A 539,595-nucleotide genomic window follows, 5' to 3' on the forward strand; every position below is an offset into this window, starting at 1 on the left:
AGATTGAGTCAAGGTGTTGGCTGGGGTTGCAGTCATCCCAAGGTTTCTCTGGGGCAGCATTTGTCTCTCACTCAACCATGGGGCTGTTGGCACCCTCAAAAGATCTAGTTCTAAGCTCACTCATGTGACTCTTGGCAGGCACCAGGCCTGGCTGGCTGTTTGCCAGAGTTATCAGTTTCTTGTCATATCTATAGAGCAGTTCACAACGATGTGGCAGTACTTCCTTCAGAGAAAGCAGGCTAGGACAAGAAATGGTGAGCCAGGTGGAAACGAGAGTCGTTTTGTAACCTAATCTTGGAAGTATATCCCGTTCCTTCTGCTGTCCTTTGCCAGAAGAGTTTCCCTAGGTCCAGCTCACACTGGGTGGGAGATTTCACCAGGACCTGAACGCTGGGAGGAAGGGCTCTGTGGGAAACCCCTTAGAAACTGTCTCCCACAATATAAAACTTCTTCCTTTTATTCTTTCAAAGTGTTTTTGTTTCTTTTGTTCCAATATCTCTATCAGTTATTATTACTGATTATTATTATTAATTGGAGGCTAGTTACTTTACAATATTGTGGTGGTTTTTGCCGTACATTGACATATTATTATTTTTAAGTTGGCTTTGTCAGGTCTTAGCTGTAGCACGTGGTATCTTGGTTGTGTCTTGTGGGACCTTTCATTGCAGCATGAGGATTCTCTTGTTGCGGCACTTGGGCTCACTAGTTACAGAGCTCAGGCTTAGCTTCTCTGAGGCATGTGGGATCTTAGTTCCCTGACCAGCACTGAGCTTACTAATGTTTTTGAGTCTCTGCAAATCTCAGAATGCTTTTTCTTTTCTTTTTTATGAAACCTTGTGGCTAGGAATGAAATCCTTGGGTGTCACATCTACATGATAGTGGACTATATAATGTTTCTCCTTTCTCTTTGATATTTATTTATTTGGCTGCACCAGGTCTTAGTTCTGGCACACGGGGTCTTTTAGTTGTGGCAAGTGGGATTTTTATTAATAGTTGCAGCATGCAAATTCTTGGCTGTGGCACATGAGATCTAGTTCCCTGACCAGGGAATGAACTTGGGCCCCCTGCATTGGGAGGGTGGAGTCTTAGCCACTGGGCCACTGGACCCACCTCTGATGCGTCCTCTTGATTTCCTATATCAAGCTTTTTTCCCTCCAAATTCTGAGGGCTTTGATAATTAATTCTTAACCAGCTGTTCCTTCTTTGTCAGGAATGTTTTATTCACAATTTGGCTGTCAGGTCTGTGTCCTGTTTTTAATATCTGTTGTCTTCTTTTGTTTCATATAAAGTATTTTATATTGATTTATTCTGTGTTTGATGTATCATTCTTGACATTATCATCTATTTGAATGAGTAGATTCTCTGTATTTTTCATTTTGCTTTTATTACTTTTAATGAAGACCCAATTTCTGCTGTTATGGGTGTACTTTTGTTGCATTCTTTTTCTACTGACATTGTTCATTGATGGACATAATAAATTCTTTTATGTTATTGGAAATATGAAGCAGCTTTATCTTCAAGTTTACCTACTTGAGGAAGATTTTCCCTTGGGGTCTTACCTATTCTTTAGTGCTGTAGAATTTTTTTATAAGTCCCATGTTCCATTTTCCTTTGAGTTTTTCTAAACAGTCTTTGCTGTGCTTGTCTAAAAGACTTGAGGAACTGGATTGCTTAAAAAATACCGCATCCCGTGATTCATTTTAACATGGAGAGCCCTCCCTGGGACTAGTGCCAAAGCTTCAATCAAAAGGCTGCCAATGACTCCCTTAGGAAGTTCCTGGATCTGAAAATGAAGGATAGACCAGGAATAGCTGTAGGTTAGCGAACCTAAATCTTTCTTGGAATAAGACTGATGTATAAATCAATCATTAAATACAGGTCACTCATTCCTCCTTTGCTGAATGGCTGAACAAAGAATCTAGAGCAGACCAAGTTCTTTCTTATGAATGGTGGTGAATTATTTCTTTATTTTGGCTCATGTTTCAACATTTCCTCATTATCTTATACATCTCAGGTAACTTCTGGCCCAAAGTTACGGTCAGCAGTTAATCTGCAATTCATTTTTCCCCCTGTTTTGGGCTGTTTTTGTTCATACCACTGTCCATCCCTTTGGGTTCACTTTTCTTCTTACTGAAGTAAGCCCTTTGGTAGTCTTTTCAGTGAGCATTGTGAATGGTACATGCTCTTAGACTGTAAATCTGAAAAAGACTTTTATTTTGCTCTGACTCATAAATGGTCATTTGGCTGTGTGAAGAATTCTGAGCTGATTCTTTTTTTAAAAAATTCCATAAGAAGTCTTCTGGCTTCTGATATTGTTGATGTGTAGTTCAGTGTTGATCTAACATCATTCTGCAGCAGGAAATCTATCTTGTCACTTACATAGCTTTAATTTTTTTCTTCTTATTTTTTCTTTTTTCAGTTTCATGAAGATGTGCCAAGGCATGATTTGAGTTATCCTGCTCAATAATTGATGTGTATTTCTATAAGAGGAAAAATTCTCAGCCAGTATATCTTTAACTATTGCTGTCTTCATTCTCTTAATCCAGACTCCTATTAAATATGTGTTGGAACCTCTCTATCCTGGGTTTCTGAACTGGTTTCTACCTGGGTTTCTAACTGCTCTACAGTTCAGTTCAGTTGCTCAGTCATGTCCGACTCTTTGCAACCCCATGAACCACAGCATGTCAGGCCTCCCTGTCCATCACCAACTCCCGAAGGTTACCCAAATTCACATCCATTGAGTCAGTGATGCCATCCAACCATCTCATCCTCTGTCATTCCCTTCTCCTCTTGCCCTCAATCTTTCCCAGCATCAGCATCTTTTCCAATGAGTCAGCTCTTCACATCAGGTGGCCAGAGTATTAGAGTTTCAGCTTCAACATCAGTCCTTCCAATGAACACCCAGGGCTGATCTCCTTGAGGATGGACTGGTTGGATCTCCTTGCAATCCAACGGACTCTCAAGAGTCTTCTCCAACACCACATTTCAAAGCATCAATTCTTCGGTGCTCAGCTTTCCTTATAGTCCAACTCTCACATCCATACATAACTACTGGAAAAACCATAGCCTTGACTAGATGGACATTTGTTGGCAAAGTAATGTCTCTCCTTTTTAATATGCTGTCTAGGTTGGTCATAATGTCCTTCCACGGAGTAAGCATCTTTTAATTTCATGGCTGAAATCACCATCTGCAGTGATTTTGGAGCCCCCAAAAATAAAGTCTGACACTGTTTCCACTGTCTCCCCATCTATTTCCCATGAGGCAATGGGACCAGATGCCATGATCTTAGTTTTTTGAATGTTAAACTTTAAGCCAACTTTTTCACTCTCCTCTTTCACTTTCATCAAGAGGCTCTTTAGTTCTTCACTTTCTGCCATCAGGGTGGTGTCATCTGCATATCTGAGGTTATTGATATTTCTCCCAGCAATCTTGATTCCAGCTTGTGCTTCTTCCAGCCCAGTGTTTCTCATGATGTACTCTGCATATAAGTTAAATAAGCAGGGTGACAATATACAGCCTTGACGTACTCCTTTTCCTATTTGGAACCAGTCTGTTGTTCCATGTCCAGTTCTAACTGTTTCTTCTTGACCTACATACAGGTTTCTCAAGAGGCAGGTCAGGTGGTCTGGTATTTCTGTCTCTTTCAGAATTTTCCACAGTTTATTGTGATCCACACAGTCAAAGGCTTTGGCATAGTCAATAAAGCAGAAATAGATGTTTTTTCTGGAACTCTCTTGCTTTTTCGATGATCCAGCGGATGTTGGCAATTTGATCTCTGGTTCCTCTGACTTTTCTAAATCCAGCTTGAACATCTGGAAGTTCACGGTTCATGTATTGCTGAAACCAGGCTTGGAGAATTTTGAGCATTACTTTACTAGCATGTGAGATGAGTGCAATTGTAAGGTAGTTTGAGCATTTTTTGGCATTGCTTTTCTTTGGGACTGGGATGAAAACTGACCTTTTCCAGTCCTGTGGCCACTGCTGAGTTTTCCAAATTTGCTGGCATATTGAGTGCAGCACTTTCACAGCATCATCTTTTAAGGTTTGAAATAGCTCAACTGGAATTCCATCACCTCCACTAGCTTTGTTCATAGTGATGCTTCCTAAGGCCCACTTGACTTCACATTCCAGGATGTCTGGCTCTAGGTGAGTGATCACACCATCGTGATTATCTGGGTCGTGAAGATCTTTTTTTGTACAGTTCTTCTGTGTATTCTTGCCACCTCTTCTTAATATCTTCTGCTTCTGTTAGGTCCCTACCATTCCTGTCCTTTATTGTGCCCATCTTTGCATGAAATGTTCCCTTGGTATCTCTAATTTTCTTGAAGAGATCTCTGGTCTTTCCCATTCTGTTGTTTTCCTCTGTTTCTTTGCATTGATCGCTGAGGAAGGCTTTTTTATCTCTCCTTGCTATTCTTTGGAACTTTGCATTCAGATGGGTGTATCTTTCCTTTTCTCCTTTGCTTTTTGCTTCTCTTCTTTTCACAGCTATTTGTAAGGCCTCCTCAGACAACCGTTTTGCTTTTTTGCATTTCTTTTTCTTGGGGATGGTCTTGATCCCTGTCTCCTGCATGTAACAAACCTCCATCCATAGTTCATCTATTATTTATTCATTTATTTGGCTGTGCCAGGTCATAGTTGCAGCACACGGGATCTTTGATCTTCATTGTGGCATGCAGGATCTTTAGTTGTGGCATGTGGGATCTGGTTCCCTGACCAGGGATCGAACCCAGGTTCCTGGAATTAGGAGTGTGGGGTCTTAGCCACTGGGCCACTGGGAAGCCCCTGATCTTTGTTATTTATCTCTCTATGCTCTCTTTGAGTAAATTTCCTGTATTATCTCTCAATATTCTACTTTTCTTTTTGTGTTCAATATAAAAGAATATGTTTTATATTAATAAATACAGTTTTCAATTTTAAGATTTATTATAAGTTGTTTTTCATATTCTCCTGTTCTTGTTTCATTTCTACTTATTTTATTTCATAATTTTTTATTCTTTACTTTTTTATTCTTTTATGCATGTTACTCATTCATTTCCTTCTTTGAAGATCCTGAAACAGTCATCTTAAAATCATTTTCAGGTAGCTTTTTTATTGTCATTTCAGGATTGAATTCATCTACTCCTTGTTTATTTAGGCTTCCCAGGTGGTGCTGGTGGTAAAGAACCCACCTGCTAATGCAGGAGACATAAGAAATGCCGGTTTGATCCCTGGGTCTGAAAAATCACCTGGAGAAGGGGATGGCAACCCACTCCAGTATTCTTGCCTGGAGAATCCCATGGAGAGAGGAGCCTGGTGGGCTACAGTCCATGGGGTCGCGAAGAGTTGGACACAACTAAAGCAACCCCTCATTGTTGATTTAAGAGTGGGGACCAGATATAGTATCATGGTGTAAAATTGAGATTAAGGTGGGACTCCCTCACTCATTAACGAAGCCTGTAAAAAACAGACTAAGGCTATCACCTGGACCTATGGTTCTTAAAGTAGCCACAGTCTTAAGGAGATGAGAGAAACTACGTAGCATCCAGGACCTGAGAAAAGCCATGTCATTGCTCAGTGTTTGGATCTGTGTGGTTCTGCAGTGATCCTGGCTTTGGTTCCCCATTTCCCATGGGGTACTTTTAAAATTATTTTTAAAAATAATTTTATGTTTGGTTGTGCTGGGTCCTCGCTGCTGTGCAGGCTTTTCTCTAGTTGCAGTGAACAGGGGCTCCTCTCTAGTCTTGGTATACTGGCTTCTCATTGCTCTGGCTTCTCTTGTTGCAGAGGATAAGCTCTAGGGCACTTGGGGTTCAATAGTTGCGGCTCCTGGGCCCTAGAGCACAGGCTAAATAGTTGTGGTGCATGGGCTTAGTTGTTTCACAGCATGTGGGATCTTCCTGGAGCAGGGGTCAAACCCATGTTTTTTGCATTGGCAGGTGGATTCTTTACCACTGAGCCACCAGGAAAGCCCCATCATGGGGTACTTTTGAACTCATCAAAAGTACCACTGCTTGCAAGCTTGTATTTCTGATAAATATGTAGCCCCTGGAAATGGTTATTTTCTATTTGAGCATTATGATACATTTTTAGTGTTCTGTTTTTTACATTTTATCTTTCACTGTCTTTTGGTTAGAGTTAGAGAGGGGCTTAAAGTGTGAACTTAATTTTGACTAAGCCCTGATTCCAAATGTATAATTTATATTAGAAGTTCAATATCAATCTCATATCTTCAGTGTCTACATTTCAATAGGTGTTCTGACTTCCAAGGACAATTTTAAAGTTCATTTACAAAAAGGAGGTGTTAGATATGATTCTTTAATTTTGAATTTCTTTTATTATCTGTATTGAAAGGTTGCACAATCTTATTACACATTATTTTCCCAACCACAGCTTCTACCTAAACTGAAATGGCTTATGAATCTTTGAACTGTGGGTATATGTCAAGGGATGTGATCATTCTATTCAACTACCAGTGTAAGTTATTTCCAGCTCACAGTTCTTGTTTATACACATTTGGTTGGTTCTCTCAGGCAGAGATGTTTATTGATGACTTTGCTCCTGGCCCAGTGCAGTTCCCGAGCCGGGGGGCAATCAAGCACACTCGACATAGGTCAGCAGAGGCCCCTCCTGCACCCACGAGACCTCAGTGTACACTTCCGTCATGCTAACTGTGCCCACCAAACATTTGTGTAGTGGCCAGAACAAAGTGGTAACTTGAAGGATGGGAGGGTGATGTCCCTGCCAGTGACTAGGGAAAGGATTTGAGGTGTTAAGTTACTCATATCCTCTTCCTTCTAACTCATGTCACCAAAGAATATTTACAACCTCTCTACCTCTCTTCTTTGCTTCCTTGGCCCCAGGGTGTGTGTGTATGTGTGTGTGTGTGTGTGTGTGTGTGTGTGAGAGAGAGAGAGAGAGAACACTTTACGAGACTTGAAAAATACAGAACAAAGTTACATACAGTTCTATTATATATTCCAATTATTTTTTCAGTAGATAAATTAAGATTTTTTGATTGGAGTTTCAATATCAAACTCTCAAAATTAACAGGATAAATTTACAGAAAAGTAGAAGGACAGACCTGAAAAGCACCATGAACCAATTCAATATAATTAAGTTCTTAAGGTATCATATAAACTTTTAAACTGTTGTCTTAAACCACTATTGACCTACTCTAAAGGAAGGACTGCTGTCTAGGGTTTAATATGAATTGCTGGGAGCAGTGAATGAAGGGCGATGGGAGAGAAAGGCCTCTTGGGCTCCTACTAGGAACTGAATCCATACTCCTGTGGCCAGTAAGCAGGTGACAACATTCTGCTTGTGGGAGCCTCTAGGATCACACAGCTGGAAGGACCAGTCCTATTCGCCCAGCCTGTGCATATTCTGGACAGGTAATGCCACAGAGTGGAGAATGCCTGGGGAAATATGGCTAAGAGAACTGGTACTTCATCACCCCTCATGTACTCATTTTGGTAGTTTAAGGTGAGAAGGGTGAGTACCTAAAGTAAGCAGCACCCATCTTAACACTCACTCAATATTATTATTTAGTTGCTCAGTTGTGTCTGATTCTTTGTGACCCCATGGACTACAGCACACCAGGCTTCCCTTTCCTTCCGTATTTCCTAGAGTTTGTTCAAACTCATGTCCGTTGAGTTGGTGATTCCGTCCAACCATCTCATCCGTTGTGTCCCCTTCTCCTCCTGCCTTCAATCTTTCCCAGCATCAGGGTGTCTTCAAATAAGTTGGCTCTTTGCATCATGTGGCCAAAGTATTGGAGCTTCAACTTCAGCATCAGTCCTTCCAATGAATATTCAGGGTTGATTTCCTTTAGAATTGACTGGTTTGATCTCCTTGCAGTCCAAGGGACTCTCTCAAGTGTCTTCTCCAGCACCATGGTTTGAAGATACCAGTTCTTTGGTGCTTAGCCATTTTTATTGTTCAGTTCTCACATCCATACATGACTACTGGAATAACCATAGCTTTGACTGTATGAACCTGTGTCGCCAAAGTAATGCCTTTGCTTTTTAATATGCTATCTAGGTTTGTCATAGCTTTTCTTCCACAGAGCAAGCATCTTTTAATTTCATGGCTGCAGTCACCATCTGCACTGATTTTGGAGCCCCGCAAAATAGTCTGTCACTGTTTCCATTGTTTCCCCTTCTATTTGCCATGAAGTGATGGGACCAGATACCATGATCTTCGTTTTTTGATTGCTGAGTTTTAAGCCAGCTTTTTTACTCTCCTCTTTAACCTTCATCAAGAGGCTTCTTAATTCCTCTTTGCTTTCTGCCATAAGGGTGGTGTCATCTGCCTATCTGAGATTATTGATATTTCTCCCTGCAATCATGATTCCAGCCTGTGCTTCATCCAACTCAGCATTTCACATGATATACTCTGCATAAAAGTTAAATAAGCAGGGTGACAATATATAGCCTTGATGTACTCCTTTCCCAATTTTGAACCAGTCCGTTGTTCCATGTCCGATTCTAACTGTTGCTTCTTGACCTGCATACAGGTTTTGTACTATGTACAAGATAGAGAAGGAATTTGTTCCATGTTACTAACTTCTGGTCACATGATATAAATTTTATTTCATATGTTAATCTCATATTGGAGTTTTTTTAAAAAAACTATTTATTTGGTTGTGCTAGGTCTTAGTTGCAGCATGTGCAATCTAGTTCCCAATCTGGGCCCCCTGCATTGTAAGCATGGAGTCTTAGCCACGGTACCACCAGGGAAGACCCTATATTGGAGTCCTGATAAGGGACTCTGTCTCAGATTCATTGTATTTAAAAAAAAATTTTGCAAATGTGAATCAATAGATGAATAGATAAACAAAATGTGATATGTATACAACGGAGTATATTTCACCTTAAAAAGGGTGGAAATCCTGTTACAGGCTACCAGATGGATGAACCTTGAGGATGTTATGCTAAATAAAATAGCCAGTTACAAAAAGACAAATACTGTACCATCCACTTGTTATATGAGGTACCTGAGAGTGGTCAGATCCCTAGAAACAGAAAGTAGGATGTTGGTTGCCAGGGGAGAGGGGAGAAGCAAATGGGATACTGTTTCATGGGTGCAGAGTTCCTGCTTTACAAAATAGAAAAGAGTTCTAGTCGGGGTGACAGTTGCACAAAAACGTGAATATGTATAACACAGCTGTACTATATGGGCTTCCCTGGTGACTCAGTGGTAAAGAATCTGTCTGCCAGTGCAGAAGATGCAGGTTTGACCCTGGGTTTTGGGAAGATCCCCTGGAGAAGTAAGTGGCAACCTACTCCAGTATTCTTGCCTGGGAAATCCCAAGGACAGAGGAGACTGCCAGGCTACAGTCCATGGGGTCGCAAAGAGTTGGACATGACTTAGCAACTGAGCAGCAACGACAACTGTACTGTATACTTAGAAATGGTTAAGATGGTAAATTTTATGTTATATATATATAGTTAACATACATACACACACACCACAGTGAAGTAATTATGACAAAGCAAATGGGCTTCTTTGGGAACATATGACAGAGGGACTCTGCCTGATAGGGAGTTGGTCAGGGAGGTCTCCCTGGAGGAAGTGGTATTTAAGCCAAGACCTAAGGGGTGAATGAAGTCACCCATGGAAAGGTGTGGAGGGTAGGGCCTGGAGAAGGCTCTAGACTTCTACAATAGATTAAGTAGCCATCTAGCCCTTATCAAATGGTCCATGGGTTTACTACAGTCAACCGGCTTCTTGCTTTCAGTTTCTTTCCATGTACACACTGGTGCCAGATTAATTTTTCTAGAATACCACCTGGATCATGTCACCCTCCCACCTTCCTGGGTAGTCATTCCAGAACTTTTTTCTTTTTGCCTCCTGAATAACCCTTCTACCTGGCACTCCCAGCCCTCTCCACCTGCCCCAGCCCTGGCTCTCCAACCATCCTTTCTCCTCTCCTCTCACTTGCCTGGCTAAACCCTTGCACTCCCATAGTCCTTGGTTATTGTTCCCTGAATGCAGCTTATTAGTTTGTGCCACAGCACCTTGTCTTAGGTCACTTCTGCCATTAGGACACCCTGCCTTTCCCCCTCCACATCCTGATGCTTTTTGTTCCTTCAAGCACCCTCTCAATTCCTTCTACTCCTTGGGAATCATTCTCTTTCTGGATTCTGTCACATGTTTGCTTTCTTGACCTTTAACCTCCCCCTCCCTTCCCCCACCTCTGCACACATTACCTGGGGATGGAGTCTTACTCATCGTGAGTCCCTAGTGTTTAGTGCCACATCCAAGGGGCTAAAACAACACTTGTCGGTACATAACAGCCATCATGGCAATTAGTCCTTAGGGTCAGCAACTTATCAGCGGCCAGTGGGAGCTGGCCAGTCCAAGGCTGACATCCAGCAGGGAAAAAGCCTGTTTACCCTCAGTCCCGGGCCAGGAGCCCACCTCCAGCACCATTCCATCTCGTCCTGACATTCTTGAGCTGAACATCCCCTGGCCAGGCCCTCCAGATGCCTAACAGGATTATCTGCCTCACTGCCCAGCCCTCCCAGGCAAGTGGCTTTATCCAGGGAGATGGAGAGGCTGTAACAAGCACAAGGCACATTTCCCTAAAACCCAGAGGACATGTGGTTCGGGGCTGGGGCTCTGGTGGTGGGGAGGGCGGAGGAATCAGGTGGAGGCCCTGGTTTAACTCAGGAGAAAAGCCACTTTCACGGGCTGCAGTTTTGCACAGCAGCTCCTTGCCTAGCGATCGGATTGGCAAAGGCAGCCATCTCTGTGAGCCTGGGTGGAAGCGTCGGGGCGGAGAGCAGGGAGGCGGGGGTTGAGAAGTCCACCTGGACGCCATCAGTCTTGCCAGAGTAAACAGAGCTGACAGGGAGTGCTTGCCGGCAGCCTGGTACAGGTTAGGGGGGGTCACCGCAGCGGCCCGGTGACCCGCCTGCCTGAAGGTAGAGACGCTCTGCAATCCGTCACCGAGGACAGAGCTGAAAGCTCACTTCTTGCTGAATGAACTCGGTGTCCTGGCATTCCACACGATTGGGAGTGCACACACTTTTAAAATGCTTGAAAAGTAAATCCGGGCCAGGATCAAATACACACATTTAAAGCAAAACAAACAAAAAAGATCCCCCCACCAACCTCAAAGTGGGACCCGTATTATAGATGTCACTCGCAATAAAAAATAATATTTTAAAAGCTCTCTCTTGGTTTTCGAAGCTTGAGGGTTTAGGGGAAAAAAATAGCTGGATTTATAAGGAGAACTTACCACTTAATTATCTAGAACTCTCCCATATAACAGCAGAAGCTAACTTGAGCAAAGGACCTTTTAATAAAATCTTTTAATATGGGAGATGGAAATCTCTCTCTTCTTAAAGGACAAAAACCTGCAAACAATTCTTCTTACTGCAACTGGGAAAACGATAGCAGCATATTTAGCATACTTTACAGGACTCTTCCATATGCTATACAAAGTGGGAAAGAAATTGTAAATTAAAGAGTTAGAGTAGCTAATAAGGATTTTTTGAATTGAAAGCACCAGTGCAACTACCGTTTATTCCTCCCTTTAGCAGGCACTGAAGTCCTCTTATGTGCCTTGCGTGTGCCGGGGTGGATGGGGGCCATCCCAACACTGAAAGTCATGGCCATGACTTTCTAGCTCAACAGACACACAAGTGATTTCTTGCAAGGCTGAAGAGAAATAGTCACTGCCTAAACCTGCCTGCGGTCTCCAAGATGTCCCATTTGTTCTGTGACCTTGGGCAAGTCACTTCACCAGCCCCTGTCTTGTTTCTTTACCTATAAAAGGAAGATAGTAAAACCCTGGTGCCTTCAGGGCATTCCTGGCACTAATGAAGGCTCATAAAGCGCTTTGAGATCCCTAGGATGAAAGTCTCCCCCGAACAGTAAAGCCTGATTATTATGCTTCGAACACGACATTCCCATGAAAACCCCAGTCAGGCTCATACCCCCACCTTCCAGTGAAGATTTAATAGCAGAGAGTTGTAATAAGTTCTTAAAGACTGGAGACCTCCATTACTGATACAGAATACACTGCCGTGAACTAGTATATTAAGGGCTATTATCATGAATAATTAAGGCCAGGTTCTACTTACTGATTAATGAACCAAGAATATGTTGTGATGCAGTGGATTTTCATTGTGGCTTCCCCTGCCCGGCTAATGTCGTGAAATTTATTTATTCTCAGTGGATCCTCTGGTTTGCATGGATTCAAAGGTTTACTTCACAAACTAGATTGGCAAAGTAAACTTCTGAGGGATACTTGTATTTCTATTGAAAGAAATAAACCCAATTAGAGCTCTCTTTTTAGTACAGATGAAGTGTTCATTAATGATAATGAAGGGCTGAGTTGCACGAGGCCCCTAAGTTTGTAATTAATCTTGCACAGATCTTCCAGCTTGAAAATATTGAAGTATATCAAAGTCGTGTACATTGCCCGGGGCTAAGATGCACGCATGTGAAAAGGAGAATGCCAGCGTAGTCACAGACATTTTGGCTGATCTTGGACAATGCTCTACTTCTGATGATCCGTGCACTTTGGAAGGTGGAACCATAACTAGATCAGACGAGCCTCTGGATAACCCACTAAGTCTGAATATTAAAAGTCCGTAATTCCTGAATTGAAGAGCATTAAGGGAGTTCTCCAGAGGAGAGGACAAAGTGTGGATTTTTTTTAACATTTCTTTTTTGATGTGGACCATTTTAAAAGTCTTAATGAATTGGTTACGGTATTGGTTCTGTTTTGTATTTTGGATTTTGGGCCTTGAGGCAGTTGGGAATCTAGCTTCTCAATCAGGGATCAAATCCATAACCCCTGCATTGGAAGGTGAATTCTTAACCACTGGACCAACAGGGAAGTCCCCAAAGTGTGGATTTTTAAAAGACATGGTTAAGACGAATTACAGACACTAGTGTGTCTGAATTAATATAATTAGCGGGATGACTGTCCCAAAGTGATTTTAAGCAAATATTCCAAAGTATTAGTGTCTACATTGTGTGCTCCTTTCCCTGATTTCTCTCTGTGTGATTTTTATAATAACGCTGCTGTTGGAATTAGCCAACATAAGGTAATTAGCAATGCCAGGGTACCTATAACTGTATGAGAGAAAAAGAGGTTACCCTCTGCTAGAGATAAGGGTCATATTCAAAGCTCTGGAATGTTATTTGAAAAGGGAAAGGTGCTGGGTAACAGACAAAGGATGTGATTACACCAGTGATTGCTGTCTTTGCAGCTGGGAAACTCATCTGCAATTCACCTTGATGGGCCAAAATACTGAAAAAATAATTAAGGCCATCCTGAACCATTAGGTTTATAGATAAGCAGGGTAAACTAACTTTCAAGGCAATCCGAAATTCTCTTCCTGACTCAGAGCCAAGTTTTGCAAACACGCTGTGCAGTGGGGCGCCTCCATGCCTTTGCTCTGCAAGTACCTCCACCCCTAACCCACTCTCTGTCTGGGAGACTCCTACTTATCCTTTAAGACACAGATCTAAATGTCTTTTGTTCTGTGGTGCCTTCGTTGGTATTTCCAAATAGAGAGATATACTTCCGTCCTTTTTTGTTTATTTTGGCCATCCCCGAAAGCATGTGGGATCTTGGTTCCCTGACCAGGGATTGAACCCCTACCCCCTGCAGTGGAAGCGTCCAGTCTCAACCACTGAACTACCAGGAAAGTGCCCATTTTTCCTTCTGATCCTCTTACAACATTCAGTTTACATCCTCTTCTATTGTGCAGTATATTCTATTACAAGTATTTCAGAGTGTCTGTTTCTTCCTTGATGTCTTTAAGCATCAGGACCATATTTTAATTACCTTTATTGTGCATTTAGCAACAGGAATGGTATGACAAAGTGTGTGTGTGTGCGCATGTGTGTCCAGTGCTCTGTCGTGTCTGACTCTTTGTGACCCCACAGACCATATCCCATCAGGCTCCTCTGTCCATGAGATTTCCCAAGCAAGAATGCTGGAATCGGTTGCCATTTCCTCCTCCAGGGGATCTTCCCAACCCAGGGATCTAACCCGGGTTTCCTGCATTGGCAGGCAGATTATTTACCACTGTGCCACCTAGGAAGCCCTTCTTAAAGGGCTCAATTGGTTCTCAAATTCCCTGGCACATTAGAATCACCTGGGGATTATCAGAAAGCTGGGGACTGGGGATGTGTGCCAAATGGGTTATGTTGATGAATGCTAAGTAGAATTTTAGGGGTGATCACTTTGTAGATTTTATAGATATCAAATTAAAATGTTATACATATGGAACTTACACAGTGTAATATACCAATTTTACCTTAATAAAAATTTTTTGGTAAATTTTTCAGTTTTTCCTAGTCATAAAGGAAAAAAAAAAAAAAAAGAATCACCTTGGAAGCTATTAAAACTATCACCCAGGCTGTGCCCCAGGTGAAGTAAATCAGAATCTTTGTGGGTAGGACCCAGACATGAGTATTTCATAAAGCTCCCTTGGATTATTCCAACAGGCAGCCAAGTTTGAGAACCAGAGTCTAGGGCCTGGGGGTTCCAGAGCGAGGCGCCCACAGAGGCTGGGTTGTGGACAAGTCAAAGTCAGACAGTTCAGAGTGTCGAGGACAGTGGTAAACTGGACAGCACACGTCCTGTTTACAGGTTCTCAACTTTTAAAAGATGAATCCACTGTTCAAGTCTAATGAAACAGAGCTGTGAGCCTGACTCCACCCAAGGGACTTTGGTTTGGAAGCCCTGCCTGCGCTCCTGTCACCTGGGAGACCCAGGAGGATTCTCAGAGTAGGTCAGTGCCAGGCCTCAGCAAGCTCCTGCAGCCATCAGTGGCGTGCTTTCCAAGGATTTCCCCTGCATTCCAGTCCCTTTCCCCTAAGCGGCATCTCCCCAGATGCTACCGTTAATTGGCTCTGATTTATTTTGCACGCTTTTACATTTCAGGTGCCTAGAAAATATATTCTTAAAAAAGCCGCCGCAGCACAGGCGCCTGCACAGGTTGAATTTCATCCCGGCAGAGAGGTTTTTTCACAGTGATTGCTGCTGACATGGCTCTTGTTGAAGCAAGCTACGTGGTTCTTCTGCTTAAGGGGGAGGAGGGACGTCGGGTCAGCCACTAGTCTGTTCAGAGAAAAGGTTGGAAGGTCTTCAGGACAGACTCCCTCTCAAGACCATCCTTGCAACATGGGGGCATTTTTCTTTCCTCATAGAGGATTGAAAAAGGTGGACATTAAAAAATCTGAAGCCCCAGGTACGACCTCTGCTGTGTCCCTTTAACATTCTTGGGGTTCAGAAATCATTGACTAAACTGGGTGTGGCCTGGACAAGGCTGAACGAGTCCTGTCACATTTTGCTCCCAGCTCATCCCCACCCGTTATTAGTAAGTAATTCCTTTACCACGTTGAGGTCTCACAGTCTTTATCCCCAGGAAGGCCTTGGGTGGGACAGCCACTTGGGTTAGGGTTAGGGCCACTTCCTCTTCCACTCCTCCTGCAGGTCCCCAGAGTCACCATCAGAGGGTGAATGAACAGCATCTGCTTCCCACCTGAAATGTCTGAATTTCCTTCCAAAAACTTCCCTGTTTTGTATTAAATTGCTCTTCCTCAATCAGCATTGCAAATTAATCTTTTTAAGATTTATCAATTTATTTAAAAATTTTTCTACAACTTTATAAAACATCTACTTTTCCAGTCAGTATCATTTATGAATTGCTACTTTCTACCTTTTGTTAAATAATATTTTGAAACCCGGTTCTTTTTTTTTTTTAATTAAAATTTCTTTTTAATGGGAGGATAGAGTCCCTTGGACTGCAAGGAGATCAAACCAGTCAATCCTAAAGGAAACCAATCCTGAATATTCATTGGAAAGACTGATGCTGAAGCTCCAATACTTTGGCCACCTGATGCGTAGGGCTGACTCAGAAAAGACCCTGATGCTGGGAAAGATTGAGGGCAGGAGGAGTAGGGGATGACAGAGTACAACATGATTGGATGGCATCACCGACTCAATGGACATGGGTTTGAGCAAGCTCTGGGTGTTAGTGATGGACAGGGAGGCCTGGCATGCTGCAGTCTGTGGGGTCCCAAAGAGTAGGACATGACTGAGTGACTGAACTGAATTGCTTTGCAATGTTATGTTGGTTTCTTCTGTACAACAAGATAAAACAATCAATTATATATACATAACTATATATAATGACATATATATATCTCCTCCCTGTGTTTCCCTCCCACTTCCCCTATCCTACCCCTCTAGGTCTGGAAGCTTGTTCTTGATCAGTAATTTGTATTAAGTTAGTGAGTTCTGCAGTGGATAAGAGACTGAAGTCAATCAAAAAATAATATTCAGGGTATCAGCTTTTCCTTTCATGAATACAATTTCTTTGTCTCTTCCAGGTAACATGGGTTCTAGTCAGTCAAAACTGTACCCTATATGCACTGGCCTTTCAAATAATTTCCATGTATGCTTGCTTGTGAAGCAGGAACTATTTCTTACAACCACTTCCATCCAATGTATTCTTAATGATTACCTTCATGGGTAAATTGAAATCTCTCATAAAAACAGATACATAAAATGTATGAGACACTGATTTTTCTTTTTCATGCTTATTAAGTATAATAGAACAGATTAATATCTTTAACAAATGAAATTACTGAGATGAGTGACAATAAAGAAAAACAACACCTAAGCATAATGATGGTGACATAAGCATACACAAGTATATGTGAAATGAATGAACGAATGATGTCTCACCCTAGACCATATTTCTCACAGACCCATTGCATCTAAGTTTCATGGGGGAAGATGAGGACAGGATGTGATTCCCTTTTTGGCCCCACTAGACATTTTGAGCATCTGCTCTGTGTCAGTCGCTGCATCAGAACACGGAAACAAAGATGAGCAAGTAAGTTGCTGCGCTCGGGGAGCTGCCTGGAGAGTGGGGTGATCTAAGAGTGCTCCTGTGTGCCCAGCACGCCAACAAAATGGGTGTACTTGGTGCTGTGAGAGCACGAGAAGGAAGTGACTAACTCTGCCTTGGGGCACAGAGAACGTGTCAGAGAAGCTGGGACATCAGGGCTGGGTCTCCAGGACACTCCCTTTCCCAGCAGGAGCCTGACTCTAAGTTTGGGGACAACATCTGTCTTCAAGGGAAAAGCCAGAGTTGGGCCCCATGCCAGGCTTCCCAGCTTCTCTTTCCCAGACACCTTCATGGGGAGAAGAAGAGGCAGACACAGGCTTTAAGGCCATCCCTCTCCCTCCCTCCCAAATAAAGCCTCTCATCCAACTCAGCCATCACTCAGGGTACCAAGAACTCCAGTGAAGAGAGAGGGTATCCGGGGTGGACAGTCGGCCTCACAAATAAAATGGTAGAATGTAAAGGCCTCCCTGGTGGCTCAGATAGTAAAGAATCCGCTTGCAGTGCAGGAAACCTGGGTTTGATCCCTGGGTCGGGAAGATCCCCTGGAGAAGGGAATGGCAACCCACCCTAGTATTCTTGCCTGGAGAATCCCATGGATGGAGGAGCCTGGCAAGCTATAGTCCATGGGGTCACAGAGAGTCAGACACACACACAAGAGAAACTAGAAATTAAAGCTGTGGTATACCAAGGCTCATGGGTGGGGTTGGTGGGGAGGGTCCAGTCCACCAGGTTGGTGTGTTTTATCACTGACGTTGTTGAGAATTGTTGGCGATGGAGATAATAGCAGATTGACTTGTACTTAGTTCTGTTGTTGTTTTTAAATTCTCTACAGACAAGGCACTCCTTATTCCCTGCACCCCAGGAGGACTTCTCCGATGTTCCCATTCCATTTGTCAAATATAATAACTTCTTGAAAGTTCAGGGAAAAAAAAAAAAACACTGAAAATTCAGACTCTTGCCCATGTCTTGGGATTTTGGACAGGTGCTGACCCTCGATCCAAGGAACCCCACATCTCCAGGATCTGGAACAAATGGATGTAAGATGATGTAGGACATGCCTATAGGACCACTCTGACTCTCTCAGAGATAGTCATCATAGCCCAGTGACAAGGTGACAAAGCTTTCCCAAATGATAATGGCAAGATGTTTTTGGACCCAGAAGTATTGATTTGTTGTTAAAAGAGACTCTAAAAAGTCTAACAAGACTACAGCCAGAATCTTGTGAGCTTATGAAAGTTACTTAACCTCTCTGTGCCTCAGTTTCCCATTCTAAGATGAATATAATATTAGTACCTATTGGGTTGTGGGAATTAAATGAGTTAATACATGGAAAATGCTTGGAATGGAGCCTGTCAAAGTAGTAAGTGTTGAGTGAATGTTACCTATTTTTGTTAGTGGAGATGAGCCCCATTAAGCTGCTCTAATTTGATGTCATTACCATCTCCTTTGCTCAGTGATTTGGGGTCTCGGAATTCTACCTGAGATAAGATATTTAAGGAAAAATATTATCTAAGAACGCATGGTACTCTTCAAGAAGTATCTTTTCCTTGCATGCTTGCTAAACAGGTGGCTTAAATGGTAAAGAACCTGCCTGCAATGCAGGAGACCTGGGTTCGATCCCTGGGTCTTGAAGATACCCCAAGAAGGGGATGGCTACCCACTCCAGTATTCTTGTCTGGAGAATTCCATGGACAGAGGAGCCTGGCAGACTAAAGTCCATGGGGTTGCAAAGAGTTGGACACAACTGAGCGACTGTCAGTATAACTATCATTGCTAAACAAATGTTTTCAGAAACGGAGCTCTTTGGTGCTGTCACAGTAGGAAAACAGCATACAGAATATTACTGTAGGAATGCAGGGGAAAGGATATTGTAGAAATACAGCAGAAAGATTTCTATAGTAGGAATACAGCTGAAAGAGTTCCTCCAAAGGCCATCCCTATTTTATTCTGGAGTTTCCACATTGTTCCTGGTTTCCCTTTCCTATACATCTGAGAGCGTCATCTCAGAGAAGGGATTGTCCCTCTCAGTTTTACAATTCCTTTAAAAAGTGAAAAGTAATTGTTTCCTTATTACAAAAGCACTATATAGTACCTTCAGGAAAAAAAATAGCTTAAAAGAAGAAAAATCCATGCTATTCTCCTCACCACAGACATCCTCTGTAACTGGATCTTTTATATCACATACAGCTTTTAAAACAAAAGTTGGTTCACAATGTATATACTAGTTTGTAATTTGTATTTTTCATTTGACAATATGTAATGAACATCTTTCAGGAGACTCGGGGGCAATTCCCTGGGTTGGGGAGATCCTCCAGTGTTCTTGCCTGTAGAACCCCATGGCAGAGGAGCTTGGCGAGCTACAGTCCATGGGGTCACAAAGAGTTGGACACGACTTTGCGACTAAACAAATATCTCATTTGCTAGCGGGACCATTTCTCAACATAACCTTCATTGTTTAACATTTAGCTCCTTTCTGATTTCCAAAACCTTAAACAAGGTTGCTTGGACAACCACCTCAGGATAGCTGTTTGGACATACTGTTAGCTATTTCTTTAGTATAAATGCATGTAAATGATATTGCAGAGTCTCAAACTTGAAAGGTTTTAGAGGTACATTGTCAGATTGTACCCCCTCCCAGAAGTCTGTACTTTAACCTATGAAAAATTATTTATTTTTAAAATTTTTTATTTTTTATTATTTTGCCAGTTGAGCAGGCAAAGTGTATCTTGGTTTAAGACACACACACACACATATATAGTTTTATGTGTGCAACATACTGATTTTATATTTTTATATATTATAATCACCACTGTGAGTTTAGTTACCATCTGTCACTGTGCAGTTATTACAATATTATTATATTATTGATTATATTCCCTGTGCTGTCCATTACATCCTTACAGCTTTTTTATTTTATAACTGGAAGTTTATACCTCTTAATCCCCTTCACCTATTTTGCCCATCCCCCAACCCCCTTCCCCTCTTGCAACCACTGGTTTGTTTACTGTATCTATGAGTCTTTCTGTTTTGTGTGCTTGCTCTTTTCTTTGTTTTTTAGATTCTATATTTAAGTGAAATCAATGGTGTTTATCTTGTTTGACTTACTTCACTTAGCATAATATCCTCTTGGTCCATTCATGTCACAGACGGCCAGAATTCATCATTGTAAAATGTAAAATGCAGTAGTTTGCAGTATATTCTCCAGGTTGTACAACTACAACCACTATCTAATTCCTAAACAATTTCATCACCCCCCATAGAAATCCCATACCCATTAGCATCACTCCTCATTTCCCCCTTCTCTCAGCCCTTGAAAACCACTAATCTGCTTTCTGTCTCTATGGATTTGCATGTTCTAGATATTTCATATAAATGAAATCATGCACTCCGTGGCCTTTTGTGTCTGGCTTCTTTCACTTAGCATAATGTTTTCAAGGTTCATCAATGTTGTAGGACAAATCAATATTTTGTTCCTTTTTATAGTTTCCATTGTATGGATATACATTTGGTTTATCCATTCATCAATTGTAATTTTATGATACATTTTCTGTCAGGGAATAGTATACTTCAGTGATTCTTAAAGTGTGGTCAACCTTCTGCATCACCTGGGAACTTGTTCGGAATGCCAATTTTCGGATCTCACCCGATCTACCGAATTAGAGCCCCTGGGGTGGGGTTTAGCACTCCCTGTCTTCACAGGCTTTCCAGGTGATGCTGATGCGTACTTGTTTGAGAATCACTGCTATACCTTATTGCCCTTCTTTCACACTTTGTTTTTTTCTATGTATATTAATTCCTCTGGCTGAAGTCTAGTGTTTTGGAACATGTATTTGGTTTCTAATTTTGTGAATTCTTAAGGTCTTCCTAAAGTTTTACTCATGATTCTTTCATTGTTAGACTCAATAGTTAACTGGTATTTAAATCTTTCTCTTGGACTTTCCTGGTGTTCCACTGGTTAAGACTCCATGCCTCCAATGCAGGAGGTGTGGGTTCGATCCCTGGTCGGGAAACTGAGATCCCACATGTGGCACAGCGTGGCCAAAAGAAAAAAGGAAAAAACAAAACAAAAAACTTTCTCTCCTTTTTTTCTTTCATTTATAAACTCCGTCTGGATTATTATTATTATTTTTCAAAATGTAGATTCTCTTCAAGAAGAAAATGTTCACATTTGCATTTAACCTTACTTCATTTAGAAGTTTCCCTGTTTTAGCTGGTTTTATTTTTCATTTATTTTTTAAAAACCAATCATTTTTCAGTCAGAAATGACACATGATAGAATTAGCAAACAATTAAAAAAATTTTTTTTGGCCACACCCTGCAGCATGTGAGATCTTAATTCCCTGACCAGAGATGGAACCCACACATCCTGCATTAGAAGGTGGAGTCTTAACCACTGGACCACCGGGGAAATCCCTTAGTTGATTTTAGAGCTTATGATAATTTCCCTCTTCTTGGGCTCTGAAGTACTATAAAGCATAAAAACTACAATTCTCAGTATGTACTTCTCCCTGGGTCCTTTTGCCTCCACTGCCTCACTTACGGAGACCACGTCTTGAGATGTATCTCCGTATGCGTCACCCTTTGCCTGACCTCTTTCTGCCAAGGTTGCCCTTCTCTGTATGGGTCTGTAGAGATGGTTATACCGAGTGGTATGGCAGTGGGGCAGGAAGAAGGGGTCTTGTAGTGGAATGCCCAAGAGGTGGGCTGCCTGGTTTTCTGTGTGATGATGTACAAATATCTTCCTTTCCTTGTCTTCTGTTGACCTCTGTTTTTGAGATGTGAAGCCAGGTCATTCCATGACCTGAAAACTAAAGGAAGTTTAAAAAAATGTCTGTTTGCCTTATGTTTAATATCAATTCCTCCTAAGATTATTATTATTATTATTTTTTTTTTTTGGTTGGGGGAGGAGGTGTCAGTTTTAAGCAACATAAATTGAAAAAAAAAAAAATCCCTCTCCACCCCGTTTTCGTGGTTATGTTAGTGACAGGCTGAGAGGATGTGTTGGGGTAGGGTGGCCAGACACTGGTGTGAAGTATGGAGGCACGTTCGCATCAGAGCCCATGTCTCAGGAGAGAGGTTCTTATCTCAGGAACTGGAGCCAGGGTGTTGCCTCCATGGCATTTTGGTTTAAAAAAAAAAAGTCACAATTGGACAGCAAGGGACAGAGAAAGTACAAAACGAAAAGAGACCTTTGGATTCCCAGAACTCTGTCAGTGAGAAGCAAACTGAGAAAACTATGCAGCTGCAAACATAGGTCACTTTTCAAGGAAAAGGAAGGCAAACACAGAACTAACATCCATGAGGATCATTCCTGAGCAGAAACAGACTGAGTCCTAATCAAGGAACTCCCAGCATTTGGCCAGCCAAGTTTTAGATCTGCTACTTACTAGGGACTGGGGAGCCTGGTGGGCTGCCGTCTATGGGATCACACAGAGTTGGACATGACTGAAGTGACTTAGCAGCAGAAGCAGTGATGCTTGGTGAAAACTCCTTTTTTACCTCTTTTTGAACAGAAGCATGGATAGTGGTTATCTTATGCCTATTCCATCATCTTAGGTTGAGTGGGTGTTTCTTTGGGTGGTGCAGATAACTTGTATCTTTAGTTCAGATCAAGAGGAACCACAATCAGGAGCTGCACTTGAGGAGTTTCATCTGCACCTGGGCTTGATTTTAATGATGGGCTGCTGGGTTCTGAGGTGGTACTCAAATGGGATGAGACTTCTGGTGGCCTTGGAAGGGTGGATGTCTTTTGTATGTGGGGAGAATGTCAATAATTTTTGGTCAGAGGGTGGACCTCAGTGGTTTCAAAAACACGTTCACAGTTTAAAAATATTATCCCTGCAAGAAGCGGACCTTAATTCTCTCCCTATTGTGTGTAGGCTGGACTAGGTGCCTTTTCTTCTAATGAACACAGTATGGTGTGAAAGCTGTCAAGTGACTTTTGAGGATAAATGATAAAAGACATAATGGCTCTTCCTTGCACTCCTTCTCACTGGGAGGAAGCTAGCTGCCATGTTGCAAGGACACTCAAGCAGCCCTGTGGAGGTATCCATGTGGCAAGGAACTGAGGCCTCCTTCCAATGACCATGTGAATGAGTCCTCTTGGAATTGGATTCTGTAGGTCTGGTTAAGCATTCAGAGGACTGAAAATCCTGCCAACATCTTGATTGAAACCTCCTGTGAGGTTCTAGGCCAGACCTGCCCAACTAAGCTGCTCCTGAGTTCCTGACCCACAGAAGCTCTGAGATAATGTTTGCTCTTTTAAACCACTATGTTTGGGGGGTAATTTGTTATACAGCAGTTGTTAATTATTCCACCAATGCACTATTATTCTTGGAGAGCTTGATTCCTGAAACCTTTTGATTTTTGACGTCTATCAGAAAAGAGCGATCCAGGTCAAAATCTCTCCAGAAACAGTGCATGTGGCAGAGATCTGCTCAGAGAGAGATACCTGTATCATAGATGTAATCACAGTAGATTGTTACAAGCTGGAAACAGGTGCCATCACGTCCAAATTAAGAAACAGTTCACTGGGACTTCCCTGGTGGGCTGGTTGGCTAAGATTCCACACTCCCAATACAAGGGGCCCGAGTTCAATCCCTGGTCAGGAAACCAGATCCCCACATGTCACAACTAAGACCCGGCAGAGCCAAATGAATTATTAAAAAAAAAACAAAACACAGTAGTTCACTCTCAGCACCCTAGAACCTCCCTTGAGTTCCCTTCCAATCATCACCCCTACAAGGGCAGTTACCATCTCGAACAGCAAAGATTAGTTTTGCCTGTTGTTGTACTTTGAAGTGAGGTGAAGTGAAAATCACTCAGTCATGTCCAACTCTTTGTGACCCCATGGACTATACAGTTCATGGAATTCTCCAGACCAGAATACTGGAGTGGGTAGCCTTTTCCTTCTCCAGGGGATCTCCCCAATCCAGAGATTGAACCCAAGTCTCCTGCATTGCAGGTAGATTCTTTGCCAGCTGAGCCACAAAGGAAGGCCAAGAATACTGGAGTGGGTAGCTTATCCCTTCTCCAGTGGATCTTCCTGACCCAGGAATTGAACTGGGGCCTCCTGCATTGCAGGTGGATTCTTTACCAATTGAGCTGCCAGGGAAGCCCTGTTAGTTCATAATTAACATAATTCCTGTTGTACTTTACATAAATGGAATTATACTCTTTTGTGTCTGGCTTTTTCACTCAACATTATGGGATGTACTCAAACTGTTGAATGTAGTCATAAATGGCTCATTGTAATTGCCCTGTGTGTGAAATCTCACAATTTATTATCCATTCTATTAGTGATGGGCATTTGGATGGTTTCCATTTTTTGACTATAACAAAAAGTCCAGGCTTTCATGGTAGCTCAGTGATAAAGGAATCCACCCCAACACAGGAGATGGGGGTTTGACCCCTGGTCGGGAAGATCCCACAAGCTGAGGAACAACTGAGGCCTTGTGCCACAGCTATTGAGCTTGTTCTCTAGAGCCCAGAAGCCACAGCTACTGAAGCCCGTGCACCCTAGATCCTGTGCTCCACAACATTAGAAGACTGATTTAGGCTTTAGTCTACACTGAAGCCTGACCACAATGAGAAGCCTGGGCACCACAACTAAACAGCAGTCTTCGGTTGCTTCAACTAGAGAAAAGCCTGTGTGCAGCAATGAAGACCCACTGCAGCCAAAAATAAATAAATAAAAATTATTTTATGAAGTCCAACCATGAACATGTAGAGATAAATTTTGTGATATGTATATCTAAAGATTAGCAATTGAGTATACGAGTTACTTTCCATGTCTTAACTTTCAAACATGGAAAGAGGAAGCAGAAGACTGTAACAGTTGAAATCAGTGTTCCCCATAGCTAATCTGAATCACTTCTGTGACTGAACAAACAGCACAGAGCGACTCCCATTGGAACCATTCATTCCTTCATATTCGTTGACTGCTGTTGGGGGAGAGCGAAGTCCTTTTTTCCAGTAGTTTTCTACATGGCATGGAGTAAGGGGATTGGACAAAGACCCACATGTCTGGGATCAGATCAGAGATATGCCTTAATGAAGTTAGTGTGGAGAAATCAAGGAGGGGGGGATCTTGGATTATCGACATAATCAGACACTCAGAGTTGGTCGGGGATGGGGTAAAAAAATAAAGGATGTTTCAGGAGAAGGAAATAAAAGGAGAAAAGTAACACAAACTGGCATTATTTATAGGGCTTTCCTAGTAACTCAACTGGTAAAGAATCTGCCTGCAATGTAGGAAACCTCGGTTCAATACCCAGGTTGGGAAGATCTGCTGGGGAAGGGATAGGCTACCCACTCCAGTATTCTTGGGCTTCCCTGGTGGCTCAGCTGGTAAAGAATTCGCCTGCAATGTGGGAGACCTGGGTTTGATCCCTGGGTTGGGAAGATCCCCTGGAGAAGGGAAAGGCTACCCACACCAGTATTCTGGCCTGGAGATTTCCATGGATTGTATAATCTATGGGGTCACAAAGAGTCGGACACGAGTGAGTGACTTTCACTTTCACTTTTCATAAGTAACTCAACTCACTAAAAATTATTTGAAGAATCTCACAAGTGGGAAGAACATACCTTCATTCCAGTGCTTCTCCTACCGACATCCCCATTGTTAAAGAGGATGGCGACTGTTTTCTGCAGTAAACACACACACACACACACACACACACATACACAAACCCAGAAAAAACCCTCACTTCAGATACAGCTTTCTGGGATTTCCCTGGTGGCCCAGTGGTTAAGAATCCACCTTCCAATGCAAGGGGTGAGCGATCCCTAGTTGGGGAGCTAAGATCCCACATGCCACAGGGCCACTAAGTCCACACACTGAAACTAGAGAAGCCCCCAGTTCATGCTCTGCAATGAGAAGCCCATGAGCCACAACTGGAGAAAGCCCTCATGCTGCAACAAAGACTCAGCGTAGTAAACAAAAAAAAATAGATACAGCTTGTTTTTGAACTAAAGTTTATTTTATTAAAGATTAATATGTCTGCAGTTAGAACACTGGGAAAGATTGAAAGCAAAAGGAAAAGGGGGTGTCAGAGGATGAAATAGTTAGATAGCATCACGGACTCAATGAACATGAGTCTGAGCAAACTCTGGGAGATAATGGAGTACAGAGAAGCCTGCTTGCTGCAGTCCATGGGGTCTCAAACAGTTGGATACGACTTACTGACTGATCAGTAACAACAGTGTCTGCAATGGAGACCTGGCTTAAGTTAAAAGACACCAAGCTCATTCATCCATCCACTGAACCTATTGTATTAATACATGTAAGTCACCGTCCCGAAACCACTGAGGATTCCTGTGAATGACGGATGGCCCGAGACAAACCAGTTCCTAGGGAACTTACTGCAGCCTGAGTAGAGTGGTGATGAAATGGTTAAGGAGCAAATTCCTGGGAAAGCTTGCCACAGGAAGTTTGGTAAAGTTGATGATATCTGCACGGTGGGGGAGACATTTTTAAGTTGTTCTCAGCCTGGAAATAGTTCCCTTCACCAAAAAAAAAAAAAAAAAAACCCAAAAAACCCAGATGTTGTAAAAATTCCCTCATGGCTACAGTTGATGATCAGAGATGCAGACTGCTGGGTGGAGAAAGAGTTTTGGGCAAGCAGAGCATGGTCTGAAGATGGAGCACTGCTAGAGCCATGCAGGGGGCATTTTGTATTCTGTGTATCAGAACTCATAGCATAGGCACAGGTCTGTGTAGTAGCCAGTAGGAACAGGTCTACTTAGAGCTGAATGAACTGTTGATGAAGACGTGCTTACAGAGCAAACTCTGAGCAACGGTGGGTAAGAGAGAGACAGGTGATCACTATTGATAGAAAAACAAAGAACAAGGGAAGAGACCCTACAATCCATGTTGAATATGACATTGCAAAGGCCCCAGAAAAGGACATGGAGGTGAGGTACCTCCAAGACAATGATGGAAGAAGAAGATTCAAACAGCTTGTAGGAGACTTCTCTCTCTCACAAAGGGCTGAGGGTCTCAGTGGTGGAGAAGTGTCTGTGATCAATAGAACCCCCCATGTTGTAGAGTATTTGCATCATAGCAACACACACACACACACATATATCATTCAAATTATTCTGGAAGCAGAATCTGGCACATATTATATGGTGAATTCTATTCTTAGTAATATGAGTTACCTGGAGGAGACCAGCCCAATAGATAAAAGAGACCAAATGCAGGGACATCACTGGTGGTCCCTGGCTAAGACTCAGTACTCCCAGTGCACGGAACCTGGGTTCCATCCCTAGTCAGGAAACTAGATCCCACATGCTGCAACTAAAGATCCTGTATGCCTCAGTGAAGACCTGGCATAGCCAAATAAATAAATATTTTTAAAAAGACCATGAAGTGAAAGTGAAAGTCGCTCAGTTGTGTCCAACTCTTTGCGACCCCATGGACTGTTAGTCCATGTGGCTTGAATTCTCCAGGCCAGAATACTGGAGTAGATAGCCTTTTCCTTCTCCAGGGGATCTTCCCATCCCAGGAATCGAATCGGGGTCTCCTGCATTGCAGGCGGACTTTTTACCAGCTGAGCTATCAGGGAAGCCCCTCCGCCCCCTCCAATAAAAGACCATACAAATTATGAAAATTTTTTATTCTATTTCTGTGAAAAAATATCACTGGTAGTTTGATAGGGATTGCACTATCCAGTGTAAGATGAATGGCTGGTGAGAAGTTGCAGTGTAGCACAGGGAGCCCAGTCTGATGCTCTGTGATGACCTGGAGGGAAGAGATAGGGGGTGGGGGGGAGCAAGGCTAAGGAGGGAGGGAATGTATGTATAATTATGGCTGATTTGCATTGTTGTATAGCGGAAACCAATACAACATTGTAAAAGCTTTTTAAAATGTAAATAAACTAGATAACCAAAAAAGAAAAAAAAAGTAAAAATTATCCATGAGGATACAACCTGGAAATAAAAAAAAACAAGACCAAATGCAGTATTTCTTCATCCTGCCTTTAAAGTTCTAAAAAGAAACTTCTCAGCAGATTTCTGGGCAAGGTGGCCTCCACCCAGAGACCAGAATCCACTGTGTTCATTGGAGTGCCCGCAGGGGTTGCCCTGGTCTGATAGTGAGAGTCCATGATGGGGCAACAAGGAAAATCCAGGCATGCTCTCTCCCAGGGATGTGTCCTAGTCCTGCCAAGGACCAGCTCTCAAAACACAATGAGTCTGTGCAGAGTCGCTCTGCTGGCAGTGGGCCTGTGTGGACAGTGAGCTAGGCCACCAAGAAGGAAAAATCCACCCTTTTCATGCATGGACAAGCACATTCTCTCCTTCCTACCTGGGGGTCTTCAAAGTTACCTACAGAGTTCCCTGCTTGTTCCAGTCTTCCTGTAGCTGCAAGAGGGATTATCATCAGACACACTGTTTGCTTGGAGCTTGCCTGGCAGGAGTGGTTTCTCTAGGGCAGTTGGAAAACCTCCTGGTCATCAGCGTGGTTGAACACAAAGGCCCTTGGGGGAATGTGAGGGAGTTCAACCCCTCATTTTACAGTTAAAGAAACCAAAGGACAGCTTCAAACTTAGTTGGAAACCCACACTGTGGATTTCCCTGGGGGTCCAGTGGTTAAGAATCCACCTGCCCTTGCAGAGGACACAGGTTCCATCCCTGGTCTGGGAAGATTCCACATGCTGCATGCAGACCAACTAAGCCCGAGCACCTCAACTACTGAGCCTGCATGTCTAGAGCCTGTGCTGTGCCACAAGAGAAGCCACCGCAGTGAGAAGTATGGGAGCTGAAATTAGAGAGTAGCCTTCAATTGCTGCAAGTAGAGAAAGCCCAACGCAGCACAGAGACCCAGTGTAGCCAAAAAAGAAAAAACCCACACTGTTAGCTGACACATTCCCAGTAGATCTCCCCCACCCCCACCCTAGGCAAGACAGCTCTGATTAGTCTTTCTATACAGTGGCCTGCATTATATAGATGAGGATGTGGGGGCAGAGAGGTTGTGGCCTGTCTGGGTCCTACTTTGAGGGTCAGTATGGCTATACCTGGGCTGAAGAAGCCCTGGTTCTAGACCCCTTTTCCAGGCTTCTTCCATTAGCACTGCTGCTTGCCTGGGGCTAGGAACCCCTACCCGCCATCCCTTCCCCTTCTAAACATAAATGAAAATCCTTCCAAGTCCTCGTTTTCAAACCTAAAGGCAGAGAGGCAAAGAGTCTAGGCCTCCAGAAAAGGTGTGTCCAGGAAAGGGGTGTCCATGTTGCTGAGGCCACTGTTGAGGTCAGGTGCTTGCAGCAACAGGTATTTCTAAGTCAGGGCAGCTTGTCGGCAGAGTGGGCAGCTATGGCCACTCAGTCTAACGACTGCCGCCTCAGAACTTACATATGGGAATATCAGAATACTCAGAGGGTTTAATCCTCTCTCCGGCAGCCTTTGCCCTTGGTATTTCCTGAGGACAGTGTGGGGCCTGCAGTGACTAGCTTTAGGTCTGACTAAGCATTTTTCTCTGGAGAGGAGCAAGCTGCAACGAGGACCACATTCCTGGATGGGTGTAAGACCCGGGGGAGAGGCAGAATGAGGTCTGAGAGCCAGGGCTCGTGGCCTGAGGCCTGGCTGTCCTTTCAGAGAGGGGAAGACCTAAAGGCATGTGGCTGTACATTTACACGTGCTGAACTCAACAGCAACGTGTGGATAGGCTTTTGGAACAGGAACAAATCCAGAATTCTCACCAGTAACGATAAAGACAAGGAGCTTTCCTCTGGGAATCTGTTGTTCCTAGTTGTGAAATACCTGGTATAGGAGGACCCCTACATGCTGTAACATGTTGTTCAGTTGTCACGTTGTGTCCGACTCTTTGCAATCCCATGGACTACAGCTTGCCAGGCCTTCCTGAATATTCATTGGAAGGACCGATGCTGAAGCTGAAGCTCCAATACTTTGGCCACCTGATGTGAAGAAATGACTCACTGGAAAAGACCCTGATGCTGGGAAAGATTGAAGGCAGGAGGAGAAGGGGGTGACAGAGGATGTGATGGTTGGATGACATCACCAACTCAAGGGACATGAACTTGGACAAACTCCAGGGAGGCCTGGTGTGCTGTAATATATGTGTGTTTCAAAATCATTTTTTTGGAAACTTGACCTTGGATCCTCTCTGAAAGTTTGTGCCAGTTTAGAAAATTGCTGTTGTTTGTGTATAGTGTGAGATATTTATTAACCAGCAGGACCTCCAAAATAAAAATATCCTTTTCACTACTGTATGGTGATAAAGGCCAGAACAGTGGGGACCTTCGTGGGTGGGCCATTGACAGGGAAGTGGTACAAGGGAGCTTTCTGGGGAGCTGGGAAGATTCTAAACCTTGCTCTGGGTGGTGGCTGTGTGAGTATGTGTACACGTAAAAATTTTAAAGTCATCAAGGTGTACACATAAGATGTGTAAGATTTGTGCAATTTTACTCTTAAGTTATGCCTCAATTTTTTTAAAAAGAAAAATTTAAATGCTGTTTTCATTGCTTTGATAAACTCATAGTTTGGGTAGGAGCTTTTCATTTCCAAAGAGCCAACATAAGTGACTTCCATATTTCAAGCCATCTCTGGGCTCTCACTATAATACCTCTCAGTGCCCAAGCTCTTGCCTCATAAAACATGACCAATTTTTAAGGGTCAAAGACGATTTTCTCCATCTGTCATTCTCATCCACAGCAAATTTGGACATGTCATTCAGAACGCGGTACAGAGGTCCTGATGAAATTGGAAAAGCATTCGGAGATAAAAATCATTCTGGGATGAATCCAGACACTTCCTGCCCATCTCCAGATGTCACCGAGCTGGAAGCCACCCTCCCAGGGGAAGTGATTCAGTTAGCCTCAGCCAGATGTGTAGGAAGCTGTGCTGGCCCTGTGTGCTAACACTGTCCCAATTGTGCAGAGCATATGCTCTCAGTCAAGAGTGAAAAATGCAGGCAGGGGCACATGCCAGGAGTCTTTCAAGCATGGCCCACCCGTCAGCCTGCAGCCCGATGCACTGATCCGTCCAGTCAGCAGATGTGTGTCACCACCGCACAGGCCAGGGCTGGTTAAACGGTAACAGAGCCCAGTGACCTAATACACACACTCAGCCCTTCCTGAGAACCTCGCGCCGCGGCTGTCAGGCTATAGGATGCGTGTCAGCTTGATCCCGAGACTGCCTGCCTGGAACATCTGTACTGGAACCGCATGGAGTGGCAGCCACACCCTTGCCAGCACCCAGTAGTGTGTCAGCGACCTTGCGCAGCAGACCAGCAGCCCGCTGGTGCCCAAGTGCGGAGTTTGAGCTCTGTGTCACTGTGAATCATCTTGAACTGCAACCGCATGGCAGGCTGTTTGGGAAACACTGTCTAGTCACCGGGTTCTCTTTCAGGATCTGGCTTTCCAGGGGCCTGGGGTGCCTACAGGAGAACCCCTCCCTTCCCCCAGCAAGCCTTCTAGGCTGCCCCCTGCTCCTCCTCTTAGTAGGAGTGTGGGATGGCCTGAGTGTGGGATTTGCCCCCCCTGTTCTCAACTCTGAGACAGACTTTGCAGGAGGCCTGTCTGGTCTGATTAAATAGGGGTAAATGTGACTCCCCTAGTGACTCAGTGGTAAAGAATCCACCTGCCAATGCAGGAGACAGGGGTTGGATTCCTGGGTCGGGAAGATCCCCTCAAAAAGGAAAATGGCAACCCAGTGTTCTTGCCTGGAAAATCCCATGGACAGAGGAGCCTGGCTGTCTACAGTCCATGGGGTTGCCAAAGAGTTGGACACAACTGAGTGATGGAACAACAAATGTGCCTGCACACTCGCTCATAGGCACCAGCACACACTTCTACAGATGTGAGAGGAAATGGGCACCCACATACAGTGTCCTCCAGGGAGAGACAGACACGGGGTAAGAATAGAGAAACCCCAGACGAAGCCTGAAGACCTCATCAGGGAGTCCCTAAGTGCATGTCATCGCTTGGTTGGCCAACAGCAGCAAATACTGGTCTGAGACAGAAGTCATGGTATGTAGTTCTTGTGGGCGAATATACCTGGGCGGAAGTAGAAATATTTCTCAACAGTCATTCCCACCTACAGCTCAGAAACAGGCCTTGGTGAGCCATGCCTCTCATGCTTTTATCTGCAGACCTCCCAGCCTCTGTGGAATTCACTGATGGAGCATGAGGACTCTGTTCCCCGGGCGTTGATAGAGCCTGTAGGCTGTCATTTTTGGCAGAAGCACACACCTGTTCTCTTTCCACCCAGACACCAGGAGAGCCAAAACAACTTCAATCATCACTTCAACTCATCAACACATACACGCGCGCACACATACAACGAATGCCTTTTTGTCCACACAAGGATCTAACTTTTTAAAAAGTTTTATTTGTGTTTTTGGCTACACCACAGCATGTGAGGATCTTAGTTCCCTGACCAGGGATGGAACCCATGCCCCCTGCAGCAGAAGTGCAGAGTCTTAATCACTGGACCACCAGGGAACTTTGTAATCATGGCTCCGGTTGTTTAAAAGCCAGTGGTCCGAATGGCAAGATCAGAGGAACTTCCTCATCCACGGTGTGTTCCTGTCCCTTTGGGTGTCAGCAGTACAGGCTTGGGGGACTGTGCACACAGGTCCATCTGCCAGTCATCCTTTCTGTACCAGGCACTAAAAGGAGTTGCTCAAAAATGGGCTGAACCTTACATTTGTGGGATGGATCCCTCCCCTGGCAGAGAGAATCCTCAGGAAAAAGCAGTGGTCATGATAATACACACCTGGGGCTCATCACCAGTCATTTACTTGGCTTTAGTATTTGTTTTTGTGCTTACGTTGGAACATGGGTCTGCCTAAGGCTGTGGGAATTCACAGCACTTTAGATAAACTAAATGTTCTTCCCCTTAAAGACCTGACTCAGGCAGAACCGGAGGTGGTTTAGTCTCCTCTCCTCTTCTTCCTCCCTGCTCAGAACAGGCATCAGGAAGCCCTTGGTCTTTCCTGGTGGGGCGGGGAGGGCAGGGGCGGGTGGCCAAGAGTCTTTGGCTGGCATGGTGTCAAAGGAAGTGGCTGACCTTGGGGAAGACCCCACTGTCCTCCCACCTGCCTCTGTGCAGCAAAGTTGCCACCTCCCTATGACACCCAGTCTCCTAAAAAACTTCTTCCTTAACAGCATGGATTTGAGGGGCCACTGAGAGGGCAAAAACGGGGCGCCTGCTATTTTACACAAGTGTTTATCTTGTAATTGTACCTTGCGTATTTTTGCTTATTTGGTGAAAACTGTCCAGATGGTTCCTTATCTTCAGGGAGAAAGACTAGAGAGGTGAATATAAGGTCGGAAATTATAGAGGAGAGTCAGTACTCGACGAAGAATGCCATCCTTCGAATGTAAGTGTCCCAAGGCCAAGGCCCTTTGTATGTTCTGTTTCTCCAGCACTTAAAGTACAGAATAGCACTTGGTCAACAGGGATGGTCAACAAATATTTGCTGAATGAGTGAGGTGAAATAGTCTGTTTAAAAGGCCTTACCATCTCTAGAAATTCTGGATTGTCATTTTCTTTCTTTTTTAAAAATATTTCTTTCTTCAGCTGTGTTGGGTCTTAGCTATGCTGTGTGGGATCTTTCATTATGGACTCATCATTGTGGCGTGTGGGCTTAGTTGCCCTGCACATGTGGGATCTTAGTTCCCTGATCAGGAATCGAACCTGCATCCCTTGCATGGAAAGGCAGATTCTTAACCAGTGGACCACCAGGGAAGTGCCTGGGATATTGCTTTCTTAAAAACAACAAACAAACAAGCACCCTCCCCCAAATCAAAACCTAGTGGGGAAAAACCCCCAAACAAACAAAAACCCTCATTGACTCTTGATTTTGAGAGGAAAGGGTAAGGAAGGTCCACCTGGGTTTATTTATTCATTCAGTATACGTTTCTCACACCCCAGTCCTGTGCCAAGTCCCGGTCCGGAACCCGTGGGACTTAAGCCGATGAAAGAGCACACCCCACCCTCAGAGGAGCTCCCCGGCCGGTGTCAGACAGACCTGGGCCCTGATCATCACTGCACAATGTGAGGAGTGTTCTCTGGTCCTGGAGGGGGGCTCCATGAGCCAGGGAGGGAATGACTAACTTCTGACTTTGCCCCCGGGGCCTTAGGGAAAAAGGCTGGGACTTGAAGCTGTAACAGGAGTTCACATGCCTGGCAAGGGGCAGAGAGAGGGAAAGAGTCCAAATTCTCATCTTGGACCATGGTTCCATCAGATTACACACTTACTAGAGCTGTTGACAGGGAGCCAAACGGACAAGCAAAAAGTTGGCTCTTTTCCCCTTGTCTCTCTTCTCTTGGGAGAGATGCTAATGAACAGCAGTGGCCAAAAAGGCGGGCGAGAGTAAGGAAGACGCTGGGTCATGGGCCAAGTGGATAGCCAGCCCCTTCCGACTCTTGCAGCCTGGGCCATGTTTGGTGTCTGTGATGCAGTTGGATGCCTCACGACCTCACGGCTTTTCCATCAGGCTGGACCCTCAGCCGACAGAGGTCTCAACTGTGACGTCCACTCGTTTTATCACTTTGCAGAGAGCCAGCCTCTGGGGGCTGCTTGATCAGGACAATGTGATAACATGATACGCAGGGATTCTTGAGACAAAGAGTAACTGCTCTTCAGAGAGTGGGTGCTGCTAAAAACTGGTTGCCCGTTAATTGCTGAGAAGTAGAATATGCCAAGGTATCTTAATTCAAATCTTACCTCACCGTCCTAGGGACCTTTTGTTGCTATAAGTAAGGATGGTCCTTGGATCCAAGAAGAAAATTAAAGGCTGCTCCTGAGATGAGCACAGTCATTTGGATGAAAGAAAACACATGGTTGCATTTAGAAATCAGATCTCGACAAGACGAGACACTCCCTCCTGCCCAGAGACGATGGGGCCACAGGAGGCAACACTGGAATTTATGTGAGGGTACTTTTTGCCCTTATTACAGTGGGGGAGCCTGACACACATTTCAGGTGCTAATTAGTTCTTGCATCTATTGCCATCAGCTCACATCATGCGTGCCCATTTTCCTGATGGGAAGACTGATGAGGAGGAGATGGGTAGAAAAAATGTGCTGGGAGAAAGACATGATGCCTTGTCTGCTTAGCTGTGTTTGCCCAGGCAGAACTGTGCCTTGTTTCTTTTGCCTGAGAGCATTGTTTCCTGCTGAGCTCATAGGCTCTGCCCTGCAGGGTTTAGGTCCATAATCCATCCCTGATTTTAGAATAAAAATGGCAAAATATACTCCCTTGGAGAAAAGGGCATGCTTTTGAAAGTTTTTTAGTTTATTTTTAATTGAAGGATAATTACAATGTTGTGTTGATTTCTGCCACACATCAACATGAATCAGCCATAGATATACATATGTCCCCTTCCTCTTGAAACTCCTTCCCACCTCCCTTCGCATCCCACCCCTCTAAGTTGTCACAGAGCACTGATTTTGAGCTCCCCGCATCATGCAGCAAATTCCCAGTGGCTATCTACTTTATATATGGTAAAGTATATGTTTCCATGCTACTCCTGTCAATTCATCCCACCCTCTCCTTCCTCCACTGTGCCTACAAGTCTGTTCTCTATGTCTGCCTCTCCATTTCCAAGGAAGGACATGCTTTCTGGAGTCAGCCTTCTCAGGTTTAAAATCAGGCTAAGGCACTTACCAGCTGTGTGACCTTGGCAAATTTCTGTTTCTTTTTTTTTAAATACTTATTTATTTGCCTGTGCCAGGTCTTAGCCACCCCATGTAGGATCTAATTCCCTGATTAGGGATCAAACCTGGGTCCCCTACATTGGGAGTGTATAGTCTTAGTCATCAGACCACCAGGGAAGTCCCCCTTGGCTAGTTTCTTGGGTAAGAAATTGTGCCTCAGTTTCCTCAGCTGTAACATGGCCTTGATAATAATTCTTTTCTTGTCAGATCATCATTAGAATTAACTGGTTATTTGTAAAGCTTTTGAATAATACCTGGCCCACAGAAAGAGTTAAGCATTAGATTGAGCTGTGTGAAATTACCAATACGTGACTGCTTTTGACCTACGAAAAGCAGCAATTTCATATGACTCATTCTGATTTAGTTATAAAAGAGTTTTAATATAAATATTTATAAAACAATATTTAAAGTATTTCATGTTTCTATTGTTATTGCTCTAGTTATTGTCACTTAGTTTATAACTTGATTATTATATTTATAATACTGATTTGTAATATGCCTATTTTTCATTTACTCTTTCAAATATATTTTGAGAGAAATGTGCAAATTCTTTTTCTTTTTTTAATTAGATGTCACAGGATGGTGTGGGTATCATGTGCTGAACTGGTAACCAAAGTCTCCAGCTGAGAAACAAGGAGCCTGCATTCTAAGGTTGGGGAACTGTGGCCCAGGGATGCTGGGGAAACCACCTCTGTGAAAAGTGTGGGCATCGCCATGGCAGCCCCAGCCTCTCGACACTGGCTGGAGGAGGAGAACTGGAGGAGGACAGACTTAGCCTATCGGGGAGAGGAAAGGGCTGTTTCTTTCTTGAAGCCAAGGCACGGATGCCTCAGAGAGAACCCTTGTCAGATTGATAGGATGTGAGTTTGATGTGGTCCTGGCTCACCAGGAACCAGTGAGCCCGTGACACAGCCTGATACAGCAGTACCTAGGTGTGGGAGAGGGCCTTGGGGTGAGCTTCAGGGTGGGGGCCATGGGAGAGAGGGGAAAGGAGCTACGTTCCCATTCCTTGGCCTCTGGCCTTGGAGTTTCACTCCCAGCCGGAACATAAAACCTATTCTGCACAGCTCTGTGGGTTTATTTATTTATTTATTTTTTAAATATTTATTTGGCTGTGTCTAGACTTGGTTTCCCTGGAGAAGGAAATGGCAACCCAGTGCAGTATTCTTTCCTTGAGAATCCCAGGGATGGGGGAGCCTGGTGGCCTGCCGTCTATGGGGTCGCACAGAGTCGGACATGACTGAAGTGACTTAGCAGCAGCAGCAGCAGCAGCAGACTTGGTTGCAGCATGTGAGCTCTTCACTGTGGTGCAGGGGCTTCTTTCTAGTTGTGGCTCAAGAGCTTAGTTGCCCTTCAGCATGTGGGATCTTAATTCCCCGACTTGGGATTGAACCTGTGTCCCCTGCATTGGAAGGTGGATTCTTAACCATTGGACCACCAAAGAAGTCCTGGCCCATGGGTTTAATAGTGAAAGTTTGAGGGTTGGTAAGTTTGGGAGCCTGTGACCACTACTGAATGGGGCATCAGAAGTATGCAGCAGGATGCTGTAAGCTGGGGCAGGAAGACACAGTCAAGAATCTAAAGGGGTCATCAGTAGCTGTGGTAGGTGCCCCGGAGGGAGCCCTCCTTTGGTGCCCTATTGAAAGCACCACATGCTGTCATTAAGCCCATGTGTAGTGTATTACTGCTGTGTGAGAAAGAATGTCTCCCCATCTAGAGCAAGTAGGATAGTAGTTTTCCTTCCCTTATTCCTCCAGGCCCCAACACTGGTCCCATTTTGGAAAGACGGAGGGAGGGGAAAGGCTGATGAGAGAGACCACAGAACTCAGCAGACAAAGCCCCAGATCTAGCCTTACCTGGAGAAAATGAAGACGTCTCTGAGTGGGGTATGATAATAGAACTTACATGGTGTTCACTTTGTGTGCCTGGCACTCCTCTTTCATTTGTGCTTTCATTTCATCTAACCCTGGCAGCAGTCCTATGAGGTAGGTACAATCATTATTCCCATTTTACAGATGAGGAAAATGGGGGCACAGAGAGGTGTAGTGACTTGCCAAAATTCTCAGTTAGTGAGTGTAGAGTTGGGATTCCAACCAACACAGCTGGATCCAGAATCTATAGTCTTTCATGGAACCCAACACAATATTTTTTTAAGTGTGTTTGTTGGGATGGTTCACATTTGTCTTTTTTAAAGTCTTTATTAAATTTGTTACAGTATTGCTTCTGTTTTATGTTTTGATTTTTTGGCCCTAAGGCATGTGGTATCTTAGCTCCGTGACCAGGAATAGAACCCACACCCTTGCACTGGAAAGTGAAGTCTTAACCACTGGACCATTAGGGAAGTCTGCAAAACTAAATCTTAAGAATTGAAATAAGACTATTTTCAAAGTAACAATAGCAAATAAATGGATGAACAAAATGTAGCCAAGAAGTTGTAAACCAGAATGAAATGTCATCAAGGGTGCTACTATCCAATAGAAAAAGAAGGTCTGACAGAGCATGACTAACACATTTTCAATAATTAAAACAATCTTATTAATCTGCCCCAATGCATTGAGATTCCTTGACAAAGTACTTTCCCAAAGACTTCTCAGTTCCTTCCCGAGAACGTCTGTGAGGCAGTCACTATTATTATTCTAATTATACAGATAAGGAAACCAGAGGTTCAGAGGCCTTAAATGAAGTGCCCAAGGTTACCCAGCGACAGGAGGGTCTTTGAAAGTATTTCTTACTGGCTTTTGGAGGAGGAAATGGCAACCAACTCCAGTACTGTTGCCTGGAAAATCCCATGGACAGAGGAGCGTGGTAGCCTACAGTCCATGGGGTCGCAAAGAGTCGGACAGGACTGAGCGATTTCACTTTAACTTTCACTTCACTGGCTTTAGAACCTGTTCTTGGAATGCCTTTGGTTCTGTGGAGCTGGCCACATGAAGCTGACATTCAACATGAAGCTCATATGGAGTTTTACCATGCTTCTGGTCTAGTTATATGGACAAGACATGGTGTAGAACTGGGTTATGAGGGAGAAAGGTGGGGAGACCCATGAGACAGAGGTACACATTTGACTTTCTTAGTGCGTAGAGGAAAGAGGGGCTCAAAGTCACACTGTGTGTGCATGTGTGCTAAGTTGCTTCAGTTGTGTGCGACTCTTTGCAACCCTATGGACTACAGCCAACCAAACTCCTCTGTCCATTGGGATTGTCTAGGCAAGAACACTGGAGTGGGTTGCCATTTCCTCCTCTAGGGAATCTTCCCGACCCTGGAATCAAAGCTGAGTCTCTTGAATCTCTTGCATTGGCAGGCAGCTTCTTTACCCCTAAGCCATCTGGGAAGCTGAACTCACCATGTTGTTGTTTAATCACTAAGTCCTATCCAAATCTTAGTGTCCCCATGGACTGCAGCATGCCAGGCTTCCCTGTCCTTCGCTATCCCCTGGAGCTTGCTCAAACTCATATCCATTGAGACAGTGATGCCATCCAACCATCTCATCCTCTGTTGCCCCCTTCTCCCCCTGCCCTCAATTTTCCCCAGAATCAGGGTCTTTTCCAATGAGTCAGCTCTTCACATCAGGTGGCCAAAGTATTGGAGCTTCAGCTTCAGCATCAGTCCTTCTTTCCTTTAGGATTGACTGGTTTGATCTTGCTGTACAAGGGGCTCTCAACAGTCTTCGCCAGCACCACAATTCGAAAGCATCAGTTCTTTGGCGCTCAGCCTTCTTTACGATCCAACTTTCACATCCATACATGACTACTGGGAAAAAGCATAGTTTTGACTATACAGACCTTTGTTGGCAAAGTGATGGCATGATCTTAGTTTTTAGAATGTTGAATTTTAAGCCAGTTTTTTCACTCTCCTCTTTCACCCTCCTCATGAGGCTCTTTAGCTCTTCTTTGCTTTCTGCCTTTAGACGAGTATCATCTGCATATCTGAGGTTGATGTTTCTCCCAACACTGCTCACCTGTTTCATCTGTTGATCGCTTTCCTGGGAACAAGGCCCCTCCTCTGGAAAACGCAAACCTGAGAAGGGAGCTAGTCCAGCCGTTTGCACTCAAAAGGCAAGTTTTTAAAACATTCTAGCAATGGTGACTGATCTAAAGGGCTTTGCTGTCCCAGCAAGGTAAACATTTAGACTAACAGCAAAGTAATAGATTGTAATTCATAATGTCACACGGTGGTTAATAAAAACTTGGGAACATAATCCATGATGAGTGCTCTTAAAATGGTTATAAATCTAAACATTGTGTTTCCTTCCTTGTGTTCTAATTGCAGAGGTGTTCAAAATTAGTCATATAGCACCATGAAGATTTAATGCCATTTAGGGTCACCAGAAATACGTATGAAAAATTAAAAGGCTATACTGACAGTTTAATTGATGGTTGAGGGAGTTCAGGGTTCTACCTTCTCTTCTAAAATATTTTTATATATTTCACCTTAAAGGTGAGGTCTAAGTAAGAGAGTCTCTTGAGCATCTCAGGCTTCTAAGTTGTATTTTCTATCTTTCTGGAGATTTTGCGTCTTCCCTAACATTTAACTGCGGAAATTCCAGGTTTACCAGATATTCTATGCTTGTGAGAGTGTATATTGAGTATTTTATCAAGCCAGGATTAATGAAATAATGAAAATTTATTTGTATGGAATCCCATCTTAAAAATAGGAAAGAAAGCTGGTGGAATCTTCAATTTTAAAATTGCTTTTACAAAGTGTTTTGAAATTTAACATTATTATTTTATAGCTTTAGATTGAGAGAGTCTCTTCTTGAGAAGTTTTATGCCAGTGAGAACTGTAGTGATCTATCATTTTCATTCCTGTTATTGGTTATTTATGCCTTTTTTCTTCTTAATTAATATTGCCAAGGCTTTGGCTACTGGAGTGGGTAGCCATTCCCTTCTCCAGGGAATCTTCCTGACCTGGTATTGAGCCTGGGTCTCCTGCATTGCAGGCAGATTCTTTACTGTCTGAGCTACCAGGAAAACCCCTTCTATCAGTCTATATAGACTCAACTTTTGTTCTGTAGATCCTCTCAATTGTCCTTTCACTCTTTATTTCATTGGTTTTTGCTCTTACCTTTATTATTTCCTTTATTTCCCCCATTTGGGTTTTCTCAGTTTCCTAAGATAATCACTCAGATAACTGATCTGTTTTTCTAACGTATGCATTTACAGACATAAATTTCCTTCTAAGCCTAGCATTAGCTGTACTCTACACATTGACATACCATATATTCATTATATTTATTAAAAGTTATTTTTGTTATTGATGTATAGGTAATTGTACTGCAATCTTGGAACATATGCCGTATATTTTCAAAACTTTGAAATTTGTTAAGACATAATTTTTGACCCTGCATCATATGGTCAATTTTGGTAAATGATTGCATGTACACTTAAAAAGAATAGTGTGTTTACTAGGTAAAGTGTATGTGTGTGTGTAATTATATCAACTTTATTCCAATCTTTCTATGTCATTGCTTATCTGCTGTTCACTATTCTATCAGTTACTACTGAGAGAAGCATGTTAATATTCCGTGTGTGTGTGTGTGTGTGTGTATGTGTGTGTATTAGTAGCTCAGTCATGTCTGACTCTTTGTGACCCCATGGACTGCAGCCCACCAGGCTCCTCTGTCCATGGAATTCTCTGGAGTGGGTTGCCATTTCCTTCTCCAGGGGATCTTCTCCACCCAGGGATCAAAACTGCATCTCCTGCGTCTCCTGCATTGCAGGCAGGTTCTTTACCGCCTGAGCCACCAGAGAAGCCTGTTAATTCCCTTACCATGAGGTAGAGCCGGGCTTTAGTCTTCTTAAGCACCTCTCTCTCTCTGGTTCTCCCTTAATTCCTAGAGCCACAGTCCTTCAGGGCATCCAGAGGAAAGCCTGGCGTGTTTACCTCCTCTTTCATGGTCCTCAAAAGTTCGTTTCGCCCCCGCTCTTTGAGACCACTGAAAGCTCTGTTCAGCTTCTCAATTGCCCCTTGGCAGCTTTCCACTGGGATCCCAGTCTCTCCACAGCTGCCTTGTAATTGACAAATGCCTCCAGGGGAAAGTGGTGCCTCTTGCTGCTCACCTCTCTGTGCGTCCCTCCTCTCCAGGATCTTGGCCCCTCAGGTTGGCTGCCTGCGTAGCTCTTGGATGACTTCAATTATGTTTTACTTTCCTTAGTATTTATCCAGTTTCTCTAGTTGCTTTTTGACAGGAAGTTCAGTTGGCAACAAGCTAGGCTGCCATTGCTGGAAGTAGAAATCCTTTTTCAGAGAACTTTTAACTCTTAAAAAACATACACGGATATAAAATTAAAAAAAAAAAAATTAAGAGGAAACTGACCCCAAGTGGAAAGAAGTACCTTCTTTATGTCATTCAGTTACAAGCTTAAACCACAGGTATGGTTAGTTGATAATGTATTTGGTGAGATGGTTCACTTTGTGTCCTTCCTCCCCAATTTTATTAATTATACACCAAAAGTAATAAAGAAAAGCAGTTCATTATCCACAATCTTATTCTTCTGTCACATTGCTTTAAAAAAATCCTATTTTGGGGGATGTACCCTAATGATATGTCCTTTGTGAATAAATTCTACCTATGGTGTCATAACATATATGTATATATATTTTTTCACTCAACATTACTTCAAAAAGATATTCTGTCAGTCTGTACAGTTCTGATTTTATGTGCTCTGAATTGCCTTGCTTCAACCTACTTGTTTTAAAACTTTTATTTCCTATGCAAATTGCCTGTGAATCCACTTATTTGGCAGAGGTCTTTATTTTTAAAATTAAGGATATCATAAGTACTTTGAAATGGTTTTCTTTCTAAATCCATGATATTTTATTTTCTAAGCTTTTATAATTATTTTTTCACACAGTCAAATGTATCACATATTTCTCATGTAATCTCTTTGATTACAGAGAAAGCAAACCAGAGCTGGGCCCTTGCATTTGCTGAAGATACACACACACACACACACACACACACACATAAAAACATTTTAAAAAATATTATTTACTTGATTGTGCTGGGGTCTTAGTTGCACCATGCAGAATCTTTTTATAAAATTTTATTCTTAATTGGAGGATAATACTTTACAATATTGTGTTTGTTTCTGCCATACATCAACATGAATCAGCCACAGGCATATATATATATATACTGGCTCTTTGCAGCAGGTGGCCAAAGTATTGGAACTTCACCCTCAGCATCAGTCCTTCCAATGAATGGGTTTGTTGGAATAAAAATAATTTGCTTGCTTCTTTCCTATTGGTACTGTGCTACATAAACCTCCCTTCCTGTGTCCATGGCAGACATCACTAGTTGATCATAAGGACTTTCCAGCTAAGCCACAACATGTACTCAGGGGCTTCACAGCCTGACTCCCAGACATCACAATCAATGGATTGCATTTGTTTGTGAGATGAAACCTATATAGCACCCAGCATCATCTCTGTATTACATTCTTCCTCTTTTCTGACATTGGAAATCTTATGCCTTGACCACAGATCTCCAGCTTTGTGATGTTTATATGTTTTTTTTTTTTGTCCCCACTTGTTGACCACATTTACAGGCTTATGTCCATCCTCACCGTCCTAACACCCACCTAACTGAAACATCAATGGCAAAATAGCCGTGTTGAGTATTTCTTTATCAGCAATGAGTTGCATAGCAGTCTTTCCCAAAACTGAGGAGAATAATTCTAGAAGAGAACTCGAAAACCCAGCCCATTTCCCCAAATATTCTGTGGAATTCCCTGAAAGATTTTGAGATATAAATGATGATCAAGACATGGCCCCTAAATGGCCCCAACATCTGGCACAGAAGACTTTTCATTATAAAGTTTCCATTTAAAGTCATATCAGACTATTTACATTACAAAAGTTGTTCGTACTTGTTTATTGTAAAAAACAGCCGCAAAATATAAAGTAAAACGCAAAAGTCCCCTTACTTCTTTCCAATTGCCTAAGGGTAATTACTGTTGAAAGGTCTTTTAAGACAGTCTTCTATGTATATATAAATACATATGTGTCTGCCTCTATGTGTAGTGAGAATTTTCTTTTTAACAAGCATGACGTTATACCAGACGTATTACTCTGAAATTTGCTTTATTTCTTCCATACGATTGATACATGTATTTGTGTATAGATTCATATCCTTCCAGGTCAATACTTTACAACTCTACTCCATTCTTTTCATAGCTGAATGATTTTTCATGTATGGATATACTCCGGTTATCAAAAGTGAAAGTGAAGTCCCTCAGTCCTATCTGACTCTTTGCGACCCCATGGACTGGACTGTAGCCTACCAGGCTCCTTAGTCCATGGAATTTTCCAGGCAAGCGTACTGGAGAGGGTTGCCATTTCCTTCTCCAGGGGATTTTCCCGACCCAGGGATCAAACCCGGTCTCTTGCATGGCAGGCAGACACTTTACCATCTGAGCCACCAGGGAAGCTAACTATTATCACTTATCAAACTATTCTCCAATTATTGGATTTCTACTCTATTACAAATAGTGTTGTAAGGACTGGCTTTGTGAATTGTATGTAAATACTTGTGTACATACAGGGTTATTTTTATAGGAGAGATAACCAATAATGAAATTTCTGGATTGAAGGATGTGTTAGAAGATTCTCTGAGAATACGCCCTTCACCTTTACTAACATTGAATATTATCAATCTTTCTCATTTTTGCCAAAAGAGTAATCTTTTAAAAAAAATGTTTACGTTTCTCTGGTCATTAGAAGGTTAACCATTTCCTCACATATTTATCAGCTATTTGTATTTCTTCTGTAACTTGCTTGTTTTTGTGCTTTGCCCATTTTCCTCAGGTTTTCTTTTTATTGATTTGAGTGTGCTTGAATGTATTTATTTCAGTTGGATTTTGATTGTGACGGCACATTGAATCACCCAGGGAATGTGTAAATAATAGGTCCCAGCTTAAGAAATATTCTTTTTAATTTTTATTTTTTTATTGGAGTATAACTACTTTACAATGCTGTGTTAGCTTCTGCTGTACAACAAAGTGGATCAGTTATATGTACACATATATCCCCTCCCTATTGAGCTTCCCTCCAACCCCCATCCCCAATCCTATCTCTCTAGGCCATCACAGACTATTCTGATTCTAATGGGCTGTGGTGAAGTCCAGGTTTCCAGAGTGAGTCTGATGTGCAGTCAAGGTTGAGAGTCTCTAGTCCAGGGAGTATGTGGTTTAGGTAGGATGGAGGTCACGGTTTTAGGAACAAACAATTAAGGAGCCGAGAAGTCAGGCTATTAGGAGACTTGTGAATGTAGCTTCTGTAGTCTGCTTGGACTGTCATAGACTTGACGGCTTAAAGAACAGAAATTAATTTTCTCACAGTTCTGAAACCTGAGATTTGGGCTTCTGGAGGCTGAAGATCTGGCAGGATTTTGCTTCTGGCGAGGGCTCTCTTTCTGGCTTGCAGACAGTAGCTTTCTTGTGGAGCCTTCACGTGGCAGCAAGAACATGAGCTCTGATATCTCTTCTTCTTATTAAGAAAATTAAATATACATTTTTGGGGGGCAGAGTCAGATGAGCAGTCAGGTTTGGGCTGGAGGTAGGTGCACATGCCCTGGAAGCACAGGAAACCCTCGAATCTGATTTTGTAATTTGCTTAAAAATGCCATAGGATGAAGGCAAGGAGGCCAAGAGCAGGAAAGTAAAAGGAAGGGGTGGGAAGGGGGATGGGGGTGGGAGGGAGGTTCAAGAGAGAGGGGATGTATGTATATATATAGCTGATTCATGTTGTTGTATGGCAGAAACCAACAACACTGTAAAGCAGCTATGCATGCGTGCATCTTAGTTGCTCAATCACGTCTGACCCTTTGAGACCCCCATGGGCTGTAGCCCACCAGTCTCCTCTGTCCATGAGATTCTCCAGGCAAGAATACTAGAGTGGGTAGCCATGCCCTTCTCCAAGGGATCTTCCCGACCCAGGGATCAAGCTGCGGTCTCCTGCATTGCAAGTGGATTCTTTACCATCTGAGCCACCAGGGAAGCCCCAAAGCAACTATACACTGATTAAAAAAAAGAAAAAGTCAATGTGGGAAGTGAGATGCACAGAAAATCAGGAAGACAGTCCTCGACTGGCTCTGCTGCCAACTTTTTTATGGTCTGGCTTTCCCATAGAAGGGGTTGGAGGTATTGCTGAGGCCTCTTCCAGCCCTGCAAGCCTTTGGCCAGGAGAGCAACACCCACCCTTAATCCTGCATTTTGCATTTCACTGTCCAATGATAAGGCCAACAGTAAAATTTCCATGGTTCTTTTTTAGAATGAAATCCTGCAGTCAGGAGGAAAGAATTAGGACCATTGTGTCTGATGGTGTAGCTGCCACATCTTTCCATCTGCCTGAGGTCCAAGCAATGTAATGCCAAACATTAACCACTATATGTGTGTGTGTGCTTTGAATTGTAGCCCTCCAGGCTCCTCTGTCCATGTGATTTTTATGGCAAGAATACTGGAGTGGGTTGCCATTTCCTCCTCCAGGGATCTTCCTGACCCAGGAACTGAACCTGCATCTCCTGTGTCTCCTGCATTGCAGGCGGATTCTTTACTACTGATCCCGTTTAATCCTGTAATGCTGTTTAAAGTGCAGAGTAATGGTTTTTAAATACGAATCTTAAAACATTTATAGTATGCACGCATAAGGTACATTTTTAGAAAGCTTAAAGGAAAGGAGAGCTTTGTAGTACCAAAATTGATTCCTGAATTGAAGGCAGCTATGCTCACCACTGTACCACCAATGCTGGATTGCTCCTGAATTGCTTGCCTGTCTTCCTTCCTTCCACCAATATCTGAGCATCTTCCATGTGCTGGGAGGGTGACCAACCATTTCAGGTTTTCCTGGACATTCTTGGTTTTAGCACTAGAAGCCCTGTATCCCACAAACCCCCTAGTCCTTAAGTAAATGGGGACAATTGGTCAGGCACTTTACAAGGCACTGAGTATTAAGTGGTAAGCAAACAATTATAATAGCTCATAGCATATCCCAGTTACTGGGCTTCCCAGGTGGCGCTAGTGGTAAAGAACTTGCCTGCCAATGCAGGAGACATAAGTGACGTGGGTTTGATCCCTGAGTCAGGAAGATTCCCTGGAAGAGAGCATGGCAACCCACTCCAGTATTCTTGCCAGGAGAATCCCATGGACAGAGGAGCCTGGAGGGGCCTGGAGGGCTACAGTCCATGGGGTCACAAAGAGTTAGACATGACTGAAGTGACTTAATACGCACATATCCCAGTTATTATTTTAGGGATAAAATGTACATGAGTGAGAGAACTCATCCTATCATATATTTTTTCATAGATAGTTCCTAAATTTTACTTCAAATGCAAGTCTCCAGATTATCAAAAGGTAGTTCTGTTGTATTTGACTGTGGTAAAACTAAAACACTGAGAATTATGAATTACTGATTATATAGCATTTTAAAAAGCAGAGACATTACTTTGTCAACAAAGGTCCGTCTAGTCAAGGCTATGGTTTCTCCAGTGGTCATGTATGGATGTGAGAGTTGGAATGTGAAGAAAGCTGAGCGCTGAATAATTGATGTTTTTGAACTGTGGTGTTGGAGAAGACTCTTGAGAGTCCCTTGGACTGCAAGGAGATCCAACCATTCCATCCTAAAGGAGATCAGTCCTGGGTGTTCATTGGAAGGACTGATGCTGAAGCTAAAACTCCAATACTTTGGCCACCTCATGTGAAGAGTTGACTCATTGGAAAAGACCCTGATGCTGGGAGGGATTGGGGGCAGGAGGAGAAGGAAACGACAGAGGATGAGATGGCTGGATGTCATCACCAACTCGATGGACATGAGTTTGAGTAAACTCCGGGAGTTTGTGATGGACAGGGAGGCCTGGCGTGCTGTGATTCATGGGGTCGCAAAGAGTCAGACACGACTGAGCAACTGAACTGAACTGAACTGAACTGAAGTTGTCTCAGTGAACTGATGTGACTAATTCCTTTATAAACTCAACATCTATTCAAGACTGTTAGTGACTTGCAACCAACTTTAAATCCTTCTTTCATCTTTTTTTACCAGCACATAGTTTAATAACAATTGGAAATGTCTGTATGAAGTATTACCTTATAAAATACCCTTACTGGAGTATGATAGATACACAAAGTTATATCTGTGTGACTTGGTGACTTTCACACAGTGAACACACTGGGGTAAACCATATTAAAGCACTGGTACCTTATACCATCTCATTTAATGTTCATAGCCAACCGTGGAGGTAGGCAAGACAGTTCAGTTCAGTCACTCAGTCGTGTCCAACTCTTTGCGACCCCATGAATCACAGCATGCCAGGCCTCCCTATCCATCACAAACTCCCAGAGTTTACTCAGACTCATGCCCATCGAGTCAGTGATGCCATCCAGCCATCTCATCCTCTGTCATCCCCTTCTCCTCCTGCCCCCAATCCCTCCCAGCATCAGGGTCTTTTCCAGTGAGTCAACTCTTCACATGAGGTGGCCAAAGTATTGGAGCTTCAGCTTCAACATCAGTCCTTCCAATGAACACCCAGGACTGATCTCCTTTAGGATGGACTGGTTGGATCTCCTTGCAGTCCAAGGGACTCTCAAGAGTCTTCTCCAACACCACAGTTCAAAAGCATCAATTTTTCTGTGCTCAGCTTTCTTCACAGTCCAACTCTCACATCCATACATGACCACTGAAAAAACCATAGCCTTGACCAGACGGACATTTGTTGGCAAAGTAATGTCTCGCTTTTTAATATGCTATCTAGGTTGGTCATAACTTTCCTTCCAAGGAGTAAGCGTCTTTTAATTTCATGGCTGCAATCACCATCCTCAGTGATTTTAGAGCCCAAAAAAATGAAGTCTGACACTGTTTCCACTGTCTCCCCATCTGTTTCCCATGAGGTGATGGGACCAGATGCCATGATCTTAGTTTTCTGAATGTTAAGCTTTAAGTCAACTGTTTCACTCTCCTCTTTCACTTTCATCAAGAGGCTTTTTAGTTCCTCTTCACTCTCTGCCATAAGGGTGGTGTCATCTGCATATCTGAGGTTATTGATATTTCTCCCAGGCAATCTTGATTCCAGCTTGTGCTTCTTCCAGCCCAACGTTTCTCATGATGTACACTGCATATAAGGCAAGACAGATTTTATTAATTTATGTGAACTCTACAGGGTGAGCATTTAAAAAAAAATATTTATTTGGCTGCATTGAGGGCTTAGTAGTGGCACTTGGGATCTTTCGTTGCAGCCCTTGGGTTTCTCTAGTTGTGTCCCGGGGGCTTAACTCCAAACCATGTGGGATCTTAGTTCACTGACCAGGGTTCTGACCTGTGTCCCCTGCATTGGAAGGCAGATTCTTAACCAGTGGACCACCAGGGAAGTCCCAAGACAGGTATTTTTATTTCCAGTTCACAGCTGAGCAAATTGAAGCTGAGGCAGATTAAATAGCTCTTGCAGCATCCCTCAGCTAGTAAGAGGCACAGTCTGGATTTGAATCCTGATCTTCTGACTCTCAGTGCCAACCTCCTGGTCCCTTTTATCTCTGGCAGAGTAACATAAAAACCGCAGGAAGAATGAGGGAGGAGTGGGGAGGAGGAGATCTCACTAAATCACATTTCTGGGTGGTGGGACGCCAAGGAGGATCACTCTGTTTATTTGCTCTCAGTAAAGAAAAAATTTTGAATGTTCAGCACAACTGGACTTAACATTAAGACCTCTTTCATTAAATTGCACCATTTCCTATAAACAGTAATTTGTCCTCAAACGTTCCCAGGGTGGAATAGACACAGAACAGACACATACTGAGTCCCTCTTCAATGTGAAGACTCTCGGGGACAGTTTACAATGAACAATTCCTGTTAAGAATGCACAGGCTTTCCTTGGAGGACTTTGAAATTTGTAGGAAGATCATAAACAGCTGCCTTTTAAGAACAGTGAGAGGCCAGAAAAGAGGAAGAAATTCCCTCCAGGGAACACCATTGGGGCAGCCCTTGGGAGGTGGGCTAGCGTGTGAGCGGGGCCTGATAATCATTCAGTCTGAAAAGGTGGGGCACTAGTGGTTCAGGTGACTTGAGGAGAAGAAAGCAAAGGACATTTGTTATGGAACAATGACTGTCAGTGGAGCTGGACTGAAGGAAGACCATCTGACTGCTGTGCCTAGCTCTCGGACTAGAGCTGTCCCTACACACCCCTTCGTTAAGCAATCTACCTTCTCCCAAGAAGCTCCTGGAGGGAATTATATACCTGGCAGTTTGAGAACAAAGGTAAACAAAGGGCAGACACAGCCTGAGGCCATGGAGTGAGCTGGTAATAACATCACAGATTTCTAAAGGGAAGGGTAGTCTGGTTGCAGCTGCGAACGCCTACAGGGAGGAGGTAGGCACTTGCTTGGGTTCCAACATTCTCCCTTTAACATGCTTTTCCTGATCATAGCAGCAGATCCGGTGCACTAGTGAGTCCTTCCACACACCCTGATCTGATTTGATTCTCAGTGAACCCAAACCTACAAGGGGGTGCCTCCCAGGGACCCAAGATCACCTCAAAACAGCCAATGTCATGGACAAACATACTTCCTGCCCAGGGTTACTAGGTCCTAAAACCATTGCTGATTCTGGCTCTCTTTAGATTCTGGACTCAATTTGAGGGCATTATTACAGATATGAATTTAAAGAACCATGCATGCGTGGGAGGTGACTGTGTATGTATCTACTAGGCAGTGTGCTTTTTAAAAACAGATTGTTTATTTATTTTTGGCTATACTGAGCCTTTGTTGCTGAAGAGGCTTTTCTCTAGCTGTGTTGAGTGGAGGCTGCTCTTCACTGGAGTGTGAGGTCTTCTCATTGCAGTGGCTGCTCTTGCTGCAAAGCACGGCCTCGAGGGCACAGGCTTCAGTAGTTGCAGCGCGTGGGCTCGGCAGTTGCGACTCCTGGGCTCTAGAGCACAGGCTCAATAGTTGTGGTGCATGGTCTTAGTTACTGCACAGCTTGTGGGATCTTCCTGGCCCAGGGATCGAACCCATGTCCCCTGCATTGGCAGGCAGATTCTTTACCACTGAGCCACGAGGGGAGCCCTGCATTTTGTTTTAAAAACAGAAACTATTATAGAACTCAGAGTTCAGTAAAGTGGTCTGTGATTAAAAAGTTAACAAGTCTACATTTGAACAGAATCAGAAACCAGATGCCAAGAACTTGTGTCTATTCTCCTAATAGAAATAAGCTTCCTGGGAGTATGGTGGTGTCTATCTGGTTACCTGCTGGATCTCCAATGCCTACAACAGTTCTGCTTAGTTACTGCTTGAATTACTGAATAAGTCTGGTGGTAGAAATGACCACGTGGTCTCTTGTCCCCTCCTGATTCCTGAGGCTGGCCAGAAGTGTTCAGTTATAATAGATTGCAACTCATCCCATTATCCTCTCTGCTCCTGTTTTAACTCAGTGGTCCATGGGCTTTTCCATGAGAAAACTGGAGTTTTAGCAACGTAAAAAAGTATGTACACACACAGATCCTCACTTACTCACTCACTCTCAGAAATGTTGCAGGGACTGGCAACACTCAAGTCACTCTGTTTATAGGTTTACATCAGATTCTAGTGCTCAGCGGGGAAAACCTGGTGTGGATTCCTGTTCACACTGGCTGCAGTGAGAGTGCCTGACTCCAACGGTGACAAAAGCTGACCGAATACCCAATAGCCAGCAGTTCTGTGCCCAACTCCTGGGCATACAGGCTCTAATTCATGCCTCATGCCAATCAATTGCTCAAACTGATCTTGCCAGGCCCAAGAATTTCTCTGCTCCCTATTTAAAAATAGTCCCCCAAATACACTTCTCATTAGATTTATTTTTCTTTCACGTCATCCTGCAATTTGAGCTAGCACACACAGCACAGAATAATTAAATGTGAAGTCAGACCGTGCCTGAAAAGTTAGCCCCGTTGCTCTGACTCATCACCCCCTCAATTCAGCTAACAGACCTTCCTCAGATGCAGGGTCCACGGGGAGGGCTGAGGCAGGAAGACAGGACTGGAGAGGCGGGGGTCAGCTTGGAGTTTCCCAATCAAGCCTCTTCCCTCCCCCACTGCCCTCTCCTCTTGCTGGGACTCTCTTAAAGCAGTCACGTCTTCTATGAAAGGCAAGGCCTGTCTGGACACGAAGCTGCCACAGAAGGTCCTCGAGGCAAGGCTTCCCATAGACGGTTTGGCCAAATTCATAAATTAAGTTGAAAATTTGATCCTGTTTGCTGCCAAGCAGGGCTAATTAATTTCTGTAGAGACTGATGAACAGGAAGCACACTATTCACATTATTTCATCAACAATTAATTCACTAAGCTCAGATTCATTAGCTTCCTGGCATCCACCATCCCAAACAGTGTTGGAAGGTGTTTGTGGAGGGAACCCGGCTATTTTAAGCCTCCTGGAGAACACCTGAGGCTTAGCTGCCTCCTGGCAGGTGACTTCACTCTCCCGTGGAGACGACTCATTAGGGATTGTTTTGCAGCCCCGGGAGGCAGGCCTGGGTGGTGCTCCGTTCCTCCTTGGGATGTTCTGGAACTTTGTGGCCTCCCTGGCAGGGAAAAGCCATGCTCTGGGCTTCATATTAATCGCTGCTGCACTAATGAGCTTCACAGATGCCCTAGGGTGCTCCCAGGGACCGGAAGCTGGAAGGGAAGGAGCTCTAGCTCAGGTGGGTTCAGGGCTTAAGGTTAGTCTCTTTAACTCCATTTGTCCTTCTCAGATTCTCTCCAGACCAGAAGCACTGTGTTCTAGAACCAAAGGTCCCCAAGTCACAGCCATTCCTCAATCAGCAGGCACTGGAGGCAATTATGGGTGCAGTTGGGGAAGGCTTCCTGGAGGAAAGACAGAAAGTGAAAGTCACTAAGTCATGTCCGACTCTTGGCGACCCCCTGGACTATACAGTCCATGGAATTCTCCAGGCCAGAATACTGGAGTGGGTTGCCTTTTCCTTCTCCAGGGGATCTTCCCAACCCAAGTATCGAACCCAGGTCTCCTGCATTGCAGGCGAATTCTTTACCAGCTGAGCTATAAGGGAAGCCCAAGAACACTGGAGTGGGTAGCCTATCCCTTCTCCAGTGGATCTTCCCAAGCCAGGGATCGAACCCAGGTCTCCCATATTGCAGGCACATTCTTTACCAGCTGATCCACACAAGGGAAGCCCAAAATACTTCACAAAAATGTAAGTTCCACTTGGACAGGTCTGTTTTGTTCCCAGATATACTCAGCTTTATACCCAACTTCTAGCACAGGTCCTGACACATAGTAGCTGCTTAACAATTGTGAGAGACAGGAAGAAAGGGAGGGAAGGAGAGAGGAAAGAAAGAACAGAAGAAGGAAAGGTAATAATCTAAGCTGAAAACTGAGATGACTATGAGCTACTCACAGATAGGGGAAATGGGTGAGATGGCAGTCAAAGCCACGCTGTACAGTTGTACAGGCTGTGCACTGCACATTTCTGGGCACAGTTCAGATCTGTGTACTCAGATCTAGAATTATGCTATATGCAGCCTTCATTGCTACAGACAGCAGTCCTAGCAACAGAGGGATAAAGAGAGTGTTTTGGGTCGACGGGGCAACATATGCAAAGACTTGGAAGTAAACAGGGAAGAGGAGGCGTGTTGAGTAACTAAAGAAAGTCAGATTAGCTAGAAATCTTCAGGGCGGACACGTATTTTCTACTTCTCAGTGTCCTCCGTAGGGTACCTCACACACAGTGGCAGGTGAGGAATGGTCCCTGAATTTAAGTCAGCCTCATCTTTCCTGTCAGTATAGGTAGAGGGCACCCAGGACCTCATGCTGATGTCAAGCCCTGTGGCCATGCTGCGTGCCATAAGCAAGCTGCTCACTCTCTCGGCTTCCCTAGAGGTGAGAGAAGGGTTTGATATCACTTCCAGGCATTGTGCTATGGCCCTAGCAGAAGACAGAGGCCTTCCAGTAGTTCTAACTGTCCCCATTTCCTCTTAGAACTGGGAAACTTTTAGGTAATTGCTTGAGTTTGTTTTCATTGTACTATCTCAGAATGTCAGAGCCATCAAGAACTGTAGAAATTGTTTTGTCCATTCCCCACTTTACTCTTGAGGAGACTGTGACTGGGAGAGTGAAGTAAAACCACACAGGGCCACCCAGTTACTTGGCAAAGGGGCCAGGGCTTCACCCTTGTCCTCTGGAAGTGCCTGCATTTCAAAAGCCAGCATTCCTCCCCCTCCAGTGCCTGCCTGATAGCAGGTGAGTTGTGCTCAGTGGTTCCAGCCAGCTTTGAGTCTAAGCCAAAGTGATGAGCCCTAAGTGATGCTGTGTGGCTCCATCCTTGCCGTGGGGTTCCCTAGAACCTTATTCCGCAAGCCTCTGGACCTCGGAGAGTGTATGGAATGCAGATAGGCCAGATGGGCATCTGCCCAAATAAAAGATGAAAATGTTTGGGGAGGGCCACTTCCAACACCCCCAACCCTCCCAAGGAAGCTGCAAGCTGTCTGCACGGGACAGGAACTTGCCTGCAATCCTGGTTAGGTGACAGTGGGCATCCTCATTCAGGCCGAGGAGGAATCATAAGAAGCCCTGCAAGGACATACTCCCACAAGCCAGTCACGGATGCGCACACAGGGAGATGGTCAGGTCAGTTCACCTGGCCAGGCTCCACCCTTGTGACAAGGAACGGCTGAGGAGAATCCTGACCAGGAGATTCTGGCTCTCATTTTGGGCAGTGGTCATATACATGATGGGGCTTCTCAGGTGGCTCAGTGGTAAAGAATCCACCTGCCAATTGCAGGAGACATGGGTTCGATCCCCTGTCCCGGAAGATCCCCTGGAGAAAGAAATGGTAACCCACTCCAATATTCTTGCCTAGGAAATCTCATGGACAGAGGAGCCTGGTGGGCTATAGTCCATAGGGTTCCAAGAGTTGGACTCTACTTAGAGACTGAACAGAAACAACCCAGCATACATAAGACATCCTCTCTGTTCATGAATTTCCTTTTCAGTCTCTCATAGTACACTTGTGGCTAATCAGGCATGGGCCCACAGGCAGGCGAGTCAGGGCACTTAAAGCCACCCTCTTCAGAAGCCTGACTTGCTGGGACTCTGTGTCCTTGGGAGAAAGCACTCCCATGTCATCCTCTGGGGTTCTTTTCCCTGGGACAGTTCTGTGCATCACTACTTCCCCACTTCCCCTGGGTGTGCTTAGAAGCAGGACTTTACTGAGGCTCCAGTACTGGAACATTTTGCAAAAGAAAAAAAAAGTTCACTATTGCCCTCTCACCACTACAAACAGGAAAAGAGGTTGTGTTTCAAAGTTGAAATTCTTCACTTAAGGAAGGTTGAATAGGGTTTCCCCAGTGGCCCAGTGGTTGGGAGTCCGCCTGCCAATGCTGGGGCCATGGGTTTGATCCCTGGTCTGGGAAGATCCCACATGCCGAGGCATGACTAAGCCTGTGTGCCACAACTACTGAAGCCCACACGCTCTAGAACCTTTGCTTCACAAGAGAAGTCACTGCAATGAGAAACCTGTGCACCGCAATTAGAGAGTAGCACACCCCCCCCCCCCCACATTGCCACAGCTAGAGAAAGCCTGTATGTGGAAACAGACCCAGCACAGTGAAAAACGAATGAATTTAAAAAACGGTTAAACAAGCAAAAAATGGGACACTTAGCTTTTAGGGTAACAAGGCCCTTCTTTACAACTCGTAAAAATGGGTGAAGTCTGCATTCATGTTTGAAGCTGTGCCAGGGTGCCAAGCAAATGCCAGCAAACTTTAAGAAATTTCTATCTGACTGTGAATAAATGGTACAAGATGAAAGAAAGCTATCACTCAGATGCCCGAGAAAGTAGCGAAAACTCGTGGGAGGAGTAGAAGAGATCCTGGACACCATGAGCGTCTTCTAGTTGGAAGGGGTGAAAGTTGGAGGGAAGGAGAGGAGACCCAGGGCTGGGGCTTGAGGTTTAGAAGCGGCACTAAGCCAGAGGCTTGGAAGAGTGGGAGGAGGTGGGGGGAGGGTGCGTTTGAAACAGCAGATGTCCAGCCAACAGTCCCTGGAGGCACATCAGGCAAATGTGAAGGCTGCTGTGCTGGAAGGTCCGGTGCAAAGGCGGCGTCGTTCAGCCCTGGCCCCTGGTGGCCCAGAGGTCTTCTGGGAGCAGGGCCCAGGGTTGCGGTCCAAGGAGAGGGTTGGCAGGAGAGGAAAGGTGTTTATATACCAATCCAGGGCCCTGCGTGGAGAATCCAGATGCCAGGATCTCTGCTCTTTCTTCATATACTTAGGTCCCTGGGCCATTGAATGGTTCCCAGTTACAAGATCAAAGAGAAAACCAAATCAAATAGCAGCATTAAAACCAAGCCAGGCAGGAGGAGGATCGAGAAACTTTGAACGTCCAGTTTTGATTTTTGTCTTATGGGTGATGAGGAAACAGATCTGAAGAAAAGTCTGGTTGTACAAGAATGAAATACCCAAAGAGGAGGAGATGCCATAAAATAAGGATAATGATATAATAATAGTAGCAGCAGCTAACATTTATTGAACAGTCACTAAATGCCAGATGCAAACTTCTAAATGCTTTAATCCTTACCAAAAATTCAGGCTTATTGTTATTATTATATACATACATAATAATATATATCATTATTATTACTACCCCCCATTTTAATAGATATGAAAACAAAGGCTCCGAGAGGTTCAGGAACTTACACAAGGTATGAGAGCAAGATCACACTTCTGAGAAATATTTACTGCAAAAAATACATTTTGTGCAGTATCCGCTTTATGCTCTCTATAAAATTCAGGAATGCTTTCAAGATACAAAACCTGAATTAAGATGAAAGAAAAAAATAGGAAGGAAGCCGGATGACATAATGATAAAATGATGTGAATCTGACATGTTATGGTGGAATTTGAAGCCTTAGAAGCCATAAAAAGCAGAATTTATACTGGAGAAAATGAACGTGGAATCAGTTTCTTCATCTGTTGAGGGCATGGAGGGGAGGAGGGGTGACAGGGAATGGTGTTTAGGTTGAGAATCATGAGATGTCCAGGCCCAGGACTCGGTTCTTTCATTGGAAACATTGACGCATTTTCATCCGTCTGGAAAGATCTGGATTTGATCCCACCCAAGGAAAGAGGATCAAACCAGATGACTTCTTTGTTTGCTTTCCAGCTCTTCCATTCTGTGAGTTTTTCTTCTATCAACAAGCATAAATGGGTCCTACCAAAAGTTAGGTTTTTTGATAGTAATTTGGGGTGGGAGGTGGTGAGGCTCTTAGATCTATTTACCTTTCTCCTATTAAAAAAATTCCAGTTTCTTCTATGGGGCCCACACCTCCCCCACTCTGAGCCTTTGAACTTTGGGTGGGTCTCCTTCCTCGCTTCCAGCTTTTGGGGGTGGGCACTGGTGGTCTTCTGCTCCCTTTTCACAGTGGGATTTCAAGCTGAGCTTTAGCGGCTGCCTTTTGACCCCAAGGGGAGATACTGTGTGAGAACAAAATCAACACTCTGGAAGAACAGAGCTGTGTGGAGTACTAATAATATCGGTTGGCCCCTGCATTAAGTTGTGCCTGACACTTAGCACTACGCCAGGACTATCCAGTAACATCAGCCAATAAATTCCCTTTTTGCTTAAGCCAACTTGAGTGGGGCTTTCTATCACTTGTAACCAAAAGATTTCCAACTGATTCGATTGGGCAGAATAAATCAATAATAGAGTCTAAAGGCAAGCTTACTTCTCTGAGAAACTGTGACTGCTGGATGTAGCAATAATATTAACATCTGGTTCATGAAAACATTCTATCTTAAGATACTTTTCGAGAACATTCAACAGAAGGAAAATCAATGAGCTGTCCATAAAGGGCATGTACATAAACACGACTTCATTCATGTGTGGTTTTAGCATTTTAAGTGCCCTGAGGGCTACCTTCATAACCAGGTTACTGACCCTCAGGGTCTCAAAAACCAAACGAAATAAGAAATGGAACGAATTGAAGGTGACATGACTTGTTTCTCTACCCTGATGCCAAGTCTACCCAGTTTGAAGACAAGTCTGTTGTTTTCCAAATGGGTAGAAACGCTTGATCTCCCATAAGACATCCTATGCTTGTGTTAGAGAGAAAGAGGTAAAAAGAAGACAATCTCTTTTGTCCATCTAACACCCTCCCTTGACTCTGTCACCATGTTCTGGACATATTGCCTCCTTCCATTCTCTTAAATTTGCTATGATTTTTCATGCTTTTTTCCTTCACATATGTTTTCCTTCATAGCACCTACTGCTGTTGGTCATAAAATGCTTCTTGATATTCACTGAATGTCAGATTCTTTCTCAACGTAAGGTCTACATGGCAGTGGCTGCATAGGTTTCAGCCTCTATACACAGGGCAGCCAAACAAGAAAGAAGTACTTTTTGAATAAGTTAATGACTAAATGTATGAATGACTGCTTGCTGTATTTTTGGGGTTAAAAGAGAAGAAGGAGTGATTCTTTTCATACGTTACTTTTTTCTTTCTCTAAAGCTTTTTCTTTAATAAAAGGTTGATATTTTGTCAACCGATTTAGAGCTTTGATTTCATCAGAGGAGGGGAGAGGAGGTGAGGATGCTCAGAACCCAAGGTGGGGAGGAAGACGGGACTTGGTGCTGCCTAGAAACTGGTTCTGTGGGCTGATCTTTCTCGGTGTGGGAGTGGGCTGTTTAGAGGAGGAAATAAAAGCTATGTTGATTCCACTTCTGGAAGGGAATCTAAACAGCTGGTGCCAGGAGTCAACACAGGTGGTGGGTGGTTCAAATTCTGATTTAGAGTAAAAGAACATTAATACATCTATCCTGCTCAGAATTTCCCAATTTGTCATTATCTGGAGGCCTTGGAGAGCTATGAAGGGAGTGGAATGTGAAGCAAACAAACACAAGCTTTCTTTAAAAAAAAAAAAACAATACGCGAATGATGCCTCATCCAGTGGGGGAATATTATGTATCCATTAAAATAGTTTATGTGAAACATGATTATGCTATAGCATGAAGTCTAAAAACAAAAATAAGAAAACAGAAAAAGAAGCAGGACTCAGTGTTGTAGCTACAGAATAATAACGACTGGACTGATAAATACACCCAGCCTGGCAGGGCCTGGCTTACCTCCCCAGCAGCATCCCTTATCACCCCTCCTCCTGGAGGCCCCTGCCCTCTGCCCTCCAGCTATCCCGAACCCACATTTCACTCATGCCTTCCTCCCATCACCATCCCTGCCCTTGCCTGGACACCGCCCTTTGACTCTCCAGGTCTCAAATGTCTCTTCCTCTAGAAACCCTTTCCTAAACTCAGAGTCTGACTGAGGAAGAGTGCCGAGGTCAAGCCCCTCCAGTGTATACTTCTGGGTCATCACACTCATAGGGTCTCTCTCCATAGGCTGTGAGTTCTCTGAGGATGAATGGGCCATTCTTGTCCCATGCTTGGCACTCAGCACAGTGCCAGGCACAGGGTCTCAATAACTATTTGTTGACTATAAACCTTAAGGAAATAGGCCAAAATGTTGCCGGTGGTTGCCTCTAAAGTAAGGCAACTCATGCTGATTTGTTTTCCTTCTTTCTACTTTTTTGTATTATTATTTTTTTTTTTTTTTTAGTTTTCTATAATTAGCGTGGGGCTTTCCAGACGGTGCTAGTGGTAAAGAACCCCACCTGCTAATGCAGGAGACACAAGAAACAAGGCTTCTCTCCCTGGGTCGGGAAAATCCGCTGGAGGAGGGCATGGCAACCCACTCCAGTATTCTCGCCTGGAGAATCCCATGGACAGAGGAGCCCGCTGGGCTATAGTCCATAAAGTTGCAAAGAGTCGGACATGACTGAAGCTACTTAGCACATGCACCCACACACATAATAGGCATGGATTACGTTTATGATAGGAAAACAATAGCAGCCTTTGTTGTTGTTGTTGAGTGGCATATGGGATCTAGTTCCCCAACCAAGGATCTAACCTGGGACCCCTGCATTGGGAGCATGGAGTCTTAACCACTGGACCACCAGGGAAGCCCAGTAGCAGCCCTTTAACTGTAAAAGATCTCAAGAAGGCATGAACTGCAGCAATACCAACACTGGTTTTTTTTTTGTTTTGTTTGTTTGTTTGTTTTCATAGAAGAATGGTGGAACTTCATCTACATTTTTAGGTCTTTAAGGAAAAACATACAAATCCAGGAGGAGTGTCTTGTGGCCAGCAGTCTGTGCAGGGCTCACTTCTGACATTCTCCCAGCCAAGCTGCCTATCCTGGCCACCTCACCCTGCCTGGGACAGGCTTTTTTGACTCTGTTTCCAGCAACAGAACAGGCACTGTCTTAGCAAAGCCTTTCTGAGTGCCTTGGTACCAATTTTAGGAATAAAATGAACTTTGATTGATGCAAAGTACGATATGTTTTGTGCCAGTGTTCTAGAAATTTGGGAAGGCACGCCAGGAAAGGTTTCCCTCTGCCTTAGAAATAGTAGCACAATTGGTAGGTGTGTGAATGTAAAGTTATACTCTAATCTAGAAATAAGATTTGAAGCAACCTCAGGACTTCACTGGCAGTCTGATCTGGTGGTTAAGACTTTGTGCTTTCAATACAGGAGGCAAAGGTTCGATCTCTGGTCGGGGAACTGAGATCCCACATACTGTGTAGTGCAGCCAAAAGAGAAAAAAAAGCAATCCGAATCTTCCAGGCGATGACTAATTACAAAAACAAGCAAAAAAAAAGAAAAAGGAAAATGATAAAGAGGATGCTCATTTGCACACCCTAGCAAGTTCACAAGGGCCAGCCTGTCCCATCCGTGCCCTGGAAAGCCCCAAGAACATGGCAGAGCCTCCCTCGGGGTCTGTTTTTGGGGACTTTGGATACAATTCTAATGAGCACAGTCTGGGCCTGTCAAGAATCTCAGATCATCACGTCCTAGGGGTGTTTTCCACAGGGGCACACTGCCTGCTACGGCAAAGTCACCCAGGACTTGGCTGTAATAGCACAAAATAAAGGACAAGACACCAGAACTAGAAACGGCCTTTAAAGAGCATCTTGTGACATCCACCCCTCCTTTTACAGAGAAAGAAGCACAATCAGAGAGGTTAACAAGTCTGCCCCAAGTCGCACAACAATGAAAGTAATCCTGTGATATAAAATCAACAAAGAGGATGCTCCCAGCCGCCTGGCTCTCAGAGCAAAGGTAGCTGTAATTTAGGGTCACCATGACCAAATGAGATTAAGGCAGGCAGGGGAGAGAGGGGAGTGAGCCTTATATTTCAGGGTGCTTCCTAACAAAAATTCTTTTTATAATTTTTAATTGGTTCTGAAGAGTGATTATCCTCAGTTATAGGATTTCTGTGATTTCTAGGCTATGTCCCAGTATTGCCAGACAGGTAAAGAACTCCTTAAATAGTTACTTACTTTTTTCTCTCTATTATTGCTGAATGAATTCAGTATCCCACCCTCACCCCCGCAACACACACTGAGATTTCGAAGGGATTCCACTGGGCAGACTGGGTACTTTATGAGGGCAGGGTCCAACTTGCCCGTTTTTGTACAGTGCCTGCAGCTGTGCTTTTTCTGGATGATTGAATAAATGAATGAACAAATGAATGAATATTCGAGATTCAGTAGTCAAGCTGTCCTGTTTAACTTTCGATGTAGCACACCCATGTCTTGAGGCCAATTCTTAAAATCCATATTGTAGATGCATTTGGTATGACAGGAAATAATTAAAACACACCATAAGCATTGAGGGAATGCTTGTCAACGCTCATTTCTATAACCAACAATGTAGAAACTACATTTTCCCCTGTAAACCAGGGTGTGCTGACATGTGGAAATTAAAAAAAAAAAAAACACCTCACCTTCAAGACAGATATGTAAAACCTAGTTGGGAAGAAAGAAATCACAGAAAATAGTAACTCTCCATATTTTTGATTCAAGATTTACACACATGTAGTTTTGTATTTGGGCTTCCCTGGTGGTTCAGACAGTAAAGAATCTGCCTGCCAATGCAGGAGACTGGGGTTCGATCCCTGGGTGAGGAAGATTCCCAGGAAAAAGGAGTCTGGTGGGCTAGGTCCATGAGGGTCTCAAAGAGTCAGACATAACTGAGCAACTAGGTACACACACAGTTCTGTATTTTTTTTTTTTGCAAGCTTACCTTTTCTTCCCTGGATAGCTGTTAAAAACATTTTCCCACTCAGTTCTCTTATTTAGCACCTCCTAAAAATAAAAGCTATTATTTCTTTTAATGAGCAAAATTTGGGGATCCCCTCCTCCTACTCATCTTCATCTTCTCTGAGACTACAAATTAAATCAGGATGCACCTCAGGTCTAGACTCTCGCAGGTGTCATTTGAATCACAGATGTAAGCTGTTTACATCCCACATCATTTTATTTATCCTTCAACATCAGGGCTCTGTTTAATTAAAAAATTCACTTTGGTCCTCCTGCCGAGCTTGTGCCATCTCCGTGCAAGGCACAGAGGTGGTTTTCCTAGAAATTCCGTCTCTGCCTCTGTCTGATCTGACAGAACACTTCTGGCGGCCCAAATCCTGAGCTTGCTTTCCTTGAGTATCGGGAGTCTTGAAAACCACAGGCGATTGCCAACGACGTCTCCCTTTACAAGCTGTTCTCCAAAGGCTAATGCTGATCTTCCCCAGACGCTAAATCATAACCTTCGTGTTTTTCGTATTTCACATTCTAGCCGCAATTTCAACATCCCATCCCCGTGACATTAGGGAATGATAAATCAGCGGGCGGGACAGCTCCCCTGTACAGACTGGTACGGGCGGACCAGCTCTGCCAACGCCCTCACTCCGGCCAGATGTCGGAGCCCCGCGGGGTTAACCCTTTCCCACAGCTCGGCTCCGCCTGACCGACCAGAAACTTCCCCAGGCAGCTGTATTTAACAACGTAACACAGCTTTTATTTCTCCTCTTTTTAAACGTTCCTCCTTTTTGTCTTTTCCGTCCTTTCCTTGCCTTGCCAAACCCAACAGTACTTAGAGGCAAATAAAAACGCTATCGAACCACGGCTGACGTAAATGTTTATTTTTTCTTAAATCAGTCTGTATTAAAACCATTTTGCTCTGTCCTCTTCAATGATTAGTATTAGAGGAGAATGAGGGTGGAAAGACTTTTTTTTAAAGTGAAGAAATACTTAATGCTAATGTTTTGTTGCTGTTGTTATCTTTTAAAAGTAGCTTTATTGAAGCATAATTTACATACCATGGAATTCATCCATTTTGCCAGGACCATGCAGTGGTTGGGTTTCCCCCGTGGCTCAGGGGTGAAAAAACCCTCCTGCAGTGTGGGAGAGTGGCAGGAGCCATGGGTTTGATCCCTGGGTCAGGAAGAAGCCCTGAAGAAGGAAATGGCAACCCACTCCAGTATTCTTGCCTGGAGAATCCCATGGACAGAGGAACCTGGCAACTAAACAACATGCAGTGGTTTGGGGTATATTTATAGAATTGTGCCACTGTAGCTGTAATCTAATTTTAGAACATTTCTATTTCATCCCCTCCCCCCAAAAAACCCCTTTAGTGCTCATTTGCAGTAACTTCTGCCCCCATCCCTGCCAGCCCCAGGTAACTGCTAATTTACTTCTGTCTCTATAGATTTGCCTTTCCTAGGTATTTCATGCAAGTGGAATTATACAATAGGTGGTCTTTTATGTCTGGCTTCTTTCACTTAGCCTAATGCTTTTGAAGTTCAGAGCTAATGGCTTTTATAAGATGGCAAAGCCGTTTGGAATGGTCAAACTGTCCCAGGTACTATAGAATCTAATATGCACATGCTCAGTGTGCACTCAGAGTACATGCTGTGTAAATGTACATGAAATAAGGCGAGAGACACTGGGTGGGGGGCAGGGGGTGGTACTGTCAGTCATGGGCCACGTGCACACACAGAGCATTTCAATTAGTAGTTGGTATTGGTTTTGTTTTAAAGAGTAAAATCCAAACCATTCAATTCACCTGTTATTTAAATAACAGATCAAGGCCAGATAACTTTATTAAGAACTGGAGCTTTAGAACTCTCTCCTTTTCATATCATCTAATAAGATTAAGAAGAAGTGGCAAGAATACACAGAAGAACTATACAAAAAAGATCTTCATTACCCAGATAACCACAATGGTGTAATCACTCACCTAGAGCCAGATATCCTGGAATGTGAAGTCAAGTGGGCCTTAGGAAGCATCACTATGAACAAAGCTAGTGGAGTTGATGGAATTCCAGTTGAGCTATTTCAAACCCTAAAAGATGATGTTGTTAAAGTGCTGCACTCAGTATGCCAGCAAATTTGGAAAACTCAGCAGTGGCCACATGACTGGAAAATGTCAATTTTCATTCCAGTCCCAAAGAAAGGCAATGCCAAATGTTCAAACTACCTCACAATTGCACTCATTTCACATGCTAGTAAAGTAATGCTCAAAATTCTCCAAGCCTGGCTTCAGCAATACATGAACCGCGAACTTCCAGATGTTCAAGCTGGATTTAGAAAAGTCAGAGGAACCAGAGATCAAATTGCCAACATCCACTGGATCATCGAAAAAGCAAGAGTTCCAGAAAAACATCTACTTCTGCTTTATTGACTATGCCAAAGCCTTTGACTGTGTGGATCACAACAAACTGAGGAAAATTCTGAAAGAGATGGGAATACCAAACCACCTGACCTGCATCCTGAGAAATCTGTATGCAGGTCAAGAAGCACCAGATAAAACTGGACTGGAACAACAGACTGGTTCCAAATCAGGAAAGGAGTACATCAAGGCTGTATACCCTTGCTTATTTAACTTATATGCAGAGTACATCATGCAAAGTGCCAGGCTGGATGAAGCACAAGCTGGAATCAATTATTGCTGGGAGAAATATCAATAACAGATAACACTATCCTTGTGACAGAAAGCAAAGAAGAGCTAAAGACCCTCTTGATGAAAGTGAAAGAGGAGAGTGTAAAAGTTGGCTTAAAACAACATTCAGAAAACTAAGATTGTGGCATCTGGTCCCATCACTTCATTGCAAATAGATGGGGAAACAATGGAAACAGTGACAGACTATTTTCCTGGGCTCTAAAATCACTGCAGATGGTGACTGCAACCATGAAATTGAAAGACGCTTGCTCCTTGAAAGAAAAGTTGTGACCAACCTAGACATCATATTAAAAAGCAGAGACATTACTTTGCTGGCAAAGGTCTGTCTAGTCAAAGCTATGGTTTTTCTAGTAGTCATGTATGATATGAGAGTTTATAAAGGAAGTTGAGTGCCAAAGAATTGATGCTTTTGAACTGTGGTGTTGAAGAAGACTCTTGAGAATCCCTTGGACTGCAAGGAGATCAAACCAGTCAATCCTAAAAGAAATCAGTCCTGAATATTCGTTGGAATGCTGAAGCTGAAGCTCCAATACTTTGGACACTTGATGCGAAGAACTGACTCATTGGAAAAGACCCTGATGCTGGGAAAGATTTAAGGAGGGGGGAGGATGGGACGACAGAGGATGGGATGGTTGGATAGCATCACCGACTCAAGGGACATGTGTTTGAGTAAGCTCCGGGAGTTGGTGAAGCACATGGAAGCCAGGCGTGCTACAGTCCATGGGGTCACAAAGAGTCGGACACGACTGAGTGACTGAATTGAACTGAATAAGATTATGTATATTAAGGCACTTTGTGTAGTGAAATTATATACTCACAGGGAAAGTATTTTTTATGCTAACTAATATATATCATTCAAGGAGTAAGAAAGAGGAAGTAACACAGAAGAGGAGGTCGAAGCAGAGCAAAATGAAGAGAGGAATGAAAAAGAGATTGAGATTATTTGTGGGGCTATGAAAGGGGGTAACCTTTCTCTACCTGACCCAGTTATACTCTCGGCAGTTAGTGATGACTTTGCAGCTTTTTGACTGCTCTTTCAAATTTTCATCATTGAATATTTGCAACAGCTTCCCTGACAAGGAACCCTTTTCCCACCTGAGGGTTATGGCCAGTGTGTTGATTCACAGCCATGGCTGCACATCAGAAGACCCTTTGGAACTTTAAAAAAATTTTTTGTTTGTTTATTTATTTGGCTGGGCTGTGTCTTCACTGCTACGTGTGGGCTTTCTCAAGTTGCAGAGAGCTGGGGCTACTCTCGTTGCTGTGTGTGGACTTTTCATTGGGGTGGCTTCTCTTGTTGTGGAGCACGGGCTTTAGGGCACACAGGCTTCAGTAGTTGCAGTACACAGGCTTAGTTACTCTGCATATGGGATCTTCCCGGATCAGGATCCAACCCGTGTCCCTGACATTGGTAGGATGATTCTTTACCACTGGACCAACAGGGAAGTTCCTCTAGGGAGCTTTTAAACTCTACCCATGCCCAGGTTGGATCCTAAATCAATTACATCAAAGTCTTTAGAGGTAGGGCCTGGGCATAAGTATTTTTGAAAATCTTCCTCAGGTGATTCAGTTTAGGGCCAGGCTAGAGAATCAGTGGGCTACACAGAGGAGTGCCTATCAAATTTATATGCTTATAAATTACATACGATCTTGTTATACTGAAGACTCTGATTCAATGGATCTGAAATGGGGGCCTGAGACCTTTAGAACAAGCTCATTGATGCTGCTGCTCCTCAGCCACACACTGACAGGTGAAGAGCTAGAGAAAAATCCAAGATTTTTTTGCATGCATGGGATGTTCCATCATTTGCCTCTCTTCTGGACTAGCAGCGTTAGCATTACCTGAGAACTGTCTAGAAATGCAAATCCTTGGGCCTTACCTTAGATTCATTAAATCAGAAATTCTGGGGGCAGAGCCCAGCAACAAACTGTTTTAATATGCTTTACAAAGGCCTGTATACGGAATGCTATGGTTTTACCAGTAGTCATGTACGGATGTGAGTTGGACCATAAAGAAGGGTGAGTGCCAAAGAGTTGATGCTTTCGAACTCAGGTACTGGAGAACACTCTTGAGAATCCCTTGGACAGCAAGGAGATCATGGGAAGGACTGATGCTGAAGCTGAAGCTCCAGTATGTTAGCCACCTGATATAAAGAGCTGACTCCTTGGAAAAGACCCTGATGCTGGGAAAGATTGAGGGCAGGAGGAGAAGGGGATAACAGAGGATGAGATGGTTGGATGGTATCACCGACTCGATGGACATGAGTTTGAGTAAGCTCCGGGAGTTGGTGAGGGACAGGGAAGCCTGGCATGCTGCAGTCCATGGGGTCATAAAGAATCAGACACGACTTAGTGACTAAGCAACAATAATAATCGTTTTACAATGCTTTGTTAGTTTCTGCTATGTAATGAAGTAAGTCAACCACTGTATACATATATCTCCTTTTTCCTGGACCTCTCTCTCATTCTACACTCTATCCCACCCCTCTAGGTCATCACATACAACTGAGCTGAGCTTCTTGTGCTTTATAGCAGCTTCTTACTAGCTAGCTATTTTACACATGGTAGTGCATATAGGTCTATCCCAGTCTCCCAGGTCTTCCCACTCTCCCCTTCTCCCCACCCCTGCCCCGTGTCCACGTGTCCAATTTCTTCACCTGCTTTTCCTATTCTTACCTTGGAAATAGGTTTATCTATACTATTTTTTCTAGATTCAAGAGCATTAATTTTAGATCAAGCATAATAACATGTCCCATCTATATTTTATTTCAGGATGGGGGCACATGGTTAAGTTAATTATGATGGTCTCTAGTAGAAACCTTGTGAATTAGAAGCACTACTTTGTTTAATTTCAAAGTATACACAAATGTGGAAGGCTCCAGGTGGTGGCTTCATGGGGGGAGGAGGGACCTGGGAGCCTGGCAAGCGTCCTAGCTCTGCCACTGACCAGGTTTCAGGGCCCCCTGGGCTTCCCAGGTGGCTCAATGGTAAAGAATCCACCTGTCAAGCAGGAGACATGGTTTCTATCCCTGGTTTGGGAAGATTCCCCTGGAGGAGGAAATGGCAACCCACTCCAGTATTCTGCCTGGAGCATTCCATGGACAGAGGAGCCTGGTGGGCCCCAGTCCCTAGGGTCACAAAGAGTCGGACATGACTGAATGACTAAGCACAGCGCTCATAAGCACAATGGTCATACATAGGGCTCCCTGTCACTCGTGCTCATCTGCAAAGGAAGATGTGGTGTCAGATTATTAGCTCTAAAGACCTGTTCTAGCTCTAGTTGTTAAATTGTAAGTTAGAACTCCAAATGCTCTTTAAACTGAAGGGAAAGCCTAACTTCAGAGATGTTTTCTCCATTAAAAAAAAAAAAAAAAAAAAGCCTTTCTATTTTACAGAAAGGGTTAAGTATCTAATATGCCCTAAAGCATCAAGGGCTTGTCTCGGCATCCCATCCTCCTTACCCTTGATGAATTGCCTGACACTTCCCTGATCTCGCAGCTCTTTTCTTTAGAAAATAACATTTGGTTCCTGTCATGGCAGAAGCCCGGGCTTTGCTGATTTAAGGCCATAAAGGAATGTGACAGAAAATTTAAATACTCTCATATCTATAAAAGTATGAAATACAAATGTTAATATAAAACATTCTACATTGCCTCCTTTTGTACAATAGAATTACCTCTAATTGTGAGCGGTTCACTTACTATTTGTTCATACCTAATTCTCTTAAGGAAGTGCATAACTTAGATGGAGTTACAATTTTCTACACTTTTACGCCATATTAACTCAACTGTCACCTTGAGATTCAGTTGTTGTTCAGTCACTCAGTCCTGTCCTACTCTTTGCAACCCTGTAGTCTGCAGCACACAGGGCTCCTGTGTCCTTGGGATTCTCCAGGGTTCTTTTTTGGGCTTCCCCGGTGGCTCAGAGGTTAAAGCGTCTGCCTCCAATGTGGGAGACCCCAGGTTCGATCCCTGGGTTGGGAAGATCCCCTGGAGAAGGAAATGGTAACCCACTCCAGTATTCTTACCTGGAGAATCCCATGGACAGAGGAGCCTGGCAGGCTACAGTCCACGGGGTCGCAAAGAGTCAGACACGACTTCACTTTCACTTTCACTTTCAAATAGGTTTAGCAGGCAATGACCAGAGTCCCTGTCTGTCTTCAGTTGCTTTTTTCACTTAACTAGTACATTTCACATCTTTCTTCCTTCATGAATTCAGTGAATATTCATGGGATGACTTCTACATGGTAGACTCTGTGCCAGAACCTGGAGTCATTGGTTAGTCCCTGGTCAGGGAACTAGATCCCACAACTAAAGATCCTGCATGTCACAGTGAAGACTGAAGATGTTACGTACCAAAACTAAGACCCTGCATAGCCAAATAAAATTACACACAAAAAAAGATTTTCAGCCTAGTAACTGAATTTTTGACAGATCCCATTAACTCTTATCCTTTCCCTAGTAGGTTTCTCTCCCATCCCGAAGGCAGCTATTCCAAATGTCTCCCAATTCCTACTCAAACCCCATCCTACTTTTCCTATCAGGTATTTTCTATTGCCTTCCTAGGGCAAACAGAGGCCATGAATGCTATTCTTTTGGCTTTCCTTTCCTCTGCAGACATACTCAGTTACCATAACTTCACTCATTCTCATCTAGAGCTACTCATTTATTTTTTCTGCCCTTGTTTAAGCCCCAGCTCAAATGTCACTTCCTGTTTAATACTGTAAGAATAATCATAGTACCATCACTAACAGATATGAAAAATCTGGTCCTGGGCTGAGCATTGAACAGGATTTATCTCATTTTCATCCTCACAGAAAACTATGAGGAGGGCATCATGTCCATTTGGTAGACAAGAAATGAAAACTTAGGTTAAGTAACTTGCCTTGCTTTGTATGCATGCTCAGTCTTGTCCAACTCTTTGCAACGCCATGGACTGTAGCCCACTGGCCCAAATTCTGTCCCCAGAATTTTCCCAGCAAGGATACTAGAGGATTGTCATTTCCTACTCCAGGGAATCTTCCCAACCCAGGAATTGAACCCGCGTCTCCTGCATTGGCAGGTGGATTCTTTCCTACCGAGCCACCTGGGAAGCCCAGGTTAAGTAATTTACCCAGCATTAGATGAGGGTGGAGACGGGTTTCAAGCCTAGATCTGCCTGGAACTCAGAGTCCTGCTCCCAAGCAGGGGTGCCATCTCTTGGGGCTCCCCTAGCCCTGTCATGTGTGTCCGCCCTGTGCACACACATCTCCCCACACAGCGATTTGCTGATGCTGTCTGTCTCCTGTTTTCCCCACCAAACTGGGAGCACCCAGGGGAGAGAAACTCTATCTGATTCATAATATCCTCCCCAACACCTGCCATTCCTGTTGCATGGAGGCCACCAGTGGAGTTTTACTGATGGAGGGGATGAGGTCTGACCCAGCAGAAAGCAGGGCTGTACCAGAGACTGGTCCCCAGGAGAGTGGCTAGTCTGCTCTGAGGTAAGCAATGGCAGGTATGGGGTTTGCTGTGCTGTGCTGTGCTTAGTCGCCCAGTCATTTCTGGATCTTTGCGACCGCATGAATGGAGTGGGTTGTCAGGCCCTCCTCCAGGGAATCTTCCCAAGCCAGGGATCAAACCCAAGTCTCCCGCATTGCAGGTGGATTCTTTACCGTCTGAGCCACCAGGGAAGCCCGGTATGGGGTTTACCTCCCTGCATTATTTATCGTTTATTCAACAAATGTTTATTGTGTGTCTTCTGTGTGTCAGGTGCTATTTTAGTTGTTGGAAACACAGTGGGTGAGCCAAGCAGACAAAAAAATCCCCACCCTCAGGAAGCTGATATTCTAGCAGTGCAGGCAAATGAGTTCTCCAGACACTTTGCCCGCGTTTCTAGTCCCCAGTTCCTTCCCTCTTTTTCCTCAAGGTTGGGGTGCTTATTAGGTGATTCCTTGTCAGACGTTCTCAGATCTCCTGAGAGTTACATCTCCTGTACTTATTGCTCAGGCTAACCAGCTGTGTGCATGCTCAGTCTTGTCCAACTCTTTGTGACCCCATGGACTGTAGCCCACCAGGCTCCTCTGTCCTTGGGATTTCCCAGGCAAGAATACTGGAGTGGGTTGCCATTCCCTTCTCCAGAGGATCTTCCTGACCCAAGGATTGAACCCTTGTCTCCTGTGTCTCCTGCATTGGCAGGCAGATTCTTTAGCACTGAGTCCCTGTAGGAGCCCAAATAGCTGAAGAACCACAGATAAGGGCAAATACTGAACAGACAGTCTGTAGGCTCAAATGTCCCCTCCCTGCAAAACCTCTACAGGTATCGTCTTCCACAGGGTTCTTTTGTAGGCTGGACATGTCATGATCCATTTCCCATTTTTCTGTGACTATTAAGTTGTGAGCTGAGTTCCTTGGGAGGGCGAGAAAGAGTGCTTTAAAAAAAAAATTATTTGCGCTGGGTCTTAGTTGCAGCATGCGGGGTCTAGTTCCCTGACCAGAGATCGAACGCCGGCCCCCTGGATTGGGAGCACGAAGTCTTAGACACTGGACCAGCAGGGAAGTCCCAAGAGTGCTTTTGGAGTCATGTCCTATTGTGTCAGGGGGCCTTCGCTCCCCTCTTCTGGGTGGAGAGCACCTTAGGTGCTAGAGCTTGCCTCTCCCCTCCTCACCCCAAGCTGGGGATGGGAAATTGCTCTTCTCACCCCAAGCCAGGGATGGGAAATTGCTCTTGACCTCTGGGCCCTTCCAGGACTAGATGAGGTGGGAAACTGCTTCTGGATCTGGTCTAGAGGCAACTGCTACAGTGATTCCATCAAGCCATCCATTGGCCCCCAGTCTGACTAGGGGTTCACGCACGCCCGCTTCAGAAAAGATCACAGACAAGGAATGAAGCCTGTGCATGGTGTCTGCCCCCTTAAGCGCTAGGAGAGAAAGGAAGGCTCTTTGCTCTGCCACACACCCCAGTGCACCATGCTGCCTGGTGCCCAGGAGCCTCCTCCACTCTGCGGGGGGTGGGGAAGGGAGAGGCTCAAGTGCTGGCCTCTGCCCGTGGATGCTGATCACACCTACCCGAGCCACCTGGGGCCTGGAGGGAGAGCCGGAGATGCTACCAGGGTTCTCAGGAGCCCCCAGCCTCCACAGGATGATTTCAGAGCCCTGAGCCCTGGATCTGCTACTGATGGCATGTTCCAAGCAGAGCCACTTGTCCGAAGTGTGCAACCCAGCCCTCGGCCCTGGTCTTGCAGTCCCCTCCTTCTCCATCTGGCCCATCCTTGTCTCCAAAAGGAAGTTTCTATGCTGGGTGTGTCCTGATCGCTGATTCCAGAGTTACAGAGAATGACCCATCCGGGGTGAGGGTTGGGAGTGAGTCCTGGTCACAGACACGTGCCCAGGGTCCTCCAGGTGTCACTAGACAGGTGCCTGCCCTGCCCTCTGGGCTAATGAGGGCCACCTCTGGGTGGAATCTTCTCCCCATTGCACGTGGTGTCCAGGTTCTCCTAGGCATCCGTGGAAGGGCTCCAAAAACGCCTGCAGCAAGGCGTTGGTCTAGCAGCGGCCTGGCTGTGCCAGCTCCAGCCTCTGGAGCCTGTATTCCCTCTGCCCTCCTCTGAGGACCCCTCAGGCGGGGCGTCTGGGCCAAGACACAACCTTTCCCAGACTGAGCCTGGGGCAGGCACTCCCCAGCACCGTCAGCATGAGGTCATCCTCCCATTAGGGATTTCCTGTCACTTCAGTACTCCCTGGAGACCGTCACCACCCTCCGCCCAGCCCAGGGCTCCCAACTCACCTTGGGGGCATTCATTACGTGGCAACACCAGCCCTGCCCTCCAGGCTTCATCCACACCGCAGATGGGGGACAGGTCTCATCGCGATGGAGAAAGCGAAGCCCTGTGGGTGAGCGCGTTCGTTGGCAGGTGTTCTCTGCACCAGACAAGCCTGCTTTCCTGAGCATTGACCCTTCTATGTCCCATCTGGGGTTCAGCCTTTGGTGCTTGGCAGGGGTCTCTGGGGAGACTTAGATCTGTTGGCCACAAGGTGCTTTGGGGGCCACAGTAAGCACACAGCTTCCTTGAAGTGAGGAGACTTCATGTAGCAAACACTGGACAGCGTCTGAAGATGCAATTATCAGGTGACTCTTAGGCTAAGAATGTGGGGATTCACCACAACCTGTCTCTCCCTAGCCAGACGGTGGTGGCACAAACCCCTCCCTGCCAAGATGTGGCTGGGGGGCGGCTGGAGAACCTGGGTGTGTGCTCACACTGATTTCCAGCACGCTGTGCACCAGTTGGAGCACAGCAAACCTCTGTCCACTGTTAAAGCTGTGATTTTTCCAAGGGCTTATTTGCTCTATCAGTTCTGGCTAAGGGAGGAGGCAGGGGTCTTGAGGTGGTGGGTAGGAAAATGAGGGGGGCGGGATGAATTGGGAGATTGGGATTGACATATATGCACTATTAAGGTGCATACTGTGCTCAGCTGTGTCTGACTCTTTGTGACCCTGTGGACTGTAGCCTCCCAGGTTTCTCTGTCCATGCGATTCTCCAATCAAGAATACTGGAGTAGAATGCCGTACCCTCCTCCAGGGCATCTTCCCAACCGCGGTATTGAACCTGCATCTCCTATGTCCCCTGTATTGTGGGCAGATTCTTTACCCACTGAACCACCTGGAAAGCCCATACAGTACTGATACTGTATATGAAACAGGTAAATAATGAGAACCTACTGTTATGGCACAGGAAATTCTACTTAATATTCTGTGATGACCTATATGGGAAAAGAATCTAACAAAGAGTGGATACATGTATATATATAATTGATTCCCTTTGCTGTACAGTAGAAGCTGTTAACACAACATTGTAAAGCAACTGCTGCTGCTGCTAAGTCGCTTCAGTCGTGTCCGACTCTGTGCGACCCCATAGACGGCAGCCCACCAGGCTCCTCTGTCCCTGGGATTCTCCAAGCAAGAACACTGGAGTGGGTTGCCATTTCCTTCTCCAATGCATGAAAGTGAAAAGTGAAAGTGAAGTCGCTGGGCCGTGCCCGACTCTTAGCAACCCCATGGACTGCAGCCTACCAGGCTCCTCTGTCCATGGGATTTTCCAGGCAAGAGTACTGGAGTGGGTTGCCATTGCCTTCTCCGGTAAAGCAACTATATGCCATTAAAAATTTTTAAAAAAATAGTGTAGGGAATATCTAATGGCTACAACATCTTTGATACAGAAAGATTGATAAATTAAAATTTAAAAATTATTTTTTCCAAAAAAAAAAAGAAACAGCAGGCTCTTATGGGACTGGATCAGGATGCTGTGGGGTACATTAAGGGTAGGGCTGAAGGCAGGAGTAGATGGAGTGTTTTCAAGAGGTGGGGGTGGCAGTGGTGGTGGAGGAGGAGGGGCTCTGGGGGATGATTAGGGTCCAGAATGGGAGAGGAGGACTTCCCCTCACTCTGGCGGGGGCGCAGTGTGTGGGGAGACCAGGCACCTATGCGGCACTGGGGCTTGCCGTTTACAGAGTTGCGGGCACTAGCGTCCTGGGGTGTGTGTCCTGTCTGGGCTGGAACCTTTGGTCACAGTGTCACAGTCACAGGCGCCCCCAAGTGGCTTCAGGGCAGCACACCTGAAGAAGGGGATGGAGTTCAAGATGGAGAGCGTCTGCGGTGCCCCCCCTCCTCCTCTAAGAAATGACGTGCCGCGGCTTTGAGGGAGCCAGGAAGATGGCCCAAGATGGGTCAAGAGACACTGAAACCAGATGGTTTTTTGAGAATGTGTCCCCATTTGTGTCTACAGACTTGAGAAATCTGGAATATTTAAGAATATAACATTTTATTCCCCGTATTTCTCGCTTGTCCTCCCCTCAGAGGTAAAGAATCTGTGCAGGAGACCTGGGTTCAATCCCTGGGTCAGGAGGATCCCCTGGAGAAGAGAATGGCAACCCACTCCAGTATTCTTGCCTAGAGAATCCCACGGACAGAGAAGCCTGGCAGGCCACAGTCCATGGAGTCGCAAAGAGTTGTATATGACTGAGGGACTTTTACTTTCAAGATAACATTTACTATCTGCTCTTCTGATTACAAATCAGTATTTGTTTACAAAGAAAATTTGGGCAATACTGGGATTTCCCTGGTTATCCAGTGGTGAAGACTCTGCACTTCCATTGCAAGGGGACAGGTTTCAATCCCTGGTAGGGGAACTAAGATCCTGCATGACGTGAGACATGACCAAAAAATAAATAAATAAATAAATAAATAAATAAATAAAATGGTCAGTACTTTAAACAAAAGAAAACTGGACAATAATATAGAGAAACCACAGAAGGAAAATAAAAATGACTCATAAGCTCATCTCCAGAGATAATTACTGTTTATAATTGTGTATTATACATGCTGTTTGTAACTTACTTTATCAACTTAAAACTGTACCATGAATCTCTTCATATCTGTAGATCTGCCCAAAATTATTTAACCAGTTCTTCTATTGGATATTAAGGTGGCTTACAACTGTTAACCATAAAATAAAGCTGTGATGAACAGAGCTATAAGCAAATTTTGTACATATACATAATGCGTTTCTTAGGATAAATTCCTAGGAAAATAATGACTGGTTGAATAATGGACACACTTTCAAGGCTTTATTACACATTGGCAAATTGTCTTTCAGAAAGGTAGTTTCAATTTACACTCCTACCCATAAAGTATTGGAATATCTATTTCCCCACAATCTCACCAAAATATGGTACTATCAATCTTTAAAGATCTTGGTCAATTTGAAATTAGAAAAGGATAATGTTTAGTTGTTTAAATTACCATTTCTTTGATTTTTAATAAGGATAAATAGTACATCTTTTCACTTTTTAACTTCCTATGTAAATGGCTTGTTTGTGTCATCCGTTTATTTTATTGAATTTTTATTATGTATCAGATGTGGGGATTTTATACTTGGTGTGCTCAGCTTCCTCTCTTTAATTTTCAGGAGCTCTTGAAATAGTATTATTAGCCCCTTGCTCATCATGCTTTGAAGACTTCATTCCTATAGCTTTAAGCTTTTTTTTCCTTATAGTAGTTTTAAATATTAATTTAGTCAAAATTGTCAGCTTTGGTGTTATATCAGGAAAGGTTTTCTCCTTATAAACAATATAAAAATATAGTTGTCTATTCCCATTCATTTTTTATTCTCTCATTACATTTAAATCTTAATTCTTTAATCCCTCTTGTATTTATTCTGGTGTTTGACATAGTTAAAAACCTAACTTTTTTTTTTGAAAGTTTGGCCAATTTCCCCAACATCTTTGATTGTACAGTCTGTCTTTGTTTTGATTAACCCTTTTTTTATTTTCCATATTAACCATATTTATTAACCATTTACATTTCTCTTTTGGTGAATGGTCTATGCATGTGCTTTGTCTGTTTTTCCATTACTGCCTTCATCTCTTATGGATTAGAAAGGATATTTTATATATTGAATCACAAATTCCTTTTAGCTATTATGTTGCAAATGTTTTCCCCAGTTTGAACTCTAAGAATTAATTTTTTGGCATAGAGGCTTTACATTTTATCTAGTCATATTAATCTTTTAATTTATGATTTCTGATTTGGTTCTTGGGTTTGGATAAGCCTTTCCCTTGACAAGATGGCACAAACTGTCACCTAGAGTTTATTTAGCTTTCTTCCTTCTTTCCTTCCACCTTCCACTCTAATTTATTTGTAGTTTATTGTAATCTGTTATATTGGGCAACAGCCTAATTTTGTCTTTTCTCAAAAGAGTTACCTAACAGTCCCACTATTGTTTATTGAATAGTCTTGTACTCTCTTATTTGAAATGTCACTTTTATCATAAATTTTTGCATGCACCAGGTCTTATTCCTTGCTAACATCCTGTCACTGCCCTGCTTTTAATTCTGAGATTGCCATCCTACAAAACTCCTGTCCGACATCATTCTAGCCTTCCCCTCTTACTGCTTTTCCTCTCTGGATGCAGAGAGCTGCTGGGGAAATTATTCAATTCTGCTGGTTGCTGTTGCTCTAAATTCACAGTTTCCCATCTTAGCTGGACCCTCAACTTTGCCTTACAGTCACGTCAACTCCCTTGCCCAGTCTTGTAATAGCCATTATCAAAGCTCCGTCTGCTTTATCCTTTACCCCATCACCAGCAGATAACCTCAGCTTCTATCTGAAAGTGTGTGTTAGTTGCTCAGTAATGTCTGACTCTTTGCGACCCCATGAACTGTAGCCTGCTAGGCTCCTCTGTCCATGGAATTCTCCAAGCAAGAATATTGGAGTGGGTAGCCATTCATTCCTCCAGGGAATCTTCCCGACTGAGGAATCGAACCTGGGTCCACTGCATTGCAGGCAGATTCTCTAGTGTCTGAGCCGCCAGGGAAGCCTTCTATATGAAAACATATGTCCTATTCGATCTTTCTCAACTCCGACTCACCCGCTAAGTTTTCCTCCTTGAGGAACCAGTCACTGCTGCTATTCACTGAGTGCTTATTCTGTGCTGGGCAGTCTTTTAGCCGCTTTACATGTGGTTCATCCTCACAACTGTATAAGGTGGGTCTTCTTCTTATCCTCAGATAACAGGCAAAGAAAGATGCCAAGTTATGTAATTTGCTTCTGGTCATGCTACAGTAATGACTGACAGGTGGGATTCAAATCCTAGTTGTGCCTTGATTGTTCAAGCTCTTGACCGTGATCCCTTTTCATCTTCACATGTGTTAATGGATGGGGAGGATGGATTAATCTTGGTTTTAATCTTCCTTCTCTGGTGTGTTAGTAAAATCATTCATTTCTTCATTGATTCAATTCTTCCACAAATACTCAAACTCCTTCTCTGTGCCAGCCATTCTGCTGAGGATATAGCAGGAGGTAGAACCAGACACAGTCGCCATTCTCTTGAGGCTGACAGTCTGTTGGTGCCAACAGAACTTCACCAAAGCACGACACCCACACTTAAACACACAAACACATGCCAAATAGGTGTTCCAAAGGAAAGGAACCTAGTTCTTTGAGAGTGGACAGGAAAGGCTTGAGGAACAGGGGGTGAGGGTGTTAGGAGAGTGCTTTCCTGAGAAAGTGAACAGTGAGCTAATAAGCTCAGAGCCAAGGATGAAGAGGAGTAAATTATGCAAAGGGCAGGGTCGGGCAGGATCCAGGCAGAGGGCGGTACGTGTCAAATGGTTCTCTGCATGTTTAGTGAAATGTTGTGAGAGGTTGCTAGGCAGACACTCACAGACACAGGGCCTTGCTAGGATCTCCGCCTGGGCTCAACCCATGGCTGCCCCAGGCCGTGTCCCTGAGTACCTTGGACCTGGAAGGTATGAAAGGAAGGAGGTGAGCTCTCCATCTAGTTGCTGTGTTGTGACTGTAGCTCTTCTGCCAGTGACTTGTTCCCATATCTGATGCCAAATGATAGGATTTGTCCACAGGGTCTCCTGCCTTTCACAGTGTTAACAGCTCTTACTGACAGAGCCATTATGGTTCTCTATGGCAGGGTCCCCAGCCTCCAGGCTTGAATGCCTGATGATCTGAGGTGGAGCTGCTGTAATAATAACAGGAATAAAGTGCACAATAAATGCAATGCGCTTGAATCATCCCGAAACCATCCTCCTGCCCCTGGTCCGCGAAATACTTGTCTTCCACGAAACTTGTCCCGGGTGCCAAAAAGGTTGGGGACTGCCGCTGTGGGACGAGGGCTATCAGTTTACAAGGCTGACCTGGGTGTCCCTTGTTTTCAGGCGCAGGGACTTGTGTCAGCGAGGGACACTTCTCTCCGCTCGTCCCACTCCTTGCTCTCTTCTTGGGAGTGGAGTTAGTTGGGTGTCTGCTGAGTCACTCAGTCCTGTCCAACTCTTTGTGACCCCTGTGACCCCTGCCAGGCTCCTCTGTCCATGACATGTCCCAGACAAGAATACTGAGGTGGGTTGCCATTTCCTTCTCCCAGGGATCTTCCCGACCCGGGGATCAAACCCACGTCTCCTGTGTTCCTGCACTGGCAGGCGAATTCTCAACTACTGGGCTGCCAGGGAAGTCCCATGAATTCCTTTTTGTAAGACAAACAACAAGCCGTGTCTTCTCTGTCCTTGCTGTGGGGGATGACCTGGTGTTTCTGGAACCGTAACAAGCACACTTAGGTTCAAATTCAGGTTTAGGATTCAGCTCACCCTCTCAGCCAGAGAAAATATAAGAGCCAAGACAGAGGGGGGAAATATCCATGTGACAGTCATGTCTTTATTTATTTTAAAAAGAATTATCTTGGATCCCAGTGATTACATTTTTTTAATCTGTTGCAGGGCTCTGGCATGGACCCTGTTGTATAAAATACACAGGGTGGGGATGTTGCTGGAGAAGTGGAAGTCCTCTGAAGGGATGTAGGTAAGAGGTAGACCACAGGACTTCTGAGACCTTAGTCATCATTAGTGGCTGGGATGCTGAGACGTGTCTGAGAAACAGCAGGGCTGCTGCTGCCAAACAAAACCAAATTTATCAGCAAATGGGGCATTGCTATGACAGTTTCAAATACTGGGTACATTAAGTGTACTGTTAAGTACTGAATACCACAGGCCGTAGCCTAGCCTCTTCCTCCTTTTATCTGCTCCCCAGATCCCATTCAGTCCCTTATGCAATATGTATTTACTTCAAGAGAAGCATTCCTGATTCCCATAGAGTCTAGGTTTCCATCTTAGCTTGAATTTAGAGTTAAACATGTAATTTGTTTGCTCAGCAGTAGTCTTTGATGCGGATGTTTATCTTGTCTGGGAAGTGTTTGGAGGTATGAAGCAGCCTCAAAAGTCAGCTGGGCCTGTCTCTCTTCCAGAAAAGGAATCCCCTCTGTATAAGTTCAAGGTCAAGAAAGAGAAAACCCAACTCAAAATGGCTCAAATAATAAAGGGATTTATTGGTTTTTGTAACTTGTAGAGCAGAAGGACAGCTGGCTTGACCCAGTAGCTTAGTGAGGAAATTAAGGGTGTGTTTCTTGCCATCTCTGTGCTTTGACTTCATCCTTGTGGAAAGTGTTAAGTGTTAGTTGCTTAGTCGTTCCTACTCTTTGCAACCTCTGTAGCCCACCAGGCTCCTCTGTCCATGGAATTTTCCAAGTCAGAATACTGGAACGGGTTGCCATTTCCTTCTCCAGAGGATCTTCTCGACCCAGGGATCGAACCTGTGTCTCCAGCACTGGCAGGCAGGTTCTTTACCAGCATCCAATCAGGGCACACCTGAAGCCTTCTGTTCTTTCCCACCATACAGCTTACTCACTTCTCTGCCTGCCTTTGAATCTCTGTCAAAATGCATGTGATTAAAAAAAATATATATATTAAAAAAAAAGAAAATGCGTGTGATAGTAGTTGATTCCCTTAGCTGAGCAGATTCAGCATAGGTAGCCTTTGCTTTCTTCACTTGTTTGAGCTTCGTTTACTTCCACTGAGTAGATACCCAGTAATTACTGGCAGGAGGAAGAAAAGAATGAAATATAGTTAGGAAATCTAAGTAGATACAATTTCCCCCCAGATTTATTGAGATATAATCGACACATCATTGTGTAAGTTTAAGGTGCACAATGTGGTATACATAAATATTTATTTGCCAATTGCACTTCAATAAAACTGGAAAAAAACCCAAGAAGAATGAATAGAGATGCAGATATAGAGAAGAGACTTGTGGACACAGAGGAGGATGGAGAGGGTGGGATGAATTGAGACAGTAGCATTGATATATATACTCCCATGTGTAAAATAGATAGCTAGTGGGAAGTTGTTTTCAGCACAGGGAGCTCAGCTGAGTGCTCTGTGATGACCTAGAGGGATGGGATGGTGGGTGGTTGGGTGGGAGGAAGGCTCAAAAGGGAGAGGATATATGTATACATATGGCTGATTCACACTGATTCACATTGTTGTATGGCAGAAACCAGTGCAACATTGTAAAGCAATTATCCTCTAACTTAAAATAAATAAAAAATAAAATAAAGGGGACAAAAAAGAAATAAAGAAGGAACTAGGTAATCTCTGTTCCTTTGCTTAGAGGGACTACTAGCTTTTAGGCATTTGATATAGTTTTGGCTTTTGTTTCAGGGTAGCCACCTCTTTAAAGTGTTAAGAAGTGCTTTTCATCAATATTTATTTAATTTTTTCCTTGAAATGTAGTTCCTTGACTTCTGTAGAAATTGACAGAGTAAAATAAAAGCACATGGTCTTCCTTTCCCATCTATCATCAAATATCCACGACGATAGGCAAATAGAAAAACAAATCTCCCTCAGCTTCAGGAACGTAAGGTAAAATTAAACATGTGTCAGAATCTAGGAGTAGATACTACATACAGCTCTGTGGGGCTGGATTAACAGCTAATTCCTCCATGCCTTTAACTGTAAAACAGTGCCAAGTGAGACCCAGCCTTGGCTGCCCTCCACACCAACAGCCCCTAACTCATTGCTTTGCCAGCAGGACTCACCTGGCCTGTCTAGAGGCGTCTTGCCCTCTGGCACATAAATGACTATGCCCACCAGAGACAGGGGATGGGGGCAGGGAAGACTTTGTCATCGGCAGAGGATGCCAGGGCTGAGAAAAAGGAGATCGCTACAATCTCTCCTTGAGGCTTCCTCCTGGCCTCATGCACAGGCAGGCCTTAAAATCCAGAATGCTGTTCTGCTTCCCCTCCATATCTTCTGAAACAACAGCCAGAGTCACAAAAGGGAGCTTCTTCCGGGCATGCTGGGTGTGGGCTCTTTTAATTGCCTGGAGAACTGGGATGGAGAGCACCTCCCCACCCCATTTCCAACTCCCCTGCAGAACAAAGGTCAGGAAACCTGCCCTCAGCCCCAGGCGTGAAAGGGAGATGGAGCCTCCCAGCACACTGGCCACTGTCCACCTGGAGACACTGTTTGTTAAAGGGTTGCTGCTGCTGCTAAGTCACTTCAGTCGTGTCCAACTCTGTGCGACCCCATAGACGGCAGCCCACCAGGCTCCGTCGTCCCTGGGATTCTCCAGGCAAGAACACTGGAGTGGGTTGCCATTTCCTCCTCCAATGTATGAAAGTGAAAAGTGAAAGTGAAGTCGCTCAGTCGTGTCTGACTCTTCGCGATCCCATGGACTGCAGCCTACCAGACTCCTCCATCCATGGGATTTTCCAGGCAAGAGTACTGGAGTGGGTTGTCATTGCCTTCTCCATGTTAAAGGGTGGAACAATGGAAAACAGCTTTGTGTAAAAAGAACAAAAACAAAAAGCAAAAAATCCTCTAGATTAAAAGACACGTGACAGTGAAGACGGAGGAAAAGACAGGCCCTTTTCCATTCACTCTTTTTTAATTAACTATTTTTGTCTGCCCTGGGTCTTCATTGTTGTGCACGGGCTTCTCATTGTGGCGGCTTCTCTTGTTTTGGAGCACAGGCTCTAGAGTGCGTGGACTTCAGTAGTTGCAGTGTGCTGGCTGTGTAGTTGTGGCACCCGGGCATAGTTGCTCTGAGGCATGTGGGTTCTTCCTGGACCAGGGAATGAACCCATGTCCCTTGCATTGCCAGGCAGATCCTTAACCACTGGATGATCAGGGAAGTCTCTCCATTCAACCTTTTATCCTAGCTCCTGGAACTGGGTTTGACACATAACTCATCACTTCATAAATATGTTTTGAAGACTGAGGGTAACACAAAAGCAGTTTACAAAGAACCTGCTCTGTATTTTTTAATAAGTAACATCCTTTCATCTTTTAAGACTGATCAGACCATGAAAAGAGTGCAACGTCCAACTCACCTGAAACATGGTGTTCTGATTCACTAGGTCTGGGGTGGGGTCTGGGAGTCTGCATTTCTAACAATGGTCCACAGCAAACCAGTGCTGCTGGGGTACATCACAGCAGTGAGAACCTAACAGGGACTTCCCGGGTGGTCCAGTGGTTAAGAATCTGGGTCTTCCAATGCAGGGGATGAAGGTTCAATCCCTGGTCAGGGCATTAAGATCCCACATGCCATAGGGCTACTGAGCCCGTGTGCCACAGTGAAGAGCCCTCTTGCTGCACCTAAGACCCCATGCAACCAAATTAATTAATTAAAAAAAAAAGAACAGTCTGGGAAGTAGCTCCACGCAGGAAGCATTAACTCTATTGCCATCTCTCAGCATCATGTTGGACAGCTCATGTCTCATGAGACACAGAAAATGCAAGTGATGGTCCAGTGTAGAAACCAGTTACTCTAGAAGTTAGAGAAGATACCAGAAAACAATGTATATTTCCATTCAAATAAAAAAGAAATGATGTTCTTGGGCTAGCCTTGCTATGAAGGAACAAAAGCTTTTCATCACGCTTTGATTAAAGGTAAGGCGCTTCCTTAATCTGGACCCGTGGACTAAACAGCTGGTCAGATCCCAGTTTGGAAAATTATTGCCAAATGTCGCGGACTCTCCCTTACCAGGCTGGTTCCACAGTTTGGTTGGAATTCTGTGCTTCGGACAAATGAATGCTGAGGCGATTACTTAGCTTCACTTGACACTGCAGGTCCTGGGACTTGTGCGTGATTATGGCTAAAACCACCGGTAATGAACACTTCCAAATTATGACTCATTCCGCTGAGCTGACTCTTCACAATGTCTGCTCAGCCTGTTACCATCCTGATCACCCCTCTTGTCATCTGACTTGCAGACGGGTGCCTGATCTCCTTTGATATACTGTACATGACATCCCAACAAACCCTTCTCTTTAATCAAAGGCATCAGACATATGCCACCGTCAGAAGTCGGGTGGGGCGAACACAGAGCAGATGTGTTCCTGCAGGTCAGATGGAATGAGTGGATTTGCAACATACACTTGGCATAATCTTTAAATTAACCCTGGGATCTAATTTTAAAATAAAGCTCCACTTTTTTTTTTTTTTTTTGCACAAGGCAGAAACATTGTAGCCAGCAGCTTTTAACGGCAGCGAGAAAGCAGAAGTCCTGAGATAACTTTTCATAAATCCCTTTAGGAGGACAGCATCACATATGAAAATTCTTGGGCCACAGAATCTCACCTTTTAAAATATCTAAAGAAAAAACATGCTCATGTTCAAACACCAAAGAGTATATGTATCTGTTAGTTTTATCTTTTTACTTAAAAATTAATTAAAAAATTAATTTTTTGGCCACACCACATGGCATGTGGGATCTTAGTTCCCCTACCATGTGCCCTGCATTTCTACATTGGAAGAGTGGAGTCTTAACTGCTGGACCGCCCGGGAAGTGCCTGTATCTGTGAAGTTTAAATCAGCCTTGCAAATTAAGACAAATACATTACTGACCATACATATTAATTTTTCAAACAATGTATATTTATTATTTATTTATTTTTGGGCTTCATTGCTGCATGTGGTCTTTCTCTAGTTGCAGCAAGCAGGGGATACTCTCTCATTGTGGTGCACGGGCTTCTCACTGCAGTGGCTTCTCTTGTTGCGGAGCACGGGCTCTAGGGCGCTCAGGCTCAGTAGTTGTGGTTCATGGGCTTAGTTGCTCCAAGGCATGTGGGATCTTCCTGGCCTAGGGATCAAACCCATGTCCCCCACATTGGCAGACAGATTCTTAACAAGTGAACCACCAGGGAAGTCCTACACATTAATTTTTAAAAAGCATACGCCAGATGTATGCCCAAAGTGGGCTGAAAAGGAGTATTATTTTTTTCTAACAATTCTGTAGCTTTTTTTTTTCTTTCTAAAAAGGAATAGGTATTCAGCAAAAGGTCTGTACTGATGGTCGTGCTCAAGAAGTGCTAGGATGAGATGCAGATGGTGAGCCACAGGTTGGACTAATTATCTGGCAAGGGCCCTTTTTTTGGTTGTTTTATTTTATTATTGAAGTAGAATTGCTTTACAATATTGTGGTAGTTTCTGCTGCACAGCAAAGTGAATCAGCTATGTGTACACATTTATCGCCTCCCTCTTAAGCCTCCCTCCCCCCACCCCCTGCCTCTGCCACCGCCCCACCCTACCCCTCTAGCTCATCACAGATCACAGAGCATCAAGCTGAGCTCCCTGTGTTATACAGCAGTCTCCCACTAGCTGTCTTTTTTACACATGGTAGTGTATGTCAGTGCTACCCTCCCAATTCGTCTCACCCTCCCCTTCCCCACTGTGTCCACATGTGTCAGGCTCCCTTGTAAACCTGTGATGTCTGAGGTTCTGTCTGGGATAGCCACCCGTTTCCTTCACTGCAGCTCGAGGCTGCTGCATGTGGTCAAGGAAGGGCCACACTGGATGTGGCTGTTCGGGTCTGGTTCCCTCCCACCTCACCCCACCCACCCCATAACCGGCCTGCTCACGATACCCAGCGCTGCCTGCTGAAGCTGTGCATGACAGACTCCTCTCCTGCCCTGCACCGCCTCGTCTCCCAGCTCCCCTTCCCTGGCAGGTGACACCTGCCCCTCTCAGCCCTTCCCTTTGGGCCATCCATATCACTTCACAAAGAATTGGACACGACCGGATGACTGAAAAACAACAATAAAAGACAATCACTTCCAGAAAGGGAGAGAGCAATCAAACTGTTCTCCAAGAATTCTCTCCTTTACCCACAAACAGGCTCCTTGTTTTCATCATTTTCACTTTGGGGAAACAAGGGGAGAAATGGAAAGACTATATTCTTTGTTTATGTAGATTTGAATCCTAGCTCTGCCACTACTATCAACTGACCTTAGACACCAGTCTGTACTTAGCTACAAAGCAGGGAAATGCTGACTATAACTAGTTAGGGAAGTGTTCAGTCAAAACTCAGCAAGTCCTAGTACTCAAAGGCCAAGGAGAGGATAGATATTCTCTGCCCAAAAAGTGAACCCAGACCCTGTTGGGAATAAAGCTAACGTAAAACGCGTATCTCAGAGATCTTTGTGGCCTTCCCTGAAGAGCAGAAGGACCAAACCGCCTAGGGTTGAGGCCAGAAGGAAGACTGTTACACTCTTGGAGAATACAGTAAGTCCCCTACCTGTGACCCTCCAAGTTGTGAACTTTCAAAGATGTGAATGTGCGCTTGTGTGTAAGTTAGTTCATGTGTCTGGTATACACCATCACGTGCGTGCATCCTCTCCACAGGGTTGTTCTTGCATATACGTTACTGTACATGACTACATAGAGGACAGTAGTGCAGTAGCTTTATGTCAAGCCCAGGATGTCCAGAAGTATTGTCTGCCCCAAAGGTGAACCCAGCCTCCTGCCGCCTCTGTCCTGTACCATCATGAGATTTTATCCAGTCAGCATTTCCACGGGACCAAAATGGCCAGCAAATGAACACAAACTCTTAATGCTCAATTATTTGTTTGTAGACAAGATGACACTCGAAGCCACGGAATGCGGTGAGACACCCAACCATACTCATGCAGCCGTACGTTTTCCAGAAGACCATGGTCAATAGTGGGAAATGCCTGCTGGCAGGAAGCTTTTAAATTGCTGAGACCATTATGCACAGCAGACATGATCTGAGCAAACATCTCTTAGAGTCAACATATGAATGGATAATGGACTCTATGAAAAGAAGGATCAATGAGGTACTGCAATTTGCAATCAGAGAGAGATGGACAGATGCCCGGGGAGACAGTCGGATGTTGGGATTACATCTCACCCAGGTTTTTATGAAAGCCTGGAACTGGGCGTAAACAGACTGGCTATAAAGTTTAGCAGCTGTAAAATGTTTCAGTCTTTTGTAAGATTTCAGTTTAAGGTAGTAGTTCTTTTTTTAAATTAATTTTGTTGGACTGTAGTTGCCTTACAATGTTCTGTCAGTTTCCGATGTACAGCAAAGTGAATAAGCTATATATTTACATATATCCCCTCTTTTTGAATATTCTTCCCATTTAGGTCTCCACAGAGCACTGAGTAGAGTTACGTGTGCTATACAGTAGGTTCTCATTCGTTATCTATTTTATACGTAGTATCAGCAGTGTATATATGTCAATTCCAATCTCCCAATTTATCGCCCTCCCTTTTCCCCTTTGGTATCCGTATTTGTTCTCTACATCTGTGTCTCTATTTCTGCTTTGCAAATAGGATCATCTATACCATTTTTCTAGATTCCACATATATGTGTTAACATATGATATTTATTTTTCTCTTTCTCACTAAGGCAGTGGTTCTTAACTAGAGACAGTTTTGCCCCTGGGAGGACATCTGGCACTCTCTAGAGAGATTTTGTCACCACTGGTGGGAGAAGCTCTGGTGGAAGCCAGGGATGCTGCTAAACTTCCCATAAAGGAAAGAATCTCTTCCACTCTCCATCACAACAAAGAATTATCCAGTCCAACATGTCAGTGGTGTCAAGGTTGAGAAACTCTGGCATAAGAGACAAACAGCATGAAAGATTTTTAGAAGGGGCAATAATCCACGACTCCTTGAAATAGGTTGTGTACGCTAGAGTGTGAAGTTGGACCTTCCTGAGGAGTAAATAGGATGTGTCCTCTATACCTTACATCCTAAGGAAGAGGGAGAGAAGCTGTGTTCCTGTTGTAAAACTAGGCTTCAAGACAAAGCAGAAAGAAAAGACATGAAAAGGCAAGCAGTCCCTATAATCAGTTACATAGTTTATCTTGGTCATGCTTTTTGTTGCTAGCTGCCTCTCATAAAATCAATCACTTTTGAGAATCTTGCATACACAGTAATTGAGAAAAAAGTTATTAATGAGACATAAAGAATGTTGTCATCAGCCCATGTGGGCTGCTACAGATCTCTTGGATCCAGGTTCAAAGATAGATGGGAATACTGTAAGAGCTGGGCTACCGCACTGTCCAGATGCCAATACAAGTTGCATAGCATCACAATGTTGGAAAGCCTCATTTTCTTTGGTGTTTGGATCAGGAGCCCAGCTCGGACTTGTGAAAAGCCCATATTTCCACCAACAAATGCCAGGGTGTCTGCCCAGTATCACTTCTAGCTTTTTTACCATACCTTATGCAGCACATGAAAGAAACTCATCTATGTTCATAAGTCATAAAATAAACTAAGATTGGGAACAGGGCAGAATTTTGTCTCATTTCAAACATATCTTAGGTTTTTAGGTGTCCATGAATAAACTGATTTACCTGCTTACCATTTAAAAAATTTTTTTTTCATTTTTATGAATTTTTATTGGAGTATAGTTGCTCTACAATGTTATATTAGCTTCTGCTGTATAGTAAAGTGAATTGGCTATACGTGTGTGCTAAGTCACTTCAGTCATGTCTGACTCTTTGAGAATCCATGGACTGTGTGCCTGCCAGGATCCTGGGTCCCTGGGATTCTCCAGGCAAAAATACTGGAGTGGATTGCCATGCCCTCTTCCAAAGGATCTTCCTGACCCAGGGATTGAATCCGCATCTCCTGCGTCTGCTGCACTGAAGGAGGATTCTTTACCCCTGAGCCAGCCTGAAAGCAACCCCCTGCCCCTCTGCCTCTGGCTTCTTTTTTGGATTCCCTTCCCATTTAGGTCACCACAGAGCATTGAGTAAAGTTCCCTGTCTTATACAGTAGGTTTTCTTTAGTGATCTATTTCACATGCTGTGTTCAGTTCAGTTCAGTCGCTCAGTCATGTCTGACTCTTTGTGACCCCACGGACTGCAGCACGCCAGGCTTCCCTGTCCATCACCAACTCCTGGAGCCTATTCAAACTCATGTCCATTGAATCAGTGATGCCATCCAACCATCTCGTCCTCTGTCATACTCTTCTTCTCCCACCTTCAATCTTTCTCAGCATCAGGGTCTTTTCCAAGGTATCAGTTCTTCCCATCAGGTGGCCAAAGTATTGGAGCTTCAGCTTCAGCATCAGTCCTTCCAATGAACACCCAAGACTGATCCCCTTTAGGATGGACTGGTTGGATCTCCTTGCTGTCCAAGGGACTTTCAAGAATCTTTTCCAACACAACCATTCAAAAGCATCAGTTCTTTGGTGCTCAGCTTTCTTTATAGTCCAACTCATAGCCATACATGACTACTGGAAAGGCCATAGCTTTGATTAGACAGAACTTTGTCAGCAAAGTAATGTCTCTGCTTTTTAATATGCTGTCTAGGTTGGTCATAACTTTTCTTTTAAGGAGTAAGCATCTTTCTATTTCATGGCTGCAGTCACCATCTGCAGTGATTTTGGAGCCGCCCCCCCCCCCTAAATAAAATCTGTCTGTTTCCATTGTTTCCCCATCTATTTGCCATGAAGTGATGGGACCAGATGCCATGATCTTAGTTTTTTGAATGTTGAGTTTTAAGCCAAATTTTTCACTCTCCTCTTTCACTTTCATCAAGAGGCTCTTTAGTTCTTCTTTGCTTTCTGCCGTAAGGGTGGTGTCATCTGCATATCTGAGGTTATTGATATTTCTTCCAGCAATTTTGATTCCAGCTTGTGCTTCATCCAGCTTGCCATTTTGCATGATGTATTCTGCATATAAATTAAATAAGCAGGGTGACAAAATACAGCCTTGATGTACTCCTTTCCTGATTTGGAATCAGTCAGTTGTTCCATGTCCAGTTCTAACTGTTGCTTCTTGACCTGCATATAGTTTTCTCAGGAGGCAGGTCAGGTGGTCTGGTATTCCCATCTCTTTCAGAATTTTCCTCAGTTTGTTGTGATTCACACAGTCAAAGGCTTTGGCTTAGTCAATAAAGCAGAAATAGATGTTTTTCTGGAACTCTCTTGCTTTTTCGATGATCCAGCGGATGTTGGCAATTTGATCTCTGGTTCCTCTGACTTTTCTAAATCCAGCTTAAACATCTAGAAGTTCACGGTTCATGTATTGCTGAAGCCAGGCTTGGAGAATTTTGAGCATTACTTTGCTAGCATATGAGATGAGTGCAATTGTGACGTAGTTTGAGCATTTTTTGGCATTGCCTTTCTTTGGGACTGGGATGAAAACTGACCTTTTCCAGTCCTGTGGCCACTGCTGAGTTTTCCAAATTTGCTGGCATACTGAGTGCAGCACTTTAACAACATCATCTTTTAGGGTTTGAAATAGCTCAACTGGAATTCCATCACCTCTACTAGCTTTGTTCGTAGTGATGCTTTCTAAGGTCCACTTGACTTCACATTCCAGGATATCTGGCTCTAGGTGAGTGATCACACCTTTGTGATTATCTGGGTCGTGAAGATCTTTTTTTGTACAGTTCTTCTGTGTATTCTTGCCACCTCTTCTTAATATCTTCTGCTTCTGTTAGATCCACATCATTTCTGTCCTTTATTGTGCCTAACTTTGCATGAAATGTTCCCTTGGTATCTCTAATTTTCTTGAAGAGATCTCTAGTCTTTCCCATTCTGTTGTTTTCCTCTGTTTCTTTGCATTGATCGCTGAGGAAGGCTTTCCTATCTCTCCTTGCTATTCTTTGGAACTCTGCATTCAAATGGGAATATCTTTCCTTTCCTCCTTTGCCTTTCACTTCTCTTCTTTTCACAGCTGTTTGTAAGGCCTCCTCAGACAGCCATTTTGCCTTTTTGCATTTCTTTTTCTTGGGGATGGGCTTGATCACTGCCTCCTGTACAATTCATGAACCTCCCTCCATAGTTCTTCAGACACTCTATCAGATCTAATCCCTTGAATCTATTTGTCACTTTCACTGTATAATTGTAAGGGATTTGATTTAGGTCATACCTGAGTGGTCTAGTAGTTTTCTGTACTTTCTTCAATTTAAGTCTGCATTTGGTGATAAAGAGTTCATGATCTGAGCCACAGTCAGCTCCCCGTCTTGTTTTTGCTGACTGTATAGAGCTTCTCCGTCTTTGGCTTCTATGAATATAATCAGTCTGATTTTGGTATTGACCATCTGGTGATGTCCATGTGTAGTCTTCTCTTGTGTTGTTGGAAGAGGGTGTTTGCTATGACCAGTGCATTCTCTTGGCAAAACTCTAGTAGTCTTTGCCCTGCTTCATTCTGTACTCCAAGGCCAAATTTGCCTGTCACGCCAGGTGTTTCTTGCTTTCCTACCTTTGCATTCCAGTCCCCTGTAATGAAAAGGACATCTTTTCTGGGTGTTAGTTCTAGAAGGTCTTGTAGGTCTTCATAAAACGTTCAGCTTTAGCTTCTTCAGCATTACTGGTTGGGGCATAGACTTGGATTACCGTGATATTGAATGCTTTGCCTTGGAAATGAACAGAGATCATTCTGTTGTTTTTGAGATTGCATCCAAGTACTGCATTTCAGACTCTTTTGTTGACTATGATGGCTACTCCATTTCTTCTGAGGGATTCTTGCTCACAATAGTAGATATAATGGTCATCTGAGTTAAATTCACCCATTCAAGTCCATTTTAGTTCTCTGATTCCTAAAATGTTGATGTTCACTCTTGCCATCTCCTGCTTGACCACCTCCAATTTGCCTTTATTCATGGACCTAACATTCCAGGTTTCTATGCAGTATTGCTCTTTCCAGCTTACAGCATCGGATTTTTCTTCTATCACCAGTAACATCCACCACAGGGTGTTGTTTTTGCTTTGGCTCCATCTCTTCATTCTTTCTGGAGTTATTTCTCCACTGATCTCCAGTAGCATATTGGGCACCTACCAACCTGGGGAGTTCATCTTTCAGTGTCCTATCTTTTGCCTTTTCATACTGTTCATGGGGTTCTCAAGACAAGAATACTGAAGTTTGCCATTCCCTTCTCCAGTGGACCACATTTTGTCAGAACTCTCCACCATGACCCATCCATCTTGGGTGTTAACAGTGTATATATGTCAATCGCAATGTCCAAATTCATCCCACACCATTTTCCCCCTTGGTATTCACACATGTGTTTTTCTGTTTTTGTCTTTATTTCTGCTTTGTAAATAAGATCATCTATACCAGTTTTTTCAGATTCCACATATGTGTGTTAATATGCAGTATTTGTTTTCTCTTTCTGACTTACTTCACTCTGCATGACAGTCTCTAGGTCCATCCACATCTCTACAAATGACCCAATTCATTCCTTTTTGTGACTGAGTAATATTCCATTGTATATGTGTATGTACCACATCTTCTTTATTCATTCCTCTTTTTATGGACATTTAGTTTGTGTCCATGTCCTGGCCATTGTAAATACTGCTCCAGTGAACAGTGGGGTGCATGTATCTTTTGGAATTATGGTTTTCTCTGGGTGTACGTCCAGGGGTGGGATTGTTGGGTCATACTTTTAGTTTTTTAAGGAACCTCCATACTGTTCTCCTGCTTACTATTTAAAAGGTGATTTATCTCACTTTCCTGCTAAGTTCTGAAGAAGTGTCTTTGCGTCTTCCCAAGCCTGCTCTCACACCTGGTTTGGAATGGGCCGCTCCTGAAGTCTTGCTGCATCGCTCTCCATGCTTCTGTCGCTTGTGTTGGGTTGCCTCTCCAGTGACTCAGGTTGGGTCCCTCATCCCGTGGCTCTCACCCAGTGACTACAGCCTGGGTATTTAATCGGATGTCCCTTGATTTGGGTCAATTTGGTGTTTCCACTGATTAAATTTAAATTTTTAATGTTTGGCAGATGTACCCCCCAGGTGTGATGTTGTGTTACTGTCTGTGTATCGCCTAAGGAGGGACATAATGTGAGTTTGTCATAATATTGGTGATAACTTTGATCACTTGGTTAAGACGGTGTCCACCAAGTTTCTTCTCTGTAAAGTTCTATTTTACCCTTCGTAATTATGGGACATATTTTGAGATTATGTAAATACCCCTTGTGTATCAAACTTTCACCCACTAGTTCTAGCATTCACTGATAATTTTAAAACAATTATTTTTCCAATTGTTATTTCTTCTACGCATAAGGAAGAGCTGTCAGCACATATTTATTTATATCAGAGTGGACATGTGGATTCTTTATTTTATTCTGTGGGTTAGAATTCATCCAATTTGATGCTCAGATTGTTTTCTCATGATTATTTAATTTGATTCCCAATTTATTTGAGGTTACAGTGGGGATCTTGTCAGGTAGGCTCCTGTGTCCTTTAGGTATGCTCCCACCATTAAAAAAAAAACATATCGATGTTTTCTGGGGGGGATAAGATGTTTCATCTCATGGTATATTGTACCATATATGGTATATTGTACCATACCTTGCTCCATTCCTGGAATCAGCTCTTTCTCCAAGGAGCCATTATCCTATTATAGAAGAATAATATTTAGAAATCACATGTGGGTCCTGGGAGTGTTCATTGCTACTGGAATCATTGCTTCTAGGCCCTCCAGCTCTCAGTGCTGGGAAAAATATCAATTCTAAATCAAAAACTTTATAAGGCATTTATACTGATCTTTTTTATTCAGTCAAACACTACAAGGTTTATTCTAGTCTTCCTGTTGCCAGGTCTTTCTTCAGATAGATGTATTGTGGTTATTTTTCTCCCACCAGGTGGTTCTCCATTTCATTTACTTGATGATGTATTTTTAAATTTATTATTTATTTCTTAGGCTGTACTGGGTCTTAGTTGTGGCATGTGGGATCTAGTTCTCTGGCCTCTGACCGAGATCGAACTCAGGCCTCCTGCATTGGGAGCATGGAGTCTTAGCCACTGGACCACCAGGGAAGTCCCTCAGTGGTGTCTTTTGAGAAGCAGAATATTTTTATTTTGATGTCATTTAGTTTGTCAAAAATTTCTTTGTGTCATGTGTCTTTTATAAAAAATATCTGCCTATTCTCCTGGTTTTTTATCCTGGAAAATGTGAAGTCTTAACTTTCATGTTTAAATCAATGATCCATCTCAAATTAATTTTCTTGTGTGGCGTGTGATCGGAGTCAAGATTCGTTTTTTCTCCACATGTTCATCTGATTATTTCAGCTCCTATTTACTGAAAAAAATTTCTTTTCCTCCATTGAATTGCCTTGGTGCAAATTGCTTGGTTGAAAATCAGTTGTCTTTATCAAAGGATTAATCTCAAAAATATACAAGCAACTCCTCCAGCTCAACTCCAGAAAAATAAATGACCCAATCAAAAAATGGGCCAAAGAACTCAACAGACATTTCTCCAAGGAAGACATACAGATGGCTAACAAACACATGAAAAGATGCTCAACATCACTCATTATCAGAGAAATGCAAATCAGAACCACAATGAGGTACCATTATACGCCAGTCAGGATGGCTGCTATCCAAAAGTCTACAAGCAATAAATGCTGGAGAGGGTGTGGAGAAAAGGGAACCCTCTTACACTGTTGGTGGGAATGCAAATTAGTACAGCCACTATGGAAAACAGTGTGGAGATTTCTCAAAAAGCTGGAAATAGAACTGCCATATGACCCAGCAATCTCACTTCTGGGCATACACACCAAGGAAACCAGATCTGAAAGAGACACATGCACCCCAATGTTCATCGCAGCACTGTTTATAATAGCCAGGACATGGAAGCAACCCAGATGCCCATCAGCAGACGAATGGATGAGGAAGCTGTGGTACATATACACCATGGAATATTACTCAGCCATTAAAAAGAATTCATTTGAATCAGTTCTAATGAGATGGATGAAACTGGAGCCCATTATACAGAGTGAAGTAAGCCAGAAAGATAAAGACCATTACAGTATACTAACACATGTATATGGACTTTAGAAAGATGGTAACGATAACCCTATATGCAAAACAGAAAAAGAGACTCAGATGTATAGAACAGACTTGTGGACTCTGGGAGAAGGTGAGGGTGGGATGTTTCAAGAGAACAGCATTGAAACATGTATATTATCTAGGGTGAAACAGATAACCAGCCCAGGTTGGGTACATGAGACAAGTGCTCGGGCCTGGTGCACTGGGAAGACCCAGAGGGATTGGGTGGAGAGGGAGGTGGGAGGGGGGACTGGGATGGGGAATACATGTAAATCCATGGCTAATTCATTTCAATGTATAACAAAAACTACTGTAGTGATGTAAAGTAATTAGCCTCCAACTAATAAAAAAATAAAAATTAAAAATAAATAAATAAATAAATAAATAAATAAAAAGAAAATCAGTTGTCTTTATATGTGTGGGCCTATTTCTGGACTCTGTTCTCTGCCAGTAACCTATTTATCTGTTCCTACTAATACCACATTCTCCTGATTACTGTGGCTTTACAGTACATTTTTAAGAATAAGTGTATTTATTGTTGGACTCATTGGCTCTTCATTGCTGTGCATGGGCCTTTTCTAGTTGTAGTGTGTGGGCTTCTCATTGTGGTAGCTTCTCTTGTTGTGGAGCATGGGCTTCTAGGGCATACAGTCTTCAGTAACCCTGCAGCAGGTGGGATATTCCCCAACCAGGGATCAAACCTGTGTCCCCTGCCTTGGCAGGTGGATTCTTAACCACTGGACCACCAGGGAAGTCCCATAGTACATTTTGAAATCAAGTTGTGTGTGTCCTTAAGCTTTGTTATTTTTTTAAGATTCCTTTGACTACTCTAGGTCCTTTGCATTGCCACTTATAATTAACTCATCTATTTCAACAAAAAATGTCCTTTGGAAATTCAATTGGAATTAATCTACAGATTAATTTTGGGGAGAAATAAACTCTTAACAACACTGTGTCTTTTAACGTTTGAACTTTGGTTTGGACTTTGACCCTTTGAATTTCTCTCTCACAAAGTCTGTGTGCATGTATGTATATATATGTATATGTATATATGTTGGTCAACTCTATTCAATAGAAATTTCTTTATTCTTCTTCCACTGAGCTGAAAACTTTAACTGCAAGCACCTACCTTCGTGGCTCAGAAGCAGGGAGATTATGTATTAAAGATAAGTTGATTTTGGGATGAGTTAGTGATAAGAATGAATAAGAGGGACATCCCTGGTGGTCCAGTGGTTAAGACTCGTGCTCCCAATGCAGGGAGCATGGGTTCAATTCTTGGTCAGGGAACTAATATCTCATATACTGTGGTGTGGCCAAAAACAGGAATAGGAGAGAGAGGCATGGACTCTTCTCTCTGTACTTGTAGGGAGCACAGGCTATGGCTTTCCTATATGAAGGTCCAGTGTGGGAACGGAGTGGTTAGAAATGGGAAGGGGAGCATCTAGAGCTAAGATTAGGGAATTCTGGGGGGAGAGATCAATTGTATGCGTTTGGCTAATAACTGGTATCTGAAGAAGCTGAGAGAAAAAGTAGCCATCTTAGGCAGATACATCTCATGTAAATATATCTTCCCCAAAAGAACATATGTCCCATTCAGGGCTCGGCTGAGTCTTTGGGTCTGAAAGATAAATAGACTTTCACTTCTCAGGTCTGGTCACTGGGGTGAATATTTCACTGTAGCAGAAAATATGACAACTATACCATAATATACAAATGGCTACATGGGACTTTCCTGGTGGTCCAGTGACTAGGACTCCACGCTCCCAGTGCAGGGAGTTGTATCCCTGTCCAGGAAACTAGATCCTGTATGCTGCAACTAAGAGTTCACATGCTGCAAAGAAAGATCTTGCTTGCGTGGCGTGTTCAGTCGCTGTTGTGTCCGACTCTTTGCAGCCCCACGGACTGTAGCCCACCGGGCTCCTCTGTCCATAGGATTCTCCAGGCAAGAACACTGGAGTAGGTTGTCATTTCCTCTTCCAGGGGATCTTCCCGACTCATGGATCGAACCTGCATTCCTTGCACTGGCAGGTGGATTCTTTACCCGCTGAGCCACCTGGATGCCTTAACAAAGATCAAAGATGCCATGTGCTACAGCTGAGACCCGGAGCAACCAAATAAAAAAAATAAAAAGCTACTGCTTATTGGGCGCCTGTTCTGTGCTAGGCCCAATACTGCCATTTTCCATAGGTTTCATTTTCTCAACAACCTCTGGGGATAGATAACAGTTAGTTGTAGTTGACAGGTGAAGAAGTTACGGATTTGAATAGTGAAGTGCACTGGGGCCACATGGGTGAAAGTAGAAGAGACCTTTCAGTAACTCCCACACCTCCTGGTCTCTGCGCATAGCACTGATCTACACTCACATTAAATCTCACAGCCGTGATGCCCCTGAGACCTCATCACACTGAGGGAAGCCCTGCTGACGTCTAATCTACCTGCCTGGCAGCTTCTTTTCTCCATAAATCTAGACCAAGCCCAGGGTGAGCTTCTCTGTCAGATTCTGTCTCCGCCGTGCCTTCATTAGTCCAAAGGAGATGGAACACTATGGCCATCAGGCCTGGAAATTAGGCTGGGGAAATCCCCGGTGGTGGTGAGGCCATTATCACTCAGCCCCGGCTGGCTTCTGGGCTTTTAAGTGCATTAGAGCACTCTGCATTGACTCGATGGGCTGCTGCATGCTGGCTGGCTTGTCAAATTACCTCTCATTTGTACAGCTCACCTGATGTTGCTGAAGCACTTTCCTGGCATCAGGAGCTGCTGGTCCATCCTGAGGGATCTGGGGACTGAGCCTTGTTTTACAGATGGGGAAGCTGAGACCTGGCTGTATCAAGTAAGTACATATTCAGTCTCCCTCAAATGCTTCATGTTTGTAACTGGAATGATTGTTTTTTTTTCATGTGGCTGGATCTCAAGTTTCAATATGAGAGTTTAATGAGCCTCCGAGTGAGGCTATGTTTGGGGGGGTCAAAGTGAAGCAGAGAGGGGATGATTCTTTCAGTATAGCATATGGGTCCTGTTTGTTGTTTTTGTCGTTAGTCGCTAAGTTGTGTCCATCTCTTTTGTGACCCCATGGACTGTAGCCCGCCAGGCTCCTCTGTCCATGGGATTTCTCAGGAAAGAATACTGGAGTGGGCTGCCATTTCCTTCTCCAGGGGATCTTCCTGACCCAGGGATCAAACCCACGTCTCCTGCATCTCCTGCATTGCAGGCAGATTCTTTACCACTGAGCAACTGGGAAAACCCTTAGATGTTTGCTACCTCTCATAGCATCTACTACGTGCTAGATTTGGAACTAGACAGACACTTAGGATGGAGTCTGAAGGGGATATACAACCAGGCACAAAGCAGAGTCTTCAGAAATGGTTCAAGCCAAAAGAACCCCAACAGCTAGCAGTTGGGGCCGGGCATCAGTCCCCCAAAGTGCTAGGAAAGACACATTAAAGATGGGAGCCCAAGTAGCCCCCTCAGTGAACTGGACCTCATATTGGAGGTGGAGCCAAAGCTGGTGGGAATTCCTTGTGCTGAGCCAGTCTGCCAGGAGCAGTGACCTTATTTTAAGTCCCTATCCACTGGAGGCTTTGCAGGTGGCACAGTGGTAAAGGATCTCACTGCCATTGCAGGAGACACAGGGGATTCGGGTTTGATTGCTGAGTCAAGAAGATCTCCTGGAGAAGGAAATGGCAACTCACTTCAGTATTCTTGCCTGGGAAAACCTATGGACAAGAGGAACCTGGTGGGCTACTGTCCATAGGGTCACAAAAGAGTCAGACACAACTGAACGACTGAACAACACCCATTTTGGGAAGGGAGCCTGACAACTTCCTACCTAAGTCAGTCATTCTGAGATACAGGAGTCAGACTGAGCTTTTCAGTAGGGACAGTAGGAATGAGGAGCTTGGAAAGGCCAAGGTCAGGGGATGAGACCAGGGCTCATGGGTAAAACTTACTACATCTACAAAGTTGGAAAAAATGGTGTTTCTGACTGCTGTCCTAGAATCCAGACTACCTTTCCAGCTAGTTGTATCTCTTTACCACTCTCTGAAGGCAGGAATCTCTACTGCAGTGAAGTTGTAAAAATGTAGAAATGTAAAAATAATTGCGGGGAGTTGTGCAAATGTTCTTTCTTCAGTACAGGCCCTTTGGTTGGCCTGGTAGGAGGAGGCAGCTCTGAATGAGAAGTATCTGTAATCTATATTTTGAATAAGTCAACTAAGAGATTCAGGGGCAGATAGAGGATTGAGGCTGGTGGCTCAGATAGTTAACGAATCCACCTGCAATGCAGGAGACCTAGAATCGATCCCTGGGTTGGGAAGATCCCCTGGTGAAGGGAATGGCAACTCCAGTATTCTTGCCTGGAGAATCCCATGGACAGAGGAGCCTTGTGGGCCACAGTCCATGGGATCATAAAGAGTCAGACTTGACTGAGCGACTAATATTTTCAGGGGATGATGGAGACAGTTTTACAAATACCAGGAAATCCATTGGCACTTGACCCTGTTCAGGGCCATATGCAGAAGGGAAGGGAGTCTGCAGCACATCAACTTCTGTGTAGGATCCTCAAACAGACTCACCCCAGCCTGTCACCCAAGTCCCTTGCCTAGATATTGGCCCAGTCTTAGGATCCAGATTTTGTGCTCTGAGATTCTGCCCATTGTTCCTCAGATTCTTAGCCCTGGTTCTTTTGGTCCAACTCCCGGTCTACCCACCAACCCCCCCACTTGCTTCACCGTTACGTGTCCTAGTTGCCCTTCTGGAACTTGACCGCTTGCTGTCGGGGTCCATTCCCAGCCCTCCTCCCACGATTCCACCCCAGTGAATGACTACACAGCATGAGGTTGGACTGCTACTTGTTACAAGTAAGACTTTGACATTGAGAAACTTCTAAAAACCAGTGACCCAGGGAAGATAGGGCTTTTGTACCTAATTTTAAGGTTGTCCCGTGGTTTGAATACCACCCTTCCACTGCAAGAGGCACAGCTCTGATCCCTGGTTGGGGAACTAAGATCCCGCATGCTGTGTATAGCCAAAAAATAGAAAAAAAAACAAAACAAAAACAAAAACAAAACGTTAATTGATGGTGAAACCTAGAAGCTGGAATTTCGTGAGGTTTATTTGACTTTCTCTTTTGGAGTGGATAGTGAAACTGTGGTACATTGAGAGATAAATAATTTCAAACAACTTGTAGATTTTATTTAATAATCTAGGACCCCTTCATCTAATGAGAAGCCCATATATGTATGTTGACTCTATATCTCTCATGAAGAGTTCTCAGAACTCAAAGGTAGGGGCTGATCCAGCAAATATTTTAAATTTGTGAAACTTGTTTCTTTCTCCTCATTTCCTTCTCAGAATTTTCCACAGTGTCTAGGACTCTACTCAATTCATCATAATGGACTAAGGCCCACTAATGATTTCATTATAACTTAATTACCTCTTTAAAGACCCTATCTCTAAATACAATCACATTTCTTTGAGACAAAATTTATTTGGCTGTGCTGGGTCTTCGTTGTGGCGTGTGGAATCTAGTTCCCTGACCAGGGATTGAACTCAGGCCCCCTGCATTGAGTCTTATCCACTGTTCCATGAGGGAAGTCCCTACAGTCACATTCTGATGTACTCGGGGTTAGGACTTCAACATATGAATTTGGGGGACAGATTTTTACCACCTGTTCCCACACCCCAGCCTTTCTCTGGCATCCAAAATGTTCAGTGGCTTCTACAAATGGTATCTTTTTATATTAGTCTATTCCTACTTGGATGATGTTGGTATGTAGAATTTTTAGGGTCTAGTTGTGTTAGGTATTGAAGTTCATTGTTGGTGATATGTTGCAAATATTTCCTATTTGTCTTTTGTCCCGTTCATTTAAAAAACCACATAATTAAAAAATGATTGCTTTTGGATATTGAGTGATAGTTTGAGCTTTCTCCTGTGATAGAAATGAATATAAATAAAATGGCAGAGAATGTTAAGGATTGGCATAGCTGGCATCTGAAAATACCAGATGGAGGGCAGACATGGCTGAAGTAGGTACGCCTCTCTGGGGTCTCAATTCCACCCCCACCCCCGCCCGCCCTGTTATGGGATAAATGCCCCCTTCATCCACCTCCCTGCCTCTGGCCCATGCTAATAATAACCTTTGGAAAAAATAGCCTTAAACTTTCCAGCACCTCTATTTTTTTCTACTCAGGAAATCTGGGGTAAAAACCATAAGCAAGAATATAGTTAACTACATGTCAAATTTTTCTAGTTTTCTATCCAAGAAAGTGTGGCTCAGAATACAGATAGTCTGATGTTTGGGGGGGAGGGGAGGGGACAAAACTGGAAAATCATTAGTTGCCCTCCTGCTCCCTACCTGACTGTTAGATCTGTGCAGAACTGGAAGAGATGCACTATTCTTTGAAGGAGGCTTATCTTGGGGGGAATATTGATTCTGACCACATCTATCTCTGTCTCAAAAGTCATTTCATGTTTGAAAGAAGTGATATAGTTGATAAAAGAAGATAAAAATATCTCCACTTGATATGACTTAGTAATCATCATATTCTGTCTTTAAAAAAAATAACCAGCTGGAGTTTCTGTGACTGTTGCTGCTTCTAAAATGACCCCTTATGGGAGGGGTCTGGGCATTTATCCCAAGAGACTGCTGGGTTTCTAAAACTCTTCTTAAGTGCAATGTCTTTTGAATAAAGTCCACACCCTTTGAGGCTAAAGCAGAATTTCAGAAACCACCCCAAAGCCTTTGAATACAGCTAGGAAGTCAGTTTTGTGATTCTGTAGTGACAGAAGTTGACTGATGCTCAAGCTAATGAAGCTTAAGTCTCAGATTCTCTAGGTTGTTGGGGTCCCTTCTCGGGGTCAGCAGGTACTCCTCCAGGACTAAGTGGAGAAAGCAGCCACCCCAGCCTACCTCTGCTAGACTGCGATGCTTGAGCTGCATGTCCATCCTCTACGTGTGTCCTGTCCCTCCTTCCTTCTGTGCTAGGAAGCCACTCCCCGTGCCCCCCACTCAACACCAGTAACACCCCAGGTCCTCACTCCAAGCTATTGAAGAGACCAGGAGTGCAACTGGTTCTTGTTGTTTAGTCACTAGCGTCTGACTCTTCTGTGACCCCATGGACTCTAGCGTGCCAGGCTCCTCTGTCCATGGGATTTCCCAGCAAGAATACTGGAGTGAGTTGCCATGCCCTCCTCCAGGGGATCTTCTAGACCCAGGGATCAAACCCATGTCTCCTATATTGGCAGGCAGATTCAGGGGGATTTACAAAAGGCTTTGATGTTTAAGGCAGTTATTCTGAACTATCAACACTAAAAAAAAAAAAAAAAAAAACAGATTTCCATCAAGCATGCTGGAAGAAATACTGAATTACTTCTCTAGTCTGTTGATAGAGAACAATGTCACAAAATCAGTGTCATATGAGCAAGCACTCAAAGTGTATGAAGCCCAGAAAGGGTAGGAAAAATGTATCATAGGATTGTGTTAAGCAATTAATGAATGATGGTGATTTAAGTAATTTTCCTGAATTGTGCCAGTTTTCACTTTATTGCCTCTCAATTCCTACCCACCCTCCTTTGCTCTGCTTTGTCATACCAGGGTGAGCCATGTAAACGTTGCTCCTCCACCTGCTGGCATAGTATCAAGCTTTGCCCCAGAAGGTTGCTGGAGGGGTGCTGGAGGACAAAGATGCTTTTCGTTTCCTGCTTCCTGCTTCCTGCCTCTCTTCTTGCTTCTGGGGCTTTTGGCCAAACCCCATGGGGCTTATCCTCATGCAAGCTTCAGGACCACCCCAGTGGGTGGTTCCAGTGATTTCTGCTAGCACTGCAGCCAGCTTCTGGCAAGTCTCCCAGGCACCCAGCAGGAGGAGTGCCAACAAGCCTCTCTGGTGCCCTGATGGGCAACTTTCCAGTGCATTTCCCTGCAGAAACTTTTCAGTAAGTTCCACTCGCATCCCAGAGAATAGCTCCTCAGTAAGTATAGTCCACACCCTGGCACATGATTTATTGCTTGTCAGACCTGGCCCGAGACACCTCAGTGAACTGCTTCACCATCCAGTGGGCCACACCCATACACCCTCTCCATCAAGGTCTGAATCTCAGCCCTGGTGAGGGTGGGACAGTGGGGAACGCTTCCAAATATTTTGTCTTTGCTTTTGGTATTAAGTCCAAAAAACAAAAAAATCATTGCCAAGATTGATATCAAGGATCTTACCCCTGTTTTCTTCTAGTTTTATTGTTTTGGATCTTACGTTCAAGTCTTAAATCCATTTGAGTTGATTTATGTGTATGGTGTAAGGTAGAGAGAGGTCCAGATTCATTCTTTTGCATGTGGATATCCAGTTTTCCCAGAACAATTTATTGAAGAGACTGCCCTTTCTCCATTCTATATTCTTGGCTCTTGTTTCATAGATTAATTGATCACGGAGGTGTGGGTTTATTTCTGACTCTCTATACTGTTTCATTGATCTGTGTGTCTGTTTTTTTTCCCCCAATACCATATGGTTTTGATTATTATAGCTTTGTAATATAGTTTAAAATCAAGAGGTATGATGCCTCCTAATTTGTTTTTCTTTCTAAAGATTACATTGGCTATTTGTGGTCTTTTGTGGGTTCATACAAGTTTCAGGATTGTTTTTTCTGTTTCTGTGAAAAATGCCATTGGGATAGTGATTGCACTGAGTCAAGTGTATAGAACATTTTGGACACTTTGGGTTGTATGGACATTTAAACACTATTAATTATCTACACTGAGAATTATAAGATATTGTTGAAAGAATTTGAAAGACAAATAATTGGGAAGATACTCTGTGCTCTTGAATTAGAAGAATTCAGTGTGTGTGTACACACATGTAACTATTATTTATTTATTTATTTTTTGCTGGTTTAGTATCTTATATATATGATAAGTATAGGGAAATCATAGTCTTGAAGTATGCTTAGAATACTGCATTACTTAAACCAAAGTCTAACAGAATGTCTACAACTAGAAGCAGCTAATGAAACTAAATCCAAAGTTATGACAAGGGGAAACTCATTCTCATTTGAAGCTGTGTCTCTTAGAGGACTCAAAGCCATTCGAGGCAAGGTGACGGCAGTACCTTTAGATAATTCCAAACAGGGCCAGAAATCAGCATTTCCAAATACTTCAGAAAAGTCCACAGAAGTGTTTCAAAGACTTTTATGCAAAAGAATATCTATCTTCCTGCATCAGTGAGTGGTAGTGCCCATCATCATTTCCTATGTAACACAAAGACAAAGGCAAGTCTGTACACTTGATCAGATATCAAAGGAATGGGAGGTGGACCATCAGGTCACCTTACAGCTTCTGCTGGCATTTTACTATGTGCTGTTCACCAGTGTGAGTCAGGTGGACTTTAGTGGGAGAATAGTGTCTAGTGGCCAGGACCTCTTTTGGGCATTTCTTCCTAAGTGGATTACACAACAGATAAGGAATAGGGGAGGTAATACAGGGGAGCTACTCTTTCCAGCTCAGAAGGAGTTGATGAAGCCCATATATGCATTCAAGAAGCCCATGGGATCCTCTAGCTGTGGATAGTGGCTAATGTGGTCATCCAGAATCGGCACTGTGGACCGCGGCAGCATTTTCCTGTACAGCTCCAAAAACTTGGGATAGGGGCTCACCGGATCCAGTGGCCCATAGATAAAATGAATGGGAATAGATACAGAGGCAAGGGCTCCCACCCAGCGTCTTCTAAACTTCTTCCTCTGATTGATGTACTGCAAGAGACTGTCGATAACCAAGTTCCCATCATTGTTGCTTATCCCTGCCCACATGTCCCACAGCTCACTCTCAGAAGGTCGGGTGTATGGCCCAAAGACGGGGGTGAGACCTCGAGAGAATACGAAGAAGTTCATCAACCGTGTGAGGATGGGTGACAGCATGCCTCCATCTTTGAGAAGCTTTTATAGAAGGAGAGGATGGTGAGTCTCAGGAAATATACCTCCATTTGACAGACACAGACTCTTGATTGTAAGCTGACCAGATCGATTCTGCTTGAATCTGTAGAGCAGCTCCTGAGCTACCGTGTCCCTATAGTCGTGAGACAACAGGTTGATCCTACGGCCCTGGAGCCCCAGATGTCGCAGAAGTGCCTCCACGATGCTGGCCTGCTAGAATATGGAATAGTGATGCGGCCTCAGTTTGTCACTGAAGCCAAAGCCTAGGAAATCAAGGGCAATCACTCAATGAAACCTGAGGGTCAGACCCTCCCAAATCTTGTACCAATCATAGCTGGATGTTGGAAAGCCATGTAAAAGCACGACTATCTCCGGACTTCCGACCACACCCACAGAGTCTTGGTAGAAGATGCACAGCCCCTTGTAGGTGAAAAATTTGCCTGATGACTTCCATGAGTGAAGAGTAGGGGAAAGCTGCTAGGGCAGGATGTGCAGATAGGCTGCAAGCAGGGGCACCGCCAACAACCCCACCTGGACCCACCACTGCCGCATCCCCAAGTGTGCCCATTCCCACTCATTGGGTGGGCTGGGAGGGTAAAGGTGGATGGACATTTCTTCCCTGCCCGTCTCCTAGCTGATTTAGTTAAGACCTGGGCTACAAGACTCCATGTTTGGGGGACCAGGTTGCGCATGCGCCTATTATTTATTTAAAAAAGAAAATTCTTTCATTTGTGACAACATGGATGAACTTAGAGGGCATTTTGCTGAGTGAAATTAGACAGAGAAAGACAAATACTTCATGGCATTACTTGTATGTGGCCTCTGGAAAAAAGTTTAACTCATGGAAATAGAGCAGAAATGTAGTTGCAGAGGGTTGGGAGGAATAGGGAGAGGTTTGTTAAAGGGTATAAACTTTCATTTATAAGATGAATAAGGTTTGAGGATTTAATGTATATATGTCCCAATCACTATAGGTGATAACACTGCATTGTATAAATGAAATTTGCTAAGAAAATAGAACCTAAATGTTCTCATAAAAAGGATAAATATGTGAGGTGAAGGATAGATGTGTTAATTAACTCAGTGGAGGGATCCTTTCACAATATATATGTATATCAAATCATCACATAGTACACCTTAAATATCTTAAAATATCTTATGATGGAAAAGGGGAAACAGGACAGATGGGGAAATAGAAAACAGATATCAAGATGGTAGCTATAAACGCAACCATATTGATGATTAATTAAATGTAATGGTTTAAACACTCTAATTAAAAGTCAGAGATTATCACATTGAATTAAAAAAAACACTATGTGCTATCTAAAGGAAACCGCTTTAAAATAAAGATATACATGGGTGAAACCTAAAGGATGACAACCTATCCCATGTACACATTCATTAAGCACCCCCAAAGCCTGCCTAGTTACTGTACTAGCACATGAGCAAGAACAGCTCCGTTTTGTCCATAAATTTGCCATTCCTCTAAATGTACCACACAATGAAGCTGTACACTCGTTTTTACACCATCTTCCCTAGCATCTCCTCTGGGAGGCCTGAATGGGAAGTGACTTCTGTGTTGCAAAATAAGGTGTAATCCCAGTCCTCAGCTAACACATCCATTGCCACACTGGGTGTCCTTCCAGTAGCTCTAATGCGGATATCATTGTTGCTTCTACATAGACCCTTTTCCCCTCCAAGCAGCATTACCATTCATTCTGGGGATATTTTACCCTGAAAACCACTGTTGAGCTGCCAAGGCAGGAACCTCTTGGCTAAGTTTTATGGAGTTGAAATGGGCACAGCAGGCACTGCACCACACTTCCATCAGGCCAGACAACCATGGCCTTTCAGCTGGAAGGAAGGACGGAACTGCCAATAAAGCAGGTCAGTCTGACTTGTCAGCTGCGAGGCCGTCTCTGTGTTGTGGTCTCTTAAAACCCCTCTGTCAGACTCTGAAGAAATCCACACATCTGCTGGTGATTAGGGGAGCAAAGAGGTGGTCTAATCCCCTCTCCATCCAGAGCACACGCACACCTAGGTCTAAAGAATGTTCAATGAATTCCTTTTAAAAATGTAGCTTCATTCTTACTGAAGTGATATGTGCACACAATTTTAGAAGTCAATAATACCCCACGACTTACAGGAAAGGAAGCACTCCTTCTCCCCAGGCTGCCTGCACCCTACTTTTTGCTCCCCATCGCCACCACTCAGAATGCATGCTTTTAAACCGTTTAGCGTTTTCTTCTCTCTCTCTTTTTAAACATTGCTGTTTCTACATAATGTATATATATTACTAGCTATAATTTTTAAAATTTTGGAAGTAATTTATTGACTTCCTACTATTGAAATACTGTTATGACTCCAATCCCCTGGCCCCTGGCATCTATTGATACCCATGTATTGGGTTGGCTGAAAAGTTTGTTCGGGTTTTTCATTGGAATGAATTTTTCGGTCAATCCAATGCTTTGTGACTCTATGAATTTGACTATTCTCAGTACTTCATATAAATGGAATTGAATGGTATTTGTCTGTACCTAATGTGTATTAAAATGCATTATATATATATTTAATATTTATTTGGGTGGGTTGAATCTTGGTTGCAGCACATAGGATCTTTCGTGAGGCACATGGACTTAGTTTCTCCACAGCATGTAGGATCTTAGTTCCCTAACCAGGGATTGAACCAATGTCCCCTGCAAGACAGATTCTTAACCACTGGACCACTATCGAAATCCCTGGGATGCACTTTTAAGGTTAACTTACTATATGTTCCACAAACATTGCACCTCTGTTTTTCCCCTAAACCACCATATACCCCTTCCCCATCTTCCTAATTTATATAGTGTTTTGGTCAAATTGACATTTTGTATTGTCATTGTTTTGATTATGCAAATATTGTTCACAGCTATACCGTGTATTGTATTATGATTATATTTTCCTTATTATATGATTTAAAATAATTGCTTTACTTTTTATTTACTTAGTTTCTTAGCAGTTCCTTATCATTGATTCAGCCCCAAACATTCTAAAAGAACCCGAACAATCCTCTTGTGCATGTGTGTTAAGTCACTTCAGGCATATCTGACTCTTTGTGACCCTTGGACTGTAGCCCAACAGGCTCCTCTGTCCATGGGATTCTCCAGGCAAGAATACTGGAGTGGGTTGCCATGCCCTTCTCCAGGGGATTTTCCCAACCCAGGGATTGAACCTGCTGCTTCTCTTACATCTCCTGCATTGGCATGCAGGTTATTTACTACTAGTGCCATCCAAAAAGCCAAAACAATCCTCTTACAGGGGTCAAACACACCAACTCATCTGTCAGTTCCATGCTTTTCCCTTACAGGCGCCCTCCTGAAACCCACGTGTCAGAACCGCGTGGGGGTGGGGAGGGGGAAGGAGGGCCTTACTGACCTCACTTCTCTGCTCTCATCCAGCGTTTCTCTGGTCCAGCCCTCCGGAGAATAAGTCTCCTGTCTTCCACAAAGAGAGGCAGGGTCATTCCCATGGCTTTCCATCCTGCACTTAGAATCTGGGGGCCCAACGCCTCCTTATTAGGGCTTTAACCAGCTCTCTGTTCTGCCCTGCGCTGCCAAGCCCACCCTATTCTTTCCCTTTGAAGGTGTCTGTGCCTTGATTTCTGAAACTTTCCAGGCTCCTTTACTGGGAATAAATTTTTTCTTTTTTAACCATTTTCATTTCCTCTGCAGCGGTCAGATTTTTGCTCTCGGAGCTCAGTGAAGGCAGCACCATTTATTCAACTGTTTTCAATTTTCCCAAATTTGGTTGACATCTCTAGTCTGTCATCTCTTCTCTGACTCTCTTTCTAATTCTCTTAGTGTCCTTCTGTGGGAATCAGGGAAGAGGTGGAGATAAACATGTGTTATGTCTGCTTTGTTTAGCTGAAAAACCTCCTTCAATCAATTCTTAACTTCTGTTCTAGTGATAGAATCAATCTGTTTGCAGTCAAAAGGGTGGGAGGGGTGAGCCTACCCAGGTTCATGCCATGTACCATTTAGGAGTAGTCAGCCACAGAGGTTTTTTTTTTTTTTAATTTTTATTGGGGTATAGTTACTTTACAATGTTGTGTTAGTTTTCTGCTGTACATTAAAGTGAATCAGCCATACATATGCAGATATCCCCCCGTTTTTTAATTTCCTTCCCATTTAGATCACCACAGAGCACTGAGTGTTCTCCGTGCCATAAATAGGTTCTCGTTAGTTATCTGTTTTATACACAGTGCTGTATTTATGACAGTCCCAGTCTCAGTAGGCCATAGAGTTTTAGGGACCTTTATGGACAGTCATGTTTGTCTTCTCAGTATATCTCGCATGCTTGACCCCAGTTTATAATAACTACTCAGTGCATGAGCAGTTAGGTTCCCTTTGGAATGCTTCCTTGCCATCTCCTACTCCCCACTCCCAGTTTTTTTTTTATTCCTCATAGTCTCCCTAAAATGGTTACTTTTGGTCATGGCCTTGGGTGTGCATTGTCAATCTATGGATCAGTCTTTAGCAGTGAATTTCTCTCTTTTGTTCGTTGTTGGAGAGAGGGTGGAGGGAATCTCACATCCTGCCGGTTGGATGGAAAAAGACCATTATGGTCATCTGGTCTCCAGGTGGATTATCTAAAATACATCAGCTATCCATGCTGTTGGCATATCTCCTGTATTTTATCATTCTGAAGAGTATCTGCCTTCTCCCCAGACTTGGGATATGTTAGGAGCATCCTTTTGAATTATCTTAGCCTTGCAAGTCATGGGCTCTAGAAAAGAATGGGGGAGAGAATACCTACAAATGTGTTTTAAATATGTTGGATGTATTAATTAGTATTTGCGATTTCCCAATCCTTTTATTTATTTATATTAGGTTTAAAAACAAATGGCAATATATTAGCTTTAAAAACAAAGTGCAATATATTAGCTTTGAAAACAAAGTGCAACGGAGCTGAATACACTTGTGTTACAGCTCTTGCCTCTTTTCATTCTGTCTGGGCAGGCCTTAGTAATTTGGCATAAGCCCTCTATATGCTATGTAATTTGATTAAATAATTCTCTATGGTGTACCAAGTTCTGTAAAAATCCATTTTAAACAGTAAAGTGGAACTTAGACGCTTTAAAGAAATAAATCTGATACCTTGGGTAAAGATTCTGGGGATTTGTTAAATATGTACCGTAAGCATGAAAATAAAGTTAAAGTATCCTTAGAAGGAGTGGTTGAAAATAACTATTGATATGATTAAAAGTAGAGGAAGCAGAAAGATATCAAAAGTTACCTAAAATATCTCCAAAATGATGGACGGGGTGCTGTGAACAGTTGTGCAGGTTGTGTCCTGAACAAGATGTCCAGCTGAGGAAGTAAACTTGCATTCCACTCCCCAAGTTAGGTGCCCCTGGGAATGCATGAATGCTGTAGGGTTTATGGGAGCAGAGACTACTTTATCATATGTGGACTAAATAGATCACACAACTATGAACTTCGAGGACATGTATCGTTAAGGGACTTCCCGGGTGGCGCTAGTGGTAAAAAAACCTGCCTGCCTGTGCAGGAGACAAAAGAGATGGGAGTTCAATCCCTGGGACAGGAAGATCCCCTGGAGGAGGACATGGAAGCCCACTCCAGTATTCTTGACTGGAAAATTTGATGGACAGATGAGCCTCACATTCACAAAGTGAACAAAGGGTCACAAAGTGTCAGATGTGACTGAAGTGACTTAGCATAGCACACACAGCACATCATTAAGGGAATGGATGTTTTAGCTTTCAGGAAAATCAGGCTTCTCCAGGGCCCCCCAGCAGGTTGGGACCCAGATTGTGTGACACCTGGTAAATTCCTTGCTAGACACTTTATCTGCATCTTGTGGACAGGTAGACCAGGCCTGGGCCTCCAGCTCTCTGACTGCACAGCTGAAGCACCTAGTTTAAAGAGTTTAAAAGGTTCTTGTCAATGTATGGCAAAAACCACTACAATATTGTAAAGTAATTAGCCTCCAACTAATAAAATTAAATGGAAAAAAAAAAAGAAAGCTTAAAAAAAACTTAAATTAAAAAAAAAAAAAGGTTCTAGGTATTCCGAGAAACTTGAGCATTTCCGGCCATTCAATTAAATCATTTGCAAAAGCCTGAATGTCTAAACTTTCAAAGCCATTTAAAATTAGGCCCTGTGTATGCCTGGAAGTCAGGAAATAGAAGACAAAAGTCAAGGGGTCAAGACTGTGTAAAAGGTGAACTCAGATCTCAAGGGAGGATTCTACCAGTATCCTCAGGGAGTGGGGCAGCGGCTTAGGTTGTTTTCCTGAAACTGAAGACCTTGGAAACGGGCTGGGGCCAGGTCTGGAACATCTGGCCTTCTGTCTGTGGGGAGGGGATCCGCACCCCCCAACCCCTCGCCCCGGAGGTGTGTGTCAGGACCAGACTCGCGGGGTGTGAGCTGCAGAGAGGCCAAGAGGAGATTGGGCTCCTTCTCCTCTCTGTCAGAGGGGAGCATGGTGGGAAAACAGGGGCTCCCAGGACTACATTCAAATTGGGGGGAGGGGGCAGGAGGGAGCTATTACCAGATGGACTCAATTTTCTACCAAAAAAATCAGGTGAGGTCGTTCCCTAAGCGTCAGTGGGAAGAGAGGAAAAGCAGAATGGAAAACAGAGAGGAGAGGGGTCGTTTTTGAAGTTTTTAGCCTTACGATGCATTGCATGGGGGTGGCCGAGATTAGGTAATTGGTGATTTGTTTTGTTTTTAAGCAGAAGTGATGGATCTGCAAAAGGGGAGAATTCAGGGCATTTGCTCATTGTCATTGATTTAAGCATTATGATTTAATTCCTGTTTTTAAAATGGCTGCTCTTTGTAGGCAAAATCTTTCCAAGTTATGAACTTTAGGTAATTTTTTGGTGCAGCTAGAGGAGTACACATGTTTTACGGGTACAGCTTACTGTATTTTTGCCAGGGGAGCCCTCTCCTGTACCCTGTACCCAGCCTGAGAAATGGAACATTAGCAGCCCCCAGAAGCCTCACTGGGACCCCTTGCAGTCCTGACTGCCCCTCCCACGGGTCAGTAGGTTCCTGATTTCTAACAGCTTAGTTCAGGTTTGCTTAAAACTGAATGAACTTAAAAGCCCATCCAGTTATGACCTGCGGACTCTCAGGTGAGATCGTGAGTCACTCATTTACTTAGATTTTGTGGGGGTGATAGAGTTCATTGGGTTCTTTTTTTTTTTTTTTAAAGGTGTTTTTATTTTTGGAGTGCTAGGTCTTCCTTTGGAGAAGGCAATGGCACCCCACTCCAGTACTCTTGCCTGGAAAATCCCATGGACGGAGGAGCCTGGTAGGCTGCAGATCATGGGGTCGCTACGAGTCCGACACAACTGAGCGACTTCACTTTCACGCATTGGGTAGGCCAGTGGGTAGACTTCCGAGGCCAGAGTTTGGGAGGTGGGTCAGTTACCTCTTACTGGGGCCACTTCATCTCTCTGAGCTCGGTCTCATCATTGAGTGAGGAACTGTACATGTCTCCCAGGCTTGCTGTCAGAGTGCACAGTGGCATGTCCCATACACACCATGGCTTCGTTCCCTTTGCATGCCCAGGGGCCTCTGATGGTCCGGGTCACAGAAAGTAGCTGCAGGCCACCAGTTGCATATTTCAGGGGCAAAGACACATTTTACTGTTTGGACAAAATCTGGCAAAATCAGGTTCAGAATCCTACACCCACTGGGACGAAGGTGATGGCAAACAATACAAGCCTCTGATGTTTACCGGGATAGTAGCTGTGCCACAGGAGAGAAAATGTTGCTCCCATGGTCAAGGGAAAGACAAACCTGAAACTCAGCCCGTCTAGGTCATTTAAACACAAAGAATCCTGTTTATGGTGCATTTCCACTGCTTATAGAATGAGCGTGTGTTAAATAAGAAAAGCTACACCCTGGGGTTTCTCTAAGACTCTTGAGGACTTGTCACTTACAGCCTTGTTACTCGAAGTGTGGTCCCTGGCCCAGCCACATTGGCATCACCTGGGGGCTTGTCAGAAATGAGGAATCTTAGCCCTTGGGGAAGACCCAGCGAATCAGAGCCTGCATTCTACCCAGATACCCAGGGGATTTGTGTACACATTAAAGATTGAGTGAGTGAGTGAAAGTCACTCATTGTGTCCAACTCTTTGCAACCTCCTGGACTGTAGCCCACCAGGCTCCTCTCTGTCCACGGAATTCTCCAGGCAAGAATACTGGAGTGGGTAGCCATTCCCTTCTCCAGGGGAGCTTCCTGATCCAGGGATCAAACCCAGATCTCCTGCATTATAGGTGGATTCTTTACTGTCTGAGCCACCAGGGAAACCCAAAGACTGAGAAGCATTGCGTTGCAGAGCTGCAGAATCACATGTCTGACCATGTTTTAAGTTCTGCTGTTTCGCTTTGAGGTCCCTTGCTACCCTCTATGGACAGTCATCGTAACAGCAACGAGCCAACTTTTAAATACACACCAGCACAGACACTGTGTAAACTTGTAGGATTACAAAAGGCACATTCAGAACAGGTGGGAGATTCTTGGTACTGGCACACAGACAGAAATATAGATCAATGGAACAAAATAGAAAGCCCAGAGATAAATTCACGCACCTATGGACACCTTTTCTTTGACACAGGAGGCAAAGATACGCAATGGAGAAAAGACAATCTCTTTAACAAGTGGCGCTGGGAAACTGGTCAATCATGTGTAAAAGAATGAAACTAGGACACTTTCTAATACTATACACAATAATAAACTCAAAGTGGATTAAAGATGTACATGTAAGGCCAGAAACTATAAAAGTCACTCTTAGAGGAAAACACAGGCAGAACATTCTCTGACATAAACCACAGCAAGATCCTCTATGACTCACCTCCCAGTGTAAAGGAAATAAAAACAAATATAAACAAATGAGATCGAATTAAACTTAAAAGCTTTTGCACAATGAAGGAAACTATAAGCAAGGTGAAAAGGCAGCCTTCAGAATGGGAGAAAATACTAGCAAACAAAAAAACTGACAAAAAATTAATCTCCAAAATACACTAGCACCTTATGCGTTCAATACCAGAAAAACGAACAACCCAGTCAAAAAGTGGGCCAAAGAACTAAGCAGACATTCTCCAAAGAAGACATACAGATGGCTAATAAACACATGAAAAGATGCTCAACATCACTCATTATTAGAGAAATGCAAATCAAAACCACAATGAGATATCATCTCATGCCAGTCAGAATGGCCACTATCAAAAACTCTACAAACAATAAATGCTGGAGAGGGTGTGGAGAAAAGGGAACCCTCTTACACTGTTGGTGGGAATGCAAACTGGTATGGCCAACTATGGAGAACAGCGTGGAGATTCCTTAAAAACTGGAAATAGAACTGCCATATGACCCAGCAATCCCACTGCTGGGCACACACCCTGAGGAGACCAAAATTGAAAGAGACATGTGTACCCCAGTGTTCATCGCAGCACTGTTTACAATAGCCAGGACATGGAAGAAACCTAGCTGTCCATTGGCAGGTGAATGGATAAGGAAGTTGCGGTACATATACACTATGGAATTTGCGGTACATATACACTATGGAATATTCAGTTCAGTTCAGTTGTTCAGTCGTGTCCTACTCTTTGTGACCCCATGGACTGCAGCATGCCAGGCTTCCCTGTCCATTACCAACTCTCAGAACTTGCTCAAACTCATGTCCATTGAGTCAGTGATGTCATCTAACCATCTCATTCTCTATCATCCCCTTCTCCTCCTGCCCTCAATCTTTCACAGCATCAGGGTCTTTTCCAAGGAGTCAGTTCTTCTCATCAGATGGCCAAAGTATTTGGGAAGGGCAAAGGTGGGATGATTTGAGAGAATAGCATTGAAACATGTATATTATCACATGTAAAATAGATGACCAGTGCAAGTTCAATGCATGAAGCAGGGCACTCATACCTGGTGCTCTGGGACAACCCAGAGGGATGCGGTAAAGAGGGAGGGGGGAGGGCAGTTCAGGATGGGGGGATACATGTGCACCCGTGACTGACTCATGTCAATGTATAACAAAAACCACCACAATATTGTAAAGTAATTATCCTCCAATTAAAATAAATTTTAAAAAAAGAACAAATGGGAGATTTTTGAAATACCAAATGCTAAGCACCTTTTTGCAACATTTCTAAACGAACCAAATACTACATTTAAAGGAAACCACAATTTCTTCTCACAAAGGCAGTGGAAAGAGAATATGAAGTCAATCTGGGGATTGACTTCTCCTCTGAAATAAGGGGGCTAATAGGAAAATGGGGGCTTTCCAGGTGGCTCAGATGATAAAGAATCTGCCTGCAATGCAGGAAACCAGGGTTCTTTCCCTGGGTTTGGAAGATCCCCTGGAGAAGGAAATGGCAACCCACTCCAGTATTCTTGCCTAGAGAATTCCTTGGTCAGAGGAGACTGGTGGGCAACAGCCCGTGGGGTCACAAAGAGTCAGACATGACTGAGCGACTAACACACACACACATAGGAAAATGGGTGGAAAACACTTTTTAGCAGCCCAACAAGCATTCTTTTCTTTAAAATCGAATGTCTGTTGGGGGTGTTTTTAGAATGATCCTATGATCTATAATTCCATAATTATTACCTGTAAGTCCTGAGAATTGGTGTCTTAATGTCCTTCATTGCTTCATTTAGCACATATTATAAAAGGAATCTGACATTTTTCCCCTGGGGGAATGGGGACACACTTAGAGCATTAGTCCCAGTAGGTGCCTGGAGCAGACGCGCAGAGGAGACGTGCAAGCTTGGACTGCTGGGGTCCAGGGTCAGAGTCTCTGGCCAGGGAGGGTCTCAGACTTCTCTGCAACTCCATGAGCAGTGACCAGAAGAGGAAAAAACCATGTGTAGTAGTGATAGTAATGAGGCTGTCTTGTGCACTTACAAAGCTGTTCCCCGAGTCCTGTCACACCTGTGAGGTCACTGTTGTCAACCTCATGGTCCACGGAAGGACCTGGGGAACTTGCAGGTTCAAGGACAAGGCCACAGACAGACAGGAGTTCTCTGTCCCCCATGGCAGCACTGCTGTGGATGCCCGCCCACATGGCCCATGGGAGAAGCCGGTTTCCTATGCTCCCTCCCTCCGCTGACCCTCCTGGCAGGATTCCTGGCTCTTAGTTCAGTCTCTGACCACAGAACTGCCGCCCACCAGGCCATGGGAGTCAGTGCTGGCAGGACCCTTGTTCACATCAGCTTGGACGTGCAACACGAACATGACCCCTCACATCTCCTTGGCTTTCTAACTGCATCTGCCTGGACCACAGCTCCTCCCTGATTGCTTCACCTCAACACACAAGTGAAAGTGGTGGTCGCTCAGTCCTGTCTGACTCTTTGCAGCCCTATGGACTGAAGCCTGCCAGGCTCCTCTGTCCATGGGACTCTCCAGGTAAGAATACTGGAGTGGGTTGCCACCCCCTTTCTCCAGGGGATCTTCCTGACCCAGGGCTCAAACCCAAGTCTCCTGCATTGCAGCAAATTCTTTCCTGTCTGAGCCACCAGGGAAGCCTCAACCACAACTTCTTACTAAATGGAATACACAGCTTTGAGTCTTCATAGTCACATATTCACTAAATGAATATGTTTATGGAGGGGCTCTAGGCCTCCACATTGTCTTCTGGTGTTGGGAGCATGGCAGGAAATAGAGTAGAATACTCTGAGCCTTCTGGGGCTGCTCCATACAACACAGTAGCCACTAGTCACATGTGGCTATTTAAATCTTAATTCATTAAAGCTAAAGTAGAAGTTGAGAGCCACTGTGGCCACTTCTTAAGTGACTGATAGCCACAGTTGGCTAGTGGTCCTCGGATTTGGACAGCACAGGTAGAGAACATTTCCATCATCATGGAAGGTTCTATTAGAACTTCTGTTCTGTCCTACTGCCATAGAACTTAAAAAAAAATTTTTTTTAATTTAAATAACTCTGTAAAATTAAGATTTATTTGGCTCATGGGATCTTTCATTGCAGCGCGTGGACTCTAGTTGTGGCACATGGGCTTATTAGTTGTTCTAGGCATGTGGGATCTTAGTTCCCCAAAGAGGGATCGAACCTGTGTCACCTGCATCGCAAAGGCAGATTCTTAATCACTGGACCGCCAGGGAAGTCCCTGCTGTAGAGCTTTTATTCATTCTGGTGGTGGAGTTGGATAATAGAAAATTAAATATTAGATATTATTAAAGTATCAGGCATCTAGAATAAAGAGCTATGGAGGAAAAAATAAAGGGAGGAAAGGGGGATAGAGAGTGATGGGATTGGGATGCTGGGGGCTGCTTAGTAAGCACCGGCTCTGCTGACTACTTCCTTTCTTGAAATTCCTCCTTTGATACCATGACCACCATCCTCTATTTATTATTCTGCTTCCTCTCTGGATAATGTCTTAGTGACAGAGCAGCCCTTCTTGAGATTCTTACACATAAGAACTGCAAGGCAACCCTTGATTAGCCAAAGTCCCAGAAGTGACCCAGAATCTCAAGGTTTCCAAACTCCAGCAACATTTTTTGCACTCATCACCGTTCAGATGAGCTGCTGTGACAAGACTAGAGGTGCTAGTATGCTCTTAAAAAACTGAAATATAAGTAAATGACCTACAACTAACCACCATCTGATAAAGTTCCTAAATGTTCATCTCGCCCACTTTTCAGAAGCACCACAAGGGGGCAGCAGTGGTTTACAAAAGCTACCAGGGCACCTCTCACTAATTGCTCATCTCTGGCCTTTATTTCAAAATAAAGCTTGTGGGGTGAAATGTGAAAATGAAAACTGCACTATGCAGTTAACAAGACTAACTAGAATTTCACCATGACCTAGAATGTAAACTGAACGTTTTTAGAGTGTAGAATAATGGAGTCATGTATTGTGTATAACCATGAGATGGATTAATTCACCAGTTAATTACATTTACTGTCACTGTTTGTTGATTGTAGCCCTTCACCCAATCCTCATTTTGAAACACACAAGAATGCTTCAGTGTTTTTCCTCTCCATTTTAAAATGGAAAGATTTCTCTGGCCTTTTCTTGAACTGATCAATTGATTCTCCATCAGCTTCGTGTAAAACAATAAGTGAAGAAAATCTATACGTTTGTTCCCAGTTGTGGTCTTGCAAGTTCAAGGCAAATTGCCATGGTGAACATCTGGGATTCATCATGTCTGCTCTGTTACCTCATTGATGGGCACATGTCTTTTCCATATGTGCACAGTAAAAGGCCTACGGAGTTAGAAGGAAAGCAAAATCATAGCATGCTCTCAACTTTCTGCTGCAAGCAGGTATGTGGAGATATTAAACTGGGAGAAGGAATGCTTCTGGGTCAAGTTTATCTAAATACTTGGCATATTGTACAAATGCCCTCTCATGGGCCAGAGTGCCACCCTTTCATGCACAAGTAACCCACAGTGCCTCCCCAAAACAGAGTCTGGGTGAAAGATGAAAAAAAAAAAAGAGAGTAAAGTTGGAAATTGAGAGGCCATGGTTAAACTAACACTTTAGGATTATTCAAGACTGATGTGTTTGAACTCAGCTCTCCAAAGACAGCCAAGAACTGCAGTCTCAAGTTTATATCATGCCTCAGGATTCATGTCATGGAATTCAAGACAAATGGTAGACATAGATCTATGTCTCTTTGACACTCCCTCACTTTTTATAATATTGTTCTCTAATGACCATGGGCAGTGGGAGCAATTATAACTATGCTCCATAAATGGCAATTTACACATAGAACTGTTCAAGTCTTTGATGCACTAATTTCACATCTGGGGATCCATTCTAAGGAACTATTTCTAAATACAGAAAGAAGTTCTAATATGGAAAAAGACGTTTCATGTAGCATTATTTAAGTGATGAAAAATTGGGGGTAAAATCCTTTAAATTAGTAGTAATAGGAAACGATCAAATATAATTTGACATGTCTACATAATTGGTTATTAAGTTGTCATGAGAATAATGTGTGTGAAGACTAGACGGTGTAGAAATGCTCACATAATTAAGGGAATAAAGAAGAAAATAAAGTAGTATGCATAGTCATGATCCTGCCGTGTTTAAATTTTGCATAGAAAAAGGCTGTGAAAGAAAAACATGCCTAAATATTAAGAGCAGTTGCTTCAGTGGTGATTCCCAAGGTAAAATTTCCTTCTTTTTTTAAAGATATTTTTTATGTGAACTAATACTAAAGTCTTTACTGAATTAGTTATAATATTGTTTCTGTTTTATGTTTTGGTCTTTTGGCCACAAGGCATGTAGGATCTCAACTCCCCAACTAGGAATCAAATCCACACCCTCTGCACTGCGAGGTGAAATCTTAACCACTGGACTACTAGGGAAGTTCCCTTCCTTTTCACTTTTTGATAGCTTCAAATTGTAAGTGTTACTGTGTCATGGAAAATCTATACTTGTGAAAACTTTTATTTTGAATTTAAAATGATTATTCTTTTATCTTAGGATTTCTGTTTAAGTTGTCTTCTTCTCTCCATCTTTCCTCCCTTACTTAAAAATCAACATCCTGCATCCCAGTCTCACACTGGTTCATTTTCTATTTCAGACAAAGGAAAGTGGACCCACTCTGGTCTCTGGTGGAAGCTTCTCAGCTGGCTGGGGCTAAAGCGTGAGCTGGTTTAAGTTGACGGAGGTGACAAGATGACCCTAGTCAAGGTGCCCTGGCTACTGCTCATTCTAGTCATGCTGTGGCTTCCCTAAATGTTTAATTATTGATGCTGAGAGAGAATATAAAGTAAAATATTTTATAGAACAATGGTAACCACTAGTGGGTAAAAATTGAGTATATAACTTCCAAAAATATAGGAAAAGCAAAGAAAACCTTTGAAATAAATAGATACCAGTTTTAAAAGGAGCTATTTTTTTTTAAGTTATTTATTTGGCTGTGCCAAGTCTTAGTTGTGGCATGTGGAATCTAGTTCTCTGACCAGAGACTGAAGCTGGGCTCTCTGCATTGGGAGTGCAGAGTCCTAGCCCCTGGGCCACTAGAGAAGTCCCAAGCGAGCTATTTGAAGGGAGGCGGGGACAGATGACATGCATGATGGGATAATATTTGGAGACGTTAATCAATAAGCTTCCTTTCCTGTCAATCCTCCGCCCAAGGCTCTTCTGCTCCTGCCCACACAGACAGATGTGTTGCTCATGACTGGGCCAGGCATGAGGACTGCCTAATTGACAAGCTGGCCTGATCACAAGACAAGAGATATGTGAATGTGCATTGGCCTCTGTGGACCAGGGAAGGGAAAGGGGAAGAGGGAGCCAAGTACTATAAAGAAAGGAACACAGGAGAACACCCAAACCTCTGGCAAAACATGGGCCGTCTGTCCAGAGTGCCATGACAGCATCTCTCTTGTCATGGACCTTGAAGATCATCAAAAGCCCAAAGATCCTTCAAATTAGGGTGATGCTTGTTTGTGCCTCAAGACTCTCCCATTGGTTTCATTCCATGAAGACAACTCTGTCAAATAGCCACAGACATCTGTATTCTCTTCTCTAAGCAGACTGAGGAGTTATGGGCCTTTGGGCCCTGAACGGTTGATGGTGATGTAAAAGGCAAACCTTGAATTGGCCAACAAGACTCCAGTTAGTGGGACTTTGAAATCTCCCTCTGAGCTAGGAACTTCAGTAGAACACATGCTTCTGCTACCCATGAACTTAAAAACTGTACCCTAGAAACTGAAAATACCCATTATTTCTAACCTCTGTGGTACATTTATAAAATGTAACATAATAGACTATGTTGAAAGAAAAGAACTTAAAGACATGTTTGACAATAGTACTACAAGTCTCAAATTTCATATACCATGAATAAGAAAAATCAAACCACCTAGAAAAGGTTTTTAAAAATTGTCCTGAATGAAATTTGGATCAAAGAGTAATTTCCTCTTTGTAACTGCAATTACAAATTTATTTAGAACACAAACAGAAGAGCTATATTATATAATGAGAACAAAGTGTGAAACCAAAGCCATACCGAGGAGGAAAATTCATAGCTTTACATACGATGACTATAAAACCAGAAAGTATAACAAATAAATAGAACACATTCAACTGAAGGAATCCCCAGATAAACATTAGTGGCATTCGTGTTTTGTTTGTAGGCAATTGTTTTTGGCTGCCTAGCTTCTGAAGCTTCTTCTCCTATCAGGGGAATCCACCATGATGTTGGTCTTGGACATGTAGAGCTGGGGCAGAACATCTAGACTTAGTTGATCAGATGCTGCTCCCTGAAACTAGAACTCTGAACCTGGAATGAGTGCCTGAAAGAAACAGAAGTAGCTTACTGGTCATTCTGGTAGCCACAGCCAGAACATGTGGTGCAACCAGCACATCCCAACAAGCTGGGGATCTGACCACTCAGATTCCTAGTTTCTGCTCATCCCCCCACCTGGTTCCCTACAACCCCTGAACACCTGGGCTGCATGCTATCCTTCTCCAGTGTATTTTTCTTCCCGTCTAGAGTCATTTTCTACTGTGAATAACTTCAATCCCCTGAACAAAACAGAAGGAAAGAATGTATAATAAAGACATAAATTAATGAGAGGAAAAAAAACTATAGCAATGATGAAAGAACTCAAGAACTGTTTTAAACAACCAATAAAACTGGCAAACTTCTGAGACTTATCACAGAAAAAAATTAAGAAAAATCACAAATGCTTGTATGAAGGAAAAACGTATATGAATGATTCTGAAGTTAAGAAATGATGAGACTATAATGACAGTTCTACACTTGATAAAATTAAGAGATCAATTACCGAAATTAACTGGAGTGTGCTATCAACCAAGGGGAAAAGGCTAAAAAGTTTTATTAATAAAAAATTCAAACCCCTCCCCCTCTTCCCAAAGGGCGCAGAGTCAGACTGACTTAAGGAGAAATTCCTTCAAACCTGTTCTATTTACACGACTCCTGGATACGGAGAAAGAAGGCAGGTGAGCCTCTTCCAGATGGCCCTGGCCCCTAGTTGCCCTTGACTTAGTAGCAGTTCCCCTGCTGTTGAGTGGAGGTCAGCCTGTCGTATGAACAGGTTGTCTTGCTATACTCTTTGGGCCTAGCTGTTACAACTCTCACACCTATTTATCTATTTGTGGCTGGTGTCAGCTGTATGTAGCTCATTTGCGCACTTGCACAAGTCATGCTAATTAACCCTCTGGATGGCTGCCTTTATCTCCTTCACTAGCTTCCTTCATTACTCCCCTATCTGAGGAAGAATGATCCCATTCCCACCCTTCAAAGGGAAAGTGAGGGAACTTAGGCACAGGGAGATTTAGATACTAGTCCATGATTCTCTCTAGGATGACCTGAGGAATAAGAGAGTTGGGAGCTAATGTCAAAGGAGAGGCTGTGTGATTTTTATCGTGGAAAAATGCAGATATCAGGAGTGGATGCTAGGGAACAGGTGTAAACCGGGGCTCTGAGAGTCTCTTGGATTGCAAGGAGATCAAATCAGTCCATCCTAAAGGAAATCAGTCCTGAATATTCATTGGAAGGACTCATGCTGAAGCTGAAATGCCAATACCACCTGGCCACCTGATGCAAAGAACTGACTCCTTGGAAAAGACCCTGATGCTGGGAAAGATTGAAGGCAGGAGGAGAAGGGGATGACAGAGGATTAGATGGTTGGATGGCATCACTGACTTGATGGACATGAGTTTGAGCAAGCTCTGGGAGTTGGTGAAGGACAGGGAAGCATGGTGTGCTGGGGTCACAAAGAGTTGGACACGACTGAACAACTGAACTGAACTTGGGTCATCCCAGATGGGATCTGTTGAAGGTGCAGAAAGAGGAGCTTCTTTCTTTTAGGTGGAGACTGGAGGAGGAATATGCTTGTTTCTTTCAGTGTTAGGTGCTGCTAAAAGTGGTTTTTAGGTCTTGGGGGCCCTAGGGATCTTTGGGGGTTTCCCTGGTGGCTCAGATGGTAAAGAATCTGCCTGCAATGGGGGAGACCTGGTTTCTATCCCTGGGTTGAGAAGATCCCCTGGAGGAGGGCATGACAACCCACTCCAGTATTCTTGCCTGAAGAGTTCTCATGGACAGAGGAGCCTGGTGGGCTACAGTCCATGGGGTCACCATGAGTCACACATGACTGAGTGACTAATTCAAGGGCCTTTGGAGGCCAGCTTCCAGCTCAGATGGCTGGCCTGTTGGGCACAGGTCTGACTCGAAGGTCAGTGGGATACTTCAGATCCCTGGCTAGGCCTCCATGTACATGGGTGCCCTGTAGCTGACACAGTTGGTAAGAATTACTGAGGGAGCTGGTCTCATCCTGGGGTGAGTTCCCCTGGATACAGAGAGCTTCCTTTAAGGCTCCTTGGAGACAGCTGCTCTTAATATAGTTGACAGTGGGCTAAGCGCTGTATAAGAGGCAAGCACCGTATTTAATAAATTATCTGGTAACCCTTGGGCTCCTCGAAGGCTGGATTGCACCCAGAGCATCCAGTGGGTTAAGAAGAAACAGATGTGCTGCCCACAGACCAATTCCTCCTATTACAGATTCTATGTCCAGTTACCTTTCTTTCCCCTTAAGCATATTACTGTTCCTGGGGTTTAAAGGGAAGAATGTTGCAGTGCTTTGACATTCGCTTCTCCAGTGGACCATTTGGATGGCAAGGAGATCAAACCAGTCAATCCTAAAGGAAATCAATCCTGAATATTCATTGGAAGGACTGATGCTGAAGCTGACGCTCCAGTACTTTGGACGCCTGATAGGAAGAGTCGACTCATTAGGAAAGGCCCTGATACTGGGAAAGATTGAAGGCAAGAGGAGAAGGGGACGACAGAGGACGAGTTGGTTGGATGGCATCACCGACTCAACGGACATGAATTTGAGCAGGCTCCAGGAGATGGTGAAGGACAGGGAAGCCTGGTGTGCTGCAGCCGGACACAACTGAGCGACTGAACAACAAGGCGTATTACGGGGCTCCTGCATTGCAGAGATTCTTTACTATCTGAGCCACTAGGGAAGCCTGTATTGTGGGGGGGCGTCCGTTTTTAAAAACAGAAACCTACCAAAAATGCCCCTGAGAGCTGCGATATTGCCCAAAGCATAGAGAGTTGATTCCTCTGTCCCATCCAGGGCAGTCCTATGGCCAGATGCATCCGGTCCCACGCCCTGCAAACAGTCCTGTATGGCTTTGCTCTCCGGACCCGGGGACATCCCCATGCCGCCCAGCTTCGCAGGCCCATTTTCGCAGCAGCTCCAGTCCTCCCGGGTCTCCACGCAACAATGAAGCGTGGGCGGCCCCAGCGGCCTCATTTGCATATCTCCGCGGCTTGGCCAATGGGCTGCGCAGGGGCTTTGGAACGCAGTGTTGCCATCGGCGTGCGCGCGTGTGTGCGCGTGTGACAGCGGCTGTGGCCGTGGCCGTGGCCGTGGGAGGCCGGCCCGGCGGAGCCCAGCCGCGCGGGGACCGGCCCCGGCGCCCGCTCCCCCTGCGCATCGCGGCCGAGTGGCCTGGCCGAGTCCAGGGACCGGCAGCCCCGGCCGCCGCGCCGTCGCGATGTCGGTGGCGGGGCTGAAAAAGCAGTTCCACAAAGCCAGCCAGGTAGGGACACACGGAGGAGGGAGGGAGGAGGGCTAGGGGAGCCGCGGTCCCCTCGAGGCTCCGGGGCCTCTGAGACTCCGGCGCCCTTAGGGGCCTCTTTTAGGGCTCGATTTCTTCCCGCCTAAGTGGGCGCGGGGGTGGAGTGAGGGGCCGCCGGCTCTCCTCCGCTTCTTGGCACCTCCTTCTTGCCAGTCCCCGGCCCCCCCTGCTCCATCCTCAGCCACTGAAATTCTGAGAGGTTCTGCGGAGGGGAGACCAGAGGTGGCGGGCCGCAGGGGCTCGGGCGAGCAGAGACGGCGTCTCGAGGCCTGGAGGCTCTGCTCCGTGCCTCTATTCCCGGACCCGCGCCGGGAGGAGGACCACAGAGGGTGCAGGGCCGGCATGGCCTCCCTCGAGTCCCCCACCTTTTGGTTGGGAGACCCCGCGGGGCACGTCCTGCCATTCCTGGGCAGCCGCGCGGGCGTCGGCGGATCCGGGGATGCTGTGTACTTGGCGCTCCCGGCCTGGAGGTGGACCCCGCCTGCCTGACTGCCCGCAGCTCCGGGCTGGGCTGTCTACAGCCGTTCTTCCTCCCGCATAGTCTTCCCGGTGTCGGCCCGGGCCTGGGCACCAGTCTCCTGTTCTCTACGAGCTGCCAGTTTTGTGGGAAGACACTGAGACAGACACGTAAACATATAGTGTTGGACACACCTCCACGCACAGTGGATGGCAGATAATAAGATAGGGGCATCAGGGAGAACTTCCCGGAGGAAGAGTCGCGTCATTTGAAAATTAAATATGAGAAGGAATTGTGGTGGAGGGTGTGGGTGGAAAGGATAGGTGTTCTGAGCAGAGGAAACAAGAAGACAGGCAAGCGGGCATGTGATTGGTGTGTGTGTGGGTGTGGGTGTCTGTTGACAAGCAAATTCGTATTCTAAGATTTCAGTCTCCCAGCCTTGGCAGAACTCACATTGTAAAATCAACCCTACACCAGCACTGCTGGGTCTCTTGGACAGATTTCATTCAGAATTCACTCTTCTGATGAGGTCTTATCTTGCCTCTTTCACACATTGGTCCCTGAAAAGCAGCTGGAATTAGAGGATTCCTTTCTCTCTGTCTCTTGTTGAAAAGTGCTGCCTGTTCTCTCACTCACATCCCTTCCATGAAGAAACTGGGTGGTGTGCAGTTTCCAGCTGGGGATGCTGGGTGGTTGGTGGTACTATTGGGGTAATGAGGAGTCCTGGATGAGGGGCCAGTTAGGTGACCAGGGAGATGGTGGGGTCACTGCAGGCGGGCTTTGGGCACTTTGAAAAATCCGTGAGATACTCAGATAACTCTGGCCTGGGAGCCAGTGGGTGAGATCCAGATTGGAGCTATAGACTTGGGGGAATTTCTAGCCTCAATGGAGATTTAAAAATATAAGTGCAAATGGAAGTCAAAAAATGCACAGTGAGTTAAACTCATAGACTGTAGGAGCACCCACATTTAGGGACAGTGTTTAGGCTGGGACTTGATAAGCAGTGACCACTCAATAAATATTTATTGGATAAGTGAAAGCGTGGGGCTGGAGAAGCACAAGAAGGGAAGAACTAGTAGAATGGAGGAGAGAGGAGTATCATGGAAACCTAAGAAGTGGGTACATTTAAAGTTGGGAGCAGGGACTTCCCTGGTGGTATAAGGGTTATGACTCTGCACTTCCAGAATAGGGGGTGTGGGTTTGATGTCTGGTAGGGGAACTAAGATCCCACATGCGATGCAGCCAGAAAGTAAAAATAAAATAAAAGGTGGGAGCAGTTAGCAAGTCTGCCGTGAGCTCAGTACTGAGGGGTGGGCAGCCCGGAGGCCTACTGCTTCTGTGGTCTGGGCAGTGTCAGCTTAATCACTAGCTAGCTGGGCTTGCTACAGGAGCTTTCTTAGCTTAGTCGCTCAGTCGTGTCTGCCTCTTTGCCACCCCATGGATTGCAGCTTGCTAGGCTTCCCTGTCCTTCACCACCTCCCAGAGTTTGCTCAAATTCACATCCATTGAGTTGGTGATGCCATCCAACCATCTCATCCTCTGCAGGGTCCTAACCTCTTTTGAAAGATATTCTTTTATTGAGAATAGACTTCATGGGAGCAAATCTCAGAGATGAACAGGACACAGCCCTAAGAGGATTGAAATTGGTTTCTGACCACTAACCAGAGTGAATGGTTGAAATCCCAGGAAGTTATTGACATTGGTAAATAATATGCTGAAGATGAGATCGTTTAGTTTAACTACTCATCATCAGTCCATTAAAAAAGGAAATGAGCAGAGAGTCTAATTTAGTCTTTTTACATGAACTGAAACCTTTTTGTGACTTTTTCTGGAAAGCTCTCTGGGCTTCGCAAATCACATTTTGTGGTCAAAGTGCCTAATAGATAGGTTTTTATCTGTTTTGAAAGTCTTTCTAAGAAATCTTGCAATGGGACAGATTTGGTGGAGAAATTAGACCAGGCTTAATAAAATAAGAGGGAGCATGATCATAAAAAGTGCCAGATGTTCTTCCCAGGCAACATTTTAACAGCAGGTTTTAATTCACATAGAACTTTCCCAGGGCTGGGGAAAGGGAGGCTGGGATGATGTCAATGGCTTAATAATTCCCAGGGATCCAGGCCTGGCTGTGCCACTGATCAGATCTGTGACCTGGGAAACATGATTTAACCCATCTGTATGGTGAATGAGAGGATTTAGAAGCTGTATGCGTGCATGCTCAGTCATGTCTTACTCTTTGCAACCCCTTGGACTGTAGCCCCCTAGGCTCCTCTGTCCATGGGATTTCCCAGGCAAGAATACTAGAGTGGGTTGTCATTTCCTCCTCCAGGGGCTCTTCCTGACCCAGGGATGGAACCCAGGTCTCCTGCATTGGCAGGCAGATTCTTTACCGCTGAGCCATCAGGGAAGCCCTTAGAAGCTATGTTCCTGTTCTAAAATTTCTTGTGATGATCATACAACTCTGTAAATATACTAGAAAAACCACTGAATTATATACTTTAAGTTGTGAATTGTATGGTATATAAATTATATCTCAAGAAAGTATATAACTAACTATATCTCTCTTTATATCTAATATATCTCAGTTCTGAAATTGTTAAGTAATTTGCTTAAAGTATTTCAGAGAAAGATAAAGATTATAAAGTGGACCTTTTACAAATAAGGGAACCAAGACCTTGACAAATTGAGATGATTTTTCTCAATGATAGAAAAGGTGAAATAACTTATAACTTCCTGGTTAAGTGCTCTGGCTTTCTTGATACTTTACCTATCTCTGCAGGAAAAAAAAAAAGTCCCCTTACTTTACAGAGAATGAAGAACTCTAAATCCCAGGGATTATGCATCATTTTGGCAGCACATGGAGACTAAAAGGAAAGAGGAAGAAATCAACTAAAATGAGAAGAGTACAAGTTGAGTTAATAACAAAATTTAATTAATCCTTTCCTTCAACATTTGGGATTATAACCCAAGTGTCCCAAGATCATAATTAAATACCTTTTTCTCTTGAAAAGGTTTTTTTTTTTTTTTTTTTTTAGTAGAGAGGTTTACTCTTCTACTGGTAGGGATGCAGTTTGAGTTACTAGAGATAAATACAAATAACTTGGACTTCCCCAGTGGCTCAGATGGTAAAAAATCTGCCTGCAATGCAGGAGACCTGGGTTTGACTCCTGGGTGGGGAATATTCCCTGGAGAAGGGAATGGCAACCCACTCTAGTATTCTTGCCTGGAGAATTACATGGACAGAGAAGCCTTGTGGGCTACAGTCCATGGGGTTGCAAAGAGTTGGACTGAGTGACTAACACACGTACACAAATAGCTTAGAGAGGTCATTGTGGTTTCTTGTTAAGTGGTGTGCCTGACCAATAAAAAGTAACTCATAATAATTATATGTCACTGCTCATTGATTTGTATTAATTATGTTCACTTCATAGTATTTTTCTTGACAGTATTTTATTTTTGTTGCAGGATGCTTAGGCCACATCTGTGCTTACTGTGATAGGGACACTGTTCTAATAGCTGTTATTTGTTCCCTTTCTGCACTTCTGAGAGCCTGGTTCCCCATCCCATGAAAGCCTGATTTTATTCTTTCCTCTGTTCTTCTTGCCCCAAACTGATCAACTAGTGAGGACACAAGAGGGGTGATGACCTTTCTTGTTAAATTTCCTTGTTTTTACCCTTAAGTAGCAGTGTTCTATCATGTGACCCAGAAACACAATAGGGTGTGGGGAGGTCCTAACAAAGCTTTTTTTTTGGTAACTTCCCCCTCTTTCCCTTTTGATGCCTGAATCAGAAACATGATGAGTGGTCCTAAGAGGCCAAGACATTCTCTCTGTAATGACTAAATGCACAGGCTGGTCATTTATGGGTAAACGCTATAGAGAAGGATATTCTTTGTAAATTATGAGAATCTCTAGGGAGGTGGTGAATGTCTCTTGTTTCACTTTCTCATTAGAGAGAAAGATAAAAATGCACTTTGCAAAGTCCATAATGATTCTTTGTGTTTTATGTAGGTGCATCAGAAAATGTGTTAAGCTGAAACTTGCTTGCTCCTTTCCACATAGACTGTTTGATAAATTAATCCTTGGGTCTATGTGTTAACCATATATTTTTAACTTGGGATGTTAGAGTAGGTGCTGAAACTAAATTGGTTTTAATTTTTTAATCTCTGAAGAACACAGTATAATTCAAGCATTTCTTACCACTGATGCCTTTTCTCTAAAGTAAATATAATTTAGGCTATCTCTTAGGATTTGATTAAAAATGCATTTAAAAGCAGGGATTTTTGTGTGTGTGTATGTATATACTATTTGTTTAGATTAAATTTTCAACTTTATTAAAAAACTGACTATAAATTATATTTCCCAAAATTAAGTGGGGTGTGTGTGTGTATCTTGTGTATTTGGAGGTTGCTATTGTTGGCATACTTTACCCAGAAAATGAAACTGAGAATAAGCAGAACTGATACACGATTTTATTTGACAAAATAATAGGTGAATGTATTCTGGAGATTCTACATCAGCCAAGTGAGGATAGCTAGATTTTGGTCTCTTGTGTTTCAGGTAGATTTTTTTTTTTACTGAGCTATAAGGGAAGCCCTTACTTTTCACTAGAAACCAGGAAAAGTGTTAAATTGGGGGAAAGAATCTGGAGGAATCCAGTTGGAATTGGGAAAAGACATTGGTGCAGTTCTAACTATTTGAGTTCTTCTGTGAGATGCCTTTTTCATGAGCTCTTCCCTTGCAATTCCCAGGCTCGTCCCCACTTGTTTTTACCACAGCACCAGCAGCAGTGACCTTCCTGAGCCCAGTGGCCTTCCTTCTGACTTTGTCATTCATTGGGTGGTAGTGTCTTTCCCAGCGGCATTTGGCTAAGTCTTTCTCAAGCACTGACATCACCAGCGCTTTTGCCAGATCAAATCATACATCAGTGGTAGAAGCTACTGCTATTTCAGGCTGCATAGCTTGGGTACTCCCTACCAATGAACCTGATATCTGAGTCATATATCCTCATCTGAATCTGTGTTCCTCCTTGCTCGTGGGCAGAGACCACCTTGTCTGGGTTGCTGAGTCTGAGGGTCAGTTCCCCAGCTGACACTCGGCAGCTTTTGGCCCAGCGTACCGTTCTCTGCTTACAACCCCTTCTACACTTGTGCGGTTTTCCTCTGGCTTTTGGCCGTTGCTTCAGATCTCCTTTAATGGCTCCTTCTTGTCCCCTTGAGCCCTAAATTCTGGAGTGCCCCAGGGCTCTGGCTTGGAATAGCTCCCCTTTTTCTCAACCTCGCACTCTGCCAAGGTGTTTTATCCAGCCTGATGGATTTATAAACGATCTATACATTGATGACTCTCTAAATTATGTTTCTGGCCTAGACACTCCTCCTGATCACAGACCCATAACGGACTTCTAAGTCTAACTGCCTGTAGCACCTCACTTCTTGGATATTTAAAAGGCTGTCAGACTTAAGATGTTCAAACCTGAACTCTTAATTTTCTCCACCCCAACCTGTTTTTCTGCTGGTTCCTACTTAAGTCAGTTGTACCAACATGTGTTCAACTGCTCAAGCAAAATAAGACAAAAACAAGATTCATCTTTGATTGCTTTCTTCCTCTCATCCCTAATTCATCAGAAAATGCTAATAACTCTTGGTTTTATTCTCAAAATACATCCCTCTTCCATTTATCTTTCTGGCTCTGCTTCTACTGTCCTTCTCCTGACTGTCACCTTTTGCCCACGTGGTTGCTGGAGCCTCCTCACCAACTTCCTACCAGGTACAATCCACTGACCTACAGTGACCTGAATGCTCTTCTGAAAATGAATCTCAGACCCTGTCGTTCTGTGAATGTAATGTAGACTGCTTACACGTCTTCAGTGCTTCAGTGGAGTCCAGCTGTGTTTAGAATAAAACCCAAGCTTCCTCCTCTGGCCTGTGAAGCCTCACATAACCTGGCCTCTCCCTTCCTTCTCCTGCTGCCGTTGAGCCACACCGGCCTCTCTTTGCTGCTTTAATGTGCTGAGGTCTTCTTTTCTTTGGGCCTTTGCCAGAGCTGTTCCCTCAGCCTAGCATGCCTTTCCTCTAGATCTTTGCAAAGTGTTTCCTTATTGTCGTTTAGATCATAGCACAGATTAAAGGCCACTTTGTCAGAAATGTCTTCCTGACCATGCAATTCAAATGGCATCTGCCCTATCACGTTGCGTAACTTTTAAAAAATATTTTTAAAATAATTTATTTATTTACTTTTGGCTGTGCTGGGTCTTTGTTGCTGTGCACGGGGTTTTCTCTAGTTGAGGCGAGCCAGAGCTACTCTCTCGCTGTGATGCATGAGCTTCTCACTGAGGTGGCTTCTCTTTTGGACCATGGCTCCGGGCGCTCAGGCTTCAGTAGTTGCAGCTCCCAGGCTCTAGAGCACAGGCTCAGTAGCTGTGGCACAGGGCCTTAGTTGCTCCGAGGCATGTGGGATCCTCCTAGATTAGGGATAGAATCCGTGTCTCCTGCATTGGTAGGAGGATTCTTTACCTCTGAGCCACCAGGGAAGCCCACGTTGCTTAACTTAAAAAAAAAAAACAAAACACCGTATCATAAATATTTTGATATTTTGATGACTATATTCAGTACAGATGGTTTCCTTTCTAATCCCATGTATTTTTATTGTAAAGATATATTTAAACTTGGGGGATAATTGCTTTACAGTGTTATGTTGGTTTCTGTATGATGTGAATCAGCTAATGGTTTGTCATGGATTTTTGTTTCTGTACGAAATATTGGTCTTTATTTTTTGCACTGTGTCTAATTTCAGTGTCAGGTAATACTGCTTAAATAAAATGAATTGGGAAGTGCTCACTCTTCTGTTTTCTGGAAGAAATTACACAAAACTTATGTTAATTCTTTTTTAGACATTTAGTAGAATTTTCCAGTAAAACCATCTGGGCTTGGAGATTTCTCATTTGAGGATTTCATTAGTTTGTGATTTTTTAAGGAATCCATTTAATTTAGGGTTATTAGATTTGTGTGTGGAGAATTATATGTAGTATTCTTCTCTTAATCATTATCAACTCCCTTGTTAAATGTGTATAGAGTTGATTTCTGATACTGGTGATTCCACAGCTTCTCCCCTTTTTTCTTATCAGTCTTACTGGAGGTTTGTCACTTATATTGATCTTTTCAGAGAACCGGGTTGTTAGTTCATTTTCTCCATTGTTTCGCTTTTTCAATTTCATTGATTTCTGTTCTTGTTTTATTATTTCCTTCCTTTTACTTGCTTGGGTTTATTTTGTTCTTTTTATAGATTCTTAAGGGAAGCAGATTATTGATTGGAGACCTTTCTTTTAACGTATGCAGTGAGTGCTATGTATTTTCCTCTCAGCACTGCTTTAGTTGCATTTCACTAATTTTGTCATATTTTATTCATTTGATGTATGAACATATACATATGTACATGTGTGTGTGTTGTATCTTCTTGTTGGATTGATCCTTTTATCATTCTGTTATGCCCTTACTTATCTCTTGTTATAGTCTCTGCTTTAAATCTATCTTGGAGTCCCTTTTCTTTTTTGTGTGTTTGTGTTTATTGTAGGTTTTGTTATCCTGAGGTTTATATATGTGATGTGAAAATCACTCAGTTGTGTCTGACTGTTTGCAGCCCCATGGATTATACAGTCCATGGAATGTAGTCCATGGAATTCTCCAGGCAAGAATACTGAAGTGGGTAGCTATTCCCTTCTCCAGGGGATCTTCAAAACCCAGGATCAAACCCAGGTATCCCACATTGCAGGTGGATTCTTTACCAACTGAGATTTATATATAACAGCATATATATACATGAATTAAGTTGATAACTTCTTAAGCTTGAATGCATTTTAACAATCTTGCATTTCTACTCCCCCTCACTTCACATTTAGTAATTTTCACTTCATATTTATATCTTTTCAACATTTACCAACTTATTGTGGCTGTTTTGTCATTGTTCAGTTGTTCAGTTGTGTCCAACTCTTTGTAACCCCATGGACCACAGCATATAGCAGGTTCCCCTGTCCTTCACTATCTCCCAGACTTTGCTCAAACTCATGTCCATTGAGTTGGCTCTTGGCATTAGGTGGCCAAAGTATTGGAGCCTCACCTTCAGCATCAGTCCTTCCAGTGAATTTTCAGGGTTGATTTCCTTTAGGATGGACTGGTTTGATCCCCTTGCTATCCAAAGGACTCTCTCAAGAGTCTTCTCTAGCACCGCAGTTCAAAAGCATCAATTCTTCAGTGCTCAGCCTTCTTTATGGTCCAACTCTTACATATGTACATGACTACTGGAAAAACCATAGCTTTGACTATATGGACCTTAGTTGGCAATATGATATCTTTGCTTTTTAATACATTGTCTAGGTTCATCATAGCTTTTCTTCCAAGGAGCAAGTGTCTTTTAATTTCATGGCAGAAGTCACCATTTGTAGTGATTTGGGGGCCTAAGGAAATAAAGTCTGTCACTATTTCCATTACTCCTAGGGTAGAATCTCTGCAATTGTAATTATCCTCCCGTTTGTGGATATCTAGCTGGGGGTATGATCTTGACTACACCATGTCTCTGCCCCTCCTACTTGTCCCACTGTGGTTCCTTTGTTACATCTTTTGTTGTGGAACACCTTTTTTGCTAGTCTTCAGGTCATTCTCATCCATAGTTGCTCTGTAAATAGTTATAATTCTGGTGTACCCATGGTAGGTGGGCTCAGGGTCATTCTAATCCACTATCTCGGCCATACCCTCATGATGGCAGGATTTTTAAAATAGAACCTTGGGCCTTTCAGTATTATTTTATGAGACTCTAGATCTTATTTAAATTGTCTGTTTTTATTGGCTTTCTTTTCCACTGCTCTGGCAGGGGAAGGTGGTGGCATTGGCCTTGTTACTTCCAAGTGGGGGTTAGTGTCCAGGCTTCTCACTTAGACTGTTGACATTTGAGGTTTGTGCCTCCTTACTGCTGTGTGGGAGTGAGCATTCTGGTGCCTCACTAAGCTGCTGATACCCCTCTGGCCGAGATGGATAGACGTGCCTTGTTGGTGTTCCCCACGTGGCCTCAACTCACACCCATGGGAGGGGTGGCCTCATTCCTTTGGAGTGCTGGTAGAAGTCCTGACATCCTCCAAGGCCTCCTCTGGCCTCCTCACCCACAAGAAGGGTGAGTGGGCTCCTTAGTACTGCTGTGGGAGGGAGGTCCAGGCTCCCCGATCTGGTCTCAGCCGACACTGAAGGGGTGGGAGGAGCTGGGTAGAGCTTGTTATCGCCTGGTAGGGACTCCCTACTTGGCTTTCTCTGGCACCACCCAGGGAGAGAGGGAATTGGGGGGTGCTGGATCATCTTGTAATAATGTGGCAAAGATGCAAGTTCCTGCATTCCACTCATCCTTTACCATGTCAGTGGGGATGGGGTCACAGTTCTTTCTATGGTGTTTAGTAAAGCTGGAGTAGAGTGTGTGCATGCTCAGTCGCTCAGTTGTATTTCAGTTGAATCTGCGCCCCTTTGGACTGTAGCCTGCCAGGCTCCTCTGTCCATGGGATTTCCTAGGCAAGAATACTGGAGTGGGTTTTCATTTCTTTCTCCAGAGCATCTTCCTGAACCAGGGATCAAATCCGTGTCTCCTGTATTACCAGAGGATTCTTTAACTGCTGAGCCATCGGAGATGTGGCTATTATCTTGTAATTTCTAATAGTTTAGATATTGTCTAATAATTTCTGTGTTGCTAGACTGCCCCTTGCCTGGTCCTTTGACTAGAGAGAGCAGGCCTTTATTGAGTTTATTTGTCTGTTTTCCTGTATCTGTTGGTATTTCTAGACTGCTGCTTCTTCAGCTTCAAGTCTTGGATTATGAAAGAATAAGAAAATGGAAGCTCACTACTGTGTCATTTCCTGGGCCCTGAGGTGCCTACTCAGTGTAGCTCCTTTTCTCCACCTGCTTGGGCCTTCCTAGATTTGTGTTATATATAATGCCAAGGATTTTGGTTGTAATTTGTGGCAGGAATAGAGAAAGTGTATCTATTCCATCTTCCCTGAAGCAGAAGTCCTTTGAGTTACCCAAATCAAATCCTTTCTTAGAGGGTCTGACTGTCTGGTCTTTCTGGCCCAGTTTGTCCCTTGTGGAATCCTAAGTCTTTTAAACACTACTGGAACCATCTGCTAATATTGAATGAACATTCAGCAGGTTTTGAGAATTGGAACCTGGATAACTTCCTTCTGTTGAACTCCAACCTATTGTTTGCCTGGATGCTCTTGATTTGACGGGAAGAGAGGAGAAATGTTCAAAATCCAGATTTTTAAAAAATGGAATTTCCTAGTTTTGAAATATTGGCAATTCATTTAAATTTTAAAAGAGCTGTGCGGGGCCAGAAGAAGCATGTGTGATGAATTTACATGGTGCACTGCCAAACGGTCAACTAGCACACATGGTTTATCTGCAGGTTAACTTCCCCTCAAGTTTGAATAGTAGAAGGATAATTCTTGGTCACTTGTGGTGTGGCCAGGAACTTGCTTAGGAGATGAATATGGTCTCTGTAGAGACAGCTCTTGGCTTTTTGTTCTGGACGTTTCCTGGAAACCTTGTTGGAAGGCAGATTGGATGGAACCAGGCTGAATGTTTGCCCATGTGCTATTGTGTTTGACTCTTTGATGGAACTTGGCTGGCTTGATGTGGGAACTGTGGAATGATCAGGCATGAGGGCAGAGAGCTGTCAAGTCCAGATACGAATTCGTCAGTGCTGAGCAGACAGAGCGGCAGAAGGCAGGCTGTGAAGTGAGTGGGCAGCCTCACGTGACTGTGAGAACGTTGGCAAGAAATGAGGGGGAGCAAGCGCTTTGACCTACTTGGGACTAATCTGAGAAGAGGATGAAAGAATAGATGGTTTCTAGAATAGTCTAAGGTAGATAGGACCCCTTCCCTGATGTTCTCATTGACCCTTGGCATCTCATAAGTCAAAGTTATGTATCTTAAGAAAGATTTTAATTAATCTTATGTATTGGGTTAGCCAAAAAGTTCATTTGAGTTTTTCTGTATGATGTCCCTGAACAAAGTTTTTGGCCAACTTGTTAAATTTGTTTAACAAAATTAACCAATATTGAATTTTTTTTATCTTGGATCCCTTCAAATTGACATCTTAGATCAAGCACTTTTTCCAAGAAAAGACAGAGTTTTCATTTAAACCTTGTGGTCATATCTCTTCAAGGGCTGAGTTCTCAGTATGAAGGAGTGATATTCAGGACTAGGCACAGTGTTGGCATTTAGCATGTAATGTAGAAATTTCAGAGTGAAACAACCTATACAATGCCTTAATTTGTCAATAAATAGCAAACACTTTGGAGAAGGCAGTGGCAACCCACTGCAGTACTCTTGCTTGGAGAATCCCATGGAGAGAGGAACCTGGTGGGCTGCAGTCCATAAGGTCGCTAAGAGTCAGACACGACTGAGCGACTTCACTTTCACTTTCATGCATTGGAGAAGGACATGGCACCCCACTCCAGTGTTCTTGCCTGGAGAATCCCAGGGACGGGGGAGCCTGGTGGGCTGCCGTCTATGGGGTCTCACAGAGTCGGACACGACTGAAGCGACTTAGCAGCAGCAAAGACTTGGGGCTTCCTTGGTGGCTCAGCAGTAAAGAATCTGCTTGCAATGCAGGAGACTCGGGTTCGATCCCTGGGTTGGGAAGATCCCCTGGAAAAGGAAATGACAACCCACTCCAGTATTCTTGCCTAGAGAATCCCAGGGACAGAGGAGCCTGCTGGGCTACAGTCCATGGGGTCGCACAGAGTCAGACTAAAGCGACTGAGCAGCAGCAGCAGCAGTGAAGGCTCAGACACGTGGAAGCCCAAGGCCAATAATTCACGTTTATTTCTCTTGATTTTCAACAGTGGCTTTCTTTCCTGGGAAATAGTGGATGGAGGCCCAGATTCATTTTGAAGGAGTACAAGTGGGTATGGTACTTCCCTGGTGGCAGAGATGGTAAAGAATCTGCCTGCAATGCAGGAGTTGCAGGAGGCATAGGAGATGCAGGTTCTATCCCTGGGTGGGGAAGATCTCCTGGAGAAGGATATAGCAATCCACTCCAGTATTTTTCTTTTTTAAAAAATATATCATTGAAAAGTGTCTTTATTTTTTTATTTCTAATTGAAGGATAATTGCTTTACACTATTGCATTGGTTTCTACCATACATCAGCATGAATCAGCCATAGGTATACATATAGCCTTCATTCTTTTTTTTAAATTAATTTATTTATTTTCAGTATTCTTGCCTGAAAAATTCCATGGACAGAGGAGCCTGGTGGACTGTAATCCAGGGGGTTTGCAAAGAGGCAAATGCGAGTGAGCATGCACACACAGGATGTGCATATGTGGCAGAATTCTGATGTGGAAGCCAGCATGGATCCTCCAAACCGAACTGCCTGTCACTGCGTTTTGGGTGTAATGATTTGTATGATAAATTTTGGCTTCAATCTGTCACTACTTAGTTCCTCCCTTAATTTCATCCTGGCATCTATGGTTCTTTTCAAATCTATTTGCAAGCGATGTGCAAAGTCCTTGAATATGGTTGAACCTCCAGAGAGGACAATCTTCTTGTAGAGAAGACGTCTGACATCAGTAGGACAATTGTCAATGCCTTCATCTACAGCTTCTGAGATAGGTTGAGTAAAGTCTGAATTAGCACACTCTAGATGAAAAGAAAATTCAGGTCCTAAGACTCCCTCGGTAACCAACACCTGGACCTCTCTGGTGGTCCAGCGGTTAAGAATCTGCCTGCCAATGCAGGGGACATGGGTTTGATTCCTGGTCCGGGAAGATTCTATAAGCTGTGGGGCAGCTAAGCCTGAGTGCCACAATTACTGAAGCCCATGTGCCTGGAGCCCATGCTCTGCAACAAGAGAAGCCACCGTAATGAGAAGCCTGCACACCACAACTAGAGTGTAGCCCCTGCTCTCTGCAACTAGAGAAAAGCACCTGTTCAGCAATGAAGACCCAGTGTAGCCAATAAATAAATAAATACAAATTAAAAAGTTGCTGTATAATGAGATATCCAAAAGGTTAACAAAACAAAAGCAACACTAATGGAAAATTCTTTGAGATAGCATTGATTCTAGTGTACTGTTTAATCCACTTTGATCCATCTGTTCATACTTGTTAAGCTCTTTTACTAAATCTGGGCAGGCGTAGCTATAGTGTTCTTTGAAGTTTCCCAGGATTGCTCTGAGGGATTCCTCTGTCTCCATCTCCCAGCAATTGCTGAATAACATATGTTCTATTTCATCCTGTGTTTGGAGTGTGTGCTTAATATAGCTGACAATCACGTGCCCTTCAGTCACAGGGATGACCTGAGTGATACTGATTCCACTGTCTGGTATTGTACCAATAGACAGACTGTTCTCCTGCTTGTCTTGAGGTCTAGGATGCAGCTTAGGCAAGAATGGCCTGCCCAGGAATGTACAGGCCTAGAACATTATTTCAACAGTGTATTTCCTGTTGTCTGGAGTATTCAGTGGAGATTCAGTCCAAAAAAATGGTCTTCAGGTTCTGCTCTTAAAGATCATTTGCTCCATAAAGCTTTCCATCAAGTACCAGTCTTCAACTATGCCGTGGCAGATTGGCCACTTTTTAAATATTTATTTTTGCATATTTATTTACTTGGCCATACCAGGTCTTTTAGTTGCAGCACTTGGGATCTTTAGTTGTGGCCTATGGGATATTTTTTTAGTTGGAGCATGTGGGATCTAGTTCCCTGACCAGGGATCGAACTTGGGCCCCCTGCATTGGAAGCGCAGAGTCTTAGCCACTGTACCACCAGGGAAGTTCTGATGGGCCACCTTTTTTTTTTTTTTTAAACATATGAAGGTTTTCCTGTTGCTTCATCAGCAATAAAGAAGTCTGGGCCACCAACACATTTCATCCACCACCTTTGAGCTTGTTCATCCATTTTTGCTGACTTCTTAATGGCAATGCCCTGTGCCACAGTCCACCACACAGGCTGGCAGCCATCCACCATCCTCCTTGTCACCTGCTGCTGCCACTGCCACTGCCTGTTTGGTGCTGGTCGGGGCCAGGGCTGGGCAGGGGGAGATAGAAGCTATCTGACCATCCGCAGCTGGCCACTGTCTTAGTCGTGGAGTAAGGGTTAGAGAGAGCAAGCAGAAGTGGAGGCAGGCTTGGTCAGTGGCTACCTCCTATACCACCCAGGCAGGCCGCTCTCATGGGAGTCTTTAGAAATGCCTATTGAGATGGACTGTTGGTGCTTGCATTCTTTTCTCATGAATTCAGGCTCACAACTTGTATAGAAAATGGAGACTCCCAAGTGGTACAGTGGTAAACGATCCACCTGCCAATGCAGGAGATGCATGTTAGACCCCTGACCCTGGAAGATCCTCTGGAGGAGGAAATAGCAACCCACTCCAGTATCCTTGCCTGGGAAATCCTGTGGACAGAGAAGCTGGTGGGCTACAGTCTGTGGGGTCACAAAGAGTTGGACATGACTGAGCGACTGAGCACAGGCTCCCAATAGGTGAATATCTGGGGTGTTTCACCAAATTAAAATATTCTGTTTTTGTGTTTTACGTTCGTCTCTGGTATCTACCTTATTTGGAGCTTTGACTTCCATAAATTAGGAGTCTGAACTTCTTCTCATCCAGGAAATGTTGTCTTCATATCCAGGAAGAATGTTTTGCAGTCAATCAACTTATCATTCCATGAGTATAATAATAATGCTAATTAGCTTTTTTTTGTAGAGGTGCTGAGTACTGTGCAAAGTAGTTTTAGAGGCAGCATCTCATTTCATCTCCTTGATAGCCTCTATCCAGAAGGTACTAGCCTATAATGGAAAAGAATGTAAAAAAGAATATATATATACACACACACACTCACACACATATGTCTGAATACCTCTGCTGTACACCTGAAACTAACACAACATTGTACGTGAACTATATTTCAATTAAAAAATGATTATTGAAAAAAAGAAGATACTCATCATATTCCTCCTCTTACAAGCGAGGGAATTCGGTTTGACAAGGTTGAGTGAAACTTGCTCAAGGTCGTACAGCTGGTAAGTGGTCTTATAAGGACTCAAGGACAGGCCTCTGTGATTCCAAGACAAATGCAGTCCAGTATTTGTCACCATTGCATGAGAGAAAGCTGTTCCTACCCTCCACTCTCTTCCTCATCATTTTCAATCTTTGCAGAAATTCAGGGTGTCTTTATCGTTCATTTGAACCATGTGTCACTTGTTTAGCCTCTATTGAATAGCAGTTCTCAGTCACAAGTTGGTAAATTGGCCCATGGGTCAAAGACAGCCCATCGTCTGTATTTTTATATAACCTGTGAGCTAAAAATGATTTTTACATTTTTAATGACACATGATAATGACATATGATTAAAATTTCAGTCTGTAAATAAAGTTTTATTGGCATACACACCCCAGCTCATTTCCATGCTCATATGTCTATGGCACAATGCAGAATCAAATAGTAGTGACGGGACAACATAGAGCGCAAAGCCTGAAATATACTTTCTGGTCCCTCACAGAAAATGTTTGCCGACCTCTGTTCTGAGCTGTACGTCTAGGGAATTTGCTTATGCTGGTGTGAGCATTCCTGAAGCCCTGGACAGAACGCTGAAAACGTTTTGTCTGCATCTGCAATTGGCTTGTGTGTTTTTGGAGGTTCTCCAGTCACTTAACAAGTCTGATTCATCCTGGTGACCTGGGTAGAGTCCTGTGCTGGAATACATTCTTACTTTGTAATTCAGGAGACTTGAGTACCCCAAGGTCACTGGCTGTCACACACCTATGGACTCCTCTATCCAGAGTTTACACTGCTGACAAGGAATGACCTAGATGTTTTTACTAGGATGGGGTACAGGTTGTTAGGTGTTTTGCCATGCGTCTCACTGTGATTCCTCACCAGGGAAACAGTACTGATTCCCCTCACTGGGTTCCCTCCTCTCCATGATTGCTCCCTTCTTTTAATTATTCCGACTTCATTTTGCCTTCTCCTTTGCTTCATTTTGAAAGAGTCCCAATTGCTTTCCTTGCCAGTTCTCTACTTACTTTTCCCAGGGCTCAAAAATGATTCTTGAGGATGATGTCATTTCCATGTTTATCTTTCCTCTCTAGTATGACATTGATTAAATATGTATATTTTAATTGGTGAGCTGCATTCTCAGGGTGTTGATCATTATAAGGACCATGGCCAGTTTCAGCCTCAGTTAACCTGAGTCAATTTGTACAATAGCCATGGAATGTTTTGGCTTCTGTGGCAGCAGGAGTGGCTCATATAAGTTGTATAGGCTTTTCAGAAACTGCATAATTTCATGCAGAAATTATGCGAACCAGATGGTACCCTTTTGAGTTGCCAGACACGCATATTTTAAAGAAATATGGTGTATCTATTCTCCTTGGTAGATTTAGGTGGAGGTTCTTTGGGAATGGAAATCAGCTGAAATTGCCGTAATTGAAAAATTCTTGGAAGCTTGTCATCAAAATAAGGACTGTAATATCAGAAGACTGGCATAGACTGTTAAAGAACAAATATTATTGGACTTATTTAATTTACTTCTCCAAGGACAAAAAGCTCTATAGACAGCATGACATATTCTTTCTTTGATAAGGCTATTGATTTGCTCACTGAGGTCTCTTGAGGGTATTTGGGGCAGTGAGAAAAGGTGGGTGTGAGGCAGGGGAGAATGCATGGGTCCATAGGAGGAACAGAGAGGGAGGGCCAAGCCATTTAACCGAAAGCTATTGGGATGAGGTCATGTCTCTCTGAGAAGGCAAGACCCAGGACAATTTGCAGGTTAAGGAAGGGGCAGAGCCTTGGGTGAAGGTTCCCCTGGTGGCTCAGAAGGTCAAGAATCTGCCTGCAGTGCAGGAGACCCAGGTTCGATCCCTGGGTCAGAAAGATCCCCTGGAGAAGGGAATGGCTATCCACTCCAATATTCTTGCCTGGAGAATTCCATGGACGGAGGAGCCTAGCAGGCTACAGTCCATGGGGTCACAAACAGTCGGACATGTCTGAGCATGCATGCACACAGGGTTAACTACTGTTACCGCCATTTCTCCATCCCTTTCTCCTCTTTCATCGGGTTTGCTTTTCCAGGGTATTTCCTGCTTCTTGTGTTGGGGTTGAACCTCTCCCTAGTCTCCAGTAGTAGCTGACAGTCTAGGGGCAGCTTGCTGTGTTTGCAAACAGTATCTTTCTTCCTATTTAACTAGATACACAAGCATCCTTTCATATTGAATGGTCCAGTAACCCTGAGGCACAGCAGTTTTAGATTTCAATCTGCCTGTGCTTTGTGATCTTGGGAGAATCACTTAACCCTTCTGGGCCTCTACTTTTATGGAAAATGAAGAAGCTGAACCAATGTGTCCTTTCCAGGTGAAATCAAGAAGGGGAATTAAGCCTATTGGTTAGTTTGTACCTGTTGTCAGTAGGGGCTTCCCAGGTGGCACAGTCATGAAGAATTTCCCTGCCGACACAGGAGACGTGAGTTTGATCCCTGGGTCTGGAAGATCTTCTGGCGAAGGAAATGATAACTCATTCTAGTATTCTTCTCTGGGAAATCCCATGGACAGAGGAGCCTGGCAGGCTACAGTCCATGGTGTCACAAAGAACTGGACTCAGTTAAGCACAATCTTTTGATGTTCTGACTACCTGCTCTTTGTTGCAAAATTTATTTAATCTGACTCTTCCCCTCCCCTCCTTGGAGCAGTCCTCTTAGGCTTATTTGAGATGCTGCCTCCCAGGCTTAAGTCCTAAAAACTCCCACTGAATAAAACATAACTCTTCACTCTTAGGTTGTGAATATTTTTTCAGCCCCCAGTAGCCAAGTCAGACAGAAGTATGGGTAACCTGGAGACTCCATACTTGTGCCTGGCATCTGAAGTCTGGGCAGTCTCAATGGGATGGAGCCTTGAAACCTGTGGAGTCTGATGCCAGCTTTAGGTAGCCAGTGTCAGAACTCAATTGTAAGACACTCAGTTGGTATTGGAGAATTAGGGAATTGGTTGTTGGGTGGAAAGAAAAACCCACACATTTGGTGTCATGGTATTTTGAGTGAAAATGGATCCTTGTCTCTGATACCTTTGTAAGAAGATACACTGGCTGGAACATTGTGAATCTGGGATGATGTTGAAAGAATTGGCATCACAGGGGAGAGAAAGAGAACTTCTTCCCAGGAAGCTTGGTGCCCTTCGTGAGCTCACAGAGTCAGGTCATATGTTTTTTTATTGAGTGAACTGACAACAAGGACTCTGATCTGGAGAAAGTTTGATGGAGGCAAGTGGAAATGACCTTGGATAATTAAACAGCAGTGAGGTTCTTTACCAAACATCAATGGCTGAAGATTTTCAACTTATCAGTATTATGTGAAGCATTTCTTTGGGCTAGAACCTTCTCTGGATTTAATTTTAGCATTTCTTCAAGAGTCTTAACCTGTTTCTTGAACATGCATTCTTGCAACAGGGCAGACTTTTGTGAAGTGGTATGGGTAAGATTTACAGGATCTGAACATCTCTTCACTTTGGAACGTGTTGAAGCTTAAAGTGTAAGCGAATTCAGATTCAGAGAGATCCATGTGGTGCGTGCACTGTTGTGGTATGGAAGTTGGTTTCGAAAGGAGGTTGGTATTTGAAATGTGCTCTGAAGAGTGGGAGACTAAATGACATTTTAGGGTGTATATTCTGAGTCACAAGCAAACCCTGCTTGAAAATTTTGAGCAAGACCTTTGGATGACACAGAGCTTGGCTTGTCTAGTTTATATTTGCTGAGCTTCCATAGCGTTTGGAAGAAGTTAGCCTGCTTGGAAATGTGTTGAATTAAGGAATATTAGCCAAACTATGAAAGAGGAGAAAAGCTGGTTTAAAGCTAGACAAATATTCTGTTATTAGAGGCCCTTACTTCCTGATGTGATGCATTGGAAGGTCATGGAATCACCCATAGGGCTTCCCAGGTGTCTCAGTGGTAAAAATCTGCCTGCCAATGCATAGACACTGGCTTGATCCCTGGGTTGGGAAGATCCCTTGGAGGAGGCAGTGGCAACTTACTCCAGTATTCTTACCTGGGAAATCCCATGGACAGAGGAGCCTGGCAGGCTACAGCCCATGGGTTCACAAAGAGTTGGATAAGATTTAGCACGCATGACTGAGCACACATGCATGGCATCACCCATAGGTGAAATCTTGTAGATTCATTTGTAAATCTAGTAATACTGGTGTTGAAAATGAAAAGCACTCATTTCACTTGCTCTTTGAATAGTTTTATAAATTTAACCAATGAAATCCCACAAACAATACCATTTATACATTCTGTCAATTTCTCTTAAATACTTTATAGTTACAGGTTCAATATGTATGATTCTCATAAGGCTTAAAAAGTGGATGAAGTATATGTATATAGAAATGCCTGCAAAGTTACTACTGTCATTATACCTTATTACAATCATTATATTCAATACAGGGGCTTATTTCTTTATCCCATACCCCATATAAGGGACTGTGGCCACCTGTAGTCCCCTGCAAAACATTGGTAACCAAAATGTTGTCAAGCTCCATGGAACTGGTTAGAGTTTGGGACCTGGACTCAGAATGTGGGTGGGTCCTTCTGAATCATGCAGTGTGAGCTGGTATCTGTTCTGAGGCCCCCTCGCTGGTATCAAGTGGTCAACAGGACTTCCTTACTCCGTTCCTTTCAGTGGGATCCTGTCCAATTTCATAGGTCAGTTTTTCAGCACACTGGTACCTTTTCCTGAAAGAACACATCCTGCAAAATATCAAGGACTTGCTAGGCTCCTGGATTCTGGTTCCATTTTCCAGGACTTTATCCAGATCTCCCCATTTGGAACCCAGGCCCTGTTGTTTTGTATTTGTTCTTTTTCAGTCCCTCAGCCATGTCCAACTCTTTGCGACCCCATGGACTGCAGCATGCCAGGCTTCCCTGCCTTCACGATCTCCCAGGTTTTCTCAAACTCAAGTCCTTTGAGTCGATGATGCCATCCAACCATTTCATCCTCTGTTGTCCCCTGGTCCTCCTGCTTTCAATCTTTCCCAGCATCAGGGTCTTTTCCAGTGAGTTGGTTCTTCGCATCAGGTGGCCAAAGTATTGGAGCTTCATAATTTTTTTTTATTTGTTTGCTTCTTAAAACCCTATATAGTGACAGGATACCTGACTCAGGTCCCAGTACAACTCATTAAAACACTAGTAATCATTTACTCAAGCTTCCCTGGTGCCTCATTGCTAAAGAACTCACCAGCCAATGCAGGAGACACGGGGTTCAATCCCTGGGTTGGGAAGATACCCTGGAGAAGGAAGTGGCAACCCACTCCAGTATTCTTGCCTGGAGAATCCCATGAACTGAGGAGGCTTGGGGTCAGTCCATGGGGTCACACAGAGTCAGACATGACTGAACTTGCATGCAGTCATTTACTCGGGGTTGTAATCAGTACAGTTCTCATTGTTTACCATTCTGTGGTCATTTTATTGACTATTAGTCATGGAGTCTCCAGGCCAAGAGGAGAGTCTAGCACTCCAGCTAGGCACTCAGTAAATATTTTTTTAGTGAATGACGCATGTTTCTTTGGGTAGATTTGGATCTCCTTGAGGACTGGAATTGTCTTACTGTTTTTCTGGGACTTAGCACAGAGGGGGAACAGGACCCTGGTAGTCGCTCATTACATACGTATGAATGAATGAATGGGGCAGACGTTGCTGATTGTGATCATGGAGTACCTTAAAGCAATTGGACAGAGCTTTAATTCTTGAAAGGTTCTGTACTGAATCCAAACCTGGAGCATCTCATGAGATTCCCTGCTGCTTCCGTTTGAGTCTCTCCACCAGCGAAAAGATAATGACTTGCTGAAGGCTTGGATGATGTAGAGCACTTTTTATCAAGAAGCTTTTTAAAAATTGTTATGTAACTGTTTTTTTTTAGACATAATGTTATTGCATACTTAGAAGACTATAGTACCGCCCAAACATAACTTTTTTATGTGCTGGAAAACAAGCATTTCTGTGATTTTATTGTGTTCATCACTTTATTGTGATGGTCTGGAACCAAACCCACAATATCTCCAAGGTATGCTGATATAAACCAAATTATGAAGGATATATCTTAAGGAAATTTCAATTTTAGATTTGTAAAGAACGTCATAAAAGTACTTTTTGCTCCAATGTTTTTGTCTCCTGTTGACTTACACATTTTTAAAAAAAAATTCACTTTGCTTATCCTGGTCCTGTTTAATGGGAAGGAAAAGGTGGAATTCAGAATGGGGTTATTGATATCACAAGGAGAACAGACATTTAAAGGTTGATTTATTATTTTCTTGTTAGGATGTAAGATCTTAAATATGAGAACCTATTTTGCATTTAAGACTTATAAGCCTCCTTTCAGACAATTTGTAGGAAAGGAAAGAAATTTGATGATTCATTAGAAAAATAGATACTTTATAAATCATGTTAACTGCGGTAGCTTCACTTTCAGACAAGTTATATAGAGATCAGATTTCTCTCCAGGAATAACACAAACTTCTGATCTGGAGAATGATTTAGAGGCATCTGAAGATGTGGCTTTGGTTGGAGACTGTGATGACTGCGTGTCTGAATTGCAGCCTGCTCCCTGAGGGTCTAGTTTTGTTGCTGTTGTTTAGCCGCTCCGTTGTGTTTGACACTTCTGTGACCCCATGGACTGTAGCCCACCAGGCTCCTCTGTCCATGGGATTTCCAGACAAGAATACTGGATAGGTTGCCATTTCCTCCTACAGGGGATCTTCCTGACCCAGGGATCGAACCCTAGTCTCCTGCTTTGCAGACAGATTCTTTATTGCTGAGCCACCAGGGAAGCCCCAAGGGTCTAGTTAGTGTTGAGGAATTACCTTCTCCTGGGGAGGATGCATTTTCTTCACAGGTGTGGTGGAAAGAGCCGGCTTGCAGATTAAATGTGGGAATCGTTTACAGGGCTTGGTAATCACAACAGAAAGCTTTTTGCACCTTTCTGGGGCTGCCTCAGCGCCCCAGCAGTTCTGGTACTCACTGTAAGTGATGTCTGCAGCCACTGTCACGTTTCGCGGATGTGAGTGTAGGTGGAAGACACCAGTAGAAGACAGTGAGGCTGCCGCACTTAACTGCTGCTACTCCGGATTCAGTTTCGTATTGCGCCCAGTGCTCAGCACACCTGTCTCCCATTACTACTCAGGAATAGGGCTTAGCATCTTACGTGGTGTTTGTGTTTTATTATTTCTAAGAACCTCTTCATACAGTTTACATCCTCACTAACACTTGGTATTGCCAGTACTTTGGTATGTATGTACGGATAACACATTGGTGTTGTACTTTATGTTTTCTTGGACACCAAGAGACTGAACATTTTTATTTATTCATTGGCCACTTGAATTTCCCTTTTAGTGACGTGCCTGTTCAGGTACTGTGTCCATTTAAAAGTAGTTTTCTTTTTCTTATTTATGGCGGTTTTAAAATACATTCTGGGTACTGGCCTTTGCTGTTACGTGTTGCGCACATGTATTCTCCTACTCTCTGGCTTGTCTTTTCACTCTGTAATGACTGGATGGTGTCTTTGGACAGAACAAAATTGTTTGTTTTAATGTAATAGAATTTATTTATTTACTTACAATAGTGAGTTTTTATTAGTCTTTTTTATTATAGCTTCTGATTTTGAAGTCATGCTTAGGAAGGTTTCTATCTGAGATTACACCAATGTTCACCTACCTATGGTGGCTTTATTTATATGGTTTCATTTTTAAAATATTTATCTATTTATTTGGCTGTGCCAGATCTTAGTTGTGGCATATCGAATCTAGTTCCCTGACCAGGGATCAAACCCAGGCCCCCTGAATTGGCAACATGGATTCTTAGCCACTGGACCATGAAGAAAGTCCCCCATTTTTAAAATACTTAAACTGTGAATTCACCAGAAAAATTTTTTTGAAGCTATAAAGAATCTGCCTGCAATGTGGGAGACCTGGATTCGATCCCTGGTTTGGGAAGATCCCGTGGAGGAGGGCATGGCAATGTGCTCCAGTATTCTTGCCTGGAGAATCCCCATGGACAGAGGAGCCTGGCAGGCCACATTCCATGGGATCTCAAAGAGTCGGACATGACTGAGCGATTAAGCAAGGCACCGCACATTGTTATAGCAGTGCTTTCCCCTCAATGTCATTTATATGGTTAATGGTTGCTGTTTAGTTGCTCAGTCGTGTCCAACTTTTTGTGACCCCATGGACTGTAGCCTGCCAGACTCCTCTGCCCATGGGATTTCCCAGGCAAGAATACTGGAGTGGGTTGCCATTTGCTCATCCATAATGTGGTTAGTGAGTTTACTAAATAATTTGGCCTCTTCCTATTGATTTAAATGCCATCTGCCTTGTCAAACTAGATGCTACATATTGGCTCTATTTCTAAACCTTCTATTCTGATTGTTGCTCTTTCTATGGATTTGGGCACTTTCTGTTTTCTTCTTTTTGCATTTTTATTTTCGAGACGAGTTTTAGGATCTATTTATCAGTTTTCTCAAAATATTGCCGTTAAGAGTTGTTGGCAGTGTGTTATATAATTACCTGTGGAAAAACAGCTTGTTTGGGATTTTTGAATCCTCCCACTTATGAATTTACCATGTCTTGCCATTTACTTTTGAATTCTTTTATGTCCCTCAGTAAAAATTTTGTAGGCTTTATTTCAATATAGGTCTAACAAATTCTTCTTAAGTACTCGAAGTATTTAATGTTTTTTGTTGCTGGCATGAATTGGCTCTTTTCTTCTGTGTGTTTTTTAGTGTGTGACTTTTCAAACCCCTTCTCCTTCAGAGATCAAAGGCTTCTAGGAGTGGCTGAGAAGCTGGGGAGCCTCATAGCTCTGTTCTTCCTTGTTTACTGTCTTAGGTTCTATTTATATAAATAATTCTTCTGCTTAAAAATATGTAATTTTCCTAGCTGGTTATTATCAAGATTTGAAAATTCATTTTTGTGTGTACTTATTTTTAGCTAATGACCTTTACTGATATCTTTCATTGGTTTTAATTTCTTTTCAGTGATTCATCTTGGATCTTTGCAAAGAATCATTTGTTCATTTGAAACTTATTTATTGAGTACATACCATGTGCCAGACACTTCTAGGTGCTTGGGATGTGTTTGTATAAAAAACCAATAGGTATATTACATGGTAGGTTCAAAAGTCATGAGGCCTTGGGAGAAAAAGAAAATGTAGAACAAAGGGAAGATGGATTGGGACTTCCCTGATGGTCCAGTGGTTAAGAATCTGCCTTGCAATGCAGATGACCTGGGTTTGATCCCTAGTCAGAGAACTAAGATCCCATATACTGGGGAGTACCTACTGAGCTCAAGTGCCCCAACTGGAGAGTCTGTGTATCTAAACCAAAGATCCAGCATGACCCAGTGAAGATCCTGCCATCAAACCCAAACCCAATGTGGCTAAATAAATAAATAAATAAATAAATAACTTTTTTTTAAAAATGGGGGGATGGGTTGGGGCAATAGATAGAGGTAGGCATGGGGGCAGTTGCAGTTTTAAATAGGATAGTCAGTGTACATTTAATTGAGAAGGTGACATTTAAGCAAATACTTGGAGGTAAAGAAGGTGACTGTGCAGATATCTGCTAGAAAAGTGTGCTTGGCAGAGGGGACAGCCTGTGCAAAGGCCCAGGGGCAGGAGCCTGTCTGAGTACCAGGGCAGGAGAGTAGCTGGAGCAGAATGAGCAATGGAGAGAGGGATGGTCAGGGAGGATGAGAGACTGTTCCTGTGGGGCCTTGCTGTAAAGACTTTGGCATTTATATTGAGTGGAGAGAGAAGCCATTGCAGGGTTCTGGAATATTGGGGGGTCGAGGTGGACTTAAATTTTGGCAAGATCATTCTGGTTGTTCCTTTGAGAATAGACCTAAGAGGGGCAGAGGTGGGAACAGGAGACAGGCTGTCACAAAGTTGCCTCCCCTAAGATCTTACTGGGAATTAAACACTTCGTGAGCATTTATGGGTGTATCCCAGGTGGCTCAGATGGTAAAGAATCCACCTGCCAAGAAGGAGATGTGGGTTCAATTCCTGGGTCAGGGAGGTCCCCTGGAGCAGGAAATGGCAACCCACTCCAGTGGGTTGGACAATTCCATAGAGAAGTGTGTCGGGCTACAGTCCTTGGGATTGCAGAATCACACACAACTTAGCATGCACACGTGGAATTAATATTTTATGGAATTAATGGAATTAATATTTATGGAATTAACATTTTAAAATACACATTGAGCAGTTTTAAATTGCAGTTTTAATTAGGATGGTCAGTGTACATCTCATTGTGAAGGTGACATTTAAGCAAATACTCAGAGGTGAGGAAGGTGGCTGTGTAGATATCTGCTGGAAATGTGTGCTAGGCAGAGGGGACAGCCTGTGCAAAGGCCCAGGGGCAGGAACCTGTCTGAGTTCCAGGGCAGGAGAGTATGCTTTTTAAAAGAACCACACATTTAAGAGATTTTTCTTGCAAAAGGATGAGACATAGAGGTGAGGCATTGGAGTTGTCTACGGACATTTTGCTTAAATCTTGTCTTAGGTGAAGAATACAGGATGACATAGGTTGGCCTGCTTTGGAGTTGAAGATTGGGGAGGCATGCCCTGCATGTACTAAGATCAGAACCCAAGGATATTGCTATTGGAGTAAAGTCCCTCCATGCAGACTGCTGAGGGCTGGGGGACAACAAGGACTACCATGATGATTTTCATGTTTTGCTTCCAAATGATCATTGTGGATTCTAGTTTTATTTATTTATTTTTTTGTTTATTTTTGGCTGCACTGCATCTTCATTGCTACCAGAGGACTTTCTCTAGTTGCTGTGAGCCAGGGCTTCTCTTGTTGTGGAGCATGGGCTTTAGAGCATGGGTTTGGTAGTTTTGGTGCTTGGGCTTAGTTGGTCCATGGCATATGGGATCTTCCTGGACCAGGTGTCCAACCCATGTCCCCTGCACTGGCAGGCGGGTTATTATCTACTGTACCACCAGGGAAGTCTGGATTCTAGTTTTAAATTAGTTTATATTTTCTGCTGTGTTGTTTCTTACTAGCTATTCACCCAGGAGATCAGGACTTCTTGGTAATTTGTTGCTCAAATGTGGCAGTAATGAAGAATTTGTTTTTAAGTTAAGACTGCATATTTCAAATCCAGTTTTATTGCTGTGATAAGTGTCAGTTCCTGTTAGTAGGTTGGTCAGTGTTGGATCCTCTTTAACTTAAGAACTATACTTATACTCTTTTTTAAAAAAAGGATTTCTTGATGTGGACCATTTTTAAAGTCTTTATTGAATTTGTTATAATATTCTTCTGTTTTATGTTTTGGCTTTTGGCCGTGAGCCATGTAGGATCTTAGCTCCCTGACTAGGAATTGAAACCCCAACCTCTGCATTGGAATGTGGAATGTTATCACTGGACTGCCAGGGAAGTCCCTATATTTACAGTCTTAAGAAGACAGTTTAAACTTTTGGAGACAAAAGAGCAAAGTTCGTTAAAGAATATGCTGTTTTTATAATGCTTCTGTAATTATCCTGAAATATGAATAATTCAGGGATTTAACCCTAGAATAAGTAGAAACTATCTTTTGAGAATTGCTGCTTTCAAACTGTGGTGCTGGAGAAGACTCTTGAGAGTCCCTGGGAATGCAAGGAGACCAAACCAGTCAATCCTAAAGGAAATCAACCCTGAATATCAGTCCTTCATTGGAAGGACTGATGCTGAAGCTGAAACTCCAGTACTTTGGCCACCTGATGTGAAGAGACAAGTCATTGGAAAAGCCCCTGATGCTGGCAAAGATTAAGGGCAGGAGGAGAAGAGGGCGACAGAGGATGAGATGGTTGGATGGCATCACTGACTCAGTGGACCTGAGTTTGAACAAACTCAGACAGTGAAGGACAGGAAAGCCCAATGTGCTGTAGTCTGTGGGGTCGCAGAGAGTCAGACACGACTTAGTGACTGAACAGCTACAAGCCTTTTCCGTCTCAGCGAGTTTGCAATCATTTTGGGGGAATTTCGTCCCTGGGCCCCACCTCCGACCCCCAGCCTCACAAAACATATTTGAAATTATACCCTTGGAAAAAATTTAACCAACAGCTATTCAAAAATAGTGGGTATGGAGGTTCATGTTTCTTTTATTTGGTCCTTTCACTCTGGGCCCACACACTTTCTCCACCCTTATGGAGCACGCCCTGTGCTAGGTTGGCAGTGAATGCATTAATGTATGGTTTGCTCATCAACGCTTGTGCTGAAGGAGAAACAGAAGAGTGTGTCATGGAGGGCTTAAGTATTTTTATTTTTCTTATTTGGTAATACAAAGTGCTTTTTGTTATTAATGCATGTGCAATCAGACAACCTCATCCAGAATGCACAGTGGTTCTGTAATACGGCTCTGCCTGGTGCAAAATACCTCATTTTGTATAGAAATGCAGAGTTGCTTCATGTAGATAGAACAGAAAGAATCTTTGCTTTATTCACATATGAATAAAACGTCTTTGTTCATGGAAAAGAAAAGTGCCTCTTATTGTTTAGAAGCTGTGTGCATTTTAAATTAAGCTGATAACGCACTATATTATATCTTTCAGGGAAAAAACATCGTTTTGCTTAGACAAGTCTGGGCCCTGATGCCTTATCTGCCTTATCTGGTGGCCTAAGTGATTTTTTGCAGTTTGGTTATTATGTAAAAGACATCATGTCTGCCTCAGTCCTCTGTGAATTACTTTCGCAAATTTTTATAATTTTAACCTAAACATTTTTTTTCTTGGCATATAGTATTTATATTCTCTTCTACCACATAGGGTTTGAAACAGTTTACAAGAAATTTTAGAAGTAAAATGTAAAAAAGAATAACTGTGACCAGGGCAAATATAAATACATTGTTGTAAAGTCAAGGCTTGTGGAGGTCTGTGGGAATATGCATGTGTGCTAAGCTGCTTCTCTCGTGTCCAACTATTTGTGACCCTATGAACTGTAGTGCGTCAGGCTCCTCTGTCTGTGGGGATTCTTCAGGCAAGAATACTGGAGTGGGTGGGTTGCTCTGCCCTCCTCCAGGGGATCTTCCTGACCCAGGGATCAAACTCAAGTCTCTTATATCTCCTGCTCTGGCAAGTGGGTTCTTTACTGCTAGGTTCAGCTGGGAAGCCCCCTATGGGAATATAAGTTCATGTAAATACACATGTGAGAAAGTCCGTGGAGTTGCTGTTGTTGATCCTCACATTTGTTGTTGAGCTTCCTGGCAGCCAAAGTAAAAAGAGGGGAGCAGCCAATTCATGCTTTCTCTGGCTCTGGGAAGGGTCACTTAGAACATGTCCAGCAGAAAGCAGGGCTATGGGAGTGAGGCTTGCCCTCTGTCTCCCTGGTGCTTCCTGGTGACTCAGATGGTACAGAATCTGCTGGCAGTGCGGGAGACCCAGGCTTGATTCCTGGGTTGGGGAGATCCCTTGGAGATGGGAATAGCTACTGAGTCCAGTATTTTTGCTGGAGAATTCCATGGACCGAGGAGCCTGGTGGGCTCAGTCCATGGGGTCACAAAGAATCAGACACGACTGGGCCACGTTCACTTTCTTTGAAAAGAAAATTGGCCCATCAGAAGAGCAGATTGAATGAGGGGATGCTGTGGGCTCTGGCATCCCAGTGTCTGAGCCTTAGGCCTTGCTCTTAATAGAAGGCATGTCCTCTGCAGGGCCACCTTTGGGACAAGCAGAAACAGGGCTGGCAGAAGGGCCTGGTGTCCAGTCCCTCTGACTCTCCAGCTCCATGTGTGAACTTCTGGCCTCCTTTGAAGTGGTCACTGGCCCTTAGCAAAGTGAGAAAAACAGAAGGACAAATAAGGGAATGAAGCGAGTTTCTAGCAAATCTATATTTACCTGATTTCAAAGATTATATTCTTCCTAGGGAGCTCAGCTCAGTGCTCTCTGATGACCCGGAGGGGTGGGATGGGGGTGAGGGGAGGGAGCTTCAAGAAGGGGGGGACGTATACATAGATGTAGCTGATTCACTTCGTTGTACATCAGAAACTAACACAGCATTATAAAGCAACTCTATCCCAATTTAAAACAATGTTTAGACATGTAAATACATGTGTATAATTTTAGTATTGAAAGGTCCTTATTCAAATGAAACAGCGATAAAAAAGAAGTATACTTTCCTAATAAAATGAAAACTTAAAAACATTTTGTTATATGGTAACAATAATAATAATATCACTATATTTAATGTAACAAACACTAATTTATTATATTTAATGATAATAGGATCATTATTATTATATATCTATTGTTTTGGCTTAATACAAAGTATTTTACAATATGATTGGATAATGAAAAGTGTGTGTGTGTGCTCAGTCATGTCTGACTCTTTGTAACCCCAGGACTGGAGGAGCCAGGCTCTTCCATCCCACAGGGTTTTCCTGGCAAGAAAACTGGAGTGGGTAGCCATTTCCAATTAATTTATGATAAAAATTCTATTTTGCATTTTTATTATTACTACTACTATTGCCATTATTGGTATTTACTACTGTAAAATCCCAAAGTTCGGAGACTCCTCTTCTCTTGGCCTGGAAGCATCCCCACCAGCTGCTTAATCTCCAGGGTCCCAGTGAAACATGCCAGTTTGCTCCCCCAGTGTTCTGAGAGGGTGCCCTTCCCCTGCCCAACTCACTTGGCTTCTGAGAAGCCACACTCAACCTTCCCCGTCCTTTCTGGGATCTCCTCCTAGCACCCCCACCCCACAGACAGTAGGCTATCATGGTGCCCTAGTGTTGGACAGCTGCGAGCTCACAGGGGTCTAGCGTCAGAGGGGAGTTGGGGAAAGCCCTGGAGCTAAGGGAGCCAGGCCCTTGGATGCCTGGTCCCTCGGCCTGAGGGACTTAGCCACAGTGTAGTGACAGGCTCGCTGCGGTGAGGGTTCCCCATGGGGGAGCACACGGTACAGGGGCCTGAAGACCTGGGTCCCATGGAGAGGTGGGATGGCTCTGGCGGGTCCTCTCAAGGGGAATACCCGTCACTGGTCTCTTCAGGGCACTCGGCCCATCCTTGCTTCTATCCTTTAATGAGGCTCAGAGAAGACCTCTTCAGGAGCTCTTATTGCCAGCATCTTGGTGGGCCTGTTGGTGAGGTAACCTTTCTGTAACCCACATACATTCACACTAACTACGTAATGTAAGAGGTAGAGATACATAGTTCGGTTGATTAAAAATACACCTCCAGTTAAATTTGTTTAATAATCTTCATCTTCTTAAACTCTCCCTTTATTTAGTATTGATCTAATCCTTGGCTTCTCTGAGGTCCCAGTAGGTTCATTTCAAATTGAGAGAGTAGCACTGACATATGCACACTTCCAGGAATAAAAGAGAGAGCTAGTGGGAAGCAGCTATATAGCACAGGGAGCTTAGCTTGATGCTCTGTGAGTATCTAGAGGGGTGGGACGGGGCTGGGGTGGAGGGAGGCTCAAGAAAGAGGGGATATATGTATCCCTGTGGCTGGTTCACTTCATTGTACAACAGAGACTTAACATTGTAAAGCAGTTATACTCCAATTAAAAGTTTAAAAAGACTGCTGCTAGAGTCAGAAGTATCTAGAGGTACTTCTGTTCCAGAGAATTTGCTTTTGAACAGCCACAGTGTGGAGGAATGAGCTTTGCCTATACAAGCATCTGAAGAGCTGGTCCTGCTTCTGTAGAAAATGCTCACCTAAGACTTTTCCTCCAGCTCAGTCTTAGAAAGCTCTCCTGTCTTTCTGTGAAACCAAAGGTGCCAAACAGTGTAGTCAGACACCAGCATCATCTCCTGACCTTGACCCCTGTTCCTCTCTTTCTTCCTCCCCTTCCTTCCTTCCCTCCTTCCATCAGTCCACCCCCCCACCCCGTCTCTCTCTCTCTCTCTCACACACACACGTACACAGAGTCACATCCCCCTCTTGGTCTGGCTGTCACCTCACTCCTTCTCTCCCCTCATCAGCTCCCTCCAGATAAGGTGTTATTCTGCTGAGAACACTCAGACAATCCTCATTAACTCAATAAAGGAGCAACCAGCAACATTTTTCCTGCTTCTGACATATTAAAAGGTGGTGCCAGTGGTAAAGAATCTGCCTGCCAATGCAGGATATATGCAAGAGACGCGAGTTCAGTCCCTGGTGGGGAAGATCCTCTAGAGTAGGAAATGGCAACCCACTCAAGTATCCTTGCCTGGAGAATCCCATGGACAGAGGAGCCTGGCGGGCTATGGTTCATAGGGTCACAAAGAGTTGGACACAACTGAAGTGGCTTAGGACACACAGAAAAAGGATAGCTTTATTGCTTTGCCAGGCAAATGGGGACACAGCAGGATCCTGCCTTGAAAAACTATGTGTCCACTTGGAGAGGATAGTGAGAAGTTTTATAATAATTTTTCAAAGAGGACGTTGTCAGCTTGTGGACATTCTTCTGATGGGTGGATGGTGAGGTAAGAAGGAGTCAGCATCCTCAATCTTCAGGTCGAGCTGGTCTGGAGTCTGCCTGCTTGTGGGCAGTATACCATCATTGATCATTAACTTCTGCCATCTGCAGGGGTTTCAGTGTCTGCAGAATACCTCAAAGATACTATTGTGTCCCTTGATGGGGAACCAGGACCTTGCCCCAAGGCTGCTTGTTTCTCCCTGGTCTCACATCCCCTCCCTTCCCTAATTAACAGATACTCAAATCTCCCCATTGAAATTCATGGAAACTCATGGAGGCTGAATGAAGGTTGTTTCCGGTAATCAAAGAAATGGGGGACACGGAAAGGCTTTTGCCCGGGAGCCCCACAGGCCCTGCTTGGTATCAGTTAAGTTAAGGATCTTGAGATGGGAGCATTACCTTGAATTTCCTGGTTGGGTCTGATGTAATCACAGAGTCCTTAATAAGACAGAGGCAGGACAAAGGAGAAGGCAAAGAGAAGGTGGAAGTAAAAGATTGCAGGGTTGCGAGGAAGGGGTTGGGGCGAAGGATGCAGGTGAATATGACCTCTAAAAGCCCAAAGAGTCAAAGAAATGGTTTCTCCCCCAAGCCTCTGAAAGAAACCAGTCATGCTGGCAACTTGATATTAGCCTGGAAACACCAATTGTAGACTTCTGTGTGGTTTTTTTAAGATTTTTTTTTTTCTGATGTGGGCCATTTTTAAAGTCTTTATTGAATTTATTACAATATTGCTTCTGTTTTATGTTTTTTTGGCCAAGAGACTTGTGGGATCTTAGATCTGTGATCAGGGATCGAACTCTCACTCCCTGCCTTGGAACACAAAGTCTTAACCACTGGACCACCAGAGTCTTAACCACTGGACCACCAGGAAAGTCTCAATCTGTGTTGTTTTAAACCCTTAAGGTTTTGGTAATTTTTTACAGTGGCAGTAGGCAAGAAAAGCACTGGGTGAGGGCTTTCTACTCTTGAGTTCATAAGGAAGCAGCTGTAATGCCAAAGTATGAGCTATGGGTAATTGTCATTAGCATTTCAAAGATTTGTCACCTAGCCCAAATAAACTGTTTTCACACTTCCCTTTTCTGCTTGTGCCCAATTTTGGTCCCCAGCTTTGATCACCTATATGACAAATGGAATTGGAATGAATTCCAAAGCTGACATGCAGAGTGCCTGACATACTTCACAGAGATGACATGGGTGGTTTGGAAAGCATTTTGCTTAAATGTTCCCAGCTGTAAAAAGCAAGTTGTGGTTTTGTCTTGGGGTAAAGGTGGAGTAGGATGTAGGCAGGAGAGTGAGATGGAAGAATTGTGTGTGTATTGGGCCGGGGGGGGGGGGGGGGGGGGCAATTCCTAGGCAGGTTTCTCAAATCTGTGTGAACACCGGACCCCTTTTTATAAGGGACTCCATGTGTTGAGTTAAATTTAGTTTATTACATTGTTCTTAAATATGGATGAACTTGAAACTGTTAACTTATGCTTATAGCTTTAAGCATGAACTCCAAACTTATTTCAACTTAAATACAAATAAAACTGCTAATCCAGTAAAATTCAAATGAACACCACTGAATTAATGTCATAGATAAGGTTCTTTTGCTTAATTGCAGTTGGTGTTCTCCTGAATCCACACATAGCCTTTCCCTTCTCCAGGGGATCTTCCCAACCCAGGGATCGAACCCTGGCTTCGCGCATTGCAGATGGATTCTTTACCAGCTGAGCCACAAGAGAAGCCCATGAATATTGGAGTGGTAGCCTACCCCTTCTCCAGGGTACCTTCCCAACCCAGGAATTGAACCTGGGTCTCCTGTATTGCAGGCAGATTCTTTACCTACTAAGCTATCAGGGAATCCTGTGGATAAGGTTTTCTTGCTTAATTTCAGTTGCTGTTTTCATGAATCCACACATACTTGTAAAGTTCTATTTCAACTGAACTCTTTAATTCATTACAAAAATATTATGTTCAAAGAAGCATATGCATCACAGGAGTGAGTTGATTTATCAAGAATAATTTTCAGACTCAATGCAAATATTTTATTGATTTCATTTAGGGAAAAATCAAAAGCAGACTGAGGTAAACCATAGTATTTGATAATGTATACTTGAGGGTAAAAGTCAAAAGAGTGAAAGAGTTAGTCACTCAGTCATGTCCGATTCTTTGCAACCTCATGGACTGCAGCCCTCCAGGCTTCTCCATTCATGGAATTCTCCAGGCAAGAATCCTGGAGTGGATTGCCATTTCCTTCTCCAGGGCATCTTTCCGACCCAGGGATCGAACATAGGTCTCCTGCATTGCAGGCAGATTCTTTACTGTCTGAGCCTCCAGGGAAGCCCAGAAGTCAGGATGGTGATAACCCATGAGGCAGGGCAGAGGGCTGAGTTGGAAAGGCTCTGTGTGAGCTTCTGGTTTATGGGCTGAGTTCAATTTCATGACCTGGATGTAATTTCCTCAGTCTTTTTGGTATATATTCAGTAATTTTTAAGGATATAAAACATAAGTATACAGATTGTTGGTTATTTGTAGACTGAATACTGGTGTTATACCATCAAGGACAAGACAGTACATTACAAGGACAAGGACAAGCCAGTAGCATCCCAGACACCACCTGTCCCCATGTGGCTTCTCAGAGTTATATACCCCTCTCTCTCCCTAAAAGAATTACTATCCTGCCTTTTGTAGCCTGTCATGTATTGTTTTTATTTATAATTGTACAACCTAAACATCCCTGAGTACAATGGGTTACTTTTGCCTGTGTTTTTTAACTTATAAATAGAGGGTCATGATATATATTCCCTTCTGTGTTTGACTTCTTTTCAACTCAACATTTATTTTGTAAGAGTCATCCATGTTGTTTTATGTAGCTGTAGTTCATTCATTTTTATTGGGGTATAAAATACCTGATGTATTTATCTATTTTCCTGTTGGTGGGCTTCTGAGTTATTTTCAGTTTGGGGCTAGTACTGATGCTGCTGCTAGGAATGGCTGGGTCAGTGGTGCCCGTCATTAGATAATGGCAAACTGTTTTCCAAAATGATTTTCCATGGTGCTTTCATTTTTATTTCATTGATTTTGAATGAGGCTAGGCACCTTTTTCTGTTTACTGGCCCTTGGATTTCCTTTTTTTTGTGAAGGTTGTACAAAACTATTTTGCCAGTTTTTCTATCAGCTTTTCTATATTTTCCTTACTGATTTACAGGATATATATTCATTCTGCATTTACCTTTGTCAGTTGTACATCAGTATTTTTTTTTTTTACTATTGTGAACAAACTGTTCTAATAGTGTCCATTGGTGAATGAAATTTCTTAATTTTAGTGTAATCAAATTTATCTGTTTTTTCCCTCTATGGTATTCCTTCCATGTATTTTGTTTAAGACATTTTTCCCAGTTCCAAATTATGAAGCAGTTCTTTACTTCATCCTCTAAAGTGTGATAGTTTTTGTTTTCACATTAGCTGACGTGTGGCAAAAACTGTGGAGGGTCTGAAACTTTCCTCTCCTTGCAAGCTAATAAGGAGCTTGTTCCATTTCATGAATGCTGCAAAAGATAACAAGGATTCTGGGTCAGAGACAAACAACTTTGCATGTGTGTGCGCTAAGTCACTAAGTCGTGTATATCTTTTTGCGACCTATGGACTATAGCCCGCCAGGGATTGTCCATGGGATTCTCTAGGCGCGAATACTGGAGTGGGCTGCCATGCCTTCTCCAGGGGATCTTCCTGACCCAGGGATTGACTCAAGTTTCTCAGTCTCCTGCATTGGCAGGCAGGTCTTTTAACCATTAATGCCCTCTGGGATGAGTTTATTACTCACAGAAATAGTAGTAGCCAGAATAGCACAGTTTTCTAGTGCTAGTTTCTGAGACCGAATTCCAACAAGACAGAAGAGGGTCACATAACTCCTGTACACAAAGTAGATTGTGTTGTGGGAGAGGAATCCTGAGCCTAGGGAACCTGAACCTTTTGTTATGGGCAGTAAGCCTGCCTTACCTTTGCTCCTAAGGGAGACACCCTCTTTTATTTCTGTCTTACAAGCAGAGGCTTTGCTCCCCTTTCCCAGACTGTCTTTTCAAGGATGTTTGCACAGCGACCAGTCTTGGAAGATATGATGTTTCTCTCCAGGAAAAAAGATGAGTTTGTTTGCGTGCCTGTGTGCCAAGTTGCTTCATGTGTGCACACAACACATCTGTCCTTTTCCCTGGAGAGAAACATCATATCTTCTAAGACTGGTCGCTGTGTGAGCATCCTTGAAAAGATAGCCTGGGACAAAGGGAGCAAAGCCTATGCTTGCAAGACATGCAAAGACATGAGAGATCTGGCGAGAATTATCTCATGCCGGTATAACCTACCTGGTATTAATTTGTCTGTGAAGGTAGGTCAGCTTTGTCACTTTTCATGCTAATGATTAATTCCATGCAGTTATCCGAATATCATGTCCTGGACAAATGCAAGACTGTCCAGGGTCAGGTCCTGGTGACTGGGGTTCCTACAGCTTGAGCCTGAATGGACACGACCACATAGGATGGTGGCTCGTTGGGAGAGGGGCCACAAGAGGGAGAGGGATCAGAAAAAGATTCTTTTTCATCAGATCTTAGGATGTATTTGTGTCCACAGAGAGAAAAACCCAAACATTTCAAATAGGCCTATGCTTCTCTTAACCTTTTAAATATTCAGTATAAAATTGAATTTAGAATCTGCGAGTTGAGTTATGTGGATCGCAGGCCCAGAATTATCTGCGGGTCCAGCCAGCCTCCTTCATGAGGTTTCAGTTTCCTCTGACTGATGTGTATTCTTCCATTTCCACTCTGGAGAGCAGTCTCCTTGGCAGAACAAATGTTAACAGAGGTAGAGACTTCAGCCATGGGAAGTGATATTTTGTGAGCAGAGAATGTAAAATCTATAACAAAAGAAAACAAACCACAAAGCAAAAGGAATTCTGTATCATAACTCAGGGTCCATTCAGGTTACAGAAACCACACAAAGTATTTCAATTAAGGGGGATTTCTTCCATGTCCTAGCTATTGTAAATAGTGTGCCAGTGAACATTGGGGTACATGTGTCTTTTTCAACTATGGTTTCCTCAAGGTATATATGGAATCTAGAAAGATGGTACTGATGAACCTGTTTGCAGGGCAGCAGTGGAGATGTAAACATAGAGAACAGACTAGTGGACACAGTGAGGGAAGGAGCGGGTGGGAAGAATTGAGATATTAGCATTGAAACATATGTACTACCATATGTAAAATTAGATAGGCAGTGGGAATTTCCTGTATGACGCAGGGAGCTCAGTTCCGATGCTCTGTGATAACCTAGAGAGGTGGAATGGGGTAGGAGGTGGGAGGAGGCTCAAGAGGGAGGGGCCGTATATATGTACCTATGGCGGATTCATGTTGTTATATGGCAGAAATCAACACAATATTGTAAAGCAATTATCCTTCAATTAAAATAAGTAATTATTAACAAAAAAAGAGAGATTTGTGACTGTACCAGGTTTGGAAGGTTGAAAGAACACAAGTGGATGCTGAAGTCATCCAGACATGAGTAACTTCAGGAAGTGGAAGCGGCTGCTACCTCTAGATGCTGGGGGACAAAAGTAAGAGCTGTGATCTCAAAACCTAAGGGGTCAGAGGAGGGCTGCCGTGGCTGGGCTCTGCCCTGAAGGGCTGATGAGAGCTGGGACTTGAATCCCCTGGGGGACACCCCAGAGCTGGTACTCAAGAGCCAAGACTAGGAAATGGAGCTTGTGCTGCTGCTCACTGGATGCTAACAGAGGCTGAAAGCAGAAACAGAGCCTTTTCCCCCCTCCTCCCTTGTTCCACCATCAGGACCTCATAGAAGCAGCGGCATGCAAGCCTGACGAATGTAGATTGCAGAGTCCCAGCCTTGGCATCACCTAGTAGGTGCAGGAGAGTGGGGCTGGGGCCGAGGGTCATTAGGCAAATAACCAGCACAGATTCCCAGCAGCAAACTGTTCAGATTAGAACATCCTCTAACAGTTCGAGAATTATAGTGTTCATTTTATTGCCAGTCCTGGGTCAATGTGGGGTGGTGGTCAGCTCTCTGGTCTCTCTCTCTGATGTCCCAGCCCCTCGGCAGGGGCTGTGTCCAAGCTGAGGCTAGTGGAGGCCAGTGTTGCTGACTATGGACGGAGGCTCGGGGGCTGTGTTTGCTCTTTGTTCAGAGCTGGACACGATTGACGTGATTTAGCAGCAGCAGCAGCAGCATGCATCTGATTATTTTCCTAAGTTGAGTTGAATTAGTTTGGGATATATATGCACTTCTGAGGTCAAAGCTGAAAAGTCGTAACATTGGAGCTTTTGACATGGTCTCGTTTCTTATCACTTGGAAAGTTGGTGCTGTCTGGGCAGGTGGGCAAAGGAGGAGGGAAACGATGAGCTCTTTGTGGGGCGGGATTTAATGGAGACATTAAGGAGGTGGCTGGATATGTGAATATGGATCTCAGGGAGTGATTTGGGACTAAAGATAATAATTTGGGTCCTTGATGGTAAGTGAAAATTTTGAGAGTGTACGTAATTTCCCAGGAGAGAATGCTAGAGTTGAAGGAAGAGTTGAAACCAGACATTATATTTTCTAAGTTGAGAGGAGTCTGCCGAGACAAGAGAGACCATCCTGATAGAAAACTCTGCTTTTTTTATGATGTGGACCAATTTTTAAGTCTTTATTGAATTTGTTACAATATTGTTTCTGTTTAAAAAAAAAACAATATTGCTTCTGTTTTGGTTTTTGGGCTGCGATGTGTGTAGGCTCTTAGGTCCCCGACAGGGATGGAACCCCCTTCGCCTGCATCGGAAGGTGGAATCTTAACCACTAGACTGCCAGGGGAGTCTCAGAAAGCTCTTCTTTTGACCTGATTATTTGCTTGCACCTTTCATCCTGGGTGTTACTTATTTGCGCTGTAATAGAAGATACCTTCAACAACTGTGATGTCAGTTGGAAGCTCCAATCCCAAAGTGTTGAGTTTTGGAGATAGTCTCTTCAAATGACGTCTTCTACAAACATGATGTGGGCAGACAGTCCACACTCCTGTCCTTTTGCTGCCAGACTGGCCTTTTCTGTCCCCATTTCTGCAAGTTTCTGGTACCTGCCTTGGGAATTGCATTTGCTTTGTGGTCACACTAATGTTGCGGCCTTATATTGGCTCTGGAACTGAGTTTGATCCATTGACTTTCCTTTTTGCTTTGTCATTATAGCTGCTTTTTAAAAAGCATAAATTTTCTGAATCAATAGTTTCACTTTGGCAAAGAAGAGGCAAAATGCATGCAGACTCTGAAATCTGCATTGAGATCACAGTAAGGTCTTTTCCTGATTAAAGTGTTCAGTGAAACCTCCTGTGTGACTGTAGGAAAAAACCTATATGTGTAAGAGCATGTAGAACTGAAAAAAATATTACTACTCTGGATGAAATAAATAAGCTTCAAAGGTATATTGTACAGTACAGGGAATATAGCCACTTATTTTACAATAACATTAAATGGAGTATAAATCTTATAAAAAATTTGAATTACTGTGTCGTGCACAAAGATTTGTACTAGTTGTTAAATCAAAGCTGTGTGAGTCTCTCAGTGTCTGACTTTTGCGAATCTCTGGGCTGTAGCCCCCCAGGCTCCTCTGTCCATGGAATTCTCCAGGCAAGAACACTAGAGTGGGTTGCCATGCCCTCCTCTAGGGGATCTTCCCACCCCAGGGGTCAAACTCGTTTCTCCTGTATCTCCTGCATTGCAGGCAGATTCTTTGCCTGCTGAACCACCCGGAATTTAAATCAACTATATCTCAATTTAAAAAATAAACAAAAGAACAAAAAAGAAAAAAAATTTTAAAAAGCTCAAATAGTTATCTTCCCCGCCCTCTGCAAACCATAGAGATGGTCCACATTTTGAGAACAGAAGATGAATCCAAATCTGAATTTATATGGCCAATAGATATAAGGGTGATCTTTACATCATCAGCATCATTTTATTTTACTAAAGGGTTCTTTGATGATGCCTTTAAGTAAACAAGCTGCTAAAGTGAGTTAAAAGCATGTTTTGAATCATGAAAAAACAGAATTACACATTTTTTCAGGGACACACCCCAGAAAGGAGTATTGTTGTAAAGTGTAGAGCAAGGTCATGAAAGTTTTCATGGGAAGGAAAAGAATGTAACATTACTTTTTACCTCTTCTTTCCCCCTTATCAGCACCTCAAAATAAACCAACTGTACATTGTACTGTTACAGTTTCATGGCTGCAATATCAGTGACGTCTCACTTGATTTGAGTCCTTTAGCCTTGAGCTCAGATGACCCTGTGGAAACAAGCGAGTACTTTAAAAATGTCCTCAGAAGAGTTTGGAAGGTCAGGGCTGTGTGGGAGGGTTTATGGAGGAGGTGCGGGGTGGGTTCCCTGGAGGAGAATGGAGGCTCTTCGGAGAAGAGACAGAGAAGGTCCAGAATTGCGTCTCCCAGGAACCTGCTGAGACAGGCTTTTCTTACATGAGGCTGCCATGTTGAAGGGGATATAGGTGGTGCATCCAAGCCATTCCAAGCAGCACTGAGGCTTTCTTACCTCAAGTTTTTAATTGAGTTTAAGGTCATGTTATGGGCTTCCCAGGTGGCTCAATAGTAAAGAATCTGCCTGCAGTGCAGGAGACATGGGAGATGTGGGTTCAATCCCTGAGTCTGGAAGGTCCCCTGGAGGAGGAAATGGCAACCCACTCCAGTATTCTTGAGCCTGGAGAATCCCATGGACAGAGGAGCCTTGTGTGCTGCGGTCCATGGGGTCTCAAAGAGTCAGACACGACTGAACACACATGCAGAATTTGCAGGAGGAGTTCACGTTAGTAGTTTCTTTGCTCCCTGGGGCCAAGCTTGGGGAGCTTTTATGACATCTGGTCCTCAGCTCCAGGTACAGACCCAAGTTTAACTTAAGCGTCTGGTGTGGCCTCAATACTTGTGGGGTTATTTTGTTTAGTTTTGATTTTGCTGTTATCTTTTGTATCCCTCAGTGGTATCACATTTCCGATACCAACTGAATGTGAAATCAGTGGGGATTCTCCTCCATGAGGCCCATGTGTTGGCAAAAACATCAACTATCCCAGCAGTCACCAAAAACTTCTAGTAAATGGAGAAGGTCGTATTTGGTGTACAGGATGTTAAATTTAACCCAACAGCTAGGGTCAGAGGATATGACAGAGGCCGTAGAGAGGGTTTAAACTATGTAAGGTGATTTCTTCTCCAGCTGTTTTGAATTTTCAAATAAGTCTGGCTTTTTTTTTTTTTCCTGCTGAACTGTAGGGTTCCTAAGAACTGTGGGTTCTTAGTTCCCTGACCAGGGATTGAACCCCAGGCCCTAGACAGTGAAATAACTGAGTCCTAACCATTGGACTACCAGGGAATTCTCTAGTCTGGCTCTTCTTGGAGTATTGGGGGGTGAGTGAGGTCAGCATGAGAGGAAGTAATAGTGGAGTGTGTGCACAGTTAGGGAGATCTGAGCCTAAACCTTTGTGGTCCTGGAGATTTTTTTTTTTGCAAGATGGTGTTGGTGAATCAGCATTTTCTTCTGAAAGCTTCAACACTTACAAGTTGCTGCTCTATTGGCTTAAAAAGAAATCTAGATACTATATTCTTTGTTGTTTTCTCATGAACAATGTGTCTTCTGATTCCCAAAGAGAAGTCATATAGGTTCATGCCTTTCACTTGTAACTCTGTTTTCAGTTATTTTGTTTGATAGGAGGAATTTTTTTTCTCAGTTTCTGAGATTACATTCCACATAGCTCTTGTAAAGTGACCCAGACAGAATCAGAAGTTACTAGTTTTTTTCTTATCTTGAAGTTACTAAAGCAACAGGTTTGCTTTCCTTCAATTAATCATCATGCTTTTCTTTTCTGTTATTGCCATGTAGCAGCTGTACAATGAGAATTTTTTTTAACCTTCTTAATTTCACTGACTGGAATCTTCTTATCTTCATTGGAGACCACATGGTTAGACATAGTATAGTTATTTCCTTGCTATCATTCAGGATCAAATTTTCCTGGACTTTTACTGGAGAAAAGTGTCATTAATAGAAAGGGCTTCCCATGTGGTACTAGTGGTAAGAACTCACCTGCCAATGCAGGAGATGTAAGAGACACGAGAGTTCATTCCCTGGGTTGGGAAGATCCTCTGGAGGAGGAAATGGCAACCCACTCCAGCATTCTTGCCTGGGAAATCCCATGGACAGAGGAGCCTGGCGGGCTGCAGTCTGTGGGGTCGCAAAGAATCAGACGCAACTGAGCAACTGAGCAGAGCAGAGAGTCACTAATAGAATTTCAAACAATATTCTTAAGATTTCCATGGATTACCTCAGTGTCCTTTGGTGCATTGACGGGGAGTGGGAGGGGGAGCAGTTATTGGCCAGGAGGCCCACTGTTTGGCATGTGCTCTTCTGGTGTCACGGATGCCGTCATGAGGAGGACAGACGAGATCCTGCTCTCAGGGATCTCACAGGCCCCTGCGTGGGGCTGGCCGACAGTCAGGGGGATAAGTGCTGTGTTAACACTTACTGGGTGAGGGCACCGCAGGAGAGGCACCCAGCTCGGTCATCCTTGTGACACTCGAGCTGAGCCTTGAAGCCTCGTTAGGGGTTAGCTAGATGGGAAAAGCCTTCCGCGGCATTGGGAATAGCATGTGCAAAGGCTGGAAGGGGCAGGATACTCCAAGGGACTCAGGATTAGGAAGGAAGGGGTGTGCAGTGTTGATCAAGAGTGGTGGGAAAGCGACTAGAGCAGTCAGATCGCGGAGGGCATGGTCCACTGTGTTAAGGAGATGGGTTTTTTAAAAAGAAATTTTGTTAAGGGCTTTTTTAAAATTATTCTTTTAAATTTATTTATTTATTTATTTTTGACTGTGCTGGGTCTTTGCTGCATGGGCTTCTTTTTCCTTTAATTGCCAGCAGGATCTGCTGTCTGTTGCGGTGCGCGGGCTTCTCACGGTGGTGGCTTTTCTTGTTGTGGAGCTCAGGTTCAAGGCCTCAGGCTTCGGCATGCTGTCTCAGTAACTGCAGCTCCTGAGGCTCTAGAGCTCAGGCTCAGTATTTGTGACGAATGGGCTCGGTTGCTCCGTGTCATGTGGGATCTTCCCATATCAGGGATCGAACCTGTGTCTCCTGCATTGGCAGGCAGATTTTTTACCACTGAGCCACCGGGGAAGCTGAGGTGGGTTTTATTTTAAAGGCAACGGGAAGCCACTGAATCAGTGTGGGGAATGACATTATTCAGTTGCCATTTCGGATAACTGACTGGCAGCTGTATGAGAAGGGGTTGAAAGAGCCCAGCTGGGAGGTTCTCAGAGTAGTGGCTTGAACGGAGGATGTGTTCATGGAAGTGGAGAGAAGGTGATGGAATCAAGACATGTTTGGGATGTAGGATAGGACTTAGTGGTGGCTGATGAGTTGGGAGTAGGAAGGGGAGGAGTGTGTGTAGGATGAGAAAAGAAAAAATAACTTCAGTGGTAATAAAGGAGTATCCAGGGATGAAAGAGAAGAGACTTAGGTTCCACAGGCCAAGAAAAGAGAAACTCTGAGGAAGAGGTTGGTCAATAGAGTCAGAATACCCAGAGAGACCATGTTAGTGAAGAGTGAAAATTTATTTTGGGAGTTTAGAAACTAAAAGGTCATTGGTGAGCGCAGGTTGAATAGAACCATTCAAGGTGTATCAATACTAAGGTCTATCAAGTAGGAATGAGTTTGGCTGCAAGTTATTATAGCTGTGGCTTCCCCGATGGCACAGTGGTAAAGAGTCTGCCTGCCAACGCAGGAGATGCAGGAGACATGGGTTTGATTCCTGGGTTGGGCAGATCCTCTGGAGGAGGGCATGGCAACCCACTTCAGTATTCTTGCCTGGAGAATCCCATGGACAGAGGAGCCTGTGAGAGTACAGTCTGTAGGGTCGCAGAGTCAGACACAACTGAAGTTGCTTAGCACGCATGCATCCGTGTATGTCTATTATATAATATATACATATATTATATATACTCACATATATAATGTTGAATATATGTATATATATGTGTAATAACCCTTATGTCTCTACATTTTGCAGATAAGGAATTGGAGGCACAGAAAGCTTCCATAATTTGCCCAGTTATTCTCTTAATTAGCAGTATGTCAGGGACTTGAACCAAAAGTGGAGTAACTGCAGACCCTGCCCTCAGGTACAGATGTGGGAATGGGGACAGGCTGGACAGTCTTCATTGATCCTTGTAGCTTTCTATATGATTCTTTTTATCAAGTCTTTGGATGAATTCTTGGGAGCCCACTCTGTTCTATCTGTGCTCGTTTTATTCAGACTTGGAATTTCTCTGTATTAATTTTTATCTTGGGAGCGGTTTTCTGCTATGTCTATATTGGTCCATTTCCTTAGCTAGCTGATCCCATCTGCTTTCTGTCTTCTAGGAATTTCTCACCATTTCTGATCTGCTGCTAGCACCCTTTTGTTTTTCAGCACTGTTATGTATGTGTCAGATGCCTCTCTTTATATATATACATATACATATATAAAAAGTTTATTTAAAGGTATTTGGTACAGTGAAGAGGAAGATGTGTGTGTTCAAGCCACCATCTTGATTCAATGTCTGCAACATTTTCTGTAGGTATTATTATCTATCTACTTTCTCTTGTTGACATTTGTTAATTTCTTTATCCTGCTGCTGTAACGATTAAACTGAAAGTAGCATTTAGGGCACAGTGGATGCAATACCATGTAATAGCCTACAGGCTTTTTGTTCTTTTGAATTTACGTGATTCGATTCTGTATGGTTTAGTCACAGTTCTAAGAAGCAGAGCCTTCCAGATGTAAATAGTCAGACAATGAACTTTATTTCTATTTTTGAGACAAGGGAGGAAGAAGTGGACCAGTATTGTTTATTAAGCTTCCCTGTGGATAAATAAATCATTAAAATATGATAATTGCAACTATTGAAAGCATTGAATGCAGGGCTCATGGGAGAGTGAGTTAAACATTTTTTTTTAAATAAAATATACATACAGGGAAGTGACAGCTCACATATATGTAGCTTGATGTATTTGAACAACATGAACACATCCACAAAACCAATTCACAGTGTAGAACGTGACTGGCTCCTTGAAATGCTCCCTGGTAACCCAGAATTAAAGATAACCATTACATTTATTTCTATCATCATGGGTTAGTTTTTTCTGTTATTAAATTTTATGTGAATTGACTAAAACTATCCCTTTCTCCCATCCTTCCTGCCAGCAATGGTCAGTTCATTCTCTACGTCTACAACAGACTTTTTCATATTGATATTATACCCTGCAGCTTTACTGTATTTATTATCTCTATAGTTTTAAGTGAAATCTTCAGGGTTTTCAATATATGAAATCATGTCATCTGAAAATTGTGATGGTTTTACTTCTTCCTTTCCAATATGGATGCCTTTTATTTCTTTTCTTTGCCTAACTATAGGCCTTCCAATACCATGTTGAATAAGAGTAGTGAGAGTGAACAGCCTTGTCTTGTTCCTAATTTTAGAAGGATAGTTTTCCTTTTTTCACAACTGAGTGTATTAGCTGTGGGTTTGCCAATCATAATTATCTTAAAGATAATTTTTGATGTCAGTGTTGGGATTGCCTATTGGATTATTATTTTTCCCTTAATTTTCAGTTGTTTGGTTCAGTCTCTTGGCATGGTAAATGATTTTTTTATTTTAATGGTAGATGCTGTATATGAAGATTTCCTCCAGAGAGAAAGTTTTATTCTGCCACATAATGAGGGTAAAGGTCAATAACCTTAATGCACACAGGGACTGAACTAATTCAAGTTTGCGTATCAGGCTTTGTGAGGGCCCATCTCTTTCGACCTTGCAGTTAGTCTTAGGCCTTTAGGCCTTCAGGGTTTGAACCAAAAACCCAGGGTGTTTACTGAGGTTCCTTGTTTTGGGGCATATTGAACTCTATAATTTTGTCTCTTGATCACTGTGATAATGCAAAAATCTCCACTTCGATCTTTAGCCTTCTAGCAGCCACTTTTTGCTGGTAGCCAAGCATCTTGCCTTGTGCATATGCAGCTTAAGAATTGTCAAAAGCCTTGAGAGAAAATTGCACACAGTCTATTGGGTTTACTTCTTTATATGTCCTTTTTTCTTTTCCTGGAATTTTGGCCTCTTCTAGCCTGATTTCCTAGGTTACAGTGCACTTCGGTTTCCCTCTTCCCAGCCCAGCAAAGCTGCTGCAGGTTCTAAGCTGAGGCTTTCTGCTTAGCTTTTATATCATGTGTTGCAAGGCAAGAATTTCCCCAAAGGGAAGAAGCAGCTGTGAATGTATTGCTCTTCTTAGTGCGTTTCCCTTCTTCATGATTTTGGGCCTCTGAAATCCTGATTGCCTTGGTTGCTCTCTGCTGCCTTCAGAGATTTTAAAAAATCATCTTGTATTTTGAAATATTTTTAGACTTACAGAAAAGTTGCAAAACTAGCACAGAGAACTCACAAGTGCCCTGTCTCGTCTCCTAATGTTAACAACTTACAAATAACCTTCATGATTTAGATTTACACTTGAGTATTGCCTTGTTTTCCAAGCTGATAACATCAGGACATGACTAGTGACTGGTAAATGAAAAAAAAAATAGGAGCCAATAAAGAAGGTGAAATTTTTGGTTCAGGGCTTCTCAAAGCACATACTACTCGGCTGAGACATCTCCCGTGACCAGATATGGGTGGGAAATGCTCTATCTACATGCACCCCCCTGGAAATCAACAATGCCCATTTCCACTTTAAAGTCTCTGAAAAGTCTCTTTTAGTAGAGGTCTGCTTAATCTTGTTTATCGCCGTGTTTCCAAGGACATGGTGAAGGAGCTGTTCTGTATGACTCTTACTTGTATCCTGTGCAGCAGGTGTTTTGTGGCACGTGTGTTGGAAAATACCATTCCAAAACACATTCTGAAATCCTGAGGTATAAAATCTGCTTCTTCACATTTTCTCCTAGGTTCTGGCTTTCTTGCTGTCTAATTTCTTGCTTCATAAAGGGAAGAAGTTGGAGAAGCCAAGAGTTTTTGAAAACAGATTTTTTTTTTTTTTTGCACAAGCAGAAGTCCAAGGCTGTGTTAACATTTACCACTAAAACCCCAACACATCTAGGTGAAAAGCAAAAACTGCATGTCTCCCAAATAAATGTCTTTTGCATCACTGCTCTGTTGTAGTCTTTGATAACAGTTTTCATTTTCCCATCATTGATTAAATTGGAACCCAACAAGAAGTAGATGGTGAATGAAGAGTGTCATCTCTGATTATAGCAACAAGCCATCCTGGGACAGGTCTAATTGGCAACATGACCCTTTTTCTCATTAGGGGAAGATCACAGGAAATACATTTCCTTAGCTATGTGTATTTTAGATTTGTTACTTCCATCTCAAAAGCCCAGGTCAGATGCAGTGTTTGTGATGGAGAAGCTGGATAGGTGAGGGCTTACTAGTGTTTAAAGCTGAAGAGGGTAGAGAAGAGTTTTAGACTAAAATTTGGACACTCTTTCACTGTCTGCCTCTTCATTGTGTGTGTGTCCCTTATCTCCTAATGGATCTCCTTGGCCCCTTCTGGTCAGTTCTGGGAATTTCTTGGCACCTTCTCATGCATTTAATTTGCTTTCCTCCGTCTGGGTTTGAAGAGCAAGTTGTGCTTCTCTCTATTCTGCCTCTCGTGTTACGGCCATTTACTGCTTCTCAGTGTAAGTGGTTGCAGTGTATTTAAGGAAGTTTATTTATTTTTGGCTGTACTGGGTCTTCGTTGCTACCTGGGCTTTTCTCTAGTTGCGGCGAGCAGGGGCTCCTCCCTAGTTGCAGCGCTCAGGCTCTCTTGCTGCGGAGCACGGGCTTCAGTAGTTCAGCCGTGGGCTTAGTAGTTGTGTTTCCCGGGCTCTGGAGCACAGGCTCAGTAGTTGTGGGGCGTGAGATTAGTTGCTCTGTGGTATATGGGATCTTCCTGGACCAGGGATAGAACCCATGTCCCCTGCATTGGCAGGCAGATTCTTTACCACTGAGCCACCAGCTGCTGCTGCTAGGGAAGCCCTGAAATGTATTTAGATTGATTGATCTTTGTACGTTTAGTATATTGACCTAGTTGGTAGACTTTTAGATGTTTGTTGATTTAGCTTGAATGACATGTATCAGTTTGAAACATGGAGGTGTTTTTTTTTTTTAATGAATTTAAAGTAACACATTGATTTCAAAACACTGATTTTGCTGCATCTCACAGATTTTGATGTATCTTCATTATTAATTTTTTTTTGTAACTCCTCTTGGGACTTCCTTTAAACTCATAGTTATTTAGGACTAAATTTTAAAGCTTTATACCTGCATAATATTTTTATTGTAGATTTCTAATTTAATTGAATTATGGTTAAAAATGTGTTCTGTATGGTGTTGACTGATTTGTGACCTAGTAAATGATCACTGTTTCTAATGTTCTATCTGTACTTGCAAAGACTATATTATCTGTTTATTAGTTGGAGGGATATATATATATTTGTGCATATTTTATCAAGGATATTAATTTGATCATTAAAACTATCTGTATCCCTTCCAAGTTATTTTCTTTTAATCATGTTTGATCTGCCGGTTTTCTGAGAGACTTGTGTTAAATCTCCTTAATGATTGTGGATTTGTTATTTCAGTTATTTCTCTCTGTTTTTGCTTTATTTTTTTTTCTGAGTTATGCTGTTAGGTAGATTATATTATACCAGAATTTTGGTGAATTGCTCCATTTATTATTAGATCAGGTCTCTCCTTATTAATTTTGTTGTTGTTCTTCAGTCACTAAGTTGTGTCTGACTCTCTGAGACCCCATGGACTACAGCAGGTCAGGCTCCCCTGTCCTTCCCTATCTCCCGGAGTTTGCTCAGATTTATGTCCATTGAGTTGGTGATGCTATTTAACCATCTCATCCTCTGTTTCCCCTTCTCCTCCTGCCCTTAATCTTACCCAGCATCAGGGTCTTTTCCAGTGAGTTGGCTCTTCACATCAGGTGGCCAAAGCATTGGAGCTTCAGCTTCAGCATCAGTCCTTCCCATGAATATTCAGGGTTGATTTCCTTTAGGATTGACTGGTTTGATCTCCTTGCAGTCCAAGGGACTCTCAAGTTTTCTCTAGCACCACAATTTGAAAGCATCAATTCTTTGGCGTTCAGCCTTCTTTATGGTCCAACTCTCATTCATACATGACTACTGGAAAAACCGTAGCTTAGACTATATGGACCTTTGTTGGCAAAGGGATGTCTTTGCTTTTTAATATGCTGTCAAGGTTTGTCATAGCTTTTCTTCCAAGGAGCAAACATCTTTTAATTTCATGGCTGCAGATGCTAAAGAATCTGCCTGCAATACAGGAGATCTGGGTTCAATCCCTGGGTTGGGAAGATCCTCTGGAGAAAGAAATGGCAACCCACTCTAGTATTCTTGCCTGGAAAATTGCAGGGACAGAGGAGCCTGTCGGGCTACAGAAAGTCAGACATGACCTAGCAACTAAACAACAACAAGAAGATAATTTATCTGTTAATCTTTTCACTCTCCTGTGCATTGCATTTTAGGTATGTCTATTAAAAGCTATATAGCTGGATTTTTAAAATTGACTCTATTAATTATCCTTTCTTGTGTTGAACTTATTTGCATAGATAATGATTACTGACCTTTTTGGACTTGTGATTACTATCTTAATTTTGTAGTTTCCACTTGTCACCTTTTATGTTCTCCTGAATATCCTTTATCTTTGTTTTCTTTTGGGTAGGGAAACGTTGATTTTCCACTGATGTGCTGGTATGGATACTATGTTATAACTCATAGGATTATATGTATGTTAATTGTTTGTGCTTTTAGTAGTTGCCACTAATTACATAAAGCAGATACTTCTCAACCTTATTAAATCAATTACGCCATTCATTCTCCATCTCCTCCTTAACACAGATGAACCTTAGTGTGTTCAAAATAACGTGGTCCGGTGGTTAAGACTCCGCACTCCCAACGCAGGGGGCCTGGGTCGTTCCCTGGTCAGGGAACTAGATCTCACATGCCACAAGTAAAGATCCCACTTGCCGCTACAAAGATAAAAGATCTTATTTATGTTTCTACTAGAGAAACTGCCTTGTGTTTTACATATAGTAGGTGCATAATAGGTGTCTGTTGAATGAGTGAGGAGTTTGTATTTTCCCATATTCTTAGCTATGGTTACTCCTTCCAATGATTTTCTTAAAGGATTTCATAAAAAAAAAAATCCAACAATTTGGAATTGAATATTTTTTTGGATAATAATTTGAGTCAAATACTGTGATAATGAATGATTGTACAAACAATTGCTTGTGTTTATTTCTACAGCTGTTTAGTGAAAAAATAAGTGGTGTTGAAGGAACAAAACTAGATGACGAATTTCTTGACATGGAAAGGGTAAGAGAACATTTTAATGTAAATTATCTCATAAATTTGAGTTTTACTGTGATATGACATATACTGGTATCATAAAGGATAATAGAATGGGGATCTAGGAGGTGTGAATTAAAGTGTAGATTATGGAATCCAAAAGGCAGTTCTTCAAATAAAGACCCTGGCTCTTGAGAGATGGGCTATGGCTAACTGGTGCCCTCTACTGGACAAAGTCAGAATGCTCAAAAGATGGCCCATCTTAGTGAACAGTTTCAGCCAAAGTAATTTGTGATGAAGCATCTTGGAGAGTCAAAATGTGTTATTGGGAGGAGACCCTTCAAATACCTAAACATTGATCTAATGTGTGGAGGACTTTGTTTCCATGTGTTACAGCAGCTATATAACAATTTTTATCTTGGTTCTGCCACTGGAACCAGCTACGTCTACTTGAATAAGCTGTTTCAAACTTTCGTGACCTGTGACGCAGGATGATAATGTGTGCTCTGCTTGCCTCACATGGATGTTTTAAGAATTATGAAAAAAAAAAATTCTATATGTGAAAGCATTTAAAAATCCAGTGAGTTACTATAGAAATGATTGTTATCACATTGCAAAGGAAGACTGTGGACTCTGTATCTCTGAACAAGCTTCCTGATCACCTGTGTGAAGTCCTTTGTTGTTGTTTAGTTGCTAAGTCATTTCTAACTCTTTTGCGACCCCATGGGCTATATCCTGCCAGGCCTCTCTGTCCATGGGATTTCCCAGGCAAGAGTAATGGAGCGGGTACCATTCCCTTCTCCAGGGGATCTTCCTGACCCAGGGATGGAACCTGTGTCTCCCGCATTGGCAGGAGGGTTCTTTACCAGTGAGTCACAGGGAAACCCGTGGAATAGTTTAGGTGGAGGCAAAAGTGGGACCATTACTAGTTATCAGTCTCCTCAGTACCCTTCCCTTTGTTTTGGGACCTTTAAACATAACCCTGTGTTAATAACCAGACTCCCCCAGTGAGAGAGGACTGAGAGAAATCAGAGCTTTCTCTGCTTTCCAAGGAAAGGCTTCCTTGGGTGTAACATGGAGGATACAGGCTGTAGCAGGTAGCAGGGCTTTCAGCAGATGCTTGGGAAGGGAGTCCAGCCCCAGACTGTGCCATGGGGTGTGTGTGTGGGGTTACCCTCTACAGGATGCTCTGGACCTGGCCTCACTGTCCTCCAGGGAGCTTCTTGTTTTCTGGGTGAGCACAGTTAATTTTCTAGCAATGTTAATGCCTTGACAGAAAGCTTATTTTGTTTTGCTTTTGGAAACAGTTTTGGAAGAATGAGAAATACAGAACATTTAAACATCACTGGCATACCTAAAATAACTTTAAAATTTCTTGATAAATAAAGATATTTTATGCAACTTTATTACTAAGAAAGTGATTCAGTTGAAAGGTTAAATTTGAAAGCACATTTCAGGAATTTTAGTTTCAGTTGGTGGACTTAAACTCTCTTGATTGCTTCTTTTTCCTCCCAAAACCCAAGTGAGTGACAGAAGAAATATAAAAATAAAATCTATTATCTGTTTTATTACAGCATCGAAAAGCATGGAAATATTTAATAGGTGACAAGAAGCTTTAAGGACTTTCTACAAGAGGTGAATTAGATGATATTAGACTCACCTGAAACATAACATAGAAATGACAAAGTTAATGTTGGTTCAGTGGTCAAGAACCCGCCTCCCAGTGCAGGAGACATGAGAAATGTGAGTTCAATCCCTGGGTTAGAAAAATTCCCTGGAGGAGGGCATGGCAACCCACTCCAGTATTCTTGCCTAGAGAATCCCATGGACAGAGGAGCCTGGCGTGGTGTACTCCATGGGGTTACAAAGAGTCAGATACGACTTATTGATGGAACAACAACAACAAATGGAGAAAGATATTCCATGACAAATGCTAACCATACACAACAGAGGGATAAAAGTGATGTCAAAGTAAAATCTGAGGCCAAAAGAATACTAATTGGAAAAAGAAGATTTTAAAATATTATCGGAAGATGTATCATGTAGTCTATCGGAATACTATGACATCATATAACATTGTGCATCATATAACATGGCATCTAAATATAGAAGGCAAAAGCAATCAGAAATACATAGAGAACTGACAAAAATGCATAGCTTTCCCATAAAATAACAGATTAAATTGACAAGAATAAATAGGATCATAGGGAATTTGCATAAAATATGACTAGTAAATTTGATTTTAAGTAAATATAGATGTCTGTATTTCTCAAATTGAGAATTTATATTCACTTCAAATTCCTTCAAAGCAGTTTCAGTAATCAATTATTTACTGGACTGTAGGGAAAAAAACAAATTTCCTAAGTAAAATCGTAGAACACGAGAATTACAAGGAGGGTATAGTTTCCAAATTCTGGGTGTTTGGAAATGGAAGAACATGCAAAAATAATTCTTATCTCAAGAGTAAAATTAAATGGAAAGTAAAATTAAAGATCACTTAGTCATGAGAATTCTATGTGTCAAAACCTGTGATATATAGCTGTCTTAAATGCATTTAATAGAAAATAAATGTTGGAAGAGAATGAAAAATATCATTCAAACCAAAAATTAGGAAAATACAGCAAAACAAATCACTCTAGGTGGAAGGAAGAAATCAATACAGATAAATGAGAGATTAATCAAATACACAATAATAACAGCAAAAAGGTAGAATCAATCAATAAAACCAAGAATTATTTTTTTTTGAAAGACCACTTCTAGTAAGTGTGAGCAAGAGAGGGAAAAGGGAAAACACAGATAAACTACATAGGGAATAAGAAAGATACAAAGACAGATGTGGATTCTTTAAATAATTTTTTAAAAAAGAGAATATTATAAACCAGGACTGTCAGCAGCTCTGTAAGGACTGAGGTCTGGGAGTGTCAGGGACCTAGACTTTGGGGCACCTCAGAGGTAGGTACCAACACATATGGAAATTCTAGGGGTAATTAGCCACCAAAGATGCCCAGGGAGACATTACAAAAATAATTGTCACCTCTCTGCTTTCTCCCGTATGTCCTGATGGTTTGCTGAGATATGTACATTGCATTTTCTTCCTTTTTAAAAAAAAATTTTTTTTTCTTTTTTTCACGTAGACTATTTTAAAGTCTTTATCAAATTTGTTACAGTATTGCTTCTGTTTTATGCTTTGGATTTTTTGGCTGAGAGGCATGTGGAATCTTAGTTCCCTGACCAGGATTTGAACCCACAGCCCTTACATTGGAGGGCGAAGTCTTAGCTACTGGACCATCAGGGAAATCCCTTCATGTACCCACCCTACTGCCGGTATTTCCACTTATTCTATAAGCAAGGTTTTGTTTTTAATATTTTTTTTGTTTGTTTTTATGCAACGAGTTATTTTTCCAGTGTTTATCTTGTTTGGCCGTATTTGCCAACATGGTTAGTGGCATCCTCTTTCATTTGTAAAGGATTCATTCCTTGTATTGATTCCTGGGCTGTCCTGGAAGCACTGCCAGTGTGTGCAGAGCAAGGCCTGTTGAGTTTTGGGCTGTTTGTTTCTTGGTGTTTTCCCCCAAAAGAAATAGAAGAGTCTAAGTAGAAAGTATTCTTGCCTCTGTCTCCTCTCACCCTCACCCTTCAGAGGTGATTCTTAGATACCTGCTGGCTTTTCATGTCCCAAGAGAATTGTGTACATGGAATGACCATTCCAAGTTGTGCTTTAATTAATATTGAATTTATACAAAGTTATAAATCTCAAACCCAAGCCTTAAGCCTTAAACTAAATGTATGGATCTTATTCCTACATTTAGTAATTTCAGTATTGGGCTTTCCTTGTGGCTCAGCAGTAAAGAATCTGTCAACTAATGTAGGAGACATGGGTTTGATCCCTGGGCCGGGAAGATCCCCTGGAGGAGGGCATGGCAGCCCGCTCCAGTACTCTTGCCTGGGAAATCCCATGGACAGAGGAGCCTGGCAGGCTACAGTCCATGGGATTGTGAAGAGTTGGACATGACTTAGCGACTAAACAAGAACAACTTCACTATAGAAAAATGGCGATCATTTTCAGTGAACTTCACTTTAGGTTCCATTAGTCATACATTTAACAGATGAAATGCTTACACATTTATCACCAAGTCATTATATAATTAGGCAAATTCCCTTCAAGTTTTCAAACTACAATACAAACGCATTGCTTAGGATTCCCTTAAACTTAACATCAAACCTAAAACAAATATTTATTCTCATTATTGATGATTTTTAAATTGTTCTCATGAGTGGAATATCCTTTTCCTTTAAAACATTCTCTTTTCGACTATTGATGGTATAAAATAAATCTATTGAAATGTGCATAGTTAACTTTACTGTATATGCTCACATTTTGGTTAACCAAAAGCCACAGTGTCCAGAATTGGTTTTGTGGAAGGAGATTCAGTCATAATATAGCAGGGGAGTCTCTGAGGTTAACATCTTCTGACCACAGAACAGAAGAATGTGTATTTCAGTGATAACAGTCATGATGGTTCCTCTGTTGTTGGCTTACTGAAGTAGTTCCTCATGTTGTTGTTCAGTTGCTAAGTCATATCTGATTCTTTGTGACCCCATGGACTGTAGCCCGCCAGGCTCCTCTGTCCATGGAACTTCCCAGGCAGGAATACTGGAGTGGGTTGCCATTTCCTTCTCCAGGGGATCTTCCCAGACCATGGATGGAACCCGAGTCTTGAGTCTCCTGCATTGGCAGGCCAATTCTTTGCCACTGAGCTACCAGGGAAGCCCATAGTTTCTCATGTGAATCTGTATTCTGGCATCCTATATAAGTACAGAAATTCAAGTTCACCCAGCATTCATGGAAAGTTTGGCTTAGAAACATCTAAGCTTGGTTTTGAGAGACCTTCAAGTATATCCAATAATCTAGTGGAGCATAATAACTTTTCCAAGTTTCCTAAATGTTACATTAATATTCATTTTAATGCTGAAAAAGAAGTTAGTGTTCTCCACTGTCGTTGGGAGGAGCAGTTATTGAAAGGATGCCCCAGAATCTAAAAGTTAAGAAAATATTCCCTCTACCCAAAATGTTGAAAGGCTCATTTGAGTTAAAATCATTATAACAGTGTTGTTATAAATACTAACTTAATGAAATTTATTCTTGTTTGTTTTTCTGTTGAATTTGTTTGTCATTTACTAATATTTTTATGTTTCTTTCTTTTTTTAAAAGAAAATAGACATTACCAATAAAGCAGTTGCAGAAATTCTTTCAAAAGCCACAGAATATCTTCAGCCAAATCCAGGTAAAGTTAGAAAATGTCTTGAAATATTCAATTGTTCATTCATAGATTCTAATAACGGAGTTTTACTGAGCATCACAGATTCTAATAACCAGTATTTACTGAGCGTGTGGTTGACATGATCTAGAAACAGTGTTCTCTGTGTCCAAATAATGAAATTAAATAGTTTAAAGTTGAGTGACTAAAGGTAGTTGCAGTGTTTCTTAGCTGATGACAAACAGGGCAGAGACTTCTGTGAACTATGGAGACATTATTTGGGTGGAGTCTTGATCTTAGAGCAAGACACTTCTGCATGCATGCGGGTGTGCTCTGTCATGTCCGATCCTTTGCAACCCAATGAACTGTGGCCCACCAGGCTCCTCTGTCCATGGGATTTCCCAGGCAAGAATACTGGAGTGGGTTGCCATTTCCTTCTCCAGGGAATCTTCCCCACTCAAGGATTGAACATGTGTCTGCTGAATTGGCAGATGGATTCTTTGCCACTTGTGCCACCTGGGGAGCATGAAGACACTTTTCTAAGCAAAGAGATGCTTTGGAAACACACTAAATATTTTGTCAATACTTTCTTACTCAGTTGCTGCTGCTTTTTTTTTTTTTTTTTAATTCTGCCATCCTATTCTAACAGTGTCAGTGACTTTGAAACTGCTTTCACTTCATGGTTCAAATGCTGATGAAGTGAATCAAACATGAGAAGCTCCACTGTTACTGCAGCTTCTTGGCAGGAGGTCTTTCTTTCCTAGGCACTGAAGCAGGATTCCCTTGATGAAGTTTTTCTAAGTTCTAAATTATAGAGACCAACAGAGGGCGTCCAAGTTTTGAATTCTGTGGATTTCCAAATCTGCTTTTACTTTGTATGAATTTATTATTTGTATATAATTACTGTGATTCCCTCGGCTGTAGGAATCAGCACACATCCAAACATCTGAAAATCTAGGAAATAAATCTAAAAACATATATTGGATAAAATATTCTACATTTTAACAGAATCCTCGGGTGTTTTGCAGGCACATTAAAGTTTGGGAAGCACTAGCCTAGAATACATGAAAATAAATATGTAATTATTAAAATCAGAGAAAATAAAAGTTTATCCCTTTACGGCCTAAAATTATCTCAAACATCACTTAGCCTGCAGAATAAAATCCCAGATCCTTAGCTTGGAGTTCAGTTCATAGTACCATTTTCCCCTAAGTATTTCCTGATTTGTTCTGTATTAATTTCTTCTTCAGTCAAAGCAGCCTACCCTTTATCTGTTGGTTGTAAACCATAAGCTTTCCTTTTCTGCATCTTACACTATTTCTGAACTTTCGAGATGGGGGCATCTTTCCATCTTTATTCAGCATATTGTTATATTTTCTTTTCTATGTACCACATAAGACTTTATTTGTGTAATGACATCTTGGATTTTGTGCCTTCCAAGAACTATGTGTGAACTCCTTGAGGGCAGAGTATGTCTTAGGTGTCTCTCTTTTTTTAAATTATTATTTGACCACCTTGAGTGGCATGGGGGATCTTAGTTCCCTGATCAGGGATTGAACCCATGCCTCCTGCAGTGGAAGCACAGTCTTAACCACTGGTTCACCAGGGCGTCCCTGTCTTAGGTCTCTCTAAGGTCCTAGTAGTTAGCATGGGGTGTTGCACAGAGCTGGGATTAGTCAACCCTCATGGCCTAGGTCAGAGAAAGGATCTAGTGGCCACCCACCATTCTCCTTGGGTCCAGAAGTAGGGCTGCACCCAAGGGAGCATCAACCCAGACTCCTGTTCACCATGGGAGTGTCCGTCTCCTACTGGTTCTGCTTCTGCAGTGCGCTTGTACCATAACGTTGAAGATCAGTGTATCAGTCTGGATACACTCTTGGGGGTGGGGGTGGGTGTTCACTACCAGTTGGTTTGAAACACCCACCTCAGCCATTCTATTCTTGGTTTGCAGTCGGTCCCTAGGAGGATATGTCTTCCCCAGTGTCAGCGTCTTGACTCAGTGAATTAGCTGTGGATAGGGTAATGATAGCCTCGGTTACTGTAATATTATTTGGGAGTCAACACTGTGTGCCCTAATTTCTTTTTTTCATCATGGCCCTTAGCACTTATCCTAGTTAATAATCTAGGAAACCGTGTAAGAAACTGGGTCACACAGGGCCCTTCCTGTCTCAGGTCTCTGACATTGAGTCTAGGGCGACCTTGATTTCGCAGCCGCATTTGTTAAATGCTGTGTACCTGTCACTCTGCCGTTCCACTTTAAGGAATTACAAATGACAATGTTTTTAAGCATACAGAGCTAAGCTAGGAATGCTGAACACTGTGTCGAAGATCCGAGGCCAGGTGAAAACCACTGGGTACCCGCAGACGGAGGGCCTGCTGGGTGACTGCATGCTGAAATACGGCAAGGAGCTCGGGGAAGGCTCCACTTTTGGTGAGTATTACCACATCACTGGGGAGAGCTGAGCACGCAGCCTTCGTTGAGTTTTGGTAATGCACAAAACCTTCATTTTAACAACCCTTATTAATTTTTCCTATTATCAAGAAATGCATGTTCAGGGCTTCCCTGGCAGTCCAGTGGTTAAGACTCCACACTTCCAATGCAGGGGCACAGTTCTATCCCTGGTCAGGGAACTAAGATCCTGTATGCCACATGACATGGTCAAAAATTAAATTAATTAAAATTTAAAAAATAATACATGTTCATCTTAGGACATTTAGAAAACATAGGCAACTAAAATAAAAGAAGATGCCAGCATCACCCATAGTTACCTCCCCACTGATGGGCCCAGTTATACTCTTTGTTGTTTGTTCTTTATATTAATACCTTTGGTTTATTCTTGTATTTATTCATATACAGTTTTTAAAATTTTAAAGTGGGGTTGTAGCAGTGGCCACAGGACTGGAAAAGGTCAGTTTTCATTCTAGTCCCAAAGAAAGGCAATGCCAAAGAATGCTCACACTACCACACAGTTGCACTCATCTCACACGCTAGTAAAGTAATGCTCAAAATTCTCCAAGCCAGGCTTCAGCAATACGTGAACCATGAACTTCCAGATGTTCAAGCTGGTTTTAGAAAAGGCAGAGGAACCAGAGATCAAATTGCCAACATCCGCTGGATCATGGAAAAAGCAAGAGCGTTCCAGAAAAACATCTATTTCTGCTTTATTGACTATGCCAAAGCCTTTGACTATGTGGATCACAATAAACTGTGGAAAATTCTGAAAGAGATCAGAATACAGACCAGCTGACCTGCCTCTTGAGAAACCTATATGCAGGTCAGGAAGCAACAGTTAGAACTGGACATGGAACAACAGACTTGTTCCAAATAGGAAAAGGAGTACGTCAAGGCTGTATATTGTCACCCCGCTTATTTAACTTATATGCAGAGTACATCATGAGAAATGCTGGGCTGGAAGAAGCACAAGCTGGAATCAAGATTGATGGGAGAAATATCAATAACCTCATATATGCAGATGACACCACCCTTATGGAAGAAAGTGAAGAGGAACTAAAAAGCCTGTTGATGAAAGTGAAAGAGGAGAGTGAAGAAGTTGGCTTAAAGCTCAACATTCAGAAAACTAAGATCATGGCATCTGGTCCCATCACTTCATGGCAAATAGATGGGGAAACAGTGTAAACAGTGTCAGATTTTATTTTTGGGGGCTCTAAAATCACTGCAGATGGTGATTGCAGCCATGAAATTAAAAGATGCTTACTTCTTGAAAGGAAAGTTGTGACCAACCTAGATAGCATTTGCCAACAAAGGTCCGTCTAGTCAAGGCTGTGGTTTTTTCAGTGGTCATGTATGGATGTGAGAGTTGGACTGTGAAGAAAGCTGAGCACTGAAGAATCGATGCTTTTGAACTGTGGTGTTGGAGAAGACTCTTGAGAGTCCCTTGGACTGCAAGGAGATCCAACCAGTCCATCCTAAAGGAGATCAGTCTTGGGTATTCATTGGAAGGACTGATGTTGAAGCTGAAACTCCAATACTTTGGCCACCTCATGCGAAGAGTTGACTCATTGGAAAAGACCCTGATGTTGGGAGGGATTGGGGGCAGGAGGAGAAGGGGATGACAGAGGATGAGATGGCTGTATGGCATCACTGACTCGATGGGCATGAGTTTGAGTAAACTCCGGGAGTTGGTGATGAACAGGGAGGCCTGGCGTGCTGTGATTCATGGGGTCGCAAAGAGTCGGACACAACTGAGTGACTGAACTGAACTGATAGTATGTATACCCTAATTCCCTTTTGTAATCTGCTTATTCCCACTGACTATAAACACGGTCCATGTTATTAAACAATATTCCACATTACTTTCCACTTTTTTTTTTTCGAGGATAATTGCTTTACAGTGTTATGTTAGTTTCTGTTGTACAACAGCATGATTCAGCCATATGTGTACATGTATCCCCCTGCCCTCCTCCCGCCCACCCCCATCCCACCCCTCCAGGTCATCACAGAGCACATAGAGCGCCCTGTGCTGTATGGCAGCTTCCCACCAGCTATCAATTTTACATGTGATAGCATGTCTGTGTCAGTGCTACTGTCCCAATTCACTCTACTCTCCCCTCCTCACCATACATGTCCACATGTCCATTCTCTATGTCTGCATCTCTATTCCTGCCCTGCAGGAATGGTTCATCTGGACCATTTTTATAGATTACACATATATGCCTTAATATATGATAATTTGTTTTTCTTTTTCTGACTTACTTTACTCTGTATGACAGACTCTTAGCTCATCCACATCCCTGAAAATGACTCAGTTTCATTCCTTTTCATAGTCGAGTAATATTCCACACAGTCCTTTTTTTTAAAAAAGACTGCATAATATTCCATATATCATAGTTTGTTCAATTAATCCCATTTACTGGATATTTAGATTTTTTAATGTAAAAAAAAATTTGCACAGCATTTATGATAGCCACTTTCCTAAAGCTTTGGAAATATCCAAGATTATGTTCTTAGATGAAATTCCTAGTAATTAAGTTGCTGAATCAAGAGTATGCTTAGTTTTCAGGTTTTTGAAGCATAATTTCAAATGACCCTCCAGAAGGGTTATACCATATTGACACTCCTGCCAGAAGGGTATGAGAATGTTTCCCAGCACAGTTATACTAACTCTGAGAGTTATCCTTTTAGTTTCCTTTTAAATAACTGATAATCTGATTTCTAGCAAATAGAACTGATATCTGGGCACTGTTTTAACTTCATGTTTTGGATTGTGTGTGAGGCTGGTTTTCTAGTCATGTTTGTCATCATCTTTGTGAGTTTTATATTTGTGTCTTTTGCTTATTTTTATATTAAGGTGTTCACCTTTTTTTCTTACTATTCTGCGAGCTTTTTCTTTTCTGTAATTATTTATTTGGCTGCACTGGCTCTTAGTTTCAGCATGTAGGATCTTCATCTTCGTTGTGGCATGTGGAATCTTTAGTTGTGGCTTGTGGGATCTAGTTTCCTGATCAGAGACCAAACCCCGGGCCCCCTGCATTGGGAGTGCAGAGTCTTAGCCAGTACACCACCAGGGAAGTCCCTATGAGCTTTTTTCAGTGGTCAGAATATTTACTCTTTGTCTGTCACATATGTTGGATGAAGTTTTGCCCCAGGTATGCATGTACCTTCTGCTGTTGTAGATAGAGATCATTTTAATGGAAAGAGATTTTTGCTTTTTATTTAGTGGGGTTCATTGATCTTCCTTTGTGGTTTATGGTTTTGGTATCATGTTTAGAAAAACATTTCCACCCCTCCCCCTCCACTAGTAAACTGCAAATGTTTATTTATACTTCATTTTCATACATATATTTTCTTTCCTTACCTTTAAATTTCCAAGCTCTTGAGTTTAATGGGCAAATACGGTGCAGTAGGGTTTTAATTTTATGTTCTCACAAATACACAGCTAGTTAGTTGCCCTAATACTTTATTGAAAAGTTCAACCTTTCTCAGCTACAGCTTTTCTGTTATAAAATTTTATATATAATATTTTAAATTTGTTTCTGATCTTTCTCTTCTGTTTTCTGGATCTGTACTCTGCTTTGATCAAGTACCATGTTGTTTTAAATATCATCATTTAAAAATATGTTTAACTAAAATTTCCCCTAGATATTATAAAAATTTCACAGACATACTCACCTATTTTATTTTTCCAGATGAAATTTAGAGTCCTTTTAAGTTCCCTCTACTAAAAACAAAAAACTATTAATTTAATTTTATTTTTTGCCACGTTGTGTAGCTTGCAGGATCCCCAACCAGGGATTGAACCTGGGGCCCATGGTAGTAAAGGCACCACGTCCTAACTTCTGGACCGCTAGGGAATGCCACCAAAAAGCATATTAAATTTGATTGAGATTACTTTAAATTGATAAATTAAATTGTGGGTGAATTGAATTGTTAAGTCTTCCCGGAGAATTTGACATGTTTGCTCCTCTTGGAGTGGAAACAAGGCAAGATATGGCAATTGAGAATTCAGATATTAGGCCATAGTAATTCATTTAGGAAACTGGGGGGAAAGGCTTTTGAAAACTTGAAAAAAAAAACCCTCAAATGTTAAAACATTAATTAGTCTCAGAGGGTATCAGTGTCCTTTGGAGCAGTATAATGTGAATTTTATTTTATTTCCTGGGTGATTGGGACCAAGATGGCCTGTTCCTTGTTCTGAAGGCTGACCTTCAGAAGGGAACCAGTGAAGGGAACAGGAGAGGCCGCCGGGCAGGCCCTGACATCCATGGACAGTCCTGCAGTGCATCTGGGCAGGTGACAGGGCAGAGGCTTTGATGCAAAGATAGTTTGGTCAGCTTGGTCACCACAGCCCTCCTTGTGCTCAGCTACCAGAGTGTGTACATGCATGCTCAACCGCTTCGGTCACGTCTGACTGTGTGACCCTACAGACTGCAGCCCGCCAGGTTCCTCTGTCCATGGGATTTCCCAGACAGGAATACTGGAGTGGGCTGCCATTTCCTCCTCCAGGGGATCTTCCCCACCCAGGGATCAAACCCGAGTCTCCTGCATCTCCTTCACTGCCAGGAAGATTCTTTACCACGAGCCACCTAGAACCACCGCCTCCCCCTCCATCCCCCGAATGCCTACTTGCATACTGTTGCAGGTTAGCTGGCACCAAATATCAGGGTTCAATCCAGCTAAAGCTGCCTGTGGCTGCTCAGGCCCGGTGTGACTGGCCTGCACCTCACTGCAGGAGGAGATCCTGCCCATCCTGCTCGTGTGACACTGCCAGGCTTTCTTTGATCAGAAAGGGTCGGGAGCCTTAGAACCATCTCAAGAATACAAGGAGTATTCAATACAAGGCCTCAAGAAGACCTAGAAGCCAGAAGCTGAGAGGAGGATTTGTTCACCTATTTCTATTGTCATCTTCATTGGTTAATACTTAGCCCCCATGAATGAATCCTTTTCATTGTTGACAAAGAGGTATTTTGTTCTAGTTTCTAAGGAACCTTTGGTGCCAGTTCACAAAACCACCAGTTTAAACTCAAGGAGCTTTAACCCCCTCTAGTGGCGGATACGGCAAGTGCCTCAGTCTGTCGGAGCTTTGGTTTTAATCTAACTCTGCAGTGGAAAGTGCAGAAGCAGTGAGGAAAATGTATAAAATAGAAAGACTTTCTCATTTTAACATTTTCTTTTCTCTGGGTCAAGATTCAGAGGTCCCAGACTGAGGACCTTGTTTCACATCATTGATCATCACAAACTTTGGGGAAGGAGTTAAATAAATATCACTGTTTACTTTGATTTAAGTCTGCTAAAGAAGCCTTGTTTGTTTGTATTCTCTGTTGAAGGCAGTGCATTGATAGAAGTTGGTGAATCCATGAAGCTAATGGCTGAGGTGAAAGACTCTCTTGATATTAATGTAAAGCAAACTTTTATTGATCCACTTCAGTTACTACAAGACAAAGATTTAAAAGAGATTGGGGTAAGTTTTCTAGGCTATAAATCTGCCTGTTGCTACTTAATATGATGTTTATACTGTTTAAAGTCATTAGAACATTTCCATAGTGACTCAGTGAAAGCATCATCTTACTGTGGGTGGTAAAATAATAACTCAATTATGGTAACCTGGCTTACCAGGAAAGAGTCCAGGACAGCTAGACCTTTATTCTGTGTCTTATTGAAGCCAGCTAGAAGCCAAGCTCAAGATACCTACTTCTACAGTCGTTTTTCACATAACAAAATGATTCCAGAACTTTGTACTGGTTTTTTGATCATCAAAATCATGCGGTACCAGTTGCATCATCTTTTTTTTTTTTTTTTTAGTGCCACCATCTATTACTTATTTATTGTTTTAACTTTTATGTTAAATTAGAGGATAATTACAATATTGTGATGGTTTCTTCCATCCATCAGCATGAACCGGCCATAGGTATACACATGTCCCTGCCCTCTTGAACCTCCGTCCCACCTCCCTCCCCATCCCACCCCTCTAGGTTATCACAAAGCACTGGCTGGCTTTGGGTTCCCTATGTCATACAGCAAATTCCCACTGGTTATCTGTTTTAAATATGGTATTGTATGTGTTTCAGTGTTACTCTCTCAAATATTTTTTATTTTAGTTTTAAAACATGTTTTATTTTATACTGAAGTATAGCCAATGTTGTGATAGTTTCAAGTAGACAGCAAAGGGACTCCACCATACGTATGCATGTATCCATTCTCCCCCCAAACTCCCTTCCCATCCAGGCTGCGTCTTTCGATTCATTGCGCTAGTGATCATTATTTTCCATTACTTCTCATGGAAATCAGTATCTAGGAGTCAGCATTTTGTGTTTAGTGTTAGTGTGAGTCTCTTAGTCGTGTCTGACTCTTTGCGACCCCATGGACTGTAATCCTCCAGGCTCCTCTGTCCATGGGATTCTCCAGGCAAGAATACTGGGGTGGGTTGCCATTCCCTTCTCCAGAGGATCTTCCCAACCCAGGGACTGAACCCGAGTCTTCTACACTGCAGGCAGATTCTTTACAGTCTGAGCCACCAGGGAAGCCCAATTTTGTGTTTGGAAAATGTTAAAAATGGCCCTCCAGAGCATATCTAGGAGCTTTCAGGGACCCGTAAATAATCACACACCACTTGCTTGGTGGTGTTTTGGTAAATACGCAAAAGCAGCCTTGAGACTTCCACCCCACCAGGGACTTCTTTTCTGGAGGGACAGCCTGCCCTGAGACCTTTGGGCATCCTCTTGAGAAGCTGCCCAGAAGACCCAACTCCTGGGGCCTTGAGGAGTGATCTGAGTGCAGCCGGGGACCAGCTTGGAAGTCATCTGAACTTGGGGGAGATCCCCCTTTTTCTTTTTCAGGCCCAGTGATTCTCCTGGTGTGGTCCCAGGGCGAGCAACAGCATCATCTCATGTTAGAAATGCAGATTCCTGGGCCATATCCCAGAGCTTCCCAGGGGAGAGTCCTGGGTGCCCGTGTAGACCTTTTGAATTCACACTGAAACCAAGGGCTATAGAGGGTTACTCGGGGAGGTTGAACGAAAAATGAAAGCATCCATTCAGGAACTCCCAGAACATTCCGCTACCCCATGCCCAGCACCTCGCTCAGCGCCTTACTCCCACTGTCCCTCCTTTTTCTCTTCCATATTAGGGAAATTGGTGTCTATTCTGCTCCCTTAGGCCAGTCCTCCACTGGGCCCCAGAGTCCTTCATCCTCACCTCCTCAGGGCCTTTGCCACATCCTTCATCCTCTCTCCAGAACCTCCCTTCTTCCCCTTTCTCTCTATTGACTTCTTCTGGTTAATGTTTAAACACATCAGCACAGCAGCCCTTGACTCCCAGCCTCACATCTCGGCCCCTGCAGTCCATTCTCCACATCGCAACCAGAGTGGTCTTCCTAAGGGACAAGCCCCCCCCCCCCCCAGCAGCTGTCCACTGGGAGTAAAGATCCAGCACCTTAGTCCCTAATTCCCAGTCCCTCCTTGTCTCTATTGATTGACTGATTGGGATTGATAGCTCGCCCCTTCCCACTTGAACTCTGCCCAGCCTCACTGAATTATGTACAGTCCCTGTGGCACTGGGCTCTCTCTCTATTCTCCGTTGTTCTCCTTTCCCCCATTCTCCCGGCTAAGCCATCTCACCTCGCGGGTCTCAGTTCAGATGTTCTGTCCTTTGGGAAGCTCTTGTTCTCTGCCGGACTTAATCAGGTGCTCCTTGTGCTGTGAGTGTCACGGTGTCTCTGTTTCTGTTGTTTGGGAGAAAGAGCTTTGGAGTAAGGAGTCAGGTTTTGTTCACTTTTGTAGTCACAGTGACTAGCACAGCCTTTGTGCTCACAGATTATTATTGAACAGATGATTCTGGAGAAGAGGTATTATGAGCTGCGGGGATACCAAGGTATCTTTCCCAAATGCAGAACCATTAAACCAAATACCTCCTTTGTGGAAATACATAATATGCCATTTCTTCTTGTGCTCTTGTCCTTGAAGAAAGACAGGAACTTCACCAGATTACACTGCTGTTCCACTTGACCTGGTTCAGTAGATATGAATATGGATCCTAAAGAAAAAGTGGGATAAATGTTCAAAATACACATAGCCTTAAATGTTTTTCCTTATGCAAAAGATAATTTTTAAGTGGTAGCTCTTGTTACTCAGCTCTGGTTTGATGGAGAAACTGTATACATTTAAACCTAAATACTATAGATGATCAAGACTTGTGTTATCTATTCAGTAGGCTTTTCATAGTCTCAACTAAGCTTTATGTTTCTTGGACCTCCTGACTGGAAAACCCATTCATTTAACATATGCCTGACATATCTATAAAAGGTCTTGTGGATTCAAAGAACTTTTACAGACATTTCATCACCCACAAGTAGCCAGGTTAAGCCTGGTTGTCCCCATTTACAACCATAGTTGTGGAGGTATGGAGGGGTTTAGAGACTTGCCCAGAGTCACGGAACATGTAAGAGAGATGGTTCTGACTTTTTGTCTCATTTTTTTTTTACCCAACCATTGTGGAAGTTAGAACCAGTGCTTCCCACTAGAAAGAACAGTCAAGCTACCCACATGCTTCAGTGGGAGAGTCTGTTTTGACTTCCACTTGCAATATCAGATATCTGTTTTCCAGGGGTTATAATCGTAAACTCCCTTGACCTGTATAGTGATCCCTTCTGTAATATTTCTGACATGCAATCCCCACAGACTGTAATGGGGAACTTACTACCACAGGAGGCACTGTGTTCCCTGAATGGACACCTCTAATATTAGTAATTGTTTTACTTTCTTAAAGACATCATACTTTCGTTCCTCTGTGTGTATTACATTCATCAATAGTGTTTATTCAACTTATTTTGTAATTATTTGGGAAATTTATGGAAGATCCCTACGTATTCAAGAGGATACCAGAAATTTGTGTTTTATAATCTACTTCTTAGTAAGGAGTTGCCAAAAGAAACATACATTTTTGGGAGTATAGTTAATTTGGTTGGAAATTACCTGGAAATTAATGGAGCTCAATTGAAGGGTTCTATAGAGAACCTTGGAAAATTAATCTAAAAACTGATAATGCATCTTTATGTTCCATATAGACACTCATTCAGTTTATCTTCCATCTATCCATCCATCTACCCATTCAATCATTCCACAAATATTCCTTGTTGACGGGCAGTGAAAGGAGCTGCTAATAGATGCTGAGTGCACGCAAAAGAAGTATAAGGTGGGGTCCTGCCCCCTAGAATTTATGCTGAGAAAAAGCAATGACTATTTTCATAGAAATGCCAACAGTTTGTTTGTGTTGTGTTTGAGTGTAACAGTTCTTTGAAGGACTCCTTTGTCTCTTAGCACCACCTGAAAAAGCTGGAAGGCCGCCGCCTGGATTACGATTATAAAAAGAAGCGAGTAGGTAAGATACCAGATGAAGAAGTCAGACAAGCAGTAGAAAAATTTGAAGAGTCAAAGGAGTTGGCTGAAAGAAGCATGTTTAATTTTTTAGAAAATGATGTAAGTATTTACACCAAACAGGAGGCTTTAATGTGAATGAAAACATTGACTGTATGACAAGGGTTGGCATGTTGAGGAACTCAGGAGCCTTAGTTGTTACAGATTTCTGGAATTTTCCATAACCGTTATCTGCTGCCTCAGAAATTGCTTCAGACATCCAGCAAGTCCTGACTCAAATCTCAGATCTGGAGAGGGTCCTGTTTATCCTGGGATTACCTCAGAGATGTGCTCGGGTCGGCCCTCGGGAGGCGGGATTGTCTTGGGTGAAGTGCGCCGTAGACCTGCCGTTATGATATTTGAGGCCATACTATTGGTGGTTTTGCAGGTGAGTGGAAAGCCCAAGAATATGGTAATTTGCGGTCTTGCTAAAACTGAAATGTGAGGCAGATGTTTGAGGAGGAGCAGCTTTCTTGGCTCATGGGAAGCCTCACTCATCATCCAACTCTCCAATGCCTGTGCTTGTCACAGTGAACCTTCAGGATATAAAAGCATGGCCAGCTGTACCCTTGTAGTACCTGTGAACTTGGGGATTGTGAAGGTCTTGACACAGATCCCTCAGAAATGCTAACATTCTCTGTACCATGATTCTTGCCACCAGCTCTTATTTTATTTGTACAAGTAAAGTTAGATTTTGTGTTCATACTCATTTGCTCAGTCATTTCCAGCTCTCTGCCGCCCCATGGACTGTAGCCCACCAGGCTCCTCCGTCCATGGGATTTCCCAGGCAAGAATACTGGAGTGGGTGGCCATTCCCTTTTCCAAGGGATCTTCCTGACCCCAAGATCAAACCTGCGTCTCCTGTGTCTCCTGCATTGCAGGCACATACTTTTCCACCTGGTAAGCCCAGGTGGAAATGGAACTAAACAGGATGGTAACCCCCAAGTGGCCATCATGAAGGTTGAAAGCCACTCTTTTTGGCCTTGGCAATGAGAGGCCATTTGGCATTTTTCAAGAAAGCTTGTCCACCCGCCTCCCTCTGGAGTTCCTGCCCTAAGCCTGGCCTTGGTGAGGCCATGAGCCATCTCAGCCCAGCCTTACTTTGGACCTATTTGTTGAACTTTCCAACCTGTTGGAACAAGTCAGAGGATTTATATATCTGCAAAACTATGTTCTACTTACAATAATTTGTTAAAAGGTACACTGAGGTCTTGCATCTTTTGAGTCAAGTCAAGCTAAGTGTCCTGAGCACCTTTTATCTGCCATGGTGATGTCAAGGAAAGATTATGTTTAATGTTGACAAGACATTAATTCTGGAGGAAACAATTTGAAATTCCCATGTCCATTAGACCCCAGTACTGAGAAGCACATTCTATTATGTTTCTCCTTTTAAATATTTTATCAGATTTTTTCTTTTTTACACTTTATGAAAAATGAAAAGCAGTATAACAGTTTTCCCTTGTTGTTTGCTTTCCCTTAAAATACAAATTTCCTTGAAATTATCCCCAAGCTATAGGCCATTTGCTTTAGTTTTGTCTTGGGTTGCCATATTGATTCAAAAATGAAGTATTTAGAGAGTGTTTTGAGAGGCATCAGATGCATATATTCCTTATTGGGCTGCAGTAAAGACTGCCCTTCCAGCCCTGTGCCCTATAGAGATGGATTTAAACTCTGAGGCAAATGTGCTATCTAACCCATGTGCTTTGTCGTGACCTTCATTCATGATCTGTGATAAGCTATTGCAAAGTACTCCATTAGGGAGGCTTGAATCAGTTTCTCTACCCTTGGTGGTTGACCCAAGAGAGCTCAGCTTTCCTTCTAGTATCAATAAAAATCAGAAATAATCCCTTCCTTATAAAAGCTCAGTCATTTGTCCATTTGTTGACAGGGACAGTATTCTGCTTGTCTCAAATGAGTTAACCCCTTCCCAGGCTACCCTGGGAGAAGGCTAGTTTGTAACTCAGGCCTCACAGAGGCATGAATTTCAGGGTTCCCCCTAAAGTTTCCTTTAGCGGGTAAAGGTGGGGTGGTTTCATTCAGCTCTGAGGAGCATGGTCTGCTCCCTCATTTTAGGACCTGGGTCCACATCTCCATGGAAATCGACCATTGAGATGGGAAGAGATCAGAATAAGGAAAGGGTGAAGGCCTTTGCAGGCTTCCTTGGTACTAGATTCCTTCTCTTTCTCTCCCCACCTTTCCTTGTGCTGTTTTTAGCCACAGTGGTCCTTACCCATCTGTGCTGTGGTTGCTGATTCTCGAGATAATGACAGTGCTAAGGAGACGGATGGTGGTGGTGATGATGACAGTGACGAGAGCTACCATTTACGAAGTGACTCGTGAGAGGGAGGCTGCTCTTAACTTTGCCCTTCCCAGGTTGACAGTCGAGAAGACTCACAAGTTATTGTGGAAGCTCCGGAAGACTGTCTTCATCCTCTTCTTGTGTCAAGCACAAGACCCAGAAAGGGACAGCCTTGTCTTTCCACCACAGTGTCTGGCCATATCCAAGTGGTCTGGCAGTCTTGTTGAGGAGGAAGGGTCTGGAAAATGTTCTCCAGTTCCCTTTGATTCTCTGGTCAACGGGCAATTGATAGGGGTTTCCAGGTGAGGTTGCTTATCTGTCTTCTCCATCTACATTATCCCCACTGAGAGGCAGGGGTCAGGCATAGAAGGACGAAACCAGCCCCCTGCCTGGAGGACAGGACTGTCTGGAAAATCACGTGGGCAGCTTGGGCCTGTGTCCACGTGGGACTCCAGCTGTCTCCCCCAGGCCTGGTCTAGACTGTAGAGCCACCCTCGGGGAGTGGGTGGGCCGAGCAGAAAAGTCGCTTCACAGACCCACTCTCTTCAAGAAAACAGACCTCCCGGGCCAAGACCCCCTTGCCTTTCCAGTGCAGGGTCCATTCGCCCTGATCTCATCAATCAAACAGACCATCTCCTCCTCCTCCTCCTCTGGTGTGGAAAGAAGGAAGGGGTGGTGAGAAGGACCTGAGTGGTTCACACCAACACTCCTAAGGGAAAGTGGCATCTGTTTTCCTGCCTATTTGGGGCAGAGTTGGCAATGCGAGAATCAGAGAACCGTCCCCTTTGGCCCCCCACTGTTGTCCCTGGGGGACTTGTCAGTAAGAGTGGGACTGGGGGCCTTGAGCATTACTTCACCTCAGGCTGGGGGCTGAGTAGCTTCCTTATTCTCCATGCAGGTGCAAGCAGGAGGTGTTTGGGGCCCCGAGCTTTCCCAGGAGCCCAGAGGGGCAGGTCTTGGATGGTTCCTTTGCTGGGTCAGGCTGGGACTGCCTGTGCCCTCAGAGGCACCCAGAGCAGCGCCCCCTAGGAGAGGGGCCCTTGTACCCCCGGCAGTGAGCTCTGAGGTGGGGGTACAGGGTATTCAGAAGTTGGTTCCCAGTCTCTACTGCCATTTTTTTTTCAATTATTTTTATGTGTTTGGCTGCTCTGGGTCTTAGTTATGGTGCTCAGAATGTTTGGTGGAGGCATGTGAGCTCTTAGTTGTGGCACATGGGATCTAGTTCCCCAACCGGGGTTGGAACCCAGGCCCCCTGCATTGAGAGTGGGGAGTCTTAGCCACTGGACCACCAGGGAAGTCCCCCCACTGCCATTTTCTTGGGAATGCTGAATCACCCTGAGACCTGTTAACACGCTCCTCTTCAGTCTTTGCAGAGAGGTTTATTCCTCATGACTTGACATAATGGAATGTAGGTCTTTGACTTTGGCAAGAGCCAGAAATACCACACAGAAGATGCCATTTCCCCAGCTCCACGAAGGCAGGCATCTGCAGTATTCTCTCTACTCTCTTGATACAAATGCCCAGCCTGGGAACCCTCCCTCTGTCCATGGGCTCCCAGGACAAGTGAACTGACTAGATTCCAGATTCCTGGGTGCTTTTCATTGATCTAGAGTTGAGCTTCCCAAAATTTATTCCACAGGATGCAGTTTGTGTTTTGTCAATAATGTCTCCACAGTCAAATAAATTTGGGAAACCCTGGGTTAACCAAAACTAAACAGGTTTTCTTTATCAGAAGGCTTTTCAGACTCATTATATGAATATATGAAAAATTAATCTCTAAGAGAGAGAGAATACACAAGGCAGTTTCTCAAAGTTACTTGATCATAGAACTCTTCCACACCACTATTATTACTATTGAATGAATGAGTATGTGCTCAGTTGTGTCCAACTTTTTGCGACCCTTTGGACTGTAGCCTGTCAGACTCCTCTATCCATGGGATTTTCCAGGCAAGAATACTGAAGTGGGTTGCCATTTCCTCCTCCAGGGGATCTTCTTGACCCAGGAATCGAACCTGAGTCACTTGAGTCTCCTGTGTCTCCTGTATGGCAGGTGGTTTCTTTACCTGCTAAGCTGTCAGGGAATTTATAACTATTATTTTATTGACATATCAAGGGACTTGTGATATATGGAAGAAGACATCTAGGAAGTATTGCACTAATAGAAAGAAAGCACATCCAACAAATAGTGAAAGACCTGTTATATGGTTTTGGTTTTGCTTCTGCTTAGTCACATGCCCCTAGAAAGTGACTTTGGGGACTTCCCTGGTGGTCCAGTGGTTAAGACTACCTTCCAATGCAGATGGTGCAGGTTCAATCCCTGGTCAGGGAACTAGGATCGTACATGCCTTGTGGCTACAAAAAAAAAATCATAAAACAGAAACAATATTTTTCTTTTTTGATTTCTTCTATGATTTGTTGGTTATTCAGAAGCGTGTTGTTTAGCCTCCATGTGTTTGAATTTTTAATAATTTTTTTCCTGTAATTGAGATCTAATCTTACTGCACTGTGGTCAGAAAAGATGACTGGAATGATTTCAATCTTTTTGAATTTACTAAGACTAGATTTATGGCCCAGGATGTGATCTATTCTGGAGAAGGTTCCGTGTGCACTTGAGAAAAAGGTGAAGTTGATTGTTTTGGGGTGAAACATCCTATAGATGTCAATTAGGTCTAGCTGGTCCATTGTGTCCGTTAAAGTTTGTGTTTCCTTGTTCATTTTCTGTTTAGTTGATCTATCCATAGTTGTGAGTGGGGTATTAAAGTCTCCTACTATTATTGTGTTACTATTAATTTCCTCTTTCATACTCGTTAGCGTTTGCCTTACATATTGCGGTGCTCCTATGTTGGGTGCATATATATTTATGATTGTTATATCTTCTTCTTGGATTGATCCTTTGATCATTATGTAGTGTCCATCTTTGTCTCTTTTCACAGACTTAATTTGAAAGTCTATTTTATCTGATATGAGTATTGCGACTCCTGCTTTCTTTTGGTCTCCGTTTGCGTGGAATATTTTTTTCCAGCCCTTCACTTTTAGTCTGTATGTGTCCCTTGCTTTGAGGTGGGTCTCTTGTAGACAGCATATATAGGGGTCTTGCTTTTGTATCCATTCAGCCAGCCTTTGTCTTTTGGTTGGGGCATTCAACCCATTTACATTTAAGGTAATTATTGATAGGTATGGTCCTGTTGCCATTTATTTTGTTGTTTGGGGTTCACTTTTATACCACCTTTCTGCGTTTCCTGTCTAGAGAAGATCCTTTAGTATTTGTTGAAGAGCTGGTTTGGTGGTGTTGAATTCTCTCAGCTTTTGCTTGTCTGTAAAGCTTTTGAGTTCTCCTTCATATCTGAATGAGATCCTTGCTGGGTAGAGTAATCTAGGTTGTAGGTTATTCTCTTTCATTACTTTAAGTATGTCCTGCCATTCCCTTCTGGCCTGAAGGGTTTCTATTGATAGATCAGCTGTTATCCTTATGGGAATCCCTTTGTGTGTTATTTGTTGTTTCTCCCTTGCTGCTTTTAATATTTGTTCTTTGTGTTTGATCTTTGTTAATTTGATTAATATGTGTCTTGGGGTGTTTCGCCTTGGGTTTATCCTGTTTGGGACTCTCTGGGTTTCTTGAACTTGGTTGGCCATTTCCTTCCCCATTTTAGGGAAGTTTTCAGCAATTATCTCCTCGAGTATCTTCTCATGGCCTTTCTTTTTGTCTTCTTCTTCTGGGACTCCTATGATTCGAATGTTGGGGCGTTTCACATAGTCCCAGAGGTCCCTGAGGTTGTCCTCATTTTTTTTTATTCTTTTTTCTTTTTTCCTCTCTGCTTCATTTATTTCCACCATTTTATCTTCTAACTCACTTATCCTATCTTCTGTCTCTGTTATTCTACTCATGGTTCCCTCCAGAGTGTTTTTGATCTCATTTATTTCATTATTAATTTTTAATTGATTTTTTTTTATTTCTTCTAGGTCCTTGTTAAACATTTCTTGCATCTTCTCAATCTTTGTCTCCAGGCTATTTATTTGTAACTCCATTTTGTTTTCAAGATTTTGGATCATTTTTATTATCATTATTCTAAATTCTTTTTCAGGTAGATTCCCTATTTCCTCCTCTTTTGTTTGACTTGGTGGGCTTTTTTCATGTTCCTTTAGGTGTTGGGTATTTCTCTGCCTTTTCATCATGTTTAGATTGCTGTGTCTGGAGTGGGCTTTCTGTATTCTTGTGGTTTGAGGTTCCTTTTTATTGTGGAGGTTTCACCCAGTGGGTGGGGTTGGACGATTGGTTTGTCAAGGTTTCCTGGTTAGGGAAGCTTGTGTCAGCGTTCTGGTGCGTGGAATTGGATTTCTTCTCTCTGGAGTGCAATGGAGTGTCCAGTAATGAGCTTTGCGATGGGTCTCTGTGTTTGGTGTGACTTTGGAGAGCCTGTATGTTGACACTCAGGTCTATGTTCCTGCGTTGCTAAAGAATTTGCGTGGTATGTCTTGTACTGGAGCTTATTGGCTCTTGGGTGGTGGTTGGTTTTGGTGTAGGTATGGGAGCTTTTGGATGGTCTCTTATTCCTTAATGTTCCGTGTGGTCAGGAGTTTTCTGGTTTTCTCAGGATTTGGGCTCAATTCTCCTGCCTCTGGATTTCAGTTTTATTCTTCTAATAGTCTCAAGGCTTCTCCAACTATACAGTACTGATAATAAAAGTTTTAGGTTAATGGTGAAAAGATTCTCCACCGTGAGAGACAACCAGAGAGGTTCACAGAGTTACATGAAGAATAGGAGAGGGAGGAAGGAGATAGAGGTGAGCAGGAGGAGAAAAAGGGGACTCAAGAGGAGAGAGACAGATCTACGCAGTTATCTGTTCCCAAAGTGTTCTCTGTAGCCCAGACACCCACAAAGATTCACAGAGTTGGATTGGGAAGAGAAGGGGAATGGAGGAAGTAGAGGTGTTCTGAGGGAGAATAACAAAGATTGAAAATCTAGTGAAGAGGTTAGACTCTTTGAAATACAATATTTAAAAACAAAAACACACAAAAAAATTTAGAACTGTATATGAAGTTCAGTTTAAAAATAGGGTTACTCTCTCTCTCTCTCTCTCTCTCTTTTTTTTTTTTGTGGCTATAGTGAAATGAAAATGAAAGTTAAGGAATAATAGAGGAGTATTAGAGGACTCTAAAAGGAAGTAGGGGAGAAAAACAAGAAAAAGAAAAAAAAAAGAAAAGAAAAAAAAAATTTTTTTTTCCCAAATAAAAAAATCGTAAAAATATATGAAAATGAAAGTTGAGGAGTAATGGGGGAGTAATAGGGAATTATAAAAGAAAATGAAAGAGAAAAAATAAAAAAATTTAAAAAAAAAAAGGGAAAGAAAAAAAAAATTTTTTTTTTAAATTAAAAAAAAAAATGTACATATATATCTAGGAATTTCTCTGAGGTTGTTGCGGTCAGCGTAGGTTCAGTTCAATTTCAGATAGCTCCTCTTTCCAGCTTACACTTCTCGATATCTGTAGGCCCCTTCCCGTGTAGACGGTGTTACCTTCAGGGGTTTTAATCTGTTGCACCGGTCCTTTCTGAAGCGGTTCCCTTTGTTTATTTGTTTGCCGTCTCTTCGGTGTCTAATTTCCGCCCTGACACAGGCGGGCGGAGGTGATCTCTTATTTAGGTTCTCTAGTTCAGTTCAGTCCTGCTACGGGGAGGGCGGGGCGCTGCAGACAGACACCGCTCTGTGTGGATAGCGCTCACCGTGTTCCGGCCACACTGGGCTTGCCCCGCTCACGGGTGTCTGTGCTTTCGCCGTCTACACTGCTCAGGCTCCCGGCTGCTCTATATGGAGCGGGCCCTGCGTTGAGTGCGGTTCCAGCCTTCGGGTACTCCACAAAAGCGCAGATTCGGTTGCTCCTGCGTTTTGTGCCTTCCCCGGCCTGAGCGGTTCAGGCAGCCAGAGGCTTGGGCGCACTCTCCCGGGTGCAGCACCGGAAACAATATTTTAACAAATTCAATTAAGATTTTATTTTATTTTATTTTTTTCCATTTATTTTTATTAGTTGGAGGCTAATTACTTTACAACATTGCAGTGGTTTTTGTCATACACTGAAATGAATTAGCCATGGATTTACATGTATTCCCCATCCCGGTCCCCCCTCCCACCTCCCTCTCCACCCGATCCCTCTGGGTCTTCCCAGTGCACCAGGCCCGAGCACTTGTCTCATGCATCCAACCTGGGCTCCTGATCTGTTTCACCCTAGATAGTATACATGTTTCGATGCTGTTCTCTTGAAACATCCCACCCTCGCCTTCTCCCACAGAGTCCACAAGTCTGTTCTATACATCTGAGTCTCTTTTTCTGTTTTGCATATAGGGTTATTGTTACCATCTTCCTAAATTCCATATATATGTGTTAGTATACTATAATGGTCTTTATCTTTCTGGATTACTTCGCTCTGTATAATGGGCTCCAGTTTCATCCATCTCATTAGAACTGATTCAAATGAATTCTTTTTAATGGCTGAGTAATATTCCATGGTGTATATGTACCACAGCTTCCTCATCCATTCGTCTGCTGATGGGCATCTAGGTTGCTTCCATGTCCTGGCTATTATAAACAGTGCTGCGATGAACATTGGGGTGCACGTGTCTCTTTCAGATCTGGTTTCCTCGGTGTGTATGCCCAGAAGTGGGATTGCTGGGTCATATGGCAGTTCTATTTCCAGCTTTTTAAGAAATCTCCACACTGTTTTCCATAGTGGCTGTACTAATTTGCATTCCCACCAACAGTGTAAGAGGGTTCCCTTTTCTCCACACCCTCTCCAGCATTTATTGCTTGTAGACTTTTGGATAGCAGCCATCCTGACTGGCGTGTAATGGTACCTCACTGTGGTTTTGATTTGCATTTCTCTGATAATGAGTGATGTTGAGCATCTTTTCATGTGTTTTTTTGCCATCTGTATGTCTTCCTTGGAGAAATGTCTGTTGAGTTCTTTGGCCCATTTTTTGATTGGGTCATTTATTTTTCTGGAGTTGAGCTGGAGGAATTGCTTGTATATTTTTGAGATTAATCCTTTGTCTATTGCTTCATTTGCTATTATTTTCTCCCAATCTGAGGGCTGTCTTTTCACCTTGCTTATAGTTTCCTTTGTTGTGCAAAAGCTTTTAAGTTTCATTAGGTCCCATTTGTTTATTTTTGCTTTTGTTTCTAAAATTCTGGGATGTGGGTCATAGAGGATCCTGCTGTGATTTATGTCGGAGAGTGTTTTGCCTATGTTCTCCTCTAGGAGTTTTATAGTTTCTGGTCTTACATTTAGATCTTCAATCCATTTTGAGTTTATTTTTGTGTATGGTGTTAGAAAGTGTTCTAGTTTCATTCTTTTACAGGTGGTTGACCAGTTTTCCCAGCACCACTTGTTAAAGACGTTGTCTTTTTTCCATTGTATATCCTTGCCTCCTTTGTCGAAGATAAGGTGACCATAGGTTCGTGGATTTATCTCTGGGCTTTCTATTCTGTTCCATTGATCTATATTTCTGTCTTTGTGCCAGTACCATACTGTCTTGATGACTGTGGCTTTGTAGTACAGTCTGAAGTCAGGCAGGTGGATTCCTCCAGTTCCATTCTTCTTTCTCAAGGTTACTTTGGCTATTCGAGGTTTTTTATATTTCCATACAAATTGTGAAATTATTTGTTCTAGTTCTGTGAAAAATACCGTTGGTAGTTTGATGGGGATTGCATTGAATCTATAGATTGCTTTGGGTAGTATAGCCATTTTGACAATATTGATTCTTCCAATCCATTTCTCCATCTGTTTGTGTCCTCTTTGATTTCTTTCATCAGTGATTTATAGTTTTCTATGTATAAGTCTTTTGTTTCTTTAGGTAGATATACTCTTAAGTATTTTATTCTTTTTGTTGCAATGGTGAATGGTATTGTTTCCTTAATTTCTCTTTCTATTTTCTCATTGTTAGTGTATAGGAATGCAAGAGATTTCTGTGTGTTAACTTTATATCCTGCAACTTTACTATATTCGTTGATTAGCTCTAGTAATTTTCTGGTAGAGTCTTTAGGGTTTTCTATGTAGAGGATCATGTCATCTGCAAACAGAGAGAGTTTCACTTCTTCTTTTCCTATCTGGATTCCTTTTACTACTTTTTCTGCCCTGATTGCTGTGGCCAACACTTCCAAAACTATGTTGAATAGTAGTGGTGAGAGTGGGCACCCTTGTCTTGTTCCTGATTTTAGGGGAAATGCTTTCAATTTTTCACCATTGAGGGTAATGCTTGCTGTGGGTTTGTCATATATAGCTTTTATTATGTTGAGGTATGTTTCTTCTATTCCTGCTTTCTGGAGAGTTTTAATCATAGATGGATGTTGAATTTTGTCAAAGGCTTTTTCTGCATCTATTGAGATAATCATATGGTTTTTATCTTTCAATTTGTTAATGTGGTGGTGTGGTGTATCACATTGATTGATTTGCGGATATTAAAGAATCCTTGCATTCCTGGGATAAAGCCCACTTGGTCATGGTGTATGATTTTTTTAATATGTTGTTGGATTCTGTTTGCTAGAATTTTGTTAAGGATTTTTGCATCTATTTGTTCATCAGTGATATTGGCCTGTAGTTTTCTTTTTTTGTGGCATCTTTGTCTGGTTTTGGAATTAGGGTGATGGTGGCCTCATAGAATGAGTTTGGAAGTTTACCTTCTTCTGCAATTTTCTGGAAGAGTTTGAGTAAGATAGGTGTTAGCTCTTCTCTAGATTTTTGGTAGAATTCAGCTGTGAAGCCATCTGGTCCTGGGCTTTTGTTTGCTGGAAGATTTCTGATTACAGTTTCGATTTCCTTGCTTGTGATCATTTTGTTAAGATCTTCTATTTCTTCCTGGTTCAGTTTTGGAAAGTTATACTTCTCTAAGAACTTGTCCATTTCTTCCAAGTTGTCCATTTTATTGGCATAGAGCTGCTGGTAGTAGTCTCTTATGATCCTTTGTATTTCAGTGTTGTCTGTTGTGAGCTCTCCATTTTTGTTTCTAATTTTGTTAATTTGGTTCTTCTCCCTTTGTTTCTTAATGAGTCTTGCTAATGGTTTGTCAATTTTGTTTATTTTTTCAAAAAACCAGCTTTTAGCTTTGTTGATTTTTGCTATGGTCTCTTTAGTTTCTTTTGCATTTATTTCTGCCCTAATTTTTAAGATTTCTTTCCTTCTACTAACCCTGGGGTTCTTCATTTCTTCCTTCTCTAGTTGCTTTAGGTGTAGAATTAGGTTATTTATTTGACTTTTTTCTTGTTTCTTGAGGTAGGCCTGTAATGCTATGAGTCTTCCCCTTAGCACTGCTTTTACAGTGTCCCATAGGTTTTGGGTTGTTGTGTTTTCATTTTCATTCATTTCTATGCATATTTTGATTTCTTTTTTGATTTCTTCTATGATTTGTTGGTTATTCAGAAGCGTGTTGTTTAGCCACCATATGTTTGAATTTTTAATAATTTTTTTCCTGTAATTGAGATCTAATCTTACTGCACTGTGGTCAGAAAAGATGACTGGAATGATTTCAATTTTTTTGAATTTACCAAGACTAGATTTATGGCCCAGGATGTGATCTATTCTGGAGAAGGTTCCGTGTGCACTTGAGAAAAAGGTGAAGTTGATTGTTTTGGGGTGAAATGTCCTATAGATGTCAATTAGGTCTAGCTGGTCCATTGTGTCCTTTAAAGTTTGTGTTTCCTTGTTCATTTTCTGTTTAGTTGATCTATCCATAGTTGTGAGTGGGGTATTAAAGTCTCCTACTATTATTGTGTTACTATTAATTTCCTCTTTCATACTCGTTAGCATTTGCCTTACATATTGTGGTGCTCCTATGTTGGGTGCATATATATTTATAATTGTTATATCTTCTTCTTGGATTGATCCTTTGATCATTATGTAGTGTCCATCTTTGTCTCTTTTCACAGCCTTTATTTGAAAGTCTATTTTATCTGATATGAGTATTGTGACTCCTGCTTTCTTTTGGTCTCTGTTTGTGTGGAATATTTTTTTCCAGCCCTTCACTTTTAGTCTGTATGTGTCCCTTGTTTTGAGGTGGGTCTCTTGTAGACAGCATATATAGGGGTCTTGCTTTTGCATCCATTCAGCCAGCCTTTGTCTTTTGGTTGGGGCATTCAACCCATTTACATTTAAGGTAATTATTGATAGGTATGGGTCCCGTTGCCATTTATTTTGTTGTTTAGGGTTCACGTTTATACCACCTTTCTGTGTTTCTTGTCTAGAGAAGATCCTTTAGTATTTGTTGAAGAGCTGGTTTGGTGGTGCTGAATTCTCTCAGCTTTTGCTTGTCTGTAAAGCTTTTGAGTTCTCCTTCATATCTGAATGAGATCCTTGCTGGGTAGAGTAATCTAGGTTGTAGGTTATTCTCTTTCATTACTCTAAGTATGTCCTGCCATCCCCTTCTAGCCTGAAGGGTTTCTATTGATAGATCAGCTGTTATCCTTATGGGAATCCCTTTGTGTGTTATTTGTTGTTTCTCCCTTGCTGCTTTTAATATTTGTTCTTTGTGTTTGATCTTTGTTAATTTGATTAATATGTGTCTTGGGGTGTTTCGCCTTGGGTTTATCCTGTTTGGGACTCTCTGGGTTTCTTGGACTTGGGTGGCTATTTCCTCCCCCATTTTAGGGAAGTTTTCAGCTATTATCTCCTCTAGTAACTTCTCATGGCCTTTCTTTTTGTCTTCTTCTTCTGGGACTCCTATGATTCGAATGTTGGGGCGTTTCACATTGTCCCAGAGGTCCCTGAGGTTGTCCTCATTTCTTTGGATTCTTTTTTCTTTTTTCCTCTCTGCTTCATTTATTTCCACCATTTTATCTTCTAACTCACTTATCCTATCTTCTGTCTCTGTTATTCTACTCATGGTTCCCTCCAGAGTGTTTTTGATCTCATTTATTTCATTATTAATTTTTAATTAACTTTTTTTAAATTTCTTCTAGGTCCTTGTTAAACATTTCTTGCATCTTCTCAATCTTTTTCTCCAGGCTATTTATTTGTAACTCCATTTTGTTTTCAAGATTTTGGATCATTTTTATTATCATTATTCTAAATTCTTTTTCAGGTAGATTCCCTATTTCCTCCTCTTTTGTTTGATTTGGTGGGCTTTTTTTGTGTTCCTTTACTTGTTGGGTATTTCTCTGCCTTTTCATCTTGTTTAGATTGCTGTGTCTGGAGTGGGCTTTCTGTATTCTTGTGGTCTGTGGTTCCTTTTTATTGTGGAGATTTCACCCAGTGGGTGGGGTTGGACGATTGGTTTGTCAAGGTTTCCTGGTTAGGGAAGCTTGTGTCAGTGTTCTGGTGCGTGGAATTGGATTTCTTCTCTCTGGAGTGCAATGGAGTGTCCAGTAATGAGTTTTGCAATGGGTCTCTGTGTTTGGTGTGACTTTGGAGAGCCTGTATGTTGACACTCAGGTCTATGTTCTTGCGTTGCTAAAGAATTTGCGTGGTATGTCTTGTACTGGAGCTTATTGGCTCTTGGGTGGTGGTTGGTTTTGGTGTAGGTATGGAGGCTTTTGGATGGTCTCTTATTCCTTAATGTTCTGTGTAGTCAGGAGTTTTCTGGTTTTCTCAGGTTTTGGGCTTAAGTCTCCTGCCTCTGGATTTCAGTTTTATTCTTCCAATAGTCTCAAGACTTCTCCAACTATACAGCACTGATAATAAAACTTCTAGGTTAATGGCGAAAAGATTCTCCACCGTGAGAGACAACCAGAGAGGTTCACAAAGTTACATGAAGAATAGGAGAGGGAGGAAGGAGATAGAGGTGAGCAGGAGGAGAAAAAGGGGACTCAAGAGGAGAGAGACAGATCTACGCAGTTATCTGTTCCCAAAGTGTTCTCCGTAGCCCAGACACCCACAAAGATTCACAGAATTGGATTGGGAAGAGAAGGGGAAAGGAGGAAATAGAGGTGTTCTGAGGTAGAAAACAGAGAGTCAAAAGTGGGAGAGTAATCACCACACTCCTGAATAGAAATGGGAACTGAATATTGGATTCTTAAATGTCCAAAATTTATATCACATACTGAAAAACAAAGATTAAAAATCTAGTGTAGAGGTGAGACTCTTTGAAATACAATATTTAAAAACAAAAACAAAAATATTTAGAAATGTATATGAAGTTTGGTTTAAAAATAGGGTTTCTCTCTCTCTTTTTTTTTTGGCAAGGTTATAGTGAAATGAAAATGAAAATTAAGGAATAATAGATGAGTGTTAGAGGACTTTAAAAGGAAATAGGAGAGAAAAACAAGAAAAAAAAAAAAAAATTTTTTTTCCCTAATTAAAAAAATCATAAAAATATATGAAAATGAAAGTTGAGGAGTAATGGGGGAGTAATAGGGAATTTTAAAAGAAAATAAAAGAGAAAAAATAAAAAAAAGGAAAGAAAAAAAATTTTTTTTAATTAAAAAAAATATACATATATATCTAGGAATTTCTCTGGAGTTGTTGCAGTCATTGTAGGTTCAGTTCAATTTCAGACAGCTCCTCTTTCCGGCTTACACTTCTCGATATCTATAGGCCCCTTCCGGTGTAGTCGGTGTTACCTTCAGGGATTTTAATCTGTTGCACCGGTCCTTTCTGAAGCGGTTCCCTTTGTTTATTTGTTTGCCGTCTCTTCGGTGTCTAATTTCCGCCCTGACACAGGCGGGCGGAGGTGATCTCTTATTTAGGTTCTCTAGTTCAGTTCAGTCCTGCTACGGGGAGGGCGGGGCGCTGCAGACAGACACCGCTCTGTGTGGATAGCGCTCACCGTGTTCCGGCCACACTGGGCTTGCCCCGCTCACGGGTGTCTGTGCTTTCGCCGTCTACACTGCTCAGGCTCCCGGCTGCTCTATATGGAGCGGGCCCTGCGTTGAGTGCGGTTCCAGTTTTCGGGTACTCCACAAAAGCACGGATTCGGTTGCGCCTGTGTTTTGTGCCTTCCCCGGCCTGAGCGGTTCAGGCAGCCAGAGGCTTGGGCGTACTCTCCCCGGGTGCAGTACGCCTTTTCCCCCCCGTGGCGAGCAGCTCAGGCAGCCAGAGGCTTGGGCGCACTCTCCCCGGATACGGCGCGCTTTTTCCCTCCGCGGCCCCAGCGCGCGCCGCCAGTCGGGTCTCAGGAAGTCTTTAGATAGGAACCGGGGGCCTGTTTGCAGTGTGGGAGGAGGTGGCTTCTCAGGGGCTGAGTTTGCCCTTTTCCCCTCCCCCCTGCCTCCTACCTCCAGTGGGGACGGGCCGGCTCTTCTCAGGAGTTTCTCAGTCCCTTTGTTTTGCAAACTGCTGACAGTGTGTTCCAGCCGGTTAATTTTGTCCCTTGCTATCCCACAGTTTAAAAAAGTTCCCTCCGATTGCTCTCAGGGTCTTCGGGCCGGTCCTTACCCTAAGCAATGCCTCCCACTCCTCTCCGTTCCTACCCTGCTTGTTGCTGGCGGGTACGCGCGTCTGGGGTACTTTTCTGCTGGGAGTTGCTTTTAGGCACGTAATCTGTGGGCCTTGTTTAATTTTTCCTCCCAGTTAGATTGCTGAAAACTTCCCCCAGTCCCGCCAGTGCGAGGGTTTCCTGATGATTGGAAACTTCCTCTATTAAAAGACTCCCTTCCCGGGACGGGTCTCCATCCGTAGCTCTTTTGACTCCCTTTTAATCTTTTATATTTTGTCCTACCTCTCTTCAGAGACAATGGGCTGCTTTTCTGGGTGCCTGATGTCCTCTGCTAGCGATCAGAAGTTGTTTTGTAAAATTTGCTCAGCGTTCAAATGTTCTTTGGATGAATTTGTAGGGGAGAAAGTGGTCTCCCCGTCCTATTCCTCCGCCATCTTGGCTCCTCCAATTAAGATTTTAAACATGGTTCACATTAAAAAAAAAAAAAAACACTCTCAAAAAAAAAAGTTGGGCTTCTCTGGTGGCTCAATGGTAAAGAATCCACCTGTCAGTGCAGGAGCCATGGGTTCAACCCCTGATCCGTGAAGACCTCACATGTCATGGAGCAACTGAGCCCATGCTCCACAACAAGAGAAACCACCACAATGAGAAGGCTACGCACCTCGGCTAGAGAGTAGCCCTTACTTGCTACAACTAGAGAAGAGCCTGTGCAGCAATGAAGACCCAGCACAACCAAAACTAAATAAATAAAATTATTTTTAAAAATATGTATGTATATATATGAATTAACCTTACTAAAGACAGAGGAGTGTGGTGCAGTTGTTAACCAGCCACAGCTCTTGCACTGTAAGGAATCTGAAGCAGATTCTGCTGTGATCCTGTTAGACTATGGTGCTAGACTTATTTAAAAGTGTGTGTACAAGTCAAAGAGGTGAAACTTAAATCCTTAGAATTTTGCAGGGGCCAGGCTGTCTTTGTTTTGTTTATTGGGTTTTTGGAAATTTCAGGCTTAGGCTTGTTGCTTTTCCAGCCACAGAGTGTGGTTATGTAAATGTGATATGATGGGATTTCATTGTGCAGACACAGATCACAGAATGACCCAAGCGGAAGTCCATGTAGATCTTACGTGAACAGTGAGCCTGTGTTTAAAATGGCGTGCGTGGGCAAGGAGAATTAAAGTGTAGACAGATAAAGCACAGTCAGTAATAGAAAATGAAAATAGCTTGGGTCTTTGAAGGCAAAGGAGCCCATGATTGGTTTTGCAGGGTGAATGTGTAGGAGGGACTAAGAAGGCAGACTTTCCCCTAAGTTACTGAGAAATGAAGTAAGGAGATGAGGTATACACTTTGGGGAAGTTTAGGAAAGAGCGGGATTGATTTTGGTTTGTGCTTTGTCTGGTTCTGGAGTTCCTAGCTTTCACTCTTGGAACTCCTTCCCTCCCATCACCTCCACCCAGTGGTCCCTACTCTGAGGCTTGTGGAAATCAGCTCCATTCATCCCTCCTTTCTGTTGCAGCCCCCTAGACATAATAGGGAAGCTGCGGGCAGAGCTCTGATACCCCACTGGAGACGTCTCTTCCTCAAATTTTGCATCCCCAGGTCTTTGGGGCTCTCTATATAACATAACTTTTTGATTTTATTTTTTTTCATCCACTGTAATTTAGTCTCAAATTTCATGAATGTCTTGGTTCATGGGAAGAGAGATGCCACAGTCTTCCTAGTTCATTCCTTTGGGTTGTTTATTTCAGGGAAATTATTTTGTGCTGTTGGCAATAAATACATATAGGGGGCTGGCATATCTTTGCCCTGGGGCACGACCTGCTCCCTGGCTTCTTTTCTTATCTGAAAACAGCTTGTGTGCTGCTCAGTTGCTTGTCGTGTTTGACTCTTTGCGACCCCATGGACTGTAGCCCACCAGACTCCTCTGTCCATGGGGATTCTCCAGGCGAGAATACTGGAGTGGGTTGCCATTTCCTTCTCCAGAGGATCTTCCTGACCCAGGGATCGAACCTGCATCTCCTGTGTCTCCTGCATTGACAGGCGGATTCTTTACCACTGCGCCACCTGGGAAGCCTGAAAACAGCTTAATTTACTTACTTTCTTGATGTGACTTAGCTCAAAAGTGCCCGTAGAGACACTTCACTTAGGAAGCAAATTCATTTACTAAATGTTGGCTTGAGTTGTCATTGGAAAAGCTTTATCTCTCCTTTTTTCAGATCCATGAGCTTTATAGCATACACATCTCCCGAGAATATCATCTTAATTGGAAAAACAGACTTTTTTTATTGAGTTAAAGCAGCTTCATAATCAAAAGTAGATTTGAACATGTTTCTCCAGCATATCTAGCTCTCTACCATGACCTGTGTGATTATTACTTTGCAATGAAATGAAACGAAATTGACCAGAGCCGAGGCAGACAGGGTTGGTGGTGGTGGCGGGGTGGGGGTCTTCCCTGAAAGGCTGGGTCTGGGTCGCCAGTCTCTCCTCTATCTGAACAAGACCCAGGCTCTGGCCTCCACGGAGTCATTTTCCACTTGTGCCGCAGGTAGAACAAGTCAGCCAGCTGGCTGTGTTTGTCGAGGCCGCTTTAGATTATCACAGACAGTCCACAGAGATTCTGCAGGAGCTGCAGAGCAAGCTACAGATGAGGTAAGTGCCTCCCCACTGACTGCCAGATGAGGGCTGCAGGGTTGAAGTCAGTAGAAATCCATCTCTCTCTTTCTCTCCAGTTCCCCCTTCCCACTGCCCCTTTCTGTTTTGAATTTTCTTCCACTGGCTTTCATGGTTGGGTGTGGATTGTGCTGAGATAATAATCGTATGACTTTGTCCAATAGGACAGAACCTGGAAAGGAGGTCTGGCAGCTTTTCTCCTTTCTCGTTTTTCTCAAGTCCCTTATTCCATGACCTGTGTTTAGGGCAACCCAGGTTGCACATTTGCCTTGGAGTTCAGCCCTTTCAGAGCAGTCCTGTCTTCATTGCTGGCATGATGAGAGTTTAGCTGAAGGTAGGATGGCATAGGGCCACTCCCTAGCATCTAGGGATGTGGGGAGGAGTGAGATGGTCTTCAGACAGTGTGTATTATTGATAGTTCCAAGTGTATAGCAAAGTCAATCAGTTATACATATACATACATCACTGGGTTGGGAAGATCCACTGGAGAAGGGAATGGCTACCTACTCCAGTATTCTTGCCCAGAGAATCCCATGGACAGAGGAGCCTGGCGGGCTACAGTCCATGGGGTTGCAAAGAGTTGGGTACAGCTGAGCTACTAACACTCTCACTCGTTTTTTAGGTTATTTTCTTGCATAGGCCATTACAGAGTACTGAGTGGTGTTCCCTGGGCTACACAGTAGGTTCTCGTGTGTGTGCTCAGTCACTCGGTCATATCTGACTCTTTGTGACCCCATGGAATGTAGCCTGCCAGGCTCCTCTGTCCATGGGATTTTCTTAGCAAGAATACTGGAGTTGGTTGCCATTTCCTGCTCCAAGGGATCTTCCTGACCTAGGGGTCAGACTGCATCTCCTGCATTGGCAGGCAGATTCTTTACCACTGACCCTCTGGGGAAGCCCACCAGTTAGTATGTAATTATCTCGAACGAGATGTATTTTTACTTCCCCAGCACAAATATCAGGGCATGTTTACAATATTGACTCTGATACTGAAAGAGCCAAAAATGCCCCCGAGTGGTCAAAGAAAGATTGCTGTGTTCCTTATGACTTTACTGATGAGCGTATTGTCTACTTTTCTGAAAATCAGTGATACAAGTGTCATGCATGGTAACCCTATTAATTGAAATACTGGGTTGAAATACTACCTTATTTTTTGACCAAATTTGAGAACAGATATTTGTTTTATATGAGATTATCATAATGAGTAAATTTGGAGGGGTTTTGGCTTAAATCAATGCAGTAATTATAGAAGGGAAGACACAAGGTGTATCCAGTCTCTGAATCATCCACTTTCGAAGGCGGGTAGTTCATCTCTGCTCACACGTGTGTCTTTTCATAATTCTATCTTTATAAGAGGAAAAAGAGAAGGAAGTGAACATTGTTGAGTACCCAATTCATCCCTGGTACTTGCTAGATGCCTCAGAGACTTTATCAGAGAAAATACTTTACAAATACAGACATACCTTGGAGATACTGAGAATTTGGTTCCAGACTACCACAATACAGTGAATATTGCAGTAAAGTGAGTCATATGAATATTTTGGCTTTCTAGTGTATATAAAAGTTCTGTTTATGCTAAACTGTAGTCTTTTAAGTGTGAAATAGCATTGTGTCTAAGAAAAAAAAAACCCCACTACGTATTGGGTTGGCCAAAATGTTTGTTTTGGGATTTTTCTGTAACACCTTATGGAAAAAACTCAAATGAATGTTTTGGCTAACCCAGTATATACTCTAATTTAAAAATATTTATTGTTAACAGTGTTAACCACCACCTGAGCCTTCAGCAAGTCCTAATCTTTTTGCTGGTGAAGCATCTTGCCTTAATGTTGATGGCTGTTCAGTAATCAGGGTGGTTGTTGCTGAAGGTTGGGGCAGCTGTGACAATTTCATAAAGTAAGACAATGAAGTTTGCAGCATCGGTTGACTCTGCCTTTTACAAACGAGTTCTCTGTAGCAGGTAGTGCTGTTGGATTGCATTTTACCCACAGTAGAACCTCTTTCACCATTGAAGTCAACCCTCTCAAACTCTGCTGCTGCTTTATCAACTAAGTCATGTCATATTCTAAATCTCTATTGCCATTCCAACAATCTTCACAGCATCTTCACCAGGGGTAGATTCCATTTCAAGAAGTCACTTTCTTTTCTCATCTATAGGAAACATCTCCTCATCCATTCAGGTTTTATCAGAGGATTGCAGCAATTCAGTCACATCTTCAGGCTCCGCTTCTAGTTCTCTTACTCTTTCCACCACATCTGCAGTGACTTCCTTCACTGAAGTCTTGAACCCCCCAATGTCATCCATGAGCTACATCCAGACCCCTACAACTCTCCCCATAGCAGCTATAAGACTGTTTAGTTTTCTTATCACTTGTGTGTTCACTGGAGAAGCACTTTTCATTTCCTTCAAAAATTTTTCCTTTGCATCCACAACTTGGCTGTGTGGTACAAGAAGCCTAGGTTTTGACTTCTCCTGGCTTTTAATGTGCCTTCCTTACTAAGCTTAATCATTTCTAGCTTTTGATTTAAAGTGAGTGATATGAGACTTTCACTTCAAGACTTAGAGGCCATTATAGGGTTATGAATTGGCCTAATTTCAATATTGTTGTGTCTCAGGGAATAGGGAGGCCCAAGGAGAAGGAGAGAGATGGGGGAACAGCTGGAGGTGGTAGGTAGAACAGTCAGAACACACATTTATCAATTAAGCTTGCCAGTTCACATGCCACTGTTTCTGGGGCCCATATTAATTACAACAGTAAACATCAGAGATCTCTAATCACAGATCACCACAACAGATAGGATAACTAAGAAAAAGTTTGAAATATTTGGGGAATTATCAAATAGGATACAGAGATGCAAAGTGAGAAAATGCTCTTGGAAAAATGGCACCTAGAGACTTGCTGTACAAAGAGTAGCCACAAACCTTCAGTTGTTCTTTTTTTTTTTTAAAAAAAGCAGATGTCTGCAAAGTGCAATAAAATAAGGTATGTCTCAGTTCAGTTCAGTTGCTCAGTTGTGTCCGATTCTTTGCGACCCCATGAATTGCAGCATGCCAGGCCTCCCTGTCCATCACCAACTCCCGAAGTTTATCCAAACTCATGTTCATCGAGTCAGTGATGCCATCCAGCCATCTCATCCTCTGTCGTCCCCTTCTCCTCCTGCCCCCAATCCCTCCCAGCATCAGGGTCTTTTCCAGTGAGTCAACTCTTCGCATGAGGTGGCCAAAGTATTGGAGTTTTAGCTTCAACATCAGTCCTTCCAATAAACACCCAGGACTGATCTTCTTTAGGATGGACTGGTTGGATCTCCTTGCAGTCCAAGGGACTCTCAAGAGTCTTCTCCAACACCACAGTTCAAAAGCATCAATTCTTCGGCACTCAGCTTTCTTCACCGTCCAACTCTCATATCCATACATGACTACTGGAAAAAGCATAGCCTTGACTAGACGGACCTTTGTTGGCAAAGTAATGTCTCTGCTTTTTAATATGCTATCTAGGTTGGTCATAACTTTCCTTCCAAGGAGTAAGCGTCTTTTAATTTCATGGCTGCAGTCACCATCTGCAGTGATTTTGGAGCCCCAAAAAATAAAGTTTGACACTGTTTCCACTGTTTCCCCATCTATTTCCCATGAAGTGATGGGACCGGATGCCATGACCTTAGTTTTCTGAATGTTGAGCTTTAAGCCAACTTTTTCACTCTTCTCTTTCACTTTCATCAAGAGGCTTTTTAGTTCCTCTTCACTCTCTGCCATAAGGGTGGTGTCATCTGCATATATGAGGTTACTGATGTTTCTCCCAGCAGTCTTGATTCCAGCTTGTGCTTCATCCACCCCAGTGTTTCTCGTGATGTACTCTGCATATAAGATAAATAAGCAGGGTGACAATATATAGCCTTGATGTACTCCTTTTCCTATTTGGAACAAGTCTGTTGTTCCATGTCCAGTTCTAACTGTTGCTTCCTGACTTGCATATAGGTTTCTCAAAAGGCAGGTCAGGTGGTCTGGTATTTTCATCTCTTTCAGAATTTTCCACAGTTTATTGTGATCCACACAGTCAAAGGCTTTGGCATAGTCAATAAAGCAGAAATAGATGTTTTTCTGGAACTCTCTTGCTTTTTCGATGCCTGCATATAGCCAAAAAACTACATTTGGGATATCAGAGCCATCACTTTGGGCTACTCAAGGGTCACTGTGTAAAAATTACCCCCTTCATGACCATCACCTTAGGACCTAAATGTGTAGGTCCACAAGGCAGAACAAATGTAGTTTTGGAGACTTTGATTTTTCATCAGATGTCTGACTGATCTTAAAATGTGTATATCACAGGATATCAGCTGCCTCCAACGTCCCCAAGCGAGAATACAAGCCACGGCCCATAAAAAGGAGTCCCAGCGAGCTCAATGGGGTGTCCACCGCCTCCTCAGCAAAGACAACAGGTGAGCTGACCGTTCTGTGGGTACTGCATGCCCTTCTGCAAGGCTATGCTGAAAGTGCTTGCTCACTGCTCATTGCTGTATTCTGTGTGGTTACACTGAGATTCTGAATTTCTCTCTTAGGTTATTTGGTGAATTCCCTTTACCCCTTAGTAATGCACCCTTTCCTGCTTTCTTGTATTGAGTACTTATATCAAGGACAAATTCCACCACATTCAGTTCAGTTCAGTTGCTCAATCGTGTCCGACTCCATGAACCGCAGCATGCCAGGCCTCCCTGTCCATCACCAACTCCCAGAGTTTACTCAAACTCATGCCCATTGAGTCGGTGGTGCCATCCAGCCATCTCATCCTCTGTCGATCCCCTCTCCTCCTGCCCTCAATCTTTCCCAGCATCAGGGTCTTTTCCAATGAGTCAACTCTTCGCATGAGGTGGCCAAAGTATTGGAGTTTCAGCTTCAACATCAGTCCTTCCATTGAACACCCAGGACTGATATCCTTTAGGATGGACTGGTTGGATCTCCTTGCAATCCAAGGGACTCTCAAGAGTCTTCTCCAACACCACAGTTCAAAAGCATCAATTCTTCGGCACTCAGCTTTCTTCACTGTCCAACTCTCATATCCATACGTGACTACTGGAAAAAGCATAGCCTTGACTAGATGGACCTTTGTTGGCAAAGTAATGTCTCTGCTTTTTAATATGCTATCTAGGTTGGTCATAACTTTCCTTCCAAGGAGTAGGTGTCTTTTCATTTCATGGCTGCAGTCACCATCTGCAGTGATTTTGGAGCCCCAAAAAATAAAAGTCTGACACTGTTTCCACTGTTTCCCCATCTATTTCCCATGAAGTGATGGGACTGGATGCCATGACCGTAGTTTTCTGAATGTTGAGCTTTAAGCCAACTTTTTCACTCTTCTCTTTCACTTTCATCAAGAGGCTTTTTAGTTCCTCTTTACTCTCTGCCATAAGGGTGGTGTCATCTGCATATGTGAGGTTACTGATGTTTCTCCCAGCAGTCTTGATTCCAGCTTGTGCTTCATCCACCCCAGTGTTTCTCATGATGTACTCTGCATATAAGATAAATAAGCAGGGTGACAATATATAGCCTTGATGTACTCCTTTTCCTATTTGGAACAAGTCTGTTGTTCCATGTCCAGTTCTAACTATTGCTTCCTGACCTGCATACAGGTTTCTCAAGAGGCAGGTCAGGTGGTCTGGTGTTCCCATCTCTTTCAGAATTTTCCACAGTTTATTGTGATCCACATAGTCAAAGGCTTTGGCATAGTCAATAAAGCAGAAATAGATGTTTTTCTGTAACGCTCTTGCTTTTTCCATGATCCAGCGGATGTTGGCAATTTGTCTCTGGTTCCTCTGCCTTTTCTAAAACCAGCTTGAACATCTGGAAGTTCATGGTTCACGTATTGCTGAAGCCTGGCTTGGAGAATTTTGAGTATTACTTTACTAGCATGTGAGGAGTTCAATTGTGCAGTAGTTTGAGCATTCTTTGTCATTGCCTTTCTTTGGGACTGCAGTGAAAACTGACCTTTTCCAGTCCTGTGGCCACTGGTGAGTTTTCCAAATTTGCTGGCATATTGAGTGCAGCACTTTCACAGCGTCATCTTTTAGGATTTGAAATAGCTCAACTGGAATTCCATTACCTTCACTAGCTTTGTTTGTAGTGATGCTTCCTAAGGCGCACTTGACTTCACATTCCGGGATGTCTGGCTCTAGGTGAGTGATCACACAATCGTGATTATCTGGGTCGTGAAGTTCTTTTTTGTACAATTCTTTTGTGTATTCTTGCCACCTCTTCCTGATGTCTTCTACTTCTGTTAGGTTCATACCATTTCTGTCCTTTTTGAGTCCATCTTTGCATGAAATGATCCCTTGGTATCTCTAATTTTCTTGAAGAGATCTCTAGCCTTTCCCATTCTGTTGTTTTCCTCTATTTCTTTCCATTGATCGCTGAGGAAGGCTTTCTTTTCTCTCCTTGCTATTCTTTGGAACTTTGCATTCAGATGGGACTATCTTTCCTTTTCTCCTTTGCTTTTCGCTTCTCTTCTGTTCACAGCTATTTGTAAGGCCTTCTCAGGCAGCCATTTTGCTTTTTTGCATTTCTTTTGCTTGGGGATGATCTTGATCCCTGTCTCCTGTACAATGTCACGAACCTCTGTCCATAGTTCATCAGGCACTCTGTCTATCAGATCTATACCTACCACCTTCTCGTGTGTCAAACTTTGGCCATAGAAACATCATGCTGCATTATCCTCTATATTTAAATTTTTAACTCTTGTAAAAAATTTCCCTAATTTAAAAAAAATTTGAATTAGCATTGGCTGAGCACCTGCTGTGTAGTAGGCACCGCCATAAGTGTTGCATCATTATTTTTTAATTAGACCAATGGCACAAATATATGCCTGAAGAAAATGGTTGAACTGAGAAAAGTAGCATTCAAGTGGTGTAAGTTATACTTTAGTTTCTTGTGATCACCCACTATACCCCAGGCCCCTTCCTAGATGTTGCCAGTGTTAAAAATTTTGTATGAACACTGTCATATCTATTTATGTTCATAGGTATACTGTATACTTACTGCTTTAGACCCTTCACTGTTTTCAAATACAAGATCTTGTACTAGAGGTATTATGCTACGCTTAGCTTTTGTAAATGTACCATTGTTTGTTGGAGTTATTCCCACATCATGCATATGGATCTGCCCCACTATTTTTAAAAAGAAATTTTATTGCAGTATAATCTATTTAAAATGTGTTAGTTTCAGATGTACAGAAAAGTGAATCAGTTATACATATGCGTGTATTCACTCTGTTTTTAGATTCTTTTCCCATATAGGTCATTACAGATTGTTGAGTAGAGTTCCCTGTGCTGTTCAATAGGTCCTGATTAGTTATCTATTTTATATATTGTAGCGTGTATATGTCAATGCCAGTCTCCCCGTTGAGCCCTCCTCCCCCTTCCTTCCTGGTAACCACAAGTTTGTTTTCTATATCTGTGATTCTATTTCTATTTTGTAAATAAGTTCATTTCTACCATATTTCTAGAATCCACATATAAGTGATCTTACATATACCACTTATGTATATATATGTCTGACTTTGTCTTTCTCTGTCTGACTTACTTCACTGAGTATGACAATCTAGGTCCATCCATGTTGCTGCAAATGCCATTATTTTGCTGTTTTTATGGCTGAGTAATATTCCATTGTATATGTGTTATCCTATTATTTTTTAATGGCTTCATAGTTTTCCATTATATATATACCATTTCCCATATTAATATACATTAAGGTTGCTTCCAGTTATTTTCTAAAAGGGATGTCCTTTATCTGACTCTACACGATGATGGGCAAGTCCTTCTTGGAAATGAAATTGCTGAGTTAGAGTGAATGCATTTAAGAGACCGTCAATACTGCCAAATTACCTGCTAAAACAGGTACACTACTATTAATATAGCAATACCTGCTTCCCCTTGCCTGTGTCATTAGACTTCAGATTTTGCCAAGTACTAATGGACAAAAAACAATTCTTTGCTCTCTGCGCAGCATCTCATTTGAGGTTCCACGTCAGTTTGCCTGTGGTGCTGTGTCTGTTACTGCTGCCCACTTCCCGTGGTTTTGAGGGATTACAGATGCTTTGCCGAGTGAGGTGCAGTGGTTTTTAGTTTTCTGGCTGGCTGCCTCCCTCACGGCACCGTTTCAGGTCCCTGCACTCAGTACTTCTTCCTGGAGGCAGACGCCTGGTCTCCCAGGTACTTGGTACAAGGCCAGGGTGGGAGGAGTCATCAGGCTGCTCTTCTCCCAGAATGCCAACTAGTCCTCCAGCTCCCAAAACTACTTACTCTGAGTTTGGGGCATCCTCTTTTGTTGCATCTCTCTTTGGGGACCATTTTGAGCTTCATTTTCTCCAGCTGCTTGATTTCCATCTATCAGATATTCTGTATAGTTCTCATTATTTATGGTCCTTCTTATTTTCCAGCATTGTTTGGAATTAAAGACACACCTATTTTATTTTTTAATTTTTAAAATTGATTTTATTGGAGTACAGTTGCTCTACAGTGTTGTGTTAGCTTCTACTGTACAGCAAGGTGAATCAGCCACACACATACGTGTATCCTCTCCCTTTCGAGCTCTTTCCCCACTCAGGTCACCACAGTGAATTAGAGTTTCAGCCACACATGTACGTGTATCCCCTCCCTTTAGAGCTCTCTCCCCACTCAGGTCACCGCAGTGAATTAGAGTTCCCTGCGCTGTACAATATGTTCTCAGTAGTTATCTATTTCACGCATAGTATCAATAGTGTGTACGTGTCAATCCCTATCTCCTAATTCTTCCCACCCCACTGCTTCCCCCTTGGAAGACATACCTATTTTATAATCCTTAGTGATTGGCTGGGATTCCCTGGTGGCTCAGTGGTAAAGAACCACCTGCCAATGCAGAAGACGTGGGTTTGATCCCTGGGTTTGGAAGATCCCCCAGAGAAGGAAATGACAACCCACTCCAGTATTCTTGCCTGGAGAATCCCCATGGACTGAAGAGCCTGGAGGGCTACAGTCCATGGGGTCGCAAAGAGTCAGACATGACTTAGTGACTAAGCATGCACACACTTGTCCAAAGAAATGATGGCTTCTGCGGGACCCCCTATTGAGTCAATGAAAGTAGATTAGACCCTGGTTCTGCTCCCTGGAAGGTGTGAGAAGCCTAGCTCTTGTCCTTTATCCTGCAGGTCCCTAGATTTGTCTTCTCAGAGGTCTTTCACAGCTTCCACATCTTCACATCTGAAGTGGCCTTTGGAAAGCCGCTTCCTCTGACAGTTGTGCTTACTGCTGCTTAGGTGTCTTGAGGGTTCTTCAGGGTTCAGTAGATGCAGATGTTTTCAGGTTAGACCAGCACTTCCTTTTCTCAATTCAAGGCCTCCAAAAATGTAATAGCTTCTCATCTGTGTCTCCCAAGCACTCTCATGTGTCAGGAATCACATCCAAGTTTCTTTCTTAGATATAGCTCTTAAGACTGCCTTACTTCTTTCCTCTCTTGCCTAACCTTTCCTTTCTTTTTCTAAATATTTCTATATTTGGCTCTCTTGGGTCTTAGCTGTGGCACATGGAATCTTCTTTGCATCATGCAGGCTCTTCATTGTGGCCCATAGACTCTCTAGTTGAGGCGTGTGGGCTTAGTTGTCTTGCAGCATGTGGGATCTTAGTTCCCTGACCAGGAAACGAACCTGTGTCCTCTGTTGTAAGACAGATTCTTAACCATTGGTCCACCAGGGAAGTCCCAGCTAACCTCTCTTAACTTATGGAGGCTACCTCGAGGCCATCTGGAATAGCAGATGAGTGGGAAGGCAATACCTTTACATAAATCTTTGCTGTGGAATGAGGTGCATTCATTCAGTTTACAGAAGTCTCTGAGAATGACTTGGAACACAGCCTGCCCATCGTCCATTCTTTGGGGGTACAGAAGCTTTTCTAATGCTCCAGGACCCAACCTCTGATTCTTCTGTCTTCCCTTTTTGCTTGCAAACTGGGCAATTCTTCCCTTTCTTACAATAAGTAGCTAGATGTACCAAGGAGCAGTTACCATCCAGTCACATTCTGTTTTCCCCAATTTCTTCCTTTAGAGCTCTTGATATGCAGCATGCTTTGAAAGTTACCATAGGCCAAAGTTTTACCAAATGTTTTTCCACACCCTAATTAGGACCACTGACTTTCATGCCAATTATATCTGTTTCTTCCTCTTCACGGCCTGGCCATTAATTTTAGCTTTTATCATGACAACATCCCACTTCTGGTACCAGTTTTTGCATGAGTTAGGGTAAGAATAGTTACTGTTGTACAGAGACTCAAGAAAGCAATGGTTCAAATGAGATAGAAATTAAGAATGGAAGTCCAGGTCTAGAGGTTTCCTTTTAGGGAAGTAAACCAAAGATGGTTGATGTTACTTCCATTCCCACCCCCCTGGGATGGACCTAGTCGAAGGACCACAACTAGCTGCAGAGGTTGGGGGAGTGGGTTTAGCTGGAGAGCCACATCCTACCAACTATATCACCATGAAGAGGATAGAGAGAGTGTTGGTGGCCAGCTTGCAGTTTCTACCACACACATCTATGTACTGCACATATGTTGTGGAAGAACACATCAGACCCCACACAATTCATTTCCATTAGAACATGGTACCATGTGCAAGTGGTATGGGAACGTACATTAAGGATAACCTAGGATTTGGCAGGCTTTTTTTGTAGAGGGACAGGTCATAAAAAGTTTACACCTTGTCAGTTATTTGGTCTTGGTTGCAACCCTCAACTCTGTTCTGATGTGAAAGCAGCCACAGACAGTATGGAAAAGGATGAGCATGGCTGTATTCCATTCAAACGTTACTTGGCCCACAGGCCAGAGTTTGCCAACCCTGGAGTGACCCATTAGCAAATCAACTCAACAATATCAATCAGAATTAACAAAAATGTTTGCATACTCCCAGTGGCTTCATTCCTGGAAATGTATCCTAAAGAAATAATTTAAACAAAAGCATATTCCTGTACCTATTATAGCACTATACAGAAGAAGGACAAGTTATAAATGGGAACAGCCTAATGACCAATATTTATTTATATATATTTGTCAATATTAGGATAATGGTTAAATAGATGATGGTATATCAAATGGGATATTGTGCAGCTTTTCAAACTCACTGACATGGAAATTATGTCGAAACATTCGAATGTTTATGGTTTGATATGAAGTTGAAAAGAAAGACACAGATTTATCAGTGTACTGTGATTACAACCTTGTATATCAATATGTGCATGTAGGCCAGGCTAAATGGTAGGATTCTGGGCAATATTTCCCTTTTTAAAAAGATATTCTTTAAATTGTATTTCAGTAAGCATATTTGAATAAATAAGCATGTATTTAATAATGGGAAAGTCAATGGCTTTTGAAGAATAGGTATATTTCCTTCTTTAAATAAAACTGTGTATCCATTGTATTCCCTATTCTCCCCATCCCCAGGAAGCTTAGTGCCAGATGCGAAATTCAAGCACAGCAATCATTATAAAATGGCCAGAGCTGGTCCATGTGCACCTACTCCCCTTTGATGAGGGTGACCATGCATCCTAGTTCGCTTGGGACAGTCCCAGCATATGTCTGTTGCTGCAGTATAATTTTTGAAAAAACTTAGTTGGTTAGTTTTGGCTTCACTGGGTCTTTGTTGCTATGCGCAGGCTTTCTCTAGTTGCAGTCGGGGGGCTGCTCTCCAGTTGTGGTGTGTGGGCTTCTTATTGCGGTGGCTTCTCTTATTGCAGAGCACAGACTCTAGGCACATGGACTTCAGCAGCTGTGCTGTGCAAACTTGGTTACCTAGCAGCATGTGAGACCTTCAGGACCAGGGATGGAACCTGTGTCCCCTGCATTGGCAGATTGATTCTTAACCACTGGACCAACAGGGGAGTCCCTCTGGTATCATTTCTAATAGTCCCCTCCCACCTTTACTCACAAAGTTCTATTGTTTGTATGAAAATACATTGTTTCCTTAATTTGTTATGGCTTTACTTTTCTCTTTCTGGTCTGTGAAACCTCTCTTCTGAATACATATGTTATTGTGAGCCATTTCAAAATTTCTGTTAGAAAGAAGCTGGTTATAAATATAACTAAAAACTTTGAAAGCAAGTCCATCCCCAGCCTGCCTTCCTCCCTGTATTATATCTGAATGAATTAGAATCAGCAGACCCTGGAGCCCCAAAAGGGCTTCCCAAATGGCTCAGGGGTAAAGAATTCATCTATCAGTGCAGGAGACACTGGAGATGCGTGTTCTATCCCTAGGTTGGGAAGATTCCCTGGAGAAGGGAATGGCAACCGACTCCAGTATTCTTGCCTGGGAAATCCCATGGACAGGCTACAGTCTATGGGGTCACAAAGAGTTGGACACAACTGAGTATAGTTGTTTTAAAATGCTGTGTTAGTTTCTGTTGTAAGCAAAGTGAATCGACCATATGTATACAAGCGTCCCCCCACCTTTTTAAAAAATTTCCTTCCCACGTAGGTCGTCACAGAACGTTAAGTAGTTTTCTCAGTGCCATACAGTATGTTCTCATTAATTATCTATTTTATACATAGTAGAGTGTATATGTCAATCCCAATCTCCCAATTCATCCCACTCCTGCCTTCCTCCCTTGGTGTCTGTACATTGTTCTCTATGTGTCTCTATTTCTGCTTTGCATATAGGTTCATCTCTAACATTTTTCTAAATTCCACATATATGCATTAATATACAATATCTGTTCTTCTCTTTTTCTGACTTAATTCACTCTGTATGACATTCTCTGGGTCCATCCATGTCCTGCAAATGGCACAGTTTTGTTCCTTTATATGGCCAAGTGATATTCCATTATCTATACATACCTCAACTTCTTTATCCATTCATCTGTTCTTGGACATCTAGGTTGCTTCCATGTCCTGGCTACTGTAAATAGTGCTGCAGTGAACATTGGGGTGCATGTGTCTTTTGGGATTATGGTTCTTTCTGGATATATGCCCATGAGTGTGGTTGCTGAGTCATATGTAGTTCTACATCTTACAGATTTTTCATTTTATCTCTTTAAGAAATAATACTGGGGAATGTCAGCAAACGTTCAAGAGCATCAGGAAAGATTTCTTTCCAAGATTCTTGATCGGAGGGAATAGGGCCAGCAAGTGGTTGCAAAGGGAGTCTGTTGTATGCATCTGACTTGGAAGAAGAAACCAGTGATAGGACAGTCCGTTCCTTGGCTTCCTCATCCAGACTGTGCATGTAGTACTATGTCCCCTCCTTCTTGGCCAGTAGCTCAGTCCCCAGGCAGATTAAATTGTTAGCTGGGTGATGGTCAGCCAGAGATCACAGATGTGTAGAAGATGGCTTTTAGGAAGGCTCAGTGTCCACAACTGGATTCTCCGTTACAGCATATTGCATGCCATGCCACCGTGTAACATCTGTGTCTACTTTAGTCCCCAACCCCAGCCCTGGGCTTCTTTGTTGACTCGTGGGTAGAATTTGCGAGTGTGAAGGGGTCCTGTACTGTTTGTCTCTAAGGCACAGTTTCAAAAGAAAATGGCATTTTATAGCCGGCATTAATGGGAAATTACTTTCCATTAGGATTCTGAATGATTTGCACATAATGTTTATAAAGTGAAGGAAAAATGTCAAGCATTTCACTAACAATTTAAAGCAAAGCTCCTAGGACTCTGCCAGAAATGAATTCCAAGAACATTTTCTTCATCATTTCTTATTTCTAAAGAAAAAAAAAAAAGAGGTGGGGGGAGATGAAAGGACGTAGATCAATTAGGCTGAATCCATAGTGGGACTGAGATGGAATCTTTGATAATATGGTTTCTAGGTACTTAAGAGAATGAATAAAGTGAGCCAAAAAGGGAGAGGGGGGTGGTGGTGGAAATCACATCTTGAAATGATGGATTGCAGACAAAATCCAAGTTTAGGCTCTGGCGAGGAGAAACCGCTGCCTGTCCAAGCCCCCGAGTGTGGGGTCATGAGGCTTCATTGGAGTATGCTGCCTCCTTGTCCCCAAAGAGAAAGGGAGGCCAAGAAAAGTCTTCGCGCTAAAATGTGTGCCTGGGTCGTTCCCATAAAACCCTTGGTTTTCAGGAAAATAGTAAAGGAACTTGTGACCTGTGCTTAGGCATCTTCCCTACCTTGCTGAATTCTAAATGTAAAGACTAGAGAACAGAGGCTATTGTACATTTTTTAATCAACTCACTTATTTATGAAGGCCTTTTTTCTAATTTTATTTATGTTTTAATTTTTGGCTGTGCTGGCTTCATTGCTGCAAGCGGGCTTTCTTTAGTTGTGGTACATGGGCTTCTCATTGCGATAGCTTCTCTTGTTGCGGAGCATGGGCTCTAGGTGTGAGGGCTTCAGTAGTTGTGGTGCCTGGGCTCTAGAGCACAGGCTCAGAAGTCATGGTGCATGGGCTTAGTTGCCCAGCGGGCATGTGGGATCTTCCTGGATCAGGGATTGAACCTGTGTCCCCTGCATTGGCAGGTGGGTTCTTATCCACTGTGCCACCAGGGAAGTCCCTACGGAGGTTTTCTTTTGCACTGCTGTTCTTAAAGAGGGCGCCACTTTGTATAATCACAACTGAGGGTTAATATGGGCCAAACAGACTGACGTTAAGAATGTGGAAGGCAGAGATGAGTGAACAAGTGTGGGTTTCAAACATGTGCTCCAGGCATTTCAGAGCGAGGTGAAATAAACCTCTCAAATGATGTATATTAAGACATTCTAACTCCCTTTGGGTATAAAGAGACTTTTTATAAATTCCTTGACACTTCTTAGGGGGCTCGGATGTAATGTCTAGGGCTTAAGTCCTTCCCCTCATTGGAGTGAAATCTCTAGGATTACATTAGAAAATAAACATTTATTCAGAAGTAAAGTGTGAAGTGTGAAACTTAAAGAAGACGAGGACTCTGCAAATAGAAATGGATGTATTTTTAACCTGAATTTCCAAAGAGGAAATTAAAATTTCACACAGCGGTGACAACAGTGATTGCTCAGTCAGTAGATGCTTTTTTACTCTTTCTCTCCTGTCCTTTCCACTCTTTCCTTGGTCTTTTTTTCCCTTGCCATCAGCCTGCCTACAATCTCCATGTCTGTATATTATCAGTAGTGGTTCAGAGTCAGAGTTATAGACAAAGAGATATAAGCAAAAAACGGGAGTCTCATGTTGGAATTCAGAATTCTGGCACTTATTTGCTGTGTGACTTTGGGAGAGTTTCTTAACATCTCTGGACTGACTTATACTCTTTCCTAAATGAAGTGATTGGACACAATATGTTCCAGGTTTCTTTTCCAGCTCTAAATTCTGTGGCTTCAAAATTTATCTTTTATGAGTACTCAGCATTCTTGAAAATTTGCAAAGTGCACAGATTGAACATTTCTATATTTCTGTATTTTAAAAAATACTATTAAAAATTAAAGTGTGAGCTCTGATTACTCTTTTTGATCAATAGGCATTGATGCGAGAAAGGGGGAAGGGTCCTTTTTTTATTCTTTATCTCAAGAAAGCTTCAGAGGGAAAGGTTTTCTTGCTGCAGGGGATGGTTTCCTGTAACTCTGCTAAATAGTCTGTAAAAAGAGTTTTTGAAAAGCCGGTTGGACATAATTTCCAATTTAGTTGTCAAAATTTTAATACTCCTTGGCTGAAATAGTTCTATTATCTCAGATGCATATTTTAAAATCTTAGCATATATTCTACAATGATATGCTTGGTCTTTAAGCTAAAACTTAAAATAATGTTATCTAAATATTCATGTATATACTTATGTTTTAAAAAAATAGTCAAGTGAAGTCAGTCTCCAAGGATTACAAACAGGGCGGCCATGCAGCACAGTTCCAGAGGACCTTGTGTTTGTATCCACATGGGTGACACCCCCTCTGGAGTTGTTGAGTGGGTGTGGCCTCAGATGCAAATCATGATGCCAGATTGTGGGAAAGTCTTCCCAGGTGGCTCAGTGGTAAAGGATTTGCCTGCCAATGCAGCAGACATGGGTTCGATCCCTGGATTGGGAAGGTCCTCTGGAGAAGGGAATGGCAACCCACTTTGATATTCTTGCCCGGGAGAAAGAGGAGCCTGGTGGGCTACAGTCCATGGGGTCACAAAGAGTCAGATGCCACTGAGCAACTAAACAACAACAACAACAAAACAGCGAGGCCGGTGATGTCTGACTGCAGGCCTCCAAGTCAGGAGCACCACAGACAGAGGAGCCTGTAGCGGATAGAGTACATACTCACCCTGTCCCAACTGCAGCCGCCTGTTGCCCGAGAATGTGGACCGAGGATAGCCAGCCCTTAGGATTTTTCCACGAGAAGCCAGAAATCACATATTTATGTGCAATCTCCTGATTTTTAAATACTGGCAACTAATCCACACTGTACAAAGCAAGGAGCTGGCCAAGCAAAACACTGTCTGCAAGCTGATCCCCCTGCCAGTGGCCAGGAAGCCACCTCTGATTAAGGCTGCTGTTCATCTTCTCCTTCCCTTAACTCAGAGTGGCAAAGGCAACCCACACGCCCTGGGCCTGGTTGTAGAAGAGGGCTCACCTCCCAGGAAACTTTGCTAAATGATGGGCCACAGCTTCCGAGAAGTCTGTGCAAGTCATCTTGGTACACAAGGGAAAGCTTTGTTAATGAAGGGAGGAGGGCACAAACCTCGCTAGTTAAATCCATCTCCTGTAATCTGTGTGAGTGGTAGAGGATTGGTATTAAGGTAAAAACAAATTACAGGTGCTTATTTTTATAGATTATAATAATTAAGCTTGAGTTCCACTGACAAGTTATTTTAACAAATTACATCTCCTATGGATAAATACAGAGTTCTTCTTTCTAGATTGTTCATAAACCTTTACTAGACCTTACTCACTAGTTTACGACTTAACTGTCTTAGCTCGAGCTGCTATAACAAATACTAGATCAAGTGGCTTAAAACAACCAACATTTATTTCTCACAGTTTCAGAGTCTGGGAAGTTCAAGATCAAGGTGCCGGCAGACTCGTTGTCGGGTGAGGGACCCCCTCCTGGTTTGCAGATGGCTGTCTTCTCGTCGTGTCTGTCCCTGGTAGCACTAATGCCATTCACGAGGGCTCTGCCCTCATGACCTTGTCATCCCCCAACATCCCCACCTGGTAATACCACCACTTTGGGGATTAGGATTTCAACATCTGAATACTGGGGGCACTCAGACATTCTGTCCATGACATTAGCCATAGATCTATACGTAAAATTTGCAAGTAAGGAAACCAGGGTCCAGAGGTGACCTCACCCAGAGCTAGAACCCAGGGATCTAAACTGTCTGTCTCATATGGTCTTATCAAATGAACAAAAATAGTCCTTTTCAGATGTTGAACAAAAATGGGTTTTGTAGTATTCGTCAGAATTATATACCAATACTGTATCTGGGTCAGCTCAAGCAAAAGTGTTAACTTCAAAAAAATGTTTGCTACCAGAGCTTGAGATTTTTGATCAAGAAAAAAATGACAATTTTTGAAGGGAGCTTGAACCAGATATGCTGGTTCTAATTCAAGAGAGATGGTGCCTGGCCCAGGGTACACACTCAGTGATTGAATCTGAAGCAGAAACAGACTTGAAAGTTCCAAGTCCTTTTTTGGCCCAACCCATTAAGAGATGAACTCTCTAGTTAGATGGTATGGGTGCAGTGAGTCTCTGGGTGGCTGACTACTCCTCCTAACTGGCTGCCCATTCTACCTGCTGTCAGGTACCTTCCTCTCTCCCCATGGGTAGCAGAAGTCATATGCAGACACCTCTGCATTCCAGACTTGAGACCAGGAGGTGAGCAGAACACAGGCTCACCCAGCCAGGACAGGTGTCACCTGCCTTTCAGAGGAAGGCCCAAGTCCCGGCTTTCACTCTATCCCTCTCAGTCAGAATTCTGTCATCAAAAGACTAGGAATTCTCACCTTACCTGCAGGGGCTTATTCTGAGGATTATATCAGACCCTGTAAATAAGAGGTACTGGGCACCTCTTAGACATAGTGTAAGCGCCCAGGACACAGCAGTTGTTAATGTTTCATAACTGCTTATCTGATTTCCCAGCCTACAGCAGACTGCAAGGAGCAGATTAGAAAGGCCTGGGGGACTGCTCCGGGAAGGCCCACTGTCGGCAGGAAAAAGTGACAGGTCGCAGCCTGATGACAAGAGAGGCAAGAGAAACACTATAAAGAGCAGGAACAAAATCTCTAAAAGGCACAGCAGTTTGGGGCATTTTAAAAGACAAAGAGCCCTCCTCAGGTCAGTAGCTTCTGTAGACTCTGTACCTTGTACATTGACAGGCACGCATGTTGACAGCAGGTGTGTGAATTTTACTTCTCTCTCCATCCCCTTCCCCGCTCACCACAAAGTAGGAGTGGGGGTTGTCGCTTGCCTTTCGATTGTGATGCTCTGACCAGTGCTTCCAGGTAATGAAATCCCCACAGTCAGGGCCACCAGAGGAGATGAGAGTGCAGTGGGTTCCTTGGGTGATCTGAAAATATGGCAAGTTCAAGGACAACGAAAGAGCTGTGCCTTTTAGTGTCACAGAGAGAAGGATGTCCCTGCCCCTCTTACCACTTCTGCTTCCTCCTTGATCTTCTTCAAAGTCAGGGCGAGAAGTATATTTTCGACAACAGGCTCCCAGGTCCTGGCTGGTGGCAGAGAGAGAGGGAGGGAGTACATGAGGTGGCCGGGCTGCAGAGACGCCAGCACACCAGCTCCACCCTGGGGTCTAACCCACCTCCTGAAATAGACACCCATTTTTATTTGCTTGTTACTCTTAAGTCTGATACATATGAACCTTCAAGTAGGGAACTTTCCAAGATGTGAATGTTCGCATTTCCAATCAAAGCTATCACAAGTTACTTCTCATGTCTGGCATACATTGTCACATGCATGCGTCCTCTATGTGCATGCTTGTGTGTACTTTACCGTACAGTTCTGTATAGAGGACAGTAGTGCAGTGTCTTTATTTCAAGCCCAGGATGTCCAGAAGCAAGCGTAAAAGCAGCAGTATATAGCCAACTAGTTAGTTGGTTAGCTAGGCTAACTTTGTTGGACTTAACGAACAGACTGGACTTACAAATTCACTCTCGGAATGGAACTCGTTTGTATGTATGGGGACTTAATGGTATTTTTGATTGAAGCCTGAGCTGCTCACTTTGAAGCTGCCCAGGGAGTAAGGCGCTGAAGGGCATCCCTCCAGTGACTAGCAGGGCGGGGTGGGATGTGGGCAGACCTTCTGGGATCAGAGAAGGATTAAGGTGGAGAGCACTCTTGAAGAGCATCCCAGGCCTGGGAGCTCCAGGAGCCCGCCCTGCTGAGGACCCATGGCTCTTTCCAACCAGCTGATGGACCGCCCCATTGACTGCAGTTGGCTCGGAAACCTAGTGGGCATAAACTCACCATCCAGTGATGTTCAGAGTGGGTGCATGCCACGGTGATCACGAGCTCAGACTCTGGACCTAGATGGAGGTCAGATCTCAGCACTGCTGCTTAAATGCTTGGAACCCCCATTTCTCTCTCCATCACATTGGGGGACATAATAGTACCTCCGGCTCCCCAGGTGACTCAGCAGTAAAGAATCCGTGTGCCAGTGTGGGAGACGCAGGTTCGACCCCTGGGTTGGGAAGATCCCCTGGAGGAGGAAATGGCAACCCACTCCAGTATTCTGGCCTGGGAAATCCATAGAGGAACCTGGTGGGCTGCAGTCCACGGGGTCACAAAGAGTCAGACAGGACTGAGCTACTGAACAACAGCAGTGACAAATGGTGCCTCATCAAAGGGCTCCTCTGAGAATTAAATCTGCTCGTAGGCACTTAGAATGTTTTCAGGCACATGGTAAATACTGAAAACTGAGGGTTAGTCTTCTATCCCTCTAGCTGGCCAGGACTGTAGTATTCATTGTGGGACTGTGGCTACTAGAATAAAATGTGCCTGGCAGTTCTGTTCACGTGAGCAGCCCTTTGCAGCACGGACTTGGGGAGATAAAAACTGGAGTCAGAGAAGAGCCTCCAGAGAATCTTCCTTCCGTTAAAACAAGAGGGGACCAAATATTGTCAGAAGCCAGGCCACATTATTGCCCAGAAGGGAGTGAAATTTCTTTTAGAGAGAACACAATTTCCCGACCTGTTGCATGTTGCCGCCGCAGCACTGACTGACTGACCACCTTCCTTAAAATTCTTGTGGTTGGGTCTCTTTTTTTACTCCCTAATGGTGTGGAATAGAGCTTGAATAATAAATATTCAATAGGGACACTCCCTTCTCTCTGTTAAAATAATCTTTGTTTCAGAGCCTTAACAAGGAAGAGACTGTGTTTTCCCCACCTCTTCTCTCACATTACGTGAAGCCAGGCCTCAGGAGTGAGAGAAAATAAACACAGGCTCCCTGGCCAGGGTGGGAGGAGGCCGCCTCCTCACTGGAGGGGCTTCGGCTGCCAGGAGCTCACGCGTACAGATTCTCAGCGGGTTCAGGTGCCAAGCACCATGCACGAGAAAGCTTATACAGGGAGGTGGTGGCGGAAGGTCCCAGGGGAAAGGGGGGTGGGTGTTCAGCAAAGACACAGTGCTGGGTGGGACCCCTCCTTTCTTCGGGGAAGATCTGGGAAGAGGTGCAGCTTATCCTTGGGCGCCGGGCGCTCAGGCTCCTTGCACACGCCTGCGCCAAGCACGGCCAGTTTGAAAAGATCCCACTGTGAGCACATGTCACCTCTCCTGCCTTCACTTCCAGCGTCCCATCTGTGGTGACGCTGCCCTGTCTTTTGTGCAGAGGGAAAGTTCACACACTGTCACGGAGTGAGCACAAACTCAATTCCTCTTTAACCGAACTTGCTCTTGAGCCTCTCTTCAGACCGATGGCGGAAACAACTTAATCTTTTTTCCATTTCTACTGTTGGCCAAAAGAAAAAAAAATTAATCTTTTTTCCATTTCTTCTAATGGTGGAAAAAAACGTAATCTGGCCATTTCAAGGTAACTTGGTCTCTTCCAATAGAAAGTTCAGACTGTCCATTTATTGCTTGCTCGATTCAGGATTTAAACCTGGTCAGTTCAGCTAAAATTTCCTGCCAGGGCTATTGGTTTTTCCTCCAACACTCTCTCCTACCTCCTTCTGTACCCTCAAGATGTTCCCTGGGTACAGGGGGTGTTTGGGGAACATCACGGTGATGGGTGGGGAAGCTTGTCGGGGTCTTAACTGCTTCCACAGAGGAGATTTATCACACCAGGTCCGGGCCTGGGTCAGGGGCCCAAGGCTTTGCCCTTGGGTTACTGGACCTCTGCACTGGGAGCCTGTGCACCCACCCCCGGGTCATCTCTGGTCCAGATGCCCCCTCAGCACTTCCTCACTTCCTGCTGGTCTTGAGGAGATGTGTTCACAGTGCATGGGGAGCCCAGGTGACTCCCTCAGGCACCCTCTCTGTTTAATTACGTGTGAGGGTGCTCAGTGGCTTCACTTGTGTCTGACTCTTTGTGACCCTATTGACTGTATCCCTCCAGGCTCCTCTGTCCATGGGGATTCTCCAGGCAAGAATACTGGAGTGGGTTGCCATTCCCACTCCAGGGGATCTTCTGGGATCTTCTGGCCTCAGGGATCAAACCCACATTTCCTGCATTGCAGGGAGATTCTTTGCCACTGAGCCACAGGGGAAGCCCCTGTTTAATTACACCACCCACCATTTCCACTGTGCTCAGCACTCCCCAAGTCTAGAGCTCTTTGAAGCCTACCTTCTACAGTTCCAGTGGGAAGTGGGGACAAGACCCCCACCCCAGGGTGGGATCAGGAAGCATCTCAGCCTTTTCAAACTGCCCTCTTCTTCTACCTCTTCCCTGACTCCAGGATGTGCTCTTGTCTCTTCTCTGGTGGCAAGAAACAGTCCCTCCCTCCCCACGCTTATAAGACAAATCTCTGTGCTCCGAGTTCTTCAACCTCTGGTTCCTTGGAACCCAGAAGTCTCTCCCCACCCCAACTTCAAATCTCATAAAAGCCTACCTGGCTCAGGCATGAAAGCCCGAAAGCCTCAGCGTCTACACCATCTCACAACTGAAATGGCATTATTTTGGAACTTACCAGTTAAACATTGATCCCTCATGTGTGGGTCCCACCCTCTCCCTAAAGAACAGACGGCCAAGATGACCCAGTGTGATGAAGGCATCGGATGACACTTCCCAATATCTTGCTGCATGTACAGTTCAGAACAGTGGACTGAGCTCTACTGGGGGTGGACCTACCGATGCCTGCACTGTTGTTGAGAGCTGTGTTCGGTGGGTGGATGTGGGGGTTAGGGGAACAGTGCAGAGGCTGGGGAGAACCCAGCACTCACGCCTCACCGGAGTTGGGGAACTCTTGCCCAGGGGCTTTCCACTCCCGGGTCTTGGGAGAGACGCCATGTTTGGGGTTGATTTGCTGATGGAGTGTGATGTGAGTGCTGGTCGAGTTCCAGCTCTTCGGAGTCAGAAGTGGGAAGTATGGCAGTGGTCCCTCACCTGGAGTAAATGAAGTGAGACAAGAGGGACGTGTCTCTCCCCCGACTGGTTCAGAGTGTGTGTGCAACGAGGGCACACGTATGCATGCATAGGCAGGGGCTGGGATAAGTGCATGTCTGCCATTTAGTATTTATTTCAGTCATCACAGGTAGCTTACAAAGTGAATGGGAGGAAAAATAGGTTGGCCAAAAAGTTCATTTGGGTTTCCCCATGAGATGTTATGGAAAAACCAGAACTAATTTTTCAGCCAACCCAACATATGTGTACACACACACACACAGCCCTATAGTCAGTGTGATAGCCTATGAAGTTACTCCGCAAGACTTAGCAGCGGCATAGAGTATGTAGGAGGTGACATCAGGAGAGGAGGTCACGGGCAGAGCACTGGTGTCTCTTTCTGGCTTTGCCATTAGCTCTGGCGCCAGGCTGTTGTGACCTCTCAGGGGCACGTACTGCCTCTTCTTCAAAAAGAAAGCTTGCGGAAGACCACCAAAGACCCTTCTAGTACGGACGTTTTGTGTTCCAGGAAATGCCTCCCCAAACCATCATGGTGCTTGGCAGTTGACTCCCTCTGTGTCAAAACCTGGTAGTGGGAGATATGACAGAATACTGATGGTTTTAGTGGACCACTCTGGAGCAGTTATTCACTAGTGGGATTGACTTTGACTCCACAGCTTGACTTGCTACAGGGTTTCAGTGACCAGCTCCCACAGCCCCCCACCCCACCCAGATCCGAGCTGTATTTCCAAAGGAAAATGGAAAGTCTGGCCTGGAAACACACAGCTCCCTAATGCTTTGATATCAGTGAAGGTTATTCTGTTCACATTCAAGATCATGAACCAGGCCCCCTATTTAAATCCTCCTGCTTCCTCGTGGCTCGGAGGTAAAGAATCCACTTGCCAATGCAAGAGAGACAGGATTGATCCCTGGTCCGGGAAGATCCCTTAGAGAAGGAAGTGGCAGCCTTCTCCAGTATTCTTGCCTGGGAAATCCTGTAGACAGGAACCTGGTGGGCTACAGTTCATGGGGTTGCCAAGAGTCACACATTACTGAGTGACTAAACAATCCCCAATTCCCATCATTACGACAAAAGGAATATACAAACTTGGGGTGGACAGGGGTCTGTCATGGAAGGAGCTGTCTATATGCTGGAAGCATCAGGAAGATTCTAGAGATAATGGGGCAGGGGGCCCAGATTTTAAAATGCTGACCTACCTGGAAGTCACACCTGGGAAGGAGCTTCCCACCTGAAGAGGAACAGCCTCCCCTTCTCCGCCATCACTCCCCACCCTGCTTTCCCCACTAGCTCCCAGACACTCCCAGCCTCTTGTCAGAGGACTTGGAGGGAAAGAGGGCCATGGGGCTGGTGGTTCACAACCTCTCTTGGAAATTGGAAACACCTGAGAGATTTTTAAAAATCCAGTGTCCGGGTCCCACTGCCAGAGCTTCTGATTTAATTGGTCTGGGGTCAGCCCAGGCAGGGGGTGTTTATCGTGCCTCCAGATTGAGAACCACTGCAGCAGGAAGGCAAGAGTAGACCGTCTCAGTCCAACTGGGGAACTTCATTGACAGATGCTCCCTAAGCGAGGTGCGGGGGTGGGGCTTGGCTCTCACTCCCACGTGGGGTGGACAATGTGTGCAGAAGGTTAGCAGTGGGGGTGGTACTGAGGGTGGACCGCCCCCAGAGAATAGGTGCTGCTCGCTGAATTTTCTGCCACTTCCTGGTCCATCCCCCGGACAAAGCGGCTTCTCATTTGACCAGCCCCAAATTTATCTTCTCTCTTTACTTGGCTGGAAAAGACTTGTTGAGGGAACACAGTCTCTAGCAGAACTTGTTTCAATTCTTACTTAACGTCTGGATGGGGAGAGAAATAAGAATGTTTCATAATAATAGAAAGAGGACATTGAAATGGAAAGGATGGTAGAGGAACTCTTGTTTCAGAGCACAGACTCGAGAGCACAGGCTCACTGGTTGTGGTACACAGGCTGAGTTGCTCTGCCACGTGTGGGATCTTCTGGGACCACGTCCCGTGCATTGGCAGGTGGATTCTTCACCACTGCAAGGTGAAGTAGCATGTGCTGATGTAGAAGCTGCAGCAAGTTATCGGGAAGATCTAGCTAAGATAATTCATGAAGGTGGCTACACTAAAGAAGAGATCTTCAGTATAAATGAAACAGCTTTCTATTGGAAGAAGGTGCCATCTAGGACTTTGATAGCTAGAGAAGAAAAGTGAGTGCCTGGATTCAAAGTTTTATAGGACAGGGTATCTCTCTTGTTAGGGGCTATTGCAGCAGTGACTTTAAGTAGAAGCCAATGCTTATGTACCATTCTGAAGATCTTAAGGCATTTAAGAATTATGCTGAATCTACTCTGCCTATGTGGGGCTTCCCTGATGCCTCAGTGGTAAAGAATCTGCCTGCCAGTGCAGGAGACACGGGTTTGACTCCTGGGTCGGGAAGATCCCCTAGAGAAGGAAATGGCGGCCCACTTAAGTATTCTTGCCTGGAGAATTCCATGAACAGAGGAGCCTGGCGGGCTGCAGTCCATGGAGTCACAAAGACTCGGACATGACTGAGCGAATGAACAACATAGCTACCACATATAGTGATCCATCTAATGAATCTGGGCAAAGTAAATGGAAAACCTTCTGGAAGGGATTCTGCTTGCCATTAAGAATGTTTGTGATTCATGGGAAGAGGCCAAAATATCAACATTATCAGAAGTGGCTTTCATTCCCCACGGATGACTTTGTGGGGTTCAAGACTCCAGTGGAAGAAATAACTGCAGATGTAGTGGAAAGAGCAAGAGAATGAATAGAATTCAAAGTGGAGCCTGAAGATGTGACTGAACTGCTGCAACCTCATGATAAAACTTGAACAGATGAGGAGCTGCTTCTGATAAATGAGCAAAGAAAGAGGTTTCTTGAGATGGAATCTACTGATGATGCTGTGAAGACTGTTGAAATGACAACAAAGGATTTACAGTATTACATAAACCTAGTTGATAAAGCAACAGCAGGGTTTGAGAGGACTGACTTTAATTTTGAAAAAAGTTCTACTGTGGGTAAAATGCTATCCAACAGCATTGCCTGCTACAGAGAAATCATTTGTGAAACGAAGAGTCAATCCATGAGGCAGATTTCACTGTTGTCTTATTTTAAGAAGTTGCCACAGCCACCCAACCTTCGGCAAACACCACCCTCATAAGTCAGCAGCCATTAACAACAAGGCAAGACTCTCCACCAGCAGAAATGATTGACTTGTTGAAGGTTCAAATGATGGTTAGCATTTTTCAGCAATAAAGTATATTAAAATTAAGGTGTATACATTGTATTTTTAGACACAGTGCTATTTACAGGATGGTATAAACAACTTTTTATGCATTGGGAAACCAAAAAATGTGTGTGACTTGCTTTATTGAGATGTTTGCTTTATTGCAATGGTCTAAACTAAACCTGCAATGAAACTAAACCTGCAGTATCTCCAAGGGATGCCTGTAGAAGAAGAATAGAGAAGAACTTATGTTACTAATTACCTTTACTTTTTGTTGTTGTTTAGTTGCTAAGTCATATCAGACTCTTTGTAATCCCATGGTCTGTAGCATGCCAGGCTCTGCTGTCCTCCACTATCTCCCGGAGTTTGCTCAAATTTATGTCCAGTGAGTCAGTGATGCAATCTAACCATCTCATCTTCTGCTGCCCTTCTCCTTTTGCCTTCAGTCCTTCCCAGCATCAGGGTCTTTTCCAATGAGTTGGATCCTCGTATCAGGTGGCCAAGTGTTGGAGATTCAGCTTTAGCATCAGTCCTTCCCATGAATATTCAGGGTTGATTTCCTTTAGGATTGACTGTCCTTTAGGATTGCAGTCCAAGGGACATTTACTTTAAAGCTACACTATTTAAAATGGTGTGGTACAGTTACTGAAATGCATCAGTGGGGGAAAGTAGAAAATGCTAAAATAGATCCAAGTGCACATGATAATTAAACATATGATAAAGACAAAAGTAGTATTGAAATCAGTGGAGAATAATGGATTATTACTATTTAATAAATTGTGTCCAGATAGCTGCTTAAACATTATTAAAAATAAATAATACCTTTATTTGCAAAAATGGATTGAAGGAAAACATCTTCACATTAAAAATTAATTTTAAAAAATTACTGGGATAAATTTAGTTGAATATTTATATATAACTGTGGAAGGGAAACCATGAATGAAAAGTTTCACCACTTTGACTGCTTATGTGGTTTAAAATTTCTGCATGGATGCCAAAATAAAACAGAAACTCCCATCCCTGCCCCACCGCCAGTACACACTCCAAAAACAAAATGAAAGGAAAAAATACATATAATAAGCTGGAAATAGTGTATATATCAAACATGACAGATACGAGGTTAATATTTATAGTATAAAAGTCTATAATATATTAGGGGCACCTAATACTTTTAAGACAAAGAAAATAGAAAAATATACTGGTAGTAAATTTTAAAAGTCTTGGAAAAATTTATGTCTGTGAAGAGCAAATTTTCTCCTAGAAGTTTACCCTCAGGAATTAAATGTACCTATTTGTAAATACACATATATTATGATATTTTTCAAAGAGTTATCAATGAATGCCAAGAGGAAACAAATAGGAAAATGAACAGGAAGGAATGTAGAAGGAAGAGAGAGAGAAAGAGGAAGGAAGGAAGGAAGGAAGGAAGAAAAGGAAGGCCTTTAAATATCCTATAATAGGATATCAGTTAAAGAAATTATGTTAGGGACTTTCCTGTGGTCCAGTGGTTAAGACTATGAGCTCCCAATTCAGGGAGCAGGGGTTTGATCCTTGGTCAGGGAATTAATATCCCACATGCCACATCACGCAGCCAAAACAAAACAACAATAAAGAAATTATGTTATCCTGATATAGTTGACAACTGTTCAGTAATTAAAAGTAACCTGTAAAATAGTCACAGTAATAAAATAGGAATATTTTTTATGAAAATAATTATATGTTAAATACATACATAAATATATTCATAAAGTTATCTGGAAGCTTCTATGCCATCACGTTAATTTAACACTGGCGACCTCTTCATTGGGGCTTCCCAGGTGGCACTAGTGGTAAAGAACCTGCCTGTCAATGCAGGAGTTGTAAGCTATGTGGGTTCGATCCCTGGGTCCAGAAGATTCCCTGGAGGAGGGTGTGGCAATCCACCCCAGTATTCTTGCCTGGAGAATCCCATGGACAGAGGAGCCTGGAGGGCTACAGTCCATGGGTCACACAGAGTCAGACAGGACTGAAATGACTTAGCAGTCACACATGCACCTCTTCATTAGCAGTCAATTTTGCATGTATTTACTCTTTTTGTCTTTATCTTTTTACCATGTTTAGTTTTTGTTTTGAAATGAAAAAATAATTATGTTAAAAATGTTGTCCTGAGAACTGCTGGCTTGGTACAACAATCCCAAGGCTGCAGGCTGGTCTGTAGAGATTCTGCTCTTGTCTCTCTAGCCTTAAACCCCGCCATGTTCCACCCCCTGGTTCCCAGCTCTAGGAATATGGCCCTGACCATCCAGGCCTTTTCTGCTTCCTTCTTCTCTGAGTTATAGGTGATATACTACCTTGTCTTTGTTGTTGTTTTGGCCTTGGTTTCTTATCAGTTTATTTTTTGGCCACACTGTGCGGCATGCGGGGATCTTAGTTCCCTGATCAGGGATTGAACCCGTGTCCCCTGCGTTGGAAGTACAGTGTCTGAACCACTGGACCACCAGGGAAGTCCCTCATCTTTGTTCTTCAGATGTTTCTCATGTGTTGTCCACTCTCCAGAAACTATGAGTTCCCCGAGGGCAGGGGTTAGCCCTTGTAAAATTCTGCACCTCCCTTGGGCTGCGGGCAGAGCTGAACAGCTGCTTCAAGAACAGGGGCTGGGCCTGAATTTTCTGGCTAGGAGAACTGATGAGAAAAGCCATGGGCTCAGGAGGTCAGCTAGGGAAGGAGGGAGAGCTGCGGGGAGCAGAGGCCACAAGTACAGCGCCCACAATGGGGGTTAAGCCAGCCTTGTCCTGGCTCAGCAGGAAGGCAGGCAGGGGCCTGCTGTTCCTGCTGCAACTCCCCACCTTTGCAACGCCCCACGGACGCTCTGTCATGTTAACCATGTGCTTTTTGTCTCCACACGATGCGGACAGGTTCTAACGTTCCCATGGACCAGCCCTGCTGTCGTGGTCTCTATGACTTTGAGCCTGAAAACCAAGGAGAACTAGGATTTAAAGAAGGGGACATCATTACATTAACCAATCAAATAGATGAAAACTGGTATGAAGGAATTCTGCATGGGGAATCTGGCTTCTTCCCCATTAACTATGTGGAAGTGATTGTGCCTTTACCTCAGTAAATGTGTTAACTCAGACTCTCTCGGACATAAGTTTCATAACCGAAATGAATTCACACCAGTGTTCTCAGCGTGGTTGTTCTGTGGCATTCTTGCTCTTTGACCAACTTAATGACTTTTGTATGTGTGGTTCTCTTTATAATGTATTTTGTATCAGTTTAATTTGTATAAATGATTTTCTTGTCTTGGCTCCCTGGAAATACAGTTTTCTTCTTTTGCTGATTGTCCTAAAAGTCACTGGTTAAATAAATGTATGTGCTTCTTGTTGCTAAAAATAAACAGCACCCATAAGCTCTGTCAGGGCCTGGCCCGTCTTCCTCAAGCTGTGATGGAAGACAACACTTGAAGCTAAGAACTGCTAAATATTTTGTTTCCTGACATGACTGATGGCCTCCGGTCTTTCCCCTTCATGTGTTTTAGCTGACCTGTGAACCACCCAATAAACATGACACACTGTTGGCAAACGGCCTCGGTCATTCTTAACGTTGAATTGATTCCGAAGTGCAGTCTTGCAGCTGCAGATTCCTCCTGTGACCACCCTGACCTGGGGTGCAGGCTGGTGAATTGTTTGGCCTGTGGGATGGTAGCAGGCTGGATACCAGTGGAGACTTGAAAAATACTCAAGCCTTTCCACCTGTACTCTGCACCTGTGCATCTCCATCAGGAGAACACGCCCAAGCTAGCTGACTGCAGCCGAGAAGGCAATAGCACCCCACTCCAGTACTCTTGCCTGGAGAGTCCCATGGACGGAGGAGCCTGGTAGGCTGCAGTCCATGGGGTCGCGAAGAGTCGGACATGACTGAGCGACTTCACTTTCACTTTTCACTTTCATGCATTGGAGAAGGAAATGGCAACCCACTCCAGTGTTCTTGCCTGGAGAATCCCAGGGACGGGGGAGCCTGGTGGGCTGCCGTCTCTGGGGTCGCACAGAGTTGGACACGACTGAAGTGACTTAGCAGCAGCAGCAGCTGACTGCAGGGAGATGCGTGGGCCAGAACTGAGTGACTCTAGCCAACCTCCAGGCCTGTGCACAAAGGTAAGGAAGCAGACACTAACCCGCCACAACTCTAAATATAAATAGCTACTAGATAATCTTTTGTTGTTGTTTGCCTTCTTAATATTTTTAAAATCTGGACCATTTTTAAAGTCCTTATTGAATTTGTTACTATTGCTTCCGTTTTGATTCTTTGGCTACAAGGCATGTGGGTTTTAGCTCCCTGACCAGGAATTGAACCTGCACTCCCCTACACTGCGTAAAAGTGGTAGCTGGCCCTACTGTACTTTTCAAGATACTGTACAGTAAGATTAAAAATGTTTATCTTTTGTGTTTGTTTTTTATGTAATATTAGTGTGAAAAGTATTAAAAACCTATGACACTGCAGTACTATATAGCCTATTGTGTTAGTTGGGTGCCTCGGCTAACTTTGTTGGATTGATGAGCAAACTGGACTTATGCACGCAGTCTTGGAATGGAACTCATTTGTATGTAGGGGACTTAGTGTAGAAAGTCTCTTATTTAGTATACAGTACTGTAATTCTAAGCCCCTTTGTGCCTCCCATGGACCAATCTCTGATGATGAGTGATGATGTGGAGCATCTTTTCATACGCTCACTGGGCATATGTGTAGATTTTGCGAGTGCCTCTTCAAATCTTTTGATCATTTTCAGTCATTTATTATGGACCTGTGAGAATTCTTTCTACATTCTGTGTCTACATTTATATTAGTATGTTGTTATTAGAGTACATTATTGTCCTTTGGTCTCAGTCATAGAACCTTGGATAAGCTATGTTGGATAACTTTGTTGGGCATCATTTCAGGTGGGACACAGAATGTGGAGTAAACTTTAGTATTGGTGGCTGGAGTGGGTTGATTAATGGCTTCCAAGAAGAAATGTTTGAGTCATCATCTCCAGTACCTGAAAATGTGAGTTTGGAAATAAGGTCTTTGCAGATGGAGTCAAGTTAAGGGTCTTAAGGTGAGATCATCCTGGATTTAGGATGGGCCCTGAATCCAGTGGGGCTTCCCCAGTGGCTCAGCAAGTAACGAATCCACCTGCAATGCAGGAGACACAGGAGATACGGGCTCAATCCCTGGGTCGGGAAGATCTCCTGGAAGAGGAAATGGCAACCCATTCTAGTATTCTTGCCTAGAAAATCCCATGGACAGAGGAGCCTGGTGGGCTGCAGTCCTTGGGGTCGCAAGAGTCAGACATGGCTGAGTGACTAAACACATGCACTGAACCCAGTGACTGGTATCCGAAGAGAAAGGAGAGGGGGATTTGTCACAGAACCAGACAAAGGGGAGCAGGCCACAGGGAGAGCATGTGAAGACAGAGAAGGATTGGAGTGGTGCTCCCAGAAGCCAAGAAGAGGCGAGAGGATTCTCCTCAGAACCTTCAGGTGCTGCATGGACTTGCTGACACATTGACTTTGGACATCTGGCCTCCAGAAGTGAGATGATTAGTTTCTGTTGTTTTGAGTCACCTAGCCATAGTCATTTGTTAGGACAGCCCTAAGAAACTGATGCAGTATTGTGTTAGTCACTCTTTATGTCCAACTCTTTATGACCCCATGGACTATAGCCCGCCAGGCTCCTCTGTTCATGGGATTCTCCAGGCAAGAACACTGGAGTGGGTTGCCATGCTCTCCGGCATTGGCAGGTGGGTTCTTTACCACTAGTGCCACCTGGGAAGCCTGTTCAATCCTTATGTACATATTAATAACTGTCCATGTGATGCCACAGGCATGGTAATAACGGAGTGCCCATAACAGAAGGACATGAGGCTGTGTTGCTCTCAGCTGTCACCGCCTCTGCCTCTTGACTCTCCCAGTGCATCTAGATGCAACTCAGAAGATGATCGCTCTTCAGAGGCTCCTGTGACTCTTGAGATCCCACGATGGAAGGGTTACTGCTTCTCAGAACCTTCACCAGAAGGTTTGGTCACCTTAAACTGATGATTGTGAAAACCACAGTCTGTGGTCTTCATACACTCTAGGAGGCAGCCCAGGGGCATACCACGCAGGGAGATGCCCTCCAGAGGGACCATCCCTGAGAGGTCGCGGGCCAGACGTAGTAAAAGAATCAGGTGATGTTGGGACAAACCCTGGCAGTCCTGTGGCTGTGAATCCATGCTTCCATCATAGGGGGCATGGGTTTGATCCCTGGTCAGGGAACTAAGATCCTGCATGCTGTGCGGCACAGTCAAAAATAAATAAATAAATAAAAATAAATTAAAAAAGAAAAGAACAGGTGATGTTGACTCTCCCACAAGATGACCATAGTTGCCTTAGCTTCCTGGCAGCGTCATCAGATGACATTCACAGCGTACAGCCCTCTTCCTCTGTCACAGGGCCACTGTCACCAGAGCAATGGCTACTGGTGTATCGCATCAACACTGTGAGTCACAGTTATGGGGGCAATTCCCTTCCTCAGCTTCCAGCATTCATAGAGAATTTGATATGGTATCCACTTAGTGGTTTGAGTGGGGAATGGGTAGTTTGAATACAACATATGAGTTCAAATCATCTTTGATATGAAGTCTCTACCTGATCTGACAGTTCATGTCAATATCAGGGTTTTAAAAAATTTTTTATTTTTAATTGAAGGATAATTGCTTTACATTATCACTTTGTTTTCTGCTGTACAGCAACATGAATTAGCCATAGGTATACCTAGGGACTTCCTTTTTTAAAGAAAAAATTCTTTTCCATTTTTCTTATTTATGCTTTGTAGAACACTAGTCATTTTGTTCTCAATCTTCCTGACACCATACATGAATTTGGGGATACTTGTTTCACAGAGTTTTTTGGTTTCTTTCTTGGTTTTTAAAAAACAACAATAAAAATACACTTCTTTGGCACGCCACGTTTAATGAAACAGCATTTAGCAATTTCATGGGAAAGGCCGAATAAGACCCACTCATGCTTTGATGGTAAACCAGAGCGCCCCAGGCTAGGATTGAATGTCAAACTTTGCCTTGGAGGATTCAGGGGTGGGTGTGTCTTTCAGATTGAAGTTCACAATGAAAGAGCAAAAGAACAGAGCTGAGGAAACATCCTTGTGGCCAAAGCCACTCAACCCTATGAGCAACTGGTGAAGACAGACAGAAATCAAAAGTGCCTCACAATGATGGTGGTTTTTTTTTTTTTTTTTTTTTAGAAAAAGAAATATGTGATATTTTTCGCTCAGACAGTAAAGTGTCTGCCTACAATGTGGGTCTGGGTTCGATCCCTGGGTCAGGAAGATCCTCTGGAAAAGGAAATGGCAACCCACTCCAGTACTCTTGCCTGGAAAATCCTGTGGACAGAGGAGCCTGGTAGTCTACAATCCATGGGGTTGCAAAGAGTCAGACACGACTGAGCGACTAAACTTTCAAACTTTCATACATATACTGCATGCACACTGGAGGACGTACAAAAATTCCTTTTCTGATGAATGGATGTATGGATAGATAGTGGATGAGCTGGCTGTTTTCATCCACACTATCAACTTCCATGGCTTCAAGTATCAACCATATGCTGATGAGTCATGAAGCTAAATCTCCAGCCCAAGTTGTCATCCTGATTCTAGACCCAGAGGGATTTCCAGCTCAGACTGTTCCAAGTTAAGTCATCATCTCTCGCTCTTTCTCTTTCCACCCGATACACTCCTCTTCCTCTTATACTCCCAGTCTCCACAAATGACGCTGCCATCACCCATGGCCCATGGCAGGAATCAGGGTATCAACCTTGACTGTCTCTCCTCTCTACTCTTTTAAGTAATTCACCAAGTCTTAAAAATTCTTTAACAACTGTCTCAAATCCTTCTATTTTCTTCTGTTTTCACTACCACTTGTACCAGCTTAGGCCATCATGAGCTCTTGCTTGGACTGTTAAAACTACAGCCAGACAAAACATTCTTTGACATAAATCATACCAATATCAGTCTCCCAAGGCAACAGAAATAAAAACAAAAGTAAACAAATGGGACCTAACCAAACTTACAAGCTTTTGCACAGCAAAGAAAACCATAAACAAAAAGAAAAGACAATATACAGACTAGGAGAAAACATTTACAAATGATGGGACCAACAAGGACTTAATTTCCAAAATATACAAACAGCTCACACAACTCAACAACAACAAAACAAACAATCGATGGAAAAATGGGCAGAAGATTTAAAGAGACATTTCTCTACAGAAGACACAGATGGCCAACAGGCACATGAAAAGATACTCAACATTGCTAATTATCAGAGAAATGCAAACCAAAACTACAACGAGGTACGACCTCACACCAGGCAGAAGGAAAGCTTGAAAGTGTTAGTTGCTCAGTTGTGTCTGACTCTTTGAGATCCCATGGACTGTAGCCCACCAGGCTCCTCTGTCCATGGGATTTCCCAGGCAGGAATACTGGAGTGGATAGCCATTTCCTTCTTCAGGGGATCTTCCTGATCAGGGATCAAACCCTGTTCTCCTGCATTGTAGGCAGATTCTTTTCCATCTGAGCCACTTTTACAAATAACAAATGCTGGACAGGCTGTGGGAAAAAAAAGAAACCCTCCTACATTGTTGGTGGGAATGTAAGCTGGTGCAACCACTATAGAAAACAGTATGGAGATTCCTAAAAAAAATAGAAAGTTTAGTTCATAGCTGAAATATCACTTCTCCTAAGACATCTTTAAAAGCCCCATGACTGAATCAGTTGCCATCCTATGCAAAACTTTTCTAGCTCCTTGTGCTTATATCTCTGAAATCATTTATCACACTGTATCTCATTTGCTCCTCCAGGCAGGGCTGTATCTTTCCATGCCACTGTATTCCCAGGACCTAGACATACCTGGCAAAAACTTAATATATATTGCAAAAAATATAAATGTTGCATTTTTCTGTATTGAACTGAATTGTTCTTTAAGCCTAAAACCAGATATGAATGGTGGCATCTGAAGGAATTTAGTTCTTCATGCTCATCCATAGAAAATTTTTGCCCAAGTCTTGGTAAAGAAGGGATAAAAATGCTTAATTGGCTATCTAAACTCTCCTGAAGTTAAGTGTGTTTTGCAAAATGTAACACATAGAAATGTTTTTATTGAACATATATTTGAAAAAAGACTTTTCAAGTGTTTCTTTGTGGTGTTTCCAACCCAAATATTGCCAAGCGGACAGAGTAAGGAACACGTAAGGAAGCAGACTAAACAAGCGGGTCTCGTTCTGCAGTGCGGGATGAGTGACATGCAGTGCAGCGTGGGAGAAAATGCTTTGGGGCACCACTCTTCTTGACAACTTGTAAGAAAACTGGTATCACATTTTTAAACAGTGAAGTGTACAGAGTATGTTGCACTCTGTTCTTTTTGCTCAAATGGATCAATTCTGGAATAAAAGCTTGGTCTGGAATTGTCAGAGATGATGTGCTAGGTGTGAACTTTTTTATTGAAAGATAATTGCTTTATAGTGTTGTCACGGTCTCTGCCATACATCAATGTGAATCAGTTATATATAAATATATATATATATACACACATACCTTGCCTGGAAAATCTCATGGACAGAGGAGCCTGGTGGGCTGCAGTCCATGGGGTCGCAAAGAGTCAGGCATGACTGAGCGACTAACACTTTCTTACTTACATATATATATATATATGTGTGTGTGTGTGTGTGTGTATAAATATATGCATGCTAACTTGCTTCAGTCGTGGAGTCGAGGAGATATATATATCTCCTCCCTCTTGAGCCTCCCACCCTCTAAGGTGAAGCGTTACAGAGCGCCAGGCTGGGCTCCCTGTGCTATATAGCAGCTTCCCGCTGCCCCACCCACTAGTTATCTATTTTACACATGTTATGTAAATCGGTACAGCCACTATGTAGAACAGTTCAAAGATTCCTTAACAAACTAGGAATAAAAGTACTTATCAGTTCAGTTCAGTTCAGTTGCTCAGTCGTGTCCGACTCTTTGTGACCCCATGAACTGTAGCACGCCAGGCCTCCCTGTCCATCACCAACTCCCAGAGTCCACCCAAACCCATGTCCATTGAGTCGATGATGCCATCCAACCATCTCATCCTCTGTCGTCCCCTTCTCCTTCCCTCAATCTTTCCCAACATGAGGGTCTTTTCAAATGAGTCGGCTCTTGGTATCAGCTGGCCAAAGTATTGGAGTTTCAGCTTCAGCATCAGTCCTTCCAATGCATATTCAGGACTGATTTCCTTTAGGATGGACTGGTTGGATCTCCAAGGGACTCTCAAGAGTCTTCTCCAACACCACAGTTCAAAAGCATCAATTCTTCAGTGCTCAGCTTTCTATAGTCCAACTCTCACATCCATACATGACCACTGGAAAAACCATAGCCTTGACTAGACGGACCTTTGTTATAATCCCACTACTGGACATATACCCTGAGAGAACCATAATCGAAAAAGATGCATTTACCCCAATGTTCACTGCAGGACTGTTCATGACAGGTGTGAACTTTTCAGAAAGCTAAAGGTGACTTGTTAAAGGAATAGATGGTGCCTGCCTTTGTTTTCTTTTTCTTACAATTTAGCCCTTTGATGAGTGATTATTTTTCTGAAATGTAGCCTGTACTTCCATACATCCATAAACTTAATGTGATGAACAAGTGCATTTGTAGATAACCTGGGTTCATGAGCATGAACAAAGCCCTTGGAGTGACTCTGTGATCCTCTCAGGCCCTACCAGTGTGAACAAAACTGTACCAGACTTACGGTGTCTTTTACTTCTTTTGTGCCTTTTACAGTTTTTCTGTAGCACCTTTAGGCTGACAGTATCCCTTTTCTGAGTAGAGATTCTGTCCCTTTCTAACTCAGAGCCTCTGATTTACTCTTGAAAACTAGATGAACAAACCTGTTAGAATTATGTGCAAAGAAAGAAGCCATAGTCTTGAATGAGGCCTAAGGATTTGCTTGTATGCAATAAGCTTATGGGCTTTCCCTTGGCTCAGTGGTAAAGAATCCACCTGCAGTGCAGGAGAGGAAAGTTTGATCCCTGAGTCAGGAAGATCCGCTGGAGAAGGAAATGGCAACCCAGCCCAGTATTCCTGCTTGGGAAACCGCATGGACAGGGGAGCCTGGTGGGTTATAGTCCATGGGGTCCCGAAGATGTGGACATGACTGAGCACAAGACACACACATACATGTACAAGCAGAGTATGAGACGCACGTAAAATGGTCAGGTCAGCCCCTTCCCAGCCATAGAGGCCACATGAAGTTAGCCTTGGGTCTGGGGCCTGGAGACATTGTTGGCCCTGAGAAGGGTCACCAAAATCCAACTCCATTCCTTTGCAACACTTTGGGGGACTAAAGCTCTCCCCTGCCCAACTCCAAAGGTTTGGAGCTTTCTAGAAAGTCTGTCCAACACTACCTCACTCTCCTGACAGAGATACTGACTGGCTCAGACTTCCAGTGCTATAGCAGTATGAATGCCCAAGACTCCTGCCTTGACATGATGGATCTCATACCTCTAAGAAGTCCTGAAATCATGGATCCGGCTCCCCAAGGGGCTCCCTGCGAATCTAGGTGCAGGACAAGAGCAGAAACCAAGAATGAGGGTGTGCCAAAGTGCACAGAGCCCCTCGCCAAGTAGAACCTTCATTCTTGTCACACCTCTTCCCAAGGGCCTTTTTTTTTTGCTTATGAGGCAGGAGACTTGAACACTTTTTATGAAGCAAATTTCTGTTCCAAAGGTGGGGCTCTGGACAGACAGAAAACTACCACCTCTAGCTGAGCTTGTTTTCCATGTGGGGTGGGGAACACCTGAGAAGCCAGGTGTGCTAGATGCTGTTGGGGCAGATGCTCTATCCAAACCCTCGTCATGGGAACATACACCCACCTCCCATTTATGTGAGTGTGGCAGTCAGGGGCTTAAAGCCGGGACCTTCTCTGAAGCATCCTCTTTGGCTTATGAGAGTGAGGCAGGAGAGACATGGGCCTCAGGCTGAGCTGCTGGAGTTCCTCCCCAGCGGACAGATGTCCCAAAATAGCAGGAGCGAGAGAGGAGCTTAAGTCCTGCCTAGATAAGTGATAAAAGACCATGTATTCCTCATTCCCAAGGTCTAGGAGATCTTCCCGACTACACATGCGCAGAAAGGCTCCTCGAAGGTGAAAAAGGGAGGGGGTACCACCCCATAGTAGGTGATGTCAACCCACCCATAGGCCTCTTCACTAGAATCCATCTTGGCTAAGAGAATGGGTCAACCTGGGAGGATCCTGAGATGTACCATATATGGACTCAGAACCAGGCAAAGCAAGACGACTGGCCAAAGGAAACCCAGATGAATTGTTCCATAAAAGTGACTCAAACTACCATGAGGGCATGACTCTCAGTTTGTGAGGCTGTCTGTGTGTGTGTCCACATGTACTCGTGTGCACAGGCTGTCTCTGCTCTCTACCCATCCCTATTTGTGTCCCTTGCTCCCTTCCAGGTCTTTCCTGTAAAAGCACTCCCCAGGCAATCTCACACCGGGAAGACACCATGCTCACCCAATGTTTCCCCAGTGGCTCCTCTGTGCCTTCTGCAGTCAGCTCTAACTTTTCTAGGATTTGTCTCCAAGGGCTCCTGTTCACCAGCCTCCAACACAGCCTTGAGCGTGCTTCCCAAGCCCATCTATAAGACCTGCAACCAGAAAGAGTAATTCTGTATCAGGAACAAATTCAGGCCAAAGCCCTGACGTGTCGTCACTTCTCAGGGTGAAATCCACACAGACCCCAAGAGCAGCATCACTGGTAGGAACTTCCTGGTCCTCTCTGTATGTTGTTGTCATTTAGCCACTAAGCCGTGACCGACTCTTCGTGACCCCAGCCCACCATGTCCGTGGGATTTCCCAGACAGGAGTACAGGAGTGGGGTTCCATTTCTTTCTCTACCTCTCTATATATCTCTGATACAAATGTTGCATTGTGTTTGTCTGGTTTTGGTCAGTAGGCGATGCTGGGAGCATGGTTAGGAAATGGATAAGGGAGACTGGAAATGCAAGAGGATGGATTTTAGGGAGGAAATGGAACTTGATTTCTTAGACCTCTCCAAATTGAAAGGCACTGCCTTTGTCCCCAGGTGGTGGGGGTTCTCATCGGGGAGAGTCCAGGAGCTAGGCAGTGAGGGGTCTGAATCCTGCCCACCCCCACCCCTCCCCCACCCACCAGAGAGATTGGTTCTGCAGTCCCACCCCGTGGCCTGATCAGACAGATACAGCTTTTAGGGAGTTCATTCCCTTCTGTTCTTGCCATTCCCCAATCTTCCCCACCTCCCTGTCTTTGGCACTGTCTTGTTTAAACATTGTGGCAGGTTTCAGGGGAGAGGGGAGGGGTGGCAGGGTGGAGTAGGTGCAGGCACTGAAGCAGGCTCTGCATTTACACTTGGGTAGAATGATGGAGGAGAGCTCTCTGGGGGTGATTAGACGGTGAATCTGCGGACAGGACCTGTGAGGTTCAGCCCCCCCTCCCAGACTTGGGCAGTTTGCTATCCTGATGTAACAGGAAAGAGCACACCTGACTCCACGTTGGATCTGTTTCTTTTAAGCTTTGCTTCCTGTTGCTTTTGGTACTCTCATCACTAAAAGGATGCTGTCTGTGGCTGTAAGCACACATAATGGCCTGTCTCAGGGAACCCTGCCCCTCTGCCTGATGTTTAAACTAAAGTACCTTTGTTCAGCTCCCAGGAAGACACCCTGACCCCTGAAGAAATTAATACATCCTCTCCTAGCTCCCCAGTGCTGGCCAAGCCAGGAGATATTCTGCAAGACCCATGGCCTTTTCACTTTACTTCCTCACCTCTTCCCTCTCTCTGTTCTATAAAAGAAACTGGCATCCAGACCCCATAAGATGGTACTCTAGAACTTCAGTCCTCCATCTTCTCGGGTGCCCGGCTTTCTGAATAAAGTCACTATCCCTTGCCTCGACACCAGGTCTCCTGGTTACTGGCCTGCTGTGCGGCGAGCAGACAGAGCTTGGCTGGGTAACACTAACCACAGCGCCTTAACGGCACTCACAGGACTGACTACTCAGCCCGCTAGGGTGAGCAGGAAGGGGAACTTCCATCAGGGAACTGCTGATGCTTCACCTTCTGCTTTTCACCAGTTCCCTGATGTTCTCCCAACTGTTCCTTAAAGGAGCTGGCCTGATGTTCCCTGGCACTTGTGGGAGAGAAAGGCTTATCCCTGGTGTCCTCCTTGGTGTGAGCAGTCCCTGGAGGCTGACTTCAGAGTCAAGAGTGCGCCAAGAACATGAGACAGGAAGTCCCCGCTGAGCCATTAACACCTGAGAGCCCAGCAGCTCAAATGCTTCCAACAACCCCACCCGCCTCCACTGCAGGAGACTTCTCGGTGCCTTCCTGAGTCAGAGGGAGTGCCCGGCTGCCACTGCACAGCATAATCTCTCTTTGAATTCTCCATTTCATTTTGAATATTCATGTGATTTTTGCAATAGGCTCTATTTTGGAATGTGAATGACGCGAGATGCAGTATAGTCTAGTTGCTAAGAACATGTGGTGTCTAAACCTTTCTCTACATCAGTCTCCTAGTATGTGAAGTGGAATAAACATGATACTTGCCCCATAGGCTGGTGTGAAAGTGAAAGTCACTCAGTCTTTCCCTCAGTCTTTGTGACCCCATGGACTATACAGTCCATGGAATTCTCTAGGCCAGAATACTGGAGTGGGTAGCCATTCCCTTCTCCAGGGGATCTTCCCAACCCAGGGATCAAACCCAGGCCTCCCACATTGCAGGCAGATTCTTACCAGCTGAGCTACCAGAGAAGTCCAAGAATACTGTGGTGGGTAGCCTATCCCTTCTCCAGCAGATCTTCCTGGCCCAGGTATTGAACCGGGAGCTCCTGCACTGCAGGTGGATTCTTTACCAGTTGAGCTACCAGGGGCTGGTGTAAGGACAGAGTTAATACCAGTGAAGTACCTGGAACAGAGTCTGGTATATTGTGTTTGGAATCATTATTCCTCGACCATACCTTGACAGGGGCATCTCAGGTGGCTCAGTGGTAAAGAATCTGCCTACCGTGCAGGAGACATGGGTTTGATCCTTGGTTCTAGAAGATTCCTTGGAGGAGAAAATGGCAACCGACTCCAGTATTCTTGCCTGAAGAATCTCCATGGACAGAGGAGCCTGGAGGGCTACAGTCTGTGGGGACACAGAAGAGTCGGACATGACCTAGGGATTAAACAACAACAATAACAACAAAGATGTCTTTAAGGAGAAAGACACATAAGTTAATGTTATGTATTGATCAGTTGACAAGAACGTAGCACAGAGGCTCAGTCATGTCTGACTCTTGGTAGCCCCGTGGACTTTAGCCCACCAGGCTCCTCCATGTATGGAATTTTCCACTCAAGAATACTGGAGTGGGTTGCCATTTCCTTCTCCAGGGGATCTTCCTGACCCAGGGATTGAACCTGGGTCTTCCACATTGCAAGCAGATGCTTTACCATTTAAGCCACCAGGTAGTTTTTTAGCTCAGAGGCTGGCAGGAGTCTAATTCTGTGCTTTCCCCAGGAGCAATGGTTTGGTATTCCCAAATTCATTTTAAAGTTCCCTTAACTTTATGAGAACAAAACTTACATGGCAAATAAGGAGAATCCATTGTACATGGCTGCATTCTTTCTGGTTTAGCCCAGCCTCCCCTGCTCTTAGTGACCAGTCTCTCCTCTGCCCTCTTCATACTGAATGTCCTCTTCTCACTTCCTGAAAGATTCCGGCCATTTTACCTGGAGTGGAGAGACACAGACAGTCTTGGAGGTCCTCCTCTGGGCCAGAGGAAGTCCCACAGTAAGGAAGGGAAGATGAGGGAGGTAGACAGGCACACCAGCTCCTCTGGGTAAAGCTCTACCACCACCTGTAAGGTACCAACCACAGAACAGGCAGGAGACAACCTGCAGGGCTGAACAGTGGAGCCTTTAAAGAGAGGAGATGCAGGCTCCAGCGCTGACTTTGCAACTTACTGCCTACAAGTTATGTGTCCCTTGGGTCTCAGCTTTTCCATCCATGAAATGGGAAGAATGCTACTAACACCATGGGGCCCTTGTGTAGATGAGCTGCACATGAAGAGCTTGGCGGGTGGCTGGCACACACTAGGCACCCAAGGAAATGGGGACTGTGAAGACTTAGCCCCAGGCATAATGAGACTTTTCAAGCCATCCGGAGGCCCTTGGATTCATACCTCTGAAATTAGATCAAGGCTAGGGACAAGCAGTCCACCTACTTCTCACCACCTCCACGAGGAAATTCACCCCACTCCGGGTCCCTGACACCGCCACCCCAAATTTCAGGCCTGGGTACCCCGGGGTATGGACAGCTGCGCAGCTCTGTTACCCAAGCTCGGCTCAGAGCAAGAGGCACCAGGTCGCTGGTGGTCCCTGGTGGCCAAGGGTCCGAGTGGGGAGCGAGCTCACCGGAGTCCACTGGCCCAGGCCCGGCGTGTGCTCTGGGCGCCGCTGGAGGCGAAGGCGGGCAGGCCGGGAGGGGCCACTGGTCTCCGACTTTGGTCATGCCTGGCCGGGAGCGCCGGAGGCTCGCAGGCACGAGCCAGCGGTTCCGGGCAAACCTCCGTGTGGCCGCTGGGCCTGACTTAGCAGAGTCGGCGCCCGGGCCCGGGCGGGGCGGGCGGAGGCTCGCGGAGGTTGGGGCGGGGTGGGGGATGGCGATGGCATCCCCGCTCCCGGCTCCGGCTGAGGCGGGGCGTCCCGGCTGGCTCGCGGCCGCCTTTCCCCGCGCGCCCGCCGGCGGCGGCGGTGGCGGCGTCGGCAGTCCCGGCTCTTGGCACCGCGCCTGGCGGCCGGCCCAGGGCGAGGAGTGGCTTCCAGGAAGCGGGCGGAGGAGCGTTCCAGCCGAGTCTCGCCGTCGCCGCAGCCCCGCGCGCTCCGAGCCGCCCGGCTCCCGCCCCTCACGCGCTCCCCTCGAGCCCGCGGCGTCCCCAGCATTGGCGGAGGGCGCGGGGTCGACGCGAGGGCGGGCGGGCGCCCGGGCGCGCCGTGCACTTGCCGGGCGGTGCAGGTGGCGGCGCGCGCCCTCAGCTTCTGGGCCGGGGCCAGCGCCGCGCTCCGCACGCCCGGAGGGGGCGGGAGAGGCGGGGCGGCCCCCGTCCCAGCCCCATTTAACTTCTCGGCGGCGGCGGCGACTGCGGCGCCGCGGGCTGGAGGCCGGCGTCGGGGAAGGTCCAGGTCCCGGATCCCGCACGAGGTGTGGACCGGGCCGCTCCAGTCCGCCTCTCCCCAGCGCGCGCCGAGCCCGCGCCGCCCGGCTGCACGTCCCGGACGCTTCTGCGGCGCCAGGTGGGTGCTCGGAGCTTGGCGCCCGGGGGCGGGAAGGCTCTTCCACCGCGGGTGTGTGGGGGGAGCAAGACAGCGCAGTGGGGTTGAGGGGCTCCGAGCTGCAGGGCACGACTCGGTTCCCGGGAACTTCAGGACCCGGGCGCTCGGCGAGGCTCGGAGACCTCTGGCCGGGCAGGCTCCGTGGGTCCCAGTGGTTTGGGGAGAGACATTCGGGGACGCTTAAGCGTGAGGGAACTCCACCGACTTTGGGAATCTTCGGGTTGGGGGCTTTCTAGGTAGAAAACGGGCTGACAGCAGCTAGTGGGCTCGAGCGTCGGAAGGTCCGGCCGCTTGGCAAGCGGGTTGCGAGCCCCTAGAGCGCCAAGGGCTGCGCGACGCGCCTGCCGCGGCCAGCGGGCGTGCGGGACCGGGGCGCAGCGGGGGCGCGGGGACCGCCAGGCGGCGGTTACTCGGAGGAGGAGTGCGCGCTGGGGACTGCTGATGCGAGCGAGCGAGGTGGGCGCACCGTCCCAGGGCCCCGCACTGGCCGCCTCCCTTCGGCCCAGAGTCGCCGCCTCAGGTCGGAAACAGCAGCACATTTGCGGATCGCATTAGGCCAGGCCCTTAATGCTTTCTCCAGATGGAGAGAAGCCACCGACCCGCCCCCGGACACCAGCTCGCCAAGGCGCCCGCGAGGCGAAGCGAGAGGCGAGGGTGACCTTGGCTTTTCCAGGCTCGGCCCATCCTGATTTCCCTGCAAACCGTCAGGAGGACCCCGAGGAAAGCCCCCGTTTTCTCCAGCCTCCCGCTGGTTTGCCCTCACCCGCTTTTAGGAGATTGTGCTCGTTGGCTTCTCCAAGGCTCTACCCTCTGAACCCCGCCTCACTCAGCTCTCTGGCTGCAGGGCGGGGGCTCCGAGGAGGATGAACGGTGTTCTGGTGGGGAAAGCCTCGCACTAGTAGACCTGCATTCCAGTCCTAGAATGGTCACTGTCTTGCGGTGTGATCTTAGGCAGGTTCCTTCCCCTCTCTGGGTCGGCTTAGTAGGGCTTAGACTCATTTGTGCCTGAAGAAGCAGAAGCTGGCAGGTGCCCTAACCCTTGGCTCCACGCTGGCTTCCCTGAGTCCGATGCCAACAGCCACACCCTACTGCTGACAAATGGGCTGGGAAGTGGTTGGTGCAGAGATGGCTTGGCTTTTGGAGGGCTGGAGGTATGGGCTGCACCGTGCAGGCGGGTCTAGCTGCGCTCCTGACTTTGACATGGACTCCTCCTAAAGAGAGCCCCAGACAGCCTGTACTCTACAGTAGGTAGCTCCATCCAGGGCCAACACAAAGCTTTCCAAGACAGTATGTGGGGCTCAGGGTTCCTCCCTCTGTTGATCTGGTAAGTCATGAGTGTTGCCACTGCTGGGTCTGGAGCTGAATGGAAACCAAATCTTTCCTTCTCTTTAGGCTACGAGTGAGACGCCCCGCAGGAGACCCGACCCCATGGCCTCCTGGAAGAGCCCCTGGTGGCTGCTAATGTGGCTGATCTTCATGCACTCTGCCCTCCTGCAGGTAATAAGATGGGGAAGAGGAATGGTAGGCATCCCTCAGTTTACTTAGGAGTATTATTCTAAATCACCTAAGATGTGGTATGACTGATGTTAATCGCATACCAAAGAGAATCTAATTTTGTTTCTTACCTCCAGCAAATGGTATTTCTCATTGCCTTAGCTATAAGATTAATCCAATCCCTTGGGTCCTCTCTGAGTCCTAATATCACAGTGGATACTATATACAAGCGGTGACTTGGGGCTGCAATGGATCCTGTCTGTTTCAGTCTGGAATGGCTGTCTGCGTGTGCCCTGGAGAGCCACATGGCTGCTGGAGGCCAGGGCATGATGAATGGGCAGAGCCCAGGTTCTGGCCTTAGCTCAGCCACTAAATAAGTATTCTGTGTGTATGTCCATCAACACATATTATACTGTTTTGTAGTTCTTTTTGCTCTTTCTTTCTCCCTGTCTTCCCTTTTCTCCTTTCCCTCCCTCTTTCTTTCTTTATACACACAAATACTCTTTCTAATAACTGAGTCACCTAGAGTCACGGCACATAGCCTGAGCCCCCTGGCAGCTCTGGTGGCCATGCCCTTTCAGCTTCCACCGGCACAACACTGCTTTTCTAAAATGAAGTCTGCAGTGGGTGGGCAGCGGGTTCCAGCCCCGGGAGGCCTCTGCCTACTTGGGCTGTAGCATCTCTTGGAATGCTTCTTGAGAGGCAAGGTCAGGAGTTGAGATGCTGCCTCTTCCGGAAATCAGCAAAGTCTCCCCGTGCAAAGCTGGACCAGGGTGGTGGAGACCGGTTTTCCTCCTCATCCTCCCAAATGCGCTTTAGAATGGCTGCCTTGCCTGCTCCACTGGCCATGAAGATGACAGTTCTAGCTGCGTTCAGCAGGGAAGTGTGAGGGTCCCGCGCTGCCGAGGTGGCTGGGGGAATTGCCGATGGGAGTGACTCCTGATCATGCAGGAGATTGGGGTCTGGGGAGGGTGAGCAGGGGGCTGTCATTGGGATCTACACCCAGAATCAACAGATTGAAAACCGGAATGGAATCCCTTAGGAAGGCCAGTCTCAGCTTCTTGGCGCAGTTCTCAGCCGCCGCCTCCTCGAGCAACTTGGGGCCAGTGGTGATCACTTGGCTGGTGGGGCTGGGCTGCATGGTGAGCAGGTAGATCCTGTAGAGGCTGTCTGGGCTTTCGGATTGCTGGAGGGGAAGGGCAGGAGGTGCTTGTTGGAGAAACCCAACGTCCAGTGAGGAGGCTAGCGGACCGGTGGCAGGGCAGCAGTGGCCCATGGCTCAGAGCCCCCGCATCCAGATGAGGATGCCAGCAACAGGCCAAGTGCAAAGCTGCCCACTGTACTACTGGTTGTGCCAACAACCAGCCCAGCTCCTGCAGGCTCCGGAAGATGGAGTGGAGGCCACCAATATGCCTGCCCTATGCAGCCTTTCTTTAGTCTCTTGTCTTTCCCACCAGTCTAGGGGGGACAGCTCTAGCACTGTATCATCATATACTTCCTGGGCAGATGCTAACAAAGGAAGGAAGTTTGCTTTGCTTGAGAGGCAATTGGGAATAGCTGAGACTGTGGCAGAGTTGATGGTACCTTCTCCATCTCTTAAGGGCAGCCTCTACTCAATTCCAGCCATCATTACCAAATGACAGTGCAAACTCAGGATTGCTGAATCATATTGTTGCTCAAGATAGCTAGTTATCCAGACCTCCTATGTGATCTCCCAGTTTTTAAGGGTTGAAAGCCAGACAAATATATTTGTAGACTGGATTCAGCCAAGCAGTTTGTTGATCATTTAGGTGCTAACTCGTGTCCGACTCTTTGCGCCTCATGGGCTGTAGCCCGTCAGGCTCCTCTGTTCATGGGATTTCTCAGGCAAGAATACTGGAATCGGTTGTCATTCCTTTCTCCAGGGGATTGTCCCAGCCCAGGCATCGAACCTGGGTCTCCTGCATTGCAGGCAGTCTGCTGCAATTGCATGTGGATTGCACGTGGATTCTTTACTGACTGAGCCACCAGGGAAGATGCAGAGCAAGATTTCCTGGCTGTCCAGTGGTTGGGACTTCGCCTTCCAGGGCAGGGGGTGTGGGTCTGATCTCTGGTAGGGGAGCTAGGATCCCACATGCCCTGTGAGACTGAAAGACCAAAACATAAAACAGAAGCAGTTTTGTAACAAATTCAATGATGACTTTAAAAATGGTCTGCATCAATAAAACCTTTAAAAAATAATAAAGTGCAGAGCACATCTAAGTATTTTGTCCTGAGAGCTGCTGCGAATCCGTACCGCACCCTGTGTGAGTTAGAACATGCTGGTCCATTTGGTATCTTGTGTGAATTAGAACAAGGCAGCCCCTCCCTGATCATGTAACTTGTCATCACATGGCTTAGTGGCCTCTGTACTCTCAGGGTCTGGCAAAGGGCCTGATGCTTAATAAGGCTCTAACATCTCTTAGATGGGCTTGTGCACATAAATAAAGAGATACACCCTGAGAGAGATTAATCAGACCTCTCTGCTTCACATTTTACTCTCGGACTTAGTGTTTCTAAGGCCCCTTTCAGCTCCAGTGTCCCATGATTTCTGTGACTCATACAGAACTGGTTAGTGAGGTACAGCTTCTCCCCCAGTATTCACTTTATTGATGCTTCCCCATCCACATTTTAATAGATAGCTTTTATTAGAACAGATGTAAATCTTTTCAGGATTTACAGAAATCTTAGGATTTCTGTAGTCAGTGAGGTATAGCGTTGCGGCATGGTGGGTGGAGACTTTCTTTTCCATCTCATCAGATCTGAAACAGAGATTTGTTCCTGGTCAAATGGGGCTGAGGCTTCACAGCACGGGGTTTCATTTTGTTTTCTTCCACTCTATAAAATTAAAGTGAGCTTTGAGGCAGTCTATTGACCTTTGGCCAAGGGTAGTGTCTTCCCAGCTTGAATCACTTACTGACCTCTTTTGAATTTTTCCATATCTGTGTGGCTTGGCAGTGTTGTTTCCATGTATGGGGCAGTGTGTGCACAGGAGGTTGTAAATGGAGATTTCAGGCTAGTTGTCTTTATCATTTGCAGCATCAGCTGTTGGAATCCCAGCTGCACCACTTCAAGGCCTGTTATACAAACATCTCTGCATCTCAGTGTCCACATTTGTAGAGAGGGGGTGCCTGCCTCACAGACTTTTCTGGCAGAGTTAATCCGTTGTGAATGGGAGAAAAAAAAGCTGTCTAGTATGACTTCCCAGGTGGCTCAAAGGTAAAGAATCTGCCTGCCAGTTTAGGAGATGTGGGTCTGATCCCTGGGTCAGGAAGATCCCCTGGAGAAGGAGATGGCAACCCACTCCAGTATTCTTGCCTGGTGAATCCCGTAGACAGAGGAGTCTGACAGGCTACAGTCCATGGAGTCACAAAGAGTGAGACATGACTGACTGAATGACAAAACAACAACATGTAGTAAAAGCCCTTGATATATTAACCTTTTGAAGCAAATGTTGTTGTCGTTCAGTTGCTGAGTCGTGTCTGATTCTGTGACCCCATGGAGTGCAGCATGCTAGGCTTTCCTGTCCTTCACTATCTCCCAGAGTTTGCTCAAACTTGTGTCCATGGAGTCAGTGATGCCATCCAACCATCTCATCCTCTGTCGTCCCCTTCTCCTCCTGCCCTCAATCTTTCCCAGCATCAGGGTCTTTTCCAATGAGTCAGCTCTTCGCCTCAGGTGACCAAAGTATTGGATCTTCAGCTTCAGCATTAGTCCTTCCAGTGGATATTCAGGGTTGATTTCCTTTAGGATTGACTGATTTGATGTCCTTCAAACAAGCGAAGTGCCTGTAATTTCTGCTGGGGAACTGTAGGGGGCACCTAAGAGGCATCAGCTGAGACGAGAGAATACTGCAGAGGCTGGAAGGTGGGACTTGATCTTCTCAGGGAAGGTTCTTGCAGCTGTGGGTGGTCCCATCACAGGGCCTGGGTGAATGTTATAGTGAAAGCTGTGGGTGGTCCCATCACAGGGCCTGGGTGAATGTTATAGTGAAGGCTCGATCAGTTTCTGCTCCTACCCAAGGGTTGGACACTTGGTTATCTCCTTAGTGTCAGCCTGGATTTGTTTCAAAGGTGCCCCTCCTCTGAGGATTTGGTTGTTTGGGGGGCCCTTGGAGTCTTCTTTTAAAAATAAAAAAAGAAAAATTTTTTTGCCACACCACATGGTATGTAGGATCTTAGTTCCTTGACCAGGGATTGAACCCACGCCACCTGCATTGGAAGCACAGAGTCTTAATTAATCACTGGACAGCCAGGGAAGTTCCCTTGGGGTCGTCTTTAGTCTCTCTCAGACGGTAAAAGCATCTGCCTACAATGCGGGAGACCTGGGTTCGATCCCTGGGTTGGAAATGATCCCCTGGCGAAGGAAATGGCAACCCACTGCAGTACTCTTGCCTGGAAAATCCCATGGACGGAGGAGCCTGGTAGGCTGCAGTCCATGGGGTCTCAGAGAGTCAGCAGACACGACTGAGCGACCTCACTTTCACTTTTCCTTATAAGTGCTGCCACCACCATGCTGAAACTGAAGCTCCAGTACTTTGGCCACTTGATGTGAACAGCTGACTCACTGGAAAAGACCTCGATGCTGGGAAAGACTGAGGGCAGGAAGAGAAGGGTACGACAGAGGACGAGATGGTTGGATGGCATCACAGACTCAATAGACATGAATCTGAGCAAATTCCAGGAGATAGTGAAGGACAGGGAAGCCTGGTGTGCTGCAGCTTATGGGGTAGCAAAGAGTAAGACACGACTGAGCAACTGAACTGAACTGAATGAATCATTCTGGGGTTTTTTTGGCTGCATTGGGTCTTCTTTGCTGCACGTGGGCTTTGCTGCAGTTGGCTAATGGAGAGTTAACAGCGCTGTGAGGCTGAGATACAAGGAGGAAGGGATGTGCCAATTCACTTAATAAAAACTAGATTATCTTTATTGAATCAGCTAAAACTGAAGCCTTTATAATCACTGACCACAATAATCGTGATAGATTGCAGAGCAAGCCATGAGGTCGGCAGCCTCGTGTTTTCCTAACTCACTCTTGACCATTTCTGGAGGAGCTCGCTGTTCCCTTCAGTCAGGCAGCTGGAGAGGCCTCCCCTCTTCCTGTCATGCCCTGGCCCTGGATGCTTCCTGTTGCTCTGGGCCTTCTCCTCAGGGACCCAGATCTTCCCTGAGAAGACAGCTGCTGCTGTTCCAACCCTCTTCCAGCCTTCTTCATTGAGAAGTCTCAGCTCAGGCAGATATAAACACAGAGCCAGTCACGGGCTCCAGCAATGCTTGGCCAAATTCAATCTGTTTCCATGCCTCCATGCATTCTTGGGCAAATTCACTTGCATTTATTTTTTAAATTTTTTTATTTATTTATTTTTAGAGTTTTGGCTGTGCTGTGTCTCCGTTGCTGTACACCGGCTTTCTCTAGTTGTGGCGAGTGGGGCTACCCTCTAGTTGTGGTATGCGGGCTTCTCATTGCAGTGGCTTCTCTTGTGGAGTGCAGGCTTTAGGGTCCATGGGCTTCAGTTGTTGCTGCTCCCAGGCCCTAGAGAACAGGCTCTGTAGTTGTGGCAGGTGGATTTAGTTGCTCTACGGCGTGTGGGATCTTCCTGGACTGGGGATCGAACCTGTGTCCCCTGCATTGGCAGGTGGATTCTCAACCACTGGATCACCAAAGAAACCCTGCATTTATTAAAAGTCCAGTCCAATTTAAAATTTCAATTCCCCACTTGATTTAAATCTCATCTCCCTTCTGTCTAGTCTAGCCTTAACACTGGGCTCCAGGTAACTGAAGTGGGGTTGTACTGGGGTCCATTCTCCTCTCACCTTAACCAGTGGTGAGGACTGGTTTGGAGATCTTTCTTCCTTTTAGTTGCTCTGGGCCCAGCTTTCCTGAAGTTGGAAGCGAGGAGAGGGTATGGGGAGAAGGGCAAACAGCTGTTAACTGGATGCCACTGTCTGGCCCTTATCATCATCTGTCCGGCTCTCACTGACTCTCTGCCCCCCTGGGCGGCACGTGTGAGTTCTTCAGAGGGTCCTGCAGCGCCTGCCTGTTTTGAAGCAGGAGGCTCAGCTCCGGCCTGTCTCATACTGCTGGGATCCTCTTCCAGGCAGCCCAGTTGAGTGGATGCTGGCAGAATGGTTTGAATCCAGATCCTTTGGTGTTGACCACTAGATCCATGGGCTTCCCTGGTGGTTCAGTGGTAAAGTATCTGCCTGCCAATGCAGGAGACACAGGAGGCTCAGGTTCGATCCCTAGCTTGGGAAGATCCTTTGAAGAATGAAATGGGACCCATTCCAGTATTCTTGCCTGGAGAATTCCATGACAGAGGATCCGGGAGGGCTACACTGTTTACATCCTTGCTGTGCAGATGGTGGGGGTAGAGGCTCCAGCGCTGCCTCCTCCCTGTCTGGCCAGCTCCCTTCAGTTCTCCAGTCTGTCTCTGCCAGGACAGAGCAGTGGATCCAGTCTAAGCTGCTGCCCACCTGGAGAGTGGATCGACAGTCCCTCCTTGCAGGGATCCCTGATCTCTATGAGTGATTCCTATTTTTTCTTCAGTGCATCTCAGTTCTCCTTCTTAGAGGGGAAGGAGTGAGGTGCTGGCTGGTGTCCCTTCTTAAGGAACTCCAAGGGAGAGATCCACCTTATGTTGGTAGTTCTCTTTATTTTTTCTTATACATTTTTTAATAGATTTTTTTTTTTGGATGTGGACCATTTTTTAAAAAGTCTTTATTGAATTTGTTATAATATTGCTTCTGTTTTATGTTTTGGTTTTTTGGCCACAAGGCATGTGGGCCCTTAGCTCCCTGATGAGGGGTTGACCCTGCGCCCCCTGCAGTGGAAGGCAAATCTCAACCACTGGACCCCCCAGGGAAAGCCTGGTAGTTCCCTTTAGAGTGTGGATACTTAGATCCTCTTTGTCATCTGCTTTGCCCCCTAAATTCCAGTGTTTTGGCATTGAGAAAAGTCCCTGTAAATATTTTGATAGATACCAATTCTAATCGATAGAACTGATTTTAATTGGTTCTAATCCTAGGGCTGGGGCTTCCTAGATGATGCAGTAGTAAAGAATCTGCCTGCCAATGCAAGAGACACAGGTTCTATCCCTGGGTTGGGAGGATCCCCTGGAGGAGGGCATGGCAACCCACTCCGGTATTCTTGCCTGGAGAATCCCATAGACAGAGGAGCCTGGTGGGCTACACCACAATCTTTGGTGGCTCAGTGGTAAAGAATCTGCCTGCAATGTAAGAGATCTGGGTTCGATCCCTGGGTTGGGAAGATCCCCCTGGAGAAGGCAATGGCAACCCACTTCAGTATTCTTGCCTGGTGAATCCCATGGACAGTGGAGCCTTGCAAGCTACAGTCCATGGGGTCGCAAAGAATCAGACACGACTTGGTGACTAAACAACAGCCATAGCAAGTGAACATTTTTGATCATTTATTTGAATGCATGAGTTTCCGACTCTTTGTGACCGCATGGACTGTAGCCCACCAGGCTCCTCTGTCCATGGGATTTCCCAGGCAAGAATACTGGAGTGGGTTGCTATTCCCTCCTCCAGGCGATCTTCCTGACCCGAGGACTGAACCAGCGCCTCCTGCACTGGCAGGCAGATTCTTTACCATCGGAGCCACAGTCTTATCTCTGACTCTTTCTAAAAGCTTAGATCCAGAGTTCTGCTGTTCGCCCTCATGCTCCCCCCTGGCAGCCTCAGTCACTCTGCTGGTTTTTCTCTCCAGAGACTCCTGCCTGGGGTTATCATCTGAGGAACCAAGTCTCATGGTGATTCAGGCTTTCAAAGATAGGCTTTTAATATTCTCTTCAAATAGGATTTTATCTACACTGAAAAGACAAAAAAGTGTGTATTTTTACATCAACTGTTAAATGTAAACATTGGAAATAAAATGGAATTTTGATAACTTCCTTCCCCCACCCTCCCTCACTCTTTTTCTCTCTTTCTCCCTTCCTTCCTTCTTTCCGTTCTTTCCTTCTCTTTCTTCCTTTCTCTCTTGTTTTCTCTCTCTTCCTTCCTTTCTCCTTTCCTCCATCCTTCCCTCCCTTTCTCTCTCATTTTCCTTTTTTTTCTCTCTCCCGTTCTTTCTTCCTCCCTCCCTTCTTCTCTCTCTCTTTCTTCCTTTCTTCTTGGTGACCTCACTAAAATGGAAGAGGCCCAGTATCTCTGAGAGGTTTCCTCCTGCCTCTTCCATGAGCTGCAGATTAATATACCCATGAACTGCTGCATGCTTCCACCAGGATCCCTTGGAGGCCTCAGTACTCCCTAAACTGAAGTCCTCCCCACCCACCTAGCTCTGTCTCAGTGCCCGGATTCTCCATGTTCTGCTCGTTTGACCCAGACTCCCTGGTCTCTCTGGAGACCTTCTTCTCGATTGCCCCTGCCCCATACCCCTCAACTTCCCCTTTTCCATCTCAGAAATGGTTCTTCATTCAGTTTTGTCCTCTTGGTTTCCACTGACACTAAATTTGAAGAGTAAGATATTTGACAGCATGGAGTATGAAGTAAAGATGAACAAAGTTAGTCTGTGGCTACGCTGGAGAGGACCTTGCCGAGCATGCTAAATAAATAAATGATAAAGAGGGCTTGGCTCAGTACGGAAGCCTTGGGCGTTGATCAGGAGGTGATGGGAGAGACGCTATTAAGAGTCCATTGGAGGGACTTCCCTGATGGTCCAGTGGCTGAGACTCCACACTCCCAGTGCAGGGGTCTGGATTCAATCCCTGGTTGGGGAAGTATATCTTGCATACCACAATGAAGAGTTCGCATACTGCAACTAAATATCCCAGATCCTGTGTGCTGCAACTAAGACCTGGAACAGCCAAAGAACTAAATAAATAAATATTTAAAAAATTTTAGAATGACTCCATTGGACCACTAGGAGCACATTCGAGTCAGAGATACTTATGACGTTGTTGGTACCAGTGCAGGTTGGAAATGATGAGAACTTTAACTGTTTATGAGTACGTGGGATGGGAGATGGGGGTTAAGTGGGGAGAGGGGTGGGGGAGTTAGTCATTTACCAGAGGGTGTGATTCTGGTCACCATTTTAGAGCCTGAAAGGATAGAACTTGACTAGTGATTATGAAGGATTGAGAGAGAACAAAGGAAGTATGGAAGATTCCTTTAGGTTTTGAGCTTGCTTTAGGAACTCAGCAGGGTGAAAATTCACCCCAATCTTGGGAAATTGTCAGTTATGTTTGAAGGAGTCGTTCTGGGGCAAGCTGTGAATTGCAAAAGATGAGGCACTGAATAAAGAAAATAGGTAATACTCTTTGAGAAGGGAACCAGGATGATTAGAAAGGTTTTAAGGAGCAAAGTGAACACTTCAGTATATATGCATTCCAAAGGGAAGCAGTCAGGAGAAAGGGAGGGATTAAGGATCCAAGAGGAAAAAAACAGTTATATGCAACAGTTTCATAACAGGAGGAAAAAAAAAAAAAGCAGGCAGTGTTTCCCCTCCACATTGCTAATGGGTCTTAAAGCAGCAAAGCTAACATCTTATGGAAACCACATTTCAAGGTCTATGATTGTGATTGCTCTCAGTTTATTTTTACAAAGATGCTAATTTCCATAAATAGCATGGAAGCATAAAGCAATTTCCTCTCCAAGTATTTTATGCAATTACTTTCTGGAATTTGTCAGCACTGAACAGCTCCAGCCAATGTATGCTATAAATTATTGTGGTCAAATACTCAGAAAGGCATTTGTTCCCTAAGCCTTCATTTATAAATATAATAGCATGTTATGTTGAAAAAAAATTTTTTTAAAGGAAGAATAAGTATTTTATTAATAAAAACTCATTGTTAGTATTAAAGGAATCTGAATTCCCTTCACTCTCTTTTGAAATTTCATTTTTTTCTCCTGATTTAAAAGCATGAAACATACTCATTATAAAAAATGTGGAAAATATAGGAAAGGACAAAGATGAATAAAATCACCTTTCATTCTAACAGCTGTTAGGATTTTGTTGTATATATTTCCAATATTCTTAGTAGTAACATGTATATGTATCTTTTAAAAAGTGATTACACTATATTTGGATAACTTTGTAAAGATTTAACAATATAAGGCATATTTCTATGTATTAGATATTTTTATTTTTATTATCACATTATAATAATATTTAATGTCTTCATAATATTGCATCATTTGGTGTGCTATATTTTATTAACTAATTCTTTACTGCTGAACATTTAAGTTCATTAGTTTTTTTGAAGTTGCAAATAATGCCACTATGAAAATATGTTTGCAAATCCATCTTTGCTCATATTTGTGATTATTTTCTTTGCATACATTTCTAGGAAACTGTATTTGTTGAAGCAAAATCTTGGGGTCAAAAACTATGTGCAGTTGTAAGATCTTTGATTTATGCTATCAAATTGCTTTTCATGGGACTTCCCTGGTGGTTCAGTGGCTAAGACATAAGCTCCCAATGTGGGGGCCCATGTTTGATCCCTGGTCAGGGAAATAGATCCCAAATGCCACAACTAAATATACCACATGTCACAATGAAGAGTGAGGATAGCTTGTGTCACCACTAAGACTCAGCACAGCCAAATGAATAAATAAATATTTTTTTTAAAAATTGCCTTTCAGAAAGCATCTATAAAAATGTCATCTTACTTCACAGCAGTTGGCAGTGTAAGATTTAAGGAAATCTTAGTAGTGAGAGATTCTTAAAAATACTTTAGGGCCATTTGTATTACTGCTTTTGTGTATGGTCTCTTTGAGGCATTAGAAATAGAATAAAAGATTTTATTTTCATATTTTTGCCGATTTTTCAACTGAGAATTTCTCATTAACCTGTGTGTGCCTTTTATAGATAAAGAATATTAGTCTTTTGTCCTTAATATATTGCAAATGATTTCTCTGTTGTATCATTAGTATTTTCATTTTATTTACGTTTTTTTGATGAACTGACATTTAAAATTTTCAAGTTACCTACTCTAGAAGTCTCTTTCTCTTTTTAAAATATTTATTTATTTATTTGGCTGCATTGAGACTTAGCTGTGGCACATAGATTCTTCCTTGCTGGCATTGCCTCAAGTCATGTGGGGTCTTAGTTCCCCGACCAGGGATCAAACCTGTGTCCCCTGCTTTGCAAGGCCAATTCTTAACCACTGGACCACCAAGGAAGTCCCAGGGGGTTTCTTGAGAATCTCACAACTGTTGAATTTTGAAAATAAAAGGAAGCTGTGACTCTCGAGAAAAGGAAAGAGCATCTTTAATAAGAGAAGGAGTCAGGCAACAACGCGGTATGGAAGCTGTTGACTAGTCTGGTTCATCCCCTGTCTCACACCTCATGTCCTTCTCCGGCTGTTCTTCAGCAAACAGTCGCTCCTGGGACAGAAACAAGGGGATGCAAGGCAGTGAGCACCGGGGGACGTGCTTTGGGTACAGAATGAGCACTCTCGGAGATGAACTGGAAAACACACATGGTTAAAAATAAATGGTAACAAAGGAGACCTGACAAACATATAGTTAATATTTCTCAATAAGAGCAGAAAAAATTCAACAACATGATCAAATAAAACTTTTCTCACTCTTTTTCTTCAGGTCTTTATAAATCTTAATGCTGCAGTTTTTGGCCCTGATTAGAGTATTACCAAAGAGAACTTGGGGCCAATCTGATTTTTCACCCTTGTTTGTGTCTCACTTTTCTGCCATGATACATACATGATTTCTTCCTTATCCTGAAGTCCATATTTTCATCTGGACATGATGTAGATAATTTTTAACCTTCATAAGCATGTACATGTGTTTCTGGAAAGGTTTTTTTATTTTAGTGTGCTCTTCAAATCTGTGATGTTTTTATTTTTACCATTTTTTCGCTAAGCTCACTTCTTCTGTCATCTTAAAATGTTTACTTGTATTTATTTTTTAAAATCGGAGTATAATTGCTTTACAATGTTGTGATAGAAAAAAAATTTTTTTTTAACTCTTGTATTACTACTTGAACTTTTTAAAAGCAAGATCAGATTCTTTATAATTTATTTGGAGTAATTTATCTAGTGATACATGTTCATTGAGTGCATTTTTCTTATTTTTTTTCTATTTTTAAAACTTTGTATGCATCAGTCTTGTGAGGGTTGTGTTCCAACAGGGATTCTCTTTATAATGAGGCTCTGCCCCACATGTCTGTCATCTTTCTCATCAGACTAGCAGGCTAAGAAGAGCATGTTCTTCTCTTGGTGATGAAAGAGACACATGAAAGCAAGTCCAAGAGTACAAGGGTTTTCCTCATGCATTCTGCTTATGTCATTTCTGTAAAATCCCACTGGCCAAAGCAACTCATGTAGAAGACCGTCAGAGGGAAGGGCAGAGCAGGTTATATGGCCAAGTCCAAAATTATTGGAGTGGGCTAGATAAAGAAGATTGGTATATATACACACAATGGAATACAATGGAATATTACTCAGCCACAAGAAGGATGACGTAGTGCCATTTTGAGAGATGTGGCTGGACCTAGAGAGTTTCATACAGAGTGAAGTAGGTCAGAAAGAGAAAAACAAATATTGTATAATACTGCTTGTATGTGAAATCTAGAAAAATGGTACAGATGAAATTTGCAAAGCATAAATAGAGACACAGACATAGAGAACACACAGACGTGGAACACGCAGACATAGAGAGCATAGAGAATGAATGGACACAGAAGGGGAGCTGGGGGCGGGAAGAATGGGGAGGTTGGGATTGACATATATACACTACTCTGTATAAAGTAGGTAACTAATGAGAACCTACTGTATACCACTGGAAACTCTACTTAATGCTCTGTGGTGACCTAAATGGAAAAGAAATCCCAAAAGGAGGGGATATATGTACATGTATAGCTGATTCACTTTGCTATGCAGCAGGAACAACATTGTAAAACAACTATACTCCAGTAAAAATTAATTTAGAAAGATAAAAAATAAAGCTGCCTAAATTATAAGCCTCCCCCCAAAAAATCCCAACAAAATTATTGGAGTGGGCAAGTATGCTCCTCCCTTAGAGATTGTCTGAATGTGTGGAGTGAGGGGTGGGAGTGAATATTTTTGAACAATCTATTCTAATCTGGCAAAGCCAGGTAATATAGTAATATATATATATATATAAAGCCAGGTAATATACCTCATTTATTACCTCATGAGGTAATATACCTCAAATATTACCTCATGAGGTAATAATTACCTCATTGCATTGAGGTAATATAGTACCAGAGAGCAAGCTTCAGTAGCTACACTGACACCACCGTCACAAACTAATATGCTTGAATTGGGAAGGGTCTCAGTAATGAGGAACTGTAGCCAGGTCTCACCTCATGACATGAAGCTAGTGGCTTTTCATCATGAGGTAGGTGTGCCTATTAGAGCGGGAGGCTCTGACCCCTTCCTTCCTGTCTGGTCATTGTTGCTCAGTCGCTAAGTCGTGTCTGACTTTTTGAGCCCCTGTGGACCACAGCACACCGGCTCCTCTGTCCTCCACTGTCTCCTGGAGTTTGCTCAAATTCATATCCATTGAGTCGGTGATGCTATCTAATCATTTCCTGCTCTGTCGCCCCCTTCTCCTGCCTTCAGTCTTTCCCAGCATCAAGGTCTTTTCCAATGAGTCAGCTCTTTGCATCAGATGGCCAAAGTATTGGAGCTTCAGCATCAGTCCTTCCAATGAATATTCAGGACTGATTTCCTTTAGGGTTGACTAGTTTGATCTCCTTGCAATCCAGGGGACTCTCAAGAGTCTTCTCCAGCACCACATTTCAAAAGCATCAGTTCTGCGGTGCTCAGCCTTCTCTGTCTCACTCATAATTTCAACTCTAGCCCTAGTCTGTAGCAAGTAGAAATTTAAGAATTGATTCCTCTTAATCCCCTAGTTCAGTGTTACTTCAGCTTTTTAATTGTAGCCCACAGGAGGAAGTGCATTTTATTTTTAAACACTTTTTATTTTTGAAAGATTTTTTAAAAATTGGAATATAGTTGCTTTACAGTGTTGTGTTGGTTTCTGCTGTACAGGAAAGTGAATCAGCCGTATGTGTACATAGATCCCCTCTGTTTTGGATTTCCTTCCCATTTACGTGACTACAGAGCACAGAGCGGAGTTCCCTTTTCTGTGCAGTAGTTCTCATCAATTATCTATTTTTATACACAGCAGTGTATCTATGTCAGTCCCAGTCTCCCAATCCACCGCACCTCCTCTTCCTTCTTGGTGTCCATACGTTTGTTCTCTGTGTCTGTCAAAATGCATTTAACACCGTGACTCAGTTCATGTGTATATCTATGCATTCATATTTCTGGAACAAAAATTTCAGAAAACAATGCTAATTCTTTCCATGAGTGGTTCACTATGGTATTTGTCTTTTATATCCATTCCATTCCAACTGATTCTATGAAAAAATGGCTGGCTAAGACCCAATGAATTTCATCGCCCGTTAATGGGCTGTGTTTACAGTTTGAAAAAAACAAACAGTGCCTTAGTTCACAGTCTCCATTCTAGGGTTACTTTTGTGCATGTTGATCTCCTCCTCTGATATTTGGCTGGAAGGAGGGGGTTGAAAAATGAGGCTCCTAGCACAGCTTTTAAATTCTGGTTGGCCATCACCTAGTGTAGCCTGCTTTCCTGGGGTGCTATGTCCCCTCATTGAACCAACTGTTGCCAGTGGTTTCCATTTAAAGCTACAGTTTCCAACATGATTGGTTATTAAGGTTCTTCCAAGCTATCTAGATGATCATATACTTCTCCTCCTCTGACCTTCTAGCATGATGAATCATATTAATAGGTTTTCTAATACTGAATCCTCCTTGTGTTCCCGGCATTAACTGTACTTGGCCATGACATACTGCCTTTTTAATATTCAGCTGGATTTGGTTTGCAAATATTTTGTTGAAAAGTACTACATCTGTATTCATAAGTAATGTTGGTTGGTGCTATATTTCCCAGGTTTTTAATATCAAAATTTTTGTTAACTTTGTAAAATGGATTGGAACATTTTCCATCATTTTTTCCTTTTCTGGATCAGTTTATATAGCACAGGAATAACCTATCCTTGGAAGGTTTGAAAACAAAATAAATGGTAGTTTTACCTTGGTAGTAAATGGGACCCAAGACCTTTTGGGGGAAGTAGTTCTTTGACAACTTTTTAAACATTTTTCTGTGATTACTGGATTATTCAGGTTTTCTCCTGCTTCTTTAATTAATTTTGGTAATTTACCTTTTCCTAGAAGCCTTCCATATGAACAAAAGTCAAAAATTTTTTGGACTTCCCTGGTGGTCCAGGGGCTAACACTTTGTGCTCCCAATGAAGGGGGCTTGGGTTCAATCCCTGGTTAGGGAATTAGGTCCTTTATGCCACAGCTGAAATTTTGCATGCTGCAACTAAAAATCCTGCATGCTGCAAACTAAGACCTAGCACAGCCAAATAAATGCATAAATATATATATGTATATGTATATATATATATATATATATAAAGTTAGAAATTTTATAGGACAGAGGAAAGGGAAGTATTTTGTCATTTTTCAAACAAATTTGTAAATTATTTTGCTTTAGTTTCTGATCTTTCCCCACCCCACAGCCCAGAGTATGCAGCCTGTAAAGTTTTAAGTTTTTAAATGCTCAGTTTCGAAGTGCTCCATTTTATGAATGTGGCAAGCATATTTAACAATTCATTTTTTTCCAAACTTCTGTGAGTACTGGACAGTGAATTTTATTCTCTGCATTAAGTAGTGTTGTTCTCATGTATCCCCTTTCTTTCTTCATCGGTTCTTTCTGTCTCCTCACTCCCCACACGAATTCCTGTTTAGTTCTAGAGGGGAATGGTCTGTCTCTTTATTTTCCCACCCTTTGATTTTACTGATCTTTGTCTTCAGGAACTCACCAACTCCTTGTCTAGCAGTTTTTGTTCACAGAGCTCATTCTTTCCTGAAGAGGAATAATGGGTCCAGGTGTTAGCTAAGATTGAACCCTGCTTCCCTATTTTCTGATCTTACCTCTTGGTTGCTTTGTAGTTTTTTAGGATAAATAATGAAATCTTCAACATGTTTATTCACAAGTATTTTTCTTAATTACCAAGTTGTGCCTGTTCACACTCCCACTCGTGACTTAGGAGAGTGCCCTTCTCACTGTGTGTGTGTGTGTTCGTCAGACTCTTTGCAACCCCATGGACTGTAGCCCACCAGGCTCCTCTGTCCATGGGATTTCCCAGGCACGACTTATGGAATGGATTGCCATTCCCTTCCCCAGGGGATCTTCCCCATCCAGGGATCGAACCCAAGTCTCCTGCATTGCATGTGGATAATCTTTAATACCTGAGCTACCAAAGAAGCTCTTTTCACTGTATGGCCACCAGCATTTGATATTCCTAAAAAATGTTGTCAGTTTAGTAGCAGTCCAGACATTTTAAACTCTGTCACCATTAACATATATACACTACCATGTGTACAATAGATAGCTAGTGGGAAGCTGCTATATAGCACAGGGAACTGAGCTGGGTGCTCTATGTTAATAACCTAGAGGGGTGGCGTGGGAGGGGGGAGGAGGTCCAAGACAGAGGTGATGTGTGTATACATACAGCTGATTCACTTCATTGTACAGCAGAAACTAACTCAGCATCGTAAAGCAATTATGCTCCAATAAAATAAAGAACTGTCACCCTTAAATCTAGATAGAAATGGCCACCTTGGTTATGAGAGCTGGGAATTCTGAGTGGTGGTGTGCTCATTTAAAGGTACGTGTTAAGCTATGTTATAAAGTGAATAAGAAATTAGTCTATAAGGAGGTCAAACCAGTCAGTCCTAAAGGAAATCAACCCTAAATAGTCATTGGAAGAACTATTGCTGAAGGTGAAGCTCCAATACTTTGGCCACCTGCTTCGAAGAGCTGACTCGTTAGAAAAGACCCTGATGCTGGGCAAGATTGAGGGCAGGAGGAGAAGAGGGTGGCAGAGGATGAGATGGTTAGATAGCATCACCGACTCAATGGACATGAATTTGAGCAAACTCCAGGAGATAGTGGAGGACAGAGGAGCCTGGTGTGCTGCAGTCCATGGGGTCACAAAGAGTCGGGCACGACTTAAGGAGTGAACAACAATAGCTGTAAGTTATGGAAAGAGAGACCCATACATATTAAGGTCCCCCAAATAAGGTGCCAGTCAGGGAGGGGGATAAAACTATAAGCAAGACTTTGTGCTCAGTGAAATCTGGGGGCAAGACTCTAGGAGAGTTTGGAAAGGAGAAAGCCCTGGGGTGCAGGCAGGGACTGTGAAGACTCTCTTGCTGCCTGGTTTGGTTCTCTGGAGCCTAGGGGATGACCGTCCCTGCTGGGGTGGAACGTGGAAGCCAGCGGTAGGGAGGAGCCAGACTGAATGCATGGGGCATGACCACCCTTCTGGAGAAAGGCTTGTTCATTTGCTGGCAATTATTGTAGTCACCCTTCACTGATGCTGAAACGGAAGAGAGGCAGGAATTGCTGGAATGGGCAGAGGGAAGCGGGTCCAATGCCCTGAAGCTGTTAAAGTGAAATTCCTTTCAGTGCAAACACTTCATACTGAGAACGTGGAGCTTCCTTTCCATGCAGTGGTGGTTGGTAGGACACCAGCGTATGTATGGAATATACTTACTCCCTACCTCTGTGGCTCTCTGAGGGCGGCAGGCCCTCCCAGGACCCCAGCCAGTCCTTTGCCTCCCTCCTCAGGACAGGCTTGGTGGCCTGACATCTTGGAGGGAGCCCAGGGGCTCCGGACTGACCTGCAGGCCCTCCACCCGGTCCCTGGGAGGTCCAGCATGTGGCAGGCATCTGTGGTCACAGCCCTGGGAGGAGGGGCACCAGGGCTGCTCACTCTGTAAACACTTTCTGGGATGTGTTAGCAGCTCCCCTCATCAGAGCTGGGAAAGCATTTGGTGCACGGAGCAGGGAAGGAACGCGTGGAGTGGCCGGGGGCTGTGCCCTGATGGGCTCTGTGCAGCTCCTGATGCAGGGAGGCCATTTGCTGGGTGATGCCCACTCTGCATCTGACTGATTCCTTGTGGATCCTTAGGAGGTTCTTAGCAACTGGACACTTTAAAAATATTTTTTTTTATTTTGGGGGGCTACACTTTTCGGCATTCAGGCTCTTAGTTCCCCAGCCAGGGATTGAACTCCCCTACAGTGGAAGCTCCAAGTCTTAACCACTTGACCTCCAGGGAATTTCCCCAGACACCTTTTTTTTTTTTTTTCTGCTGGTTTTCTAGTTTGTTTTTATTTATGAAAATTTTTATTGGAATATAGTTTCTTGGCAATGTTGTGTTAGTGTCTGCTGTGCAGCAAAATGAATCAGTGAGACGTTTACCTGTATCCACTTTTTTTTTAGATTTCCTTCACACTTAGGTCACCACAGAGCGCCGAGTGGAGGTCCCTGTGCAGGTTCTCATTAATTATCTGTTTTATACATAGTAGTGTATATATATGTCAATCCCAATCTCCCAGTTCATCCCCCTTGATATCCATAAGTTTGTTCTCTATATTTGTGACTCTATTTCTGCTTTGCAAATAGGGTCATTTGTACCGTTTTTCTAGATTCCACATATATGCATTAATATACAATATTTGTTTTTTTTCTTTCTGACTTCACTCTGTATGACAGGCTCTAGGTCCATCCACATCCCTGCAAATGGCACTATGTCGTTCCTTTTTATGGCTGAGTAATATTCCATTACATACAGGTACCACATCTTCTTTACCCATTCCTCTGTTGATGGACATTTAGGAGCAACCAGACACTCTGAAAGACAACTGAAAGACTGGGGACAAGGGTTGGGAAACAGCCCAATCCATGCGAGGGAGTGAACTTGCCTCACTCTATTTTGTAGTTAATTGATTAAATTGTCTAGTAGATAGGCACATACACATATATGTACACAGACAGAGCAATACATATTATATGCTGATATAACCCTTTATCTTTCTACAGTGGGACTTTGGTGAATCCCTCAAGTGTGACAGGCCACATACCTCTGTCCTTTTTGGCCTCACTGCTGATTTGTTCCTGTATTGTCAGTTGATCTTCTTTGATGCCTACCCTAGGTGTATCAAGGGAGATTTGACTCCCAAGGTTCTTCCTTGCCAGCACAGACAGATGTTGAGTTTTTTTCCACTTCAGCAGTCACCAGAGGAAGCTTGTCTTTCAAAAGACACATGGAGGAACCTCCCTGGTTGTCCAGTGGCTAAAACTGTGCTCCCACTGCAGGGGGCCTGGGTTTGCTCCCTGGTCATGGAACTAGATCCTGCATGTCGCAACTCAAGATCCTGCAAGCTGCAACTAAGACCCAGCACAGCCACATAAATAAATAAATATTAAAAAACAGACCCATGGCACACAGGACATGTGCACGTGCTAAGCTGATCCAATCGTGTACAACTATTTGTAACCCCATAGTCCACAGCCTGCTAGGTTCCTCTGTCCGTGAAATTCTCTAGGCAAGAATACTGGAGTGCATTGCTGTGCCCTCCTCCAGGGGATCTCTATGACCCAGGGGTCCAACCCGTGTCTCCTGCATTGGCAGGCGGGTTCCCTACCACTAGTGCCACCTGGGAAGTTTTTTAGACTGTCATGTGGAAATACTGAGCTCAGAGCTTTGTTTGTAATTTAAGATTGTGAGATTAGCACATAATTCTGAGATTCAATGAATGAATCCATTGACTGACAACCCCTGAGGTCAAGATAGAAAGTCATCTTAATGAAAAGCTAGTATAAGACAGGAAAAGTGCAAAAGGCGCCCTAATGTGTGTTCAGTATTTATAATTCACAGATTTTTTCTTCTTTATTCGTTGATAGTAAGGTGAGTTTTGCTTTCCGGGTGGTGCTAGTGGTAAAGAACACACCTGCTGATGCAAGAGACAAAAGAGACACGGGTTCGATCCCTAGGTCGGGAATATCCCCTGGAGATGGGCACAGCAACCCACTCCAGTATTCTTGCCTGGAGAATCCCAAGGAGAGAGGAGCCTGGTGAGCTACTATCCGTAGGGTCACAAACAACTGGACACTACTGAAGTGACTTAGCATACACACACACTCAAGGTGAATTTATGTAAAGGAGTTTTACTTCATTTCATTTCAGTTCAGTTCAGTCGCTCAGTTGTATCTGACTCTTTGTGACCTCATGAATCGCACCATGCCAGGCCTCCCTGTCCATCACCAACTCCTGGAGTCTACCCAAACTCATGTCCATCGAATCGGTGATGCCATCCAGCCATCTCATCCTCTGTCGTCCCCTTCTCCTCCTGCCCCCAATCCTTCCCAGCATTAGGGTCTTTTCCAATGAGTCAACTCTTCACATGAGGTGGCCAAAGTATTGGAGTTTCAGCTTCAACATCAGTCCTTCCAATGAACACCCAGGACTGATCTCCTTTAGGATGGACTGGTTGGATCTCCCTGCAGACCAAGGGACTCTCAAGAGTCTTCCCCAACACCACAGCTGAAAAGCATCAATTCTTTGGCACTCAGCCTTCTTCACTGTCCAACTCTCACATCCATACATAACTACTGGAAAAACCATAGCCTTGACTAGATGGACCTTTGTTGACAAAGTAATGTCTCTGCTTTTTAATATGCTATCTAGGTTGGTCATAACTTTCCTTCCAAGGAGTAAGCATCTTTTAATTTCATGACTGCAATCACCATCTGCAGTGATTTTGGAGCCCCCCAAAATAAAGTCTGACACTGTTTCCACTGTTTCCCCATCTATTTCCCATGAAGTGATGGGACCAGATGCCATGATCTTAGTTTTCTGAATGTTGAGCTTTAAGCCAACTTTTTCACTCTCCTCTTTCACTTTCATCAAAAGGGTTTTTAGTTCTTCTTCACTTTCTGCCATGAGGGTGGTGTCATCTGCATATCTGAGGTTATTGATATTTTTCCCTGCAATCTTGGTTCCAGCTTGTGCTTCAGTCTGCCTGGCATTTCACATGATGTACTTTGCATATAAGTTAAATAAGCACAGTGACAGTATACAGCATTGATGTACTCCTTTTCCTATTTGGAACCAGTCTGTTGTTCCATGCCCAGTTGTAACTGTTACTTCTTGACCTGAATATAGATTTCTCAGGAGGCAGGTCAGGTGGCCTGGTATTTTCATCTCTTTAAGAGTTTTCCTCAGATTGTTGTGATCCACACAATCAAAAGCTTTGGCATAGTCAATAAAGCAGAAACAGATGTTTTTCTGGAACTCTCTTGCTTTCTTGATGATCCAACGGATGTTGGCAATTTGATCTCTGGTTCTGTTGCCTTTTCTAAATCCAGCTTGAACATCTGGAATTTCATGGTTCAGGTACTGTTGAAGCCTGGCTTGGAGAATTTTAAGCATTACTTTACTAGTGTGTGACATGAGTGCAATTGTGCAGTAGTTTGAGCATTCTTTGGCATTGCCTTTCTTTGGGATTGGAATGAAAACTGACCATTTCCAGCTCTGTGGCCACTGCTGAATTTTCCAAATTTTCTGGCATGTTGAGTACAGCACTTTTATAGAATCATCTTTTAGGATTTGAAATAGCTCAACTGGAATTCCATCACCTCCACTAGCTTTGTTTGTAGTGATGCTTCCTAAGGCCCACTTGACTTCACACTCCAGGATGTCTGGCTCTAAGTGGGTGATCACACCATCATGGTTATTTGGGTCATGAAGATCTTTTTTGTATAGTTCTTCTGTGTATTCTTGCCACCTCTTCTTAATCTCTTCTGCTCTGTTAGGTCTATACCATTTCTGTCCTTTATTTGCATGAAATGTTCCCTTAGTATCTCTAACTCCCCTGCATTGGCAGGCAACCTTTAACCATTGGGCCATGAGGGAAGTTACCAGACTCTTTATTTTGTTCTATTGATTTATGTGTATATCCCTCCTCCAGTACCATGCCATCTTAATTTTTTTTTATCTATATGGTAAGTATTAAAATTGTATATAATCATTCCTCTCACTTTACTCTTCTTTATCAAAATTATTTTTGCTGTTTTTTTGCATTTTCATATAAACTATTGAATAAGCTTGACTATATTATACAGAAAATCTTGCTGGAATTTTGATAGGAATTGTGTTAAACCTATTGATTGGTTTGGGGAGGATTAACATCTTTACTATGCTGAGTCTTCCAATCCATGAACATAGTCTATTTCTTTTTTTATTTTTTATTTTTTTAAATTTATTTGTTTTTCCATTTATTTTTATTAGTTGGAGGCTAATTACTTTACATCATTACAGTAGTTTTTGTCATACATTGAAATGAATTAGCCATGGATTTACATGTATTCCCCATCCCAGTCCCCCCTCCCACCTCCCTCTCCACCCGATCCCTCTGGGTCTTCCCAGTGCACCAGGCCTGAGCACTTGTCTCATGCACCCAACCTGGGCTGGTGATCTGTTTCACCCTAGATAATATACATGTTTCAATGCTGTTCTCTTGAAACATCCCACCCTCGCCTTCTCCCAGAGTCCACAAGTCTGTTCTATACATCTAAGTCTCTTTTTCTGTTTTGCATATAGGGTTATCGTTACCATCTTTCTAAAGTCCATATATATGTGTTAGTATATTGTAATGGTCTTTATCTAGTCTGTTTCTTTAGTGTTTAGATCTATTGGCTTCTTTCATAAGTGTTTTGTAAAATTCTTTTACATGTCTTGTCTTTTGTATGTGTATCTGAATATTTCATTTTTTGGAGCGATTGTAAATGGTGCTTTTCATTTTATTATCCACATGGTCATTTGCTAAAACACAGAAATACAGTAGAACTCTGGGTGCTGCTTTGGGCTTCCCTGATAGTTCCGTTTGGTAAAGAATCCGCCTGCAATGCAGGAGACCGAGGTTTGATTCTTGGGTCAGGAAGATCAGCTGGAGAAGGGATAAGCTACCCTCTCCAGTATTCTTGGGCTTCCCTTGTGGCTCAGCTGGTAAAGAATCTGGCTGCAATGCAGGGGACCTGGGTTCCATTCCTGGGTTGGGAAGAGCCCCTGGAGAAGGGAAAGGCTACCCACTCCAGTATTCTGGCCTAGAGAATTCCATGGACTATATAGTCCATGAGGTCGCAAAGAGTTGGACACAACTGAGCAAATTTCACTTTCACTTTCTTTCACTTTGTATCCTGCAGCCATTCTAAAGTGAAAGTGGAAGTTGCTCAGTCATGTCTGACTTTGTGACCCCATGGACTATACAGTCCATGGAATTCTCCAGGCCAGAATACTGGCATAGGTAGCCGTTCCCTTCTCCAGGGGATCTTCCCAACCCAGAGATCAAACCCAGGTCTCCCACATTGCAGACGAATTCTTTACCAGCTGAGCCACAATATTAGTTTTTTTTTTTCCATTTATTTTTATTAATTGGAGGCTAATTACTTTACATCATTGCAGTGGTTTTTGTCATACATTGAAATGAATTAGCCATGGATTTACATGTATTTCCCATCCCGGTCCCCCCTCCCACCTCCCTCTCCACCCGATCCCTCTGGGTCTTCCCAGTGCACCAGGCCCGAGCACTTGTCTCATGCACCCAACCTGGGCTGGTGATCTGTTTCACCCTAGATAATATACATGCTTCGATGCTGTTCTCTTGAAACATCCCACCCTCGCCTTCTCCCACAGAGTCCACAAGTCTGTTCTATACATCTGAGTCTCTTTTTCTGTTTTGCATATAGGGTTATCGTTACCATCTTTCTAAATTCCATATATATGTGTTAGTATACTGTAATGGTCTTTATCTTTCTGGCTTACTTCACTCTGTATAATGGGCTCCAGTTTCATCCATCTCATTAGAACTGATTCAAATGAATTCTTTTTAATGGCTGAGTAATATTCCATGGTGTATATGTACCACAGCTTCCTCATCCATTCGTCTGCTGATGGGTATCTAGGTTGCTTCCATGTCCTGGCTATTATAAACAGTGCTGCGATGAACATTGGGGTGCACGTGTCTCTTTCAGATCTGGTTTCCTTGGTGTGTATGCCCGGAAGTGGGATTGCTGGGTCATATGGAAGTTCTATTTCCAGCTTTTTAAGAGTCCTTGGGATTTTCTATGTAGACAATGTGACCTAAAATTAAGGCTTGATATCTGCCTTGATATCTGGTGAACCCACGAGGGCCTTGAATGTGTATCTGTCTGTTCCCCTCCTCACTCTGTTGCCATGGATATGGTCTCCTGGGCTTACAACCTTCCTTATCTAAGTGTCGAGGCAAAGTTCCTGCTTATAACGAAGTAGTGGGTTTCTGTTCCCTGCAGCCTGCAGAATTACTCAAACAAGCCAGTCATATCCTCCTGAGAGAGCCAGAGGTCACCTCACACTCTTGATACTACAAAGCCTGTCCCTTGTCCCTGCTTGTTTACTTTGTCCTGAGTGAGACCACGATGGGGTCCTGTATGTGGTGTTTATGGCATGTGGTGATCTTCCCAGGTGGTACTAGTGATAAAGAACCTGCCTGCCAGTGCAGGAGCCGTAAGAGACATGGGTTAGATCCCTGAGTAGGGAAGATCGCCTGGAGGAGGGCATGGCAACCCACTCCAATATTTCTTGCCTGGAGAATTCCATGGACAGAGGAGCCTGGTGGGTTATAGTCCATAGTGTAGCAAAGACTCAGACACAACTGAAGCGACTTAGCATGCAAGCACGCATGCATGGGATGTTGTATTGGCTTTTCCCTTGGACTTTGAGTATATATGATTAATAAACTGTTGTCTGTCTCATCTGTCTAAAGTCATGTGTCATGTATTTGGCCATTCCTTTAACAATAAGGTGGGAATCCCTTCGTCATGAATAAGGTGACTAGGAAGTGATTAAACAGACAATCACATCATCTATAAATAAGGTTTTATTTCTTCCGTTTCAATCTGTATGTCTTTGTTTTCTTTTCTTGCCTTATTACACTGGCTGTCACTTCCAGTTCTATGAATAAGAGTGCAGAAAATGGACATTCTACCTTATTCCTGATATCAGGGAGAAAATATTTAGTCTTTCATCAGTAAGTATGTCTACAGACGTTGTCTGTAGATTATTGCTCTTTATTAAAGCTGAGGAAGTTCTCTATTTCTGGTTTGCTAAGAATTTTTATCATGAATAAGTGCTTAATTTTGTCAAATGCCTTTTTCTTTATCAGTTGATAAGATCTTGTGACTCATCTTTTTTACTCTCTTGATTTGATACATTATACTGTTTGATTTTCAAATAAAAACAGTTGCATTCTTAGAATAAACCACAGTTGGTTGTGGTGTATCATTCTTTGTATACTGCTGAATTTTATTTGTTCATATTTTGTTTGAGGATTTTTGCATCTAACTTTATGAGAGTTAGTCACCTGTACTTTCTTTTTTTTTTGTACTGTCTTTATCTGATTTTGATATCAAGGTAATACTGTCTTCATAAAATGAGTTGTGGAGTGTTTCCTCCTCTTCTCTTTTCAGGAACAGATTGTGTAGGACTGGTGTTAGTTTATCTAGGGTGAAACAGATCACCAACCCAGGTTGGGTGCATGAGACAAGTGCTCGGGCCTGGTGCATTGGGAAGACCCAGAGGGATCGGGTGGAGAGGGAGGTGGGAGGGGGGACCGGGATGGGGAATACATGTAAATCCATGGCTAATTCATTTCAATGTATGACAAAAACCACTGCAACGTGGTAAAGTGGAGAGGGAGGTGGGAGGGGGGACCGGGATGGGGAATACATGTAAATCCATGGCTAATTCATTTCAATGTATGACAAAAACCACTGCAATGATGTAAAGTAATTAGCCTCCAACTAATAAAAATAAATGGAAAAAAAAATAAAGATGGACAATAAAAAGTAATAAAATAAAATAAAATAAAATAAAATAAATGTGTGGTAAAATTCTCCAGTGAAAGAAACAATGTGATCCTGGAGCTTTCGTATTGGACAGGCTTTAAACTATGAACTCAATTTCCTGAATAGTTATAGCACTCTTTAGGTTATCTTTTTTATGTTGGGTGAATTTTGGTTGTTTCTGTTTTTACAAGGAATTGGCTTATTTCATCAAAATTGTTGAATTTATGCATGTGGAGTTGTTTGTTGTTTTCCCTAATTATCCTTTTAATAACTGTGATATCTGTAGTGATACCCTGTTTCATTCCTGATATTGGTAGTTTGTTCAGTATAGTTCAATTCAGTTCAGTCGCTTAGTCATGTCTGACTCTTTGCGACCCCATGAATTGCAGCACGCCAGGCCTCCCTGTCCATCATCTCCTGGAATTTACCCAAACCCATGTCCATCGAGTCAGTGATGCCATCCAGCCATCTCATCCTCTGTCGTCCCCTTCTCCTCCTGCCCCCAATCCCTCCCAGCATCAGGGTCTTTTCCAATGAGTCAACTCTTCACATGAGGTGGCCAAAGTATTGGAGTTTCAGCTTCAACATCAGTCCTTCCAATGAACACCCAGGACTGATCTCCTTTAGGATGGACTGGTTGGATCTCCTTGCAGACCAAGGGACTCTCAAGAGTCTTCCCCAACACCACAGCTGAAAAGCATCAATTCTTTGGCACTCAGCCTTCTTCACTGTCCAACTCTCACATCCATACATAACTACTGGAAAAACCATAGCCTTGACTAGGCAGACCTTTGTTGGCAAAGTAATGTCTCTGCTTTTTAATATGCTATCTAGGTTGGTCATAACTTTCCTTCCAAGGAGTAAACATCTTTTAATTTCATGACTGCAATCACCATCTGCAGTGATTTTGGAGCTCCCCAAAATAAAGTCTGACACTGTTTCCACTGTTTCCCCATCTATTTCCCATGAAGTGATGGGACCAGATGCCATGATCTTAGTTTTCTGAATGTTGAGCTTTAAGCCAACTTTTTCACTCTCCTCTTTCACTTTCATCAAGAGGCTTTTTAGTTCCTCTTCGCTTTCTGCCATAAGGGTGGTGTCATCTGCATATCTGAGGTTATTGATATTTCTCCCGGCAATCTTGATTCCAGCTTGTGCTTCCTCCAGCCCAGCGTTTCTCATGATGTACTCTGCATAAAAGTTAAATAAGCAGGGTGATGATATACAGCCTTGACTTACTCCTTTTCCTATTTGGAACAAGTCTGTTGTTCCATGTCCAGTTCTAACTGTTGCTTCCTGATCTGCATATAGGTTTCTCAAGAGGCAGGTCAGGTGGTCTGGTATTCCCATTTCTTTCAGAATTTTCCACAGTTTATTGTGATCCACATAATCAGAGGCACTAAAGGGTGACTAGAAGGGTCAGGAAGATCCCCTGGAGAAGGGGGTCTTCCTGACCCAGGGATCGAACCCAGGTCTCCCACATTGCAAGGCAAATGTTTTACCAGCTGAGCCACAAGGGAAGCCCATTGGTAGTTTGTATCATCTATTTATTCTTCATCAGTCTTGATTTTTTTCTTTGTCAATTTATTGTTTTGTTGATGCATATTGTTGACCTTTTCAAATTGTCAGGTTTTTCTTTCATTGATTTCTTCTGCTGCTTTTCCGTTTTCTGTTTCCATGGTTTGTGCTCTTTATTATTTCCTTTCTTCTGGTTGCCTTGGATTTTTTCCTCTTTGTTTTTTATTTTTTTGGAGTGGAATTAGATCATTAATTTGAGATCTTTTTTTTTAATGTAAGTGTTTAGTGCTATAAATTTTTCTGTCTGTAAGTTGTTTTGCCATATTCCACGAAATTTGATATGTTTTAATTTAATTCAGTTTTTGAATTTTTCTGTTTCGTTTGAGCTGTTCTCTCTGACCCATGAATTATTTAGAAATATGTTATTTAGTTTCTATTGGGAGAATTTCCTGTTACCTTTTTGTTACTGTTTTCTAGCTCAATTCCATTATGGCCAGAGAACACACTGTATGATTCCAATTATTTTAAATTTGTTGAGGTTTGTTTCATGTCCAAAAATATGGTCTATTTTAGTGAATGTTCCATGGGCACTTGAAAAGAATGTATATTCTGCTATTGTTGGGTAAAGTGTTCTTTAAAGGTCAGTTAAATTTTGCTGATTGACAGTGTTGTCTCGTTCTTTTGTAGTGTTTTTTACTTTCTATCTAGTTATCAATCAATTGCTGATACAGGGTGTTCCAACTCTAATTGTAAATTTGCATATTTTTCCTTTCAATTTTATCAGTTTTTGCTTTAAGTATTTTAGAGCTCTATTGTTTGGTGCATACACATTTATTGTGCCTGTATTTCCTTGGTGGAGTGTTCCTCTGTGGAAATTTTCTTTGCTTTGAAGTTTATCTTTTTTAATGTAGCCACTCCTTTAAAGAAATAACTATTAAATATGCTATTAGCATAATATATTTTTCTTTATTTTTTTTTACTTTTATATTTTATATTTTTTTTACTTTACTTTATTATTTTTTATGTTCAACCTGTCTATATAATTGTATCTGCAGTGATTTCTTATAGTGAGCATATAATTGAGTTGTGTGTACTTTTTTTAATCCACTCAGTCAGTCTCTATCTGCTATATGGTGTATTTCAACCATGTAAAGTAACTATTGTTATGTTTTAATTATATGTTATATATATTATTGCTGTTATGCCTGTATGTTATATTTCTAGGGTTTATTTATTTTTTATTTAAAAATGTTTATTTATTTATTTGATTGAACCAGGTATTAGTTGCAGCATGTGGGATTTTTTTTTTTTTTTTTTTTGTGGCATGCAGGATCTTTATTTGTGGCATGTGGACTCTTAGTTTTGACCTGTGGGATCTAGTTTCCTGACCAGGGATCAAACCCAGGCCCCCTACATTGGGAGTGCCAAGTCTTAGCTACTGGACCACCAGGGTCGTCCCTATTCTAGGGCTTTAGCAGTGTTATGTCTTGTTTCTCTGTCTCTTATTCCTGTGGTTCCCTTTTATTGCCTTCCTGTGGTCTTGAAAATTTTTTTAGAATTACATGTTGATTTATCTGTAAAGGTTTTGAATCTTTCTCTTTCCCCTAACCCTTTTATGGTGGTGCTATCTTATCACAGACACTGCGTGAAGTGTCGAAACTTTACCTTAATTTAGGTTTTACCTTTTCCTGTTTTTAATATGGTAATTATCTTAATTGTGTTCTTTTCATACATTGAGCGCCACATCAAATGATGTAACTTTTCCTTTCAACTATCAAATGTAGTTTTTAATAAAGCTCATGAAGGACTCTCCTGGTGTTCAGTGGTTATGAGTTTGCCTGCCAGTGCGGGGTCATGGGTTTGATCTCTGGTGTGGGAAGATCCCGCATGCCCCAGGGCAATTAGGCCCCCGTGCCAAAGTTATTGAGCCTGCACTCTAGAGCCTGTGCTCCACAATGAGAAGCCTGCTCACTGCAATGAAAACTAGTCTCTGCTGTCTGCAAGTAGAGAAAGCTTGTGCGCAGCAATGAAGACCCAATGCAGCCAAAAATTAAAAAAAAATTTTTTTATAAGTTCATGAAGACAAGGGCATTCTACAATCTTTATCCTATTTTTACCCATTACATTGTTCTTTCTTCCTTCTTGGAGTTTCAGATCTTCTGTTATAATTTACCTTCTTTCAAATATCTTTTAAAAAAGAATTTAATTAATTTTAATTTTAAAATTAATTTAATTTAAATTTAAAAGAATAATTTTAAAAAGAATAGAATAAAAATAATTTTGGCTGCACTGGGTCTTCATTGTTGATCATGGACTTTCTCTAATTGTGACAAGCAGGGCTACTCTTTGTCATGGCACACGGGCTTCTCATTGCGGGGGCTTCTCTTGTTGCGGAGCACAGGCTCTAGGGTGCTCAGGCTTCAGTGGTTACAGCCCATGGGCTCAGAAGTTGTGATGCACGGGCTTAGATGCTGCGTGGCATATGGGGTGTTCCTGGACCAGGAATTGAACCTGTGTTCCCTACACTGGCAGGTGGATTCTTATCCACTGCACCACCAAAGAAGTCCTGCCTTTTTTTTAGAGTACTTTTATCATTTCTTTAAAGGTAGGTCTTCTGGTGACAATTCTTAGTCTTCCTTCCTCTGAGAATGTCTGGATTTCCCCTTTATTCCTGAAGGGTATTTTTGCTGGGCATAGAGTTCTGGTCCAAATGTTTTTATTTATTTTTTTAATTTCAGCAGTTGAAATGTCTGCTACTTCTTTCTGGCCTCTTTGGTTTAAAATGAGAAACCCACTATCATTTTAATTGCTATTTCCCTATGCTGCTGCTGCTAAGTCGCTTCAGTCGTGTCCAACTCTGTGCAACCCCATAGACAGCAGCCCACCAGGCTCCCCCATCCCTGGAAGGCAAGAATACTGGAGTGGGTTGCTGTTTCCTTCTCCAATGCATGAAAGTGAGAAGTGAAAGTGAAGTTGCTCAGTCATGTCTGACTCGCAGCGACCCCATGGACTGCAGCCCACCAGGCTCCTCCGTCCATGGGATTTTCCAGGCAGGAGTACTGGAGTGGGGTGCCATTGCCTTCTCTGGCTGTTCTCCTATAGGCAGTGTTTATTTGTCCATTGATTTCAGATGTTTGATTATGGTATTGTGTGTGTGTGTTTCTTTGATGTTATTCTTTTTAAGGATTCAGCTTCTTGAATCTTTGGTTTTATGGTTTTCCCCGAATTGGGAGAATTTCAGCCATTATTTCTTCAAATATATTTTTTAACCCTATGGTATTTCTTTTTTCCTTTTTATACCCTGATAACATAAATTTTATATCTTTTGTTATATGATAGGTCCTTGATGCTCTGTTAGTTTTATCTTCAAAATATTTTCTGTCTGTTGTTTAGATTAAATAGTTTCCCTTGCTCTTTTTCATTTTTACTGATCTCTCATCTTAGTATCCTAAAAAACTACTTTCGGTTTATTTTCTGTAATTTCTGTTCTTTACTTTTTTTTTAAATGCATTAAGATTGTTTCCTTGTATTTATTAATGCCAGTTTCCCTTTCATTTAAAACTGTTGTCTTATCAACTCATCTTTTATATCTTGTTTCTCAAAGCCCAAGATCACTTTTGTTTTCTTAAGTATTCACAGAAAATGCTACCTAAAGTTTAGATTCCTAGAGTAAAACTTTGTTTCCAAAATATTACCTCTTGCATATTCTGTTACTGTTGTTTAATGCTGCAGACAGCATGGCCTGGCGTGCTGCGATTCATGGGGTTGCAAAGAGTCGGACAGGACTGAGCGACTGAACTGAATGCTGCAGATGCTTGTAGTTTCCAAGTTGATTTTAATCTGTTCACATGTCCTTGAATGGGTGTTTGCAATGGCCCCATCACCTTTTGATTATTTCCAAAACTAGTGGGCAGATATTTCCTGGCATCAGTCAGGATAGGCTAGATCTTCTTCAGTAACCTTCAAAAAAATCTCAGCAGCATAATACACAGAGGGCTTTTTCTCACTCATTTATATATCTATCACATTTCTTCTCAGTGCTGTTGCCATCTAAAACATTGCTGATTGCCATTTCTGTGGAGAATAGGAAATGTGACAAGTTGAGGGCTGGTTCTCTAAATTTTCTGGATAGAAGTGACATGTACCACTCACATTTTTTTAGGTGTTTGTTGCTTTGTTAGCCAAAGCAAGTGACATGGCCATGCCTAATTTCAAAGGGTTGGGGTCATGCACTCGCACCGTGGGCCCGAGAGGAGAACTGGAAATGTGTAGTGAACAGCAGTAATGGCCACCACAGGCTCCTAGATGTTTGTTTGTATACCCTAGAAATCTGCCTTTAAGATGGTCAGGAATGGGTCTGGGATTAGTTAAGTAAGTACCTCCCAGCCATACCTACCTACCTGGCCAAATCAGTGATTATGACTGCCATCTGATTGGTTGGTACCCGTGCTTTAACAGTCATTAAATACTTCAAATATAATTCTTGGGACTTGCCTGGTGGTCCAGTGGTTCCAATGGAGAAGACTTCACCTTCCAGTGCAGGGGGTGTTGATTGAGGAGCTAAGATCCCACATGCTTTGCAGCAGCAAAAGAAAACAGAAACAATATTGTAACAAATTCAATAAAGACTTTAAAAATGGCCAACATCAATGAAATCTTAAAAAATATCATTTTTGATCATATAGTTTTTTTTTAATTGCAACTTGATTCGTCTAGCATTCTAAAGGACTCACTGTGGGAGCTGAGGTCCTAGCTCTGTCTGCATACTTATTTTAATTCGGCTCCTCTCCCAGCCGCCTTTGACTGCTCTTGGTCCCTGGTAAGAGAGCGACTTTAAGTGAAGTTCTTCTTGTGCTTTCTCATGGTCTCCAGCTATACCACTTTCTTAAGAATGAATATTTAAAGATCTGCCCTTGGTGACTTTTTCTTTATTGGATGCTTTATTGACCTAACACCAAAAAAAAAAAAAAAAAAAATCCTTAGGGAACTTCCTGGTGGTCCAGGGGTTAAAAATCCACCTTGCAATGCAGGGGATGTGGGTTTGATCCCTGGTCGGGGAACTAAGATCTCACATGCCATAAAGCAACTAAGATTGAATGCCACAGCTACTGAGCCGACACCCCACAACTCCAGAGTCTGTGTGCCGCAACCAAAGATCTGCATGATGCAATCAAGATCTCACATGCCACCACTAACACCTGATGCAGCCAAAAAGATAAATAAATACTGTATTTTAAAAGTCCTTAAAATTTTTTATCATATGGTTGACATTATTTCAAAATGGTTATTAAAAATTATTGATATTCCTATGTTCTGTTTTCCTATGGTCATCTGGGACAGTTTCTGGGTAGGGGGACTTGGTTACCACAGTTACATGAATGCTGACATCTTGACTGTGTCGCTTTGTTGGTGGACTCCTTGTTGCAGGCTTGTCTGTATCCTCTGTGGCATGGTATGTGTTAGACCAGTTGTATTTGAAAACTGAAGGACAGGATAAAGAGCGCCTTAGAGATCATGGATCCCCAAACAGACCTAACCAAGGTTCAGAACCAGTGAGAGTCAGAGCTAAGATAAACTCACTTCTCTAATTCACTCAATGTCTTTCTCAATGTATAGCTTCAATGCGAGTGGCTAGTGACTGGATAGAGAGACTCTACTCTACCTGGCACAGTCTTAGGCACTTCTTCCTTTACTAATTTTACTTCTTTTCTCACTCTTTCTTCTCTTCCATCCCTTTTCACCCTTGTTTCCTAATATATGTTAGGTCAGCCAAAGGAGCCTACCAGTAATGTTCGTCCTTGCTGTTGGTACTGAGCCCTGAATAGATTACTGACTATTAGAAGAAGGAAACATTTAGTGTCTAGTTGGAGAACATTGGTGTTAAAGGGTAGAGAGATTTGTAGGTGAAAGGGTTGGTGATTGTTTATTGTACAAGGAAGTGTAATAGTGATGTAGTCTAAATAATACTAATTGGTCTTTCCCTTGGCTTGGCCTGGATCATGCTGTTTTCCGTAAATTTCCATCAGAGAGCAGATGTCATCTAGTGACTTTCTACAAATGTTTGCTTTCTTAGAAGTGAGCTCTGTTTATTTCTCTGGTTACAAAAATGTGTTGTTTATAACTTGTAAAGAAATGTGAATCTATTCTGATTTGCTTCCCAAGCACATGTCTCACTGGGTCATTACCCAGCCAAATGTCAGCTGGACCAAACTGCCTATATTATAATACTGGTTGAGGAAGACATCCCAAGAAGGCTTCCTAAGCTTGCACAGTCTTTATCAGAGGTATAGAAGTTCATGAGAATTCACTTGGCAATATTTGAATTTTGGCCACAAATTCAGGTTGAGGTATTGGCTCAATAAAACAGGTCATTCCTTTGAGTCAAGATGTAACTAGCATTAGTGCGGAGAATGAAAGGAAGTAGGTGCATCATCGCTTGTTGTTTGTAGGGAAATTGGTTCCAGAACCTCCTGCAGATACCAAAATCCAAGGATGCTCAAGTATGTGCATGTAACTTAAGCACATCCTCTGTAGACTTTAAATCATCTCTAGATTACTTATACTACTTAATACAATGTAAATGCTCTGGAAATAGTTGTCAATACAATGTAAATGCTGTGGAAGTAGTCGATGGTGCATGACAAATTCAAGTTTTGTCTCGGAACTTCTGGGAAAAATCTGTCCTAAATATTTTCTTTTCTTTTTAAAAAACATTTTAAGTTTGAAGTATAGTTGATTTATAATGTTGTGTTTGCTTATTTGCTTTTTGAAATTTTTGGCTGCAATCTGCAGTATGTAGGATACTAGTTCTCTGACTAGGAATTGAACCCGCACCCCCTGCATTGGCAGGCGGAGTGTTAACCACTGAACCACCAGGGAAATCCCTTCCTGAATATTTTCTGTCCGCAGATGTGGAACCTGTGGATGCAGAGGGCAAACTTCACTTGGTCAGAATTTCTTGATGACTGAGATGGGCATCACTGAGTTCTTACTCTGCCCTTGTATGTGGCTTACTGTTTCCTTCAAATGGTGGTGTGTCTGGTTGTGTACCCATGCAATTGTCATATAGAACTGTTGTTGCCTCTTGCTTTTCTCTGCTTGCTCTCCCCTCCTCTCAGGCCTTTCTCCACTTGCCCCTCTGTTTCTAGTCCTATCTCTGTCAAGATTCAAGATGTTGGCAAAGTCTTTCCCAGTCCTCTCACCACCATTCATCTCCCCTCTCATCGTGTTTGACTTTGAGTTCATTCTCTACATGTCTTTCTCCTCCGTGGGACTTCACCTTTGACCCTGCTCTCTAACCCCTTGAGGTCTTTGTCTGCTTTACCTTTGGGCCCCTCCCAGTGTAGCACAGATCCCTGGACATGTGAGAACTCGTTTGACGACCTCCTCTCTGCCTTGGAAGAAGTTCATACTGAGTTGGGGAGACCAGTGTTGGGTTGACCAAATGGTCATTTGGCTTTTTCCATAGGACATGATGAACAAACCTGAATGACCTTTTTGGCCAACCCAGTAGATAGCATGAGAAAGACAGAATGGTTCCTTTTGTAGCCTTGCTGGGTCTCTGATCCAGACAGGCCCCGAATCCTTCTAGTAATGAACCCTCTGCTTTTCCCATACCCTCAGTCTCAAAGTTCAGGAGTGCCCATTCCCCAGGCCATTCTGGGTCTTTCCCACACTTGCCCATGTTTTAAAAACCTGGGCCTCTTGTACTTTACAGCCTTTGCCCTGAGATATCTCCAAGGTAGCCTTTGACAACCTGACACCATTAATCTGACTTTTTGTCTTTGTTTTCTCATTGTGCTTTTAGGAAAAGCTGTGAAGACATCTCCTTCACTGTTTTCAGTATTTTATGTCCGTGGTTGCACATTTTGTGCTGATTCTCTTAGTCAAGGTTTCCTGGTAGATTTGAAACCCAAAGCAGATTAACTGTTTACAACTTACAGAGAACAGCATTAATTTATATTTGAGGAGTCCTTGCTTATTTCTCATAAGCAAGGTCTATTTTTATAGATTTATACTTAGTTTGCTAAATTTATTATTTTGTAATCATTAAGAGGTAGATCAGATTAAATAGTAATATAGGGCTTCCCAGGTGGTGCTAGTAGTAAAGAATCCACCTACCAATGCAGGAGATGTGAGAGACCTGGGTTCGTTCCCTGGGTCGGGGAGATCTGCTGAAGTAGGAAATGGCACCCTACTCCAGTATTCTTGCCTGGAAAATTCCATGGACAGAGGGGCCTGGTGGGTTATGGTCCATGGGTCACAAAGAGTCAGATACTACTGAGCACACACACACAAATAGTAATACAGTACCTATTCATGTACATCCTCCCAGCTTAAGCAATGAAACACTATCAGTACAAAGAAGTAGGTATATTTTCCTCTTTTATCCCCAGATGTAATAACTACTCTGAATTTAGAGTTTAAAATTCCCTTACTTTTCTTTATACTTTTACTGCATATCCCTAAACAAAATATGTAGTGTTGTTTTATATATTTTTTAAATATTTATTTTATTTATTTGGCTGTGCAAGGTCTTAGTTGAGGCACGATCTTCCATCTTTGTTGTGGCATGTGGAATCTTTCAGTTGCAGCGTTAGAAATCTTTAGTTGTGATGTGTGAACTCTTAGTTGCGGCATGTAGGACCTAGTTCCCTGACCAGGGATCAAACTTAGGCCCTCTGCATTGAGAATGCAGAATTTTAGTCACTGGACCACCAGAGAAGTTCCTGTGCTGTGGTTTTCTACTTTTAAAACTTTATATAATTGAAATTATACTGTGAATAGTCTGCAACTTCATATTTTTTTTGTTCAACATTATGTTAGTGAGGTTCATCCATGTTGTTAAGTGTAGCTTTCACTCATTTATTTTTAAGGCTGAGTAATGGTCCATTGTACGAAGACATCAGAACACATATTTTTTTACCCTCCTGTCGCACATCTAATTAAAGTGTTTCCACTTTTGTTTTTATGGACAATTTTATCACACGTTCTTTTATATGTTAATTTCTTTAGGGTCTGTGTCTAGGGAGGAAATTGCTGAGAGAAATAATACACCATATTCAACTTTACTAGCTATTATTGCACAAATTATTATCTGAGGTCATGGTACCAATTTATAGGCTAACCAAAAATCTAGGAATCCTTCTTGTACCATATTATCTCAAATGATACTCAGTATTTTCCAGGTTTTTCGTTGTTGCCAGTTTCATATTTGTTACATGTATCTCTTTGATGTTTATAATTTGTATTTTCTTGATGGCTAGTTACATACCCATTTTTTTTAATGTTTACTGGCATGTGGGTTTCTACTTCTGTAAACTGCTTGTCGTACCTTTTGCCCTGAGTTTCTTTTTTGTCTTCTCACTTGTAGACATTGTTTATACATGCTGGATACTAATCCTCTGTTGGTAGAGATTTTGGTCTTTTTTTTCAGTGATGGATCCCAAGTGCCTCAAACAGTCTCTGGTAGATGTTCAAAAGTATTGATCGAATGAATGGATAGCTGTTCATTCATCTTATCGTTTATAGTTGGCCTTGTATGTCTTTTTAAAGAAATCCCTTCTTATCTTGATACCACACAGATATCTTCTTATATTTTCTTCTAGATGTTTAACCTCATATATTTTTTTGCCTAAGGAAGTTATTTTTTATTCTGTATGGTTCTGTGAAGAAGAAATAAATGAATTTACAACAGGCTTTACCATTCACTAACTGTGATACTTAGCAGCTCTCTCTACCTCAAGAATCTCAATTTTGAGACTTTGCTCGTGGTCTAGTGGTTAAGACTCCACAGGCTCGGGTTTAATCCTTGGTCAGGGAACTATATCCTGCATGCTACAACTAAGACCCAGTGCAGCCAAAAAAAAAAAAAAAAAGGCAAAAGAACCTCAATGTATCCCCTTATTTAAAGAAGTGGTGGCGATATGAACTGCCTTGCAGGATTGATGTGAAATTAATTTAGATAAACTGTCAAGCATGTAATACATGCCTGGCACATAATAAGCCATTCAATACTGTGGCTGTTTCTTCCTTCTTTTGTCTCCTAACTGAGGGTGGCAAAGTTCTAGGAATATGAAACCGTCTCCCCATGCGAGCGACTTCCCCGTGGACAAGGAGAAACCCATGATGGGCCCTTTCCAGCTTCTTTCTGGCAGCTAGCTCATCCTCCCTCTGTCTTCCTCCTGGTCTGGCCTCATCTCCGCAGCCTGGGTTTCTGCACTACGCCAAGTAGCAAACGCCTCTCTTTTACAGCCTGTCACAAATCCCTGAGTAGATGCAGGCAAGCCTTTGAGCTGCTACACCATTTTTCCTTCTGAACACTTAAAGACACTTTTCATCAGAACAGAACTGCTTTTCAAACAGGATATAGGCTGCCTTCCTCACAAAGAATGTTTGTGATCCATTTGCATTTCAGTTATTCCTAAACTTAACCAACGACATCAGTCGTTCTTTACTGTTGGTGTTGACTTGCTGTGGGGGGTGGGGGGACCAACAGATTCATAGTAATGGTCAGCCATCAACTAAATATAAGTAGTAGATGTAGTCATACTGAATTATTATCATTTTTTAAATTTAAAAATTATTTATTTATTCATTTATTTATTATTTTGGCTGTACTGGGTCTTTGTTGCTACACACAGGCTGCTCTAGTCGTGGTGAGCTGGGGCTGCTCTTTGCTGTGGTGACTGGGCATCTGATTGTGGTGGCTTCTCTGCTTGGCAGCTCATGGGTTCTAGATCTCCACTCAGCCGCCCAGTGGCTTGTAGTATCTTCCTGAACGAGGGATCGAACCTGTGTCCCCTCTATTGGCAGGTAGATTCTTTACCACTGGGACACCAAAGAGGGCTTCCCAGGTGGCGCTAGTGGTAAAGAAACCACCTGGCAATGCCGGAGACGAGAGCTCAAGCCTTGGATTGGAAAGATTCCCCCGGAGGACGGCATGGCAACCCACTGCAGTATTCTTGCCTGGAGAATCCCATGGACAGAGGAGCCTGGTGGGATATAATCCATAGCAAAGAGTCAGACATGACTGAGGTGATTTAGCACACACCAGGGAAGTTCTATTATTTTCTGAATGTTTATTTTTGTTTATTTATTTGGCTGTGCCAGGTCTTAGTTGTGGCACTTGGGATCTTTAGTTGCGGCACGTGGGCTCTAGTTCCCTGACCAGGGATTGAACCCTGGCCCCCTGCATTGGGAGCACAGAGTCTTAGCTACTGGACCACCAGGGAAGTCCCTGGAGTTGAATCTTTACCAAGGCTGGATTAAGTGAAGCTCTTCTTCCCTTTACTGTACTGATAAGCTACTTATGATTTAAATGTGTTTTGAGTAATGTTTCAACATGTCCGTCAATATTAGTTTTTAGATTGGGAGGTTAAGTAACCATATAATTAGCGTGTTTTAAAATTAGCAAAGTTTGTCTGAAATGCTCTCATAATAGTTTCTTTAGAATTTAAACTCCTCGAGGGTAGAACTATGTCTGTCTCCTTTACCACTGTCATCCTTAGTACTATGGCCTGGCATGGAGCAGGTGCTCAAAAATACAGAATGAATGAGTGAATGAATGTGCTAAGACCAAGAGTACTTCATAACCATATTATGGTTTTAGCTGTCTAAGCTTTTAAACACGAATTTGTTCTGAGATTTTATTTGGAGTGTAGCAATTTTTGTGTACATTTATAAAGTTAAGATTTTCTGTTTGTTCTTCATTTGCATTTAAACATTTGAAAGTCCAACTTGCTAAAATGTGTTTCAAACCTGATCCTTGCTGGCCATGAGTAGTATATTCTTTAAAATCTTTGCCAGTCTGGTAAGTGTTTTAACTTTCTTCCTTATTGCTACTGATATCATACCTTTCTTGGTTGTTGGCCTTTCTTCTTTTGCAAGTTTCCTATTCATGTCTTTTGCCCATTTTTAAAATTAATCTGTTCCTCATCTTCTTACTTGTTTTTAAGGGCTATTTTTATACGTTGGCATTAACAATCATTTGTTATGTGTGTTTCAGGTATTTTCATGTTTGATTTTTCACTTTTCAAATTTAATATTAGCTGTATAAATATTTGTATAGTTTCTGCCTTTGATGTTGTACTTCTACAGATTTTCCCCACATCAAGATCTGATATGCATATAAATATATTTCATTTTGTATGGTTGCTATATCAGAGTAATTCAGGATCATGTAATCTTGTAGTCATCTGATGCCAGCTGCCCCTCTGGCCATGGGTAGGTTCTGGAGCTGGTAGGCAGGCTGGTTCTAATGCAGGCTTAATGGTGTCTCTGAGCTTTTCTCGCTCTGGGAAGAGAATAGGGCTTGGGGGCAGAGAAGTTTTCTCTCTCTCTCTTTTTTTCCTTTTGAAGTTTTTTTTTTTTTTTTTTTTTTTTTGATGTGGACCATTTAAAAAGTCTTTATTGAATTTGCTACCATATTGCTTTTGTTTTATGTTTTGGTGTTTTGACTGTAAGGCATATGGCACTTAGCTTCCAGACCAGGGATTGAACCTGCACCTCCTGCGTTGGAGGGTGAGGTCTTAACTACTGGACCGCTTGGGAAGTCCCAAGAGAATTTTTCTGTTGGTGTCTTGATAGGAGACTGCTACCTGGCCAGCTGGTTCTCTCAGGTCCCTCGGGGACATTGACTGTGCCTCCTCCCTGGCATGGTGGGATGGTAGCCAATTTGTTCTACCGTATCTGGGCACCAATATTTATGCACACAAGAGTTTAAAAGCTGCAGCATCGAAGGGGACTCAGCAGCCAGAAAGAGGAATAACAAGCAGCCCACTCGAACAGACATCTCTATTATAGAACTCTTATATGGAGTTTTTCTCTTGTATAGAAATAGAGCTGCCTTGGAGGAAACAGAAAGAAACTGGAAAACCACAAACTAAGAGTATGTAAGGAGATTCCACTACAGCCCCAAATGGTTCCCCAACAAAAAACAAATGAAATTTTCAAAGTGAAAAATCCAGGGGATGAGTTGAAGGACATCCAAGTGGAGGAAATACCATCTACAACAGTGGAAAACCACAGAGTGTAAATCATGAGGGAAAAGTTGAGGGACTTGGAGAACAGATTTTGGAGACCTGGTATTCAAACCATGGAAGCAGCAGAAGGAGAAAAAGCCGTGGATGGAAAAGAGACTACAGTGAAACTACTATTGGTAGAATGTTTCCTTGAATGAAGACAAAAAGAAAAGACTTGAGTCTGAAAGGACTCCCTGAACCATCAAGACTGATATAAAAAGACACAAAGAAAAACATACACATATTCTGGTAAAATTTATGACTTCTAAGGGTGATGGTTAAAAGTTGCCACCTTATATTATTTAAAATGTCCAGTTTTCAATAAAAATGTGACACACACAGAAACAGGGAAGTGTGGCTCACACACAGGAAAAGAACACAGTTAGCAGAGATGCTTTAGGAAGCCAAGTGTTAAACTTTTTTCTTTTTCTTTTTTTTGGCCATGCTTGTGGGATCTTAGTTCCCCCGCCAAGGATTGAACCTGGGTCCTCAGCCATGAAAGTGCAGAGTCCTAACCAATATGCCACCAGGGTATTCCCTAGAATTCTTAAACTATTTTTTTTTTCTTTTTGGATGATTAAATTTTATGTTTGCTTCCGTTTTATTAATATATAATTAACGTGTGTGTGTGTGTGTGTGTGTGTGTGTGTGTATGTGCTCAATAGCTCAGTCATGTCCAATTCCCTGTGACCCTATGGACCATAGCCCACCAGGCCCCTCTGTGCATGGGATTTCCCAGGCAAGAATACTGGGGTAGGTGGCCATTTCCTTCTCCAAGGGATCTTTCCAACCCAGGAATTCAACCCTCATCTCCAGCATCTCCTGCGTTGGCAGGCAGATTCTTTACCACTTGAGTCACCTGGGAAGTCCCATAATTAACATACAATGCTGTATACATTTAAGGTGTACAGCATAAAGATTTGACTTACATGTTGGGTTGGCCAAAAAGCTTATTCAGGGTTTTCCATAAGATGTAATGGAAAACCCCAAATGAACTTTTTGGTCAACCCAATGTATCATAAAATGATTATCACAATAGGTTTAGTGAACATCCATCATCTCCTATAGATATAACATTAGAGAAATAGAACAATTTTATTTCCTTGTGATAAGAACTTTTAGGATTTACTCTCTTAACTTTCATATATAATCTACAGCAGTGTTAATTGTATTTAATATCTTGTATATTACATCCCTAGTAATTTATCTTATAGCTGGAAATTTTAACTGTCTCATCCAATGCTCCCACATCTCTGACCTCTTTTTCTTTGAGTTTGTTTGTTTCTTAGTTTTCCAAGTACAATTGACCTGTGGCACCATATTAGTTCCTAGTGTACAACATAGTATTTAAATATTTCTAAACATTTCAAGGTGATCACCGTGATTACTGTGATTAAGTTTAGTTGTTGTCTGTCATTACAAATACTTTATTAGAAATATTATAAGCATAACATTTATAATTATATTGTAATTATATTATAAATATATTCAGAACTTTCAGGTGAAAGATAAAGTAACATAATGGGTAAACAGTCAGACAGATATCAGACTTTTTTTTTTCACAGTTCTTGATCTTGCAAAGTTTCACCACTTTCTGGAATATATTGAGTGTGTATATACACACACATTCAGGCACACACACACATATATATTAACATTTACATTTTTTATCCATATGAAATTGATTTTGATGCATTGATTGAAGAAGGGATCTGAGTTTGCCCATTTTCCTCCTAATTTACCTATTGTCCCAAAGAATTTATTGACTAATCTACCACTTTCTCATTGATATAAAAGGGTATGTTTATAAAATAAATAAAAGTCTATTGTCATCTCATGTTAAATATAAACATTCATATACTTACAGGTTTGACTTAAAGCTTATTTTCTTATTATATTAGTATTTATCTTAAATTATTTGATTATAATTATTTTGCATATATATATATTTTAATTTTTATAACATTTTATTTTGATGATTATTTTGCATACACAGATAATGTTCCTATATAACACAGTGCTTAAAGGGAGATGGCCATATACTGAGTGTAATACCCAGCTTGCACAGCCATACATGAGGTGGCAGCCACGATAGTGTAAATGAACACCTCTGTACCCACCATGGTGCTTCTGAAATGGATGCTGTCAGCCCCCTGCAGCCTCTTGTGTGTTCCTTCCCTTCTGCATCCTCCTCTCTGCTCAGACATCACTACAACAAAAGGTGAATTTTATTTTAGCCACTTGAGTGCCTATCCCCAAATAATGCACTATGGGAGGTTAGCCTTTTCTGAGTTTTATATGAATGAAATCATACTGTTGTCTATTCTGCTCAGTATTATGGTTTAAAATGTCATCTCTCTCGATATGTGGAGCTGAGATCATTCATTTTCGTTGCTCCATCGTGTCCCAGGGTATAAATAGACCAAAATTTATTGATGCATTCTGCTGTTGATGGTCTCTTTTTATATGATGGTAGATTTATTTTGCTTATATCTACTTTAGGAGTTTTATCTTCATTTCAAGAGTGATATTGATACGTAATTTTTTCTTGTTTGGTTTTGTTATCAAGTGTATAATCTCATAAAAATGAATTATTGGGTGTTCCTTGTTTTCTGTTCTTTGAGTTTTTTTGTTGTATTTTTTTAAGATTGGAATTCTTTATGCTTTGAATGTTTTGTAGAGCTCACCTTAAAACCATTTGGATCTTTTGTTTTCTTCATGGGAAGAATATTAAATACTGATTCTGTTTCTATAATAGTTAAAGGACCATTGAGGTTTTTCTGTTTTATTTCTTTATTTTTAGCTGCACTGCTTATGTGATCATAGTTCCCTAAACAGGGATTGAACCTGCATCCCCAGTGGTGGAAGTGCAGAGTCTTAACCACTGGACCACCAGGGGAGTCCCTTTCTGTTTGGTTTTATTTTAGTCAGTTTTGCTTATGTAGAATTTTTTTCTGAAGCTTTAAACTTTTGACTATACCAGTATTTCAAATATACTGGCATAATTGTTTTCTTTTTTAAAATTATTTTAATTGGAGGCTAATTACTTTACAATGCTGTGGTGGTTTTTGCCATACATTGACATGAATCAGCCACAGGTGCACATGTGTCCCCCCAAGTTCTGAAAAGCATTAATTTGTTATGGCTCATATTCTTCTCTGGATCCTATAGTTCTTGTCTTCTCCCTCCTGGAGTATTACAGGAGCCTGCTTTCTGTCTCACTCCCCTCCAATTCATTCTCCATAAGAATAGTTTCACTTTTCTACATAATATCCGTTGGATGCTTCCTAGGAATAAACACTGACTTTTCAACCTGCTTCACCAGACCCACATGGAGATCCAGCCTAAGTCTGCCTCGCTGACTCCTCTGCTCTCCTCTCTCGCTCCAGGTGCACACACTGTTCATCCAGCTTGCAGCATCCTGCAGCATCCTGTCCCTCTCTCTCCTGGACGACCCTCTCACCTGACTTTGAATGACCTACTTGTTGATCTCTTCTCAGTCCACTCCCAGCTGTAGACACTGAGCTCCCTGAGAACATGGACTGTCTTCTGTTCAGTCTCTGATGACTAGCTCAACACTTCCATTGAAGTGATACTCAATACATTCTTATATTGCTGCTGACATCAAAAACTTGTTTGGGGAACTTTTTTTTATTTTTGTCAAAGAAAATTCATGTTTGTTAGAAGAAATTTAAGAAGTCATTTGAAATATAGAGGGATTGTAACAGATATTGTGTTAGTTAGATTAAGATAGAAAGTTACACTGAGAAATTTCGATAGTCATCAATGGATTTCATACTTTTTTAAAATTAAATTTTAAATTGGAGTATAGTTGATTTACAGTGTTGCATTAATTTCTGCTATTCGGCAAAGTGAGTCAGCCATACATATACACATATCCACTGTTTTGGGAACTTTGTGATAACATGAATCATCGTGGCATTCATTGGTACAGCTTCTTACAAATTAAGTGATTAATTGAGTAATTGCAATTACAGTACCAGTCTTCCCTGGTGGTTCAGCGGTAAAGAATTCACCTGCAATGCAGGAGATATGGGTTTGATCCCTAGGTTGGAAAGACCCCCCTGGAGAAGGAAATGGCAACCAACTCCAGTATTCTTGCCTGGGAAGTCCCATGGACAGAGGAGCCTGGTGGATTACAGTCCATGGGGTCAAAAAGAGTTGGACTCGACTTACTGACTAAACAACAAACAACAAGAAAAAAACAAGAACTAGAGACATGAAAGAACATGGCAGGACCCATGGAGTTTATGGGGAGGTGGGCTGGATCCCTGGATTCCCCACCACAAATCTGGCCCCCTTTCTAAATGTGAATATCCATCACCACTTTTAACAGGTGTCCAGCATCTCCAAGTTTGGCTTATGAGTGTGACTTTCCATGTGTCTGGTACTGTTCGTAAAACTAATCCTATGTTTATTCAGGATTTAAACCTCAGTGACATTTTCATGTCAAACAAATGTGGAACGATGGGGTTGTGTTTTTAAGCCTGCAAAAGAAAATTACTATCATTCCATACATCATTAAAAAATTAAAATTATACCTTAAAAATATACCAACTTAAATCCCCAAACCTGTGTCACACCTAACGTCCTGCTTGGAATAAACACTGTAGTTCGCCCTTATCCTTCTAAAAAAAAAACCAGAAGATAAATCCGTTTGTTACAGTTTCTTATGATTTATGCCTCCAGTATGGCTTTGTTAACCATTGAATTGTTTAGCATCTTAATTTTATAAAAGCATCACTTTGGGTTTTCAAGAAGTCTTTACCACTTGATGCTAACCCCCCGTATTTTTGGATGGTTTATGGTAATTCGAATGATGCCATTTTCTACACATGGAGCAAAGACATCCTGACTGTAAATCACCATCTTCCTATTGCCTTGCTTGTTTAAGAATTCTGAAAGGCAGGAGCATCCAAAAGGCAAATCTGGCAGCTCTGCTGACGTGTTAGCACTGAAGACTTCCTGCCCTGCTGAGCTTAGAAAAACAAACTGGCTTAGGATGAATATAAATGTTTTGGGGAGTATGTGCAAACAGCACATTTCTGTCTTTTTCTTCTCTTGGAAGCCTGCGTTTTGAAAGCCTGTAGGATTTCAGCCACATAGACGAACTGTTTCCTGAAAGAAAGAAAGCCGTGAGGGTGAGAAAGACCTTGAATAAACATGACTGTGTCCCCGATGTGTTTCTGGACTGTGTCAGGTTGGGTGATGTCTCGTTGCCAAATGGGGAAGCACTGGTAACATTTTTCCCTTCTTTTCTTTCTCTTCCCTCCTTTTCTTCCTTCTTTCTTTCTCTCTTTCTCCATCCCTCTCTTCCTTCCTCTCTCCCTTTCTTCCCTCCCTCCCTCCTTTTCTTTCTTGTCCTCTCTCTCTCCCTTCTCCCTCCTGCCTTCCATTTTTATTTCTCCCTACCTCCCTTTCTCTCTCCCTCCTTCCCGTGTCTTGCTCGCTCTCTCTTTCCCACTCCCTCCCTCTTTTCCTTCCTTCCTTCTGTTCCTCCCTTTCTCTCCCCCTCCCTTCCTTCCCTCCTTCCTTTTCCTCTCTCACTGATGGGCTTATACAAGTTCATGGATTGGGATATACACTGATTTGCATTATGCTTAGTGTTGGACTCTGACGTTGGCGACAAAATCACTGTGCCCATGTAATCAATCTGTTGTCCAGTAACGGCGTTTTCTGCCTACTTAGGCCTGCACTTGTGCTCTTGGGGCCTGGGCGGGGTGGGCTGTGGCTCGCTGGGAGCAGGAGACATCCGAACAGACAGCCGGAGAGGAGGGCTGGGGCCTGGCCTGGCTGGAGTCGGAGAGCTGTGGAGGCAGACAGGCGCTTGGGGCCAAGGAGCAAAGCGTCAGAGCGCTGCTGTAGGTAGAAGCAAATGACTCCAGAGGCTGGCAGATCCCAGCCAGGTTCCTAGAGAGAGTCAACGCTGTGATGCCTGCAAGGAAAAGGACAGACTCCAACTCGTGTGTTTGGAAAAGTGGAAAATAAGAAGTGTTTCCCTAAGAAACCCTCCCCTATCTTGCCCCCCTTATCCTGACCACTCTATTTAAAACTGCAGGGACTTCCCTGGTGGTCCAGTGGGTCCAGTGGTTGGGACTTCGCCTTTAAATGCAGGGGAGGGCGGGTTTGATCCCTGATTGGGGGGCTAAGATCCCACGTGCCCTGCCACCATAAAACCAAAACATAAAAAACAGAAGCAATACTGTATTAATAACAAATCAATCCAATAAAAACTTTAAAATGATCCACATGAAAAAAAACCTTAAATAAAACAAAAAGCCACTGCAATTTATACACCCCCCCCCCAGCACTGCCAACTTCTTTTTCCCGTATGATATTATGCCATGCCGGGCCATGCCATGCGTGCGTGGTCAGTCACATCCAATTCGTGGTGACCCCATGGACTGCAGCCCACCAGGTTTTTATGTCCATGGGATTTCCCAGGCAAGAATACTGGAGTAGCTTGCCCTTTTCTTCTCCAGGGGCTCTTCCCAACCGAAGGATCAAACTCACATCTCTTGTATCTTCTGCATTGGTGGATTCCTTACCACTATGCCACCTGGGAAGCCATGTGACATTATACAACTTACATATTATGTTCATTTTCTGTTTCCCCTAATTAGAATATGAACTTCTTGAGAAAAGTGATTTCTGTCTGTTTTGTTGACTGATGAATTCTCTGTATATAAAACAGCTTCAGTGCCTAGTAGGTGCTCAACAAACGGTATGTTGACCCTGGACATACCATCAGGAAGTATCTGGACAGCAATCTTTTGGGGAGTCCCTCCTCCTGCCATTTGGGGTAAAGTAAAATAGTGATTTGTACTCTATTTAAAAAGCAAAAATGCCTTTTCTGTGCCAGGGAGGTAATCATGAGTGTCAATGGGGAAGGGGCTATGGGGAAAATACATATTTCACTTTGAGATAAAAGAGTAGATTCCACTTCCTAGACTGGATCCCCTGAGACTGGTCCTCCCTCAGCCTTGTACCCCTGATAGGGTGGACATGATGATGCTGGGGAGGGAGTTACAGAGATTCTCCCAGGAAACACCTCCCTTCTCCATGGCACTTATCCCTTCTGGATCATTCTCACACACAGCACTTCTCAGCAACCACAGTTTTGCTCACTTTCCTCAAATAAACCATCACTTCCTTCTCTATACTGACAGTCACCAGTATGACTGGACCAGGAAGAGGGGAGGGGTTGGGAGAAGGAAAGAGTTGGGTAGGAAGTTTACAACTGATGAAGATTTGTGGTGATCATCCATCTAGCTTTTTTCTTTACCTGTGGAGCACTGTTCAGGGAATACAATTTTCAATTTCTTTCCCCTGAGGTGTTTTAGAATTATTTCCACGTGACATTTTGGTGATTGAGGCTCTTTTCAATGGGTGAGCTTACTTCAAGTCCTTGAAAAATGGGCTCTTAGGTACAGTTTTGTGGGAGGGGTGGGCTCCGGGGAAAGAGGATCTATATTGTGTACATTGGCACAGGCAGGCTTTCTTTCCTCTCCCCGTTTAGAGTAATAGTCTAGTTTTTAAATAACCCCTTGTGAAGTGCCAGCGTGGTCTTCAGCCAGAGCATTCTCGTCTTTCTGTGGCAGAAAGAATATTCAAACATCAGTCATGCCGGGCTCTCCGTGGGGGTGGAAGGGCAACCTATGTTGGTTTTTCTAGGAAAGACAATTAATTATTGACTTTCTTATATGCACCAAGCCTATTGCTGAGGACTGAAGAGGGTTCACATATATAAAGAAGTATTATGATTTCATGTTCAGATTTTCTCCTTTCAAGGAACTATTAATACAAGGTGAAGTCTGTTCCAGCAAGATCTTTTCACAGATTACTTTTGGCCCTGCTTGCCAGGGCTGATTAAAGATGTGTGTGTGTGTGTGTGGGTGTGGGAGTGGGTGTGTGTGTGTGTGCGCGCGCGTAGGGGAAGGAGATGGAAGGAGAGAGAAACAGAGAAATTTGAGAGAGACTGTGTGTTTAGTGGGGCTTCCTTGGTGGCTCAGTGGTAAAGAATCTGCCTGCCAATGCAGGAATCTGGAAGATCCCCTGGGGAAGGGGATGGCAACCCACTCCAGTATCCTTGCCTGGAAAATCCCATGGACAGAGGATCCTGGTGAGCTGCAGTCCGTGGGGTTGCAGAAGAGTGGGACACAACTCAGCAACTAAACACCACTACACTATGTGTTTAGTGGCAGGTGGAAGAGTGCTGCTATGGATGACATTGATAATATCCACATTCCAGTTTGCTGAAGAGTCTTAATAGGATAAATTTAAACTCAAGGAAAGACCTTCTCCGTGGAACAGCTCATTCCGAAGATGCACACCCACAAGGCACCACCTTCCTCTCAGCACTAAGAGGGACCCAGTAGGGTCTGCCACTCATGTTTCTTTGGAAAACGTGACTCAGAGTGAAGGTGAAGTTTGCAACGACTTGGTGTTGGTGTTTCTGTAACATGGTATGGAAAACCTCGAACAAACTTTTTGACCAATCCAATATTTTAGCTGAGATGTACTCGTAGTCACGCATTTATTCAAGTGATAGGCCTTTCAACCCAGTAAGATAGAGAGAATGTATTCGCTCAGTCATGTCTGACTTTTTATGACCCTATGGACTGTAGGCTGCCAGGCTTCTCTGTCCATGGGATTTCCCAGTCAAGAATACTGGAGTGGATTGCCATTTTCCTCCTCCCAGGGATCTTCCTGAACCAGGGGTTGAACCTGCATCTGCTGTGCCTTCTGGATCAGCAGGTGGGTTCTTTACCCACTGAGTCATCGGGGAAGCCCATTGTATTCATCTGTTGATGGTAAATAGAGAAGAGGAACCTTAAATTCCTAGTATCATTTTTTTAAAAGACTCAGATAGTTGTGAAAAGTCATTTTCTTTCAGCTGATCCTGTCAACCTTGGCAAAGTAAATATATTTCATATTTAATTATGAAGTAAAACATCTTGGGATGATGACATCCTACTTGAAAAACCGAAATGATCCAGAAAGTTTCTTTTTGAGCCTTCATTTCAGGTTCAGGAAACAAAATGCACATCGTGCATCTTGGAACAAAAATGCACTTGGTATCCTAAATTTAAATAATGTTGGTTAACTTGATTAGTCCCTCATGGACCTTGGAAGGTAGAAACTGTAAAATCCCGTGTGTAATCCAGGATGGGAGGAATAACACCCAGAGACCCTCCAGGGAATGTATTCCTTGCAGGCTGACCCAGAGTCTGGGGATTCTAAAACATACACTTTAAGACTCAACAAATATTATCATTTAAGAGGACTCATTGGAAAAGACCCTGATGCTGGGAAGGATTGAAGGCAGGAGGAGAAGGGGACGGCAGAGGATGAGATGATTGGATAGCATCACTTACTCAATGGACATGAGTTTGAGCAACCTCCAGGAGTTGGTGATGGACAGGGAAGCCTAGCATGCTGCAGTCCATGGGGTTGCAAAGAATTGGACATGACTGAGCTGAACTGAGCTGAACTCCCTTCTCTGGAGGTCCAGTGGTTAAGACTCTGTGTTCTGGATTCAGGGGGTAGAAGTTCGATCCCTGGTCAGGGAACTAAGATCCAACATGCCACACAGCCCAGCCAGAAAAAGGAAAAAAATATAAAGGGACCTTTCACCTGTAGGAGTGGTCGGCACCTTCCATCCTGGAGCTGAACTCTCCCCTGTAGACCTTAGCTGCTGTTAATTGAGACTGACTTCTTATGCATTCAAATTCCTGATGATGACTTTAATCGGCCTCTATTAAACCCTGGTGTCACAGGGAATTGTAGTGCCATAGTAGCTTAGGGGACTTCCCTGGCGGTCCAGTGGTTAAGTCTTCATCTTTTAATGCAGAGGGGGTATGGGTTCGGTGGGGAGCTAAGCTCCCACATGCCTCATGACAAAAAACAAAAACAAAAAACCCCAATAAAACAGAAACAATACTGTAACAAATTCAATGAAGACTTTAAAAATGGTTAGCACACAAAAAAATCTAAAAAATAGTGACTCAGGGTTATGCCTTCGTATCTTTTGGCTCTTGTCCTGACCTATAAAGCCCAGCTGGAGTCTCAGTTCTTGGAACTAGCGTCTTACTTCCATGTGCTGTCTGTGTCACTACAGAATCTGACAAGGTGTTTGTTGACTCTCTAGTGACCAAGCTGGGGATTCTGAAATGAGGAGACTCAAAGCTGGTAAAGTCCCTGTCAGCCTGGAGAAGAGCCTCATTCTCAGTCTTGTCCCAGTGAAGTGTTGTGGCTGAAACAAGGAGGCAGAGCGCATGCTCAAATTCAGGCTGACACAAAGCGGGGAGAGAGCGATGCAAACCTTGATAAATGGAGTCAGGATCCAAAAAGAGCCTTGGCAGGCTGGGGTGATGGGTCAGATTCAAAGAGAGCCTGGATGATTGGGGATAGTACAGTCCAGCTCTCCAGTACAGACATGACTTCACAGTGGTAGGTAGGAAAGAGCCTTGAAAGGTGAATGTGAAAAGTCAGTGTTAGTCACTCAGTTGTGTCCGACTCTTTGCAACCCCATGGACTGTAGACTGCCAGACTTCTCTGTCCATGGACTCTCCAGGCAAGAATATTGGAGTGGGTAGCCATTCCCTTCTCCAGGGGATCTTCCCAACCCAAGGGTCAAACCTGGGTCTCCTGCATTGCAGGCCGACCCTTTACTGTCTGAGTCAGCAGGGAAGCCCAGGAAAGAACCTTAGTGACCTTTATTGACCACAGTTCTGTAGAGATCAGTGGTGTGGTGCTTGGCTGTGTTCATGCTCTGGAGAGAGATGGACATCCACCTATAGTGCTCAGACCAAGCTTGGGAGAAGGGTTTAAACTGACTTGTTGAAATTCAGTGGGAATCCCACTGTATAATGTTAACGGTGACCACTTGACTTTTGAGGCATATTGGGTTCCCATTCTTTTGTATAGAAACACCCACTTCTCCTCCACTTGTCTTTCCTTCCATCACATCAGCCAAACCTTTTACCAAGTCTTGAGAGACATTCTCTATCCTACCCGGGGTGTATGGAGGCTTGTTGTTGTTTAGTAGCTCAATTATGTCTGACTCTTTGCGACTGCATGGACTGCAGCACACCAGGCTTCCCTGTCCTTGGCCATCTCACAGAGTTTGCTCAAACTGATGTCCATTGAGTCGATGATGCCATCTAACTATCTTATCCTCTGTCGCCCCCTTCTCCTCCTGCCCTCAGTCTTTCCCAACATCAGGATCTTTTACAATGAGCTGGCTCTTTGCATCAGGTGGCCAAAGTTATTGGAGATTCAGCTTCAGCGTCAGTCCTTCCAAGGGATATTCAGGATTGATTTCCTTTAGGATTGACTGGTTTGATCTCCTTGCTGTTCAAGGAACTCTCAAGGGTCTTATCCAATACCATAATCCGAAAGCATCAATTATTTGGCTCTCAGCCTTCTTTATGGTCCAACTCTCACATCCATACATGACCACTGGAAAAACCATAGCTCTGAGTATATGCATGGAGTCTAGGACACGCAAATCTTGTCCTTGAATCGCCATCCCATACTTACTCTCTCCTGCCAAAGTCAAAGCCTTCGGCTGGAGGGGGAGGTGAGTAAGCTGCATCCTTGGGTCCCTGAAGGGGCCGTCTGGATTCCTCCTGACCCCCAGCCCCGGTGACTCAGCAGCTGTGGACAGTGGCTGGTGGGATGATGCGTTTTGGCAGCTTCTCTCCTTGGTTCTGGACCTGTGTCATGGGAAGCTTGCACGTATCCTGGTCCAGCCTCCCTTCCCCCACACCACCTCCTCGTCCTCCCTGCAATTGCTGCTGCCTGAGGGGCCTGGCCTCCTCGTTCACCCAGTCCTGTGAGGCGCCACCTGCCACCAAGTCTCCCCAATGTTTGGGAAGTTGGCTCCTCATCCGGTGAGATGTCAGTGTGTGTTCGTTGCTGCCTAGGCTGCTTGCTTTCTGAAGTCATGAGAGAACTTAGCCATTTCTCCTTAAAGAAAAGTCTGGTTTTCCTAAGACTGTCCCTGTGGAGGGAGCTGGGGGGATCGAATGGGGGTAAACTTTCACTTGGCAGCTGGGCTACAGCCCATGGGGTCGCAAAGAGGTGGACAGAACTTAGTGGCTGCACAACAACAGCAAAAGTTTCTTCCAGTTTTATAGATCTGTGATTCAAAGGTTAGTCTCTGCCTAGATTCTGCTGCATGTAGGCTTTAGAGTTCAACTTAGTATATGTGTGTTTGCTAGAAGGGAGGGGAAGACAGGGGAAGGCTGTAAGGGAGGATGACAGAAAGTGGAAAGGTACCTCATTCCACCTTGTGGAGCAATGGGCCACTTCAGAAGAGTTTGCTAGATTTCTTTTAATTTTGTTTTAACATTTATCTCCTCTTCTATGGATTTCCTTCCCAGTCAGGTCACCACAGATCTCTGAGTATTGTTTCCTGGACTGTACTGGAGGGCCTCAGTAGTTATCTACTATATGTGCATTTGGCATTTTGCTTCAGTTGTGTCTGACTCTGTGTGACCCCATGGACTATAGCCGACCAGGCTCCTCTGCCAGTGGCATTCTCCAGGCAAGAATACTGGACTAGTGGGTTGCCATTTCCGCCTCCAGGGGATCTTCCCGACCCAGGGGTTGAACCTGCATCTTCTGCATCGTAGGCAGATTCTTTACTGCTGAGCCACCAGGGAAGCTGTATCAATCCCAGTCTCACAATTTCTCCCGACTCTAGTTTGCTAGATTCTGACGTACCCCTGTTGCCTTCTGACGGAGTGAGCTCCTTGTCATAAAGGTATTCACTTAGAGGCTGCAGGGCATCGGGCAGGATTGCTGAGGGGGACAGGCTGGATCAGATGACTGAGAAGGTCCCTTCCAGCACTGAGCTTTCATTATCCTGGGATGCTACAGGTCAGCACTTCAGACTTCACACAAGCATGGCAGCCCACACTGACCACCACAGATGGAGAGGACTTGGACTGCACCCGGCTGCAGCATCAACTCCCACAGGATTGAAACTTGACTCAGGAGGAAGGATTTTGGTCAAGAGAGGTGAATGTAAAATCAGTTTATCAGTGACACAGGGTGTGATGTGAGCCTAGAGAGAATCTGGTCTAGCTCAGGGACTGAAAAGAAAAAGTGAAAGTGTTAGTTACTCAGTTATATCCGGCTCTTTGAGACCTCATGGACTGTAGCCTGCCAGGCTCCTCTGTCCATGGGATTCTCCAGGCAGGAATACTGGCATGGGTAGCCCCCTTCTCCAGAGGATCTTCTTGACCCAGGGATCAAACGCAGGTCTCCCTCATTGCAGGCAGATTCTTTACTGTCTGAACCATCAGGGAAGCCCTAGTCCAGGAACTGCTGCTAAGTCACCTCAGTCGTGTCCGACTCTGTGCGACCCCATCCCTGGGATTCTCCAGGCAAGAACACTGGAGTGGGTTGCCATTTCCTTCAATGCATAAAAGTGAAAAGTGAAAGTGAAGTCGCTCAGTCATGTCTGACTCTTTACGTCTGGTAGCCTTTAATTGCCACAGAATGGGTTTGGCGAGAAGTTTCACCCCCTATTGCATGGCTCGGGTAGTGTGGCCATCAGTCAGACTCTCACTGAATCACACCAGACATCTCCATGGGGAACACAGACATGATGGAGACACAGCCCTCAGCCTTCTGGAACTGCCTCCACAATGCTGCACTGAGATGCCTTTGGGCAGAGGCAGAAGCCTGGAATAGGAACACAGTGAACAAAATGTAAGGCAAACAGGTCATTTTACCCAATCGAATTTCAGCAGCCACAAAAAAAAAAAAAAAAAAAATAGCTCATTGGTGCTTAAGAAATGTTTGTAGTTGTTGTTAATAGCATAGAAGAAGCACAGCAGGCAAATACTCTGATCACAGAGGCTTAGGACAGTCCCCCTTGCTGCAGAAAGCAGCCTCTTGGGAGTAAACGTGGCAGCATTTTTTTTTTCAATGGTGGGGCAGCTTTAGAGGAGCCCAGGAAGGAGAGCCAGCTTGGAGTGAGACAGCTGAAAGGAGCTGGGGTGGGGAGGGTCGAAGAAGATGATGGGGATAAACAGATGATGATCTTGCAACCAGGCATCCCTGGAATCTAGTATGTGCGTGTGTGTTAAGTCACTTTAGTTGTGTCCGACTCTTTGTGACCCCATGGACTGCAGCTCACAAGGCTTCCCTGTCCTTCACTATCTCCTGGAGTTTACTCGGACTTACGTCCAGTGAGTCGGTGATGCCATCCAACCATCTCATCCTCTGTCTCCTCCTTTCTCCTTTGGGCTTCAGTCTTTCCCAGCACCAGGGTCTTTTTGCAATGAGTCGGCTCTTTGCATCAGGTGGCCAAAGTGTTGGAGCTTCAGCTTCAGCATCAGTCCTTCCAATGAATATTCAGGGTTGATTTCCTTTAGGATTGACTGGTTTGATCTCCTTGCTGTCCAAGAGACTCTCAAAAGCCTTCTCTAACACCCCACTTATATAAAGTTAAAACAACTTTCTCCCAACTTTATTCACATATCCCTCTGTTTATTTACTTTATAGCACTTAGAGCTTTAATTTTCATATTTAGAAATTTGTTTGCTTATTTAAAAAAATCTGTCTCTTCCACTAGAGTATAACCTTCATGAAAAGAGATACCTTATCTTTCTTGTATGTCATTGTATCCAAAGCACTCAGAACAGTTTCAGGCATATAGTAGGTGCTCAATAAATATGTGTTGAATGTATGGTCAACTAAAGATAAGCATTATACAGGATTGTAGTTTTTTAGTTGCTAAATTATGTCCAACTCTTTTGTGACCCCATGGACCGTAGCATGCCAGGCTCCTCTGTCCTTAGGATTGTTCCTCCTCTTGTCCCAGGCAATACTGGAGTGGGTTGTCATTTCCTTCTCCAGGAGATCTTCTCAACTCAGGGTTCCAACCTGCGTTTCCTTCGTCCTCTGCACTTCAGGGGGATTCTGTATTGCTGAGGCATCTGAGAAGCCCATTATATAGGGAGGCTTTGTGTCTTTAGGGAGCTAGTTTCGGGTGGTGATCTTAGGCTGCTCCCAGCCCCCAGTCTTTGGTGAAATGACCTAACTGTGTCTTTGCACATGATTGCTAACAGGTTTCAGCCCTGGCTCCTGCTCTGTGCTGTTTGGCAAGTATCTTAACTCTCAGAGCCTTAGTTCACTCATTTCTAAATTTAGGAGTTCGACCTAGATGACTTCTAAGGCCTCTTCAGGCGTTTAAAACTATGATTCTATGATCTCTGAAGCCAATAGAGGCAGGTAACATTTATTGATCTTTGCTGAGCATTTTGGTTATGCTTCCATGAATTATCTTAAGATAGAATCCATTATTTTCTAGTAGTTATATAAAATTTGGCTCTGAGGTTTACCTAGATGTGTTTTTATTTTGGTTAGAAAAACAATACTTTTACACATACTGAAGCTTCCTAGGAAATACAGAAATAAATTTTACCATCAAATTCACCTTTGATTTTCATGTTCAAGTTTTTATTCCCATCTCAGTTTTTATTTTTTTAAAATTATTTTTTCTGGATATGATCCAGAAATCTATATGCTTATTTCCTCAGTGAATTCTTAACCAAATGAACGTCAGTATTTGGAAATTAGTACACAGGTTGTTGGAGATTGGAGGGGAACAAAAGGAGGAGGAAAATATATTTGTTTGAGCTTCTATACTATAAGGAACATAAGCTAGATGAGAAATTTACTCCTAGTAATTCATCTAGTCCTCAAAAGTGATTTTTTAAAGATTTATTTTTATTTGGGGGTATAGTTGTTTTACAATATAGTGTTTATACTATACAGTACAGTGAATCAGCTATGTGTGTGTCTGTGGCTCTGTTGTGTCCGACTCTCTGCGACCCCATGGACTATCGCCCGCCAGGCTCCTCTGTCCATGGACTTCTCCAGGCAAGAATACTGGAGTGGGTTGCCATTCCTTCTCCAAGGGATCTTTCTGACCCAGAGATCAAACTTGGGTTTCCTGCATTCCAGGCAGACTCATTTGAGTGGCTCATTACCATTTGAGCCAGTAGGGAAGTTCAAATCCACTATATGTGTATATATGTCCTCTCCTTTTTGGATTTCCTTCCCATTTAGGTCACCACAGAGCATTGAGTAGAGTTCCCTGTGCTATGCAGTAGGTTTTCATTAGTTATCTATTTAATGCATAGTATCAATAATGTGTATATGTCAATCCCAATCTCCAAGTCATCCCACCCTCCTTTCCCCGCTTGGTGTCCAAAAGTACAAATAAGGTCATCTATACCATTTTTCTAGATTCCATAAACATGCATTAATGTACTGTATTTGTTTTTCTCTTTCTGAGTTCTCTCTGTATGACTGTATCTAGGTCCATCCACGTCTCTGGATGGCACAATTTTGTTCCTTTTTACAGCTGAGTAATATTGCATTGTGTATATGTACCACATCTTCTTTATCCATTCCTGTACCACATCTTCTTTATCCATTCCTCTGTCGATGGACGTCTGGGTTGCTTCCATGTCCTGGCTATTGTAAATAGTGCTGCCGTGAACATTGGGGAGCATGTATCTCTTTTTGAATTGTGGTTTTCTCTGAGTATATGCCAAGGAGTGGGGTTGCTGGGTTATATGGAAGATTTATCCCTAGGTTTTAAGGAATCTCCATAATGGATGTATCAGTTTACATTCTCACCAACAGTGCAAGAGGGTTCCCTTTTCTCCACACCCTCTCCAGCTTTTATTTGTAGGAGTCTAATAAATGCAATTTAAAGTCAGAACAGTGGCTCACAAAGCAGAAGATAATCAGCTGTAGTTAAGCCATAAGTGTCTTCTATTTTTTCCCACACTAAAGAATACTAAGGGGTGACAAGCTTTAATACCAGGAAGACTTTTTACTTTTTCTGATATTTCACATAGAGCTCCATGGAACACTGCTAACACGTCTTGGGGTCTTCTTGTCTTTGCAAGGGCTGTGGCTTTAGCGCCCCTTCCTTTTCCTCCCAGGGTGACTTTAGGAACAATGTCCAGCAGACATATTCTGTGCCCTAAACAGATAGCTAATGAGAAGCTACTGTATAGCTCAGGGAATTCTGCTCAGTGCTCTCTGGTGATCTAAATAAGAAGGAACTCCAAAAAAGAGAGGATATATGCACTTCTGTTACAGGATGGAAAAAATAAGCGTGTTTCTTACTCCTTCACCAAACAATCACAACAGAAAGAAAGTAGGTTGTTTCCATGTCTTGGCTATTGTAAATAGGCACTTCCCTTTTCTTGGTGAAACCTTTTGTGGTTGGATTCTTTTGGACTCACCCTTTTCAGAGACTGCCTATTGGGGGTCCTTTGTTGTTGTTGTGTGAAAGTTGTGTCTGACCCTTTTGCAACTCCATGGACTGTAGATTGCCAGGCTCCTCTGTCTATGGGATTTTCCAGGCAGGAATAATGGAGTTGGTTGCCATTTCCTTCTCCAAGGAGTTTTCCTGAGCCAGGGATCTAACCCGAATCTCCTGCATTGGCAGGCAGATTCTTTACCACTGAGCCTGCAGGGAAGCCCACTGGGGGTCCTTACTGGGCCTTATGTGTAACCAAGCAATCTTGCCTTTCAGACCACAGCAGAGAAGTCTCCTGGGGCCTACTTCCTTCCTGAGTTTGCACTTTCCCCTCAGGGGAGTTTTCTGGAGGACACAACTGGGGAGCAGTTCCTCACATATCGCTATGACGACCAGGTAAGAACCTCACTGGAGAGCCTATTTTGGGCTCTGCCATTTGCCAGTGGGCAGGAAACAGTTTCTCAAAAATAGCTTCAAAATCTTTCTATTTCCTCCTCGGCACAACTAGTACAATAGACTGGTGACATCAGGAAGGACCCTGAAACCCTGGGCTGCCCACGCTTGCATGTAGCTTCCTGCACAGTGTGTGGCTCCTGCTCTGGTTGTGGCATTGGCTTGAGAGACACGGTCTCTGATTTTCATCGGAAATATTTAAATATTAAGATAAATATTTAAATTTGTTCATTTTTGCTATTGCCAAATTCATTATGTAATTCTGAAATTATCTAAAAGTTCTGTTTTCTGATTAACCTTTGCTTTCATTGCCCTCTGAGCTCTTATTTAATTTTTTTGACCAGTACCAAAACTTGCCTTTTTCAAGTCCATTTTCCAGAAAGGAAAACAGATGCCTGCTTCTGTGTGAGTGTGCTTGTGTGCACATGGGTGTGTGTTTAAATCACTGCACAAAACCGCACTGGAGAGCAAGACTTGAGCTTGGCTGAGATGCAGAGAGCAAAACTGCACCCTCAGTACTATGACTTCTCATTCTCGATTTACACTGATACCTTCTTGTTGTTGTTTAGTTTCTAAGTCATGTCCGACTCTTTTGTGGCCCCTCAGACTCCTCTGTCCATGGGGATTTCCCAGGCAAGAACGCTGGAGTGGGCTGCCATTTCCTTCTCCAGGGCATCTTTCTGACCCAGGGATTGAACCCACGTCTCCCACATTGGCAGGAGGATCGTTTACCACTGATCCACCTGGGAAGTCATTTTCATAATATAGACCTCAGTTAACGCTTTGGGCCTGTTTGCTAAGAGGGGCTAAACCATCAAGTTACTTTCTGCCCTTTCTCCTGGATGGATTTTTAGAGGATCTATGATTTGTTGTTGTTCAGTCACTAAATCGTGACTTACTCTTTGCAACCCCATGGACTGCAGCACACCAGGCTTCCCTGTCTTTCACTGTCTCCTGGAGTTTGCTGAAACTTATGTCCATTGAGTCAGTGATGCCATCCAACCATCTCATCCTCTGTCGCCCGCTTTTTCTCCTGCCCTCAATCTTTCCCAGCATCAGGCTCTTTCCCAGTGAGTCAGCTCTTTGTGTCAGGTGGCCAAAGTGTTGGAGCTTCAGCTATGATTTATGTCCCCTTTTAGTTGAGAAATTAATGATTTAATAGGTTTCCTTAGGAAAAGTTCAGAGAAACTACTCGAGGAGCCAGTAAAGGATAGAAGAGGATGTCTGGAAAATCACGAGCTTTGTGTTTTTTAATTAAAGAGTGGTTAATGCCTTCTCCAGCTTCTACAGATAAATTATATTTAATATCATAACAATATAAAAGCTATCTGAAGAGGAAAGTAAGCCCCTTCAGTCTTTCCAAAAAGCCTAAGGCAGACCTTAAAAGCATATGGCATGCGGTGGAAATTCTGTCCTAGGACATAGTGCTCTAGAGGGCCCAGTGGATAGCCTGTGAAAACATTGTGTTGCTCCCACTGTGCTATAACAAGCCAATAATAGCACCTACCCTCTGCTATTAAAGGCAAAAAAAGAGGCATTTGTACCAAACTAGGTGTATCCGTTGAATGAATCTCAAGAATGTAATCAACTAGAGAATTGTTAGCCTATCAGCCCAAGCCCTGGATCCTTTTTCCTCTTCATGCTGAGTGTGCAAACTGCACTGTAATATCAGAGAAAAGTTAGATAAAATATTCCTCACTTTGAAAACTTCCCCCTTCCTGCAACATACTATCAAATGTGACGAAAAGTTAAGAACATAGACTCAGGAGCCAGACTGCTTTGGGTTTGAATTTCAGTTCTGATATTTTACTTGCTGTGTGACTTTGGACAAGTTACTTCACTTCTGTGTGTCTTAGTTTTGTCATCTGTGAGATATATGATGGTATTGATCAACCTCACGGAAATGTTTTAAGAATCAAAGGAGATAATTCAGGTAATTCCTATGTCTGCCTGCACAGGTTCTGATACATAAAAGTACTTCATGTAGCTATTGTTATTGCTAGTAATATTATTTGCAAAGATTCAATTTGGAGAATCTCAGATACTCTTATGGAAAAGAAAAGGAAGAAGCATACTCTCCATTCATATCAAGGGTCTGCACACAATATGTTAAATTCATTGTTTATTAAAGTATAACATAATTATAGTAAATGACACCCATATCTGAAGTATAGAAGTTGACCAGTTTTTAAATATCTTTATGCCTGTGTAGCTACCACCCAGATCCAGCAATCAAACATTCCCCCAGCCTAGGAAGCTCCATGGACCCCTTCTGGTCAATATTTCTCATCCAGGAAGTAATCACTAGTCTGACTTCTATCACTGTTATAGATTCATTTTGATTTTTATTTTTTCTGTTTTTTTTTTTAATTGGGATATAATTGCCTTACAATGTTGTGTTAGTTTGTGCTGTCCAGTGAAGTGAATCAGTTACACGTACACATGTGCCTGCAGACTCAGCTGTTTCAGACGTGTCCGACTCTTTGCGACCCCATGGACTGTAGCCCACCAGACTCCTCTGTCCATGGCATTCTCTAGGCAAGAATACTGGAGTGGGTTGCCAAGTCCTCCTCCGGGGGATCTTCCCGACCCAGGGACTGAACCTGAGTCTCCTGCGTCTCCTGCACTGCAGGTGGATTCTTGACTGCTGGGCCACCAGGCCACCACTGGGCTACATATACGTATACTCCCTCTTTTTTGGATTTCCTTCCCATTTAGGTCACTACAGAGCGCTGAGTACAGTTCCCTGTGCTAAACAGTAGGTTCTCATTAATTATCTATTTTATATGTAGTATCAATAGTATATGTATGTTAAGCACAATCTACCAATTTATTTCACACTCTTTTCCCACTTGATGTCCATTTGTTTGTTCTCCATGTCGCTGTCTCTATTCTTGCCCTGCAAAGAGGTTTATCTGTACCATTTTTCTAGATATACATGTTAATATACAATATTTGTCTTTCTCTTTCTGACTTAGAACTTCACTCTGTATGACAGACTCTAGGTCCGCCCACGTCTCCACAAATAACCGAGTTTTGATGGGATCATACAGCGCATACTCATCTGTGTTCAACTTCTTTCCCACATTATGATATCTAGAGATTCAACCAGGTTGCTGGATTCAATGTGGTTCAGGTTTTAATGTCTGTACCTTGTGCTATCTGCAACCAACTGTCTCATCTCGGAGCAGGTGGCAGCATATTGCGTGGCAGGCAGCATCGCTCCTACACAGAAATCCCCAGGTTGTCTCTCAGAGGTTTTCAAGGCAGCCACCCCACTGTCCCAGCAGCCTGGAGCCAGAGTGACAAAGTGCTTATGCTGTGGAGGCTGCTGTCTGGTTCCTGAAGTTGTGGGTCAGGACTGGGTTCACTAGGAACTTCCGCCTATCGAATACTCGTTTGATAAAATGGGAAGGAGGCAGACAGTGTGTAGATACTTGCTGTCTTCGATGACCCTGTAGGACTTTTTAAAGTACTCGATTCTGGTGTATTTTCATGATGACCTTCAGGCCACTCTTCCAATGTCCCCTGGATTAGATGTCTGGAAAACTAAGAGCCCCGAGGCCAGTAAAGCCCAGCTGTGATGTAGGCTGTGTTTAATGAATCACATAAAAAGCGCACTATGGGTTATAAGGGAACTGGGGCAGCTTCTAGTGAGGTGTGCCATCCTGAGGCCAACTGGTAGCCATGCATTTTGGTGCAGGCAGGACTGGTCAGGCAGCCTTTGTCTTGCTTCTGCCACTAATTGGCTTGTAATTTAACAAAGTCATTCAGCATCTTTGGACCTCAGAGTCCTCATTTTTTTAAAAAAGAAATATTTTTGGCTGTGCTGGGTATTTGTTGCTGTGCGGGCTCTTCTTTAGTTGCCATGAGCAGGGGCTGCTCTCTGGTTGCGGTGCACAGGCTTCTTACTCTGGTGGTTCTTGTTGCAGGGCACTGGGCTCTAGGGCTCTGGCTCAGCAGTTATGGAGCACGGGCTTACTTGCCCCATGGCATGTGGGATCTTCCCAAACCAGGGATGGAACCCATGTCTCCTGCATTGGCAGGCGGATTCTTTACTACTGAGCCACCAGGGAAGCCCCCTCATTTGTTTTGAAAAACAGTGACTGTGTTTCATGTTCCAAACTCCTTCCTGTCCTATATAGTCTACTTTTCGAAACTACAGACATATTCTACATTGCAGAGTGTTAATTGGATCATGCTGATGATCAAGGCAGTCATGCCAGTGATGCAGTAAACTATTAGTTAGAGAGTCATAGAATTTTATAGCTGGTGAGACTTTTCTCAACTGCCGCATTTCAGGAGTCAAGGAAATAGACACTCTGAACGTGCAAATGACTTAACTCAAGGACACCCAGATGGTTATGTGAAAAAAACTGAAACCTATATTCTAAACTTTAGGCTCTCCCACTCTGAGATATGCCCCACTGCCTCTCTTGGAAGAATCATGTCAAAAATTATCTCTTTTCCTAAAAATCCCAATTCCACTGTTACAGTGGGCTTCCTTGGTGGCTCAATCAGTAAAGAATTCACCTGCAACGCAGAAGACCTGAGTTTGATCCCTGGGTTGGGAAGATCCCCTGGAGAAGAAAATGACAACCTACTCCAGTATTCTTGCCTGGGAAATCCCATGGGCAGAGGAGCCTGGTGGCCTACAGTCCATGGAGTTGTAAGAGTCAGACACCACTTAGCAGCTAAACCACCACCGCTATTACAGTGAATAGGCCTTTGGAGACCTTAGCAGATCTAAGGGAATAATTTCATATTCATGAGCTGCTTCATGAGCTCATTCTTAACTCCTTGAGAATTTGGAATTGACTATTTGTTGTTCAGTTGCTAAGTCGTGTCTGACTCTTTGTAACCTCATGGACTGCAGCACGTCAGGCTTCCCTGTCCTTCACTGTCTCCTGCAGTTTGCTCAGACTCATGTCCATCAAGTCGGTGATGCCACCCCACCATCTCATTCTCTCTCCCCCCCTTCTTCTCCCGCCCTCAATTTTTCCCAGCACCAGGGTCTTTTCCAGTGTGTTAGCTCTTGGCATCAGGTGGCCAAAGTATTGGAGCTTAATTAACCTAGGATAAGTTTTAATGCAAGCTTATGGACATTTGGGAGAGAACCACCTGGATTTTGTGTTGCAGAGGCCCTTTTATATTTTGTTGGTTTTGTGGCTTCAATGCATGTGGGATCTTAGCTTCCCCACCAGGGATAGAACCTGAACCCCCTGCATTGTAAGCATGGAGTCCTAACCACTGGACAGAGAGAGAAGTCCCCTGCAGAGATCCTTTTATACTGTTTATACCCATCATCTCTTCTCCCCTGTCACCATCTGTCACTGACTGATCTGGTATTTATTTTGTCTCTTTCTGCCCAGATTTAAGTGGATTCGAGATTTTTTTTTCAAGTTAAAATCACTGTCACCTATGCTCTCATCTACCTTTGCTTTCAGTGACTACTTGATTTCCAAATTCTTATTTTCTCCTGCTACTTTTTCCTCCTCCTTTTAGCTCTTAAAGTCTGACTTCTAGCATCTCCTTCCTCCATACCCCCTCTCACCTTAGACAGCATTATTTTCAAGAGTTTCATTTCCTTCCCTAAGTCAAATTCAGAGTTTATGTGAATCATTCTACATCTGTAAAACTCTATGATTGTAAAATTCTCCGTTTGTCAAAAATTAGAATAACGTCATCTGAGGTATCATAACATCATCATTGGAGTCAAGTTAACTCTTTGCCTACTTGTATGATTTCTTGTCTCAAAATGCCACTTCAGTTTGTATTTTCTTTACTATTTCCATCAGCAAGGAGGATGTGTGGCCCTGGAATTATAGAATGACAGAGTTGGAAGGAAGTTTAGGGATTCTGTTTTTTCAGGTGAGGAAGTGGAGCTCTAGAGAGGAACAGTGTCTTACCCAAGATCACACAGCCAAGAAGTAGCAAAGCCAAGTGTCTGTTTTTTGCCCTGCAGCTCAGTTAAGACATTTTTTACATCTAATCTGCGGGAAGGAAAAGTATGAGAGCAATGTTTGAATGAATTTTTAATATGCATCGTAACAATAACATGTTAATAATGAACTCTTTGTGTAGTCTTCTTTCTAAACTGCTTCTAAATGTCTTTTTTCTTCAATGATTATGAACAAACTGAATTTTCATTTTGCTTGTTTGAGTATTGATTTATGTACTCTTTCTAAGGACAAGAAATCTGTTTGCTGCGAGTCCATCTTTCTCAAAGTAACTTCTTCTGAACTTTTCATGAATATCTTGGCCAGGAGCTTCATTGTGGTTAAACTGTTGGCAGGCCTCAGAAATATCACTTGATGTTCCCAAGTTATTCATATAATTGTTTTTAACCTGGGAAGTATATACCAGCTTCTGAAGTTTCTCATGAAGGGAGATGGACAAGACCCTTGAACCTATAGGACATTGCCAGTGTCTCTGGGGATCTAAATGGGCAGCTCACATGTTCTCTGCATAGGAGAGTTTTCTTTGTTGTTTCTGGCCTGTGTGTATAATGTTTTTAAGCAGCGAGCCATTTGAGTTTGAATAGTTCATTCCTTTGTTAGTGAGTAATCTTGGTCAAATGTAGTTAGGCTCCTTCAGTATTCCAAAGAGTTAGACCATGAGCTTGCTTTCTCATTAGATCGATGTTAGGGGACAGGAACACATTAATGGGAATGATTTGTACTTGATTCCTAATTCAGGCACATTGCAGATACATGAATACTGCACATGTAGCCATACGTTCTGCTCTAATTCACTTTGGTATATGTGCATTCTGAATTTCATTATCATGGAGTTTTTTGCACATCAGCTCATTCTCAAGCATAAAAGAAAAAGATTGGTTAATGGAGAGTCACTTGAACCATGCAGACAGTTTCCTCTTCTAATGCTGTCTTCTTTGACTCATTTTTGGAGTACTGTGTAATTTTTCAAATTACGTTCATCAGGTGAGTTAAATGGTAGATACAAGCTGTTGAAGTTCCAAACAGTTCCCAGTGCAGCCCTTACTGCCTGTGCCCAGATTTCTCTTCTCTCTGAGGTCTGACCTGTCCCTGCCCAGGATGCACTAGGTTTTAAAGCACTTTGAGACTAGGTTACTTCTAATCACTCTACTGTGTCACCCTCAATCCTTGGATGTCCACTGCCTCTTGGACTACCAAAAGATCATAAGTAGCCATATAAGGTTAATAATAAAACAAGGTAGTGTGTGATGAATGCAAACTAAATTATAAAGGCAACAACATAGTGGAATGGAAAAGCACATTGGAAGTCAGGAGATCTGAATTTCTGATACTCATCAGACCTATGACCTTGAACAAGTCACTTAAATCAGTAGCCTACAAAGTACTGCCTACAGGTCAAAACCTGCCCCACTCTTAAGTTTTTGTAAGTAAAACTTTATTGGGACACACACACACACACACACACACACACACACACGAAAGCCATTGGGCCCCTCTTCTCTGCTACAAAATATAAGTTTCTTTTAAATGAATGTCAGGGTTCACAATCTACTGTGGTCTCTTCCGCTTCAGGCATAGCAATGTGAGTGGATTTTAGTTGTGTCTGCTGTCTTGAATCAAGGCAGGGCTAGGGCCAGGAAGCTGGCCTTTCAGGCTTGCTATGAGGATGGGGAGTAGGTGGCAGGTAGAAGACTGGATGGAAGCATGTTATTTCTTTCTCTTGTCAAGGAGGAAGAACAGAGATGGAAAGAGCTATAAGACAAAGGTGAGTGGATTCGCTGGCTGGGTGAGAGAGCCATGTCAGGCCAGAAAAGACTTTGCTGACTCTCTGCAAGCTGAAGTTGGAAGGGCTAAATGTCCAGGCAATAGTGGAATTTATACCCTATCATGAGAGGTTTTAAGCATTATGTTTTGATTGGCTGATTTGGAGTTTGGAAATGTTGTTTTTGGTTGGGCAAGTCCTGGCCTACAGCACAAAAGTACAGGCATGGCTTGCAAAGAGGTTCTTGAGGGGCTAAGGCTCTGGGAGGTTTGGGTCATTCCATGGATGCTTTTGTCTGTTCATGCTTGAGGCTGTATCACTCTGGACAGTATTTCTTGGATGTGGACTTTGGGTAGCAGAGGCCTCTTGAGGGCTGTTCAGGTGGTAGGCGGATGGTTCTGGCACATGGATGCCTGAGACCAGTTGGAAAAGTACCTTTAAAGTGTCCACAGAGACTTCCCTGGTGGTCCAGTGGCTAAGACTCCATGTTGTTAATGCAGGGGACATGGGGTCAGTCACTGGTTAGGGAACTAAGATCCCACATGCCACAGCTAAGAGCCAGCACAGCCAAATAAGGAAATCATAAATATCTTTAAAAGTGTCTCTAGTGTTATTTTCTATCTAACCTTTTATGATACTTTTAATATAAGTCTCATGTCCACTTTCTTAGGGTGACCAACTGTCCCAGTTTTCTTGGGACTGAAATCATCCAGGCAAACTGGGACAGGTAGTCACTCAACTTTCCAGCCGGGACATTTCTGTGCACGGTTGGGCTGGAGTTACCAGTTGAGATCAGTGGGCCTGAGGTCGAGGTGCTGCTGGCTACTGTGCTTGGTGGGTCATTCCAAGACCCAGTGGGGAACAAGAGTGTAGCTGTTAGGGGTGTCCCATCTGGACATTCTCTTGTCATTGTCTTCCAATAAATTTCCAGGCCTGGGTTTTTCGAGAGGGTAACATGGAAGCATATACCATGTGTAAAACAGATAACCATTGGGAATTCACTGTATGGCTCAGGGAACTCAAACCAGGGTTCTATAATAACCTATACGGGTGGGAAGGGGTGGGAAGTGGGAGGGAAGTTAAAGGCAGAGGGACACATGTATACCTATGGCTAACTCATGTTGATGTATGGCAGAGGCCAGTACCATATTGTGAAGCAATTTTCCTTTGATTAAAAATAAATAAGTTTGGGAAAAAAAGCCAAAACTTAAACAAAAATTATTTATTTATTTAGCTGTGTCTCTCAGGCTCAGTAGTTGTGCACACGGGCTTAGTTGCCCTGTGGCACATGGGATCTTAGTTCCTTGACTAGGGATCGAACCCCCGTCCTCTGCATTGGCAGGTGTATTCTTAACCCCTGGACCACCAGGGCAGTCTAGGTCTGGTTTTATTAGTGAGGCTTTTGTGTGTCCATTCATGTGGCTCTTCTCCATCTGTGTCTTTACACAAATTGTTCCGGTTGCTTAGAACATCCTCCTCTGCTTCCTCCCCTCTACCAAAATACTTGTTCATTGACGTTGGTTTGATCTCTGGGTTGGGAAGATCTCCTTGAGCAGGAAATGGCACCCATTCCAGTATTCTTGCCTGGAGAATCCCATGGACAGAGGAGCCTGGCAGGCTACAGTCCATGGGGCCGCAAAGAGTGGGTAAGCAAACACACACACACAGTTTCAAAGAAATCAAGATGTAGTCAGTATTAAGTATTCTGGTTTCACAGAAAATTGAATTATGAAAATAAATTTCAGAAACTTAGTAACAGAGGAAAAGGACAGGGTAATAAAATTGATGAGAAGAAGATGGTAGCTATGTTATACAGGTCTCAGAGAGCTAACTTATTAATATATACTCACAAATGACAGAAGAGATTGAGTGGAAGAGAAGAAATTAAATAAATGCTATAAGTCACTTTTGATTTACTAGAGATTTTGTGAAGAAAATCCACAAATATCGCTAATATATGTGTTAATTATATTGCATTCTGATTTTTTAAAAAAGTGAGAAGCAGCATCTTAGAATTTAGGGGATGCAAATGTAGAAAAATTAGCATATGGAGATGAATGTAGCCCAAGTTCCCCGAATCTAAATAATCCAAATAAACATTAAGACAAGATGTTTTTAAGACAAAAAGTATAAACTCTTGGACATTTAAAAATATTCTCCTAAAGCAATTATTGGCCAAAGAGGACATGAGAAATATAATTACACATTTTGTAGGAAATAACCAAAAAGAGAATACTGTATCAAAAAATCATAATTAACTACAATCTATATTGAGAGGTAAACTTATAGTCTCAAATACTTTCAGTAAATGTATACATTTACTATATTCAACATGTGGTATAGAACAGTGGGTTAACTATTTAGAGAAAGTTAATTTCAAGTCTTTTCCATATGCCAAAATAAATTCCATATGGATTGAAGAGTTAAATAAAAATTAAACCATAAAAATATAATAAGACTGTAAAAGTAGATGTTTCTCAAATTTCTAATGGAGAAACTTTGAATGGAAAATAGAGTGTATTGGTAGGTTTGACTATTTAGAAGGCTTAAAACTGTGTATTTACTGAAAATCATTCAAATGAAAATTTAGAGGAAAATAATATGTACAAATTATGTTAAAATACTGTGTAAAATACTTTGTAAGAAAAAGTTAAAAAAATAGTAAAGGAAAATAATTTATTCTTCTAAAAGGAAAGCAAAAACCTGTTAACTCATGTGGAAAAACTCCACTTTACTTGTAATCAATAAAATGTAAATCCAAGCAATGACCAAATAGCATCCCCCCCCCCCAACTTTAGTTTAAAAAAGGAAAAATATGAAAACCTTGTGCTGGCAATTGTGACACAAAAGGTTAGGCTATGTGATGCTATTGAATAATAATATATGCACTGCTTTTTGATAAGCAGTTCTGTAATCTTTATTCAGAGCCTTAAAAATATGTTTACTTTTAGCCAGCTTATGTCTTTTCTGGGAATTAGTCAAGGGAATATTTTAAGGTTTTTTTTTTTTTTAAGTTTTATGCAAAATTACATTGATCTCATCATTATTCATAATATGTGACAACCAGGAACAATTTAAATATTAAGCCATAAGGAAATGGTTGAATAAATTATGGGATTTCTCACATGGACTATTACAAAATTTTTATTATATGTGCGCTTTCAAAATAACATGGGAAACATTAACATTATATCCATAGATTGTAAGTTTGGGTCACAAAATCATAGAAGTCTCCAATTTTTTTCATATGTGGACAGAAAGAAAAACACCAAGAAATACCCCAAGCTGTTAACAGTGGTTATCTTTGGACTGCAGAATTATGCATGTTTTAAATTTTCTTTTAAGTGTATTCTCTAGGCTTTCTACAGATGACTGTACAATATTTTGATCATTAAAACATGATAAATATTCTTTACAAATAGGAAGGATCACTCGGGGGAGTGGCTAACAATACTGGAATACTTTGAAGGGTGGGGGCAGTTTTAATAAATGGAAAAGATTAGGGAATGGATATATTCAAGATTCACACTGAATAAGTGACCACCAAGCTCTATGCCTTGTGGGTCATTTCTTTTCTTGTCTTTCTTTGAAGAACTTCACTAATAAGGCAGAAGACCTCACCTTTACTTTTGTCTTTTATGGAGAAACTTTATTTTCCTATGGAAACTTTTTCCTTTTTTTCACTTTATAGAGCACAGATGTCTGCAGGATTCAGCCTTGGGAGATGTTTATGTGCAGGTGTTCAATTTCCCCTACATAAACCCACACGCATTGATTCCCTTCACCCTACATTTGGGTGAAATTCATACTGTAACGCGAACATGAATATCTATCTATTGATACAAATGCTAATCAATAAAGTGTTAGTGTGAAACAGTAATTTGCATTACTCATTAAAGTTGTTCATGTTAAATCATTTAATAGAATAATTTTGTGATGTAAAGGGTATTAAAAATTGAGGTTGGGCATGTTTGACCTTGGGAAGAGGACCTTCTGGAAATGTTCCCTTGCAGCAATGCTCAAAACCTGAGAACTTGCACTCTGGTTTGGGAAAGATTTCCTTGAAAGTAAAACCCATCGCTTTGGGTGACCCATCAACTTGAAAACAATCAGCAACATAAATACAAAAGGGAACAGGGGCACCGTTTGGCTGTTAGATGCCCCCCCACCCCCACCCCTCAGCTGAGCCGTAACATGCTTAGATTAATTTTTCAGATTATATCAGCAATGGAAACTCAGCATAAAAAATTCAAAAATACTGTACTTCTCTGGATCTCAAATTGAAAAAGACCACCCAGGACTAGGCTGTTTGCATTAATTTCAGAGGGACAGAATTGTCAAAGAGGAGGTAATCTAGCGGTGTGGTAGCTGACCTGTAGGTCCTAACTTTTTTCTTTACAATATGGATAACACCATGGATATTCAGTTGGCCAAAAAGTTTGTTTGGGCTTTTCTGTAACATTTTATGGAAAAACCTGAATGAACTCTTTGGCCAACCCAAAAAACTGACATAAAAAATCTGATGTTTAAAAATGATATGGAACATTTTAGAAGGTGCTAGGTCACTTATGGGTACTGATTACCCAGAGAAGGTGCTAGTGATAAGACCAGGAGCACTGGTCACCTCTCTTGTCTTAAATGCGCTGTGTTGAGTCGTTCAGTTGTGTCTGACTCTTTGCAACCCTATGGACTGCAGCCCACCAGGCTCCTCTGTCCATGGGATTCTCCAGGCAAGAACACTGGAGTGGGTTGGCATTTCCTTCTCCAGGGGATCTTCCAAACCCAGAAATAGAAACTGCATCTCTTGCATCTCCTGCATTGGCAGGTAGATTCTTTACGACTGAGTCACCTGGGAAGGAGGTTCCAAACTGATGCATCCAAACCGAGTTCCAGGTGGGAACTCCAGGAATAAAACCTGCAGAGCTGAATCTGAAATGCCATCCACAGCTAGGAGTGTTGAACAGAGGACTGAGGCTGGAGAATCCTCCTTAGAGTGGTGCTGGGTCACTCTGTGTGGCAAAGGGGCAAGAATTGGGGCAGAACGTGGGGTGGAGATTGGGGTTTGAGAGACCATAGCTCAGTTTCACACCAAAGCCAAAACCATCCTTGAGGACTCAAAAGCTTAGTGCTTGGGGGCAGTTAGCTTTTTATTTATTTATTTTTAAAATTTTGTTATTGGAGTATAAATGTTTTACAATGCTGTGTTAGTTTCTGCTGTACAACAAAGTGAAATCAGCGATGTATATACATATATTCTCTCTCTCTTGAGCCTCCCTCCCACCCCCATCCCATCCCGTCCCTCTAGGTTATCACAAAACATGGAGCTGAGCTCCCTGTGTTATGCAGCAGGTTCCCATAGCTATTCATTTTACACATGGTAGTATATCTATGTCATGTTCCCTGAAATGATGCTGAGCATCACGAAGTTGTCAAGTTTATTTCCTAGGTCCCTAATTCAAAGACTTTAATGTATGCTTTTCCATTTTAAAAGAGTTAAGCTAAAAATGAGACTCTGGAGGGCATCCTTCTTTATCTGGAAAATTACTCATTTCCCTAACAGTGTCAGATAAATGAGTCATCTCTGTATATTTCATCCATCTAACAGATGCTTCCTTAATCAGATCAGAACATACGTGTAAAAGTGGAAATTAAAGGAACGTGTTGGGATCCATGTTCTTCCTTAAAAATGGATTTTCTAAGAAAACTCTATTCCGTTTGAATAATGGGCAATAATATATACCAAGGTTGTAGCTTTTATCCTTAATAGTAAGTATAAATTACAGGAAATGCTGTAGAACTATATTAGAAGCTATGTAAACAATGTTCAGCTCTGTTTTAACCAGTTGATCATATTCCAGAAAGCTGTTATTTTCCTCCCATTGGAATTTCATGGAATTTATTGAGTTTTCCTCATTTGTGCTAGGTTATCTTTCTACTTCTTAAATCAGATTGGATTTTCATTAGATCATCATGCATTCCTATTTATCTTTCTTTGTGTGAAAGGGGTATGTTTCTTTAGAAACAGTCAGCTTAGGATACAGTGTTTCTCTGGATGCAATTGCTGTCAAACTGCAGTAAGCACAGGTAATCGATATTGTCATACATGACATTTGGTTCATTAGAATCTGTCAAATTGGGTTGGGTAAGTTATGGCCCTTGGAAAGAGCACAATACTGCATTGTATTGGAGAAACACACTTTTAAGGCATTCCTGAACTGGCATTTATTATGACCTGCCACATTATTTCCATTTTCAGCATTTCATTAAATTTGACTGGGTGTAATCACAAGAATGTAATGGGAAAGGTAATGTGAAATGTCTCCTTAAACCCTCCTGAACAAAAATGAACTAGATCTTTTATTCAATCCAACAAATTGATCACCTATGATACAGAAGCTCTTGGTGATAAAACTAGTAACAAGACAGTTTCTGTTTTCAACTAGCTTGCAGCCCAGCAGGAGAGAAGAATGGTCAAAACTAATCCTAATGTGATGCTAGGCTGAAGGTGTTGATGGAAAGCAGAGAATTAGAGAGGAACGTTTTCTTCCTGGAGGTGAGGAACTTGGGTGTCTACACATTAGGTACTGCCCTTGATGGGAAGAAACTGTGAGTCACAGCTTCTCACTGTGATTGGAATTCTGGGCTGGTGCTAAATTCATTGTCCTTTGGTGTTTTTGTGGGCTGCACACATATGCATGGAATTTAATGTCATTTTAACTCACCAGAGAAAGTTTGTGGGTCTAGAGTTTTGGAAAATAACTTGCTCTGCAATAAGCTACATTTTAGCTCAAATCTTTCAAATAATTATGCCATACTCACTCTGCTTTGTCTGAAGGAAGCTGTCTCCCTGTCTGGAGGCAATGGTGTTGAGTAAATTTAAAGGGGGATGACTTTATTTAAAAAAATCTCCTCTAGTTTGTTGACAGCACTCATGCTTCATAAAACAGGGTGCATGATCCTGAATTTCATATGAATAAAATTTATTAATTTTGATGTCTACTTTGAATGCTTTGGATCATTTATTTGGCTTACTGCCCAGTAAAAGCAGGAAAGTGACTTGGACATCAACCACAAAATGGCCCAGGGACCCCTTCTCACTGGATAGACATCTGGAATGGTATATGAGGAATAGACATTGCAGACATACATTTAATTAAAGGTTGGTGTTCAGACCGGAGGAAAGTGTGGTGAGCCTCCTAGCATAAAGGGAATAGTGAGTCTCTGAGACAAACATTGTTAATATTTTTTGTATTATAATAATGCTTTACAGCTTGAAAGAGTGTAACTATAAAATATAGACTATGAACTCAAAACAATATTAAGTCCAAATAGTAATTTTTAATGGCAGCAATTTATGATGCATCTGTGTGGGTTCTTTCAAGCAGAAAAAGTCTTCAACACATATTTTACAGTTTTTAGGAAAAAAAAAAAAAGAATTCTCTTTTGAGTTTTTGTGATCTGATTGATTATAACAATTGTAAGGATTTACGGGGGCTTCCCAGGTGGCTCAGTGATAAAGAACACCAATGCAGGAGACGCAGGTTTGATCCCTGGGTCAGGAAGATCCCCTGGAGGAGAAAATGATTGGTAACCCACTCCAATATTCTTGCCTGGGAAATCTCATGGACAGAGGAGCCTGGTGGGCTGCTGTCCACAGGGTCCCAAAGAGTTGGCAACTGAGCTGGAGCACACAGGAATTATTGAGTCACCTGTTATGCTAAGTTGGATTTGTAGACATTATTCTGTAATTAATGACATTGACAAGAATCATAACCTAAAAAATAGCATTCTGTTAATTAAATTATTTTTCATCTTCAAGCTGTCTCTAAGTTGGTATGGGCAAAACAAGATCAGAGCTAGGAAAGCTGGGGATGGGAGTCCAGGTTCCCTGGGCTTGGAGATGCTCATATAGTAGTTCCTTGATCAAATTGCTATAACTCTTCAGCGTCACAACACCTGTGTGCCTGTTTTGTGGCAAGTACCTCTGTTCACTTATATGTGCCAGCTCAGGTATAGGTGTAGCCATTTCTGGGAGGAAGAGATGCTCAGTAAATAGACTCATGGTTTATAGAAATGAACACACCAAGGTACAAAGGAGTTAGAACATTTCTCTTCCAAACTATGTAAGCACAAATCATTGTTGGAGCTAAGGAGAAAGGAGTCTCCTTTTCAGATCCCAGAGAGCATCATGGGCAGCCTGGGTAATTCTCATCTCACCTAGTGAATGATGGCTGCAGGTGGTAAAAGTATCTTTTCTCCAACTTCTCCTCTGCTGGTAGGGAGGGAAGAGATGCCATATTTGATAATGCATCTCTGATATGAAGTCCCCCAGCTTTTCTTTGAATGTCTCCAGAAAGTAGGGAGACTTTACTCCCTGTACTGGTTTTCTGATGTGATTGTGCTATTTTCTGAGCTTCACCCATAATTATGTATATCTAGTGGAGAGTAAAACTGTATCAGGCAGCCTCACTATGCAAATATTGTAGAATAAGAGTTTTTATTTTTTAAAAAATTATACCTAATTTTAAACAAGTCAGCTTATAAAGAGATACAAAATCTAATATGAAATAACCCAGCAGTAGGTGACAAAGAAAAGACAAGAATAGAGGCATATGTGATAGCCAAAAAAAGGCTAAAATAAAATATGTTATAGCCAAGGATAAGACTAAAATAGATATGCACACCAGAGAGGTCTACATGCACACTACAGGATAGGAGGGGGTACATATTTAAATCTGAGCTTTCTAGAAGCCAATTTGTAGGCATAAACCCAGCCAACTTAGAAGGATAAACCCAATCAGTTACCTAATTGTGGGGACCATAAGATAATAACCAAAGTATTTTCTCAGAAGCAAAAATATATTCCTTCCTTTAAGATGGAAAAAGCTACTGATCTTATTTTAAAAAGCAGGCTTTAGTCCACAAAGATGGAGATGTATGATTTTGAAAATGAAACATTCCAATGTTGGGATTCCTTAACTGCTTACCAGATTCATATGAATGATCATGTTCCAGAAGCTTCTCCCATTAAAAATCTTTTTATAAGATTTATAAAGATACTTCTGGAGTCAATGAAAAATTTTTCATAAACTAAAACATAAGTATGATTTTTGCATCTCAGTAGCTTAAATGCTTGTTTGTTTGTATTTTGCTATTGAGCAATGTCTGTCAAAGTGAAAAGTGTGAGTCCCTCAGTCATGTCTGACTCTTTGAGACCTTATACACTGTAGCCCATCAGGCTCCTCCATCCATGGGATTTCCCAGGCAAAAGTACTGGAGTGGGTTGCCATTTCCTTCTCCAGGGGATCTTCCCAACCTAGGGATCGAACCTAGGTCTTCTGTATCACAGGCAGATTCTTTACAGTCTGAGCCACCGGGAAGCCTAGCGTTTGTCAAACCAGCTACCAAAGAACTCTCAGTAAATTAACTGGGTTTGAGATATTCACAATCTGCTGGTAACAAGAAGGAATCCTCACCTTTAAGACATACAGTAGAATTTGAAGGAGTCTTTGCCTAGACAGAGGTTACCAATAAGGTTCGCAAGTGCCTCAGTTCCTTTGGTGCATGCTCAGTCACTAAGTCATGTCCGACTTTTTGCGACCCCATGGACTGTAGCCCACCAGGTTCTTCTGTCCATGGGATTATCCAGAGAAGAATACTGGAGTGGGTTGGCATTTCCTTCTCCAGGGGATCAAACCCTTGTCTCCTGCTTGGCAGGTGGATCCTTTACCACTGTGCCATCTGGAAAGCCTTCAGTCTCTTTTACTTTGATCTAATTACTCGCAGAAGGGATATGGGGAAGCTATGCATATTGTGCGAACATGGGAGAAATATTCCCTTCCGACTTGGTCTACAATAGGCATCATAAAGATAGGAAGAACAAAATAGACTAACCTGTATACTGCTAAGGTACAAATGAGCAGTAGTCTCAAAAATTTCCCTCAGGTTTATCTGACATATCATCTTGTGTAATAGTCTAGAGTCCACAATAGGGGGAAGCAGTCCTTCCATTCTTTAGCAATCCTGCTGGGATTATATTGGATTTTCTGTTAGTCCTGGCATTGAGGTCCTGCCAGTGATTAGTTGTACCATGAAAGATGTAGAAAAGCTAATGATCAGATAGATAGTTATATTTTCAAAATTAGACCCCATATAAAAGCAGTACTGAAAGAAAGGTTTTGGTCTCAAAAGCAGGGAAGATTTAAAATAAAAATAAATGAACAAATGTTCAACTCAAAAAGTGTAAAAGGAGATGTCAAGGTAACAGAAAGGAAGTAAAGATAAGCATAAAAAATGGTAAAACAGAAGAGTAACATCCAGAAAACAATATATTTCATCAATATAGCTAAAAAATCTTCCTTTAAGAAAACCAGTAGAATACACTGACTTTTGACAAGTCTGATTAAGCAAACACCCTCTTCCAACAACACAAGAGAAGACTCTACACATGGACATGACCAGATGGTCAACACCAAAATCAGATTGATTATATTCTTTGCAGCCAAAGACAGAGAAGCTCTATACAGTCAGCAAAAACAAGACTGGGGAGCTGACTGTGGCTCGGATCATGAGCTCCTTATTGCCACATTCAGTCTGAAATTGAAGAAAGTGGAGAAAACCACTAGACCATTCAGGTATGACCTAAATCAAATCCCTTATGACTATACAGTGGAAGTGAGAAATAGATTTAAGGAACTAGATCTGATAGACAGAGTGCCTGATGAACTATGGATGGAGGTTCGTGACATTGTACAGGAGACAGGAATCAAGACCATCCCCAAGAAAAAGAAATGCAAGAAAGCAAAATGGCTGTCTGAGGAGGCCTAACAAATAGCTGTGAAAAGACGGGAAGCGAAAAGCAAAGGAGGAAAGGAAAGATATGCCCATTTGAATGCAGAGTTCCAAAGAAGAGCAAGGAGAGAAAAGAAAGACTTCCTCAGCCATCAATGCAAAGAAATAGAGGAAAACAATAGAATGGGAAAGACTAGAGATCTCTTCAAGAAAATTAGAGATACCAAGGGAACATTTCATGTAAAGATGGGCTCAGTAGAGGACAGAAATGGTATGGACCTAACAGAAGCAGAAGATATTAAGAAGAGGTGGCAAGCATACACAGAAGAACTGTACAAAAAAGATCTTCACAACCCAGATAATCACGATGATGTGATGACTCACCTAGAGCCAGACATCCTGGAATGTGAAGTCAAGTGGGCCTTAGGAAGCATCACTATGAACAAAGCTATTGGAGGTGATGGAATTCCAGTTGAGCTATTTCAAATCCTAAAAGATGACGCTGTGAAAGTGCTACACTCAATATGACAGCAAATATGGTAAACTCAGCAATGGCCACAGGACTGGAAAAGGTCAGTTTTCATTCCAATCCCAAAGAAAGGCAATACCAAAGAATGCTCAAACTACCACACAATTGCACTCATCTCACATGCTAATAAAGTAATGCTTAAAATTCTCTAAGCCAGGCTTCAGCAATACGTGAACCGTGAACTTCCAGATGTTCAAGCTGGTTTTAGAAGAGGCAGGGGAAGCAGAGATCAAATTGCCAACATCCACTGGATCATGGAAAAAGCAAAAGAGTTCCAGAAAAACATCTATTTCTGCTTTATTGACTGTGCCAAAGCCTTTGACTGTGTGGGTCACAATAAACTGTGGAAATTTCCAAAAGAGATGGGAATACCAGACCACCTGACCTGTCTCTTGAGAAACCTGTGTGCAAGTCAGGAAGCAACAGTTAGAACTGTACATGGAACTGGACATTGGTTCCAAATAGGAAAAGGAGTACGTCAAGGCTGTATATTGTCACCCTGCTTATTTAACTTATATGCAGAGTACATCATGAGAAACGCTGGGCTGGATGAAGCACAAGCTGGAATCAAGATTGCCGGGAGAAATGTTGATAACCTCAGATATGCAGATGATACCACCCTTTTGGCAGAAAGTGAAGAACTAAAAAGCCTCTTGATGAAAGTGAAAGAGGGGAGTGAAAAAGTTGACTTAAAGCTCAACATTCAGAAAATTAAGATCATGGCGGCTGGTCCCATCACTTCATGGCAAATAGATGGGGAAACAGTGGAAACAGTGTCAGACTTTATTTTTCTGGGCTCCAAAATCACTGCAGATGGTGATTGCAGCCATGAAATTAAAAGACACTTACTCCTTGGAAGGAAAGTTGTGACCAACCTAGACAGCATATTAAAAAGCAGAGACATTACTTTGTCAACAAAGGTCCATCTAGTCAAGGCTATGGTTTTTCCAGTGGTCATGTATGGACGTGAGAGTTGGACTATAAAGAAAGCTGAGCGCTGAAGAATTGATGCTTTGCACTGTGGTGTTGAAGACTCTTGAGAGACCCTTGGACTGCAAGGAGATCCAACCATTCCATCCTAAAGGAGATCAGTCCTGGGTATTCACTGGCAGGACTGATGTTGAAGCTGAAACTCCAATACTTTGGCCACCTGATGCCAAGAGCTGACTAATTTGTAAAGACCCTGATGCTGGGAAAGATTGAGGGCAGGAGGAGAAGGGGACAATAGAGGATGAGATGGTTGGATGGCACCACTGACTCTATGGACATGAGTTTGAGTAGGCTCCGGGAGTTGGTGATGGACAGGGAGGCCTGGGGTGCTGCAGTCCATGGGGTCTCAAAGAGTCGGACACGACTGAGCGACTGAATTAAACTGAACTGATTAAGGGATAAAGAAGACAGAAATAATCAGAAACAATGTAACAGCTATAGAAAGGATTATGAATTATGAGCAGTTACAATGTGTAATTTTATAATAAAATGGAAAAATTGAGTACAGTGGATAATTGTAAAATAAAACTCCTAAAATAAAAAAGGAAGCATAAATAGAGCAATATCCATTGGAAAAGTTGAAAAAGCAGCCAGTTATCTGTTAATTAGAAAGTCATCAATGTATTTTTCTAGATGAATTCTAACAATCATTTAAGGGAACATGTATTTCCTATGTAATATAAACTATTCTATAGTGTAGAAAGAGATGGAAAGCTTTCTAAAAGACTAGTATAATACTGACATATCAAAGAAAGCATGGAGAAGAAAATTATACTTCAATCTCATGAACCAAAGTCTAAAATCCTAAATATTATTCAGTGAAATCCAGGAAGTTTTTTTTTAAGGTTAATACATCATGACCAAATGTGGTTTTCCTAGGGATGAAAAATAGTTTACACTTCAGTCATTATTAGATGAAAAATTTAGTCATTAAAAAAAACTTTAGCATTATCTCAAAAGTTGTCATGAAGGCATGTGGTATATTTAACTTGTGTGTTTATTCTATCAGTCCGACTCTCCACAACCCCAAGGACTGTAACCTGCCAGGCTCCTCTGTTCATGGGATTTCCCAGGCAAGAATACTGGAGTGGATTACCATTCTTTTCTCCAGGGATCTTCCTGACCCAGAGATCAAACCTGGGACTCCTGCATTGCAGGTAGATTCTTTACCCTCTAAACCACCAGGGAAGCCCTATTTAACATGGAATCAGTCAGTTCAGTTCAGTCGCTCAGTCATGTCTGACTCTTTGCAGCCCCATGGACTGCAGCATGCCAGGCCTCCCTGTCCATCACCAAATCCCAGAGTTTACTCAAACTCATGTCCATTGAGTTGGTGATGCCATCCAACTATCTCATCCTCTGTCATCCCCTTCTCCTCTCACCTTCAATCTTTGCCAGCATCAGGATCTTTTACAGTGAGTCAGTTCTTTGCATCAGGTGGCCAAAGTATTGGAGTTTCAGCTTCAACATCAGTCCTTCCAATGAATATTCAGGACTGATTTCCTTTAGGACGGACTGGCTGGATCTCCTTGCAGTCCAAGGGGCTCCAAGAATCTCCTTGCAGTCCAAGAATCTTCTCTAACACCACAGTTCAAAAGCATCAGTTCTTTGGTGCTCAGCTTTCTTTATGGTCCAACTCTCACATCCATACATGACTACTGGAAAAACCATAGCTTTAACTAGATTGACCTTTGTTGACAAAGTAATGTCTCTGCTTTTTAATATGCTGTCTAGGTTGGTCATAGCTTTTCTTCCAAGGAACAAGCGTCTTTTAATTTCATGGCTGCAGTCACCATCTGCACTGGTTTTGGAGTCCAAAAAAATGAAGTCTGTCACTGTTTTCACTGTTTCCCCGTATATTTCCCATGAAGTGATGGGACCAGATGCCATGATCTTAGTTTTTTGAATGTTTAGTTTTAAGCCAACTTTTTCACTCTCCTCTTTCACTTTCATCAAGAGACACTTTAGTTCTTCTTTGCTTTCTGCCATAAGGGTGGTGTCATCTGCATATCTGAGGTTATTGATATTTCTCCTGGCAATCTTGATTCCAGCTGTGCTTCATCCAGCCCAGCGTTTCTCATGATGTACTCTGCATATAAGTTAAATAAGCAGTGTGACAGTATACAGCCTTGATGTACTCCTTTCCCTGTTTGGAACCAGTCTGTTGTTCCATGTCCAGTTCTAACTGTTGCTTCCTGACCTGCATACAGATTTCTCAAGAGACAGGTCAGGTGGTCTGGTATTCCCATCTCTTTCAGAAATTTTCACAGTTTATTGTGATCCACACAGTCAAAGGCTTTGGCATAGTCAATAAAGCAGAAATAGATGTGTTTCTGGAACTCCCTTGCTTTTTTGATGATCCGTCGGATGTTGGCAATTTGGTCTCTGTTCCTCTGCCTTTTCTAAATCCAGCTTGAACATCTGTAAGTTCATGGTTCATGTACTGTTGAAACCTGGCTTGGAGAATTTTGAGCATTACTTTACTAGCGTGTGAGATGAGTGCAATTGTGTGTTAGTTTGTCATTGCCTTTCTTTGGGATTGGAATGAAAACTGACCTTTTCCAATCCTTTGGCCACTGTTGAGTTTTCCAAACTTGCTGGCATGTTGAGTGCAGCACTTTCACAGCATCATCTTTCAGAATTTGAAATAGCTCAACTGGAATTCCATCACTTCCAATAGCTTTGTTCATAGTGATGCTTCCTAAGTCCCACTTGACTTCACATTCCAGGATCTGGCTCTAGGTGAGTGATCACACCATTATGATAATCTGGGTCTTGAAGATCTTTTTTGTACGGTTCTTCTGTGTATTCTTGCCACCTCTTCTTAATATCTTCTGCTTCTGTTAGGTCCATACCATTTCTGTCCTCTACTGAGCCCATATTTACATGAAATGTTCCCTTGGTATCTCTAATTTTCTTGAAGAGATCTCTAGTCTTTCCCATTCTATTGTTTCCCTCTATTTCTTTGCATTGATGGCTGAGGAAGTCTTTCTTTTCTCTCCTTGCTCTTCTTTGGAACTCTGCATTCAAATGGGTATATCTTTCCTTTCCTCCTTTACCTTTTGCTTCTCTTCTTTTCACAGCTATTTGTAAGGCCTCCTCAGACAACCATTTTGCCTTTTTGCATTTCTTTTTCTTGGGGATGGGCTTGATCACTGCCTCCTGTATAATGTCACGAACCTCCGTCCATAGTTCTTCAGACACGCTGTCTATCAGATCTAGTCCCTTAAATCTATTTCTCACTTTCACTGTATAATCGTAAGGGATTTGGTTTAGGTCATACCTGAGTGATCTAATGGTTCTCCCTACTTTCTTCAATTTCAGTCTCAATTTGGCAATAAGGAGTTCATGATCCGAGCCACAGTCAGCTCCCCAGTCTTGTTTTTGCTGACTGTATAGAGCTTCTACATCTTTGGCTGCAAAGAATATAATCAATCTGATTTCAGTGTTGACCAACTGATCATGTCCATGTGTAGAGTCTTCTCTTGTGTTGTTGGAAGAGGGTATTTGTTATGACCAGTGTGTTCTCTTGGCAAAACTCTATTAACCTTTGCCTTGCTTCATTCTATACTCCAAGGCTAAATTTGCCTGTTTCTCCAGGCGTTTCCTAACTTTCTACTTTTGCATTCCAGTCCCCTATAATGAAAAGGACATGTATTTTGGGTGTTGGTTCTAGAAGGTCTTATAGGTCTTCGTAGCACTGTTCAGCTTCAGCTTCTTCAACATTACTGGTCGGGGCATAGACTTGGATTCCTGTGATATTGAATGGTTTGCCTTGGAAATGAACAGAGGTCATTCTGTCATTTTTGAGACTGCATTCAACTACTGCATTTCGGACTCTTTTGTTAACTATGAGGGTTCTCCATTTCTTCTAAGGGATTCTTGCCCACAGTAGTAGATATAATGGTCTTCTGAGTTAAATTCACCCCTTCCAGTCCATTTTAGTTTGCCGATTCCTAAAATGTTGATGTTCACTGTTGCCATCTCCTGTTTGCCCACTTCCTATTTGCCTTGATTCATGGACCTAACATTTCAGGTTCCTATGCAATATTGCTCTTTACAGCATCAGACTTTACTTCCAGCACCAGTCACATCCACAACTGGCTGCTGTTTTTGCTTTGGCTCCGTCTCTTCATTCTTTCTGGAGTTATTTCTCCACTGATCTCCAATAGCATATTGGGTACCTACTGACCTGGGGAGTTCATCTTTCAGTGTCCTATCTTTTTGCCTTTTCATACTGTTCATGGGGTTCTCAAGGCAAGAATACTGAAGTGGTTTGCCATTCCCTTCTCCAGTGGACCATGTTTTTTCAGAACTCTCCACCATGACCCATCCGTCTTGGGTAGCCCTACATGGCATGGCTCATAGTTTCATTGAGTTAGACAAGGAGTCTTGCTGAGGCTTCTCCTTTCCCTTGGATGTGGGGTATCTCCTCATAGCCACTCCAGCACCAGAATACCAATCCATTTTTTTCAGTTCAGTAATACCATAAGGAAAATTTCTTTGTGAATATTGTTAGTTAGTATCCTATTAGTGTTAAAACATCTTATTGAAATAAGGAAGGAATAATAGAACCATATAAAATTCTGTGTATTAAATGAGAGTACAGAGCTAATGCCATAAGAAAAGTGTTACAAAGACTATAAAGGATGAGACAAAACTATAATTATTTGAAGAAATTATGATCTAAACAGTTAAGAAAATCAACTCAAGAACTATTGAAAGTGAAATGAAATCAGTGAGGTTATATAAATTGAGATATATTCAACATAGTTACTGTGATAGATGTATATTCAACTATATGCTTTCCAAACAGAAAGCATATCTTAGAAAAAAGAAACCCAGGCATAAGTTCAAAAATATTTCCATATACTAGCTCACAAAGAAAAGTCAGTAAATTACCCATATTAAATTATATACTACATTTTTATCACATGCAATAAAACAGAATATGTAAAAAAAGTAGAAACGAAATAAGTCCAGTCATATGCAAAATGAAACAGGCCTCTTTGCTAAGCCAATGATTACCGGATGTAAGGTGAAATAAAATCCATGATTGTGGGTTATATAGAAAATAATGAAAATGAAAAATAAAAAGAATGCCTTATGTTAAAATATACAGCTTAAGCAATAATTAAAGGAAATTTCATAAGGAAGCATGAATAGAAAGGAACTGAACAAACATTCAACTCCTGACAATAGGAAAGCAAAATATACCTAAGGAATTTAGAAAAAAAAGTTAATCTAAGTGAAAGCAGAATTTTGTTCATTAGAATAGTTAAAAACACTTGAAAGGCTAAATTTAAACATAGTTATTTGGAAAAAAGCAGCAATAACATGAATAAAACTCTGATAAGTCTTAGCAAAAGAAAAAAGAAACAAAGGAGAAATAACACAAAATTAAGAAAAACAAAATGGGTAACATAAAAATAATAAATCATTCTTGGCTAGAAGGATTTTCCTTAGTTTGTAATCATGTATGTTTCTCCTGTCTAGAAGCTTGTAGGATTAGTTCTAAATCTTTGTACTTCAGATAATTGGTCTGAATGTGTTTATGTGTGTGATTCTTTTCCATGATTTTGCCTGAAGTGAACCTCTGCAATCTTTGTGTGGCAATCTGTCTTCATCTCAGAAAAGTTTCCTTCTATACAGTTAAAAACACAAGCCATGTATTAGAACATTATTCTTTGATCTCCACATGTATTATTTACTGTCTTCTTGTTTGAATTTCCTTATCCTTTTCATCAGCATTCTGGGAGATGCCTTAATATTTGACTGCTGATTATGGGATTTTTATTTATGTATTTTCTGTTCTGTTTGTTGCTGTTTGTACTTAGTTTTTAACTCTTCTATGGTATTGTAACTGTCCTTACATTCTAACTTTACCTATATCATCTCCCTTTGGGTAAGAGTTGGTTCCCTCATCACTCCATTTTTATCTCTTCTACCCTTGTGTCCATTTGCCTTCAATTTAAATGAGTGAAATCAGGAATCTAACATCACCCTCTTTTGATTTTAGTACCTTTGAAAAAAAGTGTGCTTTCCTTTGCCTTTTGAATGATATACTCATTTGTTTCCCTCAAGAAAAGCATATACATTTGTAATAAGTTTGATGTTTACAACTATCTAATTTCTTTGCCTATTATGGTTGGGGGCAAGGGAAACTGATTAAAACGTAGATATGAGTTACTAGAGTCTAATTAACACTAGTCTGAAAACATAACACACAATTTTATAATCATGTGAGGAGATTATTAAAAGGTTATTAAAAGTGCTGTATTTCAGTCATGTAATAATGTATATAATAATAATGGATCTGGGACTTACCTGGTGGTCCAGTGATTAAGGATCTACCTTCCAATGCAGGGGACATAGGTTCAGTCCCTGGTTGGGAAGCTAAGGTCCCACATGCCTTGGGGCCAAAAAAAAAATCTTTTTAAAGAAAAACAATATCATAACAAATTCAATAAAGACTTTTAAAATGGTCCACATCAAATAATATTTTTTCAAAAAGGAGGAAGACACGGATATTGGGGATGAGTCTTAGTGTCTTAGTATTATTTATACCCATGGGAAAGTTTAGATTGAGATCGGATAAGTAATTAGACCAAAGCCAAAGGCTCCTGGGTGACAGTACATCAACTAAAGTCTATTTCACTTTTAAGTCCTTGCTTCTGACTATTATCCAGTAACCAGGGTCATTTTATGAAGGGCATTGTGTAATGTGAGTGATATTTACAAGGGTGTTTACATGACGCTAACCTCAGATGAAGACAGTACACTTCAGGTTTAAAGTAGTTTATCATTTTTCTAATAAGTGAAGTAAAATAGGAATTTTCCTTACTTAACATCTAATGGGATAAGTAATTTTCAATAATGTCAAACAGAGCTCTGTTATGGAATTTTTTGAGGGATAATTAAAGGGCTGGAACTTTCTCATACTTTATCTGTGTTTGGACACCAAGAAAATGTCCAAAGCTTGCAGAAGTGATAGTCTAGATTGGGTTTCAAAGGATGCTGCCCAGATAATGTGGTATTGGTGTCATTTGGAAGTGAAGTTCTTTAAGGAAGTATTGGGCTGCCCTCTGGCTGTAAGCATCTGAAACTCTTGTCCGCTAAGAGCCGGTTCTGGTCATTCTGCTTCCCTGATTCTCCCCTTGCATCCTTTTCCTGTTTTGCTTTCCTCTGCTGTTCATCTTTCGCTTCCTCTTCCCTAGTTTGGAAAGAGTGTTGAAACAACATTTCATTATTTGGCACTTCAAACCAGTAGTAGTGTCCCCACGTTGGACTCTTTATGCCCTGGCAGGAGAAATGGTCTCAGTAACTTTTTCCATTTCCCACGCATTATATTTCCTGTCAGGTGCCCCAGCCAGATCTGTCCACACGTGGAAGGGAAGGCTGGATGCTGTGAAAGAAGGCTTTTCCCTTCCCAGAGCAGTAGTGGCAGTGACCTTGGCAGGAGGACTTTCTCCAGTGTTAGCTTTTAAGATTTCTCCTGGCGAATAAGAAGATTCCTCCTTCCTTTTCAGAACATGCTCATATATCACAAAATTCAAGCTTTGGCTCTAACTGCTCAAAATGGGCTTTTGTTTATTTTTTGTCTACTTCCTAAGGATTATTATAATCCTGTTTTGTTTTAAGGCAAACCCATGGCTCCCAAACATCCATTGTTCTCCGTGAGAAGGAAACAAAAGGGGTAGTTTTGCTTGGCTGTTTCAAGGATGGAGAAGTGGCTCCTATTTCAGTCTCTGGGTCACCCTAGATGGATAAGGGCAGCTTGCAGTGGGGTGGTCATTGGATCTGGTGGACGCAGACTCCCTGGCACCAGACTGGTTCAGTCTCTGGGTGGGGAAGATCCCCTGGAGGAGGGCATAGCAATCCCCTCCAGTATTCTTTCCTGGAGAATCTTATGGACAGAGGAGTCTTCAGAGGATCCCATGACTGGCGGGCGACAGTCCATGGGGTCATAAAGAGTAGGACATGACTGAAGCAACTTAGCAAACATGCATGAGTGTGTCACCATAAGGGGAATGGCGTAAGCAAATGTGTGCATGGCCAGTGCGATGATGAGTGATGACCAGAAAAATTGGCCTGTAATGGCTGGTACATAGAGAGAAAGGTGATGTGGGAATGCTGGTAGGAGGGTAGAAGGTGGAGGGTCTTGATGGACAAGCTGAAGACTTTGGATTTTGTCTTGTGGCTAGTAGGAATATACTAAATTGTTGAGCAGTAAGTGGGTGTGACAGATGTGAAATGATATTTTTAATTCTTTTTTTATTGGTGTATAATGGCTTTATGATGTGTTAATTTCTGCTGTACAGTGAAGTGAATCAGCTATATGTATACATATATCCCCTCCCTCTGAGACCTCCGCCTTCCCCCCAAGTCATCACAGAACACCGAGCTGAGTTCCCTCTGCTATAGAGAAGCTGCCCACTAGCTCTCTGTTTTACACATGGTGGTGTATATGTGTTAATCCTGCTCTCCCAACTCATCCCACTTCCTCTTCCCCTATTGTGTCCACAAGGCCATTCTCTTTATCTGATCCCTATTCCTGCCCTGCAAATAGGTTCATCAGTACCATTTTTCTTGATTCCACATATGTTCACTAATATATAATACAACTACCATATGACCCAGCAATCCCACTACTGGTTTATACCCTGTGGTGTGTGTGTGTGTGTGTTTTCAGCCACTCAGCCGTGTCTAACTCTTTGCAACTGCATGGACTGTAGCCCACCAGGCTCTTCTGTCCATGGAATTTCCCAGGCAAGAATACTGGAGTTGGCTGCCATTTCCTACTCCAGGGGATCTTCCCAACCTAGGGATCGAACATGCAACTCTTGTATATCCTACATTAGCAGGCAGATCCTTTACTACTCTACCATACCCTGAGAGAACCATAACTCAAAAATACCCATGCACCCAAATGTTCAGTTCAGTTCAGACGCTCAGTTGCAACCCACTCTTTGTGACCCCATGGACTGCAGTACACCAGGCTTCCCTGACCATCACCAACTCCTGGAGTTGCTCAAACTCATGTGCATTGAGTTGGTGATGCCATCCAACCACCTCATCCTCTGTCATCCCCTTCTGCTGCCTTCAATCTTTCCCAGCATCTTTTCCAATGAGTCAGTTCTTCATATCAGGTGGCCAAAGTATTGGAGCTTCAACATCAGTCCTTCCAATGAACACCCAGGACTGATCTCCTTTAGGATGGACTGGTTTGATCTCCTTGCAGTTCAAGGGACTCTCAAGAGTCTTCTCCAACACCATAGTTCAAAAACATCAATTGTTCAGTGCTCAGCTTTATGTTCCAACTCTCTTATCCATACATGACTACTTGGAAAATCATAGCTTTAATAAGATGGACCTTGATTGGCAAAGTAATGTCTCTGCTTTTTAAAATGCTGTCTAGGTTGGTCATAGCTTTTCTTCCAGGGAGGAAGCATCTGTTAATTTCATGGCTGCAGTTACCATCTGCAGTGATTTTGGAGCCCAGGAAAATAAAGTGTCACTGTTTCCATTGTTTCCCCATCTGTTTGCCATGAAGTAATGGGACAGGATGTGATGATCTTCGTTTTTTGAATGTTGAGTTTTAAGCCAGCTTTTTCACTCTCCTCTTTCACTTTCATCAAGAGGCTCTTTAGTTCCTCTTTGTTTTCTATCATAAGGGTGGTGTTATCTGCATATCTGAGGTTATTGATATTTCTCCTTGCAATCCAGCTTGTGCTTCATCCAGCCCAGCATTTTGCATGATGTACTCTGCATATAAGTTAAATAAGAAGGGTAACAGTATACAACCTTGACACACTCCTTTCCCAATTTTGTGTCAGTCTGTTGTTCCCCAGTGTTCATTGCAGCACTATTTACAATAGCCAAGACATGGAGGCAACCTAAATGTCCATTGACAGAGAAATGGATGAAGAATGGGTAAAGAAGACATATACAATGGAATATTGCCCAGCCATAAAAAGAGATGAAATTTTATTATTTCTAGAAACGTGGTTGGACCTAGAGTCTACCATATAGAGTGAAGTAAGTCAGAAAATAAGTCAGGAAGTGAAGCGATGTTTTAAAGGGACATATCTGGCTTAGCTGTTTAGGATGCATAGTGGAGAAGGGAAAAGATGGGAGGATGGCAGCTGACTAACCATTCATGAAAGTGGGCTTTGTGCTTAGTGAGGAAGAGTCCTGAGTTGCAAGCAGAGTTCCAAGGCCTCTGTCGCTAGATTGACTGTGTAGTTTTTCCTCTTGGTCCTTTATTTCACCATCTGTAAACATGATAAGCTGAGGGCCCTTTCCAGCTCTAACAGTTTGTGATTCCACATTAAAGTTATCCCTGTTCATGTTCCTTCATTGTGTCCTTGGGAAAGATGTGGAAGCCTTGTTTAATGTAAAACCAGACTTCTGGAGGCTTCAGTTTGGATGTTCAGATATTAATTGGGTCCTCCACTTTCATGACCTCCCAAATCCCCATATTTCCACACAACTTTTGAAGCCAAAAAAAGCTTGGATTATGGATTCAAGCTGAACCAGCATCAGGTATCAGCTATTACAAGCCTGAGGGTTTTGTTTCTTTATCAATTACAACATAGCTGCTAACTCAACCCAGCTCCACAAAGACAGAATTAGTTTCCCTTAAGCTTCAGCTTAAACAGTAATGAAAAGAGGACTAACACTGGCAAAAATGAGTCAGTTTGGGCCCACACTTGCTGAGAACTTGGGTAGTATGTGTTTGGTTTTTTTCCTCTCTTAGGGGTTCTATGGAATAGCTTGGTGTCATGACCAGAATCAACAGCTACTTTGTTGTTTTTCAGTTGCTAAGTCGTGTCTGACTCTTTGCAATTCCATGGACTGTGGTGTGCCATCTCCTCTGTCCTCCACTATCTTCCTGTGTGTGTGTGCGTGTGTGTGTGTGTGTGTGCACGCGTGCGCACACGCGCGCATGCTCTCAGTTGTTCAGTCTCCTGGAATTTGCTCCAACTTATGTCCATTGAGTTAGGGGTGCCATCCAACCATCTCATCCTCTGTCAATCCCATCTTGTCCTGCCCTCAATCTTTTCCAGCATCAGGGTCTTTTCCAATGAGCTGGCTTTTCACATCAGGTGGCCAAAGTGTTGGAGCTTCAGTATCAGTCCTTCCAATGAATATTCAGGGTTGATTTCCTTTAGGATTGACTAGTTTGATCTTGCAGTCTAAGAGACTCTCAAGAGTCTTCCCTGTTTTACTATTCAGAAGCTTCAATTCTTTGGCTACTTTGAAAGTGAAAGTGAAGTCGTTCAGTCGTGTCCAACTCTTTGCTACCCCATGGACTGTAGCCCACCAGACTCCTCTGTCCATGGGATTCTCCAGGCAAGAATACTGGAGTGGGTTGCCATTTCCTTATCCAGGGAATCTTCCCGACCCAGGGATCAAACCCAGGTCTCCTGCATTGCAGGCAGGCGCTTTAACCTTGGCTACTTTAGGGAAGAACAAATTTCAGTCAATAAACAAAAGAGATAAATTCACTGCTCAGGGCTCTGGCCCACTTCTCTTTCAAAATGGTTCCTAGAGAAATTTTTCTGTACTAGAGACATTTTAATTCTTTGATTTATTATCTCTCCCCCCAAATATATTAGATTGAAAGTATCATCTCTATGCATTTATTAAATTATTGATTCATGCATTCATTTAGTAAATACTTTCATTAAGTTCCTCTTGTATGTCAGGTACCATGCTAAGTGCTGGAGATGCACTGGGAGATGAAACCAGATCAAATACCAAATTTTATGGAACTTACAGTCTAGTTGATGAGACAGTCAGGTAATGTTCCTCTGAGAAAGTGACAATTGAGCTGCAAACTGAAGGGCTCAGTTAACTAGAGGACTTCCCAGGTGGTGCTAGTGGTAAAAGAATCTACCTACCAGTCCAGGAGACCCAAGAGATGCAGGTTCGATCCCTGGGTCAGACGATCCTCTGAAGGAGATGGCAACCCACTCCAGTATTCTTGCCTGGAGAATCCCTTGGACAGAGGAGCCTGGCGGACTACCATTCACAGGTTCGCAGAGAGTCAGACATGACTGAAGTGACTTGGCACTCATGCAAGTTAACTTGGATTGTGGCTTTGAATTACTGATGAATGTAATTTCAAGATCTTTGAGGATTTGGGCATTTTATATTATTATGGGGCAAAAGGAAAGACATATACTGACATAACTAAATGCTGGGGGTCATCCAGTAGGTTAGAAAAAGAGTCAAATTTAAAGTGACCTTGAAATTAAGTCTCAGATAGATGACAGGGAGATGGACGTGATTGCTCCTGGAACCTTGTTGGCTGTCGTGAGTTAATACCTGGAAGCTCCTAGTTCAGGAATATCAAGCTCAAAAGGAGCCAGATGGAACAAAAACCTGTGGGTATTTGTGCCTTTCTCTGAAGTGGGTTTTCCCCAGCATGTTTGGGTCCTTTCTAAGAAGGTGAGCAGCTGTGCTGGCAAGGTCACTTGATGTGGTGTGGAGACTGGTATGAGCAGGAAACAGCATCTGGAAACATCATTCTTTGATGCAGTGTCTCTAGTGAATGTAGAGGAGAAACTACAGAGCTGATATTCTCTCTTTGGGGTACTTTTCATTTTAAACATTTTTAAATTAATTATTTTGTTATTGGAGTATAATTTCTTTATAAGGTTGTGTTAGTGTCTGTTGTACAACAAAGTGAATCAACTTATGTATACATATATCCCCTCTATCTTGAGTCTCCCTCCAATCCCCTCCCTCCCACTTTTAGTCTTGATTCACTACCTATTCCTCATTCATCACCTAAGCCTAGATGTGAGAAATTTGCCTGTAGTGTCCAGGTAAGAAATGAGAATCTGTCCACTCAACAAGAATCTACCCCATAACTTTGTGGGACAATCACCAGTCTATGAGAGATTTCTCCCTGTACAATGAGTAAAAGTCAACAATAATAACATGAGAAATATGAAAAAACTCTGCCTCAGAACACAAAATTATATTCCAAAGCAGAAATATTTAGAAGGTAGTTTATTGCAGGAAACAAATACAGTTTAAATAACATTTTCTTAAGCTGTTGATAAAATTGAAGGAAACACTTGAGTGTATGGAAACACAAAATGAGATGAAAAGGGAGCTTCAGAGTTAAAGAAAGAATATAAACAGATGATGCAATAACAGGATTTAGGTAGCACGAGAAGCAATGAAGAGTAAAACTGACATTGTGGAAAATGGAGCCAATTACACAGAATATAAAGAAATTAAAATGCTGAAAACCAAGTGCGCAATTTTATTAATACTTACCCTCATTTCTGTTACTTTTTGTTTACTTCTTTATCATGTTCATATTTTTTGGGACAGCCAAAATTTGGGATATGTTTCTTTATTCTTGGTACTTTGCTGTACAGATCAAATTTTACTTGAGTTTATCATCTTTGATGACTTTGAAAGTTGAAGTTCTATTATTAAAAATTCCCACTGGATATTTTTAAAGTTAATTAAACTAATTATCAAGTAAAATATTTAACATAAGATTTATAAGATTTATTTAACATAAGATTGCATTTTAAATCCATATGTGTGTATATATATACACACTCATGCAAACTTTCTTTTCCAAAAAAGTTTTTGGTTTTGCTTTCAATTTCGTGATCATATTTTCAACAATTATTTATACCACTGATACCTAATAGAACTTCTTGTAATGACAGATTTTCTATGTATGCGTTGTCTAATGTGATGGCCAGTAGCCCCGTGTGTATATAGCAAGCACTTGAAATGGGGCTAGTGTAAACATAAGGTCATATTAAAGAAGTAGATAAAAATCAACTGAGATAATAACAGATCTCTCAGTTCAGTTCAGTTCAGTTGCTCAGTCGTGTCCGACTCTTTGCGACCCCGTGAACCGAAGTACCCCAGGCCTCCCTGTCTATCACCAACTCCCAGAGTTCACCCAAACTCATGTCCATGAGTCGGTGATGCCATCCAACCATCTCATCCTGTGTCATACCCTTCTCCTCCTCCCCTCAATCTTTCCTAGCATCAGGGTCTTTTCAAATGAGTCAGTTCCTCACATCAGGTAGCCAAAGTATTGGAGTCTCAGCTTCAACATCAGTCCTTCCAATGAACACCCAGGACTGATCTTCTTTAGGATGGACTGGTTGGATCTCCTTGCAGTCCAAGGGACTCTCAAGAGTCTTCTTCAACACCACAGTTCAAAAGCATCAATTTTTTGGCGCTCAGCTTTCTTTATAGTCCAACTCTCACATCCATACATGACTACTGAAAAAACCATAACCTTGACTAGACAGACCTTTGTTGACAAAGTAATGTCTCTGCTTTTTAATATGCTGTCTAAGTTGGTCATAACTTTCCTTCCAAGGAATAAGCGTCTTTTAATTTCATGGCTGCAATCACCATCTGCAGTGATTTTGGAGCCCAAAATAATAAAGTCAGCTAGATGTTACCATATTCCTTTGATAACTCTGCATACAACCATCTAAAATTTATGCAAATATTTCCTCCTTTCTCCACAAGTTTGATCCCTGAGTTGGGAAGGTCCCATGGAGTAGGAAATGGCAACAGACTCCAGTATTCTTGCCTGGAGAATTCTGTGGACAGAGGATCCTGGTGGGCTATAGTTCGTGGGATCACAAAGAGTTGGACATGACAGAGCATAGCACAGCAGCAGCAGTTCACTCTTTAGGCTTCCTAAATTCCTGCACACCATAAAGATTCAGCTCAAGTGATACCTCCCCAGAAAACACTCCTGGCCTCCCAGGCTGAGGAGTAGTTATCCTCCCTTGTTCTTTTTCTTTCTTTTTTTTTTTAAATTAATTTACTTGACGGTGCCAGCTGTTAGTTGCGACATGTGGATCTTTAGTTGTGGCATGTGTGATCTAGTTCCCTGAACAGGGATTGAACCCGGGCTCCTGGCATTGGGATCATGGTGTCTTAACCACTAGACCACCAGGGAAGTTCCCAATCCTTCCTTTTAAATTTTTATTTATTTATTTAGTTACTCTTGACTGTGCTGGATCTTGGTTGCTGCTAGGGCTTTTTTCTAGTTGTGGCGAGCAGGGGCTGCTCTCTAGTTGCAGTGCAGTCTTCCTTTTTGTGATACTTTCTCTTGTTGCAGAGCATGGGCTTCATTGGTCCAACACGGCATGTGGGATCTTCCAGGCCCAGGTATTGAGCCTGCGGATTTTTTACCACTGGACCACCAGAGGCCACAGGTTCTAGTGAAGGAATTGGGATTTTTCTGTCATCTCTTCCAGTCTCAGAGTCACCAGTCTCAGATATGCACAATGTCTCAGTTTTCTTTCTTTACCTGGGGTGACCGTGGTGGCCCAGAGCATGCAGATATTCAGCTGATCCCAGAAGGAGAGGCATGAGATAAAAACAACATGCTGGTTTCTTTTACTACTTACTTTCATGGCTGTCAAATAATATTTCTTGTGGGAGTTTGTTTCAAGCCTATGCCCCTCCAATGTGGTCTGGGTAATATTCTTGATGAGTTGTTGGCACAAAACCTGTGTTTTTCTATGTGCAATGGCTAACCATGGATGGAAGTAAATCACTGAGAGAAGTCAAAAAGGAATTTTTTAAAAACTTTATTTCATTAAACATGAAAGTCTATGCTTATTTTTTTCCCTTGGAAAGAAAAGTCTACTGTGGATTGTCAGATTTGAAGGCTTTGAATATGGTTTGAGGTATGTTGAAATTAAGAGCTTTTTACGATGATTCTGCGGTTCTTAATGTAGGGAAAGAGAGTATATAATCTTCATGAACCTGCTTTAAAATGGTGAGAAGTGTTATACATATGCAAGGTATTATTTTGTTCCAGTGTACGGAGTGAAAGTAAGCATTTTGAACTGTTAAGACTTAGCTGAAGGTTGAAGGTATTAATGATGCTTGCTTGTTAAGTTTGTTTAGAAAAGAATTTTTTTCACTTTAACCAACATAAGTCATTATGAGAGTAAAGCATCTGGGTCATATGGACATGCATCCTTCTTGAATGGGCTTCTCATCCTTGCCACTGTTGACATTTTGAGTCAGATAATTCTTTGCTGGGAGCACGGAGGGATAGTGCTGTCCTATACAGTGGAGGGTGTTTAGCAGCATCCCTGGCCTTTGTCCATTAGATGCTTGTCGAAACCTCCTTGTTCTAGTTGCAACAACCAAAAATGTCTCCATTGCCAAATGTCCCAGGGGACACAACTACTCAATTGAGAAGTATCCTTCTGATACCAACCGATATTGATCAGGGTCCTTGGCCTTCCCCAATCAATAGAAATTGACTAGAAACCAGACAAGAAATTCAGGCAAGTCTTTGTTGGGGCTCCTGTAGCTGTAGGAAATAGCAAAAAGAATTAATGTGTTCCCTTGCTCCCTTCCCAAAAAGCTGGTTCCTTTTATGTGGTGAGGGTAGGGGTATATCCATGGTTGGGCTGGAGGGGTGGCTTAGGCGGTCTGCGCACCCCTTAGGTGATCCTGTGTGCAGGGGGCATGCATAGTACCCTGCTTTTGCTCCAGGCTCTTCAGAAATGGCAGTAGGGGTTTTTTTGGTCTTTCTGCATCTTGTGGTCCTTAATTTGCCACAGCTGTGCATACACCCAGTTATTTTTAGTCTATTATAGTTTCTTTGCATTTTGTGACTTGAAGAGACGTTCGGTCAGGTACAAGCACTGCAGCACTGCTGCCATAGGGTCACAGGTCCCAGCCTGTCTCATTTCTAGAATATATGTTGAGATGTGTGAGGCTGGAAGCCTTGGACTGTGTACCTTGTTCATACAGCCTCTAGACGCCCTGAGGCAGTTTCCATAAATATTGCTCACAGGAATGCCAGCCTCCAATGAAGGCCTCTTGGCAAGCGTTCACTAGGGAGATCCTGAATTGCCTTGGGTTTTGAAGCCACAGTGGAATGACTTCTTTGAATGCAGGTTGGATTTATTTGTTTATCAAAATAACTAACACTAAAATTATATTTTGTTATTTTAAACTCTGGCAGTATAGAAAACTACAAATCACCCTATAATCCATTTTCTAGAAATAACTAGTGCTCATCCTTTGTAAATAGCATTTCTAGACATTTTCAAACACATGTACAAATAGGAGTTTGAATAGGATATATAAATCTACATAATTCTATAACAGTGCCATCACATGATGCATGCCATTTTATATTAAAATTATTTAATTTTGTGAATTTAATAGATGATAAGGAAATGTGAAATTGAAGGACTTGCCAAACTTGGGATGAAAGTTCTTTCACAGAATAATAATAAATTATTTCCTCAAAGATATATCTTAGAATATGACAAAAGATTATGAAAAACATTGGGAGGGTGGAGTTATTATGTTTTAAAATTTCATGTTTAATTTTTAGTCAATATTACTTGACTTCCTTGCAAGTCTCCTCTACTCGCTTTCCAATTTTTATTGTATATATATTAATTTATACCAGTCAATCCTAAAGGGAATCAACCCTGAATATTCACTGGAAGGACTGATGCTGAAGCTGAAGCTCCAATACTTTGGCCACCTGATGCAAAGAGCTGACTCACTGGAAAAGACCCTGATGCTGGGAAAGACTGAGGACAAGAGGAGAAGGGGATGATAGAGGATGAGATGGTTGGATGGCATCACTAACTCAATGGGCTTGAGTTTGAGCAAACTCAGGGAGATAGTGAGGGACAGAGAAGCCTGGTGTGCTGTAGTTCATGGGGTCACAAAGAATCGGACACAACTGGGTGACCGAACAACAACAACAATACTAACATATATATAGGTTTGCATCTGCTAGTCCCAAACTTCCAGTCCTTCCCTCCCCCACATCTCCCCGCATGGCAACCATTAGTCTGTTCTCTATGTCTGTGAGTCTGTTTCTGTTTCATAGATGGGTTCATTTGTGCCATAGTTTGGATTCCATATGTAAGTGATACCATGTTATTTGTCTTTCTTTTCCTGACTTCACTTAGTATGTTAATCTCTAGTCTCATCTGTGTTGCTGCAGATGGCATTATTTCATTCTTTTTTGTGGCCAAGTAATATTCCATTGTATGTATGTACCATATCTCCTTTATCCTTTTATCTGTCAGTGGACATCTAGATTGTTTCTATGTTTTGGCTGTTGTGAAGAGTGCTGCTATGAACATATGGGGGCATGTATCTTTTCAAATTATAGTTTTATCTGAATATATGCCTGGGAGTAGGATTGTGGGATCATATGGTAATTCTACATTTAGCAAAGCATGTATTCTTGATTCATCAAAGTCAAGTATTAAATAGCCCTTTTATCCTCTTCCTAGGTAATACAGGGTCTTAGGATACTTTTAATGTCATTTATCACACTTCTGATTCATATGATGTTATCAGATATGTTAATGCCATAGAGATATTTTAAATGCCATAAGCCACAATAATTGCCATTTTATATAGTTACTCTTTATTTAGAATGACCCACATTCTTCTTTACCATTTTAACTTTTGCTATACATTTCTTTCCACATCTCCAAGTTCCCTTTAACTCTAGAAACACCTTTAAAAATGTGTTTACGTGTGTCCGCATGGGCCTCAGCTGCGGCACGTGGGGTCTGTGTTGCGGGCATCTCTGTGGGTGTGCTGGCACGCTCAGTAGGTGCAGTGTGAGGGCTTAGTGGCCCCTCAGCATGTGGGATCTTAGCTCCTCCACCAGGGATCAGACCTGCATCCCTGGCTTGAAAGGCGGATTCTTAACTGCCCGGGAAGTCCTCTAAAAACACCTTTTCATATTTTCTTCAGGACTGGTCTGCCAGTGGTGAATTCTCTCTTGTTTTTGTTTGTCTGAAAATGTCTTGATTTCAGGTATGGAGGATATTTTTACTTTTCTAGTTATTCTCCGTGGGATAGTTGGTCACCTAGCCCGCCACTACTCTCCATCAGACTTTTATATTTGGCAACCTTTGGTTTTCCTCTCTATTCAGTCTTACCTGTTGTTGTGCTGTATGTGCTTCAGGATGATTCACCAAAATATTATCTTATTTCTTCCCCTTCAAGAATCTTTTTAAAAAAATTTATTTCTATTTATTTGTTTTTAACACTAAAAACATTTTGTATTAGGGTATAACCAATTAACAATATTGTGAGTTTCAGGTGAACAGCAAAGGGACTCAGCCATACATAGACATGTATCCATTCTCCCCCAACTTACCAAAGTATTATCAATAATATCTATCAAATCTTTCTTCATATAAAGTAGCTTTGTATTTAGGAATTTCTTTTTAACCAAAAATACAGTCAAAACTAAACCAAACTCTATTGTATAGGGTCACTTATATTTATGTCTCTTGCTACAGTTGGAGGTTATGATTGTTTTTTAACTTGTGTAGTGGCCAGGAACATTGCACTTATGGAAAAAATAGCCTAGATATTCTCATCCTTAATATGGGATTGTGTAGGCGTGTTGTGGGGAGGTGGTCTGTGTAATTCCTGGTATGGGCTCTCTGGGGACTATGATGTCCTGTGTTAGTGATAGCACAGGTGAATTCCAGAATATGATTTGTCTGTACTTTGGGAATTTTTATTTGAGTTTCTTAAATACACTAATACATTATATTAGTGAAATACCCCAGAGACAAAGTCCAGGGATTTAAGGAGAGTAGAGTTTAGACATTAAGCACCATGGAATAACTTCTTAAACTCTACCTCTGTGAGCACATTGCTGGACTCAGTCTCCAATGAAGACAACAAAGCATTCTTCTTTTAAGTTGTGCTCAGTCATGTCCGACTCTTTGAGGTCCCATGACTGTGGCCCACCAGACTCCTCTATCGATGGGATTCTCCAGGCAAGAATACTGGAGTGGGTTGCCGTTTCCATCTCCAAGGGGGTATTCCTGACAGGGGATCAAACCTGTGTCTTCTGTGTGCATTGGCAGGTGGATTCTTTACCAGTAGCGCCACCTGGGAAGCCCATTTTTAAGTAATTTGTGTGTATATTTTTTACTCACTAAAACATGTTCTGTAGCAAGACTGAAGAATCTGACATCAGTTACAAACACACATGTCAACTGATTACCTTGACACCGACAGTCATTCATTACTGGCAAACTCCCAGTTGCAACCCTGGGGACAAGGCACATAGTGTGAATCCTCTTAGTGGCAATGGGGACAAATTAGAGGGCACATGTCCCTTACAAACTCTATGGCCATGCTTTGTTTGAATTATGACCATGTTGGGATGTAAGTCCTATACTGATTTTCTCTTTCCTTTTCCTGAGAAGTCAGAAATCTAGATTTTTATGTGAAATCTCCATATTTTTAAACATTATAAGTAATTCCTTTTTTGGTGGTAAACTACACAATTATAGTTAGATGAATCAGACCCACAGGCCAGATTCCTCCTGGGACCACCAATTTGCTCCCTTTATCTTAGCTGTAATCTAGGCACTGCTGGAATTCAGTACCCAACGTCACTGAGCATCTCACCTCAGGAATGGCATTGAGGATGCTTTTGAAGCTGAATGAGATGAGCATCTCCCACAAGTCATTTCATCTGGAAGCCCAAGAGTCATCCTAGGGTCTTCTTTCTCCCTGCATCTGGTCAACTACCAGGTCCTGTTGGTTCTAGCTCTCTGTATCTATAAGAAACTTCATGTCTATAAGAACAGATCTTAAAAGTTTTCCTGGACTTCCCTGATGGTACAGTGGTTAAGAATTTGCCTCCTAATGCAGGAGACACAGGTTTGATCCTCTTCACCGTTCTAGCTCCCTAAAACTTCATGTCGGAAAGAATAGATCTTAAAAGTATTCCATGGCTAATTCATATCAATGTATAACAAAAACTACTGTAATGATGTAAAGTAATTAGCCTCCAACTAATAAAAATTAAAAAAAAAAAAAAAAAAGAAAAAAAAAAAAAAGATTTAGTAAAACTATTTTTGAGAAAAAAAAAAAAAAAAAAAAGTATTCCTGGACTTCCCTGATGGCCCAGTGGTTAAGAATCCACCTGCCAATGCAGGAGACATGGGTTCGATTCCTGGTCTAGCAAGATCTCAGGTGCAGTGGTGCAGCTAAACCCATGTGCCACAAGTACTAGGGCTCATGTGCCCTGGAGCCTGTGCTCTACCACAAGAGAGAAGCCTGCACACCGAAATGAAGAGTAATGCCTTCTCTCTGCAACTAGAGAAAGCCCACATGCAGCAATGAAGACCCAGTGGAGCCAAAAATAACTAAATTAATTAAATTAAGAAAAAAGTTTTTCTCATAAGAAAAAAATTACAACTATATATGGTTATGGATGTTAACTAGACTTATGGTGATCATTTCTCAATGTGTACAAATAACGAATCATTGGAAAGATTGAAGGCAGGAGGAGAAGGGGACAACAGAGGATGAGATGGTTAGATGGCATCACCAACTCAATGGACATGGGTTTGGGTAAACTCCAGGAGTTGGTGATGGACAGGGAGGCCTGGTGTGCTGCGGGTCATGGGGTCGCAAAGAGTAGGACTTGACTGAGTGACTGAACTGAACTGAACTGATGTTGTACTATGCTAAATTTGAAGCTCCGATACTTTGTCTGCCTAATACAAAGAGCCGACTCATTGGAAAAGACCCTGGTGCTGGGAAAGACTGAAGGCAAAAGGAGACGGGGCAGCAGAGGATGAGAGGATGAGACGGATGAGAGGATGAGCATCACTGACTCAATGAACATGCACTTAAGCAAGCTGCAGCAAGCAAGTGGAGGATAGGGAAGCCTGGCATGCTGCAGTCCATGGGATCATAAAGAGTCAGACACAACTGAGCAACTGAACAATGACAACAATGTTGTACACCTGAAACTAATGTAATGTAATGTTAACATGTCAATTCTATCTCAATGAAAAAAACTGAACAAACAACAACAAAGCCCCTCACGTCTACGCCCTCCTCTTTCAGACACTGGTGGTGTCTAGCCTGGGCTCTTGTTTCCTGTCTGCTCTATGCAATGGCCCTTCCAGCTCTGCACTTAAGTGAGGCTCTCCTCCCTCAGTCCTTCCCCACACTCCTGCCAGAGTAATTTTTCCAAAATACAATTTACCGAAGTCACTCCTCTGCTTAAAAATATTCCAGTGAGTCAATAAATTACTGGGCTGGAAAGCTTCCCTTTGCCCTCCAGATTCATTCTTCACTGCTCCCCACCCTGTGCTGCATACCCCTCCCACCCTGGGAGGCTGACCTGTGTGGACTGCATCAGTGGTCTCCCCAGGCCCTCTGGCTCCTGGCTGGCTTTGGCCAGTAGTGAGCACTGCAGAGGAGTGGATCGAGGGCGGAGAGAAGTGTATTTGTTTGCCCAGCTCTCACTTTATGAGGTTGCTGTGGGCTGTAATTCTTTTTCTTTTTTTTTTTCAAGATTTTTTTTTTTTATGATGAGGACCATTTTTAAAGTTTTTATTGAATTTGTTACAGTATTGCTTCTGTTTTATGTTTTGGTTTTTGGGCTGTGAGGCATGTGGGATCTTAGTTCCCTCACCGGGAATTGAACCTTCATTCCCCTGCATGGGAAGGTGAAGTCTCAACCAGTGGACTGCCAGGGAAGTCCCCTGTAATTCTTGAGCAAAGGCCTTAGTTTCTATCAGCCAGCCCTTTACGTATAGCCCCTGCCTGCCTTTACCCCATCTTGCAAGCACAGCCCAGGCAGATATTGTGAATTGTCTTACGGGGTGCTGTATCAGCCCTGAGGTTTCCCTATACCTTGTCCTCATCTGAGTAGTGTGTGTAAGCTTTTCTTTCATTGATTGGAGTACAGCTCATATATAATGTCATGTTAATTTATGCTGTATGTAAAGTGTGTTTTAAAAATGCTCCTCAAGGGACTTCCCTGGTTGTCCAATGGCTAAAACTCCATGTTGCCGATGCAGGGGACCCGGGTTTAATCCCTGGTCATGCAGGAGACATGGGTTTGATCCTTGGGTCTGGAAGATCCCCTGGATAAGGGAATGGCACCTGCTCCAGTATTCTTGCCTGGGAAATCCCATGGACAGAGGATCCTGGCAGGCTACAGTCTATGGGGTCACAAAGAGTTGGACACAGCTTAGCAACCGAACAACAAAACAACAGGGAACTAGATCCCACATGCTGCAACTAAGACCAGAGAGCCAAATAAATCAGTTTTTAAAATAAAGTGTGTATAAAAAATAAATCACTCCTCAAATTATCCCCATCTGAATCTGCCCTCTTTCCCGCTGGGACCTAGTTCTTCCACCTAACATACTGGACTAACTTGCTGTATATGAAAGGCCTGCCTCACTCTTAGAAGTCTGGAAGTGTTTGCTTGGTTTTCCTTCATCCTGACACAGAGAAGCTATGGTTGCCATGATTTGGGACCTCTTCATGGCATTTGTTGGAGATTTTTTTCTTTTACTAGAATAATTGTTGTTGTTCAGTCGCTCAGTCGTGTCCTACTCTTTGCGACCCCATGGACTACAGCATGCCAGGCTTCCCTGTCCTTCTCTGTCCTTCACTGTCTCCAAGAGTTTGCTCAAACTCATATCCATTGAGTCAGTGATGCCATCCAACCATCTCATCCTCTGTCGCCCACTTCTCCTCTTGCCCTCAATTTTTCCCAGCATCAGGGTCTTTTCCAGTGAGTCAGCTCTTTGCACCAGGTGGCCAAAGTACTGGAGGTTCAGCTTCAGCATAGTTCCTCCCAATGAATATTTAGGGTCGATTTCCTTTAGGATTGACTGGAACAACAGGCTGCATCAACCTATTGATGCAGGAAGTATATATATTGATGCAGGAAGTATATTCTATACCAGGAAGTTGATAGTGACGGTGACTGGAGTACATAACCTGGCTAACTAGGGAAGGAGACTCAGTGAGGTGAGGAATCCCAGACCTGAGGCCAGCCTCCTAGGTAGTGATGGGATGGCAGGAAAAATCCAGAAGCAAGAGGCTTGCCCAGAAGCTCTCCCAAACTATACTGACCTCAGCTTTAGGGAAAGAGGGATGGTTGGTCCTAGATCTTCACTTACTGTTCACCTGCAAATAGAACTGCTCCAAGAGGAGTGTCTTGGTGTTTTTTGGGGGGTTTGCAAAAGGAAGCAGGACATGACGAATGTGTTTGGGCAATCATGGGAAATATGGTGTGCTTGGAATATGGGATGTGGTATGAGTCTGATCTGCAGGAACTAGAGCTGAAGGATGAGATACAGCAAGTCATGGAGAGTCTGGAGGTAGAGAACAGTTATCCCAAAGAATCAGTGAAGGGTTTTCAGTTTTCAGAAGGTAGGTGGGCTTCCCTGGTGGTGCAGTGGTAAAGAACCCACCTACCAATGCAGGAGACATGAGTTCAGTCCCTGAATTGGGAAGATCCCTTGGAGAAGGAGATGGCAACCCACTCCAGTATTCTTGCCTGGGAAACCCCATGGACAAAAGAGCCTGGAGAGCTAGTCTATGGGGTAGCAAAGAGTCAGACACAACTTGGCAACTGAAGAACAACAAAATAATAGGTAACACATTGGTTAGGAAAGGGGGAACCAAATCCTAGTGGTCACTGACCATCATGGTAATGACCTGTGGATATATGTACCTCCCAGTGGAGTGTAGAATGAACCGAGAAGACAGAGGCATATGCCTAGCATACAGCTTTCAATATGTTGGTGTTTAAGGTATTCTAGCTGAACTGAATTATTGAATCACTGTGACAGCTTGAGTGACATTTTACATCATTTACCCAATTCATATTAAGAAACTGTTGTTAAAGATCTCAAGGTAGTATTGACCTGGAAGACTGTATTTACTATTAACAAAAATCAGAGCTGTTTGTCATCTCCTAAAATAATCTTTGTGGTAACACTGGAATGAACATTTACTTGATGTCTGGGCAGTTGTATGCCAGTGGAACCTATTTTATTTTGAGTTGTTTTTAATATGGAGTTGTTAATGTAGCATTTGCAATAAGTGACCTTATATGTGAAATCTGTGTTTAATTACTAATGTTTTTGTAAGACTAGTTGAACTGTACTATTCATTATAAGTCATAGATTTAAGAACTTGTCAGGGAAATATTTTATGATTTGATTTATGCATGGGGATGCAAGGAAGGCAAGAAGTCCTCAAGCCTTTATGAGATTGTAAGTACACTTATTCCTACAATATTCTTGGCTTTAACTGGTCCTATTATATAATGAATAAACAATATCTTTTATAAAATTTTTCTTCCAGAATATTCCCTAGGTAGAACTCTACTTAGGAAAATAGAATTTCCTAAAAGATCTTGAAGCTTGATAGTTTTAACCAAACAGCACATGTTGCATCTCTGGATGTGTTTTCACAGGGTGCCCTTTAGTGTTTTTATTCCTCCTTAAAAAAAAGAACTTTTATTGGCTGTTTTATTGCATAAAGTATACATGTTCATTGTATAAAACTGGGAGATATAAATGAGCAAAAGGAAGAAAATAGAAAGTGTTGTAATTCCATTACAATTAGAAAATAGATTTGAGTCAAAAATAAGAACATACTTGCAATTCCACTACATGGTAAAAGTTGATGGGGACATTGGAGGGTTAGCCCAGTGCTCCCAGCAGACTTAGTGTATTCCCTGGAGAAGGAAATGGCAACCCACAGCAGTATTCTTGCCTGGGAAATCCCATGGACAGAGGAGCCTGGCAGGTTATATTCCATGGGGCTGCAAAGACTCAGACACCACTGAGTGACTGAACAACAAACTGGAAAGTAACCAAGGTGGAAATTGTTTCTGTTTCAGCATCTACTTGCTCTGGTCCCTTGTGTCTATGGCTCTCAGTGAGCGAGGGCTGATTCTGACCCTTTAGGCTCTCTCACCTGCTATTCACTGTTTTGAGGACCTGAGCCTCATCCTCACTGAACCTTGAACATTGCAAGCCCTTGGTATATGTTTGTATGAGAAAATTAACAAATGCATCTTGGCCTGTGAACATTGGTCAAGAATATTCCTAAGAAATGCTACAAATGAACTTTAAAACAGAAAGAGACTCACAGACTTAGAGAACAAACTTCTGGTTGCCAGGGGGAGGGATGGGGGGAAAGGATCATTAGGGCATTTGGGATGGACATGTACACACTGCTGTGTTTAAAATGGATAACCAACAAGGACCTACTCTATAGCACAGGGAACACTGCTCAGTGTTATGTGGCAGCCTGGATGGGAGGGGAGTTCAGGGGAGAATGGATACATGTATATGTATAGCTGAGTCCCTTCACTGTCCACCTTAAACTATCACAACATTGTTAATCAGCTATACTCCAATACAAAATAAAAAGTTAAAGAAGGCAGGCTTTCCTCATGGAATAATTTAGATAAAATCAAATATTTTGGAAAAACCTAAGTGGAGCTCTGCTTGCAACATGTTGTGTTGTTCAGTTGCTAAGTTGTGTCCGACTCCTTGTGACCTCATGGACTGCAGCATGCCAGGATTCCCTGTTCTTCACTATCTCCTGCAGTTTGCTCAGATTCATGTCCATCAAGTCAGTGATGCCATCTAACCATCTCATCCTCTGTCACCCTCTTCTTTTGCTTTCAATTTTTCCCAGCATCAGGACCTTTTCCAGTGAGTCAGTTCTTTGCATCAGGTGGCCGAAGTATTGGAGCATCAGCTTCAGCATCAGTGCTTCCAATGAATATTCAGGATTGATTTCCTTTAGGTTGACTGGTCTGATCTTCTTGCAGTCCAAGAGTCTTCTCCAGCACCACAATTTGAAAGCATCAATTCTTCGATACTCAGCCTTTTTTTTTTTCTTTATTTTTATTGGTTGGAGGCTAATTACTTTACAATATTGTAGTGGTTTTTGCCATACATTGATATGAATCAGCCATGGATTTACATGTGTTCCCCATCCTGAACCCCCCTCCCGCCTCCCTCCCCATTCCATCCCTCTGGGTCATCCCAGTGCACCAGGCCCGAGCACTTGTCTCATGCATCCAACCTGGACTGGAGATCTGTTTCACACTTGATAATATACATGTTTCAATACTATTCTCTCAGATCATCCCACCCTCGCCTTCTCCCATAGAGTCCAGAAGTCTGTTCTATACATCTATGTCTCTTTTTCTGTCTTGCATATAGGGTTATCGTTACCATCTTTCTAAATTCCATATATATGCGTTAGTATACTGTATTGGTGTTTATCTTTCTGGCTTACTTCACTCTGTATAATGGGCTCCAGTTTCATCCACCTCATTAGAACTGATTTAAATGAATTCTTTTTAATGGCTGAGTAATATTCCATGGTGTATATGTACCACAGCTTCCTCATCCATTCGTCTGCTGATGGGCATCTAGGTTGCTTCCATGTCCTGGCTATTATAAACAGTGCTGCAATGAACATTGGGGTGCACGTGTCTCTTTCAGATCTGGTTTCCTCGGTGTGTATGCCCAGAAGTGGGATTGCTGGGTCATATGGCAGTTCTATTTCCAGCTTTTTAAGAAATCTTCACACTGTTCTCCATAGTGGCTGTACTAGTTTGCATTCCCACCAACAGTGTAAGAGGGTTCCCCTTTCTCCATACCCTCTCCAGCATTTATTGCTTGTAGACTTTTGGATAGCAGCCATTCTGATTGGCATGTAATGGTACCTCATTGTGGTTTTGATTTGCATTTCTCTGATAATGAGTGATGTTGAGCATCTTTTCATGTGTTTGTTAGCCATCTGTATGTCTTCTTTGGAGAAATGTCTGTTTAGTTCTTTGGCCCATCTTTTGATTGGGTCATTTATTTTTCTGGAATTGAGCTGCAGGAGTTGCTTGTATATTTTTGAGATTAATCCTTTGTCTGTTTCTTCATTTGTTATTATTTTCTCTCATTCTGAAGGCTGTCTTTTCACCTTGCTTATAGTTTCCATTGTTGTGCAAAAGCTTTTAAGTTTCATTAGGTCCCATTTGTTTATTTTTGCTTTTATTTCCAATATTCTTGGAGGTGGGTCATAGAGGATCTTGCTGTGCAGAGAGTGTTTTGCCTATGTTCTCCTCTAGGAGTTTTATAGTTTCTGGTCTTACATTTAGATCTTTAATCCATTTTGAGTTTATTTTTGTGTATGGTGTTAGAAAGTGTTTTAATTTCATTCTTTTACAAGTGGTTGACCAGTTTTCCCAGCACCACTTGTTAAAGAGGTTGTCTTTTTTCCATTGTATATTCTTGCCTCCTTTGTCGAAGATAAGGTGTCCATAGGTATGTGGATTTATTTCTCGGCTTTCTATTTTGTTCCATTGATCTATATTTCTGTCTTTGTGCCAGTACCATACTGTCTTGATGACTGTGGCTTTGTAGTAGAGCCTGAAGTCAGGCAGGTTGATTCCTCCAGTTCCATTCTTCCTCTCAAGATTCCTTTGGCTATTTGAGGTTTTTTGTATTTCCATACAAATTGTGAAATTATTTGTTCTAGTTCTCTGAAGAATACCGTTGGTAGCTTGATAGGGATTGCATTGAATCTATAGATTGCTTTGAGTAGTATACTCATTTTCACAATATTAATTCTTCCAATCCATGAACACGGTGTATTTCTCCATTTATTTGTGTCCTCTTTGATATCTTTCATCAGTGTTTTATAGTTTTCTATGTATAGGTCTTTTGTTTCTTTAGGTAAATATGCTCCTAAGTATTTTATTCTTTTTGTTGCAATGGTGAATGGTATTGTTTCCTTAATTTCTCTTTCTGTTTTCTCATTGTTAGTGTATAGGAATGCAACGGATTTCTGTGTGTTAATTTTATATCCTGCAACTTTACTATATTCATTGATTAGCTCTAGTAATTTTCTGGTAGAGTCTTTAGGGTTTTCTATGTAGAGGATCATGTCATCTGTAAACAGTGAGAGTTTCACTTCTTCTTTTCCTATCTGGATTCCTTTTATTTCTTTTTCTTCTCTGATTGCTGTGGCCAAAACTTCCAAAACTATGTTGAATAGTAGTGGTGAGAGTGGGCACCCTTGTCTTGTTCCTGATTTTAGGGGAAATGCTTTCAATTTTTCACCATTGAGGATAATGTTTGCTGTAGGTTTGTCATATATAGCTTTTATTATGTTGAGGTATGTTCCTTCTATTCCTGCTTTCTGAAGAGTTTTTATCATAAATGGATGTTGAATTTTGTCAAAGGCTTTTTGTGCATCTATTGAGATAATCATATGGTTTTTATCTTTCAATTTGTTAATGTGGTGTATTACATTGATTGATTTGTGGATATTAAAGAATCTTTGCATTCCTGGGATAAAGCCCACTTGGTCATGGTGTATGATCTTTTTAATATGTTGTTGGATTCTGTTTGCTAGAATTTTATTAAGGATTTTTGCATCTATGTTCATATTGGCCTGTAGTTTTCTTTTTTTGTGGCATCTTTGTCTGGTTTTGGATTTAGGGTGATGGTGGCCTCATAGAATGAGTTTGGAAGTTTACCACCTTCTTCAATTTTCTGGAAGAGTTTGAGTAAGATAGGTGTTAGCTCTTGTCTAAATTTTTGGTAGAATTCAGCTGTGAAGCCATCTGGTCCTGGGCTTTTGTTTGCTGGAAGATTTCTGATTACAGTTTCGATTTCCATGCTTGTGATGGGTCTGTTAAGATCTTCTATTTCTTCCTGGTTCAGTTTTGGAAAGTTATACTTTGCTAAGAATTTGTCCATTTCTTCCAAGTTGTCCATTTTATTGTTAAGCCCTTTTTATGGTCCAACTCTCACATCCGTACAGGACTACTAGAAAAACCAAAGCTTTGACTATATGGACCTTTGTCTGCAAAGTGATGTCTCTGTTTTTTTAAAATAGGCTTACAACATAGAGAAGGGGAGAAAAGCAAAAAGACTTCATTGAGATATGGAAGGAATGTTGTGGTCAAGTGAATCTCAGCAGCAGATCTGTTCGATACAAGATGTGAAATGCCGACTGGGAGTGGTGATAAGTTGCTGCTGCTTTTGATTGGATTTCTGGTCCAGAAGGGCAGGCAAGGAGAATCTGGGAACAGAAGCAGGCTTCATCTGGGTCAGGCAGGAAGGAGTTCTGCGCGGGCTCCCCCACATCTTGAGCATATGGTTCTGGAAGCTACCGTTGTACATCTATAAAATGAAGATTGGTAATATCCACCTCAAGGGTTTGTTGAGAATGTTAGAAGCAATATACGAAAAGTATTGGCAAGGATGGGCCTCCCTGGTGACTCAGTGGTAAAGAATCCACCTGCCAATGTGGGAGACATGGGTTCAGTCCCTGACCTGGGAAGATCCCCTGGAAAAGAAAATGGCAACCCACCCTAGTATTCTTGCATGGTGAATCCCATGGACAGAGGAGTCTGGCAGGCTACAGTCCATGGGGTTGCAAAGAGGTGGACACAACTTAGCAATTAAAATGGCAACACCAGCTATGACAAGGATGCTCACTCTGTACAAACATGGTAGCTGCTTTGTGCAGGACCAGATTCTTCAGCTTTTTCTTTGTGCACATTTCAGAGTCTGGCCCAGAACAGGGTCACTGAGTGACATGATGTTGGTTGACTCAGACTTAGGGGTAAAGTCTATGGATAGGGTTCATGTGTGGATATGAGAGTTGGTCCATAAAGAAGGCTGAGGGCCAAAGAATTGATGTTTCAGATTTTGTTGCTGGAGAAGAAGACTCTTGAGAGACCCTTGGAGAGTGAAGAGATCAAACCAATCAATCCTAATGAAAATAAACCCTGAATATTCATTGGAAGGACTGATCCTGAAGCTGAAACTCCAATACTTTGGCCACCTGATGCAAAGATCTGACTCATTTGAAAAGACCCAGGTGCTGGGAAAGATTGTAGGCAAGAGGAGAAGAGGGTGGCAGAGGATGAGATGGTTAGCATATGGCATCATTGACTCTATGGACATGAACTTCAGCAAGCTCTGGGAGACAGTGAAGGACAGGGAAGCCTGGCATGCTGCATTCCATGGGATCTCAAAGATCCAGACACGACTTAGTGACTGAACAACAGCAACAACAAAGGATTCAGATAACAACTGACCTTATAAAATGTTAATAACAAGGAATTTAATTAATCACTTAATCACTTTTCAGACAGCTCACGTGGATGTCTGAGAAGAAGGAATGGGGAATAGTGGTACCCAACTTACAAACAGAAGTTGCCTCTTCAGGGTGACCCTCAGGTCAAATATGGAACTAATATCAGTCAAACATACTTTATTCTCACTAGATTTCAGAGTTGGAGCTGACCAAAGTGGGGCTGCTAATATCTCTTCTCTCAGGAGACTCACCACTAACATGCAGCCCAAGAATACAGACCCCACCCCAGCAACTCTGATTCAATTCCTCCTGACGGCTGGCTTTTTCCCTCCCCACCAATCTTTCTGCCTCCTAACGCTTGATGATGGTAATTGGGTTTTGTTTCATATTTTTATTGTAATGTTAAACTATGTTCACAGATTCCAAATTTGATTAGTTGGCTGCTTACTTGGCAATAGGGTCTGCTTACTATTGTAAAAAAGCAGAAATGTGCATGTGGAATTCTGTAAGATGAGGGAGCTGTGTCTAGCATGTTTATCAAAGACTTGGGTGGAGCATGGAAACTGCAAAGCTGAGCAAAGTGACTTGTCGATGGGGTGACAGGATCAGAGTTCAAACAGATCTCAGCAGGCTGGTATTCTGGGCCAAAACCAACAAGAGGAAATTCAGTAGCGATTAATGTTAAGTCTTGCCTAAGTTAAGATGGGAGAGAGCTGGCTCTCCTGTCATTGTTTGGAGAAAAAAAGACATTATTTTGAAGAACAATAGCTAGCTTATACTTATTGAGACATTCTGGCTTCCCTGGTGGTTCAGACAGTAAAGAATCTGTCTGCAGTGTGGGAGACCCAAGTTTGATCCCTGGGTCCAGAAGATCCCCTGGAAAAGGGAATGGCTACCCACTCCACTTTTATTGCCTGGAGAATCCTATGGACAGAGGAACCTGGTGGGCTACAGTCCTTGGGGTCACAAAGAATAGGACACAACTGAGTGACATTGGGTGAGACAGAGATTGAGACAGTCACTTATTACCTTTACTGAGATGCTGTGTGATACAATCTATATAGATGGTATTTTATTTAAATACTGTTGGAGTAAATTTATCTCTATTTTTCGATGAGTTTTAGAAAGGCTAAGAAGGCTATGAATTTTAACCAGAGTCATACAACTTTTAACCATTATGCAATACTGCTTCCATAATGAGATCCAATAAATGATGTGACTGGAAAAGGTAGGAAGAAAGGGGAAAGAAAGGAAGGGAGGGAAGGAGGAAGGAAGGGAGAAAGGGAAAGGGAGGGAATAAAGGGAGATAGAAACTTAGATTTCATCAAAAGAAACCTGGATAATAGGGACACTGTGTGGTCGGTATTGTTCTTAGATAGCAATGTTATATTCTGGGTGCTACATTTTAAAATAAAAAATGTGGAGGCTGCAGAGTATGCAGAGAGGAAACATTCCTGAGACAGCTGGGACAATTGAGGGTACCAGCTGGTTTGAGAAATCTCAAGAAGAGTTTTTCTATGGCAGAGGATGGAGACTCAGCATCCACTGCTCTGGAAGGTTAAAAGTTCAGAGAAGCAAGTTCTCTTTCACTATAAGGAAGAATACACACAAATATAAATGCTCAGAAATGACCCTGTGGCACTTTGTTCAGCTCCAAAAGGGGTTTTGTTTTTCTAAATGTTTGTGTTATCATTATTATCATCATGCTGTTGGCATCAAATGGAAGAGATGAAAAGTGGGTATAAAACGGGGATTTCATTGCTATTCTTGGGAAAAGAAGATAGATGAGATGGGCAGGAAGATTGGCTGGTAGGAAATAACAGTGGCATTTCAAAGCAAAATCTAACTGTCTTCATGGCCAGAGAGAGGAGAAAAACTTGAGGACACCTTTGAGATGTCATTTTCTGTTTTCTTAGGGGAAAAATAATGTCATTGATTCAATCAGAGAAACCAAAGACCTGCCTTTATAACTTGCCTATTTTAGTTATTTTAGAATCAAGAAACTTTTTTTTGGTAAGTATAGGTGGAGAAGTTATGGAAAGAAACTCTAAACTGAACAGATGGGACAGTGGGAATAAAAACAAATTAAAACAATATTGCAATGAACTCTGGACTTTCACTTTAAAATATATATGATGATGTTTTTCAACTTTTCACATTCAACCTATCAGTATATCAAGTGACAAAATGAAAAATCAATTTCAGCTGTGTATATTTTAAATGTTTACCTAAAATGATTTGAACTCACCACCTAAAAGCCCAGATGAATGTATTAAACTGCTTATTGTATTTTTTAATGAATTAAAACTTTATTTTATATTACATTATAGACAGGACACAGTTCTGTGTGGTGACATTTGGTGTAGAAAATTGAACTGAACAGTGGTCTAATTAGAACAGTAAATAATATGGGTTTAATTAGCCCTTATCCCTGATGACAGACTTGATCAGTTGCCAGATATTTATTCTTTCCTTTCACTTGACTTTTGCTGAAATATTGCCTCTAGTAGGGCTGCTTACTGTGCTATAAATAGGTGACTTGGTAAGAAGCCAGGAAACCGACTGACCGGTGAGACGTGGGTAAAAATTATTGGAAAACCTCCTCCTTGCTAGGAGTCATTATTTCTTCATTTCACATTTGAAGGTCCTTTCTGCAGATCCCACTCTTAATTTTTTATTTATTTTTTTGGTTGGATGAGGTAACTTGGCCTAAAGGCTTAAGGAAATCTGTGTAATATCTAGTGGAGTCTCTTGCTACAGTTTATTAGATGTCAGGGCTTCCTGCATAAACTCTCCTGGTCTCTAACATAGGATTCACTTTTGAAGTCCTGTCTGACTTGAGCTTTTCTGTATGTCAACAGGATGTGGTTTTGTTTGTTTGCTTGCTTGTTTTCAATTAAAATATTAAAGTGTTGGCTTTACAAAAGAACTTTACAAAATGCAGAGACACAAATAGAAAAGAAGTAAAATTGCTCATCATCCTTCCACCTAGAGGTAGCAGCTGCTAACATTTTAATTAATCTCTGACTCTTTTCTCTGGACACCCCTCCCATAAAAGGTCTGACGCAAGCATGACAAAACATTCAATTTGATGAAGCCAGGTGGTACTAGAATGGGTGTTTGTTTTCTCCGAACTGCTATGGACGTTCAGTGATTGCCTTTTAACCCCCAAATTTTTAAAGAGAAATGTCAAATCCACCCATTCTAGTACCACCTGGCTTCATCAAATTGAATGTTTTGTCATGTTTGCATCAGATCTTTTATGGGGGGTGGGAGGAGAATAAAACATTCGTTTGACACTCCTTTTGTGTGTTTCCCCAACAGCCTTCACGCCTCATCTTGTTCTCTCCATCCTCAGAGGCATCTTGGTGGTTTTCTTCCAGCCCATATGCTTGTGCTTTTATTGCTGCATTTTCATGTGGATATTCACATTTGTTGGTGTTGTTTAGTCACTAAGTCATGTCTGACTCTTTGCAACTGCATGGACTGTAGCCTGCCAGGCTCTGTCTATGGGATCTACCAGGCAAGACTGTTGGAATGAATTGCCATTTCCTACTCCAGGGGATATTTCTAAGCCAGGGATCGAACCTGCGTTTCTTATGTCTCCTGGATTCGGAGGCAAATTCTTTACCTCTAAGCCACCTAGGATGCCTGGATATTTACATACTTATCCCTTTATCTATAGGTGAGATAGAAAATGCTATGTGTGTTTCCATTTTCATGTAATTAAATCTGTTAGTCTTTTCCTTTAGGATTTCTACCTTGGTTGATATATCTAGGACAATCTTTGTTACATCAAGTCTGTGTGACTTTTAGTCTATAACTTTTTTACTATTTTACAGTTTCCACATTTAAAATATTGATTTCTGGAATATATCTGAATTAATTTTGGTGTATCTTGTGAAGAAGTTATCTATGGTTTTCTTTTAAACCATCCATCACACTGGCTTGTGGTTCTATACTATGTCCTTATACTTGGGTCTGTTTCTGGGCTTCTTAAGAAAACGTAATAGATATGAATGCTTATTGCTATGGCAGTTCTATACTCTTTTAATTGAGGCAATTTCCTTCTAGTTTCCCATCTTTTACAGTTTTTTTCTTGGCTCTTGTAGACATTTACTCCACTGGTTGAACTTTAGAATCATTTGTTAAGGTCCAGAAAACCCCCTTTTGGGATTTTGACTGGAGTTGTTATAAATTTATAGATGAATTTGGAGAGAATTAACGTTTTGCAGTACTGAGTTTAGCTATTTAGGACTATGGTATGTTTCTCCATTTTTCGAGTCTGCTTTAGTCCTCTGTAAAGTTTTGTAATTTTATTTAAGTAATACACATCATTTCTTTTCATTTCTATGTGTATGTGTGCTCAGTCACTCAGTGTATCTGATTCTTTGCAACCCCATGTGCTGTAGCCCACCTGGTGCCCGTGTCCATGGGATTTCACAGGCAAGAATCCTGGAGTGGGTTGCTGTTTCCTTCTCCAGGGTAACTTCCTGACCAAGGGATTGAACCCATGTCTCTTACATTTCCTGCATTGGCAGATGGATTGTTTACCATTGAGCCTATATCCATCTATATATTTAAAATTTTTAAACTCTCCCAGTTCTCTTTTCTCTAATGTATCTTGATATAAGCGCTTCCCTGGTGGTTCAGATAGTAAAGAATCTGCCTGAAATGCAGGAGACCTGGGTTTGATCCCTGGGTCAGAGAGATCCCCTAGAGGAGGAAATGGCAACCCACTCCAGTATTCTTGCCTGGAGAATCCCATGGACAGAGGAGCCTGGTGGGCTACAGTCCATGGGGTTGTAAAGAGTCAGACATGACTGAGCAACTAACACACATACGTACATGCACACACACTATATTGATATAAATCAATGGTAGCAAGTCCAGAAAACAAATTAAACTGACTGTATTCATAATTGAACTTTCTCTATTTTCTTGGACCCTGAAGCTTTATCTATTTTGTCTTCTTGGGGTGGAACCTCTCTCAGGAGGTGAGAATGCCTTAGGTACAAGCTAGGACCCTGCTATGAAGTTATAAAACAAATTAATAATAATAAATATTACTTTTAATATTTAGCCAATGTATTTAAATGTTGAAATGATAAAATATCACATTTAAAACTGAGCTGGGAAGCCATCTGGATAAAACCCTCATAAGTGGAAAGGTACTCATGTGCCTCTAGTTTCCATATAAAACTATCTTATGTGTGGGACTCCCCTGGTGGCCCAGTGGCTAAGACTCTGTGCTCCCAATGCAGTGAGCCCCAGTTCAATCCCTGGTCAGGGAACTAGATCCTGCATGCCACAACTAAGTGTCCACATGCCCCAGTGAAGATCGAAGATCCCGTGTACCTTTAATTAAGACCCAGTGCAGCCAAATAGATAAATAAATATTAAAAAAAAAAACCAAACCAGCTTTTGTGTGTGTATGATGTAACCATTCTGAAGCAAAGCCCTTTCAGGCAACTTTAGTGTTTGTGAACAGCTTAGACTCAGACTCTGGAAAAACTAGGAAAGCCTTTGGGATGTCTCTAGCATTTTGTCTATAATTTACTGTGCTTTCCACTTTCCAGACCTCAAGAAACACTCGTTCAGATGAAGAGAAAGATAGCAACTGGGACGCTTGGGGAGACTGGAGTGACTGCTCGAGGACTTGCGGGGGAGGAGCCTCATATTCTCTGCGGAGATGTTTGACTGGCAGGTAAGTGGCAGCTTTATCTACTCTCCTCCGTGGGACATCAGCGCCTTTGGATGGTGGCGTTGGGAAGACAACTTGGCTTCATGGCTTTAGGAAGTACTGTGCTGGGGGTATAACATCTGCAATGTCTAAATATTTGGTGGCTTCCCTGGTGGCTCAGACAGTAAAGAATCTGCCTGCAATGCAGGAGACCTGGGTTTGATCCCTGGGTCAGGAAGATGCCCTGAAATAGGAAATGGCATCCCGCTCCAGTATTCCTCCCTGAAGAATTCCATGGACAGAGGAGCCTGGCGGGCTACCATCTGTGGGGTCCCAAAGCGTTGGAAGTGACTGACACTTTCACTTTCAGATAGGAAAAGAGTGGGGTTTATTTGTGTTTGTCTTTTACTTTTTAAAAGTGGTGTGTACCTCCCCAATCACCAACTAAATATAAAAGCCAAACCCCATATATTAGAGCATTTTATATTTCCTTGGCATCATCCCTCATGCCTTGCCCCCATAAAAAATATATCCTGTGATAAATGCCAAGGCAATAATTAGGGAAAATAGAGGGGATAAGACTACTTAATCTCAAAATTTTGATCAAGGTTCCATTTGAATCACTGGTATAAATGGTCTTTATTCAAATCAAGGATCGGTTAAACACCATAAATTCCACTTATCCACTGGCAAACGAGATAAAGGCAAAATTAAAAAGTAAAAATGGTATGTACTTGTATTTGTTAAAAAAGAATTAGAGAAATATATTAAGAACCATGAATGGGCATTTTCATCTTGTTGTCATACAACCAAAATGCTTCCATGCTTATTACTTTATTTAAAAAGTGCTTTGCCTTTGCCTAGAATACGATTTTTTCTGAGTGGTCTATCTCAGTGTGAATTTGTGTCTTTTCTCTCCTAACTGTGGTTGGCTGCTACTGGAAGGGCTTCAGGTTAGGAAGGGCAACTCTTCAGCCTTTTCTGCCTTCTCCATACTTACTCAGAAAAAGAGATTTTGGCAAGAGGAGAGGAGGAGGAGGAGAGTGTGTGTGTGTGCTCAGCTGCTTGGTCGTGTCTGACTCTTTGTGACCCCATGGGCTGTCAACGGGATTTCCCAGGCAAGAATACTGGAATGGGTTGCCATTCCCTTCAGGGCTTCTTCCCAGCCCAATTATTAACCCTCATTTCTTGCACTGGCAGAAAGATTTTTTACCACTGAGTCACATGGGAAGCCCCTGCCATTAATTTAGGGAGCAGGTATTGATGCCATCTGGTTAGGAGTATTTAAAGCTACCTTTTATCTATTGTGAGCACTTTGATGGATTTCTCTGAGACGTTATCTCCTCCTTCCCCCCAACCCAATCCCTTGGGATCCTTTGTGTGCGGTTCACTTGAGACGTGGTATTCGCAATCCTCTAACTTGGTAACGCTGCTCTTTCCTATTCTAGGACACCTAGACATGTCCCAACCTCTCCCTATTTATGTATACTCACCCCCTCAGCAGCTGTCTTGGTATGTTTGTTCCTAAGACAACTCACAGTGACTGTCTTGCATGCAGCCCGCATCTGGTTCATTGGAAACCCTCCTGTGAACTTCGCTAAAGAAACTCCCCAGTTCTAGGAGCCAATACGGCAACACTTTCTCTGCTTACACAGTCCACTGCAGCTGAGTTCTCAGCCCTTATGTATCTCAAGTGTGAATTAGATACCAACCAACTGCAAGAGCCACCTACTGAACTCTTCAGCTGGCATTCCCCAAATTTCTTCCTCTTGACTGGGGGTTAGCAGATCGAAGCCCTTGTCTCTTCTCTTTCTGTATAGCAGACGGAGGCTTAGGCTCGCAGCACAGATTTCTCAAAAAAACCTTCAGAAATCCTTATACTACCCAAGTCTCCAGCTCCATGATGTTTTTTATACCTTGGTGTGGGCAAGGAGTTTAACAATTGTGAAACTAACACAGAGGGACTTCCCTGGTGGTCTAGTGGTCGAGTCCACCTTGTAATGTGGGGGATGTGGGTTCAATCCCTGGTTGGGGAACTGAGATCTCACATGCCATGGAGCCACTAAGTCTGTGTGCCACAACTACTGGCTCTCTCTCCAGAAACCCAGTTCCACAACTACAGAGTCTGTGCATTGCAACAAAAGATCCCGCATGGCGCAATGAAGATCCTGCAGGCCACAACTAAGACCCAACACAGCCAAATGAATAAGTTAAAAAAATAAACTAGCCCAGAACTTGCCTTCATGGTTCTTATAGTCTAGAGGAACAAACAATGGACAAGTATGTAGTCAAATTATATGAAATTAACATTTTGTCAAGGGGGCAGATAGTGCCAACACAGGGAAGGCCTCTGTACTGAGAGTCTCTTTTTGAGACCCGACTGCTTAGAGGAAGTGAATTATATGAAGGTGGAGGGTAATGGGCCATAAAATCCAGATACTGGAGTCAGCATATGTAAAGATGCTGGAGCAGGAAATGAAAAGAGGCCTTTATTCCTGAAAAACAGTAGATAAGGGAGAAATCAGAAAGGGCCAATGTTGAAGAAGGAGGTAGATCAGTAGACTACGGAAAAGAATCTCAGATTTTTGGATTTCAAATACTAGGAAACTGTCCAAAAAGAAAAAGCATATTTGGAACTGATACAGGTTGTCAATATTTTATTTGGTCAAATAAAGGCAAAAATAAAAACAAATCAAAATTCAACTATGGTCCACCATCACAGGCTTTTCAAGAAAGAATTACAATCAGAATTTTTGCATTTAAGCATTAAAAAGTAGACATAATCTTAGATTAAAAGACTTACCTTTAAATTGAATTCATATAGGTTTATAAAAATCTACTTTTTTGTCCTTATTTGTCTCACTTCACTTTGGACCATGCTTTGGATGTAATAAAACTATCACAGATATTAGCAGTCTAATGATGGGTAATTTGGAACCAGAAGTGAAAGTTGCTCAGTTGTGTCCAACTCTTTGCAATCCTATGTACTATACAGTCCATGAAACTCTCCAGGCCAGAATACTGGAGTGGGTACCCTTTCCCTTCTCTGGGGGAATCTTTCCAACTGAGGGATCAAACCAAGGTCTCTGGCCTTGCAGGCAGATTCTTAACCAGCTGAGCCACCAGCTGGGAGCTCGGGAACCAGAAACTGAGAAGTAAAAAATAATCATGGACTTAGAACTTGAGACTGCAAGATCCCTGAAGGCAGTGATATGCAGAAAATGACTTTATCTGAGTCATATTTTTTATCTAGGCATTTACCAGTTTTTAAGCAGTAAAAGGAAGAAAAGTCAAGCAGAAAGCAGCTTCTAAGAGGCTGAGAAACTGACCAGATTTATTGGCAGTTTCATAGTCCTAGGACATAAAAATTGGAATTCAAAGCTATGGTAAACACCTCAGGTGATAGTTTGTATCCTTGAAGGGCTATACCCTAGGAGAAAGGGAAATATAATCCTAAATAGACTAGATATTACGAAGACTGAAACCCAGTCTTAATTAATTCAAACCTAACTTGAATAATGAAATTTGTTGCTGTTTCAACTGCCTCCAAGAAGCTTAAAAAAACACCCTAGAGGAAGATGACACCAACCAGAGAGTATACAAATTTTTATAGATTATGCCAATAATTCAATAAAGCATTACCAGTCTTATCATGGGACAAGAACAAGAGGAAAATCACATGATAGAAATAGGTACTAGAGTTAGAAATAGGTACTAGGACCTGTGTATCAAAAAACAAAACAAAACCCTTGTAATAAGTATTTACAAAAATAGATGGCAGGATATAGGATTTCACCAAAGAACTGGAATCCATAAAATGGAATTATATGGGAAGTTGAGAATAGAAGCAAATGATAACTAAAATCATGAACTAAATAGATGGCCATAATAGCAGATTAGAAACAGCAGAAGAAAGTATAGATTTGTAGAAATATCCAGGCTAAAATACACAGGGAAAATGAATGAACATAGAATAAGGATGAAAAGGTATGGATATAAGATGAAAAGGTCTAAACCATGTATAATCAGAGTCCTAAAAGGAAAAGTGAAATAGACAATAGGGTATAGGCACTGTTTGAAGAGATGTGTGTGTGTGTGTGCATGCGCATGCACGCATGCGTGTGGGCACATGCTCATTCAGTCTTGTCTGACTCATTGTGACCCCATGACTCTGGACTGTAGGCTTCTCTGTCTGTGGGATTGTCTAGTCAAGAATACTGGAGTGAGTTGCCATTTCCTCCTCCAGGGGATCTTCCTGACCCTGGGATCGAACCTGTGTCTCCTGCAAGCTTCTCTTTTGTGTAAGTGAATAGTATATTTGTGCTCCATCCTTTAATTCAGTCTTATTTATATGTATATTGAAATTTCTGGCTTGTGTATAGCCTCTATGAATTTTTAGCTATGATGTAGAGATGTTAACCTATTGATATGCTTTGTTGGTTATTTCACTAAGCAGTTATAAGCAGGAGAGAGTTCAATATATGTGCTTGGATGACCTTCTCTTCTTAAAATCTTTCATTCTTTCTTTTATTTTGCTGAACTTTACCTCTGGTAATTTCAAAATTATATGTGTGTATATATATACATTGGATTGGAGCCCACCAGGCTCCTCTGTCCATAGGATTTTTCAGACAAGTATACTTGAGTGAGGTGCCATTTCATTCTCCAGGGGATCTTCCTGACCCAGAGATTGAACCCAAGTCTCCTGTGTCTCCTGCATTGCAGGCAGATTCTTTACTTGCTGAGCCATTCTGTTTTTATATTTCTGATGATTAAATTTAAGATGTTTGAAAATCATACTTTAATAATTACTTTATAACTATCAATGCCAATAATAAAATACTAGTCTCTTTTTATTTGTAAGTCAATGCATGTTCTATGCTTTCCTTCTTCATTTCCACTCAGTGGGATTTTGTTATTATAACTTGGGATCTTATACTCAATTTCTTGGCAGCATTTATCCCCTTTTTATCTTTTCTTTCATAATCATATTTCAAACCATCACTGAAAATTGAGTTTGTGTACATATATTATTTCAATGTTCATTGTCAGTACTTTCAGTTCTTCTTTCTGAATCATCACTTTGTTGGCAGGGATATGTTTTGAGCTGTGCTTCTGGAATTTTAATGCACATATGAATCACCTAGGGATCTTGTTAAAATATAAACTTTGATTCAGTAGGTCTGGAGTGGGGCCCAGGAGTTTTCATTTCTAATGAATTCCCAGGTGATGTCAATGCTGCTTGTCTGTGGACCACACTTAAAGCAGTAAGACTTTATAGCTTTCTTAATTTCAGGAAAAAGTTGTGGGTCTTATACTTTATGAATCCTTCTATATCTGAAAATGTTTTTCTCTTGACTTCACACATAAACAGTGAATGGCTTATTTGGGTATGAAATTCCTGAGACACAAATTTTCCCTCTCAAACCTCAGAAGTTTTTTCTCCACAAAGTTTGGCATACAATGTTGCTCATAGACCTCTCAGGCTGGCTTTTTTTTTTTTTTTGGCTCTTTTTGGTAGTTTACTATTTGTTCTGCCTGGCTGCCTATGGAAGGCTTTATTTTTTCTCTCAAGAGTTTTACAATGTTGTTTCTATATATCAGTCTCTTATTTTTTCTTGGCACATGGTGGCCATTTTTATTGTACAGATTTAGATCCTTTTTCATTATAGGAAAAATTTTCTTCTATTATATCATTTACTGTTGGTTCTTGCCTTTTTGTTCTGTCCTCTTTTTCATGAATGCTAGTTATTTCTGTTCATCTATTTTTACTCCAGCCACTTTCATCTATTTATTTTCCTGTGTGTTTGAGAATGATTTTCAAGATCCTTGCCACTTGAATTTTTTTCTAATTTATTTTCTAATGATGTTTGAAAATACTGCTATGGTGTATTTGTTACCTTACATTCTTTCCTTCATTTTAAACACGGTCCTTCTTTGTGTATCTATTGTCTTAATCATCTGCATCTTGTCATGTATTCTTTTGTGTCTTTTTTAGTGTGATATCTGGCTAATTCTTACTTATTCTTCATGGTCATCTTCATTTAGGAAACCTATCTTGACATCTGAGTCTAACTTTGATGTTCCTCTCTTATGCTTCTCATTATTGGCAGGTAAGACTCCTTTTAGGGAAGGGACATTGACTTTACCACTCTAAGGTCTAACATCTAACATGTGATTAGGACTCAAACATTGTTACTTGAATGGGTAAATAAGTAAATGTGTGCTCACCTATCACTTCACACCTTTCGTCAGTGCTCTTCTTTCTGCCTGAAGCATCCTTTTTTCTCCTTTTGGTTGTTAACACATAGTTGACTTTGGAAACTCCTTTGAATCTCCATTTCGTCCTTAAAGCATTTGTTGGCAGTTTCTACCATTTTCTAGGTTAGATGCAGTACTTCTGTGCTTCTATAGGATCTTGTGAATATGGTTTTATCAGAGTGTTTATTTTATTGTGTTTTAAACATTTTTTTTAATAATTGAAACAAAATTTTAGGTGGTATACATGTATTTTTCCTCTCTGTGCTGTGCCCCACATTACCACCGGCATGTAGTGGAAATTTAGTACATTTTATTCCATTAATGAAGAGATGAATTATTAAATCCCGGACTGATTTTAAAAAGCCTTCTTGACTGTAGTATGGCTCTAAGGGATAGGTAAGAATGGGTAATTTTGTGAATAATATTGAAAACTATGTTAGAGATTATACAATTTTAACAAAAAGATATTGTTTTAATTTTTATGTATAATTTTTTAAAGTTGTATATGTATGTATTATTCAGATATTAGACTTACAGTTTTTCTCTCTTTGTTCATTTGCCCTACTTTCTGGGAGATTTACCTGAACTTACATTCCAATTTTCTAGGTACCTTCATTTATCCTCTTTCTCTCTTTTTTTTTTTCCTGAGATATTTTTTGTTCCTTAATTTATTATTTTTTAAAGCAATCTGTCCCTGGTTTTCAGATGCAGTATCTTCTCTTTTGTCTCTGGCAATATAAATAGAGTTTGGGGAGGGGGGTTGGTTTTCTTTCCCTTGCATTGTCTCAATTCTTTTTGAATTCTGTCTTGTTTATGTCATGATATTTCATGATAAAGACTTTTCTAAGATTTCTGGTGATCCTTGTTGGTTGTTCATATTTAAGGAAAAGAGGTGTGAGCTTAATTTTAAGGAGATGTGGCTGGTCTATCTCATTGCCTGATGATGTTTTTAGGTATTTTTATTTGTGCTGCTCTGATTTCTCAGTCAAGGATCCTCTGATTTCAATATTCTAGGAGACAAGAGGTCCAACCAGTCCATCCTAAAGGAGATCAGTCCTGGGTGTTCACTGGAAGGACTGATGGTAAAGCTGAAACTCCAATATTTTGGCTACCTCATGCAAAGAGTTGACTCATTGAAAAGACCCTGATGCTGGGAGGGATTGGGGGCAGAAGGAGAAGGGGCAACAGAGGATGAGATGGCTGGGTGGCATCACCAACTCGATGGACATGAGTTTGAGTGAACTCTGGGAGTTGGTGATGGACAGGGAGGCCTGGCGTGATGCGATTCATGGGATCACAAAGAGTCGGACACGACTGAGTGACTGAACTGAACTGAACTGAGGAGACAAGTGGGGCATAAAGCTGGGCCCAAGTTGATTTATAGATTCATTTCACTTAAAATTCTTGCAAAGTTTTATTTTTGTAAATTAAATAAGATTATTCTAAAATTTATATCAAAAGGTATAAGGCATAGAATACTTAAAACAATTTTGAAAAAAAATAGAGTAAAAGGGATCAGTCCACCTGATATAAGACTTACATAGCCAAAACTGTAGTATTAGTACCTAGGTCAATGGGAGAAAATATTTACAAACCATGTATCTGATAAAGGACCAGGATTTATATTAAGAACATAACAGTCAACAATTAAAAAAAATAAAGAATCCAATTAGAAAATGAACAAAAGAGCTGAGCAGATATTTCACCAAAGAGGATACACACATGGTAAATAGGTACATGAAAATGGGCTTAATATCTCTAGCTGTTGTTGCTGCTGCTGCTACTAAGTTGCTTCAGTCGTGTCCGACTCTGTGCGACCCCATAGACAGCAGCCCTCCAGGCTTTGCCACCCCTGGGATTCTCCAGGCAAGAACACTGGAGTGGGTTGCCATTTCCTTCTCCAGTGCAGGAAAGTGAAAAGTGAAAGTGAAGTCGCCCAGTCGTGTCCGACTCTTAGCGACCCCATGGACTGCAGCCTACCAGGCTCCTCCGTCCATGGGATTCTCCAGGCAAGAACACTAGAGTGGGTTGCCATGTCCTTCTCCACTCTAGCTGTTAGGGAAATGCAAATTAAAGTCTCAATCCGACATTATTACATATGTATCAGAATAGCTTTTTTAAAAAAATTAAAAAATTGACAAAATGAAATGCTGGTAAGAATTCAGATAAACTGAATCACTCCTATACTGGGAGTGAGAATGTAAAACAGTATGGCCACAGGCAGTTTCTTAAAAAATTAAACATGTAACTACTGTATAACCCAGCAGTTGTATACCTAGGCATTTATCCCAGAGAAATGAAGACTTGTTTTCACATGGAAACCTGAATGTTTTTAGCAGCTTTACTCATAATATCAAAAAAAAAAAAAAAAAAAGGAAACAACCCATATGCCCTTCAGTGGGTGACTAGGTAAACAAACTGTAATGTATCAATACCTTGGAATACTACACAGCAATAAAAAGAAATGAATCACTGATAGATGCAATGACCTGGATGACCATACAATTATGTATTGTGTTTTTCACACATCATGAATATTTATCATTTCAAAGTCCCAAGGCTATGAGTATTTTGATAACTAAGAATATACTATACCAACTCAATCTGGAAGGTAAAAAATGTAATCCTGACTTTCTTAGCAACAAAAATTTCAGAAAGTACAAAAATGGCAACAGGCCTCTAGATAAAGATATTGGCAGAATTATGATTAAAACACTGCAGTATTAACTAAAATGCATAAACAGAATAATGGTTAGATTGTCTGAACTTGTCTAAAGACTGATGGGTACAGAACCCTTCTCTCTGTACTTCCTTCCCTGCCCCTGCTTCTCCACTACCCAATGAACTTACTTTTCTTGGAGAGTTTACTCAAGTTTAACAATTCCACTCCCCAAATACAACCAGTCCTATGAATTAACAGAAAAAAATACTTAAACAGTGTTACTTTAACTCTACTTTCAACATAGGTTGTATACTTTTATACATCTAGAAAACCTAGATGTTTCAAATAAGGACTTGTTTGTCCACTATATACACAGTAGTATTGAATAAACTACACACGTGTAACAATGGTTATATTTGAAAGTGTCTTCTATGAAGGAATATTCTAGCCTAGAACCCTTCATTTCTCCCAATTCTTCCTATTTGCCATCCATCCAACAGTGGGCAGAGTACACTCACATGTTTCACTTAGATGTGATTTACAATTTGCTTTTCAGAAGACAGCCTTTCAATGAATTATATCACAAAGTATACAAAACATATTAATTTATTAACTCCACTTTAATCATACATTGGGCTTCCCTTGTGGCTCAGCTGGTGAAGAATCCGCCTACCATGCAGGAGACCTGGGTTTGATCCCTGGGTTGGGAAGATCCCCTGGAGAAGGGAAATGCTACCCACTCCAGTATGGAGAATTCCATGGATAGTCCATGGGGTTACATAGAGTCGGACATGGGTGAGCAACTTTCACTTCACTTTATCATACATTGGCAACTTCTTTAATATATAGAGACTAGCTATTGTAAAACTGGGACCCATCTGTCCAGTACATACATAATATATACAGTAAAGGTAAATGAGATACATGTAGCACACAGAACAATGAGTAAGTTGAAATGTTTCTAGTACACACTAGCAAAACATCTTTGCAATCTTCCCTCCTACCTTCTTCAACCCAATGGATAAGCACAGAGTGTACTGTTTAGAGAGGAGGTTTAACAATCCCATTTACAAAGACAGTGTTTCCCATCAGTTTTAAAAAGCTATTTATAAGAAGCATTATTCTACTACTTCTACTTTTAAACACATTAAGCACTTCTAAATATCTAAAAGACTAGATATTGTCTTTTATTAGATACTTGTAAAAGTAGACTAGATACTTGTCCACCATGCACACAGCACTGCTAAATAAACTTTCACCCATCTAAGTCTTGAACAAGACAAGAAATAATAATTATTTGGGGGCTTCTCCAGTAGTTCATCAGGTAAGGAATCCACCTGCAATGCAGGAGACACAGGAGATGTGGGTTTGATCCCTGGGTCAGGAAGATCCTCTGGAGGAGAAAGTGGCAACCCACTCCAGTTTTCTTGCCTGAAAAATCCCATGGACAGAGGAGCCTGTTGGGCTATAGTCCAAAGAATCACAAAGAGTCGGACACGACTGAGCATGAGCACAAGAGAAGACACGTAACAGTGCTTATCATCTAGGGTATTCCCTCCCTCACTTCCTCTCTCCACCATCAATCAAGTGGACAAGTACAGGCATGTGTAATGCTTAGAGGTGACTGAACAAATTCATATCCAAAAGTCATTTACAGAAGACAAGCTGGCCTATGAACTTCCACACAATGTGTACAAAATGTGCTAATTTTATTTAAAATGGCTAATTTTTTTACTGACTACTTTGTCATTCACTGGCAACCTCATTCACCCCCATCTTTCAACCAGTGCACAAATACAATGCAGTGTTCAAAGAGGTGGTTTGGCCACCCCCCTCAAACAACAATATTTCACAGGAATTTTAATAAAAAGATGTTTACAAAAGCAGAGACTTTGTTATTGTTTAGTCGCTCAGTAGTGTCTGACTCTTTGTGACCCCATGGACTGCAGCATGCCAGGCTTCCCTGTCCTTCACAGAACACCTCCTGGAGTTTGCTCAAACTCATGTCTATTCAGTCGGTGATGCCATCCAACCATCTCATCCTCTGTCATCCCTTTCTCCTCCTGCCTTCAATCTGGAAACTAGATGTTGCAAATAGGACTCATTTATCCATTATATACACCACCAAACAAAATGCATATAACATACAGAAAATGTTTTGGTCTGAATATGTCCAGGTATGGACACACTAGCATATTACCTTTTGCAGTTCTTTCTCTCCCACCTTCTCCAAACCACAGAACAAATACAAACAACAGTATACTTGCTCATGGAGGTGGTTTAACATTCAATACTCCCAAAGACAATAGTTCCTATGAATTTGAGCAAAAAGATATTTACAAATGATATTTTATGACTTCTACATTAAACTTATTCAGTCAGGCACTTCTAAACATCTAGAGGGACTAGATGTTTCAAATAAGGACTTCATTTGTCCACTATATACAGAGCAGTCTTGAATAAACTGCACACATAAAACAGTTATAATCTGAAAATGTCTTCAAAATACAGGCATTCTAGCCTAAGACCAACCCCTTTCCCACCTCTCCCCCCTCCACCAACCCGGAGGGCAATAAAGCTCAATTTTTCAGAAGACAATCTTCCCTGGAAATTTTCACACAAAATGTACAAAATGTATTAATTTACTAACTCTATTTCTGTCATACACTAGCAAACTTTTTAACATCTAGAAAGACTAAATGTTGTAAATTAGGACTCACTGGTCCCTTATATAAACTATATACACAGCAAAGTGAAATAAAATGCACAAACATAAAAAACACAGTGCTTAGTCTTGCCCCACTATAAACACTCAGGCACAGAGCTCTTTGCACTTCCTTTTTCCCCTGCTTCCCCCAGTCGTCAACCAGTGCATAGATACAATGCAATGTTCAAAGAGGTGGTTTGGCCACCACCACCACCACCACCCCCAACAGTATTTCGAAGTAATTTTAACATAAAGATGTTTACAAAATGTCTTTTTACTACTTTTAGTTTTACTACTTCCACATATCAGGACTTCAGAACATTTAGAAAGACTGCTGCTGCTGCTGCTAAGTAGCTTCAGTCGTGTCCGACTCTGTGCGGCCCCATAGAAAGCAGCCCACCAGTCTCCCCCATCCCTGGGATTCTCCAGGCAAGGATACTGGAGTGGGGTGCCATTGCCTTCTCCATTAGAAAGACTAGATATTACCAAAAAGTACTTACTGCCAACTATATTTATACAGTGGTGAGGAATAAAACGCACACACAGAACAATGGTTATAATATGGAAATGTCTTCTAAGGATGGCCAGTCTGACCTAGAACCTGCTTTACTTCCTCAGTGTCATCCCTTCCATGTCCTCTAACCCACTGGACAAATGTGGGCCTGGGGGGCTCCTGAGGTCGCTTCTAGAGATGGTCAAACAACTCCATTTAGAAAAGTCATCTCCAGAAGACATGTCTTTTCTATGGTTAAAAAAAGGGGGGCATTTACAAGATAGGTGATTTTCTAACTTGACTTTATCATACTTCAGCAACCTCTTTGCATCTAGAAGGCCTAGATACAGTTTTCTTTTGAAAGGTTGAGGGGAAAGTTGAGAGCAGCTTTTTCATATTATAGACATAGGCCTTCTATAAATGGACAGTAAATCTTACCAAAGGGCAATGGGCAGTAACTATTGGTTGCATGCGGTAAGTTATTCCATCATTTCTATTAGTATCGTTCCACGTCAAGGACTTGGTAGAATCACCACCAACTGCCTAACCGTTCATTTCTACCCATCACCCACCGCGGCTTCGCTCACCTTCTGGGTCGTTAAAGCCTTTGTCAGCCCCCACGCGGTGAGCGGTCACCTCAGGCCCCATACGCGCGGGTGCCTCGCAGACGCTTGGCCTAAGCCCTGCAGCCTTGGGCCAAGAAACCCAGTGGTTGGTCAGCGAGATCCGGGCCCTGCGCGGCCGCCGCCATTAGGGTGCAGAGGTGAGGGTGAGGGTGAGGTTTGCTGCGGCTTCCAGTGGGTGGCGGTGGTGAGAGCTCTGAGGCCCCGCAAGACAGCCCAAGCTGTCCGAGTGAGTGCGCCCCCAGTTCACCTACCCACCGGGGGTCCCGGCCCCGGGGGTCCCGGCCCCGGGGCCCCCGGTTCGCCCGCCCGCAGGAGGTCCCGGCCTGCGGGCCCCTAATTCACCTGCCCACCGGAGGCCAGAGAACCTGGAGGGCGCCGGATTGAAAGCCGCCATCCGTTTCTCACAGCGCTCCCTGTGGGAACTGTGTGTAATAGTCTTGAAATGCAAAGATTATAGACGTGTAGAACAGATCAGTAATTGCCTGGTGTTAAAGAACTAGTGGGGGTGGGTGGAAAGAAGGTACGGACTATAGAAGACAATTTAAGGGATCCTTGTGATCCTTCAATACAAGAAGTGTTCTGTGTTGATTGAATTGACGTCAACCATACGGAAATTTAAAAATTGGTGGAGAAAGGATGAATATTCCATACGTGGGGTTCAAATATGATTATTAATATCCAAAGGGAAAATATTGGGAAATGTCAATCCATTAAAGAATAAATTCCAGGTAGGTTAAAATCTGCTTATGAAAAGCCAATCTTGAAAATATTTAGAAGAAGAATATATAGAATATCTGTATGATCTCTGGGTGAGCTTTGTGTCCTTAACTAAGACACGAAGGGCATAAGTTACAAAGGAAAATATTTATAAATTCAAGCAGACTAAGCAAACACCTTTGTATCATAAAAATATATACTATAGGGACCTACCCTGGTGGTCCAGTGGTTAAGACACTGCACTTCCACTGCATGGGGATGGGTTTGATCCTTGGTAAAGGAACTAGGATCGTGCATGCATGCCCTGTGTTGTGGCCAAAAAAAATAAAAGAAAAGCATGGAGTGGAAGAAAATCTTGATAATGAATATAACCAATAAGGAATTAGCGTATGAGATATTGAAATACAATAAAACAAAAGCAAACTAGTAGAAGAATGGGAAAAGGATATGAACAGGAAATTCACAGAAGGGGAACTTGACTAGTCTAAAACGTGAAAATATTAACCTCACTAACAACAAAAATGCAAAAAATACAAAGTGAGATATTCCATATTCTTCAGACTGGGAAACTTTTCAGTTTAAAAATGCCAAGTATTGGCTTTAATATGTAAAAACAAGAATTTTTCTGCACTACTAATGGGAATGAAAATTGGTATTCCCACTTTAAATGACAGTGTGTCGTTATCTGGTACTAGTGAAGCTGTAAATGCCTACAATGGAACAGTCCCACTAGAGTATGGATCCTAAGAAAGTAGTGCAAATGTACCCTTTGTTGTTGTTGCTTAGTCACTCAGTTGTATCTGACTCTTTGTGACTATTTGGACTGTAGCCTGCCAGGCTCCTCTGTCCGTGGGATTTCCCAGGCAAGAATACTGGACTGGGTTTCCATTTCCTTTGGGGATCTTCCTGACCCAGGGATAGAACCCATGTCTCCTGCATTGCAGGCGTATTCTTTACTGCCGAGCCTCCAGGGAAGCCCGCAAATGTAGTACCCTAAGTGACAGTATAAGATTGGTCATTGCAGGACCAACATAAACCTTCATAGACTTTTAAGAAAATCAATCAATAAATAAAAAAGATTGATGAATTTGAGCTGTATTTATAAATTGGATTACTCTAGAGTCATAAAAATTGGTGGGTTAGAATTGCATCTATCAACATGGATATTTTCAGAAACAGTGTTGAGACAAAAAAATCAAGCTGTGAAAGGTTAGATAAACTATGATGCCATTTACTTAGTTACTTCTCACCAATGGGCTGGAGGCAGGGGAATAGGATTGAGGAGGTTTGGCAGGGGGCTTCCACCAAATTTGAATGACACATTTCTTAAATCCAAAGAAAACTTGTAAGAAATGATGAAGCTTACTGGTATAGACATGAATTTGCATCCTTGTGACATTTTTTTGGACCTAAAATATTTCACAAATAATTGTAGGGACCGCAAAACAGTTCTAGCCTAAATATTGCTACTGTATTTCAAGTCACCATTCTTGAATTAGTAGTTTTTTTAGGACTTGTGCAGTATTTTTTAGTCTGTTTATGTACACTTCTTAACCTATATTTTAAAATTTACATTTGGTCCTGAGATTCTCCAAATTTTTTTCTTGCTCCCTGAGCTCATCCAGTGTGAATACATATTTGAAAGTAGGGAAGATTCTTTACCAAATATAAGAAAAAAATGTTGAATGAGAGTGTAGTGTGTTCTGGGATGTCTACAGGATGACAAGTGTGTGGTGAGGGGATCTATGTTCTCAGCTTAGCTCCTGATACAAGGCCAGGCCTGTGATATACTCACTCTTTCCATGACTCTGATAAAACACAGGGGCAGTAACATTATTTCTCTCCATAAAAATTAAATTAGATTATTTCAGAGGAAAGGCAGCAGGGTCATTAATAATTCTGTCATTCGTGCTCCCCACCTTTTAGGCAGCCCCAAACCTTATGTACCCACTCGCATATTGAGATGTTTCACTGTAATTTTGGAAGCATGCTGAGATTATTAAGAAGGAAATCTACTTCCCCTGGAAAGCTTATCAGGTCTCCTTATCCTTGAACAGCCTTAGAGACTCATTAAATTTTCATAAATATTGAGCTTTTGTGGTCAACTTTTCTTGGAAGAAGTATGCAGAGGTGGTTACATAAAAACCAACGGAAAGCTATCCCAAAGTTTTAGAAAGCATTTCAGTGCCTTCTCTTTTTGTCAGTGTCCTTTAAATTCATGATTTAAGAAAGGACATGAATGTGGCTATTTTCCTTATGTATTTCTTTGTGGATAAAGTTATTTCAGAATTTGATTTCATTTAAATACACATAGTTCTTTTGCACTGTGGACCATATGCCAGCCAGAATGTCTCTTTTGCTTGCAAAAATTTGCAATTTGATATTCTAGTCAAGTGCCAACCATGGGAAAGACAGATTTAAGTTAACTAAACTACTGTTTTAAAAAATTAATATATTTCTATTCTTGAAAACACATGCTTGTTAGTTTTTAAGACACTAGTGTTTGAGTCAATATATCAGCAAATGAACACAATAAATTATAGTGCTATAAACTCCAGGGAAATTTTATTAATGTTTTTACTGTATCCTCATGTGGAATCAACATATGTTTTTTATATATTCATAAAATTTATGGCTTCAAAAATCTTCAATTTCAGGGTGTTATGAATGTTGTAATGGATAGAAAATACATAATTGTGAAATGATGTTCTTGAATTTTTATATACTCCTGATAACCATTAGCTCTTACAAATAATAATTAGAATGAAATTAAAAACTTGGAAGTCATATTTCTGCAGCTCAGCTGCTCTGAGCCAAAGGAATTATTTCCAGAATAAGCTGGCAGGTTCCTGCTTAGGGAATTAGAACTTCAGTGTCCTTAGCTTTAAAATAACTTGCATTTTACTTTATTCCTCTTCATAAAGTGGCCATTCATTTTCATGCTAAATTGTAACAAAAGCATGCCACATCAATAGAGGCCAGTCAGTGTAGGTTCAGCGTGTGTTCAATTGGACAAAGTAAAGTAAGATGTGAAAAATGTCCACCAGATGCTTGAGTTCAAAAACCCTTACTACTGACTTATTAAGGGAACCAAGAGATAACCTTCCTGTATCCTTATATCCACATCCTAGTACATGATAGGTTCACCATAAAAAGTCACTGGAGAAGAAATGTGTCTAAAATGGAACTTTATATTTTGAGAATTCATGAAATAAAATGCTCTTTTTTCATATCACTTTGCTGCGGTTGTAGTGGGATTTTTAGTAGAGATACACTTACATTTTAGGTTTAGATTTTCAGGTCCAACATTCAAGATTCCAGTTAATGCCTCACAATTAGGATATAGCAGATGGCACTGGGGTATAGACCCAAACCATATGGTCATAACCAGTAGTTGTGGGACATAACCATAGCTGCCACCAGCAAATAAGTGCTTTCCTTTCAGTGTTAAGTTTTTCAAAATTAGTTTTGTTTTTCATTTAAATGATTAAAATGAAACAATTACTAAAAATGCATCTGAAAAATTATTACTGAAATTCTAATACACTTTTTAAAAAAACTGTCATTCCTTGTACGTTTCCACAGTTTTTGTGTTCCCGTATTTAAATCAATTCAAATACAATCTTAAACCATGGTTTTATAATTTCCCTCCCTAATTTTGAAATTAGAATCAAAAGCATTGTAGGGTTATAAGTCAGCATGATACAAGAAGATTTTGGTTATCACTTTACGAATAGCTGTGAAAAGAAGAGAACCAAAAAGCAAAGGAGAAAAGGAAAGATATACCCATTTGAATGCAGAATTCCAAAGAATGGCAAGGAGAGATAAGAAAGCCTTCCTCAGTGATCAATACAAAGAAATAGAGGAAAATAATAGAATGGGAAAGACTAGAGATCTCTTCAAGAAAATTAGAGCTACCAAGGGAACATTTCATGCAAAGATGGGCTCAATAAGGGACAGAAATGGTATGGACCTAACACAAGCAGAAGATATTAAGAAGAGGTGGCAAGAATACTCTGAAGAACTGAACAAAAAAGATCTTCACGACCCAGATAATCATGATGGTGTGATCACTCTCCTAGAGCCAGACATCCTGGAATGTGAAGTCAAGTGGGCCTTAGGAAGCATCACTACGAACAAAGCTAGTGGAGGTGATGGAATTCCAGTTGAGCTGTTTCAAATCCTAAAAGATGATGCTGTGAAAGTGCTACACTCAATATGACAGCAAATTTGGAAAACTCAGCAGTGGCCAAAGGACTGGAAAAGGTCACTTTTCATTCCAGTCTGAAAGAAAGGCAATGCCAAAGAATGCTCAAGCTACTGCACAATTGTACTCATCTCACACGCTAGTAAAGTAATGCTTAAAATTCTCCAAGCCAGGCTTCAATAATATGTGAACCATGAACTTCCAGATGTTCAAGCTGGTTTTAGAAAAGGCAGAGGAAGCAGAGATCAAATTGCCAACAACCTCTGGATCATTGAAAAAGCAAGAGAGTTCCAGAAAAACATCTATTTCTGCTTTATGGACTATGCCAACAGTTAGAACTGGATATGGAACAACACATGGATGAAGCACAAGCTGGAATCAAGATTGCCGGGAGAAATATCAATAACCTCAGATATGCAGATGACACCACCTTATGGCAGGAAGTGAAGAAGAACTAAAAAGCCTCTTGATGAAAGTGAAAGAGGAGAGTGAAAATGTTAGCTTAAAGCTCAACATTCAGAAAATTAAGATCATGGCAGCCGGTCCCATCACTTCATGGCAAATAGATGGGGAAACAGTGGAAATAGTGGCTGACTTTATTTTTTTGGACTCCAAAATCACTGCAGATGGTGATTGCAGCCATGAAATTAAAAGAGTTTTACTCCTTGGAAGGAAAGTTATGACCAACCTAAACAGCATATTAAAAAGCAGAGACATCACCCCAATGTTCATCGCAGCACTGTTTATAATAGCCAGGACATGGAAGCAACCTAGATGCCCATCAGCAGACAAATGGATAAGGAAGCTGTGGTACATATACACCATGGAATATTACTCAGCCATTAAAAAGAATTCATTTGAATCAGTTCTAATGAGATGGATGAAACTGGAGCCCATTATACAGAGTGAAGTAAGCCAGAAAGATAAAGAACACTACAGCATACTAACACATATATATGGAATTTAAAAAGATGGTAATGATAACCCTATATGCAAAACAGAAAAAGAGACACAGATGTACAGAACAGACTTTTGGACTCTGTGGGAGAAGGCGAGGGTGGGTTGTTTCGAGAGAACAGCATCGAAACATATATATTATCTATAGTGAAACAGATCACCAGCCCAGGTTGGATGCATGAGACAAGTGCTCGGGCCTGGTGCACTGGGAAGACTCAGAGGGATCGGGTAGAGAGGGAGGTGGGAGGGGGGGATCGGGATGGGGAATACATGTAAATCCATGGCTGATTGATGTCAATGTATGACAAAATCCACTACAATATTGTAAAGTAATTAGCCTCCAACTAATAAAAATAAATGAAAAAAAAAAAAAAAAGGCAGAGACATTACTTTGTCAACAAAGGTCCATCTAGTCAAGGCTATGGTTTTTCCAGTAGTCATGTATGGATGTGAGAGTTGGACTATAAGGAAAGCTGAGCACTGAAGAATTGATGCTTTTGAACTGTGGTGTTGGAGAAGACTCTTGAGAGTCCCGTGGGCAGCAAGGAGATCCAACCATTCCATACTAAAGGAGATCAGTCCTGGGTGTTCATTGGAAGGACTGATGTTGAAGCTTAAACTCCAGTACTTTGGCCACCTGATGCAAAGAGCTGACTCGTTTGAAAAGATCCTGATGTTGGGAAAGATTGACGGCAGGAGGAGAAGGGGATGACAGAGGATAAGATGGTTAGATGGCATCACTGACTCAATGGACATGAGTTTGGTTAGACTCCTGGGGTTGGTGATGGACAGGGAGGCCTGGTGTGCTGCGGTTCATGGGGTTGCAAAGAGTCGGACACAACTGAGCAACTGAACTGAACTCCCTAATCTGTTAGCTCTTTCCTCAGTTGGGACCTTTCCAAAAAAAACAGAGTGCTTCAAATTACCCTTTCACTTTTTTCTATAATTTATTTTCTCCCTTTATCCACACATAACAAACACAATGAAATGAGCCATGTAAGTAGATGACCTTGTCCACTGGCCTGGCTGTTGTTTCCCAGGAGAATGGAGCTGTATCCTTTTGACCAAGAAAGAGAGTTCTCCACCCTCATAAATTTTTCCCGCCAGACCCCCAGTTTGGTGATTCTGGAATGTTTAAAATTTAATGTATCCTGGTTTGGAGTTTAATAAATTTTAATTTATACCTTTGATGAGTCACAAAGATGGAAATATGTAGTGTTAGAAAATATTAAGACTGGATCAGCCTACTTTGATAATATAGAAAGATGTTCTCAGAGAACAGTCAAGAGAACTATATACCTGGATACTTGTCTTTATAGGCCCCATGTATAGCTTATTATTAAACTCATCACATCAATTTGGAGCTGTATCTTTACTTTTTAGTTCAATAACAATTTGCATTCATTTCTGTATCACCAGCACTCAGCCCTGTGCCTAATACATATATTGTACTCAAACAGTTTTGATTAAATGAATAAATGTATAACTGATAAAATATAACCCAATTCATTGTTTGAAAATTGGAACAGACATTAAAACTCTTAGGAGTGCCACACAGCAAAAGGCTGAGTTACTTTAATTTGTTGCCTGCATGTACCTCAGTTCAGTTCAGTTCAGTCGCTCAGTTGTGTCTGACTCTTTGCGACCCCATGAACCGCAGCACACCAGGGCTCTCTGTTCATCACCAACTCCCAGAGTTTACACAAACTCATGTCCATTGAGTCGGTGATGCCATCCAATCATCTCATCCTCTGTTGTCCCCTTCTCCTCTGCCTTCAACCTTTCCAAGAATCAGGGTCTTTTCAAATGAATCAGATCTTCCCATCAGGTGGCCAAAGTATTAGAGTTTCAGCTTCAACATCAGTCCTTCCAATGAATATTCAGGACTGATTTCCTTTAGGATGGACTGGATGGATCTCCTTGCAGTCCAAGGGACTCTCAAGAGTCTTCTCCAACACCACACTTCAAAACCATCAATTCTTCGGCACTCAACTTTCTTTATAGTCCAACTCTCACATCCATACATGACCACTGGAAAACCCATAGCCTTGACGAGACAAATCTTTGTTGGCAAAGTAATGTCTCTGCTTTTTAATATGCTGTCTAGGTTGATCATAACTTTCCTTCCAAGGAGTAAATGTCTTTTAATTTCATGGCTGCAGTCACCATCTGCAGTGATTTTGGAGTCCAAAAAAATAAAATCAGCCACTATTTCCACTGTTTCCCCATCTATTTTCCATGAAGTGATGGGACCAGATGACATGATCTTAGTTTTCTGAATATTTAGCTTTAAGCCAACTTTTTCACTCTCCTCTTTCACTTTCATCAAGAGGCTCTTTAGTTCTTCTTCGCTTTCTGCCATAAGGATGGTGTCATCTGCATATCTGAGGTTATTGATATTTCTCCCGGCAATCTTGATTCCAGTTTGTGCTTCATCCAGCCCAGCGTTTCTCATGATGTACTCTGCATATAAGTTAAATAAACAGGGTGACAATATACAGCCTTGATGTACTCCTTTCCCAATTTGGAACCAGTCTGGTGTTCCATGTCCAATTCTAACTTGCTTCCTGACCCACGTACAGGTTTCTCAAGAGGCAGGTCAGGTGGTCTGGTATTCCTATCTCTTTCAGAATTTTTCACAGTTTATTGTGATCCACACAGTCAAATGCTTTGGCATAGTTAATAAAGCAGAAATAGATGCTTTTCTGGAACTCTCTTGCTTTTTCGATGATCCAGCAGATGTTGGCAGTTTGATCTCTGGTTCCTCTGCCTTTTCTAAAGCCAGCATAAACCTCAAAGACAACTGAATCTTATCATTATTGAATTCTGCTCTTTGGATCTTAGATTGGTAATGCTCAACCAGTAAGAGGTCTGTAACTCTAATGCTCTGGAGCTACTTTTATAACATTCATTTTCAAAATGTATAAGGGAATGCACACATGTATACATTTTTAAATATAATAAGTTAAGACCAAAAAATAAATATAAAAAGCAGTAGCCAAATGAAAACTGGGTACCTGGTCTGTATTTCAGTTCAGAAGTGTAACTATCATTTAGGTCATGCTTTTGGAGGCAGCTGTAGTCCTCTTCATTTCACTCCAAGATGTCTTTCTCCCGTAAGTTTTCTAACTCCCATTAGGGACTGCATCTTCCAGAAGACAGATATGAAGAGACTAGGATACAAGCTGCAATTGAAACAGAAAGTAAGGTGAGAATGTTTTGAGATGAAGGTGGAGAAGGATGAGTTCATGAAGGATTGCAAAGAAAGAAAAAGTGTATCAGAGTTGTTCCTTGGTGACCTTGTGGTTAGGATTCCAGGCTTTCATGGTCACTGCCGTGGCCCAGGTTCAATCCCTCTTCAGGGAACTGAGATCCCACAAGCTGCACAGCACTTAAGAATTACAAGTATTCTTGGAACAAGAGCAGTAATCAAAATTATAATCTGAGAATAATATACAACACTGAAAATAAAGACCTTGAGTATTCCAGTCAAAAAGGCCAAGCATTTTTAGTTAAAATAGATGAAAATAAACACGTGACTATTAATAGGTACACCCTGACTGTGGTTGTTACTTAAAATGCTAATGAAACAAAACACTATATGCTTCCACAAAAAAATAAAATACATGCACAATAGAAAAAAAAGTAATACAAAAAAAGTAATACATCTTGCAGCGTTACCTTTCCTATGTTAAGTACAACGTTCAGTAATGCGGGAGACATTTACCCTTCTTGAAGAAACAACCAAGTCAAATAATACTTAGCCAACCAGGAGTTAAAAATGCATGCATAGAAGAGTCATGGATGAAATGACTGGTATTTGTTATCCATTTCTAGATATGTAACCTAAATTTGAACAAAAATGGAAGCATAAAAATGTTTAGCAGAAAATTATTATATAAAATAAGGAGACTCAGCAATCTTGCTTATGAGTATTTACCCAAGAGAACTGAAGTTGTGTTCACACAAAACCTGTGTGTGAATGTTTACAACATTTGTGTTTACAATTGCTAAAAGCTGGAAACAACTCAAATACCCAGCTGGTGAATAGGTAAATTGTGTGATACAGACAGTGGAATACTGTTCAGCAGTTAAGGAGTGAACTACGGATATACAAATCAACATGGATGGATATAGTCAAAAGACTATATGCTATGTGATTCCATTTACAGGATAAGGTAAAGTTAATAGGAGCAGAAAACAAGTCAATGGCTCAGGGGCTGAGGGTGGAGAGAAGTTGGCTACAAGGGGCAACCTGAGGGCATTTATGGGATGATGGATCTGTTCCACATGTTGATTGTGGCAGTGCTTACACAACTGTATGGGTTTGTTAAATCTCATGGAATTGTGAACCCCCCCAAAAGTGAATTTTACTATACATAAATTTTAAAAGTAGGGAAAAACAAGAGACAGCGCAAGTGCCTACAAAAATTAATGTGTGTGTGTGTGTGTGTGTGTGTGTTGTGTGTGTTAGTTGCTCAGTCATACCTGACTCTCTGTGATCCTATGGACTGTAACCTGCCAGTCTCCTCTGTCCATGGGATTCTCCAGGCAAGAATACTGGAGTGAGTTGCCATTTCCTGCTTCAGGGGATCTTTCCCACCCAGGGATGGAACCCAGGTCTTCTACATTGCAGGCAAATTCTTTACGGTCTGAGCCACCGGGGAAGCCCAGTGTCTGTACAACAGTGTGAATATACTTACAGTTTTGCATAGTATACTTAAAATTGGTTAGGATCGTAAATTTTATGTGATGTGTATTTTACCACAGTTTAAAAAAATTCAAATGCAAAACTGTAAGACAAGTAATATATTTATAATGGTTTATTATGTAGTCATTAAATAATTTTTCCAAGGAATTATTAATAAAGTAGGAATATGGTTATAATATTAAACTGAATACACAGTTGAATTGGCTATAAATAATTCTGTAAATAAATTATGGCAGAAACACTAGAAGATAAAATGCTAAAATATTAAGGGTAAAGGTCTTGATGATGGGATTTTTTTCATGATATATTTTCCTCCTTTATACTTCTTGGCACATTATTAGTTTTCACTTATTCTTTTTATAGTTGATAAAAATAGAATCGTCAGAAAGGGTATGCAGTGAGTTATATATTGCTGACATAGACTGGTTCAGTCATTTCATATAGGCTCATATTTAAATCACACCAGCAAAAAAAAAAAAAAAAAAGATCTCTTTGGATTTAATTTGTAGCAATTCTGTTCTTCCCAGATTAACTATTCTAAAACAAATGACATAGTGACAATTGGCTTTTAATTCAAGATTGTGAGTTAAGCCTGTGTTTAGCTTTTCTGGCTCCAAATTTGCCATTGAATTGACCAGGGGAACGTAAGGGGTAGAAACATAACTCCATGGAAAAGTTGGAAAAGTTGACAGGTGAGTTATCTTAAGGAGTTAATGTATATAGAAAATATAGAGCAGCAAGCCCTGCACTGAGGAAGGGACCTGCCAGATGGAATTCCAGACATCCAGAAGGAAAGTCTGCCTGGAAGATGAGTGCAGGGTCCCAGAGCAAGTGGCTGGAGGGGAGGGGAGTGTGTGTGGTGGTCACCCTGGATTCTCAAACCTATGTGTATATGGGGATATGACTTCATACCCTACAGTATCAGTAGTCTAAGGAAGTTGCCCCAACACTATTTTGTAGCATTTGTTTAGTAAGACCAGTGGCTGAAGTAAAATATAAGCATTGCTCAAGTTAATTCCTGGCAGAAACAGTTGTATTTCTTTAGAGTATTTTAACAGTTAATGTGAATGTAGTGACATATGAAAATATGATTAAATATACCTGTTCAATGCATTAGGAAATTTTTTGTTTTTTAGGAATTATGCTTTTAAATTTTTTTTGCTTTTTAAACTTTATTGAAGTGTAGTTGATTTACAATGTAATTTCTGCCCTACAGCATGCTAACTCAGTTATGCATATTTAATTCTTTTTTATATTCTTTTCCATATGGTTTATCATAGATATTGAATATAATTCCCTGTGCTGTATAGTCCGACCTTGTTCTTTATCCATCCTATATATACTAGTTTGCATCTGCTAATCCCAAGCTCCCAGTCCACCCTTCCCAACTGCCCTACCTTGGCAAACATTAAGTCCATTCTCGTTGTCCATGAGTCAGTTTCTATTTCATAGATATGTTCATTTGTGTCATATTTTAGATTTCACATATAAGTCAGATGATGTTTTGTATAGAGGGCCCAGTTAACTTGGTGACCTCAGCAAGTAAGGAAGAGAAATTCTCCCACAGTGGGGTGCTACCACAGGGGGGTGCCAGTAGCTTTCCTTTCCTTTTCACAGGGGAAAAAAAAAACACATGCACACGTTATACACACACACAATACTATAATACTATTAATTTCAGTGGTTATATGAACCCTAGGGCTAAAACTGTGCTTAAGTAATACTATTACATGAATTCAGCTAAAGAATTCACTATTGTGACACTTCTGTGAGACTTTTTGGCCTCCTAAAAGTTATTTCTTAGAATTTAAACTTTGAATCTTTGAGTCAGTGTTCATGAATAAAAGTTTTACAAGTGCCTTGTTTTCATTTTTTTCCCCCTGCTTGCAACTTCCATGAAATCCTTATTTTCTTTCCCCCCCACCAGGAATTGTGAAGGGCAGAATATTCGATACAAGACTTGCAGCAATCATGTAAGTTCTGGCATAAAAATATATAATCCCATAAAATATGTTCATGTTTTAAGTAATAATATTATGTATTGTAGAGCTAATGGCCTCTTGGTACTCTTTGTGGAAAATTTGAATATTTGTTTAATTGATGACAGATTTTGTGTATCTCATACCTTCCATTTATACTACCTTTTTTAAAAGGTCACCTTATGGTTTAATTTGTTAAACATTTTAATAATTTCTGATTTCATAGAAACAATACATAATACTTATAAATGCCTTCCAAGTTCAAAGTGCTCTATGTATGGGATTTCACCTAACCCTCACAACCATCTCTGAGATGTTTGCATATGCGGTGTGGTTAGTTTTTTCAAATGAGGGGACTGGGGTTGAGGGAGGTGACATTATTTTCCAGAGACCATGTGGGAAGAGTACAGACTTGAACTTCTCTAGTGCTGTTTTTCGTGTTCCAAAACACCTGTTCTGCCCCCTGCAAAATGTATTAAGGAGTACTGAAGGTCATGACTCAAGAAAATCACACCTGGGGAAGGGTTTATAAACCTTACTCTCATCCTACAGTGATCAAAATGAACAAAAAATAAAATTCCAATCAAATGCAAAATAAATATCAGAAAACACAAATCCTATTTTATACCCAAATTGAAATGACAGGAGTTCAAAGCAAATTCTGAAACCCTGGAGATCTAAGTCCATTTATTCTAAATATTTCACTTACTGGGGGACTGTGCTCTCTCCTCCTCCTCTGTCCTGGGCCAGTGTGAGACTGCAGTCCTGAGTAAGCATTTCTGTTCTACGGACCAGAACTTCTCTTCCATGGACAGCTCTGGACTTGGGGAGTGGAGAACACACAGTGTTAGCAAGACCTTTTGTCTGTGGAACTCAAGCCATATTTTCAGTCTGTTTTATTAAGTGACGAAGCAGAAATGTTTCTCTCTCAAATATGGGTGGGAAAAATTCTTATTTATTGGGCAGAGGATGAGATGGTTGGACAGCATCACCGACCCAATGGACATGAGTTTGAGCAAACTCCAGGAGATAGTGAAGGACAGAGGAGATTGGTGTGCTTCAGTCCATGGGGTCACAAAGAGTCAGGCATGACTTAGCAACTGAACAACAACAACAAATTTTGGGGGTACTCAAAATACAATGACTTCCAGCCCTCAGGTCAGTATATTTGTGTCCATTCTGTCCTAAAAGGGATTTTGGGAGACAAAGCAGATAGGTTTCGTGTGTCCTTATGACAAGATGAGCTTGGAGAATCGAGTGACACACGTGTGCTTAGGTACACAATTAAGTGAGCTGGAATCCAGGAGGGGAGGAGGAGGGAGAGAAGTAGGTACAGGCTGGCATTTAGATATAAGCAGAGTCTAGCATGTGGATGCGTGAGCAGCCTGGGGGACTTATAAACATGACTTTTGGGTCTGCTGCCTTTTTCCTGGGTCCATTTTATTTTTTAATTGCTGCTGTAATGCGTTAAAACACACTTGCTTACAGCAACACAAATTTATAGTTCTGGAGGTTGGAGGTCTGATAACGGCCTCACTGGGCTAAAATTATTGTGTTGGCAGGTCTGTGTTCCTTCTGGAGTCTCCAGGGAAGGATCTATTTCTTTGTCTTTTCCAGCTTCTAGAGGCTGCCCTCATTCCTTGGCTTGTGGACCCCTTTTCCGTCTTCAAAGCCAGCAACACTACATCTCTCTGTCCATTTTTATGTAGTCACATTGGCCTTTGATGACAACTGAACAAGTTTCACCTACCCAGATAATCTAGGATAATCTCCCCATCTCAGGGTCCTTAACAGTAGTCAAAGGATGCTTTGGACAAAGCCCCTTTTGCCATATAAGGTAGCCTAATCACAGGTCCTAAGGATTATGTTGTGACCATCTTTGGGGAAGGTGCATTATTCTGATGAACACCACGGAACAGCTTGTCTTCTCGGACAAATTGGTATGGCAAATTCCTTGCAGTCATTCCAGAATAACTTTCACAACAGTATACTGTCAAGCAGTACTCTGTGAAGCTATCTGGGGGATTCATTTTAAATGCCCAGATTAAGATATTGCATTCTGAGATTTCATTCTAGGGTGTGTGTGTGAGAGACTGTTCTAGCTAATTCCAAAAGACTGCTCTTTTCAGCACAAGGGTGATAAAGGTCTGGGATTATTGTGCCATACGATATAGAGATAAAATGTAATCTCTAAAATTGGTGCATGTTGGTTGCAATGGTCAAACACAAACATTGGTTTGAGTGAAGGTCTGATGCCTTTGAGGCTCTGAGGGTCTTGAGAGTACCTTGGTCTCTTAACTGATGCCCCCCTCAGAGGAATTTGCAGAAATCTTTACCATCTCTAGGCTGGTAAGAAGGAGATGCTTTGGAGGTGGGAGCTAGTGGAGAGGACAGCCAAGTAAATGTCACCCTCTTCTGTTTCTCAGAGTTGGGAGTCCTACGAGGATTGTTAGAGAGACTTCATTAGAATAGGACATTAATTTCTGCACTTGCCATTACAAATGCAGAGTTTCCAACAACATTCCTTACAGGGAAGAAGGGCACCGTATGGCAGATCTCTCATATCAGTAGCGTTCAGGGCACCCCTCCCTCTCCATGCACCAAGTATCTGCAGCCACGATACTCAAGCCCTGCTGCAGACCACATGGATAAATGCAGCCCTAGCTGCAGGGTTGATGATCTGTGAGAAGATCTGTTCCTTTTCAGAAGTGATTATAGAAACCTTGCAAGGGTGTCCGGTGCCATAAGTCTATGTGCATGCATGCATGCTGAATTGCTTCAGTCGTGTCCAACTCTTTTCTGACCCCGTGGACTGTTGCCTACCAGGCTCCTCTGTCCATGGGATTCTCCAGGCAAGAATACTGGAGTGGATGTCCATGCCCTCCTCCAGGAGATCTTCCTGACCCAGGGATCTAACCCATGTCTCTCATGTCTCCTGCTTGGGCTAGGGAGTTCTTTACCACTAGAACCACCTGGGAAGCCCCATAAGTGGATGTAACCAGAATGAACTCAGGGTATCAATATGGTCACATCTTGGTTTCTTTTTTTACATGTAATTACTTGACATGCTTCTTGTTTCATTAATTAGGGATTTGGAATAACCTTGTTGAAATCTCCAAGGAGTCCAGAGAACAGGAGTGGGGACTGTTCTGCAGCCCTCATCAGGTGGAGGGAGAACTGAGTTATGAGTCCTGCTGTTGCTTCTCAATGCTTCCAATGTCCTCACTGAAATAGCCCACACTTGTTCAATAGTCAGTGGCTCCTCTGTCCCTGGGGATTGGGCACGTCACCACTCCTCTAAAGGAAGCTGCCTTCAGTGATTCCCAGGTCAGGTACTCTTTTATAAGGGAAACTTGCTTCGTGACCCAAATATGCCTGCACCTACACTGCTGGGGATCTGAGAACTCTATGTGATGGGACTGCAAGATCTCGCATTCCATCCAAGGGATGTCACTCAGTGGCCACATAGGGGAGTGTGCTGTGTTGAGAAGCAGAAGGCACTGCCGGTGAGCCCTGGAGACCTGACATTCAGTCCTGTTCCTAAGGTTGCTAATACTTTTCTGTTCCTGGTTATTTGAAGGCTCAGGCTCTCAGCCTTAGGACCATGTAATTTTTCACATGTGTACCAGCTTTCTAACTCCTAACCAAGATCAATAATAATAGCAGCAACAGTGGCTCAGACTCATTAAGCACTACTAAAAATCCTAGGCATTGTTTTGAGTGCCTTTTCATGAATAAGTAAATTTAATCCTCATACTCCCTACACAGTTGAAAGTGATTAGGGGAGATCAGACTTTGGGCTGGAAGGCCTGTGAGATGAAGGGAACAGAACATGTCTGTGTGCAGTCCTGTGGCTTCGGGTAATGGCTGTCCTCAAACATGACCCTCCGATCAGCACTCAGCATGGACTCTTGAAGCCAGGGCTGGGCCACTGAGGCCTCAGGGAAGAATTACCCTTATCAGGGCTGTACGGAGAAGTGGAGAGGTTCCAAGGGCAGTCATGCATGTCACCAAGGAGGCCTTGCACCTGAATTCACTCACTTATATGTTTTTATACCAGGCTTTATGGGATTAAAGGTAAAGCTAGAAGAGAGCAAAGGGAACATATTTTTAAAAATGAATATATCATAATTTGGAAAGACTGTTTTTGTAGCCTGAACACATTTTTATAAGAACATAGACTGAGGTGTGCGTAATTCTGCACAGTGGGTTTCCTGGGCTCCCTGACAATTTTCCAGAAGAGGTAACATTTGATGTGACCCCTGAAAGATCCTTTTATACTCTGGATCCTATATTCATAGGCTAATTTCTGACAGTTTTCTCTTAGAGCTGTTTTTTCCCCCCATTGTTCCTACTTTAGGCAAGGACCACGTCCTCTCATATCTGTCTCCAGAGCTCCAGCCCATCTTGCTATCGTCCTGGCCCTCCTAAAATGTCATATGTTGTGTCCCTTTTCTGTGTCACCCCCCACTGTAGGTCTTTTTTGCTTTCAGTTCCCCTCACTTGCATTTCAGACCCTCTAGCAGTTGGTGAGATTTATATCTTATTCATCCTGGCTGGACAAGGCTGTGCCTCATAGATATCGAACTTATTTCTACTGTTTGCCTTTTGCTTATGTTGTCTGTCGTATCTTGTTCTATTCACATCATATCACCATTTAGGTCCCTTCTGAACTGTTACTTCTTCATGATGCATCATTTGCTTATTCTAGCTGATAATAGCCACCTATGGTAATTTATTTTTATGCTGGGAAATTTGGCATTTTCTATGTAAGAGGATCATGAAATTTAGCTCATACTACAACATGGATAGGAAGATAAGATAAAATGTTCAAATTTGCTTATACAAAAATTGTATTTCTCCTGAGTCCCTACTCACTGGTTATCTAGGGGAATATATCTAATCCAAATTAGTTTGGTCCAATCCCATTATATAAATCATCTCTTAGGAAATGGTTTCTCTTGCATAAAAATATTCAGTTTATCAGATAGTCTCAACTTCTCTCCCTGAGTCGTCCATACAAGTTGATGTATTCTCATGACTTTAGGAAGGAAGGGAGACCTCTGTCTTTAGAATGGTCCTTGAATGGGTGCTGTTTGTTGTCTGCTGTATCTCATCCCCTCTCCACCTCCCTCTCCATCTTCCCTTCCCCCCATCTCTTCCCCTTCCCCTCCTTATCTTCCTCCTTCATCTCTCTCCTCTTCCTTCTTTTCCATTTCTGTGCCTCCCAGGCTGGCTACTCCTTCCTGACTGAGTCAAGTCTTCCTGATTAGGATCTGTTCTCTCCTTATCAGATTGATTCTTTCCTTATCAACTCTATTTATTCAATTTTAAATTTAATTCTTGGAAAACAATTTTATTTCTTTCATTGCAAAGTCCTGCTCTAAGTCTACAAAACAGCAATAGATAGCCTACTGTTTCAGTGAATTCCATGTACATAGATTCTACATCTCCAATAAGATAACAAATTCACTAGGTAGCTTATGGATGATATTCTTCTTTTGTGTTCCTCACAGTATGTCACCTGGGCAAAGCCCATAAAGTATATTTAATAAATAAGTGTTGTCTTGAACTTAACTAATGTGAAGAAACACGTCTCGGAGAGAGGAAAGCAGAAGGATGTTTGGCATCCAAGCTTCCCAAACATCAACCAAACTTTATACACAAGGATCCCTGGATTGTCTCGAGCCAGGGCATGGGACCCAGCTGAAGCAGACTAGACAGGCTTAGTGTTGATACTGGAAGAGCACCATGTGAATGAAAGCATTTATATAAGTAGTCAGTGTCCCCCAGAATGACTAGAAAGCAGTATCATGGAATGGAATGCTCATTACTCTGGGACTCAGTCTTGGCTCTGTCATATTCTAGTTGTCTGTGTTTGGGCTAGTGACTGAAGACCTTCTGGATCTGTTTTCTCCCTTTATGAAAACGAGGCTAATGATAATCCTGACCTACCTCATGTGAAGGGTGGTGTTGACGAGAGAATGTCAGTGATATTTCCTGGTAAACAAGAAAACACTGTCCAGATATATGGCTGTCTTAATCAGGGGTCATCATTTGTAAGGAATAGAAGCCCACTCAGATTAGCTTAAAGAAATGGAATTCACTGAATGGGTGGGTGGATATTTAGTGGAATTTAGGCATAAGCACACCTTGAGGACCCAGGAATCAGAAATTGAAGCCCGGGTTACTTATTCCTTCAATTGAAACCCATGGTTTGTGATCTGACCTTCTTTCATGTCTAATTATTTCTTTTTTGCTGTGGGAACTGGCTCACTTTGCTTCAGCATGCATCACATAAAACTAGCCCAGAGTAATGTGAGTTCTCAGCTTCAGCTCTTCTGTTCAATTCCAAATTCCTGGAAAAGGTTGACCTGGCATGGACTAGTTGTTTACCTCTGACAGTCAGCCTTGGCAAAGGAGGCTGGGTCACACAGACCAACCTGGCCACCCCTTCAGCAAGGGCTCAGCTTCGGCTGGCTTCCTAGCTGCTTTCTGTTAATTAGCTGATTTTATAAAGCTTCATTGATTTGGGGGGTTTAAGACATTCAGGAGTCAACTAGCACTTGCAGTTCCTGGAGCACGTTTAGGATGCTAAGTGGGCCTGATGCAAGGGAAGTTATTTTTACCTTGCTCTCTTAAATTCTCTGGTTTGGATTTCAGAGTCAGATACAGAGAAAATAGGCCATGGTTGAGGAAAGAGGAGTTGAGATAATTTTATTACTGATGATCTTCTCTGTGGCTAGATGGAAGACAAAGCCCTTATTCCAAGAGAAAAATGTCATCCAGTCTTAATCTTCTTCAACTTGATTCTTTCATATGTGTGACCTTGGTTAAGGGTTAATCTTGCTAAAACAAAGAAAAATGTGGACACAATATAAGATTTTAGATTGATTCACAACAAAATAATACAACTAATTCCAAGGGAATGTTTATTAATTATATTTTATGTATTCCCTCAGTTCAGTTCAGTTGCTCAGTCATGTCCGACTCTTTGCGACCCCATGAATCGCAGCACGCCATGTCTCCCTGTCCATCACCAACTCCCGTAGTTTACTCAAACTCATGTCCATCGAGTTGGTGATGCCATCCATACCTATATTCAAAAAAAACTTCCCTGATAGCTCAGTTGGTAAAGAATCTGCCTGCAATGCAGGAGACCCTGGTTCGATCCCTGGGTTGGGAAGATCCCCTGGAGGAGGAAAAAGCTACCCAATCCAATATTCTTGCCTGGAGAGTTCCATGGACAATACTATATTCAAAAAGGATTTGAGGCATTTTATAAAGGTCCAAAGCATAAACACAGTAAAATACAAAAATCAAGTAGTGAAAAGGGGATAAATAGAAGAAATTATATTTTAAAATTCTGACTGATAATCTGTTAATAACTATTTGCAGAAAAATAAAGTTAGAGTTCTACCTTACCCCATAGATCAAAATAAATTCCAAATGCAATAAAGAGTTAAACATAATTGTTAAACTATAAAGAACTAGAAAAATACATTTAAATGTTTATCATTTTTCATGGCAGGGTGGGAAAAGCATATCTCATTAGTAAAGAAAGAAACCTTGAAAGGAAATATGAATATGGCTACATAAAAATTTAAAACTTCTTGACTTCACAAAGCACCAGAAACAAAATTAAATGAGAAAAGTATTTTCAATACAAACAACAAAGAGTTAATAAATTCACTCTGAAATTTAATAGCTTTATCTGTTAAAATAATAAAAACACAAACATTCCATAGATAAATGAAGGACAAAAACCAAATTTTTGAAGAATTAATGCAAGAAGCAAATATACATGAAAAGATACTAAACCTAAATAATGAAAATAAATGCAAATTAAAACGTTGAAATTTTTTAAAAATTGAAATTCTATTTAACACCTATGATTAGAAAAAATTTTGGAAAATTATATCCAAACCAAGAAGAGATACTGAGAAAAGGGAACTTATGTATCCTGATGACCAGAAGACCAGAAGACCTTTCTGGAGGGCAATGAGGCAATATTTTGAAATGCTCATGAAACATACCCTTTTTCTCAGAAATTATATTTCCAGAAGTTTGCCCTTGGGAAATAATAAAGTTTGGTCAAAGATTTAGGTATAAGAATCTTTGTTATTTATTCTTTTTTTGAATAGAAACTATTCCCAGAGTTTCTACAATGAACATTTATTTCTTTTGCAATACGAAAAAAAAAATATTACCGCTCTGAATCTATTTTCTTTAAAAAGTGAATTCATTCCCATTAACTGGGAAGTCTGTGCTCAGTTTTGAAGAGTAAAGTGATGTTTGTGTCATTCAGCATCTTGCTTTGGAACGTCTGATGAGATCGGTTAGTAATTAAATAAGATCCTTGCGTCATCAAAACTTGTACAAACTCTTTTTACCATTAGTATGAGAGCTCCTTGGGGCTTCCCTGATAGCTCAGTTGGTAAAGAATCTGCCTGCAATGCAGGAGACCCCAGTTCGATTCCTGGGTCGGGAAGATCTGCTGGAGAAGAGAGTTTGATCCCTGGGTTGGGAAGATCCCCTGGAGAAGGGAGAGGCTACCCACTCCAGCATTCTGGCCTAGAGAAGTCCATGGACTAGGGCTGCAAACAGTCGGCTGTGACTTTCACATGAGAGCTCCTTGGGGCTGTTTATTTCCTTTCTGTTGTAGACAAGATTTGAAAAGGCGATGTTGTCTCTTTCCATTCTAGAGCCAGTCAAAGGCAGGCGCTGGGTACCAGTAAAGTGATGGCTGGGGGCCTGAGAGCAAGAGAGGAAAGGCTGTGAACTAGACGACAAAAACAGTGAAACAAACCAAGTTCCCACATTAGTGCAGCAGTTTGGGGCCAGTTAAAATAATGGCTAATAATCATTTATGTTGAAATGGCTCCTGAGAGCATGGATGATGATTAATATTTCCTATGGAAGACCTTAGGTCAACCTTAGGAAAACTCCAAAAACATTCCATTTCCCTTGTTTCAAAAACAAAGAGGTTATGTAATATGTTTGAAAATTTATATTATATTCAGTATGCTTAAAATAGAGCAGAATTTGGCATTTATGTAGGGTAAGCTTTAATTATCTGGAAAAAACTACCTGAGTGGAAAAATAATCAGAATAAATGAGGTGATCCCCTCCGTGGTCAGAAAATTCCACAGTAGAATTCCACACTGAAGATTCTGAAGTTTAAAAAAAAAAAAAAATGAAGGAATGAAGTGACTTCTGGAGAGAAGGAGGTGGGGGTCTGCTCTCATGGGACTCTTGCTCACCTGTGCTGGTCCAGCTCACCTCGTGATGTGCCTGTGGCCCTTTTTCTCTGACTCAGGACTGCCCTCTGGATGCGGAGGACTTCCGAGCCCAGCAGTGTTCAGCCTACAATGATGTTCAGTACCAGGGATGTTATTATGAATGGCTTCCACAGTACAACGACCCTGCCACCCACTGCGCGCTCAGGTGTCAGGCCCGGGGACAGAACTTGGTGGTGGAGCTGGCACCCAAAGTCCTGGATGGGACTCGGTGCACCGCTGACTCCTTGGACATGTGCATCAGTGGCATCTGCCAGGTAAGCCACACCTGCTGCCGGGCCCCTGTCTCCAGCCTGTGCTGCAACCACTGTCAGTAAAGATAACCTTTCTCTTCTGTACTTCGGTTCATGCAGACGAAGTATTGCCTTTGAGGATTTTAATGTAAAACGTATTTTAAGGAGCGTTTTTCACCTGTAGATTATATTTTACTTATTCAAAATAGTGTAAATGTTGCCCACATAGAGTCAAAAGACTATAATATATGACTTGTAGATTTTTCTAGATCAGTGGTTCTCCAACTTGAAAGTATATCAGAGTTACCTGAGGGACTTGTTAAAGTGTTCTGAACCCCAATTCCAGAGCTTCTGACCCAAAAGGTCTAGGGTTTGGCCTCAAAATTTGCTTTCTAACAAGTTCCCAGGAGGTGCTGATGCTGCTAGCCCAGAGACACCACTTTGAGAACTACTGATTTATTGGTATTGATAGGTTCTCTGAATTTTCTTGTTAAAAGTAATTCATTGTTTGAGGCCTGTGGGCGCAGTGACTTATTTACTAAGTAATTAGCATGAGTGTACTCCAGCAGACTTTTTAAAGTGATCTTTGCAGAGTTGTGATGAATGTGACTGAGGTATAACCCCCCATGGCTTGCAATAGGGGTGAGGACTCAGGGGACTATGACAGGTTGCTGAGACAGTGTGGGGATTGTTGGGAAGGGATAGAATTCTACTCCATTCCTTTGATCACTGGAAAAAATTATAAACATAGTGAATGCTTACTATTCCATCTACCCTATTATGTTCATAACAAAAACAGCAGTAACAGTAGCAAATGACCCTAACCATCTACTAAGTGTCAGACCCTTCCAGGTATCTCTGACTTCTTATGCTTGGAGGAACCGTGGTCTTGCTTATCAGATGAGTTTCTCCTTCCTATATCCCTCCATCTGGAAAACAATCTCCAGTTGCTCACCACAACACCTTGGAGTCATTCTTAAAAAAATTTTGTAAACAGTTGTTTACAGTGTTGTGTTACTCTAGACGGTAGGTTCTCATTAGTTATCTATTTTATACATAGTAGTGTATATGTGTCAGTATCAATCTCCCAGTCCATCCCACCCCCTTTTCCCCACTTGGTGTCCATATGTTTGTTCTCTACGTCTTTGTTTGTCTCTGTTTTGCAGATAGGTTCATCTGTACCATTTTAAAAATAATTCTTGATTCTTCTCTTTCAATCTACACATCTAATTCATTGCTGAGTCAATTTTATCCTCAGACAACATAGTTGGATCTTGTTTTTTGAGCTACCGTGACGTTCTTTATCTTTTTAACTTGTATATTTCAACTCACTGCCATACCCCAGTACTCCCACAGTGTTTGTCCCCATCAAAAGTACTTAGCTAAAAACTGGTGGAATAAATGAGTCTTATCTACTTGCAGATGCAAAAGGTTGTTCATATCTCTTGGTCTCTTTTATTTCTCTTTCAGCCTACTATCTTGAATTTTCTAGTTCAAGTTTGATGTCCATTCTGGGAGATTCCACAAATTCCTCCAATACACCATGGGAATTCCTCCAGTTCTCACCCCTTCTCAAATGAACTAGTATTGTTCTTCCCAGATCTACTAGTTATTCAAACTGCATCTATTCATTTCTGTTTATGACACCATAATTCTCAGTGTCACCTTCCTGAATTCACATTGTGGTCACTAAGTGTATTTGCTTATTACGTGTCCTCTATCCTGATACTTCTATCAAATTTCTCACATTTCACTTTTCTTCCCCCTCCCACTTTCACCTTTTTACCCCAAAACTAGAGTAGCCAATCTCCTTTGGTGGCCTAACCAATTGCTCTTCCTTTCTCTTCTACTCTTAAACCATCTTATTTGATGTTTACTGTTGACTAATCTTCCCAAAGGTCAGAGTTTATGACTTTATTCTTTTATTATATATGCTGTCAATGATTTCCCTTTATAACCACCAGTTAACTTTTGGGCTCTTCCACAAAATAATAATAATAGCTATTTTTGGTCAGTGGAGTTATACTTTTTTGTTTTACAAGTTTTTGACAATGAATTGTTATGAAAAACAATTTAGTCTGGGCTAAAGAGGAGCAATGCAATCCAGGTAATGTTTGGACACTGAGGCTTTGAAGACTTGAGTAAAGTTACATAAACCAAGATGAGGAAGAGAATACCAGGCAGAAGAATAGAGTTTGTAAAGAGATGTGACAGTAGGTGTGTTTAAGCATCTTTGACTCATTCTGTAGAGTTGAGGTGAAAAAATACCTGTGGGACAATGCTAGGAGTTGAGGCTGCAGACGTAGGTGGAAACCAATCATGAACTGATTCTCAAAGTTGTAAGAGGAGCCAGTGAAGAATTTTATAAGAAATAGCTTGGTTGGAATTGTCTCTGGGAAGGTCACTCAAGTGGCAGTGTGGCAGATTATCTGGGGAAGATGGGGTCAGAGCAGATAATAATAGGTTAAGTTGGGATAACAAGAGGGCTTCCCAGGTGGCTCAGTGGTAAAGAATCCACCTACCAGTGAAGGAGACCCAGCTTTGATCCCTGGGTCAGGAAGATCCCCTGGAGTAGGAAATGGCAACCCACTTCAGTATTCTTGCCTGTGAAATGCCATGGACAGAGGAGCCTGGCAGGCTACAGTCCATGGGGTCACAAACAGTTGTACACGACTGAGTGACTGAGTAGGTGCACTGGATAAAGGTGGTTTTCAGTGCTGAATTAGTCCCTCTAGAATGTGTACTTCCTGGGACTTCCCTGGAGGTTCAGTAGTTAAGACTGTATGCTTCCAATGCAGAGGGCAGGGTGCAGGTTTGATCCTTGGTTGGGGATCTAGGATCAGATGGAAAAAAAATCAAAGTAGAATGTGTGCTTCCTATCATGTTTTTGTGAGTCTGTTGGACAAGCGGATTTTTGGGGCAGGTGGTAGCTTGCTGAAAGCTGAGTGCTCTTCTGGCAAGGCCATTCAGGTCAAAAGAATTGTATGCACTTCTTCAGAAGTGACTCACATGCTTCTCAGTTGAATTCAGTATCTTTCCTTCCACGGGATAATGTTCATATAAATTCCCTTTTCTGGACTGTGTGGCTATGGCTGTTCACAGTTATCGGGATGGGAGAAATTAAACTGTGTGGTTCTCTCTGATTACTTTGGAATCAGTGAACTGAGCCCTGATGTTCACTTGGCAGAGACTGCAAATAATTTTTGCAAGTGTGTTTAGAGTTTGCTTATTTACATGACTGTGTCACCATGCTCCTAAGAACAACCTACCGTGAGTCTGAGCACAGCATCTAGCATTAGACAACTATACTCACTCAGTGAAATTTGCTTTTGCTTTGGGGGCCTGATTTTTACCAGAAATAGGAACTGTTTGGAGCCAGATCTGGAGAACAAGTCCAATGTATCTTTCAGGTTTATTGAATTCCTTGACAACTGAGTAAATGAAGAAATCACTCTGTGTTTCTAGTAAAAAGAATAGCATCCAACACATACTGGATGCTTACTCGGGGTCAGGCACTGTCTAAGCCCTTGACTGTGTTAGCTCATCAGACACTCTGAAGCTGGGATAGTCATTATCCTCACTCTGTTCATAAGGAAACTGGAATTTGAAGAGGCTAAGTGATTTGCCCTGATGATACAGCTAGAAAATGGTAGAGCTGAAATTTGAACCCAAGAAACTGAATTCCAAAATCTGTTTTTTTAACCTTTGTGCTATATTGATGATATTTTTACTTTTTGTGTTACTGAAAGTATCACTGAAGTTTGGAAATGAGATGCTATTCTAGTAGACAACAGTCAGCACAATAGGTGTGTGATGCTTAGACAGTTTAGGATAGAGGTTGAAACTCAAATATCTACACCCCCCTCAGGGAGGAAGACTGCTCAGGTATAGTCATAGTGAGTCACGAGGGCTGTCATGAGCTGGAGGATATATACCTGCTTGTTGATGTGCTCAAGGGGTGAACCATGTATAAACATGTCAGGATTTTTGTCAACAGGTGCCAGAAATCTAGATTTTAATGTGAAGTGTCCAGTTTCAAACAACACCATGATGTTAATGACCTTGCTCTGTCCATTAATAGTTAAGTAGAACTCCAATATAATAGAGGCTAGGTTTTCCTTCAGTAATAAAAAACCCCCCAAAAGCTCCATGGCTTAAAACAAATATTACTTTTAATCATGCTACTTGGCCAATGTGGGTCAAGCAGGGGTCTCTGCCCTTGAATGTCTCAGAGACCCAGACTGAAGGAGCCTTTATTTGCACACACGTTTTGCATAATAACTATAGTAGTGAGGAGGGGAACGTGTGACTCATGCGCTGACCCTTGAAGCTTCTAACCAAAGAGATGCAGACACTTAGACTCATATTTCATTGGCCAAAGACAATCAATGACCACACTTATTTCTAAGGGGGCGGGGAAGTGCAGTCCTCCATGGGCTGAATATTTATGAATATTCCTAGTGGCTACCACAGCTCCATATACTTGATTTTGCAGGCAGAAATGTTGGAATTTTTTGTAATGTAGAATTCAATTTTCAGAGATCTCTAACAGAAGTTGACTCAAAAAATTGTTTGTTTCTTGAAGGATTAAATTTGACTGATCTGGAAAATTCACACTTTGCTTCATCTGGAGTAAAGACCCCTACTTAAACACTGACTTCTATGAACAGATTAAGAAATCATAGGCTGGAACTATGAAATAATCCTTCACAGAAGTGACGATTTATATATCAGTATTTATTCCCCAGCGCACTGATCATATAGCTTAAATTTTTATTTACATTATCTCCTATCTTGTGTAACTTGTCTCATCAACTGCACTGTAAAATAGGAATCCATCTTATTAATTTAGACTGTAATGCCTGGCTCTATACAAATTGGCTGTGTGGATGTTAATACATTTTATTGACATGTTTATCAATGAGCGATTTTTAAATCATTACAGCTAGAGATCTTGACTTCAGGAGAAGTTACTGAACTTGAAAAAGGTTCAGGAAATTCTTAAAAAGTTGCTCATTGTTGATTATGATGAGATCTGAGAGCCAATATTCAGTAGTCCCTCAATTTCAAGGGCAGTTTAGGCTTATCCCCTATGAATCACAAGGCAATCAGATATTTTCAGATATTATTTTTCTGTGATGTTTTCACATGCTTTTTTTGGCTGCAAGATTTGGATGAACTGTAACTTTAAAAATTATGAAATAAATGTCAGTGCTCAGGAAGGTATTTGATTGCCCAAGATCCTGCAAGGCTCTAAACACCCTTTAAAACAAGCTCATCCTAGCTCCTAAACCCACACCCTTCCTGGATGACCAGATAAAGAGCGATTGTCATTCTCATGAAATGCAAAGTGCTCAGGGACTTGCACGTATGAGGGCCCAGGAACAGTATTTCTACAATTTAATGGTGGAAATACTCCCCTTGGAGAAAGTTGCTTGAACACAAGTTACTCATTGATTGAATCTCAACCACGCAAGTATGGTTCCAAAATCAATCACTCTTAAGTTATTCCACATGTACTTAGTAAATATTAATATAATAGCCTGTGTAACTGGGTTTGTTGTTTTCCATTTGCTGATACTAAAGGTGAGGAAGATAGAACATAGTGATAAGATTCTGGTGTCAGAGGACCTGGATATTCAAACAATATACTAGTTGTGTAATGTTGGAAAGTCATGTAACCTCAGAAACAGTCAGATGCCTAATTTGTAAAATAGAGATAAAAGGTATCAAACGGTGGCCATGAAAATTAAATGAAATAATGTGTATTACATGCTTGACATAACACCAGCATTCAATAAAAATCAACTATTATTATTACTGTTTCACTATTATCTTTATAAAAAATCATATAATCAGCATGAAAGGGTCTCAGAGGATTCAGCAGATCATCAAATAATTTAATTCCCTCTCGTTTTCCTGTCCCAAATTCTCCTACCTAGCCTGTGATTGAATATTTATTGTTGGATAACTCTGACTCTAAAAACGTTCTCATATTGAACTAAATTACACCTAAACCTGTAGCTTTCACCATTTGAAAAGACACAGAACAAATGTAAAGCCTTTCTTCACGACATCCCTCTGTGAATTTGAAAATATCTCTAATCGTAGGCCTTTCCTCAAACTTCCTTGGAACTTTTCCCATCTCTCCTTGAAACTTTCATTTGATCTTGTTCCTTCCCTTCAGCAGCAGCACTTTGAAGAGAATAGTCGATAGATGTGGTTTCGACTTCCTTCAGTTTTATATTCCCGTCAACACCTTGGATACAGACTCTGATCCAGCAGTTCCCCCAAGCCGAAGTGTAGGGGCTCAACTCGGGAGTCTAGGCAAAATGAAAAACAGAGAGGTGATTCAAGGGGCTCTCTTTTGTTGAGCCCTTCGAGTATTCTAATTACTGTACTAGGAGTTTTACATGTATTTTCTTATTTCATTCCTAGTATAGACCCTCTGTGAAGTATGTGTAAGTGTCCCTATTTTACTCTTGAGGAAAATGAGTCTCCTAGAGTAGTTTGCATTGTTGTACATCCTGCATCTTGAAAGGGGTGGTAGGACTGGGTAGTTGTAATCAGGCTGTTTGCCTCCAAGGTCTCTGCACTTAACCACCAGGCATATAAATACAAATAACACTGAAAGTGTGCAGAGTTAGAAATAAACCAGCTCATTAGTTAATGTTAATATTACTAGGTGTATGTCATGTAAAAGTTATATTTATAAAATAAAAAGAAATATAAGATGTAGCCCTTTTTCCCATATAAGGAAGCTCACAGTTCAGCAGATGCACACACATTACTCACAAAAGCTTCCCTCATAGCTCAGTGGGTAAAGAATCCACCTGCGATGCAAGAGACCCTGGTTCGATTCCTGGGTTGGGAAGATCTTCTGGAGAAGGGATAGGCTACCCACTCCAGTATTCTTGGGCTTCCCTTGTGGCTCAGCTGGCAAAGAATCCACCTGCAATGTGGGAGACCTGGATTCGATCCCTGGGTTGGGAAGATCCCCTGGAGAAGGGAAAGGCTACCCACTCTAGTATTCTGGCCTGGAGAATTGCATGGACTAATAAGTCCATGGGATCTCAAAGAGTTGGACACAACTGAGTGACTTTCACTTCACTTCTCTTCACTTACAAAAAGTAATAATTCACAAGAGACTGAAGGATGTCAGTATAAGCATATTCTGAGATATCTCTCTTGTTAATTCCTTATATTTTAAAAATTATTTATAAAAGTTTTTATAAGAATTATATACACACACACATATACATATATAAGTAAAAATATGTAGGTATAAATATAGATAATGATACAGAAGGATATACAAAGATCCAGATACAGGATATTGAGAGAGATGGATTTATCAATATGAATAAGATATAGGTATGTGTGTTAGTCGCTTAGTTGTGTCTGACTCTTTGCGACCCCATGGACTGTAGCCCACCAGGCTCCTCTGTCCATGGAATTCTCCAGGCAAGAATCTTGGAGTAGGTTGCCATTCTCTTCTCCAGGGGATCTTTCCAACCCAGGGATTGAACCCGGGTCTCCTGCATTGTAGGCAGATTCTTTATGATCTGAAGACCAGTGATGTAGGTATAGATTGAGATTAAAAATAGGAAAAAATTAAACTATGGACCAGAAGGATATATATCAACCTCAAAATAGTGGTCATCTGGGGGAAGAAATGAGAGAACAGGACTAGGGTAGGGATAGAACGAGAGGGAAGGGGTTGGGGGAGGAGGAGGGAGGAAGTATTTGTAATGTTCCTTTCATTTTATGTACATAAAATAGCTGAGTAGAAATATAAGTAAAAAACTAAGGATGTGAGTGTCAAAGGGCAGCCTCCATTCATCTTTAATTCTTTGGTCTTTGGATAAGAATTTTATATATAAATGACATGGTGCTGTAAAGCTTTATATATTATTATTATATTTAAGATTTTTTTTGATTTAACCATTTTCAAATTCTTTATTGAATTTGTTATAATATTGCTTCTGTTTTATGTTTTGGGATTTTTTGTGTTTTTTTTCTTTTTTTTTTTTGGCTATGAGGCATGTGGGATCTTAGCTCCCTAACCAGGAATCAAACTCACACGTCCTGGGCCATTGGGAGGCGAATCCAGAGGTCCTAACCTCAGGACCCCCAGGGAAGTCCCTTTATTTATTATTATATATTTTTAAATCTGTGTTCTCATCAAAGAGAGCCAACTCATACACTTAAGAAGGATAACACCATCGGTATGATTTCTGAAATACATAAGGTCTGATATGCCCATATCTCTACCCACTCCTGACCGTATCTTCTGTCTGCAGGCAGTGGGCTGCGACCGGCAACTGGGGAGCAACGCCAAGGAGGACAACTGTGGTGTCTGTGCTGGTGACGGCGCCACCTGCAGGCTGGTGCGGGGACAGTCAAAGTCACACGTGTCTCCTGAAAAAAGTAGGTTTTAAACCCAACACATTACCATACAACAGCTTGTGCTTTAGACCGTCTGATAGTAATATAACATTTTCCCATTGCTGAGGTTTTTAGGTAGTAAGAACTTTTGACTGGTGTTCTAAAAGACACATTTCTCCCCAAAAGTGTAGTCGATCAAATTTTTATTCCCATTACCTCTTCTTAGATTTCCTGTTTCTTTGAACTTTTGCCAATACAGAGTACAACTATTTTTTTTAATTTGCTGATTTTTTTGAGGTAAACTAGGAGTCATTATTTCTTTTGCCCCCTTTTGATTGCTAACAAGGTAGAAAATATCCTGTATTTATTGAAATATTGTCCTGCATTTATTGCCCATTTATACTTTTTTATCTTTCAATTAGTTGCTGAAGTCATTTACTTTTTTCCCTATTTGGATGGTGATCTTTTCCTCACTTTTATCATGAATATATACTATTTGTTGTAACTGTTTTTATATTCTCAGTTTGTCATTTGACTGTCAGTATTGTTTGTGTTTGTAGAATCAGTAGTTTCTAAATTATAGATACACAGGATTCTCCACCTTTTAAGTAATCAATTACCAAAAGTAAGTCATTAAAATTAGTATTAGTTAGTCATTAATGACTAAATTAGTTAGTCATTAAAAAAGTATTACTTTTGGTAATACCTGATTAATTTTTTTTTAATTAATGATCAGTCAAGTTTTTCTGTAAAGGAGTAGAGAGGAAATATTTAAGGGCTTTTTAGCCTCTATAGTTCTGTCTTAGCTACTCAGCACTGCTGCTGCAGGTAAAAAGCAGCCACAGGCAACCAGTGAACCAATGGAAAGAGCTGTGTTCCAATAAAGTTTTATTTACAAAACTAACCTGCATGCTAAATTTGACCCTCAGGGTGTAGTTTGCCTACCCCCTGCCTTAAAGAGAAAAAAATTATACATGTATGCCTTCTGCCAGTGCTTTTTTGTATGTGTGTTCCTACTTTAAAATCTTATTTCTTTGAGTTTATTTGGATTTAACTTATGAAACAGAAAGTGAAAGTGAAAGTCGCTCAGTCCTGTCTGACTCTTGCAACCCCATGGACTGTAGCCCATGGGATTCTCCAGGCCAGAGTACTGGAGTTGGTAGCTGTTCCCTTCTCTAGGGGATCTTCCCAAACCAGGAATCAAACCAGGGTCTCCTGCATTGCAGAGGGATTCTTTACCAACTGAGCTATCAGGGAAGCCAAAAGTTTATTTATTTTTTTGGCCACACTGATTGGCTTGTGGGATCATAGTTCCCCCATCAGGGATCAAATCCATGCCCCTTGCATTGGGAGTGCAGAGTCCTAACCCCTGGACTGCTAGGGAAGTCTATGAAATGGGGATTTTACTCATTCTCCCAAAATGGGGAGAACCCTAGAGGAGGAGTGGAGCGTGGAGAGGGTTTTCCAGGCAAAGGAAACACAAAGTTCATGGCGTGACATTCGAGTGAAGCCTGGACTTCCTTGAGTAACCTAGGATTGCACATCGGTTAGGGTGGGAGGAAAGATACAGTGGCATTCAGAAGGAATCATAAAGGCCTTCATTGTTGCGAGTCATGTTTCAGGTTAAGTGAAGTCATTACAGCAATTTAGGCAGTGGAGGGACTTAATTAGATTTGCATTTTAATGAAGTGATTCTGGCAACTTGTGGAGCTGAGCCTGGAAGCAAGGAGTCTAACTAGGATGCCGCATTTAAATACTCAAGGGTGTTTGAAATAATGATGTCTTCCTCGGGGTTGTAGTGAGGTGGGAGAGAGAGAGGAAGGAGCAGAGAGGGCAGAGAGGTTTAGGAGAGAGAGTCAGCAGAGTTTGCTAATTCACTGAGTGAAAACTGTAAGAGAGGAAGCTAGAATGATGCAGATTTCCCAGCCTGAGCAGCTGGGTGGATTTCTTTTCTGTCCATCTGGGGAAGGAATGCATGAAGAGGAGATGCATACCAAAAATAAGGGTTCACCTCCTTGGGTTTTCTTCTTTCCAGAAATTTGGCCCCATAAGTAGTCAGTGCTTTGGTACTTTTCTGATACCTTCAAACAGGTGTTAATTATATTTTGTTTGGGGTGAAAGAGTTGATCTGAAATGTGACAGTCCATTGTTGTTAATGGTCTTTAGTTATGCATTTTTTAATGCATATATTTTTTAAGGTAATTAACTTTTTATGGTTGCATCGGGTCTTAGTTGCAGCTCAGGGGATCTTCCATCTTCGTTGTGACACGCGGGATCTTTAGCTGTGACATTGGAATTCTTAGTTGCAGCACGTGGCATCTAGTTCCCTGACCAGGGATCAAACCTGGGCCCCCTGCATTGGGAGCGTGGAGTCTTAGCCACTGAACCACCAGGGAATTCCCTTCAGTTATAAATTAACTGAGTTTATCCAAAGAGAGTATATACAATATATTAGGAAGGCATGAGAATTTAGCCAGGGAAAAAGCTCAAAGTTTTTCAAGTGAATTCAAGGGATTCAAGTGAAAAGATAATGAGAAGAGTAGGTAAACTCAGAACTTAGCAGAAGCAATATGGGAGCTGAAGGAATAAGTAATTCCAAAAAAGGAGGTAATAGTCGGCCATGTGAAATGCTGTTTCGAGGTCAACTGGAATAAAAGTCCAAAAATTTCTCATTGGCAATTTGAAGCCAAATCTGTGACCTTAGCAAGAGTGGTTTCAGTGAATTTCTGACTAAAACCAAAGCCTGATTGCAGTGGGTTTAGAAGTAAATAGAAGATGAGAGAATGAATGGAGGGAAGGATTTTCCCAGGACTAAAGGAGGGGGTACACAATCATACCATGTTAAGAACTGAGTAACTCTAGGTGCCCTTGGAGAACATGGTGAAAAATTAACTGTGTTCCAATACAGTTTTTTTTCTTTTTACGTTCTGTTCATTAGGAGGTAGAATCAGCTGCTTTAGAGTGAAGACTCTCAAACAGATTCACCAATGGGGATAATAATTATGCTCAGCTCTTAAGGTCATTGTGAGGATCAAATTAAACTACGTATGAAAAAGTGTCTGACACGTAGTTAACATTGGCTGAAGGATAAAGGGAGATGACCCTATTCTCCAGCCATCCTTTTCTCCACTGAAAGCTATGATCTCTACATCACTTCCTTCTTTAGGATAAAGCATTGGCAAAGGGATTAACAGTAGAAAAACAATTTGAGTACAACAAAATATCCGTGCAAGCTTTGGGAATAGTTGTGGCAGAAGGGCGCTTACTGACTTGAGAAATAGGTTTCATATTCTTTCAGTTGCAAAATGTACTATTGTCTGAACTGTCTGTTGTAGACAGTAAGCCCGAGTTGGTGTTTGGTGAGCACGGCGTCTGGTCCCATCACTTCATGGAAAATAGATGGGGAAACAGTGGAAACAGTGTCAGACTATTTTTTGGGGCTCCAAAATCACTGCAGATGGTGATTGCAGCCATGAAATTAAAAGATGCTTACTCCTTGGAAGGAAAGTTATGACCAACCTAGACAGCATATTAAAAAGCAGAGACATTACTTTGCCAACAAAGGTCCGTCTAGTCAAGGCTATGGTTTTTCCAGTGGTCATGTATGGATATGAGAGTTTAACTGTGAAGAAAGCTGAGCGCCGAAAAATTGATGCTTTTGAATCATGGTGTTGGAAAAGACCCTTGAGAGTTCCTTGGACTGCAAGGAGATCCAACCAGTCCATCCCAAAGGAGATTAGTCCTGGGTATTCGTTGGAAGGACTGATGTTGAAGCTGAAACTCCAATACTTTGGCCACCTCATGCAAAGAGTTGACTCATTGGAAAAGACCCTGTTGCTGGGAGGGATTGGGGGCAGGAGGAGAAGGGGATGGCAGAGGATGAGATGGCTGGATGGCATCACCAACTCGATGGAGATGAGTTTGAGTAAACTCCGGGAGTTGATGATGGGCAGGGAGGCCTGGCGTGCTGCGATTCATGGGGTCACAAACAGTTGGACACATCTGAGCGGCTGAACTGAACTGAATTGAGCTAATATTATGATGCCAAGGAATTATAAAAAGATTTCAGACTCCCTAAAAAAATAAAAGTAAAACAGAATCACAGATATAGGAAACAAACTTCTGGTTACCAAAGGGGAGAGGGAAGGGGGAGGGACAAACTAAGAGGATGGGATTAGCAGATACAAACTACTGTATAGAAAATAGATAAACAACAAGAATATACAGCATAGCATGGGGAATTGATTATACCCAATATCTTGTAATAACCTGTAATGGAATATAATCCACAAAAATACTGAATCACAGTGCTGTGCACCGGAAACTAACACAATATTGAAAATCAACTGTACTTCAATAAAAAAAATGGGGGGACTGTCAGAGACTTGAAGTGGGTAAGGAACTCTTCGAACACAGTAAGGAGGACAATTCCCAGAGGTTAGGACTCTGCACTTTGACTGCTGGGGCCCAGGTTCAGTCTGGGTCCAGTGAGCTAAGCTCCCAGAAGCCCCATGCGCGGTATCCTCCCCAGAGGATGGTAAAGAGGCAGAGGAGTAGCTGCAAGGGGCCTGGGTGAGACTGGGCACTGTGAATTCGTGGAGGTCCCATGCGCTTCTCCAAGGAGCTGGCTTTGAGGGATGTGTACCAGGGAGGGATGCATTCTATGGCAAATCACAGGAAACCCAACTTACAGATGCAGGAGTTTACATATCTCTTCTAAGCAGAAGTCTGGAGTAGGCAGTCAGGTTTGGGGAAGCTGTTTTACTGTGTTTTTGTGGAACCAGGCTCTTGTCTCTCTTTCATCAGCCTAGACTATAGCTTTCACCTGTGGTTGCTAAGTCACTGTTAAACGTCTAGACAACACATCCAGCATGTCAGGTGATAAAGAAGAAGGTGGTGCAAAAAGCATTCTTTTGATAATGTTCCCTTTAGTCAGGGAGAGAAGTCCTCCCCAGAGAATTTTGCCTCATTGACCAGAACTGTGGCATGTGAGCTAGGAATTTCCTAGGAGCTAGGAAACCAAGTGTACCACATTGCATCCATTCTGTTATTGCTAATATTGATCTAATGGTTTATAATAAATGAATATCATTTAATTCCGCCTGTCCCCTTACATGGTAGTTTTGATATTGTCCAATCCATTTTATAGATGAGGATACTAAGGAAGAGAGAAGAGACAGTTAAGAAATTGGTGTCTGGGACCAGACTGCCTGGGTTTAAATACTGGGTCTGTTGTTTACTAGCTGTGTAAACAGGGCAAGATTTTGAACTTTTCTGTGTATCTTGACTTTCTCATTTTAATCTGGGAACAGAAGTTGTACTGCCTCTGTAGAGTTGCTGTCAGGACTAGATAAGTCAGTCATGCCCAGCATTCCAAATAATGTCTGGCACCTGCAGAGTGTTCAGTAAATGCTAGCAATATTTTTATTAGAAATATTGTCATTTAGGTACCAAAGGCTGTCACTCTCTAACATAATAGTAAATGTAAACAGATTTCAAAACCAGCGCTTATTCCACCCAGGCATTGTTTTTGAGAGTGCTACTGATGGGTACAGAGGAAAATCACGTCAAAGGTGTCAAAAAACAGTGAATTGTGGGGTTTCCCTTGTAGCTCAGTGGTAAGGAACCCTCCTGCCAATGTAGGAGGCGCAGGTTTGATCCCTGGGTCAGGCAGATCCCCTGGAGGAGGAAATGGTAACACACTACAATATTCTTGCCTGGAGAATTCCATGGACAGAGGAGCCTGGCGGGCTACGGCCCATGGGGGTTACATAGAGTCGGATAGGACTTAGCGACTGAACAACAACAAACCAAAGATAGAGGAAAGAATCAGACCCAGAGGGAGAGAGTGAAGAGCCAGGCTGTGCTGTGGGGAGTTAACTAGAGTGACTTTGGGATGAGATGGCAATAGGGAAAGTCACCGCTGACTCGGGCATCGGCAAAGTGCTGACATGGTGTTGGCTTGAAAGAATGTGCAAATCTCATGAGGAAAGGTGTCGTCTTGTGAGGGTCTCAGAGAGAATAGAAATTGAGAAAATTCTAGTTGAACTAGAGTAGAAGCTGAGTGAAATTGCGTCAAGAAACCAGTCTTTTTGAAGAAGTTTTCTAAGGAAGCCCTGGGAGGGGATTGTAATGGGGGCTGTAGTGGCTGAAAAGGGGCTTCCTGCTTGACTTCACTGTTCCTCACACTTGGTAAGGTACTTCATATTCTCTCTGTGTGTCTCTCTCTGTCTTTCTCTCTTTCACTGATTTTCAGCTTTAGGATAACAGATCCTCTTGAGAATCTATTGAAAATTATGCATTCTTCTCTCCAGAAAAAAAATGCATGTGTCCCTGTAAACCTCAAATTTGCCATTCTGAGTTTTTGAAGGGATCTCAGACCCTTGATACCAGTTCAGAACAATTCAAGTGAAGGGTCCCTAAACATTTAATACTTTTGAATAATTTATGCAAAGGAAGAGCAGCTGGCGCTCAGAGACAGATCCCTAAAGGGAGCTAGTAGCGCTGGGGGCATGCCGCTGGCAAGTCCAGGCTCTGTCTGCCTGTTCTAGGGCTGAGGCTAAAGTTAGCAAAGATGCCTGCCTGCCTGCCTGCATGAAAACCTGGTGCTTCTCATCCTTGCTTTTCATTATGGCCCCTTCATGTCTGTTACTGCTCTGAATCTGGCCAACTGAAGCTGTTTTTGGCTGAGTTTTTCCGTGGGCCATATGGAAGCACTTCCCTATAATGATGCTTTGTGTGAAAGAAATGTGGGAAATGAAGCCACGTCTCTCCCTGAGTGTGCATCCCCAGGCCTGCAGAGTCCACCAGGCTCCTTGGACCTCACCTTGCCAAGCCGTCATTCCTATCTTCCCCAAGTCTCACGCTGAAGGAGGCCAGGGCAGGGAGATGCTGTTGGCACAGCCCTGCTAGCAAGAAAGTGCATGAGGCTGCTCTTGGGCCCTGTTTCCATTCTGCAGGGAAGCAGATTCAAGGTGGAAGAGCCTGGAGCCAAAACCTTCGCTGTGAGAAATATCAGAAATTAATCCACATACAACATGCACATTTCCTGTTCGGAGGGAGGAGGAGAGAGGCTGAACTCACAACTGGCATCCATAGCTTTGGCTGTTGGAACAGAGTGCTGGAGGCCACTCAGCTTTTTAAGGAGAGAAGAGTCTAAAAACAGCAACAAAAAAGCATACACCCCTGATTGGAGCATTTGGATTTGGTACTGGGGGACTCACTTGTATTTCCAGATTTTGCCATTGTTTTGACCTTGTCCATAGAAGGACCATGCACCCCTGAGACAAATAAATAAGCTCACCATGTCTGATCTGTTTGTAGAGTTGACCCTTGAACAACACAGGTTTGAACTGCATGGTTTTCCATTTTCTTCAGGAGTAAATACTACATGAATAAATGACCTGTAGTTGATTGGACCCACATGGAACCACAGATAACAGAGAAAGTGTATATGGAGAGCTGACTATCAGTTATACTCAGATTTTGTGGAGTTTTTTTGGCTGCGATGCATGGCATTTGGGATCTTAGTTCCAGGGATTGACCCAGCCCCCTGAGTGGAGAGTACAGTCTTAACCACTCTGGAAAGTCCCTATGCTATGCTTGGATTGTTGACTGGAGGCGACTGTTTCTCCTAACTGCCACCATCCCCACCCCCTGCATTGTCCAAGGGTCAACTGTACATTTTCCCCTGGTGACAGCTAAGTTTATTCATGCAGTGACACCTGAGGCTGACCTGGAACCCCACACCTTCTTACCAAGCATCCTTGGGTCCCCTAGAAAATACAGAATCCTGGGCTAGGCGGACTATGGGGCTGCCTCACGGGGCAGTTCTTACAATGTTTTCTCTTCATGCACTCTTTTTTTTTTTCTCTTCATGTGCTCTTCGTTTCTGTTTTGACTGTTATTTCCAAAAACCATCTGTACACTTAACTTATTCCATGGCAAAGAAGACTGTTATTGACTATAACGGGCTTGCTGAGGTGGTAAACAGATTGCTCTCTCTTCCTCCTGCCTTTTTACCTCATCTCTTTCTGCCTCCCTGCCTTCATCTTTGTAGGGTGAGATTCTGATTGATAGTGCTGTATGCCAGAACTGTGTCTGGCAAAAGAATATTCCAACCAAGCACCCTGTTCATTTTATTTATTTTTTACATTAAAAAAATATTCTTGGACCACTGCACAGCTCGTGGGGATCTTAGTTCCCCAACCAGGAATAGAATCCTTGCCCCCTGCATTGGCAGGCAGATTATTAATCACTGCACCACCAGGGAGTTGCCAGACTCCATTCATTTTCATGGGATATTTAATTCACAAGAGAGAGCGTGGCATGGACAGAGATCCCAAGGTTGAAAATGCAGGGCCCTTGCTTTCACCCTTGCCTTGCTCTTCCACATGTTTTTGTGCATCTTCTATGCCCTCTGCAAAGAAAAACAAGAGGACAATGACATGTAGGTTCTGTTAAGAAGGACTGTTATGGAGGCTGTATTTCACAGAGTAGCCACACTGGCCAGGAACTCCTGGCTTAATACTTCTTTGTAAATTGCCTTTATATTTACACTTATTTTAAAATCCATACCTATATTGTAAAGTAATTAGCCTCCAACTAATAAAAAAAAATGGAAAAAACAAAACAAAACAAAAAAAGTAAAATCCATACCCCTTCCCATGACTTTCAGTCCTATGTATCTGGCTTTTATGTCATGTCATGTGTGCTGTCTTGCCCTCATTCACTAGTCTTTAGTCATCTCGATTTTCTGGAAGATTTTTGACTTTGCAGGGACCTTTTCCTCTATGGCTATTGCACTGACCAATCCCTGAGCCTAGAACACACTTCTCCTAGCTCTTAACTTGGCTGTCTCTTTCCCAGCCTTGAGCTTAAACATCATTTCCTTAGAGATATTTTCCTTGACCAATCTGCCTAAAGTCAGCTCTTCTATTTTCTATTTCCTTCTTAGCCTTTATTGCAAGAAGTAATTGTTTCATTTACAGTTGACTCTTAAATAACATGGGTTTGAACTGCACAGGTTCACTTATATGCAAATTTTTGTTAATAGTACATACTACAGTACCGACATGATCCTCAGCTGGGTGAATCCCCGGATGTGGAAACTTATATACAAATACAGAGAGATAACTATAAATTATACCCAGATTTTCAACTGCATGTAGGGTAAGTGCCCTTAACCCCTGTGTTGTTCAAGAGAGAGCTATATTTGTTTGCTTAATTCGTCCCTCCTGCTGGTCAGATGTTGCAAAAGTGGACTCTGTATCTATCATTTTCATCATTTTATTCCTGGAGCTTGTAGGGTACTGAGCATGTCAGAGGAGCTCAATAAATTTTGCACGAATGAATACAGGTTCTTCACTGGAGATAGCTCTGCTTCCCGTTACATTTTCAGTGAGACTAAATACTGTGCAACAGGATTTTGGGACTGGAATTTTTGGACTAGGGTAATAACCTCTGCTTGGCCACTGTCTGTGATCTTAGGCAAGATCACAGGAACTTGGACTTTTTCATCTGTGTCCTGAATGTGTTAGCACAGATCATGTCTAAGACATCTTTTAGTTCTGAAAATCTATTAAATATATTTTTACTTTATTTCTCATTTTAAAAAGCACAGACCTTGAGGTGGATGGAGGTCAGAGAAGTTAGTCCTAGGATCTCATAGGAAGAATTATCCACAGCTCTAATGAAAAGGTTCCACAGAGATGGCTTGTCTTCCTAAAGAGCCCAGGAAATTTTACATGTTTATATTGGTTTACATGGGCTTCTCAACTCGAAATTCTCTGTATTTGGTGATACAGATGCATTCTACCCCTCAGTACAGGGAGGTACCTTCCCCTGGAAGCTTTATCTCCTGCTTTCGTCCAGTGGAGGGACACGGTGTCCTTGCACTGGCTGTTTCTTAGTACCTTTATTTCAAAATAATCAGTTCAGTTCAGTTCAGTTACTCAGTCGTGTCTGTCTCTTTGCGACCGCATGGACTGACTGCAACATGACAGGCCTCCCTGTCCATTACCAACTCCCTGAGTTTACTCAAACTCATCTCCATTCAGTCATTGATGCTATCCAACCATCTCATCCTCTGTCATCCCCTCTTCTCCCACCGTCAATCTTTCCTAGCATCAGAGTCTTTTCAAATGAGTCAGTTCTTCACATCAGGTGGCCAAAGTATTGGAGTTTCAGCTTCAACATCAGTCCTTCCAATGAACACCCAGGACTGATCTTCTTTAGGATGGACTGGTTGGATCTCCTTGCAGTCCAAGGTGACTCTCAAGAGTCTTCTCCAACACCACAGTTCAAAAGCATCAATTTTTCGGCTCTCAGCTTTCTTTATAGTCCAGCTGTCACATCCATACATGACCACTGGAAAAACCATGGCTTTGACTAGACGGACATTTATTGGCAAAGTAATGTCTCTGCTTTTTAATATGCTGTCTAGGTTGGTCATAACTTTCCTTCCAAGGAGTGTCTTTTAATTTCATGGCTGCAATCACCATCTGCAGCAATTTTGGAGCCCCCAAAAATAAAGTCAGCCACTGTTTCCCCATCTATTTCCCATGAAGTGATGGGACCAGATGCCATGATCTTAGTTTTCTTAGCGTTGAGCTTTAAGCCAACATTTTACTCTCCTCTTTCACCTTCATCAAGAGGCTCTTTAGTTCTTCTTCACTTTCTGCCATAAAGATGGTGCCATCTGCATATCTGAGGTTATTGATATTTCTCCTGGCAATGATGTACTCTGCATATAAATTAAATAAGCAGGGTGACAATATACAGCCTTGACGTACTCTTTTTCCTATTTGGAGCCAGTCTGTTGTTTCATGTCCAGTTCTAAGTGTTGCTTCCTGACCTGCATACAGATTTCTCAGGAGGCAGGTCAGGTGGTCTGGTATTCCTATTTCTTTCAGAATTTTCCACAGTTTCTTGTGATCCACACAGTCAAAGGCTTTGGCATAGTCAATAAAGCAGAAATAGATGCTTTTTCTGGAACTCCCTTGCTCTTTTGATGATCCAGCAGATGTTGGCAATTTGATCTCTGGTTCCTCTGACTCTCCTGAAACCAGCTTGAACATCTGAAAGTCCATGGTTCACGTATTGTTGAAGCCTGGGTTGGAGAATTTTGAGCATTACTAGTGTGTGAGATGAGTGCAACTGTGTGGTAGTTTGAGCATTCTTTGGCATTGCCTTTCCTTGGGATTGGAATGAAAACTGACCTTTTCCAGTCCTTTGGCCACTGCTGAGTTTTCCAAATTTGCTGTCATATTGAGTGTAGCACTTTCACAGCATCATCTTTCAGGATTTGAAATAGCTCAACTGGAATTCCATCACCTCCACTAGCTTTGTTCGTAGTGATGCTTCCTAAGGCCCACTTGACTTCACATTCCAGAATGTCTGGCTCTAGGTGAGTGATCATACCATCGTGATTATCTGGATCGTGAAGATCCCTTTTGTACAGTTCCTCTGTATATGCTTGCCACCTCTTCTTAATATCTTCTGCTTCTGTTAGGTTCATACCATTTCTGTCCTTTATTATGCCCATCTTTGCATGAAATGTTCCCTTGGTATCTCTCATTTTCTTGAAGAGATCTCTAGTCTTTCCCATTCTATTGTTTTCCTCTATTTCTTTGCATTGATCGCTGAGGAAGGCTTTCTTATCTCTCCTTGCTATTCTTTGGAACTCTGCATTCAAATGGGTATATCTTTCCTTTTCTCCTTTGCTTTTCACTTCTCTTCTTTTTACATCTATTTGTAAAGCCTCCTCAGGCAGCCATTTTGCTTTTTTGCATTTCATTTTCGGGGGATGGTCTTGATCCCTGTCTCCTGTACAATGTCACGAACTTCCGTCCATAGTTCAACAGGCACTCTGTCTATCAGATCTAGTCCCTTAAATCTATTTCTCACTTCCACTGTATAAGGGATTTGATTTAGGTCATACCTAAATGGTCTAGTGCTTTTCCCTACTTTCTTTAAGTCTGAATTTGGCAATAAAGAGTTCATGGTCTGAGCCACAGTCAGCTCCCCATCTTGTTTTTGCTGACTATATAGAGCTTCGCCATCTTTAGCTGCAAAGAATATAATCAGTCTGATTTCGGTGTTGGCCATTTGGTAATGGCCATGTGTAGAGTCTTCTCTTGTGTTGTTGGAAGACAGTGTTTGCTATAACCAGTGTGTTCTCTTGGCAAAAGTCTATTAGCCTTTGCCTTGCTTCATTCTGTACTCGAAGGCCAAATTTGCCTGTTATTCCAGGTGTTTCTTGACTTCCTACTTTTGCATTCCAGGCCTCTCTATTGAAAAGGACATCTTTTTTGGAAGTTAGTTCTAAAAGGTCTTGTAGGTCTTTATAGAACCATAACTTCAGCTTCTTCAGCATTACTGGTCAGGGCATAGACTTGGATTCCTGTGATACTGAATGGTTTGTCTTGGAAACAAACAGAGATCATTCTGTCGTTTTTGAGTTTGCATCCAAGTACTGCATTTCAGACTGTTTTGTTGACTATGATAGCTACTCCATTCCTTCTAAGGGATTTTTGTCCACAGCAGGAGATATAATGGTCATCTGAGTTAAATTAATCTATTCCAGTCCATTTTAGTTTGCTGGTTCCTATAATGTCGACATTCACTCTTGCCATCTCCTGTTAGCCCACTTCCAATTTACCTTGATTCATGGGCCTAACATTCCAGGTTCCTATGCAATATTGCTCTTTACAGCATCAGACCTTGCTTCCATCACCAGTCACATCCACAACTGGGTGTTGTTTTTGCTTTGGCTCCGTCTCTTCATTCTTTCTGGAGTTATTTCTCCACTGATTTCCAGTAGCATATTGGACACCTACCGACCTGGGGAGTTCATCTTTCAGTGTCCTATCTTTTTGCCTTTTCATACTGTTCATGGGGTTCTCAAGACAAGAATACTGAAGAGGTTGGCCATTCCCTTCTCCAGTGGACCACATTTTGTCAGAACTCTCCACCATGACCCGTCAGTCTTGGGTGGCCCTACACGGCATGGCTCATAGTTTCATTGAGCTAGACACGGCTGTGTTCCATGTGATTAGATTGGTTAGTTTTCTGTAATTGTGGTTTTCAGCCTGTCTGCCCTCTGATGGAGAAGAATAAGAGGCTTATGGAAGCTTCCTGCTGGGAGAGACTGACTGAGAGGGAAACTGGGTTTTGTTCTGATGGGCAGGGCCATGCTCAGTAAATCTGTAATCCAATTTTCTGTTGATGGGTGGAGCTGTGTTCCCTCCCTCCTGTTTACCTGGATCAAACTATGGAGAAGGTAATGAAGATAATCACGACCTCCTTCAAAAGGTCCCATGCATGTACTGCTACACTCAGTGCCCCCAGCCCTGCAGCAGGCCACCACGGACCCACACCTCCACTGGAGGCTCCTGGACACTCACGGGCAAGTCTGGGCCAGTCTCCCGTGGGGTCACTGCTCCCTCCTCCTGGGTCCTGGTGCACAAGGTACTGTTTGAGCCCTCCAAGAGTCTTTCTCCCAGTCCTGTGTAAGTTCTCACCCCTCTGTGGTGGGGTTAATGGCGACCTCCTCCAAGAGGGTTTATGCCACACCCAAGTCTGCGGCACCCAGAGCCCTGACCCTGTGGCAGGCCACTGCTGACCCGTCCCTCCACAGGAGACACTCAGACCAGTTCTGTCTCAGTCTCTGTGGAGTCCCTGGGTCCTGGTACGCACAAGGTTTGTTTGAGCCCTTTTAGCATTTCTGGCAGGAATGGGATTTGATTCTAAACGCAAATTCACCCCTCCTACCATCTTGCTGGGGTTCTCCTTTGCCCTTGGATGCAGGGTATCTCCTCACAGTTGCTCCAGCGCCTGCCATCTTACTGGGGTTTCTCTGACCTTGGACGTGGGGTATCTCCTCAAGCCCGGTCCAGTGAAGCACAGCCGCCACCATCTGTATGCCAATAATCGGTATGCCAAAATGGCATATTTGGGGGTATCCCATTACAGAGTCAGAGGCAAGTGGCCATTTAGTCCTTACCAGGCTCTGGATTTCTTAGCTGCAGTGTAAAGGGCAGAAAGGAAGGTTTATACCCTGATTCTGGGAAACATCAGACAGAACAATGTTGTCAGGTGCTGTATGTGAAATAGAGCCCTCTCTTGTTTAGTAGCTAAGTTGTGTCTGACTCTTTGCGACCCCATGGACTGTAGCCCACCAGGCTCCTCTGTCCATGGGATTTTCCAGGCAAGGATACTGGAGTGGGATGCCATTTCCTCCTCCAGAGGATCTTCCCAAACCCAGAGATCAAACCCATGTATCCTGCATTGGCAGGCAGGTTCTTTACTGCTGAGCCACCGGGGAAGGCCACAGTTCCCTCTGCCACTTGCTATTCAAAACTAGTCCTGGAAACCAACACAGTGGCATGTACTGTTAGACACTCTGCCTGTTACATATTCTTTTGGGGTAAAGGCATTTTAAGCCATTAAAGATCTACACCTCCAAATTGGAAGCAGATGTTTCTACATAGATACCAAGGCTGGTAGCTAAGGACACTCATTTGCAGATGCAGCAATAAACGCCACACATGATGTAGCACATGAGCAGCTCAGGGCAGGGATGTCATTACAGCAGAGTTGTAGAAACTGGGTTTCAGCTTCAGCAGTTTCTCTCACCAAATGTAATCCCTGCCGAGTCCCCTGTCTGCTTTTAAAAGATGGCTGTTAATTTCTGATTTTTATTTTGCCCAACTTTGTTCCCTGGCACATTTCATTTGTCCCACCTCTGTGTCAAAAGGAAGTATACGATCAGCCCTCCATTTTCAGAATCCATGTAGCCACACACTGGCTTTCTCTTCTTTCATCTCCCAGTCCTCCACCACACCCACAAAAGCATAGATAAACTTAAATCAAGCTTGACTATCCTATGGACTTCCCTGGTGGTCCAGTGGTTAGGACTCTGTGCTTCTGATGCAGGAAGTGCAGGTTCTATCCCTGGTCAGAAGACTGAGATCCCACATGCTTTGGTGCAAGGCCAAGAAGTAAAAACAAGACAGAACAAAACTTGACCACCCTAATTTGGAAAGCTGTCAACCCCTGTTCTATACAATGTTGTTTTAGGTTAAATGATGCCAAGTGGTTATATGTGTGTAAGAGTATTAATAAACACCATTTTTGTGTTTATATGTTTTTCATTTTACAAAATGCTTTCAGACTTGTTATCTCATTTTAAAGGAGGATAAGTATTTTCAGTTTTTTCATAGAATTATTATTAGCATTAGCATTTATTCAATACTTATTTTTAAAAAAAAGCTCCTCTATTCCTTGGGAATGGAGAGAAGATGGAGGGTGGTGTGTGTGTGTGTGTGTGTGTTTGAGCCTAAAAAAGCAAAAGAATAAAAAATGCAAGGTCAAAAAATAGCATGAAGTATGTATGACCGAAAGTTTTGTTCAGCAAAATACCCAACCAAATTAAAAAAAAATTAAAAACCAGAGATGGAAAAGTGGGAATGAGATTGTCAAGGTGAAGGTAATAGAAGAGTTCATCTCTTTTCTCGTGTTATGTTGGAATGTATGTATTTAGGTGGGTGCAGTTCTAACTTAACTCTATAGTGCGAATAAATGATCTGGTGTAAATTGCAGTCCTCCTGGGCTGAAACTGATGTTTATTGATTAGTTAATATTGTGTGGACAGTTTATTTCCTGTACATTTTGCTACTTAGAAAAGCGGTGATCTCTGCGGCAGGAAATGAGACATAGAAAAAGTATGATGGAACAGCTGGACTTGAGCGTTTATGTGTGGGAGGGAAGTCAATGGAAGCAAACTTAATAGATCCTTGGATCAGCCCAGTGATTGCAATATCAAACAAGTGAAGCCCATAAAATCCAAGTGTAGTGAATGTACTTGTGATGGGAGAGTGGGAGTTTATACAGTGACAACTGGGTCTCAACAGTAGAAGGGTTAAGAGTGCACTGTTTGGTTCTGACCCCAGCCCTGCTGCTTGGGAAGTCTGTGATCTTGGACAAGTCAGTTAAACTCGCAAAAGTTCAGTTTTCTTAATTATAGGAATGGCGTTTTATTAGAACAAAGGAGGCATTTTTCTCAAGTTACCCAGGATCGTGCCTGGGGGCATCGTATGTGTTCAGCCTGGTTTTAATAACTTGCATTACCCAGCCCGACTGCTGGTTAAGTTTTCTTCTACATCCTATGCATGTATTATGTTATCAAGTCCTCTCACCAACTCCTTGAAACAAGTATTATTATCCTCATTTTACACATGTAACTGAGGCACAGAGAAGGTAGGAAACTTTCCCAAAGTCACACAGTGGTTGTAAGTGGTGAAGCTGGCATTATAGCCCAGGTTGCCTGACTCTGTGGTCTGTGATCTTAGCCATGATTCCATATTTCCTCTCCCAGTAGTTTGTAGAGTAAAAAAAATGCAGAGTGTGTTGAGAAGAAGCCCTGGAAGATGACATAGTGAGTAGCAGTATCAAGGATCTCTCACCCCAAATTTCAGTGGAAATGTTTTGAAGTAGTTCCAAACAATGAAGGTGTTCAGCAGGAACCAGTTCCCAACACAACCACCAAATCTAGATTTCCCAGTCGTGGACCTGCTGTTATGAACGTTGTTTAGGTCGGGTAGACAAGAAACCTCCCGCCATCTGCCATGTTCTCAACCGTTGGATTCTATACCATTAGAGAGTTTAATATTTTAAAGTGGCCCCAAAATAAGATCTGATTGGTGGCCTCATAAGCAAACTTGTGAGAGGAGGTTTTAAGTGGTGTCTATTTCACCTGTCCTGAAACACAAGATACAGCTTGCTCCTGTTAGCTCCAAACTGAGGGGGATTTACCTGGAGGCCATTTGTCTGGGGTTTAAGTATCCCAGTGTAACAAGGGAGACAAGAAAGCATGTTAGCAGTGTTAATATCAAAACTAGTAGAATCTTGCATACATGCATGCTCAGTCACTAAGATCTGGCTCTTTTGTGACCCATGGACTGTAGCTCACCAGGCTCCTCTGTCCATGGGATTTGCCAGGCAAGAATACTGGAGTGGGTAGGTGTTTCCTTGTGTCGGGGATCTTCCCAACCCAGGGATGGAACCTGTGTCTCCTGCTTGGCAGGCATTTTCTTTACCACCAGCACCACCTGGAAAGCCTCAAAAATAAATATTAAAAAATGTATAAAGAAAACAATAGCCCTATAGGTCTGTAAGAAGAAATTGAAGCAAATAAAACTGTTATGAAGACTTGAACACACTTAGTAGGAACTAAGTCATGTTACATTAACAGGTATTATTGAGCATTGCATTTTGAGGGAACATACTGTCTTTTCAAACATTTGTGGACCATTTACAGAAACTGATTCTGTGCTAGACTCCAAAGAAGATTGTAAAAAACCCCCAAACTCAGTAAAACAGAAACCGTTAGTAGAGACCTCGCCCTGCAGCTGCGCCTGTCCATTCTTTGCTCCCTCCCATTACAGAGGAACAAGTGTCCGTCTTCCTTTCCAAGGCTAATTAATCCCTCCATCTGCGTCCTGGATTCCAGCCCCCTCTGCTTCCTCAGAGATCTCACCCCACCTATCATCTCTCTCCCTTATCCTCTCTCTCTGTCTCCTTTTCCCATCAGGGTTAAGTGTGACCAGATCTCTTCCATCTTAAATGGAAGTATAATTTGCAAAATATATATGTGTGTATATGTGTGTATATATATGTGTGTTTGTGTAAGATATATATATCTTCCCTGGTGGCTCAACAATAAAGAATCCATCTGCCAATGCAGGAGATGCAGGTACAACCCCTAGGTTGGGAAAATCCCTTGGGAAAGGAAATGGCAACCCACTCCAGTATTCTTGCCTGGGAAAACCCATGGACAGAGGAGCCTGACAGGCTACAGCCCATGGGGTCGTAAAAGAGTTGGACACGACTTAGCAACTCAACAACATATATATTTTATATAATTATATATGTAATATATATGTATATGTATATAGATCTTTTAAACTCTCCACATCTCCAGCTGCCACCCTAATCTTTCACTTAGCTTTATTGACAACTTTTGGAAAAACTTTACATTTCCTGTGTCTCCTTTTTTGTCATTTATTCCTCAGATGGCAACCTCCTGTGCTTACTGCACAGTTGATACTGTCTTTATGAATCCCATTAGCAAACTTCTTACTGCTTCATCCAAAAGGCATTTGAAGCCCCCAGTGGAAGAGCATTTAGTGCTGCTGGCCCCTCCCTCTTTAAAATTCTCTTCCCCATCAGGGTTCTCTATTTCTGGTCAGATCTAGAATTGTGCCTTTCTGCAGAATGGTGGAGAAATCCTGAAAAGTTGTGACTGTAGAACCACCCTCCTTCCTGTCCTAAAAACCTGGAGTTTTCCTCACTCTGCCCTGGTGCAGTGCTGTCAGAAACACAGCTCACATATGCTCCATAGCAACGTCACACAGAGGCTGCTGGATGGACACATTCCTGGGCTCCACCCTAAGCTTGTGGGACAGGATTTCTGTGGGAGGAGCAGGAATCTGTGTTTTAATAAGTTCTCAAGGTAATTCTGGGAGGTGCTGCTCTGTAAAAGTTCTACAGGGACATGAGATGTATCAAATATTAATATACTATGGAGAGTTACAGAAACAGACAGGAATTGCAGTTTAGGAGAGATGGCATTTAAAACTGTACAGTGGAGATAAGTTTTCTGTAATCTAAGGATGTTAAATCCTTAAGTGAGGGCTTTTACAGATTGCTGCTTTCCTAGCCTTGCCCAGCTGCCCTGCACTGTGTGTTTCCTGACAAGGTAGTATTGTAAGCAACTGGGGGTTCACTTCCTTCTACACAGCCATGCATTTCCCCCAAGTGTGAACCATCTGACTAAAGTGCCAGGGTTTCTAGTCTGAGAGGTTTCACTTGAGTGTTTAATTGTCAGTGAATGGCAGTTGGAATATGTGGACACACACACACACATACACACACAGGATAAATGCTTCTCAAAGACACTACAGTCTAAGTTCACAAAGATTTTCTAAGAGAGTTACTTAGCCCAGTTGATCTACCCAAAGAGGATTTCTTAGGAAAGATTTCTTATTTATTATTTTCAAAACAATTTTCATTACATAGACGTCTGTCTTGTTGTTGTCATTGTTTAGTCACTCAGTCACGCTTGACTCTTTACAACCCCATGGACTGTAACCTGCCAGGCTCTCTGGCTGTGGGATTTTCCCAAACAAGAGTACTGGAGTGGGTTGACGTTTCCTTCTCCAGGGGTTCTTCCTGACCCAGAGATCGAACCCGGGTCTTCTGCATTGGCAGATGGATTCTTTACCACTGAGCCACCAAGGAAGCCCTGGCCAGTGTAGCTATTCTGTGAAAAAGCCTCCATAACATTCCTTCTCAACAGATGTGTCTCTTATTTAGACCATTTATTTTTTCATAATATTGGCTTGGTAAAGTGTTCATCCCCGTTTTTCTTATAGAATTTCCCATCTTCTGGGTTTATCTGATTGCCACTTTTTTTGTGGATCTCTCTCAATATTTCCTATAAACAGAGCAGTGAGGTCCAAGGCTTGATTGGAACTGGCCTGAACATCTGTTCAGGTAGGAGCACGTCAACCATGGTACAAAGTGCTTTATGTTGCATCACGTCAGGAAGTCTGTGACATAGCAGTGTTGAGTTTGATCCGTGCTCTAAGGTGGGGAAACACAGATCACTATCTTATGCAGATCCATGTTTCCTTGTAAGAAACCTACAGAATGTTATCTCAAGGTGTTAAATGTTCTGTTTTGCAACAGTTTCTCACATGGGGTTTAGCATCTATTGTTGAAATAGTCCTTATTCTGGGGTTTGGTTGCAAATGGCTGTTTTCTAATTCTTTTCTTATCTCTATATTTACTTTCTGATATTCTTCTGTAAAGAAACTCCCCAGTCTTTTTTGTTTTTCATTTCTCACTCTGTATTCAGAGATTTTTTTGTTTTTAAATGTTTTCTCATATTATAGACACTATTCATCTGGGGCTGCATATTGTCCAAAATGTGGCCAGTGAGAGCAGTTCAAGCTGAACCCTTTTGACATAATTCCTTTGGACTTTAAACACTGCTTTGTGTTCTGAAACAACAACAGGGTGTTCTAGGCTCACTTTGAATCTTTTTTCCTTCTCCAGACCTAGAATTGCCTGTTTGTTTGTTTTTTTTCTTCATGAAGTCTTGATTCTTTTTAGTGGGGAATGGTATTTAGAGCCCAAGACATAGGCAATACTTACTGTCAATGGGGAATCTTTGCTTCCAAGCCCTTTTCATTGCAGAGAACTTTGAAAGTGTAGAAGAAAGAAAAATGAAGACCATGTATTTGTGGACCTATTTAAAGCTTATTTTATGATTTCCTTATTTTTATCATTTTAAAATAAGAGGTATTTCTCACGGAAGTTAGCAAATAAAAAGTTAAATGGTCTGTATTGTGTATTCATCAACAAAATATTATTGACTCTTCCACCTTAAATAATGACACAATGAAGTATACAGGTTTTTGGTTATTGTCCTTTGGATTTTGGCCAGCCTCAGCTTATTAAGAATTGTTATTCTTCTGACTCCATTTGGAGATCCTTGTCACTCTCTATTACTGGAGATGTCATCATAAAATCTGAAGCCACTGGAAAATTTCCTAAAAAAAAACATTGTAAGAAAAAATACATTTTTTATTATATAAAATTGGAAAATACATAACAAAGCATAAAAAGCACATTATGTATGATGTTGGCTGTGGGTATGTCATATATGCCCTTTGTTATTTTGAGATATGTTCTTTCTATGCCTAATTTGTTGAGTTCTTATCATTATTGAATTTTGTCAAATGATTTTTCTGTATCTATTGAGATGATAATAGGATTTTTCTTTTATTCTATTAACGTGGTTTATTATATTGATTGATTCATATTTGATGAACTGTCCCATCTCCTTACATCCCAGGAGTAAAGCCCACTTGATCATGGTGTATGATCATTTTAAAGTGCTGCTGAAGTTGGTTTGCCAGTATTTTACTGAGACTTGTTGCATCTATATTCATTAGGAATATTGGTCTCTAGTAATTTTTTTCTTCTTGAATTTTAAGTAGTTATATTGTCTACAACTAAGGTTTTAAATTTTTTTATTTTTCCAATATATATATATTTTCCAATATATATATATATAATTTATTTTCTACTTACACTGACAAAGATGAGTGTGGGGGAAAAATGATGATAATTTTTGTTGTGTTCTTAGCCATGGTGGAAATAATTCTAATATTTCACCATTATATCTGCTCATGGCTTCTGATTCTTTATTAAACTGAAGGTGTTTCTTTCTGTCCTTGGTTTTAAAAGGATTCTTATTGTAATGCATGCTGAATTTTGTCAGACACCTTTTTATATTCATTAAAATGTTCATAATATTTAACTCACTTGATTTGTTAATATAACCAATTATATTAATACTTTTTCTGATGTTGAATCAATCATTCATTTTTATAATATACTGTATTTAGTCATGATGTGTGATCCTTAAGATAGAGTTCTGAAATTCATTTGCTTTGTTGTGTTTATTATTTTTATGTTCATAGTGATAATTAAGATTTAGTTCACATATTTATTTATGTGATCTCTGTGTTTGGTTTGGGTATCAGTTATTTTAGCTGGTATTCACTCACTGGGAAGCTTTCAGTTTCCTATTATCTGCAACTTGCTTGTTTGCTTAAGGTTTCACAAAACTCATCCAGCAAAAACATTTTGGCCCTGGTCCTTTATTTTCTTTTTTTCCTCTGTAAATAATGTTTTTAGCTTCTTTAAAAATTGTATTTTAAAAGTAACTCATTGGTGCATTTTTATTATAGAGAACTCAAAAAATATAGAACTATGTTTCCATTCAGGCACTCCCAGAATTCTTTTCTTTCCTGGGAGGAAACCACTGTCAATGGTTTGGTGAGAGAGAATGGAGAGTTTTTATTTAGTGGGCTCAGACTTTCAGTTTTGCAAAATGAGAAAAGTTCTAGCGATAGATTGTGATGATATGTCTTACCCCATCCCCTGGCAAAAGCCATCCTCCTTTCTGTCTCTATGAACTTAACATACCCCATATAAATGGAATCATACATATCCTTTTGTGACTGGCGTATTTCACTTAGCCTAGTATCTTTGTGGTTTATCTATGTGTCATAGCATGTGTCAGAATTGTCTTACTTTTTAAAAAAATACTTTTTAATTTTTTTTTTTCATTTTGGCCACCCCAGACCTTTGTTGCAGCATGCGGGCTTTCTCTAGTTGCAGTATGTGGTATGTGGGTTTCTCTTGTTGTAGCGCACTAGCCCTAGAGCACATGGACTCAGTAGTTGCAGTGTGCTGACTTAGTTGACTTGAGGCATATGGGATCTTAGTTCCCCTACCAGGGACCGAATCTGAGTCCCCTGCATTGTAAGGCAGATTCTTAACCACTGGACCACCAGAGAAGTCCTAGAATTGCCTTACTTTTTAAGGCTGAAAAATATCCCATTGTATATATTTACCATGTGATAGCTTTCTACTCATCAGTGAATGGACACTTAGGTTGAGTTCATCTTTGGCTGAAATAATGCTGCTGTATATGTGCCTGTGCAAATATCTGTATGAGTCGCTGATTTCAGTTCTTTGGGGTATACCCAGAAGTGGAATTGCTAAATCATGTTGTAACTCTATATTTAATGTTTTGAGTAACTGTTTTCCATAGTGATTGAAAAATTATTTTGTATTTCCATCAGCTGTTCACAAGGGTTCTAATATCTTCATATCCTGAACAACACTTGTTATTTTGCTTGTTTTTTTTTTTTTTAATAATGGCCATCCTAATGAGTGTGAAGTGATATCTCTTTGTGGGTTTGATTTGCATTTTCCTAATGATTAGTGAAGAGGAACTAAAAAGCCTCTTGATCTCAAATAAATAAATAAATAAATAAATAAATAAAAAGCCTCTTGATGAAAGTGAAAGAGGAGATTGAAAAAGTTGGCTTAAAGCTCAACACTCAGAAAAATAAGATCATGGCATCTGGTCCCATCACTTCATGGCAAATAGATGGGGAAACAGTGGAAATAGTGTCAGACTTTATTTTGGGGGGCTCCAAAATCACTGCAGATGGTGATTGCAGCCATGAAATTAAAAGACGCTTGCTCCTTGGAAAGAAAGTTATGATCAACCTAGATAGCATATTAAAAAGCATATTAAAAAGGAGACATTACTTTGCCAACAGAGGTCCGTCTGGTCAAGGCTATGGTTTGTCCAGTGGTCATGTATGGATGTGAGAGTGGACTGTGAAGAAAGCTGAGTACCGAAAAATTGATGCTTTTGAACTGTGGTGTTGGAGAAGACTCCTGAGAGTCCCTTGGACTGCAAGGAGATCCATCCAGTCCATCCTAAGGGAGATCAGTCCGGGGTGTTCTTTGGAAGGACTGATGTTGAAGCTGAAACTCCAGTACTTTGGCCACTTCATGCGAAGAGTTGACTCATTGGAAAAGACCCTGATGCTGGGAGGGATTGGGGGCAGGAGAAGGGGACGGCAGAGGATGAGATGGCTGGATGGCATCATCTACTCAATGGACATGAATTTGAGTGAACTCCAGGAGTTGGTGATGGACAGGGAGGCCTGGTGTGCTCCGATTCATGGGGTCACAAAGAGTCGGACTTAACTGAGTGACTGAACTGAACTGAATGATTAGTGATGTTGAGCCTGTTTCTTTGTGCTTATTGACATTTGTATATCCTCTTTGGAAAAATGTGTATTCAAGTCCTTTGCCCACTTTTTGAATTGGGGTGATTTTTGTTGTTGTTGTTGGGTTGTAGAAACTATATCTCTTCTGAATATTAACCCCTTATTTGGTACATAATTTACAGATATTTTCTCCCACTGCATGCCTTGCCTTTTCATTCTATTCATAGTACCCTTTGACGTGGAAAAGTCTAATTTTGATGGAGTCCAGTTTATGTTTTTCATCTGTTACCTATGGTTTTGACATCATAGTCAAGAAATACTAGGCCATATAATTATTTTTTAACTTGCTTTTTTCTTTTCTTTTTTTTTTCTGGAAAAGGAGATTCAAAGATGTTTAACTATTATGTTGTGTACAGTTGTGAAAGTGAATGAAGGACAGTTAGGCTCATCAACATGACTTGATTTCAAGTAAACAGCATTGTTCAAAGAAAAGCAAATCACATAAGAATATACACATATGTATGTAGTTTCTTTCTATTTTAACCAAGGTCCCAAACAAGCAAAATTAAGCAATATGCTGCTTGAGGATACATTCACAAGTGATCCAACTACCAGGAAAACAAAGGATTGTACTTATCTAACACTGGGTAAAAACATATATTAACTTGCTTTTTTCATCCATCAGTTAGCAGTCTTTCCACATCAAGTAATGCAGCCTCCTATTGTTACTGTTATCTGTTGTAGAGTATTCCTCAGGGCTTCCTCGGTGGTGCCAGTGGTAAAGAATTCACCTGTCAATGCAGGAGATGCAAGAGACACAGGCTCAATTCCTGGGTTGGAAAGATTCTTAGCCGGGGCATATCACGGTTTATCTAACTCCTCCCAAAATAGTGAGCATTTAAATAGTGTTCATTTTTTTTTACATGTATGTGTGTCAAAAACAAACAAATATAAAATCAGGAAAGGATATTTATCACAGTGCTAGAAGTGATGATCTCTGGGCAGTTGGGTTGGAAATAGCTTTATTTTGTCTGTAATGCTTTTTGAATTTTCTAATTTTAATAGTAAATAAGTATTTTTATTTAATAAAACTTATAAACAAGTCAATAAACATAGTGACATCCTTTGATTCAACAATTTCACCCAGAGGCTATCAAAAATTCTTCGCTGTAAGTTAAACAAACAAAACACAACATCTGCTTGAAGTCATTCATATTGTTGATGATGTACTAATATCATTTAGTCATAGACTTGATGATCAAATAGGAGACTGGGAGATAGAATTTCTTATACCCCTGGATTATTATGTGGTCATGAAAATTAATTTCAGAATGTGTAACAGCATGAAAAAAGAATCTACAGGGGGCAGGATTTTCATTAAATAATTATCTTGGCCAGATATTGTCAAAAATTTTTGGTGGAGAACCATGTAGGAAGTATATTAGTCTTTGTGAGCCATATTGTCTTTGTTACAGTTACTCACCTTTGCCTTTGTAGGGCACAAGCAGCCTCAAATGAATGAGTGTGACCTTAGGGCCCTAGTTGTGGACTCACTCAAGTTGCTGAGTGAATTTATTTAACTTTTTCTTTAATACTTTTAAAAAATAGATTGGCCAAAGAATTCCTTCAGTTTTTTTTTTTTTTAAAGTAAAAGACACATTTCTCATTTTCACCAGGAAGTTTATTGAATACATTGAATAATGTATTCACCATTTTGTTCCACTACCTTCTTCCATTTTTCCGGCAACTTCATAATCCCATCTTCTCAAAACTTTTAATCTTTTTGAGCAGAGAACTGTTCTAGGTGCTTTTTACAGTCTTCCAGGGAATTGAAAATTTTTCCCTGAGTAGAATATTGTAAAGACCGAATTGAAGGGACATCGGAAGCAGCAGTGTCTGGTGAATATGGCAGATGAGTCAAAACTTCCCAGCCAAGATGTAACAGTTTTTGCCTTAGTCATCAAAGAAACATGCAATCTTACATTATCCTGATGGAAGATTATGGGTTTTCTGTTGACTAATTCAGGACACTTTTCATCGAGTGTTGTCTTCAGTTGGTATAATGGGAGCATTACTTGTTGGAATTAATCATTTGGTTTTCTGAAAGAAGCTCATTATAGAGGACTCCCTTCCCATTCCACCATATCACCCAACATCACCTTCTTTGGATGAGGATCGGCCTTTGGTGTTGTTGATGGGCCCTTTCCCCTTGCCCCATGATCTCTTCTGTTCCACATTATTGTACAGCATCCCCTTTTTATTGCCTGTCACAATTTGTTTTAAAAAATGGGACTTTTTGTTACATTTAAGAAGAGAATCACATGCAGAGTCAAGAAGATTCTTTTTGCTTAACTTACGTGGAACCCAAACATCAAAATGATTAACATAACTCAGTTCAATTCAGTTCAGTTGCTTAGTCGTGTCCGACTCTTTGTGACCCCATGAATCGCAGCATGCCAGGCCTCCCTATCCATCACCAACTCCCGGAGTTCATTCAAACTCATGCCCATTGAGTTGGTGATGCCATCCAGCCATCTCATCCTCTGTTGTCCCCTTCTCCTCCTGCCCCCAATCCCTCCCAGCATCAGGATCTTTTCCAATGAGTCAACTCTTCGCATGAGGTGGCCAAAGTATTGGAGTTTCAGCTTCAGCATCAGTCCTTCCAATGAACACCCAGGACTGATCTCCTTTAGGATGGACTGGTTGGATCTCCTTGCAGTCCAAGGGACTCTCAAGAGTCTTCTCCAACACCACACTTCAAAAGCATCAATTTTTCGGTGCTCAGCTTTCTTCACAGTCCAACTCTCACATCCATACATGACCACTGGAAAAACCATAGCCTTGACCAGATGGACCTTTGTTGGCAAAGTAATGTCTGTGCTTTTTAATATGCTGTCTAGGTTGGTCATAACTTTCCTTCCAAGGAGTAAGCGTCTTTTAATTTCACGGCTGCAGTCACCATCCACAGTGATTTTGGAGCCCAAAAAATGAAGTCTGACACTGTTTCCACTGTCTCCCCATCTATTTCCCATGAAGTGATGGGACCAGATGCTATGATCTTAGTTTTCTGAATGTTAAGCTTTAAGCCAACTTTTTCACTCTCCTCTTTCACTTTCATCAAGAGGCTTTTTAGTTCCTCTTCACTCTCTGCCATAAGGGTGGTGTCATCTGCGTATCTGAAGTTATTGATATTTCCCCCGGCAATCTTGATTTCAGCTTGTGCTTCTTCCAGCCCAGCGTTTCTCATAATGTACTCTGCATATAAGTTAAATAAGCAGGGTGACAATATACAGCCTTGACATACTCCTTTTCCTATTTGGAACCAGTCTGTTTTTCCATGTCCAGTTCTAACTGTTGCTTCCTGACCTGCATACAGGTTTCTCAAGAGGCAGGTCAGGTTGTCTGGTATTCCCATCTCTTTCAGAATTTTCCCCAGTTTATTGTGATCCACACAGTCAAGCTGGTGCAAATGATTTTTAACACTTGATTTGGATATTTGAATATGTTGTTTATCTCTGTGTGATATAATGTAGATTATTTGCAATAACTCGATTTGATTGCTATCAACTTTAACTAATCTACTGGATCATGGAACATTGTCCAGCTAGAAATTCGAGCACGAAACTTCACAAACTTCACAAACCACTTTTGACACATTCAATTAATCACAGCACCTGCTATATACACTGCACAAATCTTTTTTTGCTTCTCAGTTGTGTGTTTATCTCTCTTGAAATAATAAAATATATAAAGCATGATATGCTGAAAATGTTGCTTTTTTTCTTCCATCTTTATTATTAACATGGCTACACAAAAATTCACCAGTTTTGGTAAGTTTTTTTTTGCAAATGCACACTGATATGACAGCTGTCTTAATGCAGTCTAACAAAATTGTTTCTAGTGAAGTTAAAGACAACTAAGAACTACTAGAGCCATTTTACAGAAAAAATGAATGTTTTGGCCAACCCAATATTTAAATAAAATTATGTGAGTATATTAATATGCCTGAGACACAATAGCCCTTTCCTGAAGATTTCCTGACTGAAGATGGAAATGAAATACAATTAAGAACACTTTATACATGCCCTTAGTTTTGATTGAGTTGCTTATTTCAATGGGCCTTTAGTGCAGAAGTTTTATTACATTTGTCTTGTGTTCTTTCCTAGGGGAGGAAAATGTAATTGCTGTTCCTTTGGGAAGTCGAAGTGTGAGAATTACAGTGAAAGGACCTGCACATCTCTGTAAGCAAGATTTAATCTTAACATTTTTCTTCTTTTCTGAAAGCTTATTTAGTAAAGAAAATGTATGTATATATTTATATAACTGAGATACAACTGAGCACACCCACTGAAATAGTCTACATCTCTAAGGAATGATCTATGACCCTGATTTTTTTGGTTCTCATGTCCTAGTGGGAAGTATACCCGTTTGGGATTAATCCCCTGACAGGAGAGGAAATCAAGTTATATGTGAAATGAACTATTTTTTATGTGGAGAGTAAACTTAGATTCAAGAGTCTTCTGGAGATCTCAGTAGTTTGGGATAAAAAATAGCAAAACAAAATTTAAAACACAGAGCTGCATCAGTGAATACAGCTGACAAGTACAAGCTCTGTTGACAGCACATCACAGCCTAGATCTAGGGGGCACTGAAAGTTGACACTGGTTTCCCAGAATCCTAAGAGTTTGAAACAATAAAGGGATGGGATTGTATGTTTCTTTGGTCAAAGTCACATGAAATCTCCTCTGTCTTAGCTTTTCTGGTCTCTCGATGGTGGTTTAGTTGCTAAGTTGTGTTCGACTCCTGCAACCCCATGGAGGGTAGCCCACCAGGCTCCTCTGTCCATGGGATTCTCCAGGCAGGAATACTGGAGTGGGTTGCCATTTCCTTCTCCAGGGGATCTTCCCGACCCAGGAATCAAACCCAGGTCTCCTACGTTGCAGGCAGATGATTTAGCAACTGAGCTATGAGGGAAGCCCTTTCTGGTCTGTTAGGACCCAAAGAAACTGGGAATACTGAAGTTTGTATATTTCTATCCCAGGGTTTCCTATGTCCATGCGAAGGACTTTCTTAGTATTTTTCTGAGGCAGTTGAGTCTCTGCCAAGACTGGGGTCCCTGGCCTTGAAGAAGGTCACTGTATTCAGCTCTATCTTTCTGTAAAAAGTACAAAACACTAAGTAGTTATAAATATAGCTATTTTAAAGCCACACAAATCAAGGTCTACTGGATTAAAATGCTGCATATTTTGCCTTTTTGTTTCTCCTGAGCCACCATCTTAGATTTTCAAGTTGTAAGAATTTCTCAGGGCCACAAGCATCATACATTTTCTGTAGCTTCCAAGTGAGTATGTGCATGTGTGTGTATGTGTTTGTATACTTTAGATTCAGTACTGATATTCTAACCAGCAATGTCCTTTGAGGAATGTTTATATCAAAATGTGTTTGTCACCAAGGATATAGATTAAAAATCTTAAAAAAAAAAAGAAATTCTGTAGCACATTATTGCCTAAATTAGGGAAGGAAGAGAATAGGTTTAGGACAGTGAGAGTGAGCCATTATTGGAAAGTCTTTTTTTAACCCTACTTTATTGTATGAATTATGACTAAAAGAGTGTGACTGATCTATTTAAAATTTTTAAATGTTTACAACCATATAGTGGTCAGTTCACTCAAGACTTTCTCTAGAATGATGCATCAAAACATTTTTTAAGGCTTCTTCTTAAAATGGCTTAAAGCCCACCAGAGCTGTTTCTTTTTTAAAATTTATTTATTTGGCTATGCCAGGTCTTGGTTGTGGCATGTAGGATCTTTAGCTGTGTCACGTGGGATCTAGTTCCCTGACCAGGGATGGAACCCGGGCCCCTGCATTGGAAGCACAGAATCTTAGCCACTGGGCCACCAGGGGAGCCCCAGCCCACACTTGATGAGAATAAATCTTCATCCTTGTAAATGCCAACTTGATGTTTGGAAACAGGTGAAAATCATTTAGATCCAAATTCTGTGAGTGATTTGAATGATCACGTTGTAAAATAACATTTTGGTTCAAAACTATGAAGTTCTGAACATTCATCGGTATAATTCATAATAGCCAAGATGTAAAAACAGCTCAAATGTCCATTAACAGATGAATGGGTAAATAAAATGTAGCATATGTAGAATATTATTTGACTAAAACAAAGAATGAAGTCCCTGACATGTGCTACAGTAGATATCTCTGTGCTCAGTCATGTCCAAGTCTTTGTGACCCTTTGGACTGTAGCCCGCCAGGCTCCTCTGTGCATGGGATTCTCCAGGCAAGAATACTGGAGTGGGCTACCATTTCCTACTCGAGGATCCTCCCTACTTAAAAATAGAACGCAAGTCTCTTATATTTCCTGCATTGGCAGGCAGGTTCTTTACGACTAGCGCCACCTGGGAAGCCTGCTACAAAAGATACGATCTTTGAAAACATTGTGCTAAGTGAAAGAAGTCAGTCACAAAAAGGCCATGTATTATAATATATGATTGTCTTTATATAAAGTGTCCAGTATAAACAAAACAGAAAGTTGGTTGGCAGTTGCGTAGGGCGAGGGTGAGTTGGGCTGGTGGCAGGTCTGGGGACTGTTAATGGATATGGGGTTTCTTTGGAGGAGTGGTGACAAAAATGTTCTAAACTTCGATTGTGGTGATGGCTTCACAATTCTGTGAATATGCTGAAACCACAAAACTATATTTTAAATGAGTGAATTTTATGGCATGTGAATTTTACAGCATATCAAAAAGATATTTTAGAAAAAAAATATGCAATGACAGGGCCTGATTTTCTCATGATACTAAAGACAGTTCTTTAAAATTCAGCTCTAAAGAGAGCTTAATAAGCTCAAAAAGCAGAATAAGTAGGCAGTAAACAGGTTTAGTAAAGATGAATACTTTGAGGTAAAATACTCATTTACATACATACCTATTCTGGCATATTAAATATAACTTTAATACTCAAGACTGGCACTGTCCCAAGAACAGAGCTCAAAAATATTCCCATTTCTCCAAAGGTGATAAGATCTCTTGGTTGGAGTATTCCTCCTTCTGAACATTCTCAAAACTGGCTCAGAAGTATTTCTGAAAGTTACCTTTCTCTGCCAGTGAAGAGAATGAACTGGCTTCATTTACAAAGGAATTAGTTAGCATTTCTTAACATCTTAATATAGATGTGGCTCTATTTTCTTGATTTGTACAAGTGTTTTCTTAATTTTATTCTGAAGATATAGTCCTGAAATTAAGCTGACTTTGCAGTAATAAATCATTCTTTTAAGATCTGTATTAAGTGCCACCCTCCAAAAGGCATCATTAAAAACTGAGGACACTCAGTAACATAATGTTAGTCTCTTTGCTGTGGAATTTAATTACAGAATATCCATCTTGCATATTGCCTCGAGGCGATTAGAGCTGAATTTCCAGTCCTTTTGCAAGCTTGGCCTCAGTATTATATCAAGCATACAGCTCCAGATTTCCCTAAAATTTCAAAAATGGAAATAATAAGAGGGTTACCGCAAAAGGAATTTTTTTGAAGCAAAACTTCAACATGAAATGTGTTGACTGGCAATAAATTGGAGAAGGCAAGATGCCATAAGCTGAAAACCTCCATTATTGATTGTAAGAATTTTTTTTTTTTTCGGTCCTCTAAATGCTGTCTGATGACCATATACAGTAAGTTCCTTATGTACAAATGAGTTCCAGCCTAAGAGTGTTTTGTAAGTCCAATTTGTTTGTCAGTCCAGCAAAGTTATCCTAGGTACCCAACTAACACAATTGACTACACTGTACCAGCTATCTCACTGCTATTTTATGCTTGCTTCTGGACATCCTAGGCTTGAAATAAAGATGCTAAACTACTGTACTTGCACACAGCATGATCACTTGTAGAGGATGCACACATGTGACAATGTACGCTGGACATGTGAACTAACTTATTGATTGGACATGCGAACACACATTCTGATCTCTGAAGGTTTGCAGCTTGAAGGTTTATATTTAGGGGACTCACTGTATAGAGATGTATAAATATAAGCGTAAGTATAATGACTCATCAGAGGAAATGGATGCTGAGTAAAGTGTGCATACACTATAAAATACAATTCGAAGCATAAGTTTGATGTATTTATAACCAAGGCAGCCATGCTAAATGCTCATTACATGCTTACCTAACAATACTTTGTGGCCTTCTGAGAATTTGAGACCTCTTGGGATAATTAGCATGACCCTGTCTCTTTCAAAAGAAGCCTGGACTGATACTTCTCAGGGCAGGCCTTTCAGCTAGAAGCAGTTAGGAACATTCATCATCTTTCTAGTCATTTCTTTTAAAAATAACTAATATGGATCAAAATATGTAAAGGTAGCTATTGTAGACTTGAGTTGTGAAGATTTGGGGATAAAAAAGCATCTTGGTTTCTGATCCTCTTTTTTTCCCGGTATGTAATTTTGTTTATTCTTGCGACAACACTAACTTCATTCTTCAGATTAAGCAGCAGAGGATAAGCGGATTTCCAATATATTTCTTTGTTAAGCCAGCTAACAAATGCCAAAGCTTGTTTGTATCTTTCTTTAAGATTTCATGTAAGCAATATCATAGGATATTTCTCTTTCGTCTATTTGACTATGCATAGCATCTCTTCCTTGACTCTTCTCTGCAACCCCAGTCATTTAAGCCTGAAGAGGAGAAAGAAGGCAGCAGCGGCAGCAGGAAAAGAGGCTGTTATCCTCTGCCTTTCACAGAGTGGGAGCGTTTATACATTTCCTGGGGTCTTTACTCAGCACTAGCTGTCCTACTATAGGAACACAGAGGGCCCTTGAGAGCTCTGAGGATTGAAGGGCTGTGAGTGCAGTTCTCATGAGCTATGGATTTCACATCACAATGTAAGCCTGCAGCACATACACCGGTGTTGGACCTTAATTTGAAAAAATAGCACTGAAACATGTATAGTACCATATGTAGAATGGATGACAAATGTGGGTTTGATACAGGAAGCAAGGCACCCAGGGCACTCTGGGACAGCCTGGAGGGATGAGGTGGGGAGGAGGTGGCGGGGTGATTCAGGATAGGGGGACACATACTTACCTATGGCTGATTCATGTTGATATATGGCAAAAACCATCACAATATTGTAATTATCCTCCAATTTAAATAAATAAACAAATAATTTTAAAATAACAACTTAAAAAACATATCCATAACTCAACACATTGTCTGAATTGTTGATTTACAAAAACCCCTCTTCTGCCAATTACTTTTAAGAGGCATAGGCACTAAGGAGAAGCAAGTTTACCCCCGTAAAAATGACAACTCCTGAAGAACAACACTGGCTTCTGCTTCACTGTGAATTCATCACAGTGACCTTGTTAATCCAAAGTGTCAGCAGTGTTGGGATCCACAAACCGTCAAAAGGTGGCTTCATCAGAGCACTTCTCTTAGTTTTATTGACCACCCATTTCTGAATCAAGTTACATAGTTGAAGTCAGGGCACCTGCTTTTGACCTCCTGTGTATGCAGCCAGGGTTTGTGACCCAGAGAGTGGGAAACCTTTTGAAATAATTGGAATAAAGATATTTTATGAGAAGTGGAGGAGAGGAGGAGTTTGGGTAATTCATATGCACTTGAAAACTGGTTTTGCACCTTGTATTATCACATCTTCATCACTAAAGGTCTTAGACAACATTGAAATTAATAGAATGGACTCAGAATCAAAAACCAAAACATCAGGGACTTCCCTGGTGGTCTGGTGGTTAAGACTCAGCATTACCAATGCAGGGACCATGGGTTCAGTCCCTGATTGGGGAACTAAGTTCCCATATGCTGTATGGCATGGCCTAAAAATAAATGAAAACAAAAGAACAACAAAATGTCATGAAAAAATATTAAAGGAGGCAGAAAATGCAGTAGATACTTGCATGCATGTGTGCTAAGTCAGTTCAGTCATGTCCACTCTGTGACCCTATGCTCCTCTGTCCATAGGATTCTCCAGACAAGGATACTGGAGTGGGTTGCCGTACTCTCCTCTAGGGGATCTCCCCGACCCAAGGATCAGATCGAACCCAAGTCTCTTTTATCTCCTGCATTGGCAGGCTGGTTCTTTACCACTAGCACCACGTGGGAAGCCCAAGTAGATAATTAAATAAACATTAAAAACAATGAAAACCAAATGAACAGAAATGGTTCAAAAGATAGATGTCCTGTTGGTCTTCCCTTCCCCCTAGATCGCCTTTCCAGATTCTGACCTCCCTCCGCCTCCCCCTTTCTGCCGCCACCATAACTCTGCAACCAGATGGAGCTTGGCAAGCTGTGATGCAGAAGATCAGCTCAGTGGTAAAACAATCACTGCCCCAACACAGCCGCTGAATCCATCGGACACTACTTGAATTTAGTCAAGTCACTTCAGGCTCGATCTCCGTCTAGAAACTTGGTGTTTTGTATGCCTTCTTCTTTGCAGTGTTGGATTTTGCCCAACTTCATTTCATTTTTTGATATTACCTGAATGCTCGTGATTTTTTCCTCCTTTAATTTCAAGGTCTAATTCATCCAGTGTAGGGCCCTCTTACCATCTCTACTTTCCCATCTCATTTTTACTGACAACTCGCTTTATAGCATTCAGTTTTATATCTTCATTGGAACTAGGAAATGAATTTAATCTCACACTTTCCAAAAATCTACTGTGGTCACGGAGATCAGGGCCAAAGTGGTTGGGGTTTTGTGTGCCTGAGAGTAGCCAGAATTATTCTTTGACCGCTAATGACTCCTGCAGATCAAGGAGCCTGTGTCCAGTCTTTGAATTTTCCCAGAAAAGTTCCCAGTCTGCCTGTCAGGGATAATCAGGGATGTCTCCTAATGCCTGTTACACTGTCTGTCCAGGGCACTTGAATTCCTGCAGCTGCTCCAGTGGCAGAGAGAAATCAGCAAAAAACCCCCCACAAAACTGCCAAAGCACAGCAGCATGTGGATTGCAGCCTCTTAAAACCAGATCATTTTGTTGCTTTTTATTAGCTTGAATGGAGTTGTAGTTCTGTTGTGTCCTTTGTTCGAGATGGTTAAAGAACCACTGAATACCAGTGAGTCAAGCGTAGGTTTCAGAGAAAAGGACCTGGGAGATTGTCTGCTCTGACTCCTCATTTTAGAAATAGGCCATAAGAAGCCGAGGCAGTGAGTTAGGAGTAGAGCTGGAGCCAGAAATGCAGGTCAATCAGCTCTACTAAGTACGGGAACATTTATAAAATGAAAGGGAACAAAAAGGAAAAGTAAAGAAAGAAATCATTTAAATAAAGTAGGAGTGTTATTTTGGTTAAACTATCAGCAGTGTTCTGTTAGAGATTGTAAAGAACTAGTGTTCATTTAAAAACCAACATGAGGTACATCCTTGTTGATCCAGTGGTTGAGATTCTGTGTTTCCACTCCAGGGAGCACGGGTTCCATCCCTGGTCATGGAACTAAGATCTTGCATGCCTTGTGACACAGGCAAAAAATAAATAAATTATGAAAAAAAAAAAGCCACTGTGACTAAAGAGGTGACACATGAGAGAGATCTTTGTGGTGATATCATAGTTCTGTGTTTTGGTTGTGGTGATATGTGACAAAATAGTACAGGACTATAGGCACACATTGTACTGACGTCTATTTACTAGTTTTTATATGGTATTATCGTTGGATAAGATGTAACCATTCCATTGGGTAAAGCTGAATGAAAGGTATACAGGACCTCTTCACTACTTTTGCAGCTTCCTGTGAATCTATAATTATTTCAAAATAAAAAAATAATCTTAAAGCAAATTCAAATTTTATTGTAGTTTAGTAAGGTTAGGCCTATGATCTGAAGGGGTGAGAAAATTAGTAACATACCTTTAAGTAATAACTCCATCATGAAAAAATATAGAGAGAAGTTTTCTTCTTGCCCTTATGACTCCAAAGAGTTGAGTAGACCTTACTGGAGCTGGAAATTGTGTTTGCTCCTTTTTACAGGCAACTAAAAAGATCCCCTGGAGAAGGGCATGGTGACCCACTTCAGTATTCTTGCCTGGAGAATCCCATGGACAGAGGAGCCTGGTGGGCTACAGTCCATAGAGCCGCACAGAGTCGGACACTACTGAAGCAACTTAGCACGCACACACAGAAAGCTTATATATTTATTTCACCAATTTGAATCAGTGTTTGTAAACTGAGTGGATGTACTGATGTGTTGATATCAGATGCAATTACATGTACTAAAATATCTTTTGAAATGAAATGCTTTTAGGATACTTTCATTAAAACTTTATTTTTAAATTTTAGTTATTGAATCAAAAACACTTCAAGGAAGCAAAGGAGAGCACAGCTTTAACAGTCCTGGAGTTTTTGTTGTAGAAAACACAACAGTGGAATTTCAGAAGGGCTCAGAGAGACAAACCTTTAAGATTCCAGGACCTCTGATGGCTGATTTCATCTTCAAGGTAGGATGAGTCTCTTCATAAAATGTCATGCATCAGGGGCCCAGCATATCTTGAATTTGAAAAAGAACATGTTTGTTTGGTTGGCAGTCAATGACTGTTATTATACAGGGCATGTGTCATTAATATTTTCACCTTGACAGTTCTTAAAAATCATTCAACTCTCTCAAGGTTCTGTTCCTCAACCCCAATAGTTAAGAAACAAACTTCACTCTTATAGGGAAATGATTGTTTTGAATTTGTAGTCTCTGGTTGCTGTGTTCAGTTTTAAACCTCTCGATGGAGTTCAGTGAGAATGGTCCGTGGTTAAATACTCCATGTCTTAAACCACAGCTTTTCTGTTGCTCTCCTTGCAAAGCAGAGCAGAGAAGACAGAGGCCCCTACGTTCCTTTCCTCTTTTCTCAGTAATGTCTCATCATGAGCACTTGTCTGGACACCTGTCAGGAGGTCCCTTCACAAGAACTCTTCTTTCCTGTGACCAGGGCTCTGTGTCCCCTCTCTTGGGTAAATCAGGGGCATCTTCTTTCACTCAGAGGACATGAAATGCAGTGGCCAATGTATTTCCAAGGTGACACAATCTAAAATTCTTCTGATACAACCGAAAATACCTAAGACATGCAGAAAAGGGTGTTTCAGTGGGTGGTTTTGTCCTATCTACCCCTCTTGGGAAACTCATTCAAAATGGAAAGGGAAGAAAGACAGGAGCTCCGGTTGCCAGGAATATATTTACCTGTGAGATGACCCAGTGCCTTCTAAAGAGCTGTTCCATGTTAACTTGTCAAAGTTTCATCAAAGCATTGGTTGTGCCAGCAGAGAAAGACATTTGGAGTTGGAGGAGAGTTGCAAACTGCTGTCGTCTTTGCAAAGTCAGCCTCCAGTGTGACCAGCCAAGTGTCAGCCTGGGTGGAGTTGTTGTTTTGAAACTTTGGGTTTTAAATTGTCAACCTTTAAAAAAATTAAGAGATTTTAACATTAAAATACCAGTGTTCTTTTTTTTCCCTGCTTCACTTTAAAAATGGGAAGGTTTGACCACCAGCTTGCATTCCACCATGGTGATAATTAGCTGCAGCTGTGGAACAGCTGCCTTCTCCACAGGGCACACGTCCTTGCTTGCCATGGTCCCACACCGGGCCCTGTGTGATCCTGACATTGACGGTATAGACATTTATAGACGTTTAAGTTGCCACTCCTGGACGTCACTTGTCATTCCTAGACATTGAAGTGACTTTTGTGTCAGACCCTTGAAGCATCAACCCAACGTTGTTCCTTGACAGCAGCCTTGGGAAGGTCTTCTGGGGAAGCCCTAATTGTCATCTCTCTTTCCTTCTATTCTCTCTCACCCATTGTTGTACATAAATTCTGGGCTTGGGTTGCTTCATTTAAGGTTTTCCCATTTGATGCTAAAGTAGTAAAACCCACACACACAAACACAAACATACCATCCTAAAAAATTCTCTTTTCATTCCTACTCAGAAGATCTGTATTCCTCTCAAGTCAATTTAGAGACCTCTGACTGAGTACGAAACATTAATACAGTGATGGGATGAGAAATATAGCCACAAAGGTTAAAATTTTATGGTACTGTTTGGTGAAGGTATTAACATGGGAAATGTGTTGTTTATTGGCCTCATGCATAAACACACATACACACATAAACTATTTACTTTGAATGTGTCTGTATACACACACATGTACATATATGAATATGTGTATGTGTGTGTGTGTATACATTTTTTTAAGATTTGAGAGGATATATTCCAAACTGAAAACACTGAGAAAATAGTGGCTATTTTAGAGGGTATCAGTGCTTTGGGGGAGTGATCTTAGTTTTACTTATAATATTCTAAAATTTAATTCTTAGAAATACAGTCATATATTATATGTGTAGTTAAAATTGGGCTTCCCCTGGTCGCCTCAGCGGTTAAAAGAAAAAAATCCACCTGCCAGTGCAGGAGATGTGGGTTTGATCCCTGGGTTGGGAAGATCCCCTGGAGAAGGAAATGGCAACCCTTTCCAGTATTCTTGCCTGGGAAATCCCATGGACAGAGGGGCCTGGAGGGCATGGGATCACAAAAAAGTCGAACACAACTTGGCAACTGAAAATCAACACTCAAAAACTACTTTACACCTTTATGTCCAAATTATATATTCACCTCTTAATAGAATGCATTTTAGCAGAATGTTGCCATTGTATGAGTTTGTACTCAGTCTTCTATTTTCCTGTCTCTTGAGTTTTAGTTTTCTCAGATTTAATAAACAATTCTGGGTTTTAACTTCAATTTCTGGAAAGCTTTTGATCTCTCTTGACTAGAAAGGTTTTTTTTTAAAAAAATGTATTATTTATCAAAGAGGGTGTTACACACAACTGACTCATGCATAAATAAAGCCTCACTTTCATGCCCAAACCATTTTCTTTCATGAATGTGTGTACTTGGTGGGAGAGAATTTGGCAAATCAGAGATGCTGTGATGAAGCAAGAATAATTCTGATGGTTTTCCCTGACTTACAAGCTTGTCCAAATTCTGTGGGTTTCTAGGAAATATCCTTTTCCATGGGTTACTGTTTTTTTGGTCAGAGCGCTGTAGTACTACCCTGCCTGTGTTGTTACTGAGATTGGGAGTTCTGCTTCCATTCATCTCTCCTTGGCCTATGAGGCAATCAAGTGATGGCTCTCCTTCCAGTGGGAGGTTAAGAATGTATGTGAGGTCCCTGATGATGGTCAACCTTGTATTTCACTGTATCTCTTTCCATTCCAATCAACTAAGAACAGCTGATCTTTAAAAACAAAAAAATAGGAAGAGCTGGCTTCAACCTGAGAGAGAATGTGAAGACCAGCTCCACCCCACAGTTCAGTTCAGATAAGTTGCTCAGTCGCGTCTAAATCTTTGTGACCCATGGACTGCAGCACACCAGGCTTCCCTGTCCATTACCAACTCCCAGAGTCTGCTCAAACTCATGTCCATCAAGTGGATGATGCCATCCAACCACCTCAGCTTCTTTTGTCCCCTTTTCCTCCTGCCTTCAATCTTTCCCAGCATCAGGGTCTTTCCCAATGAGTTGGTTCTTTGCATCAGTGGCCAAAGTATTGGAGTTTCAGCTTCAGCATGAGTCCTTCCAGTGAACACCCACTTTTTGAAAAAAGTGCACTTGTTCTTCTTCCCAGGGGACTTCTCACTAAGCATCCTTCTTTTCCTGAATGGTCTATTTCTAGCGGATGACTCTTGTCACTCTGTTACTGAGTCACAGTATTTTGCATGTGAGCCCCTGAGATATTCTCATTTTGCTTCTGCAATATGTGTATGTGGCCACCATGTAGCAGTAGAGAGTCTCGAACCCGTAGTTGACGCCTGTGCTTTGTTGGTTGAACCCTGAAGCGCTATCCTTTCAGTAAGAGTTTACCGAGTATCTAAGTAGACGTTTGTGAATATCTGCTTTCACTATATGTGTATGAGAATAATCTAGTAAAATAAACAGAAGTGGCTTTGAGAAAGGTATCTGTTTCCATGGTTAACTATTTTAATAAAGATTGCTGGTGGCTTTTCCCCTCTTTAAAAAGTATGTACCCCTTCAAGGGAAAAAAAAAGTTTTCCTCGTAGTCTGAAATGTTCCTTTTTATGTTAGTTGTCTATCTTCTTTCTTCTATTTGGATATTTTGTATTTCTGTAGAAAAATATTTTCTAATTTCTTCTTTTTTTAATGTTTTTTATTGTGGTAAAATGAAAAGTGTTTTTATTTCACCATGTTTCACTGTACAGCTCAGTGGCGCTAAGTCCATTCATGTTGGTTTTCAGCTGGGCAAGCCTCTGTCTCTGGTTTCCTCCAACCACAGTTCTGGATACTGTGTATGTTTTCTACCCACAAGGTCTCTCTTTTCTTCCTGGGGAGTTATGGCAGCACATCTAACTTACCCAGGGATGAGAGGATTTGAAACTATCTGTTTTCCTCTCTCTGAAAGAGAAGATTTTAGCCTTGCAGTGTGGTGCAGACGGTGGCTAAATCCCCATGTCCACAGGTGTTTCAAAACACAGCAGAACAGTTTTCAGAGTCAGTGCGTGCGTTCACTTCCTGAACCTACGGTAACAAAGCACAGTAAACTGGGTGGCTTAAACAATAGATGTTTATTGATCTCACAGTTTTGGAGGCTAGAAGTCCAAAACGAAGATGTGGGCAGGACTGGTTTCTTGAAAAGGATATGAAAGAGAATTTGTTCATGCCTCTCTCCTCGCTTCTTGAATCCTCAGCTTTTCTACCTTTTCTTCACACCACTTTCTCTCTGTGCATGTCCACATCTGTGCCCAAATGTCTCACTTTGTATAAGTGAGACAGGCTGGGACCTGGAACCTTTTACTGCATTGGTTGCACCTAGACACACCTCTCATGTGACAAAATACAAATAAGTTATATGGGGCTAAAAATAACTGTGTGCATGCACAGTTGGGACAGATTCTGGACAAAAGATTGAAAGACCGAAAAGCCCAACTGCCACTTTTGAAGAGCCTGGAGCAAAACTGGGTGTCAGGAGCAAAACTGGGTGTTGGGAACAAAGGCAGAGTGCTGAGCATGCCCCCTGCACACGTCACTACCTGAGGGGTGGGCAGACCACCTACGTCACCCTGCAGTCTGACCCCCTGGACACACCCCTGTCCTCACCGCCCCCTCGGTGAGGGGGGGAATCTGTTGTTTGTTCTCTCTCCCAGTGCTGCAGAAGGAGCTGCAATGAAGTCTTGCCGGAATTTATTATCTGGCCTCTGATCAATTTCTGTTGATCAAGGAGGCCAAGAACCCTGGTTAGTAACAGAAGGACACTGGTCACACTGGGTCAGGCCCATCCTGATGACCTCATCTTAGCTGGTTAGACCTGCAAAAACCCCGTTTCCAAATAAGAGCATTTATGAGGTTCTGTGAGTTTGAACTTCAACATAACTTTGTGGGGGATACAGTTCACTGTCTAACAGAAAATAAAATTTACCTATCTCATTCCTCTCAGTGAGAATTCCATCTCATTTTAAGCATGTGCCATGAATCACAAAGGTAGAAACGGTTTCAATTTATTATTTTCTAGAAAAGTGTCCAATTCATCTAATTTTTTAAATTTAACTTTTGAAATGTAATCATAGCCTTCCTTTATCACTAAAACAAAACAAAACAGCAACAACAAAAAACTCACCTGTACCTATGTCTCTTTCATTCCTAAACGTGTTCTCTGGTTCCTTGGCTAATTTTTGTTTGTTCAAACCATCCAAAGGCTTGTCTCTGAGGTATCTAAGAACTAGATTTTAGTCTTGTTAACTCTCAGAATTTATAAAGAATTCTATTCATGTAAATTTTAGTTTTTGTTTCTTTTCTCTTTACATGGGTTTTATCTTGGTATTGTATTTTTAATTTCTAGAGTTAAATTCTTAATTCATTTTCAACTTTTGTTCTCCATTAAATGTATTTACGGCTACCAGTCCCCATACAGAAGTTCATAATTTTGTTGTGCTATAGGTTGTTAATTTTAAACTTTATGTGTAAGATATTTGTATCCTGGCTAGAAAATCTTTGCTTTATTCTGGATCATAAAAATATTCTTGTATATTTTTGTCTAGAAACATTACTATTTTACCTTTTACACTGAGAGCTATAATCGAACTAGAATTGATACTTATGTATGAAGTAGAATCAGTATCTTTTCCCCCATGACTATCCAGTTGAGCCAAAACCATTAGGTGGAAAAGAAAATTCTTTCCCCATCTATCTTAAATTCCAAACTATATATGTGTGGCTCTATTTTTACACTCTCTTATGACCTATTTGTCTATATGTAGCAATATCATTGTGACTTAATTACTGTAACATTAGAACAAGTCAGTATCTGGCAGTGTAATTTCTTCAGCTTTGTTCTTGAAGATTATCTTTAATATTCTTGCCTCCTTCCCTTTCCATGTCAACTTTGAAATATGCTCCTAAGTTTTTATTCTGCTGATTTTGATTTGAATTGCTTTGAATCTGTAGGTCAGTTTGGAGAAAATTCATCTTCCAATATTGTCTTCCATTCCATAAATATGGAATATTCATCCCTTTATTTAGTTCTTTTGAAAGTCTTCTCAATAATGGTTATAATTTTCAGTGTGTGTGTTTTGCATATCTTTTATTAATTTCCAAATATTTGATTATTATTTTGATGTTATTGTAAATGTTTTAAATTTTTTTCTATTTTTTTTCGGCTGGAGAATGAAACTCTAATTGGTTTCCATATACTGACATTATATTCTCACTGCATTCACATGTTTATACTAATAGTTTGTGAATTCTTTTGGATTATGTACATGCACAATTATGACATCCACAAATAACGAGTTTGGTTTCTTCTTTTCCAATTGTTTTATACTTTAAAGAAATTTTCTTACATTTTTGTTATTGTTCACTCACTAAGTCATGTCCTACTCGTTGAGACCCCGTGACTGCATACAGCATTCCAGGCTTCCCTGTCCTTCTCTATTTCCTGGAGTTTGCTGAGACTCGTGTCGACTGAGTCAGTGATGCTATCTAACCATCCCATCCTCTGCCACCCTCTTTTCCTCATGCCCGCAGTCTTTCCCAGCATCAGGTTCTTTTCCAGTGAGTTGGCTCTTCCCGTCAGGTGTCAAGTACTGGAGCTTTCTTGTATTACTTAGGACATGTAGTACAGTGTTTAATAGAAGTAGTGATTATGTTTTTTCCTTTTTTTCCTTTTATTTTTTATTTTTTAAATTTTTTTTTTCATTTATTTTTATTAGTTGGAGGCTAATTACTTTACAATATTGTAGTGGTTTTTGTCATACATTGACATGAATTAGCCATGGATTTACATGTATTCCAATCGTCCGACCTTTCTTTCCTTTTAATATAGTGAACTACATTGATTTGGGGATGTTAAACTCATCTTACTTTCCTGTAATAAACTTTATTGGTCATTATTTTTTATTAGAATTTATTGTCAGTATTTACCTACAAGTTATTTGTTATTTTATTATTAACAAAAAGGGTTACCCTTTTATATATTACTAGTTATGATTTTAAATTATTTTTATTTATGATTATGTTTTGGTATTTATGTCCAGGAGAGGTGAGTTTTTTTCCTTGTAATGTCTTTGTCAGATCTTGGTTTTAATTTTATGCTAGCTTTATAAAATACATTGAGAAATACTTCCTCTATTCTGTAACAGTTTATGTGAGATTGCTGTTATCTAATTAGTCAGATGTTTGATTTTCTGATGTGGCAGTTTTGTTTCAAGGAACCTGTCTATTTCAACTAGCATTTTGAAAGTTATTGACATAGGTTTTTTTTTTTTTTACAGTATTGTCTTATTTCTTCCATTATGTAGAGAATCTGTGGTGAGTCTCATTCCTAACATTGATTATTTGTCCCTACTCTTTTTTTTTTCCTTTAATCATTCATGTTGGAGGGCTATCAACTTTATTAAACTTTTCAGAGAAACACTGGCTTTATAAGCCACTAATACATAATTTCATTCTCATATCATTAACATCTGCTCTTGTCTTTATTATTACCATCTCTGTTCTTTCTCTGGATTCAATATGCTTTTCTTTTTTTAACTTTTTGAAATGGATGGTTAGATCAGTGATTTTTCATACAATTTTTCTGTTACATACAATTTTAACTCCATAAATTTCTCTCAAAGCATGCCTTAAATTTCATTCCATAATGCTTAATATGAAATCTTTTCCTTCATCATTCAGTTAAATTGTATTATAATTTTCATAGTGATATATTATTTGACTTACAGTATATTTCCAAGTGTATTGTCCAAGTATGTCAGAATTTTCAAGAAATCACATCATTTTATACCTTAATTCTACTGTATTCAGAGAACATTATATCATTTCAATGTTTTGAAATTTGTGAAAACAATCTGTGGCAAATTTTGGAAGAGTATGATATGTAGTCTCCTGTTGTTGGGCACAGTGTTCTACATATATCAATTAGGTCATGTTTATTAATGGTTTTATTCAAAATTATAGCCTTACTGAATTTTATCTCCTTATTCTGTTACCACAAGAGACCTGATAAAACTATCACTATGACTGTGGAGGTGTCTGTATTTTTTCTATTCTTGTCAACTTGTGAATTACATATTTTGAAGCTTGGTGGTTAGGTACACTAACTTTTAGAATCATTAGCTCTTGTAGTGACTTGACCTCTTTGTCATTGTGAAACTCTTTCTTGAAGATGTCTCTCCACTGTCTTCTGGCTTCCATTTATTCTGTTGAGATGTCAGCTGTCAGACTTATTTTTGTCCCTTAGAGGGTAACGTGTCTTATTTGTCTGTTTTCAACCATTTTCTCCTGTTTTTTCATCAATTTGACTATGATGTAATTAGTAACTTTCTTCTGCTTAAGCTTCATGGTGCTTCGTGAATCTAAAAAACTCTTAACTTCTTAGACTCCTTAGAAGTGTTTTCTGCCTCTGTAACCTCATCCCATCCCTGTAACTCTCCCTTCTTCCATACACATCTCCTGTCTGGAGTTTTTCATTTGATAATTTTACAATTGTTTAATTGTTTTATAAGTTAGTACATCAAACTTTTCTTTTTCAGTCAATTCTTATTTATATTTACTAATAAGCTTTACTGATCATTTCATCATTACTGCTTCTTGCAGCTCATTACTTTCTCATGCATTTATATTAGTTCTTTTTCAGTATACCCTTAAGTAGTTTATTTTTCTAGTCTTTGAATGGTCATGTTTCTGTCATTTTGTCTCTGAGAAAAATTTTTTTTCATTGATTACTGATTGTTAATTTGATCTTAGATTGTTTATAAGTTGACAAGTGATCATTGATTGGTAGTGAATAATTTGGTTGTAGAATTCTAGGTTAAAAACTATTGTCCCTCATCATCTTAAAGGTGTTCGTTTTCTTGTATCCATTATTACCTATGAGAAATCTGATGCCATTCTGATTCTCACTCCTTTGTTGGGAATCATCTTTTTTCTGATAACTTTTAGAATTTCTCTTTGTCCATGATGTTGCATTTTTTTATGATGTCTGCTCAGAACTTTATGAATATTTTTAGACTGAGTACTTCTGTCTTTCCCACATTGCACAGCTCATGGGATCTTAGTTCCCTGACCTGGGATCAAACCTGCACCCCTTGCAGTGGAAGCACAGAGTCTTAACCACTAGACCATCAGGGAAGTCCCTCTTTTCTTTCTCTTTAACGCCATGTAATACTGGCATTTCTTCTGGGAATACTGCTGTTCCCCACAAGCTTAATCTTTGTTTTCCCTCTATTTTTCTCTTTGTGTTACATTCTGGGACTTTTCCTCAATTCCCTCATTTGTTCAATCAGTAGAGAAGAAAAGAAAGAAGGGAGAGGACTTGCTGAAATAAAATAACCTGGAAGTAAATTTATCTCTGTCCATAACTGCCTTCTCACGCCAGCGGTGCACCTTCTCTCTGTTAACTAGGTGCAGCAAGGCTCATATGCAAACACTGTGGATTTGTGTACATTTTGAGTTTCTGTAATTGTACTTTCAGAAGGATCTGCTAAAAGATGCTTAGGGATGTTGTTATTAAAAATGTAAGATTCCTAATTATGTGCCATGTTGTAAGCAAACCCAGATTACATCTCAGTTCCTGTTCTCATAGAGATTAAAATCATATGTATCAGGAAGAAAAAATGTTAAGCAAACTAAAAACTCTGAAAAAATTGGTACAGATGAATTTATTTGCAAAGAAGGAATACAAGGACGTAGAGAACAAACTTAGAGATACCAAGCAGGGAAGAAGGGGTGGGATAAATTGGAAGACTGGGATTGACATATATACACTGCTGCTGCTGCTGCTGCTAAGTTGCTTCAGTCGTGTCCGACTCTGTGCGACCCCATAGACGGCAGTCCACCAGGCTGCCCTGTCCCTGGAATTCTCCAGGCAAGAACACTGGAGTGGGTTGCCATTTCCTTCTTCAATATATACACTACTATGTATAAAATAGATAACTGATAGGAACTTACTGTACAGCACAGGGATCTATACTGAATGCTCTGTGATGACCTAAATGGGAAAGAAATCCAAAACAGGGGATGTATGTATACAAGTGGCTGATTCACTTTGCTGTACAGTAGAAACTAATAGCGTTGTATAGCAACTATTTGCCAATAAAGTTTTTTTTTTAAAGCCCGCCTACATTTTTGTGAACTCATTCACAAGCATGGCATTACCTGGAAAAATGACTCCAGGAGAATGGTTGAAGATCTTCTGAAATCCCGTTTATGACAAATTTAATTGAAAAGCTATCACATCTTAACATTCTGGGAATCGAGAGTGTGTTGTGATAGACGTGTTTGTCTCCCTAGGTGACTTGTATTCACCTCATGTTGAAAGATGTGGAAGGCGCTGTTTCATTGCATGCAGACATGTTATCACAGTTCTTTCTGTTCAGACCAGGTACACTGTGGCTAAGGACAGCGTGGTCCAGTTCTTCTTCTACCAGCCGATCAGCCATCAGTGGAGACAAACTGACTTCTTTCCCTGCACTGTGACGTGTGGAGGAGGTGAGGCACAGACTTCGTTCCTAAATATTTAGAGCTCAGAGTTAAAAATGACATGTTTGTGTTTTTAAAGCTGACTTTAAAGGTAGTGTGCTAATTAGAGACGTGTAACCACGCATCTTCCTCCACGGCCTGGGACACAGTGGGGTTAATGAACATGCATCTGCCTTATTCTTGAAAACAGGCGAAAACTGGATTTAGAGAACACATTTTCCTTTGAGCAAAGAACTGGAAACATGTTTGCATGTCTCTCATGGACCCCAAAATAAGAGCAAAGAGATAGGGAGGCTTTCAAATTCTATGTCTTTTAAAATTTTAATCCTGAAGAATTCTTTTTGATTCTAATTATCCATGAGAAAAACAACAAATGTCTCTTTAGTTTTAATTTATTTTCTAGCTTTCACACACAGTTAAATATGTGTTTTCATTTGGACACTGAAGTTAAAAGAGACGCTTTCCATTCTGGGAGGGACATGTACAGTGGGACTCAGCTTAGTTCAGTTGGCTCAGTTCTTGGGAGGAGAATAGGTTTTCTCATATCTGGATGCCCAAGGAAAGCCACAATCAGCCCTGCTGGTCGGGATTCCAACCTTCAAAGGAATCGCCTGGCTGTGAGTCTGTCACCAAAGACGGCATTGCCTGTGAGGACAGAAGGAACATGTTAGGCTCCTTTCGGAGTTTCCTCCAACATCCTGCCATTTTCTGTACACCAGCAGAATTTTAGTACATTTGTTCTTAATGTAGGAAAGCAGTCTGTCTTATTTCTTTCTCTTTTAGTTATCTATGTACTGTGACAAAATTAAGGAGGAAAATTAATTGTCTCTCTCCCCAAATTATAAACACCTGTATGCTCTTTGTCTCCTTTTAGAAATATGTTTCCATTTAGAACAAAGAAATTTTTCTTTGACTCGAGGAGCTATAATTTCATTCTGTTATTATTTTGGGGAAAATACACACACATAAAACCCACAAGGAAAGCATTACCAAAATCTAATTATATTAGTAATCAAATCTATATGATTTATGTAAATGCATTTCAGAGTTTGGGATAATGAGGAAGACTAGTATGCTGGTCTCCAAGTACTTGGGTGGACTTCCCCAGTCTTGCCTACAGTCATCTGTGTGGGACACATGGGGTTAGTTCAGGGAAAGTATCCGGACTGGCGTTGCCATCTGATGTTGCAGACTTTCTGGCAGATATTGGTGCCCAAGTCATATTTTATTGACTCCATTTGGATTTTCGTTCCTGTGGTTTTTGACCTTGCTTTTTATAATGCATACCAGTCTGTCCTTCTACACTCAGCTTACATTTAAGCCACAACTTGTAGGAAGCTGTATGGTGTTTTATAAAATCAGATTGCTTTCAGCCATTCGGCCTTTAAATGTACTTTTGGAACTTTATACCAGTTGATTAAGGCTGAGAACTTAATTTTGGACTTTTTTTTTCTTCTGAAGAGCTCATTCTGGTTTTGAAAAATTACCTTTTTTAAAAACTTAACATGACACTTATATAGTGACAGGAAGCTTGGAATCAGATCTTTCAGGAAATAGAAGCATCATTTTGTGAGTTGTTTTTTTGAATTTACAGCCCTCATCCATATGGAATGTTCACTTTCCTCAGAGACTGTACAAACTGATTGAATAGAATCAGGAATGTCTTCATTCCTTCTTATTTGAAGGCTTATGAGGCAGGGGGAGATGTAGATAGGAGGGTTTTGTTCCCCTGTATAGAAAATGCTGTTTCCCCAGTTAAAAAGTTCATTGTAGTCAGAGGTAACCTAGGTACCCTAGAGCAGGAAATGAGTAAAGTATACTAGCAATGGAATATTTATTATACAGAAGAGCGAAGCAACAGCTCAGTACAAGGGTACTTCTCAGAAATGTAACGTTGAGTGAGAAAAGTAGGAAACAGAAGATGATTTAAGGCATACTATTATTTATTTAGTCACACATGAAACAACATTACAAAAGACGGATGTATATTTAACACATTAACAATAAATAGGTGTCTCTGGGGGATTGTAATGGAAGAAGGGGAAATATAAGGAAACAAGAGCCTTGCATAGTGCCATGACAACAGTAAAGAGATATGACACTGAATCACCTTCTGTACATGAGCTCCAAAAATTTTCAGAGGAGTCTATTATAACATTCTAATCATAAGTGCTAAAATCAGGGACTTCCCTGGTGGTCCAGTGGTTAGGACTTCGCCTTCCAATGCAGGAGTTGCAGGTTTGATCCCTGCTTGGGGAACTAAGATCTCACATGCCTTGTGACCAAAAAGAAAAAGAAAAAAACCAAAATATAAAACAGAAACAGTATTATAGCAAATTCAGTAAAGACTTTAAAAATAAAATGGTCCATATCAAAACAAAAATCTTAAAGAGTAAGTGCTAAGTATAACACAAATCAGTTATAATGCAAGTTATAACACAAGTAGTCATTCTCAATCTTGGTCAAACATTTCAGTCATCTTAGAGGAACCTGAGAGTCTTTTTTTAAAAGTTTTTTTTTTTTTTTTGCTGCTCAGTTTGGTTCACTTCAGTTCAATCGCTCAGTCGTGTCTGGCTCTTTGTTTGCAGCTCCATGGACTGCAGCACGCCAGGCCTCCCTGTCCGTCACCAACTCCCAGAGTTTACTCAGACTCATGTCCATTGAGTCAGTGATGCCATCCAACCATCTCATCCTCTGTCATCCCCTTCTTCTCCCGCCTTCAGTCTTTCCCAGCATCAGGGTCTTTTCAAATGAGTCAGTTCTTTGCATCAGATGGCCAAAATATTGGAGTTTCAGCTTCAGCATCAGTCCTTCCAATGAGTATTCAGGACTTATTTCCTTTAAGATTGACTGGTTGGATCTCCTTTCTGTCTCCTTTCTGACTCTCAAGGGTCTTCTCCAACACCACAGTTCAAAAGCATCAATTCTTTGGTGCTTAGCTTTCTTTATAGTCCAACTCTCACATCCATACATGACTACTGGAAAAACAATAGCTTTGACTAGACAGACTTTTGTTGGCAAAGTAATGTCTTTGCTTTTTAATATGCTGTCTAGGTTGGTCATAACTTTGCTGCTGCTGCTGTACCATATCACCCAGCCTTTGTTTAAAGATTTACATTTTTAACAAAGCTTTGACACTCATGGTCTTACTCGCTCCCCCACAGTAACTATAAACCTAAAGGAGTTTGGGAAACTGGAAGCAGCACTCAGTCCAATTGCTAGCTCTCTATTAGTGCTTTTGCTAAAGCGCCTTATACCCTCTTCCGATTAAGCAGTGGGCGTCTGCTGCTTCTACCTTCTAGGTGGCCTGGGAATAAAGGAATGGCTATATTTCTTCAGTTGCAATGTGACCATGGGAACAGATAGGACCCACTCCTCCCACTTTGACCTGTGGGAATGCTGATTTCTTGACTGTAATGCTTCTGATTTCATTGGACCAGAAGGGGACCTGGGTGCTGGTATGTGTTAAAGGTTCCCACATGGTTCTGTTTGTTATACAACGAGGGTTGAGAACCACTGAGTTGAGTTTCTTAAAGAAGAAAGAAAAAAATGTGTGGCAAGCGATAACATTGCCAAGGAAATCGCAAATGGACGTAATACTTAGACACTTCTCTTCTGCCGCTTTAGGGTATCAGCTCAATTCTGCTGAATGTGTGGATATCCGCTTGAAGAGGGTGGTTCCTGACCATTATTGCCATTACTACCCTGAAAATGTGAAACCAAAACCCAAACTGAAGGAATGCAGCATGGATCCTTGCCCATCAAGGTTTGTATCACTGCACTTTGGTATATGTATACAATGGAATATTACTCTGCTATTAAAAGTAATGCAGTTGAGTCTGTTCTAATGAGGTATATGAACCTGGAACCTGTTATACAGACTGAAGTAAGTCAGAAGGAGAAAGATAGATATCATATATTAACACATATATATGAAATCTAGAAGGATGGTACTGATGAGCCTATTTGCAGGGCAACAATGGGGACACAGACATAGAGAACAGACTCGTAGACACAATGAGGAAAGGAGAGGGTGGGATGAGTTGAGAGAGTGACATGAAAACATACATTACCATATTTAAAACAGACAGCTGGTGGGAATTTGCTATATGACACAGGGAGCCTGTATGACACAGGCTGATTCACATTGATGGATGGCAGAAACCGTCACAATTTTGTAAAGCAGTTATTCTCCAATTAAACATTTAAAAAAAGAAATCAACGGCAGCTGGGACTGATCCATCCTTATCAAGCAACACAGTTCCATTGAGTGACCTTGAATGTACCCTGGTGGCAGGTACCTGCGAACCCATTTATAACCGTGGTCAGGAGGCATTAGGCTCATCTGCTCACTCATCTGGTTCACGCTTGTGGGCTCTGTGTCCATGTGCTGTGACCTTTCACTTTTCGTCATGGACCTCTCTGAGCATGTCTTCTGTCTACAACATGAAAGGTGTCTTCATTCAAGTACATCTAGTCCACCTACCAGGTGTGAATATCGATAATTCACCATTTTAGCTTTTTAAACTGGGTTACTGATGACCACATTTCAACTTTTGAAGTGTTCACCTTAAACTCAGCATAAATAATGCATAGTGCAGGAAGTACAGAGTTTGACTGCTAGAGCAGAAAAGCTATGCATAAACCATCCTGCTGCATAATTTAGTACCTGGTGACTTGGATTGCCAGGAGTTGGCAATCCAACTTCTGGGTTGGGGAAGTTGGATTGGGGAAGTTTCTTGGCTTTGCTACAGGATCCTAAAATAACAGCACACTATCAAGTCCCAGAATCCCCCAGCTCTCTGCCAGCTGGCTGAGGCAGTGTGCAAGTGGAAAGGGAAGCATTCTCAGTGGATTTCATTTCCTATCTTGAAGCTGTGCATTTCCTGTAATCCCAGGTGTACACAATCACGAATAGAGGCCTTTTTAAAAGACAGATTCTGTTAAACAAAGTGGTTTTCTAAAGATCCGGCTAATAAGACAGTATGTTAATATCATGAATTTATTTTATCACAATAATTTAAGAGGATAAAAGGGAATAAATAGATTTATCAAAATTAAGAGATGAACATATACTACTTTAATGAGTATACTGCTAGCTTCATTTTCTTCATTTTCATATAGAATTAGGTAAGTTGTATATCAGAGATGTCCCTAAAAATTAAGGAGATGGTAGCAGAAGTGTGCAAGTGGAAAGGAAATTTGGGGGGAAATGGTTCAGAACAGTTGGCATGTTAAATGTCAGTATAATTTGAAAGAGCTCTGTCTTTTGTCATATGACATCTGTACTAGTCAAATGAGTAAATGTATTGAGTAGTAATTATATTCTCACAATTTCATTTCTAGTGATGGATTTAAAGAGATCATGCCATATGACCACTTCCAGCCTCTCCCTCGGTGAGTTATGTGTCTCCTCTTCCTTTCTGTAATATGCTCTAAGCAGTTTGCAAGGAGCTTTAGTATCTGTGAAAGGTGAAAGTGAAGTCGCTCAGTCATGTCCAACTCTTTGCGACCCCATGGACTGTAGCCTACCAGTCTCCTCAGTCCATGGGATTTTCCAGGCAAGAATACTGGACTGAGTTGCTATTTCCTTCTCCAGGGGATCTTCCCGGCCCAGGGATGGACCCTGGGTCTCCCGCGCTGCATGCGGACTCTATACTCTCTGAGCCACTGGGGAGGCCCATAGTGTCTGTAGCAGTAGTCTTCAGTGTGTGAGACTAGACCATTTACAGAGAACTAAGGGGACAAAGACTTTAATTACATAAGATTTTTCTAAGAATTGTACAGAATAGGCTGCCTCAAAGGTAATATTTTCTGTCACTGGAGATGGCAAGCATGCATTTATACCTAGGTATTATAGAGGGGAACTTCCCTGGTGGCTGAGTCAGTAAAGAATCTGCCTGCAATGTGGGAGACCTGAGTTTGATCCCTGGGTTGGGAAGGTCCCCTGGAGGAGGGTATGGCAACCCACCCCAGTATTCTTGCCTGGAGAATCCCCATGGACAGAGGAGCCTGACAGGCTACAGTCCATGGGGTCGTAAAGAGTCGGACATGACTGAGTGATTAAGCACAGCACGTTACAGAGGGAGCTAACACATTCCAGTTGATTAGATATTTGCATTCCCTTTTATACCTAGACATGTTAGGATGGTTCTTTCTGACTGACTTTGTATGATTCCCTGGTAATGCTGTCCATTGATGTTTTATACTTTAGAGTCAGATTGAAGATGCTTTCACACAATGGCCCTGTTATAATATACTGGGGCAGGAGTGTTACTCCCATCTGACAATAACCTTCAGGACCAAGGAGTTAAGACAGCACAGTGTGTGTAGTAGTTAAGATTAAAGTCTTATCACTGTACTTGTTGCAATCAACTTTGCAAACTTGAAGCAAGCAACAAATGAATAATGTGTTTTCAATTGTTTGCTTTTGAGCTGGGAACATAACCCTTGGACTGCATGTTCAGTGTCCTGTGGAGGCGGGATTCAGAGGCGGACCTTTGTGTGTGTGGAGGAGTCCATGCACGGAGCGATACTTCAGGTGGAAGAATGGAAGTGCATGTATGCGCCCAAGCCCAAGGTGATGCAAACCTGCAATCTGTTTGACTGTCCCAAGTGGATCGCCATGGAGTGGTCTCAGGTAAGATTTGAGAATATGCCACTTCTAATTCAGTCTCAGACTTTAATGATTATTTGCTCTGTGGCCAATACTGTACTGGGCAACATGGCGGATGCAGAAGTTGTATGTGAACATGGTTCCTACTCCTGAAGAGCTGAGAAGACAGTTGAAGGATGATGTGAGGGAGAATGTTGGAGGCATCAGAGCAGGTAAGAATGATTGAGAACCATGGTATATCTGAAAAGAACAGGGATTGAAACAGAGTTATTTGGGAAGTCTTTGTTGCCCTTATATTGCTGAACCCATGTTTCAGATTCTCAGACTTAAACCATGCAGGAGCCTAGAGAAGGCATCACTGTGGGGTATGGCTAAGCCAGGATGGTGGAGTAAAGCAGAAATGACACCGAATGACTGGAGGTTGAAAAGGCCCTGATTCATCTGGATTAAAGAGAGAACTCATTAAGAATTGGAAGGTTAAGACAGAGATGCTAAAACTGACACTGGAAGTGTGTTCTTTTTTAAAATATTTATTTATTTTATTTGGCTACACCAGATCTTACTTGAGTCATGTGGGATCTTCGATCTTTCCTGTGGCATGCGGGCTCTTTTTAGTTGTGTCATGAGGAATCTTTAGTTGTGGCATATGGGATCTTGTTCCCTGACCAGGGATTGAAACTAGGCCTCCTGCATTGGGAGGGCTGAGTTCTAGCCACTGGACCACCAAGGGAGTCCCTAGAAGTGTATTCTTGATCTGGTGGTTACTATGAAGCTTCACTCTTTTTGTTGAAGAGAGTAAATGTGTTATATTTTAAGTAAATGAGGTAAGATAGACTGATGCTGGGAAAACCCAGAGGCAGGCAGCCTATTTGGAAGCCACTGAGGTATCATTGTTCAGTCACTAAGTCGTGTCTGACTCTTTGGGGCCCTTTGCACTGCAGCATCCCAGGCTTCCCTGTCCTTCACTATCTCCCTGTCTTTACTCAGATTCAAGTCCATTTAGTTGGTGATGCTATCTAACCATTTTATCCTCTATTGTCCCCTTATCTTGCCTTCAGTCTTTCCCAGCATCAGGGGCTTTTCCAATGAATCAGTTCTTTTACTCAGGTGGCCAAGAGCTTCAGCTTCAACATAAGTCCTTTCAATGAATATTCAAGGTTGATTTCCTCGAGGATTGACTTGGCTTGATATCCTTGCTGTCCAGGGGCCTCTCAAGAGTCTTCTCTAGCAGCACTGTTCGAAAGCATCAGTTCTTTGGTGCTCAGCCTAACTCTCACATCCATCCATGACTACTAGAAAAACCATAGCTTTGATTAGATGGACCTTTGTCAGCAAAGTAGTGTTTCTGCTTTCTAATACAACATCTAGGTTTGTTAAAGCTTTCCTTCCAAGGAGCAAGCATCTTTTAATTTCATGGCTGCAGTCACCATCCTTAGTGATTTTGGAGCCCAAGAAAATAAGATTTCTCACTACTCCCACTTTTTCCCTTCTATTCACCATGAAGTGATGGGACTGGATGCCATGATCTTAGTTTTTTGAATGTTGAGTTTCAAGCCAACTTCTTCACTCTCGTTTTTCATCCTTGTCAAGAGGCTTCCTTCTCACTTTATGTCATTAGGGTGATATCATCTGTGTGTCTGAGGTTGTTGATATTTCTCCTGGCAATCTTGATTCCAGCTTGTGATTCATCCAGCCTCAGCATTTGAAATGATGTACTCTGCCTAAAAGTTAAGGAAGCAGGGTGACTATACAACCTTGACGTACTCCTTTCCCAATTTTGAACCAGTCCATTGTTCCATATATGGTTCTAACTGTTGCTTTTTGACCTACATACAGGTTTCTTAGGAGGCAGGTAAGGTGGTCTGGTATTCCCATCTCTTTAAGAATTTCTTGAAGATGGGTCTATGCTGCAAAAGGCTTCCATATCCTCTGAAACTCTTCTCTGACATTTTAAGAAACATCTATGGACTTAGGAAAGAATCTTCAAGCTTTATGAAGCAGTGGTGAAATCATTATTTTGACAGCAGGAGGCTCTGGGATGGAATTCCACTTGGCCTCTTAGAAACTACTTGACTTTGAGGAAGGTCCTTAGTTGGTGGGTTGTTGATTGGCTCATCTGTTAAATAGGAATGAAGTGGTTGACTTGCCAGTGTATCAGAACCCTTAGTGAGATCACGTCTGCAGAACACTGTCTGTTCTGTGGCATGTGCCCAAGGCTTCTTGACTTCTTCCAGGGGTGGATCCAGGATTGGTGGGACCTGAAGTTTAAATAATATGGAGGTGACTTTTTAAAATTTTTATTTTGTTCAAGTATAGTTGATTTACGATGTTGTGTTAATTTCTGCTGCACAGCAAAGTGATCAAGTTATACATAGTTATACATTCTTTTCTCATATTCTTATCCAGTATGATTTATCACAGGGCATTGAATATAGTTCCCTGTGCTATACACTAGGACCTTGTTGTTTATCCATTCTATATGCAACAGTTTACATCTGCTAATCTCAAACTTCCAGCCTATCCCTCCTCTACCAAGGAGGTGACTTTTTAAGAAAAAAGAATACAAAACACAAATATTGAGTATCTAAATAAATATTTAGAATAATGAAATTGTAAGAAATTACAAGTATTTTTTTTTTCCAGTTTTTTTTTTTTTTTTTAGTTGGAGGCTAATTACTTTACATCATTACAGTAGTTTTTGTTAATGTGACTCTGGACTTGAGTTAAGAATAATATATCAGTATTGGTTTATCAGTTGTAACAAAGGTACCACACTAATGCAAGATATTAATATTGGGGGATACTGTGTGTAAGGAAGAGGGGGCATATGGGAACTCATATACTAACTGATCAGTTTTTCTTTTTTTAAAATTATTTTATTTTATTTTTATTGCACTATAATCACTGCTCAATTTTTCTGTAAACCTTAAGTAGTCCTAAAAATTAGTCTTGATTAAAAAAAATGCATACATACATATATACTTACCAACATAATGTACATAAACTGCAAAGATATCCTGGATATTCATGACTTGAAAAAATTCCATTCATAGGCAACAGTACCTTCTAAACCATAAATAAATTATTCAAGAAAAGAAATGCTGACAACACAAAATTCACAAAATTTAGAGAATATAACATAATGTTTTCATTCATTTTAACTGCCTTATTACACCTATAGTATTTTTTCCTACATTTTTGGCTGAATACTCTTAAGAGGGCCTTTTCATATGATATTTTTGCAAGATAAGTTTCTATACACAGAATAGAAAGGTAATCCTGTAGCATGGTTCAGCAAGATTTGATATCTTTTTAATTAATTGTTTCAAAAGGTTTATTTGTATAGAAAGATTTTAGGGCATTTCAGTATTTCTTGTGCTGTGACCTCACCTGAAATACTTTTCAAAGTGAGAATTGGAAGTAATCTTGCAAGGGAGGGGCCCTGAAGCATAAGAATCATGGGAAATTAGTCTCCATCCCCTTTCTTATGTAATATTTATCTGATGATCTTTTGTGTTTAATATTCATGTAGAAGAATTTCACTGACTTCGCTTTTTATCTCTGAAGTGCACAGTGACTTGTGGCCGAGGGTTACGTTATCGAGTTGTGCTGTGCATCAACCACCGTGGACAGCACGTTGGTGGCTGTAACCCACAACTGAAGTTACACATCAAAGAAGAATGTATCATTCCCATCCCCTGTTATAAACCAAAAGGTAAATTTGTGGTGCATTTTAAAGTGAAATCAGGTGGTGCTTTACAGCTCTCTTACTAATACTGCAGTATTTGCATTTAAACATACTAACTTTCTTACAAAAACTATTCGCTGACAGATTGACCTGTCCGCCTAGATAAAGAAGTTAAACCTATGTCATTAATTGATCTTGAAGAGAAACTTAGATCTTGTTGATTCAGTGCAGTAAGTCCCCTACATACAAACAAGTTCCATTCTGAGAGCTGGTTCATAAATCCAGTTTGTTTGTAAGCCCAACAAAGTTAACCTAGGTACCCAACTAACACAATTAGTTATATAGTAGTGTGCTGTAATAGGTTTATCATACTTTTCACACAAACAATACATTAAATAAAATAACAATAATAAAGGAAACACTTTTTTTTAAGTTGGAGGCTAATTACTTTACAATATTGTATTGGTTTTGCCATACACTGACATGAATCTTCCACGGGTGTACATGTGTTCCCCATCCTGAACCACTCTCCCATCTCCTTCCCCATCCTATCCTGTTATCAAGACAGTATGGTACTGGCATAAAGAAAACACTTTTAATCTTCCAGTAAGTACCTTAAGAAGTACAGTAGTGCAGAACATGGGCTGGCATCGATTGAACAGGCAAGAAGAGTTACTGACTGGAGAAGGGAGAGGTAGTGGGAGATGGTAGAGCTCAAGGATTGTTGGCAATTGGATACAGAAGACAGGCTGCAGTGTCACTCGTGCCTGATGTTTATGGCACAGGTTCTGGTTCCTTGCTAAACCAGATGCACATTCACATCTTTGGAAGTTCACATCTTGAAGGGTCATATGTAGGAGACTTACTGTATAGGTACAGTGGCTCCTGTCTGTGTAGGCTTATATTAACATTTCTTAGTGGACATAACACATGGACCACAGCCTTGTCTAACTCAATGAAACTATGAGCCATGCCATATAGGGCCACCCAAGATGGACGGGTCATGGTGGAGAGTTCTGACAAAGCATGGTCCACTGGAGAAGGGAATGGCAAACCACTTCAGTATTTTTGCCTTGAGAACCCCATGAACAGTATGAAAAGGCCAAAAGATAGGACACTGAAAGATGAACTCCCCAGGTCAGTAGGTGCCCAATATGCTACTGGAGATCAGATGAGAAATAACTCCAGAAAGAAGTGGACATAAAATTAGTGATTCAGTGCCTGCTTTGAAAAAAAAGGAGGAGGAGGATGAAGAGAGAGAGGAATAGGAAAATTCCTACCTGTCTTCCACCAGAGTGAAAGGAACAGTGTCCTCTTCATTGTACGTCCTATTGTCTACCATGAACAAAGAAAACTTTCTAGACTGAAAGTCTAGATTTATAAATTAATCTCCAGTGTAGGTTTATAGATGCACTGAGAAACTTTTGTGTGGTTCCATTTGTTCCACATGAATTAGCAGACATGGGTAGCATCCATGGGTGAACAAACCTTGGCACCACCTCTTAGGTATGTATGTGTTCCCCTCTAGACAGGAGTCTTTCCATACATGCACTTTAGTAAGGTATTACCAATCCTTGTGACAAGTATTTCCTTTTGGAAATGGAAAAAGAATTACTCCCAAGTGTCAATGCCAAGGAATCATCCTTATTGGCCCATTAGATAGGATGGTAAGATTCTTCTTCTTGATTTCTGGGTGCATTCTTCATACAAATAGCCTCATAAGCAACTAATTCTTCATTTCTTTCATGATGTCTGTCTTCTGGAAAAATCTCTGGTTTCCATGCAAGGTACAAATACTGATTATATAACTTCTTCAGGGAAGTCTTTTCTCCTTTTCTGCAGTCAGTGGTACTTTTATAGCCACTTTCTTAGCGTCTGTGATTTCTCCAAAGCAGTCCAAAATTATTTCCCTTCTCACTTCATAATTAGATGGTTTCTTTACATCTTAGGAAGCCTCAAAGGACAGAAAAGGGCACCAGCTTGCTCCTGCAGGCCAACTATAATTGGTAATCATCTCTCTTAACAACTGCAACATTTTAAAGTTTGAGTAAACCATAATACAGACTTTCCTCCTCGCAATTTTCTAAGCCTTCTATGTTATTTGCTTGTCTCTATTAATTTCTTCATTCAATGGGCAAAAAATGTGTGGCAAAAGAAAGCAAACTGATCTGGTTGAAATCAGAGCTTTAATATGCAAACAACAGAGATTGGTACTGATTTATAAAGGGTGTTTTTATGCTAACTTGAAGAATATATTCAACTGTGTCATGGGATTGTTTGGTTGCATTCTGATAATGTGTTAATTAAAAAAATACATGACAGAAATTTTTGGTTTCGTCCAGAAGCCACTTCATGCACTGTTCATTTGAAAAAAAAATTGATGACATCTTCAGTAAATAACAATCGCATGTCCAACTCTTGAATGATTAACAATAATTAAGCTTGTTGTTTATGTTCCTTTTTCCTTAGAAAAAAGTCCAGTGGAAGCTAAATTACCTTGGCTGAAACAAGCTCAAGAACTAGAGGAGACCAGAATAGCAACAGAAGAACCAACGTGAGTCCAGGACCTTTTATGGGAGTATTCAAGGCCTAGCCAGTTAACATGATATATGTCATTTTTGTACTCATTGGAGTACAATGATATGTTTCAAATCCAAATGACCTGGATTTGCAGACTCTAGAGAGCCTGAACTGGCTAGAAGTCTCCTCATTGCACAATTCAGCAGTCTTACTTTGGCAGCATCTACGAGAAGCACAGAAAAGAACAGTGCCTTTTAACTCAAAGCAGACTCAGTAGTCTGTTACAGTTACCAGATTGGGGATAATATCTAGATCTAGATTAACGCATATGATTTGACCAAAGACCATCACAATGTTAACCAAATAAACTGATCATTCCATGGATAAGACATGGCCAGTGTTAATCAAACCTGTTAAGCTGAAATGTAACATGATGGCCTGAGTGATTATCAGGAGAACTCCCAGAGCTGCTGCGGTATGGGGCATGGAAGAACATGGCACCAGTAGTCTTGGAGCCTAGAACAACCGCTTGTAACCATGTGACCTTAGACAAGTCTTTCATTTTTCTGTGTCTCATTTTCCTTACTTATAAAATAAGAAGGCCAGGCTTAAACTCTAGAGAGATCAAAAATCCAATGACTTCTGTCCACACGGGATTTGGCAAGTTTGGGCTGTCATGGTATCCATGAAGATATAGTATCAAGAGCATGTCAAGAAACATTCTGGAGGTGAAGGTATGGGGACCTAAAGAGAGCAAGGAATCTAAGACGTTGAATCTCGCCCAGGAATCTAGAAGCAAAACAGCATCAGTGATAGACTTGAGGAATTGGACAGGACAGCTGATTCCACATCAGATATATGAAGCCTGCAGTGCTGACAGGCTGTCACAGGGAGAACAATTGACAGGGTGTCAGAGCAAAGCGGATCTCAGAGGCTGGGTGGCCAATCTCTCTCTTCAACACCTTCAGCAGGGGCACAGTTCACTGCATTGAGAGCTGTTTCTTGGATTGAGCAACCTGAGTTATTTGCAGTACTTTTTTCCTTTTGAGCCAAAATATAACCTCCTTCCAATTTCTGCTTTCTGAAACAAAAAAACACATCTATGCCTCATCCCACGTGACAAGTTTTCACAAATTTGCAGAAAACTGAATCCCTAGAGCACTGTCTTTCCCATCATTCTTAGCCTTTTCAATGGTTTTTGTGTATTGTTTTTAGATCCCTTACCAACCCCATAAGGTTGAGCTCCTCTCAGAACAGGCTCTCATCTGTCAATGTCCATTTTCACTGTGGTGCAACCCAGCAGTGAGCCCCATGGGCACATAGATTCCTTTTCTTTGAGAAGGCACCTTGCTTCCAGTGACCAAGGGGGCCAAGAAAACTGGCACATCACATTTATGACATGTGCAGAACATCTGGATGTGAACCCAGAAGACATTGTGAACACCGTGTGGGGTCATTGTGAATGACCCCAGAATAACTGACTGAAGAGAGGAGTGTTTGGCTCATGGCGGAAGTGTGGAGGTTTAGGGGAAAAGTGGAGTCAAAAGTCGATCTTGGGAACTGCCCTGGTGGTCCAGTGACTAAGACTTCAAGCTCCCAATGCAGGGGGCCCAGGTTTGATTCCTGGTCGGGAAACTAGATCCCACATACCACAACTGAGAGTTTGCATGCTGACACTAAAAAGATCCTACATGCCACAAGTAAGATTGAAGATGAAGATTAAAGATCACCCATGCTGCAACAAAGAGCCAGTGCAGCCAAATCAACAAATATTTTTTAAAAAGTGGATCATGTGTTCAAAAAAAAAAAAAGTGAAGCATGAAAGAGTAGGAGTTGTCAATGGAGGAAGGAATAGATCCAAGGAAGGCTCACTGTTAGCAAGGGAGCAAAGCCTTAAAGGAGAGGTGCAGCAGATAGTATTCAGACTTCACAGGAAACCAAGGAACAGCTTTGGGGACTGAGGAGAAGCTGTTTTGTCTGACAAAGTCTTCCTCAGTTAATTTTATTTTTATAATTAATTAATTAATTAATTTTACTTTGCCGTATTGTATTGGTTTTGCCATACATTGACTTGAATCCGCCATGGGAGTACATGTGTTCCCCATCATGAACCCCCCTCCCACCTCCCTCCCCACCCCATCCCTCTGGGTCATCCCAGTGCACCAGCCCTGAGCATCCTGTATCATGCTGGACTGGCGATTCATTTCACATATGATAATTTACATGTTTCAATGCCATCTTCCCATATCATCCCACCCTCACCCTCTCCCATAGGGTCCAAAAGACTGTTCTATACATCTATGTCTCTTTTGCAGTCTCACATACAGGGTTATCATTACCATCTTTCTAAATTCCATATATATGCCTTAGTATACTGTATTGGTTCTTTTCTTTCTGGCTTACTTCACTCTGTATAATAGGTTCCAGTTTCATCCACCTCATTAGAACTGATTCAAATGTGTTCTTTTTAATGGCTGAGTAATATTCCATTGTGTATATGTACCACAGCTTTCTTATCCATTCATCTGCTGATGGGCATCTAGGTTGCTTCCATGTCCTGGCTATTATAAACAGTGCTGCAATGAACATTGGGGTGCATGTGTCTCTTTCAATTCTGGTTTCCTTGGTGTGTATGCCCAGGAGTGGGATTGCTGGGTCATATGACAGTTCCATTTCCAGTTTTTTAAGGACTCTCCACACTGTTCTCCACAGTGGCTGTACTAGTCTGCTTTACCACAAACAGGCAAGAGGATTCCCTTTTCTCCACACCCTCTCCAGCATTTATTGCTTGTAGACTTTTGGATAGCAGCCATTCTGACTAGTGTGAAATGGTACCTCATTGTGGTTTTGATTTGCATTTCTCTGATGATGAGTGATGTTGAGCATCTTTTCATGTGTTTGTTAGCCATCTGTTTGTCTTCTTTGGAGAAATGTCTGTTTAGTTCTTTGGCCCACTTTTTGATTGGTTCATTTATTTTTCTGGAATTGAGCTGCAGGAGTTGCTTGTATATTTTTGAGATTAATTCTTTGTCTATTGCTTCATTTGCTATTATTTTCTCCCAATCTGAAGGCTGTCTTTTCACCTTGCTTATAACCAGGGCCCACATCAGACAGTTCCTGGCAGGGCAAACTCAGTTAATTTTAGAACAGTAGCATTCAAAGTGTGGAGAAGTAAAACGCTGCGGATCTTTAAGGAATGAATTCTGAATTACAAGGAAATGGGACAATGGGTACTTGACTATTCAAGAAGGAAGACTGGTAGTCAAGTTGATGAAAAGGAAGGGTTATAGGTATGTGTTTGATTTTTGTTGTTGTTTTTCATTTGAAGTTAGGGCAACCTAAACATATTAAAAAGGTCATCAGGATTTTAGACAGTTACCATCTCTAGACTTCTCAATTGTACAAGGAGGGTATTAGGCTAAATGCTACCAGAAGCTTCTCCCAGCTCTTATCTCCTATGGTTTTGTAAGGAATGGAATCTAGAGAAGAAAAGGAACTTGGACACCTGCAAGGGAGTCTGTAGCTGTCACACAAGGATGGTCAGGGAGTTCTCAGTCTTAAATGATACATCCTGCCAGGGTCTCTTCTCTGAACACAGTTAGATGTTATCTAGTATTTGTTCTCTATGTCTGTGTCTGTATTTCTGCTTTGTAAATAAGATCACCTATACCATTTTCTAGCTTCCACATGTATGTGTTAATAGATGATATTTAGTTTTCTTTTTCTGACTTCACTCTTTATGACATTCTCTAGGTCCACATTCCCCATGTCTCTACGGATAATCCAATATTGTTCCTTTTTATGTCTGAGTAATATTCCATGGGGCTTCCCTGGTGGCTCAGATGGTAAAGAATCCACCTACGATGCAGGAGACCTGGGTTCAATCCCTGGGTTGGGAAGATCCCCTGGAAAAAGCAGTGGCAACCCACTCTAGCATTCTTGCCTGGAGAATCCTCATGGACAGAGGAGCCTGCTGGGCTACAGTCTATGGGTTCATCAAGAGTCAGACATGACTGAGCGACTAAACACAGCACAGCAATATTCCATGTGTGGCTCATTCATTTTGCTATACAGTGGACACTAACAACATTGTAAAGCAACTATACTCCAATAAAATTAATTAAAAAAAACACAATTAGATCACCATTGCTAATCCTTCTGCGTGTTCTCTCTTGGTTAAAGGCTTTGCTGTCAGTTCCCTAGACTGGAAGCTTGCAGTCATTCTTGCCTCTTGCTCATGTTTCCCCTGTCTGTAATTAACTACTGAGTTGTGAAGTCATATCTACTAAAATCTCCATTGCACCTCTCCTTCTCTCCATCCCTGCTATCACCTTTGTTCAGGTCTTGAAGTCACTTACCAGGACACCTACAACAACTTTCTAATTTGCTACCCACTTGATCTGAGCTGGTAAAGAATCTGCCTGCAATGTGGGAGACCTGGGTTCAGTCCCTGGGTGGGGAAAATTCCCTGGAGAAGGGAATGACTACCTACTCCAGTATTCTTGCCTGGAGAATTCCTTGCCTGTACAGTCCATGGGGTCGCCAAGAGTCAGACATGACTGAGAGACTTTCACTTTCACTTTTGATTTCCTCAGATTCACCTGGTCTGGCTAAGGCAGAAGTCTAATCTTTTCTTACAATGTTCATCATATCCCAATGTTTCCCCATTTCCCGAAGACTTATGCTTGTTGACCAGCCAACAAGTCATAGTGGGGTAGGTGTCACCCTTCCTGGCTCCCAGCCTCATCTCTGACCACACCCCCAGCCCCCAACTTAGACTGGAATGGGGTGCTCTAGCACTTGCTGCCGTTGACTGTTCCTTGCCTGTAACGAGCTGCCTCCTTCACTTTAACCATGTTCTCCTTTCTTTGGGAATGGCACCCACCTGGATTTTGAAAAAAGGTTTTTTTTTTTGGTTGGTACAGAAAATATTAAGCCTGTATGAAAGAGGAGAGAACAGTATGACAACCCCACCCATGAGTCTTATCTCTCAACTGCAACAGTTATCAACTCAGAGCCACTCTTGTTTCATCCGCACCACTGCCTCCACCCCCAGTGGGGCATTTTTGAAGCATACCCAGACAGCATGTCATTTCATTCATAAATATTTAAGTGTGTATCTTTAAAAGAGAAAGATCTATTTTCAATCATCAGAATACCACTGTAAAAAATTTTTTTTGGCCATGCCACATGGCATGTGGGATCTTGGTTCTCTGACCAGGGATGGAACCTGTGCCCTCTATATTGGAAGCTTGGAGTCTTAACCACTGGACCACCAGGGAAGTCCCCACAATAGCACTTTTTAAAGTGTGGTTCTCAGATTGCTTCTTTTAGAAGCACCTGTGATGCTATTTAAAATGCAGATTTCTGGACCTCGCCAAGTCAGGCATTCTGGGAGCATATTTTTTTTCTTTTGGCTCTGCCAGTTCTTTTTAAAATTGTGGTAAAATAGACATAACATAAAATGGAGCATCTTAACCTTGTTTAAGTGTTCAGTTCACTGGTATTAAGTACATTGACAATGTTGTGCAATCCTCACTACCATCCATCGCCAGGAGTTTTCATCATCCACACCACAAATTCTGTACCCAGGAATCACTGACTCCCCATCCCCTGTCCTTCCCCTGCAGCCTGTGGTCATCTCTGTTCTACTTCCAGTCTCTATGGATTTGTCAGCAGCATGTTTTAGCAAACACCCTGGGTGACTGGTGAGGGGGGCGATGCATCCAAATTTGGGGACTATTGGACCAGATAATCTCTAGGGTCCCTCTTGGTGGTGGTGGTCTTAGTTGCTCAGTCATATGCAACTATTTGGGCCAGGTTCCTCTGTCCTTGGGATTTCCCAGGCAAGAATACTGGAGTGGGTAGCCATTTCTTCTCCAGGGGATCTTCCTGACCCAGGGATTGAATTCATGTCTCCTGCATTGGCAGGTGGGTTACCGACTGAGCCACCAAGGAAGCCAGGGTCCTAAGTTTTACCCAACTGGAGAAGGGCCACGTCGTGTAAGCTGCAGCAGGGTCTGGCCCCATGTTCCTCCTCAAGCCTGCGTGTGCTGTCAGCCCACCTGACTTTGGTGGTGGCTCTTCCTGTTCACGTTCACTGAGCAAAGCTGACCCGCCCTCTCCTGTAGGACCCCTTCTTCCTCCCCAGCACCTGTTCCTGGGCCCGAACGGCTGCCTGTCCCCGCCATCCCTCTCCCTCCCTCTGTGGTCTCTCTGCAGTTTTCCTTTATAATTCACACTGCCTGGCAGTTTCTGCCCTGTTCCCGCGTCTAGTGTGAAGTTTATGGTTTCCTCCCACCACTCTGACTCTAGTCGTTCCCTTGATTTCCAAACAAAACCACAACGTATCTCAGCTTCCACTTCATCCTTTTATTCCCCCTGTCTTTGTGGTTTGGGGATGCTTGCCTGTTGATAGTGAGTGAGATGAACATAGCTGTATTTCGGATCCTTGAGGAATGTCTGCCAAAGCCGCCTGGAGAAGATAAATATTTCTGCCTCTGTGGTTTATCGTGGCTCAAGCTCTGAATTTACATAGAGAGCGGATGTTCAAAAGGCTTTTCTTTTTAATTAGGAAAATAAAAATTACAGCTTATAAAGCAAAGCCAGGGGAACTGCAGTTTTAACCATGTTAGCTTTCAGCTGTGGAATGTGTTGACAGTTGATATGGTTCATCATTGCTTTGAAAGTTCTTCCCCGGAGCCTTCCTAGTTTCTACGGGATTCACAGAGCTTCCTTAGTCACACTGCCCTCCCTCCCGTTTAGCATGTATGAGAACCAAGGAAATGAGACAGATTCACAACACTTTGTGTATTTTCCACTGCCATTTTAGCCTCTCCATTTGTGTTTGCTCAAATTGAATCAGGTTATATTTTAGACATTCTGTTTTTCTCACAACAACAGCAGTAACAACTAATATTGAGGACTTTGTGCCAGACTGTGTCCTCAGTGTTGTATGTGGATTAATTCTGGTCCAATTCTCACAATGACCCCATGAGGAGGCATTATTATTATTAGCTTCATTTTAGGGATGAAGAAACAAACGTTTAGATTAAGGAATTATTTCCAACATTTCAGATCTACTAAGTGGCGGATGGTGATGCTCTGGCCTGTGATATGAGGAAGAGCTCCAATTTTGTGTTAGGAGACCTGAATTCGAGGCTCTCCCATCCTTGGGTTGGTCTCATAGGGCAGACAGAGAAGTTAGCAATTAGATTGCTGTGTTGTGAGGCTTAAAGCTCAGGGATGGCTTCCTGGGAGAGCTGGTACATGAAGTGATGCCCTAAGATGTACATGGGTGTTAGAACAGCCCGTCAGGCATTGAGGTTGTGTGTAGGCCAGCTGGTCCATGGGGGCCACCACACCTGGACACTGAGGTACTGAGTGAGGAGAGCGGGCTGGAGGCTAAGGAGGTGGTAATGACAGCTGGGAAAGTGGGCAAGTCTTGGAGGCCTTTCATTGCTCATAAAGGAATTTGGACTTCATCTGGAGGCAGTGAGAGTCATTTAGGGATTTTTAACAAGTGATGTAATCAATGATTACATTTTTAGAAAGATCTTTCTGGCCTTCTGCAATTTGTATCTAATTATTCACTATGATAAATAAAACTGTAGCAAATCTCAAATTGCACCTCTCTACATCTCTAATTGTCTCCTTAGGACACATTTGCTGGGGTGGAGTTTGGGGGCCAGAAGATGGACACATTGAAGGCATTTAATTCCTACCATCAAATTTCCTCTTTAAATTTAAAAGCTACTGCAGTGTTCAGTATGCAGTGCTGTATCTTATTTCTGTTTCTCTCCCATGGTAATTTTAAAAATTAAATTCTCATTAAATGGGAGTGTATCTTTGTGCATTTTTTTTCTGGGAGATTATATAGATGGCATAAATCTTTCAGATACTCTGCATTTAAGAGTCCCTTTCTTATACCCTCAAACAAGCAGACGTATGAACTCTTGTTTAATAGCTATCTTCTTTGTGCCTAAACTGTCCTTTATACTTGTGTTATGAACCACTCCCCCCCCCCTTTTTTAACTTAGGCATAAGATTTTTCTCCATATACTTAAAATTGGAGGATTTTTAAAGAATCAGTCCAGGTATTACTTTCTTTTCAAATTTTGGTAAACAGTGAGAATTTTGGGGACATAGATTGAAATCTTTCTTGGGTGCATGAAAGGTTTCTTCTGTTGTATTTGTGCCTCTTTTCTATTGTTTTTCTTATTTATTGTAAAGGTTCATCAACTTTCTGAACTGAATCTCTTCTCTGTTTTTAACATGTGATACTTCCCTCACCTTTTTGTGTTTTTTTCCTCTATGTTTTGGATGCACATCTGCCCTTCAAACAACCATTTGCTGTCCTTACCATGAATGTGTTTCCTACTATTCATTTGGATTTTCTTCTCTCTTAGAGAAACTTTGCATTATTTTTGTATTTTTTTCAGTCTTTTCTCAACCAAGCCAGAGATTTTCTCCAGTCATGTTTTGAGTGTTCTGTTTATTTTTTTCCTGCCTTGGTCTTTGTTGCTGCATGTTCTGTTTCTCTAGTTGCTGTGAGCAGGGGCTTTTCTAGCTGCAGTGTGCAGACTTCTCACTGTGGTGGCTCCTCTAGTTGCAGAGCGTGGGCTCTAGGGCGCAGGCATCAGTAGTTGTGGCACACGGGCTTAATTGCTCTATAGCATTTCCCAAACCGGAAATCGAACCCTAGTCCTTTACATTGACACATGGATTCTTAACCACTGGACCACCAGGGAAGTTCATGTTTTGACTTTCTTAATCTCTTTATTTATCTTTTGTTTTATAGAACGTTTCCTTGAATTTTATTGTCATTAAATTTTAAGGAGATGCTATAGCCTTTCCTTCTGTTTCTGATAATATTTTTTCCCAAAATATGCTTTCCTTTCACAGATATATGTTGCATTCTTCTTTAATAGCAAAAAAAATTATTTTAACAAGTGGATATTGGTGTTTGTTTATTCATTTTTGAAGTCAGAAAAATAAATGCCCCAAAATAGTATTGTCAGATTTTCCTGGGATCCTTTCATTGTCATCTTGGATGATCTTAAATTGCATCTCTCACCTTTGATACTGCTGAGGCAGGGTAAAATAATGCCAGTAACTACTATGTTATCTTTGATAAATTATCCTCAATTTCCTCATCTGTACAATGGAAATAATAATACTACTTTCTGATGGGGTTGTTGCTATGAGTAAATGATAAAATATATGTGAAGTACATGGAACAGTGTCTCACACAAATAACAATGTAGTGAATGTTAATTGTTGTCATTTTTGTTGTAATTATTGAACTTTTCACTCTGACATCTCATTTAATCCCAACCTAACCCCATTAGGTTAGTACTATTACTGTTGCTATATGACAGGAAATTATTGCCTTTGTATTTGAATAACAGTTTGACTGGACATAATATTCTTGGGACCCCAGCTCTCTCTCTGAAAACTTTTGTTCATCTTTTTCTGGTTTTGAATGTTGCTGAGTCTGAAGTCCACCTGACTTTTTATTCTTATAAGGGACATGATTTTTGTACCTAGATGCTTATGCAATTCTTTTCTTCATCCTCAAAGTCTTAATTTTTAAGTGTATTCATTTACAAAAACTTAGGGCTCTAAGACTGGAGAAAGCAGTGGCAACCCAGTCCAGTACTCTTTCCTGGGAAACCCCATGGACAGAGGGGCCTGGTGGGCTGCAGTCCATGGGGTCGCAAAGGATCGGACACGACTGAGTGACTTCACTTTCACTTTTCACTTTCATGCACTGAAGAAGGAAATGGCAACCCACTCCAGTGTTCTTGCCTGGAGAATCCCAGGGACGGGAGCCTGGTGGGCTGCTGTCTATGGGGTTACACAGAGTCGGACACGACTGAAGCGACTTAGCACTTAAAGCAGCATTGAAGCGACTTAGCACTTAAAGCAGCAGTGCTTTAAGACAGCACAAATGTATTATCTCACAGTTTGGTGGGTCAGAAACCAAATAGATTTAGCTGATTTCTATAGGTCCCACTAGGCTAAAATCATGATGTCTGTCAGCCTGATCTCTTCTCTGGAGGCCCAGGGCGGAATCCACTTCCAGGCTCATTCAGGCAGTTGGCAGAGCACAGATCCATGCAGTTGCAGAGCTGAAATCTCCATTTCCTTGCTGGCTCTTGGCCGGGAGCTGTTCCACACTTCTGGAGGCCTCCTGCATTCCTTGGCTCCTGGCCCCTTCCATCCTGGAGCCAGCCACAGCGGGCTGAGTACCTCTCATGCTCTCACTCTTGCCTCTTGTTCTGCTGCATCTAACTCCAGCCAGAGAATTCTTTCTGTTTTTAAGGACTTGTGTGATTAGGCCCACTGGGATAATCGCCCTATCTTGAGGTCCATAACCTTAATCACATCTGCAGAATCCCTTTTGCCATGTAACAGCATATTCATATATTCTAGGGATTAGGGTGTGGGTATCTTTAGGGAGGGCATTCTGCTGAAAGCTCTAGGTTTTGACATTAATCATTTTGTATCACTTTTTCCTGGAAGACAGTGCAACCTCTCCAGGCTGTATTTTAGGCACATTTTTCACATATTTTATTTATGAACTTTTTTTTTCTATTTCATGTGTTGAAACCTCTACTTGAAGAATCCAACTATCTTCAATATTAGATTCTCTCTCATTTTATCTCTAAAAACTGCATTAAAAATCAATTTTAGAGAGATATAATTTACATACAAAATCTGTGCCTGTCTTAAGTGATGAGTTTTAACAGGTGGACACAAAACACAGAACGCCAGCCCCATTCTTGATACAGAACATCTCCATCACCCAGAAGCTTCCTTTGCAGACCCGCCCTCCATTCACCCCTCTAATTGCTTTAAAACTTTTCTTTCTCTGTCTCAACACTGAGTTCACTTCCAAGTCTTGCTTCTATGTTATTAATTTGATCTTTAGCCATGTTTCTTCTATTTTTTTCTCTTGGTTCCTGAATTGTTAGTTTCTAATGATGTTATGTTTCACAGTTTGTTTCTTCAGCTCTGTAGTTTTCCATTTTATTCTGTGGTTTTATCCTCTCCTGCCTAGGCTCTCTTATAAGTGAATTGTTCTTTTTTTTTTTATGTTTTGGGTTTTTGGCCTCAAGGCATGTGGGATTCCCTGACCAGGGATTGATCCTGCACCCTTTCATTGGAAGACGAAGTCTTTTAATCACTGGAGACATCAGAGAAGTCCCTTGAATTGCTCTTTTTAAAAAAAAAAAATCTTTTCTGTGTGGAGTTGGACACAGCTGAGCAACTGAGCACGCATGCATGCATTGTGCAAAGACACATCCCTGTGTCACATGCTGTTTCTCTGGTCGTTTTGCCCAGACATCACTCTTCAAATGCTTGCGTGCAGCTGTGTGACTTTCTTTTCTTTAAAGAAAAAATTACTCTGTGTGTGTGTGTGTGTGTGTGTGTGTGTGTGTGTATGTGTGTGTGTGGAGGGGGGAACAAAGACAAAACAAGATTCGGAACTGCATGAACATGATAATGTCCTTTGTTTAAATAAAAAATAATGCGTAGAAGAAAATCATGTGGGATGATGCATACATTTTTGACTTACCATGACTCCCCATCTCACCTCCCCCAAATCACTCCTGGATAATTTGGACAGCTCTGATATTTGTTCTTTAAGAGGACACTTAAAAGGATCTTTGAAAACCAACTTGATAGAATTCCCTGGTGGTCCAGTGGGTAGAACTCCAGACTTTCACTCTTGAAGGCTGGGGTTCAATCCCTGGTTGGAAAACCAAGATCCCACAAGCTTAGAAAAAAAATGATAACCAACTTGAAACATCCAGGACACCTGAAAAACATCAAATGTAACCATCATGTTCCCTGTTGGGAATTAAGATGGGCCTTCTCACTTACTCCACTGTCTCTCAGGATTCTGAATCTATGAGACATAAGAGTCCAATCTGAATGAAAAAAAAAAATCTACTTCCCATTAAAACATAATCCCCAGCTTTAGTTTTTATTGTGAAGGAGAAAAGAGAAAAAATTAATGACCATAGAAGTATAGTATGCTTACGGTTAGAAAGTTCAAGCCTTTAAAAGGGGCAAAATGAAAATTAACAAAGACAAATATCAGATATTAACACATACATATGGAATCTATAAAATGGTATAGATGATCCTACTTGCAAAAGAGAAATAGAGACAGAGATGTAGAGAACAAACGTATGGACACCAAAGCAGAAAGAACAGGGTGGGATGAATTGGGTGATTGGGATTGATGTAGATACACTATTGATACTATGTATAAAATAGAAAGCTCATGAGAGCCTACTGTATAGCACAGTGCTCTGTGCTCTGTGGTGACCTAACTGGGAAGGAAATGCAAAAAAAAAAAAAAAAAAAAAAACAAAGAGGGGATACACGTATACATACAGCTGGTTCACTGTGCTGTATGGTAGAAACTACACAGCATTGTAAAGCAACTATCCTCCAATAAAAATTAATCTTAAAAAAACAGCAACAAAATATAGTAAAAGCCTCCTTCTATAAACTCCAGTTCCCGCCTCTTACAATTACTTCCTGAAAAGAGAAACTATATATAAATTAGCATAGATAACATAGAGGCTATAAATATATACCGTTAGAACCAGATGTGAAACAACATACTGGTTCAAAATTGGGAAAGGAGTACGTCAAGGCTGTACATTGTCACCCTGCTTATTTAACTTATATGCAGAGTACATCATGAGAAATGCTGGGCTGGATGAATCATGAGCTGGCATCAAGACTGCAGGGAGAAATAATAACAACCTAAGGTATGCAGATGATACCACTCTAATGGCAGAAAGCAAAGAGGAGTTATAGAGCCTCTTGATGAAAGAGAGAGGAGAGTAAAAAAGCTGGCTTAAAATTCAACATTCAAAAACTAAGATCATGGCATCCAATCCCATTACTTCATGGCAAATAGATGGGGAAAAAGTGACATTTTATTTTCTTGAGCTCCAAAATCACTGTGGACAGTAACTGCAGCCATGAAATTAAAAGACACTCGCTCCTTGAAAGAAAAGCTATGACAGACATTGTGTTAAAAAGCAGAGATCACTTTGCCAACAAAGGTCTGTATAGTCAAGACTATGGTTTTTCAAGTAGTCATGTATGGATGTGAGAGCTGGACCATAAAGAAGGCTGAGCATTGAAGAATTCATGCTTCTCAACTGTGGTGCTGGAGAGGACTCTTGAAAGTCCCTTGGACTGCAAGGAGATCAAACCAGTTAATCCTAAAGGAAATCAACCCTGAATATTCATTGGAAGAACTGATGCTGAAGCTCCAATACTTTGGTCACCTGATGTGAAGAGCCAACTCATTGGAAAAGATCCTGATGCTGGGAAAGATTGAGGGAAGGAGAAGGGGATGATAGAGGATGAGATGGTTGGATGACATCACTGACTCCATGGAAATGAGTTTGAGCGAATTCAGGGAGTTAGTGAAGGACAGGGAAGCCTGGCATACTGTAGTCCACGTACTGCAAAGAGTGGGACATGACTTAGCGACTGAACAACAACAATATGTAATATATACACTATATAGGCATGTCTGTGCCCTTTTGTGTAGTTAGACAAAAGATCATAGCATATGATACTTATTTCATAAGACCACATACTTATTTCATTTAATAGCCTCCAAAAGGAGAATATTCCTTATCAATTCACATAGATTCACCTTCTTCTTTTCAATGACCTCATCCTGTTATTGAATACATTGTATGGATGTGTCTTCTTAAATTTAATCAGTCTCCTTTCCAGTTTTCCCATGGGAAAGCAGCAAGCACAGAAAAGAGTAAAGATGCAAATATTGCTCCAATACAACTCCATCCTAAGGAGCTGAGTCATGGAAAATGAGGATTAGAAAATAGTTTCCCAGTAATAATTTCCAACAAAACAAAATGAAAAAAGGGAGGTGTTATTGATATTTCTTTATTGCTTGTGGAGAGCAATAATGTTTCGATTCTGCTGTGCTCTTGTGTACAACTGTGGTGAAGCCTCATGTAGAGAGAGATGCTTAGGTGATTCTGAGAGATCTTTACAACCAGCTCATTCTGAGATTTTAAACATTAAGCCTTGTAACTGTATTTGAAGCAAACAACTCAGCAGCAATTTTTCTGAAGTTATTTAGTACAACATTTTCCCATGAATAGAGGTCTATATTCACTTAAATTTAGGAAATCATGCACATCGTATCCACCCCCCTTGAGTATGTATGGTATGTGTTCATATATCATAGTTATGGGAAAAATTTTTCGGTAAATAAACCTATTGAACATTATTGAAAACAGTGTTTTCCAGACTTACTCAATCACTGCTGTCTTTCCAGCCTATCACTTATTAGTATCTCATGATGTAAGTGTTGCTTCAGATTGTCTTAAAAATATATGTCCCGATGGAGTCTGTGTCTTAAATTCAGTGCAGGAATCAGTAAACATTTTCTATAAAGAGCCAAATAATAAATATCTTAGGTTTTGCCAGCCAAATAGTCTATATTGCAAATCCTCAGACCTGGCATGTAACACAAAAGCAGCCATAAACAAGGCTGAACAAGTGACCATGACTGTATTCCAATAAATCTTTAGTTATGGACACACATTGAATTTTATGTCATTTTTACATGACACAAAATATTATCCTTCTTTTTCTCCATCCATTTAAAACTATGAAAATCATTCTTAGCAGTTAGGGTGTGCAGAAATAGATGGACGGGATTTGACCTGTAGGCCAAAGGAGGATACCCTGTGATTTAGTGGATAAAGATTCAGGATAAGAAATACATGCTTTATTCAGTCAGATTGGGCAACAGCTATGATAGTTTCAAGAAAATTCAGAAGTTTTGTGTGTTGTTATATATGAAAATGCTGTATATTGTTTAGTTGTTCAGTCATGTCCAACTCTTTGAGACCCTGTAAACTGTAGCCCGCCAGGCTTTTCTGTTCATGGAATTCTCTAGGCAAGAATACTGGAGTGGGTTGCCATTTCCTTCTCCAGGGGCTCTTCCTGGACCAGGAATCAAACCTGTGTCTCCCGCAATGGCAGGCAGATTCTTTACCACTGATCCACCAGGGAAGCCCATATATTAAATAAAAAAGAATATTAAAGCTTCATCTACTATGCAGAAGGAGAAGGAAATGGCAACCCACTCCAGTATTCTTGCCTGGAGAATCCCATGGACAGAGGAGCCTGGTGGTCTACAGTCCATGGGGTCGCAAGAGTTGGACACAACTTAGTGACTAAACCACCACCACCGCTCTGCAGAAAGCATTTGTTATCCTACAGTTTTGTTCCTAAATATCAAGACATTTTAATAAAACTCTGCCTGTTAAGACAGGGTAAGTGCCAAAAAGATTTCTTGAATAAATACTGGTGAACATCTCCATGTTATAAAAGAACTCAGAGTAGAAATTATCTCTACATGATTTATTATGACCAAATCTTACAGAAAACCTTTTATTGATGATATGCAAAGGTCAGAGCACAGAATTTGAATTAAATAAAATAGGTGCAAAAGTTCAGTGTATCTCTGGTAAAAGCTTCTTTCTATTGCTGATGAGGTTGGAACGTTTGTCCATGACACATTTTCAGGCACCAGCAAAAGGACAGCCTCTGAAACATATTGAATCCTCTCTGAATGAAATTACTTTTTTCCTTCATAGAATGCTTGTCACTCCCGCTTTGTGATCTCTTTGGACTGATGGCCCGTGTCCTCCCCTGCTCCGACCCTTGGGGCTCCCCGGTTGCCTGCAGGTTTGTTCCGGAGCCCTGGTCCACCTGCAGTGCCACATGTGGGCCAGGTGTTCAGGTGCGAGAGGTGAAGTGCCGCGTGCTCCTGACCTTCACGCAAACTGAGACTGAGCTGCCAGAGGAAGAGTGTGAGGGCCCCCGGCTGCCCACAGAGCGGCCCTGCCTCCTGCAGCCCTGTGATGAGAGCCCTGCCACCCGAGAGCTGGCCGCCTCCCTGCAGGAGCAGGACAGTGAGACGACCTACGACTGGGAATACGCTGGCTTCACCCCCTGCACCGCCACCTGTTTGGGAGGTATTTGATCTTTTACTTAAGGGACAGCTGTGTCTGGCGTTGCTGATGGTTTGAGAAGTAGCAATACTAAACCGGTAAAGCCTCATCTACAAACTAGCAGAAGTCCAAAGGAGGAGAAGATATTTGAATAATTGAAAACTGTGCCTTTTCTTTCTTTCAGTTTTCATCATCATTATTTTAGAAAGATAAAGGACAGTGGAACTAGATCCTGTGTTCCTGTGTTCCTAAGCATTTGCCTAACTGAGATGGTTACAGAGGTCACCGATTGATAGAGAATAAATAGGAAAATGCAAGAAATGATTAGTTGAGGTAGTGTTGTGCATAAGTCAGAATTACAGAATGAGGCAGCCTGGGACTGCCTTATCTGATGCTCAGAAGTTATCCTCAGAAAATATTTTAGGTTCGTACCTGCACATTGAACCAGAAACCAGTATGGAGCAAACTGATCACCATGATTTATGTGTGTGTACATGTGTGTACACATAGCCAGGGACCCTGATAGGACTAAGAAGTGGTCATATTGTCAGGTGGCCCCTTTGGGGTGGAAATTAGCCCCAAGGTGCTTCAAGCATTCCAGGATCCAAAAGGGAGTGAATGAGCAGAGAGAAGTCCAGATAGTCATTCTGTCTGTTGGAAGTAAAAGGACAGAAATAATCAGTGGGAAACCCAGATCCTCTACTGACACGAAAGGGACTCCTCTCTCAGCAACCCAGGCCCCTGACATCCTCTCACTGACTCCTGACTGTGCCTTCCAGCCAGCTGTCGTGGCTGGAGTTGGGCCTAGAAATGTTCTAATCAGACTTCCCTGGTGGTCCAGTTAAGTCCATGCACTTCCACTGCAAGGGGCATGGGTTTGATCCCAGGTCAGGGAACTATGATCCTACATGCCATGTGGCATGGTCAAAGAAAAAAGGAAAAAAGAAAGAAGGAAAGAAATGCTTTGACTTCAGTGCCAGCCAGTGGTGGGAAAGCTAAGGAAGCTGCTGCCTTAGGAGGCAGTTGGCTCAACAGCCTGCTCCACTCCTCCTGGCAGCCCTACTCGCTTTACTAGGCACGCCCCATCAGGTCTTAAGAGCTTGTGTACCAGTCATTGTGCCCTGGCCTCTTCCCCAGGCAGGTGGAGTGCATTCTCCGTTCTTGCCATCCAGTTGCTATGACTTGAGGTATCTGTCTTTCTCTTTCCTGTGTAGTTCAACCTGTAAATCCACCTATCCTGGACACCAGCCCATCAGTAAACCCAGGTGAAATGGCATGTGCTTTACCCCTAGGCCTCAATTAAGCTACTGTCTTTCATATGGTGGTGAAAGTGAAGTCACTCAGTCGTGTCTGACTCTTTGCAACCCCATGGACTGTAGCCTACCAGACTCCTCCATCCATGGGATTTTCCAGGCAAGAATACTGGAGTGGGTTGCCATTTTCTTCTCCAGGAGATCTTCCCGACCCAGGGATTGAACCCAGGTCTCCCACATTGCAGGCAGACGCTTTACCGTCTGAGCCACCAGGGATCATATGGTGGTATCCCTGTGAAATTAGGAAAAGAACTCTAATCTGCCTCCAGATTCTCTCTCTCTTGCTTGCTTCTCCCTGCTTCCTAGAAGCCCACCTCAATTAGCCAGGAGTTTAGCCTGCTTCACCCAACACTAAATGTCTGCTGTGTCTCTTCCCTCCCAGGAATAGAAGTCTCACTTTCCTCCTCACTTTCATGTCTGCTTTGGCCCAAACCTCTGGGTTCAGGGTCCTGGACATGTTTTCTGTTATATCTTAGAAGCCTTAAGACTGATATGCCCTTTGTAATCTGGGAACTGGTACTCTCCTGATGAGTCGGGGGAAGCCCTCCAGAGATAGTCATGCATGCTTGCATGCCTGCTCAGTCAATTGTGTCTGACTCTTTGTGACCACATGGACTGTAGCCTGCCAGGTTCCTCTGTCTATGGGATTCCCCAGAAAAGAATACTGGAGTGGGTTACCATGCCCTTCTCCAGGGGATCTTTCAGACCGAGGGATCGAACTCGTCTCCTGCATTGGCAGGCAGGGAAATGGCAATCCACTTCAGTATTCTTGCCTAAGGAATTCCATGGACAGAGGAGCCAGGTGGGCTGCTGTTCACAGGGTCTCAAAGAGTCAGACACGACTGAGTGACTGCACTTTCTTTACCACTAGCACCACCTGGGAAGCCCCTGGCTATTGCTTGCATACCTCCAAATCTACTGTATTAATCTCAGGCTTTTGAATACTGCCATTGATAGAATTAGTCTTGCATCTAGTACTCTGTCATCCTTGACTTCAGTTTTTTCCTGACCGAGAAGGCCCTCCAGATGGGAAAGCATGGCATGTTGGGTCCTTGGAACTTAACAGACCACATAGAGTTGCCCAAGGAAAGTTGACCAGATGAATTCTGATTCAGTTGAAAGCGTCTATTAGACCTCATTTTTGGAGCCTGGTGCCAAAATGTTCGGATCTGCTATGTTCCCAGTACCCACCAAGACAGCGCTGGGTTCCACCTCCAGGAGGCCTGGACCCCCTGGCATGATTTTCTGTTTTTTTTTGGTAACAACTTTATTAAGATATAATTCACATACCATACAATTTATATATCTGAAGTATACAACGTGGTGTTTTTTTGGTATTTTCACAAAGTTGTGTACCCATCGTCACAATCTTCTTCTAACACTGATGTATTTGAATGCATTGGGTCTTAGTTGTGCCATGTGTGATCTTTCATGCAGCACACAGACTCTTCTGATTGCAGCACACAGGCTTAGTTGTCCAATCAGGGGTCAAACTCGTGTCCCTTGCATTGCAAGGTGGATTCTTAACCACTGGACCACCAGGGAAGACCCCATCAAAACAATTTTAGAACACTTTGACCCCAAAAGAACCCTGTACCCTTAAGAAATCACCCCCCCCCCTCATTTCCTCTCAAACCCCCATTTTCCTGCTACCAGCAGCCTCTCACAACTATTAATCTACTTTTTATTTCTTCTGGATGTTTCATATAAATGGAATCACACAGTAAGCAATCTTTGTGACCACCTTCTTTCATTTAGTGTGCTCTCAAGATTCATCCATGTAGTAACATAAGTCTATTCCATTGTATGGATATGTCCATATTTATCCATTCATCAGTTAGATTTTGGCTTATTCACATGTCTTCTTGGATACTATGCCTAAAACTGCTCTGAGCATTCATGTACACATTATTGTGTAGACGTACATCTTCATTTCTCTTGGATATATAGTTAGGAGTAGTAAAATGATCTCTGGATCTGTTTAAGGCATACAAGTTTTGTGAAACTTGACCAGTTCAATTTATCCTTATTGGCACTGTGAGCCTTTTGGCCAACTGTGAGGAGAGAAAGGCCTTGCACATGTTAGAAGTGCGTCTCAGTGTTCACATGGTGGATGGGATGGTGTCCATTTGTTTCTGACATCCTCTTGTATAACTGGAACACATTTTGCAAATTTTAACAGGGCTCAGCTTGCTAATCTTTCAACTCTCAGTTAAACAGAATTTAGCCTTGTGAGGCTATCCTGTGTTGTGTAATTCAGGATAATATCATTAGATGAACGTTGCATGCCCATGAACCCAAATGGTATGGCTAGGGAAGCTGAGAGTCAGAGTGTATCACACAGTCCAAAATAGAGAGTGGACAACTTCTTTATTGAGGGGTTGAACTCTAAGTGCTTATAGTAAGATTCTTGACTTTGAAAAAAGCAATGGTTTAATTTCTTGGGTTCAGGCTTCTATTTTCTTAATGTTTTTAATTTCTTGAGTTCAAGCTTAAAATTTCATTTTAAATATATAACTCAATTCTATTGAATACTTGGAATGCTTGGAGGGTTATAAAATCCTCTAAATGCAGGAAACTGAACACCTGCTCTGTGCTAGACTCTATGCTCTCCACTCGGTTCCAGGCTCAGTACCATGATGTAGAATGAGGCACAGTCCTTGTCCCGAGGGAGCACCGCTCTCGGTTATGTTGGCTTTACTGTCCCTGCTGCATTACTTACAGGCAGTGGCACTCGCCTCTCTGTAATCCATCTTCATGTGGTTTTAGAGGCTCAGCCTCTGCAAGCCCACTTATGTGTGGTTTTGCATGTGGATTTTAACCCTCATCCTGGATAACAGGGAGGGTAAGTCTACAATGACTGGAAGCCACAGGAAAATAAAGTTTCCACAGGCATGCAGTTATTTCTTCAGCATTCCTGTTTCTGGTAGAAAAATAAGATAGGCAAGTGATATATTTTCAAAAAGATAAACTTCTGATTCCCGTCCCGATATTGTATATTTGTATAGTCTTAACTTGCCTTCACATCATACAGGAAATAAAAGTAAATCAATTTGTTGTAATCGTTGATGTTTAAGAATCTTTTACAAGTCTGCTTTTATACTGGAGTGGCAACAATTCTTTCTCAATTCCCAAAAGTATAAAGAATGCAAACACACTCAATTTCCAGTCTCCAGAGTGCATGTAAGTATATGATATACAGCATTATGTTATATGTGTATGTACATCCTGAAAGTTATTTAAAGTTATGCTTTTAAATACCCACTGATAAGGTTTTGTAATTTACTACACTATCAACATGGGCTTCCCAGGTGGCGCTAGTGGTAAAAAATGCACCTGCAATGCAGGAGACATAAGAGATGCAGGTTCGATTCCTTGGTGGGGAAGATCTCCTAGAGGAGGAAATGGCAACCCACTCTAGTAATCTTGCCTGGAGATTCCCACGGACAGGGGAGCCTGGAAGGCTATAGTCCATGGGGTCGCAAAGAGTCAGATACGACTTAATGACTGAACACAGACACATGCACACCATAAACATTCCTCACTAACATTTTCTCTTGTGTCTTATATTATTTGTTGCATTTATGACCTTTAATTTCTCCCTTTGTGTTTTCTAAAATCACAGGCTAGTCCACAGATGTGGACTTTGACTGGCCTCATTTTGAACCATAGTTCTGCCCCTCCCTTTGGGCTAGTTGTTTAAATTTGCAGAGGTTTATTTTTGTAAAATGAGAAGAGCCACACCTACATTATTAGGATTAATGAAAGGATTAAATGTGATTCTTAAGCAAGGTTATGTTGGAGAAGTGTTTGATCCCTGTGCCTGACACATGTGTGTTATAAATGTTGGTGGGATAATATAAGAGTTTATAATATAGCTTATAATATAGGAAGTTATTCATCTTAGAATATTGTTTTTTCCTTTTAAAAGAAAACGGACTAAATTGCTGAACCCCTTAATGCATCTAACTGGGCCAAGTGCATTCTTTGAATTCCTCAAGTAAATCTTCATCTGCAATTAATGATGATTTTCTCTTTCCAATAGTTGTTTATCCTGTTTACGTTTTATCTCTTATTGCACTGTCCAGAATTGCAAGAACAATAGTGAATATGATAGATGATGCCAACTTTGAATTGGTCTTGACAGTAGTGGGAATCTCTCTTATTGTTTCATTTGAAAACAACATCCTAAAAATATGTATTGTATTTTTTTGCACAAGGTGCTGACCTGGGTGATAGACACAAATAGTTCCCACCTCTGCAACTCAGATCTAGAGAGGGAAATGTGTTCATCACATAATCACACACACATATGTGTAAACTTACAGCTGGTTATTGCAGCTACAAAAAAGCATATGGTTGGAACTTGCCTGGCGGTCCAGTGGTTAAGAGTCTGCACTTTCATCACAGGGGGCACAGGTTCGATCACTGGTCAAGGAACTAAGATCCCAGATTTCGTGTGGTGTGACCAAAAAATAACTAGAAACAAATTTTACAAAGAAGTAGATGATGCTATGAAAGCACATAATAGGAGGAATTTGACCTAATTTGGGAGGTCAGGAAAAGATTCCCTAAGAACAATTACATTTGAACTTTAACTCTGAAAGATGAGAAATTAATTAAGCAAAAGAGAAGTTTGAGACAGTGGTACAAAGAGAATTTCCAGCAGGAAAAGGATCATGTGGAAGGGCGCTAGGTGGCAAGAGGGCACATGGGAAATTCCAGGAGCTGAAGAAGTTGGGCACTTATAGTGTATTGAGAAAGATGGGGTTTAATATGAGAAGATGCTGGAAAGGAAAGCAGGGGCCCGACAGTGAAGGTCTTAAGGGCCATGTTCCTTTGGGTCTTTATCCTAAGAACAATGAGAAGCCATCCAAGTCATTAAAATGGAAATTAATGATTAAATGTTTATTTCAAAAAGGCTAGTCCAGTTGTATTGTAAAAAAGGGGTTGAAAGGGATAACAAGAGATGTCAGGGGGGCCCACAGAGAGAAGATGGCTAGAAGGCATGGTTTGTTAAGGGGAGGCTGTGTGTGTGCTGTCACTTCATGAGAGAGAGTCCAGGTGCATTTAAAAGGCAATGAGAAGGGACTTCCCTGGTGCTCCAGTGGCTAAGACTCCACACTTCCAGTGCAGGGAGCCCTGGTCAGGGAACTGGTTCCTGCATGCTGCAACTAAAGATCTTGCAAAGACCCAGCACAGCCAAATTAATTTTCTTTTAAAAAAAGGCAACGAGAAAGTTCTAGAATGAAAGCGAAAGGCAAAGTGTCAACAAACTTCCTATGATGGAAGGGAGTGAAATCTAAAGCCTGCTTGTGGAGTTCAATCTTAACTATTTAGAGTTGCATCTCCTAATGGAAACTGACAAGGGAAAGGCCTGGGTGGATGGATTTATCTGCTGGATGGGCCGGTGGGTTTATCTGCCGGATCATAGGAAGTTCCTATATGTTTGTTTCTGGTTGAGCGTGTGTGAATATTTGTGTGTGAATGATTTGATTGGTGAATGCCCATGGTTTGAAGTCACAATGTAATTTTTTTATTATACTCTTGACTTGACTAAAGTGTGCTACTATTGAGTTGGCCAAAAGGTTCGTTCAGATTTTTCTGTAAGATGTTATGGAAAAAAACTCAAATGAATTTTTTGGCTAACTCCATATTTAATTTAGGATTTTGCATTTATATATGAATGATATTGATGCAAGTTGGTAGCCTCCACTGAGCATGGTGGAGTACAAGAATGCCTTCCTGCAAATGGGAAAGAGGCCTGAAAGCTGAATTGGCCCACCATGGGCCCATTTGGGCATACTCCCCATGGAGATGTGTTTCCGACATGGTACATTAGCAGTCACCATTTTGTTCTCTTCAAATCCCTTCAAATCTTAACAGGCCTTGAGATGGAATTTCTTTCAGCTCCTCTTGATATAATTGATCACTTCCTCTCAGGCTCCACTAATGTTTATGATGCCCTTCATGAGGCCAAATGGCTTTTAACAATCCTTAATTTTTACCAGCTGTCTCCTCAACTGGCTCCTAAAAAGAACTCACCTATTTGGAGTGCTATAAAACTTGCATTTTAACACCAAAATGGCATTCCTCTGGATCCATATGATATAATGCTTCTCCTTTTTTTCATTGCCTGGGAGTTTATAGTAGTATTTATTCTATCATACTGGTTAATCAGCAGAGAGGAAAACATATGCTAACTATCCTTTTCAATATGGCCCTAGGCTTGCATCTGTCATGTAAAATTATGTAAGGCAACACTATATTAAGTAGATCTGTTTTTTTCTCTTTTATAGATTTTTGTCATCAGGTTTATACTAGTTTTTTTTTATAATGAATTGGAGTTTTCCATACCTTTCAATAATCTTAAATAGTTCCTATCATAGATGACATCTCTTTAAAAAGTCTGAAAGAATTTGTTTCTACAACTATATAAATTCAGTTCTTATTTTTCCCTCTTGGGGGCAGGATTGGGAGGGGAATTGTTGCTGGATCTGTAAGATTATTTTCAAGTCCCCTCCCCGCTTACTGTCATATATAAACTCTTAATTTTGAAGTGATTTAGGTCATACCTGAATGGTCTAGTGGTTTTCCCTGCTTTCTTCTTTTAAATCTGAATTTGGCAATAAGGAGTTCATGATCTGAGCCACAGTCAGCTCCCAGTCTTGTTTTTGCTGACTGTATAGAGCTTTTCCATCTTTGGCTGCAAAGAATATAATCAGTCTGGTTTTGGTTTTGGCCATCTGGTGATATCTGTGTGTAGAGTCTTCTCTTGTGTTGTTGGAAGACAGTATTTGCTATGACTAGTATGTTCTCTTTGCAAAACTTTTCCCTGCTTCATTTTGTACTCCAAAGCCAAATTTGCCTGTTATTCCAGGTGTTTCTTGACTTCCTACTTTTGCATTCCAGGCCCCTATAATGAAAAGGACATCTTTTCTGGGAGTTAGTTCTAAAAGGTCTTGTAGGTCTTTATAGAGCTGATCAGTTTCAGCTTCTTCAGCATTACTGGTTGGGGCATAGGCTTGGATTACCATGATATTAAATGGTTTGCCTTGGAAACGAACAGAGATCATTCTGTCATTTTTGAGATTCCATCCAAGTACTGCGTTTCAGACTCTCTTGTTGACTCTGATGGCTACTCCATTCCTTCTAAGGGATTCCTGCCCACAGTAGTAGATAGAATGGTCATCTGAGTTAAATTCACCCATTCCAGTCCATCTTAGTTCGCTGATTCCTAAAATGTCGATGTACACTCTTGCCGTCTCCTGTTTGCCTTGATTCATGGACCTAACATTCCAGGTTCCTATGCAATATTGCTCTTTACAGCATCGGACCTTGCTTCCATCACCAGTCACACCCACAACCGGGTGTTGTTTTTGCTTTGACTTCGTCTCTTCATTCTTTCTGGAGTTATTGCTCCACTGATCTCCAGTAGCATATTGGGCACCTACTGGCCTGGGGAGTTCATCTTTCAGTGTCCTATCTTTGGCCTTTTCATACTGTTCATGGGGTTCTCAAGGTAAAAATACTGAAGTGGTTTGCCATTCCCTTCTCCAATGGATGACATTTTGTCAGAACTCTCCACCAAGACCCGTCCGTCTTGGGTGGCCCTACATGGCACGGCTTAGTTTCATTGAGTTAGAAAAGGCTATATTCCATGTGATTAGATTGGCTAGTTTTCTCTGATTGTGGTTTCAATCTATCTGCTCTCTGATTCCCTCTCTCACGCCTACCGTCTTACTGGGGTTTCTCTTACCTTGGACGTGGGGTATGTCTTCACGGCTGCTCCAGCAAAGTGCAGCTGCTGCTCCTTACCTTGCACATGGGGTATCTCCTTAGGGCCACCGCTACTGACCTTGGATGTAGATTATCTCCTCTCTGTCTCTTGCTGCTCCAGCACCGCGCAGCCACATACAGTGGAAGTAAGAAATAGATTTAAGGGACTAGAGCTGATAGAGTGCCTGATGAACTATGGGCAGAGGTTTGTGACATTGTATAGGAGACAGGGATCTAGACCATCCCCAAGAAAAAGAAATGCAAAACAGTAAAATGATTGTCTGAGGACGCCTTACAAATAGTTGTGAAATGAAGAGAAATGAAAAGCAAAGGAGAAAAGGAAAGAGATACCCATTTGAATGAAGAATTCCAAAGAAGAGCAAGAACAGATAAGAAAGGCTTCCTCAGTGATCAGTGCAAAGAAATAGAGGAAAACAATAGAATGGGAAAGACTAGAAATCTCTTCAAGAAAATGAGAGATACCGAGGGAACATTTCATGCAAAGATGGGCTCAATAAGGGACAGAAATGGTATGGACCTAACAGAAGCAGAAGATATTAAGAAGAGGTGGCAAGAATACACAGAAGAACTGTACAAAAAAAAATCTTCACGACCCAGATAATCACGATTGTGTGATCACTCACCTAGAGCCAGATATCCTGGAATGTGAAGTCAAGTGGGCCTTAGGAAGCATCACTAAGAACAAAGCTAGTGGGGGTGATGGAATTCCAGTTGAGCTATTTCAAATCCTAAAAGATGATGCTGTGAAAGTGCTGCACTCAATATGACAGCAAATTTGGAAAACTCAGCAGTGGCCACAGGACTGGAAAAGCTCAGTTTTCATTCCAATCCCAAAGAAAGGCAATGCCAAAGAATGCTTAACCTACCACACAATTGCACTCATCTCACACGCTAGTAAAGTAATGCTAAAAATTCTCCAAGCCAGGCTTCAGCAATACATGAACCGTGAACTTCCAGATGTTCAAGCTGGATTAGAAAAGGCAGAGGAAGCAGAGATCAAATTGCCAACATCCGCTGGATCATTGAAAAAGCAAGAGAGTTCCAGAAAAACATCTATTTCTGCTTTATTGACTATGCCAAAGCCTTTGACTGTGTGGATCACAATAAACGTGGAAAATTCTGCAAGAGATGGGATTACCAGACAACCTGACCTGCCTCTTGAGAAACCTGTATGCAGGTCAGGAAGCAGCAGTTAGAACTAGACATGGAACAACAGACTGGTTCCAAATAGAAAAAGGAGTACGTCAAGGCTGTATATTGTCACCCTGCTTATTTAACTTATATGTAGAGTACATCATGAGAAACGCTGGGCTGGATGAAGCACAAGTTGGAATCAAGATTGCCAGGAGAAATATCAATAACCTCAGATATGCAGATGACACCACCCTTAGGCAGAAAATGAAGAAGACCTAAAGAGCCTCTTGATGAAAGTGAAAGAGGAGAGTGAAAAATTTGGCTTAAAGCTCAATGTTCAGAAAACTAAGATCATGGCATCTGGTCCCATCACTTCATGGCAGATAGATGGGGAAACAGTGGTTGACTTTATTTTGGGGGGCTCCAAAATCACTGCAGATGGTGATTGCAGCCATGAAATTAAAAGATGCTTACTCCTTGGAAGGAAAGTTATGACAAACATAGACAGCATATTAAAAAGCAGAGACATTACTTTGCCAACAAAGTTTTGTCTCGTCAAGGCTATTGGTTTTCCAGTGGTCATGTATGGATGTGAGAGTTGGACTATAAAGAAAGCTGAGTGCTGAAGAATTGATGGTTTTGAAGCGTGGTGTTGGAGAAGACTCTTGAGAGTCCCTTGGACTACAAGGAGATCCATCCAGTCCATCCTAAAGGAAATCAGTCCTGAATATTCATTGGAAGGACTGATGTTGAAGCTGAAACTCTAATACTTTGGCCACCTGATGGGAAGATCTGATTCATTTGAAAAGACCCTGATTCTCGGAAAGGTTGAAGGCAGAGGAGAAGGGGACAACAGAGGATGAGATGATTGGATGGCATCACCAACTCAGTCAAGATGAGTTTGAGCAGACTCCGGGAGCTAGTGATAGACAGGGAGGCCTGGAATGCTGTGGTCCATGGGGTCGCAAAGAGTTGGACATGACTGAGTGACTGAACTGAACTGAACTGAACTGAACTGAATTTTAAAGTGAGTTTCATAATTTAGATTTTCTTGGGAAAAAGTCATCCATTTCTTGATGATATTAATAGCATCATCAAGCATTGTTCTTCTAATCTCCTGTTGCTTTAAGCCCTCCTCTGCTCCTTTTTCTTGTCAAACAATGTGTAGCTTAGTTACTGTTTTTAACCTAGAAGTTTTTTTTTTTTAATTTTTTTTTCCATTTATTTTTATTAGTTGGAGGCTAATTACTTTACATCATTACAGTAGTTTTTGTCATACATTGAAATGAATTAGCCATGGATTTACATGCATTCCCCATCCCGGTCCCCCCTCCCACCTCCCTCTCCACCCGATCCCTCTGGGTCTTCCCAGTGTGTGCGCTCAGTCACTCAGTCGTGTCTGATTCTTTGAGGCCCCATGGACTATAGCCCACCAGTCTTCTCTGTCCATGGGGTTCTCCGGGCAAGAATACTGGAGCAGGTTGCCATTTCCTTCTCCAGGTGCTCTTTCCCATCCAGGGGTTGAACCCACCTCTCTTGCACCTCCTGCATTGGCAGGTGGATTCTTTACCACTAGTGCCACTTATCGGAAATGATTATTTTTAAATTCTGATGTTCAGATTGGGGGGTTTAATTGTTTATTTTTCATTTATAGTTGTACTCTATTATAGTCAAGGAATATTGCCTACATTATTTCTAGGTTATGGAATTTAATACAGTTTTCTTTATAGACTAATATAGGAACAATTTTTGTTAATGTTCCTTTGCTTAAAAAAGCATATTGCATCTATTTCTGAGGGCCAAAGGCCATTTGTTTATTATATCAACATAATTTTCTTATTCAAATCATTTTCCAACTTTTAAAAAGTAATTTACTCTATTAAATACTGGGTAACACCTTAAAGGTTCTGACTGTAGAATTTTTTGTTGTTGCTCCGAGTATTTCTTACTCTGTGTGTGTGTGTGAGATATGTTACTTGGCATGTTGAATTAGTCAAGATTTATTTGCAAGAAACCCAACTTGAACTAACCTTAAACCAACAAAAGAGAATGTATTAGCTCATTTATTGGCTCTGCTTCCCCTCTTAGCGTCTGTGTTTTTACCCTTTAATTATGAATTCATTTCTTGATGTAGGCTTTAGATATTTTTTGCCAAAAAATAAAATAACCCTCATATTATGACATTGCAGAAGTCAACTGTGAAGTGAAGAATGTTGCCTCATGCTACCAAAGGATTTATTAGAGAAATTGCATTGAAATTTCAACACTTGATTTATCTTATATCTTCTAAATTCGTATTTGTGATTACTGTCCAAATTTTGTTAAAAATGAGATGAAGTAAACTTATCTTTATAACTTTTTTCTTTTGAGAATAAAGGTTTGCTCAAATCTCTTGAAGTGGAAAGTGGTGAAGTCATGTCATAGGTTCAGTGTGAGGGATGGGAGATATTCTCATGGCCATCTTTGGAAAATACATTCCTCCTCAATAAGTATCCTAAATCTCTCATTAAACTTTTATATTCTTTTGAGTAAACTTGCTTTAATTTGTCACAACTATTGTGAAATTCCATAAAAATTGTTAATTTGAGTAAACTTGCTTTAATTTGTCACAACTATTGTGAAACTCCATAAAAATGGTTAAAATGAGGTAACTTTGGTGCTTTCAGATCCACCCACTCATGTTCCAAAATAGTCTTCAAGTGTATTTTGTAAATCTGGTTTTAAATTAGAATATGTGAAAGACAACTGCATTTTTCTCAGATTAAAAAGAAATGAAACTTGCTAGAAAATGAACATCTGTGTCCCTGTAAAATTAGTAAGAAAGTTCAGCATTTATAGGGAGGAACCTGAGTTATAATGTTGTAGCAGTGTATCTTCATGTTTTAAGTTAGTGTTTATTAAAAAAAAATTCATTGGAAGATGCATGGAGATTTAAGACTGCAACCTACTATGCCCAGGAGCATAAGATTACAACTGAAGAAAGCAAAGAAATTTAGGGAAAAGAACTCAACATCTTGAATATATATTTTATATATATTTTGGTCCATACTGTATTCTGCGAAATATTGTAAAATGGTTGAACTGAAACATGGCATTTTGGAAAAGAATCACAATTTGGAACACACATTCTTGCATGAAACAATACATTTGCATTTTTCAAATAGCATAGTTGGTTGCTATTACAATTTTTATTTGATTTTTTCCGTCAAAATTTGATTTATATTTTGCTCAGTTCTGATTTCCCAATAATCTTTGTTTTTCTTTAATTTGTCTCAACAAACAAAATAATGGTTGAGACTAGGCCTTGGAGTCAGACAGACCTGTCTAGCCTCAAAGGAAAAATGTGCCTGTGAAAGTTTGTATTTGAACAGGGAAGCTGGTTGGCTGTATTGCATTTTGGACCCCCTTGGGTACAAAAGGGGCTTCCCAGGTGGCATTAGTGGTAAAGAATCTGCCTGCTAACGCAGGAGATGTGTGAGATAAGGGTTTGATCCCTGGGTCAGTAAGATCCCTTGGAGGAGGAAATGGCAACCCACTTCAGTATTCTTGCCTGAGAAATCCTGTGGACAGAGGCCTGGCAGGTTACAGTCCATGGGATCACAGAGTTAGACACGACTGAGCACAAACTGAAATTCTGTCCCCATTTAACACTTACTCACCCCCATTTTGCCCCTGGCATCTACCAAAGTACTTTCTGACTCTATGAATTTAACCATGCTATAACGTAACCTTAAAAATGCATCCCAATATACATTTGTTGTTCAGTCGCTGTCATGTCCAACTCTGCAACCCCATGGACTGCAGCACACCAGGCTTCCCTGTCCTTCACCATCTCCCGGAGCTTGCTCAAACTCGTGCCCATTGAGTCAGTGATGCCATCCAACCATCTTGTCCTCTGTCGTCTCCTCCTCCTGCCTTCAATCTTTGCCAGCATCAGGGTCTTTTCTAATGAGTCTTCACATCAGGTGGCCAAAGTATTGGAGCTTCAGCTTCAACATCAGTCCTTCCAGTGAATGTTCAGGGTTGATTTCCTCTAGGACTGACTGGTTTGATCTCCTTTCAGTCCAATATACACTCAGTTCAGTTCAGTTCAGTTCAGTTCAGTCGCTCAGTCGTGTCTGACTATTTGGGACCCCATGAATCACAGCACGCCGGGCCTCCCTGTCCATCACCAACTCCCAGAGTTTACTCACACTCATGTCCAATATACATTAGGCGCGGATAAATACTGTTTGATTCCACTCATATGAGAAAGTGTTATTCTTTAGGAGCTGATGTGAAAATTCCTCTTAGGGAAATTATTGTATATGTTTGGAAGGAGCATGGGGATGATTCATTTGCAGGAACTCCTGTTCTTGAGTGTGTTTGAAACACAGATCAGTGTGACGGTGGATGGGGTCTCAGGGGTGGTCCTTGATGCCTCAAAGTGACCGTTTGGGAGTTTACAAAGTGACTGAGGAAATAATAGAGCCTGGGAGACTTTGGGAAAGCCACAGTCATTTGCTCCATGTGGACCCGGAAATGCATCCTGCAGGCAAGCAATATGGTCAAAAGGGCAGTGGCTTAAGAATGAGGGGTTCAAAGACCCTGTTTTCTTTTTTCCCCCACAATGAGTCATTCTAAGTCATTTGCATATTTTTTTTTTCTTTTTCCAACCTCCAGGCCATCAAGAAGCCATTGCAGTGTGCTTACACCTTCAGACCCAGCAGACAGTCAATGACACCTTGTGTGATATGGTCCACCGCCCTCCGCCGATGAGCCAGGCTTGTAACACAGAGCCCTGTCCGCCCAGGTACGTGCAGTCTTCTGCTCCCCGCAGAGAATCATGCATGTGTATTGAGGCTGAGGAGGGAGTCACCCAAGGAGATCAGAGTTCTCCCTTCTCCGTTCAAGCTACATGCCAGCCAGATTCTCACTAAAATACATGAATACTGCTAGATTAAGCAGGAATCCCTTTTACCCTGCCTTTTGTTTGCATCAAACATGAGTGAATGTGAACTGGCTGCTGCTGGCAACGCCATGAGCTCAGCAGTTTTGTTGTCTCATGTCTGTCCCTTCAGGGGTACTTCTTTGCATGAATCCACATCAGGGGACATAGGCTCTGAGGTCAAGTTAGCACAGATACACAGAAGGTGCTCCATCCATATTTGTGGACTGAGTGATCCTCTACTTGTTACCTAGAAATCACACCAGTGTGTTCTCACCCTTCCCACTGACCTACCAGAGATCTGATTGTGGGGTGTACTGTTAAGAGTCCCCAAAGAGTGGGCGATGTTGGCTTATTTTTGGTCTCCTTGGCCTGAAAGTTTGACCTTAAAAATTAATCTGCTTCCTCTCTTAAGTCCTTATAAGATGCTGGGGATTTTTATCAGAAGGAAGCGTAGATTTTCCTCATGTTTCTCTGTCCCTGGCTATTGTTAGCTACAGAGGATTATAACTCAGCATCACTAGTTTCTCATAAGACATTCCAAAATCCAGCCCCCAGTTTTTTCTCTTCTCTATCCTTTACCTGTATAATCTTGACCCCTCTTCTGTGATATATTTAAAGCCAAAAGTTGAAAACTCATTCCCAGTCACCTCCTCTCTTCCTCATTGCCGGATTTTCTTTCTGCCTGTTAGTAATTTTATCACCCGTTTAATTAGGTACCTGCATTCACTAAAGGTAAGTTTAATTATGTCTGGGATCCTAAGCAATTGAGGACATTTATTATGTTTGTTACATCCAGGAGTAAAGATAGATTTTTATGGTTATTCAGGAAATAATTTGTGCTTCTGGAAGTCTCTTGGTCTTTCTGATTTTGATTCCATGAGATGTGTTGGCTGTGAGGAAGAAAGTCCTGCCTTGGTGGTTTCAGGGTGCTGGTGGTGAGGATCCAGTGAGTGAGGGCATCCTGGAGATCCATGCTTCTTTGTCCTGCAGATGGGTCCTTTCTTTGTGGGTCTCAGTCTCTAACCTGCTCAGTCTTGGAGGATGCCAGCTTCATCCTTGGGGAGACCACATCTACAAGGAATGAGGCATAACATTTTATATCCATTGCTATATTTCTGACTTAGATTGTCAGCTAAGGAAATATGCGAAACTCCTTCTTTAAAATATATATACACATATATACATATATATATATATATATATATATATCTCTTTATTTGGTCACATAGGTCTTAGTTGTGGTACATGGGATCTTTCACTGTGGCACGTGGACTCATATATGTATATATATCTCTTTATTTGGTCGTGTAGCGTCTTAGTTGCGGCACATGGGATCTCTCACTGTGGCACATAGACTCATATATATATATATATATATATATATATATATATATCTTTATGTAGTTGCATAGGGTCTTAATTGTGGCACACGAGATCTCTCATTGTGGCACGAGGACTCACATATATATCTTTATTTGGTCGCGCAGGGTCTTAGCTGTGGCACACGGGATCTTTCACTGTGGCACGTGGACTCTTTAGTTGTGGTGCAAGGGCCCAGTGGTTGCTGTGTAGGCTTAGTTGCTTGAGGCATGTGGAATCTTAGTTCTCTGACCAGGGATCAAATCTGCATCCCCGGCATTGCAAGGAGGATTCTTAACCACTGGACCACTAGGGAAGTCCCCAGGAAACTTCTTGACTTATGTTACAGCCGTCTTGCTGTGCTCAACTGGGATGAGGCAGTGAAGACCTACACAGTTACTTTGGTGATCAAGGCCCAGAAACAGCATAGGGAAATCTTCTTCCCTAGACCTCCCACTTCCGCCCCCAGGTTTACTGAATTCCAGAGTCATCCACACCAGAATACTAGTAGAACATGGCAGAAGACACAACACAGTAGGAGTATTAGAAGGTTTAATCTAACTGGGAGTCAGGATGCCCACTTTATCATCAAGTCTATCCGGAGCTCTCCAAGAACATCAAGTATATGGGAGGTGATGCTGAGATTCTGTCCATTTGAAACATCCCCTTCATCTTAGGGGAAATAGCACTCATGTTAAGTGTTGAAAACCTTAGGAATCCAAATTACTCATCTTAGGTTTCTCAGTTTTTTCTTAATCTAATATCAGAAGCAATGATTTAAATACTTTTGGAGAAGCTAGTTTCTGTTCTCCTCCCCTCACCCCTACCACATCCGTCCAGTGAGGCTCTGTGAGATGGAAACTACCTGTCTGACCAGGGTGAAGGACAAGGGGAAATGCAGGAGGTGAAAAGCATAGTTTAATATCTCAACCTGTTGTCCCAAGAAATTGGAATCATGCTCTACAAGGTTTTTAATCTGGTTCCTTCAACTGAGTCTTGGGATGGAGTAGGAGGAAGAGTTAAACAAACATAAATAAGTATATTACTTAAATTATAATACATGCTATAAAGAAACAGAAAAAGTCTCAAGAATAAGAGTTGCATAAGGACATAATATAGATTGGTTTGGACTGAGTATTGGGTGCAGGCATTCAGAGGAGGCCTCCCTGAGGGTTCTGTGTAAGCTGATGTGTAAAAGAGGAGTGAAAGTTGGCCAGGGGAAGCATAGAGGAGGGAGTGTTCTAGGCAGAAGGAACAGTATATACAGAGGTCCCGAGGAAAGGAAGAAATTGGTGTGTTCAAGAAACTTGACAGAAAGGAAGTCAGATGAGAGACCAGACTGGAGATGAGACCAGACATAGTAGGACCATGGCAGGCATTTGGACTTGATCCTGAGAGTTGCCAGGAAACCACTGGAGCATTTGATAAATCGAATTTACATTTAGGGACTTCCCTGGTGGTCCAGTGATTAAGACTCCAAGCTGCCAATGCAGGGGATGTGTGTTTGATCCCTGATTGGGGAACTAAGATTCCCAACATGCTGCACTGTATGGCAAAAAAAAAAAAGTACACTTAAAAGAGACTGCTAAAACCCTGAGATGGGGAGAACAAAGGTGGAGATATTGAAATCAATTATAAGTTTTTAATTAATTACCTTAACTGAAATAGCTAGCCTGCCATAATTCATCTGAGTGTCCCCCATTTAAAGCCTGCCTGCATGTCAATCTGAAAGCGTCATTGGATTGAGTCCAAATTAGATATGTCCCTGACCACTTATCATAAAATTTGAGTCCTGCCTGTAATGTTTTCTGCTCTGATCCGTATGTACACGTATGACTATGAAACTGTCGTCTAAATTAGTGAATGGCCATGTGAACTCCCACAAAAAAAAAAAAGCCACATTCTTTACTTTGGCATATGTATTAGTTCCCTTGGGCTTCCATAACAAAGTTCCATAAACTGAGTAGCTTAAACAACAGAAGTTCACTGTCTCACATATGGGGCGTGTAGAACCCTTAATCAAGGTTGGTTCCTTCTGACAGCTCTGAGGGAAAACCTATTCTAACTTCTGGTAGCTTGAGCGTCCTTAGCTTGTGGATGGGATAAGGCAATGGCAACCCACTCTGGTACTCTTGCTTAGAAAATCCCATGGACATGGACAGAGGAGCCTGATAGGCTACAGTCCCTGGGGTCGACGAGAGCCGGATGCGACTGAGCAACTTCACTTTCACTTTTCGCTTTCATGCACTGGAGAAGGAAATGGCAACCCACTCCAGTATTCTTGCCTGGAGAATCCCAGGGACGGAGGAGCCTGGTGGGCTGCCGTTTATAGAGTAGCACAGAGTCGGACATGACTGACGCGACTTAGCAGCAGAAGCAGTAGCAGCTTATGGATGGCATTCCCTGCATGTTTTCTTTTTATAATATTTAGTTATCTATTTGGCTGTACCAGGTCTTAGTTGTGGCATGTGGGATCTAATTCCTTGACCAGGGATGGAACCCGGGCCCTCTGCATTGGGAGTGTGGAGTCTTAGCCAAACCCTGGACCACCAGGGAAATCCCCCCTGTGTTTTCATAGCATCTTCCTTCTGTACGTCTCTGCATTGATATTTCCCCTTTTATAAGGTCACTGCTCCTATTGAGTTAGAGCCCAACATCTAATGACCTCAGCCTAACTCTATCATCTGCAAAGATGCTATTTCCAAATAAGTTCACATTTATGAGTTCTTGTGGTTAGGACTTCAGCTTCATTTTGAAGAAAGCAATTCAACCTATGAGAGCAGATAAAGTCCTTGGTGACCATGGTTTTAGGTTCTTGAACCACGTTTCCTGTCATGACTTCTCTCACCTTATCACTACGCATGTGTGCGTGCACACACACACACACACACACACACACACACTCACTCACTCACTCACACACACCCAGAGGAACTTGAACTTGCCTAGCAGCCACATTGAATTATTCACTTTGACCCATGCTCCCGCTCATTCATGCCTTCTGGGCCTTGGCCCTCTGCCTGGAGTCCTTATCCATGAAATAAGCTAATACTCTCCCATAAAAGTGATCAGCGGCTCTCTGCTCCCTGGTATATGAAGTCAACAGTGTGAAATGGGATCCTAACCTTGGACACATGATAGGGATGTGTCTTAACAGTGCAGAAAGAAGTGGGAATGGATCTGGAGCATGGAGTAGAGGCCAGTTCTGCCTCCATCAGGACACTTCAGACATGTCCCTTGGCTCTTAGGGCCCAGTTTCTTCATCTGAATGTTGATCAAAGGTGTTAAGACTTCATCATCACCAAGGTCTTTTTCAGCTCTAGTCTTTCATTGTTGAGTCATGCTTCAGGTTGCATTTTTCACTCACATCTGCAGGGCTGTGTCGAATATTTTTGCAATTATTTTCATGTCTACTCATGAGTCCTTTGAAATGCTCAGGGTTTGTTTTAGTTATAAGAATACCAGCCTCTGCTTGACCTGCCGAGGAGGCCAAGGCAGGGCTGAGCTTGGTTTGCAGTGCCATCCTTCTTTTGCTCACCAAATTGGGGCAAGATCTGACTACAGATCTAGAAACTGTCCCTTTATGTTCCTGAAGGGAGCATGCTGGTTTATCCATGCACCGGCCCATGAGCAGGTTCCTCATCACTCAGCCTCTGCCAGGGATCTTGCACATAATCTGCCTCAGCAGTCTTGCCCACAGAGCTCTCAAACTGGGAATAATACAGCACACAATATATCTTGGCCACTTTGCAAAATTAAGGGTCTGTTTTTATGTGAAGAGAAATACTATTCCTCATTTCAAAGTTGCAAGTTTAATAAAGGTTTTGAAGGTTGAGAGTTATTTTGGAAAAAAACCAGCAGAGACAAAGGGTTGATGCCAAAATAAAGGTAAGTTTACAAAAATGTTTTAGGTTCTAGAAACCAGTGGTGTAGGAATAACAGGAACAGGGTGTTGCACAATACTTTCCATACAAATATTTACTGACTCCAAGGGCAATAGCAGTAAAATATCACCCCAGGGTGAAACTTACCAGTGAGATTGGGTTGGACAGTCAGTAGATCTTTATTTACCCAGGGGCAAATGTGTTTGATGTATTAGCCTGAACTCTCCAAGGTGGGGCGTTGTATGTTTATTTGCTTTTCTGGGGTTACTCCCTTTGGTCTGTCCTTTAACTGCTGAGTGTCTGCTATTTATGGAGTTTGCTTTTTCCAGGAGAGAGAAATGGGCAGGGTTACATAATGGTTCCACTAGTCCAAGAAGAGCCTTCTTCTGTGACAGGACTCAACATGGCTAGACAGGGAGGTGGGGAGACAAAAGGCAAGAGTAAAGTGTTTCTGTACCAACTTGTTACCCAGGTCTTGAATTAAAACAAAAAATGCTGTGTTCATTGTCTCTTAATAAGAAATTGTTACCTGTTTCTTGAATAAGAATGTTCCCCTTCCAGTCCCTTATGTCACTGATCAATTCTAGTAATTATATACTTTCTTGAAAGGCTGATCATCCCTAAGCTGCTTCTAATAAATTACATAGTTAAGCTGAGTTGTTTTAATACTGCAACAAAAGCCTTCTAATTATTTAGCTGTGTGGTCTGATTGTCGTCAGAGTATCTACTATTGGTAATTTTCCTCACACCTAAAGCTACTGGAACTTTATATATTAGTAGCCTAATTAATAGGTTAATGAATATACTTCCAATTCAGATCATGTTTTAATTTCACATTCTGCTCCAAATACAGATCAGTGATAGCTACAGTATAAATAAGGGAAACATCACACCCAGGAAACAGTGAAAATAACATGTAGTTATATAGGCTGGGAAAGGAACAGAAGAGGGAAGTGGTGAGTGGAATTGGACCTATGGTTCTTCTGGGCTTTAGCCCCACAGCATTTGGGGTCCGTGAGAGTTTGGATCCTCTGGGTAACCGACACTGAGCATCTTTCTTTTAATTCATGGAAAAGGACCCATATTCCTTACTTCTTTGTGACGAAAAGCTGCTGCTGACCACAACCAGAAGCCTTTGTTTACCCAAAGCTACTCACCTGTGAAGAAGAAGGACAGACGCAGTAGAGCCCTGGGAGCAGACCCAGCCCTGGTTTACCTGTTGGCTCAGCGGTCGGGTCGTCAGTATCTTCATAGTGCTTCTGTGCCATATGTCCACATGGACCTGGTTCTAGCCTGGACCCCAGAGGGCTCGGTGGCGGCAAACCAAACTGTAGACGGAAAGGGTTAAGAGACAGAGAAAAGGATTAAAGGTAGTGGAGGGAGAGAAAACCCCTTCCAGTTGAGCCTGCAAAATGACATTCCAAAGCATATGAAAAAAATCTAATGCTAATTAAGATAGTTCACAGATTCGCCAAATGAAAGATGAATTCATTACAAAAGAAATTAAAATATAAGAACAATTTGGAAAATAATATAAGTATTCTTGGAACTTTGGAGTTTGGAGAAGGATACAGATGTTCAGTTCACAGTGTATGTTGCTGTTGTTGTTCAGTCACCAAGTTGTGTCTGACTCTTTGCGATCCCATAGACTGCAGCACACCAGGCTCCCTTGTCCTTCACTATCGCCCGGAGTTTGCTCAAACTCATGTCCATTGAGTCGGTGATGCTATCTAACCATTTCATCCTCTGTCACCCTCTTCTTCTATGCCTTCAATCTTTCCCGGCATCAGGGTCTTTTCCAATGAGTAGACTCTTTGCATCAAGTGATCAAAGTATTGGAGCCTCAGCTTCAACATCAGTCCTTCCAAATGAATGTTCATACTGTGTATTATTTTAATCCTTTGATTAATATGCTTGTTACTTAGGATTTCTATTTCTCTCTTTTTAAAATTAAAAATATATAATCATAGATTGTAATCAAATGTTTTCTTTACGTTTTAATCCTCTTTTTTACCTTGGAACATTTTAAGTAACATAAGAATTCATTTGTTTCTTAGAAACTTGTAAGAACTTTATCACAAAATTAGCACAATCTAGTCCTTTTCTTCAAAAGAACTTTTTGTAGTTGCCTAATAGCATGTCTATTTCATCAAAAATTTCAAATATATTATTAAATTCTCTATATTCTTTTAGATAAGTCAGGAGCTTAGAAAAATATTTTACAGCTGGGGTAAGATTCATGATTACTAACAATTAAATATCTATAAGTTTTAAAATAATCATTGTATACAATTTTTTCACCCATCAGATGGGCAGAGCCTTTTTCAAATGGTACGGTCCAGTGGTGGTATGGCTATAGAAGCCAGGCTCTCTCTACTTCTGGTGAAAGCGTGAATTGAGAGAATCATTTTTGAAGGCAACTTGGAAATATGTACCCAAAGAAACTGCCCTGGTTTTTCATTTTTGCAGATGTTTCATGAGAAAACCTGATTTTTCCGAGATCTTATTGGAAAGGAATCACATTATGTATATATATATGTGCTGTAAATCCAATCCTAACATAAAAGAATTTTCTTAGGGATATTCCAAATAATGAATCCAGGTGCCCTAAAAATTTCCTGAAGTGTGCTTTTAAGCATTTAAAATTTCTTTTGACACCTTATATAAATCATGCTTGCCTTGGGGCTCTATTCAAAACAAAACCAAGATTTTATTAATGATATATGGCGGTAGGCTAGGATGGAGAGAAATCTGCTTCTCTTTCACTCCAGACTTTCCTAGACAGGTGAAATCTTTAAGCACTTTTCTGACATGTCTTGCCTTTAAACATTGTATTTCTGCACTTTAATTGCATTTATTGATGCTGTGGATATGGAGGGTGGAGGCTGGAAGTCCAGAGAGGAGTGTGTAGTTGTCCATGCTCTGGGTGTCCCACTGAGTCCGCTGGACAGTGAATTTTCCCACTTGTTGTTTTGCTACAGGTGGCACATGGGCTCTTGGGGACCCTGCTCAGCTACCTGTGGTGTTGGCATCCAGACTCGAGAAGTATACTGCCTGCACCCTGGGGAGTCCCCCTCCCCCCCTGAGGAATGCAGAGATGAGAAGCCCCATGCCTTACAAGCATGCAACCAGTTTGACTGCCCTCCTAGCTGGCATATTGAAGAGTGGCAGCAGGTATGGCAGCCAGGCTTATGATCGTAAGAGCCCTGTGTTTCACTAAACCAAAGAAGGCTGAGCCCGTGGACTCACTTCCTTGTGTCCTCCCAGTGTTCCAGGACCTGCGGAGGGGGAACGCAGAATCGCAGGGTCACCTGTCGGCAGCTCTTAACGGATGGCAGCTTCTTGAATCTCTCCGAGGAACTGTGTCAAGGACCCAAGGCCTCATCCCGTAAGTCCTGTGCCAGGACAGACTGTCCTCCACACTGGACTGTGGGAGACTGGTCCAAGGTAAGGGCCATCCCAACTTTACGGCCCCTTCCTTTCTGCCCCTCCTCCCTTTCAGCCTTTCAGGATGTCCTCCCTCAGATGAGACCTGGGGCTCCTTTGATGTGAGTGGAATGTCCAGGGCGCAGAATTTCAGGACACATTTACTCTCTGGGTTGTGTGAGTGCCCTGCTCCAGACCCACCCATAATGATTCATTTTCAGTGTTTACTCAATATTACTTAATCTGTACTCATCATATTTCTCCTACACCAAATCCCATGACTTCTGTCTTTTGAGAGAACCAAAGTCATTGTATCCCAGGATTAACTCAAAATCATTTTCCTTCTTCTCTGCCTTATGTCTCCTTATATAGAATTATTTATTAAACCCTGTCATTTCAACTTTCTGAAAATGTTTCATACCTTTACTTCCTCTGAATTCCATTGATACCACTGCTGAATTTACTCTTTATCCTCTCAAGCTCACATTAATTGCAATAAGCAGAATTCCAAACTAACATTTTTGTGTATATTTAGGACTTAATATAGTCTAGTAGCAATACCCGTTTTTCAAGAGGGGAAAATTAAACCCAAATAGCTAAAATAGGCTGTTAAATAGGAATAGAATCCTTGCCTTTTGACCTTATTGCAAGGGTTCTCTTTTATGTAAATTACACTGCCCACCTGATTCCCTGCCTCTGTACCATCTTACCCCTCTCCAAACTATCTTAACACCTCATAGTATTCCCACCACTCCATCTATCAAGTCAACTCCTAAAGGTCTTATTGCCTGAAAAATCAACTTTCAGTTCCTTGCGGGGCTTTCCTTGAACAAATGGGACTCACATCCCAGCCCCCTTTCTTCTTATTCCAGCTCTTCCAGTCTTGCTTATTCTTTTTAAAATTTTTATTGGAGTACAGTTGCTTTACAATGTTGTGTTGGTTTCTGCTCTACCGCAGAGTGAATCAGCCATATGTGCACACATATCCCCTCTGTTTTTTTGGTTTTCCCTCCCATGTAGATCACCACGGAGCACTAATAGAGTTTCCTATGCTATGCAGTAAGTTCTCGTTAGTTGTCTGTTTCATACATAATAGTGTGTATATGTCAACCCCAACCTCACAGGGATCTCTTTGGAAGCTGGGATCTTGTAAGAGATGATGATCTCAAGTCCCACCCAGACCTAAGAAATCAGAATCTGCATTTGAATGAGACTCCCCGGGGGCTGTCAGGCACAGTACCCTTTGGGAAGCATTTCCTCACCAGCCCCTTCTCCTTGGGAGAGTTGCTCAACCCTTCAGTGTGTGCACAGCAGGGATTGTCCTGGGCACTAATGTCTTTGGGCACATGCTGCCCTAACCCACGAGGAAAAGGCAGGAAAAGGGAAAGAAGAGGTATGAGCAGTGGTGGTGTGGAAACCAGGCCCCTGAATCTGGATGTGCCTTCCTCATCTCTTCTTTTCTCCAAGAAAGCAGAGGCCTTCACAGTTCCATCTTGTTTACTGGAACAAACTCTTCCTACTAGCCTTTTAGAAAGGAGAGACAGGAGGCAATACGCTCACTTTCCTCTACTGTTCCTTCTCTGTGAATGATGGAATTTGCAGTCGCTGGTTATCTTTCACTAAATGAACATCCATCACTGTGTTGACTCAGGCTTGCCTTGTGTCTTTGCTCTTGTTGATACCCTCAAACCCCCAGGCCCAGCTCTGAGCTTCCCTCCTCTTTGAAGTCTTCTAGTCTCTAAAACTATACAGCATTTCTCAGCTCTAACTCATAATGACCCAGCTTTTTTTAGCATTTTAATGGGAGGCTGCTTCCTGAGCCCCCATATGTTGCTCTCATCTGGCTGATTGTGTCCTTGCAGTCAGTGGCCACGAGATCGCTGACAGGTCCTCGGGCCCTGCAGACCTCTGAGCAGGTGAACATTCCTCCTCAAGTGTCTTCGCAAAGACAGGAGACATGTGAAAGTGTGTTGGAGTCGTGATCTGTAGAAAAACTCAGGCTAGCTAACAGGACAGGAAAAATCATTCACTGGGAGGGATTTTGTTGGGAGGAAGAAACGGAGACAAAAGAGGTTATCCACGTGAGCTGGTTTGGACCAGAGGCAGGTGAGTTTCCTAGGCGGTCATCGTAGAGGCAAGAACAAGCTTGTGCACACTCCAAGAGGTTAGCCCAAGCCCGATCACGACATCTGCCTGCACCCAGCCAAGGCCACATCTCCAGGAAACCTGCATCTGGAGGAGGAGCAGGTATGCCCATGTCACAGCTGGGCAGAGCTGGTGTTCAGACTTGGGTCCAGTCAGGCACATGTGTTGCCATGCAGTTTGTATTCTCCTGCATGGTTCAGCTTTTCTGTTGATATTTAATATTTTCTCTCATTTCTGAGCTGCCTTGTTTTGGCAGAGAGATGCCAAATTGCCACCCTCCCTAAAGCGTTCTGCCAGACTCGTCCCTCTGCCATGGGATGGCTCATTCCAGGGCAGCCATCCATTTCATGGTTCTGGATGTGTCCCTTCCCCATGGGAACTGGCCACTACCCCTGGTCCCAGAAAGACCAAAAAGCTACGCCAGAATTTCCATTTTTCACCACACCAGGCCTCTCAGGCTGCAGCTGTAATTCACTCACTCTGTTCATAGCATCTTTGGGCTTTGTTCATTCACTGTATCATTCCTTTTCCGATTTCCTTAGATCTGAACCAAGTTTTATGTGGAAATGAGCCTCAACTCTTATGCTGCTTTTGTAGCTACAAGAAAGGAGCATTGACTCTTCTATGGGGCAGTCATTCCTAAAGTTGTCTTGTGGCCCCTCCCACTGCCTGAAATCCAGTAGCCTTTCCTCATTCTTTGTTCTCTGCGCTTTGATGGGGCATTTGGCCATTTCATCCACTTTCATCATTCTCCTTCAGGATATTCCTTGGTGTTTTTTATTTTTCCTATTTACCTGACTGTGTGTTTTATATTGGTTTGTCTTCTTCCAAATCTTCAAAATGCTCAGTGTTTGACCCTTTGATTTTTATCACTACATTTACCTTCCAGAGATGATTCTGTGGTGTGACTTCTCTGACTTCTATAGGTGATTTTCTGTTTCTGGACACAGTTTCTGATTTTCTCTTCAATACCTTATCCTTAGCTCTTCAAGTAGGATAGATCCTCAAGCAAAGGGACACCCTCATCCCATCCAACTTCCCCACCTACTTCCTGTCTCTGTCCATGTAGCACTGTCTTTCCAACACCTGTGATCATCTCTGAGTTCACCTCCTGTGTTCAACTACCTATACCTGCCAACTCTTTCAATTCTTGAAATCTGTCCATATGCTAAATAAAAAGGAAATGGTCTCTATACATGAGACATTTTACAAAGTACAGCTCAAGATATGTCCAGGATACATGAATTTCCAAACATGGCTTTCCAGTTTTCAATAGATGTTTTATTTATGACTTATGAAAGGAGTACCCCAACACGTGTTAGAGCCAGTTGGAATGGCTTTTGAGAACCAATTATGATCTTGTCCTACTGTGTAGTCAGTGATATTCCAATAACAGCTTGACATCAGCCATGATGGGAGTATTTACACCACAGAAACTGGTAAATGTTACAATCAGGGCCCTTTTCTCCATGAACCCTGTTGTAAAATATGTACTAGCACACAATTGCATGAAAGTATTTTCCAGACACACATATACACATGTATACTATCTTATTGATAAGACAGTTTCAGCTTATTGATAAAGCAGGTATGTAGGATGGAAATGCCCTTATTTGTACACTTAAATAAAGAGACTTGTAGAAGCTTCTTCTGACTTGAATATGCCTGTTGCCACAGCCCTGCGTCCTCACAGTCATTTACTGAGCACTGCTATGATTGATTGTGGGCTTTCCTGATAGCTCAGTTGGTAGAGAATCTGCCTGCAATGCAGGAGACACCAGTTTGATTCCTGGGTCAGAAAGATCCACTGGAGAAGGGATAGGCTACCCACTCCAGTATTCTTGGGCTTCTCTGTGGCTCAGCTGGTAAAGAATCTGCCTACAATGTGGGAGACCCGGGTTTGATCTCTGGGTTGAGAAGATACCCTGGAGAAGGGAATGGCTACCCACTCCAGTATTTCTGGCATGGAGAATTCCATGGACATATATAGCCCATGGGGTCGCAAAGAGTCAGACATGACTGAGCAACTTTCACTTTCACTTTCATAATTGATTGCCCCAGGTACCAGAAATCTGGGATAACCAAGAATGTAGGCTTCAAAGGCAGACAGATGAAAAAAATATGTAAGACGAATAAAGATATCCCGTATACAGAACTATGTGAAAATCTAAGTCTCCCTGGGTCCCAGGAAAGTGTTGTAGAAGATGTAGATTAAGAGTTGGGTGTTAAATAATGAGTGCCAGATGTGTGGAAATGAGACAGCAGGGTGTCCTAGGCAGAGACAGGAGTATACACACAGGTACAGGCTGTGAGCTCATCAATCTTACGTGGCTTAAGATAGGATGTGATATCCCAGAATTTTAGAAACAAAAGCAAAAATAAACAAATGGGACCTAATGAAACTTAAAAGCTTTTGCACAACAAAGGAAACTATAAGCAAGGTGAAAAGACAGCCCTCAGATTGGGAGAAAATAATAGCAAATGAAGCAACAAAGGATTAATCTCAAAAATATACAAGCAACTCCTCCAGCTCAACTCCAGAAAAATAAAGACCCAATCAAAAAATGGGCCAAAGAACTAAACAGACATTTCTCCAAGGAAGACATACAGATGGCAAAAAAAAAACACATGAAAAGATGCTCAACATCACTCATTATCAGAGAAATGCAAATCAAAACCACAATGAGGTACCATTACACACCAGTCAGGATGGCTGCTATCCAAAAGTCTACAAGCAATAAATGCTGGAGAGGGTGTGGAGAAAAGGGAACCCTCTTACACTGTTGGTGGGAATGCAAATTAGTACAGCCATTATGGAAAACAGTGTGGAGATTTCTTAAAAAGCTGGAAATAGAACTGCCATATGACCCAGCAATCCCACTTCTGGGCATACACACTGAGGAAACCAGATCTGAAAGAGACACGTGCACCCCAGTGTTCATCGCAGCACTGTTTATAATAGCCAGGACATGGAAGCAACCTAGATGCCCATCAGCAGACGAATGGATGAGGAAGCTGTGGTACATATGCACCATGGAATATTACTCAGCCATTAAAAAGAATTCATTTGAATCAGTTCTAATGAGATGGATGAAACTGGAGCCCATTATACAGAGCGAAGTAAGCCAGAAAGATAAAGACCATTACAGTATACTAACACATATATATGGAATTTAGAAAGATGGTAACGATAACCCTATATGCAAAACAGAAAAAGAGACTCAGATGTATAGAACAGACTTGTGGACTCTGTGGGAGAAGGCGAGGGTGGGATGTTTCAAGAGAACAGCATCGAAACATGTATAATATCTAGGGTGAAACAGATCACCAGCCCAGGTTGGGTGCATGAGACAAGTGCTCGGGCCTGGTGCACTGGGAAGACCCAGAGTGATCGGGTGGAGAGGGAGGTGGGAGGGGGGACTGGGATGGGGAATACATGTAAATCCATGGCTAATTCATTTCAATGTATGACAAAAACCACTGCAATGATGTAAAGTAATTAGCCTCCAACTAATAAAAATAAATGGAAAAAAAACAAAAAAGATAGGTTGTGATAAAGAAATGGAGGAAGGTGAGAGGTGAAGGAGAGGGCAGCCAGATTGTGAAGGACTTTGGGTTTATCCCCGACAGTCACTGAGGGCATGGTAGAAGGTGTCTGAATAGAGAAATAACAGGCAGAGTTTTTAGATAATAATTCTGAACAATGTGTTAGAGAAGAAGGAACCTAGAGTTTGAGGGACCTTGTCTGATGAAAATGGAAATAAAAAGAATGAGAGATAATGAGCAGTTGGGATCAATAATCATGGGTAGTTTTGAGTGAGATTTAGCAGAACTGACTGGCAAGTTTGGTCGTTGAATTGATAAAAATGAGCAAAAAAAAAAAAAAAGAGGACTGTCCTAGATTTCTATCTTGGGTAATTAATGGACAAAGATGATATTAACAATTAGAGAAGGAAATACATGCTTGGAAGGTGACTTGAAAGGGACAGAAAATGAGTTGATTTTTGAAACCGGTGTGGTTTGAAGATCTATAAAGGTATCAATAAAGAATTGTAGCTCACGCAAGATCTACAGTAAAGTTATAGTTTTGGGAATCATCAGCATTTAAATGGTAACTGAACATCTAAAAATGAATACCTTGATATCAAAGAGTGTATTGTTAATAGCAGTTCCTTTAAAAATGGTTAGGAGGCTTCCAGTGAAGCAAAATCATGATAGTAGCATAGTTGTTTAATATTCCAAAATCTCTCATTAAAAAAAACAAAAGTGAAAACAGGGCAATTGGGATTGCTAAAAGAAAGGAAAAGATAACAGATAGTAACTTTAGTGGAAGTGATATAAGGGTGGGGGGCGGCAAACTGTATGTAATAGCAAGTGTAGAAGTTAGAGTTTTTTTTTAATAGAAAAGAAACAAGGATAATAGCCATGGAACAGAGAAATATCACCACAATAAAGTAGTCCTATTCCAAAATAGAAGAACATTTAGCATGTCGTTCTGAGATAATCAGTGAAACTGAGAGAAGACTCAAAGCTCCTGTTTGTGGTTTAGAGCAAGAAAAATCATGCAGACTCATTCAGGGCCTTAAGAAGACTGGAGAGCCCTGGAGGAACTCACATCCCTAAGACTGTAGAAATGCGCAACAAAACCTGCCAGAAGGTTAAGCTGAGCTGAAAAGGAACAAAGGGGTAAAGGAAAGATGTTCAGTTCCTTCAGCTCCTTGGGGGTAGAAGAGTCTAGAAGAGTCAATTTCAAAACTGTGGCCAAACCCTTGAATACTTCATTTCAGCACCAGAGGAGGAAGTCCTTTACAGTGAAATAACTCCCTTGAACACCCCCTTACACTATTTCAAAAGTACAGAGAAAAATCTGTTTCATTTAAACAAGACCAACAGCAAATCCCATAGAAGGATACTCCAAGGAAAAAAAATCAATAATGTCACAACATAATGAAAATTTGACCTTGAGGTGGGTGAAAATATAACTTACTATGATAAAATCAGCTAAAAGAAACTAAGACATCTATAGAAACAAATCAAAAATAGAAAAATTCTGAAATGAGGTGAATAAATAACAGGGGGATGTGAAAAATTAGCTGAGAGGGTTCAGGAAAGAATTAGAAAGCTAAGGGGGAAAAAATCAGAAATGTAGACTAAACTAGAAGGAACATAAGAATGACCAGATGCAGAAAGTGCAATAAGAGAAACAAAAGAAAGGAGAGAATTGAAAATAACTGAAGAAAAATAAAAAGGATTTAAGCAAAAATGATGGCTGTAAAAAACAGAGAAAGAAAATCATGTATCTATTATTAGAGTCCTGAGAAAAGAAAGCCAAAACAACAGAACAAAACTATAAACAGAAAATTCAAATCACTATATTGAAAGAGCATACCACATACATGGAAAAATCAACCCAGAATGGTCCATATCAAGACATACTCTACTAAAACCATTGGACTTTCAAGGTAAAGAATAATGTGTAAGTGTATCTCAGCAAAAGGACAAAGTCACTTATCAAGGAAAGAAAATCATGTTAGCATCAGACTTCTCAACAATGCCACATCACAGTAGAAAACAGTGGAGCAATATATTTAATAAAAGAAAATGTGAGCCAAGGATTTTATATCCTGCCCAACAGACCTTCCAATTTGAAGGTCACAGACAAATAGTTACAAAGTTGCATGTGCTCTTCCAGAGGAATCTACCATATTTCTTTTGAATAATCACAAAGCTTTGGCATAAAGTTGCTGTTTTGTAACTTATAATTAATGGCGCTGATTCTGTCATCTCCACTCTCTCAGCTGTGGACATGTGCAAATGGCACACTAGCCTTGAACTTAGCAGACACAAGGTCATGTAAGATCTCCATCCAGAAAAGGGGTCTGCAACTGATCCTCCCATTCATCATGGGATAAAAAGTCAAATATTGATCATTAGAAATGGCTTGTGAATGGTGATTGGCAATTATTTAACTACTGTTTTTATATTATATGGAAAACTCCTAGATGATGATTTGACTTGTTTAAAAAAATACAGTAAATCCCCTACATACAAACCTTCAAGTTGCAAACTTTAAAAGATGAGAATGTGTATTTGCATGTCCAATCATGTAAGTTAGTTCACGGGTCCGATGTACATTGTCGCATGCATGCCTCCTCTACGACTGGTTGTCCTTGTGTGTAGAGTCCTGTGCAGTCCTGTGTAGAATACAGCTGTGTAGTGTCTTTATTTCAAGACCAGGATGTCTGGAAGCAAGTGTAAAAAGCAGCAGTGAGGTAGGTGGTACTACTGAACTTTTTCAAGGTACTGTACTGTAAGATTAAAAATATTTTCTTTATTTTTTTAAAATCTATTATTTGTGTTAAAAGTATTATAAACTTATTGCTATTACAGACAGTATTATGTAGCTGATTGTGTTAGTTGGGTACCTAGGGTAACCTTGTTGGACCTAGGAACAAATTGGACTTACGAATGTGCTTTTGGAACACAAAATCCTATGTAGCGGATTTAATGTACATCATAAGTTGCTAAATGGTAAATTTTTTATTTTGTTCAAAAGCTTACAAAAAGCTTCCCTTGGCACTGAAAAAACACTAATAATTAGGGCTTTCTGTTGAAGAGAACAATAAAAGAATTTTAAAAATTCCATTCCCCTTCTTTGAAACCCAACAAAAAACCCCACAAAGATAATGAAAGAGAGAGAACACTCTGTCTTCAATGAACAATGAAACAGCCACAAGCCCAAACTATAAATTATGAAACACACCTGCCAAAGACCATAAAATCTGAACCAAAATGAAAAAGAGAAGGCTGAGGGCTGACAAATATTTCTTCAGGCACGAGCAGGAGGTAGATTTCCCGAGGAGTTAATGTGAGAGTCCTAAAAGGCCTGCTTCAGTGGATCTTGATTATAGACACTAGAAGGGGGACCATGTGCCGCCCCTGAAAATACCGTGAATGTCCCTCCAGAGCCGTCGGGCAGATGGAGCTGCAGGAGAGACCACGTGTGGAGGCCCTGTAGCCCAGGAAGGCTGCAGAGATGGAGTGGCATGAAGGATGCTTGCTGGGTGATTACAGTTACTTAAGAGACTGTTCCCTGAGTCACCCTAGCCCTTCAAATGCCAAAGTTTGAAGAGAGATGTGGGCGGAGGAAATAAAAATTTGATGACAGATTGTGGGAGACAAGAAACTGATGGAAACACCCTAGCTCATCCCCCAATCCATATTATTCACAAACAGCCAGCTACATTTAAAGCTGCAGCATAAAAACTAAGTGTCAGAACTGAAATGGGGTAAAGTGAAGGATCAGAAAGAAGTCAGGGCATGGGCAAAGGAACAGGGAGCAAGAGTCACATGAACAACAGCATCACAATGATACTAGCCAGAGAAAAGTGTCAAAAAATAGTCTCTGTACTCCCAAGGAAATTATAGTCATGATATCTTGGCCCAGGGCAGGGGGTGATGGAGTGGAGGGAGGAGTGGCTCTAAAATGAGGTTTAGAGTTCATAAAGAGGTTATAAGTCAACAGAAGGAGATGAGAAGACAACTTGGAATAGTCAGGGGAAAAACTGAAAAGAAAAATTTTATATAGCAGACATAAAAGTTATTTTACAAGCAACAAAAAATAAAACAACTGAAAACAGAGAGCTATGGTATATAAGGTGGAATGACTCATATAAAATGATATGGAAAAGAGTTAAGATGTAAAATTGGTTTTTAGAGGCAGTGATGGATATGGAAGGCAGAGGAGATTAAACATGAGTGTAATGGGTATTTGTGAGAAGAGCAAAACAAGTGGAACAAAAAATATTCAGAGATAATAAGGAGAATTAACTTCCTCTAATAAAAGCTTTAACCTTCAGGTCAGAATGGCATACTACGTGCCAAGAAAATACGACCCACTAAAACACAGCCAGCAAATAAGGTGCTGAACTTCATGGGTTAAAAAAAAAACAAGAGCAAAAGGCCTCTGAGCGTAAAAGTCAAACAGACAACAAAAATCTCCTGCCTGGCCTCACACATCTTCACGGTAGCATCAGATGCCAGCAGACAGTGAAACGTGCCACAGTTCAAAAGGGAAGGAAAGGGACTTCCCTGGCCATCCAACAATTAAGACTCTGTGCTTCCAATGCAGGGGACACTGGTTCGATCCATGGTTAGGGAACTAAGGTCCTTGCATGCTGTGTGGCCAAAAGATTAAATAAATAAATTTTTTTAAAAAGGAACTATGACCTATCGGGGTCCAGCCCCAGCAGGATCCAGGGGAACCCTCAGGATGAATGGCGTCGGCGAATAGAGAGAGTGAGACAAAGCTCGGGGCTAAGTCTGAAGTTTATTTTTGCATGGCTCCTTTATACACTTAACAACATCTTTTTGGGGGAAGTACATATTGCTTACACACATGGCATCTCAAAACTTTACAGCAACTTGACCTTCAACAGAAACAGGATGTCACGCACATACTTTTTTATTCACAAGAGTCTTATCATTTGGCCTTCAGGCTTGCTAACATTTTATGGCTTGCACCTGGTGTGACTTAAGCAACTTCAGTAGCTGACCCTGTTTTTCTTATAATTAATCTATTTTCTTTCTAATAAGCGTCATCTCTATGGGAACTAGATAGGATTACATTTTTTACGGAACAGAAATGCAAAGGACTGCAGAAACAGCAGATATGGCACAAAACAGGCTCTGAGTCTAAAAGTTAACTACCTGCAAGAAGTCGCCAGCTAATCTCTATCTAAAGTATTTTGTATTAGGCACATTTGTGGCTATCATATTTGTGGAGCTTTTCTTACCCCGTGAAGGGGCCTATGCTTAATAGTTTCTTTTGTTAGCGTACTGTGTTTAGGATGTTTAGAACAATCAAGAGCATTTTTTGCAATGAGAGCACATATTTATCACACAAGCCAGAATGCCAGCAAAAGGGTTTGAATTGAAGCATTTCCTTCATCCCTGGCCCCTTCGTAGGGTACCAGCGTCCAGGAGATTTATTAATTAGGGTTTTAAGTTGGTCCTCATTCAGTGAAAGAGGAGCAGGAGAGCTCTCAGCAGGCAACACAAGAATCCGCAGCAGGGCGAACAAGAGCAACAGCAGGAAAGGGGGGAGGATCCAGGTGGGGTAGAGGCCGAGGCCAACCTGGAGGCTCCCTTATCCTAGACGGCCTTGCCTGTCAGGTTCTTTCCTCGTGACCTCGTCATGGATGGGGTCCCGGACGGCCTTGCCTGCCCGGTATTTTCTTCATGACCTCGTCACGGGCGGGACCTCCCATAACGGCTCCCGGCAATGACCCAAGTATTTTCCTTTACATTTTGTTTTTTCTCCATGTGGAAAGGCAACAGAGAGGCAGATCATCCATGCATAAGTCTTGTCTTATGGTATGGGATCAAGACTTTCAGGGCCAAGAAGACACACCAAGATGACTCATAGTAAGAAATCCAGAAGGACACAGATACTGGTGAAAAAAGACAGACGATGAATTATAAATTCATTTAAGGGCAGAATTAAGACTAATCAGCCAGCATTGGCATCTCAGAACAGAACATAAATATCAGAAAATCTTGACATTCGCTAAATAGTTTAACAAAAACAAATGGAATGTTTGGAGAGAAGAGATGGGTGAGAGGAAATGTGAATGTGCCTGTCGGTCTTCTTAGCAGCGAGTCAATAGATATTCTTGGATGTCAGAATATATCAGTAATAATATCAGGCTGATCAGAAAGTTCATTTGGGCCGACCCAATAACCACCTGAGTCTCTTGTTGGTTTCTTTCGTCTCCCTTAACTGCAGAGTTCTTTTGGGAATTAGTTACTTGAACTCTTTTCATCTTATTTCATTTTTTCCTAATATGCCTAATAAAATTGTAGTAAATCATTAAATTAAAATGTACACATGTAATTATGATCATCAGCTATCATTTTTATACACACAATGATTATCACATATCAATGTTATTTTATGTATAGCAGCTTGGGTGTTTTTTTAAAAAGACCTTTCCTTTTATGTTTTTCTAGTTCTTCAATTCTTGGTCATGGGTATATGCCATTTTTAATGTTAAAGTTTTTATTAAACTATAATTGGCATATCCGTTTCAGGTGTGCAACATAGAAATTCAATGTTTGTATCTGTTACGAAAGGATCATCACAATGTCTAGTCCCCATACAAAATTGATACCACGTTATTATCTGTATTATATAATTTTTAAAAAGCAAAGTCATCTTACTATATAAATAAATAGATAAAAAACAAATGAGACATCAACTACAAGGCCCCAGAATCCCATGGCAATTAATTACTAAAAATTAGTTACTATCTCATAAAGAAGAGAGGAAGTAATCGAAATGTCCATCAACAGATGAATGGATAAACAAAATGTGGTATATACATATATCATTGCACCATAAAAAAGGAATGAAATTCTGATACCTGCTACAACATGGATGAGCCTCGAAGAATTATGCAAAGTGATAGAAGCCAGACATAAAAGGCCGTGTAGCATATGGTTGTTTCTACCTTTTGGCTGTTGTAAGTGATGCTACTGTGAACACTGGTATACAAACATCTGAGTTTCTGCTTTTGATTTTTTTGGATATTTTTCAAGAAGTGGAATTACTAGATCATATGGTAATTCTTTGTGTAACTTTTTGAGGACCCGACAAACTTTTCCATAGAGGCTGTACCATTTTATTTTCACATCGGCAGTGCATCAACATTACAGTTTATCCACATCTATTTTTTTTAATAATAGCCATCTTGATGGGTTTGAAATGGGAAATGGTATCTCATTGGGTTTTTAGTATTTATTTAAAACATACATGTTATCCTGTCTCTGAAATTTTTTTGCTTCATGTTATAACAAAACTATGTCAGTTATAAACATTCATTTTTTTTTTCTGGATCTGCTTCTTTTACTTTTTTTTTTCCATTTATTTTTATTAGTTGGAGGCTAATTACTTTACAGTATTGTAGTGGTTTTTGCCATACATTGACATGAATCAGCCATGGATTTTACATGTGTTCCTCATCCCGATCCCCCCTCCCACCTCCCTCTCCACCTGATCCCTCTGGGTCTTCCCAGTGCACCAGCCCTGAGCACTTGTCTCATGCATCCAACCTGGGCTGGTGATCTGTTTAACCCTTGATAATATACATGTTTCGATGCTGTTCTCTCTAAACATCCCACCCTCGCCTTCTCCCGCGGAGTCCAAAAGTCTGTTCTGTACATCTGTGTCTCTTTTTCTGATAAACATTCATTTAAAATATTCAGTCACAAGGTTAAAAACCTTGTAACCATGTGAGATTCTGGCTGTTAACTTATTGTAGTAATCAACATATATAAATCATTATGTTGTATACCTTAAACTAATACAATGTTACATATCAATTATATCGCAGTAAAATTGGAAAAAACAGCCTCATACCTTACAAAACAATTGAGGCACAAGGGAAGCCCAAGAATACTGGAGTGGGTAGCCTATCCCTTCTCCAGTGGATCTTCCTGACCCAGAAATTGAACCAGCATCTCCTGCATTGCAGGTGAATTCTTTACCAACTGAGCTATCAGGGAATCCCAGCTTACAAATAGATTTTTTTAAAAAAGAAAGAAGGAAGGAAGGAAGGGAAGGAGGGAAAAGAGAAAATGGAGGGACGGGAGACGTGGCTTTGCTGGGGACGTGTGTCTGCTCTCGCCCCGCCTGACTCTTGTCCCCACCATTCTCCTTACAGTGTTCTGTCAGTTGTGGTGTTGGAACCCAGCGGAGACAGCAGATGTGCCAGAAGCTGACGGCCAAAGGCCGTCGGGTCCCCCTCAGTGAGACGCTGTGCCGGCATCTTTCTGGACCTCCTCTGGTGAGATCTTGCCAGATGCCTGTGTGCAGGAGTAAGTATGGAAATCCACACCGTGGACTCTGCTCGTTCTGTTCTCCTCCTCCAGTGGCGTCGTTTTCCATAGAGCAGCTCGTTTCTAGTCTGTAGTTACAGCAAATCAAGCAGAACTCAGCATTGTTACCAGTGGCAAATGGTATAATATTGATGACCAAGGTACAACTCTAAGAAAAGTCAGCTTGAAGGAATGTCCACCCTCTTAACAAATGCACCCCTAGGCTGCCTCACTTGGGTTTACACTTCCCTATGTTCTCCGCTTCATCATGATTTTCCCCACTTAGAACTCATGAGTGTTCCTAGTAGAAGTTAAGCTGAAATATTTTCCTTTTTTTAACTTTTTATTTTGTATTGGTGTATAGCTGATTAACAATGTTGTGATAGTTTCAGGTGGACAGCAAAGGGACTCAGCCATACATACATGTACATGTATCCTTTCTCCCCCAAACTCCCCTTCCATCCAGGCTGCCACATAACATTGAGCAGAGTTCCCTGTGCTGTACAGTAGGACATTGTTGGTTATCCACTTAAGTATAGCAGTGTGTTCCTGTCTATCCCAAACTCCCTAACCATGCCATCCTTCCCCCTGGCAACCGTAAGTTAAGTGAAGTACTTTCTGATATCATTCTTTACTAATGATATGTGGGGATTCATCCTATTTAAAGTAGATGACCTAAGTATTTTTAAATATTCAAGTAACTCTTCTTTTGGATACTCTAATAATCTAAAACCAGCAAGGATGAAAATGTGAAATAGCTTTGGCTTTTAAAGGTGACAGTTTAGATACTTCTTCAGTTTATTATAAATAATAAGCTGAGTGTAAAGAGTTAATATTATAGTTTCATTATATCCAAAAGCTAAAATGCATGTACCAGTCATCTCTATCTTCAGTGTACATGATTTAGTTTAGGTGCATATGCATATACATGTTTCATGTAGGAGGGTGATGAAAAATGAGTGGAGGGCTGCCCCCATGGTAGCTGAAAATAGGGCAGCAGTGTGGTCATGAGAAATGGGGTAGGGCAGCAGTCCTCAACTATTTTGGCAACAAGGACCAGTTTCGTGGAAGATAGTTTTTCCACGGCCGATGAGGAATGATGGTTTGGGGATGATTTAAGCCCATTACATTTGTTGAGCACTTTATTTCTATTATTCAGAGATCAGATCAGATCAGTCGCTCAGTCGTGTCCAACTCTTTGTGACCCCATGAATCACAGCACGCCAGGCCTCCCTGTCCATCACCAACTCCCGGAGTTTACTCAAACTCATACCATTGAGTCGGTGATGCCATCCAGCCATCTCATCCTCTGTTGTCCACTTCTCCTCCTGCACCCAATCCCTCCCAGCATCAGGGTCTTTTCCAATGAGTCAACTCTTCGCATGAGGTGGCCAAAGTATTGGAGTTTTAGCTTCAACATCAGTCCTTCCAGTGAACACCCAGGACTGATCTCCTTTAGGATGGACTGGTTGGACCTCCTTGCAGTCCAAGGGACTCTCAAGAGTCTTCTCCAACACCACAGTTCAAAAGCATCAATTTTTCGGTGCTCAGCTTTCTTCACAGTCCAACTCTCACATCCGTACATGACCACTGGAAAAACCATAGCCTTGACCAGACGGACCTTTGTTAGCAAAGTAATGTCTCTGCTTTTTAATATGCTTGTCTAGGTTGGTCATAACTTTCCTTCCAAGGAGTAAGCGTCTTTTAATTTCATGGCTGCAGTCACCATCCACAGTGATTTTGGAGCCCAAAAAATGAAGTCTGACACTTTTTCCACTGTCTCCCCATCTATTTCCCATGAGGTGATGGGACCAGATGCCATGATCTTAGTTTTCTGAATGTTAAGCTTTAAGCCAACTTTTTCACTCTCCTCTTTCACTTTCATCAAGAGGCTTTTTAGTTCCTCTTCACTCTCTGCCATAAGGGTGGTGGTGTCATCTGCATATCTGAAGTTATTGATATTTCTCCTGGCAATCTTGATTCCAGCTTATGCTTCTTCCAGCCCAGCATTTCTCACGATGAACTCTGCATATAAGTTAAATAAGCAGGGTGACAATATACAGCCTTGACGTACTTCTGTTCCTATTTGGAACCAGTCTGTTGTTCCATGTCCAGTTCTAACTGTTGCTTCCTGACCTGCATACAGGTTTCTCAAGAGGCAGGTCAGGTGGTCTGGTATTCCCATCTCTTGCAGAATTTTCCACAGCTTATTGTGATCCACACAGTCAAAGGCTTTCGCAAAGTCAATAAAGCAGAAATAGATGTTTTTCTGGAACTCTCTTGCTTTTTTGATGATCCAGCGTATATTGGCAATTTGATCTCTGGTTCCTCGGCCTTTTCTAAAACTAGCTTGAACATCTGGAAGTTCACAGTTCATGTATTGCTGAAGCCTGGCTTGGAGAATTTTGAGCATTACTTTACTAGTGTGTGAGATGAGTGCAATTGTGTGGTAGTTTGAGCATTCTTTGGCATTGCCTTTCTTTGGGAGTGGAATGAAAACTGAGCTTTTCCAGTCCTGTGGCCACTGCTGAGTTTTCCAAATTTGCTGGCATATTGAGTGCAGCACTTTCACAGCATCATCTTTCAGGATTTGAAAGAGCTCAACTGGAAATCTATCACCTCCACTAGCTTTGTTTGTAGTGATGCTTTCTAAGGCCCACTTGACTTCACATTCCAGGATGTCTGGCTCTAGGTGAGTGATCACACCATCATGATTATCTGGGTCATGAAGATCTTTTTTTGTACAGTTCTTCTGTGTATTCTTGCCACCTGTTCTTAATATCTTCTGCTTGTGTTAGGTCCATACCATTTCCATCCTTTATCAAACCCATCTTTGCCTGAAATGTTCCCTTGATATCTTTAATTTTCTTGAAGAGATCTCTAGTCTTTCCCATTCTGTTGTTTTCCTCTATTTACTTGCATTGATCACTGAGGAAGCCTTTCTTATCTCTCCTGGCTATTCTTTGGAACTCTGCATTCAAATGGGAATATCTTTCCTTTTTTCCTTTGCTTTTCACTTCTCTTCTTTTCACGGCTATTTGTAAGTCCTCCTCAGCCTTTTTGCATTTCTTTTCCTTGGGGATGGTCTTGATCCCCTGTCTTCTGTACAATGTCACGAACCTCCGTCCATAGTTCATCAGCCTCTCTGTCTATCAGATCTAGTCCCTTAAATCTATTTCCTACTTCCACTGTATAGTCATAAGGGATTTGATTTAGGTCATACCTGAATGGTCCAGTGGTTTTCCCTACTTTCTTCAGTTTAAGTCTAAATTTGGCAATAAGGAGTTCTTATTTCTATTATTACTATCTTGTAATATGTAATGAAATAATTATACAGCTCACCATAATGCAGACTCAGTGGGAGCCCAGAGCTTGTTTTCCCGCAGTTAGATGGTCCCATCTGGAGGTGATGAGAGAGCGATGGGGAGGAGCCGAAGAACACATGGAGCTTTGCTCACTCACCTGTGTGACTCAGTTCCTAACAGGCCACCGACCAGTACTGCTCTGTGACCCGGACGTAGGGGACCCCGGGATAGGGTCCCTTTCCTGATTGTTTCTCACTATCTTTAAGTATTCACATAAAAAGAAATACTAACTGCCTCAGGTACCCTCCTGAACTTATGGTAAGAAAAAAATAAGAAGGTAGCTATTATTTTTAATGCTTCTTAGGAAAAGAAATATATGTACACACACACACACACACACACACACTACCAAGTTTACCAAAAACTTTCCTGAAGAAACTTACAAAACAAAGTGAGTAAAACAGCAATGACTTTTTTTTAAAAGTCATAGCTTTATAGCATTTACTGGGCACTTACTCTGTGAACCTCCTTGCAGGCATTGTTGCATCATCGCATTTAGTTCCCAGCAGTTCTGAGACAGGTGTCATCCCCATTGAGAGATGAGGAGCCCAAGACGAAGAGAAGGTCCAAGATTTGACCACGGGCCTGTAGCTGTTGGTTGGGCCTCTTGGCCTCCTTGACCATGAGTCCATCTGATTCCTGGGCCCATGCTTTAAGCCACCTCTGTGTGGTGATTCGTGGACAACATTCATTTTCCTGTCCCTGGGAATTCTTTAAGACTAAATCTTCAAATTTTTGAGATTCCATAACTTTGAAATCCCAAGTTTTATAGTGTCCTGGATTTTAAGAATGTCTGTGGTATATGGTGCAGTGTCATGGTTCAGGCTGCTTATCTGTGTGATTTTTATTAATTGTGGATGGTTGCATAGCAATACAGCTGAACCGTAAATTACCTTAGAGGAGAGTGAAATTAAATTCTGGCAGCTTTCTCTAAAATAATAGCAGAGTAACATGTGGGAACACATTGTGATTATTAGGGCACGCGGTGTGGTATGAGATGCAATTAGAAACTATTTTGACATGCAGTAGAAAGCAGAGTAAAAGGATAAGTTTTAGGGAGAAAAAATAAAGGACTCCATACCATTGTCTAGCTTGCCAACATGGAGGTCATGGAAGCAGACAAGAGACAGGAATTTGTGTTCCCAGCACAGCCCGAGCTGGGCCCCCACTTCAGCTATAGTCTGGCCTCATGCCATCCCCAGGGATCGGTGGCCCTGGCTTGCAAAAACAATGGCATCCTCTTCTCCCCACCACCAGGAATGAGCCAGGGGTGAGCTTGGCACTCACGTCCTTCCCCTGCTGCCTCTTCACCATATTCTCTCTGTCATCTCACAGCATGCACATGGCTCCCATCTTCAGATGCATTGACCCGCAGGATCCTTTCTACCTTTCCCTAGGACCACTACAGGTCCATTCTTTCTCTCTGCCATTTGCCAACATCCAGGACAAACTGCACCCATGCTGATGACTTTCTCATACCCTAATGTCCCTAGTCCCCAACGTGATCAATTTCCCTGACCACCATCACACCTTGGCATAGGGACACCATGGTATTGGGGTATGGCTTATAACAATGTTGTGATAGTTTCAAGTAGACAGCATAGGGACTCAGTCATACACATACATGTATCCATTCTCCCCCAAACTTCCCTCCTGTCCAGGCCACTGCGTACATCAAGCAGAGTTCCCTTTGCTGTACAGTAGGTTCTTGTTGGTTATCTACTTTAAATACAACAGAGTGTACATGTCCATCACAAACACCCTAACTTCCCCATCCTCATTCCTCATTCATTCCTTGGTACTCAAATAGCTTTCTGCTCTTCCTCCTACCCCCATCTCACCATCTGCTTTTTTAGTTAATGCTTCATTGTGACCTTCCTGCACTGTTGTCCCCAGACTTCCTGCTCTTACACTAGAAACCACTCCTCTTGACTGACATGTCATCATCACACACTTAGCCAATGCTGTAGTCAGATCTCTATGCCCTTCCTTAACCCACTACTTCAATGACCCTACTCATTCAACCCTTATGGGTGATCACCTACTTTTAGGTGGTTTCTGTTGGCTTGTTTTTTTATTTCCCTGACCTGAGCTATTGGGATTTGCTAAAGAAAATAATGTCACCATCCTGATTAAACATACTTCATGCTATCTGATTTACCTGGGCAATAATATGTGGATTTTTTTCCTGTTCCTAAGAATTCCCAAGAAATTCATCATAGCAGTTATTTCCTAATCACTGTACTGACTCCCAAGTTCTCATGTCTCCATGAATGAACTCACTTTTATTCCACTAAAAATGTCAAGGCTTGTGGCATAGTGACCCTCTGACTGTCCTCTCTCCTTCACGTCACATCCACCTGCTTTGCTCACCATACTGGAAATGTATGGTCTTCTTTTTAGGCCTGATCCCTCAGTGATGGAAGGGGTCTGAAGACAAGAAAAATAAAGCCTGACTATGTTGTGATCTTTATTTCCTTTCAAGGTTCCATTTTTAGAAATGTGTCCTAATCAGTGCCTTGAGTTTAAGTGAAAACTATCCTCTTTGGAGGAGTGAGTCTTCTTGCTCTTCATTTTGACCCTTTGATGTGCAATGGGTGAAGTCTTGGAGGTGGGGGTGGGCAAGATGTTTTGAGCTCTCCCTGGAGGCCAGTGGTGCACCATACAGTCCTTCCAGTTCGAGGCCCCTGCCTGCTTCTCCCCAAACCTTCCCTGCATTTTCCCACCTCCAACTTTTCCTCCTATAAATTCTTCCCTTCACCCTATCTAGTCACTGTCACTCTTCCCATTCTTGAAGGATCGGAACAAATCCTACCTTCCTCTATAATATTTCTCAATTTCTTTAGTCTCCAAAGGTATTATGACATTGTGATTAAGCCAACTAGAGTCTAATTTCATTTCTTTCAGTATCTTGTCATGTGACATTGACACAGAATCATTCTGTGAGACTTTTTCATCAATAAAATGGGAATGGTAATTATACCTACCCCATAGAATTGTTCTGAGAATTAATGCCTAGAAAGTGCTTAGAAGCAGTGCCAGGAGTGTACTGTAGGCTCAAAAATATTAGTTATTTTTAATGTCATTACTACCTTCCTTTAATTCCTGTCATGGCTTTAAGTGGGGTAAAATGTAACAGTAACTAATGTTGTGTCTTCTGGATCATTAGGATATGAGTTTATATGGGGTAGTTAGGCAATAGCTCTGGACATTTTTTTCATATATAGGCCCCCAAAGCATACTCAAGACATGCTTTTCAAATGTGTCAGGCTTAGATCAGCCTCAGATTGTTATTAAAAGTCTCAGATTGCTGTTAAATGTCTACCTGGCTTGGCTTCTAATCAGGCATCCGAAGAGAGTAATGTTTGAGTTTAGGTTTTTTTTTTTAATGATGGTTCCTGGTTTAAGGGTTCCTGAATTTTGGTGAAGAATTCTTATTTTTAATCCAAATATTGATATCAAAATGGTTGAGGGCGGGGAGGCACCCAGACATGTTCTGTATGATTGAAATGTCAAGGACAAACAAAGAAACAAACGTGTTGCTGTTCAGTCATGTCCGACTCTTTATGACCCCATGGACTGTAGCCTACCAGGCTCCTCCATCCATGGGATTTTTCCAGGAAAGAGTACTGGAGTGGGTTGCCATTTCCTTCTCCAGGGGATCTTCCCTACACAGGGATCGAACCCAGGTCTCCTGCATTGCAGGCAGACGCTTTACCCTCTAAGCCACCAGGGAAGCCCTGGAAGCAAGAGAAATATGCCTTATCCCCTTCCCAGGTTAAGTTGAATCCTCTCACTTCTCTCCAGCTCCTGGTGGTCCTCCTCGTACTAGCCTTTTCAGCTCAGACTATCATCTTCCCTTCTGCTCTTCCTCTAAGCCTTCTCAACTTCCAGGAACACCCAGCCTCACCTGCCTGACAGAGCTGCAGCCCTTGGAAACCCAGCCAGCCACTAGGCTGCCTCACCAGCACCCTTCTTGGGCTGGTTGTTACCTCCTGCAGCATCCAGCAGCATACATTTATTTTATCTTTTGCTTGTCATTTATTTGTTATTCATTCAATAAACAGTCAGAGTTTACTATGTACCAGGCACTATGCAGTGCCCTAAGGACAGAGATGGTCTCTCTGCTTGGGCATATCTTGTTTTCAGTGTCAGATGGTAGTATTTCATTATCAGTTCTTTCAACAATCATTCTTCAGATGCTACTGTGTTTTAGATGTTATGGTACAAAATGAAGAGGAACCATTGTCTGGTCTCTAAGAACTCATAATCAGTAGGAAAGAGACATACATAAAAAAATAAGAAGAATAAAATGCCAGTGATGTCATAATGGGATGTAGCAGTGTTTGATCCCTCTAGGGGATGTGAAAAAGAGTTTCATAAGGGAGGAAGCTTTGAGCAGAATTCTGAAAGATGTGTCTGATCATTAGACCCACAAGGGATACAGGATAGTCTGAGAAAAAAGAGAGCAGTGTCGACAAAGGTGAGGGATGGCAAATGGAGTGGGGCATTTCGGGAAACTGCACACAAACCACTACCCTGTGACCTTTTTTCCCCTTTAATATGCTGGGCTGTAGAACAGGGACTTGGGAATGACCAGCATGATGTCTTCATGGCCTCATCCCAGGAGTACCAGTGCCTCTTTCTGAGCAGGGAAATGATTGAAGATTGGACGTGGTCTCCGTTGAATCTCAGGTGCCGGGCTTAAGGCCTGAGAAATAGTCAGCCTCCCTTCTCATCCCCTGCCACAAGCAAATGTCCCTTTATTTATCAGGGTTCTTATGCTGCCCCTTCCCCAGGAGCTACCAGTGCCCTGCTTGTTTTAGAAGCCTTATACGCACAAATTTCAAGACTCAGAAAGTTCTACTGCTTTTTCTTTTTAAGAAAGAATTAAAAATACACTGTTGCTGTGCCCCGCTTCCTCCCTCATAACTCTTTCTTGTGTTTGTGTGGATCCCTGGTCCCCAGAAGAAGTGGATAATACTGTGTGTAGACCGCTGGGTAACTATCATGATGCAGACTCCAGGTTGTTCTGTATAAAATGCAAAACAAATGTTTTTATTGACAAAAAAATTCAGTAGAATTAGAACAGAGGCTGAAAATGGGTTATGGTGAAACAGAATGCTTGAGAAGTGGGCTGGAGAGCATCTTGAAACCCATGCTGATGAGACAAGTGCTCGGGCCTGGTGCACTGGGAAGACCCAGAGGGATCGGGTGGAGAGGGAGGTGGGAGGGGGGACCGGGATGGGGAATGCATGTAAATTCATGGCTGATTCATGTCAATGTATTACAAAAACCACTACAATATTGTAAAGTAATTAGCCTCCAACTAATAAAAATAAATGAAAAAAAAAAAAAAGAAACCCATGCTGAGGAGTTTAAATTTTATTAAAGAAGGAAATGACATTGTCAGATTTTATTTTGTTTTATTTACTTGGACAGCTATATAGATATATTTTTCAATTAATTTTTATTGGAGTATAGCTTCTTTACCATGTTGTGTTAGTTTCAGCTGTACAGCAAAGTGAATCACCCATTCATATACATATATACCCCTCTTTTTAAAATTTTCCTCCACTTACGTCATCACAGAGCATTGACCAGAGCACCCTGTGCTGTATGCACCAGGTTCTCATTAGTTATCTGTTTTATATATGGTAGTGTATGCATGTCAAGTCCAATCTCCCAGTTCATCCCAACCACCCCCTTCCCCCTTGGTGTCTGTACATTTGTTCTCTACCTTTGTGTCTATTTCTGCTTTACAAATAAGTTCATCTGTGTCATTTTTCTAGATTCCACATTTAAGTGATATTATACGATTTTTGTTTTTCTCTTTCTGGTTTACTTCACTCTGTATGAGTCTCTAGCTCCATCTACATCTCTGCAAATGGCACAGTTTCATTCCTTTTTATGGCAGAGTGATATTCCATTGTATATATGTACCACATCTTCTTTATTCATTCCTCTGTTGGTGGACATTTAGATTGCTTCCTTGTCCTGGATATTGTGAATAGTGGTGAACACATAGATATATTGGGAAATTATGAATGTGCAAGTAGAGTCTAGTCAAGGGGATATGACAATATCTCGGTGAGAGAATATAAGGACAGAAGTGGTGAGGATGAATTCTAACATTTCAGGTGTCCCATTTAAGTATCCATTGCCTGGCTAGAGTTGGGAGCTCAAAGGAGAAGGGTGTGTTTGTCTGTGTTTAAAAAGCAACTCTGGGACCAGGTAGGTGGTGAGGAGGGAGAGGGAGCTGTTGTTTGTTACCTTTGCTGATTTCTGTGGTATAGATTCTCCCATCATGTGGCTTCCTGCTACCAATGTGACATCACTACCTGCAGAGTTGGGAATGGACACTAACAATCCCATGGACCTGTAAGTCAATGAGAGGAAGGGCCAGCAGACCAATGGACAGGGAGGAATCGAGGCAACTCCAGTTTCTGCCTTAAAGAATTGCAGCCTGGACTCTGAGGGCCAGGACTCCAGCATGGGAATAAGACGACTTAGAGGCTGCTTTGCAGCCAAAGCCCATCTGGGAGTGGCAGGAGTCGAGTGCTGGTGAGGCAAGTGTAAACACCCAGAACAGATGGCTCGGGGCAGAAACCTGGTGTGGCACTAGGCTGAGAGTCATGGCAGGTTTACAACTGAATCATGGCAGGACACGGGCATGCAGACAGCCTTGGGCACGGGGCAGGAAAGGCTGGCACAGAGGTGGTAAAGAGGACCTTCAGAAGGAAGAGCTTTTCATTTTCTAGAAAAGCTGAATGATGTGGTGTTTCTCACATCCAGTGCCATGGGAGAGATGGAGGGACGGCTTGGTATCCCCACACTGCCCACAGCCCCCCAGTAGGGTGCCATGGGTTCCTGTCCACACTCTGTCTCCTCAGGCTTGTTTGGTTTGGCAGTTTGGGGGCACATAGAAATGCAGAGGAAGGCAGTCACTCCAAACCAGACAGATTCCTACCCAAGAGCTGTGTCAGAGGATGCCAGGCTCCAGGCACTGCTCCGAAGGAACTGACAGGAGTCACAGAGAGAAACTGGCCAAGTCCTAGCAGTTCCTGGGTCCCAGAGCACTGCCGAGGCACACCTGGTCACTGAATTGCTCTGTAGCAGGTGTGAGCAGTGGCTAACCAGGCCTGGTTGGGAATGGATCTGCCTTCTAGCAGATGGGCATGCAGCCAGAGGGAGCAGCCGGGCTACTTGTGTGGCTCACCCAGCCATGGGCTAGTCCTTTCCCAAGGCTAAACACCACCTGTCACCTGCAGACTCCCCAGCCTGCTTTTGAAGGCATCATGGCCCCATCTATTAATACTTTAAGCCCCAAGCTTAGCTGGGGACATCTGGCTACCAGTTCTAAAGGTACTTAGAACTCATCTCCATGGTAACTAGAACCCATCTTCACACAGGATGCGGTGTGGGCTCATACCAGCCGCAGGTCATCTCCAGCCTGAACCCTGAACTAGGAATGCACTTCCTTCCCCGTGCGGGCTTCGACCCATTCCCAGTACAAGCAGGAATATTTGAGCGATGGCCTCATCTGTAGCAGCCCTAAGAGAGTCTCTCTCCATCCCTCCCTCAGTTGCACAAGTTCAAAATTCTGACTTTGACCCAGCTTAAACTATGATTTAAAGAGTGACTTTCAAAGCCATCCACGTTCACCATCTGTCTTTCCCATAATCCATCATGGAGGAACAATGACCAGACGGGGTGTTCAACTGAATTCTTTTAAATAGTAATAAAAAGATGCCTGTATAAGTATCAGTGTATGTAAATACATGTATGTAGGTATTATGGCTAGGTATGTGTGTATACACATACATTACACACCCTGCATTGTGACAATAGGCCACTTTTAAATATTCATAAAAAGCAACCAGCTAATTAAAATTAGTGAGTGTTAGTCACTCAGTTGTGGCTGACTGTTTGTGACCCCATGGACCTTAGCCCACTAGGCTCCTCTGTCCATGGGATTCTCAGGCAAGAATACTGGAGTGGTTTGCCATTCCCTTCTCCGGGGGATCCTCCTGACCCAGGGATCAAACCCAGGCTTTCTGCATTGCAGGCAGATTCTTTCCCCTCTGAGTTACCCATGCTAATAAAACAGGAAATAAGCAAGACTAATATAGAATTTTGTCTTAAATTTTACACTTCTGTCATATGCAGGCATAAATTTAGCTCTAAACTTGATAACATAAGTGCTGTCTTGGAAAAGGCAACCTGGTCAATGACACAGTTCAGTGTTCATTGGGTAGGAACTGAATTAATTACTCAGAGGAAATACAAGGATTCCTGATGGTAAGACCACAAAGCATCCTCCTGCTTCCTCCTACAGAGGACACTGCATGTTGTAAAGATTTTGGCAGGGTTCTCGCAGAAAACACAGTGGCTGTTTCTTATTTTCCCTTCCCTGTTCACCAGTAGCAGCCCATCACATTATCTTTGAGTTAACCCAGTGAGACTCTCTAGGGTGGTGTTTCTCAATCTTTGCTCTACATTTCAGTCTCCTGGGGAGATTTTACAAATTTTGATGCCCAGGCTTCTGTTCCCCATAAGTCAGAATTTCTGGAGAGTGGGACCCAGGGTAGTAAAATTAAAAAATAATAACAGCAGGTGCTCCTAATTGGCAGCAAAGTTTGAGAACCACTGCCTCTAGTCAGAGTTGATACTGAAACTCTTACACACCAGTATGTCTGTGTTATTGTTGTTCAGTTGCTAAGTCATGTCTGACTCTTTGCGAGTCTATACAAGTTGGGAAAGTAGAGAAATACTCCCAGGTGGTTAGTCAATAGCCTTGGCCTGAACCCCAGGACTGTCTCCCGGCTGCTTGGGCTCTTCTGCTGCGAGTGGTCCAACTTCCTCGTAATGTACACTGTCGGGAGAGGAGACACTCGGAGCAGCATTGTTACAGCAAGACCTGGTATAGGGCTATAGCCGCCATCCGTTGCAATGGATTGAGCCCTTGTTGTGCAGACTGCTGTTATGAGTGGCATCTCTGGGACTTCCCTGGTGGTCTAGTGGCTAAGACCCCATGCTTCCAATGCGGGGGGCCTGGGTTTCATCCCTGGTCAGGGCACTAGATCCCACATGCCACAACTGAAGATCCCTGTGTCAACTAAGACCCAGTGCAGCCGATTAAATAAATATTGTTTAGTTGCCAAATCGTGTCCGACCCTGCGACCCAATGGACTGTAGCCCACCAGGCTCCTCTGTTCGTGGAATTTCCCAGGCAAGAATGCGGGGTTGCCATGTCCTTCTCCAGGGGATCTTTCCAACCCAAGGATCTCCTGCAAGGATCAACCCATGTCTCCTGCATTGCACGCAGATTCTTTACCACTAGAGCCACCGGTGAAGCCCAGTGTTTGCAAGTGAAAGTGTTAGTACCTCAGTCATGTCCGATTCTTTGTGACCAAGGGGTTTGCTAAAAAAAAAAAAAAAAAAAGATGGCATCTCTGCCTGTAATAATGAGTGAACCACAAATTTAGCAGGAATCCTCCTCCTGCTTTTGACCACTGTTGAACAGCAGTAAGTTTAAAATTCTGTGTTGCCAACCTAGAAAGAAATCTCTATGTCTTAACTTACTGAGGGGATCTTGATGTCCTCTGTGAAGAATCTCTATCCCAACAGGTAAACATTTACACATGACAGGCCATCTGGCTCCACTTCAAGCTGATCCGAGGGGAGGGAGAGTTCATTGGCAAAACCTTGGACAAGGGGCCTGGCCTAGAAATGACATCTCAGTGGAATTTGTGTGCAGACTTATTATGCCTGTCCCTCATTTAGAACACACTCTAATGCAGAAGTTATGCATCTACCCCTGTTGTTTTCCTGAACCTACTGCCACCCCCACACCTAAGCAGGCAGCAGCCAGACCCTAATGGGATCATGAACCACCCAAGTGAAGTCAAGAGTTATTTCAGCCAACACAATCTGGGTAGTGTCCAGGGCCTGAGAAGTCCGTCTTAAGTGGACTTCCCTCTGGTGGTCTAGCGATTAAGACCCCACACTTCCATTGCAGGGGGTGCAGGTTTGATCCCTGGTCAGGGAACTAAGATCCCACATGCTGTGCAGCAAGGCCAAAAAGTTTCAAAGACAAAAACAGAAATGGAGTCTCGATCTAGTTCTTCTCCCAGCATATCCCTACCAGTGTTACAGCCGTAACCGTTGGAAGAACCATAACTGGGGTCCTCTGAGGCTCTTAGGCCCCTGTCTCACGACCTTAATTCCACAGTGTCATTGATATGAGTCCAGTCTCTCTTCTGTCACTCCCTGATGCTTCCTGCCCTCTAGTCCATGGACCTACATACATCTTCAAAGAGGAATCAGACTCCCACCCACATCACATCCTCCTACCTACTCACTTCAGTATCACCCCAGGATGCATTGAGGCCTTCTTTCCTGAAAGTGAGTGGTTGGGGGGTGGGCAGAGGGAGTGGGGTCGGGAGAAGAGCCGCTTCTTTTGCGGGATGGGATCTGGGGAGCAACCTCTCTGGCCTCCACCCATTACCTGTGGCTGGTGCCCAGGAACAAGGAAGAGTCAGCCCACCTGTGATCCCTCTCTGCTTGCCCCGTTGATGCTGGCTGGACCCGCCTTTGTCAGCTGACAACAATGTCTGAGAGCTCATACATCCCACTACTGTGCACTTGATAAAAATGCTCTGACTTTTCACATTCCTCAGTGAAGGTGTTAACATCACCTGCATGTTATAGGTGAGAAAACATAGCTGAGGCTCGGAGAGAGTAGATCACTTATTCAGATGGTAGTGCTGAGATTCTCTCTCACCATTCAGCTGGCTTTCAAGTGCCAGTTTGAACTTTTCTTCTTCCATCACTGGCTTCTTCAGGCCTAGTTTCACTGGCCTGCTTGGGTGATCTGCTATGGTCCCCAGCTGCATCCTCCTTTTCAGATCCTTCAAATACATTCACTCACCTCCCCACACTCACTGCCTCCTTCAGATTTTGGATACCCTTGGCTGAGCCATACTAGATCCTCAAGAGCCTCCCAGATGGTGGAGGCCCCACACATCAGATGTCCTCTTATTGGTGGAAATATTTAACCATTTAACCTCATGCCTCCCCAAACCAAAGCCTCCTTTATAAAATAATTGACATTATTTCATGCAGTTCATTCAAACTTGCATTATTTGCTGCTAAAGTGAAATTTGTCCCCATCTATGAATATGTGTGTGTGTGTATATATATATATATATATACACACACATAC

The 539,595-nt window shown here is 42.1% G+C and overlaps 2 protein-coding genes and 3 pseudogenes across 9 annotated transcripts; 2 read left to right on the forward strand and 3 right to left on the reverse strand.

Annotated features, from left to right (window-relative positions):
- Nucleotides 1-102,842: 102,842 nt before the first annotated feature.
- Nucleotides 102,843-104,246, reverse strand: LOC110127363 (mesoderm-specific transcript homolog protein pseudogene; annotated as a pseudogene).
- An 18,751-nt stretch (nt 104,247-122,997) lies between these two features.
- SH3GL3 (SH3 domain containing GRB2 like 3, endophilin A3) lies at nt 122,998-238,296 on the forward strand. 8 transcript variants are annotated; one of them, XM_070478270.1, is made up of 11 exons: nt 122,998-123,254; nt 173,527-173,595; nt 178,781-178,853; nt 181,114-181,257; nt 186,612-186,745; nt 190,598-190,658; nt 208,891-208,994; nt 213,337-213,446; nt 225,945-225,995; nt 227,047-227,241; nt 237,630-237,690. In XM_070478270.1, the coding sequence occupies exons 1-11, from the start codon at nt 123,210-123,212 to the stop codon at nt 237,634-237,636; spliced, it is 993 nt and encodes a 330-aa protein (XP_070334371.1). In that variant the 5' UTR covers nt 122,998-123,209; the 3' UTR covers nt 237,637-237,690. The 8 variants fall into 8 exon arrangements, with proteins under 8 accessions (XP_070334371.1, XP_070334372.1, XP_070334373.1 ...); XM_070478272.1 differs by lacking the exon at nt 237,630-237,690 and having other exon boundaries at nt 123,004-123,254; nt 190,598-190,756; nt 227,047-227,240; XM_070478276.1 differs by lacking the exon at nt 227,047-227,241 and having other exon boundaries at nt 123,006-123,254; nt 190,598-190,756; nt 237,630-238,296.
- On the reverse strand, nt 136,794-137,748 carry LOC139038774 (actin-related protein 3-like; annotated as a pseudogene).
- A 13,552-nt stretch (nt 238,297-251,848) lies between the features above and the next one.
- On the forward strand, nt 251,849-471,478 carry LOC110127355 (ADAMTS-like protein 3). The gene is made up of 15 exons (XM_070478277.1): nt 251,849-252,097; nt 253,529-253,633; nt 311,555-311,674; nt 368,291-368,418; nt 393,663-393,708; nt 403,034-403,270; nt 411,550-411,676; nt 439,470-439,544; nt 447,592-447,749; nt 458,172-458,283; nt 461,902-462,040; nt 463,621-463,671; nt 464,710-464,914; nt 468,458-468,605; nt 471,048-471,478. Exons 2-15 carry the CDS (start codon nt 253,565-253,567, stop codon nt 471,134-471,136), a joined length of 1,704 nt encoding a protein of 567 aa, XP_070334378.1. The 5' UTR covers nt 251,849-252,097; nt 253,529-253,564; the 3' UTR covers nt 471,137-471,478.
- LOC110127354 (6-phosphogluconolactonase pseudogene) lies at nt 254,208-261,415 on the reverse strand (annotated as a pseudogene).
- Nucleotides 471,479-539,595: the final 68,117 nt, after the last annotated feature.

This window comes from Odocoileus virginianus, chromosome 16 (genome assembly GCF_023699985.2).
Source record: "Odocoileus virginianus isolate 20LAN1187 ecotype Illinois chromosome 16, Ovbor_1.2, whole genome shotgun sequence".
Classification (NCBI taxonomy): domain Eukaryota; kingdom Metazoa; phylum Chordata; class Mammalia; order Artiodactyla; family Cervidae; genus Odocoileus; species Odocoileus virginianus.

Coding starts and splice junctions, on each gene's coding strand:
- SH3GL3 (XM_070478276.1), top strand. CDS start 123,210: ATGTCGGTGGCGGGGCTGAAAAAGCAGTTCCACAAAGCCAGCCAG. Junction 181,258..186,611: donor CGGGGAAGGCTCCACTTTTG/GTGAGTATTACC, acceptor TCTCTGTTGAAG/GCAGTGCATTGATAGAAGTT. Junction 213,447..225,944: donor CTCCTCAGCAAAGACAACAG/GTGAGCTGACCG, acceptor TATTTCTCACAG/TTTCAGAGTCTGGGAAGTTC.
- LOC110127355 (XM_070478277.1), top strand. CDS start 253,565: ATGGCCTCCTGGAAGAGCCCCTGGTGGCTGCTAATGTGGCTGATCTTC. Junction 403,271..411,549: donor GCATCAGTGGCATCTGCCAG/GTAAGCCACACC, acceptor TTCTGTCTGCAG/GCAGTGGGCTGCGACCGGCA. Junction 463,672..464,709: donor CACTTCCAGCCTCTCCCTCG/GTGAGTTATGTG, acceptor TTTGCTTTTGAG/CTGGGAACATAACCCTTGGA.